The sequence below is a fragment of the Eulemur rufifrons genome, chromosome 25, assembly GCF_041146395.1.
Source record: "Eulemur rufifrons isolate Redbay chromosome 25, OSU_ERuf_1, whole genome shotgun sequence".
NCBI lineage: Eukaryota > Metazoa > Chordata > Mammalia > Primates > Lemuridae > Eulemur > Eulemur rufifrons.
The window spans coordinates 4,603,502-5,137,474 of NC_091007.1; the positions used below are offsets into that span (position 1 = coordinate 4,603,502).

At 43.7% G+C, this 533,973-nt stretch overlaps 1 protein-coding gene across 2 annotated transcripts; it reads left to right on the forward strand.

Annotated features, from left to right (window-relative positions):
* The first annotated feature begins 168,931 nt into the window (after positions 1–168,931).
* Positions 168,932–462,891, forward strand: CELF2 (CUGBP Elav-like family member 2). 2 transcript variants are annotated; one of them, XM_069458926.1, is made up of 15 exons: positions 168,932–169,005; positions 303,467–303,663; positions 352,505–352,587; positions 382,002–382,050; positions 390,770–390,904; positions 399,201–399,280; positions 403,255–403,413; positions 407,084–407,147; positions 418,840–418,974; positions 446,291–446,422; positions 452,876–452,914; positions 453,239–453,418; positions 458,104–458,247; positions 460,353–460,524; positions 461,886–462,099. In XM_069458926.1, exons 1-14 carry the CDS (start codon positions 168,932–168,934, stop codon positions 460,478–460,480), a joined length of 1,599 nt encoding a protein of 532 aa, XP_069315027.1. In that variant the 3' UTR covers positions 460,481–460,524; positions 461,886–462,099. The 2 variants fall into 2 exon arrangements, with proteins under 2 accessions (XP_069315027.1, XP_069315028.1); XM_069458927.1 differs by lacking the exons at positions 168,932–169,005; positions 452,876–452,914 and adding an exon at positions 302,873–303,296 and having other exon boundaries at positions 461,886–462,891.
* Positions 462,892–533,973: the final 71,082 nt, after the last annotated feature.

The window sequence follows — 533,973 nt, forward strand, 5'->3', positions numbered from 1 at the left end:
TATCAATCCATGTAAGAACTCAGCCCTTTGTGCAAGAGGGACAGATCATGAAATGGGGCCAAGAGAGGGAAGAAAAGAAAAGATTCTTGAAAAACCTGCCCTAAAAGGATTTCAGGACGCTGGGAAGAAAAGCAGCTAGGATCCCTTATTGCCCCCAAAGAGCCAGAAAATGACATCTGAGGAAATGTGACTTGACTTTTGGTGCCTGAGGTCTGTATCCAAAATTGCTGTCGTCATCACTACCAAATTCCCTCCTCCTCTTGGGCGGGGCCACACATTTTATTCTTAAACAAAAATAAGGTTCATTCGTGGATGGCTTCCCAGATCATGGCAAGCGGGAAGCCTTCGCATCTCCGAGAAACCCACGTTTCCTGCTTCCAAAGGTGCCTCTGTGGCCCCTCCACGTTGGGACAGTCATTACAGTCCAAAAACTGTTTTTGAAGATATTTAAGATTCAGAGCTGGTCCCGCACCCAATGAGGTAATGGGGCCTGCCCAGTCCCCTCCTGCGGTGTGAGACTCTCCAGAAGGATGGGTGGGTTACAGCGTACCCTGGATTTAAATCCAGGCAATATGATGTCAGGGAATTTACACTTTACAACTCATTTCCAATTATGCAACAAGGGATGGGAGTGGGGCCAGAGTACAGGCACTAGAGGTTTGGGGAGGCTTTCTGTATCCCTGAAAGCAAACCTCCTGGGCTCTGTCTAGAATACCCGAGGGCGAGTCGAGTTCCTTCCTGGTTGTGATAGCTTTTTCCACTCTTGAATCATCCTTAATAAATCACCACTTCACAAGAAATGGCCCTTAAATGACTAGATTGAAATTGTCCACCTGCCTTATCAAAGAACTAGAATTATACAAAATAGGGCTTCGAGGAGATCACTGGGGAGGGAAGCGGTTGGAGGCAGAGTTTCTGTTAAAGACTTTAATTTCATTTTTAACTTCTTCCCAGTGGGTGAAAAACCCTCTGGAGCCCCTGCCCCGGCCCACATTCTAATCGGGCTTCCCCCCGGCTTGTCGCCTGTGTGTTCGCTTTGCCCTCTCCCCTCGCCAAGCAGGAGGCAGATTTTTACCTTTGGGCCACTGGCCTCGTGCTGGGGGGGGCAGGACAGAACAGCGCCGGGTAAGGCTTAATTTGCTCAATTGATATTTCTGGAGGAAAGGAGGAAAAGGGTCATTATTTTCACCTTTGAAAGAGGGGAGAGTGTGTTTGAGAAAAACAGCTCCTGAGAACTCAGGTTTGGTTTCATTAAAAACTAGTGACCAAGTTGGAGAATAAAACCCGCTTGCCTGGTTCTGGGACCAACATTTGCTCTTCTGTCCCCACTCGTTACAGAAGACAGGTGGCAAATGTGCTTTTCCATTTACTGAACGTGTCTTGGGCAAAACCCTTCTAATGGAACTAGTTTGTTGTGCTTTCAAACCGTGGTTTTAAGCTCTGTCTGCAGTCAAGCAGAACACTCCAGAGCATAAAGCTATACTAAGCTTTAATTCCCCAGTTAATTTTTTTTTCTTTTGGTAGCCATAGAATTAGCTTCTTTGTCTTTTGCTCGCTCTCTGTGGATTGCCATTAATAAATCGGCAGACCCAGGGCACTCGAAACCCGCCAGTTAGTTGGTTAGATGGGGAACAAAGCTATACATTTTGCATATAAACTTCAAACACCACGAAGTAGAGAAAGCATAAGAGGATTTGGAGTCCTTGACTCTATATTTCATAGGTGAAGTTTTTTGCTCTGTAAATTGGCCCAAACCCCTCTTGATCATCATGTCTTATTTTTTGGCCATGTTTTATTCCTTGTAAAAATAAGTGTTTTTTTAACGTGTGGAAACACCATTCTCCCACACAGATCTTTTACTTTTACTGACCCCTGCCATTGTATTTGCTCTCAACTTTGATCTCCAAACCATAAAATAAATTTAAATCACATCTTTAGGCCGTAAGTTTCTGTGTGTGTTATTGCACAGAAGCTTTTGTTAATGAGAGTTCAGACGAGAAACCAATGAACCCATTCTGGAAGGTGACAGAAGATGCCCTAATGTCTTGTAAATCCATTGGTTTATATTTTGATTTTTCTTTATATCTGATTTTAAAAAAACAGTTAAATTCAGTTAATTGCATGTTACAAGGTGATTCTAAGAGCTGCCTCTCTGCTTCTGACTTTAGATAAACCTCTATTTAAAAAAGTATTTGCTGGAAACCTAATCTACCTGATTATAGCAATCAAGATGTTTCGGGTATATGGAGTGTATTTTGCTAATGCATGGTTTAATTATGACATTCTCTGTGTCCCTTTTCCTATAATTATTTTTCTCTGCATTATGCACAGACTGAATAGCCAAACAGCTGTCTGTAAGAGGAAAGATGAATAAGTGGAAAATTAAATGTCCAGTTAACTAGAGACATGCTTCTGTACAGATACGGAAAACAAGTCATATCTTAAAAATACAGTCCGTTCTTCTGAGGGGCCTGGGATAAACAAACTTAGTATTACTCCAGCTAATCACAGGGTACTAATTTGCTGCCTTGCTTTTCCATTAAACTCGCCGCAGGTGACTCCATAAACAGTTGGGTTTAGCATATTCCAGATCCAGGTAACGGATTAAAGTTAAGCAGATATTCTTTTTTTAAAAAAAACAGCATGTAACCATAGGCTATCCTGAAGTTTTCCATATGAAAACCTCTAGTATATGAAAGATAAGATATGCTAATATTGCCAGAACTCTGCCCCTTTCTTAAGGAAGAAAATTGGGAGCCCACAGGCCAGAGTTACATGGTGTCAGCGATTCAGACAGGTGACTTGGAAGCTGGAGCCCCAAGTTTCTGGATGGTGCACAGCACACACAGCAGGCAGTGGAGCGTGGGAGAGGGTGAGAAGGGAATTGAGTCTTCATCTAGAAACAGGGAGAAGAGAAGGAACGGACACATCTTTCTGCATTAGGTTTTCTTTGTCCTGAATTTGGGCATTCACATTGTCACGTAGTAAGATAATAAGGCTAGTGAACTTGCCCCCTTATTCGGCATTGCTTGTTATAATTAGTTTCTGAGGCCTAACGTGTGGTAGGACTGTGGGCTTCAGGGCAACCTAGACCCGAATTCAAATCCAGTCTACCGGTTCCTAGCTGTAGGACCTTAGAGAAGTATTGAATCCAGCAGACAGCCTGCCTTGCAGGGGTGCTGCTAAATGTACAGGTAATCTTTATAAAACCCCCGGCACATGGTACTCAACAACTCACTAAATAAGCTGGTGTCACCGTGAATATCAATTGTCCATAAGCCCAAACCTTTCTGATCATACAGGGTGTTTCACTGGGGTAAATAAAATTTTTTAGGCAGCATCTATTCAGAAACTGTATTTTGAGGCTATAATTTTGAAGAGGTAATGATACACCATTAGCTTGGTGTTAATAAGCATTCAGGAGACCTAAAGGAGCACCTTTAGTGGTCTTCACATCTGTTCTGCCAGAAGGAGACAGCTACGTGCCGGGCATGGGCGTATCAATTACACGTACCAGATGCCGACAGCTGAGGACTCGAGCAGATCCAGCTACCAACCACTGAAGTGGTAAACCCAGAAGAGATGTTTTCTCATTAAAGATGAGGCTCATCGTCCATTAGAGACGTGCTCGTAGTTACAGATGCTAGTAAGGTGACCTCACTTAAAGACGCTGGTAAGGAAAACGCAGGCAGCCTCATTCCTGGGAACTGAAGAAGGCCGCAGCCTGAGGTGTCTCCAACAAGCATCACGGCTTCTTCCATGTGGCCATTTGAGCTTCTGAACCACAGACACCTTTTCTTGCCCTGTGTGTGTGCTTCCTGCGGTAGAGGTGGGGTCGGCTGATGTTGTGAACAGCATGTCGTCAGGAAATAAACTAACCAGGGAGCTCCCAGCACAGCAGCACAGGAGGACCCCAGATTCGGGCTGATTGGGATTGGGGCGTTTGCCTGGTTGTTAATCCTGGGTAAATCCTTGACTTCCCTGAGCTTCTATGTTATCATCTATAAAATGGGGATAATACTGTTCAAGGTGGTTAGGCATTTGATGATAATATGAAGCATGTAAAAATTACCCTTGCTTTGATGTAGTTTTAGGTGTATTTTAAACTTAAAAAAATAACGCTGCAAAAGAAGGTGAGATACCTGTGTGTATCAAAAGGGAACCTGAGTTAACCAAGGTCAGACACAGAGCTCTGGGGTAACCCTTTTTGAGGGCAAGTGCCGAAATCGACCTGGCTCAAGAGCTGGAAACCATGAGTTTTAGCACGAGTTGAGCATGAAACTGTTTTTGCTAAGGTTACTGATGCCAAATGTTAATAGCCGAATCCAATGGCCTAATTTTAATCCTCATTGCATTTGAACTCTCTGAAGCATTAACGTTGTTGACTCACCCCTCTCTCTTCCAGAAGTTTCCTCTTTTGGCTTCCAGGAGACCATACTCCACCGGTTCTCCCCTAATTGGGGGATCATGATTTCTTCATCTCCGTTGCTGGCTCCTCCTCTGCATATGTAGAGATTTATCTTTGACCTTCTTTTCCCCGATTCTCCAAGATGTCAAACAGCCCTCCAAGGGCACCCAGTGGAACTCACAGAGAAGCAGCGTTTTGCGATAGGGTGTTTTGTTTCTGTCTGATTTTTCCATGCCTTGGAGCACTGTGTGCACACTTGGGTTCACACCCACCGCCACCGTGTCTCACGTTAATACTTCACCATTTCACAGCCTGCCTTATTGTACCTTCTCTGGGTGGTCTCCATAGCATTTGAGCTTGCAGCCCTTCCCTGTACCCTTCTCTGTGGATATCCTACGGAGATCATTAACAAAAAAAAAATACATAACTTGTCCTGCACTGAATCACCTCTGCACGTTGCCCCACTCTATTCTCAACTTTGGTCAGTGACTTCCTCCATCTCCCTGTTCTCCTACATTGGAAACCAGGGATTTGTTCGTGTATTCGTTTAGTCTGTTGTATTGAAATATTTGTTGAGTTACCTGATAGGTGCCAGGCTTTGTGTTAGAGGAGGGGAATTCAGTGGTGAGTCCAAACAGCCATGGCCTCAGCCTCGTGGAGTTTACTGTCTAGTTAGAAAAATCTTAAAGACAGAGCCTAAAAATAAATGCAACATCACCCCTTTGCTCAGGAGTAGATAGAAAGGTACGTCGCGCTGTATAGCTGAGTCTCTGACCTACAATAGGGAAGTCTGGAAAGGGGCTCGCGAGGACCCCGTAGGAAACTGCACACAGAGCAGGAAAGAGTATTCAGACATAATCAAGGACACGTTGCCAGTAGGTCAGCTTGGGTCCCGCCCCACATGGGTTTAATTGTCATTGAATTCTTTCCTTCTCTCCTTAAGCTTCTGAGCTGAGGTCCTCCTTGTTCTCGTGCTCCTGCCTGGCTTGCGGCCTCCCTCCTCCCATGGAAACACTGTGACACACTCTGACAGGGTCCCTGACACTCCCTGCCCAGCTCCAGGGCTTCCTGCAGTTGGGGTGGGGCGGGGGGAGGGGGAGAACCTTCTTAAGAGACAAGCGCGATCTTGTTTTCCTGCCCTTAGAAGGCTGCCGGCGCTTCTTGTTGCCCACTGGAGAAAGTGGAAGCCTGCAGCTGGCACAGTGGAGCCGCTCTTTCCCTGTCCCCTCTCTCGTGACAACCTGTTATATATGTGGCCACCTGGCAGAGGCCACACTGTGCTATGGCTGCTGATTCTACACTCTGCATGTCTGTCCCAGCTGGACCGAGGGGACTGGAGTTCTCCACCTCTACACCTCCGCAGCCTGGAAGGGCAGGGGGCACGCAGGGCCGGGTCGTCCTGTGAGCTCGGTGGCTATTTGGCCTTGACGGAGTCCGGGTTCTTTCGTCTGCCTCCCTTTCCTTCTCTGCACAGCAGAGAACCATAGTCGGTGCCTCTTACGAGACTAATTCAGGGGGTACGTTTGGCTGAGAGGGAAGCAAATTCCCTGCCCCAGGGAGAGGCGTTCATGTAAACAATGCTTAGAAGAAATAATAGTGAAATACATGCAGTCGTGTGTGTGTAAGTCAATAGTGAAAGTGCTTCGCTAGTTTAGGCATGATAATATTTTTACTCGAAATAAAAGGCCCTCAAAACCCATTGGATTGCATTCCACAGATTGTGTGTTCGGTCAAAAAAAGTGCAAACTTCGATTTGAAGAATCTCAGGGGAAAAGATGTCTTTTTAAGCAATTAACTATCTGTACTTTTTGTAATTTACTATTTTTCTCCAATTTAAGTTCTTTGACTATTCTCTTTCCGTATCTTGGGGTGAGGGGAAGAGAAGGACAGAGAGAACGTGTCTTTGAGTAAGTTTTGAAACCTAGTCATTTGGAGTAAAGAAAATGAGATTATTTACTTATTATAGATTTTTATTTTTCATCTTCATTGGAAAACAGCTGGCCCTAGCACCTTGCCCAGGAAGGACGCATTCCAAAGAATCTACTTAAAAAGAAAATTTCCATACAGTTGTAGAATTTTCACTTGTGAGGCCATGTTGCATGCACATAAATTCAAAATGGGATTTTTAGAGATTATTTACTTACTACATTAAGTGCCTAGATCTATGTGGGCTTTTGGGAAGAGAATATTTTCTTGAGATAGAGCAAAAAGGCCCTTACAAATGGCACGTGTGGTTTTATTCTTCTGTAGTTTCCTTGGGGGAAAAAAAAACACACACACACACAATCAGAAAGCACTTTTTAAAATGTTCTTTTGGGGGGGGGGCATAGAAAGAAACATAGGAAAAAATATAGATATAGCCTGTACCCTCGAGCACTCTGGTTAAATATAAATGTATAGTGAGTCTGTAGTTCAGTATTACATATTATTAAGTAAAAATTCACTGTCTCAACACTGTCTCAAAGCATTTTAATTCAACTTTCTCTGCATTTACAGACCTTCCTAGCACAGGGATGAGCAGGGAAGTGAAAAGATTTGAGCACTTACAGGAATGGAAATGGGGATCCAGTTGTAGCAATGGTGATTCACCAGGTGCTGCGACCTTTCAAGTTTAAGGATTCCCTCTTATGTGCACATAAGGCTTTTTAAACTATAGGCAAGAGAAAAATAAAGTACCGGATTTTGTTATCTGAGAGAGGGTGTGTGTGTGTGTGTGTGTGTGTGTGTGTGTGTGTTTCCCAACATATTAGAAAATGGAATTATGCTAAATACATGTAAAAATCATCCAAACAATTTTATTCATTTAAAAATACTAAACTCAATGTGGCAGAGAAAATAACGTTAGTGATAAATCTTTTCTAACTGTGATCTCCCTTTGCCATTTACATGATTGTCACAAGCCAAGCCCTGTTCTGAACGTTTTGACATCTCTAATCTCATTTAATTATGGCAACAACATTGCAAAGCAGGTACTCTTACTATCCTCCTAAAATAGATGAGAAAAAACAAAACACAGAACTTGGTCAAAGACACCATTAGCGTGTCAGATTATTTCAGATAATTCAGATTTTTGACAAATGAACAGCAACTACACTAAGCAAAAAAAAAAAAAATATATATATATATATATATATATATATATGAAATACGTGTGTGTATGTGTGGAAGGATAGATAGTTTTATGGCCAATAGAATTGAAACTTACTGCAACTTAGAGATAACAGTTCATTTTCCCTTATAATAGTACCGTTTGAAATTTGTTCCTATCACACAAATAATTTTAGTTATTAAAGTTTAAATGTAGAAAAGTCTGGCATATTAAAATCTGTGAAGAACTTTCTGAAAACCTTTAGTTTTCGCATCTGAATGATGAGCTGTGTTATATGAGCCGACCACACTAAGGAATGCTATTCATAGCATGTGACTATATTAATTTATTTATGCAGCACAAAGTTTCCTAGAATTTTCCATTCATCTCATCTCATAGTATTTCTCACCTCTCCCTTTTATCCACAAACCTTCCTACCCTCAAACTCAAATGCATATTTGGAACCTGACGTCTTCAACCGCAACTCTGCAGGGAAAAGAATAAACAAAACTTGAAGAAATTTAAAATCCTCGTCACTCCAGCCCTCAGCATGTATCTCAGACATTCCATTTTTATTTGGGCCCACATGGCTCTCGGATAATAATTATGCAGAGTCTCTGACGGGAGCATTAGCACTATTAATGTTGAGCCATGCTTTTAGTAAGAATGCAAAGTATAAACCTACTTACAGCGACTACTTTCTTAAGCAGTGTCAGAAATATTTAGTCTCCGTTGCTGAACAGACTGTGGGCAACTGCAGCCAAAGGAGGTCAGCCCAGCTACGTGCTCGCACATTCGAGCTGCCAGAAAACATAAGAACATGTTTAGAACAATGAGTTGTAAGTTGAAGTTTCTAACTCGCATGAAAAGTTAAGTCTTCTGCACTCACTCACTCACACCTCTTTTAGCTTTGATTAAGGAAAAAAAAAAAAGGTGAAGAACAAGAAACTGGGCTACCCTGATGGAAATATTTCATCAGGCTGTGACCTTTGTGTTTGTCATTGTTTGTCCTTTCTACTCACGGGGCATGCTGTTTTAATAAGCATTTGTAATTTTGATCTGCACAAGCATCTTAATAGTTTCCAAAGATACTTGGATACTCATTTGAGCTGTTTCGCAATCAGAAATTGGCTTTTATCTGGAGACGACTGTAGTAGGATCATTAGCCCCAACCTCCCTGGTGTTTCCCCCTGTATGATCCGAGTGGGGTTTTGAAGGGAAAAGTGCCAATGTTTTAAGTGCCCGGTGATGACAGTAATATTTCTGTGTTCCCGTAAACTTTCATAATGGTAAAGTTAATATTTGCACATGTGGTTAACTATGCCTGGTATTTTTGCTTTGTAGGGGTAAATCTTTTTTTTTTTTTTTATTTTATATCATCTTATTGTTATGGGGGATACAGAATTGCAAGTTACATACGTTGCCCATGTACCGCCTTTCCCCCCAAGTCAGAGCTCCAGGCGTGTCCGTTCCCCAGATAGTGCGTGTTGCACCCATCATGTAGGTATATGTCCCTCCGCCCCCACCCCCCCTTCTCGAGTCAGCACCTTCAAGCGTTACCATTCCCCAAACGGTGCGCAATGCACTCATTGTGTAGGCATACCCCCATCCCCTCCCCCACCCCCCACCTCAATCTGATATCCGGTTGGTGTCGTTCCCAGATGTGTATTTAGGTGATGATCAGGGAAACCAATTTTCCGGTGAGTACATGTGATGCTTGTTTTTCCATTCTTGGGATACTTCACTTAATAGAATGGGTTCCAACTCTCTCCAGGAGAACCATAGAGATGTCGTATCTTCATCATTCCTTATAGCTGAGTAATATTCCATGGTATACATATACCACAGCTTACTAATCCAATCATGTATGGATGGGCATTTGGGTTGTTTCCACATCTTTGCTATTGTGAATTGTGCTGCTATAAACATTCGGGTACATGTGACTTTGTTGCAGAATGACCTTTTTTCCTTTGGGTATATGCCCAGTAATGGGATTGCTGGGTCAAATGGCAGGTCTACTTGAATCTGTTTGAGATACCTCCATAATGCTTTCCACGGGGGTTGCACTAGTTTGCAGTCCCACCAGCAGTGTATGAGTGTTCCTGTCTCTCCACACCCACGCCAACATGTGTTGTTTTGGGTTTTTTTGATAAAGGCCATTCTCAGTGGGGTTAAGTGATTTTTCATATGTTTGTTAGCCATTCTTATATCTTCTTTCGAGAAATTTCTATTCATGTCATTTGCCCACTTTTTATAGGGTTGCTTGATTTTTTCCTTGCTGATTTTCCTGAGTTCTAAATAGATTCTTGTTATCAGTCCTTTATCTGATGTGTAGTATGCAAATATTTTTTCCCATTCTGTAGATGGTCTGTTTATTCTTGTGACTGTTTCTTTGGCTGTGCAGAAGCTTTTTAATTTAATCATATCGTAGGGGTAAATCTTTCATGGGTTGTGTCACCTGTCTAGGTATCTGCAGTGTTGGTGTACTTCTCTGCAAAATATTACCCTAATAGCACAATAGCAGGGAGCACTGAGCATTCCAGGACTTGGAGTAAACTAACTACTACTTAATCTTCCTGGGCCTCAGTTTCCTTATCTGTAAAATCATAAAATTAGACCAGATCATATGTCTGATGTGAAGCTCTGATTACGTGATACTTGTAAAGCCTTCTCCAAATAATATCCTTAATAGGTTATTCATACATAGGTCTGTTAAGAATAACAACATTTTCTATAGCCATTGAGTACATACTCTGTGCCAGGAGCTGTACGGAGAATTTGAGGTACATATAACACAATCTCTTTTACTAATCCTTACAACAGTACTATGAGCACAGTCGGACCAAGGGGCTGTGTAGCCAAACAAATGCCAGGATAATCAAACCATAAGAGATTTGGTTTCTAGTACATGAAAATCTCTAATTTGATCATTAATTTTGTATTAAAACAGCTTCTTTCTACTTTCACTAAATAAATTGCACACACATATTTAGCTAATAATGATTAGGGATGGGAAAAATATTCCTTAGCCTTTCCAGGATGCCCGTGCATTTTAATCTTGCCCTCCTTCAAGAAAGATGATGATTATTCGCGTTCAAACTCAAAGGACACAGAGGTTGTGTAATCTTCCCCGTTATTCGTCCACCTGTAGCCGAGATGGGCTTCAAACCCACATTCCCCAGTGTCCAGGACTCATGCTCTGAGACACGGTGGTCTCTGGCCTTCCTAGTTTAAGGATCCCCTCTCATCTGAATATGATGCTTTTTAAACTGTAGGCAAGAGAAATGGAATGAGAGGATTTTGTTATCTGAGCCACATGTGTATGCGTGTTTACAAATAACATACATATTTATCAAACAAAAATACAAGACATCCAGTTAAATTTGAATTTCAGATATGCAATAAATATTTAGTGTAAGTATGTTTCGGGCTGTTCTTACACTGAAAAATTATTTGTCGTTCGTTTGCAACTCACATGAAACTAGGCATCCTGTGTTTGTGTCTGGCAGTCCTACCTATGACAGAAGACGGTGATGGAATCTCATCTCTGTGCTTTGGTAGATACGATGGAGTGAGCAGGAGGTGCTATCTCTGAGAAGTTTGAAATTCCGGTGATGAAACTGAAAGGATTAGAGAGAAGGAAACTAAGAGCCCCTGAGTCACCTTAGAACATAAATAATGCTTTGTTCTAGGGACCCTGTTTTGGATTTTCACCTCTGGGGTACAGAATTTACATTGTTATTTGTACAAAGTCAAGAAGAGAAGTAGTATTACAGAATTTCTCTGTTGGGCATTGGGTAGCCTGTAGGATCCACAGACTGAAATCCCTTATTTTATAGACAAGGACACGAAATATACCCAGAGTGATACTGATGAGACTACAGTGTAGTGACTAACTTCCTTCCCAGGGAGCTTCCAGGGAGGTTAGCACTAATCAGATAGGACTAAAGGTTTTTCTGTCTTCCTGGAAATATAATTGAGATCACACTGTTTTTGTATGTAGTTAGGTAGAGAATTCTACGATTTTGACCCAGATTCCTGGGCCACTGGTGGGACATGTTCTTATGCATTTTATAAGTATTTTTCTATTCCCATGAAACACATGAGACTGTCTCCCTGAGACTATACAGGAGCTAAACATCTAAACGATGGGTTACTCAGGAATTTTTGCCCTTCCTTCATATTACAATATTAACTCTGAAACAGTGATTACTAACACTAACTTCTCAATCATGTCTCCTTCTGAGGATAGGTAGGGTAAAAAGAAAAAAAAACATAAAATGTAAATCATTTATCTTTGTAACCTGAGAATAAACCACTTGGGAAAGCATCAGGGAAGCAGAAAATGTTTAAAGAAATAGCTAAACAGGGTTTATTCATAGAGTTTAGTGATTTAGTATATTTTTGACCCTAGCTACCAAGGACGATCTAGCTACCAAGGATGTATACAGTAGACTGTATACATTAGTCCTTCTTCTAGACATGGAAAGTATTCGTGTTCGCTAGGGTGTCGCAGAGGAGCCGGACCATGCTTGTGATTCATAGTTTAAAACACTTCTACAAAGTACTCATGTGTCACGTCTGGCATTGATTTCATTTTCCTGTATGCAGAAAATATTGTTAGACAAAAATGTATGTGTGAATGCATGCGTATGTTTCATTATAAAGATAAAATAATGACAGCAAAGGATATAAATCATGAGTGGAGAAGTGTAAGCTATAAATTTCATTTTTCACTGTTGTAAACGTCTGTCCAGAGTAGAATAAATACCTTCTTTAAAAATAAAACTAATCGGGATTAGGGAAATGCAAATCAAAACCGCAAGATTCCACCTCACACCCGTTAGGATTGGCTAGTATTTAAAAAACGACAAAAAAGGCCGGGCACGGTGGCTCACGCCTGTAATCCTAACACTCTGGGAGGCCGAGGCGGGTGGATCGCTTGAGGTCAGGAGTTCGAGACCAGCCTGAGCAAGAGTGAGACCCCCGTCTCTACTAAAAATAGAAAGAAATTATCTGGCCAACTAAAATATATATATAGAAAAAATTAGCTGGGCATGGTGGCGCATGCCTGTAGTCCCAGCTACTCGGGAGGCTGAGGCAGTAGGATCGCTTAAGCCCAGGAGTTTGAGGTTGCTGTGAGCTAGGCTGATGCCACGGTACTCACTCTAGCCCGGGCAACAAAGCGAGACTCTGTCTCAAAAAAAAAAAAAGAAAAAGAAAAAAAAAAACATAAAATAACAAGTATTGGTGAGGATGTGGAGAAATCGGAACCCTTGTGCATTGTTGGTGAGACTATAAAACAGTGCAGTCACTATATAAAACAGTATTATAGCTTCTCAAAAAGTTAAAAATAGAATCATCATGTGATCCAACCATTCCACATCTGGGTATATACTTAAAAGAATTGATAACAGACTCTCAAAAAGGTATTTGCACACTTGTGTTCATAGCAGCATTATGCACGATAGCCAAAAGTCAGAAGCAGCCCAAGTGTCCATCACCAGTGAATGGGCAAAGAAAATGTGGTCCATTCATACAGCGGAATATCATTCAGCCTGAAAAAGAAAGGAAATTCTGATGCATGCCACGCTGTGGGTGACCTTGTGTACTTTACGTTAGGTGAAATAAGCCAGTCACATGTGATTCCACTGGCAGGAGATATCTAGGATAGCCAGATTCATAGAGACAGAAAGTAGAAGGGTGGTGGCCAGAGGCTGGAGGGAGGAGAGAAGGGGGAGTTGGTTAATGGGGGTGCACAGGTTCAGCTTTGCAGGGTGAAAGGGCTCTGGAGGTGGATGGTTGCACAGCAGTGGGAATGCACTTAACGCTACTGAACTGCACACTTACAGTGGCCAAGATGGTCCCTTTTATGTTGTGTTCATTTTGCCATAATTACAAATGATACAGGTAAAAACTAATTTGGTCACTTACTCATTTATTAAACCAATATTTATGTTCCAAACAATATGTCCAGGGCTAGGACTGATACTCTAAGGTACTTTAGTAGGCATTCAGAACATTCATGGAAGGAAATGAATGAATGACATAAGGAAGGAAGAAAGGAATGTTCAGTCTCACTGAAAGTGGTGCTGAGCCTGCTGAGTAACATTTGCCACGGGCATGAGGACGAGTAGCAGCCCTAGCTACGTGTTTGTTTCCCATCGTTATCCACTGAGACACAAGATGAAAAGTAGCACGTGCCTCCAAGAAACTCAGAGTTTACAAGAGGGGATAAAAATGGAAAGAAGAAAATTGTAATGTAGGCTTATAAGTTATAACGCCCAGAATAAACCCATATGTGATCCCTTGTGTTGAGAGATGGGTAATTGTTACATCTCATCTTCTTACCATTATCTTGGATATTGACTCGCACGCCTGCTCTGTTCTCCACTTTTGGTCCATTTTTGATAAAAACTGAAACAAGCAGGCAAAGAATGATAGGATGCATAAAGCCAGTGATAATCATTCACTTATAAAGAACAGAATCATTTAAAAAGTATTTTTAATTTGAAATCAATTTCTAATCCAGGGATCAGGAAACGTGCATCTTTGTCCCAAGGTAATCGTTAACAAGCTGTAGACCTTGTTTGGATATATCACCTCCTCCCTGGGACTCATTTCAAGATCTATGATGTGTCTAGACTTCCGGAAGATTCTTTCCAGAGATGACTTACTACAAATTTATGAGTATGACATTTTGATCGACTCTAATCAATTTATGTAGGAGATATATATATATATATATATATATCTGTTTCATATATATCTGTTTTATATATATATACACACACAGACACACACACTTATATATACATATATATATATTTAAATCCTTAGTTATTTTATGGAATTTAGACTTAAATATCTTTATTCCTTGCCAGAAGTTATTTCAAGAGAATTGTTCCATTAGATTTGTAGGCACAACAGGCTTTGGTGTGTAAGGTGCAAGGATTTCTTCTGGGTGCTTTTAAAATGTTCCTGTGCCTCTAGGGCCCAAGGCTGCCACGATCCCCAGAGATGATTAGCAAAAAGGAGAGGCCAACAGAGTGACAGTGGTCCTGGCAGAGCTGAGGTGGTGGCTGTCAGTCCTTGCAGAGGTTGACCTCTGTGTTACGCGATGCCTAGGTTATAGCAGAGTTCCTTAGCATTGCATGCAGTTTGCTCTTCTTTGGAACTGATGTCCTAGCATTTTTCACATGCACCTGGATTTTCTAAAATCCAAACAGGAGCACCCTGTAACCCATTAGCCAAGATCTCTCTGTTTCCTCACCACCATTTCTTTGGTCCTCTGCTGTGTTTATCTCTTTGCCAACCTGGCATCAGTGTATCAGTGTAGAAAGGTCATTGTCGAGCACTGAGATAAAGCAATTTCTGTTGAGAAGTTTTACAAGACTCCTGTCTTTAAAATGCCTGGGTGGTGTGCAGTAATGGAAGTCTCCCCACTTGGGTATATAAAAGCAATTGTTTAGCCTAAGCTGTGAAAAGATTTCCAAAGGGCAATAAAATTGTGGGCTGTTAAATGCCATGGATTAAAAAAAGAAAAAAAAAAAAAAAAAAAAAAGACCAACAGGAAGACATTGTGGAATCACAGTAATAATACAAACAGTATTTACAGCAGATTATTGGAATCTGAGTTACAGTGTAATCATAGCTATTTTGTAGCAATAGTCTTTACCTTAATGCCAGTTTATTTCCTGAAAGCTTAAAATAAAAGTAACATAGTTTATATAATATGTCACCCCATAATGAAGCCAAGATTGATTCTTCATTTTATGTTATTCCTTAGATCCTTGAAGGATGTTTTAAAAAAAAAAATTAATAGCTTCTAATTCACTCCCTTCTTTTCTTTTTAAAGAACTTCCCACTCCTTATGCCCTGTGGGAAAGACTAAGGAAAGAAAATAAAACGACTGTGGGAGAGAAGTTGCTCAAAAACAAGCCCTCTAAACTCAGGGGGCTTTATTTCTTTTATTTTTTTTTTTTTTTCTTTTACACAGAGAGCATTCACATAAAGCAAATAAGAGATTTATAATTCCCATAATTTGGCTGGAAGAAGCGCACAACTACATACTTCCTGTGCGTTAGTCATTTTTGGTTGCTTAGCTGCAAAACACAAATATATTGCAAAACTGGGTTTTTATCACAGTTGTACACATCTGTCAATGAATCCACTCCTCTCACTTTTTATTTAACGAGCTAAAAACAACAAACGTCACCATATCACATTCCAAATTTCTGATTCTTCCAGCTTAGCTCAAGTCTACATTTGATCTTCGAACGAGCTTTAGTGTTGGGCTTGTCTGAGGCTGGCGGAGAGAGAATTGCCTAAAATACAACATAAAGTGCTGGAGAAATGGGAGAAATGGGTAGTGGTGGTATCCCAGCAGAACAACTTTTTTTTTTTTTTTTTTCCTGAAGCCTGTAGCATAAAGAAAGGAATGTTCTCATATTCTGAGATGAATTAAATTCACAATTGCAGATTTCAAGTATGAGCATTATTCTACAACAAATTGCCCCAGTGTTGACTTCTGATGGTGTAATCAGTCTTCTGAGACACTTGAACGGGATCCCAGATTCCCTGCTGTTAACCCCCACGGGGTCAGCCGAGGGTTATGGCGAACACACAGGGCAGCTAAGGCACTTCTGGAACATTGTTCCTGGAGCCACCTCAGTTCTCCCTACGCCACACCGGTGGCACAGATTGAAATGTGTCAGCTTCCTAGGAAGGCCCCCAGCCTGAAGAGGTCATTCGACAGATTCTAAAGGAAAGTGTTGAAAAGCAGGATGAGACTGTGATTACAAGCTCAGCGTTCCTGGACTCGCCCCGTCCACAGGGCAGGAATATGAGACGACTCTTAAGCCCACTGTGCACAAGCAAACCCCTGACGTTGCACTCGAAGCCTGACTTCTACCTGGGCGACCTGTCCCATGCCAGTGTTTCCCTGAGGGAAACTAGGGCAGTGCCTGGCTCCTGGTAGGCATTAAATAAATACTTGCTGAAGGGAGAACAATTTTGAGAACTTTGCAGAAATGGGCTTGGCACAGGTATTCTAGAGCTACTCACAGTTAGATCTGAATATCCACAGGGCCTTTTCTGAGATCCCAGACACAGAATCAAGTAGGATCACCCCATAGCACGAGAATCATTTCCAAAAGCCAGAAAATGCATTTTGCACTGGACCTGACCTTCCAGACAAATGCCATTCTTACAGTAGAACAAAGGAGAGGATAATCCTTTCTAGGAGTGATTACAGCTTTGTGAAGGGTATGTGGGTAAATCAGTTCAATAAAACAGTGGTGATCACTCTGTTGACAAACAGTCCATGATTCAGGGAGGAGCGAGGGACCTGTTCTGGAGCCCGGACCCTGCATCCGTTTCCGGACCTTCTCCCTGGGGTCCTGAATAATTGTCTCAAAGTTGCTTCTCCCTTTCCCAGTGTCTTGTTTTTAAAGTGGAAATACTTGAATAATCAACCCCTGAGAACATGAATTCATTGTGCTGGACTTGGAGGGGAGAGAAGATAAAATGCAAAATCAGCCTGTCACTACAAACAGTCAAAAATGCAATGCCTCAGTTGTAAACACTGGCGTTCTCGAATATCTGGGAATGCCCCAGAACAGCATTGTGGAGTTATCTGTGCCAGGGGTATTCACTGGCGATTTTTGAAGTTTTTAGGCCTCATACAGACACAGAAGGGTGTGCTTCTGTACTTACTGTGAGTTCTGTGAAGAAGAAAATTTTCGTACAGAGAAAAAGTAAAGCCATTTCTCACCCTTCCTACTCTTCAGTATCCCTTCTCATGCATAAAACTTTTGTGACAGTGCTTTATGTTTATGGTTTATCTCCTCTCTGAAGAGCTTCAAGGCTTTCAGAATTATGGCCTGTAGCCCATTCTAATCAACCTGGTTAATGTAAATGAAGCTATAGCAGGCAGAGTTCACAACCACAAATAATTTTCAAAGGCATTTATGGTTCATTTTGGAATGTGTGTCGTATTTTTCCTCACCACGTGTGTCCATCAGGCCGACGTTCCCTGCGAACTCCTTTTCCAGAGCACGTGCCAACTGGCGGTGCAGGGAAGCTGCCCAGATGTCTCCTGGGTGGGGTCTCTGCGGGACAGACCAAGAGGAAGAACTTGCTGTGGATAAGCTATAACGTGGATAATTAGGAGCAGACTGCATGATCTCATTTATTTCCACGCTGTCCCTTGAAACTAGGTAGGATTATAATCGAGGATTTTGAGTGGTGAAGATGGAGGTGCTGTGCCCAGATTGGGTCATGGGTATTCCCTGATTTTAGTTCTCACAACCACATGAAGCAGTTATCCCATTTTCCAGAAGATTTCAAGGATCCAGAGAGATGAATTAACATGCCAAGGACATACACCTTAGGGAGGGGCCAACCTGGAAGTCAGACCCAATTTTATACCTGACCCCAAAGCCTTTTCTTTTCCCATAACAACTACGAAGCTCACCAAGAACCTTAAATATCTTATTGCAGACAAAACTTTGGTTCGATATGACATGTGATAAAATCACAGAATTCATAAACAGGGCACAAGTATTCCATCATCTGAATGTACTACAATTTATCCATTCATCTTTTGAAGGACATCTTGGTTACTTCAGTTTTTAGCAATGTTGAGTAAATTTCCTGTAAACGTTCATGCGGAGTTTTTAGTGTGGGCATAAGTTGTCAGATGAGTTGGGTAGATACAAGAGCCTGATTCTGGATCATAAGTGAAGACTGTGTTTTGTTTTGTAAGAAGATGGCAAACTGTCTTCCAAAGTGGCTGCACCGTGCTGCATTCCCACCAGCAGTGTAGCTCCACATCCTCACCAGCATTTGACGTTGTTGGGTTTTGGGATTTTAGTCATTCTGATAAGTATTCAGTGATATTTTATTGTTTTAATTTGCATTTCCTGAATGACAAAAGATATTAGGCATCTTTTCATACACTTACTTGCCATGTATATCTCTTTTGATAAGGCATCTAATCAAATCTTATATCTATTTTTAAAACTGGATTATTTTATTGATACATTTTAACGGTTTTTGGTATATTTTGGACATGAGTCCTTAATCAGATAGGAGCTTTGCAAATTTTTTTCCTAGCCAGTGGCTTCTCTTTTCCTTCTCTTAACAATGACTTTTTCAAAGTAGAAGATTTTTAATTATAATAAAGCTCAAATTATCAATGTCTTTCATAGATAGTGGTTTTGATTTTTTATATAAAAAAATTCCTATCACCAAATCCAAAGTCACATAGATTTTCTTCTATATTTTCTTCTAGAAGTTTCATAACTTTGTATTTCTGCTCATTTTTATGGAAGGTATAGGTCTGTGTCTAGATTCATTTTTGTGTATATGGATACCCAATTATTACATTTGTTACCATTTGTTGAAAACGCTGTTCTTTCTCCATTGAGTTGCCTTTGCATCTTTTTAAAAATCATTAACTATATTTTTGTTGGTCTTTGTCTGGGCTTTCTCTTCTGGTCCTTTGATCTTTATGTGTGTTGTTTTACCAATACCATGCTGTCTTGATTACCATGAGTAGAGCTTAATAGTAAGTCTTAAAATTGGGTAGCATAAATCTTCCAACTTTGTTTTTCTTCTTTATTGTTTCTGTATTGTTTTGAGTGTTCTAGGTCTTTTGTCTCTACATTTAAACTTTAGAATTGCTTTGCTGATACCCATAAAATAACTTGCTGGGATTCCAATCGAGATTGTGTTTAATCTATAGATCAAGTCTACAGAACAATTGACATTCTAAATGTTGAGACTTCCAAACCGTGAACATAGACTATTTCCTCATTCATTTAAATCTTTGATTTTTTTCATCAGTATCGTATAGTTTTCTACATATGGGTCTTATATATATTTTGTTAGATTTATACCTATGTATTTCATTTTCTTTGGTGCTATTGTAAATGGTATTCTTCATTTCAAATTCCAATTGTTCATTGCTGTATATGGGGAAAAATTAACTTTTGTATATTGATTTTGTGTCCTGCAGTCTTGCTATACTTAATGAACTGTTCGAGATTTTTGTAGATTTGTTGTGATTTTCTACATAAACAATCTTGTCATCTGAGAATAAAAACAGTTTTTTATTTCTTTCCTTCCAAACTGGATAGCCTTTTATTTCTTTTTCTTGTCTTTTTCTATTAACCAGGACTTCCAGTATGATGTTGAATTAAAGTAGTAAGAGAAGACATCCTTGCCTTGTTCCTGATCTTAGGGGGAAAGTGTCCAGTGTCTCACTAATGAAAGTGATGTTAACTGTGGGTTTGTTTTTTTTGTTTGTTTTTTGTTTTGTTTTGTTTTGTTTTGTATTTTGCATATGTTCCTTATCAAGCTGACAAAGTTTCCCTGTGTTCCTATTTTGGGAGAGTTTTTTTCTTGTCATACATGGGTACTAGAATTTTTCAAATGCTTTTTCTGCATTAGTTGATATGATCATAAGATTTTTCTGCTTTGGCCTGTTGATACGGTGGATTACATTGACGGACATTTTAAATATTGAACCAGCCTTGCATATTTGGAATAAATCCCACTTGGTCATAGTGTGTAATTCTTTTTACAGATTATTGGGTTCTATTTGCAAATACTTTGTTGAGGATTTTTGTGTTTGTGTTCATGAGAGCTGTTGGACTGTAGCTTTCCTTTCTTATAAAGTGTTTATCTGGCTTTGATACTAAGATAGTACCGGCCTCATAGAATGACGTAGGAAGTGTTCCCTTTGTGGAGACTCGGTGTTATTTCTTTCATAAATGTTTGGTGGAATTCACCAGTGGAGCCATCTCAGCCTGGTGCTTTTTGGGGGAGTGGGAGATAAATTATTAAATTTCTTTAATAGATACAGAGTTATTCAGGTTGTATGTTTCTCCTATAAGTTTTGTTGGTTTGTATCTTTCAAGGAGTCAGTCCATTTCATCTCTGTAATCTAATTTGTAGTCAGGAGGTGTTCATAATATTCCTATTATCCTTTCTAATGTCCACAGGATCAGTACTGATGACCCATGTTTCATTTTTTATATTGGCAATTTGTGTCTCCTCTTCGTTATTCTTACCTGCCTAGACGTTTATCAACTTTATTGATCTTTTTAAAGAACCAGCTTTTGGTTTCACTGATTTTCCTTGTTTCAGTCATTTCCTGTTTTCAATCATTGGTTTCTCTTCTAATTTTTTATTTCTTTTGTTCTGTTTGCTTTAGACTTAAATGACTCTTTTTTGTTTAGTTTCATGAGATGGAAACAGGTTATTGCTCTTTCTTCTCTTCTAATATATAGCATTTCAGGCTACATGTTTGCCTCTAAGCACCGCTTTTGCTGCATAGCACAAACTTTTCCAGCTGTCTTTCTGTTACTGATTCATCATTTAATTCTATTGTGGTCTGAGAACATACTTTGTATGACTTGCATTTGTCTAAATTTTTAAGATGTGTATTATGGTCTGTCTTGATGGATGCTCCATATGAGCTTGAGAAGAATGTATGTATCCTATTCTTGTTGGATGGAGTATTCTGTGAACGTCAGTTAGGTAAGGTTGATTGGTAATGCTGTTCAAATCATCTGTCTTCTTAGCGATTTTCTGCCTATGTGATCTATCAACTGCTGCCAGAGGGGCATTAAAGCAGTGACCATGTTTTGAACTTTGAAACAAAATCATCCCCAGTACTGCAGATCCAAGTTCCCTCTGCATCTGTCTCAGCTGTCTTTTTTATGAGTTATGAAATGGGTATCCTTGAAAAATTATGGTAGTAGTTATTAAGGAATTTTTTTCATTAGAGGTATGAAAAAAATGGACTGAGCAACCACTTGCATAAGATATTGTGGAAGGGAATCGTAAACCAGGAAATAATGAATTAGATGATTTCTAATATCCTTTCCACTCTGGGATTCGGTCATACCTTGGGTGCTTCTGGATTCTCTTGGAGATATTTTTTACTTGGCTTTTCTACTTTCTTACTCCCATGCCCATTCCTGCCATGCGGTCCTGCTATTTTGTCCTCAGTCATTGAAACCATCTATTAAAGAAAACCTAACTAGTAACTTCTGACCAATATACAAGACTATATTTACTTGGGGAGGTAGTGGGTCAAATATCTTTCTAGGTTTTCCAGAGATCATCCTCTAATAGGAGGTGCCTGTTTCAAAACATTCAGACTGAGGGGAAAGCAACCCAGACCCCCGTGAGCCAGATAAAGTGATGATTCTGAAGAAAATGGAGAAAAACAAATAGTAATTCTTTGTCTTCTCCTGGAATAAAATTTTAAAGAAAAAGAAAACTCTCTAAGACAACTGAATTTGGATAGTACAAAAGATTCTGGTTAGCAGACAGAGTCCAGGGAGGACCTGCTCTACTGGTATCTGCACTTTGATCCTAGAAAAAGGAAGAACCTGGGGAAAATGACAAATGGCTCTTTTGTGACATCTGTAAGTCCTGTAAATTAGCATATGCTTCATAGTAAAGAAATTTCCTAAGCTTTTCCTCTCAGTTAATCTTTGTTGAGTTTTCTTGGGATTTTCTGACTTTAGGAAATTTTACTGTGTTTTAGAACAATGGAGAAGGGGATTTTGATTAGGATTAGCAGAAATAGCTGGCACAAAGATTGACATATGTCTTGACCAAGGGACTGAAAATTTGATATCAGAGTTATCATGGAAAATCAGAAAAGTGCAGCAGCTATTTTTTTTTTTTTTTTTTTTTTTTGGTTCACCTCTTCCATAAGGACTTCCTTTTGAGAAAGAGCCTTATAACTCTTCATTAGCTCTCAGAGCTTTGTGTTAGATGGATGAATGGCCAAAATTTTCATTTCATTTTTGTAGACAAGTGTGAGAAACAGCAAGGTTTCAATTATTTGCTCAAGGACAAGACTAGTCTTCTAATTCCAGTTCCTATTCACTGCCTAAGCGGTTTCATAGCCTGTAATATTTAAATTACTGCTTAAATGTTTTATTTAATGATCAATGGCTTTTGCCATCAGAGATGGGAAATAGCTTTGGCCATTTGCTTGCTTGAGTTCAAAACCAGTGTCTCTGAGAGGGTAGGCTTATTCTTCAAGGGCCTCGAATGAGAGAGCTGTTTTAAACATGTTTCCAAATGCAAATTAGCCTTCTTAAAGGGAGAAAGGAAAAAAAAAAAAAACACAATCTCAGTTTTCTGTTCATTAGCCTTCAGCTCATTGCTCCAAAGAAACTGAAGCCTGCCAGGCATTTCTGAGCTAACTCTTCCAAGAGAAAGACAGCACCTTGGGGAAAGTGTGGTAAAGAGAGATTCTACCAGCAGAAGACAAAACTCAGTATTATCCTGGTATGTTTAATTAGCTAGGTTTAATCATTCCACAATATATACATGTATCAAAACATCACATTGTCATCGTACATGTATATGTAGTTTTTATCTGGCAATTATACCTTATTAAAGCTGAAAAACAAAAACAACTCAGTGTTATCTAAGCATTTGATTCCAGGATGAGCAAAGTATTAATTCAGCACAGTCAAGATGTAAGTGCATCTTTATGTCTCAGTTTTCCCATCTGTGAAATGACTCCTTGACCCAGAAGACCCCTTTTATTGTGGGCTATTGTGATTTGAACAGATCCTCTGTCCTCCAGTTCAAGCAGGAGCATTTCCTTTGACAATGTGTGGGAACCTCACTATTCACGGTCAGAAAAATCTGTTCCTTCCTCCTCTTCTGCTAAGACTTGGCATCTTCATGATTAATTATATGTGGTACGGCTTCCCTCTGCAAGGTTTTCAGCGTTGTTTCCTGGCTTCCTTAGCTTCCCAGGACCTGCTTGTTCATAAAGCTTTTTTGCTGACAATGAAATCTTTCCACTCACTGCCCAGAATCTTCCACAGATGTTCCCTGTATCAACAGAGCAGCAGCTGCTGCCTGGTCAGGGAGAGCTGGAGGAATCTGCTGGTGTCTTTTCATCTTGGCAAATATCATTCAGATGAGCAAATAAATTTCCAAAAATCCCAAAAGAACCTATGTATGGGATCTTTTCCCTGTCACTTTCTTTTCAGGAACGTGTCTTCATTTGGATGGTTTTATCACCAGGGATAAAGATTTAGCAGAGCTCTGTAAATTGCAATGGAAAGCAGTAATTGTCTTCTGAGTTGAATGCCACGTGCAAAGCCAGTGTGAAACACAGAATGGGCCAGCTCTGTAATGGCCACTTTCTACCTTGAGTTCACATTTAACACTGAGCAGAAAGACGCCCTCATAGGGAAGCCCGCAAGCACAGTGCAGTATACATGAACCTTGAGCTCGAGCTCTATTTTGCTGAAATGAGGTTAGAAAACAGTCTAAGGAAAAGTTATGTTTTCCTAAAAGAAAAATTGAGTTTTGGCACCAAACTATCGTCCATGCTGTTTAAATAAGATTTCAGCACTTTGATGTGATTGCAGGTTTGGGTTTTCTGTTTGTAATTCCCTCTTGCAATTTCCCCAAACCTGCTGGCTTAAGGTTAAGAAAGATAGATAGATCTGATGTGATTTCTTTTATTACCTACATACTTGATATACAATTTTGATGGCTGAGTCGATTATTAATCTTGAAGAGGGTGCTCTAAAAAAAGTTAAACAGTAGCTTAATATTTTTATTTGCAGGAGATACATACACACAAAGTAAGGGGATATAGTAATATATATTTATATTATACATTAATATGTAATGTATATAATATATATGTAAGGTATACACACACACCCACATACATATATATAAACAAAAGTAGAGGATGAAATTCCCTGGATTAGGTACAAAGAAACCTGCATTTTAGTCCTGTCACAAAGATGATTTTAAAATGTCATTTTATTTCTGTTTCCTCATCAGTCTGTAAAACAGTGATGATATCATCTGACCTACTTACCTTTACAGACTCAATGAGAAAATGTTCTAGGAAGAAAAATCGACATGTGCAATCCGGAGGGCCTTCCTGTGATGCACGTGTGTGCAGAAACACACATCCATTCTGCCGTAGACACCTCTCTCTAAACATTCCCATGAATTGAAGCAAATACAATGTCTAAAAATTCAGATTCATATTTCTAAAAGGAAGGATGGCTTTTTCACCTAAAAAGCTTCATTAGGGAATGACTGGCAATAGCGAGTTCTAGAGGATTTTAAAAGGTTTCCATTTTCCGGCACGTGTTCATTGTGCAAAGCAGAGTGTGTGTTTTGCAGCCCTGGTTCTCAGCACTGACTGACTGGCGGAATCACCTGGGCCCTGCCCTGGAGCATCAGATTCATTTGGTCTGAGATGAAGCTTAGCCGTGGTTTAGTTTTGAGCTCCTGGGGATTTTAGTGGGCAGCCAGATTTTATAGCATCATCTATGAATTTGAAGATACAATATTTAACACACACAGTAAAGTGACTATATTAAAATGACTACAGTCAAGTACATACTGTAAGCATTTAATTTTAACCATAAAGGAAATTATCAAAGCACATATACAAGATGGTGTCTCTTTTTTTTCCCTCCCTTCCTCCCTCTTTCCCTCTCTTCTTTCTCTTCCCCTCAAGGTATACAAGCCCATCAGATGACTGGAGATGACAATTTCCTGCTATAATGTGCATATAAGTTTGGATTAAATCCTCTGGAGGAAATTTAATTTCCTTTTCCTATATGAAATTGCCCTTTTAAACAAGTACATTTTAGGTAAAAGCTTTTCTATTTGATGTGTTCAGTACCTCCTTATTGCAATAAAAAAAATCATGCAGTCTTGAGTAAGTTTGAATGCTCTTGACTTAGGGAGTAGAACTATTTTGTGCATATAATGTTCATGCTGCCTCCTCTGCCTGGTCTGTACATCAGCCTTGAAAATCAGCCACGTTTCCTTGAATGTGGAGGTGGAATCATTTCATGGGTTGCACTCTCTGAAAGCATGACACGTGGAACTTAAAAACTGCTAAAGATGAGGAATGATGTTGCTTTTGACCTGGAGGCATTTCATGGGAAATTAAAGTTGGCCTCAAGTTTATGAATGGGATTAAGACAGAAGTCTTGTCATTAACGTAGTTCTGAGCCACCCATAGCAGAAGACTAGTTGCGGCAAGAGTTCTGTTTTCTCCTCCCGGAAGGCTCTCATGGGTTTGTGGGGTTTTGCTGGTCTCTTCACTTTCAGTGTCAGAGGGGAAGCATTTGTTTTTGGCCTTAGTGTGGCCTGGGTTACGTTCTCAGGCCAGTGGAGGAGAAGGAAACGGGACATTCACAGAGCAGGTTCCCATTCTTGTCATCTGTCCATCAAATAAGGGTGAGAAAGGCATTTCATTGATCTCTACTGAGCATAAAGATGGATCAGCCATCTGGCAAGTGGAGATCACAGCGCAAGGTTGTGAGGGGGAGTCGACTAGGGATGCCATCTGGTAGGATCTGAGTCCTGGGTATAAGGACCTCCTCCTTCCTTCAGTCTGTGACTGGAGGCGGCTGCCTTCACGTGGTCCAGGTGTGGGAGTGAAAGGGAAGAATCACGAGAACAGCCAGCGTCTCCCTCCCTCCCTCTCTCTCTCTCTCTCTCTCTCTCCTGGACTCTGCTTCATTCTTCTTCTGAATCAGTAGCCTTCTTACTTGCAACCAACCACATCTACTTTAGCTGATCTTTTTTTCAAATCTTTTATTTTTTGTAATAACTTCAAACTTGAAGAAAAATTGCAAGAACAGCACCGAGAATACCATATACCCTTTCCCAGATTTCCCATTTCGCACCATTGGGCCACATTTGCTTGATCATTGTTTCCATACGTATTTATTTGTGATTCATTTGAGAGTAAGTTACAGACCAGATGCCCCTTTATGCCTGAGTTCTTCAGTGTATATTTCCTAAAGTCAAGGATATTCTCTTACAGAGCCACAGTACAATTATCAAAATCAGGAGATTAACATGGTACAATATTATGACACAATATGGCACTTTCAAATTTCCCCAATTGTCCCAATAATATCATATATACATATATGGCTAAAAGTATATTCTGTATGTGTGCATGTTGTATATGTATATAGATAAAAAATTAACCTGTTTAAGACATATACAATTTCTTTACAAATTGGCTAATTTAAGTGGCAAGGGAAGTTATTAAGTAATCTCCAGAAAGGCCAGATAGCTACACAACTAGGAAAAGAAGCCCAAACATGTGGCAAGATTCTGTCCAGGAAAAAGACAATTTCTATCACTGCTCAGTGCCTGTGTCACTTGGAACTGAATCCTAAAACCCTGCTACTGCTGACCCTAAAGGCTCTTTGGAAGAATGAGTTGCTGGTACATGGTCATCTCCTGCTATTGCTCATTTCTGAATCCAGGGCTTTTGGAGCTATGCTGATGGCTAGGATGCTAGGTCACATGCCTCCGCTCTAGCTGCAAGGGAATCCAGGAATGCAAGTTTTCCAGCTTCTTCCTTGGATCTTATAATGTGGGAAATTGTCAGAATGTAGGAAGGGTGTTTGAAGATGTTGCAGAGCTACAAAAGACACTAATAGCAACACCAGTTGCAAAGAATAACAGCTAACATACATTGATTCTGACTTACACGTCAGACATGATTTTAAATACTTTGCTTTTAGTAAAACATTTGATCCTCACAGCAACCAGTGAGGGGTGGGCAATATTATTATCCCTAGTTTATAAATAAGGAAACTGAGGCATAGATATTTGGTAAGTTGCCCAAGATTACTAACAGGGAAGAAGCAGAGGCAGAATCCATACAAGTTCTTAACTTTTACACCTTTCTTTTCAAAACACATACTGGAAAATAGTTTGGCCATTTCTTATAAAATTAAGCAATCGATTTCTTGGGAACTTATCCCAGAAGAATGGAAACTTAAGTTCTCACAACAAATATTCATAGCAGCTTTTTGGTACCAGACTTGCCCTCCCACCATAAACAACAAATGATGATGGAACAATTAGACATCCATGTGTGAAAATATTAACTTTGATCATCACACCATCTTTTAAAAAGTAACATCACGGACCTAAATATACAATTTAAAACTGTACAACTTCTGAAAGGAAGCGTCAGAGAAAACTTTTGTGACCTTGAGTCGGCAAAGATTTCTTATATATGCAGTACTGTGATCTAAAAGTTTGTAAACTGGACCTCATTCAAACAAAATATAATAAAAGAAAACAAAAAAATATATTTTCTCTTTGGAAGACACCAATAAGAGAATGAAAAGGCAAGCCACAGACTGGTAGAAAAATATTTATGAATCATATCTCTGATAAATGAATTACATCCACAATATATAAAGAACTCTCAAAATTCAACAACAAGAAAGCATACAACCCAGTTTAAAAAAAAATGGGCAAAAGATTTGAACAGGCACGTCACCAAAGAAGATATGTAGATGACCAATAAACACATAAAAAGATTCCCACCAGCATAAATCATTACAGAAATGCAATTTGCAACTGCAGTGAGCTATTCTTGCACACCTGTTATTAGAATGGCTACAATTAAAAGACTGACTGTATCAAGTGTTGGCAAGGATGTGGAGGAAGTGGAATGCTCATATGTTGCTGGTGTGAATGTAAAATGGTACAGTCGCTTTAGAAAACAGTTTAGTAGTCTACCATATGATAGAACCATTTTACTCTTTGGTGCTTACTCGAGACAGAGGAATTTATATTTCCATACAAAGGTGTGTATACGAATGTCCACAGAGGTTTATCTGTAGCAGCCAAAAGTGGAAAAAGAAACAGATGTCCTTCAACAGGTGAATGGTAAAACCGATTCAGCTGTGGTACAAGTATACCATGAAATGCTTCTAATACGACTCGCAACAAAAAGAAATAAACTGACTTATGCAACAACTTAGATGGATCTCAAGTGAATTATAATGAGTGAGAAAAGCCAATTCTAAAAGGTTTTACGCTCTATGATTCCATTTGTATAAGATCATTGGAGTCACAAAATTATTTGAAAAAGTGGAGAGTAGATTAGTGGTTGCTGGACTTAGGGCAGGAAAGGGGGCAGGAGAGGGAGGTGTGTGGCTGGAAAGGGAAGGATGAGGAATCCTTGTGCTGATAGAATTGTTGGATATCTTGACTGGGTGGTGGACACGCAGCCCTACACACAGGATGAAATTGCATGAAACTGAACCCACACACACACCGCACTGAGTGCGTTACAAAACTGGGTAAATCTGAATAAGGTCTATGGACTGAGTCAACATCAGTACCGTGGTTGTGACATCGCACTGAAACACTTCTGCAAGATGCTACCATTCAGGAAAACGGGCAAAGGGTATGAAGGATCTCTCTGTTATTCCTTATAACTGGATGTGAACCTATAATTTTCACAAAAGAAAAGGTGAATTTAAACATACACACACTTAAACACACACACACACACACACACACACACAGCAAGACAATGGCATGAAAGGAGAGGAGATGCATTTATCCAGACCTTCGGTTTTCAGAAGCTGACTTTGGAGGCAGGTTAGGAGAATCATAATTTACTTCTATGTATCCTTTTTAGAACATAGGATTAACATTTCGATTTTACTTGAGCAGAGAAGGATTTGTATATATATTATACAACTATATTAATTGTTATTTTAATTGCATCTTTTCCAAGTTTATCTGTCCAGGGTTGCAATCATAACTGGCTTAAATATCAGGCTGCTGTAAGCAAAAAAAAAAAAAAAAAGAATATTTAGTGAAAAGATCTGGGGAGTTCAGAGAATGCCCTGGAAGGTTGCAGAGGCAGTTTCAGAAGTGAGCAGAAACAAGAGCAGCTCTGAAGGCCTAGGAGGCAGAACACGTAAGCAGAATGGTCTCCTGGTAGGACCAGGTGGCTGAGAATGATGGGCTCCAACCACTTTGCGGCCGTATTGTGACTTGCTCGTGGGTTGAAATCCGGAAGCAAAAGGCCTCTCTTGGGAAGACGCAGGTCACGCGCCTTCCTCTTGGCCACGTAGACAGATGGAGAACAAGGATCTGGCCTTTTTGGTAACGTCAGGGAAAGGCAGGCGCCAGAACGTAACATTGCACTAAATCACCCACAGCGTGGGAGGAATGGCTCCCCCTACCCAGAGAATCAGGAAGCCTCTAGAAAGGGGAAATGGATAGTGGCTGGCCAGACGAGGACAAATGTCCACCTCAGCAGGGATGTTTAAAGGGAGAGCAAGACCTGAGCATCTACCAAGGTCAAGGCCGTGCGTTTAAAGAATGCTCTGGAGGAATCTCTGCTACTCCCCAAACACCTTCTTTGTGAAGTTTCTGAAATCCCATCATTGGAAATGTTTTTTTAAAATACACATTCTCCTGGTGAATGACAAAGTATGAGTCTATATAGGAGTATCGGCTCTGTGTAGGGAGCACATGTGAGGACCGTGTGTCAACGTGAGAGTTGAACCTGGAATATGGAAGTTTAAAGAGGCCGTGTCTGTTGTAGTTTTGTCCAGAGCTGGCTAAGGAGTGGGTGCACCAACCCTGCAGATGGTTCCTTCTGGATGGCTGTTACTCTAAATACAAGTTTCTAGGCATCCTTCAGCTAAAAGGCCACAGGGCAAAGACATTGTTTCTATTCAAACACAACCCTAAGGGCACGGCCCAGGATCCAAAATTAATTGCTGGCAAAAATGATTCCAGCTTTATTGGCATTTCCTAAAAAAAAAAAAAAAAAATTAAATGAGCTGTGTTCCATTCATAACCCCCAATGTCCTCCCAAATCCCTCTTTCCCTCTCCCTCTACCCTCTGCGTCTCCACTGCACAGCAAAACCAACACTCCTCTCCCTGCCTCCAACGCCCAACTCTCCATAAACCTTTTCTCACTCCTTTCTGTCAAGTGATTTTTTTTCACCTTCACATATAAAATATTAAAAGATCTGAATGCAGGTCTCTCTGTCCAAGTCACCACTGCTGTCTCATCCCCTCCCCTAATCCCCTGGCTGGGTTAATCATACCAGGATTGAATCCTGCCTGAGCAGGTAGAAAGTGGGTTCCAGGTGGGCACAATGAGAGACAGGGTCCTGCTGTCAGGCCGGAATGAGCAAGTTCACGGTCGCAACGCGGCGAGGGTGTAACTCTGCCCAAAGACAAGCGGGCAGAGTCAGCCTTCACCTGCTGGGGGACGACTACTTTGGGTCACCACCAAGCACAGGTCCATCTGCCTCTCTGGTTCCTGGATTGTTACCGCTTTGTGCCACCGGGTTCCAGTCACAGTGAGCGTCCACGCAGGATGCACAGGCTTTATCAAGTTCACGGTGTTCACGTCGAGGGCTCCTCAGGCCCGCTCTGCACGTCAAGATGTCCATTTGGCACCTGTCCCCCGAGTCACTCCCTCTAGCCTTGTAACTCTGAGCTGCTTTTGGCATTCCCATCCGCAAGTGTGATCAGGTGTAAAAGAAGATGTGCTACCAAAGTGACACTGCTGTCACCTAGGATGGGCTTCCTGCGGCCGACTTGTGTACTCACAACAGTGCAGCCCAGCCTGCTCGGCGGAATCCGTTGGCACTGGCGTGAAAGCCAAGGACGGGGCTCTGATAACAGGAAAGACAGTGCCCTGTCACCGAAGGCCGGAGGAGCCGGGGACAGATTTAATCCTTTCAATGTCACTGGCACGTAACGCCTGCACAGATTGTGACTTTACAAGGCTTAGCCACCAGCCTTAACATACAGCCTGTTTCCGCTATACAAAGAAAGAGGTTCCCATTCATTGTGCTGCAGAAGTTCTGAACAGAGAGGAAAAGGATCGTCGGGTGGTTAACTTATTTTCCTTGACAGTGGTCCCCAAAATTCGTTCCATGGAGTTCTAGGATCGTTGGAGGTATTTACGGGCACTAATATTCACTTAAACAGTATTTATTGGATGCTTACTATGTGCGAGGCCCGAATCTAGGCCCAAGAGATCCAGCAATGAGGGAAAGAGATGCAAAGCAGGACTGGTGGTAAGGAGATCTCAGTTTCGGGGAACTGGTTCTGAGAGTAATTCTAGGAAGGGTATTTTGGGGAAAAAAAGAACTAGATTCATTATACTACTTCTGTGGATGATATCTCCTACTGTCTCCCTAGTTAATCTTTTTAGAGAAATTAAAATTTCTAAATGCGGGACAGACCTGCATGACCCAGGGCTTCTAGGACCTGGGATGGAGAAGATGAGGAAGTTGGTATTTCGGTGACAACTGTGGTTGGCATATTAACTATATGTAATTTTAATCCTTATACTAACCCTGTTATGTAGATATTTTATACAAGTATATTCTTTCCCTGAGTACAAAACGATAGAATGCAAATGGGTTTGTTTGTCTTTTCTTACTAGAGGCAAGGTCTGGCTCTGTTGCCCAGGTGGGATGGAGTGTGATGGTGCAGTCATTGTTCACTGCAGCCTCGAATTCCTGGGCTGAAGTGGTCCTCCTGCCTTGGCCTCCCAGGTAGCTAGGACTACAGGCCCACACCACTGTGCCCAGCTAATATTTCTTTTTAGAGAGACAGGGTCTCACCATGTTGCCCAGGCTGGTCTCAAATTCCTGGCCTCAAACAATCCTCCTGCCTCAGCCTCCTAAAGTGCTGGAATTATAAGTATGAGCCACCATGCCTGGCCAAAATGCTTTATTTTTAAAAATAAAACGTTGACCAGCACCAAAACTCAGAATTTATCCCCAACAAATCACTCACATTTAGTATTTTTTTAAATCTTTTATTTGATCTCTCTGGAGATAGAGATCCTCAACATATCTTCAAAGTAAAACAAAGAGATTAAATATTTAAAGGCTTATAATTTTGGAGGAAAAAATGACTCCATTTTGACCAAAGATAAGGAACAAATGCTTTATTATATTCTGCTAAAATCATTTGATCGATAATAAATAATAGAAACAGTCTTTCCATTTCATACTATTTTTGACCTTATTATTCTTACTTTATTAGCATCTCTCTTAAATGCTGAGTCATAGACACAATGCCCACTTTCCTTATCAAGGCCAGCTCCTCTGCTCATGTGCTGACTTACATCCGTTCTCATTTTCTCAAAGGATTTGTTTCTGAAATAGCACTTCTCATGAGCACCACCAGATTTCTTAACTGGATGATTCTCATTGGATTATAACATTGCTGTAATTTCTTCCATCTTCACACGAAGAAATAAATAACAATCTTCTGAACTTTCTCTTCCACACTTGATGGGGTACTTAGTACTGGACTTTGATATCCACGATAAATAACTGGAATATCAGACAAAATATACAAAACAAGTTTGGACATTTGGCAATAAGCAGCATAGGATCCTAACCTCTTAGAGGAGGGAAACAAGTGAAGGAAGCCCCATAATCAGCCCAGCTCTCTGCCTAGTAGCACTTTCTGGACTGCAGCACAGGAAGGTGGAACCCAAGCAGAGCATAGCAGTCACAACGAGTTGAGTAAACCAGTATTTCAGTTTGAAGACGTTGTAACCGCTTTGCAGAGAAAGAGTTCAAGAAATTCATGAGATTGCCATGATCATTGGCTAAACTTTAAACTTCTTATGCATTGGATGAATCTCCAAAAGTCTGGGAAAAGAATAACCAGAGGTTCTATAAGCTAAAAAGCTTTTAGAGCTGTCAGAGAGCTGGTAGATGTTTGAAATGCAACCAGCTGGAGTGGAGGGACCTTGTTGAATAGCCAGACCAGTCAGGAGAGACCCCAAAAGGGTTACTTCTTAGTAACAGGACTAAACTAGCTCTGGAGTAAAGACTACTATGAAATCACCCTAACAAAACTTAAAAAAAAAAAAAAATCTCAGAAGGATCAAGCTTCCCCTGCCAAAGCATTCTTTAAAGGAATATAACAATGAAATATTTAAAATGTCAAATATACAGTCAAAAATTGCTAGATGTACAAAGAAGCAGAAAAATGTCATTCATAGCCAAAATAAAAGTTAATAAAAAAAGACCCAAAAAATGACAGCGATGATGAAATTAGTAGAAAAGGACTTCAAAACAGCTGTTATAAATATACTCAAGCATAAAGGAAAGCAAGAACATAATAAAGGGAATGTAATAGAATACGTAAAACACAACCGAAGGAAATTTATAAAATTAAAAAACACACTAACATTTTTTAATCACTAAGTTGTGTTTAATAGCAGGTTAGAAACTACAGAGAAAAGATCAAGTAATAGAAACTATCCAAAGTCAGAAACTCAGAGATGATCAACACTGAAAAAGAAATAAACAGAGCCCCAATGAGATGTGGACTAATTTTAAGTGGCTGTAGATGTAATTTGGAGTCCCAGAAGGACATGAGGGCAGAGTAAATAGTTGGTAGAATAACGACTAAATTTTCTCAGAATATGATGAAAACTATAAACCTACAGATGCAAGAATTACACAAATCCCAAGCATGGATGGGATGGATGTCTGAGGCCTCTCTCCATCCGACGTCTCATCATCCAGATGGCTAGACCCAGCTTATTTACATGGTGGAAGGAGTAGCAAGAGCAAGAGAGAGAATACTCCAGTGTCTAACTACTTTTCATGACTTTGATTACATCCCACTTTCTAATGTCCTATTGGCATGGCAAGTCACATGACCTAGGCCAGATTCAAAGGCTAAAGAAATGAATTCTACTTTTTGATAGGAGAAACAACATAATCACATTTCCAAGAGACAGACATAATGACATATAAACAATGTTGTGGCCATTGCCAGTCTACCCAGTCAGAGAAGCCTTGTTGATCATCCTTTCTTAATATCCCTTTCCAGATCTCACCACTCTATACATTCTTGTTCTATTTTTCTGCCTTCCATCTATGAGTACTTGAATTATATTAAGTGTTAATTTGTCTCCTCCATTAGATTATAAACTCTATGAAATTATCTATTTTCAAGTTCATTATCCAGTGCAGGTACATAGTACTTGGTCAATAAATAGTTGTTGAAGGAATGAAAATATGCAGGAATAGATATATTTTCTAAAAAGTACGTAGGGTATGTAGTCTCTGTTTTTCGGTAGGACATTTAAATAACATTATCTTTTTAATTTATTTAGAATATCCAGACAGCCAGAAGAGTTTATAAAGGAAAGAGGAATGTAATTTTGTCTTGCAATTCTTGACAAAGCATTATGTACATAGGTATAATTTAATATTAGGACAATGTAGTCTCTTTATCTTTTGTACAATTTTTATGAACTCAAAAGTGGTTCAATAGCTAACTGATGATAATAAGTAAATATTTATTTTTCTTTAAAGGACTGAATTTCAGAGAAGAAAATCATAAGTAGGTACTGTAAGAACTGAACATTTTTCAGGAAGTCTTACTATTAACGTTTTTTGTGTGTGTGTTTTTCCCCCCTCCTCCCCCCCTCCTTTTTCTTGCCATACTTATTCTCTTATTTTTGGCTAAAAATGTGATTGTAAGGACCTGAAAGCAAATCATTTAACAATAAACACAAATTGCACATTCACTTAAAACATAATAATCAGGCCAGGGCTTGGTTGAAGGCTCAGGTTGGTCAGGATAGTTAATTTTTATTATCCTAATTAGAATCTAATTTCAGGACTTGTTAATCAAAAGTGATTCATTATCCCCATTTTGTTGGTTAAGAAGCAAGAGGCTAAATGAAGTGAGTCTTAATCCTTTGGAACAGAGGGGTCTGACCATTTCTCATAGTACCCACTTTCCTAAGCAAACAAGAAAATTGTGACTAGCCACCAAAGTGTGACTCTTTAATCTGGTCCAAAAGAGAAGAGAAGAGAGATTAAAATAGAAATAACCGAATTCTTCAGTGAATAGTATTTTATATAGGACATTTTTCCCATCAACCTGCCATTCTTTTAAATAATTATACACACACATACACACAAAACATTTTACAGTAGCCATAGTCTTTGATTCAAACAGCTCTGAATAACCATCTGGTCCACCAGGATCTATCAGTCAAGCCAAACATTATATCACTATGTTTTATGTTTTCTGACTCTTAATAGAATTTTTGAGATTTGGAAGAAAACATACTTAGAAGCTTAAGTTTTTAATTTACCTATAAGCATTAGCTTATGTCAGTATAAATGATAGGGTTATCATTGATAAAATAATTGTTATTTTCTCAAATAAATTCCTAACCCAGCAGTTCTTAAACATTTTGGTCTCAGTCTTTCTTTACATTTTTTAAAAAGTTTGAGATCTCAAAATGTGTTTGTTTATATGCATTATATCTATCCACTGTTACCTTAGAAATTAAAACTGAGAAAAATTTTAAATATGTATTATTTCACTAGATATAATAAATCCACTACATGTCAACAGTTTTTTATGAAAATGTATCTATTTGTTAATAGTTATATAAGATAGCTATATTTTATAAAAACAGTGAAAGAAGTAGCTTAAGGAATGACAAGTTATCAAAAGTATAAGAGAATAAACTAAATTTTATTCCTTTGTTTTCCATGGCAAAACTTAATTTTAGTTCAGTTGATAAGTTTTTTATGATAAGATCTGGTACTGTTAAAAGAAAAACTTTAGAGAAATTAAATATATGGAAGTTTATTTGATCAAAGAATGATTCATGGATTGGGCAGCGCTCAGAACCAGGAAAGGTTTAGAAAGCTCCCCCCAGCAATGTGGGCAGGCATGTAAGTATTTAGACAGAAAAAAGGAAGGAATATACAGAACCAATTTGATTACAGCTCAGTGTTTGCCTTATTTGGGTAGGTGTGGTGAGGCATTTGCCTTATATGGACACGGTCTTGTCAGTTGGCGGACTGCGATTGGCTGAGACTCAGCTACTTGATACAAAAATATGAGGGGCGTCCAGTAAGAATCCAGCCACTTTTAATATATTTTTTATATTACATGGCTGGATACTTTCTAGATAGCCCTCGAGTACTTCTTTTTAGAGATGAGAGTCTCACTGTGTTCCAGAGGCTGGAGGGCAGGGGTTCTTCACAGGCATGATCATTGTACACCGCAGCCTCAAAACCCTGAGCTCAAGCAATTCTCCTACCTCAGCCTCCTGAGTAGCTGGGTCTATAGGCATGTGACACGGTGCCTGGCTAAGAATATACTAGTAGGTTGCAGTTGGTTTACATACCAAATTAGGTTTCATTTTGCTACATAGGAATCAAAGTATGAAGGCAGCCTCGAGCCAAATTAGTTTAATTTAACAGTGCAGTTTTATAAAGAAAAAAATACATTTGAATGGTTTTATAGAAATTAATGATCTCTAGAATATCTCTCAGCTGTGAAAGGTGCTTTAGGTAAGTCCGCCAGAAGAGTTAACCTCTGGCCACTTTAACCACCACTCAACAACTCTAGCCTTTTCGGCCCCCCTCCTAAGCTGTGAATTTCTGATACCTGACAAGAATTGGATCTTCCTGTTTTAGAAATTATATGAAAATGTTTTCTTTCTAAGTGAAAGTGTTGAAGGTTTCTCTTTAAAATTCTCATTCTCCTAGAAGACATGAGACATAATCAAGGCAGATAAAAATTATTCACATCCTTGTGTTTGTGAAGCTAAGATGAAAGATAATTAATATGCTCAAAGTTAGACAAAGGCCCTTGACTTTCTAACCATTATATAATTAGAAATAATCTTTTAAAGACAATAAGTCTAATGAAAGAAATTAGCAGAGTCAACCTATTTTCTTTTGTATTCCCATTGTGTCCAGCTCTCCAAAGTGCTTACAGACAAGATTCTTGGGGCATTTAAATGGAAATGAAGCTTAGCTCTTCATATTAACATAGGACTATTATCTGTGAAAGTAGACTTCTTTGAAAATATTAATAGGTATTTGCAAGTCTGTAAATTATATCAAATGCAATGAATACAGGACATTAAAGTGTGGTAAAGACTCTAATATCCGTGTGTTCTGGTTACTAGCTATGTAGCACATTGCCACCAAGAGTGGTGGCTTAAAACACCCCTTTTATTTTGCTCACAGTTTTGTAGATGGAGGTATTCAAGAAAGACTTGGCTAAGCACCAGTCACTAAGGATCTCTCGTGCAGCTGCAGTCAGATGTTGGCTAGGCCAAGTGATCTGAAGGCTCTACTGGGGTGTATATCCAGTTTCGCTCACTCACCTGGGTGGCAGGTGGTGCTGGTTGTCAGCTGGACTTCAGCTGAGCTGTCAATCAAAATGCCCATATGTAGACTTTGCATTGTGACAGTTCCAAGCTTCTTAGGTGGTGTCTGGTTGGTTTACCCCAGAATAAGCATTGTAACAGAATTTGGCAGAAGATTCTTGGCCTTTTCTGAGCCAGCCTCAGAAGTCATTCAGTATCATTTCTCTTGTATTCTATTGATTGCAAGCATGTCATCATGGCCAGCCTGGATTCAAGACAAGAGCCAATGGAAGGCATGTTTGACAATTTTCAGACATGTTTTAAAGTCAACATATCATGTAAGGTTGAGAGTATCTGCTTCAACGTTTTCAAATTAAGAAAAATATTTGTCGTCAAGACTATGTGATATCAGTAAAATTGATTGTATCTTTGTTCAAATTAAAAATACGCATGATCATATGAAAACCAGAGTTAGTATTTTACTTCTGTTGAAAGTGTTCTAGTCCGGGTGGGGTGGGGGTGCAAGCAGCGTATTGACTGAGGCAAGATCTGCAGAGCCAGGGGGTGAGATGTGTCGTCTACGCAGACTTTACAGTTCCTTAAAACAGTGGCAGCAGTTGGGTACCTAGGAATGATAGTACCGGTGGTGCTGACAGGCTGGTGTAGCCAGATGCTGTGAGCCTGAAAGGAGCAGAGGTTTTGCAGGGGTCTACAGAAAGCATGGGTGAGCAAGGAGGACTCCACCCCTCCTCCCAGCTAGGCTGCCCTGGGTAAGAGAGATACGCATCCTTATTACAGTCTCCAGGAGCTTTTACTTCCATCAACACATTAACCCTCATATTATGGGTTACCTGTGAGGAAGGTATTATTAAAATTGTACAACTTATGTATTTTCCTTATATGTACGTAGCATGTGAAAAAGTACTGGCATGCTACTCAATAGCACTTATTTACAATTTAACTTCTTCCAAGTGCTTTTACATTTCTTGCCTTCCAGAAACATTGGCATTTCAACTGTCTGGCTTTGAAACCCAGCTCTAATGTTTACTAGCTATGTGACCCTGAGCACCTTAGCAGATCTCACAAAACCGCAGTTTTCTCATCTGTTGAATAGGGCTAGGATGTTGTGAGGATAAAATAATTCCTGAAAATCCTTTTAAAGTAAATTAAAATAGAGTCTAGGCCTGAAGACTCCCTGAGCAGGCAAAGCCCGTGAGGCCTCAGAAGTGACCTAAACCTTGCTTGATTTGCAAACAGAGGTGAAACTCGCATCAAGCTCTTTCTTATAAATGCCTGTATTAAAGAAAAACAGAACTTCAGCTCATGCAATACAGGCACAGCCAACTAACTTACGTAACTAGGGACTTCCCAGCAAAATAGGCCAAATAAGGCAACTTTATAACTGTAACCGGTCAGATATTTTCTTTGTATGACTTCCGAGTTTGCTCTATAAAAGCTGTCTCTTAATGCTTCTTTAACAGCCCAGACCGTTACAGAAGAACCGGGCAGCTACCCCGTTCATGAATTGCTGGTTGTTCAAATAAACTCCTTGAAATTTATTGTGCCTCAGTTGGTGGTTTTAACCTGCTTATGATGGAAGTTAGCATATAGTAAGATCTCAGTGAAAATTCCCTGAGTAAATGGGGAAGAAATGTATTATACACACACAAAATCTCAGTTAATATCCTGGCTCGGCCACCAACCCATTTTTGACCCTGGACAAATCGCCTTAATATCTGGGCACAGTTTCTTCACATCTTCACCTGTTAAATCTCAGAGGAAAACTGGATCTTTTCTCTAGTGCACTGCATTACCACCCCATGCATATCTCAGCGATAATACTTATAGAAGTCACTTGTGAATTTCTTTGTCCCTCTAGACTGAGTTGTTGGAGGGCAGGGACTACGTGTTTATCAGGCTGGGGGCTGCCATAACAAACATCGTAGGCTGAATGGCTTAAACAACAGACATTTATTTCTCATAGTTCTGGAGGATGGAAGTCCAAGAACAAGGTGGTGGCCATCTCAGTTCCTGGTGAGGACTCTCGTCCTGGCTTGCAGATGGCCACCCGCTGGCTGTGTCCTCACGTGGGGTGGGTGGGGTGCTCTGGCTCAGGACTCTGTTCTTGTAATGGCACTAATCCCATCATAAGAACCAGGCTCTCATGACCTCATCCAAACCTAATCACCGCCCAAAGGCCTCACCTCTAGATACCATTGTGTTAGGGATCAGATCATTAACAAATGAATGTTGAGGAGACCCAAACATTCCGTTCATAATAGACCTGCTTTAATTTCCATGTTCACAGTACTTCGTGTGTCATTTTTCCTTCAGGGAAAACCTGAAATTTTAAAACCCCTTCTTGTCCCCAGATTCTGTCACCCAGAAGTAATGAAAACTATATATATCCACAATATAATAGTTTCCCCTTATATAAAATAAAAGAACCCTGTGTATTTTCAAAATCTTAGCGTGTGTGGCTGCTAGGGTATAACAAGCTTACTTTGCTATATCATTGCATATTCATTTTAAAAATCCATTTTAATTAGTGCCCTTGGAAGGAAATATGAGGAAAATTATTTTTTCCTGTTAGATAATTTTCATTCACGAAACAGAATCACCATTAAACAGAATTCACCGTGTTCCTCACTTTTCATCTGTTCTCAGGAGGAAATACGGTCTGTTTCCTACCATATTCAAGGGAAAAGGTGGAAAGAAACCATCTAGTGACTAACATAACACCTGCAAATGCCTAATGGGATTATCACCAAAGCTACCAGGATAAAGAATGTCACAGAACAGAGTTCAAGTGGTGTGGAGGTTTTGTTAGTGCATTTTCTTCTCTCAGAAAAATATCACCCTGCATTTCAACGCTAGTTATTGCATATTCATCTTTTCTAATTCTCCCCCAAATAAAATACATTAATGTGCTCCTGTTTAATAGAAACAGAACAAGCTAATATGCTTCTAATTTTAATGAAACCTCTCAAGTCTATATTGCAATTCTGAGAGTGACTCAGAAAGAGCTTTATTGCCCTTATAGTCACATCTAAGTCATTCTCAATCAGTTTTTATTGCATGAATGGGAAAAATATTAATATAGTTTAGCATACTTAGTAACAGCTCAGAATTCTCAGGTTTGCCCTGCGTAGCAGATAACATTTTTGGTGCCTTAGTTCAAACCCATGAGGTTGAAATACTCTAAGGATTATGTTTTCATTCATATTCCCAATAACCTTTTCTTTTAATTCATTCATTTTTGTTACTATACTAAAGCAAAATGAGAAAGAAGAATGCAGACACTATTTGAAAAATAAGCTGCAAAAAAAGATTTGTGGCATTTCTTTTTTTTTTTTTTTTGGAGCAGGAGGATAAGCCTGTTTTGAGCCTAGATTTTATTGTACCAGCTATACTATTGGGCAAATTGGGGAGGTTAAATAAATTTTTTTTAAGTGGTCAATTTTTTTAGCATTCTTTTCAGTGCCAATGTTACAGTGTTTAGAAACCAAAGGCAGAAAGAAGGTGAATATTAGGAAAAGCCTGTGCCTGGCTTCCATTCCTCTTTTTAGCACAAGCTCACTGAGGAGCCAGATCAAAGTGCACCAGTCTTTCCCTCTTAAAATACTCATTTCAGAGCTAATTCTTTCTTAGGTTCCATACAGGCAAATGGGGCCCACATCGTCACATGACTGAGCTTTACTTACTTCATCTTGTGTAGTCTCCTTTTTCCTTGAGTCTCAGAATGTTCTAGCACAGGGAAGAGGGAGCTGTGAGTCTTTACAAGTAATAAATCACTGTGAATCCAACCACTGGGCTTCATGGAGCTAGTAAAAGTGTGGTGAAATACTCTTCCACTCATGTCCTTGAGGTACGATTATGCAGAGTAAGGCATAAGTTAATAGATGTACACTGATAAGAAATGGACAAAATTAAATTCTCTTTCTTGTGCTGACTAGAGTGTGAGGAGGAGGGTGTGGGTAGTGTTGTGCTGGTAAAGGTTTAACAACCTACTCTCTGGGAAACGGAAGCCCTGATTTGCAGTATCTGCGAATTTCTATGGTGTCAATATTTCCCCCATGGCCAATGTCAGGCTACCGACGTGACCCCACTGAACACAGATGTGGAAAGAGATGCACACAGCTGGCGCTCACAGGTAGATATGAACCAGCTCCAGGACACCTCTGGGTGTGGGCAGAGAAATCCTCAGTCTGACCCTCCCTTGTGAAGCATCTTCCAAATCAGAGGTCTTACAAATTATTGATAACATTAACGGAAGTATTAACTGGTATTGTAAATTGGTCTTTACATATTTATGGATCAAACTCTTAATTGCTACTGATCTTATAAAAAGATACCAACACATCACGGGATTCAATGATACTCTGTTGTTAGGTCTTAACCTCTCTCTCTGTCTCATTCTCTTTCCTCATATAACTAATCTTATTGACCTCAAATTTCTGCAGTTTCCTTTCTTTCATTTCTACTATCAGGGCTCTCCCAGTTTCATTGTCTTTTCCTGCACAGGCTAGACTCCATGGGCCTTTGCTTCAGCTCCTACCTACCAGAACCCAGCTGTCTTACTCTCTCTTCCTTCCTTACCTGTGCTCTTTAAACCTATTAATACAATCCAAGATCAATCCAGTCATCTGCCTTCTCTTCTCCTGACCTGAATAGCTGAGCACAGATGGAGAAAATCCCTGCTCCAGGCAGATGGTATTCTTCAAATTTATAGCCTACAGCATGAGCCTGGCCTTCAAGTATGTCAGTGACCCTGTTGCTGGCTTCTGTCTCCATTTCTGCATATCTGATATTCCAAATATTTATCCCTTTTTTAAACCCACCATCCCATTTTTTTCCTTTCTTACCAAATGATACTGCTTCCAAATTCTCACCTCTACTTTCCCACCCATTCAATCTGAAAACATTTGTATAATCTCACTTATGCTTGTGTATTTTCTGCCTTCCTCCTGTCAAAGTTAAATTCCTATGTCTGTGTGTGTTCTGGTACCTGTGCCGGTTATCTGTTCCAGGTTAGCATATCACCCAAAAAATTCATGGCTTTAAAACAATTTATTATTATTGCTTATGGTTAGCTGGGTTCAGCTGGATGTTTCTCTCTGGGATCTCGCAAGCAAGGGAAGGGAGATGTCAGGTGGAGCTGCAGTTACCTGAGGTCTTGACAGGGTTAGATATCCAAGATGGTGCACTTGCATGGTGGGAAGTGGGTGCTGGCTGGGAACTCAGCTGGGGTGTGACTAGAACACCTACACGTAGCCCCTCTGTGTGGTTTGGGCTTCTTGCAGTCTGGTGGCAGCTTCTGAGAGAGCATACGAAGAGCAAATGTTCTAGAAGGCAGGAAGGAACTACCAAGCCAGTCGAAGTTTTGTGCCCCAAAGTGGCAAAGTCTGCTATACTCTCTTGATGGAAGCAGTCACAGAGTACACCCAGATGCCAGTGGGTGAAGAAATAAGCTCTAGCCCTTGATGGGCGAGTAGAAAGGTCACACTGCAGAGGAGCAGATGGGTTGGGAGATACTGCAGCCATCTTGGGGACCTGCGATCTGCCACGGGGCTAACACTCGCCTAGTTTTCATCTGCTTCCTTCCTACTGACTCGTCTCCTGCCTTAACCTATGATCAAGCTCGTGTCCCTGTGATGTGAAGAGAAAAGCCTACAGAGATCAATGCATTTATCACTTATGTATACGTTTTTCTATGCATATTGTACTTCAATAAAAAATATAAACATGGTAGAAAAAGGAGAGAATTTGTGGCTCACTGCTGACAAATGTGTAGGTCTTCATAGAACGTATTTTTGATACTAACTTAAATGCCAGGTATCACCCCAAACTTAGCACTTGTCTTTCTAGACTAGAGAACTAGTTAATTAATGCATACCACACATATAAAAGAGAATGTTACAGTAACAATGCTAATATTAGAACAAACAAAACTACTTCTTATATCTATATTTATTTATCTATCTAGAAAGCAAAAACTTTCAACTTTTTCACAACTTAACTTTCTGTAATAGTAAAATGTTGTAACAAACTGGCTTGTCACTTTGGATATTGGAAGGATTACATAAGATCTAGAAAAGGTTTTGTGGTCTGGAAGACAGAAAGTTCATGTAAGTGTATTTGATTTCTGTTATTGTTGCAATGAAGTTAAGTAATATCCCTTAGAAATTGAAACAAAGATGATCCTGTATGTGCATTTTAGATTGGAATTTCTGCTCTGTTCAGGCAACTAGGATAAACCATTTTCTAAGCCCTGGTTTTAGGAAAAATTACAAAGTAGTCTTCTGTAACCTCCATCTTTCATTCTGTGTAGTGTTCATGTTCTTAGGCCGCCTCCGCCATATTGCGTTATTTTCCCAGGCCTTATTAACATAATAGATCTTTTAGAAAATTGGCTATTAGTCATTGAGATAATTTTACCCTGACGTGTACATGTGTTGCCTTTATCATAATATGTGTGTTTAAATCTCTATAATGACACAGTAGTTTTATTTTTTCCATGTTAGAGCAACCTGGGCATCAGAAACCAATGGATAGGTCTCCATGGGAAAGACTCGCCCTAATAGAAACATCACCAAGGCTCTCCAGGTGACTCTGTGCATTAGCAATTTCTAAAATACCAGTAAATAACTGAGAAACTTCAAGGAATTCATCCCTGACCAGCCCTATGAGAACCAAAGTCACGTCTTCCAGTTCTCAACACAAAGCTGCCATGACACTGAGTCTAGAAACTAAAACCAAAAACGAGAAGCAGATGTTTCCAATCCGTAAAATCCCTACCTAACAAATTCTTGAGTTTCTTCTCATTTCCATTTTTAAAACTTCAACTTTAAATCCATGTGGTCCATTCCCCACAGCCCGCCCCGCCATTGCCAGTCAGGTGTCGGCATACGTCAGTCACATCCCGGGCGGCACCGGAGCACAGTGGCGGTCGCGCTGGTCTGAGTGCAATCTCCAAACAGTGAAAAGTGATGTACTGCTGCTTTTTTGTTCATATATCTTGGTTGCCTCCAGCCTTGTTATTTTCTCTAGACATTACAGGACTCACTAACACAGTGGCCCGGAGTCAACAAGAGGCAGAATCTACTCCCACCCTCACCCCCAGCTTGCGGAGAAGAGCAACTTCCCTGCTATTGCACCATAAATAATTGAACAATCTCTTCCAGGCAACTCAGTCAAGATGCAGATTTAATTTCTTCCCTGGGAGGACTAAAGGTGGCTGTGCAGACCCAGTTCACAGTCAAGCTGGGCTGGAGACACCAGTACTTTCGAAATGTGTCAAACTTATGGAGTGTGTGCCCCTGGGTCTAGTGTCAACCGCCATTGCAAAGAAAAGTTGTTTTCTTTTTCGCTTTGTTTTGTTTTCCTGAGTAGTCATTATCAGGAAAAAGAAACTTTATTCCACAACAGAAAGGGAAGTGATACTGATACAACTAGTTGGCCTTTTGCCTGTGTCTAAAAATGTGTGCACCAATTCTGATATCATGGATTGGTGATGGTTTTCCCTTGCATACTTTCTTTAGATTTCTTTTTTGAAACCCACCTGTGACTTGATGTCTGGCGTTGTTGTTTTACGTAACACAGCCTGAGAGTGACACCACACCAAGGAAAAACTACAACTTCTTTGCATGTTTTAGAATCCTAGCAGGGAGAAGAAAGGACTAAGGGGAGGAAGGAAGGGATGTCAGAAGGAAGGAAGGAAAAGAATTCCCAACTTAAGTGCTTCTAGAAACTTCTAATGAAGGACTGTTGAGTTGAGAACTAGCGGATATGAAGGAACCCCAGTCCAGCAGCAGGAGGCCCCCAGAAAAAGGAGAGGATAGTGTTTCCAGAGGCCAGTGGTAGCTGAAGCTGCGGAAGAAAGAAAGTAGCAGAGGGAGAAACAGTTTGCCATAAAGTTGAGAATTCAGCCCAAACCCAAACATATGCCCACGTCCCTAAGTACACTATTACAGTAACTACAATATTGAATAAGTTGGTATTCACATATTAGTTTTCATGGCCTGTTGTTTAAAAACTGTTATTTTGCATTTCAGGGAAGCCTATATTTTAAAGATATTTTAGTCTGCCTTTTAATTACTCCATTCTAGAAAATGCTTAATGTTTTTTGCGTGAAGTCTTTCCTTTGGAAAGTGTCCCTCTTCCCCTCTTCTCTCCCTCACCTCTCAGTACCGTGGGCCTTTGCAAACTATGTCAAGTATGACTGGAATCTTTTTGACAAGTGTTTAGTAAGACCCAAGCTTTGTTTTCAAGTCGGCAGTTGCTATGATCCTATCCCTAAGGAAGCTTGTTAAGTTTGGGGAAGACTGTGTCTCTCACAGCCCTGAGCCTCTGACCTGGAGGTGATTGAGGAAATGACTTAAACAGATTAACTTCTTGATGGTTTCTAAATGACTTTGAGATACAGAGGAAGAGAAAACAAAAAGTCACTGCAGTAGTTCAAACTCGTGATTCCTGCTGAGTGCTTCACAGATTTTTAAGTGCAGGTTTCCAAATAATAGAAGAACATTCCAGATAATGGTGTTGTCTGATTCCCTGCACACGGCTGTCAGCTGAACCCAAACATTTACGCTTCCCGCTAAGAGCGTGGAGAAACCAGATGAGGGTCACTTCTAGTCCAGCTAGACTGATAACAGTCCGAGGCTGTGCAGCCTCTAATATAAACATGTAAGATTAAACCCCCCAAAAAGCAAAACAGCAACAACAAAACCTACCAAAATGTTAAAGGCTCCCCAGTTGGCTGGTGGTCTTCATTGGTTTTTCTGGGGTGCATGGGATGAGGAAAGAGGAGAAATTTGTCCTTCTGGTGAAACCTTTTGCCACAGAGGACTTGTAGTATGTAAACTGACATTATTTGTGGAGCAATGCTTTATTCTTTGCTTTCCACATTCAAAGTTTGGGGATTGGGCACAGTTTGAGGTCCCTTCTCACATCTCACAGCGTACTTGTCCCAAGAGTTTTCTGAGTGACCCTTCTTGGTGGTTAAAACACAGACTTAAACCAATTCACATTTCTCCCTTTCTCCATTTGTGACAGCTCTCCTAACCCAGGACACATTTGGGTAAATGTACACGCATCTACTCATTGGCTTATGTACACACATATATTGTACCAAGCTGGCCAATGCAATATTTATGTTTGTACTTCGGGCTGCCTAAGATTTTGTCATAAAATCTAAGGCTGCTCTAGGGGAGAGAGTGCATAAAACTTTCATGACCAGTATAAAAAATACAAAATGTTGTCATTAATATTTAATAAAATTTGCAGCAGTCAATGAGCAAAATCAATGTTTTTTAATTAAGTTATTCATTTGTAATACAAGCTGTACCTTGTGCGTTAGGGTAGAATTTAGTATGTTGAACTTGAAATAAATAAATAAACCTAATTTTAGGCCTCGGGGTAATGGTATCAGTAATAAAACTATTAATTGGTTGCCTTTTCTTGGATAAGCAAACAGGGTTTCTTCAGTGACAACATCTTTTATCCCAAGGTCCTTTATGATTTTCAAGCTGGCTCCTGTCCAAGGTGTTTAGCAAGATGAATTGCAGTTCATACTGTTGATAACAGGCCCATCAGTGCTGCTAGCCTGCTGTCTGTTTTTACAGGTCTCTCATATTAGGAATGGAGGCCGCTGGGGGGTGGACGTTTATACAACCTGAGTGGGTTTTTGACCAAGACTTTAGAGTCACCATACATTACAGAAATTAGCGGTGAACCAAAGGCTCGTTCCTCTGTGCACCTCCTCTCTGCTCTGAAATTCATTTTTCCGACCTGTATTCCCCATCCAGTTCTGCTTCCTTGAGTCCATCTTGTTGGTTTTCGGGCCCTCGCTCCCTGCCCAGCTTGCTTTCTGAGGGCGTGGAGAAGCTAGTTTCCTACAAGCCAAGCTGGCCTGTGCAGGGGGCACAATGTCTTTCCTTATGGGGCTTAAAAATACAAGTTTCATTGGTATGATACTGACCTGGTCCCTGCACTTTCGGTAAACCTAGTTGACATAAATAACACGTTGAAACTCTGTATTGAAACCTGTTCCACAGTGGATGCTTCGCTTAGATTGCAGGGAAAAGAAAACAGCTTCAACTACACTACAGAGTGGTGGCCCGTACTGTTCATAGTTGTTAACCATGAGTTGAAAAACAAAAGGAGACCTCTAAGGACCTCTGACAGAAAAATTTTTAAAGTTTCCAAGAGAAAAGAAGGCACATTTCCCATTGACTATAATTATAAAAGAAATACAAATTATTGGTGTGATTTCTAATTGCAAAAAAGGTAAGCGCATTTTATTGCACGTATTGCTGTTGGTTAAATTTACCTAATGGGAGAGTCATGAAATCCCTGGAAGCTCAACTCAAAAAAAATAACTAAAAATGAATAAAAAATAATGTATGTTGGTAAAATGTGGTATATAGAATCCAGGAGTAACTTAGTAATTTCTAAGGAATAAGCAAAATGAGACATGCATCTCAATACATTTTCTAGATTCATTAATAATAAGAAGTTGAAGGTCTGAGAGATACAGTAGATTTAGCAGGGTGGTCACAAAAAAAGGATTTAATTTCTATCTGTTTTAAGAATCTCTAAAAATATCAAATGTAAACTGGATTTAATTAAAATAGATCAAAGATCATTTCCTTTATTAGAATTATCAAAAATAGTTAATATAGACACTTTGGGGGTTTAGGAGTGTGTGCAAAGAAATTGTCCTAGCTCATATTATGCTCAGATTTTTAGTTGTTTATTGAAATGTGTCAACTTTATTGGTAATATTTCACTGATGGTTTGTTCTTCATTTCTTCAATAGAGAATTCAATTTAAAGTAAAATCTGATATTCTCCCTGAAAATTTCAATTCCCACCAGAAGTATAATTCAATTAAGTTCCAAATATTTCTCTTAAAAACATAAAATAAAATCATTCTCTCTACATATGCTATTTCTGCTCAGTTCCAAAAGGATAAAAAACTGCATTTGTTTAGTTTTGGTTCATCTATCACTTTGTACATTTTTATGGATTTTTATGTGTAATCACATTTTCAGAGGGGATTTTTATATAGTCTGCTCCATTTCTGCAGAGTTATTATCTTTCAGCCTTAAAATTATAAAAATTGATACACAATCTTTGGTTTCTCTCTCCCTGGGAAAGTGATAGGTAACCATTCATCATTCACTGTGACAGCTAAACTCGCTTTGTTTACTGTAGTGAAAGATGACTTTGATTCTTGTATCTTTTCTTTTCCTTTCCTTACTAACAATGGGGTGGTGATCATAGTGGCTTTCATGTGTGTGTTGGGGTGGGAGGTTGGGGGAGAGGCACCTTACTTCCAAGCCTAGGAAGGAATATGCATTTTTCTTGTAAAAGCTCAATTAAGTGTGGGATGTTATTTAAAAGGAACTTATAAAAGAATTCAGACTTCCATCCGGCTTTCTTGTTGAGGCTTCTCTCCATACATCGCTTCCCCCTGCCTCTTTGCACCAATTTGTTGTCTGTGAGATGACTGCTCTATCAGACATAAAATGCTGCCTTTTCACTTAACTATGCAACAGCCACTCTCCGTACTTCTAGGGCAGCCTTAATGGTGCATTTATATTCCATTCAAACTTGGAGCACAGCAAGAGAAAACCTACCTACGGGGATAGTAAGTACTGATGGCATTTGCCAGGATCTGAAAGCCTTGCATATGGCATTATATTTACCTGAGTCCTTTCAAAGTGTCAGCATTAAAACACAATTGTGCTTTACAGGTGTCAGCTGGGCATAGGTGAGGTTTAGAATCATTTTTATGCTCCTTCCCTGTAGTTTATGTTGAGGCTCATTTTAACTCTGGATTTGCAAGAGGGACCGTATAAAAAAGCTACACGCACATCAATCTCTTTGAAGCAAACCCAGTGTCAGCTTTTGTTTGAGTACCAACTAGAGAAACATCTTCTCCTATAAACATAGTAGGAGGGACAGGAGGTGGGAAGGGACAGGTTGATGCTGTCTTTGGAGGAGGGTCGTCCCACTGTGCCAGGCTCTGAACCCTCCCAGCTAATTGCTCAGAGACAAAGAGTCCCCAGATTGCCCAAAACTGTCCTGCCACTGATCCGAATGCACGATTCCCTGTCTTCTCACATAGCAGAGACTCTCTCGCACACTTGGACGAGGATGTCTATTCCAGATGAGAGGGAGCAGAAGCTGATCAGCTCTAATGCAAGTTTGGGGGCTCAGATTTTCTGATGGTTTCAAGACAAACTGGTACAATGTGGCTTTTCACAGATCCCCACCCTCCCTGGATAGGTGGGTGTTCCTACTCTCCGGAATGCTCCTCATTTTTAGGATTTCTTCTCTTACGTTTTCCTCTTCTTCCTTTCTGCTTTGAAACCTGCTACTTGGAAAAAATCATCATGTACTCCTTCATATAAGAGGGACATTTCAGATATAAATTAAGAGAGGCTTTTTAAAACATAGTAAGTAATGTCAGTTGGGGTATGTGTGTTTGTGTTTATATGTGCACGTGTGGTTGTTTGTATGTAGGATAGGAATTGAGGTCCATATTTGAAAGTCCCAAACCCAAATTTCCTTAGACAAATGGCATCCGGAAGGTTTATTTACACTACTCTTACCTATTAGCAGTGTTAAATTCCCTTTAGGAGAGTCCTAACCTAGCATACATTTAAAAATACAGCTTCATGAAGGTGAGCGGCTCATGTAGGTTCTGGATAGGCAAAGTGAAGGCCACTTTGGCGATGTAGGCAAGTGGTAATTCAACCATCCTTCAACTTAAACTTCAAGGCAGTTTGACTAAAAATTTTTTGCTTGGATAGAAGATTCTCTCAGCTACTTGGAATTTGGAGAAGAGTTGCTAAGTCTGGGAGCTGATGAGTGAGATGGAAGGGTTGGGTGAGAGGGAATCGTTTTACTGGCATCCTTAGTGGAGATGGAATAGGGTATTCCTGTCATTCCTTCCCTCCCTCATTCACTCATTCTACTTCATGCCTGTTATACTCAACAGGCGTGGCACAGCCTCTGTCCTCTAGCAGTGGACAGCATGCCTGTCTTTTACTCATTCAACCAGAAAGGATCTAATTTTCTAGCAGCCTAAACCAGAACAAGTCAAAGAAGATGGATGCACTCTTCCAAGATGGAAAATTCTCAGACCAAGGAAGATGGCTGACACAGAGGGGACCAGCCATGGGGACGAACTGGACCTCACTGCCTGCACGGGAAGCTGAGGCATCCCAGGAGGAATTTCCCAGCTAGACACAGAAATGACTACCACCCCCTCACCTTCCAGTGTGGGGAGCCCCAAGACCCTCAGTGTGACCACAGTGGCATCCTTTACCCTCACCTGGAAGGAAGGATATTGATTCCAGGGGTGACCCGACTGGGTCCAAGGACTGCTGTTTCCTTGGCTGCATTGAGCGGTCATCCTCCTGGGCTCACCTGGTGACCGACACAGGTGAGGTATAAGCCACAGACGTTTCTGGGAGTGTGTGAGCATTGTGGGTTCCCTTCCTGGGAGCAAAAGGGAGAAGAAAACGCCGGGCAAACACTTGCTTTGAGTGTGAACCAGTCCCTTTAAGGAAACCTCGAGTGTCACCTGCCCTACTGTGCTGTCCCACCATTGTCTGCTCACCTGTAGCCCGAGATTTGGGGCTTGTGTCCCCGCTTTGACTAAGATGGTAGAAAAAGATCTTACACACACACACACACACACACACACACACACGTCCAAGTGGGCGGGCTCGACAAGCGTCGCACAAACGCGCTCAACCCGGCCGAGTGCTCTCAAGATGGCGGCCTGGGCTGACGAGACGCCACTCGGCTTGTGTGAGGGACAACACACCTCTGTTCGTGGAGGAGGCAGTGTGTGTTTCCACTCCGAATCGAGATCCCATCGTTGTTATGACAGAAAACATGGCTTTCTTTTGCGCAAACACACGGATGAAAGCGGCCGTAGGTACGACAGCGTCCGCCCAGCGTCCCCTTGCCCCGCCATGCTCTCCCGGAAGCGCAGGGCGGCGAAGGCTTGGCGGCGACTCCCTGCCGCTCCCGCAAGTGCAGCGTCTGCAAAAATAAACCAAGCTTTTATCCTTTACGTCTCACACTCCTGACTCCCAGGGCTGTTGCAGTTCCTGTTCGTTTTTGCCCGGACCGCGAGGGGGCGGGGGGGGGGGGGGGGGCCCACTAAGGACTTGTCTCTGTGTGTCCGGGACAATGACTGGGATGATGGCGCTCACGTCCCAGGGAGGTAGCCTTTAGGTAACCAACTGAAAGCAGTTAATTCCGAGCCTGCGCAGCAATGCACTTCCTCATAATGGAAAGTAAACACGATGTCACTTCCATAACACGTTAAAAGAGGCCTGGTGGATGCAACCAACTCCTGGCATCTGACAAGGACAGAAAACGACACTGGCTGTTGCTGTTTCTCCCCAAGCATCCGCCGCCGGAAACCTCTCCAGTGTCTACAAGAAGCGGTGCCACACACCGGCTCGTGTTTTTAAATGCAACCCCGTGAAGCCCAGGCCAGAAACCTGACTTAGAACTTGGATTTGGCCTGTGGATTTAAAAAGAAAATTAAATTGTTTAGAGTCAAGTTGTTGCAAAGCTCCTTTTCGATGTCGTTCATCCCACAGATTCTCAGAATCATATGTGAAATACGGTGTTGAGTTGACAAACACCCTCCCAGGAAGCCCTGTGTTTAAAACCATTCAGGATGAATAGAGATGGCAGTTCTATCTTCAAAGCTCTCCTGGAAAAGAATCTATATAGGGCACCTGTCTAAATCATTTAACACTTCCTTCAGCCCAATCTGAATTCTTCCCCATCAAATGTAATCCCATTTTCTCGTGTCTGTCCTGCCTTCTACGTAGGGAATAAATGCTACCTCTCTCCAACTCACCTTCATGACCTGCAATCCTGTTCTTAAGCCAACCTGTTCACCAGGATGAATAATTGCAGTGTTTTCCGATAGTTTTGCCATCCCCACCCCCACCCTGTACCCACCACTCACCACACACACTTTCTGCACCCTGTCATCGGGTCTGACAGTAATGGCACCACAGAGGTGACCGTCTTCCTAATTATAAAACCTGACATCTAACCCATTGAGTAATCTGACACAGGGTGAGCTCAAGCAGTTCAATTTTCATCTTTAAAGCCATTTAGCAAATATTTATTCAGCCTGCTAAGTAGAAAAAAGTGTGTTCCATCTAATGGGAGTCAGGAGGGGTAAGATAAGGTTCCTATCTTCAAGGACCATAAATCTTAAGTCTGTGAATAGCTAAATAGAAGAAGATGGTAATGATTCCAGGGCCAGCACAAGGGCAGACTGTTCCTTATTCGTCGACAAAGGATTGGTTCCTGCAAGTTCAACAGAGACCGTGAGGGGTTGCGAACACCAGGGAGGATAAACACAGGATTTGGGCTGGGGAAAAGTTAGATTTCAGTCCTCGCCTGCTGTTCATGGGACACACGTTATAGTTTCTGCTTTCTTTGAACTCACAAGTGGCTGAGAAGATAAGTGTACAAGCATTTTAGCCCTGAATATTCTAAGCAGAGAGATCTTAGGGGTAATAAACAAACTCTTGAAATTCCCCGGCCTCATTTCTTAGGGTGGGAAAATAAACAAGGATGCTAAACAGCATATGTCCTCAACCAAATCCTTTTAGGACTGTGACTGTAACCCGAGGGCTCTTCCAGTGGGATTTGGGGTTAAAAGGATACTGGCTGCAGCCTCTATAACTAAAGTAGGTGGGGCTTGCGGATTTTACAGGACAGCATAATTTCTGAAGCCTAAGGAGCAGATTGGGCAAGGAAAAAAAGGAAGACCAAGCAATTGGGCCAAAGCCAACAGAGGCGGAATAAGCCCCTCTGTGTAGACGCAGTGGTGTGGCAGCCACTGCCTTGGAAAAGGAAGAAATAATATTTGCTCCCAACACCCAAATGGAAGTTTTAATAATCCTCCTGTCCAGACAGTAACTGCCAGGCAAGAAATGTGGCCAAAGAGGCCTGCTGTGATGGCCTGAAAGGCTGTGTGGTTCAGGACTAAGGAGGAACTTACACACCGTGCTGATTTTAACTGCAGTGCTTCTGAGTCTATGCCTACGATGGATAACAATCACTGATTTATGTATAAGATACATAGATGTTTTTCATCATCTTAAGAAAGATTACTTTGGATCCCATTTTATCTAAGCTTTTTTTAAAACTGTTTATGTAACCTGTAGATTGCCTAATTGCAGACATCATTAGCTCTTGGTGGCAAAACCTATGAATTCTTAACTTGTGATTCTTTTAATATGTATTAAATGGGGTTTGCTAAGATTTTACTTAGAATACTTTCATATCTATGTTGATATGGAAATTTTTGTTTTAATTTTTTTCCTTTCTTAGATTTTCATGGTAGAGTTTCTGTCAAGCTACTTTTACCAGATATACAGCTTAGCTGTTGTTTTCCTGTGGTCTGGAACAAATCACATAGTAGAGACTGATCAGTTTCTAAAAGTTGTTTTTAAACAGTGTAGGGTTTGAGGAAAAATAATGCTCACCAGTAAAATAGATAGGGAGCCTTTTAGAAAGGTCGTCTTCCTTGCTTCATTTTGGTTTTTGTTTGCTTCATTTAATTGACTTTTTTCCCCTAAAATAATCAGTTCATGGATTTATTTTTGTTTCTCTTTCTATAATTTCTGCTATCATCTTTTATATCCTTCTGTTATTTTCTCATCTTTTTCTTACTGTCATGAACATGATGCTTAATTTCTTTTTATTTATTATTTAATAAATCCACCCCATCTGTAAATTTTGATATGCTGTATATTAATACTTCTATTCTCTAATTGTTTATAAAGTTTTTAAAATTTTCTCTTTAAGAGTTATTTCCCAGAGATTTAGTTTTTGTGGGTTTTTTTTTTTTAAGATTTTCAAGTAATTGGGTATGTTTGCTTAAATTTTCATTATTAACCTCTGGTTTTATCGCATCACAGTAAGAACCTGTGGCCTTTGCAATTCCTTTTTAAGGAATTTGTTAAATTTTAATAGCCTATGATTGCATCAAGGTTTTTGTAACCATTCCATGATAGCTGCTTTGTACAATATAGAGTCGGATCCGTGTATATTTTTTTCAATGGTATTCATGTTATGATATTCTTATCTTTTATTCTCTTACTTTTTAAATCTGTCAAAGACTGAAAGCAATGTAATTCTCACATTTTTTGTCTATTTCTCTTATTTCTAAGTTTTTGACTTATCTATTGAATTGCTCCCTGATTTGTCACCCTAAATGTTTGATAATTTATCAAGGATTTTAACTTTTACTAATGAAAAGAATACTCCTTTTCATTTAATGTTTTTTGTCCTGAGTTCAAATTTACCTTAAATTATAATTGTCATCTCTGCTTTCTTTTTATCTGCGTGTGCCTGTTAAATACAGCTCATCTTTTTTTTTTTTTTTCCAGTTTTGGACATTTATCTTCCTTTTGTTTCCCTTAAAAACAGCTTATAGTTGGATTGTGGCTGTAACAAATTCTTAGAGTCTTCAATTTTGAACACTGTATTAAAATAGTTAATATTTGAATGTTAATTTTCTATCTTAACCAAAATGGTTAGACTAACTTCTGTCCTGTTTTATACTTTCCACATTTATGTGCTTTCCTGTTTCCATAGTTCTCTGTCTTTTCTACTTTTATTTTTTCCAGTGTTGAGGAAGGTACATTTCTGGAAGGTAGAAAAGCCTTATCTGCTGTTAATGACCTGATTCAAGAATCATTGTTCTTTATTCTTTCTTATGTATGATGAAAAATTGAGTGTGCTTTACATCTCCCTACCCACGGTGCGGCTAATCTTTGTGTAATGTAGAATTCCAGACCCTGATTATTGCTACTTTGTAATTTTATTACTAAATTTTCAATTGTTACAGTAAATAGATTGCCTTTCAAAAATTACTTTTTAATATGCACGTTTAATTTTGCAATGTTATTTACAACAATTGCTTGGATGTAATTCTCTGGGCTCCGTTTGTGCAATTGCTCACCCCTGTCCTCTGACACCGTGACCTCTCTGCTTAAGTTCTTGCCTTTGATTTATCTCATTTATCCCTGGAATAAATTTACATGAATTTTCCAAACTGGTACATGGATGGTATATTTTCAGAGACCTCACATGTCCAAGCAAGACTAACTGTTGCCTTAAAATCTGAAAGCCATCTGGCTATATACAGAATTCATGAGTAACCACCTATTTTCTTCAGAAAAGAAAGTAAGACTTTATCTTTTTTGGAGTTTACAGTTGAGAAACAGAAGTCTGGCAAGGGAGGCCAGCTCTTATTAAAATATGAGATACTTCAAAGTTTATGCCACTGTTGAAATTTCAGTAAAATTAGGCAATGGTAAACCCACCATCTAGATTTAACATAATAAAACTTTTTTTTTTTTTTATAAATACCTCAGGTCTCTTCTCTTTTTAAGGAAATGGTAAGAATTAGCTAAGTTCCAAATATGATTTTCAATAAGAATATTTTACTTTAGGCTTGACATTTTAAAAGTCTCAGTATGTATATAAGCATGCATCGTGTTCCTTCTGGAACACAGATGAACCTTTTCCTATTGATCCATTTTTCTTAGATCAGGAAAGTACTGAATTTTCTTTTTTCTATTTTAAGATGCCATTAATTGTAATATTCACCATTGATTTAATCATGTATGCATGTATGTGTATTCGTATATACATACGTATACATATACATGTTTGTCTCCAAATACGTGTTGTGTATATATCGTATCTGTGTGTAGCTGCTAGATATATTTTATGTGTACAAAGGCTGTCCGGAAAGTATCCAGCCACATAATATGTTCTCATTATATTAACAGTGGCTGTATACTTTCCAGACAGCCTCATATATGTATTATATATATAAATGTATATAAATAAAACATAAATATTTTATGTTTATATGTGTACTATATATACATACATATATATAGTGCACACATACATATAATACAAATCAGTGAGAAGAAAACCTCTTGCTCTAATAACTATTAAGTCCACGCGAGGGAGGAGAAACTCTCTTGGCACCATGGAGGTCGGTATTATGGATCTGTTTTGGTTTTTCCTTCCTTTCTGGTTTCTTTGTTAAGAACATGAGTTTGCCATAGATGAGATTACCATATTTTTTTATTTGATCATTTTTTACTTAATTGCTGTTTTCTTCTGTTTTTCTGTAAATGATCTGTGATTTTTTTCAAATCCCTGTGCTTTGCTATGCATTGCCAAGTCTGGGTTTTTACTGCCTTGAACACATGTTTTCATTTACTCTGGTGTTTGTTTTCTCATGTGAATTTCTTCTCGGTCCACTCCCACATCACACCTTGGCCACACCCTCTCCTATCTCAACTTTTTGTCTCATTTCATAAAATCCATGCTTCCTTGACGTTTTAAGAGAGCACAGAGTTTCATAGTCTGTGGTTTCACAATGCACAACCTAGATCCCTCGCATGCACGGTTTACAGTAGGGTTTTCGCTCCTGAGAGAATCTAATGCCGCTGCTGAGCTGACAGGAGGCAGAACTTAGGCCATGATGTGAGTCATGGGGAGCAGCTGTCAATACAGATGAAGCTCTGCTCACCCACCACTCACCTCCTGCTGTGTGGCCCACTTCCTAACAGGCCAGGGACCAGTACCAGTCCACAGCCCCGGGGTTGGGGACCTCAGATTTACAGTATACAGAGGATGGGCATAGATTATATGCAAATACTACACCATTTTATATAAGAGACTTGAGTGTTCATGGATTTCGGTTTCCACAGAGGTGCTGGAACCTATCCTGTGCAGAAACCGAGGAACTACTGAACTTTTTTCTCATCTGTGGGACAATAGATCCTCTCTTTCATGCTAGTTTTATTAAATTTTGTTGTGGTAAGAACGCTTTACATGAGATCTACCCTCTTAATGGATTTTTAAGTGTACAATGCAGTATTGCTGCTATAGTCGTAGTGCTGTAGAGCAGATCTCTAGGACTTACTCATCGTGCATAGCTCAAGTTGCATACCCATCGATTTAGGAGGAAATCCCGCAACATGCAGTCACACGGCTAAACCTGGAGGACTTTATGCTGAATGAAATAAGTCAGTCACAGAAGGACAAATGCTGTGTGATTCCACATATATGCAGTGCTAGTGCTTTTTTTATTCATAGACCCCACAGTAGATTAGTTTTGTTTTTTATCTCATTCTCGAACAAAGACTTCTCTACATCCAGCGTTTGTCTACTGACAGATTCATCTCCTCTCAGAGTCCACCTGGCACTAGTAGAATCCCTTTCTCAAATCCAAGTCTTGAGAGCTTTATTGAGTTTCAGAAACCTGGGAATGACTGGGTGTGATTTCTTCTTCCATATGATCCACCTGTTTTTGCAGTTGGGGGTAAATTTCTCCAGAAGATCCATAATGTTTTCAACTGATAGACTTCTTACTGTACTTCTGCATCTTTTAGTGTGTTTTTTAAGGACATTGCAGGAGAACTAGGCAGAGACTGGATCTGGCATAACTAGCAGATCACCATCCTAATTCCAAAGACTGCAATTGTTAACCGTATGCATTGATATGCCTGGTTTTCTCATTCGCCCCAGAATGGTCATCGCCATTATTTAGATTGCTATTGGCTTGCATCTCGTTACTCAAAGTTTTAGTCTTGTCTTAGAAAATGAAGCAATTAGCAAGAAAAGTGAAGTTCAAAAACCTCAGTGAGGAAGGAGGGTGGGTGAGTGAGGAAGAAAGCAAGTGCAGAATCTGGCAAAGTGACCTCTGGTCCAGCTTAAATTGCCGTCGAACAGCAGAACTGAAATGTGGTTTCCCTCATAGTTTGTTTTCTTAAATTCATCTCTACTCTGTCATTACTTGACCACAAAGGGAAAGTGTTCGGTTGTCACTAAATTACTTGCCTGAGCAGGGAAGGAAGTTTATATTGGTTTAATCCTCATTCATAGCTATGAAAATGCACCCTCTCTTTCTCCTGAAACTCAATTCATTATTGGAAAATCCCACTGCTAACATGAACAAATTGAATTATTCCATTGGGTTTTGCTGCTCTAAAAAGCAATTCCTTCATTGTTGAAAGAAACTCTGTAATCTATTTAGAGAGGAAAAATATCATAACGTAATTATAAGGATGCCCCATGTAAATTTTATCCCTAAAGATTTTCTTGTGATGTGAGCCTTTGATAAATAAAGTGCATTTTTTTGGTCTGTTATACCAAATTTTATAACTTTGAAGGAAAACCATGTTCTGGGTAGAACACTAAGTTTTGGACTCTATGCCTGCCCCTGTAATGTGACCTCAGGCTAAATATCTTCTGTTACATGTTCTTGTCATGACTAGGTAGTAAAGTTCATTTTTTCTCCTAGTTCGTAAGCTCTGGGCATTAGAGGACAGCAAAAGTGCTTACTGTCATTCTTCCTGTCTCTTGACGTGTTAGTTCCATATTTTTTTAATTAAGATAAGATAGCACTGGGAGTAAAAATAAGAGTTTACTTAATTTTGATTATATTTTCACAGGTCAGCAATACTTTGTCGCTTTGCTAACCTAGTAAGAGACCCAGTCCCTCTTTCACATGTAGCATGCATATCTATCTCACTTTTCAAGAAAAATATCTTCATAAAGCTTGGCAAATTAAAATGCTGAGTAGAGGGCAAACATATGCATATTTAAAAACCTGCAGAACAATAATGAGACCGAGTGTGAACTGGGCTTCCTTGTATTTATCTCTAGCTTTAAAATTCCTCACAGAAATCGAGCATTTAAGAAATAAGATTTGAGAAGCGCAGCATTTTTCGTGTTCCAAAATTCCATATCCTGCATTATAAGGGGAAAAAATGTTTTATTCAAGCCATTATGTTGCGGTTCCATGGCGTCTCCAACAGATTCCTCATTTCAGTGTGTGTTCCCTACATACACTCGCCCTCTCTGTGCTTTCTCTGTGTGTCCCCGGTCGCCATCATAGATGCTGCCACCAGAATAGCGTTTTTTAGGCTCTATGGAGAGTAGCTGTGTGCTCCTCGTGTTGTGTCATTCAGAGTCCCTTGTAGGCCACTGTGACACTGAGAGAGGCAGAGGTCATTGCTGTCACTGGATGCATCTGCTGTGCTGAGATGATGCACAGGCCTGAGGTGTTGAGGACAAACTCCTGTAAAGGGGGGAAGTGGAGGAAGGGGAGAGTCTCGACCCTGTCCACCTGCTGCTGTTTGAACATTTCTTACCTGTAAGTGTGGCCGTTTCATGGGGTTTAGCCTAATACACTCCTTTTCTGCTACTAGTATTGAAGAGAGGTTGCAGGGTAGGGACTCTAAATAGGGTTTTCCTCTTCCTCCTCCTCCTCTTTTTTCTCCTCCTCCTCTTTCTTCGCCTCCTCCTCTTTCTTCTCCTCCTACCTTCCTCTTCCTCCTTCCATTCCTCTTCCTCCTCCTTGTTAGGAGCTGTTTGGGAATATGATTTAGAAATTCACAAGGAACCTCACCATTGACTTTCTCACTCTCATGTTTTTTCCATTATAAGTGGAAAAAAAAAAAAAAAAAAAAAAACCAGCAGCAGCAACACTGACAAAACAGGCAAGGCTGAGTCAGCAGTCATCCCAGAGGTCCTTTTCCAGTTTCAAAGCTCTGTAACAGGGACTCCACGAAGAATCCTTCTAACTGAATCAGATTTCACTGAGTGCTGGAGCCGTGTGAATTTCCCAGTGGCTGGAGTTGGGAAAGTGGAACCCGTGTGTGCCAGCCACTACCAGAAGTGGTTTGGGCTGGGCAATCTGGAAGGTGACGTGTGATGTTTCTCACCCCACTCACCACGATTCCGAACTTACCCCTTGCCCGCTGCTAACACTGCAGTGCTTCTGAATGTCAAAGGTCAGGGTCTCAGCTCACACAAACCTAAATGACATTGTGCTCTCAGACGTCCCCAATTTTTTGTTTCATTATGTACAAAATAAATTCCACATTCTTTAGTATGACTTTTAAGGCTGTGAACAGAGCTGATCCTACCCTTTCTGTCTTTGGTCTATTCTGCCTGCCTGTACTTGCAAGGCACAAACGCACTCACACGCTATGTTTGAACCTCCTTGACTTCTTGCCATTTCTAGAACATGTCTGGTCCTTATATGACCACAACCCCTTGCTCATGTTATTTTCTTGAACTTGAGGAAATCTATACAAACTAGGGCCCAGATGAAGTTCTATCTTCTTTGTGAAATCTCTCCCAATAACAATGAACTCTCCAAGCCTTTGCACTTTTATACAGTGCCACTTTGTCTGACTTTGGGCCCCTTGGCCTTTTTGTGCCAAGTGACAGTCTGTGCTTTAAGCAGGTATCTCTAGCTCATACGTTGTTGCATTCTTTGCCCATGGGAGATATCTAGTACGTGATAAGTGCTAAGTAAATGATTTTTAGCATTTAATGACAGGCCTTTACAGATGATATGTAGGTATCTGCTTCATGCTTAAGTGTATGCTGAAGGAAAAATGCTTTCTAGAGGTGCTAAAAAATAAAGCAAAAAACAAAGTCATCAATGGTAGACAGTTTTTAAATATTATATGAGAAATAAGTGCAATTCTAGTGTGAATCTAGAATCTCGGCTTTGGATTGGCAGGAAACAAGCAGAAAGCAAGAATTTTATTGTGATGAACTATATATAGAATCTCACCTGACTTCCTGAAATCTACAAAAATAATTTACATAAAAGAAAGCAAACTCAGAGAACTTTTTTTTTCTTTAATCACAAAACTGTTTCCATGAGCTTTTGGTAAGAAATATGGAAATCTTGTGTATTACTTCCCTATTACTGCTGTAACAAACTGCCACAAACTTAAGGGCTTAAAAAAAACATAAATTTATTATCTTACAGCCCTGGAGATCAGAATTCCTTCCAGAGTTTCTATGGGAGGATGCACTGTCTTGCCTCTTCCAGCTTCTAGAGAACCTGCATGCCTGGGCTCTGGCCCTTGTCCTTCAAAGCCAGCAGAGTAGCATCTTCAGGTCTGTCTCTCTCTGACCTCTCTTTCCTGTATCACATCTCCTCTGACCTACCTTCCTCTTTCTCTTGTAAAGTCCCTGTGCTGACATTGGGCTCACCTGGCTAATCAAGGCTACTGTCCCCACACCAAGCTCCTTAACTTCATCACTTCCGCAAAGTCTCTTTTGCACTTTCTGTAAAGTGACATCTTCACAAGTTCTGTGGATTAGGATGTGGATATTTTGGGAGAAGCATTATTCTGCCTAGCACATCTCATGAGACCAGAAACAATTCAGCCTTCCCCAGGTATGCTAATGACCTGGACAGGTGGTCTTCTATATTTTAAAATTAATGACGTATCCAGGGTCATCTTCCTTCCTTTCCCTAATTTTTTTTTTTTTTTTAGGTAATTACCAAGTTTCTGCAGAGTTTCGGGCACTATTTTTAGCCTAAGTTAGTTGTACCAACAGAAGTCACTTGGCCCAACCGTCACCTCTTTAACTATAGCTTCAAGGCAAAGCTATCGGGATAAGACTGTCACCCAAAATCCTTTCATAATATGTATAGTGGCCTTTCGTAACCAAGTTTGAGCATCATTTCAGAACATTTATTGAACATGTCAACATCCACAAGGTAGGCAAAGTGCCAACAGAGAGTCTGCCCTCTCGATACTTACACTTCTTGACAGACAGGGCTATTGCAAAGAGATGTACAAGGAAGAATCTAACAGCTGAACAGGGATATGCATTAAAAAGGCAAATGTACTGGGCTGACATTATTTATAAGCTGTTTGTGGTATACCAAGCAAGGGACTGTCACAGGAATTGCATTTCGAGACAGGGTGGGATTTGGGGAGTGGGGCGGGAGCGGGGGAGACAGATTTTTGTCTGGGTGTCACAGCTTCCTGAATTTGCAGTTTCGAATGGATGCCTTGGCAGCCTCTCTGACGCATTCAAGTCCCCGTCGCCAGGTCTAAAATAACCGGGGACTGGCAGAAGCCTAGAGCTATTGCTTTCCAGATCTGTAGCATTGTTATTTTTTCTAAACTCCACTTGTGGAATGTTTCATGCCACTCCAACTCGCAGAGCCATCTGATACAAGCACGTCATCCCGTAAGCATTTGTGACAGTCAGTGTCACCATGCATCTTCTTTATCACCCTCCTTTTTACAAGGTATCACAGATAGCACGCAGAGTTCAACTGTGATTAATAGGACTCTTTCACCGTCGACTTCGCTCGGCCCCAGCCTACTAAGAAAAATGTGGCGGCTGATAAATCTCTTGCGATAAGAGCTGTGTTATGCAAGCGGCTTGGGCAGGCGTTCCGGTGCATATTATTATGACAGGGTGGTACTTTGCAAAGTTCAATCGAATCGACTAGGCCTTTTGTCCAATTGATTTTGCTTCCATAGAGCAAGGAAAACAAATACCGGTAGTACGGAAACCCGTGTTCACCTGGTAGAGATGATCTGGCTGCTGAGATATTTTTTTATAACCGCTTTCCAAATGTTATACACCCTTTGAAAAGATACTTCTGGTTGTCCTTGTATTTTTTTATTTCCTTAAAAATGAACACATCAAAGCTTCTGGTGGAACAGGAAAACAAAAAATTAAAAACTGTCTAGAAAAGTCCGTGGAGGAAAGAAAGGCGGAAGCGCAGTTGTCCAGTGTCAGCTTTGGGTGCTCGCGCTGCATGGGGGGAATGGTTTAGCCTGTCAGGTTGTGGATGTGCATGAGATTGATGGAGAAAATGGGAAATGATTTACGTTACTAAATTTCTAAATGACAGGAGATGTCAATGGTGAAAAATGACCTGGGGTTAGTTGGAAACGCAAAGAACGCAGGCTTTCCTTCAAGGCATAACTTGCTTACTGCAAACGTTCCGAAGGAAACTTAATTGTGCTCGCAGGGTATTAGGGGGCATCGAGCAGACTTCCCTGTGAATGGAATCCTCTTGGGGGAGGAGCTAGGGGAGCAGTTGCATCTCACACCGTGACTTTCAGCACAGCTAAAAATTGCCATTTGCTTATAGAGCGGCGCGCGATTGTAAGAATTCCGATCTTTGTGAGCATAACAAGGAGAGAGCAGAGACTTTTATTACATTTTATGTGAAGAGGTTTTTCTATGGATAAATTAAAAACCAAAGCCCATCTTGTGCAGCCTCCTTCGGCACCACTTTTGTGTGTTCCCTGAACCTAGAGCTGAAGCATCCCTGGAGAGTCTGTATCTCCCAAACCTAGGCAGTGTTTTCGTGACTTCGTGCCTTTGCCTGAGCCGTTTCCTCTGCCTGAAGCACTCTGTCTTTCTGGTGACCTTCTGCTTATCCTGCAAGACCCAGAACAAATAGTCATTACCATCTCTCACTGAAAGCAGTGAGTAACCCTTTCCTGAAACACCTTTGCACTTTGGATTCTTTCTTTCATAACCGATTCATTATTTAGCTGCAACATGGTCTGTCTCCCCCTCTAGACTGTGGACGTCTTGGGGCAAGCCCCATGTCACTTTCATCTCTGTATTCCTGTCCCGCCCACGCAAATCCGAGACCCTCAGTAAGTGCTTATTAAATAAAGGAATGAATTTGTGCCCGTAGAGGGAACACCAGCCAAAGGGACAGCCCATCACCCTCGTTTGTATTCCTTGCCTAGTCAAAAAATGTAAAACTCTTAATGCAAAACCTTCTCTGATGAAGAAAGCAGAAAAAGGTTGTGAAACTTAAAATCCTCTAATATAAAATGTTCATGTGGGTAGATCCAACAGAGAAGAAACTAAGCCTGAGGGATTTTCAGTCTGAAATCCACGGATTTGCTTTCTTGTTGTTCTCGCCTTTTCCCTATAATGCCGTGTGATGGAGGTATTTCACGCGGGTTAATCTACACGTAATGAGGTTTCAAAGAAATCATATACTGTACTCTACTTACGGGGCTCTGGGGTTTTTCTTTTCTAGGCAGCGTGATATAGAATAGTGATAAATAAGCCGATGTTTATCACGGCAGGTAATGCTGTCTTTTTTTTTCTTTTTCTTTTTCTTTTTTTTTTTTTTTGCCATCCCTAAGCAAGTATGTATTGTTGTGAGTGGTTTCTTCATTAAAATCAGAGGTTTCGCACATGCTCTGTCAGAACTGCGGAATGTCTGCTAATCAGAAACATGCAAGATTCAAGTGATGTTTGATTTTTTAAAAACCTCCAGTGATCTCTGGCCCTTGTCAGTCTGACCTTTGCTTTCTGATCAATGTCAGGGGCAAATGGAGCCTGAACTCGGGCGCTGATCTGAGGAACTCAATTCTGTCACCTCCAGCCATGCCTCTGCTGACCAAGAAAATGTAAAGCATCTCCCTTCCTCCCAGGGGGTGGCCACAGAAGAGTGTCATATAGGAGAGTCACCCAAAGTAACACGGCTTAAACTCTGGCTCTGATTCTAAAAATAGTAAATAGCTCATCTGAAATCTTCAGGAACCACTTCTCTTCCTGGAGTAATACAGTCTTTGCTGTACATGAGAAACATGGAAGAGTTACTCAAGGAAAGTCCTAGACAAATGTGGATCAACTTTAAACTTAATCTTGTAGCCTAAAATCAAAGGTGTGCAGATTCTGAGATGTAAACAATGGGGTCCAAGTCATCATGAGGAGGGTTTTGTTTTTTGTTTTTTGTTTTTTTTTACCCCAAACCCAAACTTGGTAAATTTTAATGATGTATAGATGTGGTTAGTTCTCATGACTGTTTTACTTTCCTATTCAAACTGAGAGTAAAATGCATGGCCAAAGAGAATGAGAATGATGACTTACCATGTTTGAAGATCAACATGACAATTGTCCACATTTCTGGAGATCTGTGTTATTTCCATATGGCGTCAGATCTAGGCATGGATTGCTCAGGGGCGGATTGTCCATACCATGGGCAGTGAGGTGTGGAGGAAAGACCATAGGCTCAGAGTTCATGGACATAGGGGTGCATGTACTCTCTGCCCCTCACCAGCTCCATTATCTGGGCCAACATATGAGACTGGCTGAGCTTCAACTAAAAAGCTTAATATTAATATAAACTTCAGTTGTTCATTGTAATAATTATTCTTGAAACTGTGGCTTTATAGTCTTACTGATTTTTTTTCCACCTAATCTGATTAATGTGGATGGCAATTTTGTGTTTGTGTGTTTATGATTGGTCCATTTGTAGAAAGCAAACACTTTTTGAAGCACCTAAGCGCCCCTCCACCTTGGAAGGTGGGATGTTTGCTGAGAGAGGTGAACTCTGGTCGGGGTTACTGTCCACGTCAGAGTGCAAGGTGGTGTCTTCCCTTTTCCGTAACAGAGACGAGAGAGGAAAGTGATTCAACAGAAGAAGGTAGTGGGGAAGCTTAGCATTCATTGTGGGTTTTTTTCTCATGTGTTTAAAGTTATTTCCAGAAGATTAGAGATACGTACTTTAAGTAAGAACAAATGTAAGTAATTTTTGGACTATCTGTTTAGGATTATTCACACTGCTTTTCTCATACATTTTTTTTTTTTTTTTGAGACAGAGTCTCACTCTGTTGCCCAGGCTAGAGTGAGTGCCATGGCATCAGCCTAGCTCACAGCAACCTCAAACTCCTGAGCTCAAGGGATCCTGCTGTCTCAGCCTCCCGAGTAGTTGGGACTACAGGCATGCACCACCATGCCTGGCTAATTTTTTCTATATATATTTTTAGCAGTCCATATAATTTCTTTCTATTTTTAGTAGAGATGGGGGTCTCGCTCTTGCTCAGGCTGGTCTCGAACTCCTGAGCTCAAACGATCCGCCCACCTCGGCCTCCCAGAGTGCTAGGATTACAGGCGTGAGCCACCGCGCCCGGCCTTGCCTTTCTCATACATTAGTGTGAGCAACTGGGAATAGACTGTGCTGTTAATCCTCTCTGAAATAAAACCTTATCCAAAGGAGGTCACGTGGGGGGCACGCAGTATTTAAACAACCCTGATGGTCACACTCCATGGAGGCATTGCTATGCCAGGTTTTCAAACAGCTATCAAAGGATAGCTGTTAGTGTAGGACATGACAAAATCCTAAAGATTTCTCTTTCGTTATCAATAATGGTGAAAATAATAATAATAGGCACATTTAACTACATGTATTTTATGTGCCAGATACAGTACTTGCTACTTACATATATCAGCTCATGGAATCGCATCGTTAGAACAGCCTTGAGAGGTATGTGTCCTAGTTCCTGTTTTTCAAATAAACAAACAGCAGCTCAGACGGTTGGCATAGCTTGGACAGCTTGTAAGAGGCAGAGCTGGACTTCCACCCAGATCCGACTGCAGCCTCAGTGCATTCCGCTCCTCGGCTGCCGCTTCGGTGTTTGTTAGCAACACGAGCAGACTGGATGGATTTACAGAACAACAGGCCTGGAGGTCACATCACCTCTGGCTTCAAGTCTCAGTTCTGTCACTTCTTACCTCTGCGATCTGTGGAAGAGTCTGTTAATCACTCCCAGCCTGTTGTTTCATCTGTAAAGTGTTGTTAATAACAGGCTGTCAATCCTCAGGGGATTGTTGTGGGGACCAAAAGGCACCGTGTATACTGAGTACTGGAACATACAAGGCCTTAACGACCGCCGAGTGGTATTGTTTGCGAGGCTTATTCTTTATGCTTGTCTGAAAGTTTTGCGTTATTTTAAGACACGGGCATTCATCAAGTAGCACAAGCACTGATACGCAGTGAAACTTTTATTTAATTAGTGCCCAAATAAATAAAAACTCTTAATTATCTACATGTTTTTATCGCTTTCTTGAACTCCACTTTCGAGAGCAAGACACAATTAGTATGAAATCTACATGATGAGTGCGATGTGCAGTGTGTAGGGAATGGACCCGCTTGAAGCTCAGACTCAGGGGGACGGGGGGGCATGGGCAATATATATAACCTGAACTTTTGTACCCCCATAATAAGCCGAAATAATAAATAAATAAATAAATAAACAATTAGTATGAAAAGAAGAAAATAGCGTGGATTTGCTAAAAATCCAAACGGCTTCTAGTATATTTTTAGGGTCCCAGAGACTGTTTGAGCAGGAAGCTTCCCTAGGGACCACAGACGTCCAGTCACTTGTTCGAGGTCACTTACCCAGCTAGAAGCCTGGACCCAACACTGTGGTCTTTCTACCTCACTCCCGTACCTCTGAATATCCATCCCCATCTCCGGGGCTCGCTGTTGAGCACACACTGACGTGCAGAATGACTGTTGCTCAGGTCCCTTCCTTCCATGGGTGAAAGTAAACTTTATGGTTCCTGTAGACGGTGACTATTCACGGTGAATTTCTTCACTTTTAAGAGCATTTCAAACCATAAAGAAATAGAAATCTCAATTCATTTCAAATTTAAATGTTCCATTCCCCCAAGCAATCTCATTAATGGGTTTTTTTATCATTGTTATTGGCCTTATATGGCAATGACAGAGTAAGTCCCCATTGTGATTTGAACTATCTGGGACACAGAGTAAATTTGGACAACTGGTCGCTCCCGTGGTCTGTCATCAGGCTCCACATATGGCTCCAATTCGCTGGAAAACTACCAGTCTCACTGCTAAGTTTTGTAGATCCATCCTGGAGGAAGGCATTGGGTATGAATTTAGAAAATAAAAAACATACAAAGAGGACTTCTGTTGTTACTGTGTGAGGCTAACGCAGAACAACGCTGTGTTTGTCAGGGAGGGTTAGGTCTGGCTATTTATTCCTTACTTGTGCGTGGAGGTAGCAGGAATTGAAAGTAGAGCAAAGAAAGTGCCCAAAAGGAAAATGTTCCCCTGGTTTTTTTCTTTCCCCTCTTTATTTGTGACTGTTTCCACTTCACTGTGTCATTTCTAACACTGTCTCCTGTAGGATACCCTGGATGGCATTAGAACAGAACACTCTAACATTTTGCTTTGAAGCAAGATTTAGAATTAACTGCCCTTTAAATACAGCCGCAAATTAAGCCAGCCCAACTCCCAACGAGGGAGGTCAGTAAAATTCTTATTTCACAGATGCAGGGCATTTCACGCAGAGACACGGGAGAGGGTAAATTACTCGCTCAAGGCCACACAGCACGTTACCGAGCTGCTCGGAAGCAATTACACATATAGAAAGATATTAATTACTCGAGCCCTGAGATTACAGGAGTGTCATGATATCGGAGGCCTCCCACAGTCACTTGGCGGGTCCGTGCTGGTTTCTTTATCAAGTGTCATGAGGTTGGGAACAAAAGCTTAAACCCAGGAGTCAGGCGGGAATAGAATGCAGGATTAATAGGGGACAGAGCTGCCACTGTGTTCTTGTACAGGGATGTGGCACCTAAAGCCGTGGCCTTGGTCTCCTGCTCAGGTGTCCCAGGGCAAGCCCCAGTTTAGGACGGTGAGCACAAGGGCTCTTCCGCAGTTTCTGGACGAGAATGACTGGGTGAACCATCACAGCAGTGAGTGTGAGTTAGAACCTTAAAGATAGTTTTAGCAAAAAATGTTTTAAAACTGATTCTTACAGAGCCAAGAAAGTCCAAGAGATAGATTTTTTTCATTATGGGCAAAAAAAAAAAAAAAATTGGAAGTAATCTCAGAAGTTTACCACTTTGGGCCAGAGGCCAACACTTGAAGCACAAAGAAGAAGAAGAATGTGAGCTTTAAAATGGATTAGGAAGAGCCAAATAGAATAAAATTGGGGTCTGAGTATAAGAGTTGGTAACGTGCCACTGGATTTCCTGTGATGAATCATCTAACCCGTTCAAGAGCACCAACATGATGATTTTTAATGTAATGGCTAAAATTGCCAAGCTTTGATATTGTAAGTCGCCTGACCACATAGCGAGATTCTGAGTAACTCAATTTTTCTGCTATTGTTCTGAAGTGGGTCTTCTTTATCAAAGCCACAAATACACGGGCAGTTTAAGAGATAATGTGACAGTTCCTTTAGCATAGAGACCTCACAGGTACTGGTTTTTATCACTTTCAATCCTACCAACAGGTCTGAATTTTAGGCAGTTGGTAATAAAGGCATTTGTGAACTTAGGACATACATAGTTAATTAGAAAGAGTAAGTTACTGTGATCAACTATAAAATGTACTGCCTGCAAAGAAGAACTTGTATTGAACACAGGCAGCTTGTCCGGCATAGTGTAAACGGCACTAAGCCAGTTCGCATACTTACTCTGTACAGCAATAAGTTCCTACTTTGTGGTGAATTCACTCTGATGATGGACCCACTGGAAATCTAATATTATTTCATACTCTGTTTATACACTGGCAAATGTCCATTTAGAAACCCAGAGCTGTATTTTTAAAGAATTGCTTCCACTTTGCTCCACCTGTAATCTCTAGGCAACATTGTGAAGTAGAAGTCATACCAAGTGTCAATATTGATTGAGAATTGAATGTGTGAATTGCTTCCTACTTGGCACTGTGCTGTGATACCACGTTAAACCCTCACAAGAGTCCATATTTAACTACATTTTACAGATGAGACACTGTACAGGTATAAAGGTGACACAACGTGCCTGAAGTCACACAGTTGATAGGTTGTAGAATAAGGACTTGAACCCAGGAGGTCAGATTTCTGAGCCCACAGTTCTATGCCGTCTCCTTGTGGTCTCCATGGACTTACCCTGTAATGATACTTTCCCAAGAAAGAAATATTAGCCTTGTGGATGTGAATTTGACAGTGTTACCCACTCTGTACATTTCGAATCTTACCTTGAATTGTAATTGAAATTGAAAATGTATTTTCCAGCTCAAGAAAATTTAGCTGGGGGATTTCTACTTGGGACCAAGATGAAGTAGCAGGGACTTACCTGTTACCTTACAAAATATATTAAATATATATAAATATATATGTTGAAGTATATATTTAATATACTTTTTGAAATATATAAAATTACATTTTCAGAAAAAAATAGTTAGCAAGGCACTAGGCACAAGACAGTGAAGGACAGTGATCCTTCCAAACCAAATGAGGTGAGCTCTAAGTTGCCCCGGTTACTGTCTTGATAGAGTTTCCACGTCATGGCTCAAGGCATGGGGAGCTGGGAAGGAAGAGCCTGGGGGACTCCCTGAGTTGAGGAAAGCTTGAGAGTCTCAGAAGACCAAGGTGGCTGGAATTCACAAGACAGTACTGAAGAGCTGAGAGCTGTGTAGAGTAAACATGCCCGAGGTCTTCAGAAAGTCCCTCTTGAGTACTCAGCTCAGTACTGGTTAATGTATGCATGTAAAGAAACTACTGGAGAACCCTCTGAAAGGATTAAAGGACACAGTGACTGCCACTCACACAGGGCTGAAAATAGCGCCCATTCCCATTAGCCAGACAGGAACACCTCCGGATTTACAGGACGATGGGTACAGTACATAAAGGTTTTGCCTCAATAGTGGGGAATAATAAGCTATAAATTGAGCAGACCCAACTATATGCAGCTTACAAGAAATGTGTTGCCAATATAAAAATATAATAAATACGTTAAAAGTGAAATGATGAGAAAAGATAGAACATGTGTGTTGGGTTGAATAGCATCTGCCCAAAAGTCATGTCTATCCAGAGTCTCAGAATATGACCTTATTTGGAAATGGGTCCCTGAAGATGTAATTAGGTAAGCTGAGGGCATACTGGATTAGGGTGGGCCCCATATCCAGTATGACTGGTGTTCTTACAAGAAGAGGAGATACAGAGACAGGGACACACACAAAGAAGGACCTGTGACAACAGAGGCAGAGAGTAGAGTGATGCAGCTGCAAGCCAAGTATTGTCAGCAAACACCAGAAGTTAGGAAGAGGTGAGAGGTTCTTCCCCAGAGTTTTCAGACAGAGAATGACCCTGACAACACCTTGATCTCAGACTTGTATCTTCCAGAACTGTGAGAGAATAAATTTTTATTGTTTTAAGCTCCTTAGTTTCTGGTACAGATGTTCCTTGACTTATGGTGGGGTCGCATCCTGATAAACCCATCGTAAAGTTGGACAATCGTAAGTCAGAGACCATCTGTAATTGTGGCAGCCCTAAGGAGCTAGTATAGATTCTGGTACTGGGAAATGACACACTGTTGTAAAAATACCTAATAATATGGAAGTGGTTGTGGAATGGGGTAATGGGTAGAGGCTGGGAGAATTTTGAGGCACATGATAGAAAAGGCCTAGATTGCCTTTGAAGAGATTATTGGTAGAAATAATGAGCAATAAAGCTGTTTCTGGTGGGGGTTCAGAAGAAACGGAACGCCATGGTAGAGAAAGCTGCTCTCATCATAGAGAATGTGTATGTCATCATGAACAACATGTTGGCAAAAATACAAACATTTCTGGTGCTTCTGGTGAGGTGTGAGAAGAAATATGTGGAGGAAAGGACATTCTTGTTAGAAAGTGGCACAAAACCTGACTGAATTGCATGCTGATGTTTGGTGGAAAGTAGAACTTATATGAAATGAACTTGGATATTAGCTGAAGAGATTTCCAAACAGAATATGGAAAGTATTGCCTGGTTTCTCCTTGTTGCTTATAGTAAAACGAGAGAAACAAGAGACGAATTGAGGAAGGAACTATTGAGCAAAAGAGAATCCACACTTGATAGTTTGGAAAGTCCTCAGTCTGTCCAAATAGTATGCTCTGGAGACAGGGCCCTGGGTGTGGCTGGACAGACCTTTGGGGAAGCGATGAGGCATGTGACTGGTGGGTCCCAGCAGCCGTCTCCGCGGAAGCCAAGAATAGAGGTGAGTCATCGAGGAAGGATCCGTGGAGAATCCTCTTGTGTCATGGCCTGGGTCCCGTGGCATACACAATCAACAAGGTTTTTGGAAACGTTTTATCGGCAAAGACAGTGACGGCTTGTACTGGAGGGAACAGAGGCAAGATGAAATCAAAGAAGGCTGTCGAACTTCTAGGGTCCCACAGGCAGGAAACAAGCCAGTGGAACTACTCAATGACAAACATGATCTACTTTCAAGAAAAAGAAAGAATGGCTTCTACAGGCAGAGCAGCAGAGGCAGAAACCCGAGAGGCAGACCCAGGGGGAGGGGCCCATGTGGGCCCCACAGGCCCAGAGGCAGGAGCTAGCTCAATCTCTATGAGCTCAGAGGGTGGATCGAGCCACAAAGAATTATTCTGAGGCCCTGAAAGCTAATGGAACTTTTCCTGCTGGGTTGCGAACTTAATTTAGACCAGTAACCCCTTTATTTCTTAAATTTTCTTCCTTTTGGAACAGGAATACCTATCGTATGCTTGACCCGCTGCTGTACTTTGGAAGCAGGATAACTTGTTTACCTAGTATCACCGGTCCCCAGATGAACAGAAATTGTCCCAGATTGATTGGCTCATGCCCAGAATCTCACCCATACCTAATGTAGATAGATGATTTACATGCTATTTGGAACTTTTTGAATTAATGCTCTTCAGAGGGCATGACCATGCTGATACCTTGATTTTGGACTTCTAGCGTCCAGAACTGTGAAGAATAAATTTCTGTTGTTTTTTTTTTTTTTTTTTTTTTTTTTTTTGAGACAGAGTCTCACTCTGTTGCCCAGGCTAGAGTGAGTGCCGTGGCGTCAGCCTAGCTCACAGCAACCTCAAACTCCTGAGCTCAAGTGATCCTCCTGTCTCAGCCTCCCGAGTAGCTGGGACTACAGGCATGCACCACCATGCCCGGCTAATTAATTTCTGTTGTTTTAAGCTACCTATTTTCTGTCAGGGTTTCCTATTTTCTTACAGCAGCACTAAGAAACTAGTACATTCATCAAAAGAAAGCTGGAGTGGCTCTATTTAGAGTAGACAAAGTAAATGTCAGACCAAAGACTACTACCAGGAATAACTAGAGTCCTTTATCAAGAGGACATAGCAATCCTAAACTTTTATGCATGTAATAACAGATTCAAAATATATAAAGCAAAAACTAATAGGAGAAATAGACAAACCTACAAGAGTCAGAGATTACAACGTTCTTCCCTCAATAACTGATACGGCAAGTAGACAGGAAATCAGTAAGAATATAAAAGGATTGAACAACACTTGAAACAATTTGACCTACTTGACATTTGTAGAACATTACACCTAACAACAGAATGCACATTCTTTTCAAGTGCATATGGACCAATTAATACAAGAGACCTTAGTCCGGGCCATGAAACAAGTCTCAGTGAATTTTAAAGTATACAAGTGATACAAAGTAGATAAATGACAAAAATAAATAAATGAATTAATTAATTAGAAATCTCCAGGTGTTTAAAACTAAGACACTATACTTCTAAATAATCAATGGGCCAAATAAATGGGAATTAGAAAATATTTTGATCTGGATAAAAATCAGAAATACAGTATATCAAATATTTGTAGGATAGCACTAAAGCAATATTATGCAGGACATTTTAGCACTAAACCTCTCTGTTAGAAACAGAAAAGTTCCAAATCAATGACTTCAGCTTCCTCACTAAGAAACTACATAAAGAAGAGCTGATGAAACACAAAATAAGGAGAAAAAAGGAAATCATAAAGATCACAGAGGAATAGAAAACAGAAAATTGCAGAGAAAACTATTGAAACTAAATGCTGCTTCTATGAGAAGATCAAAAAAATTGCTGAATCTTTAGCTACACTGATGGAGAGGAAAGAGAAAGCACAATTTATAAATACCAAAAATGAAAGATGCGACATCATTACAGATTCTACAGATATATAAGAGGATAATCTTTCAAAGCTCACTCAACAGGAAATAGATAACCTCTGAAGAGCCCCATACCTAATAAGAAATTGAATTTTAAATTTTCTCACAAACTAAACTCCAGATGAGAGCACTCCACTGGTAAATTCTACTAAATATTTAAGGACGAAATAATAGTAATTCTACATAAATTCTTCCAGAAAATTAAATGAGAGGGATACTTCCCAACTCACTGTACGAGACCAGCACCATTAGCACAAAGATGCAATAAGAATAAAAAAGCTACAGTTCAGTATCCCTTGTGAACATACATGTAAAAATTCCAAACAACATTTTAACAAACTGAATCTAACAATTTATAAAAGGAACATGCATCATGACCATATCGGGTTAATGCCAGGAATGCAAACTTTGTGGAACATTCAAAAATCAATTTATATAATTCATCGTACAAACTAAAGAGAAAACCATGTAATCATCTCAATAGAGGGAGAAAAGGATTTGACAAAATTTTTCATCTATTCCTAATAAAAAGTCTCAGCGAACTAGGAATAGAAGGGAATTTCCTCTATCTGAAACTTCCTCACTTAACAGTAGAAAAATACACTGTTGATATCACATTTAATGGTGAAAGACTGAATGTTTTTTCTCTAAGATCAGGAACAAGACACTGATGTCTGGCTTCTACTTATTCAGCATTGTACTGGAGGTTTTAGCCAGTGCAGGCAGGAAGAATGCATTATAAAATTGCAACATAAAAGGCACTTATATTGAAAAGAGACAAATGAAACTTTATGCAGACAACATGATTGTGTAGAAAACTGGATGGAATCTTAATAAAAAAAGCTCCTAGAACTAATAAGTGTCACTAGTTGGCAAGATACAAAATGTATACATGAAAGTAAACTGTATTTCTATTAATGCATAGTACACCAGTTTTGATCCCATCAAAAGTATGGAAGTACTTGGGAATAAATCTGATAAAAGAGGTGAAAATTTATACCCCGGAAACATAAAACATTGTGGAGAAAATTAAAGACCTAAATAAATGGACATACTGGATTTATGGGTTAGAAGGCTCAATATTGTTAACATGTCAATTCTCCCTAAAGGGATCTATAGATTTAATGCAATACCCATCAAAATCCCAGCAGGTTTTTGGGTAGAAATCAACTAAAATTGATACAGAAATGCAAAGGACCTAAAAGAACCAAATAACTTTGACAAAGAATGCAGTTGGAAAGCTAGTACTGTGATTGCAAAATATTATCAAGCTGTGGTAATCAAAACAGTGTGGTCTTGACACAAAGATAGATTGATCGAGGCCACGGAATAGGGAACCTATGCATATGAAGAAAAAAGACCCATACGTATATGGACGACTGATTTCCAACAAACGTGCAAAAGCAATTCAGTGAAAAAATGGCAATTTCAGGATATGGTGCTAGACCAATTAGACATCTATATGCAAATAAATAAACAAACTTTGATCCTTGTACCATATCGAGACTAACTCAGACCTAAACATAAAACTTGAAACTATAAAACTTCTAGAAGAAAACATTAGAGAAAAATTTTTGTGACTTTGGGCAGAGAATGACTTCTTAGATTCAGCTCTAAAAGCATGATCCAAAAGCTGGTAAATTATACTTCATCCAAATAAAAAAAAAAAGACACTTTTCTTTGAGAGACATCAATAAGAGAGTGAAAAGACAAGTCACAGACTAGGATGAAACTAGTAAATTATATACCTGGTGAAGGAATTGTATCCAGAATATATAAAGAACACCGAAAACTCAACAATAAAAACCAAGCAACCAAAGAACATATGAAATAAGCACAGTAAAAGATTCCCAATATCATCAGTTATCAGGGAACACAGATTAAATGTACAATGAGCTACCACTACTCATCTATTAGAATGGCTAGAAAGAAAAAGACTGACCTTACCAAATCATGGTGAAATAGGGAGTCCTGGAAGTCTCATTCACTCTCAGAAACTGCTGGGTAGGAAAATAAAACGGTACAATTGCTTTACAAAACAGTTTGTCATTTGCTTAAAAAGTTAAATATACATCTAACTTTTGCTGCAGCTATTCCACTCCTAGATATTTACCCAGGAGCAAGGAAATCATACGGTGTTGATACAAAGATGTGTGCATGAATGTTCATAGCAGCTTTGTTTGTAATAGTGAAAAATGAAAACAACCCATGTGCCCATCAAGAAGAGAATGGATAAACAAACCGTGGTATCTTCATACAGTGGAGAGCTACTCAGCCATAAAAGGGAATGAACTATTGATACGGGCTACGACACTTATGAATCTCAAAATAATTGTGCTGAGTAAAAGAAGCCAGGCCAAACAAAGTACAAACTGTATGATTCTATTTATATAAAATTCTGGGAGTGACAGAAAGCAGATCAGTAGCTACTTGGGGACAGGAGAGAGTTGGGAAGAAGGGATTACAAAGGGGCAGAAAGAAACTTTGGGGATTGATGGTACATTCATTATTTGGATTGTAGCAATAGTTTCACAGGGGTAGATTTACCAAATCCTACGCTTTAAGTGTATTGTTTCTTTATGTCAGTAATTTCTTTAGTAAGGCTGAGAAAAAGACAGAGACAGAGATACAGAAAGAAAGGAGGGAAGGAGGGGGGAAAGGAAGGAGAGGGAGGAAAGGAGGCAGAGAGGGAAGCTATCAGAGAAGTGGTCTGGGAGGTTAAATTAGTAAAAATAAGAATTTCTTCAAAGCTCCTTAAAATAATTTCCTAATCGCAATGAGACTGGCCCTGACCAGGCATATGAGCTAAGTGACAGGTTCCACTGTAACATTTGCTCAAATTGTTCCATTTGCACTTATTTTTTATAACTTCTCTGTGATACCTGTGGGACATGAAGTGTCTGCCAGTCCACTGTCTCAGAGAAAACTAACCTTTCTACGCCTAGGATGTCAGATGAAACAATGACCAGCCACAAACACAATCCAGGTGGCATTTGTCATCTAGGACTTAGTTTTAATTCGTAAAAATGCCTCCCTCCCTTCTACTCACCCCTTACTGTGGAGAATCCCATAGATGATGGAATGTTCCAATAACCCTATTTATGAAAATATAAATTTGTTAAACAAAGGAGAGATTGATCACATTCCTTAACAAAAAGAGTCCCCGCAGGGCTACTTTAAGTAGGAAAGCTTCTTGAGGGAGTCTAAGTATGAGTCAGTGGGTCAAACCTGGTGGTGCGCACATTTCAGGGATCCAGCTAGAGGCTATTCAGCCCATATGAGCGAGAGCGATGAGTTTTGCATAAATTGCCCTTATTTGTGGAAGGGCCTTCAAGGTGTTAGGTGTCCACGCTACCCTCTGGCCCCCCAGCCTCCTCCAGGTGGCCCTTGTGAAGGGCATCTGGGGCAGTGGAGTAGAGCTGTGCCATGGGGGGATAGAGAGCCGCCTGCATACGGGCTCTTGTGTAGCTCCCCTAGAGGACGGGAGGCCCAAGTTGGAGAGGCCACCTGGCTTGCTGGCCCCTCACAGGGACCAGCTCACCCCCAGGTTGTGCACGCCCACACAGCCATCATGAGTGACCCGCTGGTGGTGTGGCTGGACCTGGCCCAGCTGTGGGTGTGGTGAGTCACAGGCATCCATGGTGCCGGGTACCCGGGTGGGAGGCAAGAAGCAGCCACAGAGTGCCAGGCACTCGCTGTCCCCTCTCTGCGGAGCCCACCACTGAGCAGGCAGCTGGGTTTCCTCCCGGGACGATTGCTGTCCACCTGCGGGCTCCAGTGTCCCCACGGAATATCTGGTTCTTCTGTGGGTTCTTTTATTTCTAAATAGAAACATCCTTAGACTGAACTGTATTACTCTGTAACTTACTCTTTTTATCACTCAACATGCCTTGTAATCTTGTCTATTTTGGACCATAGACATCTATCTGATTCTTTCTAACCACTCCACAGAGCGTCCGCAAGATTCACAGCACAGTGGATTTCGTCGTGACCTTGTCTGTGGGCGTTGAGGTTGTTTCTGTTGCAGGCGGTGCTGTGACAAAGGTCTGTGTCTCTCACACTCCTGGTAAACACCATTTCATCTCCATAGCTGCTCTCAAAACTTCCGATACATACTGACCTTTCTCAGAGAGAGTATCTATGTCTGAGCATCCGAGAGGTAAATGCTTAAAGATCTATAAGTAAAGTTGAGGAGGAGAACTTTTGCTTCAACTCCTGTTCAATTTCAGCTTTTAGGTGGCTATAGATAGAGGTCCACCCATCACCCTGGTGTCTCCTAACTATAATTGGCCACGTTTTGTTCCGTTTTCTTGTTTTAACCATGGATCTTAGACTTGGACAGGCCTGGATTCAAACTTACTTCTCTGAGCTTCAGTTTGCTTATTTGAAAAATGGACACAATGGTTAATAACTGTCTGTGTCACAGTGAATAAAAGGGATCATGTATGTAAAATGCTAAGAAGCAAAGTGATTAAAACATAGTAAATGTGGTAATTGGTGGCTGTTATAGAATAAATGATAAACTTTACAATGTAGATTGCATCCAAGACTATGTTAGTGTTTTGAATATTGAGGGTATTTTTAGTAACAGCAATTTTTCGATGTATCAGTATCTTTGTCACTCATGGTCTGTCGTGGGAATGGGACCGCTCCTTACCCACCCACACACAACTGCACATGCCTTTTTTAACCTTGTGCTAATTGCCATTCAGGTTTGGTCTAAGTTCGGTCAGCTATTGATAATCTCAAAGTTGTAACGGATCTGAGAAAATTACCTGTTCCAACTTCCTACTCGCCCAGGTACACAGCCTTTGTCTGACAATTTGTTTCCCACGACTGCTAATTTAGCTGGATAAGTGGTGAAAATATCCTTAATTTCCAGAGTTGTGTTACCTAATTGTCTTCTATCTTCAAAGTCATTCAGGTGATTAAATTTCAATTATTCTCCACGTAAATGGAAAAGACGTAAAAAAAAAAAAAAAAGACCTCTTCATTGATGCAACATATTCAGTGTATCGGGCACTTCGGGCCAGCCACTCTGTGTTCTGAGTGTTGGTGACACAGATGTTACATAAAGCAATCAAGTCCCTACCGTCATGGAATGTACAGGCTAGCGTGGGGACCAACAGGGATGAAGCCAGCTGAGTTGGAGTCTGGGTTTATGAGAACATAGCATTTCCCTGGTCCTAATTAAGCTGATATTGACCATGTTACCAAACTGAAAGGCAGATTTGTCACAATCAGAGACTGCTTAATTTTGGCACTGCATAAATATGCAGTGAATAAACAAAGAGGATCTTGTTCTGTGCCATACAAAGTAGAAAACATAGCTTTCTAAAATAAGCAATTTTTTTCCAAAAATCTTGATCAAGAAAACATACTCTACAAATATACCATTTCTTTTTTGCTCAAAGACACATACACACGCACACAAAAACGCGCACACACACACATAACTAAAAGGGAAAATATTCTTACAGCTTTCAGCAGCTCCTAGAGATTTAAATACCGAAAACTTTAATTTGCACCAATAATTCATATACAGCTATATGGGGTGAAAAAGGTTAATGATGGAATTTTTTTTAAGTATGTTCCATTGACTATAAATGGCAGATCTGACAGTTAAAATGAAAATTGTTCCAGAAGAAACTTTAGTCAAACTAATTATTCGAGACGTTATAAGGGTGTATAATTATATTCTTCACCTTTTAAAAAAAGTTTTATTACAAATGTGCTTTTAAAGAACAAGTAGAGAAATAAAAGCTGTAATTGTTCTTAATTATAGCTAACTGTAATTGCACTCGATTGCAATATGCTGAATATCACCAGTGGCTAAAGAAATTCTGGCATACAGACAGTGCACCCACATTCATGAGATGAGGTATAGTTTTATGAATATATTCTGTTATCTATAATTTAGCTCTTTTACTGTTGATTCTGTTTCTGTTGTTTTTTTTTGTTGTTTTTTTTTTTTGTAAGTGATTGTAGAGATATAATTGTCATCTGTAAATGTGTGAAGGTTGTAGATTTCCTCTGGGGTTGGTTCAAAATTCCCATTGCCACAAAAAAGATGTGTTGGAGATTGTTAAATGAGAGATTTGGACATGACCCATCGTGGTTGAATACAGTGCATAAGCAGATCTGAATTTTCAGAGGTAATGATGAATACCACATTTGATTTACCCAGCACGGTCCAAGAAGCAACCTGGAAATTTTGAAGGCTCTAAAATAGCATTAGCTACCCCTCTGCAGATCGCTCTGAGAGCAGTGTGATTTCAAATGGGTAAAAGTGTCCCACGAATGGGAAATTTTTCATCTCTCGCCCCTCTTAATTCTCAGGACTCAAGTCAAGTTCTGTTTCTGCACATCCTGCTGAGGCCAGGCCTGCCTGTGTAGTCAAAAGGGCTGAATCTGAGTCCTCCAAGCTGATTCTCTTGACGCTCTTGGGGCCTCATTCTACTGTTCTGTGAAATGGGAGCTCATAGCGCCAGCCTGTTCCTCCTCGAAGACTGTATGAGGGTAGATTTTAAAAAATAAAAGGTGGGCATGGTGGCTCACACCCGTAATGCCAGCACTCTGGGAGACCAAGGTGGGAGGATTGCTTGGCCTGGGCAACATAGCGAGACCCCATGTCTACCAAAAAAAAAAAAAAATGTTTTTAAATTAGCCAGGTGTGGTGGTAAGCACACCTGAAGTCTCAGGTGCTTGGGAGGCTGAGGCACAAGAATTGCTTGAATGCAGGAGTTCGAGGCTGCAGTGAGCTATGATCGTGCCACTGCACTCCAGCCTGGGTGACAGACAGAGACAACTTCCCCATGCCAGACCCCACCCCAGAACTGCAGGTGCTCGAGGCCTCAGATCTCCCTCAGAGTCCTCTCCAAAGACAGTGGCATTTTGGATTTTTGATTCTTGGCAAAGGGAGTGTCTCTAAAACATGTTCTTCCTCTTGCTAATATACCTGCTCTATCGGTCACAAATACTGGCATCAATTGTTCTGCTAATGAAGTCTCTTGGTATTTGTTTCTGTAAAAAGTCCTTCCTTCCCTCCCCAGAAAGGGACCTATGGGATGGGGTAGACAAAATCTCACGCTGCCGTTTGTCACTGTGCATTCAGTTGTGCAAGAATCTGTGACCACGTCTTCCCCACTAGATGGTCGACGCATGCCAAAGGAGGTCTATGTTTGTTGAGTTCCGTGCTTAATCGTGAGCACACGCAGACTGACACATAGTAGGAGTTATAGAAATATGTGTTGAACAAATGGATAAATGTTAATGAATGCAGCCCCGATACTTGTTGGTTGATGGATTAGGCCATTAGTCAGGCATTACAATGCAGGCTGGTGTTTGCAAGTTTCTCTTTGATCCAGAAATTACCGGGAATAGGGGTGATTTTCTCTAATTAAGAGGGCTGATTGGTGGTAGCATATCCCTGGGAACTAATAGAGAAAAATTAGGCATTATTGCAAAATGGGCATCTTTTTAAACTTATTTATCAAAGGAAAATTTTATTTTTGATTAAAAAGTATTTAGATATATTTTCTCTTAAGAAGCCCACGTCTGACTTGCAGTACAGCTTGGAGCATAGTAATTCAGCAGTATTCAGTGCAGAGTTCTTTTAATAAACTGGTCCTGTCTCCATTGCAGAAGGATAGCATTTGAAGAAAATATACCTGTTTGTTTGTTCTTTCGTTTGGAAGAGATGTCATTTTATAAAAGAAAAAAAAAAAAGCCTTAAAGTAACACACATACAATACAGCCTTACCTGTGCATTGTCTATTTGTGTGTGTGTGTGTATTTGTTTTAACTTTTGCTTTTCGTTTCTGCAAGTAGAAGTTGGTAAATGAAACTTAGTGTGTCATTTCTAGGTTCTGTGACTGTCTTCCGGGGCTGGTTACCTTTGCCACTGCTAAGGTCTAGTGAGTGAGTTTTAATGAACAAGAATTGTTACTAGTGGCCGATTCAGGTACTCAGTGGCTTACACCTATCCATTGTGGTCGAATCACAAAGAATAAGGTGTGTGATGATTCCTACACAAACCCACGTGTGCACGGAGACTCACTTCTCAGGGTGCTACTAGCAGTGTCCAAGACAGGTCTCCTCCTCTTTCGTGGATTTGTCAGCTGAGTGTCAAGATGACATCTGTGAAAGAAAAGAAAACAAAAGACCCTCTACGCTATCTCAAAATGACGGAAGGGACACCAGTGCCATTTGAACAATGGCCTCCCTTACGGAGGACAGCCAGGGCCAGATGGGCTCCTTTGTAAAGTTGATTAAGAGAAACCTTTGGCAATTTGATTTTGAAGACACTTGGGCCCAAGGACACGCACGAAGGCACACGCTCATGGCTGTTTTATATGAAGAATACTAAAATAATATGAATAAATCTTGACCCGAGTAAAATCTTAGGACAATGAACAGGACTTGCAGAATGAAAATGAAAGACCACGAGGAAGAGGCCAGATGGGTCAGTGATCAGAGTCAGTTAATGTCCTGACAGCTTAGACTGCACACCTGCCTACTGTGACATGCGAGTTGCTAGTTCTGACGCTTCCCGGCACGTTCCTGAGCGTTGAGAAGGGATGTGTGGACGGAAGGCCAGTCTTCCGCGGTGTCGCCTCTCAGCAGGCTGGGGCCTGGGGCCTGTCTGGGCCTTCATCAGACAGTTAAATACCAAAAGCGTATTCGGTGATGTAGAGAGAAACTGCATGTCGGTAGGCTTTGTGCTTTAAGCTGAGAGGTGCAGCCGAGGCCGAAGGAACTAGAGTGGTCGCTCCTGTGCAGGTGTCTGAAGGCAGGACCACTTCCGTGAATGTGGCCGGCCAGCACTGCCTCCGTGCCGCCCACGAGTGGCTTTGAGAGGCTGGCTTCTGTCGCGATGTCAAGTGTCTCTTGTCAAAACCTACAGTTTCCCAAGTGCCTTGGTGAGTTTATTTAAGGGTCAGCATTCTGAAGGCCCAGGAGCAGACCGTCTATCTTTTTTCTTAAACCACAGCAACCCCTGGACACCTGGTACCGTCTGCTGCATGCAGCAGGTGCTCAATGACTCACCCCAGAAAAGAAGAGGGAAATACAGTGGTGCCAAGCAAAGAGACAGGCACAAGGAATGAAGATGGGGGTGGCAGTGGCTGCCTTCAGCGCGGTCACATAATCACGTGGTTCCCTTACCAGAAGCTTCCAGGACAGCGCTGTATGAAATTAGATTCCCCCTCAGCCTGTACCTTTCCTTCCCACCCCTCCCTTGCTGCACCCTTCTTCATGACATAGACTAGGTAAGGTAGGAACAAATACTCATTTGGTTGTTTGGTGTTTGGTCTGTCTCTTCCTTCTAGAATGTAAGGTTGCCAACAGTGGGGCCAGGGTTGCGGTTGGTCACTGCTGCAGCACAGGACACAGAACGAATGAAGGAACGTATGAGAGAGATGACATGCCTGACGCTGTGCGCACTGACTGCAGTGTGACCTCCGTAACACCACCACGAACAGCGTGGGCTGCGAATCCTGCCTCTCTCTGTTCCTAGCTGTGTGGCCTGGGGAAGTGACTTAACATCTTTCTGTCTCGTTTTCCTTGCTGCTGTCATGGTTTAATGACAGTAACTACTTCATGAGGCTTTTACAGGGCTTGAGTGAGTGAATACCTGTAAGGGGCCTAGAATAGAGGTTGGTGTTAAATAAGACCCCAATTAACGTAAGCAAATTGCATGTATGTGGGCATGTATGATTGTAGATTTCCCCATGTGAGAATAGTTGCTTGTGTTTGTATTAACATACAGACACACATCCATTTTGACGTTTTAATCCTATGAGCAGAAATTGAGGAAGGATAAAAGTGGGGGAGAAAAAAATCAAGAAGGAACAAAATAAAGAAAATATAGAAATGAATGACCAGAGGGAAATTGAGAGCAAAGAAAGGAACAGTGTCTTTAGGCTTCCTTTGACAGAGAAGAAACTGTCATCTCTAAGGTGTTTGGGGCCAGGTATAGTGGCTCATGCCTGTAATCCTAGCACTCTGGGAGGCAAAGCAGGGTCGCTTGAGGTTGGGAGTTTGAGACCAGCCTGAGCAAGAGCGAGACCCATCTCTACTAAAAATAGAAAAAAACTAGCCAGGCATGGTGGCGTGCACCTGTAGTCCCAGATACTCGGGAGGCTGAGGCAGGAGGATTGCTTGAGCCCAGGGGTTTGAGGTTGCTGTGAGCTATGATGATGGCATTGCACTCTAGCCGGGGTGACAGAGCAAGACTCTGTCTCAAAAATTAATAAATAAATAAATAAAAGCAGGTGGAAAGGGGGAGGGAAGGGATGGGTGAATTCATACCTAATGGGTACAGTACACTAGCTGGGTGATGGGCACGCTTACAACTTTGACTCAAGCAGTACAAAAGCAATCCATCTAACCAAAAATTTGTACCCCTATAATATTCTCAAATAAAAAGGTAAAATAAAAAATGAAATAATAAGGTGTTTGGGATTTTCCAGTGCTAAAGTTCACCCTACAAGAAAAAAATTAACCTCCTGAATTAATATATGGATTTACAATGATGCCTTTAAGCTGATGTCTTGTGTATGTATTATTTGGAAATGGATCCAATTTTAAAGGCCCACAGTTTGCCTCAAGTTGGGTGACCAAAAAACAAGCAAAGAAAAACAAAAAGAAGGGGAAAAAAATCTGCTTGATTACAATACTTTCACTCTTACTTAAAATAAAGAAACGTCACTCCTTCTACAACCAGGGTATTCAATCATTTGCATTACAGGCAATAAAAATTAAATGTATTTTACCATTTTTTAAAAAGTCTTGTATTTTTGGGAAAACCAAAGGTACCATTGGAGAGAGATATTCCAGGTCTTAAAAATACTTATCATGCTGACACTCAATTAGCATGGGGGCTCATGTCCTCTGTTTTAGAGTTGTCGGCTAATTTTGGAAACTGGCAAACTGCACAGAAATAGACAGTGTACTCCTGCTTCAACACTTCCTAAAAAAAGAACTGTTTGCATAGTTCAGGACTGGGGAAGGACAGGAGATGGCTGGGAGAGCGTTATTTCAGACAGCTGATAAAAGCTGGCCTCGGTCTGTGCACTGAAGAATGTTCTACACATTTAAAATTAAAGATTTTTTTTTTTTTTTAAGGAATGGTCAATAATCCACCAAAACTATGTGATATACAGGGACACTTGTCTGGTATCTCTTCTGGAGTTTTTCCTTTGACACAATTGAATTTATAGCACACGTTCAAATGTGTAGAAAGCTTTCCTGGTTTTCGCATTTGATGATTGAATCAACAACCTTAGATCACAGGGCAACATTATTCTTATATTCTACGACACAGAGATTCTCAAGAGGTCAAAGAAATCAGCCATCAGACACAAACACCTTCCATCATCTCAGCCTACTTCTTAGTCCCTGGCACGGTTCTCTTGTTAGGAACATAAAACTTCACTTTGTCATTTTTTCATCCTTGTTTTCATTCATTTTTTTTTTTAAGCATGTTCTGCTGTCTTCTTGAAATCAGATTATCTTGGTAATGATAATCTTGGGAATTAGTGCAGTTAAACTCAGAATAGTGCTATAGCTACATCAGGCACTTTTAAAAATCAATTTAAGAGAGTAGAATTACCTGCAAGTAGAAAACGTTTCATGGTTCTATGACACTCATATTTATTGAGTGTCTGCTGTGTGCCAGCCACGGAGTATTCAAAATTTTGAATAAGATGTGATCTTTGGTGCAGAGGAGCTTTCCAGAGTGGAAAAATAAAAAGTATGCATCCCTTTGTACCTTCTATAATATCTTTTACTGGAGTGTAAACACTTGGCAAGGAAGATCGGGATCTAAATTCACGTTGGTGCCTCTCAGAGCACCCCGCATGGCCTGTGCTTTGAGCATTAAGTGCACAGTGGCTGTGTTGGATGAATAAATATTAGTCGGTGAATGAAGATGATTCACGCTCAGGAAGCAATGCTAATAATGGACATTGCGACCTATAAAAATTCAATGAAAAATGCATGGTCTCTATGCCACCTGCTTGAAGTCCCTTCAGTTGGGTTACAGAGGAACGTTATCTAAAAGAAGCATAGGATATTCTGCCAACTTTATTTTCCTCAAGGGTTTCTTTATAAAAGGTATAAATTTGTGAGAATGTGAAAAATTCAGATGATTTTTTTTTAGCCATAGAAAACAGGTAAAAATGAACAAATCATGGTTTTAAAAGCTGTAGTGTTTGCTGATCTCAAAACCAGCAATTGGTTGGTGAGTCCTAGTTACAAACCCATATTTGCTGCTGTCAAATACAGTGGTTCGTTCTTTGTTTTGTTCTGATTTTTTAAATCTTGGAGCTACGTGTTCCAACGTCATCATCAGGTTTTTAGTAATTACTGACATCACGTAATATCTGTAATTCTCACATAAACTTCTAAGTATATAGCCATCCAATGCATAATGATAAACGTTTAAAGGTACTTCTGTTGTGATAAATGTTACAAAGGAAGAGTAAAATGGGGGGTGCTTCTGAGCTCAGTACCCACAATTCCAGATTCTATTGGGAAAGAGAAACTTCTTAGGTAGCCACTGGGTTCTTCAAAAAGATGCATGTGTGTGATCTATTCAACAGTGTAGCAGACGATGCCTTCAACTGTGGTTTTGCCAAAGAGATGGAAACTTTCTTCCCAAAGCCAATTGTTATTGTAATAAAAGCTGAAGGTTTAATAATATATAGTTACTTAGGAAAGAGCATTTCTTTGGGTGCTAAACTTACGATCCTTATTTTTTAAAGGAAGTACAGCTCTGTGGGAACCACCACCTCCCCAAGGTACCCAAGTACCATCACGGACAATAAGTAGGAGCAGGGAGTTCTAGAAGCTGGGAGGGTTGGGGAACATTGACAGAGGTGGTAGTCCTTTATGTGAATTGACAAAATGAGGACAGCAAATGTTGAAGCTGAGACTCTTAAGCAGGGTTGACACGTTGGCTTTAGGACATCCCTGAACCATCTATGTTTGTCCACCACGTTGTATATGCACGTGTATGTTGTTAGTTTTTCTACATAAGGTGTTTGTATCTTTCATGAGATTCTTAACAGGGTTATTTGACCCAAAGAAGATTATGTGCCACTGCTTCTAAGAATTATACCTTAATCTCTCAGTCCAACGTTGAGCCCTCCTCTGCTTTTAAAATATCTCGGTGTAAAGCCCCCATCTCCTCCTCGTACTTGTTGCTCCCCTTTCTTTCCGAGAATACATCTCTGATAGATGAAATATGGCAATGCAGAAAAAGTTTTCAAATTTTCCTCTGATCAATTGCTATTAATATGCCATAGAGCCATTCATTAATGGTTTTTCTTTAGTGCCATTTGAATTATCATAGCATCTGCCTGCAACAGTCCCAAATGGTGGGACATTATAAGAAAAAAGTGAAAAATAGCAACTTACTAGTGAAAGAATTGCATTTTTTTGCTGTTTATGGGTCCTTCATAAACCTCAGGTTACAGAGATTAACATGAGGAAACATCCCCAAAGGAATTTCTTCCTAAATGATTCTTGGGAAGAGATTGTAGATACTTTGTTTAACTGGAAAATGTATAAATGGTGGTTTGGGATTGTTTTTCTTCCTTTTTTTTTCCCCTGGATCTTGTATATTTTTAAATTGTAATGTTTTGAACTCAGTTATGTTCTACCACTAGAAAGCAGAGCCAGATATTTTGCATGTGTGTAAAATTTGCTTTGAAAGTAACCACTGAAAGGTTTAATGGGAATTAATCAGAAATGTGATTAGTCGTTCTAAATTTCTAAACACCTGCATGTACAGTGTCTTCTTCACACATGATACCATAATACCTATTATGCGATTAAACAAATTTTTATAATTTACCTAAATAAGCTTAATCATACTTACCTTCTTTTTCTCCTACAGAGAGACTGCCTCCGAGTTAGCTGGAAGTCTACCAAGGTGAGCAAGCCGGCGTTGCTTACTCTGTAGCTGGTTTCTGCCACACACAGAAAGTACGGCACTGTGTCCTCTGTCAGGGCTCTTATTGTTTTCTCTTCCTCGTGTCAGATTTTAAGACATTGTATATCAGTATGCAAATGACAAAAATTATGCATGAGTCACATACATGTGATGTAACCAAGAAGTAATGAGGCTCATGTTCATAAGTGACTCAGAGAAATTATTCTCATTCCTTTGGAGTTATACAGTATATTTGGAGATGTTTATATGACCAATATTTGTTACCAAGATCATAAAGATGTTGTTTCCTTTATTATATTCATAGGAATTGGCAATCAAAAAACCACACTGAATTCGTTTTTTTTTTTCTTTAGTGTATTCATTATGTTTTCTTTTTCTTTTTTTTTTTTTTTTTACAGTATATTCATTATTATGTTCAGGGATTTTTTAGGTTTATAAAAGAATCCTGAGCTTCCCCCTGAAGAACTTATATCTTAGTTTTGGTGATATAAATGCATTTTAATTCTTACTGTCATTTAAATAAATATGTAGTAACATTATACCAGGAAAAGAAATCAATATGTAATTGATCCATGTATTTTATATGTTTTTTATATTTTATGGTAATATGTAAAGTAAGGTATGATTAACAGCATGTAAGTTCTAGATAAGCAGCCATCAAGAAACAGCCCAGGCCGGGCGCGGTGGCTCACGCCTGTAATCCTAGCACTCTGGGAGGCCGAGGTGGGCGGATCGTTTGAGCTCAGGAGTTCGAGACCAGCCTGAGCAAGAGCGAGACCCCACCTCTACTAAAAATAGAAAGAAATTATATGGACAGCTAAAAATATATATAGAAAAAATTAGCCGGGCATGGTGGCGCATGCCTGTAGTCCCAGCTACTCGGGAGGCTGAGACAGGAGGATCGCTTGAGCTCAGGAGTTTGAGGTTGCTGTGAGCTAGGCTGACGCCACGGCACTCACTCTAGCCTGGGCAACAGAGTGAGACTCTGTCTCAAAAAAAAAAAAAAAAAGAAACAGCCCGACACGGTAGCTCGCGTCTGTAATCCTAGCACTCTGGGAGGCCGAGGTCGGAGGATTGCTTGAGGTCGGGAGTTCAAGACCAGCCTGAGCGAGAGCAAGACCTGGACTCTACTGAAAATATAGAAAAAATTAGTTGGGCTTGGTGGCGTGCACCTGTAGTCTCAGCTACATGGGAGGCTGAGGCAGGAGGATCACTTGAGCCTAGGAGTTTGAGGTTGCTGTGAGCGAAGGTGATGCCATGGCACTCTACTCAGGGCAATGGAGTGAGAGACTCTGTCTCAAAAAAAAAAAAAAAAAGAATGATTATCACTATTTAATGGAAGGAAAGGAGGGAGGGAGGAGTGACATCATTTTAAGAGGTACCATACTGGGCATTGCATGTCTAGAATCTACCCTTAGCACCTATGATCATGCCTCAGTCTCTGAGGGTGCTCAGTAACCATTTGTGAATCAATTACTATGTCATAGGGTGTTGCCTGGAAACTGTTGGACATCGAGAGAATAGGGAGAACAGGAGAAAGGAGAGTGAGAGAATGTGGTCGTGTATGGCACCAGGGAACAGGGGAAAGTGCAAACCGTCGCCATCTGTTCCGGGAGATAAGCACATTTGGTTGCTTTTTTTATAAAAAGAAAATCTTTGCTTATAGGATCATGATTCATATTGCCAAAAAACTGTTTACTGTGATCCAAATATTTAAATTACTGTAAGTCTTCAGTTTTTTGGCTAACGTCCTAAAGAAACAGTTCAGCCGTGCACCCGTGTACAGGGTTAAAACCATACGTGTGTGTTCTGGTGTCCGTGTGTCCCCAGCTGAGTTTGTTTGTCCTTGTCCTTTCACTGGGGAAAAAGTCCTCTCGGGAAGACCTGAGGATGCCATCATTTGCAGGGGAAGAGAGGGTTGCGTGTCCCGCCCATGTTTGTGGTGAAGAAGTTAATCCTGAAATAATGGAATGAGAAATGACTTTCAAACTTTTATAGAACAACTCAGGAGCAGACCCACCTCTGTGTGGTCGGAAGAGGCTCACACCACGCTGCAATCATGTAGATGAAAATTGCTTAGATGTCTGGGAAATCTGAAGCAGCGCCCTGAATTCTATTAAGTGGTGCTCTATTGTGAATACCAAGCAGTAATTCACAACGTCCCCGGGTTTAGTTCTTGAGGCAAAGCCTGCTCCCTTCTCAAGTTTGGTGGGTGGTATTTTGGAAATGAGCCTTCTTATTTTTTTTTTCCCATGAATTTTAGTTACTCTAATGTTGAATCATGTTGCAAACAAACAACACACGACAGTCCCATTCTAACTGCAGTTTGCCGTCATTGTAATGTGTAACAAAAAGGATGTGAGACATAATATGTCAGTTGTTTCTCAATTATGCTTCTAATGTAGTAGCCTCAGGTATTTGTTTGACTTTCTCAGGGGCCATTTGGGACGTATCCGCTGACAGGTATTTCGCTTCCTCACATTAACATAAAATAATGTGATTATCCGATGACGAATTCTTCCCTGGGTGTCCGGAGTATTTCTTTAGCGTGCATGTGTTTGTACAACCTTGCAGAATGCCATCAGTTTAGCTTTCAGCCTTTTTTCGGATTTCTTCAGCCTGTCATCGGGGGAAAAGTGCAAATGAGCCCTGAAATACCTCAGTGCTATGGAGAACAAGGCACCTGTGGTTATTTTGTTTGTTTGTCGGCTAATGATTAGTGGAACATGACACTTTGAGTTCTTCATCCTTTTAGTCATAAAAGCACGCTCATGCTGTGACGTCTCAGAAAAATGGAAAATTGCGATTCAGGCAACTGCGAACTGGTGATATGTGGCTGAGAAGGAAGACGGTGGCATTTTAGAAGAGTTTTATGGTTTGGTTTTCATTGGCTTTGACTGCCTTGAAATTTTCCCAAAGGCCATTTACAACAGGCGCGTGACGGTGGAGTAGTTCCACTTTCATTGCCTTACTGGCATTAATGTAAAGCAGCTGGCCGCTGGTTGGTTGCATTCTGTGCAAATGGGCAAATCATGTAGCAGCGGGTTGGGTCTGAGTAGTTCAAACTGTTTGGAAGGTGAAATGAGGTAGGTACACAAGGTGCGTGAACAGGCACCAGGTTTGCTTTTCATTACTAATGGTAACCTAAATGTGTTTTTGAATTCTTGCCATTGCTGAAATTAAAGCTTGGTAGTAATATGTCACCAGAAAAAAATTGGAGTATACGAGCAACATGCACTAAGCATTATAATTATATTATAAATATTAAAACCAGTGATCTTGTCGGGATTAAAACAAATATTTAAACTGGCTACATGTACTAGTCATGCTGATGTCTTTATCTTGAAGTGTCTCGGAGATGGTGTGCGCGGTTCCATTTCTTGAACTATGAAAACGATCATTTTCAATCTTAGATATGACTTCTTGCTTTTATTTTTGTTGGTAGCCAAGGGCATTTAGCAATGTGAACATTTTTCCCCCATTACAATCACGTTTTTCAAGATCTGATTTTTATGGTGAAGGGTGTTGTGTTTAGGTAAGAAGTGTTTTAATTAAGTCATGATGAAACCCCAATTATTCAGATGGAATGGAGGCACTAAATGAATTGTAATGAGGTGGAGTGTTAATATAAATGGTGCCTACAAAGAGATAAAATTTTATTTTTGATAGCAAAGATATAAACAAGGTTTATAGGAACAGAGGTTTTATTGGAATCATGCACTATTAGCTGCTGTTCTTGAAAAAGAGAGAGCATTTTAATTCCTTGTTAACATAGTCCACTGTTACTCAACATAAACTAAACAGCTTGGAAAATACAGGGATATAATAGACCTTAATAGAAGTATCTTAAGTGTTACCGCAGAGATGCACACGCTGGTTCTTATATACAACATCCAGGAGTCGGTATGTTCCTTGAGAACCATGAAGTATTAGTAAATGGAGCTTAAAGTAATTAAACATATAAATCAGATGTCATCTTCTACTAGATTTTAGCATAAGCCAGTGGAAGCAGGGGCCGAAGGTTAAAGTTATGAAAGAAAAACTTCTCCCTTGTATTTTAATGCAATTACTTGATCATTTTTTTCAAGTAGACAATGGAACCCCCAAATCATAAACCCACAGTGTATACACCATAGGGTTATTGAGAGCCTCTGTCAAGAAGACTGAACTGCTTGGTTTGTGTGATTATCAGAGATAAGTCATTCGATTGCAGTTTTACATACGGAATTTTGGTATTAACCTGGGGATCTGTGCTATCTGAAATTGGAACTGAGCAGATTTCACTTAGTGGAAGGCTCTAATTGTCCGTGTTTCTGAGTCGTGGATGTGACGGGTCTGGCAGCAACAAGCGGAAAAGGTGAGACAAAGAGAATTAAGATGAGCTCTGGCAGCCCAGCTTCCTACCTGTGGCTCTAGAAGGGTTTAAAGTGAGATCTTCAGGTCCCTGTGGAGGGCTTGGGTAGATGACAGAACCTCCTATTTCTCCTTGTCCACAGTACAAAATGCCATGTTTTGAAAGGCTTTTAGAAAGTAGAAGATAGGCCAGGGGAGGTGGCTCTCACGCCTAAAATCCCGGCACTGTGGGAGGCTGTGAGGCAGGAGGATCGCTTGAGCTCAGGAGTTGGAGACCAACCTGAGCAAGAGCAAGACCCTGTCTCTACTGAAAATAGAAAAAATTAGCCGGGCAACCAAAAATAAAAACAAAAAATTTGCCAGGCATGGTGCTTGAGTGCCTGTAGTCCCAGCTACTTGGGAGGCTGAGGCAGGAGGATTGCTTGAGCCCAGGGGTTTGAAGTTGCTGTGAGCTAGGCTGATGCCACGGCACTCTAGCCCGGGCAACAGAGGGGGACTCTGTCTCCAAAAAAAGAAAAAGAAATTAGAAGATAAACATGCAGGTACTTCCAGTCCAACCTCTTACACAGTGAATCAGAGCTGATGGCCATTTCCTGATTCTTTGTAATCTCTAAGAAACAATAACTCCCCTCATCCTCCTGGGACCCGCACCTGGAGCTGTTCGGTATTGACAGAATTCACCATCTATTCACTAATCCAGCAAAGGTACATCGAGTGCTAGGGATATGCCAGGTGCAGGTGTAGACTCTCTGGGAACAGACACAGTACCATCTCTTCCCTGAAGTAGTTTATCAGAGAAGGTATGGATAATCCCAGTGCTAGAGGGAAGTGTTTAATATCAAAGAAGAAGTAGAAAAACATCTCGGCTGATGAAAGGCAGTACAGGATTTCAGCCCCAAGATGAGCAACTCATGGTTGGAGGCAGCAAGGATGGCATTCTGAGCTGACCCTCTGAGTGGGACTGGAGCGGGTTGGTCGGGTGTGAGCACGTGGCAATGGACACCCCATGGCATCCAGAGACCTTGCAGTCCCCGGAACCCTCCTCTTTCAGATTCACTGCTTAGCTTGCAGTAAAAAGCCCCCTGGCCTGAGTGACTGGTTTGCATGTCTTACACAGCCCAATTGTCCGCTTCCAGCACCCAGCTGTCCTGCTGCACTCTGACCGTGGGGTCACAGCTGCACTTGCTGAAATGCATTCACTCTTTCCCCGGCCCCAGCCGCACCTCCTAACCTTCTACAACACATCACCCGCTGTGACTGCACCAACCTTTCTCTTACAATATTCCCCTCTATTATTTTTCTCAGGTTGGATCCATTTTAAAGGCACTGTGGTTACATATCTGGCTAGAAAATGCAAATCGAGTTTGTAGTTCTGGTTCAAGAGGTCCAAGAAGGCCCAGGGTTAATTCAACACCACTGTGGTCTGAATGCGTCCCCAAACATTCATGTGTTGGAAACTTAATTCTCGATGTAACTGTTGGGAGGGGGGGCCCAGTGGGAGGTGTTCAGGTGATGAGGGCTCTGCCCTCATGGATGGTTGGATGCCGCCATACAAAGGGCTTGCAGGAGTGGATTCACTCTTCTGCCATGTGAGGATGCAACATTTGTCCTCTCTTGCTCTTCCACCTTCCACCATGTAAGGACACAGCAAGAAGACCCCCGCCACATGTCGGCACCTCGATCTTGGACTTCCCAGCCTCCAAAACTGTGAGAAATAAATTTCTGCCCTTTGTACATTACCTAGTCTGTGGTATGCTGCTAAAGCGCAGCACACAGTGGACTAAGAAGAGCTCCCTGGTCCATCCTCTTCCACCTTAACCATGTTGCCATGCTGTGCCTCATACTCACAATATGGCTGTGGCAGCCCCAGCCATCACATGGAGACCACATCAAACGTCTTCCCATGTGACTTTTTTTTTTTTTTTTTTTTTTTTTAAGGAGGGAATCTCTTGTACATGCCTAAGCCCTTAGCAAGGGAAAACTGGGTTTCTGGTATTTTCAGCCTTTATAATGGGAGGCATATTCTTTCAATAAGGAAAAAGGTAGGAGTCAGGGCAGGAGGAAAATGGCTTGTAAGTACATAAGGAAAGGTATCTACCATAGGCAGTTGCTCTTTTACTTGCATTTTCTGCTCAGCCTGTTTCATGCCACTCAACTGGCCTGGCCAAAGCTGACAGCAGCCTCCATGTACCTAAATCCAATGGTCATTTTTGTGTTGTATTATTTGGCCTCTCAGCTGCCTTCAGCATAGGGACTACTTCCTCCTCCGTGATGTGCTGAGTTTCTGACACCAAGAGCTGCAGGTTTCCGTCCTCTCTTGCTGACCGTTCTCTGTCTTCCTGTCCTCCCTCCCTGCTGGACTGACCTCCGCCAGTCGAGGTGCCCCAGGGTGACTTGAACATTGCTGTCTTCCCCTGTGGGAGGCTGTACAGAGCGATTCCATCCAGCTCCGTGGTTCTCAAGGTCATCTTCACGCAGCTGGTTCCCCCTTTTATGTCTCCAGCCCTGACTTCTCCCTTGACCTTCCAGTCTGCCAGTCTGACAGCTGTCCTTGGAAGTATTAATATAACCTGAAAATTGACGTGGCCAGGAAAGGACTCTCAAACCCTCCCTCCACCCACCTTCCGAACATGTGCCAACTGCTCAGTGGAAAAATCTAGTGTTGTTTCTGTGGCCTTGGCTTTTTCTCACGCTTAGCAGACAATCCATCCACAAACCTATTGGCTCAACCTCCAAAATTTATCTTTACTCTCCTTTCCCCGTCTCTTTCCCAGCCACCATAAATTCCCGCCTATACTATCAAATGGCCTTCCCATTGGTCTTCCTACTTCTTCTTTTGGAAACCATTCTGCATATAGCAGCCCTTTTCAAAGTGATCTTTGAAAAGTCATCAGTTGAACCGTGTTGGTTTTTTTGCTTAAAACCATGTGTCAGTTTCCTGTTGCTTAGGATAAAATCAGAGCAGCGTACTTTAGCTTCCAGTGCAGCGTCAGTCTTTCTCTGCAACTCATCTCCTCTTGCTTTCCCTCTCATTGACTTTGTTTGTAACATACTGTCCTCTCTTCCCTCTCTCTCCCCTCTTCTTTCCTCCCTCAGAGAGCCCTCCTTTGATCACCCGATTCTAAGTAGCCGCCAACACACACTTCCTGCCACATCCTAATGTTGTATTATCTGCACAGCACTTGTCATTATCTGTTCCTTTATTTGTCCATTTATTGGTGATCTGTTCTCTTCCCTTCAGCCCCAGAACAGTGTCTCCCTTGCCTGTCTGGTTTATTCTTCCATGTATAGGACCAAGAACAGAGCTGAAAGTCAGTGAATGTTTGTTGAATGACTATGTGAGCCCCCATTTTAGAGATGAGCAAACTGAGATCTGTGTCTCAGTCTTTGTACTTGTTCCTCCTCCTACTTGGAAGCCCCCTGTTGCTCTTCTCTCCCCTCCCAAACTGTCTCTCACCTGTTCTTCTAGACCAGGGTTGGCAAACTATAGCCCGCAGACCAAATCCAGTCCACAGCCTATGATTATAAATAACTTTTGGGGAGGGAAACACAGCCATACGCATCCATTTTCCTATCGCCGATGCCTGTTCCTGTGCTACAGCGTCAGAATTGAGTAGTTGGGGCAGAGGTGGTGTGGCCTGGCCACCTGAAGATATTTGCTAGACTTTTATCCAAACGTTTTCTGTCCCCTGTCCTTAGACGTATCTTAGGGGTCATTTCCTGAATACTTTCTCTTCCCTGAAGGGTTTTCCCCTCCCCCTGTGAGTTCCCAAAGCCGTCAGTGTTAACCCCTACCCTGCATCTGTGTCACTTGATCATGTAATTTCTTGGAGGACTTTCTACCTTCTCCACTAAGTAGGAAACCTGCTGAAATCTCATTGTCATTCAGTGCTTGTCCTGAGTGCCTAGCTATTTGCATAAGAGTCATAAGTGTTTGACCATCTGAATGGATGTTCAGACGAATTAATACATGTTTGAATGAATTAATAAATGTTTGAATGAATGAATACATGTTTGAGTTGGGAAGGGAGGGAGGAAGGATTGAGGAAACCTTTTTGCAAAGAACCAGTGGTAGACCACGTCTCTGATTGCTTTCTTCGGTCACCCTTCCCACTCTGCTCACTGCTTTGTAGTCTTTGGCACCTAGAAACATTCATCTAACTGGCTGGAACGTTATTAACCTAAATTTGACAGTCGCCGAGCTGTACGGTGCTGCTGGTGTTGAAGGTGTGTTGGCATTGTTTGCACTCAGACACTCTTAAAGCCTGTGTCTGCTGTTTCTTAATCCTGTGACCTTGAGCAAGTTAGTTAATATCTCTGCCTCCGTTTTGCATTTATAAATCTGGAATAATTATAATACCCATCTCGTAGTGTTGCTATGGGGAGGTAATCTGTGTAAAAAGTATTTAGCCTGGTGCCTGCATGCAGCAGGCGGTCAATGCACAGTAGCGCTGATTGTGGTTCACGCAAAGACAGTTTTAGGCTAATCACTTTTACCAGGACTGGGGTCACGTTCGTACCTAACAGAAGGTACCGTATTGCATTATAAGCTGCAGCTCAGTGGAGGGGTTCGGTGCCTCTGCTCTAGAACCAAACTCCAGCCTGTATTCAAATGCCAATTTGGTCACTTACCTCATTCTGTGACCTTGTGTCAGTTCCGTCACCTCCCAGTGCCTCATTTCCTTCACTTGTAAAAAAAGATGAGGATAGGATTGATCATTTTGAGAATCAAGTGAAATGGTATGCGTAAAGTATTTAAACAGTGCTTACTCTGTTGTTATAAGAAAATGCAAGTTGCGTGTTCATTGAAATTTGAGATAGAGGATGCAGAAAAACCAAACCATCAGCCACATAAACCTCTAAGTTAGATTTTAATTATTCACTGTGTTACTGCCTTGCTAGGAATGATGGTTGATGATTGATGATTAAAGCAGAATAACCAAAGCATTAAATGTAAAATTCCCTTGACCTTGCTACGACACATGAAAACAAGGGTAACCCAAAGAAAGTCTATATGCAGATACCACCCATCGGGACTGTGGCTTTCACTCATTCTCCGAATCACCTAAATCAAAACAATTTCGTTCTTTATATATGTGCGTAAGAGTCTGTAGTGACTGAATTAAATTACCCTTGTTTTATAATATAGTACTCTGATGTGTAACAGACTATCAAAGGAATGATCTTTACAAGGAAAACTTTAGAATATTAAGTTACTCGCTGCATGACCTATTTAGACGGCTCAGATTCTTCTTGTTGTAGACTGCATAATTAAATTTTAAATGGAACATGATAAAGAAATTATACTGGTGATCTCCAGAGATTTCGATACCCTATTTGGCTCTTTATAAAAGTATAGCAAAGACATACTTTAAAATTTAATAAAGGCCTGCCCTAATTTTTTTCTCCTTTTAGATTTTCCTTATCTACTCCACAATTCAAAGCTACGTGATATCATCCACAAATGTTACCTGAAATAAATGATCAAAATAAAAATTCTTAGAAGCACAGTTTATCCCAATTTGAGAATTCTATTACTTGTGCATGAGGGCCTTTGTGTAGCAGTTGGAACTCCTTTAAGATAGAAACCTGCCATTTCCTGAATTTGTCACCGTAGAGAGTTAGAGCTTTATTCATTCTGTTTGTGGAAGCATTCATAGCTTCAGAGTTTATAGAGCAAAGGGGCAGAAAATGGTTTCCATGTAAGGTATCATTTTGCAATTAGAATTCCTTATTTGCTATGTAAAAGTTGCACTTCTTGAGAGGATTAAAGGGAAAGCACACACACACACACACACACACACAACACACACACACAAATGCAACCAGAGCCAATGAGAAACAAAGGAGAATGCCTGGCTTGAACATCCTAAGAGCCATTACAGCCCCTTGGGTACATAATTTGGTTTCATAACCTTTTGTCATTGATTGTCTTTTGTATTTAAAGGGACGCTGCCAAGATAAAATTATATGTTAAATACGGTTTTCTCATATTTACTTAATAATCTTTTGCAGTATGAAAAAGCACACCCATGTTAGGTAAAAAGCCTTCTTGTCCCCTGGAGGGTTTCAAATTTTGCTGTCTGCAGAGCTTTGACCAAAAAAAATAAAATAAAATAAAATAAAATCAAGTGGCAGAGTCTCTCTCCCCACCCAGGGTCGGTTTGTATTTTATACCTTCTTAAACACTGAGCTCTATTGATGTTTGAAATTGTCGAGCTATCAGGAGCACATAAATTAATAAAACGTATTCTCCTGTAGACATGGATAGTTTTAAACCTTGTAAACCCTTCTTTTCAGATTAGGGTTTGTAAACGTTTCTATTATGTATTTTCCTTTCCCTTCTTTCTGGCAAATACACAGTTTTCCTTTTGGGCCCAAACCACTCAAGCAGCCTGTGTTGTTTTCATTTTTCAAATAAGCAACATTAAACTCACAAAACGCTACATAAAACCAAGCTGAGGCAGCGACACAAGCCAACAGAGAAAATAAATTCACTGTTCAGCCTGACTATTCATCCTTAAACCTCTGCTCGCCATGCTCTGAGGGGGTGTGACTTTAAGGAGTGATGCTGAGCTACATAAAGGATTCTAAAGAGAAACTCAAGTTGGGAACATGATTACCCAGTGAATAAGTGGAAATTCCACTTTCCCAGCACAATACAGCCTGTGCGACCCTCCCTCACTCAGGCCCCAGGGCGGACCAGTGGATCTCCGGCTGGCATCTCCTATAGCGACACCTGGTGGCTCCTAATGCCCTGTAGGGCCCCAAGACCCCCTTCCAAAGCAAAGGAAATTCACTTTTGAATTACACTTACCAATGAAATCTATAGAAGTAGATGGTTTATAATTTTTAAAGTATTTAATTAATAATGAAGATGCTTATGAACACAATAATGAAACATGAAAGTGAGTCTACTGACATTAGCAATATTATTACAAGTGACAGCATGGTGCACCCAAATGAGAAAGGAAAGATATGAGGTCCCATGGAGGGTACAAGGTACAATGACCCCTGCCTTTAAGAACCAAAGGTTCTACTAAAAAAAAAAAAAAAAAAGAACTCATAGAGACAAAGAATAGAGTGGTCATTACCAGGGGCTGGAGGCGGTAGTATGGTAGGGATTGGGGTGATGTTAGTCAAAGGATACGGAGTTTCATTTCGACAGGAGCGACTCGGAGAGAGCTATCATATACCATGGGGACTAGCATTAATATGAATGTATTGTATACTGGAAAATTGCTAAGAGTAGATTTTAAATGTTCTCATCCCCAAAAAAGATCAGTATGTGAGGTGATGGAGATGTTAATTAACTTGATTTAATCATTCCACAGCTATACATATATCAAAACATCACACTGTACCCCATAAATAGATACAATTTTTTCTTTATCAATTAAAAATGAAATAAAAGAACTATTAAAAGATCCTAAAAGTAGAAATCTGAATTATAGTAGGAGGAAGTATGTTCTTTCTTAGCACAAATTCTGTCACGTGATACGTTAAGTACCATATAAATGGACCAAACAGTTAAGTGCGGAGAAGAGAGAGAAGATGTTTTGTGTGGCAATTAGAAAAACATCACACAGGACGGCATCTGTCTTCTGGGAACAGAAAGGACAGTAACAAAAAGCAAGGATGGCGGACTGTCCTGAGATGGAAATTTCAGCCAGCTGGTTTCACTCAGATGGTTGGTTGAAAGAATAATGAAATACGGAATTAGAAAAGGAGGTGGAGGCCATAGTGTAAAGCTTCAGAGTGATAGAAGCATTTTACTTTTTTTAATTGGCACATAATATTTGTATATTTTTAGGGTACAGTGTGATGTCTGGACACACATACATATATTGTGTAAAATCAAATCAGGGTATATGTCAATAACATGTCCATCACCGCATACATTCGTTATTTCTTTGTGGGGAGAACATTTAAAGTCTTCTCTCCTAGCTATTTTGAAATACACAGTATCATATTGTAACCATAGTCAACCTAGTGTACAATGGAACACCAGAATTTATTCCTCATAACCAACTGTACCTTTGTACCCATTGACCAATCTGTCCCTATGTCTCCCTCTCCCCCTTTTCTTCCCAGTCCCTGGCAACCACCATTCTCCTCTGTACTTCTATGAGATCAGCTACTTTAGATGCGACATGTGAGTGAGATTGTGCAGTATTTGTCTTTCTCTGCCTGGTTTATTTCACTTACCCCTTTCTCCACATCAGCACCAGCATTTGTTATTTTTTTGTCTTTTTTGATGATAGCCAGTTTAATTGGGGTGTAGCCTTATTTGCGTTTCCTTGATGATTAGCATTTTGCTTTTGGTTTTCTTTGTGTTGAGAAAGACATTGGGGGCATTTGAGCAAGGTACAAATGAGATTCAAGGAGCACGTTGACAAGGTCCATCTCATGGTATCCTGCAGAATCTGTCATGGTGGGAAAAGCCACGAGCCTGTAAATTCCTTGGTGACTGGACCCAAATCCGCTCTGCTCACCTTTCTGTGCTCAGCACCTAGCACAGTGCCTTCAGCACACATTAGGTGCTCAGATACGCATCAGATGAACTAATGATTACATGGGAGATGAGGATTTTTTTGTAAATGGTTCAAGTGAGGATAATAAATGCCAGAACTAGACTGGTCATTGTAGAAGTGAAAAAGAAACACTTGATTATAGAAAAACATTGGGAAAAATAATAATTTTTTTTTTATAAAAATAATAGTGTGTATGTAAATAATAGTGTATGTAAATAATATGTAAATATGTAATATTTACACTATGTAAATAATAGTGATTACTTGCTTAAGTCTGAGCGATGAAGGAGACAGCAGTTGGGAAGTGTCCACGACATCACTAACAAAAACAATGCAAATCTCAGGGAAGAACCACTGGAAATGCAGGGCTGGAAAGAGAGTCATTTTGTACTGAGTTTGAAACAAAGGTTAGAGGATGGGGGCAGAGGAGCTGTTCTCAACGTGGGACGGGAGGCGTGGACATTCAGTGATAAAGCATATTAGGCACTGTTTGCCCAGAGATTTAGTTGAGGCCATTTTGTACACACACATGGGTTTTGCAGTTGTCTTTTCCTGGTGACATTCCTTGCCAAGTTAGACAAGATGCAAATTTGATAGAGATTCCTCGGGGACACATAATGTTCCTGCAGAGATAAATGCAACACTCAGACGGATTCTACTTCATTCTGGCAATTTCTGAGCAGGAACAAAAAAGGCTTCTCTGGGGTGACTTCCTCATAGACTATGCTTCTCCTTTGCCCACTTCAACATGTCTTTCCTGACATCCACCGTGGAAATTCGGTACATGACACCGTTAGGGGAGATCTGTTGGCAAAAGAAGTGTGTGCTCTGCTTGTTCTCATTTGGCCTTTCTCGTCTTGGCCGGGTGTTTCTTGGCTGATTTCATCACCTCTGAGGTTTCATCTTTTCTGCGTTCTTGCCTGAAGCCCTGGCAGTTGACGGCGTCGAGTTGAGAAAGTCCTGTCCAAGTTCAACTTCCATGATGCAAGAGTCTCTTTAACCAGGGTGACTTGAAACCCAAGGTTAGTGTGACATTTTAGTGATTCGTTTTGTCACCTTGCTCCAGTATTGCCTCAATGTTATAAATTAAAATTTCCTATAAAAGAGCAGAGGTTATTTTTGGGGTGCTCTGGGACAACATTAGGTATAATAGGTACGGGAAAATAGATCATACGGTGGCTGCCTGCCAGCTCACGTGGCGTATCATCCCAGGGGCTGTTGAGCCATGGGGATTTGAGATACAAGGATGCTTCTGTCCACTCACACATCATACAGGGATGCTTGTGAGGTTGAAAAGGACATGCTCCTCTTCCTAGCAGTAGTGAAGGATGACTATACTTTATAATTGGGATACAACGTCCTGCAGAAGGAACAAAGCCCTGGAAAGCAAAGTTGGAGTCACAGTGGTTGCCAGGAATTCTCATAACCCTGTGGTTCCGCACAGTTTTCTTACACTCTTCACTCTTTTCCTCTTCCTCGCTCTCATTGGACCTTCTGCCTCCTCTGATACACTATGTGCCTTGTAGTTGGCTTTTGTCAAGTAGAAAGAAGCAATGAGATCTGCAGAGGAAAAAAAGGTAAAGAAATGTTTATTGTCAGTGGAGCATTAATCACATTTTAAGTAAAATATTGTCGATGGGAAGATCACAAAGTAACCGGCATGCGATTTGTGCAAATAGTCTCATGTTACCTGACTGTTCTCCCTGCAATATACACTCAGCCTGTTATTTTTTGCATCTAGAAGTATAGAATCTTAGAGCTACTTGGAACTTGTTTTGTGTCATCTCCTTGTTCTACAGATGAGTAGACTGAAAGACCGTCTAAAGCAAGACATCATATTGATAACCACATTCCTTGGGCTCACTGGACAAGCCAATATTTGCCTGGTGTGGATGGAACCCCAATTATTTCAGTGCCTGTTCTTGGGATGATAGAGCCAGGTGCCTTTTTAACTGCTTTTTATTTCTACGTTTCTTCCTCCCATTCTTTGATAACTCATTTCTTCCGCCCCTGGGGATAAAAACCTTGTTTCTGCTATTTTCCACCATACCCTTGCTGTATCAGAATAAAAGCAAAGTGTTGAAACAAGTGTTGATGGTAACATGTATCTGGTGTAGGACAGTGGTTCTCGAATTTTCATGTCCATGTAAGTCACCTGAGGACTTTGCTTAAATCCATATTCTGATCAGTTCTGGGGTGAAATCTGAAATTCTGCATTTCTAACAAGTTTTCATGGGGTTCCAATAATTATGGCCTTTAAACCATCCTATGAGTAGCCAAGAAATACAGAACCACCAGTTACATTTTGTTTGAAAGGAGTAACAGTCCCTTTCCAAGGCACGCATCGAGACCTTTAAGAATATGATGCTTTTATTTATGATTCTACCTTCTATCTGATTGACTTGTTTTTATTTACTTTTCAAGGAGATGCTACAAAGCATTTTGGAACCTGCCACTGTGGAAGTAATTTCTTTTCAAACTCTGAGTTACTATTAATATAAAACGACTATAGAATCCTGTAGATTGAAAAGAGCTGTATAAAGGCAATATCATGTTACTGAGCCCATATGGGTTTAGAATACAATATCAATCAAGATTTGACTTTGAATTCGGAGTTTATGAGGAGGAGCTGGAATTAAAGGAGCGACCAGAAGTTTTTATATTAGAAAGTTTTTATGTCACAAATGTGAAGTATTATTTGTGTCAAGTAATTGCGTCCCCGGATAGTCTCATTCTGTAGCAGTGACTGTCGACAGTACAAGTCTATGACATACATATAAGTGGTAATGACAAGTATGAACCTGTGTACATGGAGAGAGAGAGAGAGAGAAAGTCTGTGAATTGATTATGGTTTTGAGGCTGATTCCTGGCAACTGACATTTATCGACTGCACTGATGTTAAAATTGTCTTTGTTTTATTTATTCCATATGAAACTGAAAAGTATTACAGAAGCAATATTATTTCTCTACTTTTACCTGCATTCCCATTCATTCTATCATCTCTACTAATGTAAACTGAGGTGTCTTGGATGCAGCAATCTAATTTGGAATGACTCGAGAGAGATAGGGAGAGATAGGTAATGCTGAATATTCAGAATTCAATAATAAAAAATAATCACTTTAGTGAAAAGCCAGCTGTTCTTTGTTTTCTAATAGGCATGCGATGTTGATGAAAAATAGCATTCAAGCAAAGTTTACCAAATAGAATTGGTTTGATTCAAGGAATTATACTATTTTGCAGAATAGGAAATGTTATTTACGTTGAACAAAAAGCCGAACAGTACAGCCAGTCCAAAGACCCAAATACCAAAGGATTATCTTTAAATTTAGAGAATGAAAAAGGCTAGTGCATTATATTTAAGGCACCGCATAATAATTCTTTCAGAGAATATGCCTGTGTTTTCTGTGTCCTTCAGATTTCATTTCAATGAGAACTTTATGGATTTTTGTGATGCTTAGGGATATGTTAAAATACCATTGCAAACAGACCAGGCAACTTAGCTTTGGATGATTCTCCACTGGAATTATTTGAGCATTCTGCTGTTTGGATTACTTGGAAAAAATAGGAGTTTCATGATAATTCAGAGATCCTTTCCTGGTGTTTCCTCAGTGAGTTTGTAGGGTGAGTGAATGTCCCCAAATAAGACCCTAAGATGAGGATTTCAGTCTAAGGACATGAGGGGAGGGAGATGTGAAACCGGAAGTGGGGAAGCCAGCAAGGCGTGTGTATTGGTGGGTTTCTGCCTGGGCCCCTGGGACTAGCCCACTGGGGACTGTGAGGCAATGACGCGCCCAGGGGCCAGGAAGCTGCCATATTTATCCATCTGCCCTGGCTAGTTGAAGTCACTCCAAGGTTATCTGCCCTTGGTTACACGTGTCCTTCCCTGTGCCTAGGCCAAGCACTCTCAGGGCAGGAAGAGGCAGGAATCCGTAGGCTTGTTAGGGGAGGATCTGCAGGTGACGATCAGGGCAGGCTGAGGGCATACAGGCAGGGCCCTGGCAGTGCTACCTTGTCCATGTGGCTCCAGTTGTATTCCCAACCCCTGTTGTAGTGCCTGGCGCCTAGCAGATGCTTCCTAAGTATTTATCCAATGAAGAAAGGGAGGGAGGAAGGAAGGGAGAAAAATGAACGACTCAAAGAGAATTGGAAAAACCAGCATTGGCAACGTGTCAGGCAGCAACAAAGATAGATCAATGATTAAAGATAGTTTTTGAAAATAGTATTCTACTTCTGATTTAGGTCCCCAAGCTAATATCTAAATTTTACACTTGCCAGATTTAGTATGTGTGAGATGATGGGAAAAGAAAAGGAAGTGTAGGCATGAGAGAAAGAGATGTTCCTCATAGCTCTATATGCCGACAATCTTAACTCTAAAGGATGGCGCTCAGGGAACTCAGGCTTTTAACTTCAGTAGTTATATTACACCCACTTAAGTATTTTTACAAGATTAATGGTATGTTTATCTATGATTTTTCAGGATATATGAGTTCCCAACATTCCAGGCAGTTCACGGTTGTCAGTGAATCATTGAAGGAGCTGTGTGGATTATCCGTGCTGAGTCCCAGACCAGTGAACACGAAAGCTAACTTGCTCCTTGGTCACGGGGCTGGGACAGGAGTGGGGGGACTGGAGAATGCAGGTTTGAAGTAAGGATGGGCAATGTCCAGCATCCAGACAAAAATGAAAAAATTGCTTTCATCACTTGAACGTTTGCAGATATTAAGACATTCAGTAAAACACAAATGGCTTTGTTTACGTTCTACTAACATATTTGAATGAAGAGTACAAAATGCAGTAGCTCATGCAGACATTTTAAATACATGGCACTAAACATAGAAACATCTAGAAATAGCACATAATCACTTGCATTAATTATTCTGATAGTTCTTATTATGTAGATAGCTAGTTATAACCTGAGAGTGTGCCTCTTTGTCCAGGCATGGATCTGAATGTGTTCATGGGTGTCGTATATGTGTGTGTGGCGGAGGTGAGGGGGAAGGAAGGGCTTCGGAGAGGGATTTCTTCCAAAAATATGTATTTTTTGGCTTATTTGCTGGTTTTTGTCATCTGTAACTTTTGTAGCAGTCAAGATTGCTGCATGACTCCATGAATTATCCTGTAGTGCTAATGTAAAACCTCAAAAGACCCCCGATCTACTGAACATCCCTGTTTAATGATGGCAGCTGTGTCAACCTTATAACACATAGTCAGGGTGCTCTTTTGCCCTTTTTGCTGGGTGCTGAGTTATTCTAGAGAAATGACATCAGGGCAAAAGGGACACACAGAAAAGCAGCATTGAGCATGCAGAGTTTGAAAGTACCAGGAAAGGGTTAATGAGTTAGAAATACTTGCTCATTGCCAGATACAAGAGCAGAAGGAGCTTGGCAATGATACTTTTTCTTTTTCCTGGAGGAGTGGAGAAATGTGCTACAGAGACACCAGGGCCAACTTGGACCCAGAGTACTAAAGTGTTTTCCCACCCCGGAGGGCCCGACGCCATCTCTGTAGCTGGGCCTCCCATCACCCTGGAACTGGGTGGCAGGCCAGCCACAGAGGGTGTGGGAATTCAGTCTATAAACACTTGGTTTCTTCTAGCAGGACCCCTAGCTCCTCCTGACAGTTCCCTCATACTGATTTATTGATTTAATTTGTGGTTGGCAGTGGTGGTGGTTATAAAATAAATTTACCCCAGGAAAACGGGCTATCTGGGGAATTCATTAATGCTAACACTGCACTTGGATCCTGGACCCACTTTCCATCTGCCCAAATCAGCCACAGAAAACAACCACCCAGTGACACGGAGCAAGGAACAATGACTTGTCTCTTCCATTTATTCCATTAGGAAGGAATAGAAGGACATCAGTGTTACTGTCCTCTTAATCGTTAACTGTAGGCATCAAAAGTCAGTAACCTTCGCTAACACCGTGTTTCTCATCATGCTTGAGTTTTGGCAATGCAGTTTTCTTTCTTCAATTTAGGCCTGGGGGAAGGCGGGAATTATCTTTGATAGGACTCTCTTCTACTCTTAAATTAAGCAAAAGTGTTGGCTTAGATGCCATATTGGTTATCTGTTTCTCTACAACAAATTATCCCAAAATTGAGCTGCTGAAAGCAGTAAGCATTTGTTGTCTCAGTTTCCCTGGGTCAGGAGAGTGGGCATGGCTTAGCTGGGGACTTGTGCTTCAAGGTCTCTCACAAGATGGCAGTCACAGTTTGGCTGGGGCTGCAGTGTCATGTGAAAACTTGAGTGTGGAAGGATCTGCTTTCGAGATCACATGTACGGCTGTTGGAAGGATTCCATTCTGTGCGGGTTGTTGAACTGAGTGCCTTAGCTCCTGGCTTTCTGTTGTTGGGGGTCTCCCTCATGTTCTTATAACCTAACCTCATGACGTCCCATCACTGTTACTGTGTTCTCTTCATTGTACATGAGTCATGAAGTCCAGCCCAGACTCAGAGGAGGGATGATCCAAGGACATGAATACCAGGAGGTAGAGATCATTGGGGATCCCTTGAGGTGCTCCTTACACAGATGTGATTTCAAATTGCAATATGTTGGAGAGCTGTGTTGCCTGTAACAACTGCTCTACTCTAGGACACATTCTCAATTATTTGTGGTGATGTGGATTAGTACCTTGAGAGTCACAGGGCCAAGAAAACATGATGGTTAGATTAACTATTCCTTTGATGATTGGAAATTGTCCCATTTATGGCCAAGAAGGAACCAGAGTTCAAGCCAAGGGCAGGCCCAGGGCGGAACTCACAAGTATCACCATCAAATGACTTCCTAGGGTGGCAGGACTCCCACGTGGGCTGAAGGAAGAGTTAGTTAGGCTCTGAAAGGAGAAGGGCATGTGGACCTGAGACCTAGAAAAGATGGGAAGTGCGGAATCTCACGTGTATGCTTCTTATAAGAATGAGCAGATTATGATAGAGAACAAGAGTCCTGTGATCTAGGACTTAATTTGGAAAGATTGGGATGCTCTAGAAGAAGTCTAGAGCCCTGTAAAAAAACACTGTTCTTAACAATGTAGTTATATCACTCACCCAAGATCGCTCCTTTATGGGTTGACTCTGTAACTTGCCTGTCAGAAGATGAGCCTGCCATGCCTTAAAGAGTAGCTCTCTGCCTTCACAAGAGCAGGCAGGCTCGGGCCATACTTACTATAAACAACATAGTCAGTGTGTCTTGGGCACCTGTCGAACTGGAAGTCCAGAGTCTCTGTTCTAGTACTGGATCTACCTAGACATGTGACTTCAAGTCTCATAAGTCACTTTGCCTCATTGGGTTTAAGTAACTGATCTACAAAATGAAAGATCGTGTCCCTACCCCGCCATGAAAACTTAGACACGTCAGTGCATATGTTACTTAGTCTCTTGGCAGTGTTTGCTACCTTTAGCTAATTCCTTCTTCTTGAAGCACTTCTTCCCTTGGCTATGGATATAATTTTGGGAGTTACTGGCAAACGGATTTGACGTGGGGAAAGGCGTTTTGCACGAGAGGAGCAGAGGACCTGGACCAGCTCTGCAGTAATCACATGGGCTGAGGATTGGGGAAAAGGTACACCCAGAAGAAGCTTTGGCCTAAGAGATAAGAAGGAAGCCAGATTGGAGCAGATTTAGAAGTGAGTTGGAAATGAGCAAGTGTAGGGCATTTATTGAAGAAGCTCAGCTTGGGAGGGGACAGGAGAGAGGTGGTGGTAGCTGAGGGGGAATGATGGGCTTGCGGGTAGGGTGTTTCTCAAAGAGAAGACGACTTGTGTTTAAATGCAGAGGAGGAATGGGGGCAGGGCAGAGGGGCGTGTCCCTGAGAAGGCAGGGGGGCACGGGCTCCACAGCGCAGGAGGATTAGGCTGAGAGGAGCACCAGGGCTTCTGTTTAAGCAAGGACGGAAGGGGGAAGGTGTGTGCGGGTTCAAAGCAGTGTGCGGGACTGGGGGCATCGGTGAGTCTCCTAGACATTCAGCCTAAGGCAGAGGGGAGCAGTAGGAGCCTGCGGGTGGGGTGCCACCGAGGAGCCCAGCATGGAGGCGGGAAGAACAAGGGTGGGGAGTGGACTGGCTAACAGCATTTCCCTCCCCGGCTTCATGGAGGAGTCTTGGGCCTTGGAGGACGCACAGGCCTTAGGTGTTCAGCAGACGGAGGGAAGTGGGTAATGCACATGGAGGATCTGCTCTCGGCCAGACCCCGGCATGTGTCACCTGTTGGCAGCAAAGCCTTTTGTCGGCGAAGTGACAAGCCTCACTTGCCATCTTTGGGCTGGCAAGGGGAAGAGCCAGGCCTTGCCCCGAGGCCCGCGTGGTTTCCAGCGTACACCTTGCTGCATCTTCAGGACCCTGGGCGGGCTGGGGGCTCCCTGGGCCTGACTGAGGTGGTCTTGCCAGCACGGCTTTGATGCTGGTGAAATCCACCCTCAGCTGTCTAGGCAGCGTCTGGGAGCCTGGGGATGTCGCTGGGGCTAACTGGAAGTGGCCAGAGCTCTGGGAGCCCCTCTCTGTACGTATCCAAGCAGCACGCAGTGCTGGTGGCAGTCCCCGGCAAGTAGACCCCATGGCACTGTTGATCCCACACACCTGAGGTCCTGGAGGAGTTGACAGCAAGGGCCCGTCGGCAGCTGCTCCAGGACAGAAGCCCAGAGACGGTGCAAGTGAACGATGCTGACACACTTCCGACTGGGCTATTCCAGTACATTCATGTTCATTCTCAAACAGTGTGTTTCCGTCTTCCACTTTCTCCCCCTGCCCATACTGATCTTGCAGCGGGGGATTGGGATAGAGGCAGGGGAGACCCCCTTGGGGAGGAATTTACCTTTTAAAACTGGAGGGGACCAGGTGCTCTGGAACTGGCCTGTGACTGTGAGAGGGTGGGGACAGCATTCCTGAAGGGAAAGGTTACTCAGATTAACCATACTCTGCTGAAAATGATGACATCCTGGCTCTGTCATTAAAACAGGTGGCTGTCATTATGGCCGTGCGCTCGTAATGGGAAGATAATACAGGCTGAGGGAGATTTATACGGGCCCCAGGAAGATGAAATTGCATATAAAGGGGGAAAGGAGGCATTAAGAGGGCCAATTTGGGGAATTCGCTCCCCACAGGAGTGCACGTGATGCTCAGTAATGGTGTAGAATTTGTGTCGCTGTATCCAGAGGGTTAAATCACCTACAGAACTTTCATTTATTCACGTTTATTCAAGTGTCCTTTGGGAAAGATTCTTTTTTCCCCTCTTTAGATGTGTTCCTTCCGTTTAAAGGAGTCGTGAGTATAAAAATTTACCATACGTGGCAAAACGTACCCCCTTTTCTACCCTACAAATGGTGTTTGCTGCCCAGTAGACTGTTGGAAATCAAATAATCACGAGGTCGAGGTTACTGACGGGTCTGTGTGCCCAATGTTTCTTTTCCTAAAGAGGTGAAGTTTTCAATGTTTTTTTTTTTTTTTTAAGTTAATAAATACTTACATGGTGCTAATTATGTCCAGGCACTATTCTAAGTATAATACCTTGCAAATATTAATTTATTTAATACAATAACACTTCCAGGGTGAGTACCTTTACTGTCTGCATTTACAAGTGACGTGTAGAGGGATCAGTAACCCTCTGCACTCGTCCAAGTTTATCCAACTAGTACCTGGTGCAGTCGGGTTCCACCCCAAGCAGTCTCACCGCAGAGACTGTGCTCTTAACTGCTGCAACACTCCAACTACGCTACGCACGTTTTGTCCATTTTCACTTTGGGGGGCATTTGCATTGCTTTTTGTTCCATCTTGGAGCTTCTCTTCTGGTGAGAACACGTTTTAAAGTCTCAGCCTGTTAGGAGCTGTTGCATTAAAGGTCGATCAGCTGCAAGGATGGCACCCATGCTGAAGTAGACGGTGGCAGTTTGCATTGCACAGGGAGTCTTTAGAACGTGCAGCGCGTGTCGCGGGCAGACCCGGACAGCATTGCTCTCCTTGCTGTGTGTAGGATCACAGAAGGCAAAGGAAGGTTTTCAATGCAGGAGAAGTGCACGTGCTCGCTCTCAAATGTCAAAACTCAAAGCATCGTCTCAGACGGGCTTACGCACCTTTTCTAGCCAGTCCCTTACCTGCTGTTCAGAATCCCACCGTTAGATGCACAGCTGGAAGGAAATGCCTTTGGCCATCCTGAGCACGTTTCTTCCTGGAGACTTGGAGCTGATTGGGCACAGCGGGAGGCAGGGTAATACACCCTTTCTGCCCCCTCCCTGTTCACCAGTTGACACAAGACATGAACAGTTCTTTTGCCTTACAAGGCGTAGCCAGATTGCCAAGTAATTACCTTGATTTATGAGGGCAGGAGTAGACAGTAGCACGAAACATCATTTTTAACTGAGGACAGCGAGAGTACCACTCCCAGAATTTGTAAATTATTTCACGTCGTGTTGAATGCCTTACAAGCGTACTGCAGAGGGAAACGGTATCTTAATACCTTTGTGTCCTCGGTGTCTAGAGCAATGCTTGGTTTTCAGTGTCTGTAGAGGAAGGAAACTAATGAATAAGTGAGCACCTACTGTATACTCCCTGCTAGACACTTGAAAGCCTTCAACTTTCTGCTCTCAAGGTGGTAAGTCATGAGGGGCGATCTGGACACTGGAGCAGCCAATCAGGAGGCCACCGCAGTCGTCCAGAGCAACGGAAAATCGGAACAAGCAGCCCAGGGAGAAGTCTGGCTCTTCTGTTTCCCAGATGCTCATCCTTGGGCTGCCTACTTTAACCTCAGAGCCTCAGTTTCTTCATCCATAAAATGGGGATGTGGTAATGGGGTTGTAGCCAGGACAGAATAAGCTCGTGTATGTCAAGTGCTCAGAACACTCCCTGACACACGGGTTCTCTGTAAAAGTTAGCGGTTATGCCATAGCTTTCACCACCACTGGAAATACCATGTCTTTACTAGTTTATTTGTTTGTCTGTCTCTTCCAACTAGGATGTTAGTTCCACTAAGGCAGGGATTTTTGTCACTTTTGTTCACTACCATGTCCCCAGAACGTTGAATGGGACTTGGCGTATAGTAGGTGCTCGATAAATATCTGTCTACTAAATGTCATTGTTTTTCTCTCTCCTTCTCACTTTTGTGTCTGGTTTTCTTTACCTTGGAAATTCAAGGCAAATGATGTTGGACATGCAAAGTCTCACTTTTCAGAGCTTGGGGAGGCCCCGTTCGTGTGTCTCCTCCTTCTCCGAGGCCATTTCCCCTCAGCTTTCTCAACACCTCCCCCTCCCACATTCTTTCTCTCATCTTTAGTCCCTGTCTGACACCCAGAGCCCCTGCATTTTCTGGAAAAACAGATCAGTCCCCAAACCCCATCTGTGTCATGTTGACGACGTGGCTTCCTGAGAGGCCGTGTGTCTAAGGGGTGTCTCCTGAGCCTGGCTTCACCCTGTGGACAGGAGAGAGGACGCCAAGTGCCACAGTGGAGCACAGGACACTTACTGCCAAAGAGGAGGCAGAAGGTTCTCGCTCAGGGTTGCAGTCAGTTTAGTTTTGTCTTTTTAACATCCCACCTAGAAATTGAGGCTCTCTTCACACAGCCAGGATCAGTTGCTGGCTGAAAACTCTCATCTTGTCTGCATGAGAGAGTCACATTCTTCAGGTTGATGTCACTTTGCCTTTTTTAATGCTAAAAGGGCACATGTCCCCTTCTTGACCCTGTGTTGCTTGCCAGTCCTCTCTGATTACCTTGATAATGCAGGGGACCCTATGTCTTCACTTCTCCCTCCCCTTCCTGAGTTTGTGCCCTGGCTCCAGGAGGAGCGTTGAGTGGGGAGGGAGGACGGGCACTCTATGAGCTTCTGCCTTCAGTCTGTGTTCCTTAACAGAGGCGGGAGGTTTGTTCTGGGAAAGGACCAGGGTCTGAATGGTAGTTCTGAGCATCTTCTGTGGTTTGGGATTTCTGGAGCCCCAGAGAACTTCACTACGAGGGAACAGGTGCAATGTGTGTGTGTCTGAGGACAGAGGTGGCAGGTGAGAGAATGGCCACTCCGTGCCACCCTGCGGGGTCATCTGCTTCTGTCTGTGGTCCCAGCAAGAGCTGGATCCGAGCGAATGGGGCAAGAGGCGTAAACCAGTCAGGATTTCACATGGGGCCCTGGGAAGGGACAAAGAAACTGTGCACTCATCTCATAAATAGTGGCAACTGCAGGAGGAGATGATGCGGGTCTTAATATTCTGTTCATTTTTGTGCATGAGGGGCACGTATGTTCTTGAACAGCCGGTTAGCAAGGGACTGCCCCAGTCAAGGCAATAGACAACCGCAGAACTGCCAGGACTTCAGGGAGGCAACATGAAGTGTAGTAATTCCATAGTATTTCCAAGACTCCCATTGCTGCTGCCTCTTTTGGAAATTGGAACCCATTTACTTTATTTATCATTTGTGCACCTCACATCACAACTTTCATGATTAAGTAACCCCAGGGCACAAGTACAAACTATGAAAGTTCGGTTCAAGTGCGGGAGACAGAACAGCAGCAGCTCTCAGCACGTATTAAACACGTCTCTGCTGCTCAATGCCTCTTGCGAAAGCGTGTCCTGCCTGGTGTCCTGGAATCCAGGCCTGTGCTGAGCAAAAGTAGAATTTCCACGGAAAACACCCTGGAAGCCCGCAGCGAGAACAGTCCGATTTGAGCTCCGCGGCGTGTGCGCTGCGGCGCGGATGGTCTTATGATGCTATTGTGGTCACTCGTGAAAATAGTTCTTGCCCCACTTGTGACTCCGCTATTTCGTGGTCTATCATTTAGCTAGTTATTTGGTGTCTACAAAAGCCAGTTGTAATCCCAAAGCCATCAGAACAAATTCTTCAAACCTCTTGGGAGCTCACCCGCACCATCCTCCTTTTTCATAGTATCAAGTATTCAAGCCCTTCATGGTGGTGAGACTCTGTTTGGTGAATAGCCACCAGCAGAGAAGGGGGACTGGGTGGCTGAGGACGGCTCCATGCTGTTTTACTCCTCTGCGGACACTAATTTGGAAAGTTGAAATCCGGAATTCAGTGTCTCGTGTTCCTGCTTTCCAATTCACCTGGTTGGCTCCCCCGTGGAGCCGGCCCGTTTACCCTTGAGCAAAGAAGAAAGAAGAAAGCTCATGCTTTTCCGTTTGATTTTAAACTCTAGTTACCTAGAAAGAGAGGAGAAAAAATAAATCCTCTGTTCTATCCTTGCAATCCCTTTCCTCCCAGGGGCCCAGCGGCCCGAATGCAATGAAGCCAGTGCCATAACAGCCGACTAGCACAAGAGAGGAAGAGGCGTCCTGTGATCTCGAAAACACTAAATGCTTCGTGTGCTGACAGACGCCGCCTCAGTCTGATGCAAGCTTTGGGGTTGGCCGACAGGCTACAGGCACCTTGGGCTCCACAGTCTGGTCCAAGAGGGGCAGGGGGTGCAGAGCAATGGGGGTGCAGATGGCACCAAGGGTGAGCACAGTGTTCAGGGCCCCGCAGGACATGTGGCTACCCCGGGTCACGCTGCTCTGCAGGCATCCCAGGAGCGTATCTTTGGACATTTTCAAATGTTAGACAATAGCAACAGGGAATTACTGTGCCAGAACGATTGTCTTGGTTGTACGTTCCGAGTAAAGAGCTGTGTCATAACAAACTCTTAATCCTTCCCTGGTGAAGTTCTGCACCTGTTAGGTACTTTCCTCATCACAGCTGTGAGATCCAGACCAACTCCGAAGAGCCAAACTCGCATCCCTTTGATAAATGGGGTATTGGACCAAATCCCAAAAACAGGAGCCGCAATTGCACATGGCTTCAGAGTTGGAGGAAGACAGGGATGAAGGCTTCCAGCCACTGGACTGAGGGGAGAAAGTTAGCAGGGCATAAACACCTGAGGAGTGGCTTTTCCTGGACTGTCCTAGAGTTTCCACATAGTGTTTCCTTCTGTGCATATATCTGTCTCTGTCAATGTCTCTGACTATCTACATCTATTTATTTACAAAGAGCCAATGAGTATGAAATGGTGCAGAAAAAAAAAAAGACAAGAGGCAGAGGATTATAGTTACTTAAATGGTTAAAGTTATTTTTAATCAGGCATTTGTATAAGGTAATTATGGCCTCTATCTTTATGGGAGAAAAGCACAGTTGAAAAAAATTAAGCAAAGATAGAGTCAGTAAATGATGCCCTGATTGTGGTTCACCATTTGGTCCATATGTAATTAATTTTCTTCATTCCTCCGATCCCATCAAGCATCCAGAATTATCTCCTCATTTTTAAAGGGCTCAGGTTTGGTAGTAGCAAAAGACGATGCCAGAGGACAACAGATTGGTGAGTTGGTTCAGATGTCTACATAATAGAAACACAGTCATAAAAATGCCATCACCTTCCCATTGTAAGAAGATAAAATGCAATGCTCATCACGGATGAACGGTTCGTCTCATTGTGTCCTCGAGCCACAATCAATTGTACATCATTAACAAGACACAAAATCTTTACTAATTAGCTTTTATGATTATATTGTTATTGCATTGAGGCTTTTAAAGCATTGGAAGCCAAGGAGATGGGACGCTCACAGAAGAGAATAATGTGGAAAGCATGAAAAATAAAACCCATCACTCATGTCTTCAGAAATTTTCACCCGGTGTTACCATCTATAATTTTTAATTCAATTCACGGAGAAGATTAATATTTTTAGTAAATGAGTGACAACTGTTGAAAAGAGGGAGAAGAATGTTGAGTGTGCTTTCGTACCAGGAAAACTGAAAGAAATTCACCTGTTAAGAGTTATCTACCAAGAATAATTGTTCATTTTCTCTTTGCTTGAAGTCTTCAAGGCTGATGGGGGTTTTTTGGTTTTGGTTTTTGTTTTTTACCCGACACATACTTCTTAATATATTGTTCTTCTCTAAATGTAAAAGAATTCATCCAATTAAAAAGAATTGAAATCTGTACCTTACACCAGGATACATTTCAAATCGATCAAAGGTCTAAATGCAAAATAGAAAATAATAAACTTATCAGAAGACACCAAGGGAGAATTCTTTTATAATAGCAGAGTGGGGAAGCCTTTTTGAAACCATCATATAAGAAAACCCAAAAGCCATAAAAGAAAAATTAAATAAATTCAGCTACATTAAAAAAACTGCACGACAAGCTAATATTACACAGAACAAAAGTGCCATAAGCAAAGTCAAAAAAAAAGTTACAGACTAGAAAAAAATATTTGCAATTCATATCACAGACCAAGGCCTGCTACAGAAAATACGTTAGGAGTTTCTATAAATCAAAATGACAGAGTCCAGCAAACCGATAGAGAAACAGGCAAAGGATGTGAATAATCATTTTCAGGAAAAGGGTGTTCACATTTTTCTAAAACGTGAAAAGGTGCACAACACACTTATAATAAGGGAAATGCCAATTAAACTATATTGAGATATCACTTTTTGATTATCACATTGGCAAAAGTCAGAAAATTTGATGACAGATTGCATTAATGATGAGGTCAGAAGCAGGCTGTCCTCTCCCGTTGCTGCTAGAAGTATAAATTGGTACAAAATCTACAGAGGACAATACAGCAATTTTGAACAAAATAACACATGTACATACAACCCCTCTGATCCAGCAGTTCCACTTCTAAGAATTTATCCTACAGATTTGTTTGAGTAGACTTATGTAAAAGTCATCCAATGGCCAGGCACGGTGGCTCACACCTGTAATCCTACCACTCTGGGAGGCTGAGGCAGGAGGATCGCTTGAGACCAGCCTAAGCAAGAGCGAGACCACGTCTCTACTAAAAATAGAAAAAATTAGCTGAGTGTGTTGGTGGTACCTGTAGTCCTAGCTACCTGGGAGGCTGACGCAGGAGGATCACTTGAGCCCAGGAGTTTGAGGTTGCAGTGAGCTATGATGACGCCACTGCCTTCTACCCAGGGTGACTGAGCAAGACTCTGTCTCAAAAGAAAAAAGATTCTTTGCCCAGGTCATACAGTTAGGAAGAGGAGGAGGGGCTGAGATGTAAGCCCAGGTATTTCGGCTCCAGAGCTTGCTGTACTCTTAGCCACATCCTCTGCTCGTACACAGTAATTGCAGTAATAAGAAGTGGACACTGGGCTACTGTGGTAGGGACTTCTGTGTTCATGCAGGCTGAAGTCAAAAGGATTGCAGGGGTCCCTTCCTGTGACTCACGAGGAAACCGGAGCTCAGAGAGGCAAGATAACTTGCTGGTGTCCCTTGCGCGACCATGACAGTTTAAACACTCCACTGAACCCCCCTCCTTCCCGCTAGGTCCATCACTGCAAATCAAGTCATCATTTGGAATTGCTCAGACCTGAGTTAGGAAAGATTACACTTGTTAGAAAGAAATGGGGAAGAAAGGGCAACTGAGAATCCATTTGTTCTGGCTTTTAAAGTTGTCTTATGTGGACAGATCTGTTTACGGATATTTTTATAGCAACATTCTTCTTCCTTTTTCCCTCTCTGTTTGATGAGGAGCTTCCCCAAATATCGATACCGAGTTATTTTCCTTTATTGCTACCACACAACTGCCCTTAATAAGAAGTGAAAGAAAGAAGAATGGAAGTTTATGGTGTCTCCACTCTGTTTCTTCAAGAGAACCCCATCATCAAAGTCTCGGGGCTTTAAAATTCTTTCTAGAGAAATGCTTTCCTGTCACAGGTGGCAGACGTACCTGTCCACAGGTGCTGTACTGACCTGCATATTTCTCTCCCTTTTGAGCAGCTATTTTGCCCTGGGTCGTGGTCACCAAGTGAGCACCATCTTGGGAGCAGCTCAGATTTGGGTCTAATCCTATTTCTGCTGCTTCTAAGCGGTGTTACCAGAAGCACTAACTTTTTTAACTTCTCTGAACGTCATTGCTAAGGTCTCTACCATGGTGTTCAGTGGTATCTAGTCGACAGGCCTTGGAGACAATGCAGTGAACTGCCATATGTAAAGGTACCAGCAGAAGTGGTTGGCGCACAGAACCTCAGATCTTCTTCTAATGAGCTCTGCCTCCCTGTAATCTCAGTGTGCCCCAGGTCTGTCCTCTGAGCACTTCAGGATCGAGTGTAGACTCTTCCACTGGGGGCCTTGAGAGTATTTAAAGGCTGTCACTTTCTCCCCCATCCTCTTTTTCCTACTGCACTCTGGAGTTCTCGACTCTTCCACACGAGAGTTCGTGGTCTCTCTACCATTTAACTGTTTGCCACGCATTCGTTCCAACTGATTTATGTATCCAGATATAACCTAAGGTACTGGTAAATATATCGAAAGAAGTATATTACAGGCGACGCTACATTAGTACTGTGACAGAATTAACATTCTTTTTGTGTGTATGTATCCTCTGGGATTCATTCACTCTCTCAAGGATGATCCCAGATGCCTTTTGTTTGAATGTAAGAGGATGAATTGATTCGCCTGTGAGGCGATGTGAGCTAAGGCTGTAAGAAACCCTGCTCAGTTAACCAGGGTCGTCTTTAAACAATCAGGCATCAGCTTAATGGACTGTCCTATAGAGTCAGTCTCTCTCTCTCTCTCTCTCTCTCTCTCTTTCTCTTTCTCTCTGCAACTCTCTCCTCCTCTTTTCCTCTTTCTCTCTCTCCCCCCCTTACCCCTCTCTCTCTGTCTGAGAGGTCGAAGTCAATGGGCAATCTCCTACCTAGAGAACACTTCTGTTCTCCTACCTCGTAGCAAAATGTCTTACAATCAGACAAGTTCTTCAGCTTCTCCTCGTTCACAGGACTTCAAAAGAGTTGGCAGCTGGTGGATAGAAAGTCTTTGGAGGGCAGGACAAACACAAGCCCTTTAACTCACAGACTCCGTTTTCCCTTCGTTTCCCCACCTTCCCGAGTGGGCTCATGCTCTCTGCCAAGTCTTCTCGCCATGCCACAGTGAGATGATACGAGACTAAACGCTTGGATCCCTGCAAATTGTGCAGGAGAAAATCCTCTTGTGTTGCTGTTTTCCTTATCTGTTTCAGAGAAGTGTTATGACTTACGGAATATTTACGAAGTGTCCAGCAGGCTGGGGTGACGTGGCCAGATTAAATGCGGATGGTGCTTTAGGAGCGAGTCATTAAGCTTAGCTGAAAGCTGCACTTCATCAAGAAATGTTCAGGCTGAAATAGGCAAATGTCCATCTCTTTGTATCTCTGTCCATCCATCAGTCTATAGAGGAGGGTGGATGGAGGGAATTGGACAAGTTTCAACAAGAAAGAAAAACTTGCTCGAGCATGAGCGAGATATTTCGCTGAAATCCGTGCCTGATTTCTTCCCAGAAACACCGCTTCTCCTGGCGTGTGCCGCTGAGTTCTCAGGGTTCTGTCTTCAGAAGTTCTATGTGGACCGATTCTTCTGCTTTTAGAATGAACCACATTTTAAAAGGGGAAAATAGACCACACTGTAGAGTCAGGGAAATGGAAGTGAGAAAGGCAACCGTCTGCCCGGGATATTTGGCGCCGCAGCCTGAGGTGCTCCAAAGCGAGCACACGGCATGTGGCTCATCCTCTGATGGGGAAAAGCCACTGCCCTGCCCCCATATTGAGGTATCATCTCATGATCTGCCTCTCAAATATGTTAGAAAACGAAGAATAGGGCCAAAGCACTACCACAGTGTATGTGTTTGCAGTGCTTTGGTTAGAGTGTTACAAGACTAGGCTAACACACATTTCCAGTCCCAAGAAGTCTCAGATCCATTTTAACACCTTGTGTGGCACTTCACATTAGGAATCTCTGCAAAGCAGGTACTATTTTATTACAGTCCACAGTTTCTATATGGCATTTTACCTCTAGTGGGAAACTATCAGTTTCTTCCATAAGTATTTACTCAGCATTTAAAATACTTTTAGTTCAGCTGAGAAGAAAACAATTTTTTTTTTTTAAATTGTGACATGCATTTTACAAAAGAGAATGATAAGATTCCCGACTGGGTGACCCATTCAACATGGAGAACCAAACTGGGGTTACAGGAATGTTTTTCAGTCTCCAGCCTGTTACTCAACGCAGTTCTACCTTCTTCCAAAGATTAGATGTTACATTTTTCCCTCCTTGGATCTTCCTGGTCCATCAGCAGAAGGTGCTGTCGTCACTTAAGTATTGCCTGGCCTCTTCAGAGACACAGAATGATTCTATTCCCCGAGGGAAGTTACCGTAGATGGTTTCCCTTTGTGAAAAATGTTTTTTCAGTCTTCTGGATGAAAAAGCATAAGATAGGTGCAAACTCTTACAACATTGAATTATCGTTTTCCTTTTCAATTAACACCCGTCGCTGTCACCTTGTGTGACCGAAACTGGAAAAGGATTAGCATCAACATGTTTTTATTCCAACACGGCAGTGATTGCCATAAGCGTGAGTTGTCAGGGTGCCTGCTACAGACGCCCAAACTCTGCAGCCACTCGGAGTGATGCTGTACCGCAGTCGGGATGTCATAGCCAGGCAGTTAACTTCTTAGCCGGCCGTTCAGCAGTGGTAGACTCCTCCCTGGGGGAAACCGGAGCTCTGCAGGCACAAGCTGGTTACGCTGGGAAGCTTTGTGTTATGTGCGCTACAAGAGCGATGGTGGAGCCATTGAAGTGACTTGGGCTTCTCTCTTCCTTCCCACCCATCCTAGTGGCAAGTCTTCTTTATTATTCAAACCACTGAAAGACGCACCCTTTTAAGGCACTGCACTAAAACTACAGCCACCCAATGCAAAAAAAAAAAATCCAACTGATCGGTATTCATGTTTTTTGTCCAGTACCCACCCAGTGGAAACATACTGTTAAAGCTAGTTGTTAAAACATTCCGTCAAATGGAAACCTCTATTAATTGATATAACCATGCTTCGCTGGGCCTAGTGAAAATTGAGGTTCATAAGGGTGACCTGGAGGCAATGAAAAATTCTGAAATGCCTTGAAATCACCAGAGAAAGATTAAAATCTGTTCAGTGTTGTTTTAGTGTTAAGTATATTTTATTGTATTTCATATCTTGCAAATGGGTCATGCATACCGGGTATTTTTTTTTTTATAATACTCTGTTAAACGGAGTGTTTGATGTGCCACGTCATCCCATTTCCTAGCAGAGCAGGGTAGCGGAGCCATCTTGTTATAGGTGGCTGGTGGTTCTGCTCAAGGCAGAGTTTAGGTCATTCTTATTTTTTTATAGTGAACCTAATAGGTATGAGTTAGAATCTGCCTCCTTTTTGTTTTTAATTGGGCATTAGCTTTATAGATTTAAATATGCTATGTGCATTTTAGAGGGAGGTATTGTCGTGCTCCTAGCCAGAGGGACTCTCCGCTCCTAAATTTCTCAAAGTACAGCATTCTCTTTGGCTAATGGGATTAAAGAGGACATAAGGATGGGATGTCCTCAGTGCTCTAATATCTCTGCCTATTTCTTTAGTACAGCCCCCAGCTACTCAATATACTTTGAATTCTGATCTAATCTTACAAGTACATTTTTTTTTTAGGCCCAGTGAAGACCAAAGAGTTAATTTGGAATTGAAGGACTTTTGTATTTCTTTTCCCTAAAAAAAGGAAGAAGTAAATTCTTTAAGTAGGTGAGGGGATTTGGAGAAGGAAGATACAGTAATGATTTCAAGTTTTAAAGGATACCCAAAGGAAGGCTGACCTCATTTTATTGGCAGAAGATTACACTGTGTATTTATAGTTTGCGATATTGACTTCCTGAAGAGAAAAACTAAAAATATATTGTGAAATGTTACCGTCTTAAAGGAGGGGGGTGACATTCCTGTCCGAGTGAATTTCTTGGTTTGACTTAATTAAACAGTGGGGCCAGTGACACTGAAGATCTTGGTTATTATTTTTTTTTAAAAAAATGTTTGAAATCTTTTCCGCATTATTTAATTTGCCTTCTGATGTTAATCTTTCATTGCCTTCCTGGGTATACTTCTTCTCTTTTTCTTCCCTCGGATCTTTGGTTCTCAATCTAAGTATAGATGAAAAACAAAAGGCTAAAACTAAAATTGGAAAAGGCCCTCCTCTCCTCTTGCTAACTCACAAGCACCTGGTACCATATGGTAGAGCTTTCCACGGTCATCCATAAAGCCTCAAAGATCTCTTGGAACCACCACTCGTCATAGGATAAGACCGTAATTCTGCCAAAAGAGGCTTTTGTGCTTAAAGTAACAGGGACAGTTACCAAACAAGAAATTTCTTTTTCAACAACTAAAGTGAGCAAATGAAATGAGGAGGGGAGATGATAGGGAAAATCAGGAGGAAAAAAAATTTAATATTTCTCCCAAGTCCCCCAAGAGTCTCCCAAACCCCCTTGGCTAATGCTGAAGTAGATTTCATTGTGTTGCATGGTCATCTGGTGCCTGTGTTCCAAGTGTCATGTTTTAATCAAATGTGAAATGCCATCTTGGTAAGTCGAGTGAGTTAACCTTCTCTGTAAGTAAATTCTGTTTTAGTCCACACTGAAAATAATATCCCCTTACATTTCACACTTAAGGCTGTCGTCTTTAACCTCCTCTGCTGAATGAGGTCTTTAGCACCTCTCCCCATCGTAGGATAGAGCTTTTCCTTGAAATTTGTCACAAGTGCATGTCCAAGCAAACCAGGAAGCTAAAAACTGGAGAAAAGTGTGGGAAGAATTGGAGAGTGCGCACCAGCTAGTTTTTGCCTGACAGTGTGAAATCGCTACATAGTTGCTCAAGGTGTGGACCTCTGTTTATAGGTCCATCATATCCTATATATTCTTTTAACAATGAATTATTGCTCTTTGGAAAGCTTTTAGTCATTGGTTTATTGGAAAATGATAAAGTCGCTTGTTAACTGGGTTTAATTTACGGCTTTTGAGTAAGAGCACCAAATTGAGATTAAAGTCATCATGAATAGGTAAAGGTGCCCATCTAAGGTGAAGAAGGGGGTTTATCCTCCTGAACTTGTTACTGTGGCCACGTTGATCCAAGTCTAAATGCAGCAGTGAATTCTCAGCCTTTCTCATCCTAGTACACACATCTATCTACTTTCTGGAGACATCTATGAACACACTGAATGTCCTCCGTATTAAGTGCTGTCTGAAAAGATTCAGAAAGATTCTTGCCTAGACCAAAATCTAAATTCTAACACCATGTGCTCCCACTCAGACTGAAAGCATAAGTCAGAATCAGAGATATTAAAGTAGACGTCTTTATTAGCATTATAAAGCATGACCAATAAAAAAAGGAAAAGCAGCATTCAGATGTATTCTTTTGCAATTACTGGACAAATTTGTAATTAAAATCTTCTTTGACACCCATGGTACTCCTTTATCTTACAGGGGAGGTTCTAAAATCGTTTTCTCAGACTCCTCTCCCCAACCCTGACTATGATGCTAAGGGTGAATTTGATAATATCTATAAAAGTGTTTTATGTTTACCAGAATCTAGCACTAGAGAAATTGAATATATTTGGGCTTAGGTTATCAGTGATTACGGAGTCAACTGACCATTTTTTAGAGGTCACTTAACACTTTAAGACCTTTAAGGTGTCATTCATGCCTTCGAAAAGGTAATTTACTAAATGATATTTTTGTAACTTAGAATTAATGATCCCCGGACGTGAGTACATTATTCCCTTTTTAGTTTTAGGGTCAAGCCTGTAGAATTATAAGTGAGGCCATCCACCTTTCAAAGGGATTTGATTTTCTGTCATTTCAGCAACTTAAAAAATATCATCTTGAGAGCAAAAGAAACTCGCCTGGGGCTTTTGATATGTCTGTTGTACATTTTCAGCCACATCCACAGAAGGAATAAGAAAACAGATCTTCTAAAAGTTTTGAACTGAATGTGAAACTTCTCATATTGCCACTTTAGAAGCAACAAAACCATTAAACCTCTCCTGCAGGAGCAGCGCCATTGCTTTAAATCAAGTAAGAATAATAATGGCAAATATCTAACGTTCATATGACATTTTAAACTTCGCCAGATGCTTTTACATCCCACTGTCTCTCGGTGCCAGTTATGAATTAGCCCTGAGGTGCTTCCTTCCTGGTCAATGAGCAGAGATTTCAGCCGGGCATGAAAAAACTCTTAGCCCTCAAGGTGGTGATAGTGGCAGGGCTTAACGAGAAAAACTGTGACATCATTGTCTCTGATGATTAAAATATCATTTTTAGAGATATGATTCAGTTTACCCCAACCCAATTCTTAGAGTCTAGGGGGGGAAAAGGCTTTACCCTCTTCTGTCTCATTTACTAGAAGAACATCTTGCCTTTCCAGCCATATTAATTATATATTTGTAAGGCAAATGTTTAATCATATCCCAATTGATAGAATATAGTCCTCTCTCTCCAATATCCTGTGGTATACAGTTTGATTTGCACACGTCATTTATTGTCCTATCAATTTTCTGTTAACTCCATGTGTGTAAGTTTTCCCAACTTGATTGAAAACTCTTAAAACTCACTCTAGCAGCTATTTCTGTATTCTCCACAGGGATGATGATGTATAGGACACATAGCTTTAATTGATCCATGATTGATAATAATTCCTGGCCTAAAGGTAGGAGATAACTTAGATTCCAAACTTCAGCATGGATCAGAATAACGTGGAGGGCTCCTTAGACTAAAATGCGGTTCTGGGCCCCACCCCCAGAGTTTCTGATGTCGTAGTTATGGGGTGGGGCTGCTAACCTGCTTTTCTAATGAGTTCCCAGGTGATGCTGATGCACCTGCTCCTAAGACCCCCTCCACACACACACCCACTTGGAGAATCGTTGCATTGAAGCAATGTTTAAAGTCTCCTCCAAATTTTATTTGATGATATTTAAGATTTATGCCCTTTTTAAATTGGGATTTAAAGGCACAAAACAACACTATACATAGAAACAAATATAATCAAGGACCTTCATGCTAAACCCACAAGTTAAAAGACCTGAAAGAAATCAAGCTGAGCTCCAAATATATCAGGCTACGAATGAATAACTCTAACTGATTAATGATAATACTAATAATTTTCTAAATGAGGCTGGTTCCCACATCATTAGCACAGTTATTACCCAACTCACGAATGGATCATATTCCCATAGTTTATTGGGAGTCTGTTGTTCGGAACTCAAAATGTGTTTTGACATAGAAGGATTGTGATAAGCAATGATAACAAAAGTCTTACTGATACAAGATATTTCTCATAGAGCCACGGGTCCTAACACTGAGTTTCTAAAGGGGAAAACTTTAGGATTTATAGCTGTCACCCCCAGCTCAACTAGGGTACCCGGATAGATGAGCAGGGAGGAAGGAGATGGTAAGTTTCGCTTTGGACATCTTATGTTTGCGTTTTCTTTGCCACGTCCAGCCAACATCAGTCTGCAGAATTATGGGGATACCCTGTGTAGACCCCCCCCCAGAGCTGACGCACAGCTCCCCTGTGCCCTCTGCTTTGTTAGCCAGTTGTCAAGGAGGCTCTGATGGGTCAGTGAATGTGTTATGTAGTACTGGGGAGCCAAAGAGTTCAGAGAGACCTGCACATCTTGTGGTGTAAATTACTGAGGATATTTTTTTAATTAAATAGAAAAATCCAGAAATAAACTGAGGATATTTTTGATCTCCTTTTTCATAACCCCTTTCATTACTCTGAAGGTTTAGCCACGGACTGCTTAGGTACCTTAGCCCCCATCCGCTCTAGCTTCGCTTCCTCTCCCAACTTCTCCTCTGGGCTTCCTGCTATACCCAGACCCTTCCGTGTTCCTTTTCTTAGTTCAGATTTGCAAAGGACTTAGAGCTGATAAAGATGGTGTTTGGGACACCCAGTCACCTACATTTCAAGGGAAAACCAAAACGCCTGGAGCTGAGCAGGTGCGCCATGCTGAGAAAGAGAAGAACAGGGATAGGGAATGGGGGACAAGGGCAGAGGTCAGGACCAGGAAACCAGAGGTTGGGCCAGACAGAGCAGCTGTGATGGCTCAATGAGTGACCAGCAGTCCTGCAGCCCTGTGACTGCAGGAACCACCCCTGGGCCAGCACTGGAGCCCCGGTGACAGGTGGTGTCTCTGTCATTTTGGGGTGAGGGAAAGAAGTGGAAGAAAGCAATAATGTTGGCAAATCAGAAAGAAAAAGTCATTCCTGTAGCTACCTGGCTGGTGCTCTTTGGGGTGAACCAGAATAGCTATTCCAAGTTGGCCCTTTGCAAAGTGGGGAATTCCTAAGTAAACACAAACATGCACACACACACACACACACACACACACACAGAGTGAAATGCCTGCATGGCTGTCTTCGATTATCAATTCATACCTTCCCATGCCTGATGTTCAGGTAGAATTATGGACTGTGTTAGTGCCGGTGCCTCGAGCAGCAGGGAAACCAGCATGGAGAGGATTTATTAGGGGAAATGCCCATAAGAGACAATGGGGCAGGAGCGCAGAGAGGTCAGGTGGTGGTGCACGTCTGACCCCGAGTGAAGGAAGGTGGGTGGAAGCCTCCCAGTCCCCAGTGCAGTCTGAGAAAGATCGAGCAAGGCTGCAGGAGAGGCAGGAGGACTCTGGAGTCCCCCTGTGTCTCCCAGGACAGGCCTGCCTCAGTACTCCCGCTGTGCTCAGCCCGTGGTTGGAAGCAGCCAGTGGGAAGCACAGCCTTGAGCAATCTCAGCCCAGCAGCTGGGGCGCGGGGTCACTTCTGCCTCCTGTAGCTGGAGTTCTTCACAGAGGCCCCTAGCCAAAGGGTCTTGGGATACATGTAAACCTAATAGCTGTGCTTTGCAGTGGGGATGCTGTGATGTTGGTTATTAAACACACACACAAAACCCTATTTTATTATCTTTAGTACTTGGATAGTAGAGAGTATAGGTCATTAAAACCTACCACGATCTGAAATTTTTACTTTAAGCTTACATTGTCACGACATAGCCCTCTGGGAAGAGAGGGACTCGATGAACAGCCTCACCCTCAGCTTTCTCCCAGACCTCATTGAAGGGGCCGCAACACGGCACAGGGTTGGCAGCCCAAGGACTGGGGATGCTGGCACGGAGCTCCAGTTTAATCACTGCTGCTAGATAATCAAGAATTGACAGCACATCTTTTTTTTTTTTTTTTATTTTACGATTGCCAACATTTTCATTCTTTTGACCCAGAAAAAAAAAAATTCTTGGCTTTGCAATTTGGAGCACCTAGTTTTTCATTTTATAGAAACAAGCTGTGTTCCATTCCGCTGGGTAGAATGCATGATGGTGTTTAGAATACCAGCTGCCACCTCGCGATGTTCCCAAAGGTAAATATGCATACATCATGCTGTATTTTAAATTATGTAAATAATTCACTTTCTGTTTCTTCTCATGTCAAAATGGAGAAGTGAGGAGTTATTTCCAAGAACCCAATGGGTATCGTGTATGTTACTGCTGTGTGGAAGAGGTGGGAGTACGCAGGGAACAGGATTGCTTTTAGATGACTTTGAAAAGTGTAACTAACGCAAAGGTACCACTGATGATGATGACATGTGCACCGTCTTCCAGTCGTAGTGCACTTCACTCTGTTCTTTTAGGTTGAAAGAATGTGTAACAAGGACGACAACGTATTAATATATTTTACTTAAAAAGTGGTTTAAAAAATTCACTTTTTAGGAGTGGGACCATTGCTTAATGTTCAGTATGTTAATACTTTTCTTGGTACAGAATACATAGACTAAAGGTGAAACCATTATGGTTAGTGACAAAAGTTGTTATTCATGATGTTTAAGGAGGTAAACTTCTGAGAGTTGGAGTTAAAATTAATAATAAGATATAATGACTCTGAGAATAAAAGGCCTTTTTTTCTTGTCGGAAATGAAAATGCATTAACTGGTTCTAATAATATGCAAATGAGATTTGCAAAGACCTTGGTTTTTCTGATGGAACAGCTAACATCACGATAGTGATGATGACTGTGACAAGAATATCCAGGGACAGCTTCAAAATACAGAACTTGGGCAAACCCCAGAAGGGATGGAGTGAGTTCAGTGAGTCGCAGGCTAGGGTGGGTGTTAAGGAAAAGCGTCAGGGGTTGAGGGGTCCCTAAGAACTGAGACCAAGAGGGGTATCCAGTATTTGGAGAAGGCAGATTTTCTCATATGAAATGGAGACTTCACCCTTAAACAGAATGTTGAATTGCCTGTAGATCAGTCTATCTCTTTAGTTTACATACTACTAATGAACCAAGTACAAACTACTTTGCTACATATACAAAGATACATGCAAAATTGCTCTTTCTTTGTCTCTCTCTGTGTCTGTCTCTGTCTCTCTTTCTCTGTGTCTCTCTCTATCTCTGACTGTCTCTTTCTCTCTTTCCTCCTCTCTCTCTCTCTCTCTCTCTCTCTCACACACACACACACACACACACACGCACCATAGTCTCCCTCATGTGCACACTTACTCATTCACTCACCCACTATACATAAAGGAAGAAATGGTCTCTGTAGTTCTTTGCTTCAGCATATATACCAAATACAGATACATTCCCTAAAATAATACCTGTCAACTCAAGTGTTGTTACTTGATATCTATTTCCACATAAGCTTTTCTCACATAAATGGAGATACTTATCCCTTGTGTCTATGGCATTTAAAGATATGTATATTTAATGGTCCTGCTCCATCAGTCGGATGTTGGCTGACGCTGGTGTCATAGGTTACCAATTTACTGCCTAATAATTGTTGCTTAAACCTTTGCTTGAGATGGGAAACAACTTTCTGTAGGTTAAACAATGACCCTTTATCAAGTTATTGAGTGGGGCAGGCTTCTAATTAAAACAACTACAATAGCATCTTTAGAACTGGGTAATTTCCATTTCCATTATTTTTTAATATGACTGGCTGAGGGATTAAAATGCAAACGTTATAGAGGAAAACAGCTGAAACGCTTGTGTTTATGCTGTCTGCTTAGAACAAAAACGTGTTGTAGAAATGTCTTCCAAATGCATCCAAACCCCAGTATTCACACTTCCTCCAAGAGATGGCCAGTGAGCTCTTGCTTTGAATTTTACAGACCTGCAAAAACTTATAAAATAATTCTTTTTTAAATATTACAAAAAATACTGATTATTTCTTTATGTGTAAATGGTAAACAGTAATCACCAATAACAATGCCCATTTTCATGTCTAGGAAAGGATATCATCATTCCAACAGTGTGAAAAATATAATCTTGTTCAGGTGTGCTATACACTTGTCTTTCCAGATTCTGGCCTTTCATAAATCCTTGATTCATCTCTTCTTCCCAAACTAGCAAAATGAACAATGTGTCATTTTTTGCTCATGAGATTTGAGTTTGCTCTGACTTGCCTACTTACATTCTTCAATTCACCAAAAGTGAACTGTGTGTTTTCTTACTCTCCTTTTCTTTTTCATAGAAAATTTTGTTTGTGTAACTTCAGATACTGGGATTCAAATAATTAAAAAATAATTTTTAAATTTGGGAAAAAAAAGGATTCCATAGTCAATTAGACATTCTATCCCATGGATCCAATGATGTTCCATGAGAAGTGTTGGAATTCTGATCCTAAATGTCATTCATAGGGTACACTCTGTTCTTTAGCGTCTCAACACCTTTTCTCCTGACTCCTGTCCCTTTGGAGTGGCTTCCATGTCCTGCATACCTCTGTGCTTCTCTGCCTGCTCCTTCCTGGTCCAGGACAGAGGATGCCTCTTGGAAGGAGCCTTGCTTAGTCTTCCAACTAGTGTCAAGCTCTTGCCCCTTTATATCCTCCAAGATGGCGACTTCGTTTCTATGGGAGCACTCACCATGTTCCATCTTCGCAATGGTACCTCTCCATGTCTTCAGTACTTCTGTCCAGCACCTACCCTTCTGCCCCACCCCCTCACCCCACATATTTTTGGCATCTTTGACATCTCCCTCTCTCTCTTTGTCTTTCTGGCTTTTTCCATCCAGCCTGTAAATTTGCACAGAGCTCTCCTGTCCTGAAATGTCCACTTGATGCTAAATCCTTCCTTATGTGTCTGTCCTTCCGCTCAAACCCAAGTTTCTTGAAAGAGCAATCAACATACACTGTTTTTACATCCTCACTTCTTTCTTTTCATCTTTATTGAGGTGTAAGTGACAATTAAAAATTGCGTTTATGTACAAGGTGTACAACTTGACATCCTCCTACACGGATGCCATTCTCACTTCTTAGGGAGTCCTTTGCTGCCTTTTCTCTGCCCTTTCTACTCCACTAGAACTGCTTTGATACAGGTAATCAGTGACTTGACAATTGTCAAAATTTAGCTTTTATGGAGTCTTCATTATACTGGGTTTCTTGGTGGCACTGATATCACAGACACTTTCTTGTTCAGGGAATCTCACTACCTGGGTTTTCCCAAGGCATGCTCCAAGGAACACCAGTTCTGAGAGAGATGAATAGGTTTTATGCAAAATGAAGAGTTAGGTGGTTAAATGATTTTCCAAAGCTCTACGTATTCTAATCCCCCTTAAAGATTCACAATACAAAATAGCAAGCCTGTTTTGCTTTAACCTGTAAAACTCTGATGAAACTAGGAGTACCCTGTAGGAAATGCTGCTCTTCAAACTTGGTTTCCCCATCACTGCTCTTCCCTGGTTCTCTGCTCTCTATGATTTTCCTTCTAATTCCCCTCTTTCTCGGTATTTCCAAGCATGATGCTTGGACCCACTGCTCTTCTTTCTATATATTCCTTCCTTGGGTGAGCTCATCTTTTCTCATGGTTTCAAATATCCCGTGAATATTGATAATTCCCATTTCAGGGCTCCGGTCCTGAATTTCCATGTCCTGCAGACTCACATATCCAATTTTCTGCTCTCCACCCTCACCTGGATGCTCCTTGGGCACTTTACACTGAACATGTCTCAACTAGGTAAGATCATGTCCCCTCCCACCCTTCATTTGTGATCTGTTTCTATTCCTGAATACATGGCATCAGTGAATGGCACCCAGAGAGCCACCCTCTCCAAGAAACGTGGGGGTGTATTGACTTCACCTGTGGCTTCCTCCCACCATAGTCAGCACCACCAGAGTGTCGCAATGGGCTGGTCACATGATGGACAGAAAGATGCAAATGGAGGATGGGGAGTTTCTTTCATGGCAAAGGATACAGAAACCTGGGGAGATGGTTACAGAAAGCAGAAGGCAACAGAACATACTCTCAGGTGGGGATGTGACTTCTGGGTCCCTAGCTTGCCATGTGTGACAGGCCATGTCAGCACAGTGAAGATTCCACTAAATGTAAGAACTTTGCCTGTGACATTTGTAAAGAGTATTATACCCTCATACCCACCCATGCCAGGCTCTTCTGCAGACTGTGCCCAAAAGCCTAGTCACCATGTAGATGCTGCAGATCATGTGGGACCAGCCTCCAGCTCCTCGGAGGCAGCCTTGACAGAACATTGTGACAGTGTGACCCGGGTTCTCTCCTTGTGCCCCACAGTCCTGCTGCTTTTCTTATTTGGGCTTTTACATTACAGCTCCATTTTTGGTGCCTTTCCCATACTTGATTCTTATTTTTCTAATTAGTCATACAATAATGTTAAGGAAGCATAGAGAATTAGAATGTCATGGGCTCTGGGGGCAGACACACCTGTGTTTAAATCCCAGCTCTCCCACTTTGGCTGGTGTGATTTTGGACAGGGCATTTAGAATTCTCTGTGAACAGGGTACAGAGAGATTTAATAGCTACCCTACAAGTGAGCTATGAGGGTTGAACAGGATAATTCACGATGAGTGCCAAGCACACGGTGGTCATTCCGTAAATGGTGCTTAGTGTCATTTATTATGTTGGATTTGTCTTTGTTTCTTGGGCCCATTTCTTTACCAGTACGGGCGGATCACATGTGAAAATGATACAGTGTATGATTCCACCAAAATAGTCTCATCTTAATTAAAAGTTTTCGCACAATTTCCTCTCTAACTGCAGCGAAAGTGTTAGAGACAGTAAGCCTGAAATTCAATACTTAGATAAATAAAAAGTACAAGGTATTTGGAGTCTCTGTAAGATAGACTGGATTTGGGTTATAAAGCCTTATTTGAGTCTCTTACATAATAAAAAAAAAATCTATGAAATGTAATTGATCAAACTCAAGGAGATGAAGAGTCATACACAGGCTCTGCTGGAATTAGAACTTGAGGTTTTAAACAGCCTAGGCTAGCAAACCTGGAGCTTACTGCACTAAGCTATCCCCTCTGGCTATGTGATTATGTACAGCAATTTACTATCAGTGAAAGGAGAAGAAAAGCTCGCTGGCTATATTGCTATTTTCCCCAGCCCCACCTCTCAACTACAGTAACTAAATTGCATATACCATCTTAAAGACACATTGAGCCCTGCCTGGTCAAATTCTCATGAACCAAGACTAAAATTACTTTTCAGTTCATGATGGAGAGGTGAACTTCTGTTGTTACTATAAAGGCAAAGCATATAGTGATTTTACAGTGCTGTGACTCAAAAATTTATCTTCCCCTATTGACAGAACACCATTTTGGTATTTATCTGCAAATGAACGATAGTCACTTGAAATCAGCAGTAGCAAGAGGGTGAAGAAGAATGCTAGCAATTTTTAGTTTTCGGAGGTGTGGCATAAAGAACACATTTTTTAGAATTGGATAGTCCCGGTGTCAAATGCTGTCTCTCACCCTCTTTTTAACTGTGTGGCTTGGGGGATGTTATTTAAATGATTTATTTTCCCCAATGAAAGATCCAGGGATCCAGAAGTTCAAAGACCTAATTTCTGATGTCAGGTCCACAAACTGACCATTCAGTTTCAATTTTCCTGACGTATGGAGTGAGAACAACATCTAGTTCACGGAGATCTTAGGACTTGAATTTGCAATATTCACAGGTATTTGTAGGTGATTGATTAAGAAGAATCTGTCATTTTAAGCTGACATTTTTGCCTGGCTCCTGAGTGCCAAGCAATACCATAAATGCATTCACATACATCAAAGAAGGCAGAGCCTACTACTCCTACTTTGCAGATGAGGAAACTCGGGGCGGGCATACCTTAAATGACATTGCCAGCGTCACACAGTTGGTAGCTCATTGAGCCAAGTCTGGAATGTGGGGCTTCTGACTGCAACCGAACGCTTCCTCCCAGAACCGCAGGGCTCTGCTCTAGACAGAGCTGGTGCCTGAATATATTTTCATGAAATTAACAGCTCTCATCTCACGTCAGGCTTTACGTTAAGCCATTTAATCCTACTACTTTTCCGTACTTCTAGTTTCAGGGAGGAGACCTGAAGTTCACCTCTCATTGTGCTCCATTTTTCTTCTCTTCCTTTTTCTGGGGGGTTCAAGACGTCAGTCCCTTCCAAGTCTCATGTTCCTGATCAGTTAAATGACACAATGCACCTAAACAGGCTTTGGAAATTGCAAAATGCTTGCACACATAAGATATTGACTATCATCATTGTTATGACAAAGCTTGCAATTCAAACCACAGTTCCGTATTCATTCACATTTAATGTCACTTCGCTCACCTTTTAGGATCTGGCTTCTTGAATACAGAAGTGATTCCAAATGCCACTCATTTGCAACACTGGGTCTCTCTCTTGGTCCCTGTCCTGTGTCCGTTCTCATCCATCACGGTGCATTTTCCAGGTAATCGTTCTGCTACCTGATTGGCCCCGCCACAGACTTTTCTGCTGTCCCCATCACTGATTTATTTTTGAGTGCAGATTCCACCTATATGCCTGTGTCCCAGAAAGGAATCCTGACGCCTCAAACAGTTCCTGGCAGTTAATATCCTTCTGTCAGGAGCTTCGCCCTGATTTAGACCCGTTCTTGACAGCTTCCCACAGGCAAACACCTGCAGAAACCTGCGGTAGCCACAGGTGGATTCCAGGACCTGAAGTTGATGTGAGGATGAGAACTCATGGATTCTTCCCGAAATTGTTGTGGAAAGGTAAGGGGAACATCGGCTCCCCACAAGTCATTTTGTTATTCAAAGAGAACAACACGTAACCCAGAACATCTGCTGTTTAAGAGGCGTTTTCACAGACACTGAGCGATGCAGCAGGTCCAATGGTGTTTGCGGGTTATTTCCAAATACTGTATCAGCACGAAGTATTTTTAGTCTTTGGGGGATATTGTACATGGCAGACACATTGTTGACATCTGGCAGGTTCATATGCAACCACCGAGATCTTTCAAAACAAAACTGTTGCAAAGGATATTTAAACCCAGAATGTCAGCTGGGAATAAAATGTTCCCTTCTTTGACTGTCTTTCCTGGTGTGAAATGTACAAATTGTAAAGATTAGGAATGAGTCAATTTAGATATTCTGAAACACGGAAATGGAACGAAAGCCTTGTTCTGAATGTCATCCCCTTCTTAAATTATGGGGAAAAGCTTTGCAATTTTTTAAGGAAAATGGGCAAACTTTTGTATTTTATTCACTGGACTCATTCAGGCACATAATGGCCCGCCTGGCAGTTCACTGTTACGTACCCTGGACGTGGATCAGGCTCAGATTCTGATTCCAGGGTATCATAGCTGTGTGGCCTCAAGCCCCATGCTTAATAATTCAGGGCTCAGATTCTTCCTCTGTAAAATGGGGATATTAATAGTCCCCATCTCCTAAGATTTTTGTTGAGGAAAATATATTATACCTACAAAGGGTTAAAACCAGAGCCTGGTGCGGTGAATGCTCGGTAAGCGTTAGCTGCTATCTTGCTATTACGTGGAAGTTAACATACTAAGGAAAGGGTAAGGATTTATAGCTTTTGGGTTTGTTTTGTTTTTCACAGAGAAAGGTGGTTAACATTAGATTCCTTTTAGAAGTTGCTAATAGATGTACAAAAATGTGCCTAGGAAATTACCATGCTTGACTCATGTTGAAATGATGTGATTCAAAAATCAAAGCAGAGCCAACTGCTCTCGAAACATTTCGAGACTTCCCAAGACACTGGTTTTATACCATTGTTCAGTTATTCAGAAAATGAATATCCAGTGTTAGCCTCATGCTTTGTATTATAAAATCCACCTCCGTAATTTAACCATTTCACTGCTTTTTTTGCAGTTCTGATAATGTCGGTCTTGGTGGGGGAGGGAAAACGATTCAGATGTGCATCAAATATGATTTGCTTTTTAAAAACTAGACTAACAAGATTTTTTGTTTATACTTAAGTTTTTATTGATGACTTTGGTAGCAAGTTACGATGGCAAGAACCGAAGCATCCCTGATCGCACTTAGGTCTCTGAGGTGGTTTGTGTATTTTAAAGACATAAAGGGGATACGAGATTGGCAATCACATGTTAATTAGTGTCTGGAATAATTGGCTGAATTAGAACTCAAAAGTTGTACCGTACATGCCAAAAAATGCAATACAAACGGTTTGAAATATTATAGTAGCTCGTGAATGGAATACCGGACCCTTATCTAGCAATTACTAAGGAAGGGGGGGTTGGGGGAGAAGAGGAAAAAATTGGCAAGACTGAGAAGCTACCAATTAAGTTGTAGGCTCACACCCTAAGCCTGGAAAATGAATATGAAGAGAGAAGAGCAAGAGTTATAAAAAACAGAAGGGGAGAGTTTTAAAAGCCCAATATCCAAACAGTATCAGCATTACTGATGAATAGCTGGAAAATTAACAAAAATATTCATGAGCAAGGGAGAGCTTTATGGAAGCATATTTCATGCCTTCTTCGAAAGTCAATAACCAGACAGTTTGGGCTCCTTGGCAGGACTCAGTTCTGTGTTTACCTTGTAGTCCATTTTCCGGATTCCAGGTTTCTTATTTTCAAAACCCCGGAAAGCCTTCTCCAGCCTTTTGGTTCCAGCGCCAGTTCTCTGCCTTTGAAGTCTCTCCCCTCACTCTCAGGCCCCAGGTTTGGCCACCATTTTCCAGGAGAGAAAATGATAGAAACTTTCTGCAGCCTGAGACCAGAGAAAGAGAGACAGGAGTGTATTTGGGGTCCCCCCTGCGCTTTCCCATTTTGATATCATGAGTGGTGTCATTTCTGTTCTCTCCTCGCCAGGCACGTGACTTCCAATCATGCATCTAGGAGGCACCTGAGAAAGTCACTGATCAGCTAGACTCAGATTATAAATCCACGAAGGGATGAGAAGGGAGAATGGTGGAAATTCCTTAAATAATGATTACTGATAACAATTCTAATAAAAGTCACATTGGATTAAAACTTTATGATTTACAAAGTACTCCAGCTAAAGAGCAAATCAAAGTGGGCAATGTGTATAATAGCAGGATTAAATCAGAAACTATTTGGTAAATAACACCTGAAATTTTGGGGTCATGGAACATTGATAATGGTGAAGTGAAAGATGAAAGTCCGTAATTGCAAAGATTGTAATTACTATTTTTCCTGTCTCTTTGTGATAAAAAGATCCTTTTTATTTTTTCTACTTTTTCCTTGGTTAGCATGTTTGTTTTAAGAAAATCAAAGGCATTGTTTTTAGGGAGAACATTGACCACGTGTGTAAAGGAGGCCGTGGGAGGTCAGTACATAAAATTCAACTAAAAGACGTCTGACTGTTTTCCACCCCCCTAAAACATTGCTAAAAACAGAGGAAAGAGAGAAGAATTCAAGGAGCAAGAAAGAGAAATTGCAATGACTTTAAACGTCAAAGAACAATGAACACGTAAGAGCAGTCCCACGTGGACAGCCAGCCTGGGCTCAGTTTTATTTTCTCCCTGCTCTAGCATCTCTGCTATCGCGCGCTCTTGTCATGGAGAGTTTCTCTTCCCAAGTCATAGAGTTACGCCTTTATAGATGTGCCTGTTTACTTAAAAGAAGTTACGTCTTTTAGACATAAAAGAAAAAAGAAAAATTTTTCCCCCCAAGATGGTACCCGTCTTATGTTAGAAGGACTGTTTTCTACAAAGGCTTCTTGGCTCAGCTCTGCTGTGCTTCTGTTAACGTCTTGACTGTGTCCTGCAGAAGTCCACGTTCTCTGTGGCCTCCTCACCCTCCTTCCCAGGCTGCTTAGTTCTCTGTGCTTCAGCTGGGCTGGCCTTCTTGCTGTTGGTCAAAAACCTCCGACTCGATCCTGCCTCAGGAGTCTTTACATTCGCTCTTGCCACCGACCGGCATGTTTTTCTAATGGTGCGCATGCCCTCCTCGCTCTCCCCTGCCTCTCTGTCTCTCTCCCTGACACACAGGTGCACACACAGAGGTTGTCCAAGTGTCTGCTCTGATGCCACCTCCTCGGAAAGGCCTTCCTTTACCAGCGTATATAAAACTGTGGCTCACGCCTGTAATCCCAGCACTTTGGGAAGCTGAGGTGGGAGGATTGCTTGGGACCAGGAGTTCAAGACCAGCCTGGGCAATATAATGAGACCATGTCTCTACAAAAAATAAATAAATAAATAAAAAATCATCCAGGCATAGTGACACATGCCTGTAGCCCCAGCCACTCAGGAGGCTGAGGCCGGAGGATCTCTGGAGCCCAGGAGATAGCAATCAAAATTCTCTGGTATCTAGAGTCATGTAGAAATTGATAGGTAGAGGTGAAGGAGGTCTCACATTGACCCAGAACCCCCCAAATGCATGCCCCTAATGCTGTATTGCTAAACGGACAAGAGCAAACCAGCTTTCAGAGTCACATGAGAAATGAATTGTTAGCTGCTACAGTAACTTGGGCATCTGTCAGCCCCAGGGACACAGGTGAGCCTCGGCTCCAGGCTCCAGAGGAAGAAGGGGAGACCAAAGCAAGTAAGAACCAGGTCCAGGACAGAGTCCTCCCCAAATCCCGGGATGCTCACGAGACTGTATCTAATGTTTTCTTATTACCTTGGGCTTTCAGCTGTGATCTGAAGGGAAGAAGTTGGTTCCCTTCTAGACTAGATAGATTTGTTTTATGACCTAAGGCATATTTATTCAGGCAACTTTAGCATTATATTTTTCTCACACCTGCTTTAAAGCTCTAATTAATTTATCAAACACTTGTCAGTTTTCCCATTCTTGTCCAGAACTACCCCCAAATCTTCAATTTCTAAAGTGATCTTTCATTTCATATGGTTGACTGAAGCTTTCCTGGTTTTTTTCGCATTTGAAATTTTATGGGAATATTGAGCTTATAGAGTCGTTCATTGAACTTGTCCAAAAGTTGAGTGTTGAAGATTCTGAGCTGAAGAAGCCCCTCACCCCAGCAGTTTTGCTGACTTGAAGGCTGCAACTTCTCAACTCAGTAGGTTAGCTGAGAGTACTAATCTTTAAAAAATAATTTCAGCTCCTTTTTCATTATATCTCTTTTTCAGTTTTTCAGAAGGTAAATTCAGACACGTGGGTTTGTAGAAGATGAAAATATTAAAATTAGTGATACATCTAAATTATGTATTTTAAACATTGTCACTTAAATACCACACATTTCCACATAGCAATATTGACGTACATTATAGTAAAAGAAACTCCAGGTATTGGGGGAAAGTATTCAGTGAGTAACCTGTACCTAAGTTGAAACATCTTCCCTAACCTGTTGACTTGGTTGACTTGGTGAGGAACTGTTAAAAAATGAAATTAACGTTGAGAAGCAAACAGCACCCACATAGGTAGCAGGGTTCTTTTACTGGACTCAATTCAATCTAAAATTTTATTGAGTGCCTACAAAGGCCCTATGCTGTGGTGAATGCTACTGAAGATATATCTGTTTTTAATGTAGGTTTTGATTCTTGCCCTCAAGGATTTAAAAGCCAGCATTTCAATTTGCATGTAACCTCTGAGTTCAATTACTGAACTATTAAGTTGAGAGTGGAAGACTCATATGTGAATTTGCTGACTTTTTTTTAAGACCTCTGGGTTGAAAATATCATAAAGCATAGTAACTAACGCTTATTAAGTATCTATTATGTGTCAGGTTCTTGACATCTGTTCATTTGTTTTATTTTTGCAACATTCATGTAAGAGATGCCTTATCCCCACTTCACAGATGAGGAAATCGCTTCCGGTAAGAAACTTACTGAAGGACAGAGAGGGTCATTGTGCCAGTGTTGGGCTCCAAGCCATATCTTCCTCTAAAATTCATCTTCTTTCCACTTGACATCCTGTCGTAATGTATAATGTTAAATGAAGTTTTGACAGTTGTTTGATGTGATCAATGCAGGTGGCCAAGTAGAATAATTAAGAATCTAAAATAGCTATTTGACTGGGACTGTTTGGCTTATTTAATGATCTGCAGTTACCAGCTAGATGAATAATTGTAAAGGCTCTCAATTACTTTAGGTTATGTGGACATAAGCCTGATGCTGTTTGATTCTGACTCTAATGATACGTAATTCACATTCCTAATAGCTCCTTGTCTGGTGGGCATCCTAGAGGACAGGGAAAGGTACACTTTGAGGATGGCTTCAGTCGTGTGTATTCCAGTAGTTTTCAGTAGCACATGTGTGACCCACTTAGAGATACTCAATGCAGAAAAGTCAGGCTAACACTTACACTAGGAAATAATGGTTTGATTACAGAACAACTCTTCTCTTTTAAAGGGATTCGCAACAGATTTTATTTCATTCGTAAGAACCACTAGTATAAGGCCGGGCGCGGTGGCTCACGCCTGTAATCCTAGCACTCTGGGAGGCCGAGGTGGGCGGATCGTTTGAGCTCAGGAGTTCGAGACCAGCCTGAGCAAGAGCGAGACCCCATCTCTACTAAAAATAGAAAGAAATTATATGGACAGCTAAAAATATATATATAGAAAAAATTAGCCGGGCATGGTGGCACATGCCTGTAGTCCCAGCTACTCGGGAGGCTGAGGCAGGAGGATCGCTTGAGTTCAGGAGTTTGAGGTTGCTGTGAGCTAGGCTGACGCCACGGCACTCACTCTAGCCTGGGCAACAGAGTGAGACTCTGTCTCAAAAAAAAAAAAAAAAAAAAAAAAAGAACCACTAGTATATTTCAAATGTTGTTTTAATACATAAACGTGAATTACACCTCTTTTTAGAGATACATATGTTAAACGAAGCACATTAGTACCTTGATACTTTGATTAAATGCTTGTTTGTATAAAGAGCACAAAATACTTCTCTCTCATTCATTCTTTTAACAATTTAAAGCAAACAGGGAACAAGGCAGAAATGAGAGAAATAGGTGTGTGATTGTGGTCGCCCGAGTCTACTGTACTGACTGGTGTTTGAAATTTTCTAAAACTTTTCAAGGAAGTGTAATAATATGTTGCCCTCACTTGCTTTCCAACTTCTGAAGGAGCATTTTGCCTGGAAATTGGGAAGAACTGATTCTGTATATAATATATAAGATGTTTAAACCGTAATTGCATGTAATTGGAAGGAAATGTTCTTTCAGTGGAATGGAGATTGACCTACTCAGGAATATCAAAATGTAGAGGGGTTCACATTTTTGTGATAATATTTTAACATTTTGAAAACTTATTCTTAATAGACCCCCACGTTACATTTCAGTAAAGTGGTTCCATTTTCTTTAACAACCATTAATAGCTATTAGAGGTAAAAAAAAAAAAAAAAAAGGGCTTTATATAGATCATTAAAGTACATTTAAGTAATTTGTAATTGACAATTAAATCAGCTTGACAATGCATTATCATAAGTTTGATAGATTTGCCTTTCTTAAAGTACTGAGAAGAAAGGACCCTTTTGTAAGACACCCCTCTGCAGACTTTGCTTGCATTTTAATTGATCACAAAGCGTGCATTGTCTCCATGTAAGTGCTTGGTAATCATCTTCTACAAGTTTCCTTTTGTTGAGGATTTTGAGGCTGTGGGGGAGTCTGGTGCTTGCTGGAAACAGTGTCCGTAGTGAGCTGTGGAATGAGCCAGAGTTAAACCTTTGCCCTTGGCCTAATCTATGAAATGGAGTTAAAGCTTTGCTCTTGGAGAGCCCACATTCCTTGTTCTTTCTTTCCCTCTCCTCTTGCTTCTCTCTAAAGGTCAGTGGATGTGTGCTCACAGAGCTGGGTCTAAATGTTTCATGACGACAGCCACGTTGACGATGGCCCCCATTCCTGCGCAGCCAGTGGACGGTGGCCTTACCTGTCCGACCACATAAGAGGCATGTGGGCTGTGTTGATTTGTAAAATGTGGACTTTTCTTTCCCTAGGAAATTTGTGGACCTACCATATAGAAATTGTGTTTAAAATAGTTATATGTTGAGATCAAACTACAAGAAACATCATTGAAATTGAGAGGGAATTCTAATCGTATATATATATATTTGTCTCTTGAGGAACTTCTAAAAATTCATAGATAATTGATTTCCACTTTTGTTCACTTCCCTACACCACACAGGAACAGTGGAACTTACCTGTTCAGTGTAAACCTTGGGGAAAAAAAAAAAAAAGGTATGTTCTCTGTATGTCAAACTATTAAAAAAGCAAAAAAATTCAAAAGATTAATTTCCATAGAATTTGCTAGAATCTGAGATGGGTCAAAGTACCAATAGAGTTTTTTTCTGCCTCTAATAGCTAATAAGCTATTTTAGTACATGGACCTCATTAAATTTTCTGTGACTATTATTCATCTCATAAAGATTTATCTGCTTTGCTAAGTCTTCCTACTATTATTTCATACAATTTTTGGGGGTTTTTATGTGACATAAACATGGTCCATTAAAAGTGACAAAATATGGTGATTTTTAAGTAGTTCTTAAAATATTGAAAATTGGTTAGGTATTGATACCCAATTAGTAGAAATTAAATTTTCAATCCATCTAGGAAGGAGAAAGTAATATCGTACAATCTGTCTTTACGTTGTGGTGTAGTTCCATGCACATGACAGCTAGCGATTTTTTTAAAAATTAAATTGAATTAATGAATTCAAAAGGTTCAAACTACACTTAAAGTGACGACGACGGTACAACTGTAATAGTTGGGTGATCTCTCCACGTCTCCCTCTCTGTGGTGTGGCCAGGCCACTGGGCGGGGGGTGTGGGGTTAAACCTCAGCAGTCAGATCCCAAGGTCAAGCGTTCGCGTCACCATACATGACGGGTTTATGTGAGTGTATGAAAGGAGAGAAGGCCCCCAGCCCCAAGGACCCTCAGTGGGAGCAGGAAGGCACAACCCAAGGAGTAACTGATGAAAATGTTAAGAGAATGCTGTAGAAGTGTATAAATTTTTATTTTATGGGAAGAAGCTAAAAGTCGCTGAGAGATTTTTCTAAAGGTCAGCCGTGGACAGAGGACTTGGCAGTGGTGATCTTTTAATTTTAGTCTCGCCCTCTCAATTGGATTCTGTCGCTGGAAACACGTCTCAAGGTATTAATGAAAGAAATTAAGATTGGCGAGGCGGCAGGCACCCTTGATTCCAAAACTCAAGCAGCAAAATGGTTGATAATTTTAAGTGTCCAGTGAATCAGTGGCGAAAACATTATAGCAGCTCTTCAGAGATATTTCTTTTTCCGTTTCTGGAAGTGCTGGTTTGGAACAGTCTTCTAAAATTGGAGAATTTCCCAAATGTAAACGATTTTTGTAAATATTATAATGAAGTGAGGTGCACATGTACCACTTAGTTGAATGGAGTGTGTTACATGAAAACAAGTATGTCACAACAGGGCTGTATTAAATGTGTTTTATAAGCTGCCACATATCTAGTTACATCATTTACTTTTAAATTTTTTACTCCAAAAAAAAGTTTACATAGTTGTTGGGATTTCTAGGTAAGATCATGTTTTGATTTAGGGTCCTTGACATAATTCAGAGATAGAGTACGTTAAAAGAGTCATACTCTATGACCAATTATGGTTTATTCAAGAATAAAAAGATGTTATATAATATACAATCTATCATCTTAGTAGGGCAATAAGAAAAAGAATAATTACAATGAGTACCCAATAAAATTACGTCTTTATTCCTAAGGGGTTAAAAAAAAGAAAACTCTTAGAAAACCAGGAAGACAAAGGATCTTTTAAAATTTATTAAAATAGAGCCATCTTAAATGAACCATCAAGTAACAGATGAGCAACAGTGGAGATTATCATCATTCATTAAATAATGTTCTAGAAGGCTTGATTATAACAATAAGACAAAATAACAGACATGCTAACTAGAAGCACAAAGATAAAAATTTTATGCCAGGCATGGTTGCTCACACCTGTGGTCCCAGCTATTCAGCAGACTGAGGCAGGAGAATTGCTTGAGCCCAGGAGTTCCAGACCAGCCTGGACAACATAGCAAGATCCTATCTTTAAAAAAAAAAAAAAAAAAAAAAAAAAAAAAAAGGTCATTTGCCAAAAAAAATGAATAGAAACATAAAAATTCAAAAAACTAAAAATCTATAAGAATTTAAGGAGAGTATAATAAAAAAGTACTTTTTAAATCAACAACTTGACCTTAAGTTGGTAGTAACAGATGTGGAAGCTATTTGAAGAAAGCATTAAGTCCTCTCTGAGAGAGAAAACATTAAGATTTTAGTAAATTTAGAGTTAATCCATGCTTCTGGTTGGAAAAAGTATTAGAAAGATGTTAAATTTTCCCAAATAAATCCAAGGGTTCAAAGCAAACACCAATCAAAATCCCCATAGAATTTTTTTTGAATGGACAAGATTATTCTACACCTTAACTTGAAGTTCCCTTTGAAAGAAAAGAGTCATGATTAGGGTAACTCACCATATCAGATGTTACAAAACATAGCTACCAATTTTTTGTAATCAAACCAATGTGGTACCAATATGCATTGAATCTGGTACACAAATATACATATCTTCCCTTCCAAACGCCTGGGTGTCATCCATGGTTTGGAGAAAGGCTCCTGTGATAAATGATGCTGGTAAAACTTCCTGTGTGGGAAAGACAGAAACTCAGGTTGGACCCTCACCTTTCTCCATGCACCAAAATGAATTCTAGATGAATCAAACAGAAAAATAAAAAATCAACAAAATATAAATCAACTTTCATGGTGGGCTAGATTTTTATGTAATGAGGGAAATTATCAGAATCTTTGGCTATGTAAAAATTTTAAAATTTAACACCAAAAGCATTTTTAGTCATTAAAAGTAAATGGGCTGGGTGTGGTGGCTCATGCCTTCATTCCAGCACTCTGGGAAGCCAAGGTAGGAGGATTGCTTGAGGCCAAGAGTTCAAGACTAGCCTGGGCAACATAGCAGGACCCTGTTTCTACAAAAAATGCAAAAATTAGCCATGCATGGTGGCAGGCACCTGTAGTTCCAGCTACTCGGGAGGCTGAGGCAGAAGGATCACTGGAGCCTAGGAATTTAAAGTTGCAGTGAGCTATGATCACACTACTGCATTCTAGCCTGGGTGACACAGTGAGACCTTGTCTCAAAAAAAAAAAAAAAAAAAAAAAGAGTGATGACTTGAACAAAAAAAATTTAAATCCTTATGTAAGACTTAAAATACAGAAATAAATATAAAACTACTTCAACTCAATTAAAAAACCAGTTTATGACTAAGGCACATAAACTGACCATAAAAGTAAATGAATGACAATAAACACTGGGGGGAATATTTATCTTCATTGATACTTAAAGACAAATAAAACAGTGAAGTTATTACCCATCACATTTACAAATTTAAAAGTAAATAATAGTATACATGAGACTGACAAGTTCTGCCCCCTTCTCTCCAGTGGAGGAATGTCAACAACTGCCAATCTTCTGAAAAGCGATTTGGTAATACACGTTAAGACATCAAATACTTCTCTTCTCTCAGAAGAAAATCAGAAATGCCCACAAACATTCATGTTTAAAAATTTGTATCTCAGTGCTATATATAAAAGTAAAAATTTATAAGCACCTTTAATATGTAACCTTAGGGAAATGGTTAAATAAATTATGAAACATCAGTAAAATGAAACAATATGAATTCCTGGGAAATATTTTCAGAAATCATTACTTATGTGAGAAAAATGCCTGGTGTTTGTATAGAAAAGGATTAGACCCTGATCAATACGACAGCAATTTTATATGAAAAGATAAAGTATATACACTGAAAATGACTAAAAGGAAATATACTAAAAGTTAATCATTTTTTTCTAGTTAGATTTAGGTGATGATGATTTTTCTTCTTTTATCTGTATTTCTGAGCATGAGTTGTTTTATAATCATTAAAAAACGTTACTTTTAAGAGAATCACATTCTACATCCAAATTATCTCTAAATCTGAGTTAATGGCATCTAAATTAAGAACATTTTAATGGTAAAGTTTTAGTAGTATAATATGATATGCTCAGTGGGAATCTAGTATACTATATTGATAAGTTTCCTTTGTAGCAAGATGCTAAATATAGGCTATAAAAGGAAATGATCTTCCAGGGATTTCTGAATATTAATTGTTACAAGGCAAGTTTTGTTTCAGCCTGAGATAGCCTAGAAGTAAAATTCCGTAAGTTGCTCAGAAATGCAACAGCTGTCATTTTTCCGCTTATGTCAACGTGGTTTGGGTATTATTTGGAGCAGTTTGTGTTCTCAGTGGCTTTGCACAACCCTAATCATGATTTTGCAGGTGTTTCTGGCATGGGGGCTTCATTTATAAAGATGAGAATGAAATGCATTCCGGGTCTTTTCAGCATTTTTTTTTTCAGGGGTGTGTGTGTGTGTGTGTGTGTGTGTGTGCCTGTGCACACTCCAGTGTATATGTTGTTTTGTGTGCGGTTTTTGTTTTGTTTTTTTTTTTTCCCTATAAAGTATTCCTTTTGAAGTTCAGAGCTTAGGCAGAGAAAGCCTGAGTTTGGCGGGTGTAACTTTTGAATGCATAAAACGGCAGCTTTAATCTCAGGTTGTGATTGACACCAAACAAGATGCAGACTCTCTTTGTTCCGCAAAACACAGTGGAATACACGTGGGTATCTGTGGGGTTGGGTGTGCATGTGTGCACACACGTGTATGTGTGTGCTGTTTGTCCCAGGACAGAAAAAGGTTTGCAACGTCAACGGCAGACGACTCATGAATTTGGCATCCTTCAAGCCATCTCTAAAGGAGCAATTCTGATGACAGGCCCACGACACACATGCTAAGGGTATGTGACAAGAGTCTCAGCTGGCATGGCTGCCACTAAGAAGACTGAGGAGAGTGGGCAGCAGAGACCTCTGGTGACCAGGCTAAGAGCCCAGAGAGTTTCAGACGTGGTATCACACCTGCCTGGCACAAACAAAAACCATCAGTGGGTCCAGGGAGTGATAAGCTGCCTGTATCAAATTAGATGATTACACTGAGACAAGATTACCTGAGGAGCACAGGAAAGTTCTTCTCAGTAATTTTGTTTTCTCAGTGTTTTAGAGAAGGTTTGAGGCTTTTCATCTGTTGTCAATTTCCCTAATATTACACATGGCAAAAGACAAACACTACAGCTGCCCCCAAAGATCCCAGAGAGTGGAAGAAACGCTCTTCAAAGATTACTGGAGTCACATGGAACCCCCCTGTAGCCTCCCGAATCTTTGATCATCTGAAAACAAAAGGCAGATCACTTTTAATCCCATAATTGTGTGTGGATCACCTTACATTTCCTATCTCATTCCAGACTCCTTTCCCTATTTCCATCCTACAACCCTGTATCAGTTTCTCCCTCCTAAAACATTCCTTTGTTATGCCTTTCTTCCCTGTGGTTCTTTGATCATTTGGTCATTTGTTTGTTTATTCTGCAACAAACATTTATGGAGCGCCTACTGTGTACCAGGCACTTTACGAGGCATTGGAGATATGGAAATTCTCACCGAGGTCCCTAGTCCCAAGCAGCCAACACTCTAATGGGGGCACAGAGAAGAAAATGAATTTATGAGTCAATTGCTACAATAAGGCTACATACCAATTAGTCCACCGTGCAATGGCATGCGACAATAGACGTGTATTATTATGCTTGGGAGTCTGTAGATCAACAGTGGTTTAGCAGATCGAGGCTGGGTGGCTCTCTTTCAAGCTGTGAGTCACATGGGCTTGGCTCTAGCCTGTGGGTTGGACTCAGATCATTGCCACGTGTGTTTGTTCTGGGACCCAGGTGGAAAGTGCAGCAGATTCCCCAGGGCATACTTGTCTCATGACAGGTCACAATGCAGAAAAACCCAAACCAAACCACACAAGCACATTTAACACAATGCCTGCTAACGTTTTAATTGCTGAAGCAAGTCTCACTATCAAGCCCAACATCAGTGGAGGAGGGATGGATATTCCTCTTATTCTAGTGTATTATAAGGTCACATGATATAGGAAGGGCATGAAGAATTGGAAAAATAATTCAATCTACCACAGAAATAATGACAATAAAGTATGATAAATGATACAAGAGAAGTATATTCAAGGTTTAGAGGAATTACAGAGAAATATTTCAGAGGCGGGCTGTATCAGTCAGGGTTCAACCAGAGAAACAGAACTAGTAGAATCGATAGATAGATGATAGATAGCTAGAATACAGATAGTATTGATAGACAGATTAGGTAGATGATAAATATCTGTTACAGAGATTATTTGACTTTATACAATTGTGGCAGCAAGTTAAGCAGTCTCTTGAAGGTTTTTTTCTCTGCATCTGATGGTGGCCCTTGAAGTCCATAGGCCAAAACGATGGTTGCTTCCCTTCTGTCCTTCAAATCTCCCAAAAATCTTCCTTATGGCTCCCTCTACCTAGAAATATTTTTTAAAGTGAATTTTGGGAAATGTAGTTCAGCCTAGCCAAGTGAACACATCACAAAGCCATCAAAAGAGGCATCGAATGCAACCCCTAAGAAAGAGTAAATTAGGAAATGCTTTCAGGGCAGGTGACAGTTGAACTGAACCGTTAAGGAGGGGCCGGAGTTAACCAGGAAGGGGAAATGCCAAGTGAGGCAGACACAAAGCCTGAGAAGCTAAGCTTCAGGAATATGGGAGATCTTGGTATAGAAGCCGAACAGCCAAAGCCACCAGGAACACGCTTGTAGCCAAAGTGAAGTTTATTTAACTTGCTGTAGCAACTGAGAGAGACACTGAGGGTCTAATGGGGCGTCTTCGGAAAAGGGAGTTGGCAGAGGCTCATTGTAGAAACAGGGGTTAGGGCTCATGCGTGATTCTAAGGAGGTTTTAAGAAAGTGGAGGGCAGCCCTGGATTGGGTGTTTTCAGAAAGTGTTGGGTATTGTCATAGACTGAACTGTGTCCTCCCGCAAATTTATATTGATATAAATCGATTGATATTCTAAGCCCCAGTACCTGAGAATGCAACTATATTTGGAGATAGGGCCTTTAAGGAGGTGTAATTAAGGTTAATGAGGTCATAAGCATGGGGCCCCAATCCAATAAGACTGGTGTCCCTAAAATAAAAGGAAAAGACACTAGGGATGTGCAGGCCTAGAGAAAAGGCCACGAGCGGGCCAAGAAGAGAGGTCTCAAGAGAAACCAACCTGCTGGCACTTCGATCTTGACTTCCAGCCTCCAGAACTGTGAGAAATGCATTTCCATTGTTTAAGCTCCATAGTCCATGGTATATTCGTGTGGCAGCCCCAGCTGACTCTCAGCTGTCTTGGTAGCTATTTTCTAGATGACAGGAAGATTACAGATGGGCTAGAGTTGTCATTGGTAAAGAAGCAGTCGGGAGAAGGGGATATTTCATTATATCTGTGGTCGCACAGTGTGCTTTTCCTTCTCTCGTTCCTCCAGGATTTCAAATTCTGATGATTTTTATATTCCGTGAGAGTTGTTCACGTTTGGTTGGGAGCATCATGGTCTACCTTTCAGCTGCCAGCTGTCGAAACTGTCCCTTTTTCATTGGCATATTCAGAGAGGAATCTCATTTGCTGAGCCAGAAATGACACGGAATGTTCATGGTTTACTATGTTGAATGCAGATTTTTTTTTTTTTTTTTTTTGTGGCCAGGTTTGCGGGATCTTCAGTCCAGCTTACTTTTCCCTAATGTGTGTTTCTCCAGCTTTGTCAGTCCTTGCTCTCCTGTCCACAATTGCACCGTCTCCCACGTAAACTTACCCTCACTCTGGTCTCCTCTACATGGGACATCTCACACTTTCCGTCGACGTACTACCCACACGAAGGCAGCGCTCTTTAAAATTCTCCTAACCCGTCTCTCCATGACCGTCTGTCTGGTTACTGCAGCCAGCTCTTACCTGTCCTTGCTTGGAGCTCTTACAGCTCCTACTATCCCACACCAGCAGACATTGTATCGTTCTTTCTTTCACATATGTAAGTTGTGTTTTTTCTAACTTGAGTATAAGTTCCTTGAGGACAAGCACCACGTCTGGCGCCTCTTTGGAATTCTCCATAGTGGAATTCAGTTTCACATAACTATAACATTACAGTCCCTCAAAAAATAAAGTTGTGGCTTGTTTAGTTCTTGTTTCGTGCATCACAATTTTTTTTCCAACTGGGACCGTATTATGACATCTTTTTATTATTATTTTTTTTGCTACTGAGATGATGTCCTTGACTTATTCATAGATTGAGCCAGCCAGTATTTCTGAGCATCTATTTTTGTGCTCAGCACTTTGATATTTCAGCTGAGCCCCGAAGGATACACAGAAATAAACCGAGTGAGGGGGTGGGGACAGTTGGAGAGTTTTGCATGGGTAGGAAACAGCATGAGCAAAAGCACAGAGGCAAGAGAAATCGTGTGTTGGAAGAATTGGAAGCAGTTCAAGGTGCAAAGTGCATAGGGCGCCAGGTGAGAAAACCTGAGAGATGAGCTGGGGACGTAGGGGTCGCTCATGAGCCATAGTATGCAGCTTGGACTTCATCTCCAGGGCAGGGGGAAACCTTCAGTGAGTTCTAAGCAGAAGACAACTATGACCATATTTCAATATTAAATAACTCTGGCTGAAATGTGTAACATGGATCAGAGTCACAGAGTCTAGAGACAAGGAGATTCTTAATAAGGAGTTCTGGTGGCCTGAACTAGGATAGTGGAGGAAATGTGTGGATTCTACAGAAAGTATTGACCGACAGAGTCTCCTTGTCTTTCTGGCAGTTTTTTCACATGGGCCTTCTAGTTCTTATATACATAATCATTAAATTATACTTTGCTTATGAAATTAAAAAGGGATACAAGGTTGTATTGATCTGGGTGCTGATTGCATGGGAATGTTCAGTCTGTGAATATTCCATGAGCTAAACACTTATGTGTACTTTTCTGTATAAGTACATAATACTTAACTAAGAAAGTTTAAAACAACTGATGCAGGAAATTTTATCCAAGTCCAGAGCTTATAATTGTGTATAACTTTTGCAATCCTTCCCTGGCAAAAATTCACAGACACCTTCAAAATCTACTCTTGGTGGTTGCTTTTTGTTTTTGAAATATCAGATCCAGCCAGCCTCTTGGAAGCGTGTGAGTTGGTTCCGCACTGTTGCTTTCCCATCCTGAAAGCTAGATACAGTCCCCCAGTCCTAGTATTTTTTTAGTTCTACATTAGAGGAGATGGTGATAGCAGGAGATGGAGATCACAGAAGTCAGGGCGAGCAGCTGTGTGCTTGGCTACGGTCAGCTCAAGCGAGGATTTTATGTCACCTCTAGGATCTACCATTGCCTACTGCCTCCACCTTCTTTCTGAGCAAGAGTACAGGGACAGAAGTAGCCTGCTTGCTTTTAAAACTAGGCTGCCTTCTAGGGTTACTGCCCCAGTTCCCCAACTGGTTTATGAAACTTTCTTGAATGTTCTCCCATCTTATTTGTACTGCCCTGCTTTTCCATTTAGCATCCAAATAAATAATTCATGATGTCATATGTGGCAAGGTAACTCACAGCTTTGTATGTCTGGATTTCCTCACTCCCACCGGGGTTAAACCCTTTTTTGTAACGTATTCCGCCCTCTCTTCCTCCGGAGCATCTTCCTTTGCCTGGTCCTCAATTTTTGATGTGCCCTGGGGTTCTGGTCTTGGCCCAATTCTCATTTTTTTTGCGATCAACCACCTGCTCCACTACCAGATTTCTCACTGCCTCCTCTGCTGTGAGGATCTGCCTGCAGGCATCTCTAGCCCTCCTTACTCCAAGCAGAATAAGTTCTCTTCCCCAACTACCCTGTTTTACCTTTTGGTTGCCTTCTCAGTCAACAGGATCATTCGCCAAATTGTCCGCGTGGGAAACATCAGAATTATCTTCACCTCCTCGGTTTTCTTCATTCCACCCATTCACTTGTCCACATGATGATTCTCCCACTAAAATATCTTCTCTCCCCTCTCCTCTGCGTCTCCAGCTGCTGCCTCGGCAACGTGGAATGGCGAGATGAGCTCGGCCCACCGCCCGTCCGTGCCCCTGACCTTGGGCCTTGCTTAATCTCCCAGGCCCTCAGTGTTCTCATGTGTATAATGTCAGGGGTAATGCGTGTTTACTGGACGGCTCTGATGATTGAGTGATTCATTCTTGGGTGGAGCGTCTCACACAAGCCCGGCTGGTAGGCAGTGCTCAGTGGGTAGAAGCAGCTTCGTCAGGGTTCCCAGCACCTCTTACCTGTGCGGGGGCTTCACCACGGCTCACCCTCCCTGCCTGCAGACTCCTCCCCCTTCTCGGTCCATGCGCCATACCAAAACCAGAGTTACTAACATCTTTCTAGAGCCCCAGACCTTTCATGGCTTCCCGTTGCCAAGGTCTTTGGTGTGCAATGCGGTGTCCTTACTCACACGGCCCCAGGTGACTCTGTGTCTTGTCTCTGTTACTCCCTTGAGCTTCTAGACACCCGCCAGGAACTTTCTTTTGAAGACCATGACTTAGTGCTTTGAGCATCTGGCATATATACAATATGACCGTACATGACACTACTGACAGATGTAATAAGAATGAGGAAGTCCTGTCTATCACCGCCGTGCAAAACAAAATCAAATTTAATGCACTTTAAAAGGTGAGGCTACGACTCGTTAGGACCCGATTTAAGGAAATGTGTGTGGCATTTGACAGCTTTTACACTGTTTTGTTTTCAGTAGCAGGCAGAGGATAGAACTAATAAGAGTGTAACTTGCTGGGGATGTCAGTGAGGTGGAGGGAAGTGGAGTGCAGGCTGACTTGGGTGGAAAAGAGGTGACACCAGCTCTTGGGGCTGTGACTCGGTCAACTAAAGCGTTAAATACACGAAGTAGACCTACTACTGAAAATGAGTGAAGTGAACATTATACCGACTTCTGATTCTTGTTCCTTGCCCACAAGGACACTTGCTTTTTCTACAATACCATAAAAATCACCTTCTTGCTGCCATGGCCCCTAATTCTGAAAGTCCTGTCTACCCAGCTCATCTTTCAAGGCCCAGCCCTACCTGCCTGCAATGTATCAACTTGCAAACCTCAGCATGTATGGAAAGTAATGAAGGAAATACATAGTTTTATCATTTTATTTTCTGTGCACCCACATAAATGGTGCTTTAAAATTCAAAAAAACATTATGAAAACAAGCTTATCGTTCTATCTCAAGGAAGGTAGAAAGTCCTTGAAGTTAAGAGTAGGACCTTCCTAATCTTTCTGTCCCTCCAAGTTCTAGCCTAATGACTTAATGACTGATCCTCGTTCAGCTTGATAAGTATTTCACAAATTGTCTGATTCAGCTGTTAGCCACTGAGACCAGGTGACTTAACAAGAAGAATGCTTCACAAAGAAAGGGTCTATCATATCCCATATTGTTCTAAAGTGGGAATAAAATGGAGACAGTCCGTGCTTTCATGCAACTTAGGCTCCAATGGCAGAGCCAGATAGAAAACAAGTAAGTAAGTAAATAACTTGATTTCAGAGAGTCATGTAAAAAAAAAAAAAAATTGAGCACTGAAAGGGCCTGAGGATTCTATAAGAGAGATAGCTGTGCTATAATAGTTTCAAAATCATCTTTCCTAGACCATCTGGGTTTCTCTCTCCTTGTGATGTCACCTTCCAGAAAGGAATCCTAGTCTCCTGCATCGTGGTCTTTATTAAGATGGTGACGTTGACTTCTTAGGATTCCTTGGGATCAAAACCGCTAGGAAGGAGACATCCCCAAGTGCACCAAGCTTCAGGTTGGCATTCCAGGTGCACAGACAGTGGTCAAGGTACATACATGGTTGCTCTGACGTGGCACTCTGAGCAGGCAGAAAAGAGGATGCTTATGCATATGACTCCTTTAAAAACAACAAGAATAAACTTAGTGTATTTTCCATGCAAGTGTTAATGCCTAACATATGCACATTCACCTGTGGTCTTTGCAACTTTCCCATCTGCCTGAAAGTGGCATTTGGCAAGACATTAACCCAAAAGGCCAAAAATGACACTGGTCAGTTGTGAATGTGTTGTTTGCTAAGTCGTAAAGAGTTGACAAACCTGTGTTATCCACTAGGTTATTTGTGGTAGTCTATTTTAATAGGCAATCCTTTAATTTCTTCTTTTTTTGTCTTCCACAGACCCTTCTCTACCCACACAGACATAGTTCTCTAAAGCCAGTCCTTGCTGTCTGCTTCCAGTGAGAGCAAGCAGTCATTATTACTCGTTAGAATAATACCTCTTAAATTTATCTAGGACCTCTTTTCAAGTGGCTTCTTGGAGTTCTAAGTACTTTATGGTTTATTATTTGCACCTACTTCTTGATAAATATGACACTTTATCATTTTAAGGGGCTTTGCAGTTATTCTTGCTAATTATTCGTGTCTGTGCCCTACTCATCGGTAGTAAACATCTGCACTTTGAAAACGAGCAAACAGTCCCCCAGCTTGTGGAAGGAATGTCCTTTTGGAATTTCGGGCCTTGGCTTTTCACTGGGACGGCTGCCTCCTGCTTCGAAAGTGTGGCTTGCAGGTAATTTTGGGGTGCTCCAGGGAAAGGAACTCATGATCAGGTCTTGAAATTTAAAACACAGTAGCATGAAAGGAATTTCTCGGTGTTGGCATCTCTGCCACCCAATGCCTTGGTATCGTTTTTTTGTTTTTTGGTTTTTTTTTTACATACATGTTAAGGAAATGACATTAAAATTTTTTTGAAAATAAAATGGTCCTTTCTTCACCATTCCAGTGGTTAAAAATAAATTCATTCCTTTATTTAACAAATATTAATGACTAGCTGAGGGAAAGATATTCTACTGGACACGTAAGTGCAAAGATTAATTCACTGTGGATTTCGGGGGGAGGCAAAGACTTACTATATAATATGTAAATATTGTAAACAACATGCCTTCTTCCCACTTAGGATTATAACCCCACATTCGGCACATGTAACTGGATGTAGAGCCCTCAATCTGTCATCTTAGTGGAGTTTGGACAAGTACTAAACTCTTATCTCAATAGCTCTCTCATATTTAGGTCCCTAGACTAAAAAGGAAGTGGAGAGAATATAAAATATTTAATGCTTTGGTTCAGTTCCAGTCATTACTCCTATAGATCCATAATTTATTTCAATGTAGGAATAGCCCCATATACTGCAGCACAAGCTTCCAATGCTAAGAATCTATTTATGGATAAGCAAATGTCTTATCGTTGTATGTTAGTACTTGGCTCATGGTTTAGCCCCCATTAGAAGTCATTAATATGTGGAAGTATACAGAAAAGGGCTTTATGTCTGAGCAGCATATTTTGACCTTTCTTTAATAGACAAAACCGTATGGCAGTGTCAGTCTAGTCATTCTACTTTTTTTTTAATATTTGCATTGACAGAGCACACCCGGTTTGATTATGAGCTCTGCATGTGCTTTAAAACAAAGTAGTATTCATTGCCCCCAAAGAGAGAAACAGAGAGGTTAAGTGACTTCAGCCCCAGCACTCAGCACAAGCACAAGGGAATGGGCTGAAACTCTCTCTCCCTAAAATCTCTCTGGTTCCAAGCTCATTTACATGATGCTTTTCTTACTTCAAAAGAACATCTTAGATTTATATGATATCATTCCTTGGCAAGGTCGCTCATTTCTATATATTCACCCCATCACTTTCAAATGCTATAATGAAGCAAGGATATGTAAAAATGGGGTTGTTTTAGGGACAGGGCTCTCATTTCGTGATTTGATCTTTGTCAAGTGATTCATCAGCCTTCTCATTGCCATCTAGAAACAGGCATGGTGACTGCTCTCCTTTGCTTACTTGCCTTAGTCCAATTGACACACTATGCAAAATTGCTACACAGCAGAGATTTAAAAACCTTCATCTCCACCACCCCCAAGAACATTTCCATTTCCCTAGCTGTGGACTAAGTTCAGAGGTCAGAGATCTTAGCAAGAAATCGGAGGGTGTTCCAGATCTTCAATAGGTGGGAAACAGAGTCCACCATTATTTCCTCTATTCTACTATTATCCCCACTGATGCTCTGAGTCCAGGTAATTACTGAGGTGCACGGTTGTACTGAGAGAGAATGGGAGTGAGACCCATATTCTGTGACCCAGGTCTGTTTGGGGCTGTTCTGTGTCCTTCCTTCCAAGCCGAGAGCATTCTTGGCTTCAGGTCAGCATATGCCTCCTGGAATGGTACCTTAGCTTGCACTTTTGACGACTGTTCAGTCTCTAGCAATCATCTCATCTTTTCTGTCTGTGTGTGTTTACCTTGCTGTTTTACTTGGCTAATCTGCACAGAATTCTTCTAATTCCAATAAACAGAAGTACAATGCATATTTCCCCGGTAACTGTATATGCGAAGCCCAGTGAGGATAATAAAGTCAGATTTTTCTTATTTTGGAAAAGAGAAACTCATTGGTCTTTGGATGATGATGCTCCTTTGTCGATTAGGACTTCAGTGTGACCAAACCATCTGCATCGCCTGCCTCCTTTACATACCCTGCTTCAGGTGAATTATGCTCTGATTTACAAGAACTCTGGTGCCCACAGAGTTAAAATAGTTCCAAGTCCCCCGATCTCTGTCCTCTGCGTCTGTGACCCAGGGTGGGACTAAGGGTCTTGACCTTGTCACTCTTCCCGAGGACAAGAAGAGAGGAACAGATGACTCCAACTGTGAATGCAGTGTCCCAGAAAAGAGAAGCAAAAAATCCTTTTTAGCACACGCTGACCTCTCCAAATCTTTCGTTCCTCCTCTACGTTGCCTGCTGGTAGTTGACGGCCGAAGAAACCATGAAATTGGTTTTGCTATTAAATGTGTAAGAAAAAGGTAAATGAGTTGCTTCTGTTGCTTTCCCATTTTTGTAAAGATGATAATTAGGAGAACTAACACCAGCCAGGCTTGAGTGAATGCAAACAAGACCCCTATAGGCAGCACAGTGTATTAGTGTAAAAATATGCATAGACAACATAACTTGTCAGAGAGGATTATTTCTACTTAGTGAATCTGCAGGAGTCCCTTTGCTCTGCTATTCACCATTTGACTAGAGAAGAGAGGGGAGAGAGAGAGAGAGAGAGAGATAGGAGGAGAGAGGGCGCATTAGTGAACAGCGACTGTGGCATTGATGTTTGAGCGTACTTCTGAACTGGCTTTTGTTGAGACTATCAGTGTAGAAAGCATGCGCTGTCCCAAATCCGCTGTTACTATGAGAAATGAGGAGCTGCTTTTAAGGTATGTTGTAGGGTCCTTTGTTTTTAATGTATGCTTTGCTAGTCTCTGGAGCTGGCGGAGACGATAATCATGCTCCCCATCAAGTAGCTTCCTTAGCTTAGAAGAGAAAAGGAAGAAAAGGAAGCTAAAGAGGGAGAGAGAGGGGGATGAAACCGAGAGCAAGAGATTGGGAGAAAGAGAGCGAGGCAGCGAGAGAAAGGCTGAGCACCGCCGTGAGTTCTGTGTGTTACCAGTTGCCTTTTGAAAGCATAGCATGTATTTGCTCGCTGCTATTTGTGAGTGGCCAGTGGATAATTTTAAGGGCTCCGAATCTGGCTCTTGGTTCGTCTTTCCCTTTGCAATGTCTAAGCCTCTTTCATTATTATGCACTCTGCATGGAATATTCACCGAAAAAGGAGCTGAGGAGACTCCATATTAGACTTGCGTTCCAAATACCGCTCTAATCTGGACTTAGCCTACCTAAATAGTCCTCCCGTGTTACCAGGTTTGGATCACTTTATCCTGTTTGCCAAAATGGGTACCTGTTTGGAGACCTCTGTTCATGCATGGCGTCCTGGGGCCCCACGTATTGCAAGCAAATATTTGTTTCCTGCATCTGCGTTGGGGTTCCATCACATACCACGGAGGAGGCACCACTGACTTTTGGGAAGCAGAGGGAGAATTATGATAGAATTGGCATCCTGCTTTGAAAAATGTAGTCTTTTGTTTATTTGCTAGCAGACATTGTAGCACTGAATACATCTTTGGGTCTGACAATGGGACCGGTTGAACAATGGAGCTGTCAAACTAGCTTAATGCATGTTTGGGGCTTTATTATTATTTTTTTTTTCTTTCTCAACACCCTTTTTATCTCTTATAATCTTGTTTGTAGAGGCTATACAGAATGAAGAGCTTTTAGAACTGCTTGTTTGTGGTTTTGTGCTTTTAAAAAATTTAGTATCTACCGTTCATAGAGCTTTTTGCATTTTGCCGCTGTGTTGGTTGGATTAAGTTAGAGATTTATTGCTTCCCTCTCCGTTAACTACTGCAAGAAAACTTATTGATTGAGAATGCTTGTAATACCATTATCATTCTGGCAAATGCCTTGTGATCAGACCTGTCTCTGTGGTATTTAATGCTTGGGGATTTTAAATTGGTCGATTTGGTGGACTTATGGAACGTAGTGTGCAAGAGAAGTTAAGAGGAATATTTTTAATGTTTAGGTAAATCATAATTTCTAGTCTCTACTTCCACTTCTGGCATCCATGTAGATAAACACTTTAGAAATTCAAGGACAAGTGAGAACTTCAGTCTTTACAATTTTGGTCACAAACTATTATTATTATACAGCCTATTAAGTTGTTAAGTTCAAGGTCTCTATGGAATATATTGATTGTTGATTTATGCTTATGTCCTCATAAAATGCATTTCTATGCAGGGCAAAGATTTCTCACATTTTTAAATATCTTTCAGTTTATAAGACAAGCATTGGCTTCTAAGGTGAGAATAGTGAGAATTTAGAAATAGTAAATGGGAAAATCTGTTTCAAACTTCTCAAATATCGAAACCATTTTTATTCCTACATTAGATATAAAGGAACGTGCCAGAATAGTAAATGACAATTGATTTACGTTAAAATCATTTACTAAGGCTGATTTCCATGAAGAATGTATCTTATCTAACATTCTCGTGTTTTGCTTAATTAGCTGTTTGTGCCGGAGCAATATCTCAAAATGTATTAGTAAATTTATAGACAAAGATTAAGAGCCTAATTTTTAAAGATAGAAGGGAAATTGTTTTAAAGGGCAAATGTTTTTTTAAAAAATTTAGTTACAAATATTTTCTGTTGGATTATATTTGGGTTCAAATTAGTGATGTTCTCAGTAAAGAAGGAACAAAATGTATTACTTATGAAAACACACTTAGGAAACAACTGTTTTTTAGAGTTTGGACATGAATTTCCATTTTTTAACTTAAGTGGAAATGTTATAGACTATTTAATGCAGAATTATTAAAATAAATGTTACCAGCTAAGTAGAATTGCCTTCTCCAGTAGAGATTTTTCTCTCAACAGTGTTTTGAGAGCATAGGTGCACCCAACACGTATATACGCAGCATAATAATATTTTTAAAGTTATCTGTTGCAAATAGAGTGGATTTTAAAGGCACACTTACTATGTTCTCTTACGTCCAATGGGATCTGAACTGCTCATTCCGTCGGGTATACCAATAATTGCTTTTAGGATGAGCTCATAAAATGTAATTGGTGAGGCTTTATCTCTGAGGCTGGCATGCTGTTACCAGCACACCCAGATTCTGCTTTCATGGGAAATTATTTTTTTTCTTTCAAAACAAAGGTTGCAAGTCAATTTTTTGTGGTTGGGGAAGAAAGTAGTCTTCTCTGCTCCCCAGCTGCTTCTCATGCAGCTCACTTACATAAAGAAACCACTTGAAAACCTCCATGTTGAATTTTTGACTAAATTACCCATTATTTAACTGTGGTCTATTCACTTGCATTCCTGGGTGGTCACAGTGAGGTCCAGAAACAAGGGAAATCCCTTCTCAACTTGTTTGCTCTTCCAATGGTTGGATCCATTACCAGTTTCCAGAATTTGGAGACTGCCCCATTCTAGCATCCGACCCACACATGTCTTTTCCTTTAACCTGATAGGGATGGTGTGAGGTCGCCTGAAGCTGCAAACTTCCCTCCATCTATTTCCACAGCAGTAACAGGATATATCCTCTGTATCCTTCCGTAGGCTTCTGTGTGCCGTGATTCCTCGGGATAGTGACCTAAAGAAATGTTGAAATCAAATTTAACTCGAAGCCCAGACCGGCAGAAAAGGAATAGGAAAAGATTTAAACTGGGAAAATGGTTTCTTTCAACAGAGAGTAATGATTGCATCCTAAGCCCCTTCACCGGGAGCCTTGGGAATGTTCACATTGATGTGTTCAGCAGACCACAGACGGAGATCTGTAACCTCGGTGTACTAATACTCCTCTATTTGTTAAAACTGAAACCTGACAGTTTCCTTTTTTAAAACAAGAGTGTCTACAATTGCACCATATCCTTTGGGGGGGGGCTGAAAAACAAAAGAGAGCATCGATTAATATTCATATTTAGAAGTTTATAGCAAGTGCAGATGGTGCTGGAAATACCTAGGAAGTCGTTCAAAGAGTGAATCAATACTAATTATTGTAATCAGGGGGGTTAATTAGGTGAAAATGTGGCTGATGGAAAGTTCATTGCTCACAGCCCTGGAAGCACTCAGGTTGATGAAAAGAAAGTAAAATGCAAGAAGAAGGGCGTTATGTAGGAATGATCTCTCTGTATTTAAGGTGTCAGAATTTGTAGAGGAAAAACATAAGGTTGATTTTGTGTAATTTGGGTAGTGAGGAAATTAGAAATACCCAGCTTAGTTTCTCGTATAGAGATTTCTGTAAAAGTCATTAACAGAAGGCAGTTTGTTTAGCGGCATCTTCCCCTCCATGGCGTTTAGCTGGCCGCACTTCTCTGAACAGTAACGAGTACGAGTCCATTCAGTGGCAACAAAGCCTTCTTAGGTCACCTTTATTAGGCTGCTCTGAACTGCTGTCTACATTTTGGTAATTCCTGGGACACTCGTGTGTGTGTTGGGGTGGGGGGAAGGGTGTTCTCGTTTCATAAAACGATTGATTGCTTCTCTAATGGTTACTGGATTTGGGAGTTTTTCTGAACTAATAGTGACTTTTATTCTGCAGGAAAGAGGAGGCAGGGTTTTTGGAGGGGTTGCAATTCCTGGCATTTGACTCAGCTGACGCCGGAAAGAGAGTGTCGGAGGGGAGGGAAGGCACGTGTGAGGTGTGAATGTTGTAGCTCACTCAGCGTCCCAGAGCTGAAGCATCTTTTGGATTACGGGGCACTAATTACAGAGATTGGACTAAGATGGAAGCAAGATGTGTATGTGAGTTCTGTGTGCGTCTGAACCTCCACTCAACTCAGAGATGCCGCTGGTTAACCCCAATGTGCAATGAGGTTCACTTTGTTCCCAAACACTCCTTTCTGCTTCATGGCATGTCATCAGCGATTATCATGTACAGGTGTGTTTATCTTTGCCACACTTTCTTCTGGCTGTGTGACCAATCCCAGGACATTTTCTTATATGTCAAGACCATCGGAGTTAACAGGAAATGGCATCTGTGGAGAGAGGGTGACACCAGCCCAGAGTGACATGTATTATGAGGGCAGACTGAGCTCTGGCTACCCCGGCCCATTCCCGGTTGACCCGCCCATGATTGGCTGCTCACGATCGTGATGAATCACTCGAATTTATGAAGCAGGATTGTCAGCGTGCCCTCAGAGAAAAATAAAAACTCGAATTTTCCTGTAAGCTTATTCGGTGCAACAAACTTTGTTGTCATGGGAAGGGAGAGCTTGAGGTTTCAAGTTACCCTGCTGGCTCACCTCCAATATCCGTGGCTTTTTCATCCCCTGCTTGAGAAAGCTTGCAGCTGCAATCAGTAAAAACTCCGTTGAAATTTATGGGCAGCATGGCTGGCTTCTAGCAGGTGTGTGAACTGGCCAGCTTGGGTACAGCTGTGGCTTTATGAGGAAGCCGATGAGATGCTTTTCACCCTCCTGTAAGGCTGTTGGTCTCTGTGCTACAAGGGTGACAGGCCCTGCAATGTTGATTGTGCCTGAGTTTTTGAATATCTTGGTGTAGGACTCCAGCCCTCTCGTGGGCTCTGAGAGAGAGCTTACCTGCTCATTGGGACATGCTTTAGGTATCATGTCTGTAAATGAAAACTCAGAGTTGGTGTTGGGTGGCATGATCTCCTGGTGGGGGTGGGGGTGGTGAGGATCCATTTTGACCTTCTCTTTGAAAACTGACTTGATAAAAAAGAACAGAGACCTCATTCCAGGCTTCAGAATGCTCAGCGCCTGTTGCCCATCAACCACAACCTTCCTCTTCCCTCTTGGTTTGGCTTCAGGGCTTAGAAGTATCAGTGAAAACCTTAATGCTAAGAGAACAATAGCATTAAGACCGGCTTTCTCTCTTCCTGGCCCAATAGCTGCCAGTTCTAGGTTTCAGTGAAGACTAGGGGATGGGGGTGTTACAATGGAAGTGAGAATAAAACTAAAATTTATTAACAATCTACTCTGTGCTTGGCACTGCACTGAGCGCTTACTTTCACCTTGTATAATTTAATCGTCACAGATATCCAAGAGTTGTTATTCCCATTTTAAAGATGGAAAAAACTGAGCCCGAGAAAAGTAAAGTAATAGGTCCATGGACACAGAGCTCATAGAGGAAGGGATTGTCACTCAGAACTGAGCCAAACTCCTTCCCTGGCCAACTTGAAAGTGTAACTATGTGATATTTGACATTTTAAAGACATTTCTTCCTCTGATGCTCCTTTCCACTGTAGACTGTGATTTGTGCACGCCTCCTCGTCTTACCAGTGAGGAAGCTGTCCAATTCAGCAAGGAACCCATCACGTAGGATCCGAGGTGAAATCACTGGTCACTGTTTATGGTTTCAGCTGCTCAGCCTTCCCTAAATTGCAGTTATTTTAAACTTGGCTCATCTTCCAATGCCAATTTTGGGAAGAGTGTAGGACTGAAGAAATGGAGCATGGTGAATAAAGGAGAAAGCATCACAGGAATAGGAAAGGCAACTTTTTTGGAAGCTGAAACTTTTGCTTTTGAGTTGCCACAACTCCCATCTCTCTGTCCTCACTTGTTCACCTGATCGTTTGGGAGGTTTTTGAATGAAAGCATCCTAGGCCTCAGTTCACTTGGGCTTTAATCTGTAGAATGGGAACACATGTTGGAAGGAATGATAATGTGAAAGCATTATGAAATTAAAATATGAATTTGTATGTGTCTAAGGTGCCAAAATAGGTCATACTGTGACCAGAACCAGTCAAGCAACAGATTACATGTATATATATGGCGCTCAATAAAAAACATCATCTTGGCCTTCAAGCAGCTCACAGCATTCATGGAACAAAGAGAAAACAGTGGATGAGGAGGGGTCAGGTAGCGCAACGCAGAGAGAGGGAAGTTGAGCTGGGCTTTAAAAGATGAGCAGGTGGACGTGAGGAGGATGGGAGGTGTCATTAGGACACCCTGCATTTATCTTTGTGATTAAAGCAAAACACAATCCTTAGCTTAAACAGCTTCTTCAGACCCCCAAAGTCATCCACATCTGTCTTTCTAACCTGGCCATATTCCTATGAAATAGGCCGATAAAGCTAGCAGCATGGAGAGAAAACCGAGAGATGAAGTAGTTAGGCCACACAAAGCTTTGCACTTAGCAAGCACAATAGGACAAGACAGAACACATTCCACTCAGCTTGGGTAGATAGCTAGACCACTTTTCCATGAAGATTTTGGGTAGTTCTTTTAAGAGAAAGGAAAAACCTTTTTTTCCTCCCTCAATGGACTTCATGAGAATTAGCATCAAAAGCAAATTTAAATAAAAAGTCACTGGGGATTTTCAAAAACCTCTATCCTTGGCTAAAAATGGCTTGAGATGTGAACCATATTATAGGGAAAAAATAAATTTCCTGTGCTCAAAACCTTAATGTATTTTCAACCTACATGTCACTTTAATAGCTTGGTTATATAATTGCCATGGTAATAATTAGGTTAACACATTGTACTTCTTCTCTGAGGATCATGGTAGGCTTGGATTTGTTTCAGCCATTCATCCCTTCTAGGAAGTATGGAATGGCCACGTGTAATACAAAGGTGATGAATCCGAAAACTAAATGACTTGTCCCCGGTGTCAATCGACTCTTTGACAGAATGAAATTCTGAATCCAACAGGTTTGGGATCCTAAGTCTTATAATCTTTGCACTCAGTTTGAAAGTAGCATTTGCCCTAAGGAGTGTAATCTGCATGTGCTGGATCAGATACCGTCTGATCCTAGTGACCAAAAGCTCTTGGGTAGGGATCAGTTATCACAGGGAGCAAAGTCATGTGCTTTATGTCACAGAAATCCAAGCTTTTGGTCTCTTAACCCTCACTCTTCTTCAAGACGCATTTGTTCAGAAAAAGGAGAGACATTCAGGCAAATAGGGCCGTCATGCCCCCAGAGATTCCCTGTTAAATTGAGATTTTGATTCCTGCCAAGATCCGTCCCAGACAACCCCACCCTAAAGCTCACGATGCCCGCGCCTTTTTCTTTCTCCCCCACCTGTTGCTGCTTTCGCTGGGACCCAATGTTACGCCCGGCAACTGTGTCCTCCCAGCTGTTGCAGCTCAGCTGTTGTATTTTGTCAAGCAGTAATTTCTCCTTTTTTTAATATAACAACACGTGACAGTAAGATAAGAACTTCTGGCACAATTGGGGAACACATTTTGTGGGGCTGGGGGTCTGGAAGGGCGGATTGAGAAGGAATTAAAAACTTCATTCTGATAAGTGTAAATTCTGTTCCTGCCGCCAGGCTGGCACCAGATAAGGGCACCTGGTCGGCATCTTCAAGAGGGCACTGGAACATTCCTTCAGAGGATTTCTTTTCTGAGTGCCTGCCATGTGCAAATCACGGTGCTAGACAGGGAAGCCTTTTCCTTCTCCCCAGACTTTTCCGTCCCAACCAATTTTCACATCTTATTTACCCACTTCATGGTACAGCTCACAGTCTTAGATCCTCTCCCAGCCTCTCCCTGGTAATGTCTGGAAAGGAATCCCAGCGCTCAGAGCAGAGACAGCTGTTCCTAGTTCAGAAGTCGGCCCCAGTCAAGGCAAGTCAAACTTGATTGCTCTCGCAGATAAGCAACTCACGACTGCTGTCTCCACTCCGGTAGTCACTCACCTCCTCAGACACGCGGCTGAAGAGGAAATCTGCTTGCCATTATCTGTCTCCCATTTGAGAAAGAGAAGGGGCGGGGAGGAGAAAGAGAAAGCTGAGAAAGGGGGGAAAAACAGGCTGCAGCCTTGGTACAATGGAGAAGGGGGAAAGAGGAAAGGGGAAGTTAGAGAGGGAAGTAATGAGATGGCTGGGCTCCGGGTCTGAGAGAGCCACAGTGGTGACATTTCATCCCCTTGGAATGGAAGCTTCTGAAAACTTCAGAGGGGCGGCTCACCTGGGGGTGCACAGGTACGTATCCCAAGAACCATCCTTAGTGGGAGGGCCTCTTCTCGAGGGAGACAAATTCACCACAGTGTATTTTGGTTCTGTTAAAAACAGATGCAGAAAAACACAAGCTTGCAAAAAGCCAGTCGAAGCTGTTCTCAAGGGAGAGTGACTACTTAATATTCTTTTTTTAAAAAAAGCAAAATTTATTGACATTTAATTGTATTTCATTTGTTTTAGGAAGATGATAATGTTGCTGTTCCAGAAGCTTTCAAAATAGGAAAAAAAGTGATCGTTTTAAACTTATGATTGTGATACAGATATTTATTTTTAGAGCTATATACCTTTATGGAACCTACAACAGATATATTTACAGTGTATGACTTCAGGATTTGTTTGGGTGGTGTTTTTTTTAAGCACATTAAAAAAATTGTTTGTTTTTGCAAGTTGCTAATGAAACTGGAGTAAGCCAAGAACAAACACATGGTCACAAAGTCAGATACTCGCTCAGGTAGTTAAAATGCATGTGGATTTCAAATTTATTGCCTGGAAAGGATGGGAAATCCCCTTGTATGGCCTGTATGTCTTGCTCCAAATGGCTCTGAGCACACTGGGCTTGTTTTTTGTTTCTTTGTTGGTGTTTTTTGTTTGTTTGTTTTTTCTTTTTTTGAACTGAAACAGCTATGCTAATAAAATTTGAATTTGCAAATGTGATAGGGTAAAGATGTTTTGGATTCTGGTTTGTAAGGACTAGCCAAAAGCAGGGGGGGTGGGGGGGGGAAGAAATCCTTTCAGTAAAGATGGCTGTTTGAGTCAACTGAACAGTGCTGGTATATCTTTGTTCTGTCCTTGCAGTGCTGAGAGCTTCTGCTTCTACAGAGATTGCTATGTGGGAAGTTATGTCTAGGAATAATAAAAAATGGAAATTTGTCCTAAAAGATACAGGGTTGTCTGTAAGAGAAGAAAATTAACTGATTATACACATTAATCTCCATATCTAGGGCACCAATTTCAAAATTATAAGTATGAACTTTGTGCAAAAAATGTTGAAAGATCTATAGTCAGTGGGCTATATTCTGGTTCATTGATTGAGTGGGCTGGCAGGAAAAGGATTCTTCCAATTCAAGCAGTGTGTACTCTATGTACAAATGCATTTTGTTAGCACTATTTCTATTGAGAGGTTTTTTGTTTTTTTTTTTTTCCTAATGCTAGTGATAATTCAGTGCTCAAACAATGACCATTGGACAAAACTCAGTATGAGATGAGGGACGAAGAGGGAAGTGGGAACTGAAACTGCACAATGCGCTCCCTTGCCTTGGAAGGCCTCATATGAAATGAGGTCATTCAGAAACTTTCCCTTGAAGTGCTTCCAATTCTTGAATTGCCTTTTGTTTGGGAAATGAATAGCAAGTTGATTAAAAAAAGGAGACAATTAGGGAAGGTAGGGGGATGGGGCTAGGGAAGAGCTTATAGTTTTTCTACAATGGAGCTAAAACTACCAGGAAACTTCATTGTTCTGGACAGCCTGGTCCCCAGTGATGTCAGCACGGACTGGTGTCACCAACCAGTTCATGTCCACGAAGGGAGGGACGGCGCCGCCAATGGCCTCGTCCCCCTCACTGCTGTCGAGAAGATCCTTGGCTATAAAATAGTTTCATTGAACCCGAGCGTTCAACAGCGGCCCCGTGGAGCTGTCTGCCAAAAAACTCCAACTGCCAAAACATGATACCTGATGGCTCATTACTGCATGAAAATTTTAAAAAGGGGCCCCATTGAGTTGTTTTTAGATTGTTTCTTCTTCTACCAAAGCAGTGAAAGGAGAAATTTAAGCTTTTCATTAGGTGGTATTTGGTAGGGTGTTTTTGTTTTGTTTTCTCAAGAGCTTTTGAAATCCGTATTTTTCTTTTAAAAAAAAGAGCGGCTCTTGTGTATGTGCTGTGATCATGGAAACAGCAGATATTAGAAATGAAAGCTACAATTGGAAGACTGTTGTGAATAACCTATAGGGGGGTGGGTGTGTGTGTGTGTGTGTGTATGAGTATTTTATTTCCCTCTGGCACCTATATCAAGTGCCTATGCGATCACTACATCATTTATGTTATTTGGCAGCCAAAGTATTTAAATTCAGCTACGCTTCATAAGCTTTTTTTGGTTCACATCATTGTATCTCATGTAGAGTGAGTTTTCTTTTATATTTGACCCTGGTTTTGCTTCTAACTTTAAATGGCAAAAGCAAATGTGCTTTGAAAACTATGCTACACAGTAGTTGTTAAATAAGGCAATAACCTATGCACTTGTAATTCTCTCTCCATGACCTACTTACATACTACTTCACCCTCCTTATAGTATGATTAAAAGCTGCTTTGAATCCACTATTGCCTCAAGGGATTTGAGGCTAGAATTTAACAAACTGCTGAGAAGGCTTAAGTCAGTAAGAGTGCTTCCCTGTTCTAACTAATTCACATGCAATTAAGGAGAAAATAAATATTTCAGAAGTGTACGTGTTAATGAAGCATTTTCTACCTTATAGAATGTAGGTATATATGGAGCTTTAGTCCATAGATTATTTGAAAATACTTTTTTTTCTGATTAATGAAGTTGTGTTTTGCTTCTGCTTTGAAGGCTGGTTCTGTGTGTGCGTTCTAAAATTTGTTATATAGTCAGCTGACTATAGACGTTAGGGATTTATGTAAATAATATATGGAAAACCAAGAACTATCAGACTTGTCTTCATTTATCCAGCTAATTACTTTATTAAGATAATTGAAAGACCAACCAAGATCTTCTAATTTGAAAGGCAGCCAGCAGTAGCTGGGGTTGGGAGTAAACGTAGCTGAGTAGTACTAGGCCAAGATTGGGCTTTTTGGGGCATAAGAATTCATTTTATTGCAGCTGTTTCTCAATTCCTTATGAGCCTAAACCTAGCTTCTCAAGAAAGGCAGTATTTTAAAAATGAAAGTTAGTTTAGCCCTACATCTAACTGTCTTGGAAAATTAGAAGGTCAAAAGCCAGATACATTGTTCAGCTGAGAAAGGAAACCAAGTCAATTAAGTATGTGTGGGCTTAATTGTGAATATTCCAGGCCTGTTGTTCCATACTGCTCAATGTATCAAGGCTGGATTTAAAATTGACATGTGGATTTCAACTTAATATGTAAAGATCTGTTTCCCTTTGTCACCTCTAAAGATAGCTCTCATTATCACACAAGACATTGGAGAGAAAAATATTAAAACAATCTTTTCTCCATATTGTGTCTGATACATTTACCACAATCTTTTCTCCATATTGTGTCTGATAGATTTACCTACTCGTGACTTAGCTGTTTAACCCTCTGGCTAGTGTGGCTGTATCCGCAGGCATGCCTTAATTTGAGAGGAGTAAGACCAGCTCCCAGCACGGTGACCTGATTTTCTTTAACAACATAGAGTGAAAATCAGATTTTTCAGACAAAACCATAATATGTGTGTGTGTGCATATAGGTATATATATGTGTATACACACACACTTAAATGCATACAAACATTACCCTCAAGCTTAAGATATGTCATTACAAAATACAATAAGGTGATTACCATAAGAGGGAAACTATACACTTCTGCGATGTAATTTATGATGCTCTTGATTTAGAACGTAAAATATGCCATGAAGTCTTACATACTTGTGACTACATTGTGAAAAGTTCACTTTAACGCAAATAACCAAACAGCCAAACAACGAGAACAATAAATCAGACTGTCACCTTATACACTACTTATTTTCCAGGAATTTATACAAATCACCTGGAAAAATTAAACTCACCTGCCTTTCTGTTGAGGTGTAAGCATTCTGCCCTTTTTCTCAATTCCTATTAGTAAATCAGTCACAAGTCTTAAATGGGTATTTAAGCTTCGTGGCCTAACACTCCTGAAGTCACTCTGTTGGTTTTTAATCATTGTGTTAAATACTAGGAAATGGCAGGTTCGTGATTTATCATTTTAAAAGAGAAAGCGATTTATTGCTGTTTATTTTCAGTCTCTTATACTTAGTGTTTTCAAGATGACACCAAAGACAGTACAGTTGGGCAGACAGGGATTCATCGACTTAAAGCACTAAGTCCCTAAATGGCATTTGGGCCACGTATCTGATAGTTATTTTGCCTAAACCACGAATACCATTTCGGTGATCCTTAGACCGTACCCTGGCTGGCGTATCCCACCCAGGAACATTGAAACAAAACCTCGTGGCGACTCGGTTTCCTGCGGCTTGGGTTTGGGAGCGAGGTTCTGGTGTGGAAGCGGTTCAGGCTTTGGCACTCCAGTGGCACTGAACCTACGACAAGTGGCCACTGCGGCCTCGCGCCAGGTGCTGTGGGCACGGGGGACTGAGTGGAGCGGGGCAGAGCCAGTGCAGCGAGCCTGTGTGCATGTCGGGAGGTTTGGGGACCCGGGGACGTCCGGCTGGGTGTGGAGACGGTGCGCTCAGCCTGCCCGGGTCCCTCCGCGCAGCGGGCCGGGGCGGGGACCCGGGCGGGCCCGCAGGGGTTAAGCGGCGGCGGCTGGCGCCCGGGGAGCTCCGCCCCCGCCCGCCGCACCTGGCGCTGGGCAGCCGGCCGCCTCGGCGCTGGATTTCGGAGGGGATTGGCGGAGAGCGCGAGGGAGAGAATGTGACAAGTGCCGGCTCGGCGGCCGCCGGGGGAGGCCGCGCGCACCTGTCCCTGCCCGTCTCGCGCCGCCCGCGGCCGCTCGGACGCGCGCAGAGCCGCCCCCCGCCCGAGCGCCGCCGCCGCCGCCGCCGCGTGCGCCCGCGAACATGACTTCTGCCTTCAAGCTGGATTTCCTCCCGGACATGATGGTCGAGGGCCGCCTGCTCGTTCCCGACAGAATGTGAGTGGAGCCGGCCGCCCGCTGCGCCGCGTCCGAGGGCCGAGTGGCCGCGCGGCCGAGCTCCCCTCGGAGCCGGCAGGCGCCGCGCGGCGCCCGGGCGCGAGTTGGCCGCTCCGGCATCAGCCGCCTCCCGGGGCTTTCGGAGGCCGGGGCCGGACGCGGGGAGGAGGGAGAGTGTCCGGAGGCGCAGCGCTGAGCGGTGCGGGGACCGGCGAGCCGGGAGAGCGGGGACCGGGCGGGGTCCGAGGTCAGGGTGCGGACCGGCGAGCGGGGCGCGGCATCCGTGGGTCCCGGCGGCGCGAGCGGGGCGCGGCGTCCCCGGCTCCGGGCGGGGTCCGAGGTCAGGGTGAGGACCGGCGAGCGGGGCGCGACGTCCCGGGCGCCGGGGTGGGGACCGGCGAGCGGGGCGCGGGGTCCAGGGCGGGGTGCGCGCGTGCAAGTGTGCACGCTCGTGGCGTTTGCAACGCCGAGCTGATGGAGCTCTCGTGGCCCGTTTGCAGATCTTTTCTTAGCAGATTTACCCGCTCATCAGACTTTGCCTTTGCAAGGATTCCTTTCAAGTGGGAGAGGGGAAGGAGAGAAGAGGCAAGAGAAAAAAAAAAAAGAAAAAGAATAATTAGAAAGCGTTAAACTAGCCAGGTGTGCTCTATTGCAGAAATTAGAGGTAATTTTTACGTAATCATGATGGTTTGTCTGATGTGCAGTCTGTAATTTAATAATTAATGTGGTTCTGCTTGTTTCACATGTCGTCAAACTAGGGTGGAGCGTTTATTGGAAGAAGTAGAGAGCTGGGATTCCTGAGGAATGGAAAGTATGTCTAATTTTTATCTGGCTTGTTAGTCTTGATAGGAAAGTTTCTCTTACTAGTCAGGGGCTGTCAGTAGGATCTGCTTGTATTTCAGGCATGTTATGAAAAGAAAACCTAAAGAGAGAAAAAGGATTGTGAGAGTGGAACCGAACGGTCTGTGTCCTTTTTAGACAGGGCGTATATAAGATTCACTCTGATTAGGCGAGAAATTTCACAGTGCATCTAGGCTGCAGTTAATCCAGGGAAAAAACGGACTGGTAGCATAAGAGTAAATACAGGATGTTTCCTGTTCTTTCCCAGCTACGACTTCACATGCGTATTCTTTCTGGCATCGTGTGGTACCCTGCAATGTTCAGGCCATTGCAAGCTTTGTTATCCGTTTCCCTGGCACCTAACTTTCCCTCTGCCACGCTGGATTCTTTTTCTAGTATGTTAAAGTGTTAAGAGTTGAGAGATTTTTGAGAAACTCCGCAGTGGCCAATTATTTGAGATGCTAAGGACCAGAAAAAAGAAAAAAGTGGGGGGAGGGGAATGATAGAATCTGTTACATGTGAATTGTCTTTTCAGTCGATATTACGAATGTTAACTTGCTAATACACATTGAGGTTCCATTGTTTCAGCTGAGATAATCAGATAACATAAATTAATATTGAATTCCTTTTGGCAGTTTTCTCGGAGGAGTTAATCTTCATTAGTAGCAATTCCATATTTGTTTTAAGAGATCTGTGCCCTGGCCCCCCTTAAAATAGATCTCTATATAGAAACGTAATGTTTGCACATGAGCTGATTTGGAAGTTTTATGTGTTTTCTCCTCTAGAGTGTCTGGGCTGAACCAAAGAATTAGCTTGATCGTGATTTTGAATTTATGGTCACCTGCTACTTAAGTGACCATAATATATCTAGCTAATGAATGCTCTATGAATTTAAAGTGGTAATGGTCTCTGAAAGATGCAGTCTTTTATCAATTAAATTATGAATTATGAAAATTTAATTTGTCCATTTCATTTGGTGGATGAATGTGGCTTATTCATACTATTTGCTCTGAACAGAACCTTAGTATCCTACCCATGGAGTCTCCTGTACAAATCCTGCTGTGATTTCTACCTCATTTCTCTTGCAAATTTTAGTTATTTCCCTTTGGTATCAAACCCAAATTGTTTTCAGCATTTGTCAACTATTGCTTAATTGAACTAAAGAAAAAAAGAGGATTTGTAGATGATAATTTTATTTGTTTCTAAGATAACTGTTGTGTGTCTCCACAGCCCTGTAAACACTAGCATGTTTTCTAAAATAGGTTGTAATTAACTCCTATTAGACACTGTATTCGGGTGATAGAGGTGTGTGGGAGGGAATATGCCAAGTTGAAAATATCTGAAGCCCGCCTGGGCAGCATATTTTATTGCCATATTCATAGACTTGAGAAGATGGCTGTGTGGATTTATTGTTTCCGGGACTGGTTGTCATGTGTGGTATATTGCCATTTGGACTAAATTGCAGTGTGCTAGATACTGGCGTATTCCTAAAAGGAACTTAAATAAAGCATGGGGGCTTTGCTGGTGTTGATTTTTCTAAAGCAGTAGAACATTTTCAATGGCGTTTTCCCACAAGAATATATTAGATAAGTTTGCAAGATGTAATATGTTTGAGTCCTCAAGGCAGATGAACAAATAGCTTTTGAGATGAATTATTACACTCGGTGGCTCCACGAGCCATCCTGTGTTTAAAGAGCCCAGATCATTTAAGGCTCTGTAGTGGTATAGAATTGCTCTAACATATGCTTCAAGGTTTTGGGGTTTTAAATATTCAGTATCGAAACTTCGTGGAAATGGACATTTTAAATAATCTTGACTATTAAAGTGTTTCGTTGCCTTTGTGTTACTCTAGAATACCATTTGCAACAAAGCATAATGAAAATAGGAACTGATTTTTTAATTCTGTTAAACTGGGGCAGCTGATTTTCGATGGGGTGGGGATGAGCGTTTCTGTCTTTGTTTCACCTTTTAATGATGTACAAATATTTAGGGTTTCTAAATGTTTTTGAATTTTTAAACAAAACTAAGAAATAATGCCTTGGAAGTAAAAGGTTATGAGTACAAAAATGTATAAATGCAGTTTAAAAAGTATTAGTTCAGGCTTTTAATATTAGAAAAAGATACTGAGAAGAGGCTACCAGTAAATTAAAATGAAATCTTAGTATTTTTTTCACATTTGGTAGTTAACCTTATTGAAAAGCAGGAAAATTATCCTGACTGTAAATTCATCAACTTGATGAGTTAGACTTTTTGTTGAGAGTAAGTCCTCCCAAGTTACAATAGCTGGGAAAATACCAGTGTATCATTAAACTGAAAGGAGATCCTAAGGTCATCACTGGAAAAGTTAAAAGGGGCTTTGAAGACCATTCCATCAGGCCTCATTTTATAGATGAAGAAAAAATTAGAAGGGGCAGTATGTTCAGGGAGGCACAGTAAGTACCACTTCGCCCAGATGACAAGATATGAGTTGTTAGTTGAATACCTACTATGTGCTGGGATATTTTATTTATATCACCTCTAATCCTCACGGTACTGTCCCCATTTTACGGATGATGATTAAAGAGGTTACCTGCTTGCCCACCCACATAGGCAGTAAATGGCAAAGCTGTGGTTTTCAGGCGTGTGCGCATGTGCAGTGGTATGTTACATTTATGTTCTTGTTGAGGGGGAGAGAAGAGAGAACTGTGAATTAAAGTATATGACAAAGATTTTCATCATAAAACCAAAATTGTGTCACATGAGAGTGAGCATTGTAAGAAATAAATGTCAGCTATTCAGGATTGATGCATGTGAGGCATCATTTTATACTGTGACTCGATTCAAATTCACAGTTACTCTGTATGTTCATTAATTATTGATAATATATTTTAATTAAAAAAATTTTTTTGGTTTATATGGTAGCAGCAGGATGAAAATCAAAAGCAGTGCGTCCTTTTTCTCCCCCTTGTAGGGATTTAAAGTATATTTGGAAAATGCAGTTGTTAATAATGAAATAGTGAGATAACTGACATTTATTACCTGATTCCATGATAGTCATGAAAGGAAATGAAAGAGAAAACTCTGAAGGATGGGCTTTACATATGGTTCTTTAAGGAAAAATTTAAAAATACGTTTTCAGGTGGGACTTCTCAGTTAATAGTATGTATTTTAGTATCAGCTACTTTCTGAAGCCAAGAATTCATCCCACAATGGCTTTTTAGAGCGCTAATGTTATCTTTGATCTGGGCAGAGGTAGTATTTTAATTGTTAAATCTTGCTATTTAATTGTAATTTGCTGGATTGAAATTATTGTTGATGAGATGTAGTGAACTGGGGAAACAAGACCCTTGAAAGACAAGATAAAAAGGAGATAGGATTTTCAGACATGAACCTAGTAATTAAGATTTCATGAGATCATTTAGGATGTTTTCCACCTCACAGTGTTGTTTTTTTTCTCTCCCCCTAACAGCTATAATAACACTATATTTGGCCTGTGATAAAAGACTGCAATCTCCTTCCTTTTTTTTTTTTTTTTAACATAAACCCCAAACTTTTCATTTCTCTTTACCCCTTGTTTTTGTTTCTTACAAGTTAAACACTCATTGGGTTCTCATAAAAAAACAGGTAATGTTTTGGCATGCAAAATGATCTAATGCAGTTGAGTCGAATACAACCAGCACATGATATGATCCAGCTATTGTGCAGAAATTCAGGGCCGTGTTCACTGTGGAGACTTAATGTGGAGACTCAGGAGACCAGATACCATAATGGAAATCTGATGTCATTGTGGAATTTATTTTTAAAAACAACAAAAACTGAAACAAACTTTCACAAATGTTAAACCATCCTTTATCATATTTGCATCTAGATGGAAAATGTTATCTTTTCAGTATGTTTCAAGGAGCGAAATTAACAAGGCATGGATGTTGTTTATGTTCAATACTGAATTGTACTCAGATTTACAGGGGTCATTATTTCCACTTTAGAGTACTACTGTTGGAGGGTTTTGGTTTTCCAGGGGAGGGTCACATTTTTGCTTTTTGTTCTTGGATTAGGAAGTACCTAACCTACAAAGAGTTAAGTATTTCTCAGTGTAATATTTGTTTTACAAAACCGCAGAAGAGGGAGGATTTGGAAACTACTAACGATTTCCAGTTCATTGGCACCTACAGGTCCTCATGCTGTCCTGTTTGTTTCCTCTATCAAGGAGGGTACCGAGGAATATAATGAAGCCAGCATCAGTGGTGTGCTACTTGTGTAGCCGTGCAGAAAATGTATTTTTATTTTTCCTTAAGAAAAAGCTCTGGGTAAACGTAAGAGAAATGGAGCTGCACATTCCTGGGAAAACCTTTGTGGGAAACAAAAACTAATTAGAGCAGTAAATGTGATGTTCTCAGGTAATTGTAAAATAATTATTCCCCTTCAGCACCATCACTGTTTAATTGCGCCGTGCAGTATCCTCATGCTCTGACTCCAGATGTGAAGGGATGGAAACTTCCTTCTCCTCCTGGGAACGTCTTTTTCATTTAGTGAGAGCTGTATGCTCTTCCTAAAGGACTTTTCAAAGAAAGGGGGAAACACTTAGGGAGATTTCGAACAGCTTCGCTCTCCCCATTTGTTCTAACTCCATGACAGAAAGTGATTACTGGAGCTATTTTTATAGAAATACAATTCCAGTTATGTGGTTGAAATGCCTTGTGAGCATATTTGAGATTTACTCTTTCGAAGTGGCAACCCGGAGTTTTATGAACGGTCTCTTTTATGAACTGCGGATTGTGTATTGTGTTCAGATACTGAGAGGGATGTTTTAAAATCAGTTGATAATTTAAAAATGTAATGCTAATAGATACGTAATCATATGGCTTTCAGAATGACTTAGGAGCACAAATTCGGGTTTCGGTTAAATTTTAATTACTCCATTTGAATGAATGCCTCAGAGCCAACTTACCAGCAAATTATGAGACCCATTTTTTTTTTCCAACCAAAGATTTATGTAAATAAGTTTAGGCTATATTTAGACTAAAATACTTCAGTTTCTTCTTCTATACTTTCCTACCAGGCTTATGTGGCCTTTTACTTGAGATCATATTTTAAATAAAGAAATCTATTCTGAATAGGTGTAGGTTTAAATCATCTGTGCTTCGTTGAGGTCAGCAGCAGGGAAGAGTCACCCAGATCGATGACCAGTTGACCAGGCTTCCTTTCATGGTAATAGTGCTTTAAAAGTGGGATGCGTTTAGTGTTTGTATTTTAAGTCTTGATAATTGAAGAAGTCCAAGAGGTTTCTCTGCTCAGTGAGACTGGGTGTAGCTGGCTGTCATAACCATGGAAATCAAGCTCCTCCAGCCCAACAGCTGCTTTGTCTGACATTTACAAGCTCCAATAAGACTATTTCCTACTTTCACAGATGAAGGTGGTGACTCACTACCCAGAGAGAATGCAATTAACTTCAGCTGATTTATTTGACATTTTGACATAACTTTTGGACAGCTTAAAATTTTTAGTACCATAGCAGTGTACTTCTAAGTACTTCAACGTACATACTGAGTCTCAGATTCAATGATTTTATGCGAAAAGGCTTGATTTCCATGCTTTTTCTAAAGAAGGTTCATAGCTTGGATTAAACTCATTACATTTTCAGGTGGCATTCTATATCCTTTTCCATGAGTTACGTCTTCGTTTCTCCTAGTCTTCCCCTGTAGCAGGAAAGTTGAACCTCATTTCTCTGACGCAAAGAAAATCAGTTGGTCCTTCAGGCTATAAAAGAGCAAAATATTTTGTAATTTACCTGGCTGTGGTCAGTGGGCATAAAATGTATGTGTGAACGTATCTATGCATGTGTGAATATAAATATGTATTTATTGAAACATATATTGGGCGTAATTCTTCACTGTCTTAAAATATCTGCTGTTAAATGGTGTCTGGTTTGACAAGTTATGAAATTGTTGCACAACGTAACACGTCTTTACGTATTATTACCATCATAACTGAAAAATTTAAGGTTCAGAAAGGTTTTACATCTTGACCAAAGATGTACTACAAATTAAGGATACTGCTAGAGAAAGGTCGCAGGACTGTGTTTTGACTCTTTTGCTGACAACATCAGGTTCATTTCTATTAAAGGTTAAAAATAATTCAGTGTGGTCATCCTGCCATGTCTTGCTGGATGGAGAGCTGAGACCCCTCGCAGTTTAATGGTCTTGTCTCTCCCTGCAGCAGGGTCCTTGGATTTTGGGACCTCTCTGTTCCTCAGTTGCAGTTGAGATGTTGCTACTCTGGAGGGAGGTCTTTTAGAGTAGGAGTAGGGGGGAAAAAAAGATTGTTCACAGAAAAATCGGGACAGTAGGTCCTAAAACAGATGTTTTCTTGTTGTGTGGATCTGGTGCTGGCCAGACTGAATCCTTACCTTGTGCTGCTTTGCTGCCACCATTTTATGTGATCGTTGTCATTGTCCCGTGGCCTCCTGTTGCTGTTGAAAGGAGTCCTTGAAATTTTGATTGCCTAATGGGAGTCCACAAGTAAACTGACGATCTTAAAAAAGTGAATTGTTCACAGGACATTGATAAAGCTAAGGGGGTAAATTTGGTGTAAACCAACTTAAACACAACCCCCCCCCCACGCCACACACACACACACACCCCCCCCCCAGTTATTTTCTCTCTGGAACTTGGAGGAAGGCATTGAGTGCCCAGCAAGTGAAACAAGTACAAGTTGAAATCTCACACTTCATTTTGTCCCTGAAAAATCTTAGGGGAATAACAGAAGGGAAAGAGGGTGTGAAAAAGCAGAAAGGAAAGCATTTGGTGGAGGGATAATGTGGATGTAGTTAGTTATACTTACTTGTTTTACTCTTCATTCCTGGCTCTTTGTACCCCGTCTAGATTCAACGAGGTCACCGACAGTACAGCTTTTTTCTGAAGTTTTCTTTTACCTTTATGTTTTCCTGATTTATAGCTTTTTAAAACATCTTCTCTGAAGCCCGTTTTATTATCCTTTCCCGGAGCGGTTTCCTAAGTTTCAAGAGAAGGGGCCGTATCCGTTTGTGGCATAGCTCTCAGGATTACAGCGTTATCAAAATACCTCCATCATCACTTACTGCACATTCCAGTGGAGCAGCTGCGTGTGTCTGTGCATAAAACTGTATTTTGACTTCCTACATTACAGAAGGGGTGTTGAGTTTTTGGGTTGATCATAAGGGTAGCATATTTCAGAATGATTAACTTTATGGATGTCATTGTCTTGGCCAGCTATATTTGGCTGTGCTGCAGCTGTGTTTGCTTTCTCAAAATTGTCACCAGGAGGCCTCCCACTGCCGTTATTCACTTCGGTCCATGGTGGTAACATCTTTCCTCGTGACTCCCATTGTCCACTCAGCCGTCTTGTCTTGGTGTCAGGATTTAGAGAGAACGTGCACGAGTCCTTTGAGAAGCCCGAATGCTGTCTGATGCTGCCGGCAGCTCCATCTCAAGGCAGTTTCTATATATTCGCCCTGTCCTGATATTGCACCATAATGCTACCTGTCAGGATTCTTCTTTCTTTTCCATAACAAACCCATATTTTCCTGACTCCTTGTTCATCCTTTCTGTTTTACACTTAGATGTCAGAAAGTTGATCCCAACATGTGATGGATGGTGTTCTTCGTCTTCTGTATTCTTAGGGCACTTTGGGAGGTGTTCTTCCTTCTCATCTTAGAGGCCCCTTACACAAACAGCTGTGCTGGAGAAGAAGCTAAGAGGCAAGTCATTTCTTTTCCCTCATTGAGCACTCGCCATAGAATTTACCTTTTAGGAAGAGTTTAGGAAACAACTTTTCTTAATACAGAGACCATTTTAATTCCACTGGCTATGTGTAGGTTTTAATTTTTAATAGATCTAACTTCCTCTTGGATTGTTTTTGCTTGTCAGGGATGCTTGTCCTATGTGTCATGGAATGGAATCACTGTGGACATTGCTTTAGGATCTCTCCGAGTGACAAGGTGGAAGGGTCCCCTGCAAGGCTAGGCGTCCTTGACTAAGCAGGCTTCTCATGAGAATTCCGGGCCTGTCGTCTGATTTGTTCCATGCCTCCTGCGGGTCTCAGTTGATTTGTCCAGATTCCTCATCTAGAAAATAAGGATGATAAAATATGCTTCTTACCTGTCTCACAGTATATTATTGTCAGACTAATGTTGGGAAAGAAATGACAACCTAAATATTTTATAGCTTCCTGGTACTTAAAACTGACCACAAATTCACCTACGTGTCCTGGGAGAATTGAATAGAGTGGAACTTCATTACAACTGAACAGTTAATGTTTTCTTCCTCGGAACATTCGTGCTTTCTACTCAGGCAAAGACCCATAAAGCAGTGTTGCCCCCACATGAACTTTCAGAAAATACTCAGTCCTCAGGACACTGTCATAAAGACTGATTTTTTTTTTTTTCCTCCTTTGTGCATGAGGAAATTTCTCCTTGTGATTGAGAAATAAAATATGGTTCACGTTCCAACTGTGAACCTTGTGGTCAGGCCTTCCATCCTAGGATGGAGTGAAGCAAAGGCAGTATCTCCACGTACGCATTCTGAAAGGCCCTTCTCTGTGCCCCCTGAAGTAGATCCTGATTTTCTGACGGGAAGAGAATCGGCTGCACAGTACGAAGGCTGGTTCTGACAGAATGAGACTCCTAACCCTATGGGAAACCCCGCCATTAAGGAAGCACTTTTGATCATACGAGTACTGGGAGGTGTATTGTGTAGACCCTGTAGCCTGACTAATGGCCTCTCCAGTGCTCAGCACACCTGGAGAGCATGGGTGTGCCTCCAGAGGTAGAAACTACCTAGAGAAGGATCAGATTTTTGTCTTATAAGGTATAAGGGGTATAGTGTGCGTATTACCTCCTACATGTAGGCAGTCCCCCGCTGCAGGGTATATCCTAGTTATTCTGTTTTTGTGGTTAATAAGCAACCACTTCTTTTTCCTAACATAGCTGATAGGGTCCTTGGAGTCCTAAGAGATCAGAGCCACCATATAGTTTGAGAACTTGCTCCTAAGGCTGTAAGTCACTGGATTCTTCAAGATCGGACATGATCAGATGCAGTTCAGAAGCCTAAAGCCTCGGCGTGTGAATCCATTGATTGAGGAGTATCCTCCATGACCGGCCAGGGGAATACTTGGCGGCTACTATGGCTAAGAGTGTGATATTGACTGTGGAGGCATTCTTCAGGCCATGAACGTGACCTCCAAAATGCAGACTCTGTTGCCTCACGTAACAGAGCACTTGGCATTGGGGTGAACCAGGGACATGGCTGGGGAGCAGGGTGTGACTTTGGCAATATTAAAGATTACTGCTGTTTCTGAGATTGTTGTGAAAGGAAAAGTAGGTCTGTGTCCGAAAGCTGGCAAGATCTTTGGAGTAGGGGGCCAGACATACTCAAAATGCTTCCGTACAAACTAACTGGTGCTTTGTAATCAGCACATTTTATCTTATTGGTGTCAAAGAGGTCTCATTAACTTTATAGGCAGACTTTCAGTTGGGCCAACAATTTGTGGCCAGGTATTGTAAAAAGTGATCAAAATTGGACTTTTGTCAGCCTCCAAAGCCATGTGATGGCCATGCCTTCATCTTGCCTCTGTCTTGTTTTCAAGGTCTACTAAGGATACGCTACTGTTGATCCAAAATTATTTCTAGTTCTCTGTTCGATATAATAATAGTGCAGACTCACAAGCCAAGAAATGTTTTCTAGTGTCAACCAAACTAATCCTTTGACAACCATATGCTGCTTTTTGGTGTGTGTTTCTTTTAATTCTGATTATTTTAAGGGATGCTGCCTTCCTGTGGTTACATTTTCTGCCATATTGTATGATATTAGTTCTTGATTCAGGGTATACCATGGGCCAGCCATCAGGCTAGGGAATTTATATGTCATCAGTCATCTTCAGAAAAATTTTGTTGGGGTAATTTGTGTCATTGCCATCTTGCAAATGAAGATACAGAGGTTCTGTAATGTGGTAGTACTGAAAACTCAAGCATGTGCATGTCTCTGTCATTTCCAATGCTTGAGGTCTTTCCGTTGCGTTGCCTAGAAGTTTGGCCCTAGAGGTTGCTTGTAAGTCTTTTGAGGGATTCTTAGATATAAACAGGTTGAAAATCTAGATAGGTTGGCGGATTGACAGCTGAGTATGTAGGCTTTGAGTGTGAAATACAGGCTTTTAGCTGTGACCCAACAGTCTTCTGCTTTTAATGGGCTCTTTCATGTCAGTTGCTCTTTCTTGGTTTTATTTCACAGCCAGAATAATTTCTGAGTCTAGAAGGCTAGAGTGTTTTGGGAGATGACTCAGTGGAAGGGGACCCCAAAGCCGTGTCAAGATCTCTTAATGCCTGAGGCAGAGTCTTACTTGCCACTGAGACGAGGAAGCAATTAACACTGAACGTTGAGGTGAATACTTACTCTTCATTGACGATAACGGTATATTTTATGAAGAGGTTTCTTCAGAGGATTTCATTAGATACCTGGCATTTTCCCCCATTTACTTCCAACTTTTTAATTTTTGCCTCTGATTTAGATGAACACTTGGCTTTTCTCAGGGTCTTTTCTAGCCCTTACCATGCCTTCTTGTGAGTTAGAAAACGGCTCTCAGGTGGCGTTTGGTCCCCCTGTCCCTCTCGTTTGGTGCCTTTATGCTGTATCCTTTCTACACTTGGATCCATTTTTTACCCCCTTCTTCATAAGTGGGCCACATAAGTAGGCAGTAGAATAAGCAAGTCTCCAAGCAAGATGATGATGGATTTTAGATAATTGACAGTTGTGACCAACTCACATATGGTACCTCGTCCGTTTCAAGTGTCCTACACTGTCATCCTCTCCACAGCTTTGTGCTCAAGTACATAAACATTTGATGGGATTCTGAGCTCTGAGCAAATGATAAATTTCTGTCTCCTGTGTAGATACCCAACGTAAAGAAAGGGAAAATAGTAAAGTTAGAGTGGAATTCATGCATGGGTTGGTCTAACCCACAAGCCATTTCATACCGTATATTAGCTTGTCGAAATGCCTTTACTCTTGGCAGGCATAACCTAAGAGGATGTGATTTGAGTGGAGTTTTCATGCCCTGTGTGCTTATTGTATTCTTGCTACTGATGCAAACATTATCTATAATTACATTTTCAAGTGACTGAAAATTGCAGGCTTTGTTGAACAAAAATACAGCCAAAGAATGGAATGTATATCCACTCCACCCTCATTATAAGGCTTTCAGAAGTCAGACTATAAGGCCCAATACCATGGCTCTCGACTACATGATACCAACTCCATTTGCCGATGTTTGAACACTTTGTCAAAATGCTGGGTTCCCAGTGATCACATAATGGGAGGAAAATGCTATTACTGTTAGCGCTTCGTTGGCTCCATTGTCGACTCAATCACAGTGGCACCTCCTCTCACAAGTCCTCTGTTTCCAGGATGTAAGGCGAGAAACCACAATTTGATTTAGAGCCAATTGTGATGGGCAAAATCGAGAAAGTTGGCTGAGGAACGCCTGCTGCTTCCTGGGGCAGGTGCGAATGCATCCCTGTGACCTGGTGTCATCTTCACATCCCCCAACCCCTACCTTGGGCTCAGTAAAAAAACATGTGCTCCCCGGTGGAGGGGGGACCCACTGCATTAGACTTTCGGTGTCCTTAGAACCTGGCATGGTACCGGAAAACCATCCTGGCCAATTTATTCTTCTAGACACATGATAAAAGTCCATTTGTAATGTTGGAACCATTTGGCGTTTTTAAAAAGTAGTAGTATGTGCTAGTTTAGTATTTTGCTCCTTGTTGAATAACATTATAAAATCCAGGGAGCTATTTCATAAAATAGATGTTCCTTGGTTTTGGATGGAAAAACTAAGGGGAGGAAGAAGTGATGATAACATCATGTTTTTTTTTGCTTTTAAGTTATTAAATTTATAATCTCTGTGGTGTTACACGATGTGGTAAGTCACCTTCCAGGCCCTAGCAGAGTCCAACCTCTTTGAAAAAACTAAAGAAAAGTTACTGTGATGGCTTTATCCAAAATAGAAGCAGAACCAATGCCTAAGTTTGCTCAGGAAACCCATAGGCTATTCCTGATTCTCTTGTGTCTGACAGGTAGGACAAACATGTTATCAAAGAAATATTTATTGGGTCCTAACTGTGAACAGTTAATGTCTACCTAGTGAGTTGGATGTTCTCTAATGTGTGTTGGTACCTTTTCTAAAGTGAATAATAAACTCAAATGTATGTTGGGTTTTGGACAGATCTCTTAATACTGTAATTTATGAAGGTGACCAATTCAGTATTTTAAACATTCATGGAGCTGAAATAAGATAACTTTGGGGTCCTAGTAAAAACCTTCCAGTGAAATACAAGACACCAAGAAGAGGTTTTTTTTTTTTTTTTTTTTTTTTCCTAGTTAAATGAATTGTTGCAGCTTTTGAGGCAAGGTCCCTACAGTGAAAATTTGGAGACATAGGCAGTCTCCATCATATAAAATAATTGTAAGGTATAAATGAGGGCAATTCAATTTGTGTATTTCATGAGTTTTTGCTATGAATTACAAATACTCTCTCTTATGTTCAGGGCATTTTTTTTTTTTTTTTTTTTTTTTTTTGACAGGTTATGTGTTTAATGCCTCTAAGTGCCTGGGCTTTTGATAGCTTGGATTCTTATCCAATCAGCAAAACTAACTTTAAGAAATGTAATTAGCCTAGAACCAAAGTAAATTAGCTTTTAAAGTTATCTAATTCTCAGGGTTTCTTGTGGGCCTCTACAGCAGCAAAATCGATTCCTCTGTGGTGGTGTAAACAGTGTAAGTCAGAGAATGTGGCGGCTGTACAGTTTGTACTGCAGATTGAACAGTTAAAATTAAGTTGGACAACTGAGGAATTTAGGATTTGAGTCACCACTAACCTGTTATTTGGCCGAACTGATCAGTTGTGGTGTCATCATGTGGAAACAACCTAAGTATTTTCTGTGCTGAAGTTTGTTCTTTTTTTTTTCCCCTCCCCATTAATCTAAAATGTCTGCCAGTGAACAAGAGTCAGTTTATCTTCATCATTCTTAACACAAATATTCAGTTTCAGGGTCTCATATAATAATGTGTTGGATGGTTGCTGGCTGATGTAGGTGTTACAGAATTTTATAAAGTGAAGTTACAAGCGTTAAATATTTGGTTACTCTGAGCTTTTGTCCTGTTGACTTTGCCTATTTCTTCAGTGAAACAGTCACTCGTTTGAAATGAAGGATCTGTATTTTTGTGTTGGAGGGTATGTTGGATTAATAAAGGACTTTCTTGTTGGGACACAAGAATTTCACTGTTAAAATTTTCTAAAGACCTTCATTCTTCACCCTGTAGATGAGATGAGGTAAAGAGTATAATATTGCCTCATCTTTTTTCTTTTTTTGCTGTATCTATATCCCTCCTAGATTCCTTAAAAATGTTTCCTGAGTTCTTTGTTATTGAGGAAACATAGTCTCTTGGTGTAAACGTGCATATATACATTAGTACTTTCGTACTGTTGGCCATTTGGATTGAATGCAGTTAACTTGTGGTGGGGGAAAATGTAACGTGTATCAAAACTGGTGATGTGACAGTTCTTTCCCCACCTGAAAAAGCTACAGTGGTAGTAGGTATTAGTGGCCCACTCCATTAGGTCAGATTGGATCTGGTGTGATCCACAGAATGAATTGTGCAAGCAGTGGAAATCTAGATTTTTATCTAGTCCATCCTGAACTTCCTGTAGAAGAGCTCTTTAGTTTTCACTAGATGGAGAATCTTGAGAACAAGTGGGCACAGATCAGTTTGAAAACAAGAGGATGGGGCTAGGAACCACGTACTTGGCATTAGAGGTATGACCTCAAGCTCTTCGTACTCCTGGTACTCGAGATCCAGTGAGTATGTGACCTGGTGTGCTGAGATAGCCCCAGCTTATGCCTGTCTCTCTAGCATCATCATTAATAGTGTCCCCTTTTTACTCTGAAGAGTGTCCCAGTTCGGATAAATTAGGTGATCTCCTTCTCATGTCTGATTCTGTACCACTAGCTTTCTTAAATACAAATACATATGCCAATTTTTAAAAGCCTACATAGGATTAATCCAAACACTTTGCACAAAAATGATTATTAATGCTTTTAAACCTTCAAGAGAAGAAATTTCTAGCCTCTCTTTCTCCAACCTGTTTTCTTACCTAAATCCTTATGAAAAGAAAAGCTATTTAAAATGTAACAGAACTTTATTTGGTATTTCTAATGTATTAGCACCTTGCTGGGCACTTAGGCATTTGCTATCTCGTTAACTTATGTTTTTTCTGACTCACATTGCTTGTGCTAGAAATGGCTCTCTGCAGCCCTCTGTGAACACACCTAGGTTCAGTGTTGGTGGCTGCTGAGAACGAGACTATCAGGGAAACCTTTCTGTTCCAGTCAGTTAAATTAATAACTTTTCCCCAGGCTGGAAAGCTCAAATAGGAAGCTCAGATACTTCTGATGACTTTCAACCAAAGCGTGACCAGAGCCAGAAAATGATTTGAGGAGACCACCGTTGTTTGTTCTCAGGCTGCCTTTTGTGAAACACAGGAGAGTTCAGCCAAGGTATAATGACCCCAGTGTGCCCAGGTATATTTTTGAATTGTCATCACGGAGATACTTTTTTTTGCTCTATAATGCTAATTGTTCTTTTTCCTGCAGTGCTAGAATTTCAGGAGATTTGTGAAATATGTGTGTTTAAAATTGATTTCCTGATTTTTACATTTATACCCAGCTGTTTGTTATTCAGTTGAGCCATCAGCATCCGAGTCTCAACGGACCATGTAATGTGCAGCTGTAGCCAGATGTAACACTTTCTCTCCCTAAATGTTTCCGTTAGAAGCTTAGAGAGGCAGGCTAAAGACTGCTGATAACCGTGTTGCCTGCATTAATTTACCCTGTGGAGCTACACAGATTCTGCTTGGCAATTTTATTTCATGACCAACAAGCAGAGCAATGTTTGTGATCTCCATCCCTGGTAGTAATGTTGACACTGTGTATATCGAGTATATCTGCATTGATATGAAAGGTACTTGTACAGCTAATTCAAACCGCAGGAAGCTGTCTGATCTGCATGCATAAATACTCGGGAAGCCAGGTTGTGCCTAAGAAACAGCAGCCAGGATTCAGATCAAACCTTTGCCTGGAAGAAAATAGGTCTATAAACCAGTCTCTTGAACAGAGAATTTCTTAGGAAAAATAAATTTAGGATCATTTCTCTTCAGCCTATAGACAAGCCTTGTTTCTAATTTGCATTTATTATTCAAATCTGTGTTTCCTTTTGTATTTGTATGATGTATCTTTGTTTAGAGGCTACAGCTTCTACTAAATTTAATTACTTCCCTTGGAGGCTTTAAATTGAGGGCAGCTTCTATTAATTGTTAATTACTTTCCTCTGCCATTTACACAGTAAAGGTACAGTTACTAATTGAAGGTGTGTTCTGCACAATGACAAGAAGCTTCTTCAGTCTCAGTATTTACCTTTCTTTGGGGACTGATTCTTATTTCTCTAATCTTATCTTTTACTAAACATAAAAGTAGACATTTAGCTGATATATTGGCCATTTCTATGATCCAGTGTTGTAGATTCCTAGATAAATAAATGGAATCATCTTTGGCTCTGTGTTGCCATCTGGTGGTTTCTTGATCTCTTCAGCCTGCTTAGACCAATCTCTGATGGGAAGATGATACCCCTGGGTCTGTTCCCATTTTGAGTTTTATCCCCAGATCCCTCTGGGGATTTACAGATAGCCTTGTTCCTCCTGGTGGATGAGGGAGGAAGCATCATTATGGCCTGTGTGGTTTTTTTATTATGTCATTAAAGTGTTTATTGCATGCTTCTATATATTGGGCAATTTTGACTGTCTCCTTAAGATTCCTCTGTTGGCCTCTCTGGCAGGTGATTGTTTTTCCTTTTCTGCTTATCTTTCATTACTCCTCCCTACCTCATGACTGTGGGCCTCTTGCCTTCCTCTTTTTGGCTCTCAGCTTGTCTTTCTCCATCTTCCCTTTTTAGAGAGCTTGTATCTTCAACTACCATATCTAGGCTGATAGGGGGGAAAGCTGTTTCTCAACATTTAATCTTTTATTTTTATCTGGATGCTCTTACATTCTATGGTCATAAAATTTTAAATTTAATTGAAAATTATAAAGGTAGAGAGCAAGAAAGAATTGGGTAAAGGTTGAATTATTGAGCAGGAGCAAATTGAAAAGCTTGAAATTTTCTTGTTTCTGGGGAGCTTAGGTTTATGGCAAAAACAAAATGATTTTAGTTTGTAGTTTTTATTAAATTTTGTGGGGGGAAAAAAAAGTATTCTCCAGTCCCTAGAAGTCCAGGTAGGTAGCCATGTTAAACTATAAACCTGCCATCTCTGCTAGTAATAGTAGGCAGAGGGCCAGAGCTTGCATGGAAAGTGCTGTGAGCACAGGTCAGTGTTCCAGAGATGTGGACCTTTCAGCCTCATTGGAGAAATGACTTCCCTTTTTTCCATCTGTAGCTTGGCTTCTCTTTGTGGAGTCATCTTGCGTAGCCTCTGGCCTATATTCTTAAGAGAAAAATGCTTCTATTCTTAGAATGTGTCCAAGGTAGTTTGCGCTGTATTGCATTGCCAGGTTGTGCTGGTAGAGGTATGTGGTGTGTGAAATTGAATGGTATTTCAAACGGTAGTGCTTATTAAGTTATTGATACGGGATGGCTGTCAACTTAGGCAAGGTGTGAAGTTAATCCTATTAGAAAGTGATTACTCGTCTACCCAAATACATCAAAAGAGTTGTAGTTACGGCACTGGGACAGTGGGAATTTTGACAGGATTTCTATTATCAATCAAATAGTATGCAGCACACAGCCATAAAATGATTCTGGAGTGAAACTTAGAATGTGCGTTTCGGCACTGATTTTATATACATTACACATATAAATTTATAAATCATAGATAAACTACAGAAGGTGGGATAAGAACACTCTTAAGGATTATTTTAAAATGTGCCATAACCTTAGTATGAATATACCATGTGAAACCATTTTAATATTTGGAACTCACATATATAGTCTGGAAATCATGCTAATTATTTTTAAAGTATACTGGTTGGGTTCATTTTTATTAAAACATTGCTGGCAGCAATGAAACTCACTTATTAAACATGCTTTGGGAATTAAAAATGATAAGTTTTACAAGTTCTTTGCGATAGAGGAGGGATAGGGCCTTTCTATAGGAAAGTCTTGTCTTTTTATTCCATCTCCCAGCCACCACCCTAAGCTGAGTGCCCCTGTGCTTCCGTGGTGTCCTACACGTGTGCACATGCACGCACATGGGCACACGCACGCACATGCAGCCACACGGTGCTCCCACGGTGTTGACCACGGAATGGCAACATCATCTGAGTCCTGTGCAGTCTCTCCCATTAGCCTCCAGGACACTGAGAGCAGAAACCAAGGCAAACTGAGCCTTAGAACACAGCCCCTGATACTCTACATGGCACATAGTAGGTGCAACACATCGAACGAGAAAGGGGGAAAATGGAAAATTCGTGTTGCTGGTATTGAAATGAACTGAGCAGATTCTCATGGAGCACTTGCCATATGCAGGGTTTGGATTGTAAACCCAAAAACCTCACGGAAGCTAACATAGCACTCCTTGAGCTATTCTCACCTACCTCTTCTGCTAATGGTGTGAATTCAGACCATGAGGGCGAGGAACTCTGTCATCACCGTGTGGACTAACTTGTTCTTTATTTGCCCACGTGCGTGTTTTATTCCTTTCGGAAGCTTTATAAGCTTCTAATGCTTTTCTGTTGAAGAAAGTGTTTGAGGTGCAGTTTACTTTTAAAGTTATATTTTAAGCCACTGAATGGAAGATAGATTAAGTGCACTTCATAACTTTGGTCATTGAAGTAGGAACTTACGTACCAGTTTTTAAAGCTAATTGCATTCACAAATAAGAGATAATTATATCTGTTACATTTTTGTTGGAAAAAACCGTGGGCCCGAGCAATCTAGAGGTGCAGGTAGATGTATTATTAACTCCAGGCGACTTGGGAATGTGGTATATGTTGAGAGTGGAGTGGGTGGAGTGGCGTGGGGTGTTCGAAGTTGCCTTTCATCAAGCTAATTATTGTCTACAAAAAACAACCAAGGGACTGAGAAGAACAGAATGTGTTGATAATCTTTATATGGGCTATGACAGATTGAATTTTTTTAATCAAAGACCCCCTATTTTTAGGGAGTTCAGTGTGCCTTAGGAATATGGTAAATTTTGAGAAATCTTTAAATTTTCAGGTCCTTGATGATGGGACCACATGATTCCAAGGAAAGGTAGAAAGAGAAAGTTAAAACTCACGGCCGTGCGCAGCAGAAGGGAAGGGTGGCATTTACGTATCTGACTGTGTCTTCACTGTGTTCTCTGTGAGAATTGCCTCCAACAATATGGAGATAATTAAAAATGAGCATTAAACAAGATGTAGACACAGTGTTTTGAAGAAGAAACAAAATAGGTTCTCTGTTATGTAAACAGACCGTCTTATGTTTAGTGCTTGATAAGATCTTAATCTGCTGTAACAACATTTTTTTACATCTGTTAAAGTGCATCATATAATAAAAGTAACAATAGTTTATAGGAACTTTAAAGGTATAATTGGTATGGAATTTTAATTATGGAGCAACAGAACTCTGAGCCACCAGAAAAACCTATTTTATGCTGTATTTTTTGTGTAGCAACTTACTTTGTTGCAGTTATTTGTTCTGGTCGGATTGGTTGCTTGGTTTTCCCTATATAATGATTTTAGTTGTTATTACTTGGTTCAACAAATACTTTTAAATGCCTCTCTGTGTGCCAGTTACCATTTTAGGTTCTGGGGAAACCCTGCATCTTCAAAGTTACATCACCATTCATGATGAACATTTTTTATTTCCCTTTTATTTTGTGGGGTCTCATCTTCTCCAACCATTTCAGCCTTCTGCTTATTAGGATTTTCCATCATTCAGGGCTGCATGAAGTCCCTGTTTAGTTCCATCTCTGTCATCGGCTGTTAAAGCTGCTGCTCTCTGGCCTCCTGCCCCTAATAATGTCTTAGTCTGGTGGGGCTGCTATAACAAAATACTGCAGACTGGGTGGCTTAAATAACAGACATTTATTTCTCACAGTTCTGGGGACTGGGAAGTCCAAGATCAAGCTACTGGCAATCCTTCCTGTTCTTAATAGGGCACTAATCTTGTCATGGGGGCTCCACCCTTCTGACCTCAGCTAAACCTAATCACCTCCCAAAGGCCCCACTTCCCTACACCATCATGTTGGGGGTTGGGGCTTCAACATATATGCATGTTAGGGGGACACAGGCATCCAGTCCATTAACAAGCATTGTTACTATCAAGACACAAAAGCAGATCCCAAGAGAGATGGAGGAACTGCGGTCTCTACTCCTCAGGGGGATGGAGTCAGGAAAGTGGTAGCCCAGTATCAAGAGCCAAGACCCACTAGTTTTGAATAATAGTGTCTAAAAACACACATGCCTTGGGGTTTCTCTTTTAAACTCTAAGCAGGAACACTCAGAAAGTCGTATCAGAGAAGTGTAATGAGGCTGAAAAAAGAACATTAAAGTGCAGATACAGATGGTATCAGACTTTATATATATATATATAAACAATTTGACTTGTATTTCTCTCAATACATTTTTAATTTCTGATCAAATTAGATGAACTTTTCTCATCTGGGTTTTCACACCCTTTTCCTCTGGAAACTACCTTATATAAAGGTATGTGTGTGTGTGTGCATATATATATATATATATATGTCTTTATATAAGGTATGGGCTGTTTTCCACACTGTGAACCCAGTGGAATCTCTGTCACCCTTCCATCAGGACATAACATTAATCCCATTGGAACTGAATGTATCCTGGAGAGTTTACAGTATGTAAGCTGTTATATGTGGGGTTCACAGTACTGTTACTATATATAAAAAAGAATTGTCATAATTACTTGGATGTTTATATATTTGGTATGTGCATATCTCTAGATTACTGTGATTAGTCCCATTGTCATGTATCAGGATTTTACTAAAATGGCAATCTACTCATTGGGGGCATAATTATGGGTAGGTACATGGTTAGCCATGTGTAGACTCGGGATAGACTAGAACATTTGTGTTGAACTATTTTTGCATGGTCAGAATTTCAGTAATAACATGAAAAAGGAAAGGTAGGGGTTTAGCACTGTGTTGGTATATCAGGAGATTAGTTTTCTGTTGTTATAAAAGGAAATTTATATTTACCCCACTTCGTTTTAGATTTCTGTTATTTTGCACGCTGGACACTGTATTTAATCCAAAGCTTTTTAAAGCCTGGCAGCATTGCTTTATGTTGACTAACTTTAAACTGGGCAGCCAGAGATTAGAGTTCTTTGGAAGCATAAGTCAGAGTGAAGGTGGAAATCAGATTACCATTGGTGGACATCTCAGTTGTCCCTGAATACAAATGATTTGACAGACTCTCTTGACTTCAGACACTCACATCGATGTGTCTTCTGACTGTATGAGATTTCAACTTTGTGCACCTTTTCATCTGAGAAGCTGTGTCTGACAGTGGTTGTCTCTCACATACCATAACAGTCACCCTTCTAAATGTATAATTCAGTGGTTTTTAGCGTATCACAAAGTTGTGCAAGCATCACCACTATTTTTCAGAACATTTGCACCACCCTAGAAAGAAACTCCATACCTCTCAGTTGTCACTTCCCAGCACTGCCCACCCAAAGTCCCCTGGCTCCAGGCAACTATGAGTATACTTCGTGTTTCTATGGATTTGCCTGTTCTGTACATTTCACATTAATGTCATCATACAATATGTAGCCTTTTGTGTCTGGCCTTTTTTGCTTAGCATAATGTTTTCAGAGGTTCATCTGCATTATAGATACATTAGTACTTCTTTCTTATGGTTGAATATTATTCCACAGTATGTATATACCACAGTGTGTTTATTCATGTTTTGATGGACATTGAGGGTGCTTTGGATGGTAGGAATAATGCTACTATGAACATTCATGTGCAGGTTTTTGTGTGGACATTTAATTCTCTTGGATATATGCTATGGAATTTCTGGGTCACGTGGTCATTTTTGAGGAACTTTCCAACTGTTAAAAGTGACTGCCCTTTTGTCTTCCCACCAGCGGCGTATGAGGGTCTAGTTGCTCCCCATCCTTGCCAACACTTGTTGTCTGTCCCAGTGGCATTGTTAGTCACACCTGTTGTGTAGATGAGATGGACAGGATATACAGAAGGTAAGAACCAAACCCGAGGATCTTAGGCGGGACCAGGGATAGAATCCTCATCTCCTGGCTCACGTTCACCATTCTTTCTGCCACACTGCATTTCGGCAAAGCTGGGTGAGGAAAAACATGAGAAAACAATTGTTCTGGAATTACCTATTTTTATTTTCTCGTAAGTATGGGGCGTTTGGTTTTTCATGATCTCTGATGATACCCAGTTGTATGACTCTAACTTCAGCCTTCTCCCTGAACGCCGGCCTTGACTATTTGATGGCTTACTCGACTACCTTTAGCCTATTAGACATGTCGAACTTTGTGCCCCAAACCAAGCCCTGATCCCCATTCCCTGTCTCTCTAAATGGTAGCCAGCTGCTCGGGGCAGACACCTCAGAGTCTTAACTTCCCTTTCTCCCATTCTCCACGTCCAGTTTATCAGCAGCCTTTTGGGTTCTGTGTCCAACACACAGTCTCTCCTGCACTGATCACTTCGTTTTCACTGTCCTGCCCAAGCCACACACATCTCACCTGGACTTCAGACAGTGCTCAGATGCCCCCAGTGGCTTCCTTTCAAGCCTAGAAAGACATCCAGCGTCCTTAAAATATCCTGAAGCCCCCAGCTGCCCTCTACTCTCGGTTCCTGCTATTTCCTGCTTGCTTTGCTCTAGCCAACATGGACGATTTCACTGTTCTGTGGCGAGGCCAGCATGTCCTGTCGTCAGGTTCTCGGCACTTGCTCTACCCTGAACCCTCTTCCTCCAGCTTTCACCCTCGCTTCTTTTTAAGATGCCACTTACATGTCACCTCATCAGAAGGCTATCCCTGACCACTGTATCAAAAATAGTGGTCCCCTCGCTTTCTATCCTTTTACCTTATTTTGCTCCTTCATGGCATTTTTTACTGTTTAACAAGGTATTAAATATGTATTTGCTCATTTGTTTACATTCTGTCTTGTCTACTGGGATGTAAGCTCCGAGGCAGCAGAGCTTGGTCCCCTTGGTTTACCACCATATCTGCGTAGCCTGGGATGGTACTTAGCACACAAAGGGTAGTCAGTAAATTATTATTAAAGGAACAGCTTATTTCATTCTTCTTCCTGGCATACTCAGAATCCTTTTGCTATCAGCCTATTTTGGGCGAGCTTTGAATTTTTTGTACATTGTGCAAAAGACTTCTATTTCGTATAAATTTAAGTCTTTCTGCAGTACATTTTCTTCATACATAAATTTGCAATAATGCTAGGCAGGTGCTTTGAGACCTCATTTGAAAAATGTCCCCCCCCACCACCCAAGTGCCAGAGATTATGATAGTAATACTGCCATTTTTATTACTCAATCTGGTTTTAATACATTATAATAGTGTGGACCCTATTAGCCAAGTACATGATAATAGCCTTTTACTATAATACCCTAGGATATAATATTGTAATGTCATAATGTCTCATTATTGTGGTTCTAATAAGGATCTCACTTATGTACACATAGAGCTCTTATAGTTTTGTAATAAATAATCCGAGGGGAAGAATCTGCTGTTGAGAATCTTATCTAAAACATAAGATCCCACAGTACCAAAAGGGATTTGGACAAAGTATGTCCATGTACTTAAATTGTACATTCGTTGTTTAATTCATTCTTCTTAATGTGTTGCACATTGTTACCTAAAATTCCAGATTGTTCAAGTGCCTTCCAGCCCTCTTCTCGCCTGTTTATTCCATTTTATGCAATAGCCAAAAAATAAGTAGGCTAATATGAACTTTGGTGAAGATAATGTTCCAGTGCCTTCCAGTATACTAAATAATTCAGGAGGATTATGAAGTAGAGAACTTGGGCTCTGCAGCCAGGTTTACCTAAGGCTGAGTCTTAACTTTATACTTGAACTCAACGTGTAACTATGAATCTTGAGCTTTCTAATCTAAAATACCCTTCCTTGTAAAGTGGGATGAATGGCTGTAGCTACCTTGTAAGGCTGTGTGAGAACTGAGATGATTTATATAAAATACCTGGCACATAATAAAATGCTCAATAAATGTTAACTACAGTTATTACTATTATTATCTTAAAATGTTTGAATACCACGTGCGAAGAAATACTCTTTGACAAAGTGAGGGTAGAATGACTGTCAGTAGAGAGTAGTAAAATGACTTTGAGTAAGGCAATAAAATGCAAATGTATTACCTCTGCTTTTTGCCCCAGAACTGTATATATCAATCCGTTTGGTGAAAAAGAGAACTGGGCCTGCTGTTAATCACAATGTAACAAATGTAACACACATAGAGACCCCCCTTAAGGTACCGTATGTGTTTATAGCCTATTCAAAGAACAAAAATGTATCTCTCTGTAGCACTTAATCTGCGGGGACGCTCAGAATACCTGTTAGGCACGTGCTCATTTAGTTGTTAAAATGGGAGTACGTGTTCTTTCCTCTTTTTATCGAAGCCTCTGGGTGTAGAGGTGAGAGAAAGAAAACAGATTTTTAAAATGCTCCGTTTGTTCGAGGCAGCAACTGCATCATAAAGAGTTGGAACATTCAGCGAGACGAACTGACTTTGAGCTCTCTAAACTTTTCAGCTCCGTTTTATTTGCTGCCGTTCAATGTTTTCATGCCTCCCCGACTAGGCTGTGTGCCAGTGGTTCTCAGAATCACTGCAGGGCTTGTTGGAAAACACCAAATGCTGGGCCCATCCTGAGACTTTCTGATTCAGTGGGTCCGAGGTAGGGCTGAGAATTTGCATTTCTAACAAGTTCCCAGGTGGTATTGATGTGTTGGTCCGGAAAGCACACACTGCCAACCGCAGCTCCGGCTGTATGCAAGTTGGGTCTCCCCAGAGCACTTGGCCCCGAGTTGGGCACAGAGTATGCACTCAATAAATACTGGTTGGTTCACTGCTTCTGATGACACCGAAATGAAATATAAAGGGAAGATAAAGTATATTAAGGTTCTCATTAGGCGCACTGCCTGATTCTCATTAAGACTGTCCTGATTTCTTTTATGTCCTGGGCATGCGGGCCCAGTGCTAATTTTCATGGCTTCTGTGGTCCCTGAAGTACTATCTTTTTCATCTACTCCAAGGTTCTCCTCATTTACCCTTTCCTTTCTTGACTCATTCCAGACAGACACTAATAATAGCCATCAGAACCCTCAGGACTAATACGTGAATAAGAATTCTTATACCTCCCAAAGAGTTTTTATAAATCCGTTAACCTTAATCTCATTTCATTCTTTCTCTCCTCCCAGTTAACATAAAGCTAAAAGCCCTTCGCTTGTTGATTCATTTTCTAAAATTTTAAATTTGATTGAAACTACCTCCACTAAGCTAACATTTGATTGAGTCACCGGGGAGAAGAAGATTTATAGAGAAGTGATAGAAAACAAATTGGACTTGTAGAGAAAGCATTGTTTGGAATTACTATGTTGCCAAATGCATTGTTTATTTCCCTCACATTTTTCCGAGCGTGAGTGCTTGGGTATTTCTTCACCAGAAAAGAATTTTGGGGGGTTGTTTTGCTCATCCTTTAAACTTTACCCTATTTAGGCATTTCAGAGGAAAGTGATGTTTTCCTTCACTAAAACAGTAAAAGCAATCTATGTATGTTTCTATTTCCACTGACCCATTACTGCTTACAAGGGAGTAAAATTCTATAGAGATATTAAAGACCTGTAAATATCTTTTTCACTGCATTTCTGAGTATAATTTTCACTCTTCGGAGTCAACACAATTTAGTTTTTAAATTAGTGTTTTCCAAAGTAGATTCCATGGAACACTTACATGGATTGAAAGGACTCTGGCAAAAATAGAGCTTAATAAACAAAGTTTTAAACAAAGTTACACAGGTATCTTTAATTCTTTAATTCAGGACCGTCAGAATCTTTAATACGGCTTTTATGTGTCATGGGTATGGAAGAGAGAGATGTCGAGACTATGTGACCATGGAACCTTCTCGTGTGTATTCTGCAGAGCAGACTTTGAGAAGAACTTCATGAACCTTGTTATGTTGGATCATCATCTTTGATTCCTAAAGAAGCCTCAGGGGTTGAAAGCTCTTTCTGTGCAGGTGCAATAGATACAATTTTGGTTTCTTTTTGAGGCAAAAAAAAAAAAAGAAAAAATCCTTTTAGAAGATTTAAAGTAGTGGAGAGATCCTGTTTGTTGAGTAATTGTGTCACCACTTAAAACTTCAGTGTCTTTCCTGAATGTGGATTACAGACTAAATTTTTCTGTGATATAGATATTTTCATTCTGTATTGTCTGTAATTTAGAAAAAATTTCATTGTCCAGTTCACCCAGCATGTTGTTATTGCCCCTTCAAGGGTGACATTCTGTGGGGTCATGAGAGTTTTTTTTTCCCCCTCCCAGATGTCAGCTTTGAAATTATGGAAAGTTCGACTACACAGCAACGTGAGACTCAAAGCATTCATAATTACACAAGCCCACGAAGCCATGTAACCAAATGTAAGAATTGTTCCTTGCCAGTTTGTTCCGTTTTCAGGCTCATTGTTCTTCTCACACCTCCTCCCCTCAACCCTCCCCAAGGATATATTCCAGTTAGCAACACTCTGCCTGTAATGTCACTAGAAAATGTCAAGGAAGTATAGTTTGAACTGTGGAGGCTATTAATCTCTACGACACTGCCAAAGGAAAGAGTAGAGTTTTATAGCTGCAGGTTGTTAAAACTACTGACAATAGAAAAGTTGACCTTTTTTTCTCTTTGCGTTTAGGCCCTTGCCTTTAAAAAAAAAAAAAAAAAAAAAAAATTGGCAATGTACAGAATATGCATTTTGGGCTGTTTCAATATTGCATCTATAAAAGTGGTGAAAGTTGAAACCACAGATACAGTTTATAATCAGATTGTGGGATTCTTGAACATAAGGTTTTCTCAGTTACTTTGTATAGTTTTTTTTTTAATTCCAGGGTGGTTATTTGTGATAGTCAATGTTTCAGCGCCACCTGTCCTTGTTTTCTATTTTATCGCACCTCCCCCCTACCCGGCTAAGGAGTGCTGACATTTGGAAAGGGTTAGATTACCCTCATTTGAGAGCGTTATTACGCTTGTTAAGATCCACTGAGTTGTGAAAATACGTCCATAAAACACCTAAGGTAGAATTTAATAACACAGTCTCCCTCTTCTCTCTTCTTGAGGGGAAATCCAAACTTTTTAACTTGATATGTTACAGAGCACTGTCATTTTCTGTTTCAGCCAATCACGTTCTTATTCACCGACTGTAATTATGAGTGTAGGTGTATGAATTAGTCGGTTAAAAACTCCAAAGTGTGCGCACACATAAATGTGCTGCATGTAAATGTTCTGAGCGCAGAATACCTAATTTAAATGAATGACAGGGAGCACAACATCATTGAAATTGTCAGGAAAACAGATACTAGGTATTTTACAGCCCTGTTTTTGTCTCTACAAGCTGCCTTCATGTATCAGAAGCCAAAGGAGCTATAAAATATGTACAGAATTGAGTGGGATCTTGGGTGTAACCTATTACCATGAAAAATTGGCAAGAAGGAAATCACTTGTTTTCTGTGTGTTATGTAACCTTGTACAAACTGTTCTGTTAAAAAAGAACTCTTTGCTTTTCCCTTGCTTAAAAAAATCAAACTTGAACCTTCCAAATATTTTTGATAACGACACTTGTTTGTATGTCTTTTTGTATTTTGAAACTGCATCTCTGTATGCCTTTTTTTTCCCCCACTCACAACTTCCCAAGTGTTGGATTGCTGATGAATGCCTTAACTGAGAGTCTCAGCAACCTGACTTTTAGCAATATTTTAATTACTGGGAAGAGTATGGTGTATTCAAGTGTGCTGGATTCTGTCATCGCTTTACTGCTGCATTCTAGTGTCAGCAGGATTATGCTAGTCTGCATGCCCCGTTTGTGTCTAATCATTTTACAGTGGAAATAGATGGGGGAGAAGGTAGGTAGGGACCCAGACTGTGAGAACTCTGAATCAGGACCTCCACCTTTCTCTTGGTGGAATCGGTCAATAAATTGCCTTTATTTGCTACTTTTCATTCCCTTTCCCTCTTTCTTCCTACTTATTTGTTCTGTTCCCTCCTGTCTTTTGCTTTCCTGATCTCCTAATTACTTTTCCTCAAAACTTACTTAATCGTTTTGTTTCTGCACGTCTCCTTTGCTGCACGACCCCGTGCTTCCGGTGCATCCTTAGACTCAAAGGATTTGCAATAGAAAGGTCCGTAGAGATACTGTGATTTGTAATGTCCTGCCTGCCTCCCCAGGGTGGTTATTTTTTCCTTTGAAGGGGTCGTGTATGCACTGTGAATATGTGGGGAGGGAAATGCTAGATGGGACAGTGCTTACACAATAGATCTGCACAGTTGGGAGGAGAGGAATAGAATATCCTCCATGCATCCTCAGGAGACCCTTACCAATGTGGAGGACTGGTAATGTCCTCTTGGATCTCTGTTGCCTGTGTGATTTCTCTGGGATGTAATAAGCATTTGCTGGTCACACGTGCCACCTGTGGCCGGTCAGGTGCTCGGGGGCCTGCCGAGGCAGGCGATGCTTGAAGCGCTTCATCAGGATGCAGGGGCTCAGCTGGGCTGCTGCAGCTCTCTTGCTCCCTCCGGGTTTCTTGACAAACTGGCCTCCTGCTAAGGGCAGGGAACCGAATGGCAATGGGAGGAGTTAATGAGCCACAGAAAATGTGGCTGTCTAAGAACAGAACGTTGTTTGTGTCCCGAACTCTTTGTCCCTGAAGTTTTCAGAGAGAAATCCAGTGTAACGGGGCTCAAAAACATCCTGCTTGTGTTGATCTCTTTTAAATGGTAAAAGAAAATGCACCATTTAAAAATCATTAAACGGCATTGTTGGGGCATTATGTTGCGCTTGGGTTTCAGATACTTCTGGGATGTGCCTGAGATTCTTGATGCTACTAAGAGGCAGAAATTGTGGCGAGTGGAAGACATTTGTGGTGTTAGGACCTGGCCTTTCTTGAGCCTGGCTTGTTGATTCTAATGTGGGTCTGCTGGACTGTGTCAGCTACTGCTGCCTGGGGAACCAGCTCTCCTGGAGCGACAGCTGCCTGCAAGCACTTTATGCACATCCTTATTCTGCCATTTTTTTCTTGCATATTGGGTTGACCACTGTGTTGTGTAGAGACTGTCTCCACTGTCTCTCATAAGTCCTCGCCTGTCCTTTGCATGACTCTGTCCTCTGGGTCATTGTGCTGACCTTCTGTCTTGTGTTCTCCGCCAATCCCGCCCAGCCAGTAAGGCCAGATCAGCCTTCCGAAGGCCTGTCTGATGGGGTCATGCTGCCTCTCCCAGTACCCAGTGGTTGCCTTTATCTGCCTGGCATTCAGAGCTCTGCACACTCCTGTCCCTCTGACACATCAGCCCTCTGCTCTCGCACCTGTCACTCACCCAGCCCGTGAGCCCGTGTCTGGCTTGCCTGCCTTCCTGCCTTTGTCCTCACTCCTCGTCCATAAAGTTTCCATTTTTGAGGGAGGCAGAAATGAATAAAACCCCAAACCCTGAGAGAATCTTGCCTGTTGTCCAAGACTAGTTCTATTTTTAGCAGCCAGATGAGATCCGCGAAAACTGAATGAGTGTATCTTAGGGTCCCGTGATGCCTTCTTTAAAACATGGGGACGGTTCTTCAGTGTGCGTAGTATGGGGTCTGGGAGAGGTAAGGAATCTGAGCTATCATCTTTGGTTCTTAGGCTTTCTTCAAAAGATAACCTTTCTTGAAAAGGTGAGTCTTTTAGATCCTTCTTAAATCAAAACTCATACTGGAGTAACAGAATGATAGGAATGCTATCTTGAAAACATCTTTTCTACTGCATTTCACATGAAATCCTTTCTACCATGCTGGATATTGAAAACAGCTGAAACATACTATTCTCTTTCAATTGTCCACTTAGGTGTTATTTATGGAAAATAACTGAATCTAGCAGAACTTTCAGCATTGCTATCTTCTGGGTTTGCCCCTCGTGCTCAGCTGGATTACATAAAACACAATAACCTAACCAAACAGTGCATGTTTATGAAATTCAGCCTGATGCTTCCCCAATCAGGTACTGTATTTGATGTATTTATTCAGTGTATGTGGAGCACCTAAGTGACAGATGCCACACCGTGTGCTAGGGTTTCATGACAGATACGGTGACTACTTCCACGGAACTCACACTTGAGAAGGAGACAGATGCTAATCAAATAATCACATAGATACATAATCACAAGCTAGTTTAAAATGTATAAACAAGGGATTTGATATAATTGGTGGTGGTGCTGGTCAAGGAAGGCTTCACTGAGGATGAAATATTGGAGCTTCATATAACAGATGTTCGTATTGCCCCCATATGGGATTAACAATACAATTAAATGATCTTAACTCTGTCCTAGACTTCTATCACTTTTGTTTCCGTGTGTGTATTTGTTGTTGTTAATACTTTCTTTTGCTAAATTGCATCTGTAGACCGTTAAGGGGAATTCTGAGAAGACTTAACCAGTAGAGATCATTACCTTATTTCAAAGACATTGCAAAATTTAGTTCAGATGATCTATTTTTTAGTTACTATGATAAAACCTTGCTTGATTGAGACACCTAAGATTGAAGCTTCTTTATCCTGTTACTAAACCCTAGGTTGTTTGGTCTCGGATGCTGACTCATGTTTCCTTAGATGATCATTGTTGCACAGGCCTCGGATACTGTCCTGTAGCTTATCAGACGGACTTCTATCCTGTTCATGACCAAGCAGTGCCATATTTAAAAATGAAAAGCTAGCTGCAGATACATAAAATGTAATTCCCTTTACATCCTTTAATGGTTTTGTGTGTAGTTGGCACTTCTTTGGATCTTTACAGATGTCTCTGACAATCACCATATATAATGTTATCCTTTGCAATGAAAGCTCTTTTTCAACCAGAATTTTGTTTGGTCTATGCAGCAACTCTGAAGTAAATGGCCTTGTTATTGCAGTGGAATTTACAGGAGGAAACTATAGCCTGGGAAAAGGACATAAGTGGAATCAGGTGCTAGGGCTAGTAAATCATGTAGTAGGGGACTTCTAATTGCAAAATATGGTATTGTTCCCTACGGTATCACACACCTGCTCTGTAGTAACTTTTCTGAGCTTACTGTTCTTAGAATTAAATTCCATGTTGTTCTCTTTAACTTTCCTCTTGATTAGTGCCTGAGTTTTTTTTTTTTTAATATTGTCATCTTTAATATAATCTTGTAGTATTGGGTTCTTCAGAGATATTTTATGGAAAACCAAGGTCATAGCAAAGTAAATTGTATTCTCACAGGGTGAAGGAGACCTTCAGGAGAATCTGATTCATCTGTGCCTTTAAATTACCAAGCATAAGCACTGTAATTATGTGACACGTTCTCTGGACATTTGTTTTATTGTTACTGCAGTCACTGTCCCAACAAAATGTCACACAGCAGCATTCTTTTGTTCCTTGGATCAACTGTTAATTAGTTTTCTCTCAGTAGACCATGTCTTCAGCTAAGTGGATGGAATACAGGGATCTCTTTGGTGTCTTCTAGTGCATGAATCTTCTCCTTGCTATTAACTGTTGGTCCTTTTACCTGAGAGCATATCTAAGGAAATAAAACGTATTCAAACACATCCATAATCAATTTTGACTACATGTTGTGGTTGGATTAAGACGAAATACCTTTTTCTTTTTGCTCACCCATTTTTAGGCTAAAAGAATTTTTTTTCCAACAAATTTCTGCCGTTTTTCTTCCAAGAAACACATTTCTTTAAAAGACTGTGTATCAATTTATTGGAACATTCATAGGCTTACCCTTTGATTTCTCTATTAGCTCATCTTGAATAGACTTTTGGCAGTTCTGTTTATAGTTTTTATTAATGGTATTACTACAAACAATGTAATAGTTGGTTATTTTGGAAAATCAATACAAGTAAATATCCCATTTTGATCATAGCCACTATTAATTTTGGTGTGTAACTGCCAATATCTTTAGGAAGCAACGAATTCCTCTACTTACCTCCTCAAGTTGTGAGGAGAGAGATGAGACACACAAAAAAATTAGTAGAAAGCCTGGTCACAGTAAGTGCCATCTGTTATTACAAAGCTGATACATATTTGTATGGTGGCAGTCATAGGATATGCAGCCATATTTTTTAATCCATTGTGTCTTTCTTTCACCAAAGCTTTTATCTTTCATCTTTCCCTTTCTTTATCACCGCATAGTTGCTGTGGTGTCATCAGGGAAAGGCAGTTGATCCTTTAGAGCAGTGGTTCCTACGCTTGGAGGGACATGTATAAGACACTAAGATTTTATTTTGACAAATATATTAAAAATCTATCATTGGGTTTCATAATTTTTAAAGGAAGTAGTAGAGGTCAGATTCAGTGTGTATGAATAGAACTGTCGCTTACATTGTTTCAATTTATGAAGAATCGACATTATCCTTATCTCATTTCACAGTGGTCTGAAAAACCTTTATTGTGGACCTACATTCTGTGGAAGCGAGTGGCAATGACCCTTGTGGGACATGAGGATCAGGAGAGGAGAGTTAAGACTGTTAAGGGAAGACAGAAACTCCCTTTTCTAGTGTGTTCTGTGAGACACAACTTTATGAGCTGTTATAGATTCTGAAAATTGATGGAACTGTAGGCATTACCATAATGGCCATAACCTATAGCCCATGTATTTACATATTACTTATTCAAATTTCTACTTGCCCAGAATAACTGGAAAAAAAATGTTGATGGGAAAGCTGTTTACTCATATTTCATCTGTACTTTCTCCCTGTGTAGTTTACTGCCAGTCAGTGAATACAGGTGAAAGGCAAATACACACATGTTGACACAAAACAAATGTTTACACACAAAAATTATACATTAATAGAATGCCTTTAAAAGTTCAAGTTGATATCCATCGTTATTCTGTGTCTAGTACTAGAGTTTCATCATAGAGCACTTGATGAACAAGATCAAATTCTTATTTGTCCTAAGTTTCTGAATCAGAACAACTAAGAGAAAGGATAAGAAAGGGAATTACTGTCTGACAAAATATAATCTCTTTATATAGAATAGTTTGAATAGAGACACAGATATCTCAGGGGGTCACATAAGTGCATTTTCTCATTTCAAAATTTTTTTTCTCAACCATGTGGTCTCATACTTCATGCCTGCGTGAGTGGGTGCATGGGATAGATGTGCTTGGCTTAGATTGTTTTTAAGATTCCTTCTAAACCTGATATTCTCTGGAATGGGTTCAAAAGAGGAGAAACAAAATTTTTTGCTAAACGTGACCTAAATTTGATGATGTCAGTTGCTCACTTGAACTCTCGATAGCATCTAGAAAGGGCGGCAGATTCTGTAGATTAAGTGCAGATGCTCATGACTGCCATCTTGAAAGCTCTTACAAGTGAATTTTTGCTGCATTTCCCTCTCCCCATCTGGAGTATCCCCTATCTAGCCATTTCTAAAGGTTCCTTTTCAGTCCCCACTGCTGTATTATTTAAATCCCATCTACAGCACTCACTACAAGCAATGCTTAAATCTGCTTTTGTATTTGAAAACAAAGCTTTAAAAGCAGCTAGGGGAGCCACACAGAAGAATAGTGATTTTGTGACAATGGCCTAAATCCAAGAAATGCATTTAGAAAGAGGTTTTTGTTTTTGTTTTTTTAGCAGAATTGGTTTCAGCATGTTTGTCCATTGAAAATGGGGAATACTGAGCCCATGTATACATAAAACCTCTGACGGAAACTGGAGATTTTTGTTAGAGGAAGGAAGTGTATGTGCACCATGTTACCTTGTATTTCACAATCCTATAGAACTCTTTAAAAATGCATTTTGGAATCATACAAATCATTCTGTATATGGAGTATGCCCTTTTGCACTCTATGGTGTTTGTAGGGTTATTCCGTAAATAGGGATTTGTGGCTCTTTGAGGAAATGAATGGTTAGATGTTTTTATAATTAACTTCTGCCTTTTCTGAAATGCAAAGCTGGGAATAGGTGGCTAATAGCATGCTCTGTAGTTTGTAATCAATCAGGTAATGATTTGCTACACTTGTACGAGCTTCTCAATACTGCGAGAATCTCAGGACAAGAGAAAGAGAAATGTAAGTTGCAATTATAAGCATAAATTCCATAAAATGCACTGATGCAGAAAGAGAGGGATGAATAGATGTAGTTGGACTTTGGAGGAACCCTCCTGCAGGAAGGGAAAGTGTTTGAATTGTATAGGAAGAGGGACAAGGATTATAAATTTTAAAAATAAGAATGAAATGTTTGCGAACAGTGCTGATTTATTTCTTGATGGAAACATAATGAAACATCTAAAAGGAAGCAGAGGACTGGAGGATACATTTTCATTAAAATAGCAGACTAGTAATGTTAGAAAAGGTGAAGAAGAGACACTAAGAGCCGGTGTTGGAAGCAGATTTGATGGATCTGGGCATTCTAATCAAAGTCTCAAAGGGCACAGGCGTTAGAAATAACTCTGTAAACGTTAAAAAAAGGAGTCGTAGCACTAGGGGAATTTTATGCACTGAAAGGCGAGGCCCAGAAGGGGAAAACCAGGTGCCAAGCCCAGGCTCTTAAGGACAGGCTTCTGGAGGAGGAGGGGTAGCAGGCGGCGGAGGGAAGTGTCCACTGGCCAGCTCTCAAATGGATTCCACTTCCGTGGGCTGGGGTGGGGGTGGGGGCCCTCGCCGGGACGATTAGCGGACACCCGTGCCTGGAGGCTCTGGTACCATCTGTGTAACAGGGAAACAGTCTGCCCTGATGAAAAAATCAATCTCCAGCAGAAGCAGCCCCTGAAAGAACAAGAGGTCCCGGACCTGACTTTGGTGAGACGCCACGGGAGCTAATGAGCCAGTGTGGGTCCAAAGAGGTGCACACAGAGGGAGTTGGGGGGCCTGCCGGGGGCAGCTCCACCCCACCAATGCCCTGTTGCTCTGTGAGCCTGACCCTTGCCAGAGGACACAGTGGTTGTTTTGAATGCCTTGAAATATATCACCCAGAGGACATCTTCATTTTTTTGCTTAATGTTAATCTGTAGAGGGAACTGCAGAAAAACGAAAGCAAGTAAATGGCATGATAAACAACTTCTCACCATGGAACTCTCACAGAGAAGCCCCACACAGGGCCTTGTGGGGGAGGATGCCATTTGAATAAGTGTTAATCCAAGGAGAATGCTTGGCCTTTATGCATACAAACACCGATTATATGCTCAGAGCCTCTGAGCATGTACTGAGTCTTTCTTTCTTTCTTTTTTCCCCTGGTGAAGTATTTGAAGCTGGCTTTTTAAGTGGGAGGACGTAAAAATGTAGGCATGGTGATTGCCATATTAGGATTTGGGGAATACAGGAGCCCCAAAACGTTTTTATTTAACAGCCTGATCCCCTGAACCCCAGCATCATACCTTTAACCCACATTATCAGAAAGGTGCATTTTAAGATACTGCATCCAGCAAGGTTCTGACATTGGCTAGCAGTCCACCACAAAGAACCATTACAGTTAGCAAGAGAAATTCTACTTTTTACTGTTAGCAAGCCATGTTAAATTAAATTAAATGGTATTTTTCTTTTCTTCCACATTTTTATTTTTTTGATCTAGATTTTAGATTGCCTGGAAAAAAATAGGAGGCCAAGCAAAATTAAAATACTTTATTCCCAACCGCATGGAAATATATTATCTAAAGAGAAAAAAAAAATCTAAATCTAATGTTAAAACCCCCTCTTCTGGAGCCAATAGAGAACTTGGCATGTTCCAGTTGAGTTTTAGTATTTAAGTGTAATGCAAAAGAATATAAATAAAATACTAAGCCAGTTTAGCTCGAGCTCAGCCAGGTAATAACGTTTTAAGTACTGCCTGCAAATTGTCTTCCTGGAGGTGGACTGTATGCAGCTGTAACTGCTCCTGTGTATGTGTCTTTGATAAAAAAGACTCATTTATACTGCATTTGCTTCCCGTGTCGCTTCTACTGGCTTTAAGAGCTTTATTTTAATGTGTTGTATTGAAGTATAAAGCATTATTTTTCAACAACCCACGTGAGCAAATTGGGTGAGGTATGGCTTAGTGTCTTTATATGTGAGACAGCTAAACTGCAGACAAGGTTAAAAGGTTACTCCAGTGCCCTGCACTGGTTAACAGAATCACCACTGGAGTACAGGGGTTCTATTCCCATTTCACCGTGCCTTCATTGTATTAATATGACATGGCGTCACCGCGTGATGCTGCTGTTTCAATGAATCAGCAAAAATATGTCTTCCATTCCTTAATCCCTGACTTTTTGACTTGGAATTGAATGTCTATTTTAAGGTGGAGATCCTGTGCTTGAGTTTGTCTTCACGGTGTGCCTAATGATTTGGGCATGTTTGAGCTAATTTAATATTTTTGAGCTATTTTAAAGGCGGAAAGCAAATTAAGAACACTTATTAAACAGGTGCCCAGGAAAAATGGCCCTTTTCTCATAATGGGGGTGTTTTGTTTACATAGTGAGGTCCTTTTTTAAGGCTAAGCCTGTTGAAAGAACTCCAGTGACATAATGAAAACATATCCCACGTGACTGCTCTTGTTTCTCTGCATCGAAGATTTTAAACCTTGAAGAGAAGGCTCAGAGTCCAAAGAAAAGGGTTGTGCAACTGTAGTAAGCCTGTAGCTGAGTACTTGAATGCTCAGAGATAACAGCTGTCAGGGCAGAGTAAGAGAAATGCAGTGAATTATATCAGCCAGGGGGAAGCTGGACCTCAGGCACTGCAGGAGTGTGAGAGTTAGTGCTTTCACGTAAGGAAACGTAACTCTTGAAGGACTCCCGAACTCGTTCCGTGTGATATATGCCATCCCTGAAATGTGCACGTTTCCATCTTCTGACCACGTGTCTGAATGAGGGCATCGAGCCTTTGCATTTAAATGACAGGCGTTTTTCTGATTCAGTGGCAGGTGTCAACCTCTAGATGCTGAAGCTTGGCACAGAGGAGGTACTCGAAAGCAGTTGAGTTGACCATCGTTCTTTCTCTTGGATTCTTTTCACTCAAACACTAATCTTTGAAATTAGAAGCTCATGCTCAAAGTGGAAGAGGAAAAAAAGAAAGATCGAGTAAAGTTCGTGAGTTGATGCTGTTGGTGCTTTGTGAATGGCAATCACAGTGTTTGAACGGTCTAAGTCTAGTTTGTCTCGAGTCGCTGACCTGCCCTGCGATCTCAGAGGTTCTTTGGTGATTTTATTGTATTCTGACACCTGAGATAACACGAATACACTTTGCAGTTTAATTCAGGCCCGTAAAAACTGAGTGACCCTCACTCAGAAATCTTCCTGGATAGGACATCTCTGGGTGCCAGGACAATCCCTGGTGCCTTCATGATCCAAAGACATCTTGTACCTCCTGAGGAGCCAGGTACCAGTATACCAGATTTGGTCATAACAGTAAAATAGTTAATTACAGGAAAAGTATAATTTGGGCATGGGAAGTGTTTTATATATGGTGGGGTCTCGTAATGTTCTAGATGTTCCTGCATTTCACAGCATCCACACTACTGCCCCTAACTGTCATTGGCCACTCTTACAAGTCCAGTGTCGTCATCCTTTGATGTACATTGAAATAGAATACAGGCATACCTAGTTTGATCGCACTTAGCTTTTTTGTGCTTCACAGATACTATATTTTTTCACCAGTTGAAGACGTGTGGCAACCCTGCATCAGACAAGTCTTTGAGCATCATTTTCCCAGCAGCATGTGCTCACTTTGTGTCGCTGTGTTATATTTTGGTAACTTTCATAGCCTTTGAAAGTTTTCCATTATTATCATATATGTTACAGTGCCCTGTGATCAGTGATCTTTGATGTTATTGTAATTGTTTTGGGGCTCCACGAGCTGTACCCATATGAGACAGTGGACTTCACTGATAAATGTTGTTATGTTGTGACTGCTCCACCAACTGGCCCTAACCTGTCTCTTTCTCCCTCTCCTCTGGCCTCCTTATTCCTTGAGACACAACAATATTGAAATTAGGCCAGTGAATAACCCTACAGTGGCTTCTAAGCGTTCAAGCGAAAGGAAGAGTCTCATGCCTCTCAATTTAAATCAAAAACTGGAAACGTTATGCTTAGTGAGAAAGGCGTGTGCAAGATAGGCCTCTTGCTCCAGGTAGGCAAGCTGTAAATGCAAAGGAATAGTTCTTCAAGGAAATTGAAAGTGCTACTCCAGTGAACAGGTGAATGATAAGAAAGTGGGACAGCCTTATTGCTGATAGGAGAAAGTTTGGTCTGGATAAATCAAACCAGCCACAACATTCCCTTAAGTCGAAGCTTCATTGATAGCAAGGCCCTCACTGTCTTCGGTTGCATGAAGGCTGAGAGGTGTGGAAGCTGCAGAAGAGAAGTGTGAAGCCAGGAGAGGTTGGTTCATGGGGTTGAAAGAAAGAAGCCACCTCTGTAACGTGAAAGTGCAAGGTGAGGCAGCAAGTGCTGATCTAGAAGCTGCAGTAAGTTATCCAGAAGATCTAGCTAAGATCATTGATGAAGATGGCTACACTAACCAATAGATTTTCAATATAGGATGACAGTCTTCTATTGGAAGATGTTATCCAGGAGTTTCATAGATAGCAGTCAGTCCCTGGCTTCAAAGGACAGGCTGACTGTCTTGTGAGGAGCTAATGCAGCTGGTGACTTTAAGTTGAAGCCAAGGCTCCTTTACCATTCTGAAAATCTTAGGGCCCTTAGGAATTATGCTAAATCTTTTCTGCCAGTGTTCTGTAAATGGAACGACAAAGTGTGGGTGACAGCACATCTGTTTACAGCATGGGTACTGAATATTTGAAGCCCACTATTGAGACCTCCTGCTCAGAAAAAAAGATTCCTTTTAAAATATTACTGCTCATTGACAGTGTACCTGGTCACCCAGAAACTCTGATGCAGATATACAAGGAGATTAATGTTTCCATGCCTACTAAGTCAATATCCATTCTGCAGTCTATGGCTCAAGGAGTAATTTCAACATTTAAGTCCTATTATTTAAGAAATACATTTCATAAGGCTACAGCTGCCATAGATGGTGATTCCTGTGATGGATCTGGGCAAAGTCAGTTGAAAACCTTCTGGAAAGGATTCACCATTCTCGATGCCATTAAAAACATTGATGATTCACGGGAGGAGGTCAAAGTATCGACATGATCAGGACTTTGAAAGAAGTGGATTCAGACCCTCAGAGATGACTTTGAGGGGTTCAGACTTCAGAGAAAGGAATTGCTGTTGTAGTGGAAATAGCAAGAGAACTAGAAGTGGAAGTGGAGCTTGAGGATGTGACTGAATTGCTATAGTCTCATGATAAAACTTGAGCAGATAAGGAGTTGCTTCTTACAGATGAGCGAATAAAGTGGTTTCTTGAGATGGAATCTCCTCCTGGTGAAGATACTCTGAACACTGTTGACCACAAAGGACTTAGAATATTCTGTAAACTCAGTTGATAAAGCAGTGGCAGGGTTTGAGAAGATTGACTCCAATTTCGAAAAAAGTTTTACTGTGGGTAAAATGCTATCAAACAGCATCTTGCACTGCAGAGAAATCTTTCACGAGAGGAAAAGTCAGTTGATGAGGCAAACTTCATTGTTCTCTTATTTTAAGAAATCGCCGCAGCCACCGCAACCTTCAGCAATGACCACCCAGCAGCCACCAACATCGAGGCAAGACCCTCTGCCAGCAGGAAGATTACCCCTCGCTGAAGGCTCAGATGATGGTTAGCATTTTTTAGCAATAAAATATTTTTACAGTAAGACTATATACATTTTTTTTTAAGATACAATGCTCTGGTACACTTAATTGAGTACAGTATAAAGTGTGACCATAACTTTTATATGCACTGGGAAACCACAAAAATTCATGTGCCTTGCTTTATTGTAATATTTGCTTTTTATTGGTGGTGGTATGGAACCTAACTCACACTTCTGAGGTTATGCCTGTATTTAGGAACACACCCTATATAAATGGTAAGGCTGCCTGTTAAATATTTACTCCCCATTTGATATGTGAAGTGATTTGAGATGATTAATTGAGAGAGATGCTGATTTCAGATGTCAAAGAACTCCCACGACACTTAGGGTTTATCTATAAAATCTCAGCGCAGAAATATGCAAACATCAATATTGAAATGATAGAATTTTTATTTGAAAACACCACTGTGTGCTAGGCACTGTGTATAATCTCTTTTCCTCCAAAGTAATTGGGATCATATTTTAAGTTAAAGCATCATAAACAAAAGGTTCATTTCTTCACTTGTTAGTACAGTATTCTTAGAATATACTTACAGATTTTAAATTTGAATATCAAATTCTTTTGAAGTGTTACGCAAGTATGACAGGTGTCTTAATTAAAAGGATTTACTTTTTTTGCTTGTCAATATAGATAAGAACTGGTATAAAAATGTTTAGATTTAAGATCTCTGTGTTGTTGATAAATCAGAGGTTGTAATTTTTGTCCACACATTAGAATCACCTGAGTAATTTTTTTTTTGAAAAACACTGATGCCTGGGTCCCTCTCTGATCACTTAAGTCAGACTCTCTGAAGGTGGAGACTAAACATCTTGGGGTTTTTGCTTGCAGGGTGGAGGGTGAGAATTTGTGCCTTTTTAAAAATCTTCCATGTTTTGTAGCTCCTGAAGAACAGTGTTCATCCAGTGTAGTTACAGTCACTCAGGTGAACTACAGGAAACTACAATCATGAGTTCGTTCAATGCATATTTTAAGGTCTGCTGTATATCAGGCATCGTTGCCCAACACCTGCTGGGAGAGACGCGATCCTTCCTTCTGGAGTTTATATTTTTTGTTTATTGAGAAAGGTTATTTGAGTCTTTTCAAAGTCTGAGTGCACCACTGACAGGGTCATCTCATTTTGTCGACAAATTTAACCTAAGTCTTGGGTCTGGTCTAGGTTTTCCAAATCAGTTCATAGTGCTTGACACTTTCTCTTAATTTCAGATTTTGTTAAAAAAAAAAAAAAAATGGTTTCTCCTCAACCACATTCCATATTTGGATTAATTCACTATTTTCAGCACTGGTGCTCCTCTCAAAGTGCTCTGTGGTCATTTTACCAAGGAATTAATTTTGTATACCTGTTATAAAGAAACAAACAGTACCTTGCTTTTCTTTTTCTAGAACCCTGAGCTCTAAAGTTAAAATCAAACAGCATTTCTTGTTTGGAAAAAAAATGTTTAACACGCTGGAAGTAGTAGCTAAGCAGGGAATATCAGTTAAACCATGGTGATACTGTTTAAAAGTAAACCCGTCATTCAAGAATGAAAGATTTGAAATTATTCAGGTATTTTGACCTGTTCTTCTTCGAACTGAGTATAAATGTCACAATCTCTTTTGGATCTTCATAACAGTCTGTTCCCTACCCACCGGTAATTATCTAAAATCTTGATATATAGAGCATGAACACCAGGGATAAAATGCACATTCAATTAGGCAGAGGCTCTGAGCTGACCTAAATAACAGTTCATTCATGAGATAATGCGGCCCGCGGTCAGAGAGACAGAGAAATCTGTGGCTTGAGTTGGAATAAACCTGGCACAGGACAAACTCTCCAGTGATCAGAGAATCGTCTAAAATTAGTCCAGGCAGAAAAATACTGCAGAAACTTTGCAGGCCTTTTCTCGATTTCAGGAGTATTTCTTTCTCAAGATACGTCTGTAATTTGTCATCTAGACTCTTCCCGGTAATCCTTTAATGCTCATTTTTTACTACTGTGCAGTGCCTTGCTGTCAAAGGAATTGAGCAATTAAGAAATTTATGTATTTTAAGGCTGATTTTCCATGCATAACTTAGGGAGCTCACCTTCTGTCTCCTCTTGGAGGGGGCGGTCAGTGTATCTTGGGAATTTTGGGAAGCCGCAAATTTGGCAACCGTTGTCAAAAACATCAGTTACCTGTTCCAGAAGTTAGTACGCTATTTTACGTATGCAAGTGTTTGTCTTGTTCATGATACTGCATTGTTCGAAAGTGTGAGATTATCATCTTGTTTTCTTAGGTTTCTTTCAGTAGATCTGACAGTAAATTCCTGTCCTGCTGAAGGGAAATTCCAGACCACTGAGATGACTTCACATTCTTTTTGGAAAGATACGGGTAGAAGTAAATTCAATACGCAAGTTAGTGTACTGCACCGTGCATAATCTAATGGATGGTTAGAGGCTTCCTGGATCATTTGAATCATAAAGGGCTTCATTCATTGTTTTGATTTATCTGTGTCAAAATGGGCAAGGGTGGGGTTTTCGTCTTCTGACCAGTAAGGAAAAACTTAAAGGAAATTTAAAATACTAAGTTCAGGCCTTAGGTTAGGTATAATGGCATACCTATAGTCCCAGCTCCTCGGCGGAGGCTGAGGGGAAAGGATGGCTTGAGCCCAGGAGTTTGAGGCTGCAGTGAGCTGTGATCAGGCCACCGCACTCCTGCCTGGGTGACAGAGATGCTATCTTTAAAAGTTCAGGCTTTATTTATTCAACACATGTTTATGGAGGGTCAGTAAAATATGACAAACCCCCCTACCCTTGCAGAGTGTGCAATCTAGTGGGGGAAATAGAAAATAGATGCTAAATATAACAAATAACCTGTGTAAGAAGATGCCATGGATGGGGGATGGTTAGCAGGGTAAGGGGAATTTGGACCGCCAAATTTGGGGTGGAGTGGGGAGAATCACATTTTAAATGGACTATCGGGGTGAGCTTTATGCAGGAGGAGCAGTTGGAAGGAAACCAGGAAGCAGATGAGGAATTTAGGCCCATGGCTGTGTGGGGATAGAGCAGTCCAGACGGAAGGGGATCTGTGGAAATGCTCTGGAAAGCACAAGTGCCGTGTTGGAGGAGGAGCTGATGGCTTGCATAGCTGGTGCAGGGCGAGTCGGGGAGGAGTAGCAGGAGATAAGACCACAGAGATGAACGGCATCCAGACCATGCAGGGCCTGTGGGGCCTTGTAGGATTTAGCTTTGCTCCCAGTGACGTGGAAAGCCTTTGGAAGTATAATAATTGAGCAGAGGAGTGATTGATCTGGCTTCACTTTGGGCCCATCAGATGTTTGATAACTACCCTCCTCACCCCCAGCCTTAAACTGCATACCTATTCTGGAAACACATACTCCTTCCTTCATTTTTCTCTCTCTGAAAATTATAGCAGTAGCTAACACTTGCTGTGTTGGGTATTCTGCCAGTTGCTGTACGTTGATTAACCCCATGACTCTTACAGCAGCTTGAAACAGTAGATGATGTTATCTCCATTTTTGTAGGTGAGGAAACTGAGAGATCATAAGTGACTTATGCAAGGATCTTGGGCCACACAGGTGGCAGAGTCAGTCTTCAGGCCCAGGCAGTGGGCTCCTAATTCTTAACCACAGTGGTAAAACGCTCATGTCCTCCCTGCCCTGAGTCATCCCCAGACTCTGAGGAGCACACCTGTTATTCGCCAGCCTCAGGCCCCAACCCTTCCACTTCCCATACCTGGTTGACAGAGGAGAGATGACAGGTCAGCCTGGGTGTGCGTGTGGGTTGTACCACATGCATCAAGGTGTGTCTGTCGGGGTTTGGGGGGAGCAGTTGCTGCTTGTGTGAGAGTCATATGTGGACCTTTATCAGATTATAACTTCCCAATAATGTAGCTTCCTACGTGCCAGGAAGGCAGGCATGACTAAGAGACTCGAGTGGTGCATTGAACAAACAGCTGCAGCTGATGCTGGACGTCCTCCCTCACCACTGGGCGGAAGATGGTGCTGGGTTGTGAACACAGTGCTCAGAGCGATGCTTTTCTTCGGTCTGTAGTAACAAGCCCGTGGCATGATGGATACTCTTGCCTACAGGTAGAAATTACGATGAGGGAGTTGAATTTGCAACTTCTCCTTCACTCTCGGTTCCCTCCAACATCCAGTTATTAGTTGTTTAATGTCACTCTAACCTTTTTATGGCTGTTAATGATGTCATCTCATGAATTTGCTGTTGCATTTGGAGAGGAGGAACCTGGGTCTCTAATAGAAATGTATGAGGCGAAATGAGTGCTAAGAAAGAAGCTGTTAGAACCTCTTACGAGATCACATAAATGTGTATGTATGTGACAGATTTAAAAACACTGGGCTTATTTTAAGTCATTATGTTTTATGGAAACAAACATTCTGATAGCCAGTGGAAATATATTTTTGAAACGCTGATAAAAGGCAAATCCCCTGTTGGGGAACTTTCTTTCTGAGTTTGCTGAGTAAAACTTGCTTACACGTGTGTAACATGTGCAGTGCATTGCTCTTATGAATATATTGGAGCTGACTTTCTGTTTTCTGAGGAAAATGAAAATGTGTCTCGGTGCCCGTGTGGTATATATTCTCCTTTTAAATAAGATTCTACACAGAAGGCAGGGAGAGTGCGAGCTATTCAGGAAAAACAACAACAAAAAACCCCTGTAGACAAACCAAATCTAAATACTGATTTAATTGAATCATAGCTCTTTAGACAATACTGCTTAATACCCAGTGTTTCCCAAGCAAGAATCTCCATGTTCTGGATAGTTGTAAAAGAACTAGAACATGCTTCCCTTGTGTGTTTCAGTGGATGGAACAGAAGGGGCACAGGTTAGAGTCAGATAAGGCATGAATTTAAATCTCTCTCTTCCTAGTTATTGGTTCCGTGACCTTGAGCAAGTTATTTAACCTTCTAAATCCCAGTTTCCCATCTGTAAAGTGAAAATAGTAATACTCCGTTTGCAGGATTTTGAGAACTAAAAAAGAACAATAAATGTGAACCACCTGACCCCCGTAGGTACTTAATAAACATTTATTTCACTACTGTGAAGGATCACGCAGTAAGGGGGATGGATGAAAATATATAATGATCCCGTAGGAAAAAATTATGAAGCAATAATGGACAGTCTCTGCCCATTAGTACAGTTATTTCACATAATGGGGAGATCAAAACAGAACTGAGTTTGTGTCTGTTTCCCTAAGGTTTCTTCTGAGAACCTACTGTGTGCCATGCTTAATTCCACATGCTGAGCATACACTGTAGACCAAAATCAAACTCCTTGTCCTCTTAATCCTTACAGTTTTGTGACAGAGCAGACACTGATTAAATACACTGATCAGACCAATAAATGTCAAATCAGAACTGTGCTTAATGTTATGAAAGAGAAGAAAATGTTATGAAAACGTGTCATAGGCAAGTTTGACCTAATTAGGGAGGTCCAGAAACCCTTCCCAGGAAAAGATGACAATAGTTGTTATGTCTTAAAGGTGAGTAGGTGTCTGTAACCCTCAGTATACCATTAGGGTCCATCGGATCCCATTTTAGTATTGGAATTTCTTGTTTGAGACATCTTAACTGTTTTTAAGGGTTACTATTTCATAAATTTTATCTTTCCTGGAGGTCTCCTAAGGAACAAAGAGAGAATTTACTAATTTCTTTTATGGCACAAAACAACTCATTCTGTCCTACCATTGCTATATGGTTCCATTGGACCCTTTTATATATCCAAAATACATTGTCTATAAAGATACAGATCTTTTCTGTATCGTAAAATGTTTTCCTATTTAATCATCTGAAGACTTAGTTCCTTCTTGCTCATCAATATTCCCAACTGTACTAAAAAAAAAAAAAAGACTAAAAATTAAGAAAAGCAAAGAATGATGGAATCATCTATAAGGATGATGTAACAATGAAATAAATGTGCATTACTATACAATCCTTACGTTTTCTTACTGCATTAGCCACAGGTTTGTATCACCTTTCAAGAATGCATGAAAGATGCCTGGAGAATACCATCTTTTATCTAAATTTTAAGAAATCTTTAATTGAACACAGTTGAGAATTCAGAGTTGCATATTTTCTCCCATGGTAACAAAGAGAAGAAAACTGATAGAGGACAACATCTCACAATTACTGCATGATTCTGAAGATAAATGTGAAAAGATAGAAGCACTCTAGACTCCAACGACAGTGGTGAAGTTGGTCGTATAAGTGAAATCTCAAACTGATTCTTCAGATGAAGATATCCTGGATGCATTCTCCTCAACTCGGAAATCAATGAGTCAATAACAGACTTCAAAAGATAAAAAGGAAATACAGTGTTGTTATCCGGTTAGTCATTCAGTAGGAAATACTTCATTGTGCAACATTTTGCAATGAAAACCTGGATCATCCTATTTTTGCTCAAAGGATATATGGCAGTATTCTTTCATCTTTTAAGATGTTTGTATACCAGAAATGTACTTTGTATGGTTCATACGTGGAAAATGCAAGTGTGTATACAAAAGTGGTTGGAAGGAATATATGACATGGAAATGAAATAATCATTGGATTGTCATTCTCATTGATGCTGCTAAATCCAGAAATGAAAGTGTTCTTTGATTATTGAAGCCAGGAAGATGACTATCCTCTTGTAAGCAAAATTATGAGCCATCAGAATGTTCAAAGGTACTTGGTTTTGATGATGGGAGTGCAAGAAGAACCAAAAGTAATGATGAGCTAGAACCTGTTAGAGATGTGTTTGAATCCTGGAATGGACATTTGCAAAATGGGTATGTTCCAGCTCATTCAAGACAGTTGAGCAGTTAGTAGCCCATGGTGGGTATCTGTAGCTTGAAAGCCAGGAAAATAGGGAATAAGAATTGGGTTTGCTATGTAAGTTTTGTTAACATTTCTAATAATGTTTTTACTCTCCCTTTACTCTATATAAATTATTCATTAAATTCACTCCAAAGGCAAGAAAAAAATAGCCATTGGAGATGACTGTTTTTTTCTTGGTGTAGTCACGTGTTCAGCAGGCAAAATGTGAGGGAAGAGAATTTCAGGTAGAGAGAACAACACATGCAAAGGACCCTGAGGTAGGCAAGAGAATGCTTCGCTTGAGGGACTAAGTGAAGGCCTACATGGCTGGAATGCAGAGAGAGCGAGCTGCAGGATGAGTCTGTACTAGGAAGCAGCCACACGTGACCTAGCACTTTGTTTGCACGTTGAGAATTTATGCCCAGATCCTAAGAACAAGAGAAGCCATCAGAGGATTTTAAGCAGAGGGCAGGCTTGGATTTCAAAAAATGATGACTGCATTTGGTATGACTTTGGAAATATCTGAGATGAGATCTAAGGTAGGCACTTTGTATGTGGGTCTGGCCCTACGAGAGATTTCGGGGCTGGAAATGTAAAGCTGAGATTCATCTGTGTTTAGTTCACTTGAAAATCTTGAGTTAGGAAAATTTAGAATAAAGATGACATCATCAGCTAGAGGAGAGTATCAAGTGAGAGAAGATCCAGCCCCCCGTCTCTGGAACACCCGATTATTTTTGGCCCTGAAGAAGAAAAATGCACTTGTAAAGAAGACAGAGAAAGAAGGACCGGCGGCATAGAAGAAAACTTAGGGCATGCTGCGTGAAGGAAGACAGAGGAGTTGAAAATTATGGGAAGGGTTCGTAGCATTGATTGTTGTTGATGAATCAAATAAGAGGAAACTTAAAAAAAAAAATTATGTTTTTAGCAACGTGGAGATATTCGTGTAACCTTAGTGAGAGATACTTCAGTGAAGTAATGAGGTTGCAGGCTGGATTGGAACTAGCTAGCCATGAAATGGGAGGTGAGGCGATAAGAGACAAGTAGCATCGTTAATTATTTTGAGCAATTTGGCTGTTTAAAGGGATAGAGAGAAAAGGCACAATAACGTCAAATGGCCAGATAAATACAACATGCATTTTAACCTTGTTTACATTTTTATTTATCAGGCTAATTCTGCTTTAATTTAAATCGGTGTTCTACCTTTGCTAAAGACAGGAGCGCTGGTGATGTTTTTGAATTGTTACGAGTTTCCTTGAATTCCATCTGGCTTGTATTTTGTAGCAAGCCTCCAGCTGGGACGTGCACTGGTTTTTGTAATCAAGCCGGAGGACATGAAGTTTTTTGGGCTGGGCATCCGATGTGTGTTATCTCAGTTGATTCTTAACAACAGCATGAGGAGGCTGGTTCGTTACCTGACTCAGGTTGCACAGTTCCTGGTTCTTCTACACCAGGATGTGTAGAAGGATGGCTCACAGTGGAAATAACAAACTGCCTTACGCAAGAGATTTTTGAAATCAAAACCCAGATTGTTGGGATTATTTTTATTGTCGTTCTTATGTTTTTATTCTGACAACCCATCAGTACAGAACCAATTCAAGATCTAGTTCCCTACTTCCCCACTGTTGGCTCATATAACCTTTCTCTTAACTGCCTTGGTGCTGGAATAGGTCCTTCTGAAAGATGAAAATAATGAGATGAGTTTATCTCCCGGAGGCTTTGAAAACACGTGAAAGGTATAAGATTTTGTTTTCTTTCCCTCACCACCCTAGTTACTGTGATCTCAGTTCTTTATCCAAGACCCTGTGCAGGAAGAAAACAGATCTGAAATCCTTTCATATCTCACTCCTCTTAAGCCCTGAGTAAATGGGGTCATGTTGGTAAAATGTTTTGACATACACAGAAAGAAAACCATGAATGGACAGGAGTCACAACCAGCATTGTTACAATGATAAGTTGATCCCAGCCTTGAAATAGAAATGGTGAGTTTGTGATGGCAACGTGGGCTTAGAGATTTCTTTGCGTGTTACATTGTTAGGATTTCACAAGAGGGGCAAGCTGACCAAGAGTGTGTATAGCTGAGTTACACATTTCCACATAAAACAGAAGAAAGACATGGCGGAGGTAAGGGCGAACAATGTTCCTTTGTCGGGTTTTTCTTTGGCATTGGAGTCCCTTTTTAATATGTTTTCAGCCTGTGGAAGGCAATAATTCAAAAGAATTGTTCATTTCTTTCTCTTAGGGTTTTATTCTTTCTATGCATCTCTCTAATAGTAACTTACAGAACCTCTTTTAAGTGCATGTGACAGGTTGTGTCTTTGCCTTGAGGGGAAGATTTTTGATGTCACTATCAGACTGAAGTCTTTGATGTTTAATTTTATTTTAACCAGATGACAGCGGTTTGAAGGACTTAGGCATTTATTTTCTGCATGTTGCTCAGACCATGACCACATGGTCATGTAGACTGTAATGTCTGTGCTCGCTTTGTGAGGCTGAAGTGTGACCGCTGGCTTCTGCGGGCCCATGGCAGCCACATCCTGTTATTTGACAGCTTCTCCTCTGAGCATAAGTGACCCTGGGTGACATTTCATACTCTGGGCTCTGGGGCAAACTGACATTACCGCCTGAGCTGACCTTCACCCCTCTGAATTTAGAACAAAGGTGTTTGCAGATGGTGACTATTAAGTTTACAAACACCTTGGATTACCAGGTATCACTGTAATTTTGGAGTGTATCCATTTGGGTGATACTCTTTTAGGTGAATCATCTGTTCCCATTTTTTCCCCACATGATAAATCCGAGGTACATTGAGGGTGGGAAGCATATGTCCCTGAAATAATAATAAAATTCATTAAAACACAGGAAAAAAATAAAATATTTTAGATAACCATGAAAATATTAATACTACACTAATTATTTGTGTATGGTTTGTATACTATACTAATCATATTATAATTTATGTAGTAATTTATAGAATATTTAATATAATTCTGTTACATTATATACTATATAAATTACACAAATTGTAATACCTTATATGTATTATACGACGTATCCTACTTATATAAATAACGTACATATTATGCAAATTATATAAATATAACATCAGATGATAAATATAAATATAATCACACCAAAATATTAAAATGCCAGATCTTACCAATAATACTTCAATTATAAAACGTTCACAGATCTCACCAGGACAGAGTGCAGTGCTGGCCGTCCATGTGACTCAGTTTGCCTCACGTGCTTCTCTATAGAAGGAACTGTCGTCCCTTAAGCTTCGGCAATTTGGTCTGAAATCACTTTCCTCCAGGAAGCCTTTTTATTTTATGTTGGTGGAGCTTCACCCCTCCAGCTTCATTCCCCTGCCATGATTCTGTCTTTCCAGTCAGCTTTTTCTAGGAGTGTTGATGTATTAATTGAAAGTAGGGCACGGCAGTGGCGGAGAGGCATGGAGATTCGCCAGGGATCTTTAGGAACAGTTACCGCGACATACAGCCGTACAAGTGGCTTCCAGCATTTCGTATATATCTGGGTTTAATGAGTTGCTAGCTTGTGACAATTATAAAAATAGCCAAATTTGCTGACACCTACTATCTCAGGCCCTATGCCTGAACACTCTATATGTGGACGATTTGGTTTCAAGTGGAATGGTTTTTATATTTGACTCCCTTGTGGTTCTCTGGTTAGGGATTATCATCACAGCAGAAAGGCTTTGAGCCTCCCAGAGTGCTGACCTTGACCCCACCCATGGAGAAGAGGCCAGGTCGTCCCTGGGTGGCAGGAGGGTAAGAAGGTGACGGGGTTCAGGGTGTGACCTGGGAACCCACACGTGTACTTCGTGTTTTACCTGTGCTATGAAGCAAACCAAGGTTTAAATCAGATTTTTTTATGTTTATTATTTTGGGTGTTAATTCCAAAAAAAAGAAAATATTTTTTCGTACTGTACTCAGATGTAAAATATGTGAGAATAGTTTTGTCACATTCATGGAATGTGAAAGAATGGGATTGGAAAAATTGTTTTAGAGACATAATTTGTAGCCTAGGTGCTGTAGGCCCTTGGAGGGACTGTAGTTGCTGTCAGAAGTTCTAAATCCTTGGATGTATCAAGTTCTGTGTATATGTGACGTGTGTATGAATATACGTGTATAACATCTGTTCAATCCGTTTTATTTTGATCAGTAAAATACCAGTTTCAAAACATATTAGTGCATTCAAAGTAGCTTTGAGTTTATATTGTTCTGTATTTTTCGCAGTCATCTGGTACCAAAAGTTCAACTATTATCTCATGAGGGGGCTAAAAATTTTTTAAAATATATTTGAAAAAGGTGGGAATTAGTGTTGAAGGGAGTTTTTAAAAACAGCCAAAGACTGGAAATTGCTTAGCGAATTTGGCTTCTAGCCTAGTTCTCCATTCTTGGAAAGTGTGTCAGCTTATTCCAAAGTAAAACCTCATCATTGAAATGAATACCTCCGTTCTGCAAGTACCCAGGTACTGCTTTACAAGCAATGTAGAGTTAAAGGGAAAGATTATTAGCCCATGCCTGCTCGTTCTTTGATTTCCCTAATTAATATTCACTGTGAAATAAATTACCTGCTATTCTTTGAAACATTCTGAAAGACGCCCTTCAGTCCTGGTAGCCACTGTGGACTGGTGTTATTGGCAACACTTCTGTGAGCAGAACCAGAGGGCATGGTGCAAAAATATCCCATGCAGCTGAGAGGCTAAATGCCACAAAAGGTATAAATCGAGTATTGCAGCCTTGAACGATCAAATGGATGCAGTTCTCTTTGAGTCTCTGTGTAGGAAAATATCAGTTTCTTTAGTAAGGACTCAATAGTCTTGCCCAGCCGTTGGATCTGTGGTTTATTCTTATGTTGAAGTATCTAAAGCAAATGAATTTGGTCTGTAAATGACAGATTAGTCAAAAGTTAATTGTAAGTCAACATATTTGAATTTGGGGACATATTTTCTCAGAGAACTGGTTTGCGTGTAGGTTCCCAGTTGGGCTACAAAAAAAAAAAACCCCTCTTTGTTTGACTCAGAATGGAACCAAAAGATGTTCTTGATAATATTCTTATTTCCTCTTGTCACTGTGGGAAAGTGTTCCTCTGTCCTAATCCCCTTGGCCCAAAAACTGAGTGATTTTGTCCCTCATCAAGTGTAACTTGGTTGTCCTCTTCCTTTGCTATCTGTGAGTGGTAAAGGCGTGGAGTCTCTCCCACTGCGTGGATCCTTCCTTTGGAAGGGGTGTTGAAGTCCTTGGAAGGCATGTTTATGTTTCTTTTACTAAATAGTGAAAAAAGGCTTAATGCCCACTCTACCTCTATTTCAGCTTTCTCCCTGGCTCATCTTTTCCTCTCTCTTTCTCTCATTTTTTAAACAGAAAGAAGAAAAGGAAGGTCAGTGTCAGAATTGCCCAATAAAAAGAGTACATTCGCTTGTATAACACCTATTTGTTAAAGATTAAAGATTCAGTAAGAGTACAGAGAGTAGTCCTGGGGTATAGATACATGGAGGATGTGATAAAGTTGGTGAGAGATAGTAATTTGATGCCCACAACCAGCATGTTGGAGATGTTTTCTTCTTTCTGTAAAGACCTGTAAGAAACTCCAAAGAAGGCTGTAAGTAAAGTGGATTAATTTCGTGAACATAAGTATCAACTTAAATGTCCAGGGTCTAAAAAAGCAAATGTTGGTTTAGCATTGACTAAGACTTGTCTAGGGGGGGATAAAGTGTTTGCAGCTAAGCAAGTGACATCAGGGAGGATGACATGGGGGTGAGCAGCTGTGAGGATTCCAGCAATGAAGAATGACATTCACAATGGACCCAGGCAGGCAGATACTATGAACTGATGGTTGGAAACTTTCCAGGCAAGACAAAATTACTAGTATTGGGGCAAAATCTCAAACGAACCAGAATCTTAAAATTACTGCTAGCAAAACAAACAAAAAAACTTTCCTGTTTCTTCCTGTTTTTGTTAAAAGTTTTCAAAATATGAAATACCTTTTCAGTGTTAGAAAAACTGATTATTTGAAAACATTAGTTTGTTTTTAATAATCTTTTTTGAATTATTCGGTAGGAAAAGTCAAGATTCCTTGTTTAAAAAAAAGTTCAGGCAGAGTGCGTATTAGACATGAAAAAACAGATAGAATTAAAAGTAGGTGGAAAAATAAAAAATAAATAAAAGGTAGGTGGGGTATTTATTACCATAGATGAAGGAAGCTTGTTAACAACACTGGCCTGGTGGACGTGTGCCAAGCTTTAACTCAAGCAGACTTTACTCCTGATTGAAGAATATCGAAGGATGAGGAGAATGCTATGTGGGGCCTTTATTTTAGAATCCTAAATGGCAGTCAAAAAGCCCAAATTTAGCAACAAGCAAAAAGGGACCGAGTTTTTCATTTGAATAGCAAAAAGGCTGATGCTACGGGGCACATTAGCATTGCGAGGATGTAGGCTTGATATATTATACAGCAAGAGCTGGATAAATGTGGCCTGAGGGCTTTAGATGTGCAGTGCTTGCTTTAATATCTGTGGACAGATCCAGATCCCAGGGCTACTTGGCAATGCTTGGATGTTTTTCAGGTGAAAGCTATGAGAGTGCTTTTCAACCCAGAATTAAGTTAAGTACTGATTGCTAACTCAGACTTCCCTTGTTATCAGTGTAACACAGAGCGCCTAGCATCCCTTTTAAGGCAAGGCTGGCTCTAGCTGAAGTTGTGTGTTTAGCCTCTCTTTTGTTGCACGCTCAAATGATGTGGATTCAGTATGTAAAAGTTTATAGTGGGGGGAAAAAAAAAAGCATGGCTTGAATCCATGGATTTGGATCTGATTTGAGCCTCCTAGGCCCAAGGAAAATTTAAATAACTAGAGTTAGCTCTACAAATCAAGGCATTGGTAGTCAATGGTAGAATTTTAGGCTTACAGGGGATTGACTGTAGGGGAACTTGCCTTGCAAATCTAAGTTGGTTATTGATAGCATGTAGCTTTACAGAAAAGCAGGTTATAGTGAACTATAGAGGCTGTGAAAGAAATATTGCACTTGTAGATAAGATCTGGCTTTGAATTCTTGTTCTGTCATTTACTGCTTAGTAACCTTAGGCAAGTTATTTTATGTTTCTAGGCCTCAATTTCCTCACCTATAAAATGGTGATTTCCCAAGTCCTTTCTAGTTTTAAAAACCATTAACTCCGAGAGAAGTTAATGTCTCCTTGGTGATTGTAGTTCATCCAGTGCCTAGGGTCACTGGTAGAAGTATCCGATTTTCGACATAGAGAGTGGTTGTAGGAACAAGGTATGTAAGTTGTGAGGAATATGTGCCAACACCAGAACATATCCCAGCAAAAGGCTTCTCATCTGAGTGCTTTGCTTTGATTAAATTTTTTATAATAACTATTGTTGCTGATTCTTTCTTTGGTAAAGCCAAGTTCAGGTGAAGTAAGGAAATGCTACACTGGAAACCTGAAATAACCCCAAGGGGGTCAGTTCTGATTAGTCGTTTAATGAGTACAGATTTGACAACATAAGTGTGAGCAAAATATTGAAAGTAATTAGGTCAATTTGTTGGCATTAGAAACTTATCTCTTCCAAATGTGCAATCCTGAGCAGGTATTCTTCTGTCTTCTAGAAAATGATGCAAGTCCTCTGAGCCATATAAGAATACCTATTATTAGTTTTATCAGTAAAATTTAAAGTTGAAACAGGAAAGTAATTAGGTTTAAACTTAGCTTTTTATCGTTGAGTGTGTTAAACATTCTGATGCCCTGTAAGTACGATATGTGAAAGTACAGGGGTGAGCCTCTTGGCAGATGAGTTATGAACAATTCGCCCATAATCACAACCATACAGTGCACATAAATGTAAAATTAATTTCACTTTTATGGACTCTAATCCCACAGCTCTACAAATTGTTATGCGAGTAGAAGAAAAATATGTAGGACGAAGACAGGAGTCTGATTTTCAAACTGCTACATCAGGATTTAGACATACAGTAATACCTATAAAAGCGTATTAGGAGTTTTGCAACTAAAGCCCAAAGTAATCCTTGAGAAAAGCATACCAAAGGGAATGCAAGATATAAATGAGAGTTGGGAAGTGACCTGCTTAGGTAGACTGGAGCACACTGTTTCCTGCCGATTCGAGATAATTCCCTCTTCCTGTACTTCCTGTTTCATCCATTAGAGTTTTGAACGCTTTCCCCTTGGAGGACGATTCCATAGTCTATTAGATACACGTATTTGAGAGCTTCTTTAAGACATTCAGCCTAATTTTTTTTTTTAATTTCCTCTTCCAGTTTCTATATAATTGCTCTTCCTTGTATCATCCTGAAGGGAGTTTGTGGGGGGAATGTATGTAGTGGGAAATAGAATTCAACAACATTTTTCTCTTGGGTGCTACACATTTCACCTTTCATAAACTTATGCTTTGCTCAGAGAAGATGATTACAAAGAGAATGAATTCACGGCTTTTCCAGAACTGAATGAGTTCTACCCCTAGTAAAAGTACCCGTAGAGAATAGCACAGTCCCAAGTCGTGGAAGACAGAGTCCATAAATATATTTTTCCATGGCCTCATTTTGCCGCCTTAGAGTTGCCAGTTTCATTTATCCAGAATATCTTTCATCTCCAAATCTCCCATCATCCAAAATCTACCTGTATCCCCTACAAAGCTACCTATTCAGAAAAGCTAGGTAGAGATAAAACACTACAGTGTTATAAATCCAGTAAAAGTTTGTTGGTTGAATGAATAATTAGATCACAGAAGTGTGGATGGTTCTTTCTCTTCACATGTGGCTTACAGAAAATATAAAGGTGATCCAAGGCTGCCATTCTTTATTCTTCTACCCGTTAGGTGTTCTTACCTGCACAAGGAAAGACTCTAAACCTTTGGATGCCAGATAGCTACTATCTGGGACTGATGATACTCTTGGGCGTGTCTCTTTCTTTCATTTGGGGAATCATGCTGCTCCCATCTTTAGTATAAATGTAATATGATTAAAGAAGCAAGTAAGCAAATAGAGAAATTTGTTTTACAGTTGATTAAATCACTTGAGCAGCTGGAATTCTTTCAGCAGTTATTTGGACTCCATTTGTACAGCTGAGGTGTGATAGCTGTCTGTTTCCTTCATGGACTGAACGTATAAATCTCCTCTTCCTCTTCTATTTGGCCTGTTTGCGCTCTCTGGAGTTTTAAGGATATTCTTCACATTTATTGACCTACAAGTAAGAACAAAAATATTCTTAAACTTGTTCAGAATGACTGAAGAGGCACATCTTGAAAACACGTAGATTTCATAAGCTTTTAGGACCTGTGTGAAATATCTAAATGATCTCTTATTCCAGCATTGCTTTATATTCAATCTGTAGACCTTGGTTGTAACGTGTTACCTAGCTTTTTGGTTGAAATATGCTGTTATCTCAAGAAAAATGGGGGGAAAATGCAGATAGATCATTTTAAAATCAATAAAATTTAACAGTTCAAGATCTTATAGAAAGAGAAGCTGTCACTCAGCTTTCCCTCTTGGGTCAACTTCTGCTGTCACCTGGCAGTATCCATTGTATGTGATCAGAATTACCATAATACAAGGCAGACAGCAACAGCAAATTTAGTATTAAAAACCAGATTACTTTGGGATCTGTTAATTTCTAACCATTTGATAATACCTCACAGTGCTGAGAAAAGAATGAAACTGAACCATCACGATTGTAATCTCCCTTGAATTGCTGTGCGGTTTGTCGATGTGTTAGCCGTATTTATGAAAGCCAATAAAGTGGAGTAGAAAGAGCTTTGCACTTGACAGACAGTAGTTCAAATGTTGATTTTGCTACTGAGGGTCACCTTGAGCAGATCATTTAATTTTTACAGCCTCAATTTCTTTATCTAAAAATTGGAAATAATGTAGGCTCGTTGTGATCATTAAGTGGGGTCACATATGAAAGGTGCATGGAGGGACTCCATTAATGTGAGTTCCCTTTGCTTTTCCTTCTTTCTTTAAATAAATCTGTGTGTTTACAAGTCTTTTACTGTCATGAAGGGTTAATTTCTTAGTGCCCAGTTCCTGGCCCATCCTCGGTTCTCAGTAAATGTCGATGGAATGGGAGAGCGCATGAGTACACATGTTCCGTGGGATGCGGCTGTTATTTCCTCTGTTGCGGAACATGGAGTTTATAGTTTACCCAAGATCACTCAGAAAATGAATTCACTGTCTATATGGACATTTATAAATGTATAGATTTGATAAATTTCGGGCAAAGCCAGTATTAGACATGAAAGTTTCTGTCTGTATTCACCACTGTCTTCATCTCTGTCAAATGCTGTTCCTGTGAGAATATATTAACATTTGGTGCATGGTTCTGGCTCAGATATTGAAGGGCCTTTTCATTGTGTATTGTGGAGAGAACCTCATTTGGGTGCTTAATTTAAAACGTATGTGATGAGCTATTCTGGAGGTGGAAGAGGATGGTGAATAGCCTTTGCTGGGACAGTCTTTAATTTCAATCAAAGTCCGAATATTCACTTAATGAAAAGAAAATCGTATGAACCGCAAGTTGATCCATGTCTGTCGTCATTAGAATTAAGTTTAGCCAGATGCCGGTTTGCAGAGGCGGTCTAGAGCTGTCTGTCTCAGCATGCTTCGATTTTCAGTTTCCAAGATGAATTAGTCTAGTATTTCTTTGAGAAAAATAAAGGTTTGTTGAATTTCTCAATTGTTTTGGCATCCATTTCCTAGAAATCAAACTTTAAAGATTAAAATTACTCTTTAAAAGGTGCTTATTTTGGGGAGGGGGGCAACTCCAACCTTACAATATATTCTTCAGTAAAGTGAAGAATTATTAATTTACTTTTTTAACAGATAAGACTTTTAATAAATTTTTATAAAGCAGGGCATTTTCTCATGTTAATAGCATCTGGTACAAAGTAAGATGCTTTGAAGCTGACTTCTGCAAAGTGATTTCCCATTTACTAGGTTGGCAAAAAGAGCAGCATGAAGAAGGGAAGAAGAAATCTTGAGAGGGGGAGTTGTCTAAATCTGAATATCGTGCTTAGAAGAGAACCACTTTGAAAGTTGAAGTTTAGCATCCAAGTTCACTATCTGGGTTTTCATCCATCTCAGTCATACCTGGGACAACTCAAGTTTGAAAAACTGGCTAAAGAATGTTAGGACAAGAGCATATATGTTCCTGATGGAATTTATTCCCAGGAAAGATGGAAATTCTACTTCCGGAGCCTGCTTCATTATCTTGGCACTGTGGGTTCAAATACCAGCCAGATCCTGAAGAGGTGAGATAGGGAAAAAAATAGAATTCATTAAACTGACATGTTGGAACCTCTAGGAAAGTTCTCATTGGGGGTGTGGTGAGGGGTTCATGTAGAAATAGATGAAAATTTGGACAAGGAAATTTTGATTGATTTCTTTCTGTCTGATGTGCTTGACACATTCTCTTGCCCACTCTGGGAAATAAGTATTGCTAAAGGGTTTCTAGTGTGTATCAATGGGGCATCCTTGATCCTCTCTTACTTAAGAAAGAAAGGCTTTCAGGACACATTAGTCATTTACTGATGCATTTTCTATGGTCTCTGATTTCCTCATGGTATTGGTGCTTTCTTCCATACATTGTTAGCACACGGAGAATAAAATAAAACAGGCTTTGTTCTGCGGCTGATATCCTATCACCCTGGCCTAATTTTCTTTTGAGTTTGCTGTAACCTTGGCTGGTTTATCGCAGAATGGTCAGTATTGCTATGGGGTGGGGCTCTGGACTCCATGATTATCTGCTTGGACCCAGAGTTCTGTCGAGAGGAGGAGGAAGGAAGGTAACACAGTCTGTCCCCCGCTCACATACTCTGATCTCTGCTCTCCCTCCAAGTGCTCCCTCAGAGTTCAGAACTGTTACTACCCCAAGAAAACAGCAGAAAATGACGTCCTGCCTCTGGCTCCTTCCAACAGAGGACCCTAAAGAAAACTGGCCCAGGTGCAGCCACTGGGTGAACTCCTTTTTTTGCTACAATAGTACATTGCAGGGGTAGGGGAAGGGGTGAGCTTCATAACCTGGCCCAGGTGGTGACATCCCTTTCCAAACTCTGTTCCCTCCAGTTTTTCTGTATTTCTAGATTACTTAGCTGGCTGTTCAACAAAAGGTATTGATGGCTGGCATGAGCGGGGCAGTGTGCTTGCTAGGTGTACCTGCAGAGTGGACACGGGATACCTTAGGTGACATAAAACTTGGGCTCCAGATTTTATTTTGCTGTGAGTAGCCGAGTAACTATGCAAATCCCCCCTGTTCTGCGACTCTCGATCCTCTCGTCTGTAAAATGGAAGGATTTCTTGGATGGGCTCTGAGATCCCTTCCAGTTATAAAAAGGTTGTGATTTTTGGATTATAAATCTCTAGAGCCAGTGTTTCACGTTTCTGAAGTTAAGATGGAAACCAGATTCTTTCAATTCTTGGCACGAAGCGTGTGCTGTCTGTGAGTAAGACCAGGGTTTGCGACTCAGCTGCCTCATCCACGGTAGAATAAACTGACTGATTTTAAAATACTTACTGTAGATTGAGAATGAAGTCACACCTCTGAGCAGAGAGGTCAGGGCCTGGCTGTCCTTCACGTAGCGTGTGTTGAACAGCCGCTTTGCATGTAATAACTGGCTGTTATGAAATCACTAGTGTTTTAATATTGTTTATAATGGAATGAGGTTTCTTTTTGCTAATATCTTTAAGTTGAATAAACAGATGCCAGACAAAAAATTCCATTTATGCAAGAATAATGTTCCTACTCTCCCTTCGTGGAAGAGTCAGCCGTGAGGATGGATCTTAGCCCCAGGTCCCATCCCAATACTCGGCCGTTGCCTTTGGCTGTGGTTTGTATTGTGTCCTGACTGGCAGTGAGGTCAGGGGTCACGATGACCCTTCTGTTCGTACCACGGACTCTGCTGACAGCTGACGCCTCTGTTGGGAAAATAAAACCGAACTGGCGAAAGGACCATTATCGTTTTGACAGTTGCCCATTATCGGGAGCTGTGTCAGCTACTAATAGGAAAGAAATGTGCATTTCACCTTCTTGACTGTGTGCTCTGGGAATGGTTTATAGGAGGGAAACCTTAAATGTAAATGTAATTGAGTTTAAACGACAGAGAGGTGGAGAAGCCAGTGCAGACTGGCCAAGGGATCGTTTGGTGACTGTGCTTTGTGTCCATTTCTGTCATGAAGGTGAGTGACAAGGTCCCAAATAACCAACCTGTAAATGATGGGAAATAACTTGGGTCTCACGTGAAAGATTTTACTAGATAGTGCCATGCTCCCTCTCACTGAGACCTCAGTTTAACCCTTTGCTTTTACCTGTTTTCTCCTTTCCATATTTCAGATTCCCTTTTTCTGCGATGGGTGAGAAATGCCGTTATCCACTGACCCACCCAGCAGGGTTTAGTGGTTAAAAACAAGGACTCAGGAGTCCTGTAGCTTGAGATTCCAGTCTTGGTTCCACCACTTCCTTGGGCAAGCCTGTTAACCTCTCTGTGCCTCAGTTTCCTCATGTTTAGAAGGGGAATAATAATGCCTTTCTCACTTAGTGATAAGGGAGGATTGAACCAGAGACTGCGTGGAGAGGGCTTTGAAACAGCATCTTCATGCCATGCTTGCCGTTGCCAACCTCAGTCACCAAACATGGCCTGTGGTAGATACTACCTACCATGCCCTCAGTTCGGGGGCTGGACCTCGTGGTTGGGGGTTCAGAGCAGTTACCTCGCCACTGCAAAGATCCAGTCCATGCTGATTGTCAGTGGTCTGAGCAAATGCTTTTTTGTCAAAGAAAAGAAACTGCCACTTAGGTAATTCATTTCCCCCTGGAAGAGAAAGAATCCAGAAGAATTTACTTTCTTGTTCTCTAGTTGGATGTAACTCCAAAAAGTAAAAGTATTTAAATTTCACAACTTAACATCGAGCAACAACTCTGTTGGTATGTGCTGGATATGGCGGTGGAAAGAAACACTAATTAAGATACAGTGCTTGTTCTCAGGATGTTGTTGGGTGGCCAGAAGAATGCATGGACACAGTTGTGACTATATTTTTGAGCAAATGTGGATTAGAGATCGACCCTATGCTTAAGTCTTTACTGGGTTGAAGAAAGGCATGTACTAGCACACGGTTAAGTGTCGTGTGCATAATGCTGCATTGGAAGCATCAAAGCTTTGGGACACTGAGGAGGGAACAATGAATGTCATTTGGAAAGGTTGATACATGATGGGTTAGAATTTGACTTGAGCCTAAAAAAGATAGATTGCATTAAATATGTTAACAGGCGGAGTCAGGGGTGGCGTTGAGTGAGGGAAACGGTAACATCATACACTTGAATTCACTAATGGTATATTTCACATACAGTCATTTCTGCTTCAAAATTGCAAATAAAGATATTGCTTTAAAAACTAGCCAGTTTTCTATTGGCGTCGACATTTAAGATTCCACCTGGTAGTTGGTAACAAGTCCCTGAGAAAGGAAATAAAGGGAAAACACCCATGCTATTATTTTCTAAGCTCTGGCAAGAGAAAGTGAGAATTACAGTCTAGAGAATACAAACCCCTTCGACAAAGAGGTCATTACCGTCTAACTGCTCAGGTCATCAGTATATATGCTTTTAAATAAACCCAATGATCCTCTTAGTATCGTTATGGAAATGCAGGCTCTGGCACATTAAAAGTATCCTATTGGGATGTTTTCCTCTTACTGTATTTTGCGAAGGCTTTAGTTTCTGAAAATTTCTACAAATAAATGCCCTGTGGCCTTATTAGTTGATAACACAATATTCTAAATATTCACATTTACCTTTGATAGGTTTTTCTTCCATTCATATAAAATTTCTAGTATACGGCAGTGATTTTACATTTACTCATTGTGCTGTTCCTCCCTCTAAGTTAACAAAAAGAAAAATATAATCTAAAGGCTTATGCTGTACATCACCAAAGGACACTATAAATCATTTTCTTATTCTTTGTAGGCAGAAAAAATAGACCCAAAGAAATAAAGTGGCTTGACCAACAGCATACCATTGCTTAGTGACTGACCTGTGTCTGGGCACCAGACCTTTTAATTCCTAAGTTGATGTTCATCCTTTCCAGTGGTCCCCAATGTTTTTGGCACCAGGGACTGTTTTCATGGAAGACAATTTTTCCATGGACTATGGGGGAGTTGGGGCGGGGAGGGTTTCTGGATGATTGAAGTGCATTACATTTATTGTACGCTTTATTTCTATTACTTTGTAATATATAATGAAATAATCACACACCTCACCATAGGTTGGGCACCCCTGCTGTACACCATAATCCTATTCATTGAAAAACCCTGGGAACTTAAAGATTTGAACCAGTATGTTAGAACACCATGAATTAAGAGTCCAAGAAATTGTCAAGTATGGCTTGAATGACAAACTTATTTAAAAATGATAATAGTTAACATTTATGAAGGTCTTCTCTGCACTTATACCTGCATTAATTCATTTAATCCATCACAACAACCTTGTGTTACTGGTACCATTGTTTTTCCAGGTTTGCAGATGGGCCATCCAGGCACACACAGTTTACATAAATTGTCTAAAGTTACATACAGGGCACGCTGCAGAACTCAGACTCAGAAGTAGATTTTGGGTCAGAGTCTTTGCATCTGCTTCCCCCCAAAATGGGATCTGGTCACTGGGAGTTTTTTGTCCCCACCTCCCCATCTTCTTTGTGTCAGAAGCAGTTTTTGTAATTCATTATACAGTTGATAAAATAAGAGACCATACTAGTGAAATTTGATTTAAATCCTGGATCACTGCTCCATTTCCAGAAATGCATAGGGTGTAGAACTGTCCTGAATTGATTCAGACATTCAGGAGAGAGGTATGTTTGCACTCCATCTGTGACTGCCCTATAGCTATAGGGCAGTTCCACCGAGGAAAAAGCAGCACCTCGCTGGTTGGGCAAGTGATTTAAACTCCCCTGGCATTTGCTGTAATAACCACCATATTTTTTCCTCCTTCTAGGTTATATCTTTACTTTGGGACGGGATTCTTACATGAGCAGCGTTTGTCTCTACTCCCTGCGCCATGGAGGGTGTGAGCTGAACACTCCCTACCCGGGTCTGTAATAGGGGTTGGGAATTAGACTCCAGCGTCATTATATAAAATAAAATAGTATCCTTGAAAGAGGTGGGACTGAGCAGTCCAGAATATTTGATAACATTGAAAGAGCTTTTTTCCCTCTTCCACAATTAATCCATGTCTCCATTTGCTTTGTTAAAAACTCCTGACAGCACCAACAACACAACAAGAAAGATGCACAGCCTGAGCAATAAATCTCTCGAGGCATTCAGCAAGTGCCACAGGGCTCATTAATCTTGATTATTTCCCGTAATAGATAACTTCACAAATCAGCTATTATTCCTAATCACGCACATAAAGATAATGGACGGGTAATAGCTTCCTGCATCGCTAGACCAAAATAAAATTTCATGTAAAAATATATTTCTGCAAATTCCAGAGACAGGTGTTTTCTACTTTCTTAAAGGGGCAGGAGGAACTGGGGGAGCAACGACTGAAGGGAGAAGTTGATCCTCGAGGGTTGGGTTTTCAGAAAGGATTAGGTATGTTTGATTTTCTTGGAGACATTCACTGGTTTGTGTGTCACCCTGTCATTGTGAGGTGGATGTGAGGAGACTTTGGGCCACAGGAGACCACAGAATTATGCAGTTGCAGTCTCTACATGGTGTTTAAGCAGAATACCCAGGAAAAAACAGAAAGCACTGTGATGTCAGGGCTATTTCATGTCTGTGAAGATGCCATTTGGCATTTGAAATTTTTGCTGAGTTAGAATTATCTTCCCACGGTGTATGGATTTCCCCAGGAATGTTCTTCAGATACCAGCTGTCAAACATAACAAACAATGAAAAGATTTATAGGTGATGAGAGAGATCTGTTTCCTACATATTTGGATTGTATGTGGATGATAAAGTGTGGTTTTTTTTTTAATAGGTGACACTAGACACTAAACTAGACTATAGTAAACCTAAAAAACTTCCAGGTCCATAGGAGTTTTTCCAGGGGGCATCTATTTATTGAGTGCTTGAAAGAGTGCTAACTAAAGTTGTCCAGGGGAAGGAAATTAGCACTCGGCTGCCCCTTCTAAGTTATGCCTTTCTGAAGGCGTCTCAGTTGATGTGAGAAATGGCTTTGTTATCATACAACAGCACGCTGCACCTGTCTATCATTTTATTCTCAGAATGCCAGTGCATTAAAGCAGGGCCTGGAATGAGATGCAATGCATTTATGATGGGATTTGACTCCATATTATTCAGTGAGTAGGAATAATTGGCCTATCACGACAACACATACCCACAGACACGTGGTCTCATAACTCACGCCTTTTACACCCGCTTTGCAGCCGGATAGTTACTAGCAAGAGTCTGTTTCTCTGCAGACTACTTCTGCAGGCACCTGAAGTTAAAATTTGACTCTAAACTTCTCTTTTTACCTAAAGAGAAGTTCTGCTTTTCCAGAACTTCCAAAGAAGGAAGTGGAGGTGGTCCACATCCCAGGGCCTTGCACGTTATTCGTACTTATTAACTATTAAAGTAGAAGAACTTCCACACCAGATGACTAAATTTTTCTCTGCCAAAGAAGTTTGTCCTTGTGATGTATTCTCCACCAGTTAAGGGCAGACAGATTAACCCAATGTCCTTTGAGTGCAAGGCAGCTTGTTAGGCATTGGGGATAGAGAGATGTTTAGATGTGATTTGAGCCTTTAATGAAAGTTGTAGTCCAGTAGAGGCAAGATGCAAAGCAAATATCCATGCAAGAGAGAAGACTGTAATTAAGTGCTGAGGACCTTCAGGTGAAGCAGGGCTGTGCCTTAAAGGAGGCATAAGTTTATATTCATGGCTATGAGAAGAAGACATTTGAGGCAGAGTGAACAACATGAGTGTGGCGTAAGCACGGAAATGTTTTGGAAGTTGCTAGAGAGTAGTGACTTAATCCAGTGGGATTGGAGCATTGGCAGTGTAAGATGAGAGAGAAAGAGAAGGAAAGGCAGGCCAGATTTTAAAGAACTTTGCATGCTGGGCTAAGGGTTTGGACTTTTCTCCATAGACATTAAGTTCTGTTAAAGGGCTTGTAGCAGGGGGATGACATGGTTCGACTTGTGGCTTAAAAAGATGCATTCAACAATATATAGAATGGATTAAAGATGGAAGAGCCTAGAAGCACAGCCAGTATGCATACTCCTGCTCACCTTGTCTTTTAAAATGATCGTCTTTCTCAGCTGTTCGAGTGGGTATGGGAAGACCTAGGGCAAGGGGAGCCTGAAGAATTGGTGGTTTTGTTGGGTGTGGTGGTTATCTCTTGCTGCATAACATCTTGCCAAGCTGAGTGGCATGAAACAACACTTGGTTATGGACTCTGTGGGTCAGGAATTTGGACGGGGCACTGAAGCCATGGCCTTTCTCTGTCCCACAAGCCTCAGTTGGAAAGATTTTGGTCAAATGATGGGTGAGTCAGCCACCTGAGGGCTGGAATCATCTGGAAGCTTCTTCACACGTCTGCCACACAGGATGGAGACACTGGAAAGCTGGGCTCTGCTGGAGCTGGCGACTGAAGCACGCGTGTTAAGGCACGGCTGCTGGGTTTTTAGGGCGCTCGAGCTTCTGCAGAATGATTGTTCAGGAGAACCAGTTGAAAGCTGTGTGGTCTTTTCTAACCCAGCCTGGAACGTCGAACAGGTTCACTTCCCCCACATCCTGTGGGTTCCAAGAGAGTTAGGAAGGCCAGCCCAGAGTCAAGGGGAGAGAACTGGATTCCCCCTCTTCAGTGGGCGAGTGGCAAGGTCACATTGCAGAAGAGCACGTGGGATGGGAGTAATTATTGAGGCCATCTTTGGAAAACAGAGTCTGCCGTGGTGCAGGTTGGCAGCTGGAGGCAGCAAAACTGATAAAACTAATTCAGCTTTGCACTTGCTGAGTTTGAGGTGGCCGTAGAACTTGAGAGGTGAAAAGGGTATGGTAATTGAAGACATAGGAGTTGCACTCCAGTGTAGAGATAGTGATAATTTTTGAGGAAAGGGGTGTGTGCAGAGAAGGCAGGTAGGATAGCACAGCTCCTGCCAACAGCTCTACACTTGGAAAAGCAGGATGAGGGGCCCAGGAAGGAGAGTGACAAATTGGGGGAGAATATTGGCTGTGGATGCTAACGGGAGGAAGAGTTTGACGACAGGCGCAGTGTGCGAGCTTTGAAAGAGGTCTCAGTGGCTGGTGGAGGCAGAAGCCCCGTGACAAAGGCAGAACCAGTGTGTGGATAGGCAGGAGGTGGAAGCCAGCAGACGTGGGCCAAGGGAGCATGTCAACTTCCTGGACAAAAAAGGCAGAAAAGGGGCAACGGAAGTAACTTGCAGACTGAGCAAGCTAAAGACGAGGTTTTTGTATGTGTTTATATGTAAAAGAACACATAGCATGGGTTTCATGTTTTTCTCCCAGGCTGGGAGACTTCTTATTTTTGACCTTTGGAGAATACAGAGTAAATCCTGTTTTCATTCTGGATATGCCTCTTTTTACGTATTTCTCTTCTTCCTCCCAGTTAAAAAAGTCAAATGGATTTCCCCTTTTCTTCAAATATTTAATATTAATAGTTTGGGAAGTATTTTGTAGGTTAGAACACTCAGGCATTCTAACAGACTCACCTGAGAGAACACTGAAAGATTGATGTGTCATTTTGAAATGTAGTATTGAAATTATAGCACTGTGTTAATATATGATAGTGAAAAATTAGAAGCAACCTAAATAATCTTATAATAAGAGAATAGCTAAAGAAATTATGGCATATATACTTAATGGATATTCCAGTCGTTTAAAATTAGAGTAATAAGTAGGAAAAAGGGCGAATATCTGTTGCCTGTTTTCTGTTTGCCAGCACCAGGCTGGGACGTAAGTGATCTAATGGAATTTCACAACAGTTCTGTGAGTGTCTGACCAATTTGTAGATGAGAAATTTAAATAATCTAAGTCAAAAATCATGTGTATGTAAAAAAGCTTTTAAAAATACAGCCTGGAAATGGAAACACTAATGGTGGTTATGTCAGAAGAATGAGGCGCTGTATGTTTTCTTCTATTTCCTAAATTTTCTGTGAGTCGTATTTTTAAAAGAAGATGTAATTGTTACGTTCAGCATCATTTTTATAACCCTTAGTTAATAGATACAAGGTCATGTGTAGGCTTTTCAATATCAGTGATCTGAGTTACTTTCTGAAATTTTAATTCCTTTTGAATAGGACCATTTACAGGAAAAAGATACCAAGCAGTAAGCTTACAGCATGAATTTTGATTCTGCTTTCTTTGTCTAACTAGCTTCCTAAAATAACGTTATTCTAGGGCACAACTGCTCCCCTCAGTCCCCCCATAAACACCAAATTCAAGCTTCGTCATTTTAACAAGGCATTAACTGAAGTCGCAGGTGTCTCAGGACCTGAGAGGTAAGGCCATTCTCCCTGGGGAACCGTTCTGCAAGGAACGAAGACTTCTGTGAGAAACGTGGCCTCTTCTATAGAAGCTCATCAGCCTTTTTTGGGCTTGAGAAAATACCGACCCACATGCCCAGGATCTAAAAGAAATGAAGCCGTGGGCACGTGACACAGCCCCTCTGAGAAAATTAATGTGCTCTGCCTGTTCTTTCAATGCCTATCCTGTTTTGTTTTGTTTTGTTTTTAAACTGGGTAAACTGTACTTGTGAGAAAATATTAAAAAGCAGTCTTCTGCCATCAGATGAGCATGTTCTCTGCTGACTGGAAACAGTACAAAGAAAGGATAAATCCAAGATGGGGGAAAACCCAGATTCCCCCCCCCCACCCTAGCCTAGTAGTTTCCGAACTCATTTTATAAAATGTAATTTGTAGAAAAATTTAACCCATAGAAAAATGGAGAAAGACAAGCAAAAAAAAAAAAAAAAAAGCGTACAGAATGACTTAAAAATGAGCTTACCACTGTGAAAAAATGTTCTCAAAGTCAAAAATGTTACTCTTAATCAAATGTAGAATGAACAATTGTCAGAGATTTCTTAACTTATTAATGAGGACACCAGTAAGATGGTAATGTTGGTTTAAAGAGCATCTGAGGAACTGGGTATTTATAGGCATTTAGAAAAGAGTAGCAGAATAAAATTTCTCAATTATGTATAATACTGATTAATGTCCTAGAGAGTAATAAAACCATAACCTTTGGGGTAATCATTTCAACTAGACATAAATCTAGACGGTCATGTGTAACTTTGAATCAGAAACCAAATGGCAAAATCAGACCTAGGTGCTTCCTCGTAGAGAATGCGATAATCCTTGGCCAGGCTTCTTAGACACGCCCCAGTGTGACAGCGGAAGGACATGCGGTACTACAGCCACCTTTCCTTATCTGTGTTAGATTGTTCCTAGCACCACACAATGTTTATGGGTTTGTTTTTTTTTTCCTTTGACTTCTGTTTTAAGAAATTTAATACAGCTTTCAGCTCCCTTCATTAGAGTAGCAGTGGTAATCAAAAGTCAGGATATTGCGAGAGGTTGCTTGTGGATACCACCTTATCTGTTATTTCAGGCGTTGCACCCCTGTTTCTGGCCCTTATAGGGGAGAAAAGATGTCTCACCCTTTGCAGGGTTGTGACTGAGACCCCTGTAACAAAAGGCATATTAACAAGAGAAATGCATACAAGGGTAATGTTTTATATTACACAGAAGCCTTCATTAATGAAATAAAGACCCAAAGAAACAGGGAAAATTATTTTTATTGATGGTTGTGCAGAAGTATGATTGGAGGACAAAAGGGTATGATCTAAGGGTAATTAGCCTGGGGGAACTTAGCCAGGCCTGTTTTGATTCTTCTCTGTGTCCCTGTGTCTTCAGAGTTGAGGATGTTCCTTTCCTCTGAGTATAGAGAAGGCCAGAAAATTCTTTCTCGATTCTATGACCTTCTTCAGGGTAGAAGGGCAAGAGGAAGGTGAAAGTGGCATTGTGTTGTTTTCTCAAACGCCAAGGTACCACAGTTTGGGTAGCATGTCCTGAACCCCATCAACATCTTGGACTGATAAATGAGTACTTACCTGTGCACCCACGTGTGGGACCCAGATAGCTTATTTTGTAGCCATCTCTGAATCTGCAGCTTGTCTTTCCTTTGCCCTTCTCTAACAGGACATGCTTTTCCCAACCTTCTGGGTGCTGTCCTGTGTGACTCCGTCCATTCCAGTGTGTGTAACAGGAGGCTGTGCTTCGTGATTGGCATCAGTCTTAATTTCCTATTCTGTCACGGAATTAGCATGCCAATAGATGCAAAGTGATGCGGTCACTTGTAATTGTCTCCCCTAGCTTTTTTTTGCATCCATTGGTATGTTGATTTTCTTGACAGAAGAAGGAGTTAATGCCGCTGTCAGTCATTCTGTGGGACATTTGGCCCATTCCCTCTTCTGAGGGTGCTTATCATATGGCAACAGTTTGGCGTTGGGGAATTAGTTAATGTGAAAACTCCAACTGACTATTCCCAGGGTTGGAGCATAGACTTGAAAGGCCCAGCCTCCCCTCCGACATTGTTTTAGCTACACCTCAAAATACTTCTGTCCTCACAAAGGGTATTGTGAAATTCAGACTCATATCCAATTTTATTTTATTTCAGTATTTAAAGCAAATATTTGCCATACACTCTAGGGATGTGGAGGAGGGAGGAGGGAGAAGGTGGAGGAAGAGTAAGAAAGACGTTGCCAAATCAAACCAATAGCCATGTGCATATCCTAGCTCTGTAATTTTAGCACACCACTTCCTCAAAGTCATCAAATTGGGCATCTCAGTGAAACTATTCCTATACGCCAAGCAAACTTTTAAACAAACTCGATACTGCTAATAATCTGCATATATAAAGCAATTCAGTAATGTTGACTTTATCAGGAAGCAACTTTTTTACTTGCATTGTCTAGGTTCTTTTCTCAACCGAATCAGCCAGTCAATTGAGTTAACACGGCCCAAACTGGCAGTGTGACCTCAGCTTACCACTTGGTTCTTGATCCATTTCTCAGCGAGAACCCCAGAATGGCTGGTGAATAAGGTCAACCTGTGATATAATTATGACAGCTTCAGACTGTCTCTCTACCACTCCAGCTAAATTAACTCTTCTGAGGTTGAGTCAGTATTTTTCATCATTGTCATGGGCAATTAGTAGCCACTTACAATTGGTTACAGCTCATTTCTGCCAGTGGTATTACAGATGAGATCAGATCAGCCACATGGCAGTCCACAGGAGTTGTGGGAGATGGGATGTCCAAATGCCTCTGGAAGGCAGTCCAGTTTTCAGGCCAGTTTGAAAAACCACTTCTCATGGATTTGCAGTGCCTTATTTGTACTGGTGTTTATGAAACGTGTCTTTATGGCAAATTAACTTGCCGGAGACTTAGCTGCCTGCCTGAATTGAATTGCAGAGCATTAACTTTACACTAAGTACATAACAATGACAAGAGCCGCGTGTTATTTAAAAAAAAAATATATGAGATTCTGTGTTATTTTTCTAGGATGCCATCCTTTGTGAGAGGAGCTTTGGAAGGAAAGTCAGCCAGAAGTAACTGTGGTTACAGAGATGCTGGTTCTTAAGACGTGCATTCCATTTATGGGCAAAGAGCTGCTTTGGTTTTTTGACATTACCTTGTCTGTCTCTTCTTCCTCTTTCTTATTATAATGAACCTGGGAGTGTTTAGTAGATCAGGTGACATGAAATGGTTGAATGTTTTCCAACCTTCTCCTACTGAAGTGGTCCACAATAAAGCTTCCATAGCAACCAGCTTTATCCTGAAAACATTTTCTTTGGAGGGGAAAAGATGCAAAAGGAAAGCAGGAGCTGTGTCTGTGTGTTAAATACATCTGCTAATTTATTTTTGAAGGTAAAAAGAGCGTTTCAAGCACTGTAGGAAAAGGCTGTTTATAATGTGTCTGTGTCAGAGTGTCTGTCATTTGGTTTCTGAATCTTCACGAGGAAGAATCTGTCCCTGGCAGATGAACCTTGACCCTCAGATGAGTGTGTGAGGCTTCTTGCTGTAAACTCCTCGAGGAGGAGAAGACGTTGGCAAGAATTCTAGTGCAAAACGTTGAAGGATAGATACACTGCACTCGTTTTAATTGAATACCACTTTGTACATTAATTAATGTGTCCATTCTAATTTCCCAAAATGGCAAATAATGATGTGTGAAAACAGTATAATTACGTTTTGATATTTTTGGTAGAGTAATAACTGGATTCGATTTGCTTTTGATCTTGAAAGTTATTTATTATTCCTATCAATCATTCATCTTTTTAAATTATATTTATGTCCATTTGGTGTTTTTATTTTTAATTAGGGCACCAAGATCAGCACTGGCCCTGATACATGGCCCAGTGATAACTTGTGCAGGGGATGTATTGACACAAAACGAGATTTCTTCCTATGCTTTTTAACGAAACACTTTGAGATTTCTCACTCGTAAGAGAAGCATCCACACGCGTACACATGTATGCAGATTTACAAAGCAGCGTTTGTGACTTCATTAAGGTGAGCATCCTTGCTTTGTGTGGAAGTAGCACGTTGTCTGGTCTTGTGCTGCGCCATTCCAGAATACGTCATTTGGATTGGAATCAGCGAGCGCTGTGACCAAGTCCCCGTCTGTGATTGCGTGTCACCCGTGTTTCAGCTCTCTCGCATTGGGCTTATTTTCTCTGGTAGCTTCTGATGGTTTACCTGTAGCCAAGATGCAGCCGAGGGACATTTTAATTCCTGCCCCTGCCTACGGTAGGGGCAGCTGAGGTTTAACACCGGCATGTAAGCTCCCGTGTCTTTTGCTCGCATTTTAACTGTGACAAGGAATTGTCACTTGGAAACAGCCTCTCAGCTTGGGAAAAGGCCTTATTGCCTTTCAACTTGAAAGAGGTTGTGGTAGAATTTCTGTTTGGAGATGAGAAGAAGAGAGTGACACAGGCGGGCATGTGTGCTGCTCCCCGTAGGAGAAAGCAGGGCGTTGGCATTCATCATAGTGACAGGAGACACTTGGAAATGAAATCCTTACAAAATATGAGACCAGCACTTAGCCTCAGGAAGAAAGTGATGAAACCACTTGTGAAACTCCCTTGTGAAAAGAGATGCATTTCTTTTAGCTGATTTTTAGAGTAAAACCATTTTTTTTTAAAAAAAACATTTCCTTGGAATTTACACTTTAACATTTTGCCGTCTTTATTATACATTATCCTTAAAGTATGTTTGGACTTCTCCCTCACATCCTTAGTAGGTATTAATGGCTCCTTTTACATCCTCCTGCCTTTGTTACGATATCAGACCTGATTTTGCAAAGACAAAGAAGTAGCCTCACGTTGACCTGTATTTATTTGAAACGCATTATGCACTAAATGCAGAGGAGATGCATTTACTTCTGGCTCTAAACAACTAAAGCTTAAGTAATACATTTCGGCACGGTAATCTATTAGAACAGCTCTCTTGAGAAGCGTTGCGTTATGAATGGATTCTGCATTTAAAATATCCATTTTGTTGCCTCCCTCCTACTAATTACTTCATTCTTTGTCTTACCTCTAATTTGCATTACTTAAGCAGAAGAGAGGGAATCTAGTCGCTGGTTTTCCCCTTCACAAATCCTTACACTTAGTGGCAACTGTAGTGTTGACTTAAGCTCATTTCTCTTGAAGGAAAACTGCATTGCCAAGGAAAAGATACTAATCACTACATCTAATTACAAAGAAGAGTAAATCACTAAAAACAAATTAAGTATCTTAAATAAAATGGAAAATAAAAGCAGTTAACAATCAAAGAAGGAAAACACTGTCATCTCTCAAGTCTCTTTCAGTGAGCTAATTGAAAGCAGCCTGTGTTTGGATGTCTGGCCAACCTGGAGGTTGGCAAAACTTTTTTTGGTGGAACCCCTCTTCGAAGAGTTGGACCAGAGCAAACAAAAACTGTACGTCCTAAGCAGTCCTAAGTATCTTTTGGCTGGAAGTTAGGAAGCAACAGGTAACCCTCGGTGTGGCTCTCCAGACCTTCTCGCTCATTCTTTTCCTCCCTAGCTCAGGCTGATGGAGGTCACTTTCAAATCACTGTTGCCCTAATTTAAATAAGCAGGAAACTAATGAGAATTTTACACTTGGCCTTAATCTGAAAAGGTCTGAAATAAGCCTATTACTAAACTAAACTCTTCCTCTTTCTCTTCCATTTCTGTAGTTCTAGTTCCTTATGTCTTCAAATGCATGTCAGTCTACTAGATGTTCAGAACAACTTAAGTAGCTGCTATCTCTGGTTAAATAAATGTGGTCTGAGAACTACTCCTGTTCCTCATAAAACTCTCCTGATCACGTTTTCACTTGACAATTTCCAATTTTTTTTTTAATCTCTAGTGCAATTTAGTAATTTATGATGTTTCCCACAAGTATCCCAACAAAAGTAGAAGTGCCCTTTCCATGAATTTTCATGGTATGTTTGTAATAACAATTAAGAGCACCAAGATAGGAGAGGTATTTCACTGAATTGTTAATATTAAGAAACTTGTCCTTTAAAAATGTTTATGTATCTTCCGTTTGACTAGGTATCCATAAAGGAGTTCCATTTGCTTCTCAAGGGCTTTGTCTGATCTTGGTACATATGAAGAAAGATCAGAAGGTTTAAAATTAAATTTCTGAGGTGGGAGGATTTAGGAGCAGAGCTGTGGACAGAAGATGGAAATATGGTCTGGGAAAATGAAATACCCAATAAAATGGCCTCCTGGTTCTATTCCTTTACCTACAGCCACTTTACTCCCACTATGATAACATTCTAGTCTACCCTATTTGAAGGAGTCCATTGTTACACTTCAGTAGTAGGTATTGGGGCACTTTTACTTCCCTACTCTCTTGGACCTTATACTTCAATTCTGAAAACGAAGTTTTTATCTCTTTTTTGTGACCAAATGCCCACATATGGCATATCTTGTCCTTCTCTTCCTGGTTTTAGGATCCTGCTGGGTACCTGAGTTTCTATGGGGTCCCCTAATACTATGCTCAGCCTGTAGGGACACCCCCAAATGATGGATTCCCCTGATCAACTAACAGACTCGCCACTATCATCACCTCTACTAATTGGGGACTTCCTAGATTGGCTGTAGGTGGGTCTCCAGGCTCTGGCCTTCTAGGGCCACCCATCCTGCCGCCAACCACACGAAATGCTAACACATTCAGTCATGTAACACTGGATGTTGCACTTCAGTGATTGTGTCTGAGTCATTAAAGTCTGACAAACAATGAACACACCCCAGAGACCATCAGGCCTCATCGCTGAACCATAGGTGTCCCCAGGTACTAAGCAGAAAAGCAAATTCTGGATGGTTATGGGAAGAAAGACAGTGAAAATTCAGAATTTTGTGTCTTCGAAGGATGAAGTGTGTTTTATATGCCAGCATTTTGGATTAATGGACCAAGTAAAGGGCAGTCTCAGGACTGGGGTAAAGAAGCGGAGGAGTGTTCTTTGTGGTGCACGGTGGCAGGCCCTCAGCAGCCATCGCCTCGTCTTGCTTTGCAGGCTCAGAAACCAGGTTCTCTTCTCTCTGGTTCTGCCCGGAGCAGTCAGCTTGGTCTCCGAGCCACAGGTTGGTCTTCCTCCTGCTCTGCCCATTTGCCCTTAGATCAGCAAGAGCGTGACACCAGCTCAGACCCCAGAATGCTGGAGAGGAATAAAGATTCTTTAGCCTTGAGAAAAGGGCACTTTAGCAAAGAAGAGAAGAGAAAATGGATATGGAAGGGCACCACAAACTGAAATCCCATATCCTGTTAGGAAGGAGATCAGCAGTGGAATTTCTCTCTCTCTCTCTTTTTTTTTTTTTTTTTTTTCTGTTTAAGACAATAAATCCATGATAGGTACAGATATGTATAATGAGTATACTGTTTTCTGTGTAAAAAATAAGGCCCTATGGAAAGTAGTATATCTGATCTTTTCTGTAAACTGATGCCACCTTGTCCCTTTATCTGTGTGGTTAATTTCTGTGAACTGTTGGACAGCTGATTGGACAGCGGCTTGGCTCTGCACAGGGTGTTAGTACCACCTGGAGAGTGGGCCACGGAGTGAGAGTGGGTGGCTTCCCCACACCTCTTTAACCCCCTGAGTTTGGGTACAGTCCGACAAGAGAATATTTAAAACTGTCTTTGGTTCAAAATGCAGATAATGGACAGAAATGCAAATGAGGCTGTACTATAAGAGACACATGGATGACTTCAGATGGAAGTTTGGCCAGAGAATTAATTAGGCTTGTCCTCCTGGGGGGGATGAGATGATCTTTTACCCCACAAGTATTCCAGTCTTTCAGTGTTAGTCTGTTGGAAGGAACTATTTGAAAAACCAAGGGATACATGAAATGTGACTTTATGAGAAAATGAATGTACTTTTAGAATACCTTCACCTTTTTTTAATACCAGTATGTTTCATGGGCTGTTCAGCTCTTCAGTAAAAATGATTAATAGCCCCCATCCATCATATTGTACAGTATGGTACATGTGAGTAGCAGAGAGCTTATAAAATATACTTGGCAATAAGTCACAAAAACATTCGTATTTTTTAATAACATTTTTGAAGGAGAAAAATCTGTTTTTCAATAAATTCTGGCATGGCTTCCCTCTAGATTTTATTTCTCATTTAAAATTACCTTGGGGTTGATTTTTTTTTTTTCTTCTGTTCATTGGCTCTTTACTAGGTTTCTATCTAAGATAGATACATTTTAGAGACGAATTAAAAAGAGGACTAGCACATGGGCATAGAATTACAGATTTCCTTCTCTTTCCACTTTTGGTTAATTGTGAGAGCATTAACACCAATGTAATTTATTCAGTTTTACTAAAATTTTGTAGTCACTGTTACTCATGGATCAGGTAAAATTATTTCCTAAGTCAACACATTTCTTTGTTACTACTCTTATGCATTTGACTTTGCTTCATGGAATATCTTACCTCTACTACTCACTTACTGTGTAAATGGTAGAATCTTTCTTGTGAAGTGGAAGACTGCTGCCATTTTTAGTGGTAGAACTCTGAATTCATTATATAATATGTTGTTATTCCTACTGGAAACTCCTTGTTCCTACTATTTTCTAAAATACAATTTATAATGCATAGTCACCTAGGGTTAACAAGTTGATGCTATGGAATGTCAGCTAAGGGTGATACTAATAACAGAAAATCCTCTCTGCCCTTCTTTCTTCTTGGGAAGTCAACGCATGTTATTCATAAGGGACATGGGGCCTTCATGCAGGGCCAGATATGAGTTCCTAATAAATGTAAGTGGATTATACTCTCCAGGAAATGAAAATGGAACTTTCAGAAGACTGTGAAATTCATTTTTACAGTTCGAAGAAAAGATGATATTCAACCTGTCCGATATTCTTCACTACCACTCCCCCCATTAGACATTAAGTCCATGAATGTAATAGTATGCAGGGTTTTTCCTGTCTAGAAAGAGTTCCCACAGAATATTATTATGTGAGACATTTTTAAAGCACAGAAAAAATGTTTAACATTCAAACCCAGTGAACAGGTACCTTGGGAAGGTAGGAAAAGCAAACTAACTCTCCTTCTGTGTTCATTGCAATGGGAAGTCTCATATACCAGCTGTCTGGTTTTCTTCTCTTTTGTAAAGTAGATGGTTTCATTCAATGAAACAAAATCCACATTAGGATGCAGATGGCAAAATGTTGAAACACCAGGCAAAGAGGCACTTACTCCACTAAATACCTTTGGGGCTATCTAGTTAGATCTTAAGAGTCGATTGTTTGTAAAATATTTTGTTTCTGTATCCTCTGTTTGTTTTAATTGGGCATTTGAGAGAGATTTAGAAGGGGGAATAAATAGGACTTTGTGATGGATTGGATGTGGAGGGTGAGAGATGAAGGTGTAAATGATGGCTCTAGGGTTTCTTACTTGGGTACTTGAATGAATGGTGGTACTAGTCAGTCAGAGAGCTGGTCACCGGGAGGAGCCCGGGTTTGGAGGGAATGATCAGCAGTATTAGGTTTTAGATATGTGGAGTGAGTTGTAGTACTTTTGAGACATCCAAGTGGAAATGTCAAATAGCAGATAGGATGTTGAGATCTAAACACCATAGGAGAAAGGTCTGGGTTGAAGACCTAAATTGTGCTAGTGTGTATACAAGAATAATTGCAATCATAGGTATGAATGAGAGTATATAAAAATTCATCAGCTGGTATGAAGACTAGCTCAAGACACGGGGAGAGTGCCAGGATAGTGTTAAGGTCAAAGAACCCAAGATGGGAGAGTGTGTCAAGGTCAGAGAAATTGACAACCTGGATAATGTGTGACTTTCTCCACTAATTCAGGCATAGTCAGATGTTGGCAACGTTATCATCTAAAACGTTTTTGTAGAAAATCAGCTGTGCTTTGTACACAGCAAGGATTCACCCTTACTTCCTGGCTGATGGGTACATTTTTATCGCTCTGACACAACAGAAAAACTTCTAACCTCTATGTACCAAGCATCATTTTTCCCTCGCCTGGAATAATTTTGCTTTAATATCATCCTGTGGGAAATGTATCTAGTTTACTGCTCCATTCTATCTTATATGGAATTATAATGACCTTCACTTTTGTTGACAATTTGGATAATGATCAGAAATTATCATTATTGCTGAGGTATCCTGGTTTAAAGCAATTTCCTGGGGGAGAGCATCAAACTCCCATAATAAAGTTATAGTCGAAATTTTAAAAAATGTATCTTGGAAAGTGTTTTTTTCTTTCACATAGAAGCATTAGTTCACTCTTTATTGAACTAATTATAGTGGTAGAGTTCTTGACAGAGCCACTGTGGTTGACTAGTATAATAATAAAACAGAATGTCCCCTCTCAATTTTACTTACATGTTGAAGTTTTAGAGTTTACCACTCACTATTAGATCAGACTGTAATTCAGTGAACCCATTATGTGAGCAGAAATACATTCATAAAGGTAGCAACAGCTGTTTACTCATATTTTCCAGTCTGACAAAAATAGGACTTCAGTGGATTTCAAAATACATTCCCGAGTATGCCAGTGTTAAAGTAATGGATTAAAAGAAAAAGGCATTTCTGACTCTTTTTTTGGTCTAAGGTAAGAAACAAATTAAACATCTAAGCAGTTCTCCCATAGAGTAACTTTCTCTATATAAACAATTTCTGCTGTAGCTAAAGATAGAACAAATGCATATGCTATTGATTCTTTCAGTAAGTTAAACTATCTTACTCTGAGTCTTGCTTTATACTAAAGAGTCTTCAGATATTAAATTATATGGCTCTGAAAATGGACTTCTGACATTGGGAGCAGGCGGTTGTCTATTTGTGGGGATGTGTGTTGTTTGTCCCTAGCACACTTGGCCCTATTCTCTTCCGACTACGAAGTAGCCACGCTTGTGGCTTTAGACATCGGCCACACAGCACTGACTTTGAAATGTTTATCTCGGGCCCCATTTTTGGTTGAGTTCTGTCTTAGTCCATTTCTGTTGCTATAAAGGAATACCTGAGGCTGTGCTCGTGGTTCTGCAGGCTGTACCAGAAGCATGGTGCCAGCGTTTGCATCCGGTGAGCGCCTCAGGCTGCTTCCACTCATGGCAGAAGGGGCAGGGGAGCCTGCCTGTGCGGAGATCGCATGGCAAGAGAGGAAGCGAGAGAGCGCGTGCCAGTGGAAGGCACCAGGCTGTTAACAACCAGCTCTCCTGAGAGCTAAGACAGAACTCACTTACTAGGAGAGCATTCATCTATTCATGAGGGATCTGCCCCCACGACCCAAACACTTCTCCTTAAGCTCTACCTCCAATGAGATTTGAGATAAGTCACACGAACCTAATGACAGCAAATTCTAATAATTTTTGATTGGAAATATCCATGTAGGCAACCAAGTTCAATGTAAAATGGAACTCATAACTCCCCCATCTAAATTTTATTTCTCCACAGAAATCTTATAAAAATTAATACCTGAGCACACATCAGAATCATGCTTAACTCCTTTCTCTCCCTCATTCCTGTGAGGGTTTTTTTTCCTAAATTAAACTGAAAACTTTAGTCCCCTTCGTCATTTATGGACAGACCATCTCTCCTTTTCACAATTACAATGACTTCTTTAGTCACTTTCAGCCTCTACACTAAAGTTACTGATTTTTCTAAAACTCAAGTCTCATGACGCTATTCCCTGTTGAGGACTCTCGCGTGACCTGCCTGTTGCCTAATGGATGAAGTGTCGATTTCTCAGTTCCTCTTCAGGGTGCCTCTCACTGTGGCTGCAACCTGCCTCTTGCCAACATCTTGTATGGTGGCTTCTATACACTTTTCACCCCAGCTCTACGTAACCATTCATCAGAATTTGAAAAAAGCCCACGTTTTGTCACAGCCAACCCCACATCTTGCTTCCATCTTTGAGTTTCTGTTCATTTAAGATTCGACTCAGAATGGGCTGAGTGATTCTGCCCTGATGCTTTCCTGTACATCATGACTGGGTTTTTTAATTTTTATGTTATGTATTTATTTCTGCATTTTTCTACTCCCATGACATTGTGTAAGCTTGTATTTTCATATACATTTTTACTAACATTTTGCAAGAGACTTTATGGACTAGTGCTTTTTAAAAAGCTCAGGCTTTTGCATCAGATAAACGTGGGTTTGAAGCCTGATTTTACCACAAACTAACTGTGAAACCAAGTTATTTGACTTCTCTGTACCTTACTGGTCTCATCTGTAAAATGGGGATTGTAATAGTACCTTTCTCAGAGGGTTGTCATAATTTCCCAAGATAAGCTATGTGAAGCATCAGCACATTACATTAAACGCTCTGCCTCTTGCGTGTTATATTTGTGGTGGTAGTGGTATTGGCGTTGGATATATTTTTTTTCCCCCTCAAGATTGAGTTTCAGTAGCTGGTCCTTAGCAGAAGCCCAGTAAATACTCAATGAATAGCTAACAAGTAGGTGAAATCATACATAAATGTAGTTTGGTAGTCCCAAAGATTAGCAACTTTCTTGAGACATATTGGGATTGGAAGACTAAAATTACTTGGTATTTTAAAATTTGGAAGAGTAGAATTTAGTAACTCCTAAATTGATCCTGTCCTGAAATGTGAGAAATTTAGGTTATACTATTTATGGTCAGATGTTCTGTTTTTATTCAGCAATGTATGAGGAGTATTTAGTCAAAGAGAAAGGGACATCACTGTTGGGCTCTTCACATTTGGTGTCCAGTATCAATCTGATTATCCACTGATACTTCCATTCATATCATACCATGTTTAATATGCCATAAATTATGCCAAATTATGTAACTCCATACAATTGGAGGAAGGTCTTCTAGTATTTCTGATTTATTTGCTTGCGTTTTGCCATGTGCTGTAAACTCTTACAACACTTTGTCAGAGGATCAACTATAATCCTCCGACTGAAAAAATCTGAGTTTCACCTTCCAAAAAACAACATACAAAATACTCTGATGAAGTTTACCTTGTGAACTTAAGTTTTTGCCGAGAATAGTGGGCCATAAGTAATACTTTTGAACTAAAACAAGTGTCTACTAAATGCACGAGGAAGAAAATTATTAAAACAATATACAGTTCATTTTTTAATAATACTCTTTGGGGTTGATAAGTATGGGAATAATCTGGGGAGGCAATGGAATGTTCAGAGCCTTAGCATCATTGTGTGTGATTTGTGTGTGGTTTGACTCCTTAGACCATGTGGCAGACACAGGTGCCCTGAAGAGGAGTGTGGCAAATGAGATACTGATGTAGCTGCCCATTACAGTGGTGTAATCTCTGAAGATCCACAATCAAAGAATGAAAACCCTGGTTCAACCACGGTGTAGTTGGGCCAAGTATCTTTTTTTCCCAGCCCTATGATTTAGTGATTAGCAAAGTTAAAAGTGATCCAAATTTGTATCTGGTGGGGTTGTCTGAGGGCAAATAAAACTTTAAGTCCAGATTAATCAAAACATCTCCTGACTTTCATTGGATGAAAAAAATAAGGGTAGTGGTCATTTTTATCATCTACAGTAGTGATTAAGAGCAAAGATTCTGGAGCCAGCCCATCTGGATTTGAATCTGGGTTTGCCAGCTCTCACTTACGGGGCCTTGAATTCGTTAGCTTGCATCCTGGGACTCGGTTTCCTCATCAGTAGAATGGAATAATTAAGTTACGTATCACAAAGTGATGATGTGGCGATGAAGTGAGGTTATATGTTCATAAAACTGTGCAGCAGTTCCATGAGCAGAGTAAGAAATGTTAGCTGCTGTACCTTTCTGGATGAGTGAGCCATGACTTCATTTACCTCCAAAACAACAGTGGCTCCTGAATGTGTCTTCAGCCTTTGCCTGTTGTGATGTCCAGTTACATTTTTCAACTGCTAAGGATTGCCACTCGGTTTTCTTTTTGGGTCCTGCACACATGTATGTGTCTATAAGCTAATTCCTTCTCTTGTTCTCTCAGCCAGCTCTAAATGTTCACCCCCTTCCCATGTTCTCTTAGGTCTCTTTCCAGCTCTTTCTGCTCTAGTACGCTGGCCTTCTTGCTGGTCTTCAGACACCCGGAGCACATCTCTGTTCTGGGGGTCACTTCTTCCCCCCACCCCCGCATATCCATAGAGCTGGGAGGCCCCTCCCTTGATAGAGATTTCTACTCCTCTGTTATCTCTGCACATCAGGGCTTCACCTGGCAAAGAATTTATGAAAGGTCCTTATCAGATATGCCCGGATCATTTTGAGAAGGTACTACCCACTTTCCAGACAGGCTTAAGCCAGAAAACATTTGAACCCAGAACTTGGTCGTCTTCGACGCTTTTAATATTAATCTTAAAACGTAAGCGGTGTGTTCATTTCTGTAGCACTGTGGAGTGGGGACAAGGATTCAGCACCCTCTGGGTGGAATCCTCAAAGCATCTGAAGTCAGTGTGTTAAGCAAGGATGAAAAAATGAATATAAATGAACAGTGAATATTGGATGGAGCAAACAGTCGTTACTTATACTTTTGTACTCTTTTTGGAAGGAGAAAACACCCGAGAGGGGAGCAGGAGTTGCAGTTGCAGTTACAGTTACACCCACAGCGAGACGTTTTGGGGATGCTGGTCCTCGGGGATGGTGACCGGTGTGTAGCCTTCTTCTCAGTCCAGGCTTACTCTCTAAATCGCCCTCCTGTGCTTGAATAGCTTCCTAGCCCAGGAGCTTCTGTCCTTCCTGTTTCCTGCTTTATCATGCCCTGCTCCTGCTGGATTGCAGAGGGAGTAAAGCTCTTCCAGACACCCCACTTGAATCGGGCTTATGCCTGGCTTAAGCTAAGACTTAACCTCTTTGTGTTTGGAGATACGCGTCAATACAACTACTGGTTGCTCTGCAGCTCAGGAGGCTGCATTGCAAACTGTCCCTGCCTAGCAGTGAGTTATTGGCAGCAGTAGTGACGTTGCCATCTCAGGTGTCCACCAGGGCCTGGCAGGCAGCGCAGGTGAGGGGAGGGCCGGGTGGGAGCTGTGGCAAACCCAGAGGCACACGCCTCCTATGGGCGGGCAGCTCTGGCAGCTCCACGCATAACTGGCTTATGGGCGCAGATTTTGCCAGTTTTCCAAGAGAACCAGAAATCCAGATTTACTGTGAAACCTAAATATTGGCAGCTAATTCAGTTTTTATGAATGGTCCACCAGCTTGGGACCTTTGTTCTTGAAAACAGACTTTTTTTTTTTTTTTTTACTTTATCCCTGTTGCACTCAACTGGAAAGTGTTCCAGGTCATCATGCTACTCATAGGCTAAGGGAAGTTGATTAGGGCTAAGCAAATACATACATGTGCACATGTGTGTGTATGTGTACACGTACCCACTTGTGAGGTTCTGTGACTCTTCTCCCACCCGCCAGTAGCCACCTGCATGTTTTGGAGCATAGTCCTGTGAATTGGGCAGCTTAGGCACTAACCCGTCAGAAGACTGTAGGAATCGCAACGTTTTCCATATTAGGATTGGTTTTGGTTTGGATTCGCGCTTACTGCAGTGCCAAGTATTTGGTAAATGCTTACGGATTGAATGTCATGTTTTATTTTAAATAAACATACATTTCTAGAAGGCATCTCATGTCATTTTTAGAAGTCTATTAACCGTGTATTCCAGCTTCTTAACCGTGATCAGGTCTGTGAGTCAGTTTTCCAAAAAAACCATCAAGTCAATGGTGACTCTATCCTCCTCCTCCCCTCCTTCCCCCACTTGCCCTCCTTCCCTCCCCCCACTATCCCTCCTTCCATCCCTTCCCCTCCTTCCCCCCTTCCCCCAGGTGCACCTTGGTGGGTGACAGAGTTCCACTCCTCAGTGCATGGCACCCTGTCAGGCCATGCAGGATGATCTGTTTGTTTTCCTCTTGGCCGGACCCCCATGCCCTTCACAGGTGGCCCCCGCAGTGCATCTGCCCTTCCTTTAGATGTGTCGGTATCCTTGGAAATCACGTATTTGCACGAACGAATTTTAGAACCTGCATAAGTGGGATTACAGCTTCTGGTTCTGTGTTTCGTTTTGTGATTTTGTGTTTATTCAGTCCTTGCTGATTTAGAGCCATGCATATTGCTGGGTGTACAGCTTATGTCTCGATTCTGACTGCTCCGTGGGATCCCATCACCTAAATCCTCCATGTTTTATTTATTCCTTCCCCTGGTAAGTCAATCTGAGCTGCCTGCTGGTCCCAGATATTTCAAATAGCCCATGAGGAACATGCATATCCTCTTACGGCTTTGAAGGGAGAGTTTGATTATGTTCTCAGGGCCTTGGGGTATGAGAACACTTAGTTTTACCAATCGCGTGAGATCGCTCTCCAGAATGACTGGACCCATTCATACTCCCAAGAGCTGTGAATGAAGTTTCCTATTTCCCCACCTCTCTACTTGGCATTATTTGACTTTCCAGTTTTAATCTGATAGCTGTGTCATTGTCATTTTAATTTACATTTCTCTGATTACTGGCGAGATTGAACTTTTCTCTATAAACTTCTTAGCCATTTGGATTTTTTTCTCCTCTCTAAATTACCTGTTCATATCTTATGCACATTTTTCTGTTGGATTTCTTGTCTTTTTCTTGTTGATCTTTTGTATAGTCTGGATATTAAAACTTTGTTCCTTTTTAGACGTTGCAAATATCTCCTGTCGCTTTTGTCTACCGTGTCCTTTGTTGTAGGCAGATCTGTCACTGTATTCCTGTATGACTTAAAAAAAAAATGTTTACGAAATCCTTCCTCATCCCAAGCTGTCAAGAATAATTTCCAACACATACTAATGTTAGTTTCATAGTTATACGTCATATCTAGACATGTGCAGCTTTTGGAGGGGAGTGTTTTTTGTGAATTTGTTGGGTGTGGCCATGAGGTATGGATCCAAGTATGGCTCATTTTTACAGTACTGTCTCCTAAATAATCCGTCTATTACTTAGAGGTGTGTTGCGACCTCTGTTTATAACAAGATGCCACATACACGAGTCTGTCTGAGTACATGATTTTGTTTCTAGAATAGCAGCCAAACATGGACATCCTAGGTAAATGCCTCCAAGAAAGCAGTAATACCAGGAATCTATAGAATCTTGTGTACCTGATGAATAGACGTGAAGAGGATCAATCTAGAAATTTAAGGCTGAAAGAAAGAGCCTTTATTTATAGTCTGTTTCATGTTCCCATTTTCACATGAAGACTCAGAAATTCAGAGAGAGATCAAAGTACTTCCAGTCACATGGTGGTGGCACATCTAGGATTGGGTCCGAGGTTTCCTCCAGGGCAGTGAAGTAACCTCTGGATTCATCAGCCCAGGCTGCCTGTTGCCTTTCCCGGGTGAGGGCAGGTGGTGATTCAGCCTCACATTCTATCCCTGCCTGTCACAGTTCTGTGGGTTTCTGGTTACCACTTTATAACCTTGTTCAGTGAGCAACTTGTGAGCTCTTCAGGCTGGTTATTTTCCTTAACTACTGGATGCAGATGTTTGATATTTTTCTCCCGTCCCTTTTTTTCCTCCTTTGTAGCAAAAGAGAACTTACTGGTACCAGTCAAGGAAGCAGGTGGGAATCACAGCAGGCGAGAGAAAAACAGTGACAAGAATGGCCTTTTGATGCTTTGTGTTTTTTTTTTTTAATGCATGTCTCAAAAACTTAATCTGGCCTTTATGCCTTCCTACATGCATTATGTTTTTAGTTACCTTGCTAGGATATGGTTTTCTAGGTGAGAATCAATCCCCCGCTGTTGGGTGAAACAGGATTATTAGTACTTCTTTCTTCATCTTCTACCTAAATCTGCACCAAATCCTGGTTTAAGATCTGACGTATTATTTTGTTTGGTCTAAACACTGGTAGGTTCATAAATGTATTAATGCATGGAATAGAAACAGAAGCACTTTAATGGAGGTAACATACCCATGCAGGGTGTCAGAGATTAGAGGAAAGGAGGAGGGCTTGGTGATGGTTTGTTTGCTGTTGGTGCGCGAGGAGAAGGCATTGAGGCGGCAGCCAGTGTGATCTCGATGGTGTTCTCCGAGGTCATTGGCATTCTCAGCAGTGCACCAACAAAGGACCCTTTCTTCCAGAATGCCAGAGTACAGTGTGCCAATGGGAGGCCTCCTCCAGGGGCAGTTTCTGCTTGTCAAGGAATTGCGAGCCTGACCTTAACCACCACCTCATTTCATGCCTGAGAGCTTGGAAGCCGAAACCACCACTAACAAGGAGTGAGGCCCTTGGAAATGCCGCACAGCAATGCACGTTTTATCGAATCGTTACTCTGAAAACTGCGTAACTACGGGCATGGACAGCAAGGCGATTTGGGAGAGTGGCTGTAAGATTGGAAGGTAATCAGCTCAGCCTCTACCTGCCCTCCCTGCTCTGAGTAACATTTGGTTAGGATGTGCTCTTCAGTCTCTCTTCCATTCTGCCTCTGAAGTGGGAGCTGTCATTTGGAAGCGATTTTGAAATCCTTTGATGAAATAATGATATGTAGCATTTATTAATAGAATGATTTTTTTACTCAGGAGCTCAGAGACCTTCTGGGATTTTTAATGGGTTAATCTTCATCTTCTCACTGGGTGTTATTTTTTAAATTTCCATGTTTAAAATGGGCAAATTGACCAAACAAAACTCTTGAATAACCTACCTACCTGTTCACTAAGTAGGTCATCTAGTGATATCTACAAGTAAAGTAGCTTCATAGAGCAGACACAGTATTTTGATGCTTTTGTTACTAGTGAACATTTGTCAGATACAGTTAAAAATGATTCATCTAAATAAGCTTAGTTTTTCATTGGTCCTCATTCAATAAAATCTGTCTCATAGACTAAGAAATTTTTTCTTCTCAGCAAAGCCTAACAGATTTCAAGAGGAAAGCTATTTTCGATTATAAAGAAGATTTCTTTTTCTTTCTTTCTTTTTTTTTTTAAATGGGAAACTGTTCTTGGTTATGAATTGAAGAGGGTTCTGACTGCCTGTCTGTCTGATGTGGAGACATTCTCTCTTTCACTAAGCAGTGTGCCCTTGTGTCATAAAGGTTATGGATGAAAAATGATTGAAATCCTGTGAATGAATCTCACTGTGCTATGTCTGTAGTATAGGCAAAATGCCTCGAGTTTATGTTGGATACACTGAAACGCAGTGTGTTTCCACAGGCAATTGAAGAACAAATCAATGCTTCAGATGGTAATACATTTTAGAAAGAGATTTTGCATATAAAGCAGTGGAAGTTACATCTTTCGGATTTGGTTGACTATCATAATCAAATATTTGGAGGAAAAGAGATCTATTGTCTGACAAAAGTCAGTGCAACTTGTGTGTTCAGCCTGATTTTTGTAAAGAAAACAGGCTATTTGAGAGGGACCCAGAATAGCTTGCAAAATCTACTTATTTCTCGTTTCCATTTTTAGCTGTCAAGGGGACCTCTTTGATATTTGCACCTTTAACTACATGTGGAATACTAAAGCAGAATCTTACGAATGTCCTGTGCCAGTGCTGACTTGGGGCTGATACTCTTCTCTCTACCACATTTTTATTGGATGTGAATGTCTTTTCAAGAAAATCTTGCTTCATAAGCTTGTCCATATTCTTTATTTCAGCTGTGGGAATAGTGGGCTTTTCCATTTCTTTAAGATGCATCTCAGGATGTAGAAAGCATCATCAAGAGATCATTAACTGGGGACACATAAGGAATTTGAGATTATAGGTTACTTGATGTGAGAAAGAGAATCAGAAACTGCAGGAATTGGAGAAAGACATGGCCCAATTGATCTTCCTAGTAAAGTATGTATACACGATATGTGTACATGTGTGTGTATCCTTAACTCTAATTACGCATGTTCAAACGAGAGAGGATCTAGAAGTGTTGGTTGAACTCATACTGGTGCATCAGTTTTCCAACTGGTAATGGAAGAGAAGGATTGAAAATGAGCCGTATTGACTTGCATGATTTAAAGCAAAGGAAGAAGTAGATGTGGCAGACAGCCAGAGACATGTCTTTATGTTGGTTTAGGAGGAGAAATCTAAGTGACAATAAAGTATGGACAACAATATTTGTGGGAATGGCAATAGTAATAATTTTAATACAAGCATTCATGAGACAAGAGTAGACAAAGGTATGGCAAGTGCAAACTACTTTATGATGGAAGATACTTTTGAAACTGAGTCATAATAAGTAAACTCCTTGCGTTTCCACATGTATAGCCCATGTCTGAAGCTTGTATCCCCACTTCAAAAACACTTTGTCTTGCTACCAGTATTTGGAAAGCCAATGAACAGAGAAATGCAACTTTCAATTCCTCAGTAAATCAATATCTTCTTCTGTTAAAATATAGATGGCTTTGGCACTTGCATTCTAATCTAGAGGCCATAGTGATGCTTGCCAAGGCACTTTTTATGTTTCTTGGAAAATGTTTCCAACAGGAAAATCAAGATTCCGTTTTATTCACTGCTAAAATGGCTTTTTGAGGTATTTTAAATTCATTAAGGATACCGCCATCAGCATCATTACTATTAATGTAATTATCATCACCACTAGATGGTGCATGGGGAATTGGGGGCACTGAGTGTTATAGGATTCATTCTCCTGCATGCTATCGCTAATTGGCTGTTAAGGGAATATGGAAATGTATCAGAGGGTGGAGGAAAGGAGACGATAAAATGCGATGGACTCTGCTCACTAATTAAAATGCTGGAGAGAGGGTGGTGGAGATGGGCGTGGCAGGAGAGGTCTTCCGTGTTTGTACCTTTGCACACACATGGAAGACTGCAGTAGAATTTTACCAGTGTCCTGTATCAGAAGCAAATAGTCCTTAAATTGGAGTCGAAAAAGGCCTCCAGTGTTCTGGTGGGGCTGGATTCTTGGGAATCCCTCGTTAAGCACAATTGTCTTGACCTGGGTCCCCAGCAGGTCTGCACGCGCGCAGTTGCCCGAGTTCACATCCAGGCTTGTCCCTTCTGTGCAGCCGGCCCAGGAACCTACGAAACGAAATCAACGTTCTTGGTGTGACAGGTGTCATTTCCCAGGACCATCACTTCTTGATTTTTTCTTTCTTCTGTTGACCTTTGATAGACTATAGGGAGTCTCTCCTATCAGAAAATGTGCTGGCTTCTGGCTTTCTGTATGATATTTTGTGTCTGGCTTCCTCTACACTAAAAATATCAGTGGAAGGAATTATAGATGGTTCAATTAAAGTAGTAATTGGGCAAAAACAGCTCATAACGAATCCAGTTCTGGGAAATGCTTTTGTGCTTTGATTGTTACGTTCCTCCCTATTTCTCCTCCTTAATTTTTAAAAATACGGTATGATAGCTCATTTAAGGATTTCGTAGTTCTCAATTGTCTTTCTGATCCTAATACCTAGCCTGGCACTCAGAACATACCGAGAATAAAAATAATCAATGAAATGAAAGTGAATAATGATACAAAAGACCTTTACAATACTTTCAACACTGACATGACAATTTCTTAGTATTCACAAGCATAATAGGCCAACAGTATTTGTGTAAAATGCCAGTAATAAACAGATGTGAAGGAGTGTCAGTGAGTAAAACTGATAGTATCAGTAAATCTATAGCATGTTGAAAAATGTTTGATATTTTTGGATGCTGTATCATGTCTTTTGATAACACCAAATTTGTATTTGTCACAAGTGACTTGGTAGCTATTTAAAACCTGCTAACACTCTTACTCAGCTATACTCTCATGGAGTCATAAATCTCAACAGGATTTGAAGTTAAGATCCATGGTTGGAATTTTTCAACACAGTCGTATGAACAGCTGTTCTTTGAGGTCGAATCAGTGGATGACGGTGGCTTCTAGAAAGAAAAGATTCTTACTAGGGGATTGTCTGGTAGTGTGTTGGCCATGACCCTTTAATTCTTTTGACTTGAGAAATTTAAATGTATCCTAAGGTCTTAAACCTCACAAAGATGTTTATACTCGGGAAAGATTGATGCCTTTTTCTCAGTAGTCACTACAGAAAATGCAAGAATCTTGTTAGCATATGATTTTGAGCTCTGATCATCAAAAACATACAACCAAAACATCAAAATTGTGTTTTCTTATTAAAGGTTATCAGTTCAGTAGGTAACTGACTTTCTGTGTATAATTTTGTCCATTTTGTGTCACCCCTGGGTTGGTTCCCAACACATAGAATGTAGCTTTTGGCACATAGTAGGGGCTTAATACACATTTTTGCATGAATGAATGCAGGTGACACAACGGGAGAATAAAATCAGTGCTGCATAAATGTTTGGAGATCTGCTTGTTGAACATTGTCCAGTATGCAGATTCACCATTTAAATATCTGGAGGTCAGTGGGGCATAGATGTTCTGAGTGTGTACTGAGATGTACACACACACACACACACACAAATTCTTGTTTCTCAGCTTCAGTTTGATTTGGTGACATTAATTCAAACATAATTGTAAGCCTCATGCTAATGGCTTTTTAATGGCTTAAAAGGATGTGTGTCTTATTCAGCATTTTATATCCAGCCCAGCAACTGCATGTAACCCGACACTACATAGGCATTTAACAAACTTTGATTGGATTGTTGAAAAGGGAAAGGAAGAACGCGGGTCATTAAGAATTCCTGCCCTTTCTCATGCGGAAAAGAAAGGGCTTGCTTGTAGTAGGAGGGAGTTGCGTTTGTGAGTCACAGGGATCCATTATCCCTATCGGCTGAAGGGCTGTCAGATAGGAAGTAAATTTAGAGACCTACTTGTCCCTTTAGCTATTCATCCTGTTGATTGGCTCCGGTGGCAGGCAGCAGTATTTTTAGAGAAGGGAATGATACGGAATTTCTTCATGTACAGAACATTAGCTGATCCCATTACTCAAAGCTGCTCAAAAAGTCACCGCTGACACTTGACAGAGCTGCCGAGGAAAAACAATAGACCTAAGAAGCAAAATACGGAAATGTATGATGAAAATACATGTAGATTCAAGTTACTCTTCACCACTGTTAATCCAGTTTGGTGCTGAGTTGTCAGTGGTATTAAAAATATAATTTTCATAGAAATCGATTTTGCGTGTCTCTTTGCCCTATCATAGAGTGAAAGATAGGCTGATTTTTCACATCTGGTACCACCTCCCTGTGAAATGTATCTGACATTTATGCTTTGACAGTTGGTGTGGGAAGACGAAACACGAAGCACCTTTTTGCCTATAGCAGCCAGCATGGTGGTATGTCTTGGTTTCCAAGTCATAAATGCAGGGAAATAGCAAACAATTTAAGAAATGGCCTTAATCCTGTGGGGGATGGTGTTGGTAATTTCTAAGATAAAATCCTTTTAATTTAATACTATAAATTAATGCATTCGAATTGCTTCTCTGCAAGAACTCCAGACTGTGGAAACATGCAAACCTTCCTTCAGAACGGCGGAAGACAGAGCCATCTGCAGTTTAACTGTCAGCAAATGGCTGGCACTTACCCAAAGTAGAGCCTTTTCAGCACTCTGTTCTTTGACTTCGTTTTTGAAACCTAATGACCTTTCAGATCTAGAGATTCCTCGGAGTCTGTTGGGCTTATTCCAGGAGAAGTCTCTATGTGTTCGGGAACTTCCCCGTGAGACTCAGAGGTTTGGAGGCTTGACCACACGCTGCAGGGCTTGCAGGTCTCACGTCAAAAGCCCTAGTGCTGCAGCTGGGTGTGGTGACCATTTTGGTCAACGAAGCTGCTTTCTTTGCTCCACCTTTGTAATTATTTGGCAAAATCAGTTGGCGGTTTTCCCAGCTGTGGAGGGAAGAGTGCCTGGGGAGTCAGGGGAAGTAGATTGGATGTCCGGTAGTGGTCCCTTTACTTTTTAAAACCAATGAGGAAAGAGACCCTGTGCTCCCGTTGGTCATGTTGCAAAGAAAAGCATCAGGATTAGTCCAAAGAAACTTTTAACAAGGTGTCAATGAGGTGACATCTATCTAGTAAAAATCCATCAGTGTGTTTGTCAGTTGTGATAGATACTCTGAACATCATAGTAGAATACTTCATTCATTTAACGAACACTTAGCACTTAAAATACGGCAGATATTACTCTGAAGGCTTTATAGATGCTAACTTACCTAACCCACATGACAGTCACATGATTTAAGTTCTTTTATCACCCTCATTTTAAAGATGGGGAAACTCAGGCACAGATAGTTAACGTGCCCAGGATCACAGAGCTGGTAATGTCAGCACTTGGGTTTGAAGCTGAGCGGTCTGGCTGCCGAATCCACGCTCAAACCACTCTGCTGTGCCACTTGTGAGTAATACAAGGCAATGGTTTGTAAATCACTTTGACAACCAGTGATAAAAAGTCCCTCTAACATACACTATTTCATTCCTTCATATCCTATGTCTCTGTTCGCATCTTTTATTAAGACCATTAAGAGATTTTGTTGAATGCCAAGTGTGTTGACTTAGAAGAACTGCCTTTGAATGCTGACATTTACTAGCTGTGTGGCTTTGGAGGCGTCACCCTTCTGAGTTGCTTTCTTCATTTAATGGGTGTCACGTATAAATCCTATTGTTATCGCACAAGTCAAAATGTTCTGTGAAATGTAAAGCCCAGGAGAAATTGGTGAGGTGTCATTCAGAAAGACCAGTGGTTCTCCAATGACGAGAATGTCCAAGGGGCCTTGCTGTTGTCCTGCGGTTTTAGCTTTCCTGCCGTTCTCTGCAGCAGGTCCGGAGTCACTCATGTAGACCGTCGTCTAACTTGGGGTGCTGTTACTCAACCTCTTAGCGGGGTTCTTTTTAAGTACTTAATATTCGTGACAAAAACCACATGTGTGATGGCATCATGACATGAACATGATCCTTGTTCACGTTAAAATGGAACAACAGAGTTTCCATTCTAGGTGATAAATAAAATGATCATCCAAATATTTTTAAAATGTGTGGCTGTCCAGAGAAGGATACCTTTGCGTGGCTCTGCCACTGACCCCGAGCAATGTGGTACTGAACTTCCAGAGTGTCAGGCTTAGGTTGAATAGTATTCATCTTAGCTTCTGGTTCTGATCTTGTAAAAGCTAACTCATGCATGCACAACATGATAGGCCATGTCACGCCTCACAGCCTTTTTCTGTGCTATCCTTTTATACATTTTTTATAAGGCAGAATGTATTCAAAGCATTCTGCCTCAAAAGGCATTTTCCTCTAATGGCTGTGTAGAAATGTTTATTCTCTGCTTCTATGTTTTTAAAAAAACAAAAGGGTAATCAGAAGCATTTAATTGTCTTAGACGCTCTATAAATAGTAATTAAAAGCGTTTTTTTTTTTTTCAGTTTTGCAGAAGTATAAGCATGTCTGTGAATTAAATAAGGACCTGTGTCAAGGCTGATTTGCACAGCGAAGATGATATATCTTAGTAGTGCCAAACTGAGGGCTCATTGCCCAATTGCATGATAAGTGAACCCCATTTAAATGCATGTTTATTCTTTGTCCTTATTCTCTGTGGTCCTAATCTAAGGTTCAGTGTACTGTTTTCAGGATGTCACCTCCACTCGATTCTTGTTTTATTTCATCTTAAGTGGCATGCTCAAAAACTGCATTCATATCATCCATTCCCAAAGCTTTGAGTAACAATATTCAAAGATAAGTCACTTCTATTAAATGTTAATATACTCAGTAAGTAGTTCCTGATGTCCCCATTTCATAGAGAGGAAAACTGAGGCACAGTGGCCTCAAATGCTAGTCAGTAGATAAGCTGAAGTTACTAACTTTTGGATTCTTGGCCTCCGGCTTTCCCCACCAATTCACCAGCCTCTCATTTGTATGTCCGAGAGAAATGTTAAACCAGGTAAATGTCTTAGCTCATCTCTACAAGGATGAGAAAATCAAAAGCCTGCAGTGTTATTTTACCACTCAGGAGTCACTTCTCTTGTCCTTGAATCATTGGAGCAGGAGACAAGGAGGTCAGCAAACCCCAGTTCTATTTCGGTCCTGACCGATGACTGGTATGACCTTTCGCAAGTCACTTAACTCCTCTGTCACTCTGTGTGAAATGAGGGTGGAGGAGCCCTGCTCCCCTGCCTGTCTCCGATGGTGACTTCATCAGGAAAGGGGAATGGAGATGCCCAGACAGCATGGGCTGCTTAAGGCACTTTCCCCAGCCACCATCCGGTTGACTGGATACGTGAACGAGGTGGAAACTAGATGGGAACTAATGAGTTTTCATCAAGATGATGCACTGGAAAAACAGTGCAGCCACGTCACCTTCTGTCTGCTGTATTAATAGAGGTGTCATGGTCCAGAGGTAGGATTTTTTTTTTCCCCTCCTCACACTTCATATTTCTTGAGTGAGCTTAAACAGACAAATTTCAGAGGTTGATAAATAAAATAGAGTAATAAACTGAGTTGATGAAATCCAATAGATGTGCTTCCTAACAGATTTTACTTGACTGCAGTCCTCTTTCTTAACAGTGGATGCCAACCAACTACCTCCGAAGCAGCCAGGGGGTTTCCTGTGATTCAGGATGGCAGGCCTGATTTCTTGTGAAAGCATGTGGTTAGCACTCTCTCCATAGAGCCTTTCATAGCATTTTAAACAAAATTTTAAAGAGAGAAGATTGTTGTAACACCAATCACATTCATGGTTCCCTCTAGCGTAGTCTAACCATTAATAACGTATTCCATCAATTGGAGAAGTAATGTCTTGCTCAGAAATGTCATGTTTGTACTATAAATCTTCAGTTTCTTTTTACTGACAGTCACTATTTTTTATATTTAGAAAACTTGTATAAATTATGTTTTAATACCCAAAACCCCAGTAAAAATAAAATGGGTAGGGGATACAAATAGGCTTTTCACAGAAGGAATATAAATTGCAAATGTGCACAGGAAAACAACCTGATCCTCCATCTGTAATGGTCAGAGGGACTAGAATACTACAGAGGTCAAGAGTATGGGTGTATCTGCGTTCACATCCTAGCTGCACTACTTACTTGGCTGTTTGATTGTCCCCTTTCTTCTTTGTTTGCTAAGGTAATATTTGCATACAGTAGACTTCACCATTTTATATGTACAGTTTGATGAAAACTGTGCAACCTCCTCCACAATTCATTTAGTTCCTTGTTTATGCATCCATTTCCCAGCAGTTAATTTTCCTGACATACGCAGAATTGGATTGGAGGCAGGGATAGTGCTAATTCTATAGGTAAAAGGAGAGGTTTCTGTGAGTTAGCAAGCATTCTTTGAGCACATTTTGTGAGTCAAGCACCTTTGCCAGGTGCAGGGGATACTGTCTTCAAGGAGCTATGTGCCAGGAAACACAGGCAGTTGCAGGCAGAAGTATGCATATTTATCTCTTAATTGACACATTGGTGCAGAATAGGATACCCTCCTTACTGGTGCCCAGGAGCCCATGGTCCCTGTGTAGTTGATCTATCAAGTAGCAAGACAGTCCCCATTCCTTGTGCTCCTTCTCTCAAGAAGCAAAAAGAAAAACTTGGCTGGGTTTTGCTCTTAAGTTCTTAATGTTCTAACAGGGTCTCATTTCAGCTGTGTCAATCGTTGTTGAACGACAGAAAATTAACTAAGAGAGCATCGGACTTCAAGCTTACTTCATGTTATTTGGAGACATGCGAACAACCCATACCATCCTTGAAATTTCTGTAAACATCAGGCATCTCCAAAGACAACTTCCCCCAACCCCGGCCCCTGCCACCAACCCCCAGAAGTGTACCAGCTTCCCCTTCGGCAAAAACCCAAGAGACAGTAGGGAAGCTCCATTCGGCTGTGAAACCCTGGGAGAGCCTTTGCCCTCACCTTGCCTGCATCTGGGGAGCTCTCGGTTTCTCCTCCAGCTTCCCCACCCCTCTCCAACCCTTGCAGCCCCTCCACGCTGTGGCTGGTTTGGGCCCTTGATTTCCTAGATTACTACCTGAAAAGGGAAAGGGACATAGGGAGACTCACAGCAGCACTAGAGATAGCCCCGAGGCTCTTAGAAATACTTGGAGGGTGCTCCTGACTGAAGCCTGGAGTCCTTGACGTGCAGAATTACTGCAGGTGCGGCCCAAGCCGCGCACGGATCGGCGCCCAGTGCCTCTCAAATCAACAGCTCTGAAGCGCGTCCATCTGCAGACGCGCCAAGAGCTCGCGGGTAGGTGTGCAGCCTGTCAATGAGCTCAGCGTCTACAGTTTCCAGTATTTAGACCCGAAGGCGTGTTCCTGTCAGGGGCAGAAATCGCCACCTTAGACCCGTATCTCACCCACGAAGTTGATAAGTCCACACAATTGGACTTTTCAACTACGTGCTATGTTGCAAATTCAGAAATAATAAAATTCCCACCAATTTCCAGGCATAGAAAACCAATTTCTCCCTTGATGGGTCCAATTACATGGTTGATATAAAATTTTAAGACCTATCTTAGCGTTTTCTGAGGGCAGCCAGTCTCTGTGGGCCTGTGAATAAATAGCACATATAAGCTGTTGGAATATTTGTAGGTCTGGACTATTTGCATTGCATGAAAGAAATTAGGCAAATTTTTCTGATGCCAAACCGTTAAGCAGCATTTTCTATTTTGCGGTGCTCTTTCTTCCTTCCTTCCTTCTTCTCGCCTCCCTCTCAGCTGTTCCTCCCTTCCCCCGCTTTCTTTTTTTGTTTTTTTCCCCACCCTCCCTTAACAAATACTTGAGGCCCAACTATGGCCCGGCACCATATTGCTGGGGATATAGTTGTGAACAGAGACAGATGATTTGTGCTCTCTAGGAGCTCACGGTCAAATACAGGCGCAGGCATTAGTCAAATAATCACAAAATTAAGCATAAATTACAAATTCTGATGAGTGTATTGAAGAGGACTTGCCCAGTGCTGTCAGGCTAGTGTCTTTTCTTGTTGTCTTTGACTTTCCATTTGTGGAAAGATATGGCTTTGCTGTGTGTCTGTTTCTTGGTGAAGGATGCCCCCACAGCACTTCTTGCAGAAAGTGTCTTCAGGGATGTTTTTTCTGAATGCATAGAGCCCAGCATGCTAAAAGAAATGCTCTGATGACAGAGAGTGGAGATGATTATGCCTTTAATTGAGGAAATTTACTCCTCAGGGGAAGGGTCTCAGTTCAGACTGAGGAGGGGGCTTTATTTTGCCTGTCTTTGCCAACGAGCCACATAGCCTAGAATTAAGGCAGAATGTGAGTCCATCTTAAAGCATCTGAAACACTCCGGATCCAGGTCAGGTACTCCAGATAATTAACTCATCTCTAGCAAATGCCTCGGTTTCTATCCTCCCTTCCATTTTATTTTCAAGAAACTGTTGAATGGAGCATATTTTTTTAATGCATAGTAGTATTCAACATTTGGAGCAGTGTTTTTTGAAACTGGATCTCTGTAGCAAGGCCTTGGCTATATCCCTGGATCCTTTCTTAATATGACAGCCTGTCACTCCCAAAACTGTACAGAACAGCCTTGCTTTGCAGCCTCGCTCACTTTTTTTTTTTTAACTTTGCAATAACGATGGCAACCATTAGAATGATATAAACCACTTACTAATCAGTTTAGTAACCAAGGACATCTGCTTTACATAATACGGAGCCAAATTAAGGAGGCTTTTATGATGTTGAGAAATTGTCAGACAAAGTCAAAAAACCTAATGGTAAAATCAATTGACTCTTTGTGCTGGTTTCCAACAGCTGTACCCTTCAATCAGTGACTGCAGAAAGCCACCTATTTGTGTTAATTCAGAACGTCGTCAGAAAGGCCCTTCCTAGACAGTGTGCCAAAAACCTTCCTAACTTGATAAATTGTAGTTAAGATGTGAGCCCCCGCCCCCCTTTCCCCTCTTAGATTTACTCCTTTAAAACTAAGAGAAACGGGCCTTTTAACCAGCAGTCGTGAAAAAAATTTTCATGCATATCAAAAGCATTTATTTTTGCCGAGCTCAACATCGAACAAAATAATTTTTGTTCTCAGGAAACTTAAAATCTTAGACAAAAACCTGGGAGATTATTTTAGAGTTGGGAATTGCTGTCGTGGAAGTCAAGAGCTGATCTCTGGGAATGTGTGTCGGGGCCCCTGGTCCAGTGTACGGTGGGGACAGGGATCAAGGGACACCCCCTGGACGAGGAGGGAGAGCATCTACCCAAAGATCTAATAATGTAGTTGCAATATCAGGGACTGGAATTTACAATTTTGATGATCAGTCCCTGTAAAGTGGCAGAAAAAAAGAAAAATAAGAGCTGATAAATTGGATGTCCAGAGTTTCCCAATTCTTGCTGGTCCTTCAGTCTCCTAGCTCTCCTAGATGTGAAGGAAGGAGGCATTTTCCACAGTTGGAAAGATTCATGGTCTCTAACGACTGTGTTTACAGTGACATTATTTGGAGATCCCAGTTCTGAGGCAGCATTTTGATTGGTGAAGGGTGAGAGTTTGGTGATGACACTCGGTAAGAGGTGAGTAAGGTCCCTGAGGCTGAACACCGCGTTGGAGCAGTTCCCACGTAGTTTGAGATACTTGATCTTCGCGGAAAAGACCTCCTGCTCCTGTCTTGCTGCACAGTGGCTGGCCTTCTCCAGTAATGAGTACATTGATAGAGCACAAGCCAGTGAAGTATTGCTGACCAAACTTAAAAGACAAGGAGGAAATTGCACAGCTGATATGTACAGAAACATGTGGACCTGTGTCTTTCTTTCCTCCTCTCTGCCGTGTCTCTGTCTCTCACGATATTGAAAGATCATATTTGCACATGTACATACACCCTCTCACTTAATGTAGCCATGCTTGTTATTCTTGATGATCTTCCTGTGAAATGAGATTGGTTCCAACTGTTTCTGTGCCTTTCTGAGAAAAGGACAACATCACTTAGCTTCTTCATTCCTACTAAAGATGGAAATGGGGTGGGAGAAAGGTTGCTCAGTTGAAAATGAATTGCGGTACAAATAGGCATGTAATTCACTTCATGTTTTTCGTGTCTAAAACAGAAACTGATGAAGCATTTTAAAATGCAGCATAAAATGGTGATGTGTAAAATTTTCCAAAAATTAGTGATCATTTGTGTCAAGTGAATAGGAAGTTCAGAAAAGCATTATCATTCGTCTACTCTTTCATCTGTCCCGTACAAATCTGTTGAGTACCTGCTGTGTGCTGGGCATTGTGGTAAGTTCTGGATATTCAGTGGTACGTACAACATTCATGGTCCCCAATCTTAGGGAGCTTACAGTTTATTTATCTTACGTGAAATTTCAAAAGATGCTCAAAAGATTGAAAATCCCTGTGATGTGTGTTCATAAATTCTTCTAATAATTATTTTCTATAGCTTATGGACAACGTAATATTTCACTCTAATTTACACATATGCTTACATATGAAAAATAAAGTATGGGGTGATTTCTTGTAGACCAGGGTGAAGAGGAAAATGCTAACTGAAATTCTCTTTGCTGGAACAGCAGGTAGATCACAAATTGGCGTAAGGCAGAATTTAGCCCCTTATTGTGTGAAATTGTTTTACTGGTTACTTCAATAATCTACATGACTTCCTTTCTAATGGGAGCCACTTAGCTGGGCGATTAAGTATGATGGTTTCAGGTTCAACAGGCGCTCTTTTGAAATTGACCTGATCGGTGGTGGAAATGGCCAAGAGCCTGCACAAATGTAGTGTGGGGACTTCTGGGCCCAGCTGAGTGCAGATCATTAGGCAGCAGGTGCCGTACACACAAACTCCTGAGCAGTTGTACATCCGGGGCTCGGGGAGTGAAAAATAGTCATTTCTCTTGTTGGCTGTAAAATGAATTTGCCTGGACGTAAATCCAAACTTTTGGGAGCCAGGAATCGGAATTATTCATTGACCTTTGTTATTTGTAATGGGGCCTTAGGGTGAGAGCCCCTGAGTATGATACATAGGCGAAGAGAGGCAGGTTTAGGATGGGTAATTTGCTAAAAAATGAGTTTTGGCCGGGCGCGGTGGCTCACGCCTGTAATCCTAGCACTCTGGGAGGCCGAGGCGGGTGGATTGCTCAAGGTCAGGAGTTCGAGACCAGCCTGAGCGAGACCCCGTCTCTACTAAAAATAGAAAGACATTATATGGACAACTAAAAATCTATATAGAAAAAATTAGCCGGGCATAGTGGCGCATGCCTGTAGTCCCAGCTACTCGGGAGGCTGAGGCAGTAGGATCGCTTAAGCCGAGGAGTCTGAGGTTGCTGTGAGCTAAGCTGACGCCACGGCACTCACTCTAGCCTGGGCAACAAAGTGAGACTCTGTCTCAACACCAAAAAAAAAATAAATAAAAAATAAAAAATGAGTTTTGCACAAGCAACCGAACGGCTCAGAGAGAATAACTCAACCTTCACAACTAAATTTTGAAAATCATCCTCCTCCCTTGAGGGATTAAGTCCCTCTGTTCACTCTCTTTTTTAATAAACCGATGATCTATTATCTAATAATGCGCTTTCTTCATTTTTAAGTTACTCCAAAACAGCACAGCGGTCCGGAGTAGATGCTATTAAAGCAGTGATGGTAACATTTTGTCACACAGCTGTCACCTCTCGGTTTTGCTACCCCACCCGCTTACTTTGTCACCGCGGCCTTAAATCCCTGCTGCCCCCATTAAAGTGTCTACTTGTCTCCTAAAACTCATTTATACCGTTTGTTTTTGATGTCTTCCTTGGCAACTTAATTTATATGTCTGCTATTTTTCAAACAGAGTAATACTCTGCACTTCCTTTAAATTTCCTGGTTTCAAAGTCGCAGCCTTTGGGTTTGTGTGATTTCTCCCAGTGTAAACCGTTCAGCTCATTCCTCTGTCAACACTCGCTTACAACTTTCAGTGTATTTCCTCAGATCTTCTTTCTATCACTCAGAGTAAGATCTTTGCATCCACTTGAAATAAAATACTACAACTATGGTGGTGTTGGCTACCTCACACCTCTTTTGAGTAACCACAGTGTCCTCACAGTGACTGAGTAAAGGCAGTGCATTCGTGATGACTAGTGTCTTAGAAGGGAGCAATATGTACACCTTTTCTGAGTTTTCACTTCTGTTTTTTTTTTTTTTAATTTCCATCTTTTGTAGGATTTTTTATGATGACCAAGGAGTCCTGAATCCTTTGAGAACCATGTTTCACCTCTGTACCTGCTAAGCATTTCTTTCTCTCTCACACATACCTACTCTCACATTTCAAGATGTCAAAAATGGGCCAGTGTGCCTATGGAAATACAAGCACAACCCCTGCAAAGTGGATTATAGTGTTAAGCAAACTAGGAGTGAGAGAGGGGTTTGACATATCTGCAGAGACTTCCAGGACAGCATGATACATGCACGTTTACATGCATACGTGTGCATTTACGGGGATTATCTCTTCAACGGTTTTCTGAAAAGGCAAATCCTGTTGATGTGTATTAAAAAATCGCCTTTCCCTTGGTTGACTCTGATTGCAGCTAATTAATACCATTCACAGAGTTGTGTCCAAATCGATGCTGTTGATACACAACATACTGGAGAATAGAATAAAACAGTCATATCTGTGGATGCAGAGCGAGTCTTTGAGGTTTGGTAAATTTCATAATACACACATTATTAGTAGTTACAATTTTATATCTCCTATTGCTTTGTCATCAGCAGAATGTTTGCCTTCACAGTTTATTACATACCCCAGGGGACATGCTTGCTCTTCAGTCGTGTGTGGTCATTCATACTTTCAACTGTTTCTTTCAGCAGACACTTACTTGGTGCCGGCATGGTTGCAGCTCAGCATTTTCCTAGTGCTAAATCCTTGGAGGTGCACGGTTGTTTCATGAGATCACAGGAGGTGGGGGCTAGCGTCCACCACATCTTAGACACATTTCGCCGCCTCATGCCCCAAGGTAGAAGTTGTGTTTTCTTACTGTGATGCCCCATAGCACTTGATTCTTCTTCTAAGGCATTTATCACGCTCTACTTTGTACAAAAAGTGCTGTCTTGAAATATGAAGAATGTGTGTGTACGTAATATATATTTGTATTACTGACCCTGAGTTCTGAAGCGTAAATGTTTTTCGTATTTCTAACCAGATTACATATTTTGGAGAGCACAATCTGTCTGATTCACTGTTTCATTCCCCACAGCAGCACTAGCATAATCTCTTGGAAAATGGTACATGTTAACCAGTAGTTGTTGGATGGATGCGTGTTACTGAAAGGTAGTCTGTTAGTGGCCCACTAAATGTCACAGTTGCTTTCTTTTCCTGTCCCACCTTTTCACTACCGGTTTATACACACCAGATGTTGGAACTTTTTGCTACTAGTTTATATGCAACTAGATGGAAAGAAAGGCAGTCCATCCAGTGTTAGAGATTGAGAACCTGGAAGCAGGTTTTTGTGTATTTGCTTATTAACAAAGTCATACTCATTGAAAAATCCAAGTTAAACTCAGCTGTTGTTTCCTTATAAGGAGTGGTTTTTAACCACACAATAATGTGCAATAAAATGTGTTAAGTTGAAGTCCTACTCAAAACACTTCATAATAATATAATTTGGAAGTTTGAATATATTTGACTTCTTCAAAACACTTGGCAGGACAGTAATTGAGTTGGGGATGGTGTTGGTGGGGTGCCTTAGAAGCCTAACAACAAGACAGTTTCCGAGATCACAGTGTCCTTAAGTATGTTGCAAAGGAAGCAGCTGCCATATGCTTAATTTCATGGAGAATGTGGACCAAGAAGCACGAGGACTCCTGGGACTCATTATGGACATTGCGTACTTAGTCACAGGAGAAAAGGTGCCATGACACTTTTGTGAGACTGTTGCCCAGTTGTAAGCTCTGGGATTTAGCATCCTAGTTGAGAAAAGTTTCAAGCTAGCTGCTGGGGTTATGTTGGCCTTAATAAACCTGTTCTGAAAGCTGACTTTGACCCTAGTCTTCATAACCCATCGGTAAGGTCCAAAGATATTAAATAACCATCACAAATTCTGTGAACTAAGAGCCTTTCAAAACATTTCTCAATCACAGGCCTCCTCCCTAGCATAGTTTATGTGCTATGTTAGTTTGGGTTCATGAAACAGGATGAGATAGTCTCAGTTATGTTGTGGTGACAGCCATTGGCTGCTGCTGTTATGACTGGGAAGAAGAAACTGTTACACAGGATATACTTTGCAGCTAGTTGCAGCTCAGTAATGAGTTGGCCTTGCTGATTTTTTCAGGCATAGAGAGGGTTCTTTGGTGAAAGATCCTTAAGAGGTTGGCTCAGAGATCTCGTTTTGCAGCTGGTTAGACATTCAAGCCAGAAGTCCTGAATTATAGCTCTCAATGGAAGAATTTGGTTTCTGCTAATTCATACAGAAAACTCATAGCAGATTTTGAGTAATATTTTGAGTGGATATTGAGTTTTAAGTCTTGCATTTGTGGATAAAACTCTAATATAAAAAGTGGAAGATGTGATTATTCAAACATTCTTGAACAGACAGTACAGTTTATATCTGTGAGCACATGATTGTCCGATTTGGCCGTCCTCAGGTTAGCAGGTGTATCATCCACATCCCTTGTTTCACTCCCTCCTGCTTTATTTTTGAGAGTCTCACAGCTAATGAAACACGTCCACCAGTGTGTAGTCAAGACAAGGAAGAGATAACAAAGATGATCAGTGTTATTTCTGGCGAAAGATTTACTTTTTGCTGAAGATCTAATATTTAAAATGAGTTTCTCGGTTGGTTTTAGTTATTGGCTTACTCCTCTGTTTGTACCACTTTTTACAAGTAGGTTATCTTTTTAGGAATGCAAAAGTCTAGCATACAAGACAATGAACATCAAGGGAAGGAAATACGGACGTACTTCATTTTACCACACCAAATCAGCTCAAGAGCGCAACCCAAGGAATGAAAATAAAACACCTTCATAATACAGCAAATGTGGGCAATAAAGGTAGAATCTTAGAAATCAACATAGTCCTGAATACTCAAGGCATTGTACATTAAACAATGACAGGGCCCAATGAAATTGTCATTGTGTTATAAATTCTCAATTGCAGAAAGTTACAGCTCATTCAGCACCTAATATCCATAATGCAGTCTGACAGCAGCAAAATCACTCCACCGGCAAAAGACTTAAATGAAAAGCAACGCTAAATGCCTGTGCAGGAGCAAAAGTGACACAGTGTTATGTAATCACATGTCCAAAGATGTCACAGAACACAGAAGAACAGGGCCACCACAGGGACCCTAGACCTTTTGTTAAGGCACCAGTAGAGTTTCTTGGCCTCAAAAAAGGATAAATAAGGATTCAGAATAATTTAAGAGACAATAATAGTCATTATCTGTGTCAGAAGCTACAGCAACATGAAAGGGGCTGGCAGACATGGAGGGTCAAACGTGAGTTATGAAAATGCCATTAATTAAATCATGGTGTTATATTTGAAAAGATAAAACTATAAAGAGCTTAAAGGAGACAGCTGGGCTACATGTGTATTCTACTCTAGAATTCCAGTGATCTCTCCACCGTAATGTGGAAAGCAGGAAATGTCAAACTCTAGGGAAGAAGACAAACACATCTAATTTCTCCTGAACAGATCGTTGAGTCCGTAAGGAACTGTTAAAGAGGAGGGCTGGGGAAACAGCATTTTTAGAGCCTGAATGGACTGATGTCAAGAAACTAGGTTTCTTACTTTAGATTAAGATCTTACCTTAGAATTCTTTAAACAATTAGTCTCCAAAGCTGGAGCCATTCAGTGCCCCCCACCCTTGAAATATTGATCTGTGTCCCATCGAAGTATTGATCTTTTTGATCCAACAGCTTATGCTTTGGGACTGAGCAGAACAATAAAAATACCAGTTTCTTTACACTTCCCAGTTTAGAGGCCTGTGCAGTGCTGCTGTCACTAATGGTAACAATGACAGTAATGAGCACTGGGAAAGGAAGGTGTTGTACACATATGTACACGATACGGAGTGTGCGATTAATGTCTGAGCGGAAATGCATACACTAATACTTAAGAGCAGGCCGGGCGCGGTGGCTCACGCCTGTAATCCTAGCACTCTGGGAAGCCGAGGTGGGCGGATCGTTTGAGCTCAGGAGTTCGAGACCAGCCGGAGCAAGAGCGAGACCCCATCTCTACTAAAAATAGAAAGAAATTATATGGACAGCTAAAAATATATAGAAAAAATTAGCCGGGCATGGTGGTGCATGCCTGTAGTCCCAGCTACTCGGGAGGCTGAGACAGGAGGATCGCTTGAGCTCAGGAGTCTGAGGTTGCTGTGAGCTAGGCTGACGCCACGGCACTCACTCTAGCCTGGGCAACAGAGCGAGACTCTGTCTCAAAAAAAAAATAAAAATAAATAAATAAATAATACTTAAGAGCAGGAGGCAAACAATGTAAAGCCTAATCTGACACATTTATTTCACCTAACTTAACCCTCACTACAATCCAGTATCATGTACCCTGCTCTGTAGGGGAAATCTGGACATGAAGAGGGCTGAGTGACTTCCTGCTAGAGACTGTTCCTTACCCTGCACACCGGTAGCCTTTGCCTGACTCTGTGATCTTGGCTCACCCAGTCCCTTTCCCTGGAGATCCAGTCAAGAGTACGGCTTCCTTACAGAAGAAGAGGGTAACTCCTTGGGACTGTGAACCTGCAGAGGACTTTGAAATCCTTAAAGAATGTCCCCTCCCCAACTTAGCAAGTGTTACGCAGAGGCTGAAACACTCAATACTTACGCAACAGATTTGGTTATATTTTCAGAGTTGCCTTTCCTCTGTCATAAACAGGTTCTCTCTGTATTTTGGGCTAGAATCTGTATCATTACATCTTTTTCATAGACCGTAGATGGCTAGTGTGGTGATATTTGTACGTGTTTCGCTCAGCATATCGTTACACTCTTTTAAGGAGAGAGGAGTACGACTGTCACCCCCTTTGCAGGGCCCAGATTAATCTCACACCACAGGTGTGTTGCAGCAAAGCTCAGGGAGGGGAGGGGGAATAACAGCACAGGAGCAGGGTTCCAGCTCCTGGTGAAAGGTGCTCTGCTGCAAGGAGAGTGCTGGACTCTCCCACTTTCCTGTGAGTGTGAAGTTACTGCTTGGAGAGATGTATTCGGATCTCATAGTTACCCTTCTTAGTAAAAAAGGGATGGTAGATTTGCTGCTGGGTGCTCCGAAGGCACAAGTGAGGAATGGGCAAACAGATCTTCTAGTGTGGCCTTGGAAGATGCATCCCCTTGGGAATTTTAGATATCCACAAGGAAAACTTTAAATAGAACTAGATCTTGCCTGATCAAAGCCTTGGAGCTGCTGGTTGTCTACACGTCGCCTTTCTGTCCTCCCGAAGCACCCTGTTGCTTCTCCTTGCAGCGCTCATTGTTCTCATAGTTCTTCGTGGCTGAATCTGTCTTCCAGGCTAAGACTGTTCTGTGAAGCCAGGGCCATGGGCCTCTTGGTCACTGCCATCTCCAGCACTTCGAAGGGTGTACCTGCCACCTTACAGACCTTCCATAATTGTCTGCTGAGTGACTGAATGAGCACACACTTGTTTGTGAAGTTCAGTGCTTCTGTTGGCAGTGGGGTCTTAAACAGCAGGGCACGAGAGGAGAATCAGGAACACACAGGACATCTGCCCTTCCTCAGCCTCCATTCTTGCAGGGTCCCTCCTGGCTGGAAGAGGCAAGAATACTGGTCAACCTAAGAGGGGCGTGTGTCTGAAGTTTGAATTGAAACGCTTTCCTTTTAAATAATTGAAAGAGCTGTGGCCACTGACTTAAGGGAATGTCACTCAAATCACAGCATCTAGCATCAGTGCTGTTAGGAATCTTAGGTCCTCACGTGGTCCTCAAATTCTGGTGTCTGCAACTTAACAGAATCCCTAAGTGTTAGTCTTACACATAGGTGTTTATATTAATACTGTCTGATGCTTTGAGAGGGTGAGTGACACTAGGAGGGTGAATAATCTTTGCTTCACACTCCCTGCACTTTTCCTCCTGAGAAGTCTCCAGCACTGACCAGTTCTGGCATAATGTGCTGCCACTATTTTATGCCCTCTCCTAATTTAAAATCCTGCCTTAGCTTTCTCCCACAGTGCTGTTCATGTCTCAGTACTTGTTTTAAAATAATTTATATGCAGCCTCTATATTAACCTGCACACCTCTTTGTAGCAATTTCTCCCTTCCCTGACATGTCTTTTTTCATGGATGACATGAAATAGTGAAGGCCAGAGGACCAGACCAAGTGCATGGCCCATGTATTATGTTTCTTCTAGTTTGTTAAAAAAAAAAAAAAAAAAAAAAAACTGAACGTCTATGAAATGTGTATTTCTTCTGACTTGACTCCACTGTAGTTAAGACTTAGCCAACAAATTTTCTAAAAATTAAAATAATTTTATGAATGTCCATGAAATATGCTATGAGGAAGGCCTTTCTAAGAAACACTGTATTCTGAATAGCCACATTCATTTGTGCCTCTTGCTGAAGAAAAGCTGTCAATTTTAAGTCATAGAGTAAGAGGTTGTCTCAGCTGCTGTGCGCTTAGTACTTTTCTCACTCATCTTCCCTTTATAACATTCATCATTGCGGTTCCACTGCCTTTTGGTCATGCCTGCCCTGACCAAAAACTTTTCCAGAAATCCTCACTCAAGGCAGATGGCTGTGGTTAACACTTGTCAAAATGTGGTCTGAGGTCTCCAAGCATCTGCACCACTTGCGGCAGTGTGTGTGAATTCCAGGATCTCTCTACACCTACTGGATCAGACTTGCCAGGGGTGGAGCCTGGGATTTGTGCTCCCACGAAGCTCCGGGTGCCTCTTGAGAATAGTTACGTCCATTCAGCAAATATTTACTGATGGTCTGTAATGTGCCGGACACTTCGCTAGATGTTGTGAGTAGAGAGATGCACAGAAAAACAGATGTGGAATCTGAATATGCTACTTTACATTCATTTAGAAATGTAACTCAGCCTTGAATTGTAAGCTCTGAAAACCTAGAGCTGGCATTTTCAATTAATTAGCCAATTAACACGTATTTATTCAATTCCTAGGAGAAAGGCACTGTGCTAAGCACTTGAGATGATAGAGACTGTAATAGGGTTCCTGGGCTCTGGGATCTGATGTTCTGTTTGAGGAAACAGCATGTGAAAAGTTAAACACAATAGTAGAGGAGTGAGGTAACTCAGTACAATAACAGAAGAAACTGCAGTCTAATGCACGACTAATTGCTAAATGAATGATACTGACAACTGTCACTATTTTGGATGGTGGTCTTTTATTTCCTGTACATCTCTCCTTCTATCTGGATTTTTCCCTATCCTGATCCCATCCTACTGCTAGCATTTTGTTATTTTAAAATTTGTAATATTAAATATCACTCTAAAAATGTTCCAATTTGCTACTATAAAATATTTGGAATTTTTTAAACAGAGGCTACCTCTGCTTCAGATAGCATATTATTCTGCTGACTTAATGTTACCTAACCGTAAAGCAAAGGTTAATTACCTAATTATGTAGAGGTATATTTAGATAACATAATTTTTTTTCTAAAACATGCTACCTGATTTGAATACATATGTATATGTGTATATATGACATACATGTACAGGTACATAGGTACATAGATGTGTATACCTATGTACGTATACATGTGCACACATAAAAAATGTAGGGAGAAATAAGACATGTTTGGAAAATACAATGTGACTTCATAATAGAGTAATTCAATTAAAATTAATCATAGGGTTTTTTTGAGATATTAGAGATTTCTATAGGTTGGCTTTCCAAAGGAGACTGGAATATCTCCCCTTGGGACTTTAAAGAGTCAATAGATTAGAGTGAGTTAGAAATGTTCTGTTTAATACTCTTCAATAGCTCTTCTGGGATTGCCCCTCTGTGATTTAAGTACTCTGAATTTATGGCACATTCTTTGGGAATTGGATGCTTTAAATCCCCGAGAGTGGAGGCCATATTAATATAATGTGATGGGTAAGAGCTTTGGTTTTAGAGTTACAAGGTTTTGTGTTCATGTCTGGGCTCTCATCGCATTATGTGGTGACAGGACCTGTATTTGTTAGACTCAGTTTTCTCATCTATTAAATGGCCTGAATAATAGTACTTATCTGATAGGGGTATAGAAAATATTAAATAAGTTAATAGAGGATAAGCACTTACCCAGGGCCAGGCATACAATAAGCACCTAAATATTGGCTTTCATTACATCGTTATTTACTAAGTTATGACAACCCACTGTATGTATATTTGCCTTTCCCTAAAAGGTCACACAAATTACATTCTACAATATAACTTACTGGCCTTTTTCAATAACCATTTGTGTGTGTATCTCAGCAAGTATGTAAATTTTCTAAAACAGAATTATCTGTATTCTTGCAATTATACAAAAATTTGGAATTTGGAGTCAAGCTTCAAATGTGTTTCCTTGTACTATATACCCCAAGAAGAGTATGAATTTATAAATGCATTATTTAGTAATTCACAGTGCATATGCCAACTAATATATGCTCAATTTAGGATGTTAAAATAATCTGAACAGTTTGTCAGTTATACCCCAATAAAATTTGGGGGGGTGGCACGGAAAGCAGGCTCAGAAGATAGATGAATCTTGGCTTGGAAGTACTTTAGACCTAATTAATTATATTTCTTAGATGCAAGTAAAAAATACTCTAGTACATTAAAATAATAATTTAAACAAAATTAGCACAATGTGAAACTATATAGAAACAATATTGCAATTTCCATAAAAGATACCTTAAAATGTTGACAGTAATTATTATGGAATTTTCATTTCCCAGCAGCTGCTATTTCTTGGAGATGTTTACGTATTAAATATTAGACCTTTTCTAAAAAATAAACAAATGGAATTTCTTTTGTCCTGAAGCTAGACTAATTTCCCAGAGGTGGCCTCCTGTGTTGGATGACATTTCTTGAGCATTTCATCTGTAGCTCTCAACTATTTAGGCCTAACCTTCAGCTGAACCACTGGAAACTTCTGTGCAAGACAGGACAGCTCTTCCTTGCTTATCCTGGGTCTCTTCCTTTAGAGACTTATTTTGCTCATTATTTACATACTGAGAGCTTATAATGTGTAGGATACTGTGCTGCTTGGTGTTACAGTGGTTACCGCAATGAACCTAATCCTCAAAAGAATTTACAGTTGAACAGAAAACATCAGCCTGAAGATACGTTGCCAAAATTCTATTTTAAAACAATTTGGGCCAGTGCCGTGAACCGACTTTGTTTAATGTACTTCAAACCTTGTTTTCTTTAAGGAAGCCAAGATAAGCAAATGAATGGCATGTGTTCCGTAGGAAATCATCTCTGGGGCGTGTTAAAAACAGTGGTGTTCTCCCTCCTCAACAATTTATCATGATTCAAGATGTAACTTTGGGTGCTATGATTGAAAAAGGCCATAAATTATCAAGTCAAAGAGGGAAAGTTGGTATTTAGCATTTAACTTGAGCATGGACCATATTGAAGGCATTAAGTGCAATGGTATGTGACTGAACTGATGGGAGTTAATATGTAATTACTGTTTTTTACAGTATGCTTGTAATGATTATATTCTATTTATTCTGTTTTCCTTTGGAAAGTACAGTATAATGTAATTATAATTAATAACTGCAAGGATAGGCTCAATTACTTAAGTCATGAAAATGAATTACCATCATACTGAGAATTTTTCAACCATCGTGTATAGAGGATATCTATAGAAACAGTAATGATTCTGAGAATATTTCTTGTAAAGAAATTAAAATGTGGAGTTTATGCTGAAATGAGTAGTTTTAAGCAATGAAAAAATACTACCAGAGTTTTATAGGTTGCTGCTGTCTTTAAATCCTTCCATATTTTATGAATCATCACACTGTAGTTCTAAATTTACATTCCTAAATTAAAAAATTACAGTGCAGGGAAGTTTATCTTTGCAGAATATAGTTTTAAATAGTTTATAAAGAGTGACAAAGGAAATCTTGTTAAAATCCAGGATTATTTGTGATCCCTTCATCTACTTTTTGAGGAATATTTTTAAATGACAAAAATATCTTGCATTAGTATTAATGACATTATATGCTAAAAGGGGCCCTGTTAATGTTTTCTTATAAATATTTCAGTTGCTTTTTGGGATGAAACTTTCATGTAGATGGTGGGTTTTTTTAAATGTAAAAATGAAACAGGGAAGTAGTTATTGTCATCCAAGCTTGTGAGTTACTTCACTGCAATTAACATACATTAATATGTCTTCCCACCCTTAGCTCCTTTAGGGTAAAACCTATACAATCTCTCTTTCTTCTCCCTCGCTTTCCCCCCAGTCTGATGACTTGCCTTATTTGTGTTCCAAATTCTAGTTCTGCAAATACCTGTTCTTTACTCCACTTTCCATTCCCAGTGCCCTAAAGCAGGCCTCATCATTCAGTTTTGTTTGGCGAACACCCCTCAAGTCCTATCAACAAACCCCCCAGTGCTGCCTCTCTGCTTGGTTCCCTTCTCATCCGCACTGTGAACAGTGTAGACTAAGCCATCTTCGATGTCTCATCTGTGTTATTTTCCAGGAGGTTAAAGTCAGAACCAGTTTCTTGGGATTTCAGTTAAAGTAAAACTAAAATAGACATATCTGGTACTAAACTTGCCTTCAAAGAAATCTAGCTGGTATGTTTTTACTCTTCCCTTGTTACAGGTACCCAAAAGGACAGAAATTCTATTAGACTTCATCTTTTGATGTTGAAGTGGCCTGTTTCAACTATCCAGTATGCTTCTTTATGAAACACTATGGGTGTGGAATAATCTCCCATTCATCCACCTCATGTAGTTTTTTTTTCTTTCTCCGTGGTTGTATTTGCTTTGACAAGACTCATTGCACTTTATGACCACATAAATTTTTCATCATAAACAAAAATTTGGTATGTTGAAAAAAATGTACAAAATACCAAATTCTATTTGCCTTGGCCCTTATAAATTCAGCTGTTTGAGATTTAATGCCCTCACATTTGCTAAATGATAATAACTTTCTGAAATAATGCTTGTCACTTACTTGTTTTACAAACGGAGTTGCTGACTTTTTTCCATTTATTCGTAGAGTCATTCAGTATGCATTTTTTAGCACTTACCATGTCCCAGGCACCGTGCTCTGGGAAGGAAAATCTGAATGCTTGACCCTTTGTCTAAGTCATCCATGTAGAGCCAGTCTTAGCATGGTGCTTCCTAACCTGTGCTAGAGTTATGGGATGGGGGAGGAGAGTTCCCAGAGAAGTGTTTTGAAGTCAGATAGGATTGGGCTAAATGGGTGGAGGTGACCGACGGTCCCACACCAGACGTCAGTGGAAGGGTGAGTTAGGTGCATTTGCGGACCATTGGGTGAACAGGTATGTATGGAGCAGACACTTTGAGGGGGACAGTATGGTAAGACCAAGGCTACAGAATTAGCCGCAGGACAGCTCCCAAAAAGCCTCGATCATTCTGGAGAGTTGGAAGACTATCTAAAGGAGCTTTAAAAGATTTGAAGGAGCTGGAGCAACAGAGGCATATTTACATTCTTAGATGATACCTCTGGGAGCCACGTGGAAAAATGCATTAATGTGGTCTAGACAACCCTGGAGTGGGGAGGAATACAAAAAACAACAGCCTTGACTCCTCAAGCCCTTTGCCATTAACTTTGAAGTGCAGAATAATCAGTCGTTGCATATTTATTTAGTTCCTATTCCATGTGATGTGCCTTAAGAATTGAAATTACTGTTAGACCTGTGTCCTGCCCTCAAGACACGTACAGTCTAGTTAGGAAGAAAGATAGAAACATAATGTATAGTATACAGTGTTCTAATAGCATGCAGAGTACTGTCACATATAGTATTGCTTTTAATCCTTACAACAGCTGTGATCTATCCATTACAGCTGACATTTTATTAATGAATAATTGTAGCCCAGATGAACCCATGTTCTGTAGCCTTCTTTCTAAGTAGTGGAGATACAACTCCAAGGCCTTTGGACTCCTAGGCATGAGATCTTGCTACTGCACCGCACTGCCCCACCCTACCTGTTACATAACAATACCGTAATTAGGTACCTGCATAAAATGAAAATACGTGCGATTGTATAAAATGTGATTACTCATCAGATGGCTTACATAGACAACCATGTGGTGAGTTTGGAGAAGAATTGATCACTGTATCTCGAATGATGCTTTGTTTCTTGATGGCAGCCCATTCTAATTGGGAAGCTAATTCTAGAGTGCAGAAGTAAAATGTCCAGAGGCAGACAATGGCGTATGAGAGTTTGTGCCTGGGGGTTCCTGTAGGGGACACAGGGAAAAAACCGGGATTAGCAGTTGCAGTCAGTGGTGAAGGAACAACTTAAGAGAGAAGATTAAAATTAGATGAGCGATCCTAAAGAGAGTAGTGACCACAGGAGCTGAGAAATGGTCTTACCTGTAGTTAGAAAAAAGAACTGAGCAGTGGTGTGTGGAATGAATGAGCAGGTGAGACATAAGGTCAGCTCAGCTGGGAAGAGATCCTAGTAGAGCCACGGTGTGCCCACCCTCCCCTGGGAGAACTCACTTTCTCGGGGCTTCTTCCTTTCTTGCTGTTTTGTCCTTGGTGCCCTCTAGCTGGTACTCTTCCGTCCCACGTCCTTTCAGTATTTGAGATGGTAAAGATGTGTCTCCTTAGCCCATCAGTTCTCCCCCATCTTCTCTGTGTCACCTCTTCATAATCCTAACATCTGGTTCAAAGAAATATTTTGTTGTTTAATCATCCTGATTCGGACGTGCTGAAAATCTGCGAAGTCTTGAAATGCACTAGAGACCTACAGAAGAACCCATTCGCTTGGTTTCAGGTGCCGAGGACTTTACCATTGTGGCTTAAGGTTTCCATATTTGCGCTTCTTTTCACTTCAAGTTCCATTTTGGTCTGGTTTACCCACGGGCCTTCATCAGTGTTAGGGTATCTGCATTTTGACTGATTTTCACCCCAGAAGAATTAGTTGGATGTTTTCTTACGTGCATGCCATTTTTTCTCCCCTTCGTTTATTTGTAATCTCTTGCACACCTCACCTTGATAACTTTAGGGTCCCACAAGGTTTAACATGCCCTGCAATACTTTATGTTGTTCATTCCCTCATTTCAAAATCCCTACCAAAGGCACCAGTCTCAGTCTAGACCTTGCATTAACCTTTTATGTGCTTGACCAAACATTTACATTAGGAAGTCTCCAGGCATATTTTTGCATTTATTGTCATCTTTTTAAAAATATATGTGTCTTCAAAGACTGCACCTGACTTTTTGAAAAAATTTTTCAGAGTGGTAAAATGTCTTTGCCTTATTCCTCAAAAAAGAGGAACTATGAAATAACATGCAATAGACTTCAGGAGACAGCTCTTTAAATCATATAATACATTCCCAGCACGGCCATATATCAGTGGCGTCACTCCATAGGCCAAGAAAGCGACTTGCGGCATTTCTGCGGTTCGTACCTTGCCGCGTGTTACATTTTCTTTTCATTTTCAGGTTCGCTCTCTATTCCTCTGGTGGGTGTGCTTAATACCGACATTATCTAGTGAAAATGCCACATTTCATAATGTTGGAACAAAGTTTCACAGTAACGGCCTGTGAAAGACATTTGCAGCTCCGCATTTACAACTCAGGATCTCGCTAATTTATGGCAAGGTCAGAAAAGCAGAAGGCTTGTAAGTGAGGAGGAAAAAAAAACCTGTCCCTCATGCTCACAGTGGTTTGTGTAGTTGGACAATTAGGCAAAATATACAAATGGTAGTTTGATGTTGTATTAATAGATTTAGTCATGGGATATAAAGTCCTAAGGAATGTCTTCTGCTTAGGACAAAACACAGTGAGTGCTACAGGCAGAATGTTTACTGTATGGTTCCATAAAACGGACTGTATGTAGTTTCCGGTAGAATTATAGTGCTTATTTTAACTTTGCTCTCCCACATTCCTGTGTTGACTTGATGTGGAGAAAACAGATTATAACATGTTAAATGAAGGAAGGAAACTCCAGGAACAAACTTACAGAAAAATAGACTGTATTTTTTTTTTTTTTTAAAGTACCCCCAGTGAAGCCCTGGTTGGGCAGTGGGGAGTTGAAAATACACTGAAGCACTAGGACTGTCTTGTTTATTTGTACGTTGAAGGCAAGGCAGCTTAATAGAATTTGAATACGACTAAATCCAGCCACTTGTTGTAACTGTCTGCTTCCCTATAATGCAATAGCCAAAGGTAATCTGCTTGTTATGCACTTTCCTTCATGATCCCAGCAAGTCCCACATTCTGGAAGCAAATGTTGTATTTACCATAATCCATGAAAGGAAAAAGCCCGGGCTAAAAATACAAAACAGAACAAATGTCAAACACTGCTGCCGCTCAAGTTTTGTAATTGCTCTGTAAATGAGTCTCAGGCATCTGTGTGGCAGAGATACTTTTATGTGTCGTTGAAAGAGCCGGCTGAGCTTCCGACGGGGTCTGCGGGAGCGTGAGGATTCATGAGCGTCCCTGAGATGTGTTTTGTGCTGACCACGCAAATCATAGCAGGTTGCGTGCAGGACTCCCACGTTTGAAAACATGATTGCCTGGTGAGTGATTGCATTTAATATGAGAATCAGGTAAAACTGTTTGCGCAGAGCCAATCGGTGGGGTGGAGATATTAAAGGGTAGAATTGCTCTGGGAAATCTGTGTTCTCAAGACAGCTGCTGAAAGCCAGGTGGAGGTGCTGAAAGCAGGAAGTGGAGAGGGTTAGGATTAGGGTTAGGGAGCTGCAGGAAGACGGCAGAGCGATCAGAAAGGGGGAATCCCTTCACCCCACATGTGGAACCACCACGGATAAACCAAATGGCGTGGAGAAGATCCAGCCAGGCCTCTGTAATAAACGAGAAGTTGCTTAATTTATTTTTCTTCCTTTAGCATCATTATCAATATTAAGGGTTTAATTTTTTTTTTTTCCTTAGCATTCTCCTTGCTTGGGATCATGGTAGGCCGTGTCATTTCCGTTTAAAATGTGGATTTTATATGCTGCCATTTACTTTGTATGAGAATTATTCCTAATTGATGTATACATTTTTTCCATTTTCTAGGTAGTACTTTTTGTAAAATTGGATGAGAATACCTGTACTCGTTCTGTGTGCTATTAGGTGAAATGTATTACTAAATCCTTAAAGCAGCGCAGAGAGGCAGGCCTCATTGTGCTCGTTTTGTATCTAGAGGGCATGGGACTCTTGACCTCACCCAGGATTGCACAGCAAGAAAGCTGCAGAGCTGGAATTTGGGGACTTGGGTCTGTCTCGTGTCAAAAGCCTCCCTCTCTTCCAGTTATTGCACTTCCTAGGAATAGTTCATAGTGTTTTATGAATGAATGAATGATTTAAACAATGGTACCTTATTAACAGTGCCTTACACACATTCATAAGAGGTTTTTCCAAAAGGTCCCAAAGTGTAATTAAGCTTTTTAGCAGGGAACCTTTTTGAAAACACAGGGAATGTATCTGTATCTCTATATTGTAGTCTATGAAATAAAATGAACAAAGCAATGAATACACGTAGCTTTCATAATAAAACCAAACTTTGATAATAAAAGAGGGAAGAAATATTTTTGTTACACTCTAAACGAGAAACTTTGTTTTTCCCTTCCCACTTTATTATTATTCCTTGTGTGGGCTGTGTTATCTACTGATCCATCCTTAGCTGGTTGGAGGAAATTACACACGAAGGGAACTGGCGGAGAACACGGTTGGATCCCTAAACCACATTCCGTCACTCCCTGATGGCCAAATGCTCACGTGCTCTGTTTGTGAATTGTTAGTATCTACATTCTTAAATGATGGAATCTTTCTTGCAATCTAAGAGGTCTCTTCAGGATTCTTCCCATCTGGGGATAGAGGCACCTTGACTCCTCATGTCACTAGATAAGTCATCTTTCATTTGCAACCCTCAGCCACATCCCCAAGTGTGTTTGTCCACGGATGTTACCTTTTCCTGAGTGCCCTGATATCACTTAGGTGAAAAATAAGGCAGTTTGGCAGCCGGCCCAAGGCCATGGCATGTGATGACAGAATGAGATCAGAGTGGATGTGTTTATTTGAAAGAAGAGGATGGAGCTGATTTGGTAAATGTAGTTATCCAAATTGATATTCAGATTGCTTGAAGCCCTAATAAAAATTACTAGAAGTCATTAGAATTAGATCAGTGCCTGAACCAAGAGACAGATTACTGTATCCTGTTTATTTATCTGATCAATCGCTCCATCCCCCTATGCACCCACCCACCTCTTATATGTACTGGTCTCTCTGCTTAGGCACAAAGATACACCAGGGGGGTGACCATGAGAATGAAAAGGAGGTGAATGGATTCCAGAGAAACTACCACTTGAGATTGTCCAGTTTTTGTTTTTGTGAAGGACGATACTTTGGGGAGAGGAATCACAACCTTTTATTTGCTCTGGCCTTGCATGAGTTCTCAGTTACAAATCATGATGCTAGCAATGGTGGTACCGCCAAAAAACTAGTGGCTGGACAAGTCAAATAGTTTGCATTTTCATTTGTTTCTAAATATTTCAAGAACTCTCATTTTAAGATGGTTAGATCCAGAGGTAGAAGTAATTAAAAACCAGTGCTACTTCCCTGCTTTTTTGTTTCTTTTCATATGATGAGCCCCAAGAGCTTCTGTAGTCATTAAAAAATAAGATGGCTGTTCAGAGCTTGTCCCCATAAGCTTTTCGAGTGTGGCTTCTCTGCATATAAACCAGGATGCTTTTGTTAAGTAGGGTAAGCCTATTAAAGTGATTGGGTTCGGTGTTTCATAATCACATGGCAGTATTTGCAAGGCAAGTGAATTTCTCTTGTGTTGGATGTAGAATATGAGTTATAGAAACATACATAATCGTGGTTTGCTGGTTTTGTTAGGAGGAAATTGTTCTCAGTATAATTATCTCCATGACATGGAGTTGAGATTTCATATTACTCTGTCACTTGAAAATCTGTGTTTGTGAACACCTGACCGCAGGTCTGTACAACTGCCAAACAGAGCCCTGCCTGGACTCTCACACAAGGCACTGTTTCCTTCCTCCCAGCAGGAGGGGTGGTACAGTGGCAGCAGAGAGGCTTCTCTGTCCCCTAGAGAGCCACACATCAGAATGAGGATTGGCCTGAAGACGTAAGTGAAATAATATACGTAAGTTGAAACAGATTTTATGTTAAAAGAGTACTAGAGCTTAGCAGCAGCTAAGAGCTGCCCCTCCCCCCAAAAAAAGTGTGCTCGTTTATTTGTGCAAGTTGAACAGCAGCGAAAGGGGCCCTTGTACAGTGAGGACTTAAGGTTTAATAAGGAAGGGGGGCTCCTTATGTTTCATAACTCTGTACGTTAAGCTCCCTTGTATTAAAATTGGTAGAGTAAAAGGTATCCAACTGTACTAAAATCAGTATTTTCAGCAACAGTGGGAGCTCTGAGCCGTCCTGTGTTGCTCATTATTCACATTTTGCCAAAGGTGGTCCTTGCCCTCACGTACGCGGTGCGGAGTGGAAGGAGTTGCTTCCGCTGACTGGTCTGGAAGAGGCCAAGTGTAAATATTAGAAATGAATTTTGTCCAGTATGTTTCTTTCTCCTATCTTTAACCTACAGAAATGCAGGGCTGTAAATAATTGAAGCTGAGACTCATGCAGTGTTAGAGACATACATGAGTTTCTAATACAAGTCAAGGGCAGTTGGATGCTCCCCGGCGGGCTGCCGGCACTGTAATCCACCTTTCAGATGTTGGGTCAGAATAACACCGTGTCCTTTCTCATTCTTGAGATGCTTGGCTCCTAAAATGACCATCTTTATTTAGATAAGGACCCATTTAGAGTAGTTTTAATAATGTATGGTTTCATCCATAAGTGGCTGTATAATTTATTTCACCATTTTTCTTCTCTGTCAGGGTTTTGGATGTTTTTGTTAATTAAGGGGGGAGAAAAGAGCAGTATCTCACTCCAGCCAGCCAAGCTAGTTGCCCTTGTTATCGATTGTGGTCTTAAAAACTAACAACAACCACACGCACAGGAAAAAAAAAAGGAAAAGAAAAGAAACAACCCCCAAACAAGTGTAGTAACCTGTCAATAATGGCCAGTTAGTGAATTAAAAATTGCCCAGTAAATCTCATCGCTCTGGGTTCACAGCCTCCTAGCCTCCTAGCCAGAACCTATTTATCATGAGTTTTAACCCATTTAGGAGAGTAACCTCCTAGTGACTGAAGCCAGTCCCTGCCACCCACACCTAAATTACCGATACGTGTGTTGCAGAGATCTCCTACCTGTATCAGCTGATACAGTGTTATGTTCCCACACAGCTGAATGCACAGATCTTTATATTTTATGTCATCGAGGTGAAAATTCCTGAAGAGCAAGTCCTTTGTGTAAACACACTGCACGTAAATATGAGCCCAGTGGCCAGAGGAGGTGGGATTTTCAGAAGCAATGTCCAAAATAAACCTGAGGCTTTGCACTTTCTGAGTGTGGCTTCAAAACACTTCCGGTGTTTGTAGTATTTCTACATCTTGCCGTGCCTGGCTCTCCCCTCCTTTCTCTGGCCCCACACGCGCCCGGCGTGCTGAGGTGGGACGTTGCTACGCTGTCCATCATTGTGGGGGTTTTAGTGAAAACTCTGTACAGAGGCCTCAAAAGCAAGCTGATTTCAAAGGGTGTGTGTGGTCATAGGTACATAATTAGGAAGTTACCTTGTGTTCTCCCTCAGTGCAAATATACCCTGTTTTCAGGTGTTCGCTTGTTCAGGTATAGTCTCTTGTCAACTGATCTCCAAAAACCTCAAAGCCTTTCTGCTGTTAAATATATGCACAATACTACGGACACACAAAAGCTCACACAATTAAATTTCCCAGAGGAAAGGCGGTTTCCAAAATTGATACAGTCTGACCCTGTGAGGGGAATTAAAATTGTTTTTGTTGCAATTGGAGTTGTTTTTAATATTTTTGTGTTATCCCGTCCTTGATGAGTTTTCAGTTTTCAACATCAGTAATGTTTCTGTTTCATTGTTTTTAGTACGATAAGACGTAAATCTTTCCAAGTAGCTTTGTTTTCCCTCAGTCAGTCCTATGGGGGGGGGGGAATTGTGATTTTTTTCAAAGAAAACTTGGAGCTGAAGGGAAGAGCACAAGTTATCACACTTTTGTGGTTTCTAATCTTTATTGTTTTGGCATAGTGATTAATACTTTGTGACACCCATTCCAGCATAAACATGAACCCTGCATCCCAAATCCCGGAGGAACTTTGTATCTGTTCCACATTGTGTTGGAAAGACTTCTTTCATATTGTAGTAGCATTTGAATGACTTTGTTGGTATGGGAATTCTACTTCAGTTTACTTGATTTGATTGTTCACAATAAAATTGTCTGTAAAAACAATCGTACAAACCTAAAATCTGAAGGGTGGTTCTGATGCCTTTCCAAGTGGAGGTTATTGCTGGGCTGGTGGCTGTCCACACTTGCTCCTGCATTCAGGTCAGCTGTGTGAGCTGTCTCTGGGAAGTCCCATCAGACCTCTGCACATGCAACAACAAGAAAACAAAAAGCCTAGGTAGCCATTTGTCGTCAGCTTTCACTTCGGAACTCCCTCTTCAAGCTTCAGTGATAAAATATGTATCTCCCACTCGTAGAGCTCCCTTCTCTTCATGGAGTGTATTTAGCAAATATTGTCCATTCAGGAAAATTATGCTTACAATTTCGGTTGCCCCAGTTTAGAGCTGTCATTTTAACATTGAAGAACTATAGTAATATGCTTTGTGTTGCTATTAAAAATAACCACAATTATTTCAGTAGTTTAAAAATACCGACAATAGTAATTGCAGGTGAATTTTCAGTTTCAGGGTTCGATTTCCCAATACCTTTCAAGAATGTTGTGAGATCATGAAAAATTTTAATGGGCGCAAAAGTAAAGAGTATTAGTAAAAATAAAAATAAAAATTCCTAAAAGCATGAGGCTCTCTAATTGATCGGAGTTGTTTGTGGAAAAAGCCAAGCCCTACATAACATTTTTGTTTCCATGACCACAGCTGTTTCCTCACCCAGTTTTTAGTAACATAGTATTAATTTACAGCTGAAAGTTCTCCACCTCAAGTCCCATAGTCCAAGTTGAGTTACTAAATTTAAATCTCATAACTCTTCCCTAGATGCGATTACTTTGGCCCTGTTAAAGAATCTTATTGGCGGCATGTTGGGTTTTGCATGCGCTTGAATAGTTTTTTCTTCCGCACCTTTTCCACGTGTGGGAGAACAGGAGAAGAGACTAGGGACCATGAGAGTAGGTGTTGGTATGACAGACTATTGTTGATAGTTACGGGTTTGTTTTGTGTTGTGTTTTGCCTAATGGCAAGGCTGTCTTAATCCCTGTAGCTGAGTGAGGTGAATAGGATTGTGAACTCTCGAGGCCCCTCTCAGCTTACCACTCCCGCAGACATAGCAGGGATTCTGCACAGGGAACCCCACATGTGGCTGTGAACCACAGTGTGCAGCCTATGGCTCTGGACAGCCAGCCTGGCCTCGAGAGACCGAGAAGATCATTTTAGACTGAAACTAAAGGGAGACCTGAGGCTGTGTCTTTTGGACCAAACCCTAACTTGAGTCCCTGGGTCTGTACGTCTCATGGGGAATTGAGTCAGAGAGAAAAGAATGTAAGTAAGAACTCCTAGGAAAAAGGTAGTATATTCTTTCTTCTAAAAATGCGAGCATCTTATTTAAACCATTCATTCTTTTCCCACTTGCCCCTGAATCTCAAATCTTGTTAGCATGGGGGGAAGTACTCAGCTCTCTACGTAGGAGGCAGCCCCGGAACAATCTGCACAAGCCATATGGAATTACGAGAGAGCATCCTAAAGAGAAAACAAAAATACTTTATGGAGAACAAGAACTTGTACTTCCTTCAAAAGCTCCACTGAAATTTCTCCCCCTAGCATTGTGGCCCAGTTATATCTTAGACCTTAGGTTTGACTCCCATTAATTTTCCTCTTGAAAATTGGAGTTGGGAGAAAGGAGTCAAGAGTAGTAATGTGAGCTGGGCATGGTGCGTGCCTGTAATCCCGATTGCTTGAGTCCAGGAGTTTGAAGCCAGCCTGGGCAACATAGTGAGACCCTGTCTTAAAAAAAAAAAAAAAAAAAAAAAAGGGGGAGGTATAGTAATAAGTGAGTAGGAGAGGACTTCAGGTGTTCACACTGTAGAATTGTGGCCAAAAGAGTTTCCTTGCCCCAGAAAGACACACTCACGTAAGTTACTTCACAGTGAACCAAACTTTGGAGAGAAAGAAAAGAACACTGTGACACCTTGTTTAAGACCTCAAACATTAGGTTGTGCAAACTACTAAACAATAAGAACTTTAAGGACAGTGTGTTTGTTCATCAGCATGTTCTGAACACAGTGCCTGGTGCAGAGTAGATTCTCTGTAACAGTTCTTACGTGAAGGAAAAAAATAGGGAGGAATGAATTAAATAATGAGACTGTGGCAAGGTCAAGTAGCATTAACTGTGCAGAAGCAGCTCATAGGTACAGGTCTGTCTTTTGTCATTTTGGAGAGACTTTGACTTGCAGAATTATCACCCTTTTAATTTATTTTTAACTTACCATGCTTTAACCTTTTAACTGAGGATCCTAAAGGATATTCTTGAACAAAACTTAAAATTCTGTTCCATTCCTTAGTCATCTTTCCTCCCAAAAAAGGAAATTCATGTTTTCCTTCAGTTTCTTTTTGTAGAATCTTCCCTTGAGCTGTGCTGTAGTTCACAATTGCACAGCCTCAACCCGTGTCTTCCAAATGCATCGAACTTACATAACGGTCACGGTTGCCAGTTTCTCTGTCCTGCTAAATTTTCAGTGGCACATGTTTGGCCATAGAATAGTCAAGGGTGGTTCTCGATTCTGGCAATCGAATTCGAGTTATCCAGCAACCTAGAGCAGAGGGGAAGCTGTGGGTACATCAGTCCAGGTACCATGAGGTTGGCTGTGGCATTGATGTCTCTGAAGCTCATCATATTCCCTGCTCAGACTTAGTGAGTTGAACTCTTAGCTTCCAGGAACAAAAACAGATTACCTGGACCACATTATAAGAAAAAATTCTATGGCTGGATGAAGTAAGGCATTTCTGAATGTCAGCTAAAGCGTCATCTAGAGCCATGACTGGTGCCTCATTTTCCCAAGAAACTAGCAATTTTTTTTTTCTTGTTCAGGTTGACCTACCAAAATTTAGGCCATTCTAGAGGGGTCTTTCCCCTCTATCTCTCTTAAATATAGATAGATATTTAATTTTTAATATTCTCTTCCAGGTTTTTTTTGACAGGTTATACATATGCTAATGGAAAATAGGCTTATTATTTGAAGCACAGAGCTGCTTGTCACCGAAGCTTCATTAACACCGTTATCACCGCCTGACATTTATCTTATAATTTTCTAGAGCTGACTGTTGTGTCTCCATGGAAACCCAAATTGCAATTGAAACAAGTACGATAATAAAGGCATCCCCCAAGATTGACAGCATGCAAAACCTGGCTACGTTTGTTTATACTTACTTAAGTAGCTACAGCTAGAGACAGAGAATATGCACTTTGTGTGTTTAGAATTAACTCTCTTGTGTCACAGGTCAAACCTGACTCTGCTTATGTGTCAAATTTACCGTCACATCCTTGGTTCTGGCGTTACTAATGAGGACACTAATTTTCACTGGAATCATCTCATCTCAAGGCATTGTGAATATCGGATGTAAAATTAACCATGATCTTATTTGGATCCAAAAGAAAATTCTTCCTGGGTGATTTTGACACTGTGAAATGTTGATCAGTCCTTGAAGTGGCAGCTTGTAATACCCGAGTGGATTTCTTTTTGGGCAGGGGGAGTTGCCACAGAGTTGTACTGTTTTTTCTTCGCCTTGATTTCGAGGAACCTGTGCTCTTTCAAGTTGATGACTTCACATCAATTTGGTTGGTGCCTCAAAGCAAAGAGTCATGAAACTGGAGTGGGTCCAGAGTGAATTAATCTGAAATTAATTTGATTCTGAAAGACTCCATCTGGCTGTGTTTGGGAAAGGCAGTTAGACAGATACATAAACACATGATCATCTGTATTCATTGTGCCAGATGTAGTGTCAAAAAAATGAAGAAATGGCTTTAAAAAAAAATCAGCTATGGGGAATTTTGATATAATGATATTCAGCTTCTTAGAATAACAGCCATTATAATTTAGCACATAATCCTATTTTTATTCTTATTTGTTTAGGGGGTTATATGTGATGGTGTGTGTTTTAAAAAATAAGCAAATTAAATGTCAAAGCCTATTGTAATGGGTGATTTAAGATGCTGAATGGAATTTATGACATGTTGAGAGAGAGAGGACCTAGAGATTTCCAAATCAGAATGCAGTATTTGGTGTTGATTTCGTCTTAAGTGGAATTTAGGGATTTGAAAACTAGCAAAGTAAAATGTCATTTAGACCTTCCCTTTTTGTGTATGGTTTTGTTGCATGACAGACTAACATATTTGTATCATAGGAAAACATGCACAATAGGCTGACATGCAGAGAACTCTGGAAGTCATATCCAGTAACTGTACAAGCTTGGCAATGTTCCTTTCTGTTACTTTTGCAAATTTCTTTAAGCAGACTATCAGAGAGGCACATGTTTTGGACTGCTGTCTAGGAATTTAGTGCCATCACTATAGAGTATCTCATTGCCTTTTCTTATGCCTGGACAGAAAGATTCTAGAACATTCATGCTTTAGTCCCTTTAGTGGTGTCATAGTCATCTATTTTGGACCTTTTCTTTCCACTTTTTAAAGCTCAGTGATCATCTTTTTGTGATGTCGTGGAGAGAAAGAATTAAAGTTTACTTCTGGATCACTGATATGTTATTGACTTTGGAAAAACAGCCCTCCGACGTTCTCCACCCATCGCCCTCATTTCTCTCTGCCAGGACCACAAAAACAGGTAGGGAGAAACAGAGCAGAATATTTAGTAAAACTTAACCCAAACAAAGCTGAAAAGTTTAGGCAAAATCATTTGCTGCATTTTATGGCAACAGATTAGATGGTACACGGCTCCTGACGTTTGACACACTGTCATGTTAGAATGAGAAAGTGACATCTCAGCTCATCTCTGTGGAATGAGTTGCTCTGATTAGCTAAGTTTGCAGTACAGTTGAAAGCTTCTCCTTTAAGATACCTTTTTCTTTACTGTCTCATTTTTAAGGAGTTCTCCTTACAGTAAGCTGTATATTTCCCACCCTTAAGCAGCATTTGTTGCTCATAATGTGACCCTTTAGATGAGACAAGATTGTCGTCACACAGATTAATTACTGTGTTGTGCTGCTGTCTTGGGGAACTAGACACCACACGTAAGCCCTGCTACGACTGGGCTTTCCTCTGTGGGCTCCTTCGGACCCTCGTATCTGTCCCTGTGTCTGCATGGGCCCACCTACTGCCAGTCCCTCTTGCTTGTACCTTCTCATCTCTTTTGGGTTTGAAATACAGACGATCAAGGCTGTGAAGAACCAACATAAAATAAATCTTTGAGGAATGGATGGAGGAGCGCTCCAAGGGGCTTGAAAGGGCATAAACATCAGGACAGAACTTGGTGACCTATGTTTTTGGCTGCCGTGAGATCGTTTTTTTCCTTAACTCTCTTTTTGGCCTTTCATGAGCATAGGCGTTGGAAGGTATTATCAGAAAAAAGAAATACACTTAAACCTAATAAATCGTTAGTCTGCAGAAATACCTATCTTTCTTCATAAGTGGATTTTTGTTTTCTAAGCTAAACGACTGTCATTAGTATGATGTAATTAGTTCCCATTTTCTGTCAACTTTTGATTTTCCAGATCAGTGGGAGCGAGCAGGGGCGTGAGTAATCTCCCGTGCATTTATACCAAAGCTCACGCTGCTGGCTGCATTCCATAGGCTGGCATTTCATGGCCGTTGTATTCCTTGATTACACATCAGTTGTGACCGAGAAAGGGAGGCCACAAGCAGGTTGAGAAGAGACCGGCCTGAGATTAAATTTTGCCATTGATAGATGATAAAATGAATAATGAATGGACAGATAATCCATATTTAACAGAAAGGCAGATAGACTTCTGAAGGCCAGGCAAGCGCAAAGGTCAGCGAAGTCTTTGTCCTTTAGTCCAAAGCAGGAAAGCCCACTGGACAGATTTGCAATAATTTAGGCACAACAAGATGACAGCCAGAATTAGGACAGTGGCCATACAGGGACAAGTGGACCCAGCGGGCATGTAGAGAAAATTTAGGCATGACTCGGTAACTTATTGGTAATAGGGGTATTGACTCTCAGATTTAATAGAGCCATAATAGATAAAAAAAAAAATGGTTCTTTTATAATAGTGTTGGCAGGTCACATGACATGTGATTTAATCTTTACAGCTTTGGAGGCTTCTTGCTCTATTAAATCTCTCCATTCAGAAGCTGTGTGTTGCTCACCTTCCAGATGAGGCCTTTCCCTGAGCACCTTATTGAACATCACAACCCTGCACCCAACACTCTGTATCGCTCCTGCCTTCATTTTTCTCCACTGAAATGATTTCTTGCTCCAAGATTCGCTTACTTTGCTTATTTTATGCCCCCCCCTCTAGAATATAAGCTCCATAAAGGCTATTTGACCCCCATTTTACTAATTGCTGTACCCCTAGCTCCTTGAATAATACCTGGATCATCAGAGTCACTTCATACATATTTATGGAATTGGTGGTTGACTAAGACATCCCTGTTGTCAAGAATTTCACAGTTTCACCGGGGACCTGATGTGGGGGTTGGGTTCGTTATTGTTTCTGCAGGTTCAGCGGTCAGGGAGGTGGTCAGAACGAGCAGTCCATCTCCCTTGTGTCTGTGCTCTGCGTAGGACACTGTTCCTTTTTTTCAGATTGTTGGGCGGGGAGAGGGTTTGAGCCAGTATAAACAACAAGGAAATTGAGCACGAGACCTAATTGGAAGTAAAAAAAAAAAAAAAAAAAAAAACTGGAAACAATTATTTTTAGGTGTGCCGAATTTGAGGCGGTGCTAGAGTGTTCTGTCGAATCATGGTTGAACGGTCAAGAACAGGGAAGCTGTTTTTGTAGGAGTTGTGGCAAATGGCAGGAATCTCAGAGAACGGGTGACCCTCCACAGGAGTTAGCACCGGCGCGCAAGAGTGGAAAGTGGAGATGGAAGCGACTTTGTACGACAGGCTCCCGGGGTGGTGTGGCATTCTGAGCAGAGGTGGAAGGACTAGGTTGTGTCCCCCGTGCTGTGCAAGGCCGGGAGCACACGTGACCGCCGTCCCTGCCGGGGCTTCCATGCACACGTGCAGGCTTGGGGGAAGGGCAGCTGTGCTCCTGGGCTGCGTTCCCCAACATCCCAGCCCGGGTTAGGTCCACCTTTTTCTCCATTTGTTTTGTTTGTTTCAACCACATTGTCCACTAAGTGAAATGGTACAGCTTATCATCCTTTGGCTTTGATTTCTTTTTTTTTTTTTTTTTTTTCCAAATTCCGTTTCAACACTGATCGCAGGGATGCAGTGTGGTTTGGAATGCTGAACGCGCTACCCCCTGGCTGAGCGAGTCCGTTGCTTCTGGCCTGTGACGGCCCTTATGTATTGCTCTGTGATAAGCATGTTATCACATTAGATTGTGGTTTTATACTCTATATGTGTCTGTCTCTTCTGATTGGCTATGAGGGCATAAATTACAGATTTTTTTTAGTTCTGTCTCCTTTAAACCTGGCACTGTGCCTGACATAAATCAAGTCTTCAGTAACTATGTAAGAATGAGAAGGGAAGAAAAGGACTTTGTATGAGAATAAACCTCAGTTGTGTTTCAAATTCTGCAAAAGGGGATCATCTGCTTTCACCACCCGAGTGTCTGCAGTGAACGCAGAGGGTCGTGACTTGGCCCTGACCGCTTTCTCCGGCATGAATAAGTCCAGGCAAAGCATCTTCCCCAGTGGTGAACACAGGAGCTGTTTGCCTTGAGAACCACAGCCGCTAAAACCTGGTCCGTGGGGACACCAGCGTTGTGTCCCTGTTGTTTGCCCATCTGGTGTGTGTCCCTTGCTGCTAGACTATGAATAGGGGGGACGTTTTTGTTAAATGTCACTGTTCAATTCAGAAAGTGCAGGCCCCTGTGGGGTTTTGCCCCACATTTGTCTTTATTTTATAACGATTTGCTTTTCAGTTAATTGATGGCCAAACCTGTCTCCTCTCAATCATCCAAAGAGCCATTTCTCATTACTTGCCCACAGCAAACAGGCCGATTCGGCAGCGTTGATGCACTGGCAGGTAAATCAGACGGGGGGATACCGTAGATCTGGTGCTGAAGTTGGGGGGCGTGCCCTGAGGAGTTTCCTGTCTGCAAAGTGGGGGGCAGTAATGCTGACCTCGGCCACAGAGGAGAGGGTTCATCAGTGTGTGCCCCTAAAGCACTTTGGAAATGTGAAGCCCTCAGTAAATCTTCTTTGCGATGATGATTTCGCTGTTGTCGTCTCCAAAAGTTCATTTAAAACACCTGCCTCTCCCTGTGCAGACGCCTCCTGCTCTGCCCCGAAGTCCCCTGAACTATTTCTGATAAATCACTGCGGGGAATGAGTTCCCTGGGTGAGGGCTATCTATAGCCATGCCTCGCTGCCTTCCCAGCGAGGGCGACGGTGTGTTCAGCCATCAGGCACCCCCTAGACGTCTCCACATTTACTTCTTTGTGGGGGTTTTCCAGCTTTCTGCTTTTTACTAGCAGTCACATTGAGATAAGGTAATAAGGTTTCCCTTTCACTCGGTGAGTCCGAACGCCTGTGTTCTGTAACCTTTTCTGCGGGAACATTTCCCTACAAGTCATGGTTGCATTTTACCCTGGCAAACAAATGTATAGCTTTTAGACCTCCAACTAAATACAGTTCAGCTTTCACTGCAGAAATCCAGCAAAATCCTATCATAAATGCGTTCTTTCCTGGAAGGCTGTGAATGAAAATGATGTCGTATACATTTTTAAGAAATTATTTTTTTTAATTTTGTCAGAGCTCAGGGATGAGCCTGTTAACATGTATGTGTGCACATGGGAAACTCAAACCTTTTCTGCGGAGGAGCTCCAACTAATGTATGTACGGTTTGACCATTCGGAGAAAGGCTTTGCCTCTCTCAGATACTTACAGTATTATTGACTCCAGTTACTCCTCCGTGAGGATTCACTAGCTGATGCAGGGCGGTCTGACCTCAGATTTGGGGCCTGGTTCCATAATTGCTGTGGCTGTGACTCAAAAGGTTTTGCTACTCATAATAAATAAATGGTAACAATACCTTCCAGGTAAACACGGAAGCCTCTTATAGTCAAATCTTATTGGTGGTGTCATTGATACCCAGAGCATTTTGCTCAATTTACCAGAAGTATTCAGCAACCCAGGACCCCAGCACCATTAGGATTTCGCTGTGTTGGAGTAGTGGCCAACTGCCCCCTGTCGAGAGGCAGTCGCGAAAGACAGAGGCTCTCGTCACGATGACTGTGAAGCGTGCATCTTAGAAGAGAGTGGCAACTCCAAGAGCTCTGGGTTGGATGGCAACAGATCCTCTTCCAAAATTGAGTGGCTGCGGGAAGTTGAGTGTGGACTGCGAGCCTCCCGAGGCCGGGGCTGGGTCCGAGCCTGTGATGTGTGCTGCAGAGCGCGGTGTGGGAGGGAGATGCCACTCGGACCCCAGGTGTCACATGGCCAGTCTGTTGAGGAGAGCATTCTCTTTCTAAATAATAGGCAACACCGAAGTGGACAACGCAGAAGACTGTTAATATTAATGAATTTCATGCCCATTCTGTCGCCTCCCCTGGGCGACAGTCCAGGCCTGTTGCCAGGTTCTTTCTGTTTCTGCCTTACTCGGCCTGGTCTTGGACAGTCTCCTGTGATAACTGAACAAAGCCTATTTCTTCGTGTGCTATTATTTAAGTACGAGTGATATTAAAAAATGATTCACGAGCCCTTTGAAAGAGTGGCTTGTGAGCCACGGTTGGGACATTAGGGGGAAGTTGGCAGAGATCGAGAGAGATGGTGCTCTGACCACACCCCGAGTCCCGGGCCCCTCACTGGCAGTGGGAGCCCCCAGCCTGCTCTCCACAGTGTCAGTGACACCTTGTCAGCTCTCCGGCCTGCAGCCTGAGTCACCTGTGAGCCTAGAGGAGTAAATTGACCACCGAAGAGGAATCCCACCAAGGTTTCAGGCAGCTGGCCGTGTTATCTAAATTATCTTTTTCATAAATCAGTGTCTGAGTCCAAACCATAGCCAAAGAATAACAGAAGTTAAGAGCCAGATGGAAGTTATTCTTCTTTGTTTTACAAGTGAGGAAACTGAGGCACAGAGTAGTTACACGATTTGCCTCAGATGCACAGTTAAATGGATGCTGAGCTGGGACAGGAGCTCGGGCCTGCTGTTGGGCACCTCAAGCACTGTTGCTGTTTTCCTTGGCCCCATGTTCCTGCTTTTCCAAAACAAACTTCCCAGGAAATAATAAATTTAATTAAATCTCACCTCTAATCAGTGAAAAAAATAGAAAAAGGGCAAGTATATTTGCATCCATAGCTATTTAAATAAAGTTGAATAAAATTAAAAACTCAGTTCCTCCATTGCATTAGCCACAGTTCAGTTACTCAGTAGCCACATTCGGCTCGTGGCTACCATATTGGATTGAGCAGATACAGAGCATTGAACATGGCATGGAGTTGGATAGCACTGATGTAGGTTATTCCAAGGAACAGAACTAAGAGCAGTAACATGTATCAGAGTATTAAGATTATTAATAACTTCCAGAGAGATTAGCTATCTTTAGGCAGGGTTTTTCCCAGACAGGCCATCTTTTTGTGCAGTTTTGGTTTACTATGTATTCTGAAGGTGGTATTTATGTCTTTCTTTCAGAATTAATGTAATTGTTCATAGCCACTTGGCCTTTCTCATAGCCATTTTGTAAGTTTGTTGTTCTCCCTTTTATATAGACAAAAGAAGTATAACATGGAAAGTTATCCACAGAACAAGGTGAAGGAGTAGAAATCTCCATTCTTTTGTTTCCGTTCTCCAAATGGAAACCTGCAAATCACTGTGCCTTGTAAAAGCTGGTTGTCCTAGAATTAATAACAGCAATGACAGTCATAATTGTTGAGTCAATTATTATTCTGTATAGTTTTTTTTTTTGGTAATAATTTACCGCTTAAAGGAACCCCCGAAGATTTTACATAGACTCTGTTGATCTAGTTCTTTTTACTCTAAAGTAGGGAAGTAGGTCAGTGCCTGTGCTAAAAGCAAAAAGTAAGCAGTCTCATTGTTTTTCCTAACGTCATTACATTTTCTTCTTGGCTCTGAGACCAACACCCCCAGAGCCTGCTGGCATAGTGCTCTCTGACTTGTGGTCTTACTCCATGTGGCATCTGTCCTAGAGGAGCCTTCTAGGTGGCTCCTTGCCAAGGGCACAGGCAGAATTGGCACTGAGGATCTTGTTGCAGTTTGTAGGCGAGCTGCCAGCAGAAATGTATATGCCTATGTCCAGCACCTGGAAGTGGTCACTGTGCCCACGAGAGATGCCACCCTAGAGGATCCCAGCTCGTGGAATATGAAGCAGTGACAGTTGGGCTTTAAGTCTCACTGTATCCACGTTCTGTAGGCACCTTTTCTTAGGGGTGAGACATTGGAAAAGTCACTTTACTGCTATAACTCTCCATTGTTTCATCCCCAGGACAGAGATAATGATTCCAACTGGACCTGTTGTCATGTTGTATGTCAAGTCCTTGGCAGAAGTTTCTGGCCAACAGTAGGCCCTCAATAAATACTACATGAATTGAATCTAAATTCCAGCACTGTACTGGGTGCTGACGATGGCTGGGGAGCAAAGAGAAGCACTTGCTAGTCTGGTTTTTGAAGCCCACGATCAGATTTTCACAAATGGGAGGCCTTCCTGGGGGTTTTGCTGAGACCTGGGGTATCTCTTCCCAGGATTACTTCTCCACGAAGAGCGCGTTGGGTCTCCATGGCCCCCAAAGGTTTAAGTGCCAAACACATAATTTCTGGCTTGGTTAGATGTGTCAGCGCCTGCCTGCCCCACGAGGACAGAAGAAGACAGTGAGTCTCCACTAGAAATGAGCATCAGCCAGGCAGAAGGTTGGGAGTCCAAAGGAGGAGGAGCTTGGGTGGATTAGAGTGGAGTTAACCAAGATGTGGCAATACCAACAGGGTTCAGTGGGCTTCAGCAACATTGGGGTAGTTGGTGGACGAGGACCACCTATTCTGCAAAGAAGTTTTTGATTGGGAGGGTGTGGTGGGTGTGCTGTTTTTAGTTTATTTGACAAGTGGATGTCACTGGATTTAATTAAGGAGGAGATTATTGTCTCTTAAGCACTTGAAGCAAATCTTTGGAACAGTTACTTGCAAAATGGCAGGTAGTCACTGAGGACATAGGTGTGGATGAGAAGCACTCATTGCTCACTGTGGGAGTCGAGAAGAAGGAAATCTGTGGTGGTACAGATGCTCTTCTGTGATTATTGAGTAACTGTGGGTTTTCAAGGAGCCTAAATGAGCTTTGAATTCTACCACTACAATTTACAAGCTGGTAGTCTTAGGAAAGGAACTTACTTCTTAGAAGTTGGCATCTAAAAAATATTATTTTTGCATAAGATTATTATAAGGACTAAAAATGTAAAGCACCTAGCACAGTATCTAGTATAGAAGTGTTCACTAAAAGATATGGATTTATTATTATTTAGCATATGAATTGTGTTTGAGTCAATACTATCAAAACTTTGAATTGAAAAGTGGATTTGTGATGGCCACTCATTTCCAGTGCGTCACGCATGCGAAGAAGGAATCAGCAGTGGAAATAGCTGACGGGGAGTATTTATTCTGTGCTGTGTGCTGCACTAAGCACGTGACTCTGTGAGGGTGGGGCCTGTTGTTCCCATTTTGCAGACGGTCTGAGGCCCAGAGCAGCAGGGTCAGCACGTGGGGGTGCCAGGAATCAGAGCCTGCCGCACCACGCTGCCTCGGGATGGCAAAAGGGCCCCAGGCATCTGTAAGATGGCTGGTGGCAAAGGATCCTAAGTTTGTTCCCACTGACACAAAGACCAAAGGTATAAGGCGTAAATCCTCTTCTCAGCTTCCCTTCCTTTATGTATCTTGGTGAGTGTGTATTTTTTGAGAAAGTGTAAGGGCTTCTTGTCTGAAGAAACACTGAAGAACGCTTGCTCTAGAATTGTAAGTGAAAGCATTAGGACTAGTATTCTGCAACCCAGCTCCTCCATTTTGTATTAAATGGTGCTCTGTAAAGACAAGAGGCAACAGCCCCTGTTTTTGAACTTCCGTTTTCTGTTAGCTGAGACCTGTGGCAGCACCTTCCTCTTTTCGTTCTAGCTGATTGTCAACAGCAGTAACCACAGTGCCTTCCTGCCCCAGAAATAAGTCTTGCCACACTCTCGGCTCTCGACTTGCTGTGAGTGCTACCTTCCGCACTGCACAGGGCTCTGCCACCTCCACCCTACCATGGTCACGGCTTCTCAGGGTTAAAAGTGTTTATTGAATTCTCGAAGAGTGATTTAAAAAGGAGGATAGGTGCATAAGAACAAGATAAACAATCTAGCTCTAATGTACACAAGCATTACATTATATCTAAATTGTTGAAAGAAGATTTTGTACTCAATATTTTATTCAGCAGAACATTTTTTATAACAATAAGGTTGATTAGAGCAAGCTCCAGAAGTGCTTCAAGTTAGACAGTCTGATTGTTTATCTCAAGGGTAAAAAAATAAAGTGGTAAAAGAAGAGGTTGAAGCCAGGACCTAGTGAGGCGAGCATTGACATCATTTTTCTTTCTGGATTAATTCTAATTCAGGATTGCTCCTTTCCATAGGCTTTTGGCTTTTTAACCATCAGCATCTTCTTTTTTTATTTTGAAGGGCTCAAGACTAGCCTAGAGACACAGCAGATGGAAAGGGCCCTGGTATTTTTTGATTATTTGTTTTAACCAAATAAGGAACTCTACTTAGGATCTCTCTACTGTCTTCTTACTCTTCTGCTGCTAAGGCTACAGTGCAATCACACCTGCCCTTTGCAGTTTACTTTAGTTAGTGTTTCGCTTTTATGACTTTTCTGCTTCGTTGGGTGGGGCTGCTCATGGACAGGGCTCTGCACTTGTCTGGGTGCATTCTGTTTCACAGGCTGAGCAGCTCAGGGCTGCAATTGAATGCTGCTCAGAGGCATTCAGCCTTGTCACTTGGCAGAGTAGCTGGGTGTAGGGTGCATTTGAAGGGGGGCAGGCAAACAGAGTATGTGGTTTTGCTTTACCATTTACTCTAGCTGAAGTGTTGGGGGGGTGACCCAAGTGAAGAAGGAATGTCTTCATCATCATACTACATGATGGTGACTAGAATTGCAGGCTCTGAAAACCTGCTCTTCCATCTCTTCCAAATGGGGGTTTTGGAAACAATGTTAAGGAAGGCTGATATGTAAAAGCTTATGGATGTACTGTTTGTATCAGCCCCAAATACTTACTGAAGCTAAGAGAAGAAAAGACAGACTTTCTTTTTTTTTCTCTCCCAAACGTGTGATTGTTTAGAACTCAAGTGCAACATCTGGAAGTCAGATACACAGAGAGCAATTTATGGAGTGTGAAAGATTTGAAATATTCAGTGTCCTTTAGTGGGAACTCAACTTTCTGGGGCTGCATTTCCCTCCCCACCCATCTCCCGGCACAAAGCAGGCAATTCTGAGATCTCCTCTGCTTCTCTGAATTCAACCCTTTGTGCCTGGGTCCCATAAACAATGTCCTTTTTAAAGGGGAGCCCCCTCTCCGCTCTGGCCCTTTTCTCCAGTGTGGGCAGCCAATCAGCGGCGCAGAGCTGCAGAGCTGGACCGCTTTCCATTGCGAGCAGCAACAACGTACTAATTCGATGCACACATGGATGCCTCGCGCACTCTGCAAATTCATCACCAGCATCTTGCATTAGTCATCTGACGGACTGCCAAGTGTTTCATTTTCTTTCCATGTGACTTTATTATTACCACCTCTCTCCTCTCTTTCCAAAAAACCTCCCAGAAAGGGCGGGGGCAGGGGGGGTGGAGAGGGAGAGGAATCCGGCAGAAACCCAGCTCTGCCTCTCTTCCCCAGCGCGAGCCAGCGCAGGGCTGATAAGCGGGAGGCGGTGATGGCAGCCTTGCAGAGCTACACCCGCACTTAACTTGCAGCCGCCGGGAGATGTGCACGCCCCGGGTGACAGCCGGCGGGGCGCTGCCCCGGGCTCGGGCGGCGACGCTGGACGGCAGCGCGCACTGAGACCTCGCCGCTGCCTCGGGGAGCAGCCTGATGGTGCCTCCGCTTTGTTTTAGTTCATCACATTTCTACGTCTCATTAGGCACTTTCCCCGTGCTCCTCTTCCTCCTGCTTCCGCCTGCCCACCCACCCCCGCCCCCACTATTTTTTTTCTTCCTGTCCCTCGCCTTGCAGCCCTAACTCTGGCTCCCGGTTCCGTTTTTGACAGTAACGGCACAGCCAACAAGATGAACGGGGCTTTGGATCACTCAGACCAACCAGACCCAGATGCCATTAAGATGTTCGTCGGACAGATACCCCGGTCGTGGTCGGAAAAGGAGCTGAAAGAACTTTTTGAGCCTTACGGAGCCGTCTACCAGATCAACGTCCTCCGGGACCGGAGTCAGAACCCTCCCCAGAGTAAAGGTACGGACGACGCGCCGCGCACGGGGGTCGCCCAGGTGGCCGGCGGCGGGGGCTGCCCGAGCCTGCGGGAGGGAGGGCAGCGGGCCGGGCGGTGCTGGGGGCTCCTCCCGCCTCCTCCCACGCCCCCGCCCGCCCGCTGGGACAGGTTGGACTCGGGAGGGAGGAGGGACGAGGGCGGGCGCGGCCGAGCCTCTGTCCAGGCGCGTGATCACTCCCGCGAGGTCACTTTCTAGGCAGCGCAGGCTCGTCTTGGGCGGGTGGCTGCTTCGAGGAAGCGTGTTTCTCAGCTCTGCATCTTGGCATCGGACTCTTCCTACCCCTGCCCGCCCAGGATCGCCCATGTCATTACAATTGCATTTCACTTTTCCGTAGCCCGCGGGGACCTTGCCATGCCCGATAAACAGCTAGTGTGATGCCGCTGGTGCAAGAAAGGAAGGGCTTGCCTTGAGGAGGAACACCCGTTCCTGGGGGCTAGGTGGGGACCATTAAGTGAAGTGTGCTTTTCGGAGCCGGGAGTGGCGCCCTAGTGGCCTGAGATAGTTAGCACACCTTCAAAAATGCTCGAGGTTGACGCCCTTATCTGGGGTGAGACCAAAGTGCACAATCTGGTGGTGGTTACTGCCTCCATTTTAGGACGATGGTGATGGGGGAGGTGGGCGCAAGGTTATTACAGGAGAGGCCAGAAACCTTTGTCCCCGTGGGCGCTTCTGTCTCGGAGTCCTACTTCGTAAGCTCTGTGCAGACTGAATTTAAAATAATCCCCTCTGCTGCTACCACTTGGTCTCTGTCACTGTTTTAACCTTCTCGCTTTAGTAATTTTGCTCCTTCTCTGTTCTTGATCTCTCCATCTGTCTGCTCAGGGCTCTGTCTTTCTGTGAGTCTCACGGTTTCTTTTTCTCTGTGCCTTGGTATTTCCGTCTGGCGTGTTATTTCATTTCTGTGTTGCTTCTCATAGGAGCTCCTGAAAGCGTTGTTTGCCTTGTTTATACGCTGTAGTTGGGCACACGAACACTGACACTCTTCTCTGAGCCTTTTTCTGACTGGCAAGGTGAAATTGTAGGACTGAGACGTCTTTAAGACGCTGATGTTCTGTGACTCTGAGAAATGTTGGACCATCTCTCGTTCCTTATGGTTGCTGAGGGTTCATAGTTCTTTTGGGAGCCTTGTAGGGAATTTGAAAGCCCCTGGCCAGTGCTTGTTTTATAAAGGTTGAACAGGCTTAGCTTCAGATTGTGTTCATCAGACTCTGGTTTCCAAACATATCCTATAACACTAAGGTTGTTGAAAAAAAAAGAACATAGAATTTTGTCACCGCAAACTTGAGTGTCCCATAATTTGAGCAGTATTAAAGAAAATTTGGTATCTGAAAATCAGTAGAATTGAAAACTTCACAAACTAGAACAGTATTGAGAACCTTCATTGAACATGTTCTGCAACTGTTTACCTACATGCTTCCCCAATGGAGAAGACTAGAGTTGGTTTTAATAATTAACTTTCACAGTATCCTATTGAGGAAAGGTGGTATAATGTCCAGAACTAGAGCTGAGAAATCAGCAAATAAGGCCTCTTCCACTGCTTAGAGTGGCACCTGCAGAAAACTAGGCCAGAGGCAGTAAACTATGCTGTAGGGCAATAGCCACAATTTGTCCTTGAGTAGCAAAATAGGGACTCCAAATTTTGATCTATATCAGCATTTTTCAAAATGACTTCTGACAAAATGATTAGTGCTCATCCATTGTTAAGATGCCTGGTTACTTGCACTTTAGCTTAGGACACACGTCTTACCTTGGCCAAGAAGACTTTCTTCCTAGTCAAGAAAATACTTGTGCATGGCCTACTTATTCTGCCATTTTCTCTCTCTTGCACAGATACTCCTCTGAGCAGCATCTTGACTAGGCTATATTTGAGACTATACATTTTAACTTCCATCCTCCAGGTCTTACAACTAATTTGATGAAAATAGTTTGCAGAAGCCCAGGGTGTTGAAGGAGAAGGGAAGCCCAAGGAGGGAACTGACTCTTTTTGAGCTCATGCTATGTATGAGGCCGCACGTTAGGAACTTTACATATGTTCTCCTTTACTCCTTACCGAAATCTAGAAGGTAGGTGGTATTGGTCACATTGTACAGATGAGGAAACTGAGGCTCAGAGAAAGTTAAGAAATGTCGCCCAGTGTACCCAGCTAGTAAGTGACAGAGTGGAAATTTGCACACAGTCCATCTGTTTTCGTGGGCGGGACCACTTTTCCTCTCCGTGAGATGAGAACACAGAGCTGCCTTGGTCTTGGTATTTCAGGGCTTGGGTCAGAGGCCATCTCCTTGACCTCCGTGTTCCCCAAGTGAAAGGAAGGACTTTAGCCCTTTAAGAGTTGGTTGATTGCGTGTCTTTGTGTTTAGTTTTTATACTCATGGATTTAGATTGTACATCACTCCAACTCGTGGTGTCATGGGATAGGAGTTACAGATGAAATCATTCAAATCTTACCTTTGGAAATACAGGTCAATTCCCATTACTGTGAACTCCAAGTCTCACATCAAATATTGCTTGAAGTACGTGGGCTGTCAGCCAAAGCTTGAAAGGGTTTTTGTTATACAGACATCTCTGTTGTAAAGGTATTTGTTGTGATGGGATTTGAGCTGTGTAATGACATTCCTCTCGGAGGATTACAGCCCTTAGCCTCTTACCTAGAGAGACAACAGCCCCCACTTTCTTGACGTTGATACCTGTATGCACCATATATTATATGCCTGTTCATATGTAAAATAGGAACCCAAATTTACATTGATTCGGACTGTGTCAGCAGGGGACAATCATCATGTTTTCACAGGGCTGATGTCAGAGCCTCAGAAACTAGAGTTATTGGAGGTTCTGTCTAAATGTGGTTTAAATTATCTAAATAGGGTTTTTGGAGGGGCCTTGATTCAGAGCCTTCTCAACATTGATGGTTCCAAGGAAAGAGACAAAGTCAGGCTATTATCTAATCCAGGTGAATTAGATTTTTCCCTCATTTTGCATTTTTTGTTCTGTTTAGTCTTGAGGCACGTAAACTTCGTTCTGTTTTTGAAATCCTCCCTTAAGAGTTAGAGCCTAAGCCATCTGTTTCTTCTCCCTGTACGTGTACGTAGTAACCAGGCAGGCTCCGCACCTCTGGAGAACAGGGCTCAGTAAACTGTCGTGCCTACTAGGACTTGGAGAGGAGCGTGTTTTAGTCAGTGGTCATCTGTTGGGTCTATGGATGGTGAGAAATACCACATGGTAGTGACGAACATGACAGACAAGCCTAAATTCAGTTTCTGGCTCTCCACTTCCTACATATTGGCCTTGGCACATTACTTAATCACATCTGAAAGCGGAGACGGTCTTTGTACTGTTGCTAAGGTCGTGAGATTATGTGCTTTCCACAGAGCTGGAATATGGTAGGAGCTTACTGTGCTGGCGACGATTATTAATTACAGTTATCATCATCATCATCACCGTCTCCAAGAACTTAAAATCTAATAGGGACAATAAGGCAAGCTCACAAGTAACTATAATGTAAAAGAACATTTGGTAAGGGTGAAAAAGAAGAGATGAAGTTCAGAAAAGGAACAAATAACTTGCAGCTTACAGGAGATAGGAAAAGATGGCATCTTTATCAATTTTTGAAAGCAGTAGGATTTCAGTAAGTGAAGATGATATTGAACATTACAACAGGATGGACCAGCTCAGTGTAGGCATTTGGGCAAGAGAGTGCAGGATGTGTTCTGGAAACTGCGTTTTCTCAGAGTTCAGAGGCAACGTGGAATACATGAAGTAAAATGGAAGAAGGGGAGATGGTGAAGCCAAGAGCCGTAGGCTAGAGCCCGTTCTGAGAGGGCCTTCATTCTCAGGCTAAAGTATTTAAAATCCCTTTGATTGACAGGCGAGGCTGCAGGAAGGGTGTTAGCACAACGAGGCCTGGAGGCTGCTGCATTGTGCTGATTTGGGTTGAGGTCAGGACGTCGTCATAGCAATGGCAAGGGAGGAACTGAGTGACACAGATGTGACCATGGTGGAAGGAAGGGGACTTGACAACTAAACGGGGGCAGTGATGACCAGGAGGTCTTGGCTAGACTGGGGGAGATGGGAGAGCAGTCCACAACGGTGGGACGGGAAGAGGAGAGGAGGGCGAAGCTCGGTTTTGGTGGAGTTGAGTATGAGGTGCCACAACAGAGGCAAGAAGAAAAGCCATTGGTTCGGTGGTTGGGAGGACTCAAGCATTTCAGAAGAAGGAAAGATGGTTGGGGTGGGGAGAGGAGCTGCATAGGTGTTTGTGTGGGGCCGACATAGAGTTTGTTTATTGCTGTTTTTACAAACGTATGCAAAGGACAAGTTGTATAGCAGAAGGAAATAGTCAACATGGGAGGTCAACATGAGTCGGGGTCCTTGCCGAGACAGGGAAAGCTGCAGAGCAGATACCGGAGGTGGAGAGAGACTTCATTTGAGACGCAGGGCAGGCAGGAGGAAGTCGCACCACCCGGAACTCCAGTGCAGCAGAGGGAAGTGCGAGACGCTCAGTACAGATGCCCTGGGTGTCCTCTGTAAATGGTCAATTTCTGAGAAACTCAGTGGCATTGAAGACTTCAGAAGAATGGAAGAAGTTTAAAATGGCTGCTTTGGAAAATTGGATAGCATGAGGAATAGAAGAATTGTGGCAGAGCAGGGAGAGGCCAGTCATGCCCAGATGGTGGTGACTGGCGTGGCTCTGACAGGTGTGGCTCTGGGGCCGTCCGACCATGAGTGCACAGAGGGAGCCCGGAGGTGGAGGTGCCCAAGGCATGTGTGGTAGAAGGTCGGGAAGGGCGGCAAATGTGTGACAGTGATCTCTCCGAGGTCTTAAAGTAGGGGAGCCAGCAAAGCTGACGGGGGGCAGCTCCTGGAGTGGGAGTCAGAGGAGTTAAGGGGTTGGAGATTGGGGTACCATGATGGAAGTGGCAGCTATGGAGATTGTGCTCGAGTGACACCAAACATGGAACCTAGAGACAGTAAATACGTGCCTTGGATCATCGCCGTCTTAATGCTTTAGTAAATCCAAGTTATAATCCAAGGTCACAGCACACTGACAAAGCATATTCTGCAATAAATACTGTTTATATTTTTCTAAACTTAAATGATTAGGTATTGTTGTTCTGATTTTGCAGGATTGAAAACCAAGTGACTGGATTAAATTCATTTAGTGTTTGAGATTAGAAGATCGGAACAGATCCTCAGTCCTAACCTAATGCCTTGGTGATCACTTTTTACTATCTGTCTTTTAGCAACTTCTCAGTCAAAGGAGAAATAGAAATGGGAAGTGGCTTGTGTTGCCTATCGCTGTGTACTGAGGGACAGCACTTCCTTTTCTCTAGAAATGTGTTGGGAGGTTGCATCGTAACTGCTGTGCAGCTGCGGCCCTGCGATGCCTCGAGCCCAGAGCTTTCTGGGAGGAACAAAAATGACATCCCCGGGTCCTTTGGGAAGGGTCATTACCTTTAGGTTTCGAAAAAGCACCTTGTGTGGTGGTTGTGATGCTGTTGCTGATCCGTCCTGTTGGTCAGGCTGTGGTCGGGGTGACACTGGGGCCTGGCCCCACTGATCTGACGATAAACAGCGAGTTGTTTCTTTCTATTTTCAAGAAATCATTAATAAAATCTATCTTTGTCCTAATCTTGCCCCACTTCAGCGCAACGGAGAAGTTTCTTGAGAATGAGCGAGGGTGGCCAGAGAGTGTGCAGGGAAAGGGGAAAAGAAGAGGGCAGAGACCCCAAAGCCTCACTTTCCTTATTTCAGGATTGGTTAGAGGGACAATCCAGAAGATTGTCCTTGAATCCCCCAGAAGTCCCTGAATCCAGAAGATTCTCCCATAAGACAGTATATTGAGAGTAGGCCCTGGAGTCCGGGGACTTGGCGCCAGTACTGTGACAAGCTAGCGCAGAGAAGGAGCCTCGATTTCTTTATCCATGCAGTGGAAATAATACCTGCCTCAAGGAGTCGTTGTGTATCCTCACTGAGTTAACCGGTGTGAGTGCTGCAAGTCCAGTCTACAGAGAGTTGATAATCATACTGACTTTGCTGTTTTCCTCTTTCAAATGTTAAGAGTTTGTAGGGAGTCGAGGAGGTTCATTGGAAGCTTTCATGCCTTTCCTTGCTTCCTAAACACCTGTCAGAAGCTTTAGTAATAGAAGTGGACTTGGAGCCCGTTTATTTAAACAATGTCATCTTGCAATTAGTAATTGAGAAAGAATTCAAAACGCAGGAAGATGGACCCGTGCTACATTTTCATGCACACGAATGGGAGGTAGGATTTCTGTCCTACATTTTTTTGAAGCTCAGGGTTGCTGGCCTAGATTTTCTGGGACAGCTCCAGTTTGGGTGGCACCGCCTCAGTGGCTCACAGGAAGGACATCCCATCCTGAATTAATGTTATATTAACAGAAATCTCTGTTAGTTTTTGTGACATTCTTCCATTGTTGCCTGGCCGAGGACCTACAGGCCAGACAGAAAACGCAGTCTGAATTTGCATAATCATGCAGGGAAGGGGTCTTACCACACCCTTGTGAAGGTGGATTCACTAGTTAAGTCATGCGGTTCTATTAAAAGATTTAACAGTTCATTTTTTTGAAATTATTTTTAAATATTTTAACTTACACGGACTCCACCCATTGAGTGGATTGAGATAAAGGAAGGAGAAATGTTAAATAAGCCTCCTTTGAGTTACAAGAAAAAGGAATCCCTTTAAATACCCCATGCTCTGGTGATAAGTGACCAGACTGTCCCTGTCCGGCACAGCGATGGATTTCTGTTACTTATTTCAAAGGGCAGCGTCTACCCTGGAAGATAATACCCATCATGGGTACATTTTGATCCTCACATCTCTGGAGGGAAGAGGAGGAGGAAAGGGAAGGAAGGAGACACAGAAGACAGAGCGAGCCCGTATCAAAGAAGAGAAGAAATTACTCAAGGCTGCTTTGAACCATTTTGTTTTCTTCTCCTCTGTCTGAGACATTAAAACTTCAGCTAGTCCCCAGCCATCTCATCCCCGGTAGCTTTACATTTCTGGAATTAAAGTAGCAAAAGAATAAAGAAAACAGGCTCCAGACGAAAGGAGAACAGACTTCTTTGTTAGAAATTTGACATGAAAAGAAAACCCAGGGCTTCGTGGCTCTGTCTCTTTGAATCCCTCCAACACATACAGCGGGTTGATTGAAAACGTCAAGTCCAGGTGATCTCACAATCGGCGTTTGCCGTTGAGAGCATTTATAGTTTGCCTGCCTGGAGGCCTCATTTGCCTTTTTATTCACACCCAAGGAGAATGAGATTTCGCCACATGAGAGGGGCCTTACCATGAGTTACACAGCTGTGCCACTCTGGCTGCTGTACTGTGGGGCGTTGTGAAACCAGCGCTTTGGAAATGAGAAGTCCGGTTTCCTAGCAGAAGGGAGGTGCTCCCCATGGGGCAAGGCTGTCAGTTACTCTGAAAGACGTATGCATTGCCCAAGAGCTGCTGTAGCGTGACCCAGCCTCCCGCACTTACCTTCTCTCCAAAGACCCCCGGTCATCGGGCATTCAGGTAGACAGGTTTACTTTCTTCCTCCTCCAGTCTTTGCTTCTAATGAAAGTGTAAAATTAACGGTAGTTAAGTTATATTTTAGAAGTGTTCGGAATGGTAGCATTAAAGAAATAACATCACATACCTTTTATTACCTTTTCATTATTATCTTTAATAATTTCAGCCATGGTAAAATGTAAAATAATGTTAGTACAATTAGTGTTGCTTTACATATCTTATGTTAGTAGATTCTTAAAGGACTGAATTTTTTCATCCTTGGACATTAGGACCTGGATGCTAAACTCATTATGATTTTGCTGATCCTGAGACCGTTCATCTCATCCTTTATGTTCTAATATTAGCTGGGCCAAAACTTTTGCAGCAACAGCTCTCCCTCTGTTAGCCGTAGGCACGCCAGGAGGCACCACTGTGCATAAATACGGAGTAATCATTATGATCTTCAAAACTAGTGGAACCTAAGTAGGGATGAAAAGATAATTGGCCAAATGGGGAAAAGTGGAAACTACGCTAAAATAATATGATTTAGCAAGAGATTAATATAGGTTTTTATGTTCTGGTAAGAGAAATGATAATGATTGTATATTGGTTTTCAAGACAGTTGGTCCACAGAATTGAAAACGTTCTGACCCACACTGAAATTCAGTGGGAAATCAGTTAGTTGTTAGGTTATCTCAGTGATACATGTTAGGTATTAACACTGGAGACACTTGCAGTGAGCTAGACCAATGAGATGTTTTATTAAAGAATCAGGGTCTTCCATTGCATGAAGATGTTTTCACATTTGCCTTGGCGAGTCTGTGTTATGGAGAAAGCAACAAGGAAGAAAGGGATATGTGAGTTGATGGATTATGATGTATGTGGACTTCTCAAGGCCTGAGGCACGTAGACACACACAGGTGGCGAGCAGAGAAGCAAGTTTTGCTGTAAATGGAAAAGGAGCCAGTTAGCTGGACAGGGGAATGTTGTAATGTGAAACCGTCTGATCAGAGCGTGGGGGTGGCAGTTGAAACACTGCAGGAATTGGTATTTGGGATCAATAGTTTTTCACTGTCTGCGTAAATGACAGAGGTGTCCCTAATCCAGTATCCACATTCTGCTGTTAATTCAAATTGGAGAAACCCAGGAAATATACTTCAGATAATGATTGGGTTGAAGAATAAAGGAATATAATTTCTTCACTTCCATTAAAACATCATACATTGGAATTAGAGAAAAGAATTAAAGGATTAAAAGAGAATATTCCCTCACACATTCTTTAACTGACCCAGAATCTGACCTTCGTAAAATTATTTTAGGATATGTTAGGCCTTAAATTTATGGAGGGCAAGTTCTGCAGCCTAACCTGCCTGTGAGTCAAGACCTATTTCTTTATCATAGTCTTCAGGGTCGTCTGTACCAGCTAAGCCTGTGAATTGCTGCTGTTTTTTGCCCTCTGCTTAGTTTGAGGTGAAAATATAAAATGCATCTCAAACTACTACAGTTAAATGGAAACCATGTCCTGGACATGTAAAGAGACAGGAAAACACCAGGGAGGGTGAAGAGCGCAGGAAACAAGGCCTTTGACAAGGGAATGGTCAAAACTGCCTCACAGATGCTAAACATCGCAAATGATGATACCAGACACGAAGTGTTAAGGAACAGGTAATTCACTGCTTTTCACAAAGAGCTTTTCAGCTCCTATCTAGGCCACTGTGCTCAATATTAGGAAACATTATTGAAGTATATCAAGGAGATGGAGGAGTTCCAAAGGAGCACAGCATGAATTACGAAGGTCTAGGAAGGTGAACCCATATGGAAAGGTCTAGGAGGTTAACTTAAAAGGCCTGAGAGCATTGAGTCACGAGAATGAAAAGGGAGAAAGGCTGTAGCAAGACATTAAAAGGAGGGATTGTGTTCTCAAAAAAAAAAAAAAAGTGATTGAAGTTTTGAAGATGCTAAAGTGCAGAGTGAAGCTATATATAGATAAGCTCTTTCAATTAATGCTAAACCCTGGGATTCGGCTGCTTATATTTAAAATGTTGGAACAGCAGGCAAAGTGTGGAGTTTGAGCCAAACTTTCACACAGAAGAGGTGGTGAACTTAGAGCACACGATGAAAGTTAAGGAGATGGTGGAGGCAGCTCACCTAGCGGTCCCCAGAAGTGGGCCTCTGGCCAGCTCTCACATGAGGCTTAACGCAGAGCTCTTTTGTAAGAGTGATGGGGAGCTTGGCGTGGCCTTGGAAGCCCTGGGTCCCACTTAATGTTAAATTTAATATGAATAGAAATAGATGAAAGATGTGGCCCAGAGAGCTAACAGTGTCTATCAAAGTACCAGTCACGCGGTAGTGGGCATTTATCAGCGCCTACTGTATGCCAGGCATCGTACTTAGTGCTGAGAGTATAAAGACGAACACGCCCTATTCTTTGCCCCAAAAGGGGAGAAAGATTCGTAGGTACTAAAGACAGAACTGCTGTCTCTACATTTTCAAATGTGGGGACAACTTTGGGTCAGCACTGTCCATTACGTGTGTGTTAACGTGTACGTGGGTGTTTTCCTTTTTGGAGAATGTACTGAGAGTGTGAGAGTCCTGTGCTGTTCATATAATGAAGACAGAATTAGAGACAGTGTTAGGGGAACCAAGTTCATGTGACAGTAGGAGCCTGATGTTTTGACTTTCAGCTGCGTGCCCATTATCTCCTCTTTCTCCTTCATTTTCTTTCTTTCTTCTTTCTCTTCCCTGTAGGAAGTTGAGGACGAGAAGAGGCTACTGTTTCACTAATAAATCCAGGGTTAAGAGTTTTCAGCCCTCCTGTTGGCATAACTTAGACATCCCTGATGCATCAGGCTAGTTCTGGTAGCCTTTCAGTGTAACGCTGTTCGGCATCGGGTCCTGAGGAGGACGTAGCATGATCTACATCTGCCCGACACCAAAGAATAACCAATAGCCTTAACCCCCATAGGAGGCGTGTATATGTGTGTGTATGTAGAACTTACGTGTGTATCTTAAACTCCCTGATAACCTGAAGTTAGTTTATTTCTTTGAGTACTGTTTTTTTCAAATGGATGTGATACAGTGCACATGGTAGACTTCTGAGGAATAAGTTACTTACCAAATGTTCAATGTGCAGTGCCTACTTCAGTGCCTGGCATATGGTGGGAACAGAATAAAGGATAATGAGTCGTACGTAGCAGATGTAGGAGAAGAAAGTAAAGATGCAGAAGTTTTCAGGTTTTGATGCGTCTCTGGCACGCAGACCTTTCTCTGTGTGGCATTCAAAATTGATGGAGCAACTGAACTACCATCGACAAGGTGATACTTTTGAGTTACTTTTCAGCGTTCATCCCAGTTCCTTTTTACACAACCTCTTTTATTGCCGGCCGCACTGTTTTGAAGATGGTGAGTTGGCGTTGGAGCAGCATTCCGTGACCGCCAGGGGAGGAAGCTTCTTGACTTTGATGGCGGGATCTCTCAGTGTCCTGGGCCAGCCATCTTCTTGGGGGTCACTGCACCAAGGGGCCAGTTCTTTCCCACCTCTGGGCCCTACCCAGAGTCACCACTGTTTTCCAAAGCCTATTTAGGGTAACTCGTTTTGGACAAAGTATTGTTAAGATAATTATTAGAAGAATCACAACTTTGGAAAGGCAATACGCCTGTTAACCTGAGCTTTCACACCCTGCCCTCTCTATAAAACATCCCTCTGTAAAAATTTATATTACTAAGGCACCCCTTACGTGAGAACTTACGGTCTGTTTAGTAGAGAAGTGTTATAATAATTGATGCCAATTCTGAGTAGGTTTTCTTGCCATATTATATAGGTAATGCAGCATGATGGAATAAACAAACGTCCTTACTTTTTAATTTCTCTGTTGCTCCTTAAATATTCTCCTTCAAGTCAGGTTAGCTTAAGTGGGGGTGTTTGTTTCTTGTTGATTGTGTGAATTTTTTCAAAGGAATATTAGGTTATTAAAAAGAGGATGTGAACCAAAATGTTTGCATGAATTAAGAAAAATCAGTGAAGAAACTCTGCTTAATTTGTGCGTTCCCCTGCTGGGCTAGAAACCTACTTTCCTTTGCGGTTCCATTAGGCAGGCAGAAAACAGACCAGCTTGAATCTGTACTAGATAGAATCAAGCACCTCAACAGTAAAACAGGAAATGGGGCCTTGGTTTTTGAACCTTCTGTAAGATAGTCATGAGTTGCCCAGATAGAGAGTTGTGTTTTGTGATAAAGGATCGTTCTGCCCTTTGTCTTCAGGATTCAACAGTAACTCGTTCATTTGGGCTGAGGGTGCCGCTTACCCAGGGGAGGCTGACAAGGGCCTTTTTCTCTGCCTGCGGTCTTCTCCCCGGTACTGTGACGGAGGGTATCGCAGGCAGTTGCGGTCCCCGTCACGCCCTGAGTGAAGCCGGTGTGTCCTGGTGGTGGTCTTGGAAGACAGCCACTGTGTGGCTCAATAAGGCACGTCCTAGATATGGAAAACCTGGCTTCTTAGTAGGATAAATGGGACAGCATCTGAAAAGCGCTTTGAGGTGTTTAAGGCGTGAGCTGTATCCATACACCTAAAGTACCGCTGTCAGGGCTGCTGCCAAGCTACCTGTCACACTGCCCCGACTGGCCCCGGTGCAGTTGAGAGAGCCCCCTGCTTGGGCAAAACCAGGAAATGCACTTCCCGTGCCCAGCCCGCACTCCCCTTTGCCAACCGGGCTGCTGAGTGTGATGCTCTCTTTGTGAAGTGGACATCTGTCTAATGGGAACTGGATTGTGACCACCAGTTCGTTTTACACAGGCCACCATACAGCTGCCAGATGGTGCCCGGTCTTAGCTGTTTTGCAAGTCCAGCATGGGTTGCACTCAGCTCTAGAGGTGGAAAACGTGGGGTCCTTCCACCAAGCCCACGTCCCTGCAAAGGAAACGCTTCCAAGAGCCAAGGCTTTGCTCTAATCTCTGTGAAGAAAGAAAGAGTCTTTAAGGAAAGGTAATGAATAAATTAGAGACACACTTTTTTAATCGTATCTTTTAGGCTTTCCTCCCTACCTAATTGCACTCTAATCTGCACTTAGGAGTATGGTTTTTAAGTGGGACATGTCAGGCTTTCACGCCACAGATTAAACTCCAAGGCAAATAAATTTGTGACAGCTTAAGAGGCAGAAAGAAGAGTCTCGTCGAATGGCAGCGTTTGACTGTTTAACCCAGGCTAATCAGTCGTTGGAGGGCCTGCCACGTGTCTTCGAGAAGACTAGAATGCTCAGGAGATAAGGGCGGGCCTGTGGCTGTGTGGCTTTCTGTTCCCCTGCGTTAGCTGAAGAGCTGCGTGAGTCTACATGAGACTATTGGTCGGGCTGCCCTAGCAACACAGAATGCTGTGTTGACACATATTCTGTCACATGCTTGCAGTGAAAATGCGGTATTTTTAGAACACTTCAAAGTCAGGAAACCGTTAAACCATATCGCATCCTCCCTTGCCCCTCCGGCCACTTCCTCCACACCCCCAGGAAAATTGCCCCCATTTTATAGAGAAGGAACCTGAGACAAAGATTAAATGATATTTTGAGCAAAGCTGATAATCCCAGGGAAAATTGCTGATCGAGTCCTAAAATCTAACACATCCTTCGGAGTAATTTTTAATGCTTCCACCACTTCTGCCTAAGCCATGTGTGTTCCATATGACCTTAAATCTGAGCCGTAATATCGTATATGGAGTTCAAGAGACAACTTAGTCTCCCATTTTCTTTCCTGGCATTCATTCAAATAAAAATAGGCACATAATACTGTACTTTAAAAAAAAAAAAAAAATCAAAGCCTCAGGCATACTTTGAAAATCTTTTAGAATTTATGACGCTTATTAAGTATCTTGCATGCAGCTAGCTTATATTGCTTGTTAGAAGACTGTCTTTTCTGTCTCTGAAATTTCTGTGCCTAGCTCAGTGGCTGGCATGGAATAGCCATTCAAAATTAGCTGAAGATTGCATGAATGAAGTATATCCTTCCTCTCTTTGATCCAATATCAACTTACCCATTTTTACAGAGTTACTACTCTACGGAGCAGAGAGATGCTTTCATTCATTCCTAGAACATGGTTTGAGAGCCTTACCTGCTAGGTAGTGTGCACTGCCCTGGGGATAGAAAGACAAACGTTGTGAGGCTGGGCGTGGTGGCTCACGCCTGTAATCCCAGCACTTTGGGAGGCCAAGCCAGGAGGATCGCTTGAGAGCAGGAGTTCCAGACTAGCCTGGACAACATAGCGAGACCCTGTCTCTACCAGAAAAAATTAGCTGGGTATGGTGGTGCACACCTATAGTTCTAGCTGCTTGGGAGGCTGAAGCAGGATGATTATTGGAGCCCAGGAGTTTGGGATTATGGTGAGCTTTGATCATGCCACTGCACTCCAGCCTGGGTGACAGAGCGAGACTCTGTCTCTTAAAAAAAATAAATAAAAAGCACAAAAGGTGTGGCCCAGGTTCACAGGGACCTGGAGCATATTGGGGGTAAAGTGGGGTGGAGCACAGGAGGGTATGTGTGTGTGTGTCCGTGTCTGTGTTGTGTGGAAAGGGGGAAGAGAGTCTGTAATGTCCTTCCTTTTATATTTTTTTTTTTTCCTGAAAGCTCCGTGACCCAATAAAGGTTAAGAACAACTGCAAAGTAAAAATAGGAAGGAGGAACATCAGAATGGTCCAACTTGTGTAGGGTCTTGACAGGTGCATACTACAATTCAAATCTTCTAATAGTAAAGCTTATTAGGTATTGGGTAAGGGTTGCACCCACCCTTGGCGCTCAGAATAGTGCCAGAACAAAAAACCTTCTGTCTGCCCTCTAGCCCAAAGTCGTCTCTGTCAGCACCCCCACAGTATACAGGGCTGGGATGTTTGTTACATGAGGCTCTATTTTTTAGCTTATTTATAGTCCTCAGTCACTTGTGGCCAAAAGGAAAAAAAAAAAAAATAGATCCGGGAAGTGAAAGAGTTTTATAAATTGTAAAACTCTATACAGAGGTGAGGCATGATGTTTGGTCATTTGATTTTCCTGGTTTTGGTGAATCTCCATGGCATGGTTACCTTTTGTTTACCTTTTAGCTACCAAATAAAGCTCCAGCATCCCAGAACGCGGTGGTAGCAGTGGGTGGGGGTAGGCCTGAAAGGCGATGCACAGTGTGTGGTTGAGAACAGGGCCTGGAGACAAAGCGCCTCTTCTCATCCCTTCTAGACCACCTCCTGTTTGTGACCTAAAGTCAGGTACTTCTCCAAGCCGCTGTTTCCCCATCTGCAAAATGAATAGGGTTGTTACGCAGATTGAGAGAGGTCTTACAGGTAGAGCGCTGAGAACAGTGTACCATACCCAGGAAGCTGCTGTTCCTACACCCAGTCTACTCCTGATGAGGAAACTAAAGTATGTAGAAGTTAAGTGAACCATTACGGCCTGACATTATCTCCCATGACACCTCTGGGTAGAGTCTGCATTCAGGAATATAATAATTGTCCTTCTAGTAAAAGCAATCAACCAACTGAGAAATCAGTTCTCGGTAGTATTGACAATAATAACAACAACTGATAGCTAGATGGAGTACTTGCTGTGTGCCAGGTCCTATACTAAGGGTTTAATATACCTTGTCTTGTTATAATGCATAGCCCCACAGCAATGCTGTGAAATAAATACTATTTATTGTGCCTGTTTTACAAAGGAGAAAGCTGAAATTTATACAACTTTTAACACATCTAAGCAAGTGGAAGACGTGGAATTGAGACCCAAGTAGTTTGCCTGTAGAGTCCCTGCTCCTAAGTCTGACGTTGTTCTGGTTCCAGAGTTCCTGTAGCATGGACCCGGGCATGTGTCTATGCCTGACGCCTTGTGATTGTCACGCCAAAGTTACCTATTTCATTTCGGAGTGTGTACTCCTGTTGAATACGGGTGGTCTTTGATACGTCTGTATTTCTACCACTTAGCACAGTGTGTGGAAACCAGTGGGTGCCTAATGTTTGTTGAACTGTATTGAATTATTCCATGAACACGCCTTGCATTTCTTGTTCACATTTCTGAGTCCTGCCATTTCTGCTACCTTGAAGGTATTGGTGCTGCTTCCCAGTTCTGACTGTTCCTGTCCTGGCCTTTCAAGGCCTAGTGCAAATGCCATTTCATCCCTAACAGCTCTTCCTCCTGGACACCCCAGCAGAGAGTAACATCCTACCGTGCTGAAGTCCTTGTGACATTTCATACCCCTTTCACTGTGCACAGTGCTTTCTGTGTCGTGCTGCGGTTGCGTATGCACTTGTCTTACTGAAGTTTAAGCTTCTTGTAATCAGGGGCTATTTTTGTCCATTGGTGTACATTATAGAACTTCAGAGAATTTAACACAGCGCCTTAAGTCATAAACATATGCTCATTGAGAGAATGCAAGGCATTCAAGGGAAAGGGATACTTTTTCCCCACCAACCTATGTTCCACCTTTTTTCCTCCTCTTTCTTTTTGTGGCACGTTGAAATAGAGCACCCCGTGGCATACCCGGTTTCGAATCAGCTGGTGGGCACTCTACGGAGCATGAAAAAATATTGTTTCAGCTGAAGCCGCGGAAGTAAGAGAATCATTTTAGGGTGTCACCGTAGTGTGAAAAGCTTTGACATTTAAGATAAAATAAGGAAGGAGAAAAACAGTTGACTCTAGTTGGCGTCTCTTGCCAAGCAGAGACTCTGAGCCCTCTCAGCAGTGCGCTCACCTGAAACCCCGCCAGACTTGCAGATGTTTCCTTTGGCTCTGGTGTGAAGAGCCACACTGCAGTTCTCGGGAACAGCTCTGTCCTGGCAGGGACCATGTAACAGGGAGTGGGGCAGCTAGCAGAGAAATGACTTCAGAGGTCTTATCCCTTTCTGGTTGCTTAGATCCTGCGGTGCACATTGCTTTTTTCCTCTAAGTTTTCATACATCACTGTATTCCCATAGCGCCAACACATACAATCTTTTTATGAGGCCGGGAAAACTCCACTTAGCTGAGCACATACTTGGAACTCTCTAAGACAATGATACATACTTGGCCTCTGGTTGCCATCCTAGAGGTTCCCCCAAGGTCATGTGTGGGTGGATGGAGCTCCTCCAGGCTTGGGTCTTCCTTTGAGGACTCAGATTGTAACATGGAGAAAAGGACCAGGGAGGAAATAGATTCAAGGGGAGTGAGGAAGAAGGATGAGGAGGAAATCAGCGTGGGCTGGCCCCTGGAAGTAGGTGTTCTGCCAGCGTGCAGCATGTCTGCAGCTGAACTCGGTGTCAGTTCTTCCTTTGGTTGTCCCTGTTGGTGCTAACGGTGCCACCTTTCTTCCTGTCACCTAATCTCACAGTCTTGGCACTGTCCTTGCCCTCCCACCTTTCCTTGCCTTCACGTCCAAATCTTGGGAATTTGAGTCTTTTATATTCTTACAGCTGTTCTGTGCATTCCTCCTAGCACTACCATTTGTACCTGCATTCTTATAATATTGCAGTAGCCTTTCATCCGGTCTTTTTAACAGCTTTATTGAGGCGTAATTGATGCGCAGTAAACTTCACATGCTTAAAGTGTGAAATTTGATACATTTTAACATATATGTACACACAGCACACATACATACACACACATATACACCTATGAAACCATTTGTCTTTCTGCAATCAAAATAGCAAACTTACTTAGCACCCCCAAAACTTCCTCAGGCACCTTTGAAACCCCTTCCTGCCCCCATCACCAATGACAGATCTGCTTTCTGTTCCCTGTGTGTTAGTTTCCATTTCCTAGAATTTTATATAACTACAGTCATGCAGCATGTACTTTTTATAGTCTGCCTTTTTTCATGATTCAGTATCAATAGTTCACTTGTGTCAGTAGTTCATTCTCTTTGGTTGCTGAATAGCCTTCTATAGCATGGGCGTACCACAGTTTATCCGTTCCTTTCTTGATGAATATTTGGGCCGTTGCCAGTTAGTGATTATAAAAAAAAAAAAAAAAAAAAAAGAGCTGCTGTGAACATCCATGTACAGATATTTGTAGAGATGTGTGTTTTGTTTTTTGTAGCTTAATACCTAGGAGTGGAATGCCTGCATCATACAGTAGGGTTAACTTTTTAAGAAACTGCCAAACTGTTTTCTTAAAGCGATTGTGCCATTTAACGTTCCTACCAGCAGTGTCTGAGTGTTTCACTTCCTTCACATCCTAGCCAATACTTGGTCTGATCAGTATTTCCAATTTTAACCATTCTGATAGGTGAATAGTGGTGTGTGTTGTTGTAGTTTTAATTTTTGTTTGCCTAGTGATGCTAAGCATCTTTTCATGTATTTATCTGATACCTGTGTATCTTCCCGGGGGGAACATCAGTTGAGATCTTTTGCTCATTTTTAATTGGGTTGTTGCCTTACTGTTGAGTTTTGAGAGTTCTAGATATGCTCTGTATTCAGGTGCTTTATCAGATACATGTTTTGCATATATTTGCTGCCAGTCTGTCTGTTGTCTTTTCATTCTCTACATGTCTTTTAAAAAGCAGTTTTTAATTTTGCTGAAGCCTCATTTATCAATTTATTCTTTCACTGCTTTTGCTTTGGGGTTTTATATCAAAGAAAACCTAACTGAAGGTCACACAGGTTTTCTGTTAAATTTTTTCTAGAATTTTTATAGTTTTAGGCTTTACGTTTTGGTCTGTGATGTATTTTTGAGTTGATTTTTGTATTCTGCATGAATCCTTGATTGAAATTCACTTTTTTTGCATGTGAATATCCAGTTGTTCCAGCACCTCTTTTCCTTTCCCCAGTGAATTCGTTCTCCAGTGATTGCCTTTGTACCTTTGTTAAAAACCAGTTGTCCATCTGTGTCAGTTTATTTCTAGACCATGTGATCTGTTCCATTGATCTTACTTGCCTATCTTTGAGTCAATACCACAAGTACTGCATTGCATTGGTCACTGCAGCTTTATAACCAGTCTGCAAGTGAGATACTGTCAGTCCTCTTTTTCCCAAGTTGTTTTGGCTATTCTAGGTCCTTTGAGTTTCTGTATGAATTTTAGAATCATTTGGACAGATTTCACCATAAAAACTTACTGTGATTTTGATTGGGAATGTGTCAAATCTATCTGGCAGTTTGAAGAGAATTGACACGTTAGTGATGTTGAGTCTTCCAACCCATGAAATAGTGTCTTTCTCCATTTACTTAGGTTGTCTTTAATTTCTCTCACAAATGTTTTGTAGTTTTCGGCATACAGGTCTTTGTACATCCCGTGTCAGATTTATCTCTCAGTGTTTTACATTTCCAATGTTCTTCTGAATAATAATCTCTTATTTGCTATTTCCAGTTTGTTGCATATAGAAATACAGGTGATTTATATATATTAATTGTGTATCCTGAAACTCTGCTAAACTCATTAGTTGTAGTAGCTTTTTGTAGGATTATATTACATTTTCTACATGGATGGTTATGTCATTTCCAAATAAAGACAGTTTTACTTCCTTTCAACTTAGGTGTCTTTTTTTTGCCTTTTTTTTTTTTTTTTTTTTTTTTTTTGCCTGTTTGCACTAGCTAAAACTTCCAGTATGGAGTTGAATATAGAAGTAGTGAGAGAAGACATCATTGTCATGTTCTTGATCTTAGGGAAAAATTGCTCTTTCCCTGTAAAGTATGATGTAAGCCATAAGTTTTTCATAGATACCCTCTATGAAGGACACTCCCTTCTATTCCTGTTTTGCTGAGAATTATTAGGAATGGATGTTCGATTTTTTTTTTTCTAATGCTTTTTTGGCATCTATTCAGATGATCATACAGTTTTCTTTTTTAGATGGTAAATAGGGTATATCACATTGGTGTTTGTTTTTTGTTTGGTTTGGTTTTGTGTGTGTGTGTGTGTGTGTGTGTTAAGCCAGCCTTGTGTTGCAGGGATAACCCCACTTGGTCATGATAGTTTTATTGGGTTCTATTTGCTCAAATTCTGTTTAGGATTTTTGCATCTGTGTTCAGGAAGAATACTATTCTGTAGTTTGCTTATAATTTCTTTGTCTGGTTTTAGTATAATGTAATCCCGGCATCATGGAGTAAGTTGTGAATTGTTCCCTCCTCTTCAATTTCCTGGAAAAGTGTGTATAAAGTTACATTATTGCTTCCTTCATTGTTTGGTAGCATTCATCACATAAGTCATTTGGGCCTCAAGTTTTCTCTGTGAGAAGGTTTTTAACTAAAAACTATGTTTCTCTCTTTCAAGGAATATGTCCACTTAACCTATGTTGTCAAATTTATTGGAATAAAACTCTATGTAATATTCTCTTACCCTTTTAATATCTATAGAATCGGTTAGTGATTTCATCTCTCTTATTCCTGATATTGATAATTTGTGCTTTTTCTTTTTTTCCTTTGAACTGAAGTTCTCAGTTTTGTCTACTCAACTAGCCTTTGGTTTTATTGATTTTTTTAATTGTTTTTTGTCTTCTATTTTATTGGTTTTCACTTTAATTTTTATGCCGTTCTTTGGCTTACTTTGGATTAATTTCCTCTTTCTGGTTTTTTAAGGTGAAAGCTGAGGTTATTGATTTGAAATCTTTCTTCTTTTCTAATGAAAGCATTTGATGGTATATACTTCCTCCTAAGTACTGCTTTACGTACATCCCACAAATTCTGATATGTTGTGGTTTCATTTTCATTTGGTTCAAAATATTTTCTAATTTCTCTTTTGATTTTTTTCTTTGACCCATGGATTACTCAAAGTATGTCATTTAGTTTCCAAATACAGGTTGAGCATCCCTAATCTCAAATTTGAAATACTCCAAAATCTGAAACTTTCTGAGCACCAACTTGATGCTCAAAGGAAATGCTCATTGGAGCATTTCAGATTTTAGATTTTCAAGTTAGGGGATGCTCAACTGGTCAGTATAATGAAAATATTCCAAAATGCAAAAATATTCCAAAACACTTCTGGTGCCAAGCATTTTGGTTAAGGAGTACTCAACCTGTATTTGAGAATTTTTTAGAAATTATTCTATTACTGATTTGTAATTTCATTATTATCAGGGAATATCCTTTGTTTGAGAACTCTTAAGTGTCTTGTGAATTACTTGATGCCTAATAACATGACCTATCTTGATAAATTGTCTATGTATATCTGAAAAAAAAGTATGTATGTATATACTGCTGTTCTTGGACTGAGTGTTCTACAGAAGTCAATTTAGTTGATACTGTTGTACAAGTCGTCTATATCTGTACTGATTTTCTATATACTTGTTCTATCAATAATTAACAAAAGCTCTTGAAATCTCCAGTTATTGTGGATTTGTGTATTTCTCCTTGCAGTTCTGTCAGTTTTTGCTTTATGTATTTTGAAGTTCTGATACTGCATTTATTGTCGATGGCACATACTTGGATCTTTTTAAAATCTGCTCTGACAAGCTCTACCTTTTAATTGGAGTGTTTAGATTTAAGGTAATTGTTGATAAACTTGGGCTTAGGTTTATCCTCTCACTGTTTATTTCTCCCGTCTATTCATCCGTTTTTCCTCTTTTTCTGACTCCTTTTGGATTATTTTTTATTCCATTTTTTCTCATTTGTTGTCTTAGTTATAACTGTTGTTTTGGGGCTACTTTAGGGTTTATATTACGTATCTTTATCGAGTTCTGCTTTGAAGCCATAGGATACCACTTCACATAAAACGTGAGAAGCTTAAGTCTGCTTTCATTTCTCCCTCCCAGCCGTTGTTATTGTCGACATACATTTTACTTTTCCATGTTATAAAGCCCACAATAATGGTTATAATTCTAATCGATCACATTTCTTTTGAATCCTAAGAAAAATATCTTACGCATCTACCCATGTAGTTCCCGTTTCTGGTGCCGTCTGTGCCTGTGTTTACACCTGTATTTCCTTCTGGTATCATTTTCCTTCTGCTTGGAGGATTTCCTTTAACATGCCTTGTACAGTTGGTCCTCTAGCAGCCAATTGTTTTACCTTTTGTGTGTTTGAAAACATTTATTTTGCCTTTGGTTTTGAAATACTGTTGTTACTGCTTTGGAATCCTAGGTTGACAGGGGTTTGTTTTGTTTTTTCCTGTCAGTGTTTTGAAGATGTTCCTCCATTGTCTTGTCACTGTGGTGTTCCTGATGTCATCTTTATCTTTGATGCTACGTATGTGAGTCTTTTTTTCCTCAGTCTGCTTTTTAGATTTTCTCTTTATGCCTGGGATTGAGCAGTTTGATGATAATGTGTCTTAGTTTGGTTTTCCTCATATTTCTTATACGTGGGGTTCATTGAGCCCTTCGAATTTGTGAGTTTACAGTTTTCATCAAATTTGGAAAATTTGCAGCCATTACTTGTGATCAGATATTTTTCCTGTCCCCTTTTTCTCTTTATCCTCTCCTTGGAGACTCCAATTACTCATAGATTTGGCCACTTGAAGTTGTCCTACAGCTGACTAATGTGCTGCTGCTGCTCCTCCTCCTCCTCCTCCTCCTCCTCCTCCTCCTCTTCCTCCTCTTCTTCTTCTTCTTTTTTTTTTTGTTGTAAGTTTCTGTTTCTGTATGTTCCATTTTGAAACCCAGTTCACTAACCTTTTCTTAGGCAGTGTGTAATATGCCATCAGTCCCATGCAGTTCCTTTTTCATCTCAGACAATTTTTAATCTCTAGAAATCCATTTTGGATCTTTCTTTATGTCTTCCAAGTCTCTGCTTATCTTTTGGAATATACCAAATACAATGATAATGATTATCTTAGACTTCTAGCATCTGTATTGTTACTTTTTTACTTATTAAGGAAGGCCTTCGTGAGTCCTCTAACCCTCTGTGCCATGAATTGCGAGTTTTGTTAGTCTGGCTGGTAGTGACAGGCACTATTTTGAGCCTTTAGTCATTTTGGAGAATGCTTTTCCTGGGCCTTTGATAGTTTTTTCACTCACGTGCATTGACCAGTGCTCTACTGAATACCCGAGAGAGACCCCTACAGATCTCTGGGGTTCTCTCTGGACAGCTTCCTCCTTTTCAGTACTTTTTCCTGTGAATTGTAGCTGTTTCCAGACTGTCAACTCAGGGAGTGTACTGGGTTCCACCTGGGCTCTGTCTCCCCGTGCTGTGGCCTGGAAACTTCCAGGGCAATAAGCTATTTTCAGGCTGGAGAGGTCTCCATCTAGGCCAGAAGCCAAAGTCTGCTCTTCTTACTATATTTCTTATCCCTGGTTCTTTCCTCACGATGCCTCCAGAGGAATTTGTCCAGAGGAATCACAACATTGGTTATGCCACGTAAACCTTTAGTGGCGTCACGTTGACTAGGTACAGCTCACGTTCCTCAGCCATGTTTTCCAGATCTTCGGTGAGTCATTCTGTATTTTTCTCTAGTTCCTCTCATAATCTTCTTCCATCCCTAAAGATCAGTTAGCAGGAATTCCTATGCCCCATCTCTTTCTTGTCGACAGCCTGCCTGTCTTCACCTTCACCATTACCTGCAAAGTTTCATCACATTAACAAGTTGAAAATTATCTCTTCTTTCTCCAAACTCCTGTAAACATTTATGTGCACCTTTTATCCCCTGTATCACTTTTGACCATGTGTTAAGTTACTTATGCACATGTTTTACCTCCTCCAACTCTCTACAGATCCCTTGAGGGCAAGATTCATGTCTCATATACATGCTTTTAAACATATACACTATTATACATAGTAAGCAATTCATACATGTCCATTCACATACATTTATTGGCAGTCTTGGGAATGAATGCTGAATTAGGTATTGGTGAAAGTTTGACCCAGTGATAAAGAATATCCTACTAAAAGTACTGTTGTCTACAGGGTGTTTCACTCCTACTCCCTGCTAAGCTGACTGTATCTCCTTTCTTCTCTGTGTCTCAGTTTGCAAACAAGAATTGCTCTTTTGCCTTTGTAAGAATGAACTCTAAAGGCGGAGATTTTCATTTTGTTATCTCTGTGTTCCCACAACCCAGCACTGTACCTGGTTCAAGAAATGGCTGTTTAATCACAGTAGTTACTCTCAATGGGAAGTATTCTCAAAAGAATCAGTCTTAAAAAAAAAAAAAAAAAAAAATCCACAAAATAGGCTATAGCATGGAAGTGCTAAGGACAGGACAGCTTTTATCGTCTAAAATCTTTCTGAAACACTGAAACCATACAAAGAAGGAGAAAGCACAAAACTAAATTCTGACTCCCAATCACTGGGTTTTCTTTCTCTTTTTAAAAAATGTACTGAAATGATTCCACTTACATGAGGTACCTAGAGCAGTCACATTCAGAAAGACAGAAAATATTGATAGGATCATGGTTTCCCAGAGCTGGGAGGAGGAGGGAATGGGGAATTATGGTTTATTGGGCGTGGAGGTTCAGTTTGGGAAGATGTTTGGAGAAGGATGGTGGTGATGGTTACACTACAGTGTCAATGTGCTTAGTGCTGCTGGGCTTCGCTGAAGTCCTGGCCATGTTTATAGAAACCTTATAGGTAAATCTGGGTTTAAATTCTAGTTCCCTGAGGTTGGGCAAGCTGCTTTTTCTCTCTGACTCTGTTTTCCCATCTGTAAATGGGGCCCAATGTGTTAAAAAGTGCCTGGTCCAGTGCCTGCAATATAGTGGACACTCGTAAATGTCCTCCCTTTCAGCTTTCTAGAGAAAGTCGTCTTCCCCGGACAGTTCTGTCTGGGTACGGGGGCAGCGTGGTTGCAGGGGAGGGGCAGTGTGCAGTTTATCTCGGCCAGTGGAAGCTGATACCACTGTCCCCCTGTTTACAGGGGCTCCGTCACACAAGAACCCTTAGTCTGTAGGCTCTGGAGGCGCCCTGGGCAAGGAGGCTCTCCAGGTGTCCCCTGGCGTGACTTTGGGGAGGAGACCTTGGGACTAAGACGTGCCCTTGCACATGGGCTGCCAACCTGGTGGTCTCAGGAAAGTGACCCATCGGAGGGCGCTTAGTGGGACCACCCCCTTGAAATGTGAAGGTGCTAGGGGGAAGTGGGAGCGTGGGGTGACCTCTGCCTGCCCTCGTGTTTCAGTGTGGACCCCCCAGGATACAGTTCTCCCCGGCTTCCATATTACTGAAGGTTACACTTGTTCCTAATCGTCAGACTTCTTTTGTAAGTCAAAAGTAGTTACTCAGTAGTTTCATGGGTGTTTACATATCTGAACAAAGTGGGTATCCAGAGTCTGAACGCAGAGCATCCAGCCTGCAGCAGAGAGGAGGGAGGGCGTGTGCACGCTGCCAGGCTGTCTCCCTGGCTCCTGTTCTTCTCCATTCCTGCCCACACGTGCGCCCACCCTGTGTTGATACGACTTCTTAGAAACCTGAATTTTCTTGACAACTCAGTGTCGTTGTAGGGGTTATTGCTATTTGCCCACAAAAGCCAATGAACAGTGAGGGATTGTCACCTGCTCATCTCTGGCCTTTCCGAGTGAGCGTGCCCATCAATTTTAAACAGCCAGCAGTCCCACCTGTATGGCCGTGTGGCCCCTCAGGCTGGGCTCTTGTCGAACCCGCACCCACTAAGTTGGGCACTCTGGTTTAGTCGCGGTTGAGCACGGGCTCTTCCAGCATGGTCCCAAGATAGCCCAGTGGGAGGCACTGAGGAAGTGCCACCTCCTGAATTAGCATCCCTTGTGTCCCTGCCAGGCTGGAGGCACCAGCCACACTGCTCCCTCTATTCTGGTAGCGTTGGAGGGCGCCAGCTGTTCCGATTCCCAGGAAGCGGTGTCTTCCATGAGTAGCCTTGTGGCACGACACGCCGCCGCTGCAGTCCTGCCTGGCCCTGCCACCCCGTGCCTGACCACTGGAGGGGAGACTGCATTGTCAGCCGCGGATGCAGAAGAGCTAGATTGTGCGAGAGCTGGGTTTCCCTGGGGGTCAGCTGTTCTGCTCTCTCCCCCGTGACAACTGCGCCCCCATCGCAGCCTGTCATAGCGATAAAGAGTGAGCGTTGTTACTTCGGAAAGGAGTCAGGGACTTTGAGATCCGCCCCAGACAGTGCACAGCTCCTGTGTGACCTGAGGTGAGCTGCCCACCCTCTCGGAGCCCTTTCCACAGGTTCGATACGAGATTGAAATGAGACGCAGTGGTTTCAACCCTGTCTGGACAGTGGAACCTCCTAGAGAAACTGAGCAACAGAAATACCAGTGCCCCGATTCCGCCCTCAGGAGTTCAGATTTCACTCCTGTGCAGACCCAGGCGGCAGCTGAAGATTGTCAGGTGATTGTCCTGCGAGACTCCTTCCTTTGGACAACGTGGTTTTCTTATGGACTGTGAGAATCTGGGTTTAGCCCCTCAGAGCCTGTGATCGCTTCCTGAGTGGTTGGAAAAGGCTGAGGGGCTGTTTCGGTGAGAGGTGGGTGCCGCCTGGGAGTTGGCAGGGGACGGTTTGGATGGATAAGGTGGTTAATTTCAGTGTCAAAACCATAGGTTCGTGTGAATGTGAGGAGAACAACTCAAAAGTTTCACAGTGACAAGATAAGTGCAGTAATTATATTTAAATGCCTACAGAAGACAATTGCACCACAAACTGGGTTAACTGAAGAAGGGCCTCTAGGATGGGATGTAATTGATTAAGGGTAAGATCAGTGTCCTGCTGATGCCCTCCCGGTGCTGCCTGGGCAGGCGCCTTGTGCAGCCAAGCACCCCTGCCAGCCTGGGCAAGGAGGGAATCAGACCTACCTAATGGTAGGTTTTTAGAAGAAGGGTAACACCTTTTGAGGGTCCAATACAGTTTTTTAGGTGAGAATGTGATAATGCAGGTTTAACCAGAAGAATGTGGTCTTTTGAGACACTGTTTTGAATGGCTGTGGTTCTTTGTTAATGGAACAGCTTTTCTAAGAAATTCTAAACTGTGCTTATCTGGTGTTTCCCATTTACAGGTTGACAAAGTATTAATTCTCAGCGTAGTCCTGGGAAAGAAGTTGAGGAGGTCCAGTCTTCCTCACGTTGTGATGAGACAGTTGAGATCTCCAGTTGGAATAGTGGTCACATGGCCAGCAACTTGGTAGCTCAGGGACTAGACTTACGAACTTCAAAGTTTCATTTTGGTGCTTTTCCCATTTGGTAATTTTTTTATAGTTGTTTTTACTTCAAGCTTGTAAAAAACAAAGATTTTAAAATTGCATTCATTTTGAAATGAAAATATTGGCCTTTGCCCAGTAACTCAGATATGTCTACACCTTTGCATTCACCTAACCTCTTAGAATCAGCACGTCCTTTGTCTGCTGAGGGTGTCTTGGAACATTCAGGGTCCACATGCCAATCACTGAAGGGTGGGAGGGAAAGACAAGCAAACCACATGCAGAGAAAACTGCCTATATCCTTTACATAAACTCTTCCTAATGCTCTCCCCTCTTTTGTTGTCCTTAGCGAAGATCAGTGACACGTTAACATCTTACACCGTTTTCGTATGAATACAGTGGTAAATTTTAACAGAAATTCACTGAGTTGAGATAGCGGTTTCTGATTCTGGAAGAAAGTGACATTGGTTGTGGATACCCACAGCATCGTTTACCCTGGAGAAGTTTAACTCGATTTTTATTTGCTGTCTGTTTCACAGGAAACAGCAATCCCTCATGTGTTGTAGTGCCGTCTGGGTTACAAAAACACCGATCGCCCTTTGTTGGGCAGGTCATAATCTCAGGAAGGAATGGAGGTGAGCTTTGATCTCAGTGGCTCCTGCTCTGAATTATAATTTTCAACAGGCCACTTTTAAGTATCCTGTGGCACTCGTCCCATCTCAGCATAACAGGGACAATAATGTCTTTCCCTGAGTAGTTCAGAAGAAGCTTTTGAAGTGCCCTTTTGGAAGCTGTAGAAATCTATGATATTTATTGTCAGTGTTCAACTATGAACTTAAACTCACCTCCTATCACACCTCTAGGTGTGATGATAATTCTCATTCTGTCACAACAGAGCAATGTCACACTTGGCACTTTTACTGTCCTCTTCCAAGAATATCCCCAAAGTGCTTTCTGAGAGTGTTAACTGCTATTGGGCTCATTTTTCTGTGCCAGAGAGAATAGAAAACACAGCGGGCAGCAAGAGGAGGTTTAGTGAGCACTAGGTCTTCCGAAAGGCAGGGAGTAAAATTCGGTATTCCCTGACTCCTGCTTTTGCTGTGTCAGGTAGCGAGGTCCTGGAAGTCATGCTTTAGGTTCCATTGCTTTTTATTCCCTAATCAGGGGACATGAACCTGTCACATCCATCCAGGCCAATAGCAATGCTTGTAGAAAGTAGTGCCACTAACGAAAACAGGACAGGATGTAAATTTTGTGTATTTAAGATTTTGACTGGAGTCTGATTGGAATTATGACAAAAATTAATTTACCATGACCTAGGTACCGTAGACCACGCTCTATCGGCAGACCTCGATGCCATCACCATTTGCCTGTTGGAGAAGGGGAAAAAAAGGAGTGACAGTCACTAAGACAGCAAAGCAACCATCCCCACCTGGTAATGTTTTGCAGGAGCTGACAGTGGGTTGTTGTATGTCATTTATCTTCCGAGTCCTCGTTCCACATTGCCTCCCACTTGAGGCCAAGCACGTTACAGCTGTGCCAAAGAGTGGGTGGGAAAATAGCCTTATTATTAACCTAAGTCGAAAACATAATGACTTTTTGAATGTCTTCATTCACAGATGCAGTCACACAAAATATTAATACTCTTTCTGGAACACGGCAAAACAGAGTCTTCATTTCAACCTCCTTTGTCTGCGTCTATGGTGAAAGAGCACCTCATGGGAAAAAAATTAGCCCCTTGAGAATTACTTTATCCTTTCCATTTGCATATAGTTCGAATTCATAATTGGGCTATTTTTATTGGCTAGCAGCTGTATTATCATATAAATGCATGAATATGTAATTTAGAGTCATTTAGACCAATCATCCCATAGTAACCCCGGGAAGCACGTGAGCAGCGTCAGCTTCTTTTTAGGGGAAGAAAATGAAGACGTGGGGAGTAACTTGCTGAAAACCCGCTCAGTGCCTGCTACAGCAGGTCGTGGGCTTTTAAACCAGAGAGTGTGGATGACCCTGTTGGATAATAACTTAGATTTGTGTACAGTTCCTCCATTGATAGGGCATTTTCTCATCTTCCTCTCATTCTCTTCCCCGTTTTGGCCCAGTGAGGAGGAGGGATGGGGATGGCATCATTTTATGCAGAGAAGCAATGTGTGGTTGAAGGAGGCCAGTGACTTGCTGGGGCAGGAGGAGTTGGGCCTGAAGCCACCTCTCTGACTGTGTGTTCTCTGTGACACCAGGGCCCCGTGGAACCCAGGCCCCCTCCCCTGTGCCGCACACCTCCTCTTCTCCCATCCATTCACGTGGGTAAAGAAGGTTTTGTATTAATAGCTTAAGTAGCGTTCACCCTCATCTCAAGTTTCAGTTCCCATAAAATACACAGATCCCAGGGTAACAAATGGCCCCTTATTAAATGTCACAGGGGAAAAGGAAAACAAAACTCATTTTCTGTACTCTGCAGAATACAATGTAGCATCCAGGTTGCCGAATACCTCCAGTGAAAGCAGCAGCATTTATGGGCCATCTCAGTGAGCCACTCTCCTGTTAGACGATGCACAGTGGCTTTGGGCCACTTGGCTGCTGCAGTGAATAGACTCGCACTTCTGTTTGACTTGGACAGTCAGTGGCAGGGAGAGGAGGGGAGCAACTCTCAGATCTTTGCTTCCAGACAGGGATCTGATACGTAGGTGCCTGTAGCCAACATCCGTTCCGTTTCCTCATGCTTTGTGTGGTGGTAAATATTGACTGCTGATTTTAATTCATTTCTTTATGAGGAGACTCTATGTCTTTTCGATGCTGACAATTTTATTAAGGATATTTCTTTATTTTTTTATTGCTCTTTCAAAACTGTATTTTTGTGACAACTTCAAGGCAGTTGCAAAATACTATATTTTTCTTTTTTTTTTTTGCCTTTTTTTTTTATTTTTTGTTTGTTTTTCAGCTCATTAAGGGGGTACAAAAGATCAGGCTATATACATTGCCCATGCCTCCCCATCCCCCCGAGTCTGAGCTTTAGTTGTGTCCATTCCCTAGACAGTGCACATCACTCTCATCATTTTTCAATATGGAAGTTGGATTAAAACTTACAGTAACTGTCACCTGGTAACCGGGCCCCATATAACTATGTCAACGTTCACCAGTGATTTATTGCTTTAAATTGGAATCAGCTGATACGTGGTTCCACAGTTTTTTTTTTTTTTAAACTCTGCGGGGTTAATCTGGAACCTGCTGGTACACACGAAATAGTTGTTTTATCTGCTGTTCTAAGACTGATGAAATGTTTAAAAGATGGCTGTGTAATCAGTCCATTATCTCCTGGTGTTCCAGCTCATTCTGTTCCGTGTGGCGGTGTACAATCCCCAAAATAATTATTCTGCTGGGATTAACATGGGAGCCGAACACAGCAACTGATAAAAACTGCATTCAGCAGGCCCTTTCTGGAATTAGATAGTTCTCTTTTGTTAACTTCCTTGGGGGAAAGCCTGGCTTGTGATGGTCAGACCTCCTCGCAGCCTGGAGGCTTAGGGCAAGGCCTGGGAAGCAGAACGTCACGCTATTGCCGGAGTTCTTTTTCTACCCTTCATCTTTGTGTTTAGGTAAACTTGATGAAACTAGATTTCATGCACTCATCTAAACAGCAGGCCCCTTGGAAGTAAGGATGCTCATGCTTAGAGTTTTGTTTTGTTCTGAAAGCAATCAGAAGATAGACCAGTTGCAGAATGTAGATTTAAAAAAAAAATGTAGGCTGGGCACAATGGCTCATGCCTGTAATCCCAGCACTTTAGGAGGCTGAGGCGGGAGGATCACTTGATCCCAAGAGTTTAAGACCAGCCTGGACAACTTAGCAAGACCCTGTCTCTACAAAAAAATTAAAAAATAGCCAGGCCTGGTGGCGTGTGCCTGTAGTCCCAGCTACTCAGAAGGATGAAGCAGAAGAATCACTTGAGCCCCAGGAGTTTGAGGTTAAAGTGAGCTTGGTCAGACCATTGCACTCCAGCCTGCATGACAAAGCAAGATGCTGTGTCTTAAAAAAAAAAATCCTGAATCAGTATTCACATTTCTAACATTCTACTTTCACAGCCAGCTGTTTTAGGAGACTGGAAAGGGAGTGTTCACATGGTCTCCTTCCGACCTGTGTTCTCCACAAAGCTTATCCAAAGGAAAATATCATAGGTTTTTTTTTTCATAAACTGTGTGGTCTCTAGGGATAATTATTCCTGTTTACAAAGACGTTAGTGGCAGTCCGTAGACTGCTACTGATGTTTTGAGGCAGACCCAAGACTCAAAATATTTTATGTAAGAGTCTGCCCATTAGATTACACAGCCTATCTTTGAACCGAAAGTAGTGTGTGATTTTTTCAGTTAACAGAGACAAAAATAAGATCCGTTGTATTATTGGGCAGGTCTCACCTTGGAGACCGAAAGTAGTTTACCTCCCAGGTGACAGGATACGTTGAGAGCAGGGGTTTGTAGAAGCTGAGAGCGGCATGACTATTTTTTTACAAGCGAGAGATTATCAAGGAAGAAACAGTTTTATTAGAACTCAAGAATATGACTTCTGACACCATCATCTTCAGTTGGAGACTTGTTAGAAGCCATTTGGTTAAGAAGACAGTACAAGATGTTTCCACTTGTCTCTGAGATGTTTTCTTCCTCGCTCTGATCCAGTCGCTAGTCACCTCTTGCTCCCTTCTTTATTCCCCTCGAACATTCGGCTGATAACTTCCCAGCAAAATCTCAGCCCTCCAGCCAAACACTTCTGTTGCTACTCGAGTATGGGCCGAGTTGCTGTTGCTGCCTGACCGGAAGCAGATGTCTGGCCTGCGAGGGGAGAAGGCCCACCTACCCTGCAGTGTCTGTCTGAGGCTTGGATTGGAAGGGTCTGGCCTAGAAAGGGAGACGGGTAGATGCTGCCCCTCCACCACCCCCCTTGGAGGAATGTGCCATCTCTTAAAAAAATCTGGCTAATTACACGGAGTTTATTTCTAGTCACTGTTAAGAGCAGGCCCTCCAGACTCCATTCGGCTTGTCTGTTAGGAAGCAAAAGCCATCAATATTTTAAAAGCTGCTGACAGGCAAGAAGTTAGCCTTGATGGCTGGAAATTTAGAAATTTTTTTTTTTTTTTCCCCTCTGCAAAATCTGTTCATTGCTTCTCCAAAGCAGCAGTGCTGAGGGAAGGCTTAGCGTAGAACGGAGGGATGCGATGAAGACTAATGAGATAAAACCAATCAGAGTCTTTAAGCTTCAGATAACCTAGAAGTGTCCTAATTGGATGGCCTGAATTTCTCACCTGGGAGTTTTCCGGGGCAGCCAGCACCCAGATATGCCCCAGCATGGATGTCGCAAAACTGGGTCGTGGGAGGATGCTCTCCAGAGGATGTATCTTAGGGCAGATCTTTCAGGGACAGATATTGGCAGGCATCTGGGCTTCTAGCTGTGGTTGAGATTGAATGGTGTTAAAATTCACCCAAACTGTCCAGAGATCCCCTTAGTGGTAAGAGAAGAGATTTGAGGGAGTGTATTAACTCTTTGGGGCCACTAGGGAAGTTTCACTGATAGTTTTCAAGAACCAGGTAGCCAGTATGATTTTCCTTCTGCCTGCACACTTTTCAGGGGTGATATTCTCATTTATATGTAGGTGTGTCTCTTATATTCAACCGCACCTTTGCGTCCATTCCAAATATTCATTTTTCCTGGTTCCTGCATCAAAATGCCAAAAGGCTGCCGGCATCTTCTTATAGCAAAGATACTTTGTATCGTTTACGCTGTTGAGACTTGCGTGAAATCCCAACCAAGGGGGATAAAGAAAAGAAGTGATTTTTATTAAATTTATTTAGTACCACTTCTCTTGATTTTTGTGACATAGCCTTTGATATTTCTTGTACTCTATTGTATGTGGGCGTGTACTTATTTTCATGAGTACTTTGGAGGGATTTGAAACTGCAGTGTTACCTAGGAACCAGGAGCACTTGAAAACAGTGCTTGCTCACTCATGGCATACCTAAGGAAAATAGTGCAGGGTCTGCTGCTTTTTTGTACAGAGTGGGCCCAGATGCCCTGAGACATCTCTAGGTCAGACTTCTGTACCCCTCTGCACAGGCCTGCCTGCTGTATACCCCCAAGTCCTTTGAGATTACTAGTAGGCTGGAGAAGCAGCCAAGGAAAAAGGTGGCGGTGAGCCTGAACTCTACTGGGTCAATACTTTGAAATGTGCTAACAAAAGCAAGGGAGAAAGGTTGAAAAAGAAGACAGAAATTAACTTTTGTGTTCATTTGTGAGCTAAATATCACCATACAAGTTCTTTTCCCTTTGAGCAAATGAAATTTAAGAATTGTTTATCAAAGAGAATGAGCTGTTAGATATTCCTATCAAGAAGTATATTCTCCTCTCAGTCTGGTCAATTTTACCAAGTGTGTTTGTTCAGGAAGAAGGGTGATCTCAGCAAGAAACTGTAAATACAGGTTTAAATCTATCACTCGCTTTATCTGCGTGACTTCTCTATGGCTTTTCACCAACTTGTAATTTTCGGAAAGCAAATTCTAGCGCATACTCACTTTGATCCTTCTGTTATGTTTTTAATATGGTCCTTTTGGGAAGTCCCCTGGGAACATGGTGAGCGTGTGGGCAGAGACAGCACCAACAGGCTCAGAGTTGTGTTTGTCTCAAAGATGTTGTCGTTGTGTTTGTTTTTTAACCACTGGGTATTAATTAAAACAGGTTAAACTGTATAACTGGACAGAAAAGTAAATTAGGACTTTTAAAACACAAAAGTTTCTTGCTCACGTCAAGAATCCTCAGTGGGTGTTCTTAGCTGGTGGCCTGGTAGCTCTCCTCCATGTGATGATACTGGGATCCAGGCTGCTGCTGCTTGTAGCTCTGACACCTCTTGGGGCTTTTTAAATTTTTCTCTTACTTTTTTTTCTTCCTGTTTGCATCTATTCAGAAGAAAAGAAAAGTATGGAGGACTAATGTCTGCTCTTTTAAAAGCCCTGGCCCCAGGCCAGGCGCAGTGGCTCACGCCTGTAATCTTCTAGCACTTTGGGAGGCCGAGGCAGGAGGATTGCTTGAGCTCAGGAGTTCCAGACCAGCCTGAGCAAGAGTGAGACCCCGTCTCTACTAAAAATAGAAAAATTAGCTGGGAGTCACAGCAGGTGTCTGCAGTCTCAGCTACTTGGGAGGATCGCTTGAGGCCAGGAGTTTGGGGTTGCAGTGAGCTATGATGATGCCACTGCACTCTACCCTGGGTGACGGAGCAAGACTCTGTCTCAAAAAACGTAAATAAATAAATCCCTGACCCTGAAGCAGCAAATGTCACTTGCACCTGCATTCCCTTAGCATGTACATAGTCACATGGCACAGGGTTAGCAAATGCGGTTTCACTGCGTGCTCTGCTGCCAACTTGGCACTGTGGAAGGAGAAGGTGGGTTTTGGTGGACAGCTGGTAGTCTCTGTCACAGGTGTCCTTTGTTAGAGTGTGTCCTAGACTTCCTAGAGACTAAGAATCCTGGGGACACTGTCATGCAGACTACTAGGACTTTGCCCTGAAAAGCCTGAGCCCACAGGTCTGGCTTGGTCCCAAGAATCTATGAGTTTACAAACACCCCAGGTGATGATTATCTTCAGGAACATTTGGGAAACATTGTTGTAAGAGGTAATTAGAGTGTAGGAAGGTCTGTCTTCTGCCAAGAGTCCTGTGTTGTAAGGAATGGTGGCAGACGCAGTGGGTGAAACCGAACTCCTGGCACCCTTGCGTAACTACCCGGTCTTAGTATTTGGCCTCATCGTATAGACAAGATTATGACTCTACCGTGTAACACTAGTACATCTGTTCCACGCTGAAGTTTTCTTGGATTATATGGTTGTTTCGTTCAGTTGACCAAGTTTACCCGTCATTGTGACATACGGTGATTTTATGGTTTATATCAGTACTTGGAATAGATCCTCTTTTGACAGCTCTTTAACACATAGGTCAGTGTACAAGATTGACTAGTAATGAAATTGTAGGGTTTCTGTTCCCCTTCCTGTCATAATGTTGAATCCTTTGGAGACCTCCCCTCATGGAAATTTAAAGCATAAATATATTGAATGAACATTGGTTGAATTATTAGAGACCAAAAATTATTTATCATCCCGCCAAGGAAGGATGGAAAGCTGGGAGAATGACTGTGAGGGGTATGTGTTTGGTGAACTTTTCAGAGCAAATTTGGATCCTGGACCGCCTCCTCCAAGCTACGTGGCGGTCACATGGGCCAAGTCCCTTTCGACAAACTGAAATGTTCTCAGGGAGTTCAAACCAACTTTAATATTGGCCTAAGACAATAATACTCAGCAAGCTAAGTCTTCCTCTCGCTGACATCAGAGCATTCCAGGACCTGTTGAAAAGGTATTTGGGATGTCCACTGTGTTGGATGGCCTGAGCTATTGATCTTCTTGTTACAGAATGTAATTTAGAACTAACGGTGAGAGCCTTCATGGTAGGAGAGTATAATCATCATTTGTTATCCGCACAATTAGAAGCTGGAGAGTACAGCAGAGGCTTTACTGTAAACGATCTCTGTTGCCTGGAGCATCTTAGCTCCTCGCAGAGTATTTTACAACATGCTTTTCTTCCCACCCCATCTTCATGATTGTGTGTGTGTGTGTGTGTGTGTGTGTGTGTGTTGTGTGTGTGTGTGTTTGAAGCCAAGCAAGCAGCAGCCCTGAAGTCCACAGGGCTAAAGGACTCAGAAATCCATCTTTATCCAGTCATCTAAGGAAGATACAGGAGCCTGCAGGATGTTTCTTTTCTTTCTCCTAAAGGTTTGATGGAAGAGTAAGTGTCATTGGCAACGATTGAGAAAAATGAGCGTTTTTAGATCAGATACCACTCCGGCGTGCATGCAGCGTGGGGAAGGTTGGTAGACGGCATGCTCCTGCTAGGACAGAACCCAGTGGCTGCTGCTCTGTGTGTGCCATGCAGCTTTCTGTAATCCTGGAATCAAGGAACTATTTTACTCTTCCCTCTGAGATTTTCTAGGGAGAGCGTCTATGGCAAAAAAGATGAATCTGCTTTCTACCTGGTAACAAATGAGCCCCGAACTCTGCAGCTTAGTTTCAAGCACGTCAAGTGCATGGACCATGTGTGATGTTTCTCTTGTATCCATGATCAGTTGTATTTATTGAATGTCCTGGAAAATGGAAATGCGTGCTCAGGATCGGTCTGGTTAGAGACTGTGGACAGTGGGGAGGTGGGCCGTCTCTGGCAAGGGTCAGCTTTCAGGCCCTGGCTCTGTCACGATGCCACCTCCTCGGGCCTCCCTTTCTTTAACTGGAAATAACTTGAACTAGACTGTTGCTATGATCCCTTTTCTTTCCTCGATCCAGCATTTAAAATTGATCAGCGTCACGTCTGGACCGGCCCTTGTCAGAATTACAGTGTGACTAAAATTTGTCACTTCACCCCAGCCAGTTCATTTTTGGGGTCACTCTTCCTCTTTCAGGACACTCCCTCCCACCCCAGCACCCACCTTCTCACTAATACAAACTCTTGTGCAAGCCAGTAGTCACAGATTGATTGTAAATCGTTGAGATACAGGTTACAGTGTTGCTTCTTCTAAGGAATTTTTATTTTAATACGAATTTGAGCTTCACGGTAAAAAGAATGAAGCTCAGGAGAGGAGAGGAAAGACGAGGGCAGGAGGCAGGAGAGGGGAGCGTAGTGCAGGGTTTGCTGCTGCCGGGTCTGTCTCTCTCGTCCCACGGTCGTCATTGTCTCCACTTTGGAAAGTGCCCTCACTTGGGTGAGGAATCGTTTGATCACCCTAGATACGGGGAAAGCCTTCGTGGTTCCCCAAAAATTATATAGTGGGGCCGGGCACGGTGGCTCACGCCTGTAATCCTAGCACTCTGGGAGGCCGAGATGGGCGGATCGTTTGAGCTCAGAAGTTCGAGACCAGCCTGAGCAAGAGCGAGACCCCATCTCTACTAAAAATAGAAAGAAATTATATGGACAGCTAAAAATATATATAGAAAAAAAAAATTAGCCTGGCATGGTGGTGCATGCCTGTAGTCCCAGCTACTCGGGAGGCTGAGGCAGTAGGATTGCTTGAGCTCAGGAGTTTGAGGTTGCTGTGAGCGAGGCTAACGCCACGGCACTCACTCTAGCCTGGGCAACAGAGTGAGACTCTGTCTCAAAAAAAAAAAAAAATTATATAGTGGAAGGAAAGAAGAGAACCTCTATTGGGTGTTTGCTGTGTGCCGACTTCCGGGCTTGGCACTGTGCAGACATTGTCTTACTAAAGAGATTGAACAAAATCTGTTTTAAGCACCCATTAACCCACACCTATCTTAGGGTGGAAATTGGTGAACGATGCTAGAGTGGGGTCTCAGGAAATGGACTGGAGAGCGGCCCATGGACCGTTGTTGCTGTGGGAGCCCGCAGCAGGAAGGCTCCTGCAACACGAAGTCTAACAGAAAACCGTGCCGCTGTAGGGTTAGCAAATGGGAAAATGCCCTGCGGAGAGTCAGCCCCTCGGTATTCACTGGGAACCTCCGTGCCTGGCGCCTCACCGCACCCCGTGGGGGGACGTGACGGCTCCTCCTTTTCCTCTCCTGAGTCCGTGCGTTTAGGGTAGCACGTCTTCATGCGAAGAAGCCCAGGCTCATTGCTTTTCCTCCTTCCTCTGTTGTTGCTGAAATACAAGGAAGTGACAAATCTGTGGTTAAACTCCTTTTATCATCGTAAAACCTGGGTGTGCTCATTAGGCAGCAGTCGGTTTTATTTCAGATGACAAACTGTTTTAGGGAATTTTTGCCCCATGGGGGCGAACCACAGAGTGTACAATTAGGCAAAAATCTGTTGTATCCTGAATAGGAAGGTCATCACAATGATTCCATTAAAATGGATTGACCATTTAGGGCCATGTAAATGGATGTTCAGAGTATTCAAAGGCCATGCAAATGGGTGAACTTGGCTAGTTCCAAGTAATTACTTCAGCCAGCAAGACAACAAAATCAATTCTGAACCCCATTAAAGGGCTCGTGGTCATCACTTAGAAAAGAGGCCTCATTACCCTGCCTTCCACCCCGAGACCCCCGGGAGCAGCTCAGCGTGGGGCAGGCGTGTCACTGCCGCCTTCCTGGATCCTGGATCCGTTTCAGTTGTTACAGAGGTGGAGTCATGTTGCCTGTCCCTTACCTGCCTCGGAGGAACCTGCATAGGATCTGTTTGAGCTCAGGGATTTATGGAGAAACACAATGAATTTAAGGCAGACAGTAACCTCTAGCTTTTATTAAGTACTTGTATTTATATGCCAGGAACTGTGTCATATATTTTCATCAGTTACCTTGGTAGGTTAAACCAGTGATACAGCTGCTGTTACTAACCCCATGCTACAAGTAAGAACCAGAGGCTTAGGGAAGTTAAGTCTCCAGCCTGAGATGCTAATCAGGGGGACTGTGGTGGACCCACTGCAAAGATGATAAATGAAGCAGGAGAGAAATATGCGGTATGACTTCAGAAACTGTCATGGTCTCTGCCGTGAGAACTCAGGGACGAACTTACGCTTGGCTCTAAAGGTGAATTTCTTACACGATTTCCGCGGTTCCTGGCCTGTGGTCCCCATGGATGTGAAATGTGGCTTCATTGTTGTTGGAGTTGGGTGGAGACAGTTATGTACCACAAGAAAAAGTCTAAAATAAGTACAGATCTTTACTGGAGCCTGACGTTTGGTTTCTACAAAGGGTTTGCCCTTTCCGTTGCATGTTGACTGTGAAGACCAGCGTGAGGAGGCAGGTCATTCCAGTTTCAGGAAAAACACCTCTGTTCTTCTCTGGATTACAAATGCCCCTGTTGAGAATTCTGAGAGGCACCTAGAACAGATCAATACAAAGTTACAATACCAGGGATAGGTGCTCGGGTGCAGAGCTGAGTTGGGTTTTATTCAGGCCAACCAAAGGGGGCCTGTGTTCTTAGTCCCGCGAACACAAACTGGCACACCGTCAAAGCAGGACAGTGAAGTTGAGACTTAAGACACTGGCCTGGCCTGGAAGCATCTAATAGCCCAGAGTGTTGAATGGAGAATCATAGGGAAATAGATGGGATTTTAACCTACTCTCATTGCCGCTAGACTCCTAATTATAATGCCATCCTATCCTCAGGAGAGTCTGTGCTATGAAATAACCTTATATTAGAAACTTCCTTTTAATGAGGTCCCTCAGTACGTTAGAAACTAAATCCTTTTTAATTGGATTCAAGACAGAGCTACCTTATAGCAGCCACATTAACCCTGTGATGCCTTCCTGGACGTAGGAGAAGTAATGTTGGTTCCCTCGGCGGAGGCCGGTCCCCACCGGGCAGCCTGGTCTCTGCCTCTTGGGGAGGACTCCTGGGAGGGGAGGACTCCTGGGAGGGGAGGACTACTCCTGGGAGGGGGGAGCACTCCTGGGAGGGGAGCACTCGGGAGGGGGGAGCACTCCTGGAGGCTGGCTGCCCAGTGAGCTGCCCAGTAGCCCTTCCAGGGCGTAGTATGTTCAGACTAAAGTTATTACTTTTTTTTCTTACCTCCAGAGAAAAACATAGCCCTCCTTACTCTACAATGAGTATTTGAAACATGTAAAATGTAATGTTACCTTTGCTTCCAAGGGTCCAGTGACCTTTCCTGTCATAGAGGACCCTACCTGCTCTCTTGACACCATCCCCAGGGGGCCTTGACCAGTGTGTGCACCCCCCGTAAACTTACCGTCCTGATGCTTAGAGCAGAGGGGAGAGTTCAGGAAACAGCTAAATACAGTGATTGTCCCATCAGGGGGAAAAAGAATGACACTGGAATTCTTCAAATACTTGCCTAGCTCTGAGACAGTTGAAACGGTTTAATGTAAGTGGCTTATTTCAGAGAAGCAGGGAAGGGGAAAAGCAGATTCTGGCAATTTTGCCCTTGATGTCTTTTTTTTCTGTGTCCTGCTTTAGTTGGAATTTACATAACACTGGGTGAGGCAGTGTTACAGTGCACACAGAGCCGTGCACGTGCATCCTCGGTTGCTTTCCCAAAAGGCTGGAACACGGAGTAGATTTAATCTAGGTTAAAGGAACTCCATTTTCCTAGCAGGAAATTCAGAGAGCTTGCCTGTCTTCCCAGGGCATGGAAATAACAGAAGATGGTTCCTTCGGGGGAAGTCCCCGGGGCAGCAGGAGGCTGGCACTCGGCTGAAGCTTGCGGCCAGGGAATAGAAATATGGTCACGGTGTGTCAGGTGGAGAGTCGGAAGAGAGGTGCGGGGTTGCCACTGAGCGGGGTGAGATCATTGTTCCCTGCCTGGCTGAAAAGTTGGCTCGGATTTGCTGTGTGTGGGTGATCCTGCTGGGGGATGAGTCAGGGTGGTTGGAAGGGCATCGGGTGACGGCCCCGGGCAGCCAGAGCAAGAGGCGCAGATCCTGCTTTGTCAGGGAAAGTCTCCCAGGGGAATTCCTTGGGTTGGCGTTCGGTAATCCAACCGGTGGTGTCCCCGTAACTCAAGTACCGAAAGCAGAATGGCAACATCGTTTCTCCGCTTCCTAGGTAGTGGCCAGATGGTAATACTTTCTACATCAGGGGGCCAATTATATCGAACCCTATAAAACTAAGCTAATTGGATACGGTTTCATTAAACGTTGAGTTCTACAAGATGAGGCATTTGGATGGGGTGGCCGCCATTCTGAGCTATGGAAGTCCCACTTTTAGACAGGAAAAAGCAAAGATTTGTCTTCGGTGGCTTTTGGGGAAACATTTCAAGCAAGAGAGGTTTAGGTGATAAAAAGACATTTTAGGTGGCATGAAAGGAGTGTGAAGCAGTTCTGAGGCTCTTTCAGAGGAAGATGGAACAAATTGGAGGTGGTTAAGGGAGGTTCTCCTCGCAACTGGCATTGACCTTGAAGGGTGCTCATGAACCAGTAATTATCAGGATGGTTTTGCCTTTGCTGTTTGCTACTTGCGTGACTGGGGGACAGTCTGCTAATCTCCCGGGGACAGCTATTTTCTCATCTGTGAAATGGGAGGAAGTAGTGAGTTAGGCTGGTAGAGTTAGTTAAACTGTAAAATTCTGTGATTCTACAGAAAGCACATAGAAACCACCAGAAAGCAGTGCCACCTTGACTTCCTCTAATTTTTTTTCTCTTAGTTTTGAGTTTAAAACAATAAAAGATGGAGTGGGAGGGTATCAAACAAAACCCTCTCATCTCCCTGCAGGTTCTTCCTTTAGTTAACTGATTTTTGCTTTGGTTGCCACTTTTTCGTGCCTGTCACCGCGGTCTCCCAGCGTATGTCATTCCAGCCATCTGGTTCGGCGTCCGGGAGCAGAGGAGCCACAATAGCGACATCAGAAGCGGAAGGCACGGAAGGGTTCAGTGGCAGGGGACTGCGTTTTGGATACAGCTTGTGGCGTCAGTAGCATCATTTGTTCGCTTGTGTCTTGCCCCTCTCGAAGGCAAGCAGTGTGTTGAGGACGAAGCAGGAATAAACTCCGAGGGCACAGCGCCAGGGAAGCCACGGGACAGTGAAGTAATAGTGCGTTGCTGTGTCTTCACCCGGCAGCGCCGTTTCTTCTGGGCGGGTGGACTTTGGGCTAAGGAAGGGGATACACCCGTGACTCTCCAGGGTATCAAATCTCATCCTAAAGCCTCTTTGTACTTTCTAAGAACGGCATTTTACCGTTGTCTTTTGCCTCAATACACTGAAGTTGTAGTTACCTTCTATACCACTGAAGAACGACTCTCTTTCTTTAAGGTCAGAGCTAAGTTTTCTGTAAAAATGTAATTCGGGGGATTTTTTGATGGGGGTTTTTGAGCCTTTAACTGGTTTGTAGAAACTGAAAGCGGGCGGTCTCGGCAGCCGGCGATTGATAGCCGAAACCGTGGTATGTGGGAGACACACGTGAGCACCACATGTACCACTTAGATCAGCAACCTTTGGATTCTGGAAAAAAGTGTTAAATTCTCTACATAGTGGCTAAGATGGAGGGAGAAAACAGATGACAAGGGGAATCGAGTATAAGGAGCATGTCCTCCTTTGACTTCAGCTGGCTCGCATGCCACTGACTTGACAAGAAGCCAAGATGCCGAGGCAGCTCCACTTGTGTAAAGCAGGCACCTGCTTTGCTTGCAAATGCGCACACAAAAGAGAGCTTCATTCACAGAAAGGAAACAGCCATGGCGGGTTCACTAATTTAGCCTTCCAGGGCCTCCGTCCCTTGATCTATCAGCCCCTTAGAATTCAAAGGCAGCCTGTAACGGAATTTTCGATTCACCATGTGATGGCTTTGTTGATGTCTTGAATTCGAATATATATTGCATTGAATTTGTCTACCAGGACTATTACTTTGTTAAAAAAAAAAAAAAAAAAGTACAGGGTTCAGTCATCAGATGATCAGTCTGCAGCTATTTTCAAGTGTTTATTTGCTTAGATCTAGAAAACAAAATAGGTTTCACATGTTTAAGATGTTGACTGATGGACATGCCTCTTGAGGCATGAAAACATGGACAAGCCTCTGTCTTTACCCTGGGACCGAGTCCAACTAGAACAGATAGGTGTTTTTGTGCGCAACACTGTAAGCTCCAAAACTAAAATACTGTTTATTTTACTGCCATAAGCTCCAAAACTGAAATACTGTGTCTTTTACCAGCTTAGCCACAGAATTGTAGGAAATCATTTTTCACCTTCTCGTTCCTCGAGTTTTACAGTATTGTATTTCGGAAAATGCTCCACGTTTTTCCGTAATAAAATATTACCGAAGAGTAGCATCAGGAAAAAGAGCTAGCAATTAGAGCTAGAACATTCTGAAAAGGCCCTTTCTGACATGTACAAGAGCACCTAATGCAGGAGGCTCTCTCCTCAGTCCAGGCTGGTGGTGACGGGGGACAGTCGTGAGGAATGGGTCTCCGATAAGCCAGCCACAGTGGGGTTGGCTTCTGCCATGGACAGTGTAAATTGTTGGCATGGGATCCAGAATTCCCTGCAACTGACATGTTACTGTTTCAATAATGGAAAACCAGTCAAGTTTCTTGCCTTGGATTTGGTTACATATTGTATGCATGTATCAAAATACCACATGTACCCCTTAAATATGTGCAAATGTTAATATGTATCAATCACAAAATGCCAGAAAAAATTTTAAAAGATACACAAACATTAAAAAAAAAAAACAAAAAAAAACCTGGCTTGTCTCTATTTTAGAACCAAAGTCTTTAAAGAAAAGGAAACTGCATTTTTAAAATGGTGTCTCCAGAGCATCAAACCTTAGTTCCATTCCTACCCAATTTGGGAAGGTTTAGAGACCTTGGAGGAAGTGTCTTTAATGAGTATGATGTCAGTTGCCTTAAGGGCAGAATTAATTTTAAAATCTGATCTTATATCATTCTCTAGGGCTGTGTCTATACTACCCTCCACACCGAAGAATGTAAATAAATTGCTGTTTGACTCAGGACGAGCCATGATACAAACTGGTTATCTTTACATAAGCAGTACATTTTTTTTTTTTCTGTGAGTATTATTACCAAGAGTTTCCAAGTAAAGATTTTCAAGAGAAACAGCTGTGGTTTGAAAAGATTTGTGATAATCCAGATGGTTTCTTTGAGGCTAAATCTACTTGATCATTTAAAATTAAAGTCTTTCAGTGAAGTTGAATGTTTTCTTTATGATTTTAAATACACTACACTGTGTATGTGTGTGCGTGTGTGTGGATAGCTACCATTGGCCTGTCTTATTGGGAGCTTTGTCTTTGAGAACAGCAAAAACTTCATAAGAGTGTCTCAGATTATCTAGCAGTTAAGCTGGCAAAATACCTGCGGGAACTCTTCATGACAGCAGAAACTATTGGTGAGAAGATACAGTCAGACACCAGCTACCCTGTTGGAGTATGTGGCACTCGGCCTCTCTAGAAGCTGCCACTCCCAGCTTCTGATGCATGATGCTGTAATCATAGCTCACAATTGCACTACTGATTACAGATTGCTTTACAAGCTAAACACATGCAACTATATTGCTAAACTTACCAATTCCTGGCAACGTGGGCGTCAGAAGTCTCCAAATCCTTTAGGACGGGCCTCTGAGGAGGTAGACAGAAGGGGTGACAGATGGGAAATTGGGAATAGGTGAGCTTTTCTGTACCTCTCCCCTTCCCTCGGTGCGCAGCATGGTCTTGCTGCTTCTGACTACCTGGAACTGCTCAGCGTGAGGCCTCCGCAGAGGCTCTCAGTAGCTCAGGGCCCGTCTCCTGTACTTTGTCTGTCTTATATTCCCTTCCCAGGGGCTCTGCTGGATGTTCAAAGTTAAACAGCAGAATTAATTCACAGTGAGATGTTAATGGCCAGCTAGATTTAATGTGTTTCCCCTCTAAGGTGTATATAGAACCGTCATGATCTTTGGTGATCAACCAAAGATACTATCAGTAGTGGAAATCTCAGGCCCCACGTGCCTTAAGACTTGTGATATTTGGTTCTGAAATCACACTGTACCTACTTCACCTGTGAATTTTAAAAATCCTGGAGAGGAGTAATGGGAGGAGGTTGATAAACTAACACATGCAGGACTTTTTTTTTTTTTTTTTTCTTTTTCTCCAAGGTCTAAAGCTTTTATTATTACAATGAATTGTTGAATTCGTTGAAACGGAAGATCCCATAAAGTGACCTGGGCGCGGAGCATCATGTTTACTTTCCTGACTTGGCTGCTGCCCTTGGCAAAAACCCCTCAGTGAGCGGATAGACGGTGGCACGACTTGTAAAGAGCACGTGCTTATTAGACCGTGTCGAGCAGAAAAATGTCAAGTAGCAAAAATTGCCAGCATTGAGCAGACATAGGAGGGTTGAGACTTGCTGAAGCATCTCACTCATCAAACTGCATCCACCTCTGTTGATCCCAGTGTCCCTTGGCCGGTCACTTCCACTCTTGGACACGGCAGGGCCTTTCTCTCTACTCCATGCACAGCCTGGAAAGGGGGTTCCGGGCATGCCCACACCGAAGCCTGTGGCGCTGCCCGCCTGGATGTGTGCTGCAGCCACTGACCACGGAGAAGCATCTGTGGGTGTTGTAGACGCTTAGCCACCCACCTCACGCTGATGTTGGAAACAGAGGCTGCAGGGGAGGGAGGCCTGTCCCTGAGTCAGGCTGCTGAGCCATCTGCTGTTGCAGCTGACCTGGAAATGAATCCAGTGCGTCTCAGACCTGACTTACAGCTGGCGTGGGGGAATCTCCGAGACAGGTGGTTCCCTTAACAGCTGTACATCCAGGTAGGGCTGGCAAGAGAGAGAATTGCATCCTTGTTGAGCCTTCATGGGTTTTCTGGGATCTGTAGTAGCTCCCTGACCTTTTGCCATAAGAATTACCATTTCAGGGCAAATGATATTTTTGTGTCTTCCTTTGTTGAAATATTCTCTGCAGGTCAGAGAATCTAAGACTTTAAGTGAACATATTAAGTGATAGATGGATTTTTTTAAAAAAGACTATGGCTGTTAGCTGGGAGAGCACTCACAGCAACAGCGATCTTTCAGACACATTCCAGTTTCTGGAAATGTACAAACTCAAGTCCCATTAGGGCTTTACACTAATTACTATATCTAAAGTGACTGTTTAAATTTGGAGGTCTGTATTTACCCTGCACATTTGAAGATAACTTAACCAAACGCTGTGTTTGTGAAGCGAATCACTGTGCATGCTGAATGAAGCATAAGACTTTTTCAGCCCAATAAAAGTAAAGACTAATTTGGGCTCTTTTTTATTTGTTCTGAATGAAACACTTTTGCCTATATATCCATGTAGTTTTGGGGAGGATTTTAGGCAGACTTGGTTTTTACTAAGGTAAGGTACAGGAAAGTAAGGTGTTTTCCGCTAAGTTATTCAACAACTGAAAGTATGAAACCAAAAAAAGACTCTTAGGATAATATTCCTGGTCATCTTGTCTGTCCCAGGGCCCCCCCTCCACACGCGTGCGAGTTGATCACATCGTGGGGGTGCCCAGCTGAGGCCTGAGTAGGGGTAGAAATCCAGGCTAGGTTCTGCTCGCCAAGCGGTGGGCTGTGGCATGGACTGGTGCCCACCCGGAGATGGGACAGGCACTGTGTTGGAATTGCACAAAGGCTCCAAGCTCCCCTGCCAAGCACAGTGGGCAGGAGCTGAGCTGTGTTGGGTCGGGCATACGAGCAGTGAGGGGTGTATCACCAGTGTTACCTACAAGGCATGCCTACCTGTCACTCTGAAGCTAGAACTGCTGTTGCTGTGATCTGAAGGAATCTTTGTTTAAATGGATATGGTGGAACAGTTAAGAGCTACGCAGAGCTTGCAGAGGACCTGTAGTGATAAATCCCTGCTGTCACCATACTGACTACACAGGCAGTGTGGACCCTGGATGAAATGAGTTTGAGCTTTGGGGTATCTCCTTTTCTGAAAAACAAAAGACAAAAACCACCCACCTTCTCTTCACTAAGAACTTAGTTCGAGAGGAAAGCTCTTTAAGCAGCCAGATTCGCACTAAGACGTAACAACTAGGAACAATTACACGTCTCTTCCTTCAAGGGTAGCGTTTTAATATTTAAACAGCAAATGGACTGCACCTTCCTGGTGGACTCTCAGGTAGTGGGAAATGGCAGGGATTTTGTTTGGGCATCTGGAACAGGGGAGTGTCCTTTATTCCTGAGACCACTCTGTGTGTCGGTCAAAGCTCTTAAAGTTAGCCCAACATACGTGGCCACACAAGTCTCTCAGTTTACATCCTCTTTGTTCCTTGTTGCTTTTATCTGACCATTGTGTTTAGTTCTCCTTTTTCAATTTCCCTATCATTTACTGTTCTTTCAGGCCAGCCCATACTTCTCATTCTTGACTCTGGCATGGCCAAACTGGCCTTTGTTTTTCATCTCCCAAGCTTACTCTTCCTTAATTTCCTTCCTTTCGGTCAGGCGAACTGCTCCATCGCTAAATCTTTTTTTAAGCGTCTCACCCCCAAAAGTTGTCAGCTTGAAATTATCAGATTCTGCCTCTTTTTTAAAACTTTGATTATTAGACGAGGTTGAAGTTCAGAACGTCCCCATTGTTCCTTAATCAGAAGCTAACCCCGTAAGCCCAGGAGAGGGAGAGGACAGTGTATTGAGACTCTGTTAGAAGCATTCAGGGCCGGGCGCGGTGGCTCATGCCTGTAATCCTAGCACTCTGGGAGGCCGAGGCGGGTGGATCGCTCAAGGTCAGGAGTTCGAGACCAGCCTGAGCAATGAGCGAGACCCCGTCTCTACTAAAAATAGAGAAAAATTATATGGACAACTAAAAATATATATATAGAAAAATTAGCCGGGCATAGTAGCACATGCCTGTAGTCCCAGCTACTCGGGAGACTGAGGCAGGAGGATCGCTTGAGCCCAGGAGTTTGAGGTTGCTGTGAGCTAGGCTGACGCCACGGCACTCACTCTAGCCTGGGCAACAGAGTGAGACTCTGTCTCAAAAAAAAAAAAAAAAAAAAAAAGAAGCATTCAGAAGGCTTGTCTTGTTTTTATATCTATGCCAAGCCTAGTGAAGCATGGTTGGTGTTTTTCTTCTTCTAAAAATGATTACTGGAAGCTGGGGCTTGACTTTCCTGTTTAAAATTATTCCTTGATATGGAGCCATTCCTATAGCTTTCTGGGGCCAGTGAAGCTGAAATCACTAGTTAAGTTGATGTCTTCAGTAAAAAAATTTGGCAGCACGGCCAAATGAACTCTAGTCAAAGAAGCCAAGATGGTTGACATGAAAAGTGCACATAAAAATGGCCAGTCTCCATCTATGATTGTTCGGGAAACTTCATAATTTTCAGTTCCCTTGATCATTCAAATGATAAGGTTTCTGGTGCTTAAATGCATGGAGTTTCTTAAATGCCAAGAAGCTATGTTCATACTCTACTCTGTCCAAAGAGTAAAGGTTTTGTACCTATTTAATCTTGTTAGACTCCGAATCGTTAGACTCCAAATAATCAAGTGTAAGAGGGCAAGGTTCCACATTTCTTTTCCAAATGGGGAGGAAGCATCTTAGATGTCTTTGGGAATGCCGTATGCATGGAATTGTGCTTTATTTTCTCCCCTGCTCTTTTGAATGAGTTTTTATTTGGAGAAATCCGAATGCCGATGCGTGACTGTAAACCTTTCAAGGCTTTCGGTGCCAGCTCCCTGCTCTGCAGCCGTGTCATCTTGTCGTGCTCTTTGTCTTACTTTGCATCATCCCTCTAAATAGAAACAATGTGGGTGCCTAAGTGCTGGGCATTTTTCTCGTGCTGCTTGATGTGCTTGTTGTATGAGCACCTCTCAGAGCTCTTGCAGCCCTGTCTGACTCTGTTTTAGTACAGCTCGGGTGCAATATATACTATACGGTCTTGCCGAGGGCAGCGCTGTATGTTTCCTCAACCCAGCTTACCAAAGGCTGCCCAGATCAGAGGTAGTATCTATCTTCTTTTAATCTCTAAAGCGTTGGTCTGTGCCCTTTTCCCAAGCCTAGTTGTGCTGAGAAACTATTATACGTATACGCTGATTAACAAATTGTTAACCGATACTTTCATCATGAAGTTGAAGTAGGTGTGAGCCATCATTCGGGACGCATGCAGACTGAATGGTCTAAGGTTTCAACACCCGTTTCTTTGGAGGAGGAGGTTGGTTCGAAAGAGGGTATATGCTGTCCTGCCCTGGAGGGGCCCGGACGCCCTGTGCTCTTGGAAATGAGGACTGAAGTGGTTGCCAGTTGGTGGTGTGTGCCACGGCCATATTTAATGCATGGGCAGAGTCTATTTGGGCGTGTACCAACCTGTATTGTAATTTATTTTCTAAACTGGTAAAAACATAGTCTTTCATTTTGGCAAACAAGTATTGAGTGTCATCGGTACAGAACTTTGCATTATGTACTGTGGTGGAGATAAAAAATAAAACACCGTCCCAGGAAGTTTATAATCCAGCTGTCTAACCTTTGAGTTTAGAAAGTGTTTCAAAAATCTGATGTTCTAGAGAAGCTACCCTTTAAGAAAATGATAATTGCTATAAGCTCATGCTGTTGTTACTGTGATTAAATACTTTATGTAGCTGCTACCCACAAATCCCATTAACACCTCCCCTACCCCACTGCTGCCTCCCACCCTCATTCCTGAATAGCTGTATTCCACAGGGTTGACGCACAGAGTTACGAATTGACTCCAACGTGGGTAAAGCTAATAAATACGATTTAGGGTGAAAAGGCACCGGGTAAATGCTTGAGATGTTATTGCTGTTCTCATACGCTTTATTATTTTTAAATTGTGCACCCTTTTAAGTAGATGGTTTGTTCGCCACAGTCTCCATTATATCTAAGCAAAGCATTCACAGAAATTTCTAAAACCTTTTCATTTCTCTCTGTAGGTTGTTGTTTCGTAACATTTTATACAAGAAAAGCTGCACTTGAGGCCCAGAATGCACTGCACAATATTAAAACTTTACCTGGGGTGAGTCGGTTTACTTTTGTACCAGAATCACTTTATTGCTTGAAAATGGTCCTTTTAACTGAAGGTTCTAGTTATGGGCTCTTAGTGCCAAAAATGACTTTGGTCTTTTGAGGAGTGTGTGTTGACCCTCTGTTCCCTGCAGCAGCCAAGCCAGCTGGCCGTCCCAGAGAGGAGCCCTGGCATTCACGCTGACGGGAAGAGCTCTCAAATAGCATGTCCCCTGGTCAGAAAATCAGAGTGACCCCACTGGGCAGCAGCGGCTGCCAAAAGAGTATTGGGTGGGCTAAGATTCTAAAAAGGGGGAAGGAAAAAAACCCAACACACAAGAGAAGCAAATGGAAAAGGAAAAGCTTTTTACTCCCCAGGAGACCCTTTTCAAATTTCGTCTTTAGATTTTCTTTTGAAAGGACAAAATGTACCCTGTATAGCCATAATATTAAGCCTCCAAATGGTTTCTAAACAGTCAGTGGTGGTTAACAAAGTCAATGTTTTAATGCCCAATTTGTGGCTTCATGTTGATACAGAACAGAAAATACAATGCTTACAGTTTTGTTTTTTTTTTCCATTTCCTTCCTGGTAATGTTTGATGGTTAGGACAATTCGCTAGAAATGAACTGACGTTCCATGTAACAGCTTCATCAGAATACATTGTGTCTGAAGGGTTTTGTGGCACTTTCATATATTTCATGCTAGGATCCATTTCCCTATGTTGTTTGAGTATTTTCCCTACTGACCCAAATATCAGCGATGAGTTCATTCAATATCGTAATGAACACACATCGGTTATAATGAAGAACCTGTGGTAACCACTGCAGTGATAATGATTTTGTTGAAACCTGGTTTGATAAGGATAAAAGAAAGATAATGTAATGTCGCTGATGTTTTCAGGGTGTAATTCTAACATGGTGCCCCGACACCTGTGTGTGTACACACTAACACATTCACATAGAAGCATTGCGGCCCCCGGTAGCCACGGAAGAGATAGCATTTATGTGATTCACCTTAGATCCACTGAAGAAAATTTTGTAAATTTGTAGTGGCAAGATGCTCAACAAAAGGCTTTCAAAATGTTAGCTTCTTAATTGCCCAAAAGTAATAGGTTATGAACCTTGGTCTTGAATCATACCACTTTGGTTTTCCCTTTTTCATGCAAGGAAATCAAAGGATATAAGGTTCAAAAAAGCAAGTGTATGGTATCAGAATGCTCCTTCCCAATTTAACTGCTTCTCCCTGAAACTACTAAGGTGGTTCTTAATAAGCCTGCCTTTGATAAGGCTCAGTGACTTTAAAAGAAAATGAAACTAGTATTATTTCAGCTTCATTCTCCATGTAAGTGGAATTTTTCCAGTGAAAATTCTAGGAGATGGCAGTGTTAGGTCCCATTATGGAATGAAAGAACCAAGGCAAGTACTCACTGGTTCAGCTAACAATAGAAGAAAATACTTATTTCCCAGCCTCCCAAACACACCCAAAGACCACTTTGTATTCCCTCTTAAAAAGAAACGCTTTACTGTAATTAGCACACAAAATCCCTTCTACGTGTGTTTTAAAAAATTACTTGAGATGATGAATTGTTATTTAGCATTTGAGATATAGTAGAGTTTGATGGCAGTGACATCATAATTTAAGTGAATGTAAAACCTGGTTGGTTTGGATTTATCCCCTCTGCTAGCACAGCTCTAGTGTGATCTTGGCATGGGAAGGTGCCCTTAAGAAACCCAGAGTCAATACGACGAAAGGGACGCGTTGAAATGCGTAGAAGTGGCTCATGAGTGTGCTTGGGTTGGGGGTATCTGACTCTGACTCTTTTCTTGGCTAACAAATTGCATGTTTTGTAGTTTTTCTTTTAAAAAGTTGCACGTTTTCTTTCTCGGCTTCCAAAAAATTCTGCGTGTAGAATCCAGGGGTGCTGATTTTAGAGACCCATTGTTAAGGACAGTCATCTGGAAGTTGGAAAAGGTGGTGGGTGGATTATTTTTGGTTTTCTTTTTATCTAGTTCACGTTCGTATGCCCAGTTACTTGAGACAAGTTAAACAAAAATCTGAGAAGTCAGATCTCACTTGTAAGGGTAGTAGCCTTTACGCTGTACACACTTGCCACCTTTGCCGTTTCAAATATGGTAAATGAGGACAGAGTTCCATATCTTGCATCTGTGTGCAGCTTTATCTGGTAAATATCACCCTTAACAGCTACAGGAAAAATATGAAAGTGGTTGCCTTGCAGCTGTGTGCCTTTTGTGGACAGGAAGAAATGGGACCAGACATAAAAAGATTAATGCATATTCTTGGGAAAAAAATATTACAGGGTACCTTGCTGTTTGATTACAAGCCTTGGAATTAGTCAACATTTCCATAATTCTAAACCAATATACACCTGTTTTCCCACTGTGATGTGAAGGCACAACTTAATTTAACAGAAACCCTGCTGTGCTAAATCTCTCATTAAATACCAAGTGAGTTCGGTAATTTAAAGTTGTACACTACCATTTTAACTGGTTGCCTTCATATTATGAAATTAATAAGAAATTAATGATGCACTTTGCCATATGCCTTCAATTTCTTTATGAATAAAAATAAAAGGGATAAAGAAAAATGCATCACCAGCTGACACTTTAAAGCTTTTCTGGTTGTAATCATTTTCCTGTGGATAAAATCCATTAAAAAGTCACTTGCTGCCTTTTTTCTAAAGTGTCCAAAACTTCCAATTTAAAGCAAGATCAAATAATGCTGGTTTTTTTTTTTTTTTCTGTGCAGTTTTCTTCTGCAGTTGATGTTTTGTTTCATAGGGAATTTTTATCCTGCAGCCCAACTCGAGTAGCGTGTAGGGGTTTGCTTTCCCCTCTCTGCACCAGCTTCCTCTCTTGAGGGAAACAAAGAACTTGGTTTGTTAAGAGGCAGAAACTAGCTGATAGTCAATGTGTCTTCTCTTAGATGCTGATTTAAGGCACCCTCCTTGTCATGCACCTGTGGTGTCTTAGAGACGCTTTACATGGTGGGTAGGGCGCTGGGATGGAGGTGAAGGGTCAGGGCCTTCCTGAGCCCTGATCAGATGTGTCCTCAGAGTAAGTGAGGACACATTTCTCAAGCCTGCCTCTTCCTGTGTGACCAAGAAAGACATTGTGTCTTAAATCCTCTGAGATGAGCAACATCAGTCCTAGAAATAAAACAGTGGAAATAAAGGGAGCAGATTTGACATCGCAACACCCAAAGCAAGGAAGGGAGGGGCTGGGTGTCCTTCCCTCGGTTGGATGACGCTCTGCTCTAGAAATGGTTGCTTAACGCTTAAGCAACAGATCATATGTGAGGGATAGCCCCTGACTAATGACTGACATTTCCTGAGATCTGTGAATCGCAAATGATAATTTGTTGAGTGCCTACTGTGTGCCTGGCACTAAGCTAGGTCTTGGCAGGAAATAGCAGAGATCAAGCCCGACGAGCCTCTAAGCTGATCCTAGTGGGAAGGATGGACAGTAGACAGGTAATTAATACTTTTTTTTTTTTTTTTTTTGTGCTTTAGTGCTTTTCTGCTTCTGAGGGAATACCAGTTACACACACACACACACACACACACACGCACACACACCTTGAGATCCCTAATGAGTAGTGCCTTCATAGCCTGAAGGTTATACCCTGGCTGTGTCTGCATAGCCACGGCTACTGGGTGAGTCACTGGGTTTGGTGCAGCATGATTACACCAACTCTTCTGCTGCTGGGCCACTTGTGTTCTTGGACAAATTTTGGTTGCCTCCACTTTGATGATGTGTGAGCTTGGGCTTAGAGATAGCCTCCTTTGTTCAGGGTTTCAGGGAGGCCCAACCCAACTGGTAGTAAGTTTCGGTAGAAATGTCCTTGTCTGCCATTGTGTTTCCCGGAGAGGAGTCCTTGTAAAGGCAACTTGCAAGATTCGTTTTGTTTTCTTTGACCTAATTTAGCTCAATTAAAAAATAAAGTAAAATAAAGACCTTTATTGAGGCACAGAAAAACGACCGAGATCTTTTCAGTAGTCAAATGTCAGGGCCAAATATCCTTGTGCCAGTGTCAGCACGGTGCCATATGTCATTCTTTTTTCAAGGTCTTAACACATATTGTCTCTAGCAATGAGGCTTTTTGATTGAAAATCTACAGCAGTCTCATTAGAGCGTTCACTGTATAAATTAATTTAATTAAGGATGTAATAACAGAGGAATACAGTTTTGAAAAAGCTCTTAAATTTTAGCAGCAAGGAGGAGGAATCTATGGAATCTAAATGTCTCGTAAAATATTAATTGCAAATTTCTTCCAGACATTCTCTCTGAATATGCCTTTACCCTTTTCTTTCTAGAATCGCAACCAGTTTTATTAAATGCAGTTTATATTAAGGAGTTACTGCCCTCAGAGCACATTTGTTTAGAGCGCTCATTTTAGCAGTGGCATAGTGAAAGGTGTTTTATAATCACACACGCAATGTGAGCAAGGCCTGCACATAGCGTTCAGATATAAAAACAAATGAGCCTGATCCGGTAGGAAGAGGCTGTAAGTAAATGGCCTCGTGGGACAGGCGTGTTCACCCACACGGAGTGAGTGGGCCCCTTCCTGGCTTGCCCTGGCAGAAGCAATTTACCTGTGTGGGTGGCACTTTGCTCCCAGGCAGGCTTTGACTCGGCTCTCCCTAGGAGTGTTCTTGAGCAGCGGGACGCTGGGATGTGTCCTTCTCTGCAGAGCCACTTGACTCTGGCCGAGGCCAAAGTCAGTTTGCCTATTTTATTGTATTTTGGGGTACTCATTTTCTTTGAGCCCCCTCTCCTACTTACTCTGTACTTAAGGCCTTTGTTCTCAGGGCCATGATTATTATTATTTTAATCATTGTCATTGTCATTATTTTTTTGTCACAAAATCTCTCAGACCTCCCATCTACTCATCTCACGGAAATGTCTCCCCCAAACCATCCCATTTGAATGGAAGCCGAACTGGACTAAGTTCGGTGAAGTTTTTTTCCTCAGATGCCTTTTATTTAAAATTATTACAGAAAAACAGCCCAAGACGTCTATATGAACAGGTGTGAGTGCTCACAGTCTTGTATCACGTGGCACACACACAGCATGCATTCATTCATCCAACAAGTACTGAGTTTTGACTGTTTGCTGGGCATTGTTCTAGGTACTAGGGAACACGGTAGCAGCAGCCGTGCCCTTTGTGAGTGAGTCACGAACAAACAAGGCCTGCCACCAGGCCTATACACCGTCACTGTTGAGTAAACAGCTATCAGGTATTTAGTGGCCAGATAGGTTAGTTTTATGACATATTTCCAAGGGAGTCAGGTTTTTTTTTTTAAAGATAATTCTGCCCACAAGTACTCCACATGTTCCAAAATATAGGATGAATGTATAATGTATTTGTTACATGTATGTGTGTTCAGTGATACAATGTGTTTCATAGACACAGATCTATTCATGTATATGTCTATATATATTCTCGCTCATGCACGTGTCAGTCCAAAGAAATGCATGAATATATAACAAAGTCCCATTCTCTATTTGGCCTGACAACATACTCTTAATTACTTTGTAGTCCACTTTCTTATTTTAGGCTTCATCAACTGTCTCAGTTCCTGAGTATAATTATAATCCTTTGTTTGTGCTCTGAATCCGGCTCGTGGCTGATTCATGGTGCGTGAGAGGGTGCTTGAGAACTGTGTTCATGACGATCCCTGCCTTCGCCTGCATGTCCCGTAGGAGCGGGCTGAGCGGGAGACCGCCTGGGAAGCTTCTTCAGCCCTGACCAAACATGCCTGATGGGCATTGTCCCAGCCAGATCGGTTCTGCGGGTGTGGACTGCTCTTGGGTAGCAACGCAACATGGAAAGCGTGTTCGCTGTGGAATGTGTAGATCGGGACATGCATTTGGTGTGCGTTCTTCAGATGTTTATATTTGCAGAATTTGGCCTGGGCTGAGATATTTGGCCTCAGGGGACCGCCTAAGAGAAACCCTTCCCCTGCTGTCTGTGTTGTGTTCATATGACGATTAAATCCCATAGAAATGAAAGCTAAACCGAAAGTAAGGATTTTGTTTGTCTTCAAGATGACTTTTTTAAGGAGTGTGATGGAGAGTGCCACGGTGTGGTTCCAGAGGAGTGCCCTGGGGGCAGGGGTGTGTGTAGAAGCCCCTTCCCGCTAGGAGCCGGGGCAGGGTTAAGGTGCGGACCCTGCCTGGGGGGCTCAGCCAGGTGTGGCGGGATTGCTCCCAGCTCACAGCTTTAACCCAAAACGGAAAGTTGGAGGATAAAAGAAACTATTTGGCCCAGTGGGCCCCAGTGTGCAGGCCCAGGCCCAGGGATCTGGGAAAATATATTTTAATACATCATAAAAGGCCACTGGAAATTGTCTCTTCCACCACGAAATTGTGCATGCCACCTGAAGAGCGGGCAGTTTTGCTTTGGACTGGCAATCCATCAGTTTGATAACTTCGATCGGCAGTTATTGATGTATGGCTTTGATTAACTACAAGGAAAAACTAGTTACTTTTGAAACATGGCTCAGTACAAGGAAGTCTGGGAGAAAATTAATCAAGACTCTTTGGTGGGGGCAAAGTTGGAAATGCCAGCACAGGGTACAGCAGGAAGCAGCTGCACCACTTTTTGACCCTAGAACTCAACAGAAGGCGTTACTGCTTTGTTTTGCAAACAGCATAGTCCCAGGTGCATACCTAGTTAATAGGACTTTTGGGAGGGCTGATAAGGGAACGTGTGTAAAAGCCCCAGCCCTGGTGCCCGATCAGATCTGCAGAAGTGCCCCGTGTCGTTGTTTGAGGGCTACTGGTGTCTCATTGTCACCACGTGCGGGTGTGGTAGGATGCTACGTGGCAGAGGGAGGTAGTCGAGTCCGGAGAAAATCATTCCTCTGCGATAGTACAAGATTAAATTGGGAATATTAAGTTCACTTATATGGACGTCAGTTCCCAAAAGGTTGGTAAGATTTCTAAAGAAGATTTAGGGGGAGAACCCATGAATTTTGGTTAAAAGGTCCACATGGAATTGCAGAGCAAGGAGTTACTGTAGTTGAAAGGGGGAAAGGTTTGGAAAAAAAGCTAGATAATTGTCCAAATTCTGTTGCTAGAGTATGGCAACAGTTTGTTTCTGTGCAAATTCATCACCTGGACATACTATATCGTGGTGGACAGAGCTTGACTCTTTCCCGTGTGAGCTGGACACGTCTCAGGAGATGAGGCCCAGGTGATCCAAGCTGGCCAGTCCGTAGCCTCGAGCTTTAGGCCATGAGCAAAGCATATGACATCGGAGTGTGTGGAGAGGGTTCTCCTGGGAGCGCCAGGGTTCTTCCCCACCAAGACATAGAGAATCACTGAACTTTTGGGGGAGCCGAGGCCAGGATCAAAGGGAGACTTAACGCTGCTCAGCTCAGCCCGGTCTGGTCTGATGAGTGCAGGGGAGGGAGGGGCGCAAGAAGGCTCTGCTGTCCCTCTGCCAGTTTGAGCCATAGACTGTCGTTGGACACAGGTGCTCGGGAAGTCTCATGGCACAAGCCATTACAGTTGTTATGATAACAAAGCAATATTTCAGGACCATATCATCACAGCTCTGACAGCCCACAAGCCACCAAGATGAAAGAATAAACAGTAAACAGTACGTGTGGGAGATTGCAGAAAGGGACACTGTGACAAATGTTCTCTTTTATGCTCCTTATTGTCCCTGACTGTCATTATGTCCCATCAGCACTCAAAACACACATTTGCACTGCCGTCCCCTCCTCCAGCGCTTAGAAACCCTTGAAATTCCTTTCTTTATCTGCAGAACGAAGAGATTGGACTAAATTATTCTTTCCAATCTTGCAAAAATATTCTTTGCTGTCCAGGTATTGTCTGTAGTCATATCCTAGTTAATGAAAAAAAAAAAATCTACGTACGTGTGGCCTGATTTGCTTCAGTTATTGGTTAGTAATTTCAGAGCACTTTGTGTAGACAAGCTGGATCGTTCAAGTTTGACTGTCCACTCTGAGATTCTCTGGGCGTCTGCTTTGCTCTCCCCTCTGGTCGAGCACCAAAGGGAGCTTTGCATGGATGAAGTTTCCAGCAGGGAACAGAGGAAGGAAAGGGAAGGGAATGGACTCTTAACACGTCAGTTTCATTCCTCGTTTGCAGCCTGGGTTTGACAAGAAAGGGTGTTTAGCCTGATGAGGTTTCAGGATTATTGGTGGATTTCTTTTATCTGTTTAATTCCTGTCCCCAGGTAACATGGATAAGTGAGTTGTCTGTGTTTGTAAATGGCTTTACTGGGTTGTTTATTTGTTATCCCTTCGAAAAATATTTCAGGTGATGTATTGGTAGCATTCACCTTGTTACACCAAGGACGCAGAGGTTTGAGAGATTAAATTAACTTCTCTGACCTCCCTGAGCAGAGCAGTGACTGAACTAGACGTCTCGGTTACTGAGACTGACTCCCTGGGAGGTTGGCCTCGTCGGGTGGATGTAGGTGGAGCACTTCCCGGTTTCAGGGAGTAAGGAGCATGGCTCGGGAGGCCAGCACAGCTCAACTGTAAAAATTGTCATTGCAGAGGTATGGACTGTCCCTTTATTGACTGCCCGTGTGGAGCTCTGTAACTGTATCTTAATTTTCACAGCTCCGAGAGGCACATGTTGTATAGCCCCGTTTTACTGACAAGGGAGCTGAAACTCAAAGAGAATGAATAACTTGTCCAGTATTACACAGCTGGTAACTGTGAGTTTACAGGCAGTTGGGTTCAAACCAATGTGTCTGGATTCACAAGCCGAGGTGCTCTTGTCCCCTCTGCCTTGCCCTGGGCGCAGGCTTGCCAGTCCCGGCTCCAGCCGGCAGGTACAGGGTCTCAGAGGACTGTGTTTGCTGTCCTTGGAGCTGTCATGAAATAAATCGGAATCCCCAGCCCCTCGCGCAGCTCGCCAGTGGGTGCAGAAGAGCAGGGCCGTGCCAGTTCTGGCCACACGGGATGGCACCCAGGGGCAGCGCTGCAGACAGCACACACGCATGAGCACATGCACACACACACACATGCATGCACACATGCGTGCACCATGAGCCAGTGCTGCCGCAACAGGAGCACTGGGGACACATGGCTGCAACTCTGCCCGAGATGTGAAACTGTGCTCTGTTGTGCAGGCGTAAGTCATAAAGAACATTCAGTGAAGGAGACAAGGTGTTGGCTGGAAACTTGCGTGTGAGATTCCTAACACAGAGCTCTCTAAGAGGAAGCTGTAGATCAAAGACAGTCATTACTGTAAGAGGAACTGCTTTGTAAAAATGGTTATAAATGCACCATCCCTCTTTGGAGGAGTGTAGCTTTCCCAACATCATCTCATTGGCATTCATGTTATTAGGGTGCTTTCCTGTATCGGCAGCCACAGGCTTTTGGTCCCAGTCCAGCATCTGCATTCTAATGCCCTGTCTCCATCCAGCTGCCCCCATCGCTCTGCTTCCCTGCTCCAGGGAGGAAGGGCGGGGCGGGCATGAGCTCCCCCCAGGAGGGAAGCAGAAGTGCTGTTACCCACGACAGGGCGCAGAGCTGAAGTTGGGACACAACCAGAAGTCTCGAGGCACCTGTCGTCCCCACACCCTGCTGCCCTGAAAACACCTGGAGGCCTTTAGAAAGCAGCTGTTTCACTGATGAGGAAGCCAAAGTCTGAGCAGGAACCAGACTACCACAGACGAGGGTGCTGAGGAAGAGAACGAGGCAGCAGACACCGCAGCCAGTGTGACTGGGTGAACAGCGTCCCCTCACTAGCTGCAGAAGACAGCACGCTGCCGCTGTATTGGTCACAGGGTCAGCAGGGTGCTGTTCCCTGAGTGCTGTCCCTCTGCCTGTCTGGCCTCCTACTCTCCTCCGTCCCACCAGCCCGTCAAGAGGCCAGTTAGGAGTGAAGGCCGAAGCACCGGCCAGGACGTTAGGGCAGGCTCTGTGGCTCCTGCTCTCTGGTCATTGCATTGTGGTTTCTGCTCTTGTGTGAATTTAAATAACAGGTGTATTTCGGAAGCTCAGGTTATCTCTGCCTCTTAGTTGGGAGAGTTACAGCTGGTGCTGCTGGTGGTGGCTGCGGGCCTGGGGTTGGACCAGGAAGTTCTCAGCGATCTCTAGGCCCACGCTTTCTACAGCACTGTCACACATCAGGGACAGGAACAACCATGTGCAGGACAGGTTCCCTGGAAACTCATCTCCATTCTTGGAAATGTAACTGAGTGACTGTGGGTCACAGGGTATATTTTAATCTGTGGAATTCAGCACTTTATATACTTGCCAGCAGGTATACAGTATCCTGGTTTCCTCAGAGGATAGTATGTCTGAATATATACCAGGAAACTGCTAGATATTTTGAACCAATGTACAGTGAGAGTTTTATCCACAAGTCATAGGAAGTAGGAAATAGAAAATTAATTGCTGTCATCGCATATAATATGTGAGGTGTAAAGTCAGAACAGTAGTTACAGAACTTCAGAGTAGGTATTTTTCTAGCACGTGTTCTGTAAACATTTGGTCTACATGATTGCTATATTTCAGTGGCTTTCAGAATTTAAATAATTTTGAACAAATAATTGTTCAAGTAATAAAAGTAATAGTAATAGTTAACATTTATTGAGTGTTCACTATGTCCAGGGAATTGTGCCATGAACTTTATATATACTTGATCTCATATAAATAATAAAATACTAAATAATAAAATAGTCATGTGTTTTCCTATTCTGGTTGCCTTTTCAACTGGAAATCTGTTGTTCTAAGTTCAAGAGACTTAAAGTGGCTACACCTATTAGAGAAAATTTCTCTAATGATAAATCGATAAATATCTTTTATTGCTAGTAATTTACCTACTCCAGCTAGATACGAGTATGATATAAAAGGCCACTGTCAGTTAATTCAGGCTAACCTCATCCTGTCTTCCTAATTCATTGCTGATATCTGATTAATGATTTATGGATGTTTGTAAAGCTGTCGTTTAAGCAGGTGCAGGAGGTTTAGCCTAGATCGTAATCAGTTCTATCTTCGATTCCTTCTGCAGCTCATAGAGGCACTAACTATAATCACAACTGGGAAAAAAAAAAACTCACAAATACATTTTATCATTTGTTAGAGAATATCAATCACTGAGTTACCTAAATCGCTCCTCAAAGTTGCCAGACATAGAACCCTCTGTAGGTCCTTAACAGAAACAAAATGTCATCAGGAAGGAAAAGTAAAAGAGTCAAAAGCCCAGGAAATCCTGTAGCTAATTTCAATAGGCTTCTGTTTGAATGTTAGGTGGATCCGCAGAGGAAGACAGGACGTGTAGGGAAACGTGGGCCAGACCGAGTCAGATCAGGCTGTGGGGGGCCCTGGTGTCCAGTCTCCTCACTGGATCAATGAGGAAACGAAAGCCCAGAAAGGCCAGGTGACAGGTGACATGCCAAAGGTCACGTGCCAGTGAGTGGTGGAGGAGGGACAAACAGATCATTCCTCCTAACCCTGAGCCAGTTGATCTTTTAGGAAACCACGCTTTCCAGCTTCTCTACAAGATTATGCCAAACCCATCATTTTAAAGACTCTGAATCTGAATAAAGAGCTCCGATCACCTGTCTGTAGCATTATGCTCTGTGCCATGAGGCTGTTGAACTTGGTGTTTCCTTGTCGCGTTTTCATTCTCTGAGAAAGACCCAGAGAGGTGACAATAATCTTCCTGGCCATTCACCTAAAATGACATCAGAGGTAGATGAATTTATAAAGAATTGATGAAGTGGTCGTTAATACTTAAGACCATTTGTGTCTAAAACTAGGGCAGGGATTTGCAACTTGGGCTGCAAAGCAGAGTCACTTGGGGAACTTTGAAAACTACCTATGCCCGCCCGCTACACAGGCAAAGAAGAATCTCCTGGGATGAGAGAGAACCCGGCATCGGTATTTTCAAAGCTCCCCAAATGATTCCAAATGGTTCAGGCAAGTTTGAGACGACTTGTAAGAGAACTAGTCATCTGAATGTATTAGGGACAGACTCCTGCCTGCTGCTTCTCTTCCCACAGGCACAGCGTGGTCTTGCTGCTCACAGTGTGGTCAGTGGACAGCAGCCGTGACGTCATCTGAAAATGTGTCAGAAATGCAGACTCTCGGGGGCCCCCCCTAGACCTGTTCTCACTCACGCACACACCCACAGAAATAACTGTGTGAGGTGATGGGGGTGTTAAGGAGCTTGGTTGTGATAATCATTTCACAATGTATCTGTATCAAAACATCCCATTGTATGCTGTAAAAAGGAAAATTTAAAAAATTTTAAACATTGAGAAAAGCCACATCCTGGATGATAGGTGCGCATGGTTGAGTTAGAGCAGCGCTGTACTGAGCCAGGCCTCGCCGATGCCTCCCGCTGTGAGGCAGCCTGGGTGTGGGTGCAGGCACCCGTGGGTGTGCCCCTCACCTGAGTACCAAGGAGAGATCCGCTGTGGCTAAGAGGCCGCCACCTTCCCTGATTCCTCTGAGACGTTCTGAAGGTGGGGTCGCCTGACCATGCAGGATGGGAGGGCAGGAAGTAAATGCAGACGTGAGGATGTCTGTGTCTTCCAGCATCCTTGAATGGGCACCTGGATTTTCGCCTCCCAACCATACTCAGAAACGTGCTGGGAAATCTCTGAGTGGGCCTTACATAGAATTCATGTCTCCGACTGTCAGGGGATGAATAGAAATGGTGCTGTTTTCAGCGCAGTTTTACTGGCCAGGATAAGCTAATTCTAAAGCACAAGGAGCAGTTTTCTGCCATAAAGAGTTAATCTGTGGGCCGGGCGCGGTGGCTCACGCCTGTAATCCTAGCATTCTGGGAGGCCGAGGTGGGCGGATCGTTTGAACTCAGGAGTTCGAGATCAGCCTGAGCAAGAGCGAGACCCCATCTCTACTAAAAATAGAAAGAAATTCTATGGACAGCTAAAAATATATATAGAAAAAATTAGCCGGGCATGGTGGCACATGCCTGTAGTCCCAGCTACTCGGGAGGCTGAGACAGGAGGATCGCTTGAGCTCAGGAGTTTGAGGTTGCTGTGAGCTAGGCTGACGCCACGGCACTCACTCTAGCCTGGGCAACAGAGTGAGACTCTGTCTCAAAAAAAAAAAAAAAAAGAGTTAATCTGTGGAACTGGGCAGCTCATTTCCGCCTTGCGGAAACCACAGGAGTGTGGAGTCCCTGCTGTTTCATCCTTCAGGGACTTGGGATTCCTTCCCAGGAAAGCAGAGTGTTTATTGCCCTGTTTCTCTTGATACCCACAGCTTGAGAGACTGTTGACAAAGAAAATTTAGCGACCACATGAGTGCCGAGGTAGAATATAATACCGCATACTAAGGGACGCTGTACATGACATGTATGGTTTTGCAGTTTGGGAGGCTGAAAAAGAATGTCATCTGCCCTGAGCAGTGTGAGATTTCCCCTTGAGTGAATTCCTGTTTTCCATTCTTACTTCGTGTGGGTCTGGAGAAGTTTTTCACGTTCAGGGTTATTCCTAAGCACTTGAAGTACAGCAGACATCCTGGGTGGTAAGTCTGTAGGCACAGAATCGTCTGTTGCCACGTGAAACTGAGACTTACTATGGCCAGTGTTTGCCTAAATCAATAGCTGTTGCCCTTCAGACCAGCACCAGAGAGTGAGCTGTGGTTAGCTGACCAAATAAGAAACAGAAATGGAAGAGCGAGTCCGTGTGGAAAAGAAAGCAAAGTAGTGCAGGACAGGCGAGGGCCCCTGCCCAGAGAAGCAAGCAACCTTGGGGACACCTGCTCAAGGTCGGTCAGACCTGAACGGAAAAGGGCATCCAGAAGGGGTACAAGAGTGGAAGATGACAATGACCAGGCTTCCTGTGGCTCCTACAGAAATAGGCGCGCTGTGTGTGTCAGCTTATCGCAACCCGGGGACTGACCCTTGAGGAAAGTTTGTATCTTTCAACCTCACATTCCTCTGCTCATTTCCATACTTCAGTATCTGATTAGAGCTGAATTGATAGATTTGAGGCCAAAATATAGCTTCTGCTTCTTCATGATACGTTTGTAGACACTCATAAGCCTCATAGTTTTTTCGTCGGTGGCAACTGTGTCTGTAAGTCTCCCTCGCCCTTGATCTTGGGGACAAACAGATCAGGAGTAACTCACGCAGCCACAGGATCAAGTGGTCACAATCAGTACATCGGCCTGTTAGTGAAAACGAGCTCTGGATGCTTGGCCCCCCTGACTCACCATGAAATCTCCTTGTTGCTTGGAAAGGAGGGCAGGAGCGGTGCTGGAGGTATTCCAGTCCTCGTGCCCACCTCTGGGCTCCTCCTGAGATGTGCCTGTGAGGGTGGCTCGGTAGACGTGTGCTTTACCGATTTTAAGGACATACCCATGTTTTATTTTTATGCCGTTTGCTTCATGGGAGACAGCTGCTCCCATCCGTGGATGGGAAAAGGAAGATGGCGGAACAGATTGCACATGGCAGGGGCTCATGAGAGGTGGGTCTGTCAGTCACCCGTGCCAAGGCACAGTTCCCACATAGCACCCCAGAGTCTCGTATGCCCACGACCTTCTGTCTCTCATGGCAACCTTTGGTTGGATAGATACTATAGGATTCTTTGGATGTGTTCATAGACATCTTTTCTTTTCTTTTCTTTCTTTTCTTTTCTTTTCTTTTCTTTTCTTTTTTGAGACCAACTCGCTCTATTGCCCAGGCTAGAGTGCCGTGGCATCAGCCTAGCTCACAGCAACCTCAAACTCCCAGGCTCAAGCCATCCTCCTGCCTCAGCCTCCCAAGTAGCTGGGACTACAGGCGCACACCACCACGCCCGGCTAATTTTTTTGTTTCTGTTTTTAGTTGACTGGCTACTTTTTTCTATTTTTAGTAGAGACAGGGTGTCACTCTTGATCTTGCTTAGGCCATTCTCAAACTCCTGACCTCAAGTGATCCTCCCGCCTTGGCCTCGCAGAGTGCTAGGATTACAGGCGTGAGCCACTGCGCCCGGCCAGGCGTTTTATCTTGACTCTCTTTCCTAAGCATGATACATTCTTTAAGTCTTATGGTGATATGGATATTAAATATTTCCAGTGGTAACTTTAAAAAGCTTTACTGGGAAAGAAAATTAACTTAGTGAAACTCTAAATAATGAGAATATAATTACACCAGCTGGCCAGGCTCAGTGCTGGTTTTTGAAAGGGGAGGTTGGACCCAGCCTGCAGCTCAGAACGTTGAGGAAGCTGGGCCGGAGCAGAGCTGGGAGTGAGAGAGAACATGGAAGGACACCTTAGGCCATGTGCCTTCTCGGTGCCTTTCTCACACAAGAGAAATCAGCAGCACGTTGTCCCAGCGTGAAGGAATTTCGCTATTTTTGTAGGGATTGCAAGCACAGGGTGTGAGCACATACTGCCCCTGAAAAGTCGATGTGCCCCGGTTCTGTCTTCACCCTTTCTTCCCTCACCGTGGGGTTTCCTCAGCTCCCTGTCATTTGTTCTCGGGGCTTCCACTACCTCCATCGGCTGCTAACGGCCACGTATTTACCTTGAAATCGGACTTGCCTGTGAAGCCCCAAACCCGGATACCCAGTATCTGTTACTGGGCAGATCCGTGCAGGCGGTCCGCAGGAGATTGCAGTGCTAAAGTCACTCCTTTCCCACCACGAACCCGTCCTGTTCCTCTGTCACCTGTCCGCGTGAACGGGTCTGCCGACCGCGGCAGAAAGCCAGTAACCGGCTGGACCTCACCTTGCCGCCCCCGTTCCCGGTCGGTGGGGAAATCCTGCTTTCCGTGTGAGCAGCGTCCCCAGAATTCCTCCCTCTTTATCACTTGGGGCTTATCAGTTGTCATCACGGCTAATAAAAGCACAGAAGGGATTAGGGGATTTTCGAGGTCATCCCTGTAATAACTGTGCTTGTTAGTCTTCCAGATGCTTTCTCGAAGGGGAGAGGGTGGGGTGGGGTGGGGCCGTACGTTACCCTCGGCACACTCCCGTTGTGTCTGGTGGCAGAGAACACAGACCTGACTGCTGAGTGTCAAGGGTGAGACCCAAGCTCCAACCGTGCCCCTTCCTTTTCCTTGTGCTTCTAGAACATTCTGGCTCACACTGTACCCAGCCCTGTGACACACATACACACACTTTGTCTCCCGGTCCTGGGCGGGCAGAAGTGAGCAGTCCCTTCACTGTAATCCACGGGCTTGAATTCATCCTGCCACCTCCTACACTCCGTTCCTCTCCGTTGCTGACACCTCAGTCTCTCCCACTCTGTCCCAGGTTCCTTGGGAAGGGATGTTCTCACAGGCCAGCTAAAAGCCTCGTGCCGGAGGTGGCGCTCAGTAAATGTTTGTTGAATGAACGAACTCTAGAGGAGAGCTGTTATTCCTAGACACTGTCTCAACGTAACAATCCAAGAGCTGTTTACAAACCGGCGGGGCAGGGTGAGGGGCAGGAAGGGGCCTCGGTCCCTTCCCTCCCTGGGTGGTGGTCTTTGCACCACAAGACAAATGTGGAGAGCCCGAGCTTCTCAAATCCTCGTTAAATACTGTACGTCCAGAGCTATAAGGAAGCATGAAAGCAGATTGGCTGTTGTAGAGCAGGCGCTGTCAGTAACAGGGTTCTTGTTTTATTCCTTAACATAAAATCTCTCCCAGATTATTGTCTCACGTACTCTTCGTCTATGTTTACCTTTGCCATTTACGTTTTGGTTACATGCCAAATATTTGAAAGCGCGTAGCCTTGAACTTGATCTTTAGAAGACTGAGCTTCAGGATAAGGGTATTTATAGAACAACTGAACTGTCATCATAATTCCGCTAAGCTCTACCAACAAGTAATTTCCGAAGTTGGTAAACAATCTCGCACATTAGGGTAGAAGGTAGAAATCAAAGTGAGACAGTGAAATTAAACGCAAACTCATAAAGAATTAGCAGCACTAGGGGAGAGATCTTCATTTGGTGAAATACCAACCAAAGTTACAACCGCTGTAGAAGATGAGATGAATAAATATAGCTGCTGAGAACAATATCTGATGTCTTGCTCAGCTGTTTAATGGATTTGCATTTTAAACATGGGTTATATGAAATAGCCCTTAAGGCATTTTTCAAAACTTGCCATTTCTAGTAGGGAATTTTTTTTTTTTTTTTTTTTTTTTGGCCAGCCTCATTTGTTTAAAAAAAAAAAAGAAAGAAAGAAATAGAGATGTAATCATTTTTGCTTAAGCATGATTAAGAAAGGAAAATTACCCTAGCTATCTACATTCATTCACTTAGTTAATACAAATCCCAAAGGCCATGGAGGTAGTTAAATAAATGAATGGAAAAGGAACGCTGAGTGAGGTGTGGTATTTGTGTGCTGTAAATGAAGCTGTCATTCCTAAACCAATCAAATCATGCATTTTTTATGAGAGGTTGCAACTTGCAGAGAGGTGGAAATGTTAGACACTAATTAATAAACGTGGCTGGCAAAGCAGCTCGAACAACCTAGGACTCACAGTCTAAGCTATGGAAGGATCATATTCGAATATAAAATTCATTGACGCTTTTTTGTTGATCTGATGAAACACCTGTATCCAGTCAAAGGGTTCAAGATAAAATAAAATTGACTTAAATTTTCCAAGTTAGTTTTGAACTAGAGATTTGAAAGATACGCTTGTTAGAGGGATATTTTTTGTGGTGGCCTTAGTTCGCCTTAGTTCGACTAGAGATCACAGGAGAGAACATCAGTAATATTAACAGAGCATTGGAGCTGTGTGGCGTGGACGAAGGCTGCCTTGTGTTGTCCAGGAAACACTCATCAATCCCGTAGTTGGCTCAGAGTGTAGTATTGTTTTAAGTCATCAAGTCAGTGTTTAATGTAATTTGAATTAAAACTAGTAAATGTTGCAGATGAATTACTGGAAAGCTCTCCAACCCTTAGAAAGGAAAGAGCCTGCAGAAATTGGACTTCCTGCACTTTTTATGAGCCATCTGAAGAGAGATCGTGCAGTTCCATTGCTCTGCGGCATGAGGTTCAACCATATGAAAGTGTCACTCTTAAACCATTCTTAGATCTGCAGAAGTGGTAATTTCACTTGATTCAACCTAACTTGAAGTATCGATGTTTCTGAATAACAAACACGGCAGTCGTGCTGGCAAAGGAAATACCGTGTGTACGTGAAGGGGCGGTTTCGCCTTTTTGTGGATGAGCCTATGGCAGAAGGTCCGGGAACAGGGAGTTGTCCGATTTGATGAGGTTAGAAGAGAATGTGGTGCAAGGACTAGAATTAAGCCTGGAAACTCTCCTGGCGAAGAGAGGAGTTCCCTGTAATACAGGCGGAGGAGCTGGGATTTAATTTGGCAGCTAATTGAAAGTTTTTGAGCAGAGACGTTTCCAGACGTGAGTTTTAGACAGAGAAGCAGCGGTGTAGACGATGATTTGGAAGGCAGTGACAGAACTGGTGAGGAGGCCATTCAGGAATCCGGGTAAGCAGGAGGGCAGACCCAGCTGTGGCAGTGGAATTAGAAAGGAGTATGGGAAGGAAAAGAAGTTAGTAGAGATCTAAAGTGAGAATTCCAAAGGGAAAAAGTTAAGCATGTTTTAGGGCCAAGCCAGGGTTCTGTGTGAGAGGTCTGGGGGACGGAGGAGCTGCGTCGCCCCCGAGCTCATGCTCCGTAGCAGCGGTCTCCGTCCAGCGTCACGGGTTTCCGGTGGGTGGCCCAAGTTCAAGTCCAGTCTGAGCAGGTTTCATCGTCCAAAGGGCATTTCCTGTGGGGGTGAGGCAGGGGTGTGGCTGAAGGGTTTAAGTAAAGATAATCTGGGAAGGGGTGTAAGATCATCATGAACAGCATCGAGCCCTGGAAGGAAGCTGGGAAAAACCAGGTGAGGAGACAGTTTGCAGTTTGGGGCTGGCACAACTGGGTACTCTGCACTGGGACCCAGTTAAACAAAACAGCCATCGCCACTGGAATGAAGGGTAGTGAGGGGGCTGCAGGGTCAGCCTGTCTAGGCAGGCGGGGCTTTGTTCATCCCGGTGTGCTGGATGCTGAGAAGTGAATAACCATGAACTACCTGAAGGCAGACAGCTGGCCTTGGGGAAGGAGCCAGAGGCTGTGTGAGAACAGAGGCCAGAGGTGTCATTGTGGGCAGAGACTGATGTCAAAAGGGTAATTTACTTTTAAACCAGACTCATTTCTCTTAAAATACGATACTAAGTTTGTTGGCATGTGGAATCTAGTATTGGAAATGTAAATGAACTCCCAGGTCATTAAACTACTCCTTAATGGCCAGGTCAGGCATTACCATTTCAGTGTGTGTTTTGCATTGCTAAATGAGGCAGCCTGTCTAATTTAGCATCTGGATAACATCTGGAAGAATGAGTGTTGGAGCATCCGTCGTTGACTTTGGAAGACAATTCCGCAAATCAAAAAGAAATCATGGTTAGAAAGGATTCCGTGTATTTCGCACTCAGTGATAAGGGCAAATTATTACATTTCTGTTCATTTTAGCCCATTAATCAGTATGATTGTGATCTTCCAACCATCACACACAATCCTCGTGGCCTTTGGCTGTAGCATAGCTGCCCTAGCCTAGCTCCAGCAGCACTGTGACCTCAAAGGCTTTTCTGAACATTGAATCTTTCCATTTACCCCATTTTCAAATTTGTTTTATACCCTCAACTTTTTTTTTGTTACTAAAGCATATAGATCTAAACAGAAGGTTCTAGACAGAGATAGGTACAGTCTTCTAATTAACTAGTTTCGCTTTGCTTTTATTAGGGAGCACAGCTGATTGTATCCAGTTGTTTCATATATCACAAAGTTACAGTAACGTGGACGGAAGAACTGAAATATTGCCCAAGAAATTATTTTCTGTTCACAGTAATATTGCCAAACACAATAATACCTTCTGCTGAAATAATAACTGATTAGGTACTGCATCTGACCAGAGGGTTAAAAAGTGGCATAGATTTATTTACCTTTACAACTAATATAAAATTTGTAAGGAAATTGAACTAAGAAAAAGATCGCTGTTCTTTTTGAATAGCAGTGCTTCCGAAAGCATTATACGCGCACTTTGATCAGAACGGTTATTTTTCATCCGTGGTCTGTGCCTCCTATTTGAAGCCTATTCATTTTTCTTCTAATTTTAAGATTAAATAAGGCAAAATGGAAGCTTGTGTTGTTATTTAGTAGGAAAACGCAGAACCTAATCATAGCTAATGAGTATAATAAATGCCGGGCTGCACCTCCTTGTTCGGTGTGTGTTTTATACACAGAAGGTAACATAGGCTGAGTAACTGGGATGCCAAGTTACAGATGGGGTTGTGGAATGCTGTTTGACAGCCGATTAGAGTAATCTGTCAGAAATGATGACTTAATCACCATAACAGACGCCAAATTCCCTCGTAGAATTCCACCCAGAGTAATCTAGTTTTCCTGCAGTATTTTGTTTTATTTTTTGCCAGGACTAAACGGTTACGTTGCTTGTTTTTTCCCCTCTCGTATACCACATGCCTTTAACACAGATGTAAATAGGTAATGTCATTATAGCTATAATAAAAAGGCTGACTTGGAGCCTGATAAGCTGAAAACGGATTTATAATTCTGGATCCTACAGGTTTTTCTCCATCACTGGGTTATTAGTGTGTATGAAAAAAGCTGGGAGTTGAGCAATAATCGCTGCCTGTACCTGTCCCAGGTAACCAAGAAGGGCCATTCTTTCCAGTATGTTCTCTTTTGAACGGGACCCTTCTCGCTCCCCTTGGAGAAACTCCTATACTGTGTACGATGATGATGATGATGATGATGATGATGATGATAGCTTTATTGAACACTTACTATGCAGTCAGTGTTTTAGGCGCTTTACATGTATCAGTAGCTGTTAGGAAGAAATCCTAACTTATGTCCACGGTGGCTTTTGTCCCTGACTGCAAGGATACAAGAGAAAGGTAACTTATGTTTCTTTGTTGTTATTACACTCAGGCCCCCCTTTTTTTTCCCTTGGCTTAGATCACTTTTATAAAAATGTCAGCAAATATTGATTGAAAGTTTGCTGTGTACCTCCTGTGTTAGCCTCACTTACTGGAGCTGCATAGAAAAGCAATCTGGAATGGCACCATCCCTCCAGGTATAGATGAGTCCATGGGCTCTGCCTCCACCATGGAGTTCGCGTCTTCAGAAGTTAACAGTTTTCCCCAGAATTTCCTAAGCAGTGTCCACGTTAACGGACCTCATGTAACGCAAGCAGTTCACACAGAGCTGCGTACCAGGGCCTTCTGGTGTGACCCGTGGCTTACCTAACAATAAGTTGTCCACACTTTGATTCAATTTATAAATTCCAATGTACATTTTTGCCCTATTCGTTTGTGAATAAACCACAAAATGTAGGATCCATTAATGTCGCTGCATCAGAACCATTGTTTTCCTCTCACAGAAGGATTGATAGCTGGTCTTGCTTGCCATCTGTTTGCTTCTCATCCACACAGGTATAGAACAGTCCGGGTAGTCGCCCCGTGAGGGAGCTTGTGTATAGTTCCTTTAGGGCCAAATGGCACACGGGTTGGGCTGTGCTTCCCTGGCATGACTGTAAAGCTGTGATTATTTTTTCTTTCATTCGTTACAGGCTTTGAAACTTCCCTGCTTTTTCATGAAGAAAACCCAAACAATAATTTTGTTCTTGGATTACTTTTTAAAAAATTGTATGTGTGTATGAAATATACGAGAACTGTCCAGCCAGTATCCAGCCATGTAACCATTGTCTTTACATTAACAGTGGCCAGATACCTTCCGGACAGCCCTCGGGTATACACGTATGTACCTATACATGTGTGTACCCCACACATCAGTATATGAGTTCCTAATTGGGAGGAAAGCTGGGAATGGATCCAGTCTTTAGGTGTAGTATAGAAGAGGAAAATTATGGTAACTTTATAGGTTCTAGAAACCCCAGACTCATTAGCAGTGTGGCTGTGTGGTTACGCACTAGAGGCGGGAAGTGAGCCCAGGCCTTAGGCTTTGGTCTGTCCCCCAGTCTGGGAGAGACCTGCCTTTGAGCCCCAGCATCAGCACATGTTTGCTGTGTGATGTGGCTAACGCTATTGTCGGAACGAAATTAGTCAACACCTAGAAAACTGCAGGCGAAGGGAACATTTCCTCAGTTTGCACAGAAATTGCCTGAGTTCTCCGTTTCACTCACCAGGTGTAGGCATGATCCCGAAATGTGGCTTTGTCCTCGTGATAAAAGCTGGTTTTGACTGATCTGATGAATTATTTTTGTCATCTGTATTCCTGCAGAGCTATCATTCTATTAAAGCCATCTTAGCGAGTTTACCATACTGTTACCATGAAAAATTAAGAAAATGTAAAGGTTCTTGTTCAGTACTGATTGGCATTCCGGAATCGACATTCCTGGAGCTACCTTTGTTTTCTTCCCAGGACCCAGAGCATCACATAGCAGGGACTGAAATGACAAAGTCACTCACCTGGAGAGACAGGCAGATCTACCTGGCTCTGAGGACACCTGGCTGTATGCCAGGCGGTCCCCTGACAGCACGCACAGGGCCTCATCTTGGGGCGAGACGGGCCTCCAGGTGGTGGCAACTCTTTTGGAACATTGTTACCATTCGTAAAAATTTTTTGAGGAAAAATTGAGAAAGTATAAGTGCTGTTGGCATTTCATAGTTACCATATAAGGAAGACATGAACTATTTTCCATGAATCATTTTTGCATCGTCATAGAACAAAATGAGAATACCAGTCGGTCTTCACTGGGTGGAATCCTTTCATTTTCTCATTTGGCACATAGCTCTTTTGTGAATTCACTTCTTTCCCTGCCCTCTTTTTCTGCTTTTAAATACTTTATGGACAGTAAGCTTATAATACGTGTTAGCACGGCTGCTCTCTCAAGGGGTCAGGGTAGGTTTAATAATGAGATGCGTAAGAGTGACTCTGTAAAAACCCGTTTCAGGTTAGAAATGGCATGTTTTATTGAATCTCATGTTAAAGGTGGTCAACTCATCCATTGGTGATGGTTGGGGTTAAGCAAGTTTCAACGTGAGCTCTCCCATGTGGGGGACACCAGCCGTGCCACCTGCCCTCAGCCGCTCCCGTCCCCCAGGGACTAGGCCTGTGTTATGCATCTCATCCGAGGACTAAGGCAGCGAGCTTTGGAGAAACCACGCCAGACTTCGCCTACCGCGGGGAGCCTAGAGAGCGCAGTTACCGAGTGCTGGTGCTCTGGGACCGGCCTCAATTTTGTCACCACGGCATGAGGCTGTCAGAGCTGTGCGCAGCGCTTTCTGCCTGCAGTTGTCCCGCAGACTTGGGGTGATGGCTTTGCTCTGGAGTTGTACTCTCGCACAGCCGGGCTCACGTGTGAGACAGCGAAGGTCAGCAGAGTCAGAAGCGGGGACTGTCTGGTCCAGGCAGAGGTCGGCCACTCCGAAGACCAGGGTGGACAGCTCAGTCCCGGGGCCCTGCGTGCATAGGGGAGGAGGAGAGGGAGGACCACGTGCCGCTCGCTCACTAGGGGTGGAATGAAGGGGGCCTGTGCTCCAGCGACAGCAGACACCTTCCCACCAGGGCAGCGAGGGTGGAGGCCCGACTGCGTGAGAGCCTGCTGTGGGTGCGCGAGCTCAGCCTTGGGGAGGAAGGACAACGAGGCAGGGGCCTGTCCTCACAAAGCGCCAGCTTGCTGAAAGCCCGAGCAGACCCCGAAGGGACCACACCTCGGTGTGCGCGATGCTCTTCTCTGAGTGGTCCAGCTTGACTGTGCGCCTGACGCCAGCGGCCGACATGCAGTTGCGACAGAGACTGAACACGTGACTTCTAAGGACCATGCTTAGCTCCGACCCCCGCCCCGCCAGGGAGGGAGGGAGTACTTAAAATTTTCCCTTTCATTTGTTTTTAAACAAATAGGACTAGAGACCAAGAAGTTAACTAGTATCTTACTGTGTTCACTTTAGACAAAATGTTCCTCAATAAAATTTTAAAAATTCATGTGCCATCAAAGAAATCTTCAAAGAAATGAATTTAGAAGCCTTTCTTCATAGAAATGTAAACTCGAAGAAATACGTTAAGTCATACTTATTCCCATCACTCAACAGGATTTATTTCCGAAACTGTGGCTCCTGCCGTTTCTCTGGTGCGAGCGCTGCCGCCGGGGAGCCTGGCGTGGGGGAACCGTAGATCTCCTGGTGACTTTCCGGTTTCATGCAAGTGCCGCTGAATTGAACGCAAGCGATCGGCTCGCTGCTGTGTTTCATCATGAAACGCTGTAAATGTCAGAGGCTGGTGTTTATGAGCTGCTTAGACTCATCAAACAGTATAGACAGATCTCGACAGTACAGACTACTGAGCATTTTTTTTAATTGTGTAAATTTATGGAGTACAAGTGTAATTTTGTTACACGGATCTATCGCATAGTGGTGAAGTCAGGGCTTCTAGTGTGTGACTGTGTTTTTCAGACACAGCCAATTCTGGGTGGTTATGGAGATGCAGCTCAGTTTAATTAGCACGCGTCTCTTAGGAGACTCCTTGCAGAAATTCTTGAAGCTCGTGAGCTCACTTGCCATAGGCAGGAGGAGGAAGTAGCCCTTGGGAACGGGCCTCAACCCTGACCCTGAGATGTCCTTGCAACTGGCCACATGTCGCGCACGTTGGAACTGTGACTTCCACGTTCTCTGGGCCTTCCCTGGTCTGCTGCTGTCACCTGGGCCTTCCAGGTGTGCACAGAGCACAGCATGGAGGTGCAGCCCCAGCCACATCCGACTCTGGCAGAGCTAGACCAGGTTCCCTGTTCGTGCTGGAAGCAGTGGGGAGAAGCACCAGACCTGCTGATGTTGTCTTTAGTTCTTGAGAAAGGTGCAGAGGGTGTGACCTCCGCTCCCAATCCTGGTGCCTGGGGCAGTTTTCATTCTGGGCTGAGTAGACTAGCATTGTGTCCTCCTTACTTGAAATTCTCACATCCCTGAATATATTCCTCACTGTTAGTCTTGTTATGCATTTTAGGTGTTTTGTTTTTGGCGAATGATCTTTGACAACAACTGTTGCTTCCTTCATTGGTTAGAATGCCGTGTCGTCCTTCTTCAGTAACACTGTGGCCTATGTTCTCTGACCGTGTGCCTTCAAATACGCTGTTCCCTTCCCTGAATGCCCTTCGTGCATCTTTGGGTCAACGTCAGGATTCCGTCAAGAAAGAGCTCAAAACTGCATCATCTGAGACACCTTCTCTGGTGCATCCTTCCTCAGTCTGGGTCGGGCGTCTCTCCTCTGCGTTCCCACACTGCAGGTCTCAGCACACCTGGTGCCACGCCCTGGGAAGTGGGTGCTGTGTCTGTCCCTACTGCCACACTACAAGCTCTGTCACCATGCGAACTCTTCCTCCTCGTGCTGCTCCCAGCATCAAACAGTGTCTGGTAAAAGCAGAAACAAGTGAAGGAGTGAGTAGTCCTAAAGTCATTCTAGATCAAGTCTTTGAAACCACTTCTGTCATGGGAAAGACTCCGCTTTTTATAACTTGAAACTTTAAACTGGAAAGCCCACCCTTTTTGTAAGATCTTCCCTGCTGCACTCAAGAAATCTCCCAAAGTTCTCAGAATGATGAGATGTTTGAGGAAGTGAAGCAACATTACGAGAACAACCCCTCCAACCCGTTTTTTGTCTTCCTTGACATTTACATCTTGTATGTGATCAGAAATTTGTAACTCAAATGAACTGTTCGTGATAATGAGCCGTTCTTAATACAGTACTGATTGAACACCTTTCTCTAAGAAGGTCACAGTACTTTGCATACATTATCTGAATTGTCTTCGGAACGTACCTGGAGTAGGGTGACCACCCATTCAGAATTCACCGTGGTCTGACAAATTCAGATCTCTCTGAAGTTGATTTTTTCCCCCTCTCTGGGCCTGGGAAAGACCAAGACGAAGTCCAAGTGTTTGGTGGCCTTAGCTGCATTCTGACTGCCCCTGGTACTTTCCGGAGCTTTCCGGACAGTCCTAGGGCAGAAACTGAGCTCATTCTCTCAGCAGCTGCGAGAAAACCAAGAGTCAAGTCTTCCTGTAACACTAGCCATAAAGCCACGGAGATAAAGTGTCACGGGGGTTTGGAGGGAGGGAAGAGTCCTTTGGCCTGGGGGGATGTCGCAGGTGTCTTCGGTGAGCGAAGCCTGCGGTTCTTAACCGAAGGCTCAGACGTCCTGGTCCCACGGTGGACGTTCTGTGACGAAGCAGTGTGGTCTGGAGGAGTCATCCCTGAATTAAAGGTGGGGAGATTAGATTTCTGGTCCCGACTGTCATTAGCCAGCTGTGTCCTTTGCCAGGTCGCTTGTTCGCTTCAGACCTGGAGACTGAGGACGTCGCGCTCTGTGGCTGCCAGGCCCCTTGAGAGCCTTACAGTGATTCTGTCCTTGTGGCTCCCACCTGTCCCCCTGCGGTCCCCCAGGGACCCCCTGAAGGCGCACTCTGCGTTTCTCTTTGTGCCTCACTTCCTGTGTCTGTCACCGTTTTTATGTCCGTCTGTGTCACCACCCCGATGAGCCGCGAGCTCCCTGAGGGCAGGGGCCAAGTTCATTTCATTTCTGTGTCCTCCGCGTAACACAGCCGCACCTGCCTCCTCCCTTCTGCAGCCTCGGACTCTTCCTCTGCTTGTCGCCAGCAGATTGACGTGTCTGAGTCTCTCCGTCTTGAAAGGGAAGTTGCTGTCTCCGTCCTGCCACCTCCCCCATCGCGGTAAACAGGCGTCTTCGCTCAGCACATCCACCGTGCTCCCCGTTTCTCCTCCACCCCCTGCGATCGGGCGTTCCTGCCCCACCACTCCAGAGACTGCTTTTCATGAATGCCCTGTGGAGTTTTCTACTGCCAAAGCCACACAGCTACCGTGGCGCGCTTATCGTGGCCTCTGGTGACACTTGCTCGGAAACTCTGCTCTCGTGGCTCCCCCGCACCCTGGCTGTGCGCGGTCCTCCCTGGACTCCTCTGTCCTGATGTTCCCTCGGTTGTGTCCTCGGCCCTTCTCACGCTGCCCTCCCTCCCTGACAGCTGACCCTTCCTGCAGCCCTGCCACCTGCTCCGGAGCAGACTCCGCAGCCCTGGTCCCTCTCGACCCCGAGCCCCACATTTCCTGCTTCTCCCTGCACCCCACGGTCACGTCACAGGGAGCGTCCAGACCTGCACTCGCTGGCCTCCCCCGAGACTGCTGCCCCGCGTCTTCCCTCTTGGCCAGCCGCCCCATCCCAGCTGCCACGTTGTCCAGGGCTGCGGTTCTCCTCCCTCAGCCCCAAGACCAGCCGGTCACCACTGAGGTCAGACCTTCATCAGTGTCAGGTGGACCATTTGCAGTAGCCCCTTAACTGTCCCCTCCTCCTGTGTCTGTTCTGTAAGCCACCTTCCACGTTGTAGCCAGAAATGACTTCTGTAGAGTACAAATGTCCATCTCGTTGCCTTTGCTACTCAAATCTTCTATACCTGACCGTGGACTTCAAGACAGATCTTCATTTCATTAGCGTGTGAGGCCCTCTGAGACCTGGAGGCTGCCCCCATGCTCACATTTGGGACTCCTTGCAAAAAGGAGCCATGCTCTTTCCCCCCACTGTGTCCTTGCATGGGATGTCCCATGGGTTTCACGTGCCAGTCCCCCTTCCTCTGTTGGCAGGTGCAGGGACTGAAACCAGAGGTCGCCCTTGCTGGAAGCCTCAGCTTTCCTGGCCAGGCAGAGTTCAGGGCCCCTGGCCTCCCATGCACCTCGCCTTGCCTCTTGCCTTGCCTTGTCCAAGCACTTGCTGTTGCTCGGCTGGCTCTGGCAGCAGCGTGTCCCCCGCCACACAGTGAGACCTCAAGGGACGGAACTTCTTCACTTGGCCCTTGTTCGCCGTCATGGCCTGGACCCTGACACGCCGTGGCTGTGTCTTCCGCAGTTGATGAGCAGGGAGAGGCGTGCTGGAACCGAGCTTGCTCAGCCCCTCTGTCCATCTTCCCCGAACAGGGTTTTTGTCCTCCTCTCCTTCCGGTAGGAAGGAGGTCACATTCCCCAGCCAGATCAGGGGGTTCTGCAGTTTCCTTCTGCCTGCTTTTTAGGGTCTGTATTCCACTCTTTTCTGAAAAGACGGTCCCCTCACCCCTAAGCATGTTAGCCTCCCACCCCTACAGACCGAGCATGCTCACGAGTGACGTGGGAGCCCTGAGACCTCAGTCTCAAGGCCTGTGTTGTGTGCATAAAGCATCTTGCCTTTCACGAGAAACGCGGCAGCTCCGTTATCCAGCCTCCTGTCCCTCCATGGTCCTCCCTCTCAGCTCTTCCTCTTCTGTCTCGAAGACGCTGACAGGCGTTGGGTGCACGTGGTCCTGACTGCGTGGCAATAATTTCTCATCATATCAGCGCCGGAGCCGAGCACCATTCCCCTTTCATTTAAATTAGATAAAACCCAGAGCTGTGGCTTGCAAGTGCTGGAAGTCCACTGGGGAAATTAAAGGTTCAGAGAGAACGGGACCCATTATAATAAAAGCATTTGCACAGCCAGCGATTCCATCCGCCCTGTGGCTTCTGTGCTCCTTGGGGTACGATGAAATAGGAAGCAAGAGGACCTTTGAAAGTAGCTTGAGGGATTTATTTTAATTGGAAATGGTAGCGTTCTGTGCTTGGGGCAGGCTCCGAGGATCGTGCCCGTGGAGTGGCGGGCGCCATGTGAGTGTGTCTGGGTCTGCTGCAGTTCGGGACCGTGGCCCCGCCATTTGAAGTTCTTTCTACTCCTGTGTATGCACGGAACATGGTCTCGAGGTGTGTGTCTTCCTCCCTCTTTCCTGCCTTCTTTGTGTCCTTCCAGTCTTCAGTGGCTCCGCACTCCTAGACTTTCATTAGCACATAATGAAAACTGTATACCGGCACCCGAGTCAGTCAACTGCTAGACCTTCAGAACACTCATGAGACCTGAAAAACCCACGTAACAAACATAGAATAGCCAGAAGAGGAACAAAGACAATCTGCATTTAAATTTGTAATAATACAGTAACCATACATGAATTTTTTTTCCAGCACATTTTAGGCTCTGCTTATGAAACACACGCATTTCCTCATTTCATTCTCACACCCCTACTACGCAGGTGTTATCCCCATCTCACAGATGAGGAGGCTGAAGCCCAGAGAAGTTAAGACGCTTGCCCAGGATCACACAGCTGTAATGAATGGCAGAACCAGAATTAACCTATAAGAGAGAGACGCAGAGTCTATATTGAGTGGCAGAACCAGGTTTCAAACTCGTCTAACTCCAAAGCCCAAGCTTTTAAATACACACTGGGTTCCAGGGCCCTGTGGCTTAAAAGGGTTAGATTCCCGAACATAAAACACAGGCTTGCTTTTTAATGTGGTTAATTTTACCTGAGAGAAGTTTTATTATTATTTATGTGCCCCTGATACAATATCAGTACGCAAGTTGCTTCAGATTTCTGAGACTGTGTTTCCAGTTGTTCAATCTGCCTTTACTGTCTCACTTTTGTGTTTTTAGATGCATCATCCCATTCAGATGAAACCTGCAGATAGTGAAAAGTCAAACGGTAGGTGGTCACCGACTGTCTCCTTTAATAATGTTTGCTGCTTTAAATTAAAGAGTCAGCTGGGGGAGGGAAGAGCCAGCCCAGCTGCTTTGCTCTTGGGAGGGCAGAGAGCACTGCTCCGGGAGCCTTCCGCTGTGCCCGCAGGCCTGGAGAAGCGCAAACCCCTCTCTCCTGCCTTGTTGATCTCTGGTGTAAAGACCTGTGGGACTGTGACAAGGAATGCATGCCATGTCCCTCTGTGTATGGTTTGCCCTGTGTGGTGGCCCTATGGCTCTTGGCTCCTCCAACAGAGCAACGTAGGGACACCTGATGGGGGGTGGGAGGAGGACACAGGCAGGAAAGGAGTCGCCTGCAAAGGGTTAGGCTACCACCTTCTTCTTCTTTTTTTTTTTTTTTTTTTTTTGCCTTTGCATTTGTTCCTCTTTGACTTGGAGACTACCTCATTGCACTCTCCTCTAAACAGTGCTGATGCATTTGCATCAGAATTCATTCAGAGTTCAGTCTGCTGATTAAATAAACGTACGCTTGGTGCAAAAATATGCATTTGATGAGGTCCGTGAAATAATTGGGATTTGCCTCTTCCAGACACGAGAGAGTTGATAGCTACGTTTCTCTCTCTCAAGTTTTTGCTTCCGTTTCTACAAGCCTTCTGTCCCTGTTATGTTCTTTTAATTTACCGAAATGTATGTTAAAAGAATCGTCTACCTTCTTAGACCGGAGAGCTCCTCTGTCCCACAAGACTGACATAATCAGCACTGTTTCCTTCCAGCAGGCAGTTACGCACCTCATTAATTAGTAATCAGGGCAGAAGCCATACACTTAGAGATCTACATATCTGCAAATGTAAATTATGATTGGGCGCTAAGTCTCTCCGCGAGGTATTTTTTGCTAATTGTAGTGCATTCCATTTTCTGGCTTCTCCACAGACTACAAAGTTTTGAAGAAAGTTCTAAGTCATAGCATGGTGCTGTGAGCACTGGGTTTGCCAGAGCTTCTCAGCAGGGCACAGTAGCTGCGCCTGTGGTCCCAGCCACTCAGAGGCCGAGGTGGGAGGATCACTTGAGCCCAGGAGTTCAAGGCCAGCCTGGGCAACATAGTGAGACCCTAGCCCTGTATAAATAAGTAAAGTTTTTTAAAAAAAGCTTTACTCTGTCTGGTAGTAGACTCTGATGCTTTAACACGCTGTCTTCTCCTCAGCCTTATACTTTTCTTGGGGTTAATTCCCTTTTTTCTGTACTGCTTGATCACAGACATGGCATTTAGTGTCAGAAGTTCTAAAATGTGCTGCTACTTTGTTGTGGGTCTGTGACCAAGTCACTTCATGCCTGCATTCAGCGATTTGTTGACGACTTGCTGTGTGCCAGGCACGTTGCTAAAGGCTGGGCTGCAGCAATGAGTAAGAGAAGGAAGGAGAGGAAAAGATCACAAGAGACCATGTGTTTGACCTCATGGAACTTACATTCAGTCTCCTGACTTAAGTATCTAGAAGTCCCTTAAACACTGGACTTCAGCCTCGTTCCTCTTTATTTTTCTTTTTTTTCTTTTTAGTCAAATAAGTTATAGAATAATCTCCTTTTTCTTAAAATGGGATTCATGGTAACTGCCTCACATAGGTTGACTTTGTTCCCCCAAGGCTCGAATGAGGTGTGTGTTAACAGTGTGTGTAACCCTAGAGCATGTCTGTGAAGCATTGATTCCTGTCATCAGCCAGACGTGGTGCCCTGGCTCTTTGAGGTTCTTCGTCGAGCCGTGCAAGGCCGTTCTACCTGTGCTGACTTCTGCAGGCCTTTTGCTCCAGAGGTGCTTACAGTCTGTTCAGTTCCTCACTGGGAGGGAGGAGAGATGATTTTCTATTTGTGGGATGAATCCTGTCAGTACAGGTCATCTCGGAGCTTCTGGCCACCAAGAGATGCTCCCTGTCCTTTGGCCCCATGATTCTCTAAACCATGTCAGGGCAAGGACCCTGGAATGCAAGTGTCTGGAAAAGGCTCTGTCTCATGTCTGAATCTAAGGTTGTAGTTATGAAAACGTGACAAGTTAGAGAACTGAGTTGAAAACATGTGACCCGAGATATACCCCCCACTTCTTTCCTTTCGAGTGTTCCACGGTGCAGGCGTGGACCCTGACTCAGAGAATCCTCCCCGTGAGTGGGCTGCTGGGAGTGCTCAGAGCGCTTTGTTGCCCTTTCTGTCCAGCATCTGCTCTGGACGCTGAGAATAATGTTCGCTTTGGGTCTAGAACCACAGCAACAGAGGAGAATGGTCTTGGACGCACCCAGTTTTGCGTGGTCTCAGAAGGAAGCCAGGCAGGAGTGGGCACCATTATTACTAGGATGAGAGAGTATCTAAAACTACCGTTTTTCGAGAAACAGCCTGGGGTAGTGATTAAGAACTATGTTGAGAAGACTGGATGGTGACTCCTGACCCTACACTTGTGTCCTTGGGCAAGTCACTGACCCTCACGCAGCCTCAGCGTCTTCAGCTGTAAGAGGGGTCCCGCGGTGTGGTCTGAACTCTTTCTGTAATGCCCGCCTCACAAGGTTATTAGAGGATTACATAAGTTCACATCTGTAAAGTGTTTAGCATGATACCTGGCGCAGAGTAAATACACAGTATGCTAAATTATGCTAAGTCAGCAGCATAATTCCACCAACTGAGACACCTGTTCCGGAGTGTTCTGAGCAGCAGAGGCTGCCGTGGCCAGGCTTGGGCTTTTCATACCAAAGCATAGATCTGTACACACGAATGGAAACCACCAAACCTTCTAGTTGGGCCAGTTCTCCCTTTGCTTTGTAGATTGTCCAGTGTCTAAATTTCCAGTAAGAAAAGTCAAAAAGTTTAAATGGACTGAAAGCTGCTTTTTAACGGGCTCTTCTTTATGGAGGCTCAACCTCAGCTTGCAAAGACATGAACAGGTTTCAAGGTTCTCTTTGGACCTGATTGAGGACTCAGGAGAGATGCATAATTTTCCAAAGCAAGTGATAAAAGCTGCAAGCCTGTTCTGATTTCACATGGCATTTTTGACAGGTAAGCAGAGTTTCAAAAGCTCAGAGAGCGCAAGGATTTCTGTGACCCGGGTGCTCTAAATAGCTCCTGTAGTTGTGAAAGAAGTATAACGAGCTCTAATTGCACTCTTACTGAGTTTACTGACATTTATGGGTAGCACAGAGGACACCTCACAGTTAGACAGTTACTTTCTTCCTTATCAGTGTGTTCCGATTTCTGAAACTTTGTATTTGCTGAGCAAGAAAGGGCCGCTAATCACAGATTAATTAGTGACGGACAAATGAATTCCAGAACAGCGATCACCCTTGGAAGGCTTCATCCATGTAGCGATTCTGACAGATCGAGCCCCTGTGGTGATCCCAGAAGTGTTAGGGTGCTCTCAGATCAGCCCTGCACCGTGGGATTTTCCCGAACAGACTCCCTAAACCTCCAGGGTCAGTCGGCTCTGATTAAGCTGCAGCCTCTAGCACATCTCTGCAACGTGCTGCGCAATGTTACTTCTTGTCCGTGTGCTCACGCTGTGCCAGGCGTCCAAAAGAAAAAAAAAAAAAATCCCACTCTGGATAAGCAATGAAATGCTGAGACTATTAAGGAAGAGCCCATAGAATAAATGTCCAGCTTTCAGCAGAATCCAGCGTTTTTGTTATTTCTCCACTGCAGAAAGTTGAATGGTGGTACGGGAGGGGCATTTGAGGAGGTGTGGATTTGGGTATCAGTGTAAACCAGCCCAAACACAATTTTTCTTTTTCATTGTATATTTGCCATTCGGCTTTTGCTTCTCTCTTGCCATGCAGAGAAAGGTACCAGCTGTGCAAGACTGAAAATTACAAGCAGTCGGTGAAGTTAGCCTAGTAGCAGTGAGTGATCAGAGCAGCCCAGAGGTGGCGGTGGCTCTGTGCTGGGGTCTTGGTGGCGGAGCCAGCGTTCTCCCTCGGGCTTCTTGTTGCGAGGAGGATTGTTTTTACTCTGCAGTCAGAGCGTCAACCCATCGTGCCTTAACCCTCCAGCCTCACAGTTTGCTGAGGGTCCTTAAAGCCTGGAATCCAGAAATGCCGCTTAAGCCACCGTCTCTCTTTCTCAAGGCTCCCAGAACTGCCAGTGTGCGTGTGTCAAGTTCAGAGCTAGCAGGCGTCAAGATAACTAAGTATCGTCAGGGGAGGGCGAAGGCCTGCAAAGCCGCCATAGAAATGGGAATCGCCGGGTGTTCCCAGCCCGGCCCTTTCTGATTTACGGGAAGATGAAGAAATAATTTTGAAATTCAAAGTGGAGAGACTCACAGATTTGGAGGCAGTAATTAAATGCCATATGTTAGCACTAACACATTGAAAAGTTGTTAATTAATTCAGGCAGCCCCGAATCCAGGTGTGACTTTGACAGATCGTACACCCGGGTGTTAGCACAGACTCACAATTAGGGATTTTTTAAAAATGAAGTTTCCATTCCCCTAACTTAAAAAAGTCACCCCTTGTACTTAAAGGATTAACCCTTTCTCCTTATGCCGTGGAAGGAGAACTTTAAATGGCCACTGGCGTGGAACCCCTTTCTGTTCTGTTGCTGTCATTATCGACAGAGGGGACCCCATCTACGCAGTGCTTGGTTCATAAAACCATTTCCCCTCATTCATTCACTGGCTCTCCTAGAGGAAAATGACTTTACCCAGAGGACAGGGACCTTACCTTTTAATTATTTTTTTTTAATTCCCCTAAAGTGGCAATAGAGTACAATAAACATGGATTCATTTAAGTAATTGACAGTCTTGTAGATTAAAAAAATAAGTGAGGGCCAGGCGTGGTGACTCATGCCCATAATCCCAGCACTTTGGGAGACTGAGGTGAGAGGATTGCTTGAGACCTGCCTGGGCAATATAGCAAAACCCCATCTCTACAAAAAAATTTTTAAAAATTAGTGGGTTATGGTGGCACCTATAGTCCTAGCTACTTTGGGAGGCTGAGGCAGGAGGATGATTTGAGCCAGGAGTTCAAAGCTGTAGTGAGCTGTGATTGCACCACTGCAGTTCAGCCTGGATGACAGAGCGAGACTCTGTCTGTATTTTTAAAAAAAGAAAGAAGGAAAGAAAGAGAGAGAGAGAGAAAGGAAAGAAAGAGAGAAAGGAAGAAAGAGAGAGAGAAAGGAAGGAAGGAAGAAAGAAGGAAAGGAAAAGGAAAAAGAAAAAGTAAGATACCAAGTGCCTATAAATACTTAGGAAAAACTCACCATAGAAAGTTATCAAAAATTGATGAAAAAGTTAAGTGAATTCAAGATAACTATATTTATTTAGAACGTTTACAAAGCTGTTAGGGATCTTTAGAACGGGAATCCTGGGAATAAATTTTATGAATAAATTTTCACTGGAAAATCAAGAGAACTCGAGAGGAAAGCTGGATACGTTTAATCATCTGCATTTGCCGCTGAAGCAAACACAGCCCCACTGTGGGAAGCGCAGAGCGACTCCGGCTGGTGGGATGCTGGTGTCCAGCGCTCCTTCCATCGCCCGCACGTGCACGCAGAGACACACGTTAGCGTTCCGAACAGCAGGCGGATGATGTAGGTTCCCATTGTTTATTAGCCTAATACTTATTATTTTAAAAAGTGCGAGTTACTCTTGCCTGGCTGAGTTTACCTTGGCGATGGCTAAGAAGTCAGGATTTCTTAATGAGTGGTTTCCATTTTCTTAATACTCATCTTAGGAAAAAAACGTTTTTAAGCTTACTCAGGAGCTGCATGTGTAACTTACCATGGCATCTCCCTGAAGCTCAGAACCTGCAAATTGTTTTAGCTAAACACCATAATTACAGGTTTACCCGTGAAACCAAGGACCAGGCGGGAATTTCTCATGTGCTTTTGTTTAAAAGCACTAAAATCAGATCTTCAGGGTAAGAAGAAATACAACAGAGTTTTTACTCTCCTAGAGATGTCTGCCATAGTTTGCTGGGGGTAGGAGTTGCAGAGAGAGAGGGAAGGAGGAGTCTAGAAGTTTCCCCTCCCTCCTCTGCCCCATCTCAGTCAGTTCCATCCCCTTTCTCTTCCGGGGAATAATGCCACATCCTTCTGGTGCGTGTCCTACCAGAACCTTCCCGTGCTTAGGAGCTTGGGCCCCAGAGAGCCTGCGGGCGTCCTGCTGTTGGAGCCGTAGAGGCTCTGGCCTGCGGAGAGCTCGCGCCCAGGGGACCCCGTGTTTCTGCAGCTCGGTTGTGCTGGCGCTGCCCGTGACTTGCCCAGCTTCACCAGGTCCCAGTGGACCAGAGGTGCTTGACATTGACATACTCTGAAGGGAGGAAGAAGTTGTTCTTTATCACGTACAGGAGGCCAGGTCCTGGCACCCTTCCTCCCTGGACTCAGAGCCCGCGACGCCCGTGGCCACATCTACTTTGCGTCTCAGCACAAGCCCTGGCCGCTGGCTGCTGCTGTCCTTGTGTGTGAGCCCCTTCCAGGCAGAGGCAGCAGAAAACAGGGTGTGGTGCCCTGAAGTCAGGCTGCTCTCCCATCCCCCACAGTCCCCACATGTCCCTGACTCTGAACCCACCTGCAGAGGATCTTCTCCCCCTCTGCTCCGTCCACACCCGGCCTGTGTGGCTTAGTCCGGCTTGAGTTCCACGGCCTCCATCCAGCCTTTCTCAAGCGCTTTGGTGCACGATTCGTGATTCGTAGTTTACGAGTGTTGTAGCATTGGGGTCTCCAGCCTCCAGTTTCTCCACCTGGTCTCAGGAGCCGTCCCGAGTGTGGAGAGAGGCTGGGCGCAGGGGCTTCCGCACCCCACTCCCGCCCCCCGCCGTCCCCCGGTCCCAGGTGCACCAGGCAGCCCCTCCGTTGCCAGGAAGAAGAACAGTGTTTAAACCTTCATTTCACAGAAGACAAAACTGAGGTCCTCAGAGGTCAGCTAGCTGGGTCTTTCTGCAAGGTAACACATGAGATGAATGGCAGCCCCTCACGGCCACCGCCCTCCCCGCGAGCCTCGACGACTCCTCCGAACTCGGAGCAGCACGTGGGGAGGTGCAGGCCGAAGGCACCCAGGCAGGTCCCTCCCCTGCGGGCTTGGCGACCTGTTTTAGAGACAGAGCATCCCTCACGTCTCTTCCAGTTCGAGAGTCTATGAGAAGGAGCTTTCAGCTTCGCTTTTAGGCCCTTCAAAGCTGTGCTGTCCCATGTCACAGCCATGTGTGGCTTTTTTAATTAAATGAAATTTAAAAATCACTTCCTTGATCAGACCAGCCCCTTTTGAGTGCTCAGTAGCCACACGTGGCTTTAGCTGCTGTGGGGGACAGCAGATATGGGTGGCGCTGCTGCAGAGGAAGCCGCCGTGTGACGTCTGTGACGTCGCCACTTCCTGAGCACGCCTGCCCGGCTCCGGAGGGCACAGACCACGTACCCTAACTTTGCTTCCGGAAGCAACTGGCCCCAGTAAGTCCGGAATCAGGAAGGGTTAAATGAAAATGAGACACTTACTGTCCAGGGAAGGGGTATAAAGGAAACAGAAATTAAAAGCCAATTAAATAGCAATGACAAGATTGTAATACGGATGTAACACAAAGGTTTACACACAAGTGACTCGAGGCCGAGCCCTTCCCCTGAGGCAGGACGCTCTGTCATCCCTGGTGCACCGGGCTGTTTTTCTTCTTTTTTTTAATTCTCAGAAATGGGTTGAAATGAAACGGTGGACAACAAGCAGGACTTATCCCCATGGGTGTCTATGATGTCCTGAAAAAAAGGCATCTCTCCTTAAAAAAAGACTTTAAACATTGTCCTGACGTCAGTTCTAACCTTGCCTTCCAGGCCAAATGTAGGTCAGGTATCTTGAGCGGAAGTGTGGAGATTTCGAGGAAAATCTCCCAGGTCATCTGAGGACCTGCCTTGTCTTTCCCCTGCTGTCAGGGTCCACGGTGTGAGTTTGCATGTCACTGTCACGATACCCCCAAATGCCTCCGTGTTCAGCAAGAATCCTGCCTCCCAGGGTGAGAAAGAGTATCGTTCCCTCCCGGTTCTTCTACACAGGGGCGAGCGTGGGGTGGTCGGAGGCGCCTCTCGAATGGCAGCAGCCCGGCTCTCCTACATGGGACTGGCTCCTCCTCAGCTGTGACAGACCTGGCTTGTCACAGCCAGGCACGGGGACTGGTCAGCGCTGCAGAGCCCAGGCCATGGGGGGGAAGTGCTTTCCTTGCTCTCCAGACAAACGAGGCTCTCCCTGGTCTCTTGTTCTTGTCTAGATCAGTAGAGATACAGCCACTTGGAATAGGGGAGAAGAGTGTCGTCGTCTCGTGAAGTTTATTCCTGCTGCACCCCCTCCACTCCTGTTGTGCTTCCTCCCCTGGCCTTTCCCTTTGCCTCTCCCTTGAGTTAAAAGAACATCTACAAAACACCAACATGAAAATGTGTATCCAGAAATATCTCCATGCAGCAGTCGTGGGTTAGCAATTACACAAGTGCTTTAAAATTTTAGTAAACACATCGCTGTTAGTTTCTGAATGGGAAGCTGCTGTTAGTCCCTGTGCCCTATTAAGATGTTTTATTAGTAATAACGAAGCGCACAGAGAGATGATACGTTCAGAGGGGGCCAGGTGGGAGGGAGAGGCGATGCCGGGCGTGAGGCAGGGGGAGGGCGAGCTGGGAGTGAGTCTCGGTCTCACATGGCTGGGACCTGTTTTGATGGGGTAATGAAGCATTGATTACAAGAAAAAAGATAACATGGCCTCTGCTCATTCATTATTTTTATCTCCTAGCCGTGGAAGACAGAAAATTGTTCATAGGAATGGTTTCGAAGAAGTGTAATGAGAATGATATCAGGGTGATGTTCTCTCCGTTCGGCCAGATAGAAGAATGCCGGATCCTCCGGGGGCCCGACGGGCTGAGTCGAGGTGAGTGTGCCGTCCAGAAAGTCTCTCTCCTTGAGTGCTGATTGGAGCTCTGTGTCGCAGTCCAGGTAGATGTAGGCACTGCGTGCAGCAAGAGGTCACCCTGTAATACGTCCCCTGGGATAAACTTGAACTTTTCACCGTAGCTGAAATGATCACCTTTTATTTCTCAAGTTGAGAAGGTCTTAGTGCCAACATATTAGCTCAGATTGTCACTGTCACACGGAAAGCAGACAGGCTGCCTTACCGGGCACATCCCTTTTCATCTCAGATGGAAGCCGATTTGGGGGGGCAAGGAGGAGAAGTGGAGGATGAGAAGGGATATCTGTTGTTCCCATCTCAGTGTTCTGGCTTTCTGACCAGGCCTGAAGGAAGCGTTAAGAGTGTGTCCTCTTCTCGGTGACAGAGGCCGAGAAGAGAGTGTCAATGTCCACAGGCAGCACAGAGCACACACAGACTCACAGTAGCTGGGCCTGCCTCGGGGTACTCGAGTTTTATTTCAAAGAGCGAAACTCCTGGCATCCCGAGCCCAGGGAGTTCTTTAAGTGACAGAAAATGACCTCGTCCTGAAGAAGATTGTAGGTTCTTATTTGCCACCATGATAGATGCAAAAGGTGCAGCTCAGAACCTTGATGAAAACCAGTATTTCTGCAAGCAGCGACACAAGAGTTGGAAATAACTGTTCTCTGTCCACGTTTGCCTCCCCTGTGACAATGCCACACGCCTCCTTCCTTAAACCACTCAGAAAGGTTGATGCTGAGTGTTAACAGTGTCTGGCTGCAGCTCCCCGAAGCCATCCAAGGTGCAAGTGTACGTGTAAAACACATTTTCCAGTTCTTATAAGAAATACATATTTTTGCAACATGAAGAGGTTTTCCTTCTGTTATTACTGTAGTTAGCAGTGCAGTTTATAGGGGGCTAGTTAGAAACTTAGTTTCATTCTCAATCTCTGGTTCTGGGCCAACACTGACTCCCTAAACCACATGTTGAAAGATTGGGTCCTAAGTATCAAAGCAGTAATTCTCACCCCTCTCACTCGTTTGACCTAATTTCAGCACCATGGGAGGAAGAAGATTTGTTTTTTTGATTTTTAGACATGGAGCTTCACAATGTCAGCTGTTAGAATTGAAGGCCCAGAGAACAAAAGTTCCACCTACAGCCGCCCCCAGAACCCCAAAATGGAGGTAGTCTAGGAAAACCAGCAGGAGGTGGAACAATGCCAAGCTTTGATTCCTGTATTTTCTTCTGAAGGTGGTTTAAAAAAAAAAAAGAAGAAGAAGAAAAGAACAGGGAGGGTGGCATGGAAATCACACTTCATGCATTCTCTAACAGTTCCACAATTCTCGTTATGTAACACTCACTGAGAAGGTGTGATTCTCTAAACACTGACGGAGACGTGATACTGAGTGTGACCCCTGAATAGCAGACTGGGGGCTGGGGCGCATCGGGGTCGAGCCCGACGGTCCAGCGTTAGACTGCACGACCTCTGGTTCCTCACAGCTTCACCTGCAGGAGGATCCTAGGAGGGCCGTCCTGGCAGTTCAAGCCAGGAGAGCGTGCGGCCACTCCCAGTCATCTGGTTTTCCTGCAGCCGTGATGCCCGGATGGCCATGCAGGCAAGGCGAGCCGGGAGAGAGAAGAGCGTGGGAAAAGGCAGTGTGGCTAAATGAAGAGCCCAACATGTCCAAAGACATGATGATGTTTTTGTAATCCCTTTTCTGCTGCCAGCTGAGTAATTAGAATCCCTATTATCTCCCGTTGTTATTCTCAGTCACACTGCAGTGTTGTCACTGCATTTTGCATTCCCTAAGGTACAGCCCCGAGAAAAGACTAAAGAAAAGCGCTTAAATTAATCACAGGGAAATTTACAGTGGCTTAGAGGTCAGTGAACCCGGAACTCGGAGATGAAATGAAACCTAATCTTAGTAACCGTAGTCACTTCATTTTCCTACCTCCACACCTCAGTTTCCCCATTCGTAAATGACAGCAGGTAAGATACCCGCCCTGCTTATCTCGCAGGGAGTCACCAGTTAGCCATGTGGTAGCGTTTTGTGTGAGCATACCAGCTGCACGGGGCCGCGCAGAGACCTGGAGTGCGAGGTATGAATGCTGGCATGGTCTCTGGCCTGGCCGGCTTGCGAAGTGGCTGTCCGTCTCACTTCCCCCTTCTGTCCGGTGGGGACAGGAATGCACCTCAGTGCAGACTGCGGCGTCCAGGGCTGCCTGAGCACACACTGGTTATTTCTGCAGATCACATCCTACAGCAGCTAGAACTTCCATGGGAAAGAGCGGGACACACAGCACTTAAACAAGAGAACTTGGCTAATTTGATCTGCCATTTAGTTGATTAACCACACTTGACACCACACGCAGCCTGTTCCTGAAACAAGTTATGGGAGCCCCCTCCTCAATATTTTATGCCAGTGCTGGCTCAGTGTGAAAAGGAGAATGCTCCTCCCTCCCCACCTTTTTTTCCCCCCAACAGAAAAGTAATTTCTGGAGAACTGATGAGAATTCCCTATTGCAAGAAAAGAAAACACTCATTTATAACCATTTGTTCTGAAATATGAAGACAGACAGTGGTACGTTTTTCAATTAGCAGGACCCAGGGACTCCTGGCTGCAGGGGCCTCCGCCCGAATCAGTGCGTTTGTTAAAAGAACAATTCTTTCATGCTACTATTTTGCTTTTATTAAAGTATTACATTTTTCAATCAAATATAAATAAACGTCTCCCATTAGTGGCACTGCAGATAGAGCATTTCCCTTCTCAGTGGCTATTGCTGGCTCAGCTATTTGAAAAATAAATAAAAATTAAGTGAAACGAAGGCTCGGCTGCTCTGAACAGTGCCTTCTAATACAAAAATCAGGGTATGAACTGTTCAGTAAGAAAGTTTTTTAATCAAACTATTGGATTATGAGGGAGAGGTGCATTTGAGTGGTTCAGTTTTTCTCTTCCTGCCCTTGCCCGGTTCACCTACAAGAATGAAGACAAAGGAGGCGGCCAGTCGAGCTGGCTCCCCCACGGGTTTCTAGTGCCACTTCCTGTCTGCCAGATCAGTAGTTTTAGTTCCTCTCCAGAAGGCTCCTTGACTCAGTCCCCCGCCTGCATTAGCGGTGCCCTGCCAGGGCTGGCGGGCCCCACGGCGGTGCCGATCAGACCTCGCTGCGCTTTCGGTTAGAATCATGGTCTTTCTCTCAAAAGTCAAGATCTACCTGTTGGCAAGAAAACATATTTTTCAAGTCGCATCATTACTCACAACACCAGCCTGTGTTCCTGGACAGACTCCCTCGGGAAGGTGTCATGACTCTCTACATGGAGAGCACCAGGCACCTACCAAGCACCTGAAGCTGCTCAACGCACACTCCTGTTTGTCCTCACTGGAGGCAGGATGCTCACGTCTAACTACGCGTTTCCCTCCTTGGGGCCGGTTACTCACTCTGCCATCTTCTCTAATGTGGAAAACGTGGTCTGAGATGCTTTTGAGCAACGTGATGATACAAGGAGTGTTGTGCAGCAGCCGCTCAGCCCCTGGTGCCTGCTGTATTCGATGCACCGCGAGCCCACACCTGGCCATTCAAATGAGGTGTTTGCTCTGAGAAGCAGAGCTTGCGGCTTCTAAGCCCAGTGTACTTACTTGACTGCGTCACCTTAGCATGTAGATTTCCTCACATACACACATTCTCTCCTGTCGTCCCACAGTCAGAATGGGCTCTCTAGGGACAGCTGACGGGGTTTTCGGCCCCAGGGCGGTGGAGTGTCTGTGATCTGGACACAGTGAGGAAGTTTATTTCATTTTTCTTCCCCACACACTGGAGTCAGATCTTCACTGCCATTTAAGGTAACTTTCTGCTTGCTTAAGAATATTCCAGCTGTGTTTATGGTGTTCCAACATTCCCGTGCCAAAACCCTTGACAAATGAATTGGCAATATTTTCAGGGATTTTGGAGAGCACGGACTGGATTTAGCCATTAAATCCTCATTTGTTTTTGTCATATCTGATCAGGATATGGGGATGAGGCTTTTGACTGTTAACACATGTACGCAGGGAGGGCTCAGTTTTGATCACATTTTAGCTCTGCCTACACAGTCCCTAAACAAGCAGATAATGTGGAAACTGTTATCACACAGCCCCTGGATTACTGACTGTATTTTGCCCTCCTGTTCTCAGTACTGTCTTCCAGTCTCATCTCAGCGATGAGATTTTGCCACCTATTAAGTAGGTCCTAATCTGAACCAAGCCTCAAATGTCAAAAGTGAATGATGTTTCCCTGCCAATTTTAAATAAATTAGCCCAACATCAGGGATGGTGCCTGAGAGTATTATAATAATTTTTATGCCCCAATCGTAGACTGGTAGCATATATTTAATAAATCAAATCCCGCCACTGCTAAAAAGATACAGCAAAGAAAACTGGCTGCACTAAGATCTTTCTTTGGCTAACTAGGAATTTATAAACAAGTTTTCCGTAGGTCAGACGCTCCTTCATGCTGCACAAGTTATTTTAAGTTATGCTGCTTTCAGTTGAAATATAGCAGGCTCCTGTACCTCTTTCAGAAAAAAAAGTAACAGAAAAGCAAAAGGGCCTGGCATTGTTCGTGCTTTTAAAAGCGCCTGCACTTTTTCTTGGGGGGGGGGGGAGTAGGGGGGTGTGCAGAGCAAGAATTCATCTCGTTATCTCAAAATTTCCTTGCAGCTGAGAAATAAGGTTTAACACCTGAGTTAAGATATCCTTTAAGTTGAAATGACAAGCATAATAGATGTGTTCCAAAAATCTCTGTGGCAGGGCCACGTGCTTTCCTTAGATCGTGTCTGTAGGAGGAAATTACTTTGAGAAACTTTTCCCCAGTCAATCATTTATCTGTTTTAGCAGCAAGAAGGCAACCTCACTGAAATAAGAGGAATCCAGCTCCTTTCATTTCTATTAGCAATCTGACATCCTGAAAGTGGAGATAATAAATAATTGCAAAGGTAAATTACAGATTGGCCACATTTACAGATGGATTTTTTTTTTTCCTATTTTATATGTTTGGAGGTTTTAAGAGAGTAATATACATGCTGTCTTAACTAAAACCCCTCCCCGGCAAAAGAGAAATAGGCACCTTTATTTTTTGGACACCTGTATCCTTTTTTTTCCCCCAGCCTAGTTTCTCCAGCTTTTTGGTCAGTAGCCAGAAAACTGATGGCTGAGACAGTCTAGAATAGCTAAGGCCTGACCCTGGAAGATCGGAGCCATTGTCCTTTCCAGACCCAATGAACTCTACTGCACCCAAAAGCTCACTTTTAGTAGGAGAGACGGACAGCCGCAACCTAAATTTTTTTTGTCCAGTGGACAGCCTTCTAGTTGGCTTGAGAGAAAAAGCTAGCGGCCAGTCTTAACGTCAGGGGCATTTACGATCCTGTGTTAGTAAAAAGCCACAGATTTCAGGGCCTAATCCTAAAGCCACCAGTATGTTTTCTGTGGTGATAAGAAGAAAATGAAAATCTCTCCATAGGACTTATAATGAGCTCCTGTTTTAGAGAAATCGCAAAGGTTAACAAGGTACCATTCCAAGAAACATTTGGTTCTGAAGTTGCTTAACTTCCCCCAGAGTGGCACAGAGAGTGACATTTTTCAGCATACACTCCCACTTGATAAATGACACAGTAATTTTTTTCTCTTAAGTAACTGAACCACAGTACACAGTACAGAACTTGACAGAATCCCCTAAGGAGACCGCTTCCCCCTTACTGCACCACTGCCAATAGGATTAAAAGGTTAAAGAAGTCATCAGATTTGTCAGATCAGTTTTTTGGATGGGGTAAGAATTGCATAATTAGAAGCATCAGTCGAGTTTTTAATTGCAGGTTTCGTAGAGGAAAGGGCACTGGTTCGAGTTTATAGAAATGTAATTGTATTGTTCTATTGCTAATACTTCTGAGACCTGTTAATTGCTGCATCTTTCTCATCACTAAGTTACTGACCCAAGTTCTGCTTGTATGAAATTGTGGTAAATGCATAAACTGTGCCTTACGGATTCGTGGTGACATTTTACATGTTTTTTATGCATTCTTCACCTCCATTTGGAAACTGTCAATTTGGCACATGTTCCTGAATAGTAAGAGCAAATGGAATGAATGCAACAATCTTCTCGACGATTTACAAGCAGAATTAGTCCAGGCTTCGCATGGTTTCAAATATATCTCCAGATTTGCTTTTCTTCTCCACTGGAGTTCCAAGAAGTAGAAAAATTAAAACCTCATAGCATTATTTCCTCTGTTAATAATGTCGGTGATGATCATGATGCTTCTGAAGAGATGTTACCTTGAAGCAGATGGTAAATTTGGACTCTTATCATCTTAGAGCTCAGCATCAATATGGAAGCCAGTAGAGGTACTGTCATCTGTCTCACACTCTGTTACACACATCGTCTGGATGCCTTATAGAAGGCCACAGAATTGCTTTTATTGATGACAGAAGCTGCAGTCAGTCTAGGTGCAGGTAGCGTGTTTAAATAGCAAGCTGCATCAGCTGCCATGCTATCAGAGAACCGTATGAACCTGCTCTGCATTCCTAGCGAGCCGGACTTCATGCAGGCTTCTTAAGACCATCTTAACCAAGAGGTGAATGTAAGATGAATTTCCCATGTACTGAGAGTTTCTGTGTATTAAAAATTACAGCATGATGCAAAAAAAAAAAAAATGCATTGACTTATTTTCATGACTGGATGTCGTTGTGCTTTGGGGGTGATGGGCAGGCCTTGCTTTCTCTTATTGCTGTTTGATTAAAAGGTGCCACTGCAGGATTGACTTGATAATCTCACCAGGTGCCCATGCAGAGCAAAAGAAGGAAATAGATTTCATGGCTCACAAATTGATTTGCGTAAACCAAACAATCTGCTGGTTGTTTGAATGTAGAATGTTCTATTTTGCTTATTGGCCACAGGGGCAACAATCTTACATTGTTGATGCCAGAATTCTGCTTTCATGCCTTCACTCCGAAATGACAATAGGCCTCAGCCTCTCAGTGTTTAGATCTGCTTCATTTGGAAATCTTTTAAGTAGTAATAATAATAATGTTTTGAGGAAATTGAGTGGAACACTGAATTATTCTCTGATACCTAAGTTCATACTGTGCACGGCTAAAGAAGCCGAAAATCAATGCACTTTTGAAGTCATTAGAGATCATAAGTGAAATAAGTCTGTGTTGCTTTAGCTAAGCTTTTACTGTGCTGTGGTATTATTATAAAATCAGCCTGAATCTGCATTAATTTCACAGTCTTTTTCTCTGAGAAGCCCAAGGGTGCATGATGAATAAAATGTAAATCTGAGAAGGCAGTGTTTTTATTAGTGGAAAGCTCAATGAGCCATGTAGTTGGAGCGATGACCTGCATGGTGGCCAGCGCTGGTACAAGAACCAGGAACAAGCAGTGCAGAGTCTGGTTAGTTTGCAGCACAAGGAAAAATAGGCATGGAACGTTTTACAGATCTCACAGTGGACATTCAGAGAAATGTACATTGTCTTGTGTATGTCAGACTTCAGGTGAAATCTCTGATACATTTCAGAAATGCACAGCTTTCGAAAGTCATGAAGGTTTTGATGCAATTAAAAATTCCAATACAAAATTTTAAAGTTTACTGTATATGCACTGTTGAATATTCTTAGAGTCATAGAGCATTTGTTTTGTTAATAATTACTAAACAGCTTGTAACAGATTTTGTATATTTGTTTGAATTTGAATAGCATCAGTTTATATTTCTACACCTATATATTTTTTGAACTACCCAGAAGGGAGCAGATATATTTATTTGCTGACATTTTGAGCTCTTGAAATTTATTTGCTAATTTGCCCTTGGTATGAGAATTTTCTTATTTGCTTCTTAAAAAAAAAAAAAAAGTCAAAGGTAAAATTTGAAATACAAAGCCCTGATGTGTGGATGCCCTCAGTAAAGATCACAGGCCAAGGAAAAAATGGAAAAATAGCAACTTTTTATTTTAGAAAATGCAAACTAGATCTTGCTAATTTCAAACCCTGTGGCTAAAAACAGTACCCAACTTCCTCCCCTAGTTTCCATTAAAAAATAAATAAAACTAATAAATAAATAAATCTTTCTGCTTTGGTCAGATTAGCAAGTCAGCACTGTGAATAAAAAGCAAAATAAGATAAAACCAAAGAGAGAAGTTGTTTATTTTTATGTACTACTGAGAACAGTGTCGTCTTGTGGCAGTTCTCGTAGACTGTGTTGGTTTAACAAGCGTCCAACCCTTTTGTCTTGTTGTTTTTTGTCTTTCCTGCTCCCTGTCCCCTTGTTTCCCACAGGCTGTGCGTTTGTCACATTTTCTACAAGGGCAATGGCACAGAATGCAATCAAAGCCATGCATCAGTCTCAGACCATGGAGGTACTGTATCATCTGCCCTTTCTTTGTTTTCTTTGTGCAAATGATGGGGAATGGTAAAGCAATTCTCTCCTGTGTGGATTGTTCACATGACAATCACAGATTTAAACTTTCACCATCTCGATTTTCATTCATTCATATTCATTCTCATTCTCTTTCTCTCTCTTTCTCTCTGCATTTTTCCCCTAATGACTTGAAATGCATTTAGTAAAAGCTTCCACTTGCTCTACAGTTATTTTTGGAGCCTTTTATTGCAGCAGCACAGGTCCAGAGATGTAAAGTCATGATGCACTTTAAGCAAAGTGTCATTCTGGACCTAAAGGATCGAATACATCCCCCCGCCCAGCGTTGGTACGGATGAAACAGTAACAGCCCCCGCCCCAAACTGCAGCTTGTCCTGCACTGAGTCACAAGGTTCTTCTTGTTATGTGGGGCCAAGTTACTTATAATGAAACAGAATTGCGTTTCTGCGTCATGAATGCTGGAGAAAGTTCCTACTTCTCCCACTTCATTTAACAGTGAAAATGCTAATTTATGAGAGTCCCCTGAAAAATGAGATTTGTCTCCTTGCTAAAATAAATGAGCAATGACAAAGAAACATAAAGGCTCAAATTCGGTCTCCTAATGAGAGATAGTAGCTTTAGGGGAAGATAAACACACTGGTGTGGGTGTCCACCCACAAACGTAGATAAATGGCTCTGTACTTACAGTCTGTGATTTGGGTCATGGCCTTTCAGAATTTTGCACAAAAGCTTTCCAAGAGTGATATGCCGTTACTTCTTCTGTATTGTCTGATAGAACCATCTGGGAGTGCATGTTCTGCTGTATTGTGTACACTGTATCTTTGTGTATGGGTGAACTTTTCTGGAGGTGGCCTTGTGGTGTTACTGAAGCTATGTTTTCATATTTTTTTAAAAATTTTTTCAATTTTATTTAATGTACAAAAAAACTTTTTATGGATTGAGCTTCTCTTTTGGCCCCATTTCGTTGGGGTTTTATTTTTTTTTTTTTTGTTCGTTTGTTTTTGTTTGTTTTTTGCAATGCTGCCTCTCCCAAAGCATGCTGGGAGCTAAGTGATCATTCTGCGTCATGTTTTGTGGGCAACTTTTTTTATAGTGAATCCAAAAGGTGGGTGCAAAGGGGGGGAAGGAGTGTGCATGGCATTGTCATTCAGTGTTTACTGTACTTTTCTGAGTTGTGATATCAGCATTGCAAAGCCTATTGTCTTTTTTGAACATTCATTTTGACTTTGATATTCCTAACATATCTTATATAATCAATGTGTTTTCCTTTCAGTGCAATGCATTTTTAAGACACTCACACCCCCCTACCTGAAGGCAAGCTCAGGTGAAAGTCGGCCACAATAGGAAATAACTAGCAGGATTTACAATACCTAGGAAATCTAGTCTCGTAAAACACACCGTGACGTATGTGATAATGTTTTGGGTCCCCCTTTCTCTTCACTTAGGCTGCCCCGTTATTATGGATTTCCAGCCACATCTCAGCCTGGAGATGACAATGGAAGTGCTATTAGGGAAAACAAAAAAGTCTTTACCTGTATTTATCCTCCATGTATGTGTTTCATTCTTAATTATTTTTATTTCCGTACTTCAGTGATTTGTCCCCATATTGGTCTCCCTTTAGATAATTTTTTAACCTAAATTCTCTCAACTCTGTCAGAAACATTGCCATCCCCATCGGAGCCCCCCGAGTAGTGATCACAGGGCCCCAGAGAAAGCTTACGGAGCCCCTGTTGTCCTGTGTCACTGTAGAAGTAGCGTTCAAGACCCTAAAGCAGAGCTGGGCGTGACCCAAAACCAGGGAAGAAATAGGATCTCACAATGGGAAGAATTTGTTTAGAGCAATGGGGTGTATTTTAGACACCCTTGACCCTTTATACATATCTCTCTTATGAGAAAATAGAATTTGGTGTGCTTGTTTTTAAAACCGGACATCCATGCTTAAACAAACAAGGGGCCCTCAGAAGAAGAAATTTCTTCAAGAAAACGGACATTTAAATAGGTCATATATTATGCAGTTACATAGTTGTATAACTGAAGTTGTTTGTTTTTTTGTTTTTTTTTTTAACTAATTACATTATTTTCAGGACTCTGGCATACATCTTTAACCAAGATGTATCATCTTACTCAAAAGGATGTGAATATTAAAAGAACAAGGTCTTGAAAACAGCTTTAGATTGTGCTTCTATTTCTTCAGTCCCCCTCACACTCTCCCCAGCCTGTTGGCTCTTTCATGGTTTACACGAGTCTTTTTAAAGCCATCATCAGTGGCCTAACTTTCTGCTTTTGTATCATTTTTTAGTGTTTAAGGAAGAAAAAAAAACAATAAACGTACTGTGAGGAGGAGATGCTATAATTTGTTACGGAACAAATTTGACGCAACTATAATGCCTTTTCACACAGAACCCCTTCTCTAAATCATTTTTGTCCTCAGAGTGTTTTGCTTTCCTCAAAGTGTTGAAGTGCCGAAATGTGGAGCAGATAAAGAAAAATGAATTATAGATTTTTTTAAATGATGGAAATATTACTTTTATGCAGTTGACTGGCATGTAAGACCTCATGACTCTGCCTGCTGTGGCCGAAGACCCATAGGCTGGAAATCGAGCCCTGAAACAGTCCTCTCATTTTTCTCACTTTTTTTTTTTTAATTAACAGACCTGATAACCTCATGGATTCATAGCTGTATCCGCAATAACTACCCACAGTGATAAGGGGGAAAAAAATGCAAGTTTGTTTTTTAGAAGAAAGAAAAATGACCCAAAGGCAGCAGAAGGGAAAGGCTCATTTAAATAGGAATGTAACATTTCTGAGAGGGGGGAGAGAGGTCTGTTACCATGCTGAGCTCCAGTAAAAGTTTTTATTTAATCACTTGGGTAGCATCATTTCTTTTTACCTCAGCAAAACTGAGTAGCTTTAACTGCGATGCAGTGTGGGAGGGGCGCAGTCTTCCGAGACTGGCCAAGGGACACCTGCCTGGAAGGTTCTTTGGAAGGAGGTCTTCATGCTTGAGGTGTAGGCCGTTACTCTCTCCCCCTGACGATTTTATCTTCCGCAGAAGTGAAGTCTCCCTGTTACATGGCCTTTGGCCATTTCCTTCTCACTACCCCTATTCCCTGCCTTCTAAAGGAAATTAAAACTGAAAGAAGCTGCTGGAATGGTGAGGTTCATTAGGGGGAGAAGCCAAGTAGATCCTCCTCCTGCCATTTAAGATCGATCCCCTGTGACTAGAACGTGTTTCTGGTTTCTTGGGGTTTGCAGTAGCTCCGGGAACTGCAGGCAGAGTAGACGTGACGTGGAAGGAAGGAGAGAGACCTTTCCGGAAACACGTGAACAGTGACTTGGGTCAACGCTGGTGTTCTCTGACGATCTCCTTCCTTCCGCCACGTTAGTACAATGAAGCCAGCTCGTCCCTTTTGTTGCTGGATGCATAAGATTCCCACAGTTCCACAGTCCAAAAATACCTAACTGAAAATTGGAACGAGTAAAAAAATAAATAAATGAAATAATGGGAGACGTTTTCATTCCCGTTACAGTCTCGCCCTTTTGTCGTCCGCTCACCTGTGCAAACACGCAGAGACGAGTCTGTCTTTACGACCAGCGAGCCCCAAGCTTAATGAAAGGCTGTGCTTGTGGTCTGTTGTCTCAGAGGGGGCCCTGGGAGGTCGGAGGGAGGCTCGTGGAGAGAGGAGGACAAGGCAGTTTATTAACCAGAGCCAGAAAGCAAATGGCCCCACCGACCACCCGATTCCCCCAAAGAAACCAGTGACAGTCTCTGGAAGTTGCTGTCGGTGGGACTGTTGAGAGAAGAAGGAATATCAAACCGTTTTTACACCGTTTCCGCCCATGCCGTGTGTGCCGAGGCAGTTGCGGGAGGCAGGCCCCGTGCAGACTGAGCGCCCCGCGGGGATCCGAGCAGCCTGTAACCCCCTCTCCGCTTTCCGCTGTGTCTGACCACAGGGCTGCTCTTCACCGATCGTGGTGAAGTTTGCGGACACTCAGAAGGACAAAGAGCAAAGGCGCCTCCAGCAGCAGCTGGCACAGCAGATGCAGCAGCTCAACACTGCCACCTGGGGGAACCTGACGGGTCTGGGCGGACTGACCCCGCAGTACCTGGCGGTAAGTGCGGGAGGCAGGCCGCGGCGGTGCGTGGCCCTCGTGCCCCTGAGCGCGCCAGAAATCTCCTCTTCCCTGCATTTTGAGTCTCAGGAAGTTTTTGAAATTAGCCTTTATGCAGAATACTTTTGCAGCTTAAACTGATTAGCATAAGAATGGGACCAATTTAATTCTTGCCCGATGGAGGCAGGGCAGAGTCCCGCGGGCCACACTTACGCCCAGGATTGGAGTCCGGGGATGCTGGGCCCCCGGGGCTCTAGAGCTCGCTGCCCGGCGGGTTAGCACCTGGCCCACCAGGACCGAGGCCAAAATCTCCTGCAACTTTCATTCTGTGATCCTGGGTCTTCGCATTGGCACTGTGTTGACGAGATCAAGTGTTCCTTACTTCATCTGTTTGAAACCAATGAAACTAGATCCTATTTCAGCCCAAACAGACCCAGTTCTTTCAACCATCCTTTACATTTCGTGGTTTCTCAACTTTCACTTTCTTGTTCCTTTGTGCTACCCCTTGGCCAGTGTCGTTACTGAGGTACAGTGTGCAGAATGCAAAACAAGTCCCCCAGTAAGGTCTAAACAGGACAGAGTAGTGAGCCCTAGCATGGCCTCGACGACAACAGCCCGTGGTGGCTTCAGAGTGGCACTACAGTCACCCCTGTGAGGCGGGGGCTGGAAGGCAGAGCACGCTCCTGAGTTGTGACTTAAACCACTGCAAAGCCCGCTCCTGTGCCTCGTCTTTCTGCTTTGGAGCGTAAATGCTGGATTTGACATACGTAATTCCATACTGTGAATTCGGGCCTTTATTCCAGCCTCTGAGAGAGGGTGTGTGTACGTGTGGTGTCCTGATTCTGTCGCGTTACATTTTAGCTGTCCCTCTCAAAACTACATTCTCCATCAGCTTGGCTTTGTAGCAGAAGCTGTACTGTTTGGTGAAGTGTCTTCCCTGGTACTTTTTTTTTTTTTTTTTTTTTTTGTTTTTTGAGACAGAGTCTCACTCTGTTGCCCGGGCTAGAGTGAGTGCCGTGGCGTCAGCCTAGCTCACAGCAACCTCAAACTCCTGAGCTCAAGCGATCCTCCTGTCTCAGCCTCCCGAGTAGCTGGGACTACAGGCATGCACCACCATGCCCGGCTAATTTTTTCTGTATATATTTTTAGCTGTCCATATAATTTCTTTCTATTTTTAGTAGAGACGGGGTCTCGCTCTTGCTCAGGCTGGTCTCGAACTCCTGAGCTCAAACGATCCGCCCACCTCGGCCTCCCAGAGAGCTAGGATTACAGGCGTGAGCCACCGCGCCCGGCCTTCCCTGGTACTTTGAAAGGTCCGATTCTGCTGCTTGTGGTCCAGATGAAGAAAGGGAGGCCCAGAAAGGTTAAGTAACTTTACTCAGGGTCACACAGCTGCTGGTGGCCCACAGATTTCACCTGTGCGTGTGCCAGCCAGCTGCCCTGTCGCCTCTGAGAGGACTGGGTGTAGGTGGGGAGCCCAGGATCACGTCTGTCCTTCCCCCACCCTGACCCTGCCGTGCCCTCTGGGGTCTGTTCAGTGCAGCTTTGCTTCTCCTGTCTTCGTCAGTGTCGTTCACAAAAGCATTGACGCATTTACTGTGACTCATACTTTGTGGCCATGTCTCCGCCTTATCCACAAAAATACCATGAGAGATTTTGTCAGGTGTCTTACTAAAATCTGTGTAAGCTCTGCTGTCTTTTTCTATCCATCTAAAAATTGTGTTAAAAAAGGAAAGTCTAGCTTAACGATAATCTGTTTGCACACACTGGTGCTGTCGGAGGGCCCATGCACCATTGGTGGAGTTGTGCGTACCAGAACGATGTCCACCCGCAGTCTTCGGGGACATCTCCTGTGCCCCACGGCTCGTAGACCTCTCTGGCACATGTTTCTGTGACATTAGGGGAACTGGTCTCAGCCTCACATACGAAAACATGCTTTCATAAGCTCTGGCTATGCTTTCTCCTGTCAAAGCTTCGAGTCTTTCTCGGTTGCTTTGTTCTACGCATTTCACTGGAAAATGCTTTTCTCTGAAGGAGCCCGCGGTTGTGCTGAGCTGCAGATCCTGCCCTGGCTCAGAGATCGGTTATCTGTGGGACAGTCCTTAGTGGCGGTTTAATGGCGTCCAGGGGTCTCCACTTACCCCAATAGGTGTTAATCCCTCAGACTATTTCCAAAGCTAATTTAATTTTACTTTAATTTTTTTTTTTAAACTCAAGTGTGGAAGGGCTTGGGGCTTGTAAACACAAAAGAATGGGAAGCCCAACACATCAAACCTGGCTAAGATGTTTCTATCACAGCGTCGCCCCAGCTTCCCCCACGCCCTCTTCATGCCTCCCTCTCCCTGTGTGGGTGTGAGAGCGTGCGTGGCACACGCCTGTGCACACGGAATACCCAGTTAACACGTTCCCAGGAGTCAAGCGTGAGTGAACACTGTGCACTCTATCTCGGCATTAGTGCCTGTTAATGCCGTGTCCCGTGATACCGTTGCACGTTAGACTTGGGTGTGATCGGCGTGGATACTCCACACTGCCTGACACTTCTGCTTCAGCTGACAGATGCCCTTTTTTGAGTCGTATCCAAGTGTAGAGTTTTTCATATTCCGCTGAAGAGACCTGTCCTTTCCCAGAGGATCAGTGTTATGTTTTGCAGAGCTCCAAAAACATTCTAAAAGCTCTTTTTCAGGAGTGAATTCATCTTGTTCTTCCTAAGCACATAGTGTTGTAACAGTGTTTCAGTACTAAGTTGAGTAAATCTATGCCCTTCCGCATCCATGCACATTTGAACACAGGAGAAACTGTATGCTTGCCCCCACCACAAACTATAGCCGTAAATCCAGCCCAGCACTCCGTAGAGCACCTCAGTAAACCTCCAGTGCAGCTGAGCGGGACTAGTCTAGGAGCACTTGGGGACAGAAGCCACGTGCCTTTATCTTGCGGCACCTACTGATGCTGCGTGGCAGGAGAAACGTGGTTCTGAATGCTCTAGGGGAAAATGCAGACTTTTGCACAGGTATATGAATATCTTTTTAAAAAGACTGATATGCTTAAAATGAATAGCTTTGAAGTACATAGCACCAGATAATGCCAAGTTTTGACAAGCAGTGTTCCGCTCTGCCAGGGAAGGCCATCTTAAAAATGGCTGGCCATTGACTGGGTCGTACAGTTCCGGCTGTACCTGTGTGTTTGCGAATAGGTGCATTTATGTCTGTGGCTGTCGTGATGTTCTTGATGTTGGTCCCAGAGTCAGTGAACTCACGTGCTCCTATTGAAGGATGAAGGAAGCCAAACTGCAGGAGAGTAGAGGAGATGGGGGAATGGGCCTTGATTGACAGGGATGAGTTATGGTAACTGCGAGACGGCAGAGAGAGACCATTAGTCACACTATGTTGGTTTCAGTAGATTTAACACCTGATTGTTAAAAAGAGTAAATTGATTAATTGTTGGAAGGCGGCAGTGTTAGTGAGATTCCCAGTGCCGCTGTTTCTTAATAGAGATCAGACACTAATGGGGATTTACAGCCCCAGCTCTGGGGACCTTCCGTCCATCCCTCGGCAGTGGCAGCCACCTCTGTAAATGTAGAGTAAACTGAATTTGCCCCCGATTCCAACAGGAAGCTACTTTGTCCTCATCTCCACCTGGTTCTGACTTTGCACTTTGCTTTCTTTGGCAGCTTCTGCAGCAGGCCACCTCCTCCAGCAACCTGGGTGCGTTCAGTGGCATTCAGCAAATGGCTGGTAAGTCACGAAGCTGCCTTTCCTTTCCACTGCGCCATTGTCTGAGTTTTGGGTCAGTTCGGAGGGTAAAGAAAAGGAGAAAGGAAAAAGGAGGAGGAAGGGTCATGACCAGACCTGTTAGCTTTCCGTGGAGGTGATAAAATTGGAATCAGCTGCCCTGAAGGGGCTCTCCTGCCTCTTGCATTTCCTACCCACTCTTCGCTGGGCCTAACAGCTATCAAACGAAGACTGAGAATTCCTGCATCGTGTGTGTGTATCTGTAGTCTCTAGTCATCTGTTGTTTTTTTAAACAGGATTGATTACTGGGAGATTTCCAGCAAGATTCCTATATCCAGGGCAGCCAAGATGATTGACGTCCCTCTAAAATTTTAATAATAGGCAGTCAATAAAAATGTTCTGACCTCCATAATGAAAGCCAGGATCGCAGGCCTATCTTTGATGCGGTTTGCAGCCCCTTGATAACGACAGACAATTAACAGGGTGCCTTTTTTTACGTTAGTGCCCCAGTTGATAGAATTGCGCGTCAGAAGCCTTTATGTGAAAGTGTAATCTTTGTTCTTGAGAAAAATCAAAGTGTGACTGTATTTGAAAGCCGGCTCATGGAAGGATTCCTTTTTATAATGAGCGGTGCCAGGAGTCACCGAGGTGCGGTGATTAGTGAAAGGTCACTCCGACTGCGCCACCTCCATGCTGATTTCCTTACCTAACACGGGGCCAGGGAAGGCAGCGCGTGCGATAAATCAGAACACAGGTGCCCATTAACCTGCCGTGAGGAACGGTGAGAAAGCTTTCTCCTCGTTTGATTCCAAAAAGGTGGGGGGGAGAGGGCAAGGAGAAGAACAGATTTTTGGCATATTAGGATCGAGCACAGTTTGTTTTAATCAAGGACACCCTGAATCAGTGAAACGAAACCTGAATGTGCAGCATAAAAGCCGGATTTATCTGTCCCTGTAAAAATTCCTTTTTTCCACATTGCTTTTCTTTCTTTCTTTTTTTTTTCCTTTCAAATATGTAGCCTTGTTTTTTTTCTTATTTCACTGTGAATGAATCTGGGAAGATTTTCCATGATGTTTCTGCCCATGTGTGTTGCGTGACGCTCAGCCCAGCCCTCCACGGTGGCCCAAGGCTAATGGCAGCTCATTGTGCAAAGGTACAGAGTGGCCTGCAGTAAAAATACTGCTGAACTTGTCGTTGGGCTTTAAATCTGTTGCGCTGACAGCTTGTTCTGTTGTAACACAGCTTTTGGATTATTAGAAAAAAATATCTTGAAGTGACAAATAGTTAAGTCATGCAGCAATATCGTTACGAATACAGTTTGGGAAACTGGCCTTGGAGCTAAGAATCAGACTGAATGTTTATTTTTAATTCTACAAAGAGAACTGGAGAGACGTGTGTAAAATATGCAGGGGGGTTTCTGTTTTAAAAGAGCGTTAGAATAAATGCTAAGGTTCGTCACACCCCTCAACCACAGGAGAACTGTTTTGCTTCCAGTAGTGTGGACCTGCCCAGATCTGAACTGAGGGGCTTTCCTTAGAGGAAGCCTCAGGCTCTCCCACTCCCACAGCTGAGTTGTGCAGAGAGGGTCACTGGGTCCAGAGGCTACTGCCGATCGTGTCATCCAGGGCGGACAGAGTGTCCTGTCACTTTTCATTAGGAGGCGTATGCCCCCGCCACGCCAGCCGTAGGTCTGGATACCAGCATGCACGTGCTCTGAGCCTCGTTTGAAAACTGAGGGTATCTGGGAGTCCTCTGAGGAGGAGCTGTGGACACGTGGCTCATTTAAAGGCATTCTGTAAATGCTCTGTGCTGTCCAGTACACCCATTTCTTGGGCCTTCAGCATACTCAGTTCAGCACCTTAAGCCTGCACAGGCTGCTGTATCGGATGCTGACCATTCCATTATCTGTCATCATCTCGAGCATCTTAGAGTGTTGGAGATGTAGTTGTCCAGGCTGTGCACGCTTGGCGATTTCTGTAACGGGTACTCTTCATTCATGTGGAGAATCAGGTCTCATCGTCCTGAGTATTTGAAGCATTATAGTTCAGAGTATTTTTCCCCAAATAAAGTTACGTGGCCTGTTCTACTCTTTTGTCCCAATAGTAGGGCTCAACGTTTGTCCTTGTGATTAATCTGCACCCGTCGTATGAAGTGATCCTGGTGGGTTGGTGGCAGAGGTGACCTCTGGAAGCAGCTGTCCCAGCTCCTGCAAGTGTGAGGGGGGGTCTCTCCTCTGTGTGCCCTCAAAGCTCCTTCCTTCGTCCCCCCCTCGCTTCTCTGATACTCCCGCGTCTGCGGTGCTCCAGGAGGGCACGGCCTGGCGGCCCACCGACTCAGCCCTCACTCTGAGAGCTGCTCGCGACTGCTCTCGAGTGGATGCGTGAACAGGGTTGTAAATGGACGTGCGTAAATTTATATTTTGGATACATTCCCAACGGGCCTTGGGTTAAGTGCCTGGTTTTTGAATTAAAAGATTTGGTTTTAACCTTATGTATAAACCAAAGGAACAGTACATAAACTAATGACAGAATCTTTGCAAATGAGTTGCTGGGATTTGGAGATAGTTTGTATGATATGAAACGTAACGAATGCAGGAGGAGCCATGCGACGGTGGCACAATGGGGGAGGACCCGAGAGGTTATTCATCCCGGAACCCACCGGATGCTGAAAGGCTTGCTGAGTGAGTGGCGGTGTGGCGTGGTAGGAGTAGGCTCACAAAAATCCAGTTATAATTTTTGTGTATTACAGTGACATGTATTACAGCCTCCACATCCAAAACTGCAGTAGTCCAGCCTCCAACACTATCACCAAAGAGAGTGAAATATCTTTTCATAAGCCAATAATACTTTGTTGCAAACAACTCTCAAAACATAATGGTCTATCCTTCAGGAGACTGAGGTTTATAGCTAGAGCCTAAAATGCCGCATTTATATGAGTGAAACATTTTCCGTTTGAGGAGAAAATAAAATAAAACCAAGAAAAGAAATAGAAAAAGAAATTTTAGATGACAACTTACTAAGTAGTTGCGTCAGTAAGATGAGACATAGGCTGTATGTTTTTTCCTAAAAAATCTCACCATTTTCCCTTCAAACTAAAAGTAACTTCAAATGTGTTTTATGATTTTTATAGAAGAGAATCTTTGCTAAATATGGTCTTTGAAAGCAGAAAATGGATTAGGATCACATCTTTATAAGCAGAATGCTTTTATGTATACTTCTGGTGCCTCCTAGAAGGTGACTGATTTTATTTTCCCTTGTAAAACTTGTCCATTTCTCACTGAACTGTGGTATTCAGTGAATTTCTGAAATCTCAGAAACTTGTTGAGTTTGGGCTAAAAGTCTGGATTTTTCTTAAAGGAGAAAGGAAGAAAGTTGTTTCTTTAAAACAACTGTCTCAAAAGAACATTACGATAGAAAAACAAGGGAAGTACATCACAATTTTGTTTGTCATCGAGCTCCTTGTAGTGACCATGTAGGTGGTCCTCAGAGCATGCCAAGGCAAGACCACCCATCTCCTGTGTGTCCTCCAAGCTCGTGAAACGTGCTCTGTGGCTCGGCCGCTTCACGTGTGTTTGCGTGAGCGCGATCCAAAGCCACCAGCCTACGCAGACGGTGTTAACAGGCCCTGACGTGTTACAAAGGAAGCAGTTCAGAGACAGTAACAGGAAAACTGCCTCCATTCACTCTGGAAAACGTTTCAAACTTATTACGAGTGGGTTCTGTGTCAGGGGAATTTTTTTTTTCCAGGATAAGGAATTGTTGCTGAACAAATTATAGATTATGAAGCTATGGCGGAAGAGAAGTATCTGTTGACGAACAGGAGGAAACTGCTTCATTTTAATTCCAATTTTCAGCAAAGCTGATAGTAATTCCCTTCCAGAATTATCTGGTCTAAGCGTTGAAAGTCATAATAAAATTGTGCAGTGCAAATATTTGCTTAAAACAGCACAATAGCTCTCCTTTTATCACTCCGAGACCTGTTCTCTGAGAGGACTGACGTAGAGTGTGTCACAAGTGGAGAAGTGGGAAGACATTTGCACAAACGCTGTATTGGAGATCTGAGCGCTCGAATTGGAGATGCTCCCAGACTTGTGGAGTGTTCGTCTGAGATCCGCAAAGACCCGAGTTCTTCCCCAAGCTGAGTCTCCAGCAGTCCGCCCTCCAGAAGCTTCCTGCGAGTGTGCTAATAGGCCTTAGGAGAACGTTCTATAACCACCCATCTGTCACTTTTTAACAGACCTGATTGGCAAGCACTTGTAACAACTGACATCTGTTCTTGCTTATTGATATGCAGATTTATGGTAATTGCTATGAACAATAAGACACAAAATTACCTAAGGTGAACATTAAATTAAATTTTCATGCCCTTCTTCTTATAAATAATTTTTTTTAAATATTAAATTTCAAGTAGGCATATTGCACATCTGTTTTGTACATAATTTCTTCGTTTTGAGAAGGATCCCCCCGCCCCCCCGTAATGAATGAAAGGGCAGATCCCTGTATTCCTAACTTTTTTTTTTTTTTTTGCCATCTTGATAGGGACACACCTTAGGTTTCCTAAAACTTAGATGTTTCGCTTGTGTAGTCCCCGGGTTATTGCCCTTGGTTTGGGGGTGCCCATGTGAGCAGAGCGCCTCGTGAAGTTAGATGATGTTGTTTTTTCTTCTCTACAGAAGTGTCTGCCAAGCCAGACCGGCTTCCCAGGGCTGTGCCCTTTCAGGATGCTTGTGTGGGGGACAGTGTGACCTGGGAGAGGGGGTGAAGCAGGGAAGGACGGGGCCCTCACATGCCCCAGGGAAGAAACGTGAATGGCAAACAGGCAGAGGCAGAAACCCACCGTGACTGGGCTGGGGGAGGCAGCTGCAGCGTTGAAGGGGCCTCTGCCCCCCCCCCCCCCCCCCCCCCCCCCCGTGCAGGAGCAGGCGTGGGTCCGGGGGACGCGTGTGCCTGAGGGTCCGCTCTGCTGGAGGAGGAGGCTGTGGGCGTCAGCCTGTCCTGGCATAGCCGCCCAGGCTGGGTTCCCCACAGAGGGCCACCACCTTCTCCCGAAACACCTCGTCCCCCAGGTAGGAAGGGATGGCCAGGTGAGGGCTCATGGCAGTGGGCATGTTTGTGGCAGGAAGAGCCAACATGTCAGTCACCAGGGATGTTTGCCGTTGCCAATGAAAACTCCAGTGACGTTGTGCCCAGTAAGAATTCCCCATGCTCTTTGCCCACGCCCGAGGATCGTGACTGTGATGGGATAGGCTCCGGACGTAAGTGGCGTCTACAAGACCAGGTTGGTGCAGGACTGTCCCCGGGGAGGGACAGCCAGAGAATAGGCCGCTGGCCTCCGCAGGGCTGGCTGGGAGGACCCTGGGCAGGAGGACAAGGCGCCTTCACTGTGACCCTCCTGTCCTCCCCCAGCGTCAGCTGGGCCGGGAGAGCAGCCGGGACCCGAGGGACTCGGCCCGTCTGGCTGCCTCTGGTGCTTGTCCGTGTGTTCGGGTGTCTGCTCTGAACAAGAGCCGATCCCTCATGTCCCTTTTCTATCTCTGCTCTGTGTCGTCATTCGCTGTCCCACCCCAGGCCTCTCGTTTGGTCATTTTCCCCTAGGAGTTGTGTCTCTTTCAGGTTGTCTAGACAACTCAGAAGTTCTTGAACTTGTTAGGATCTATCACCAAAAAAGCTGTGCGCACACGTCACACGCGCACTTTTTCCTAAAGTTTCCGGCAGTTCCCCGACACCCTGAGCCCCGTCCCTGGGCCGCCAGCTCAGCAGCCCTGAGTTCAGGCGGCTGATGGAGGGGATGCAGCCTGTGACACGCTCAGCACTGAGGGGACGGCGCCTGTGGGTCCCTTTCTTCACAGAAGCAACCGGAACCAGTGGGCTGTGAAGCCTGGGACTTTGGTGATGATGCACAAGGAATCACATTAAGAAATTAAAGAATTGCTGAGGTGATTTGGAGAACAAAATGTGATACCCAGCTGCGTCAGTCACTGGTTAACTGGTTCTAGCTACTGGCGAAGACAAGATCACAAGTTCCGCCCCTGCCCTGCGGGGTTTGGGCACCATAACCCGAGCAGAGAGCAGTGTCGTGAAGCTGTGTGTCTGCTGATCAGGACTTTGGTCCTGCTGGACTGAAATGCCGCTGCCGGCAGCTTTCATCTGCTCACGTGGTGGTGACGGTGACCAATGCTGCTCTAGGCACGTGGGAAGGGGAAAGTGCACTCCTGGTGCCCCGGCCATGTGGCCTTTTGAAGCCCTGTGCTGAGCCACCCCTCCCCTCCTCTCCCTGCTTTGCGTGTTCCTCCTAAATGTCCCTGAGACTCAAAGTTTAATGAAGTGAATGGGCACCAAGACACGGTGAGGAGGAGGAGGAGGGCAGAAGAACTCCAGGTGGGGACAAGAGGACAGAAGGCATGATCATGGACTGGCCAGGCTGGCAGGGAGAGGACAGGCCCACAGGGGAGAGAGCAGAACTGTCCTCACCTTTCCCCAGGACTATTCCTTCAGGGAGTGGCCCTTGGAAATAGGTGGAGGTATTTGACCTCTGCCTGTCTCGGTTTCCTCTGTCTGTGACACATGACAATAATGGCGCCTGCACGGTGTTGATTCCTCGTGAACACCAAGTAAGAGGCCACACGTTAGGCCCCGAGGAGCGTGCCTGGCACGCGCTTTGCTCTTGCTGCCATCGGTGTCATTGTCAGAGGCAGTGCTGTCGCAGGTATTAGTCTCGCCAGTGACGCTCTGGGCTGTTCTTGGAGCTTTAGGAGTATTGACGCATTTAGTCTCTTAACCCTCAAGAGGTGGGTTCCACTTTGATCCCACCTTACAGGTGGGAACCCCAAGGTGCAGACAGGTGAGCAGTGTGCCAGAGGTGACGAGGTTGGCAGTAGGTGTGGCAGAGCCAGCTTTCAACCCAGATGGTGTGAGCACAGAGCCAGCCCCGGCTGCCTCCATGAGGTGTTGCTGCTCTCGTCACTGTTGTCACCAGCAGAGAATGCTGTGCCTTCCAAGCCCCAGGAACCACAGGACAGGATGGAGGAGGAGACGCTGCTGCCAGCTCCACGCTGAGAGAAGCAGGATGTGGAGGTCAGGGCTGGGGATGGGGCCGGCTGCCCTGCCTCACCTCTGGCTTGTGAGCACCTAGTTCTTTATTTTTGTTTTGTTTTAGAGATGGGGACCTGCTCTGTCTCCCAGGCTGGAGTGCAGTGACTTTTCACAGGGACAGTCATAGCTCACTGCAGCCTTCAGCGCCCAGGCTCAAGCGACCCTCCTGAGTAGCTGGGACTACAGGCGCTGCCACCGCACCCAGCTCATGAGCGCTGATGTCTGAGAACAGGAGTGGGGGGACCCTGAAAGCCTCATGGGTCAGCACCCAGGACCATGAAAGGGACAGGACAGAAGGGGCAGGCAGTGATCCTCCGCTGTGACACCTTCAGCTCCTCGGCTGGCTGCTGCTCCCTTGTGCTTTTCTCTCATCTCCATCAAAGCAAAGACCTGAGGGAGAATTTGGTTCAGAGTCTGGGCCCACTGCCAGAAGCTGATGAACTGGCAGGAGTTCTCCCCGATCACTGGCTTCTTCCTGCCCCAGGATCAGGCAGCCTTCCTGGGCACGGGGGCTGCCTTGCTTTCTGCTTTATCCTCAGTGTCTTGAGCAGGGTCTGGCTCATCATGGCTGCTCGGTAACTACTGGTTGGATGGATGGCTGGATGGCTGGATGGGTGGATGGATGGATGGATGGATAGATAGGTAGATGATGGGTGGATAGATGGGTGGATGGATGAGCAAATACAGGTTCTCCTGCCTGACTGGTTCTAACTCTTCCCCTTTTCCTTTCTCCCCAAATCCATTAGATACTGGGGAGCACAGTGGTATCTCTTTTACTCTCTCCATTTCTGCCTCCTTGGCCCATATCTTTTCCTTTCCTTGCAGTGTGGTTGTTGAGCAGTGTTGGCCATGCCCCAGTGTGCTACCCAGAAACTCACTCAGTCCGCCTGGCCTTTGCAGGTGGCAGCAGGGAAGGGCTGGACAGGATGTCAGAGGCCCTCATGGGTGGTGAGGTGTGAGTGTGAGGGGGAGTGTGAAGGGGGACGGCCAGGCCCAGCCCGGCTGCCTGAAGGAGAGGACCGTGCAGAGAAGACTGGAGTGCTGTCGCCTGGCTCTAGGGCCTTCAGTGAGTGTCGGGGGATGTGATAAGGAACAGATGGTTCTAGGAGGTATTTGTACTGTAGTTAATGATTGAGGGAAAATGGTCAATATGTGATGCTGTTGTAAATATCACAGAAGTAAGAAGGAATGGGTAAAACTCAAACCTTGGCTGGCTGTGTAGACAAATGTAGCAATTGATGCAGACGCCATGCTGTTCATTAACCCACTCATTCATCTTACATAGCTGTATTCATCACCTACTATAAATTTAGCAGTATGTGTGTGTGCGCACGCATTTAGGTGGACTCGAATGAGGCAAAAATCTTTGTCCACAAGGAACTTAGTGTCTAGTTATGAAGGTAAGAAATGTATGCCAATAATGGCAAAGGAGGATATGCTGAGGGCCACAGAAGAGTTATAAACAGACAGATGAGGGAGTTTGCAGATGCCACACAGAGAGTGTGTGTGTGTGCGTGTGTGTGTGTGTAAATGCACACCGCGAGTCGACTGTGGAGGGCGGCGTGCAGTGTTGCAGAAAACCCCGGCCCTGGGCGGAGGGGCGTTTGCCGCCTGCAGCCATGCGGCCTTGGCCAGGGACCTAGTGTCTCTGACCCAATGAGCAGGCTGAGCCGGCCGTCGGCACGGCCCCCTTACTGCAGTTCCCACCCAGAGGGTCAGAGACGTCCTGGAGGAGGACCCAAGGCCTGAGCCCAGAATAATGGCTCTGCCTGCCCTTCATCGGTGCCAGATGAACGTTGAACATTTCATTTCGGTGCTGAACCCTCTTGCATGCTCAGCCGTGTGTTGCCGATGTCGTCTGGTCGCCTGGTTCACATGGCTGAAACATCAGAGGCAGCGTTAGCCTCGAAAGGGCACAGATGGGTCAGCACAAAGAGCCTCGCTCCTTGCGTGGTCACCCACAGCCCGGGGTGCACGTCATGCTAAGGCGTGAGGTGTGCGCCTCTCGGGAGGTGGAGCCCCTTGTGGGGCCCACGCGGGGCTGCGCTGAGCCAGGCAGTGCCCGTGTCTCCTCCGTTTCCATTTTCCTAAAGTAAAACTGAAAAATAAGACGAGTGCTTCTCAGCACCCACATTCTCATAAATACGACCCTGTTCGACCCTTGGTCGGAGAGAACAAGAGAGAGCTCTGTTCCCAGTGGTGGTTACGTGGCAAAGCAGGGTTGTAGGACGTCTGCCCTTTCCTCGCAGAAATCACAGGATTCCACAAATGCTTGCGTCCTGCTTCCAAGCGCCCCGCAAAATAAGCGGGTTTTGAAAAACAGGTGTTTGGCTTTCGCCCTAAGCCAACAGGTCTGGGTATCTCCTGGGAGAAAAGTATCGTTTTGAACAAAATGAGAACCCATTTTGCAACTGAGACATGAGAAACTTTTATCTGAGTAGAGACCTGCCCCGACTGAGGAGTCCAGGGCAGAGGAGCAGGACACCTGCCCTGCAGAGCTCACATGGGGGGCTCCTCACCAATGGCTGGGGGGCTTGCACATGTATGTTTCTAGAACATTCTCTCATCCCTCCATCCACCATCACCCCAACACATATGGAAGCCACTCTCCTTAAAGCAGATTAAATTTGCTTGATAGAGATTTATTAAGGATCTGGATGTAAGGCATGAGAAGAAGGTAGAATCAAGCTGATTAACTGCAGTAGTTTTCTATATGAAATTCCTCCGTATAAGGGGAGAATCATTATTTCCTGCTTCTTGCGTGTGCATTCTCTTACCATGAAGTGAGTCATGGAGAAGTACTGTCAATGGAAAAGCCCAACTCTGTAAGGTAATTTAAAGAGGTTTATTGTGAGCCAAATTTGAGGACCGTGGCCCGGAGCTATGCCCAAGAAGCCTTGAGCAAGTGGTGCTGCTGTGGTTGGGTTAGAGTTTGGTTTTATGCATTTCAGGAAGACAGGAATTAGGCATAAATCATAAATCAATACGTGGAAGGCGTAAGTTGGTTTGGCCCAAAAAGGTGAGACATCTCAAAGTTGGGGCTTACAGGTTATAGGTGGGTTTGAAGAGTCTTTGATTTATAAATGGTTAAAGAAATGAAGCTTTGTCTGAAGGCCTAGAATGTTTTAAATTAAGGAAGTCTGTTGATCAGAGATAAGCCACTGGACATATACCCAGACTCAAGTGATCTGTTAAATAAGCTTGACCTGCAGGGGTGATTTGAGCTTTGTCTGACGCAGCCTTAGGCCTGTTCGTGAGTTACACAGGGTGTCTCCACCGTGGGAGGGCGCGTGATGAGGTGTGTCTGACGTTCCTTCTCAGGGCCAGCAACTCAGCTTTAAAGGGTATTTCTGGGGTCCCCTTGGCCAAGAGGGGGTCCATTCAGTCAGCTGGGGGGGTGGCCTTAAGATTTTATTGTGGTTCACAATACTGTGACCCTATTCGGAGAACCTTTGAATGGAGAAACGGATGCAGAAGGAGAAAAGGCACTAAAAGTGCATAAAGCAGAGACGGCAGCCCCAAGCCCAACCGCACGTATCGCCCCAGATCTCAGCTGATCCCAACCTCGTGTTCTTGAAATGTTTCTCTCTGTTCTTTTTCATAATTTTCACTCGTCAGAAATCCATTCTAGTTTAAAGTAGTCTCCTGTGAAAAATGTGTATCTTTCAAAGGCAAATGCAAATAATTTATAAATAAAACTGTTAAGGCACTATCATCTTTATTCATTCTTTAATTAATCAAATATTATTTGAGTTCTTACCATATGTACATTTTAGAGTTCACATTTGTAATAAATTCAGAGAGAGAAGTTCAGAGGCAATCACAGTAACAACAATAGCTAACGTTTACTGGGTGCTTATGTTTTGCCAGAGGACTTGGCTTTTGTCATCTTATTTAATCTCTACAACAGCCCTTTGACGTGAGACACGGCTGATACTGCCCCTCACTAGTCAGGAAATAGACTAAGTAATTTGCCCAGAGTCAGCTGGAAAAGTGGCAGAGCCAGGATTGGAACCCATCAGTTCAACTTGGGAGCAAGAGATTTTAACCAGTAAACCAACATGTCCTGGATAATACCTCAAGTTGAGGGATTCGGAGTTGACCCTGGAGCTGTTCCTCCAGCTGCCCAAGCCCACGTCCCACCGTTTCTTGCCAGCTGTGTCCTAGTGGTGGCCAGTCTCCAAGGCCCCACCGTAGCCAGTCAACACACAGAAATCCCGTCTTCTTGGATTGTCTCTACAGCATGGAGAGGCGGCGGGTGGGAGAGGGTCCGGGTAGCATAGGCCCCCCACAGTGAGAGGACTGTGCTAGGAGACCTATGGGGCGGGGTTCCGGTGCCCGCCCTGGGTCTCTGGGAATGGAAGATTGTATCAGGCGAACTGAAGGAGGTGTCTTCCCTGAAGGGGGTTGGAGGGCCCAGCTCCCACCTGGGCGGGGCGACTGTACAAGTCACCAGGGCGCCTCCTGTATATGCCACATCACAGGCGTGAGTGCAGGGAGTCTTCTGCTCTCGTCTCCTGCCCTGGTGACGTTAGGGGCCTTTTCTTGTTGGGAACCGGAACGTGGGGCCTGTCGCTAAAGGTGCGTTTCTCTTCCCTCCGCAGGCATGAATGCTTTACAGCTACAGAATCTGGCGACGCTCGCTGCTGCTGCAGCCGCGGCCCAGACCTCCGCCACCAGCACCAACGCAAACCCTCTCTCTACCACGAGCAGCGCCCTGGGAGCCCTCACGAGTCCCGGTGAGTGGGAGCGTCGCTCTTCCCTTGCAGGTGCGGCAGCGAGCGGTGCGCGGGTTCGCACGCGCCCGGGGGGAAGGGCAAGGTGCGCGTGTGCAGCGTGGAGCCAGGAAGGGGCACTGGCCTGTTTTCCTTATTTTTTTGGTTCATTTTATTTACTTTTTTTTTAAAGGAACAAAGTTGTGTGTTTTGTTTTCCAAGGATAAAATGAAAAAAAGTTTTCTTGAGAAAATCCATTGTGCTACTATGTCTTATATGCATTCATGTTGTTTTAAGAAAGGTCTACGTTGTCCATCAAACCCTCATTAAACCTCCAGTCTATGAAGGGCCGTGGTCTCTTAGTTCTGCTTTTTTGTCCTGTCCTTTTTTTTTTTTTTTTTTTTTTTTTTTTCTTTTAAAGCCATTTAAAAATTCTCTGTTAAATCTCAGAATTCCTAAACATTCCAATGTTAATGTTTCATACCAGTTCCATCTTTCACATTTGTCTTCAAAATCCATGCTCTAGCAAGGGACATCTTTTGTTTGTTTCTGGTCAGATTCTGGGCTATTTAATTTAAAGTCTTTTTTCCTCACAAATTTTGTTGCCTTATTCAAAAGCAGATGCCATTTTTGTTTTCATCCAAGCTGGACGTAACGTGGTTGCTTAGATACCATGATTTGTTGTTGTATTTTTTTTTTTTTTTTTTTTTAATTTAAAAAGGCAGGGTGTTTCAAGGCTTTCCTCTTCCTCTGAATTTTCTGGGTCTGGATCGATGATCTCACCTCCATCATTCCATGAAGGAGTCAGCCTGGACCGTCTCCAAACTTCCTTCTAACTTTGAAAATCCCATGACCCTCTCTCAGCTGTGCCCAGAGGATTAGCTAAGTGTTGGAAAACACTTTGATGAAAATACTGCGTGTGTTTTCTTTCAGGAAAACACACAGGGAGAGCTAGAGCATGATACTGCAGAACGGCTTTCTCGAGGCTTTGGGCTCCGGGCAGCAACGAGGATGTTCCTAGACCCAGTGGCACGAAGGACAATGGCCCTCGCAGGCGTGGGGAACCTGCGGCCTTGAGGCCACATGTGGCCTTCTGGATCCCTAAGTGTGGCCTTTTGACTGAATCCAAATTGAGGCCACATGTGGCCTTCTGGGTCCCTAAGTATGTCCTTTTGACTGAATCCAAATTTTACACAACAAATCCTTTTAGTAAAAGGGGTGCATCCGAGAAAGATGAAGCTTTTCTTGCCTCCTTTGGTGCTTAAAAAAGAACAATCTTGAAATCAGAAGGCCTCGGGTTCTCCAAGCCTGGAAGACATTTTCCCCTCGGGATGGTTTTGAGGGAGAAACCTGAGAGAGGTTTAGAAGCAGCTGGTGGATCGATCCTGACTGTGTTGAGATGTCATGGCGGCGGCACGTTAGGTCTATTGACTTCATTGCGTAGAATGTCTTCAAAAACGTACCGTTACTCTACATGGGCTTTATTTTATGCAATAAATACTCCTCCTGAAAAATCAACTGTCAGTCAGTTTCCTCAAGAAATTAAGTTACAACTTTAATACATAAGCTTGTTATTTAAATAAATCCTATAATGACCCCTTTTGAGAAATAAACATTTTTGACATAAGTTTCCCCCTTAGAAAAAAATAATAGTAATTTTCCTAAAGAAAAATTTGATCTATTTTATAAGTCAGATTGAAAAGTATTGGGCCGGGCGCGGTGGCTCACGCCTGTAATCCTGGCGCTCTGGGAGGCCGAGGTGGGCGGATTGTTTGACCTCAGGAGTTCGAGACCAGCCTGAGCAAGAGCGAGACCCCTGTCTCTACTAAAAAAAAAAAAAGAAAGAAAGAAAGAAATTATATGGACAGCTAAAAATATATATAGAAAAAATTAGCCGGGCGCATGCCTGTAGTCCCAGCTACTCGGGAGGCTGAGACAGGAGGATCGCTTGAGCCCAGGAGTTTGAGGTTGCTGTGAGCTAGGCTGATGCCACGGCACTCACTCTAGCCTGGGCAACAGAGAGAGACTCTGTCTCAGAAAAAAAGAAAAGTATCAGGAAGTTTTCCTCCCGTGAGGACTGATACGTTAACACAGCGTCGCCTCGTACTGTGTTTTGAGTGGGAAGCAGGCGCGTCGGCGTGGGGAGGGTGGACGCCGATCGGTGCGGATGGTGGCACCTGCGGGGAGCCCGGGTCTCGGCAGCTGCTGTCCTGGAGCTGGGGCGCAGCGGTGAGCGGGACACGCGTGTACCTGCTCCCTGGCGTCACTCAGCCCGTGGGGGACTCGGCCAGTGAGCACACAGGTGCTCGGCACACCTGTGGGGAACAGAGCAGGATAAGGAGGAGAGGGTGAAGGGGGCTGAAGGAGGCGACGCCTCTCTCAGAAGGTGACGTTTGAGCAGAACGCTGGAGGGCCCGTGGCGTGTTCAGGCGGAGGATGGCGCCGGTGTGAGGGCTGAGAGGCGGGAGACAGCCGGGCGTGCGGGTACTGGCGAGTGTGAGCGGGGCGGAGGGGACAGGCCCCTGTCACTCCACCATGTATGGGGAGGAGCGGTCGGTTGTTGTCAACAGCCTTCTCAAAATGCGGGCCACTCGGCCTAGGAGGACGGCGCAGGTGTTTGCCCAAAGGAGTTGGCAGTGGACGTGACCATTTTCAGTCCCCCCGCCCCAGACCGCGGTGAGGGATGGGTTCTCCTCCCTCCCGCTCTGCCAGCAGAGTGTCCCCTCGCCGCGCCCGGAAGGCGTCCTGGAGCACAGCGAGCGATTTTCCTCCTCTCTGTTGAGGAGCGCTTTGCATAATAGCTAAAAGTATTTCATTAGAATCCTGAAGTGCGGCGGCAGAAACGACTGAAATCTCCATTTCAAATATTTTTCTTAAGTGTATCTGAAAAACCTGGTGTTCACGTGAAAGTAAATTATTTGTCTAATTTCCAGCAGGGACTTTTTCAAAGTCACAGAAAATGTGGTGAGTGGAATTCATGACTCTCCACTTCATCAGGGCAATTTCCTGTGAAATGAAAGGGCGGGAAGCCATTCCCAAAGCCAGTGCCATTATTTACTTTTTAAATAATAATAAACTGGGCTTACTGTCCGTGCCGGGAGCCAGCCCGGCCCCGGGACACGCGTGAAGGCCCATCCCACGCTCCCGCGCAGGCCTCGGGGCTGCCCTGGTTTTTAAATACATCTCTTCGGCTTCAGACAAATTCATCTGGAAAGGAAAGGGACAGTTGAATCCCCCAAACTATTAATATTTTTTATAATTGTAAATTTATCATTTCAATTTTGCATACCCAGGAAAAGTCTCCCTACAGCATTATTATAAATGATTTTAAACAGTTTTGGCTTTAAAACATGAAGGATTAAGCTTTAATTTTTGTAAAAAAAAATCCCCTTAGGCAATAAATAGGTTCCTTTGTCTAATGGCCTTGATATAAAAATTAAAATAGTTTAAATTGCCCATGGTTGGAATAAGTATTTCATGCAATTATCAGATGGTACTGAATAGAATTAGAAATTAAATCATGAAAGAATAAAAACCAGGTAAGTGCATATTACTCCTTTTATGAGTTTCCCATGGGTCTTTTGAAGCCTAATTTAATCATGTTTCTTGTCTTTTATTTTGATATCATTTTTCCTTTGTTTACCTCAAACTCCTATTTAGTTAATTAATTCTTGGGTCATTTCTTCCTACCCAGTTTTGAGCCTGTATTTGAGGACTGTGTCTCTGTTTATATAAAGAGGCAAATTGTCTCTAAGGGGTATAGCTAGCTACTAAAGATGATAATATTTGTCTTCCACGCAGCTTATAGATTGGTTTTTTTCTGGTAATTCTGAGAGTTTGGGAGAGAGCATTAGTGTGACCACATGTAAACATGTCTTTGGCATTTTCTGTCTCAAACATAATATTACATTCATGTACTATAGTATTCCACTGACCTTCTTCTGTTTTCTTTTTTTAAAGACAAGGCTGTTTCAAAATTCTCCAAATGCTTCTCTAAGTACAGACTCAGTCAAGTGCACACTTCAGGATAATAGATAATTTCTTTCCGTAGTGTAAGGCATTTTAAAATCCTAGGAGGCATTTTTCCATCCCCACCACCGGCTTTACAAAGCGTTTGCACTTTAAATTCTAGGCAGTGTTTCTGCCCATCTTCAAGGTGTTCCCTGCCTCCTTGAAGGCTGTGACAGAGTCCCAGGGAAGTGGTGACGCTTCCGTTTGGACGATTGGAGGTTACCCGAGGTTGAAGGTGGTCTACCATGATCCAGACCCTTCTCTCGTCCTCACGTAGTAAGGACCAGTAAGTGGCAGCTGTTGGTGTTGTACACGGGGCTCACCGGAGCTGCTGGATGAGCCTGGGAAGCAGGAGTTTACCATCAAGGTTACCCTGTAGCCTTGCGGTTGGCAGGGGCTTTGTCACCACCTGAAACGTACCTGCGTTCACAGCAGGGGAGAGCTTGTGTGCAGAGAAGTGTTGCACAGGCTGACTCAGCGCACATCCAGAGCCTTCTCACCGGTGCAGGGCAGGCAGGGTGGGCCCTGCGCCACCCCCGCCACATGGTAGCGGCACCAGGTGGGGCTTGGACAGGCTGGAGAGGGACAGGCAGGCACAGGGTGCTGGGAGAGGCCATCTCCCCACGGCTACTGCAGTGATGCCACCACCTCAGGACGTCTAAAACCAGACTCCACCCACGGACTCTTCTTCCCACCGCCTTCCTCACCCGGCTAGGTGGATCCTCGGGGTCTCGGGCAAGACCCCAGTCCCTGACCTGTAGCACCGGCCTCACGCCTCATCAGCCTCCGCTTCCTGGCAGCCCTCCCTGTGGGGCATCTTTCAGTGGACACTGGCCTGGATGAGCCCTGTCTGTGCTCCCCTTGTACTCCTGGAATGGCTCCAGCGTGGCCCCTGCCCTCTGTCCGTGCCACGCTGCCGCCGCTGGGCTGGGCTGGAGGGAGGCACAGCCCTGAGCACCCACCCTCACTCCCCGCGTCGGGGCAGCCTCCACCCCCCGACACACGGCGGCCTTTGCGCCCTTATCCTTGTGGGTTTCGCTACCTAGAATGTCTTCTCCCCATTTCCGCCCATGAAAGTCTTTTTAAATTTTAATTTCTAAAAAATCCAGATCCCAATAGAGCCAGGAAAATCTTCTACATCACTAATTTATTGCAGTGCCCGTCCCTGGGAAGACAAACGTGTAGGTATAAAATTGGCATTTTTAATGCACATTATAAAAAGTATAGTGTATACTACTGTAAATTCAACTGCAGTAAAAAAAAAAAAAAAAAAAGTTGGTAATAATTAATGAAAACTTTCACTCCTCCTGCTTTTAAGAACCAGTGCAAATGCCACCTCTACCACGAAGCCTTCTAGTAAGAATTAAGCGCTTCCGCATTATATTTCCAGCATAAATACCTGACTAATGCTAGACCTGGGTCAGTGCAGACTCCTTCCTAAGGAGCAGTCGGGAGCCTGCCCGAGGCAGAGGAGGAGGGAGGCTGGAGTGTCGGCCGGGCTGGGTGTTTGGTAGATGCCACCTCCCTCCCACGCTGCCACGTCACCTTCTTCATACCTCCGCTAACACTGGTTCTGTTTCCTTTACAGGACAGTTACTTGGGCACATGCTTTGTCTCTCACCCTCTAGATAGTAAGTTCTTGGAAAGTGGGAACAATTTATTTGTAATCCCCTTGCATTTGGAACAATACATCACTCACGGGCTCTCAACTGTTTTTTATGAATTCAGTGGAATAGCAAAGTGAAAATAGTCTAAGATAGATGTTCAAAGGCCATTCGGGTTAGTCCAGTACGCACCTCTTTCAGGGGGCACCAAAGTCCGTCACGATGACATTGACAGGGTCGGTGCAGCCACCTACGAGGAGTCCAAACATAGCCACCCCTGAATGTTCAGGTCCAACAGGTTTCTGAAGAATGAATCAGTACTAACTTCCATTAGAACAAAATCATATGAGGCAATTTTTTTATTGCAAGTGTCCTACGAAGAGTGGCTTTCAGAACATTCTGGTGTCGTGACATAGAATAAGTAAGAGTCTCGTATCAAATAAAGGCATTTTTCTTTCGGAAGAACCGCCTACTCAAATGTGGGCTTTTGAAAGATGACGCAACAATGGATCATCCTCAAAAAGTGCCCGTTAATTACGTGTGCATTGCTAATTCCACACGGCCCTCCGGCGTGCGTGCACTAGTGATACAGCAAGATCCCATTTAGCTGTTCAGAGTATTTTACACGCACTGTACTTACACCGGACATTGTGCTAATTTGGGGACCAGTTACTCCAGTGAAGGTTGCCTGGATCTCCTACCCTCCTGTTTCTCTTCTTACACCCGTTGTCTGTCTTTGCCCATTAGCAGGGAAAAGATGTGAGTCTCAAAGCTGCTTTAATCAGGCTGGGTCAAGCCTGCCAGTAAAATGAGCTATTTGTTTGTGGGGTTGGATCAGCCAAACCTCTTTACACCCTTACTGCTACAAAAAGATAATTGACATCCCATTCTTTGCTCATTTCCTGCAAGTTCAACATTCTGTGCCTCTCACCCCAAAATTTCTACGTTGGCTCTTACACTTGATGTTATGGGAATCACTTTATTGTCATCAGTGTTAATGGAATCAAATAGGACATAGAATGTCCCACAAATAAAACAAATCTGTAGTGGCTGTAATCTCGATAGGTTGTTTCACTCACTCAGCAGTTACTCACCGGGCACCTGTGTACCTGGGACTGTGGTCGGCACGTGAGATGCGTCAGTGGACAAAGCTGACAAAAAGCCCTGCCCTCGTGCGCTTTGTGTCCTAGCAGGAGCTTTTCAAAAAGCATTTTACTGAATCCCCACCAGAGTAAAATAATGTAAATCACCTTTAAGTATGAACTGTAACTCCTATACCCTTTACAAAAAGCTTTTCCTAAGCAGTATTTTTATATATCTTAAATTTTGTGAGTTAGACCAAGGTGGGGCGGGGAGCCAGCCTCCTTTCTCTCCTGTCTTCCTTGAACACAACAGAGAGCTCCGGGGAGCATCTCCCCTTGGGGTAGATTTGGCAAGTGGCAAGACCAGGAAATGAGAAGGTTTAGCCGCAGAGAAAAGTGTACTCAGCACTTCTGCTCTGTGGCTTCTCAACAGAATCATTACACGAAAACCAAGTTTTTGAAAGTTCTTAGGTATTTAAAAACTCGTATCTGGGGGGAAGCAGTGGTTGGGAGTGGTGTGTCTTTCTGCTAAATGTTCCTCATTTGGCGTCGCTCATCCTGCCTCTAGTGGGGGAGGAGCTCGCAGAGACCTCCCAGCCAGAGCGGCTTCGAGGGCCCCGCGTGTGCTGGCGGTTGCGGGGGAATCACCCTGTGCACAGCGGCGGCACAGTCCGTGTGGTTTATGGGATGCCCTGACCGGGAGCAGGCTGCAGTCTCTTCATAGTCCTGAACCACTTTAATAAAGCTGCACTGCGGAGGGGGCAGAGATATTTATGGTTCGCCGCAGAGCCTGCACTGGGATTTATGCACATAGATTCCACCTGTGCCCTGGGCTCTGCTTGTGGGATCCTGTCGTCTGTCCCCTGGGTGGACACAGCCTGTCATGTGTCTCAAGGCTGCCGCAAACTAGTGCATCGTTCTTTGCTTTGGGTGGGCTTTTTAATGCGTACGTTGACTCTGGTTCTTCATGTGTTTTCTTTTTGCATTTCGTGGCGCTGGAGTCTGTGCTGTGCTGTGTTAGTGATTGGTTTTTAGATGCTGCTGTGCACAGTCGCCCACAGTGTGTGGCAGGTCCACGTCAGATGCCCTTGCTGGACGTTTGTATGTGCTCAGGGGTGTGTTTTCTGTCCAACACAACTAAGTGAGATTTTTGTTCCCACTAAATTATCTGCGTTGGTGTGTGATACAACCGTGTTAGCACTGGTGAAAAGCGCGTGTTCGTTCTTGTATGTTATCTTAGGTGGGAGAATCAACACAACTTTATTCGAGTCGCAACTTCCCAGAAGGGTATAATCTAAGGTCCATTTTTTAACACTTGAAAGTAATAAATTTTTAGTTAATATATAGTTTAATCCCATGAACCACTATAAACTAGATGTAGTGGCCACAGAAACGTAAGCCAAACGCACCACCCCGACGGTCTAGCTGGAGAGTAGTGAAACAGGCGAGGAACAAGGTGTCAGTGGTAGGAGAGATGGTGTCCTGAGGAAGTGGGGACAGTTTTTATAGAAGAGTTGACGTGTGACCCAAAACGTTAAGACTAGGACTTTAAAGGTGGAAATGGGATAGAGGATACCTCAGACGTGTCAGGTGTGAGCAGACGCAGGAGGGTGTGATCAGCCGATGGAAAAGCCGTCTCCTTTCTCAGAGCGTGAGTTACATGGGAAGTGGTGACCGTGAGGCCACTGAGGAGCTGGGACTTTCCCGTAGGCCATGAAGAGCCACTGAAGGACTCTGAGGCCACGGATGTCGGTGATTGGATTCAGGAACCGATGTAACATGAGGGGGAACGAAAGGGAAGGAGGTAAAGGTGACCTCGGTGTGTTCAGGTGAGCAGTAAGCAGCTCGATCGTAGCAGAGGAACGTGTGTGATCTACGGTGACCTGATTGGGCACATGGTGAGCTGGGGGTCGTGTGCGTGGGCCATGCCCTGAGATCGGCCCGGCAGCAGCTGGACTTCTGATCCTCCAGTCCCCAGAGCGAGGTGCTGGCAGAGCCCTGGGACTCAGCTGCAGAGGTGCGGCCACCGTGCTGGGGTCAGCAACAAAGCAGAGGAGGGGACTGGTGTGGAGAGTCGCGAGCGGTATCTGTGGGGGGGACAGGGGGACCGGGAGGTGGAAAGTGAGCTCTCCCGGCTGCGCGGTGCCAGCAGGACAAGTGGGAGGCTGGGGAGAGGCTCTCTGGCGTCAGCACCCGGGGAGTCGGTTCCCCCCGGAGTGGCCGCTTCACTGCCAGGGTGGACAGTCCTGTGGGCAGCCAGGGAAGAGGATGTGAGCGTGGAGGCAGGAATTCAACACGACACTTCTGTGAAATGTGTTGAATTTTTTAAAAAGTCTATAAAAGTACCAGGGTCGCTAGGAGGAGAAAGTGTTCTGGTTTTGTTTTCAGATGGAGAAAACCTAAACATATTTCTAGGCTAAATAGAAGGAGCCAGAACAAAGGAAGAGGCCATGGAGAGCTGGAAGTTGAAGGACAGAGTCGGGGGGCAGGCAGGAGGAGGGAAGGGGACGGTGCCCGGTGAGGGTCCGGCCACACTTTGCCATTTCCACCTGGCACCGGCACAGCGACCGGTGAGCACAAGCCCAGAGCAGCGCCGAGTCTGCGTGTGGTGCGGCCGTGAGGAGGGGACACCCCAGCCCCTGGGACACGGAGAGAGGTCGGGACTGGGGAGATGTCAGGATGTATGACAGGAAGATGTTTACATCACATACAGGTCGAGAGCTTAGCTGTCTAGAGCTGGAAACAGAAGAGGTCGCGTGCAGGACAGAGGGTTAAGGAAAAGTTACTCTGCAGAACGCAGAGGAATTAGAATTCTAGAGAGTGAGTGGCCATCGCGACCGCCGGTCACTGGAGTGAGTCGTTCATCCTCCTTCAGTTTTCTCAATTGTAAACGGAACTGTTCACTTTCACTTTTCTTACTGAAATATTGAGGCTTTTATATGTATATTATATATATTTATATAAATTTATATTTTATATTTATGAGTGTATACTGTTGCTTTTTTAAAAAAACAGCGTAAGTATCATATAAGAAAGATGATTTCCTTATTTTGGAGTGATACTAAATAACTGCTCCTCTGGAGAATAGGAAAGTAGGTTAAAACTGGAATAAAAAACAGTGATATTTTTCTGTGAATCTTTTGCCTTTGGAGAGCAAATCCCTCCGCTCTTCCTAAAACGGTCAGAATGTCAATGCAGGGAGAAGACGCCCTCCTCGCTCCTTTCTGCTTTTGTGCTTCTCGACACAAGCCGGCAGCGAAGTTGCCCCCACACCTTAGATGTGACTGGAGGTTGGAGAAGCAACATCTCCTCCCCACCAAAGACAAAGTGGTGCTGTTGGAGTAAGCGGAGCAGGACAGCCGTGTCCGGGCAGGATTCCAGCACGGGGGCCGGGCGGAAGCCTGTGGAGTTGCTTTCATTTTAGGGATGAATCGTGCGTGCTCTGTGCCGGCCACTGGCAGGGACAGCCGCCCTGCTGAGCGCCCACGGAGGTGGACCTGCCCGCCTTCCCGCCACTCACCTCCAGGACCGAGCCCATGGCCTCTTGCCCTTTGCCAACCTTGGGGTGGGTCACATTGTCCAGAGGAAAATCCACCTCCCAGAAAAGGTGTTCTCTCCACCTGGGCAAACTGCCCCTCTCCAGGACACCCCGAGGAAGGCCAGACTTCAGAGAGGTCGTCACTGACGCTGGTGACAGGGGCCTGGTCTCCTCAGAAGCTCCTTCCCTCACCCCTTCTCCCCAGCGGCCAGAGCAGGGTCCTGTTGTCCAGTTTTGCAGCTGTGGGAAATCCTCACGGTCGACCTGTCCAGGTGCCTCGTTTGAGATCCAGATGAGGAAACGGAGGCTGCGAGGGCAAATGCACAGGTTGTCAGCAGCAGGTGAAGTGACAGCTCCGCCACACATGAGGGCTCCAGCAGGACCTCCTGGGGAGCCAGAATTGTGTTTCTGGGGTTTTCACTCACTTGCTCTCATCCTTGTGAGATGAACATTTTTCCCGACCCATGTCCACGACTACCTGCCAAACATCTGTTTTAGTAAATCATAAGCAAAACACCACTGGTGGGGAGAAGAGGTTCAGTGTTCTCTTTCCTTTGCTCTGTTCGTGTTAGTTCCGCACACACCGAGTTTACGTGAACTGGCTCCTTCACCGCTGTGGCCGTCACTCTCCAGTGTCTGGCTTCGTGGAGCTGGGGCAGATACTAAAAATAAGGCCAGGGAGGGAGGCACCCTGTGTATGGACAGCCGATGAACTGGATTTCCTTCTTAGAAATACCAACTAGTGAGAGCCCCAACGAGCGTTTGGAAATGAAAATTAAAGTGAAAACAGTATGGCGACTTTAGACGTTAAGAGTATGATACCATCCACGTCAATGTCTCACCGCCCAAATGTTTGCTGCCGTGGAATGAAGCCTCCAAAGCAATTCCAGATCCAAAGTTAGTCCTCTGGACTGTGAGTTTTCCTCTGATCCATCTTCCAGAGACCCGTAAGGACTCGTCCGCCCGGCAACGCAGATATTGGTGGACAAAGCCGCCCTATTCCGGGCTGGGGCCGGGGAGGCCCCGCTGCCTCAGGGCCCTTGCACCGCCTCTAGCACTGGTTCCTCCCACCCTGTCGCCCCCCCCTTCCCTTGCCAGCCCCCCAAAAAAATCTTTTAGACAATGAATTAAAGTGAGAGCTGTGGTTACTGTGGGATAATTAGGCGCCGTGGGAGAAGAGGCACTCTGTATTGTGCTAATGCCCTGGGGTTGTGATTAGCTAGTAATGATAGTGCCTGTGTCGCTGCTTAATTATTCTGCCGCCTCATAGTTCCTTCCTGCACGGCTGGAATGCACGTCCACGCTCGCTGGAGGCGACACGGCAACCGCAGGCTCCGGTGTCCTGAGTACGTTTGGTCGACGCAGGCGATTTTCTCTGTGTTTACAATTATTTTATTTCCTAACCACACAGCCACTGTGCTTTTGCTTTCTCATCGTCCTATGGAAAGTGTTTAACAAACGCACTGAAGGCGAGCTCTTGCTCTCTTTTCTTAATGTTATTTTGTTGTAGCTCAAAAAACCCTCTTGCTGTCCAGGAAAAGCGGGGAGGACGTGGCCGTGTTTGTTCCTAGAACGCGAGCTAGTTTCTGGGGCGGACTGGTGCCAGACTCGACCTGCAGATGCGCTGGGAGAAGACGGGCCGGGGGGGAAGGGGCAGCTTCCACGTAGGAAGAATTTTTTAAATAAAGAAACGGTAAATGTGAGCGACTGATAGGCCCGTAATGGCCATTTTTCTCCCTTTCTTGGTGGATCTGGAATGTTCAGAAGGACGGGGGTGGCCGGGCTCCCTAGCATCTGGCGGTCAGCCTCGCCCCAGTGGGAGAATCTCACCGTCTAGGAAGAATAAGCAAGGAACCTATAAGTCACTGTGTGTCCCCACTGCGGGTTCAGGAAGGGGCAGCTGGGCTGATGGAGGGTGTGTGCAGGCGTGGTGTCCGGGGAACTGAGCGGCCATCGGTCACTCCGCTTAAATGTCACGTCAGAGAAGCAAACGATGTCTCTGGTCCTGTCCTGGTGACACCAAGGCAGCAGTTGGCCTCATCCGTTCTATTTCTTAAAATACACGCTTTTTCTCTGGCATGTGAGCAGAAAGGGAAGGTTTGGTGGGGAGTTTCGCTTACCGCAGGCTCGGCTGTGTCACCGGGAGCCCCCTGTGAGGCTGTGGCACGAGGCGGGCTGGGAAGCCCCCGTCTGGTTCCTTAAGGCCCGCACGCCTGCCACAGCCTGCAGTGGCACCGGCCACTGATCCGCTCCGCAAATGCTTATTGGGTGTCGTGTGTCACACTTGTGGGTTCGAGGAAATAAAACAGACCGAATTCCAGCTCTTTGATAAGCTCATCTCCTGGTGGGATGTTTTTCCCAGGAGAACAGAACCGTAACTTAGCACCCTTGTGTAGTTTTTACTGCGGGTTCCTTGCCTCCCAGCAACGGTCCCTGTTCCTGTCACAAACCAAACCGTCCCTCTCTGCAACCTCTCACCTTCCCGTGCCTCAGACTAAATGTCACACCCAGCCCTGACGGAACTGGGTAGTGCTGCACGGGGCATTTCTCAGACCAGCGGTTCGCAAGCGTCCGTGGGCAAAAGCAACGCCAGGCAGGCTTGTTAAAGTGCGATCCCTGAGCCCACAGCCGGGGACTCCGGCTCAGGTCTGAGGTCAGCCCCAGGTCACTCTGATGCACGAGGTCCCAGACCTAACATTAAAAAAATAACCTTTCTCCGATACATGAGAAGCCGGTGGCAGCGCCCCCAAAGCGCAGTGTGGTGCCCGCGTCCGGCAGACAGGATGATTCCGGCCACGCAGCCCTGAGCCCCGGGGCAGGGGGAGTTTACACCCCAGAGGTCTGGCCTTGTTCTCGGCGGTCGTCTTCCCAGTGATTCAGCCAGTCAGGGCCTGCGTCGGGTGTGTGCTCGGTAGCGTGGCAGCTGCTGTGTGGGTTTTCCTGGGACAGGAGACAGTCAAAGCTGTTGATGGTGTAAGCTCGATGGGGCTTGTATTTAGGTAGCTCCTTTGTTCTTTGGCCTCTGCATTGCCCTGACGTTTTCACATTCTTCAGTTATGCTGTGGGCAATGAAAATTGGCACCTTCACCAAAGTTCTGCCTTGAACCGTTAGAGTTCTGCCTCCTTAGAGTCCTCTTTTTCCCTGCCAGGACACGCAGCCAACATATGTTTGGCACTAGTAGAAATAGGAGCTTGTTGAAAGTTGGCTTATTGGCCCTGCCTAGCCTCGGGGTCTGCAGAACTCCCTGGACGGGTGACCAGCCGGCAGCCTGTGCTCCGCTGGCTTTAGAACAGCCGTCCGCAGCCTTCTTGGCACCAGGGACTGGTTTCACGGAAGACAGCGTTTCCACAGACAGGGGTAAGGGAGGGAGGCGAGCGATGGGGAGCGGCTGTAAGTACAGATGAAGCTTCACTGACCTCCCGCTGTGTGGCCTGGTTCCTCACAGGCCACCGACTGGTACTGGTCCGTGGCCCCGGGGGTTGGGGACCGCAGCTTTAGAAGACTTCTGATCCTTAGACAGTTCTCCTTTATAATGAACTGAAACCTGCCTGTGTATGATTTTCACCCACTGATCCGAAGTTTGGTCTCTTGAGCTACAGAGACTGTCTTTCTGAGGTCAAGACCTAAGTAAGACCTTTCTTCCCTTAGTCTTCTCCTCTCTAGGCTCGATTTTGCCTTTTGTCAGCTCTTTCTCTGTCAACCTGACTTTCATGCCTGCAGACTCTCAAATAATGGACACTGATGGCCAGACTGGCGACGGGGGCTGCAGAATGAGCAATGGGAGGTGCGGGGGGGGGGAGGGGTCCCGTTGAATCTTTGTTTCAAGTGTTGAAGTATTGGCAAAAAAAAAAAGTAGTAAAACTATAATTCTTCCTTTTGAGGGCAGAGTAGCCAGCTTCTCCTTCAGATATAGATCGAGTAAATGTTTATCGATCACCTACTGTGTATCGGACGTCAGTGTCACCTCATTTGATTGTCACGTCCACTACAGAGGCAGGGCACCTTAGTCCCCTTTTGTGGATGGAACCTGAGCAGGCTGCCCGAAGGGAAGGGACGGGGCCCACAGTGAAAGGCAGATCGAGTGACTGCAGGTTCCTCGCTTCCCTGAGTGAATCTCTACAACAGCCGCGAGGGAGACACAAGAGGCAGAGTAGGATTTTCAGTCCAGTGTCGGCAGGATGCTGACTGCCCGGGGCCACACAGCTGGGTTTCCAGCCTTTGAGAGCTGTGTGGCCTTCCACAAGTCACTTACCTCACGGGGTAACTGCAGGTGACTCAGTGAGCTCGTGCCCGTGGAGGGCTTAGGGCAGTGACCAGCACGTGGTGAGCGCTCACAGAATATTAGCTGTCATCTTTATTTGCTTTTTTCCTGGTAAAACTGAATTGGGGAATAGATTGGTTTCCTGTTGCTGCTGTGACAAAGTACCCCAAACCTAGTGACTTAAAATAACACAGATTATTATCTCCTAGTCCCATACGTCAGAAACCTGACATAGTCCCTGGGCTATGGTCAGGGGTCAGCAGGCTGTGCTCCTCCTGGGGCTCCCGGGGAACCCACGTCCCTGCCTTTTCCTGCTTGTGGAGGCCGCTGGTGTGACGTGGCCTGTGGCCCTTCCTCTGCCTTCAGAACTGGCAAGTCTTCTTCACTTTGCTATCTCTCCGGTGTTTTCCCTTTCGGTTCCTTCTTCCACTTACGAGAACCTGCCCAGGTCATCCAGGACGGTCTCCCATCTCAGGGTCAACTGATGAGCAACTGTAGCTCTCAATCCATTTCCTGTTGCTTATAACAGAATACCCAACACTGGGTCATTTATGAAGAGAAGGAATGTATTTCTTACAGGTGTGGAGGCTGAAAAGGTCCAAGGTCAAGGGCATCTGGTGAGGGCCTTCTTGTTGGTCCTGAGGCGGCGGCACAGGGCATCACGTGGCGAGGGGCTGTCGTCCTCTTCTTACAGAGCCACACTTCCACTCCCACGATAACCCCTTAACCTGTTAATCTCTCAATCCATGAATGGATTAATCTATTCATGAGGGCAGAGTCCTCCTGATCCAATCACCTCTTAAAGCCCCCACCTCTCAGTACTGCCGCATTGGGGATTAGGTTTCCAACACACGAGATTTGGGGGACACCTTTAAACCATCGCAGATTCCAACTGCAGTTTTAATTTCTCTTTGCCATGTAACCGAGCAGGTTCACAGGTTCCAGGAATTAGAGCATGGACATCCGGAGGGGATGGTGGGTTACGCTGTCTACAGCAGAGAACACAGTAGCAATTCTTACCACCCTCTCCAGACACACCCCTCAGGCCCCCGATCAGCTTACTTTACCCAGGAATGGAAAGGTTAGAGAACAAAACAGGAAGGCCTTCACCAAGCACCCGTTGGCACCTTATACTTCAGCTCGGTGCCCTCGCCAAGCCCAGGGGACGTGGGGCCTTCCCAGTTCTGGCAGTCGGATCAGTCACCCTCCTCCCATGAGGAAGATCGTGGCTGGGGGGAGGTTGTCCAGGTTGTCCACACGGCAAAGAGGGACTCCTTCCTGGGAAGTGGAGCCAAGGTCCCTGACTCTCTGGAAAGCTCAGAAAGTAAGGAAACCATTCCTCTCTGGCACAAATAAGCTTAACAAGGCAACAAATGAAACTTTTTTAAAGATAAGGTTAGTCTTGTTTGTTGTTTAGATTGGGTTAAGAAAGTTTTCTGAGTAGCCCCCCCCCCCCCAGCTGTTACATCCCTAAATGGCCAAGGCTGTCTGGCCTCTGCGCCTCGTCTTTCGAGTGGGGAAAGACACCTGTCCCGTTCACAGGCTGCCTGGGAGGATCCCACCTGCAGCGACAGGATCACTCTGGAAGATGCACTGTTTGCTACTGTCGCTGGGGGTCAGGGAAGAGAAGCAAGGCCTTGCGCTGGCCGGGGGGGCGTCCAGCTCTCAGCTCCGTCTGAGACACTGGGTGGCAGTTACTCCGGGTGGTCTTCTAGCGTGAGTTGCTTTCTTTTTTTAGGCCCTCGCATAGCAAGGGTCCTAATGACCTTAGGCACTCAGTCTGTGACCTACAGACTTGACCTGAGCCAAGAAACTCTTCCCGATGTGTTCATCCGGGACATAGCATAGCTCTGAGGAGAAGGAACCCCCCCTCCGGTGCCCTCAGTGGGGATGGACGTTTGGGATTACTCAGCTCGGAGTCTGGGAATGAGCTAACCTGCTCAGATGAGCAGAGACCGTCTGTGTCCAGGTGGGGGTGGGCGTGTCCTCACCACCCATCTCCGTGACCACCTGGCCTCCGTCTTTGACACACACATCCCCCGTTTTCACAAAAGGGCACCGGCTTTGCCTGCCACGTGAGCCGGTGAAAACATGGTTTTTGTTAACTGCGTGGCCATTTTCCTTCCTGGTTAGCCAGCTGGTCAGAACATCTTTGGGCTGGTTAGTAGGTTTTGACCAGTGGTAAAACAGGCTTAAAATGCGACGTAGGACAAGTTGTTGCTGCCACTACGTGAGTAAGGTGAGGCCAGCCCTGCTAGCATTCCTCTTCCAACATTCGGATCCCACCCTTCTCCTGAAATGTCCCCCTGGCATTTTGTAACCAGCTGCAGTGAGAGAGCGAAGGAGACAGCGCTCGGTGGAGACGAGGGAATTGGGGTGGGCACAGTGCAGTTACCCCAGGCAGCATCTTGCCAGCCTGCCAGCACAGAAATGGGAAAATATGTGTGTTGGTGGCATTTAATTTGTCTCTGTCTATTGTGTCTGGGGTCTCTTTGTCTATTGTGTATCTGCTGAACATTTAGTTTTTAAGTATTTGATTGAGGTTGGCTGTGTGACAAATTTGAGCTTTTCTTTTCCTTTAAATAGATTATTTGTTAAAATTCAAAAGGTTCTTAAAGGCAGCTAGGTGAGCAATAGAGAGATCTTTTTCCAGCTGAGACTGGCGTCGGGACGAACTGTCCCAGCACTGCGGCCAAGGTGGAGCACGTGGGGTGTCTTCCCTTGGGGGCAGGTCATCTGTTCGTTCTTCCTGGTGTCCTGCTCGGGTCCTTTCCTCCTCTCCCTCCCACTGTCCGTCCTGCTGGCCCTGCCCGAGCACGGCGCGCTGCGAGGTGGAGAACCACGCTCGGTCCCGTTCCCTGTCGCCAGTCTCCCTGAGTTTTTACATAAGTAGGAAACCAAAGTGGGAAGAGGCTTCTGAGTTGCATATTGCTTCCGTATTATCAGCGACACGGGGGCGCTCTGAGTTTCCGGGCCCCGTGCCCGTGTGCGGCGTGTGTCTGGCCGGGACAAGTCCGCTCTCCAGCTCGCCGCTCGCCGTCACACAGTGCTGTCCCCCGAGAGCAGAGTGAGGCTCCTGCTCACCTCCTGCCCAGACCTGCCTGCAGACCTGCCCCGCAGACCTGCCCCGCAGACCTGCCCCGCAGACCTGCCCCGCAGACCTGCAGGATTTGGGGAACCGCCCCGTGGGCGTGCGACCAGCCCGCCGTGACGCCGCCGCCTGAGCGCGGGCAGCTCAGACAGGGTCACGGCCCGGCCCGGGGGTCCCTGCTCTGCCGTCCTGTGAGGAGGAGGAGGAGGAGGGTTGTCCCGCCGAGGCGAGACCGAGGGCTTTGCGGTCATCAGTAGTTGAAGGCATTGAGAGTGGAGAGGAGCGTGTCTCCTCTGCTGTTTGATGAAGTGTCCTCCATGAGTCTCCTAACGTCAGCCTCCGCCTGGTGACTGATGGCGGTCCGGATCCGCAGCTCTGCGGATGGCGCCAGACGCTGCCACGCCTGTCGCACAGGTCACCGTGCTTCCCCCTCTGTCCTTCATCCGCCGTCAAAACAGTGAGGCACGAGCTCGGGCGAGGAGGCACCGGTGTGAGTCTGCGGCGCTCGGTCCTACCGACGACCCCACTTTGCCTCCGGTTTTGTGTTCATGAGATGCCGCCACAGCCAGCTGAGGAACCCGTGGTGCCGTGCTGCTTACTGACAGCCACAGCCTCGTGTTTCAGTAGCTCGGCCCTCCCTCCTGTCCCTCGGTGCTGCCCGGGCCCGCCAGCCCCCGCCCCTCCGCTCACCGTGGGTTGGAAGCAGGCGACCGTCCCAGGTTGGAGCGCAGAGGGGTCGAGGCCAGAGACGTCCGTGCTGCAAAACGAGGTTCTGCACCCGCGGCAGCGGCACGGACCGGGAGACAAGGGCCTGGCGTGCCTTCTGTCCCCAGCGGTTACAGTGACCTCGGCAGGTAGTCAGCACGGTGGCGGGTCCGTGGTTCGCGTTGCCAGGAGGGAGGTGGCGCTGCGTGCTGGTAACAAGCCTTTGTCCCGGTTGCCGATCCAGTGCCCGGGCGCCCTGCTTCTCCCTCGGCGCCTGAGTGGCAGCCGGCTGGGGCCCTGCCCGCCCTGACCGGCGTGTCCTGCTGCTCAGATGAGCGCCGGAGTGTCCCGTCCGCTTACTGGGTTCGCTCCGCTCCCTGCCTCCTTCCAGCCTGCGCCCTGCTCGTCTCCTGTGCCGTGTGGGGAGTACGCCACCCCCTCAGCCTGTCCCTTTCCGTCACCTTCCTGGAGATCTGGATGCAGGGTCTGAGGGAGGAAAAGAATAGAGCCCTGAGTAAGATGAGGGTTTGCTGCCGGTCACCACGCACTGGCACTGGAGTTATTTTATTAGCTCCGTTTCATCAGGACAGAGACATAGACATTTCATGACAGTATATCAAGCAGTTGACCCAAGTTTCTTTCTCTCTAGAATTGTTAAAGTCTGTATTAGTCTCATCTTAGTGTAGTCAGTCCAGCACCTGATGGTGGCTGTTGGCGTGGCGTATATTTTTTTTACATCTTTTTATTTTCAATCTCTTTAAATCTTTGTATCTTGTAATCAGCATATAGGTAGATCTCATTTTTGGTTATTTCCTGTTTTAAATTCAATCTGACAATCCCTACCTTTTGGTTGGATTAAGTCATTGACATTTAATGGTCTTGTAAATATGGTTGAATTTACATCTGCCCTTTGCTTTTTGTTTTCTTCCTCTCATGTCTTCTTGTTCCTCTCGTTAACTGCCTTATTTTGCATTAAGTGAACATTTTCTAGTATAGCATTTTAATTTCTTTAATGATTGCCTTCACTGCTTTTAAAATGTATTGTCTTAAATAAAGTGATAGTTTTAGACTTATAAATCATTTCTTATCAGAATCTACTTCAGATTTATACTCTTAATTGCAGTAATATGTAGAAAGGTTCCTCCTATGTAATTCTTTCTCCTGTCCTTTTTTGTGCTATAATTTAGAAACATGTCTATATATGTTAAAAACCGACAATATATTGTTGTAATTATTTTATATTAATGCATTCTTCATCTTTTTAGAGAAACTGAAAGAATAAAGGAGAGTAGGAATGTATTTATGGAGTTCACTTGTGACCGTCTTATTCACAATTTCTGGTTCTCTTCATTTCTCCCTGTAGATTCTAGTTGCTGTCTGGTAGAGTTTCCTTGCTCAAATACAACTCTACCCCACCACATCCTTTTGTGATTATTGTCAAATATAATACATGTCTATGTTACAGACCCAACAATACAGTTATATGCACATTGTTTTAGTCAGTTGATTTTTAATCACTTCAGAAAGAAGGGGGGAAATGCCATTATACTGTCTTTTATAATTACCTGCATAATTACTTGTAGCAGTGTTCTGTGGTTTTTTGTATGTGGATTCAAATTACTGTCTGGGGTCATTTGCTTTCAGCCTGAAGAACTTCAGTATTTCTTGTAAGTCAGGTATGCTAGTAATGAATTTTGTCCCTTTTTTTTTTTTTTTTTTTTTCTGGTTCATCTCAGAATGTCTTTATTTCTTCATTTTTGGAAGGTAGTTTTGCTGAAAATCAGATTCTTATTGATAGGGTTTTTTTCTTTCCAGCACTTTGAATATGCCATGTTGCCTTCCGGCCCATTGTTTCTGCTGAGATCAGTGGTTAATCTTGTCAGGGTCCCCTTGTACGTGATGAGCTGTTTTTCTCTTGCTGCTTTCAAGATTGTCTCCTTTTCTTTGACTTCCAGCATTATTTCTATCATATGTCTGGGTGTAGATCTCTTTGTGTTTCTCCTACTTGGAATCTGTGATTTTCTATAATGTGTAGATTAATGTGTTTCGTCAAATTTGGGAAATGAGCTATCATCTCTTCAAATATTTTTCCTGGTCCTTTCTTTCTCTTTTTGTACATGCGTTTCACGTACATTAGCATGCCTGATGATGGGTTATAGTTCCCTGAGGCTCTGTTCATTTTTCTTCATTCTTTTTTCTCCCCTATTCTTCAGATTGTGAATCTCTATTGGTATATCTTCAAGTTCACTCATTCTTCTGCCAGTTTAAACCTCTTGTTGAGCCCTGTGGTGAATTTTCCGTTTCAGTTCTTTACTTTGCAATTCCAGAATGCCCATTTTGTTCATTTTTATAATTTCTGTCTTTCTGTTCATGTTTTTATTTGATAAAGCATTGTAATTAGGTTCTTAATTACTTATGTATGATTTTTTTTTTTTTTTTTTAGTTGTTTGAACATTTGTAGTAGCTGCTTTGATGTCTTTGACTGCTATGCCTGACGTCTGGGCCTCTCATACAGCTCTGTTGTCTGCTTTTTCATGTGTATGGATTACATGTTCTTGTTTCTTTGACTACATCGTAATTTTTTGTTAACAACTGGACATTGTAGCTAACATACCCCAGCAGTTCCGATGCTGATCCTCTTCGCCCACTCCACTGTCCCCTCCACCACTGGCTCCTTGTTTGCTCATTTGCTTAGTGATTTAGCAAGACTAATTCAGTGAAGTCTGTTCCCCTGCAGTGTGCCTCTGATGTCACTCAGAGGGCACGGGCTTGGGCTGTGAGTGACATCCTTGTCTTTCCCTTGTTAAATTACATAATTCTTCCAAATGGCGCGCTTTTACTGCATCCTTGCCTAATCTCTGTTAACTTTCTGGCAGGTGTGTCTCTGTTATCACACCCAACTGTAGCCTAATTTCCAGTTGTCTGCTGTGTTGGTTGTGGCCCTGGAATATAATTTACCCCCAAAGTCAGACCCTTTGGTAGGGGTAGTCTTTCAGCCAGTCCTTGAAGCTTGCCCTGACCCCAGGAGGACTCTCCTTGGCTGTCTCTTTCCCTGGTTCTCTCTGTTAAACTGTTAGCTGGTCTCCTGTGCTATCATGGAATTACTAGCCACCTCTTAATTGCTCACCACCACAATTTCTGTTGTTTTTGAGAGTGCCTTAGGCCTGACCTTTCCCACACTCTGTTCCAAAGAATTCATTCCCCTTAGGGTGAGTTAGGGAGCTCTGTGTTCTTACAGCCTCTCTCTTCCTATAGACAGAATCTCTGTGTCTCTGCTCCAGAGCTGGAACACGGACAGTGGCCTGCTTTTCTTTGTCGTGTCTGGTCTATAACAAGGGTGCGGTGTGAGAATGGTAGCAACAGGTCTTTTCTGCCTGCCTCTCCCACCATAGAACCTCCACCATATAAGATAGATAGATGGGGCGAGGGTGAGCGGGGCCCGCACTCTCGGTGTGCTGTGCCTGGGGTCAGGCTTCCACTCTGTGAGCAGAGGCTGGGTTGAGGAAAGAACTTCTGTACTGCTTGGCCTGGAATAGGGCTGGTGGGGGCAGGCATTGGAAATGCTGTGGGCAGAGGGAGTCCCATGTTCATGGCCATGTGGCCCAGGGTAGCGCTTCCATTATGCTGAGCTTCAGGGGGTGGAAGGGGTTGGTCCCAGGGAAGGAAGCAGCTGTGGATTGTGGCTCAAATGCTACAGATTCTTGCTGTTTTTGCTGAGATTTGGTAAGTTTTCTTAAGAAAAAATATTTCTTTGTGTATACACTTAGGACAATTTCTAGAGACTTTAAGTGGTTGATTTTTATAATCTTCCCCAGTCATAGTTATTTCACTGGGGAGAAGGGTACACAGATATCTTTAGACGGCCATTTGAGGCGTGCTTCCCTGTTGTCACCTAGAATTATGTAAAAATTTTTCAGGCCTTTATTGCTGGTTTAGAACCTGAGCATGGCCCGGGGATAGTTTTTATCCCTTACTTGCTGGGACAATGATCTGGTAAGGACTGTTACATGGAGAATGACATCAGATACAGTCCATGGGAAACATCCCAGATGGGAAGGAATTCCGTTTCTGACAGTTGGGTTACTAGAAAGACTATGACGCTGAAAAAAACTAAAGTGTATAATAAGATATTTTTGATAAATATTTTTAATCACATCAATAACTAGTAAATTGGTAAGGAATGCTCAGAAATCAATGATTAAGTGAAAGGGGGAACCCAAGGAAGTAAGTAGCACATTGAGGGTGGCTTTCACCTTAAGGACACTTGACGGACAAGATAAACTTGAGAATCAGTTCTCAAAGGTTTCCAGACCATAAGGAGTACGAGGAAATCCAGGGCCCACCTGAGGTAATCTGATAGGAGACCCTCCCCATATAAATCTGAAACCACAAAAGGCTAAACTTTCAGTGTAAAGATGAACAAGAAATAGTCCCCTTTAGAAAACTACAAGGAAAACTGGCTGTCTCAAAACTTAGTGCTGAGTAGGGCTACGGGTAATTTCTCTCTGAGAATTTATCACAATAAATGAACCCTCACATGAGTTTACAGCCCAATTTTATTTTATCTGAGTGGATAGAAATCCTTAAGCCATGAATGTAAGGTTGTGCCTAGCTTGTTCTTTCCTCTGGCACCTTACAGAATCAAATGTGGGTCATCCTTGAAAGGGCCCATCTTCATCCCAGACCTCAAAGAATTCTCAGAAATAAATTTCTAAGAGAGTTAGGCTCACAATCAGTAAATCCAAAATATACAAGGAAACCAAGCATCAAGAATAAGAAGCAGCAGAGATGGAATTAGACACCATATTTAGATCCGCAGGACCTCAGATATTGGAATTACTAGCATACAACAAGAAGGAAATACAATTACTATGTTTACAGAAACTTAAAAGGATTTGGAAAATGGGAAAAGCAAGTGATCATTAAAAATAACCAAGCATGTGGACAAAATAAACTTTTAGAAGTGAAAAATATAATAAAATTCATTGGATATGTAAGTTTAACAGCATATTAGATACAGTTGAAGAGAAAATGTGGTAAGCTGGAAAACAGATTTGTGAAGATTATGCATAACTGAGAAAGTGATTTAAAAAAAAAGAGAGAGAGAGGTTAAGTGACGTGGATTAGATCTAACTTACATCTAATTGAAGTTCCTGAGGGAAAAGACAGAATGGAGGAAAGGCAATATAAGAACAGTTAATGACCAAGAACTTTATAGAACTGATAAAAGACAAAAACCAAAAGCCACATATTCAGGGACCCAAATGAATTCCAAGCAGGGAAAAGAAAAATAAGTCCATAATTGAAAGCATTGTTCCAAAATTGCAGAACACCAAAGATACAGAGAAGATCTGTAAGGCAGAGAAAAAAACAACCTCAAAGGAACACAAGTAGACCTCTTAATACCTGCTATCTCGATAGTAATAATGGAAGTCAGATGGCAATAAGACATGCTGAAATAAATAAACTATCAGCATAAAATAGCAGAAACATATTTCACGAACTAGTACAAAATAAATATGTAATTTTCACCCAAACAAAAACCAAGAGACTTTTTCGCCAGTGGACCCTCACTAAATTAACTTCTATTGGATATACTTCAAACTAAAGGATAAATAATCCTGGATAAAAGATGAAGGAATAACAAGCAAAAGATGTAGGAAATATGTGGACAAACCCGAGTACATGTTATATGAAATAATAATGTACTGGATTTAAAAATCCTAGCTAGAACTAGCACACATGACAACATGAATACACCAGACGTGGATTAGGAGAGGGCTTCTAAGTTCCTTAAATTGTTCTGGTGAAGAGCAAAGAGAATGACTAACTTTGACTTTCATCAGTTAAGAGTGATGTAAAATTTTTATGGCAATATATAAAAGAATGGAAATATTAGGCACTAATTCCAAAGTAGTACAGGGGAAAATGAAATTGAAAAGCCAAAACTAAAGGAAGGGAAGAAAAGAGAAAAAATATTAGGAGGAGAAATAGCCTAAAATCTAAATACTGCTAATAAAAGATTATTAAAAATTACTAGGCTGTATTTTTTAAATCAAACCTACATATTGATTATAAGAAATAGAGCTAAAATATAAAGAGATAAAAAAGTTAAAAGATGGTAAAAGGTATGCAAATAAAATGCAAAAAAAAAAAAAACACCTGGTGCTTTTTTGTACCCAACATCATATGAAAGAGACTTTAAGATAAAACTAGAAATAAAGAAGTCTCCACAGAAGGTTTATTTCACCAGAAGATATGATCATTTCGAAAGATCTATACAAGTAATAACCTCACGCACAAAAATTTACCTTCAAGATATATTTCAAAAAATTTACATACTTACATGGAGATATTGGCATCATAGTGGAAGATTTTCACATTTCTTTCAGTAACAGATCAAGCAGACAAAAAATGAGACTTAAATGTAAATGTTGGTGATTCTAAAATTTATTGAGGATAGTATAGATAACTTTATACCAAAACACAGTTGAAAAAATAAAATATACAAATTTCTAGAAAGCAATAACTTAACAAATTTGATTCAAGAGGAAAAAGAAAAGTTGGATAATCCTATTTATTAGAGAAATGTAATCAGGATTTCAAAATATTTCCGTGAAGAAATAGCAAGTCCAGAACATTTTTACTAGCAAGTTCTATAAGCACTTAGGTTACAACTAATTTTAATCTTATCAGTCTATTCTAGAGAACAGAAAAACAGGACACTCTCCCATTTTATGAGGCTAACACAGGCATGGTAACAAAACTAAAGACAGTAGAAGAAGGAAAAATAAAGGCCAGTCTTACTCATGTACATAGATGAAGAAATCCTAAGCAAGATTTTAGCAAATAATGAAACCAAGGAATTACTGCTAAATTTTTTATGTATAATAATGGTTTGGGGGTTTGAAAACATCATGTCCATAATTTTCAGTGCTACATGCTGAAGTATGTAGGGGTGAGATGACATAAGGTCTAAATTTTGCTTTAAAATACACTTAGGGAGGAGGGCAGGTTGGTTCTTGAATGTTTTAGAATCTGGATGTGAGTTTGTAAGATCTTGTTACTGTCTCTGCTTTTGTGTACATTTGGTAAGTTTCATAATAGGACTAGAAACACTGACTCAATTATGCATACTTTGGTTTTAAAAAGAAAGGCCAGGTGCAGTGGTTCACACCTGTAATACCAGCACTTTGGGAGGCTGAAGTGGGAGGATCACTAGAGACCAGGAGTTCAAGACCAACCTGGGCAACATAGTGAGACCCCATGTCTACACACACCCACACAAAAAAATTTTTTGTTTCAGTTATCCCGGCCATGGTGGTGCACACGTGTAGTCCCAGCTACTCAAGAGACTGGGGCAGGAGGATCGCTTGAGCCCAGGAATTCAAGTTTACAGTGAACTATGATCATAGCACTGCACACAAGGGGTCCCAAGCAGAGGGCACTGCAAGCAGGGCTAGGCTGAGCTCTGGCTGGACGGGAGCATGCCAGGAGGATGGGTGAAGTTCCTGGCTGTCCTAGATGGAAAGCAAGTTCACACACTCAGGATTTCACAGCTAGAAATGGACCAAGTGCCGCTTTTAGCATGATCAGAATTAAGGTTAGCTTTACCTCCATCAGCAGGATACAGTGAAATGATGTATGTGAAGGTGGTCAGTGGATTGTGAAGCTACATAAATCTAAGATACTTGAAATATTCTTTCACAGAAGCAATTGCAGGTGCAAAAGGGATAGGGGATGCAGCCACGTTGGGAAACAGTTGGGCACTTCCTCAGGATGCTAAACGTTAATTTATGACATGACCCAGCAATTCCACTCCTAGCTGGGTATTCTCTGGAGAACTAAAAAACATATGGCAACAGCACAAAACTTGCACACAATGTTCATAGCATCATTATCTATAATTGCCCACAAGTGGGAACAACCCAAAGGTCCACAACTGATGAATGGATAAGCAAGGTATAATGTTATATATACAGTGGAATGTTGTGTTATTTAGCAGTAAAGAGGAGTGAAGTACCAGCCAGGTGCAGCAGGGCACGCCTGTGGTCCCAGCTACTCAGGAGGCTGAGATAGGAGGATCACTTGAGCCCAGGAGTTTGAGGCCAGCCTGGGCAACATAGTGAGAACCTTTGTCTAAAAGAACAAAAAATTTTTTAAAAGGAATGAAGTACTGACACATGGTATAATATGGATGAACCTAGGAAACATCGTGCCACGTGGAAGAAGCTAGTCACAGAAGATCACATTTTATGATTCCATTTATGTGAAATATCCAGACTAGGCAAATCCATAGAGACAGAAAGTAGATGAGTGGTTGCCATGGTGAAGGGGCTGGGAAAATGGAGAGTGAGTGCTAATGGGTATGAGGTTCTTTGGCGAGCATTAAAATGTTCCAACATTAGGTAGTGGTGATGGTTGTACAATTCTATGAATATGGTGAAATCCCCGGAATTGTATCTCTAAATGGGTAAATTTTGTGGAGTACGAATTATATCTCAATAAAGCTGTTATTTTTTTAAACAGAAGAATAGGGGAAGGTGGGGGGAGAGTTGTACCAAAATGGATTTATCTCCTGTCACTTTACCCCCTCTCTGGGTGCTCAAGTTTTCTGCCACACTCGGGAAGATGCATGATGCTGTTTTAAAAAACTTAATTGAGAAAATACCAAGTCTGAAGCAGAAAAAATACAGAAGCTGACTGCTACCCCTTTCTGTTAGCCTGGATGAGAAGGAGCCGTAGCAGACGGAGGCTCTGCTAACGTGGGCACCGAAGGGGTGGGCCTCCATCCGCACACGTCCCTGCTAACCAGCAGGGGGCGTGTTTGCTGGATTGGTCAAATAGCCCACGGTGGCTCCATAACCACCAGATCTGATTGTCCAAATTGCCACACGTGCCATCCCGTCTGTCTTTCCCACAGAAGCACAAGCGAGGCTCACAGACTTCAGAGGGTTCACCGGCTCCTCGGCTCCGGGTGTGGGGGTGACGACAGGGCACCGTCAGGCGCCTTCTCACCCTTTTCCTGTCTTCCTTTTGTTTTTCAGTGGCTGCTTCAACCCCTAACTCCACTGCTGGTGCAGCCATGAACTCCTTGACCTCCCTGGGGACTCTGCAAGGACTGGCTGGAGCCACTGTCGGACTGAATAATATTAATGCACTAGCAGGTACCATAAACAGTGAGTATTCGCTGCTCTGGTGGACAGCCTTCCCCCAAATTCTCCACAGAAAGTGGCCAGCCAGAAAGGACCCAAAAGGATCCGTGACGGGGAGAACTAAAACTTGGGATGGAGGAGCGCATGCTTGACAGGCAAAAGCCATCTACATTCATTCTGTCTCAACAAGTACCCCACCCCTCGCCACCCCCAGGTCCCTTTCAGTATGTAGCGTGTGCGCCCGCCCACAGGTGGCTGTGGTCGCCAGGTGTCTGGCAGGGGGCTCGGTTTGATTTTGTTGTGGTCCCCTGCGAGGCGGCGTGTCGTGATGGGAAAGGTAGTGGACTGGAGTCAGGAGGCGAGGTCGGCTCTGCCGCAGACCGGCTGTAGGAGCTCAGGCAGATCACTGCTCCCTCCCTGGGCTTCACAGTCTCCACTGAAAATGGAAAGTTCTGGATCAGATGATCTTAAAGGTGCCCTCTGGCTCTAAAATCCAAAGACTCATGACAGTTATATAGGGGACAGAATGAGGCCCTGGAAAGGAGGATGTGAGACCAAGTGGAGAGGAGCCACCGTGGGAGGAAACTTACCTGGAATCTTACGGAGCTTCCGTGGGCACAGGTCGCCCTGCGGCAGTGACTGTCCAAAGGGGCATCGATTTACCATGGCAGGTGGAAATGGGTTCTGAGGCGAATAGATTACAAAATTATACTTGGTTCTGAAATGTATGGATTCACCAAAGAACTCGAGGTTCTCTAAGCAGCCGACCGGTTCCTGTCGTTGTAGCTCTGTGGAGAAGAGCAGCCAGGCCAGAGCATAAGTCATGTCTTAGGTCGTGCCTGGTGCAGGCTCCTGCACTGGGGAAAGGGACCCTCAGCCCAGAGAGGGACATGGCCTGTGCCCGTCTCTCCATCTGGTACCCTCTGCGTGCCGGAGAGTGGCCACGCCCTGCTGATTTGGGGGCCCAGTTACTTCCACACAGCCCAGGCACCCCAACACCTGCCCATTTTAGTTTTTGATAAAGGGATCCTCGACAGGTGTCCTATTTAAAACCATGATTCAATAACTGGAATGTTTTTTAAAGGGTGATGAGACAGTATTTTTTTTTAAGAAGCAAAAAAATCCAAATAATTTCATACTTTAAAAGGTCAAAAAGGAACAATTTGTGTCATTAAAAAAAAAAAAAATGAACCTAAAACTCATCCAAGTAAAGATTAACTTATAATCCTGATAAGAAAATAAATTACATGTTCAGAAGTGGGAAATTCTCAGGTTCTATTAAATCCTTTTAGTCCGATGCTCTGGGAAGAACAAAATCTTGGACTGAGTTTGTGGCCACAGGGAAAAGAAAAGCATTTCCCGTGTGATGGCTCTTGATGAGCACAGAGAGCATGCAGTGGTGACCTTGTCACAGCCAGAATGTCCGGTTCCAGTTCAAGCTGCCTCCAGCTTTGCCCTGTTCCAGCAACCAGTGGGAGCCTCGCTGCCGGCCGCCCGACTCGGGCGCAGCTCCTCTTCCCGACCTTGCCCTTCACCTAGGTTGAGGCCGCGCGTGTTCGCACACGTCCCTCATGCTGCTTCTCTTGCCCCAGGACCTAGTTCCCCTAAAACAAGGACTTTGATTTGATCGCCTGCCTGTCCTTGGTCTGCAGAGTAACAGGCCAGTGGGAATGGTTGTCCTCCTCAGCACGTGCTCATGACTGCTGTGTGTGTGTGTGTGTCCTCTTGTCCGTGTCCTGCGCTGTCCACCCCCCCCCCACCCCCCGCTGTACGTTGCTGGGACCTGCCCGTCATTAGCGTGCGGGACTGGAGCGGGCTTCGTTGAATGGCAGAGCAACCATGGGTAGTTCTTGTGTGGGGCTCGTGTGACGCAGATGCTGCTTCTGGCAAGCACGACAGGTGTCAACTGTTTTGCTTTTCAAAATTCTTTGCCATTGAGGTACTATAAATACATACAGTTCATGGGAAATTAAAGGCTGTTTCTGGTTTCAAATAACTCCTGCTAGGCAGTATGAACCAAAAAAATGTTTGATTAAACCAAAAATTAGGTGCCAATGAAAACACAATCCTTCTGACTTGACAAGCGTTACTGTAGTGTAGCGCTGTTTGACACTGGCAAAGTTGACTTGCAGCTATTATTTGCTACTTATCTGAAGTTAAATATCAAGAGAAAACCTTTTAAGATAGAGTACCGTCTTTTAGACCATTCTTCCTGATGATGCCACCTGTTCTACTGGGCAGTTCTCAAAGAAGGTAACCGAGAAATGGTCACCTGGACAGAGCTGGCTTCTGGAAAAGGTGGCCACAGCTTCCATCTCATTGCTACTTACTACCCTGCTCTCTCCCGGGGACCACTGTTGGCTACCGTACGGAGGGTAGTCTGGTTTTCTGAGTAGAGCCAACTCTTTCCCTTGGGTACTGCAGCAGCAAGAAAGTCGGCAGATGACTCATTGGGAGAGCCTGGACTGTACCCTCCTCCCTGCCCAGAGGGTCCGACCCCGCCCTCCTGGAATGAGGGTTTTGGTTAGCAGACAGGTAGCTAAGTGAAACCGAGTTTGAGAGCCCTTTTCTTCCCTGATACGTGAATGGATGGAGGGGCTAAAACGCAGTCCAGCACCCTGAAGATAAAATTGGCAAGGTGAGGAGCAGGGCCCGTCCCCACCCGGGCTTTCGTCTCTGGTCTCTGGCCTGTCGGAGGGTTCCCTGGGCGTGTTTTGTATATTAATGTCTGCACCGTGCTGAAGAGCACTGCAGACAGGTCCATCCGCAGAGTCTGTATCTGATTTTGTGTTTAAATGTGTATCAAGTGGCATCCTTATTTTCCCTTGTTGAAACTGCATAATTCTTCCAAGTGGCTTCCCCTGTACTGTTTGAAATTTTGATTGTTTGAATAGAACCAGCCACAGATGCCTGGTGAAAGTGTTTATGGAAATATTTTATGTAAACTAGAGAAAAGAGAAGATGATGTGGGCATGTTATTGTGGCTTGTCACTATTTACATTGTGAAATTACTGTTTTAACCATATTCTGGGAATTTATAAAGATGTACGCAGTGAGATACATACAGAAGCACACACCACCCCACACATATTTGTGACCATATTAACACAAGCATAGTACATGTAAGTAGGGCTGTTTGTACAGGCCGATTTGCGCGTCTACCCTGGTTGCAGACATTGTATTCTTAGGTTCTCATTTATCGGCTTGCAGCTTGGCAGGAGAGTACTTCATCTGTGCACAGGAAAACTTATCCCAGTAAGTAGGTTAGAAATCTATGAGAACATGTTAATGGGTTCTTCACTTTTTCTTTTTCGTTTGTTATAAAACCTAGCAGTGTGGCCTGCACGTAAATGACTTCTGCTTATGGTACTTGGCCTCTACTACTTTTCAGTACCATCTCCATAGTTGCCACACAACATGTTCATGGCTTAGTCCTTTGTCATTTGAATCATTTACTCAGTAATCTCGCAGCTCCTTGGGTCTCAGTCCTTGAGAACCTTTGGAGAGTGAGGAAGGGTAGAGCACTTAGCAGTCACGCTGGCACCTACCTCCTGACAGACGAGGGCAGAGCCCGGCCTGTCACGGTCTTCCAGCCTTCCTCATCCAAGTAGCACGCATGGGAATCGAGATTGAATGGGAGGAAATGGTTGATCCATTTGGCCATTTCAAAGAAAAGCCCTGTTAAGTGGAATCATCTATTCAACTTAATTTTCTTCAAGACCTCTTCCTCTACTGTCCAAAGCTGTTAGAGGTAATCGGGTACCAGCGGCTGAGTTGACAAGTGTTATTGATAGTATGATTATTTAATCCAGAATCAGGCAATTCGTAGGAATTATGCTCAAAAGTTAAAATCTTCTTTGAGGGTTCTTAAGATTCTACCATGTAACCAACTTCCTGTTCTACTATGGATTTGGCAAACACACTCCCAGATTTTCCAGGATAGTTTCTGTTTTCAGTATTGTCAGGGCACTTGTACTTGTTAGAACTTTCACCCTTATTTTTGCTCAAATGGATGGTTAGGCCATGGAGGCGGCAAGGCCTTGGCTGGAGAGGCCCAGCCCTCCCTCGCTCACCTGCACAGGCCCGATTCGTGCCCCCTTCAGCAGCTCCACCCCTGCCACCTCCCTCCCCTCCTACCCACACAGCACCGGCAGAAGCAAACAGAACCCCTCCAGAAAGCAGATGAGTCCTGAGGTGCAGTCCGCACACAGCCAGCCCCGTGGGGTGGCCAGGAAGCGTGGAGGACGTGGCTGGGATGCCGCTTGCTGAGCTGCAAGCTTCACGAGGGCTCTCTTCAGTCCGGAGACATCCATCCAGTATTTCAGGAGTGTGAAGTTCATTCTGCTTCGGTGTTTTAAGAGAAAACAAGTTGGGGGACAAAAGGAGGACAAAAGTTCAAAGTAGAAGGATAATTCGGCAGACCGAGCCAGAAAAAGCAAGCCTGGTCCTGGAGCCGAAGGCAGTCACGGGCACAGCGCGCGCTGCCGTGCAACACCTCCCGTGCCCCTGGCCCTCTGCCGACGGCGTGAGAGGCACGGAGGCTACAACCATGGGCAGGCACGCGTGTGGGGCGTACATGGCAGGGTCTGAAAACTGCAAGACCCTGAGCTGAGCTGACAGGGAATCCTGGCGATGCAGCATCTCGGCCATTCCATGAGCGGCAGGGGGATTTGGAGATGGTCATCAGAATGGCGCTTCCATCTTCGCGCCACACTTGTTGGGCAGCTGGGTGCTGCGTAGCTCCGTAGCTCCACACCTGGAGCCACACACCTTGGGATGTGAGTGGTGTGAGGCCACCCCTCGCTCTCCTGCTGGGATTCCGACCATGCGGAAACCCGAGTTTCCAGAGGGTTGAGCCTTGACTTGAGTGTCTGTAATTGCTGGCACGGCAGCTGGTGACAGCCTGCCGGCAGTGAAACCAGCGGAATTTGCCTGGGTGCCTGCCCTTCTCCCAAGTTACTTTGTACCTGCCTCTCGCCTCCCTCAGAGAAGAAACAGCAACACCAACACTGGAGGTGGGGACTGAACGAGAGCACTGGGGAGAGTGAGTTACTCCCCAGCCCTCGCGGTAGCCATAGTAACAGGGATGGAGGGGCAAGCAGGCCGGAGGCAAATGTGATGAGTGGGCGTCTGCGGGGTCATCTGGAGTCACCGACGAGGACACCCTCCGAGCTCTTCAACAGCACTTAACTTGCAGGACGGGGGGAGACAAGAACAGACTCCTCGACAGTAAGGGGCGTGAAGCAGATAGAGCAGGGCCTCTGCCGGCCGGCACCTCCCAACCCAGCCTGTGCCTGCGGAGTCTGCTGCAGTCCCCTCCTCGGCCAGCGGCTGTCCTGTCCTCCGGACTCCGTCCCCACCCCCCGCCACCCCCGAGACCCCGCTCTGTGTCCCCTGCCCCACCGCGGGACACAGGCCTGAGGCAGGACAGGAGACCCCTGCTGTCGAGCCGAGGTCTAATGCACGTCTCGCGTGTTGTCCTTTTAATCGAAGAGATGAGGTTGGCAAAATAACAGACGCCCCAGTGGAGTCAATAGAACATTCCCCACCTCCTCTATTTCCTGCGGGTGAAGCAGTGACAGTGGAAGTCTGATTCCTCGGGAATGTCCCACGGCCTTGCCTTGGCTGTGCTCTTCTCACGAGATTCCTGCCCCATTTTTGTCATTTAGACATCCCCGCCATTTTCGCATGTCTAAGCAGAAGCCCTGATCCCAGCAAGAGGGTCATTAATGTTTTCAGTAAGGTCTTCTCAGAAACGTTGTTTTAAATTGTAATCGTAAAGGGAAGCAGAGGCGGTTGTGATGTCACCTCATCATTCCCTGGGCTCATTTAGAAGTTAATACTCTACAAAGCGTTGCTTGTTTTGAGTCAATATTCAGGGAAAGTGTGACACAGTCAGCAACCGCAATAGAGCAAAAGAGCAGCCAGGAGACAAGGAAAAAACCAAAAAAGTCCACTGGCCAACCTCCAGTTCACATCAGTTTACAGCCAGGATCCAGCCTGCAGACAGGCGTCACTTCAGGTGACTGCAAAACATGACATGAAGCTTTGTCAGTGGCTGGACCATGAGTGTGTGCACTCGCGGGAACTATTTGCTGCTGGAAACTGCACCATTCAGTTTGTAGCCTTTGATAATAAGTAGCTTCAGTTCTTTGCATTTATGGGACAGGTCCGCATTTCCTCCTGTGCCTCAGTTCTCAGTCAGCTAGACTGTTCATTGCTAAGATCCTGGTCTCTGGCGACGTCCTTAAACTGTGTCGGAAAGCCAGCTAATGGAGCTGCTGACTCACTGGTTTACAGGGTACAGAACTTGTCTTTGCTACCATTTCCTCATCAGCTTCAGGGAAAAAGTTTTATCCTTTTTTTCCCCAACCCCCTGAGCCATCCCCTGGCTCCTCAGGGAGGCCAGCGAGTGGAGCAAAGTGTACACATGTTGCAGGCCTGTGCCACTAAGGTTTTTTTGCACATGCTTCTCAGCTCTAAGCAGCAGCAGGCTTTTATTTCCAAAAGACAACGGTACTTGCCAGTAGCACATCGCATGGGATTACAACGTGTCGTCTCACTGTAGTGCCTCAGTGCATCGTGGTCACTGGCCTAGGGAGGGAGGGCTGTCATTGCTTAGGTCCTTCTTTTTTGTTTGTTTTTTTGCATTATTATGATTTATTGCTTCATGGTTTTGTTTTTAATTTCCTGTTGGTGTAATTGATGTGCTGGCTGCATGTACTTGCTGTTGTACTTGTGTAAATGATTCTCTAACTTCCTTTGGAAAGCACTAATGAATAAGTGCTATTTCTCTTCTCTATTGTTGGGTTTTTTGTAAAGTTGCTCAAATGCTCTCAGGTATGGCGGCTCTGAATGGAGGACTTGGCGCCACAGGCTTGACGAATGGTACGGCTGGCACCATGGACGCCCTCACCCAGGCCTACTCAGGAATCCAGCAGTACGCGGCTGCCGCGCTGCCCACGCTGTACAGCCAGAGCCTGCTGCAGCAGCAGAGCGCCGCGGGCAGCCAGAAGGAAGGTAGGTGCCACCTTGGCCTGGGCAGGGCCTGCAGTGGCCAGCCCAACACACAGCATTGGCCTTTAGAGCACATTTAGAAGGTACCAGATTGAACCTGTCATAAGAGAAATCAAATAGTTTATTTCTGGTTTTTTTTTTAAAGACGTATAAGCCAATGTGGTCCCAGCTACTTGGGAGACTGAGGCAGGACCGCCTGTGGCCTTGGGGCCACATCTCACCTGGCCCTCCAGATCCCCCAGTACAGCCCCTCAACTGCATGCAGACTTCACAACACAAATCCCTTTATGAAAAGGATTTGTTCTGTGAAATTTGGATTCGGTCAAAAAGGTGCACTCAAGAATCCACGAGGCCACACGTGGCCCCGAGGCCACAGGTTCTCCACCCCTCTGTCTCTTCAGATGACTTATCAGTTGCTGCCATCACCATATGCCCAGGAACCTCCCTCTCCCCAGTCAGCAAGGACCAGCCGTTCCTCTCCCTACACTCCTCCTCTGGAGGGGTGAATCGATACAGGCTTCTGCGGGTGAAGCTCGCCCTCCCTCCTGTTTCCCAGGTTTCTCGAAGTCCGCACGCCCTGGGACTGTGGGGCTGCCTCACAGTAGACGCCGGTTTTCAGGTTAATGATAAGATCCACGGTTAGGATTGACTTGGTCTTTGTATAATTGGGGGTCTTGTGGGAAAGCAAGGCAGGAATTGATCGCCTTGCTTCTCTGCCAGTGAAGCAAAATAAACCTCGGGAAGTTAATGCTAGGAATAAATTAAAGCTAATTATAAAACAGTTAACAAACTAGTCCAAATAAGAATAGTTTGTCATTGTTGCTTTTGATTTCTTCTTCCTTAGTTGAAGTTGCTTTCAAGCAAAATCTGTAACATGATAGTTATTTCTTTTCCTGACTTGTTTAGAATATGAGAAAAGAAGCTAGAATAGGGAAGTACTACAGTTTAAGATTTTTTTTCCTTCTCTTTTACCTTCCTCCCCCCATAGTTCTAAACTGCTTTTGTCTGAATACTTTGACTGTAAACATGGTGTTGTGTAAGAAACAGAATAATCTTACTTGCAAAGTTGTGAGTTTTAAGGGAACATAGCTTAAAAGATACTCGTATGTTTTTTTAAAAAGGAGAAGTTTTTTCCTTTATAAAAGATTATTAAAAATGGAAGATACATGAATGTCTAAGTTACTTTTCCCTATTTAAACTTTCTCTTTATTCTTAGTGGTGACTCTGGTAGGTTTTGTAACTGTGCACCACTGTTCAGACAATTGTGGTTCAGCAGGCGTGTGAGAGAGACCCCCGCCATGACCACCATGTCTTCCCAAAGCAAAGCCTGTGTGGGCCCCCTTTTTCCTGCGGCCTGAGTGCCAAGGTGACAAGTAAGGGCAGTAGGTGGAGTCCCGTAAAAGATATCCTCCCCTCCCCCACAGCTTTAGGGAATATTGGTCACTTCCTCATTGTGTAGCAAGGCCTTACAGCACCTGCAGAGCCTGTGGCAGTGACAGGCGTCAGCCCCAGACCCCTCACGATTCAACAGTTCAGGGATCAAGTCTAGGCATGAAATAGTATTTTGTTGAGTTGCTTCACCCCCAGCCCACTGCCCTAAATGTCTTTGCCTTGAGTTTTAGCAGTTGCTTAGTGCAGTAACCACCCTTCTGGGATTAATAAAAAACAGGTCAAAATAACTATTCTAACTCCTGATTTTGGTGTGTGGGCTACCGGTAGCAGGGTTTAGGGTTTTTATTTTTTCGGTGGTGGTGGTGGTGGTGGTGGTGATGGGTTTTGGGTTTCTAATTCCTCTCCCACCTTCTCCTCACCCAGTTCATTATGTGCTCAAGAAATTTAAACCATCTGAACATTAGTTTAAATGAAATGTAATTTAAAAAGTAAATTATACCAGGAGGGGGAAAAATGTAATGAATTCCAATACTAAATAGATTTTTAAATTTTCTGTTCCACAGTTCTGTCCCTTAGCCAAGAGAGCTGCAAGTAGACGTGATGTGTGTAGTCACGTGCCCTGGGGTATTTTTCTCCCCACAGGAAAGTGAGCCAGTCTGGCTTTGTAAAAAAAAAAAAAAAAAAAAAAACACACAATTAATAAATGGTTTTAATGTTTTCTGAGCTTAATCTTCCGAAGGGTCAAGGCATCTCTATCCAGGAAGGTTGATCACATTTCGTGCCCTCCCCAAATGTCTCCTGACCACACGCACCTTCCCCTCTGCCTTCGTCTTTGGGAGGAAGTGATGCAGAGGGAAGTAGAGGCTCCAGGCACCCAGCAAGAAGCCCCTGGGTGCTGGAGTCTGACACACTTTGATTCCCACCAGCACCCCCAGTGCTTTGTGCTGGAGCAAATGCCCTGTGAGAAATACAGGATGTGAAAACACCCCGGCCAGCCAGGAGCAACAGCACGACACAGGTCACGCTCACGAGTGGGACCGGCCCATACTGGGAGCATCTGACCCACCGAAGGGTGATTTGTGAATGGTGCTGTTCTACTTTATGGAGGTAGAGGAGATGAAAACACGGGTGGAAGCCTCAAAAAAAGACTTATTTTTTTACCCCAGGTATCAGCCACCTTAGTTGTATACAAGGGAAGTTTTCTATATGAAGTCACCTTTTCCTCATTGTAATGTTAAAACTTGGGGGGCTTACAGAATCAAACTGTTCCTTGGTGATGAAAAACCTGGGGGTCTATGCCAAATGCAGTTGACATTTGTTTCTTGGGAAAATAAGTAAAAGGGCAGAGCCTAGTTGGGTTTGTTTACCTGTCTCTGTATGTTCCTGGTCTCTCTCTGGCATAGATGTGTTCAGAAGGTGCAGCATTCTAGAATGCCAGGATTATTCAGGCCTACCCAGTAATCTGTTGTGTGCATTGAAATTGTATTTTCTCCCCAGGCTTCAGCAGGTGAGATGTACTTCACCATCAGATTAGATGCCCTTAATCCTCATTTGTGCCTCTGAATCTTTTCTTTCCCAGGAATGTTAAATCTGGTAGCACCAGGTTTGACTAGTCCACATCCTGCACAGGATGTGCGTGGCACGGTAGCACTCGAAACATCCAGGTCCAGTGTTTTGGCTTAAGTTTTTTTAAGCCAGACAATATTGGGGACCTGAGTCCCTGTGCTGCCCCTTTAATAATATAGACTGCCTGGCCAGGCACAGTGGTCCCCACCTGCAATTCCAACCCTTTGGGAGGCCAAGGCGAGAGAATTGCTTGAGGACGAGAGTTCAAGACTAGCCTGGGCAGCATACCGAGACCCCATTTCTACAAAAAGAAAACAGAAAAATTAGCCAGGTGTGTGTGGTGGCACATGCCTGTAGTCCCAGTTACATCCCAGTTACTTAGGAGGCTGAAGCAAGAGGATTGCTTGAACCCAGGAGTTCATGGTTGCAGTGAGCTATGATTGTATCACTGTACTCCAGCCCAAGTGACACAGCAAGAACCTGTGTCACCAAAAAAAAAAAAAAAAAAAAAAATGCAGAGATGTCCATGGAAATTGTAAACAACACAAAGTTAAGGTAGTCATGCAGATGCATTTTTAAATAAGAAATATTTCATCTTTTTCATTAAAACACTTTTTTACGATTTATTGAGGGGGCAGGGGAAAAAACTTGATTTGCTATTTCTTTGCAAAGATACGTATTTTTACAAAGCTCTTCTTCACCCCATACACACCCTTCCCCCACTATCTAGGAGACCCATCACAGCTGTCCCCTGGGCTTCCCAGTGGGGCAGGCCTGGTTCCTCTCCTGTGAATGCCAGCTCAGGATCCACGAACCTGCTGGCTGCAGAAGTCACCTCAGTAGTTCTGTGAGCTCCCCTTCTGCCCAAGCACCACACCCGGAACGGCCAAGAAACGTCTCTTTGCAACCCTCTCAGGTTTCCTCCTTCTAACTTGCAGTTAGCTGTAGTGGAGGCAGGTAGAGAGTCGGCAGAGTGAAGAACGTGAGGGAGCTTACCTCTCCACCCGGTAGAGCTAAGAGGACCGTCCCTGTTCAGCCTGTCTGTGCTGGGAAAGAACAGGTAGCCATGCAGGGTGGCTTCGCTGCGTTCATCTCCAGGCCTAAGGCCCCGGGGGCTGATGCCTGTCAACGCTCAGACTCAGGCTCCTTCTTCCCTGCCTTTGACTCATTGCCAGTCATTTCTCATCAAGATGATTATTAGTCTGTGTGTTAAGAGATTTGGCAAATCAAAACTGGCTGGATAACTAGGTCAATGATTGAGAAACCTGAGCAGCCTACTGCTGCATCCGTTATTCTAGATGGCTGCAATTGGTGAGAATGCACAGAACACGCTCCTCTCCGAGAGCCAGTCTATACAGGAGAGGGAACGTGGCCACTGAAGAAGATCCCATCCTGGGGTTCTCTGCCCTCATCCTGCCACCTTCAACCCCATGGAGAGGTGACTCAAATGTGTGCCAACGCACAGTAGTACGCGTGACCCACAGAAGACTGTCAGTGAGAAGGAAGCCATTTGTAGGCAGTTTGGCTTTAGAACTCAGGAGAATCTGAAGGCCGAGTGCTTTCCTGAAAGACATCCCAGTACCTGACATTCACCCATCTGTTCACTCTCTCTGTACGAGGAAGCCGAATGCGCAGCCTACCCGTTAAAGTATTCCTAGGCAGCAGCTTTGGGAACTGACACTCGAGGGATACCGTACTCTGATTTTTTGTTTGTTTGTTTCCTTCTTTAGGTCCAGAGGGGGCAAACCTCTTTATTTACCACCTTCCACAGGAGTTTGGAGACCAGGACATTCTGCAGATGTTCATGCCTTTTGGAAATGTTATCTCTGCTAAAGTCTTCATTGACAAACAGACCAATCTGAGCAAGTGCTTTGGTATGCAAAAGAAACCGCGCTGAGCTGAAGTACTGCAGTAGGTTCCCAAGTGAAGGGTCATGGACGGGAAAACGTGAATGACAGATGGTTTCAAAGACAGGACAGGGCCCTCCCTCTCTGGTGGTGGTTTCTGCTTTTCTGGATGGACAGAAGCAGATGTGGGCAAAATTGTGTAATCAAAAAAAGGGGAAGAGGCTATATAAAAACAATCTGGGAAATTAAACTAAATGTCTCAAACAGCCAAAAACTCAAAGTTACCATTTGGCTGACTGGTAACCGGTGTCAGTTCAAAGAGAACGTCTTGGCTTTTGAAACTTCATTATCGTAGCATCTTTCTAATTTCTGTGCTATCACCCACGAAGGTCTGAAGCCTCTGTTATTAGGGGAATTAACTGTCAGCCTGAACCCGTTACACAATTGCTCCTGCAGCGGCAACTCCATAAACCCCTTTGTGATGGTTCACGAGAGAGTGAAATGGAAATTAAATTGTTATATGGTGGGGGGTGGGGGTGAGCATGAGCTTACCTTTGGGAGGCTTCCCTGCACCAGGTTTTGAGGCAGAGTTTCTGTATTTTTCACAGCTAAACAATGTTCTAGGCTTATTCGGAGATTGGAAAGGGATTGTGCTTCGTGCTTTGATTTGAGAAACCATTTGGTGCCTTGAAAAGAGATTATATTAGCCCACAATAATGCAGGCTATTACCATCAGCAGACAATTATTTAGCATTAAAGACTGTTTTCAGTTTGTATTAAAAGCCTTAGCACCCCAGCTTTCTCAGTGAGCAAGCCTAAGTTCTTGGGGCCCGTGCTTTGCTAGCCTTGTTCTTTCATTCTCACCTCCTGGCCAGGTTTTGTAATCATCTCACCACTCTTCTGGATAAAGACCCAGAAGGGAAGGAGAAAAGTAAAGTCATAGCAAAAAATCTTGGATTCAAGATCACATTTCTTGGGAATTAGATTTAATAAAAATTTAAGCCACCATTTTGCAGTACAGCCTGCCCATGAAAAGCTCTGCCTGGTGCCTGTTTTTATCAGGTGAGAAGAGAACTCTGCTGAAAGTGTATTTATGTCCTTTATCGTCCTCCTCTAGTTTGTAAAGGAATTTTCTCTTTAGCTTTAAACTGTAATAGTAGATAGCTGGAGATGCTTAGTATAGAACCTTCTGAACAGCTGATGTTCGGAAATGGAAATTAAATGTGTCCCATAGCTTCCTGTCCCCACTGAACGAGAGTGGGTGCTGTGCGAGCCATTTCCATAGCGTGACTGAAAGCTTTAGTTTACACCCTGCGGCTGCCTCACCCCCAGTGACAGAACCAGCTCTAGGATCTGGGTCTGTGCAGAGCATCCTTAGGTCTTTTTCAAAAGCACACGCCCTCCCTACTGGTTTTGCTGGTGGTGGTTGCTACTGAGAAAGGTTCTGGGAATTCTCTTAAGATGGTTAAGCTCTGAGCTGTTTAGACTGTGTTTTCCCCCAAGGCTTTGGGAGATGCAAGGTAGAAATGTCTTTTGTGTTAAATTTACTGGAGCTTTGAAAGTGGACACTGAGGTCCCGCATTTCCCTGGGCTCCCATCAGTAATAACTCCACAATGGTAAAAATCAGTGTAGCTTATTTTACAGTGAATTCAGTAACTGACCCGTTCTCCAGTCAAACAGGTGTGGTCTCCGTGAGCAGACCTGGGCACTGCCATGAAAGGCAAGGTCTGCGGCAGTTTCCGCTGTCTTCGAGCCCCCCTCCCTGAAGGATCCTGCCTTAGAAGCCTCACCTGGTTGGGACACATGAGCCTCCAGGGACCCTTGGCCCGAGAGTGTTTATACTGGTTCTTATATGAGTAGCGCTTATGTATGTACCTGGGGTTTGTTCAGACAGATTCTGAGGGACTTTAAACACAAACACCCCCTACACCAGAGTTTGGGATGTTAGTGTTCTGGGAGGGTGTGCTCTGCCGCTCAGCGGGTGTTTCCACGTTGCCCCTGGCATGTGCCCTGTCAGCTCGGCAGAGCTGCCTGAGCCCCCGGGGTTGGCACGAGCTCTGCAGTTCCCTGAGCCCGGCCCCGCTTCCTCTCCAGCCTGACTCCGTGTCCCCTTTTCCTTGGTGTCTTCCAGGTTTTGTTAGCTACGACAATCCAGTCTCTGCACAGGCTGCTATCCAGGCTATGAATGGCTTTCAGATCGGCATGAAACGCTTGAAGGTGCAGCTGAAGCGCTCCAAAAACGACAGCAAACCTTACTGATCCTAACCCTAGAGGCTCCCTGCTCTCATGTTAGCTTTCTTAGGGTAAGTCCCAAGAGCCAGCCTGTTGTCAACAGGGGAGGCAGAGGAGGACCACATTGCCAACTTTTACCAAGAGAGACGGTTATTTTTACAATAAGGCCTCCATTTCCCCACCCATTCCCCTACCCAGTTTGCCATAATTACAACTTGGGCTACCTTGTTTCTATTGAGTAAATTCCTCCTCCAGTTGTGCCACTGTATTCTCCTTTGTTTTGCAATTTGAATCTCCTTTGACCTTTTTTTAAATTTTTTTTGTTTTCATTTTTGCTTTTTTAAAGAAAAACATACACACAAGTAAATGACATCTTGAGAATTTAAAAGGCAAACAAATGCTAATGTGCAATTCTAACTCTGAAACCACTGGTGCCCCGAGAGCACTGCCTGGAGCATTCGCCCCTCCTTGTCCGGCGCCCGCCCCTCCGGAGGGCCCTGGCGCTTAGAGGTTACCGTGGGGCCTAGCGCGAGGGAGAAGCCAGGAGAAGCACTTACTCAAAGCAACACAAAACGTCTTTCCACTACATTGGTTTGTTTTAATGAGTAGGATTTGATTTTAGGGTTCAAAGAAACATGACATTTATTGGTCAGATTATCACACTGGTTGTCTATTTTGTTATTGTTTTATTTTAGTTTTTAGAAAGGATTAATGTAAAAAAAGATTTAGAGATCTGTTTCTTAAAGCTACAGGGTTTAAAAATAAAATAAAAATGAGTGAAAATACTTGATGTTTCTTGAAAGATAAATTTAATAATAATAAATACATAAATAATACATAAATAAAAAAGAAAGCCACAGGCCTGTAAATTTTATTTGTAAAAAAAGCATTTCTATTTTTATACAAAATTTTTACTGCCTCAGAAATAATGGAAGTTATTTATTGCCTATTGTTAACTTATTGGGTACCTAAAGAGCAGTTCTCTGTCTAGCTAGAACCTTCTGAAGTAGTCTCTAGAGGAATTGTTCTAGGAATGGGCTTTTTTTCACCGTTGAACCCTAGACCTACAGTTCATGCTTATCCTCTCGTGTTTGTATCTGTCTAATTATTTTGTTCGTAACTTCCATTATCTAGTTTACAGTTCAGCCGTCTGACTTTCCCCGTATGTCACATTTGTTGAAACTAGACCCTCTCCCTCACCCCAAAACACCCAGAATCCATCCCCTCTCTCTCTCTCTCTCTAGATGGATTCTCTTGGGGTTTCATTGTGCTGTGGATTAAGAGTGTAAGAAATGCAAATTATGTGAATGGCTCGTAGACTCCCTAATGACCTAAGATTTGCATTAGTTTTTCTCCTGCACCCTTAAAAGTGATTTTGTTGCTGCTGCATAGATTCTGTGTAACTTTTTACTCTTCCTTGTTTTTTCCCTAGACATCTTCATGCCCGTTAGTTCATCGTTTGCCTAGCATGTCCCTGTGGCGTCTCAAAAAAAAGTTTCATCGTCCCGTCATTGTTTCTGATGTCTTTCTGACCTCACATCATATTTGGTTCTCCTACTGACTTTTGATCTAGTTTGACCTTTGAAATTTGCATGTGACCTCATCTAGCTATGAATTCTGGGAAGTCAATGTGAAAAACATTGCTGCATTCATGCAAGACTGAAATTTATTATTAGACAAATTATAGAAAAAACCTGTGGCAAAAATGTTTCTTTCTTATTTTTTTTTTCTTTTCATAAAACAGACTTGAAAGTATTATACAGGGATTGGCATTCTTCCCGGTCACTGGTAACAATAGCAATATGTGTCCAGGGACACAGAATGTTGGTTTCTAACAGACTACTTCCAAAAACAGTTTGAGAAAAAAACTGTCTGATTTTAAGTCTCTAGAGGTCTGTAATAGTTTTTACATTTTTCAGGCAGTGTAAAGTTTTTTGATAAGGCCATTTTAGGTGGCTCACTTTCTCATTAAGATATATATATAGAACCACTTTTTGTAGATTAGTATAAGAAAAATATTTACCCTGTTTTGGGGCAAATGCTACCTATTTGTGTCACCTTTTGCTGAACTGACTCACAGTTAGACAATCCATGGTTTAATGCACATGAAATTACCTATATTTTATACTGTTTCAATGTACAGGAGAAAGGTTACTGTAAACTGTGTTATGTTGGTGCTTCTGTGAATTAAGTTGTGGTTTCATCATGAGTCTTATGGTCTCAATGTTCTTTGTTGATAAGACAAGTTTAGAATTGGTTTACTTAAAACAAAAAAGAATTTCAAAAAAAAGTTGTTTGCTTAAAAAAAAAATTTCATGTGAGGGGGAAAAAAAAAAAACCTATTCCAGAATAAGTTTTGTGTTGGCTTGTGAAGCATTGATGTCATTTTTTTTTTTATTGTGGACTATTTAGATGTGTTTGTGTTCAGCAAAATGTGATGTTTTTTTTTCTTTTAAAGAAAAAAAAGTGAAAATATATAGTGCCAAATTCCAAAGGTACTTCCTTCCTAGAGCTTCAGTGTGTTTCTTGTGAGAAGTAATTTGATAACATGGGTATTTTATTATGTGTTTTGTATAAAGCCCTAATATTTAAAAAAAACAAAAACAAAAAAAGGTTAAAAAGTTTGTTAACTTGCTATCCTGTGGTCTTGTTGCCTGGAATTGTTATTGTTTGTTACTTCTCTATGATGTTTTTTGTAAGACATTGTATAAGTGCCCACCTCTCACTTTTCTAACCACTCTGCACACCCATGCTGTGAAGGCAGCTTCACCGTGTACTTTCTTCATAATACATGGAAACCTCTAAGGTGAGAAAGTTTTGAACTTTTAACCCTTTCTACCCAGAGCTATCTGGAATGTTGATAACTTTATATACTGTCATAATTTGAGTTTGTTTTAGGGTCTTCCTAATTTGGATTTCCTCCCACCCCCATATCCTCTCAGTTGTATTTTGTTTCTACTGCTAGAAAAAAACTGCACAAAGCAAAAAGGTATGTTTTTTCTCCTACACCTTGGGTTATTTCTGGTCTTTTTTTTTTTTTTTTAAACAATTCCTAATGTGCTACTAGCTTGTCTTTAGTTTTAATGAAAAGCTGTTTAAGAGGAAAAGGACAGAGATTCAGCATCTAAGTAATCCTTACAAATTCTCTCTGTTTTTGAGATCAGGTTCACTGGGATGTTCTTTTTCGTCCACCTTGCAGTGAAATGACTTTCTGGTGGGATAGTCTTTTGAGGGGTTTTGCTGTTGTTTCTCACATATGAATCAGCCCTTGTGCTGGGGATTCTCTGACCTCAGCAGATACCTCTGAGTAAGCAAGGTGTCTGGAGGTAGAAGCCCGCAGTCCTTATTTTTTTAAATAAAGGGGACTGATCGTGTAAGTTAAAGCTCAGTTCTTTATCACAGTGAATAACCAAATACCTAGCACCAGTTCCTGCTGCCACTTTTTAAAGTGCCATATAACTCTTTTGCTTTCTGTGAATTAGGTACCTTGCTGTCTTGACAAATCCTAATGTCATGCCTACAGCCTTCCTGAAAGCATGCCCTGGAAGCTTCTGGGTTTCACCTCCCCTTCCCCACTCACCACCTTGTTTGATCTCGTGTGGATGTGATAGCCCTGGGATGGAAAGGACTAGCCTCTACTGACGCAAAAAAAAAAAAAAAAAAAGTTTCCTTCTTATAGCACATGCACTTAAAATGACATGATTTGTATTATCCTCACACGTGTTTACTACTGCTGGGGCCTTCCTTCATCCTTTGAGGGCTATTTTGTACTTCCTGCAGCAATCAGCTTAATAACAAAAGTTACCGCACGTCTCTCTCATACATAGTACACGGTGGTGTGTGGATACAGACATAGCAACACAAGTGAACACCATCTGAAGTTCTTAGTTTCATTCCGAACCTATTTATCAATTACCTAAATCACAGACACAGTTCTGATTTCTTCACTGATACACACTGCCCTTCTCCTGCCTCTCCCTCAGAGGAGAAACAGTGCAGCTGGCAGGAGCTCAGGACGGGCATTTGTTAAGGGATTCTTATTTGCAAGCAGCCAAGACAGTACATTTGGGGGAAGTCTTTTTTTTTTTTTTTTTTGCATTTTTCATTGCTAAACAGATAATCCTTCTCAGAGACAAAACTGTCCTTTTATCCACTTTATCTTTTACTATCAAAAGGAAAAAGCTGCAAGGATGCAAAGGTCCTGTGACAGAAGGAAAAACACACAGGGAAACTGCTTTTTTAAAACTCAAGTGTAGAGAATAGTCATTTTTAAACTAAATCAGAGAATTGTGATAAAATGGCAGTCCTCAAAGGCGTAACAAGTTCATCTTTCTTTCACCATAGGGGTTATAGTTCTTTGGCTTGTGCTACTCTGGAATCATTCTACTGTTTGTTTTTATTATTATCTTAAGTGCTAATTAAAAAGAAATAAAATTTTAAAAAAACCTGTAGTTTCATTACCTTTTTGAATAATGTCATACAAAAAATGTATTTGTGTTTTTTTGTGCTGTGAGAATTGTTGTTTGTAGATTAATAATATCATTTTGTTTAGAACTGCAAAATAGTTTTTAAATATTGTCTGAGAGAAGCCAAAGTTAATGCAACCTAGTGGAAACTGTAAGACCATTTGAGTATTGTTTGTTTTATTGATACATTTGGATTTTGTTGTCTGATGGAATTTGAGCCAAAAAAAAAAAAATACGCAGGCTTTCCTATTTCTACAACTGATTGTACTTATGCATTTTGTACCAGTGAAACTTTTTATACTGGAGATTAAAAAAATGGAAATTTTTGTGGCTTACTCTACTCTAGTGGGCCCCTGACTGATTTCAAGTTTGCTTTCTGGTTGGTAGAAAGAAAGTTGCTTTTCTTTTGAGAATTAAAAACTTTGGCTTGATTTCTTTTTTCCCTTTGCTTATATCTAGCATTAGAATTTTGTCTTAAAATACAGCGGTAAGTTTCACTTTTTATTCTGTATTGTGCAGTTACACAATAAGGTAATTAGATTTAGAAGTACTCAGTCACTTTAAGTGGATAAATGTATTAGTTAAAACTTTAGGGGTTTGCTTTTTTGCTGTTTAGATCAAAGCTTTTTCTGATTCTTCTGTCCTCATTGTGAACATAACCGTGTAGTTGAAACAGTCAAACTTATTTTTGTAATGTATGTTACTGTGTGATGCGGTTTTTTGCTTCTGTCTCCAATATTAAACCATTTTCCTAATACTTGTTTCTCTCTCTGCGTGTTGTATTGTTGGTAGTCATTATATGTTGGTGACACATCTACACACCTCACTGTTTCACGTATCTGTTTTTTTCTCTATGTTGTGTAAAAAGATACAGTCGATTCCACTTAAGTGAATATCTGATTTGGGAAAGGGGAAATTGCACACCAGCCACCTTTGATTTACATACAACAGCCCACTTTAACCACTGCTTCCACCATTACGGTTCACCGAAATAACTGCCTACCGAGTTGGATTTGCCAAGACATTTTAGGGTCGTCTGACCACACAGGTTACTTTCACCTTCTCTTCCGACCTCTCTCCCCACCGCCAGAGTGTCTGCATACACACACACAGTGCTTAACGGTCATTAAAAACTGCTGCCGGGGTTTCTTCTATCTCCCCACAGCCCAGAGGCCTATCAGGACAGTCAAACTCTTCCTAGAAACGAGCCACCTTTTTAAAAGAGGTGAGTTCTCAAGAGAAGAAAAAACAATACACTTAGCCGGTGAAGAATACACGTAAGTCTTTGTGTTGCCACCCATCAAAAGACATGTACAGAAAAGTCACTTAAATTATTTCTACGCATTAATTGAATCCTGGAGCAGCTTTTACTATTACAACTCACAGCAGAGGAAAAAGATACTTCCAAGTGCTCACATGGAAGCTGTACTCAGTCTGGGGTGGGGGGGGCACAGTTCACAGTATACTGTGCATTTCCACATGGAAGCTACTGATGCCACACGCATCCACACACTCCCTCCTGGATGAACATGCAGTTAAGAATAAGCCTTGTCCACACTATGGCCCCAAGCCCGGTTATTACAAAGATAAAGACCCTTTTCCACCCATCTCCTATGCTCAGGAATCTGATTGCTCTTAAAGTGCTCTTAAAAGATTCCATGGATGTCTGCTCCCCACGTCTTAGCTCTCCTTCCAATTTCTCAGACACATGAGCTGTCTGACTCAGGCTATCCAGCACCAGGCAGCCTTCCTCTGGGTGCCAGTGAGACTCCTCCTCTAGGTGCTCAGGCTCTTCGCCCTCTCGTTCAGCAGCCCCTCTGGCCCAAGATTGTATTTCTAGTGGGCTCAACCATAGAGGGGCCTGGGGAGGGGAGGAAAGGAGGCTCTCCCCTAGGCTGGACACCTCAGTGATAGTGACTCCACCAGCTCCAACCTGCACGGACGGGAGCTGACTTCCTGCCGATACTTCTGCTTTCAGCCTCCTCATAGCCTTCATGAGTGAGCCTCTGCAAACCCACTGCTTAACATTGGTGGGAAAAGATGGCTAAGGATGTGATTTCTTTTTTCTTTTCTTTTTTTGGGGGTGGGTTGGGACATATGAGGGAGGGGAGGGGGGAAAGAGGGTAATTAAATTCTTTCCAAGGTGCAAGTGTTTACTTTTTAAATACATAAGTACATATAGCCACCATTTGGCACCAAGGCAAAATATTCATGCTAAGGAAGGGAAAGACAAAGCCAGTTTTTGTTGCTTTGGAAAAGCAACAAGAATAATAATTCTCCAAAGAAGGGGACGACGATGCTAGTTTCTTTAAGCATTTATGACTGTAAAGTTAGTCCCTGCTTAAATTCATACCTATAATTTCCATTTTGTACACCACCATTGCAGTGTGAGCAAGGTGTACGTGTTTGCCACGCATGGACCACCTTGAGAAATTACAGAGGCGTCAACACTGACCTTGCTGATGGAAGCCACACGTCTGCCCAGCCCACAGCAGCCGTGTGCAGTCTATGGGCTGGGACTCTTAGCTGGCAGGCTAGGAAACACAGTGAACGTCAATGTACTGTGAATCGTTCCTGATAAGTGAATAAAACATTGTGACCAAACAATCAGCTTATTCACTTATCAGGAATCGACTGTTCTGCTAATTCGCTGTTTTTGTTTTTCATCTCTGTTGTAGTTCACTATTTTTGCTGTGTTCTGTTTTCTCCTCTCATGCTTGGGCAAAATCACTGGAAATACTATCTTCATGTGACCATGAAACGTTTATATTGAGTGAAAATGATATCTTAACAAAATCTATGCACTTGCTATCAGGAACACAATACTGGATGTGTCTTATATATTGAATTCTATATAGTACTCGATTTCTTAAATAAAGCTTAAGAAAGGACTGTTGTGTGTAAAGTTAATGTGATTATTTTTCAAAGCAGTGTTTCTAAGGGGTATTTTTGTTCTTTTAAGTCTTGAGTGATGCAGGATGTTTTTCATTACAATTATATCACTGGCTTTATGACTTAATATTCAATAAACTAACTTTGGAAACAAAATGGAGTGGGGGGACGTTCTTCAGAGTATATCTTAGCAAGAGCTGTCTGGATACCCATCCCCTTTCTCGGTGACAATGACAAGTCTCTACCCAGGCACTGTGGGTGGCAGAACAGCAATCCACTAGGAAGCACCCAGTCCGCCCTAACCTAGAAAACCCACTGGCCTTTCTGAATGTGATCTCTTTAGGCTCAGAAGAAGGGGGACAAAAGAGAAAGGCAGATCCAAGAATAATGCCGGTTTGCGTCAATACTCTGCCAGGATAATGTGACACTAAAACTATACCCTGCTAGAGAACAATAGCCTTTCTGTTCAGGACCGCAGAATGAGAGTCAGCCAGAGAAGGTATTTGATCATTCAGGATGAGAGGGGTAACATTTCAAAGCGAGGTGTGAGACATCCTCTAACAGTTGCAGAGCCTAACCGGGAGGCCTCCTGCTTGGCCCTTTGAAGGAATATTTTTGAAATTTTTCCTACAGGCCATAAGGTTGAACAGAATTGCATTTTCTGTTGGATTTCTTTGCTTTGGGGCTTTATGTTGGATTTGTTTTTCTTAATGTTGGATTCTAAGAAAAACTCCTCAACTACTACTTGCACAATGGCCCAGCCATCTTAACGCTTTATAAAGCAACTCTCACTCATCCTTGGTAATGAGACAGAAAGAGCACAGTTAATGACAGTCTACAAATTATCCAAAATTATTCCATTCTCTGCCTCCTCCTACCCCAAAGCTCCTACTCACAACTTTGTCACAAAAAAAAGAAAAAGCTTCCAGTGAAAGTAAGGAAGCAGAGAAATAGCCAAGGGACAGGAAACAGTAGCCAAATCAGAGGGCGTGGCTACACTGCACCTGCTGGAGTCCCACAGCCCAGGTGGGGTGAGGGGAGTGGTTCACACCTGGAAGGACACTGGTCTCCATGACCTGGGCACTGCAGAGCTGGCTGCAGGTGGCGGCGCCCAGGGAAACCTCGTTGCACAGTCTTCCTTACCAGTTAGACACACAGCTGAAACCAGCGCCTTTTGTAAAGGGCACAGGGCTAAAGCCATAATGGCTAGGAGGCTCTGAGCCTCAGTCAAGGAAGGAAGAATAAAAACCCACATATTCCCCTCCCAGTCTGCAGCCCTGATGCCACAGTCCCCCAGCCTCCCACGCCCAGGAGCTGCCTGCTGGGAGAGGCAGCCTGGAGCAGAGGCCTGGCCGGGGAGCTGCTTCATGGTGAATGCTCCATTTCTTTGGCCCTCCCTCTCTCTACTGGGTAGCAAAGCGGCCTGGCACCAACTTCTACCTGCCTGCCTGCTGCACGAGGATGTTTTTACAGAGAAAAAACATGTACACAATATATAAACACACACATATATACCATGTTCTGCCACTAAAGCTGCCCAGAAGAATCCCCAGTTTTGAGTCACTGGATGGATGGTCCCATCACGGAGCCGGTGTGACAGGTACAAAAGTGAGTGCTAGGGAGCACGCCCCGTGGAGCCAGACTGCCTCAGTCTGAGCACTAGCGCCACCACTCACTACTCGTGTCACCTCCGCCTTAATTTCTTCATTAGCAAAAGGAGTAAACATAATACCTAGTGCATGCGATTGTTATGAGGATTAACCAAGCCACTACACAAAGATGATTCGATCAGGGTCCATCACACTGTAGCCACTCCGCAGGGCAGCCACAGTTGGGGGACCTGCTGACACCTCTGCTGGCCTTGCCAGGTGTCCTCTCAGCCTCCGCAGGGAGCCCCACAGCTCTCCTGGGGTTCCCTGGCGAACTGCACACAAGGTCTGACCAGAAAGCACAGCTCTTCCAGCAGACAGCTCTGCAACAGCAAGTCCCGGAACAGGCTTTCCCCCTCAGGAGAAACTGTCCCCCAGAGGTGCCTCCACCTTACAGACCGGCACACCACACAGTTCCGCTCCAAACCAGGATGACCAACTCATTCCATTCTCAGGGAAACTAATTCCTCACTCTAATCCACCCCTTCCTACCTGTAAGTATTATATTCAGGGATCTCTTCCCCAAAAGGAAAGCCTAGCTGTCCAGTTTGGGCCCGAAGCAGGAATGACAGTATCACCTATAGATTTGTCTGTAACAAGCCTGCAGGTTCTATGACCTTCCAAGACAAGGGTATGTCCTCTACAGCAACGCAAACGGGCTTATCTTTGACCACCTTGAGAAGAACAGACGTCCGGGCTCAGAAGTGCACACGCAGCCAAGCACAGAGCTCTCTAGACCCCCAGCCCCGTCCCCCAGTATGATCAAATCCCTCTGCTTTTGCTGGTTTTCCTTATTGATGACCCCTGCAGAATTTTATTTAGAAAAACTATTTTGCCACTAAAAGCACAAAGATGAAAAGCCAGTGCTTTAGCAGAGGGTAACTGAGAGCAGTTCACCATTACCTAAGCCTGTGGCAAACATTTACGGTCTTGGGAGTCACTCCCCTTCCCTCTTCTTCACTGTCTCTCTACCTCTATCTTCCCACAGTTCTCGTCAGCGATGCGATGTCGCCCTTGCTATTTACTGTGCGCTCTCTCCGTGTCACATGTCTGTCTCCCCAGCTAGACTGTGAGCTCTCGGAGGGCAGTGCCCGTCTCCTGCGTCACGGGATCCCCAGTACCCAGCACGGCGCCTGCTGTGGCCCGTGTTCAGCTGCCTGCGCAGACTGATGCACGTGGCAGGTGATGTCTCTGGGGCTGGAGAAGAGTGTTCCTTATTCAGGGAACACTAACTCAGGAAATGCAGTGGGGAGAGGTCTGGTTGTGGATGGGCTCAGGATGGTGGAAACATCAGGCCTCGTGGCAAAGGTCAGCAGCCACGAGGGGACACCTGCTGTGCGCTCCCTGCACAGCTCTGCCAGCTGCCGCACAGCTCCTCGGCTGCGGGGTCCTGAATGGAGGACATGCCTGCAAGGAGGTCGAGCCACCTAGGGGGTACTGTCATCTCTTTTAAGCTATATTTTGCACCCTCCCAAGAATATTTTGTATCTAGGGACTGCCCTTTGACAGAATTTAAACATCCAAGAGAACAGAAGAGCCACAGCACTGAATACAGATGAATAGAAAACTATGGATACAGGCGCCTGATTCTAAGGCCTTCCTAAGAAGCAGGTCAACTCCTTTTCCCATCTCCCAGCTGCAGCCACTGCTGGGCCCGGCCTGGTGGTCCTGCAGCAGGATGGGGCCCAGACCAGCCCACGGCAGCACAGCATGACCGAGCCACTGACACAGCTGAAATGCACAAGGCACACGATGCCTGGATGCCACTGAGCTCCAGGCATCCAGGACTTAGGTTTGAATCCTAGTCACATGTCCCAATTTGTCAATAGCTACCACAGGGCCAGTGCGTCATCCACCATTCATTCGCTCAAAAGACGTGCATTACACAGCTACCCCCTAGCAGGCGCTCTGGTAGGGCTGGGGTCATCCCTGCCTCCAGTTTTGTCACAATCAGCCTCTCCGCCAAGTGAAAGGAAAGCCTTCAGACAGGCAAGAGAGTGGACGGTGCCGGGAAAACTCTCTCCCCACAACAGACACTACGTGGTGCCCTGGCGCCCACCCGGGACTATGCGAACAGCCACAAAGAGATGGCAGCTCTTTCACACTTCCCCGCCCTTGACTGGGCTCCCGCTGTACACTGCGTGTCTCCTCACTAGAGCTTACACGGGTCTATTCTGGAGAGCATAAAATGCAATGGGGGGATGGGGACACAGGAGCTGTCCCTAAAGTCTTCTACACACCAATGTCTCTACTAAGGGCAGAGCTGACCAAAGTGGCACCACGTGCTCAAGAGCCATGTTTCCCAACTGGCCAACCATGGCACACTCTTACCAGCCCACAAAATGTGATCCACCCAATAACTTTACCTCATTAAAGACTATGAACTGCAGCCAGGCATGGTGGCTCAAGCCTGTAATCCTAGTACTCTGGGAGGCCAAAGTGGGAGGATTGCTTGGGGTCAGAAGTTCGAGACCAGCCTGAGCAAGAGCAAGACCCCATCTCTACTAAAAGTAGAAAAAATTAGCTGGGCACAATAGCAAGCACCTGTAGTTTCAGCTACTTGGGAGGCTGAGGCAGGAGGATCACTAGAGCCCAGGAGTTTGAGGTCACAGTGAGCTATGATGATGCCACTGCACTGTAGCCAGGATGACAGAGCGAGACAGTCTCAAAAAAAAAAAAAAAAAAAAAAAACAACTACAAACTGCAACAAATGCCAGGAGTCTTCCCTTGAAGGAATACTGTGAGGTTGGGTGAGGGCAGGGTGGGCAGGGGGGCATTTAAGGGGAGGCAGGGCCTCTGCAGGAATGAGGGACAGGGGCTCTGGCACAAGAGGAGTGCCCTGCTGGGCTGACGCTGCCGTCACCACGCCCCTGTAGCCCCAGTGTCCCAAGCCCACAAGCCTGCATCCCATCCAGTCCCCACTTCCCATCTTCCCAGCCCACTGTGACTGTGTCTGGCCCAAGATGCTCCATTCGGTCTCCTACAATGCAAGACACACCTCTAGTCCTCGTATCAACTTCTGCCCAGTAACGACAAAACACTGGTCATCACTGCCTGCTTTCCCTGGCATTTGACCCTCTGCAGAGCAGGCATCAGAGAAGGCGAGATTCCCAGCTCAACCTCCCTGTCCCTGGGATGAGAAGGTGGGAAAGGCGGCCCCCTCAGGTTGGCCAGAGCAAACCAAAAAGGAAATATTGGAAAGCCTGTCATTAAAGAATGTAAGAAATATAAATGTATGTCATACACCTCTATAATTACAACCATCTACTTTAAAATTTGAATAATTTATTAACTTACGGTGTGCTATCAATTTGGAAACACTGATCCAAAGTAATATTTTCCAAATTATATCCCACAGATATTACCCTGCAGGATAAGCTATGAGAATGGGTTTTAGTGGCTAAGGAGGTGTGAAAAATGCTATGAACTATATCCTCCTCTTGGAAACTCCCAACGTGCAGTAACATATGAAAAGCTCTGAGAAGTCTCTGAGCCCTGCAGCCAAGACCTACCTACTTAACTGTGCTTAACTCAGTGTTAAACTGGGCATTCGTTCTTGAAACATTTTGTCACATGGTATCTATTAACTTGATGGGTGACACAGTGTGGTGGTGAAGAGCATGGAATCTGTAACAATACTGCCTGCGTTGGAATCCTGGCTCTGCCGCTTAGCTAAATGACCTTGAGCAAATTACTCGGTTTCTTCATCTGTAAAATGGATAGGATAATAACAATACCTACCTATGCAAAATATTCATGACAGTATTTATAACACAATAAGCACCAAAGAAGTGTTTATGAACATCCAGCAAAACCAGTATTCTAGGACACACTTTGGGAAACCTAGTAGAGAATTAGAATCTCTGCAGCATTCTGGGGTCCTGCCTCTCCATAAGATTACAGAGGGGTATATACAGGTGGTGTGAGGGGTATACAATTAGGGCACATGTTTAGTTATGAACAAGAAGTGAGGACTTTGGAGCCCAGACAAGGGAAGGAACAATATTTCTAACGATGAAGGAGGTTTCAGGAAAGAATCCACAGCCAAACTCATAGAAATCCTGACATGCCAGTAGGATTTCACCAAGCAGAAAAGTGGAGAATGACAGCAGCAAAGACAGAGTCTGTGCGCAATGTGGCTGGGGAACAGGAGCGGCCCGAGGCGTGGAGCCCAGCAGCAAGGGTAGGTGGAGCAGTTAAATTTCCCCTCCCTTGCATCTCGGACTGCTGCTGGGCTCCTGAGCTGCTGGAGAGACCTGCTAACGCCAGCCCAGAGACAGCTGCTGCCAGTGAGCCCTGAGTCTCTTGCGGACAGGGCACCTGCTCCCAGCTCCCTTCGGTCACCTCCTGCCCCGCAGACCGGAGCCGATCGGCAGGTGCCTTACTGCTTCATTCTCCCCTTCCCCTTCCCTCCCCTCGGCTGCCAAGAGAGACAATTTACCCACCACCCGGAGGCATCCACAGGGAACGGGACCTTTCCTTTTGGGGCCCTACAGTGGACTGAGGGGTACTTGGACTGTGAGCTCCCCAACCACGGGCCCTCCCAAGGGAGCCTTCCTCCCTCTCTGCACTTGACAGAAGGCAGGGATTTCTACCCGATGAGATACTTTTAGTCCCTTCTCCCTCTTCCATGCTGGCTAGGGAATTGCCACGTTCCATGTGCACCCATGAAACTATGATATGATATGGCTACCTGACACAGTAATACACTGACATAACTAAATTTATAAAGCAGTATGTTTTCAACGTTCATTTTATTACCAGGAATTATGCTCAAAGATCCTCACCCTATATCCCTGACGCTCTTCATACCCTTATCCCATCCTTGGCCTAACTGCATCCAGGAATAAGGAGAAAGTTAAGGGATAGGTTAAGTGTCAGAAATGTCTGCTGTGCACATTACTTGATTAAAAAAGAAAAAAAAAACCCACAACTTTTTTGTCTTTTACCTATTTCAAAATGGCTCCAACAAAACCACCAAAACAAAATTTATCCTACCTGGAGCTATGATTCTATCTATTCCCACCTGGATCAGCTGAATCTCCAGGTAGTATTAGCTCATCTAATTAGCTGCCTTCCCTCTCTTGCAGCTGAAAACCATCCCAAATGCACATGAGTCATGCCGGCCCCTGCCCGAAGGCCCCGTTCTTTTCCTGCTGACATTCCACTTTGAGGCTAATTGTCCCAGCCAAGAATAGACATCTGCTGCTGCAGTGTGACCCTGAAATACATTGCTGGCTGGTGCTCTGACCACCAGCTCCCAGCACCCAGGCATCTCCTTGCCAACTGGTAGAGACACTAGGGCATCAGCCTGTGCCAGGAGCAGGGCCCAGACCAGTGCCTAGTGTCATGCCACCTTGCTCCTCTCGGGCTGCACCTGCCACCTGCTATGATTCTCACAACCGGGATGGGCTCTTTGCTCCAAGATTCCTAATGAACTCCACTTATAAACTGAAGCCTCTCATTCCACAATAAGATACAAGGCTAAAAGGCAACGATCTCAGTAAAAGTTATACTACCACGGTTCCACCTGGAAACTTGAAGGGTCCTTCTCTGGCAGGTGATTTTGATAGAACAGATTGGGTGGTATAAAGGGCAGGAAAGACAGAAGCAAAAAGATGTCGGAGTGCTGCATAAAAATAAATTGCTTCTACCCAATGGCGCCTTTGCTACGTGCCAGGCACTGAGCTATGCAGGCTCCCTATATTAACACATTGTCTCCTTTACTCCTCACAGTGACCCCATGAAGTGGGCTTTGTTTCCATTTTGCAGGCGAGAAAAATGGGTTTCGGATGTGAAGTGTCTGACTGAACCTAGACCGTAAATGACCCGAGCGTTACACTCCGCGATTGCTGCTAAGTAAGCCTAGATCACGAGGGCAGGTGCGGTTTGGTGACGACCCAGGACACAGTTCACCGTCAGGTCAATAGGAAAGCTGGCTTGACGCCTGGAGACTCCCGCATGGGCGCAGGGGAGCGGGGAGTGCCCGCCACGGCCATTTGCTGACCCCAGCCTCAAACGCCAGCTGCAACACCCCTGAGCCGGGGAAACCCTCCATGGGGCACGGGCACACATTCCACCAACACGGTAACCGCGACTGTCAAAGCAGGTAGGTTCCAACACCACGAACGACTTCGCCGCCCACCACCTCCCCTCCGAGCTCTCGTTTCTCCTCGCCTCCGGTCGGCTTCGGCCTACAACGCCTGTCCTGCTTTCCACAGGCCGGGCCCTACGCGCCGGGCGGGCTTACCTGGAGTCAGGCCGGAAGTGGGGTGCTCCGCCACAGGCGTCCTCTCCCCTTCGTCTGAAGTGACCTAGTGCTGCTTGTCGGTGAGCGGACCCTAAACCTCACATGAGGCGGGCTTCGCCCCACAGCACCTGCAGCACCCCTCAGGAAGGCCGCAGGCGTACTTCCGGTCCGGCACAGCTGCCAGGCCACGAGGAACCCTGGGACATCCGGTTGCTCACGCACAGCATTCTGGGACAGAGCGGGGCCACTGCCGGCTAGGCCTGCGGCCCAGCTGCACGGGGGGGGGGGACGTACCTCGTCCCTTCCTCCATCTGCTGCGCGAAAAGGGGCGGGGAGCGGCCACTTTCACCGTTGCGGCTTTCTTCCCTGGCTTCAGCCCTCTACCCTTTCCCCACTTGAGAGTTTTTCCCGTCTCCGGCAGAAAAATGAAACCGATGCAACAAGTACTCCTTCCAGTATTTCTGTTTTACATTGGACCACGGTCCTTAAACTCAGGAGCCAAGCATTTGGTTCTTTGGTTTCATTCTCCTTTGGGGTAGAAGTGTCAGAGAAAATACAGGATGCCCAGTCAATCAAAAACAATAAATCTTTTTTATTTTTAGTATAAGTATGTCCCAAGTACTAAAAGGGATATACTTAAACTAATTTGATGTTTATCTGTTATTTTCAGATTGAACTGGGCATCTTGTGTTTTTATTTGCTAACCTGGCAACTCTACTTTGGGGAAACAGGGGCCTCTTCTGGTACCCCCAGAGTAGTGCCAGGGATACAAGGTGTCCTTGGGAGGTGAGCGATTACATTAATATTTCACATATCATTTTACATTCATTTTCTCACTCAAAAATGCACACCTTCCGTGAACTTTTTTAAAGGAAGCACCATTTTATCCTCCAAATCCATAGAATTGGATACTTTCAGGTATTATTTTGGAACAAGTAAAGCTGTCACATATTACATAAGGTAGAATGCACATGTTTCTGCGAGCAGGTCTGGAACCTGCTGTCTTGTGACCCTGTTTCAATCACGGACATTCAGACCATGTGGACACAAGGGAAGTCAACTAAATAAAATTCGGCAGTGCCCCCAACGTTCCCTCATCACATACACATGGGTGCTGGTTTACACAAGCAGAATTGCAAACTGCTTTGCAGTCAGGCACTTATACTTTGGTGTGGACAAGTTACTTTATACCTCTACACCTCAGTAAAGGGCCTGGCACAAAGATAAACATGCTGTAATATAAATCTTATAGTCAGAATGGGTGACTGGACTGAAATAGTGAATGTGGCCACTTTATAAGCATCCATTTCACACCACTCCCTTGGGGCTGCAGTTGCCATAGTCACAAGCAGCTGTCTCCTTTGATAACACTGTGACCACTCACGTGCTAACCTGGACCTCTAAACCCATTTTAGAACTCTTTATCTTTTCTTTTAATGGGTGTGCATGTGTGTCCATGTGCAAGAGTTTGAGAAAGAAAATAACTTTGGCCTTGAAAGAGAGGCTGATTCTTTTTCTTTGTCCCCATGGGCACTTTTCACCTGGGATCACCCCAGCTTTGAGTCTCTCGTCCTCAAGAGAAGACTCACACAGAAAGGGCTTTCATCCCTCCCTGCACTTTAGACATGACTCAAGGTCCCCTGGGCAGGAAAGGACAACAGTAAGACACTGTGGAACCTGTCCTCACCTTAGGCCTTGGTGACACTGATCATTTTGCATACAGTGTCACCGGTGTGAAGGTCCCATACCTGCCCCTCTGCTGTGTTCTTCCCTGATGAATAAAAAGAAAATAGACACACAGCACTCTTCTAAGGAGAGTTCGTAATATTCCCTTTCATTCTGTTTTCTCTGGAGCCACAGACTTTCAGAAATTGGCATAACTCATCCAGAGTTGTATAGTTTTAAGCCTATCTTCCCTCACGACAAGGAGATTCTTTAGATATGCTACCACAATGGCCAGAACAACCAGTGAATGAAGTACTTCATCAGGTTCTCGCGTTCCCCGCATGATGCTAGAAATTGTAGGCTAACAAATGGAGCAGGAAGAACACCTGCTTTCAAAGACCTTACAACCCCAGAGAGTCCTAGGCGGGCACCCACGTGAGTAAGTTTATCGACTCACTTTCTACCCCACCAATGCAGCCACCTTGTGGCTCAGCCTGTAACGGCTGGGGCAAGAAAGGCCTCGGTCACAGATGACTCTGAGCAGTTCAGTGCTTCACATTGGGAATAGAGCCAGAGGAGGGAGATAGTCGGGGACCAGCACCCTGTTTCTCCTTTGGCCATATTGATTTCCACTGCATTTCTTCTGAGGCTCCAATTTCTCTCACTCTCCTGTCTTTCTCCTACCCCTCAACTCCTCTCCGTCTCTCCCAGAGGATGCTAGGCCACCTAGTCAGGTTTAGAGGTCAAGAATGGGACAAAGAAAGAAGGAAAACTTACTCCAGCTCCTGTTTTGTTTCTAACCAAGACTCTCGACTTTAAAGAGCTTGAAGGCTTTGGTGAAAAGGAGAGAGACAAATATAAAGAGCCATGAAGTCAAAAAGCATCTTACCAAACCTCCTCCCTCCTTTCTGCTAGGAACAATGAGAAAAGTCAAGGTCAAAAGCAAAGCCACGTTGGATGGATGAGCAGAAAAACCACAAGGCAAAAAGCAGGAGCAGTTAACTCTCCTTAAGCAAATGTTAAATACACTTATTAATAGCAGTGAATAATAATGCAGGATGGAGTGTACATGGTGTAAACACCTTTAATACAATTCTCATTTTCTCTTTGCTTCAAGAGCCACAGATTGTTATGGCAACAAAACAGGAAAACAGATCACAGTATTAATTTGATATCTTGGCTTCATTTGTTCCACATACGCAGTACAACACTAGCATAATAAACAACCCGGGCTGAGCCAACGCAGAGAAAACACTAACATCGCGGAAGAGCACAATGGAGCACCCTCTCAGCCTTGAGTTTTGTTAAATAAAAAATAAATAATAATTTTCTACAAAGAATAGCAGTTCAGTTTCCCACACAATTTGCTATTTGATTGATAACACTTGAGAAGCAGATAATTCTATTCTTGTTAGCCCAATGCCGATACAAAGGAAAACATGAAAAAGCAACATTTTGTGGAGTAGGGAACGTTCTCCACTGCAAGATTTGACCTGAGCAAACTTGCCTGGCCTGGTTCTTAACTCGCCATCTGCCTGACGCCTTCTTGTACCCCGTTTCCCCCATGCTCTCCACAACTCACTTTTTACTTTGCGAACAATCTTTTCAAAACCAAAATCTGGTCATTTAATGTGGAGAAAACAAAACTCTCTTAAACTTCTGGTGGAAGAAAGGTAAAAATCTTGCTGGGATAGAAACATGGCAATATTTAGTAAAGTTGAATATTCTCTTACCTTTGTAATTCAGAAATCCCTTTCTTGGGTATATAATTTAAAGATGCTTTTACCCATGTCTCCAAGGAAACATGTCTAAGACTGTTCATTGCAGCGTTGTGTATGACAGAAAAAAACTGGAAACAATCTGTCCATCGACAAGACAATAGATGCCTTATGGATAGTCATAAAATGGAATACTTGTCAGAGGTTAAAATAAACTAGAGCCACTTCTGCAACATATACTCATTTAAAGAACAATGTGGAACCCAAAACCAAGTGCTACAATGATGCATATATTAATAGTATGATGCCCTTTACATAAAATTTAAAAACCTGTTTTTTTAAAAAACCCACATAATATATATGGATCCACAAATGTGTAGCAGGTGTATACAAATACAGAGGAAAGAAAAGGACATACGGCAGCATGAGCCATTGTGCTTCTTTAGGGCAAAGAAGGCTTTCTAGGGAGATGCTTGAGTGACAGGACAGAGCTGGGGATGCAGAGATGGGCAGAGCAGTGGGCCCTGCACAGTCCGGGGCTCCAGAGCTGCACTGCTTGGAATCCAACCCTGCTCTGCCGTGTAATCAGTCGGTGACGCTGGGCAAGTAACATAACCCCTCCACACCTCGGTTTTCTCCTGCAGGCAGGAGTAAAATGATCTGCCTCATAGGGTTAAATAAATTGGTCGGAATAAATTAGAACAATGCCTGGCACATGGTAAGGGCTACATAAATGTTTGCTCTTATTTATGTTCCAAGCAGAAGAAACAGTAAACTCAAAGGCTGGGGTGAAGGGGAGAAAGGATGGGCAGAAAAACTTTAAGAATTCATGTGCCCGCCAGAGACCCGTGTGTGTACAGCAAAAGCCAGCGAGACAGCGAGTGGATGAACTTGAGGTTGGAGAGCCAGGCAAGGGTCAAACCCCAAAACGCCTTAGAGGTCACGGCAAGGAGCTTGGATGTTATTCCATATGCTACTTGAGAGCAATGTAATCTGATGTTTACTTGAAACAGTCATTAACTCCAAGAAAAATAAAAGTTGAACAAGAAATAAAATATTGTCATGATACCTTATTTAGCTCAGCAATGGCTAATATATCAGAGGGTTGCAATAAAAAATATGGAATAAGGTTGTTTGTTTGTTTGTTTGTTTGCTTTCTTGCTGATTTGCTTCAGTTCTTTGTAAATTCTGGATATTAGCCCTGTATCGGATGTGTAGCTTGCAAATATTTTCTCCCATTCTGTAGGTTGTCTATTTGCTCTGTTGATTGTTTCCTTAGCTGTGCAGAAGCTTTATAGTTTAATCAAATCCCATTTATTTATTTCTGTTGTTGCTGTGATTTCCACTGGGGTCTTAGTCATAAATTCTTTGCCTGGGCCGATAACTAAAAGAGTTTTTCCTACATTTTCCTCTAGAATTCTTATAGTTTCATGCCTTAGATTTAAGTCTTTTGTCTGTCTTGAATTAATTTTTGTGAGTGCTGAGAGGCAGGGGTTCTGTTTCCTTCTTCTGCATGTGGCCACTCAATTTTCCCAGCGACATTTACTGAATAGGGCTTCTCTTCCCCAGTGTACACTGTTGTCTGCTTTGCTGAAGATCAGTTGGTTGTAGAAAGACAGTTTTATATCTGGGTTCTCTGTTCTGTTCCATTGGTTAGAAAAACATAAACAGCCCTATTAAAAAGTGGGCAAAAGACATGAACAGAAGCTTCTCAAAAGAAGACAGACAAATGGCCGGTAAACATGAAAAAATGCTCACACGATTAATCATCAGGGAAATGCAAATTAAAACCACAATGAGATATCACCCTACCTCACATAGAATGGCTTTTATTAAAAAGTCTAGAAACAATACGTGCTGGTGTGGATGCAGAGAGAAAGGAACGCTCATACACTATTGGTGGGACTGCAAATTAGTACAACCCTTATGGAAAACAGTACGGAGATTCCTCAAAGAACTAAAAGTAGACCTACCATTCCATCCAGAAATTCAACTACTGGGTATCTACCCAAAGGAAAAGAAGACGAAACACTCTCACCTACTTGTGGCGGGGGACTCTCCACACCCCTAGCAAACCTGGCCCACGCAGCCGGCTGCCGGTGAGGGTGGAGAAAACCCCCTCCCCTTGGACCCCAGCCCTGCCTTGCTCCTCCTGGACCTGCAGTGGGAATTGAGAGGATTCTGAACGTGACCTGTGGAACTCACAGCTGCTCGGAGGGGTGAATGCTCCGTGATCCAAACCACAGTGGGTAGAACGGAGAGAGTTTTCCAAAGTGGCTGCAACAAATAAATGTCTGGGGACGTTCACAAGACACAGTTCCCTGAGCACAGAGTGCTGGCTGGCACGGCGGTGCCACTCTAGGGTCCCCATACAGACACTCACAGCTGGAGCTGACCAAAGCCCTTCAGAAACATTACGTTACATACGTTTAAATTCATAATGGAGCCGCTAAGTAGAGGAGAGGGGTACAGGCAGACAATCTCATTTCGCAGATGGCATGAGGACCCACGAGATGACAGGACTAGTGTGAGCTGGCACGGCAATCGCAGAGGCACAGAGACGGCCTCTGGGTGACCAGTCTCCAGGTACTCCCTGGCGAAAGAGGGTGACACTGCCGTCCCCGCTCACTGGGCTTCCTGCCTCCTGGAGCCAAGTCCCACTTCAGTCCAGTCCTCCATGTGATCAGCCTTAATTGGCCACCAACTGTGTGCATAACCTTGAGCTGGGTAGATGCAGAGGGCAGCTAGGAGCCTGCACACACTGTGCCCAGCAGGGACCCTGGCGGGGCTGTCATTGGCAGAGCAGCCGCAAGGACCCTGGAGCTGTGAGGAGCCGTGAGGATAAGAGGAACGACAATGCCACAGACAATTAAGCACCACGGATGGGAGCGGGCGGAAGCTGGGTCAGGAAGGCTGCACACAGAACTGTCCCTCGACACCTTCACGTCCACAGGGCTGCAGACACACCCGGGGCGGTGGTCAGAGCAGGGACCCCACCTCCTCCCATTCTGTTCCTGAGGCTGGGTGGCAGCCCCAGGCCCCCTTGTGAAGTCAGCCTTTGGGGCCTTTGCGAGCCCAGAAGCTTAAGGATCTGGGGGAAGCCTGTGAGGGGGAGGGGCGCAGGGCTGGAGCGTGCGCTGGGCAGAGCGTGGGACCTGAGTCACAGTCGTGGGGCAGTGTTGTGTATGGCGTGGGCGTTGTGTCGTGGCACCGTGTCATACACAGTGTGGAAGCCCAGTTGTGGCGCAGTGTTGAGTGTGGTTTGGGGACCACTGCATCACACAACTTCCTGGTGACTCCAGAGCCACCCAGGAACGACACCCCAGCCCCTTCTCCTCCCCAGCTCCTGTCCCATCTCCCAACCCTCCCCCACCCGGGGGAGCGGTGCTGCAGCGACACTCTTTGCCCAGCAGGGTTGGAGGGACATGAGGACATTGGACTGACACACAGATTTCCCCTCATCAGCCCAGGTACACCCTGACGTGGAGCCCCAGGATGTGAATTCACCCATCAGTCTCTCGTCCTCTGGCCACCTGCTCTTCCTGCCCCCGCCACCAGACTGGCGCTTTTAAGGGGATCAGCTTGAAAAAAAAAAAAAAATATATCCCTCCAAGTAACAAAGAATCATATAATTACTTTGCAGCTCCTTGTCCTTGGTAATTTTAGGCTTGTGTTGCTATAATTGCACATTACGTGGAGTTAGGGAGTCACAGCTCTTGCGTGGCAGATCAGTGACATCTGCAAGGTTTTCAAATGGAAAAAATAAAAAAAAAAAATTCCGGATGTGAGCCTGGCTGCCGGGGTCTCTGTCACTGCAGCTCCTCCAGGCCCTGGGCTGAGTGTGCTAGACACTTGTTTGTCCCCAATATCCCCCTGACCGGGCGGAAGCGGAGCTGCCCGCACCGCCTCTTCCTCCTAGTGAGACCCATGGAGATGCACACATTTTATTGAGTCATATCACTGTTTTCTCGAAAACCTCTTGCAAATCGGATTGCTTCATCCCCATTTTACAGAGAGTAGACAGAGGTTTCAGAAGTCGAAATGCTGTCCCCAACGTCACATGGCTTGTGCAGGGAAGATGTGCCATTTCTGCCAACGTGTGAAGTATCTGACTCTACTAGGCTCCCTGTGCCCACGCTTCCTGGCTGGACATAAAGGGACAGAATATTCCAGGGGGACTGATTCCTTCATGGAGTGTCATGAATTAATTTTCAAAAGAAAAAACTCAGGCAGATTTTCAGTTCATTTCAGCTGCAGTAACGGTACCATGAGGTGCCAAAGAGCTGTGGGCAGGGATCCCGGAAGGGAGACGTCTCCAAGCCGGTTGGCTTGAGAAATCAGAGAAATTAGGTCCACCCAGGCTTCCCGTCGGCAAATCTCTGCCGAGGAGGCAACGTTGTATCTGACAGATGAGGAAATGGAGTGAGAAGGGGAAACTGGCGTCTCCGTTTGCACAGGGAGTGAGCTGCCACACGGCCAAGATTACAACAAAAAAACCCAGACCCCAAGCCCTGGCCTTGGTGACACGGGTGTTCCACCTGTGATTCTACTGTCAACGTGGGTTTCAATTCAGTGTAGGGTTAGATCGCACATTAAGTGCATTGAATCTGGAATGAGAGCAGACATTCGATACGTTCTAACGACACCGACGTTCATAGCTGGAGGAGGACCCTGGAGGTGCCCCCGGCTGGGTTCTCAGCTGGGGGTGCACAGCACACCCCTCACCCCGCCAGGCGCTGCAACAGGCGATGCCAGCCCCTCGGGCCGAGTGGATGATCTGGGGTCGGCCTGAGCATCGGTATCTTTTAAAAGTTGCCCCAAATGTTTCTCGGGTGCAGCCAGACTTGAGTACCCCTGATCTAATTCAACCTCCTGAGTTTACAGATGAGGACTCCCACCGGGAGCTTTTAAAGCATTTTCCTCCATTAACCTAGAGCTGTGCAGGGACCAACTTAGAGACCATGGGGGTCTCCCAGGCCACCGTCCTCCACTCTGTGGGGTGCTCCTTCCCTGCCATGCATTCCAGTGGTGGAGGAATAATCCTCAAGTCTGGTGAAACTGAGGATATTTGGAATTGTCCTCCAAAGACTCCTGGAGTCCCCTGAGGGCCCAGAGACCCCGTGGGAGGGAGGGTAGAAACCAGCACTATTGCCCTATGTGGAAAACGGGAGAGCTGCAAGTTTCAGTTCTAGGAGGCAGCTTAGCCCAGCGCTTAGAACGCTCCCTGTGGACTCAGACGGCCCTGGGTTTCAGTCCCAAATCTGCACGCACCGGCTGTGTGTTCTTGGGCAGATTCCTGAACCTCTCTGAGCTTCACATTCCTTGTTTATTAAGTGGGGATAATACAGGCGCAGACACTTAGCAGTACTGTGAGTATTAAAAGGCGTGGCCTGCTGTGAGCGTTTAGTAAATAGAATCTATTAATATGCGGGAACAAGTACTTCCAATCACTTTGGCCATTCTGGTACAGCCAGGACTAGAGTCACAGATTATTTACAAACGAGTGAGCTCAGACTCAAAGTCTAACCACTTGCCCAAGATCACACAGCAAGTTGGGGATGGGTCTGAGACTAGAACACAGACCCGGGGACCCACGCTTGGCCTGTGGGGCTGCCACACGAGCTCAGTTTCCCCCAGGAAGCCGGACCTGCAGATTCAAACCTCCCCCCACCACACACAGGCCTTTTTGGCTCTGATGCGCTGCTTTTAATGAGATTGGAAAATCAGCTCCTCGTTAGAGCTCCTCTGGGATGAACACATGAAAGGGAAGAAGGAACCCACTGTCCCTGCCGCCTCCACAGTCAACTCAGGCCCTGGGAGAAGAGTAATTAAAGTCATGAATCCTGGGCCGCTTCACGCGTTAGCGGTGGCACTGTCAGCTCGCCCTGCACAACCCTCTCCACGGGGCCACGGGACAGAGAAGAGCTGATCTGCAAACGCACGCAAACCGCTCAGCTTGGGATGTGCTGTCGGATGAGGGACCATCCGTCACGCTGATGGGGACATAAACACCCGTGCCTACCAGAGCTGGAGCCAGTGAGGGAAGGGGCTCCCCGGCCAGCAGGGCCTTTGCACAGGCCATGGTAGGACAGCCTCTGCCACCAGCCAGAAGCCACGCAAAGGCCACTTGGGAAGATGGGAAGACACTCTCTCCCCGTTCTCTAAGGACCTTTCTTCCAACAAGAGCTGCTCCTGCTGGAGCCATTTCTCCTCACAAGGGACAGCCGAGGACATCAGGACCCAACAGCGCTCTCGACAGCAGCCACCCTGTGCCCAGCCACCCTGCGCCCAGCACGGCAAGAGGCCCTCAGAGGCACCAGAGGGGCGGCGTGGCCCTGCTCTCCCGACTCAGGAAGTCCACGCTCAGTGGCAACTACGTGTCCTGGATCACGCCAGGGCCCCAGCTACCTCCTTTATAAAGTGACCAGGTCACACTATGCTCTGCCATTCTGTCACTCTGAGGCCCACGGAGCAAGGGCCAAGCCGGGCGGGGGAGCCAGAGGTTCCGAGCAGGACCCTGGACTCCAGCACAGCGACGGCACAGGAGAGGGCCCCATGGCCTCCACCCAGCGCCCAGCGGTTCCAGGATGAGCAAACCACATCCGCTTGGGAGATGTCCCTTTAGAAACAGGGCTTATGTTGACCTGGAAGAGTGGGAAACCGCAGAGGACTGTGGCCCGCGAGGGCGCTTGGGATTCCACCCTACTGGGATCTGGGGACTCAGGGCTCTTTCGGAGCAGGGAGATGGCTCGCCCTGTGTTGAGGATGACTGCAGGCAGGAAATCCAGGGAGACGGACTGGACTTGGTGCTCCCCAAAGGCAAGGACCAAGCCTGTGGCCTCTTGGACCGATGCATTCCCACTAAATCAGAAAATTGGAGCTTATCTAAAGGCTTTTTTCTCCCCAGTATTTTCTTAAAGACTTAAAGGCGGCGAGAGAACACGAAAATGTGCATCTGGCCAGAGGGAGCTCTGTCTGCCAACCTGAAATCTCTGCTTCTTGTTAATTAGAGGAGCTGAGAAATCACTCTTCCAAATGGGCTTTTCAGCCAGAAATGCCAACTGCTCAACCTTTTGTAAGAACCGCCTTGCTGGCCACCCCTGGCGCCTGAGCCCGGATGCCAGCACGCCCCGGCCACACGGCTGAGAGCCGACCGGTGCCGTTTTTGCCCGTTAATTGCATGTGGAGAGTGATCCGCTCACAACCTCTCGATCTGTCTGCCTCGAGCGCCGTCCCCTGCCCAGCGCTCCTCCCGGGAGCCCGGCTGGCTGAGCCGCCGTTCCGATGCCAAGCGCCAGCCGCAGCCTCCCTCCTGCCTCCAGCAGCGGCATCTGGATCTTTCATTTGGCTCCAGCCTGGCTGCGCCCCTGGCCTCAGGAGCAGCTGGAGGCTGCGGTGGCAGGCGGTGACAGCTCCCCTTGCTGGGCTCAGCCACACTCAGGTGGTCTGAAAACAGAGGGCAGTGCAGGGTGCCCACCAAAGGGACGCACGTGAGCTGTGTGCTCCGAGCCCACCAGACCATGCCTGGGTCCAAGCCCCACAAATGGACAAAGGAGATACATGTTTGGTCTCTGCCCCCGGTTCTTGGCACAGACTCCTAAAGCCCTTACAATTTCCTGAGCGGTAGGAGTGCTAGGTGCGGAACAAACAAACAACAGAAAGGCAAATTTCATTTCCATAAAGGAAAGACACGTTCAGCAAAGGTGCAGATTTTAAAGAAATAAAACATCTAAAACGGGTCCTTAAGTCACTTGCTGTGACGTGATCTCCTATATCTGTTTCCCCGTGGGATCTTCTGTAAATTCTCACTCATTGCTCACTCATGCTATTGTGTCGGGGATTTTTTTTTTTTTTTTGAGACAGAGTCTCACTCTGTTGCCCGGGCTAGAGTGAGTGCCGTGGCGTCAGTCTAGCTCACAGCAACCTCAAACTCCTGGGCTTAAGCGATCCTACTGCCTCAGCCTCCCGAGTAGCTGGGACTACAGGCATGCGCCACCATGCCCGGCTAGTTTTTTTGTATATATATATTTTAGTTGTCCATATAATTTCTTTCTATTTTTAGTAGAGACGGGGTCTCACTCTTGCTCAGGCTGGTCTCGAACTCCTGACCTCGAGCGATCCGCCCGCCTCGGCCTCCCAGAGTGCTAGGATTACAGGCGTGAGCCACCGCACCCGGCCGTGTCGGGGATGTTTTTGCAGAGTTATGCACCCAAGGTGGCACGGAGTAAACACAGAGGATGTTCCCACAGTGCTGGGGTCAGAGAACAAGGGACAGAGTGACACCTGGCACCAGCGGATGGATCACAGATCAATGCTGACCATAGCCCGGGGGGTCCTGGGACACTCCTTAGGAGGGGACAGAGCTGGGCAGAGGCAGGGTGGGCGATTTGGCCGGTAGAGTCCACCAGCACGTGCTGGCTGTGGCCTCCCGAGGCCGCGCCTTCTCCGTTGTCTCCATGTATGATGAGCTTCAATTCTCATAACTCGTCTGGGGCACGGGGCATGCAGGAAACCAACACAACAAAAACCCAGCGGAAGTCTGTCATGGAAAAAAATAAATACTAATAGGCTTTCACGCCAAGCCCTTCTCTGGCAATCTAACTGTTCCCCCTCTATTCCAAGTGGAGGCTCAAAAAGCAAAAAGAAAAAAATATATATATATAAAAGCAATCCTCCCAGAAATCCTCCCAGAAAGGCTTCCTGCCTGCCGTCAGCCCCTCACCCTGTGACTCTCCCGAGCTTGGTACCACCAGCAATGGAGATGGAAGCCTGAAATTACAGGGAGACCGGCTGAAGCTGCTGTTCAAATTAAACTCCTTTAAAAAAAAAAAAAAAATTGCAATCAAGAGGGGCTAAACTCAGCATGCTTTAGGCATTACTGTAGCACTTTTCTTCCAGGAGGATTAACAAATATGAAGTGTAGGACCTAGAAATTTTGATCAAGCAAAGTATTTTAAAGGGTTTTATTCCCTCCTGCTTTCATTAAAATTGCACTGCTGTGATTCAATTCCACGTATAACACAGACGTACCCACGCATGCTCGGTCACTTCCCCCCAATGAGCACAATAGGACCCTCTATAGGAATGAATATGTGGTAGGATCTGTTGGGGAAATGCCATACGTATAAACATACATATGGAAATAGCCTCATATATAAATATATAAGAACAAGGGCTTGTTTTCATCATAGGGGTTACATAAGAAAAGTGGGAGAAGGTGCCATCTTGGATCTCCGAGCTTGGATGCAAAGTCCAGCTGTGCCTGAATCAGATCTAGGGTCCCACAGAGTCAGAGGTGAGGCCCATCACACTGCAGAGCTGTTATGACATCCAGGGTCCTGGTTACGGAGACTAGAGTCACCTCTCAGAGCCAGAGGGACTTGGGGTGGGCAGCAGGTTCTGGAATCTTCTTGGGAGGTGGGTGTGAGCACCTCCCAAGTGGGTGGGTGGTTTTGAACTTGGGAAATAAGATAAAAAGATATTTATTCGCTCAAAGAAGTGGATCGAGGTTTGGGAATGTGATTTATGGGAAGCCAAAGAAAGAACCCGGCAGGCCGGGCTAAGCCTGTGGGACAAGCCGCTCTCCAAATGGCTGAACACGACAGTGATCGAACCCCAGCACCCGAGAGGACACCCGGGAGAGGACACCTGGTTTGTAACCTGGGGCTTTCTGTTCCTGACCCTGTTAGGCTCATAAGAGAAACCAACTCAAGCCCACTTAGGAACAAAGGTATTTGGACTACAAACACAAAATATCCCAGCAAGAAGTCTGGTCTAGACAGACATACACTGCGGCATAAGTCGTGGAAGCCTCTGGAATCCTCCCTCCATGTCTTTGCCTCACTCCTCAGCTACCTGACAGAAGCAGCCAGTTGGACCCTCATTATTCCAGGGAGACCCTGGGGGTAAATGAGCGACAGTCTCCCGGCCACACCCTTCCTTCCTGGCCGCCTCCCCAAATTCCACCTGCCCGCCAACACCTTCCTCAGATCTGTTCTTTCCCAGATAGGGGCCTCACTAAAGAGACCGAATAGGGTCTGATCACTGAATCCACATTGCCAGTCCCTCCGATCCCATTTCTAAATTTTACTTTCATTTCACTGTACTCCTAAACAGCAAGTAGTATACAGGACACGGACAAGATCAAGAAATCCAGGTGTCCCTTGCCTTCCTCGCTCCTAACAGCCAGTTGCGCTCCAATTCTGTGGTCTACGCAGCTCGAGTGCAGTGGGCAGTCTCCTAGCTGTGAGTACTTTCGACCACATTCACTTGTGTCCTCGGTCACTCACACAGGTGCCTTCCAGACAGCAGGTGACGCGCTAGGCACTGAGACAGAACCATCAGCAGGACACAAACAAGTGTCCACTTTCATACAACCTCAAAGACTCGCAAGGAACACAACTGCTGACAAAATACTTCCACCCACAAGAAGTGTCACAAAACAGAAGTCAAGAGTACGGGACACATGTATAAGGGCGGGTCACGGAAGGCCTCCTTGACCAGGTGAAACGTAGCCAGACCTGAAAGCCCAGGTAGCCGTCTGCTCCAGCGGCAATAACACAATACCACAGACGAACATCAGAAGTTCACTTTCTTACAGTTCTCAAGGCTAGAAGTCCAAGGTCAAGCTGTCCACCAGGGTTGGCGGCTTCTGAGGGCTCTCTCCTTGGTTTACAGATGGGCCATCCTCTCTCTGTGTCCTCAAGTTCTTCTCTCTAGGTGTGTCTGTGTCCTATTCTCCTCTTCTTATAGGGACAATAGAGCCACCCTAACGACCTCATTTTAACTTCATCGCCTCTTTAAAGACCCTGTCTCTGAACACAGTCCCATCCTGAGACGCGGGGTTAGAACTGTAACGTGTGTTCTGGAAGGGACACAGTTCAGCCCCTAACAGCCCACTAGGCTATCGGCTGCTAGCCATGTAACCAATCCTACAAAGAATGTTCTAGAAAGAAAAAAATAGCTAGAGAAGAGCAGGGTATGATGGTGAAGGATCTCATAAGTTAGGTTAAATATTTTAGACTTTATTTTCAAGGTAAAGTCGAAAGATCTTTGAAGGGGTTCGAGCAGAAGAGTGACATGACCAACTCAGTGTTGTAGAACGATCCTTGTGGGTACATTGTGGAAAATTAGTTGGAGGAAACACGGAAGGGGCAGGGAGACCAGGTGCTGCTGGCAGTGCAGGTGGCAGGTGACAGTGACACAGACTAAAGAGAACAAGAGTGAACGCCAAGTTTGCACAGGAAGACAAGGGGAGGGGACGGCCAGGGCATGTTCCGGCTGGGAATGGGAGGAGAAGGGGTCGTCACTGGAGAGGTCGGGCATTCTGAAGGAACTTTCTACAAGGGAAAAGATAGGAACACGCTTGAATGACGTCGGGAAAGAGCCAGTCGACAAGGAGCGATGGATCCCAAGGAGGCAGGAAGGACACCGGCTTTAGGAAAGAGAATGGTTGACTCTTGCGTTGAACAAGTGACCGGACCCTGCAAGCGAAACAATGGAACCCCAGCTAAGGGGTGGGTGGAGGAGAGGTATGTGGATACAGGGATATTTATGTTGATCATGAGTGTGGGTCGAGTGGACGGATTAGTAAAGGCATGAACAAATCAATGAATATTCAGGAGTTTTGGCAATAGATCGACCAGTCGGGCTTGTGATTTTTTATAAGCTGTGTCCTAAGACCTGTGCCCCTCGGCTACTTGGTATCTAGAGCAGCAGACAGGAACTATCTATCGCCGCATGGAAGTAGGCCATCACGCTACCCACAGGCAAGCCACGTTTTTTTCTCCAGAACGTTTTGAATTAACTGGACGAGCTGGAGGAGTGTGATTATAGGCTCTAAAGCTGCAAACCACAGAGAGCACAAAAACCATCCTCAGGGCCGGGCCGGGGAATCTGCAGGGGTGTTGTTAGCAGCAGAAACAACAGGAAGGATGCCTGGGAGCGGAGCTTCTCCACCCTCTCTCGTCCTCTCCCTCCCCCCTGCCCCCGCTGCCTCCAGCCCTGCCTGACGCCTGACTGCTGCAAGACACCCTCTCTGTGGGCTCCGGGGTCCAGACTACAGCCCGCTAGGAGAACTGCCCCATTGAATCCCAAATTAAATCACCCCCACAGGTCCTTCTCTCTCCGGTCCCTGGGCTCATTAGGGCCCAGATAACGGAACATCTCCTCCCGCTAACAGCTCGTGAGCAAGAGAAGGAGGGAAACTGGCCTCTCTACTACTTCACTAAAGAGAAATGGGCAGGAAAAGGTCACTGCCTAAAGCCCCAAAGTTCTGAGTGTTTTGGAAGAACTTTCTCCTGACCGTGGAGGATTTGTAGCGTGAAGACAGGATTCACCAAGACGTGTTTCTAAGCAGAACAGACATTCATTCGTGCATCCCAGTGACCCAAGTCCAGAGTTCTGGAATGTGTCGTTGCAAGAGGCTCCGTTGCTCACCCCATGCATAGGCAGGAGGCGTGCGAGACCTCTGGAGCCAGAAGAGGCTTGTCGAGGCTGGGGCGTTGTTTGCCCATGAAAAGTAAGGTCTGCTAGGAGCAGCCTGGCTGGGGTTGACTCGCATGCTTGAACCACAGGTTCTAGACAAGTGTCCCCAGGCCAGGGATGGTGAAAAACTCTGACAGTAACTGGACAACTGGAAATATGGGAGTTAGTGAAGATGCTGCCAGCACTCAGACATGGGGCCTGGCCGCCATGTCTGCAGCCGCTGGAAAACAGGAAACGTCCTAGGCCGAGGCACTTCCTGAGCTAGGACTCTACTGGGACTTCCCCCAGGGGCCACAGGGGAAAGGGCAGCCCCGGTCCCCCACCTGCCTGACTGCGATCTTGCACCCCAGCCACCCTCCCGTCTTGTGCACTTGCTTAGAAATCAGATTGCCTCAAGAAAGTGCTATCTAATAAAGAGAAGGAATTCGATCTGGGGGCTCCAGGCGGAGACAGAAAGCTAACAGCAGCCCCCTAACTGTGCGCAGCCCGGCAGGTCTTTCCTTAAAGGCCGACAGCAGAAGGGTTATTCCCTCAAAGGAGAAGCGCTGCCGCGAGCCCCGCACATAGAAGGTGAAGCGTTTCTAGCCGCTCCCGCTAAAATCGCTGGCAGGAATGCAAATGGCAACGAGAGGGATCTGGGCTTCCTGCAGCCCAGCAGCGTCAGGGAATGAGAATCGGTGCCCGGGTTACTGCTGTTGTCGCTGTCCTTGTTCTCAGGTGGGAGGCGCCTCTCTGGGACCAGCTGAGGACAGGGAGCCTGGCAGCCACCCGTCTAAGTCCCCTCCCTCCCAGCTTCCCGTCCGTCACAAAACCTGCAAACGGACGGCCGAGAATCCTGAGCGCCTGCCACTTGAGTGTGCGGGGCTGTGCGGTGGAGAGCAGGACTCAGAAGTTTCACGACCCGTGGCCTTAACTGGCTCAGTGATGTCACATGATGGGGCCCATCACCATGGCAACCAAATGGACCACAAGGGTTGGGGAGGCCCCTGTGACTCAGAAATCTGTCGCCGGTGCCACCCCCAGCAAGCCCCCTTACCAGTGCCAGGCAGGGAAAAGGAGCAGGTGGTCACCATGGGCAATCTCGGCCAAGCCTGTCGTCCCCCTGTCCCCGGCAGGATCCCTCATCCTGTCTGTGCCCCATCCGTCCCGCATCCTCCCCCACCCTCCCTGCCTCTCCTAAGCACTGAAGATGGGGTGGGGCGTGTGCACCACTCGTCTCGGAGGAAAATTCCTGATGAATAAGTCACCTTTGAGGCAAATAAGAAAGCCAACACTTGTAGAGCATGTCCCTGTGTGGGGCTCTGTGCCATCCTGCACAGATTGCTGCATTTCATACTCAGGGAAGCCCAGGGATTTAGGTGCTGCTATTATTCCCATGTTACAGATGAGCAAACTGAGGTTCAGAGAAGTTCGGGGGCTTGTTCAAGGTCACTGGCAGCACAGGGCAGACCCAGCATCTAAGCCCAGCCCTTCGGCCTCGGAGCTTCCATCCTCCTCTTTCCCTTTATTACAGCTTGATCGCTCCACCTACACACTGAGGAGGTGGGCAGTGCTCAGCCCCAGGCCGCAATCCCAATCGCTAAGGATGCGTTTGCAGAGGGCATCTGGGGAGAGGACCCCTCGGGGCCCACTCAGAGCACTCGCCAGGTCATCACCCCCAGGCGCTGGGAGCAGCTACTAAGACCATCTGGGCTGGTAGCTTCCCAGTCTTTCTTGGTGTATAAGGACACATTTATGGTGACATTCAGGAGGACTGTTACCACCCTCTAGGAGGACAACGGTCAGGCCTCCAGCTCACTTCCCCAACCAGGCCAGCAGGCACCAGCTGTCGTCAGTGCCAGATGCCACCCCGGCCGCCTGCAGGGATCCGGGGACATTCAGGAGAACTTTCTGGCTGAGCGGTTCCGCAGTCTATTCACCGCAGTGCCTGGATTCGGATGCCGCCTTTCTCTCGGTGAGCACAGCGCGCCTCCCCGAGGTTACACGTGGGGATACGCTCTCCTGGCCTGGGGCCTCGGGCAGTCCACTCCCCGGCGTGCCCACGATCCACAGCCACTCGGTCTGCTCCGTGTCACTCAGCAAATCCGCTCGGCCCCTGAGACAGCAGGCACTGAGGAAGCTGGTGACACGTCCCCAGCCTCCCCCAGCAGAGCTCAGCGTCGCTGGAGGAGAGGGGCAGTGCGTTGGCCGTGCCGCGGGGAGAGCTTGGGACAGGTGGTTAGGAGCCGAGCTCTGGTCCCCGTCTGCCCTGTGACAACCTGTGTGGCCTCCAGCCTCAGTATCCCACTTGCAGAACGAGGGGGGTTGGACTGAGCCCGTGGATTTAAGCTGTGCTATGAGGGTTCCAAGACGGGCCTATGTATCAGGGGGTGCAGAGTTGACCTGGCTTCACCAATGCCCAGAGCCCGTGTGAACCGCCCCTGCAGGCGACACCCAAGGCTTGCGATTCAGTGACCGTGAGGGATGGGGGAAAGGCCACCTCCCACCAAGCAACTCTAGGTTTCTCTGTGTTACGGACACAGTTCCAGGAAGGGTCTGCACTTCTGAGAGGTCCAAAACCTATTGGGCCGGGTACTCCCCGGTCCCTCTGGCTGGGGGATGCTCTGCTGACAGGGGGGCCCTGTCTACGCATCATGCCCTGACTTGGCTGCCATGGAGCTGGGGACCCCCTGTGGGCACCTCCCACCAGTTGGCCTGGGGGAGCTGCCTGCGAGTTGGCCCATGGGTCCTGGTCCCCAGCAGTGGGGACGTGGCCAGGAGCTCCTGAAACCCGTGTCAGCAAGACCTGGGGCTCTGCTCCAAGTCCCCATCCTGTGAGAGGGCTCCGAGTACTGTCTGCAGATGCCCCTCCAAAAGCTCATTTGAACAAGCAAATGCAATGACTACAGTATCCAATGGAGGCTGCAGAGGGACTTTAAGTGGCGGAATGTAATCACGCAGCCTGGAACGTGGCCAAGACTCCAGTGTTCCCAGGGAGTCCACTTGGGCTTAGTAGCAGTGGCTCAAAATGGCACCGGAGATGACCCAGCTTCCCAAAATCTGAGCAGAGAGGCGATTTAGAAAGTGTGACCATGTCTAGGGCCCCCCAGGCCTTCTTGCCCGCTGCTTCTCCCCGGGCGAGCTGGGTTTGCCCAAGCTCTTGCCACCCGCTGCACCTTCTCCTCGGTTCCCAGGACAAGGTGGTTTTGACCAGCACCCACCAGCCCGAACCAGGAGCCCATCACAGAGGTGTCAACCTTCACGTCCCAAAGCCCCAGAGCAGGGTGTAAAGGACCCAGAAAAACACCCTGATGGGAAGGGCCTTCGGGACCACTTTGGTCCTAGGTCCTCAGTGCAGGTGACTTTGAGAAAGGGATTCAGAAGCCCGTAGCTCTGGGGACCAAAGAAACAGCCGAAGGTCTTGATTTTGGCTGCGCCTCTCCCTGGCTATAGGGTAGGAAGTCAAGCGTCAGACCCCAGGCCGGGCTTTCCACTTGTGTCCCTCCCTGACTGTCCCCACCTGCCAGGGGGACAACTTTCATCATCAACAGGCCTCCTGCGTGGAGGGCTCTGGCCTCCTGCATGGCCCCCGTGCCAGGCACACACAGGCAGTGGGGACAAAGGACTGAACACAGCCGACCCAGATGCAAGCCAGACTGCCAGGGGGGCCGGAGGTCTGAGCACGGGACTAGGGGGGCCCAGAGGAGGAATCACTGCCGCTGCCCGGGGCTGGGGGGATCCGGGAGGATTCACAGAGCAGGTGACATTGGAGCTGGGAGTACTGAACAGATCATTAAGATTTGGCAGATGATTGTCCCAGCTGGGCTGAGAACATTTCTCGGCTTCCCTGGGGCAGAGGAGCTTGTCTGCAGCCAGGGGCGGCTCCAGGGGACCCTGGGTCGTGCCGGGTCACATTCTCGGCAGCACACTGATGGGGGTTGTCAAGGGCTCAGACTCCACGTGCCCATCCCCCTCCACATCACACCCGCCCAGCTGTGCTTCATTAACCTTTCCCTGCGAAACACCTCCTTACACACCCCTTCCCCACCCTGCCTGCGCAACGTCATTGCTCCACCCAACGCACGTTTTTAAATATATATAAAAGCAGAAGACGTAATTTATCACCAAAATTCAACAGTTTTCAACTCGTGGCCAGCCTTGTTTCATTTCCCCTACCTCTACCCCAGACATCACATCATTTCGTCCATGAATATTCTCAAATGCACCCTGAAAAGATCACAGTTTTCTTAATACAAATCCACAATGCCGTTAATCATTCCTTTAAAAACTGATGCTGACCTCTGAATATTACCAAATACCCAGCCAGTGACCCTGTGCAGTCTGGATTTTGCTGATGGCATCCACAAGATATCATTTAATGTGTTCCTCTGTCCCTTGAAGTTCTTGTAAACTGACATGTAGATTTAGAGACTTAATCTGATTCAGGCACGATTATTTGGGGCGAGAAACTCCAAAGATGGTGATGTTCCTCCCACGGGGAGGTTCATAGTATCTGGCTTCTTTTGTGATGTCAGTAGGTGCCAATGATCACTGCTCAGAGCCATTCATTGATTCGAGGTTGCCAAATGTGGTCTTAACCCTATAATTTTTCCCTCACTGATTAGCTAGAATGCTTCTAAAAATACCAGAAACTTCATCATGGGAAAAGCAGACTGAATTCTCAATTCTTTCTCTTCTTATACCAGTTCCCCAAAGAACGGTTTCCCAACATCCTCCAAAAGTGGCCAAAGTGGAGATTACTTTTAGCATCATATGGATTTAGCAACATATGGATGGGATTTCGACGTATCTGGTACATTTAATGCATTGCAGTCAATCTCCTGCAGTTACAGTCCTGGCTGATGCTTAAAGTGCCTCATTGTTGGCCAGTGGGCACTACTTTGGCTCCTGTGTCCACTTTGATGGTCTCCTGGCTTTCCGGTGTGACACGATGTTCCGGGCTCCTCCTGTACATGCATCTCTCTCTCCCTTATTTCCATAGCAAGTCCCTTGACCCCCAGCCTCCAATCTGTCTGCGTCCTCGATGCAGCTGGATTAATCTTCATTTAAATTAATTTGAGCTCTGTTTCTCTTCTTGGGAGGCAGCATGATGCAGGGAACACCCATGAGCTTTGGAACCCGGAGAGCTGAGTCGGAAAACTGGCTCGATCGATGACGACTTATGTAACCCTGGGCCGGTTGCATCACCTCTCTGAGACTCAGTTACCTCATTTGTAAAAATAGGAATAATGACATCTCACCTCACGGGATTGTTGTTAAGACGGAACAAGCGTAAGCACCTAGCTCAGAAATTGGCAAGCAGGAAGAGCGTGACAACATGCCTTCCTTTCCTTCTTTTTCTTTCCGAGAAACATCAGTGGCTCCTTTGTGGAGCAACGAAACTTGCATTTTCCCCTGGAGGATCGGATTGTGGGAGAAGGGGGCTGGAATGAAGGAGAGGAGTTGGGGGCAGCTCCCCAAGATGATGGCCAGTGAGGAAGTCACCAGAAGGGCTGGCAGGGGCGCCCCAGGACAAGGATGGCCGCATTCTAAGTCGTCACCCATCTGCACTGCAGTGAATCCCCTCCTCTGCCCAAACCAGCAGGAAGAGGTCTGGGGCGCATGCTTCAGGGGGTGGACGAAGTGGGCCAAGTCCCAGGGCTCCAGCAGGAGGAGCCCGAGACAAACAGCCTGCAGGGCAGACAGTAGCAGAGCAGCAGCGACACAACCCCCAGATCTTCTAAAGGAACCTCGGAGTAGGCGGCGAGGGGTGCGCCCACTCTACGACTGCGTGTACCTGGGGTCTCAGGCTGCTCTATGGGATCTTAAAGGAACGATGTCACCCTCCCTCCAAAATCGGTAGAGCTCTTAGGGGCATCCCGGTGACAAAAACTCTTTGCTTGGCTATAGTCAGGCTCTAAACCTTCTCCCAGGCCCATGTGGGCATTTCTTGTAAAATCTAGTTTCAGCAAGAACCCTGCTAAGTTGGTTCAGCACGATCCCCCCACCCTGGATATCGGGTCACCCAGATATCTGATCAGGTTCCCCTCCTCCGCCATCCCCAGGGGACGTCTGATCACCCAGGCCTGCCTTCAGCAAGGATCCTGTTAGAATCCTCCTTCCCTTGACGTTTCCTTTTAGTAATTTCCCACCCAGCGACCCCCAGCCTACTCCTTCGCTGTGAAATCCCACTTGCCCTCGCTGTGCTTGGAGTGGAGCCCGATCTCTGTTCCCCACTGCAAGACCCCGTTGCAGGGGTCCCTACACCTACCACCGCGGTCCTGGATGAAGCCTTCCTTGCTGTGCTTGCACAAGTGTCACTGGATCATTTTTTCCTTTAACCTGGGGGGCAGGCCATTGGGTCGCAGTGTTTACTGATTAAAGGGGCAGAGGCTCTTTGGAACCTGCAGATGTGTGGCCCCGCACCGATCCCACGTATGGGGTCAGCCACTTCCAGGGCTTTGTGGGTTGAGAGCAGGAAGAGGTTCCCAGCAACGGTGCACCACGTGTCACCACATAACAACATTTAGTAACAGCTCATAAAGCCCCAGGTTGCATTTTAGCAGGAGCTTAAAAATGCCAGCCCCCGCCTCCTCCACGGGCTTGTCATAGGAACAAAGCGTCGGGGGCAGGAAAGAGCTCAGAGAGACCCTGCACCCGGTCCCTCATGGCCCGGAGGCTTGGTCTCTCCACCCTCCCGGGAGCAGGCCTGGCTGTCACAGGTGCTGGTGCATGTGCCTTGGAAAAAAATGTGTGCGCCATTCTTTATCCCTCGAGTAGAAACAGCGCGTGGTCTGTGCTTCCCCCCTCCCGTGGCACACCCTGCACAGGCCTCTCAGCCCGGGCACCCGAGCCACCAGGAAGGGGCAGATGCCACCTGGCCAGGCCTCCAGGGAGGCTGTGACCGCAGGACTCTCACAGCTCTGCTCCCCGCCGAGCCCTGGAAATCCAAGCTCAGAGCGGGCGGCGGAGGTCACTCCCTCTGGGCTGCCAGAAACCTCCTACAGGGAGCTTGGTTTTCACTGCAATTGCTGTTAAAGTAGCCAAAGGCCAGGGCCCTGTCCTGCATCCTCAGGAAGGCTGCCCTCCTCCCCGGGAGTGATCTGACCACGTCACCACATCCGCTCCCTGCGGCCACACGAGGCACCCCCGGAGGACCCGGGAACTGTCACTGGACCAGGCAGGCCACCCGCCCCGCGCAAACAGGGACCCTCTACTTCCCAATCAGCCCTTCCCGGAAGGCCACGTGCCGCGCGGAGCACACTTCATAAACCACACCGAAGCGTGCGGTGCGGCGGGTGTCATCCATGTCACTCAACCGTCCCCTTCCACGCCTGCGGAGAGCTCGGGCTTTTACAGAGTTCGCTCTTCGTGGCAGCGAGCAAGAAGCCATTTCCAATCCCTCTTGGAACAAACTCTGGGAAACGCAGATGCTCTGTCCTGAAGCTGGACAGCGGGCGGCCTGTCTTGTCACGTCTTCATCGCACGGAGCTGGGCCCCTAGATGGTGCCAGGATGTGAAGCCGCTGCTCCAACACAGAGGGCGCCGCGGGCTGCTGAGGTCCCACTTAGGGGGCCGGCTGCCAGCCAGCACAGGAAGAGGATGCTGTGTCTTTCCACGAACACTCCAGAACCTTTAACCCTCCTCTGGAGCCCCACGGAGGAGAGTTTGATGGGGGCCGCCCTGTCTCCTGCTGTCAGCTTTGGACAGCTCAGCGTGGCAGCCTTTTGACATGAAGTAATAATTGTCAGAAGAGGGTCAGGGCTTCACCGGCTGAGAAACCACGAGAGTGCCCCTCAAGAGGAGAGGAAGTCCTGCCCGTTAGCAGGTCGGGGAACCTTCCCCCGCTGACATTTGCGTCGTTGCTGCCTCATCAAGATATCTGACGTCGGTGACATCCCCTGTGCGGTCACCTCGGTGGCGTGGAGAAGGCGATGTGCCCAGCCCTCCTGCAGAGTGGCACTTGGAAGACGGTTTTAAATGCCACCATCATCATAATAATAGAAAGAGTAATAATAAAAAGCACTTCACAGTTATTTTTATCTTACTACCAAAGAAACAAATCATCACAGAAATTTTGGAGATGAAGGCGAAGCCCACAGATGGGATACATCGTCCGTAATTTCAGAGCGCTGCCAGCACGGCAGTGTAGACTCCTCCGATCTCTGTCAATGCCTGTATGTGCGTGTATGAGTATGTGCATAGAAGTATACATGTACGCGCTGATGTTTTTAGGAGAAAACCCTTTGTTTATAACAGAAGTCAATCAGCAGTGTAAGGTGTTATGAGATCACAGGCATTTTAATATTTAAAATTTTTTTAAATGTTTATTTACAAACATCTTTCATATCTTTCTCTAGTAGCATTTTCTAAACTGTGTTCCACAAAACATACAAACTAACGAAAATAAAAGCTGGGAAATGCTGCAGTAGTGTCTGACATACAGTAGGCGCAGAATCACAATTTACAGAGGCAGAAAATTCCCCACGAACCGGCGCTGGGCGGGAACCTGAACTGCCTGACAAATTGCTGGGTGCACAGTGCGGACCACTCCGAGATAAAAACTCCAGGAACTCCGTCACAGGGAGCCCAGACTTTTGGAGGTTTTACCTCCAGGAGCCATACCAGGTTCTCACAGTATACCAGAGAAAAATTCCTTCCTGCTTCTGGCAGGAGAAGGGAGAAAGGAACCATTTTAAACACAACACCAGAGCATTCCGTTCCTCTTAACAAGGTCCACCCTCAGGAGAAACTACAGATGGCCCCTGACTGAACGATAGCTCAACTCTACAACGGCGCATCTAGTAGAAACTGTACTTTGAGTACCGGTATACAACTATTCTGCTGTTCACTTTCAGTACAGTATTCAATAAATCCTAAAATAGGCTTTGAGTTGGTAATTTTGCCCAAGTGCAAGCGAATGTAAGTGTTCTGAGCCTGTTTAAGGTATGATGTTTGGTCAGTTAGGGGGATTAAATGCATTTTTGACTTAGCAATATTTTCAACTTCTGATGGGTTTATCAGGACATAAGCCCCTTGTGAGCCAAGGAGCATCTGCAGCTAACCAGAGCCTAACCTGCTGGGGTTTATCAGAGCCCAGCTGTCCTGGGGGAAGGGAAACACCCAGTTCCCACCCACTCGAGCCATCCTGCCCCACGTAAGGGGCTTAGGAGCACTGGTGAAGTTCCCAGCCCAGGGGCACAGGCTCATTAACAGACGGAGATCTAATCATGGGGCTACAGACCACTCCCCCTCCCCCCACACCCTACCACCCACCACACTGCTAAAGGCCTATTCACTTACATTTGGTACATCATGTCTGGCTATCAAGAAAAAAATTACCAGACATATCAAAAGGCAACAAACACAGTTTGAAGAGACAGAGTAAGCAACAGAGCCAGACTCAGATATGGCAAGAATGTTGGAATTATCAGACCAGGAATTTAAAATACTTTTGATTAGGCTGTGAAGGGCTCTCTAATGGACGAAGCAGACAGCGTACAGGAACAGACGGGCAGCGTTAAGAAGAGAGACGGAAAACCTCAGAAGAGAACCAAAAGAAATGCTGTACTCTGCAAAATTATCCTTCAAAAGTGAGGGAGAAATACAGACTTTCTCAGCCAAACAAAAATTGAGGGAATTTGTTGCCAGTAGACCTGTCTTATAAGAAATGTTAAAAAGAAGCTCTTTGGAGAAGAAAAACAATATAGGTCAGAAAATAGGATCCATATAAAGAATGAACACTGGAGAGGAGTAAGTTAACGTAAAGTACAAATTTTCATTTTTCTTACTTTGACTGATCTAATAAATAGTTTGTTCAAAATAATCATAGCAACAACATACCCAATTATGTATGCTTATGTAGGTTTATACACTAGCAAAATGAATGACAGCAATGATACAATGGACAGGAGGGAGGAATTAGGATTATTTTGTTATCATAAGGTACTCACACTACGTGTGAAACAGTACAGTGTTATTTGAAAGGTGGATTTGGATTAGTTGTAAATGTATATTGCGAATTCTAGGGCAACCACCAAGAAAAAAAAAAAAGTATAACTAATGTGCTAAGAAAAGAGAAAAATGGAATTATATAAAATGCTCAGTGAAAACCACAAAAGACAGAAGACAAAATATTAACAAAGACAAAAGCAAGAAATAGAAAACAGATTTGGTTGATATTAATCCAGTTGTATATGCAATCACTTTGAACATCAATGGTCTAAATGCACCAATTAAAAGGCAAATATTGTTAGTGTAGATAAAAAAAATCTCAACTATACATTGTCTACATGAAGCCCACTTTAAATATAAAAATACATATGATTAAAAGTAAATACAGAAATAGCTACTAATCAAAAGGAAGCACGATTACCTATATTGATTTCAAACAGTGAACTTCACAGCCAGAAAAATTATCAGGGACCAAAAAGGGCATTACATAATAATAAAGGATCAATTCTCCAAGAAGATATAATAATCCTTAACACGTATGCACCTAACAAAACAGTGTCAAAATATGTGAGGCAAAAACTGACAGAACTGCAAGGAAAAATAGAGGAATCCACTGTCATGGTTGGAGACTTCAACACCCTTTTTTCAGATATGGACAGATCCAGCAGGCAGAAAATCAATAAGAACATAGTTGAACTCAACACTACCATTAATCAACTGGATATAATAGACATCTATGGACTACTTCACCCAAGAACAGCACATTATACGTTCTCTCAAGCTTACATGGAATACTCACCCAGGCAGACCATATTCTGGGCCATACAACACACCTTAACATACTTAAAAGAACAGAAATCATACAATGTCTATTCTTGGGCCACAGAATTAAACTAGAAATAATAATAGAAATATACCTGGAAAATCCCCAAATACTTGGAGATTAAATAACACACTTCCAAATAAGACATGGATCAAAGAAGAAATCTCAAGAGAAATTGAAAAATAGTTTTGAATCAAATGAAAATGAAGATATAACTTATGAAAATTTGCGGGATGCAGTGAAAGCAGCACTAAGAGGGAAATGTATAGCATTGAAAATATATATATATATATACACACACACATACGTAACAAAAGAAGATCTAAAATCAATCATCTAAGCTTCCACCTTAGAAAAAGAAGAGCAAATTAAATCCAAAGTAAGCAGAGGAAACTAAATAATAAAAATTAGAGCAGTAATCACTGAAATCAGAAAATCAACAGAGAAAAATCAACAAAACCAAAATCTAGTTCTTTAAAAAGATACATAAAATCAATAGCCTCTAACCAGCCTAGCTAAGAAAGAGAGAGGACACAAATTTCTATTTTCAGAAATTGAAGAGGTGTCATCACTATAGATCCCATGGACATGAAAAGGATAACTAAAGAATGCTATGAACACCTCTCGGCCCACAAATTTGATAACCTAGACGAAATGGATAAATTCTTTGAAAGATACGATCTGCCAAAACTCAAACAGGATAGAATAGACAATCTGAATAGGCCCATGACTATTAAAGAAATTCAATCAATAATTATAACCAAAATAAAAAGCACAGGCCCAGATGAGCTCACTGATGAATTCTACCAAACATTTAAGGAAGAAATTACATAAATTCTTTACAAACTCATTCAGGAGACAGAAGCTGAGGTAATACTTCCTATCTCATTCTATGAGGCCAGTGTTGCTCTAATTAAAAGAAAAAACCCAACAAAGATATTACAAGAAAAGGAAACTACAGACCAATATCTGTCTTGAACATAGATGCAAAAATCCTCAAGAAAATATTAGCAAATTAAATTCAACAATGTATAAAAAGAACTATATACAACCAAGTGTACTTTACCCCAGCGATGTAAGGCTGGTTCGATATCTGAAAATCAAGTAATGTAATCCATCACATCAATAGGCTAAAGAAGAAAAATCACATAATATCAATAGATGCAGAAAAAGCTTTTGACAAAGGTCAGCACTCCAGTCATAATGAAAACTCTCAGTGAACTAGAAATACAGAATTGCCTCAACTTGCTAAACAATATCTACAAGCCTACAGCTAATATCACACTTAACAGTGAGAAACTTGAAGCTTTCCCACTACGATTAGGAACAAGGCAAGAATGTCACTTCTCATCACTCACTTCAACACTGTACTGAAAATCCTACCTAATGCAATAAGATAAGAAAGGGAAATAAAAGGTGTACAGATTGAAAAGGAAGAAATAAAATTGTCTATTTTTGCAGATGACATGATTATCTATGTAGAAATCTGAAAGAATAGACCAAAAAACTTCTGGAACTAATAACAGGTTATAGCAAAGTTGCATAATAGGAGTACTGTTCTTTTTGTCCTCAAAATACAGCCCAACTCAGAATACAGTATCAAGTGACTGTGTTTTATAGTCCCTTAAAATAGTTCATTTCTGGGTGGTTATGCCACCAACTCAATAATTAGCTCACCTGCTTTGATTGTGACATTTAGGAATTGATTTTTAAAACTTTATCCTTCTGTATAATTATGTAAAACATTTATACGATTGTGACGTCGAATATGCAAAAAGAAGGGGAATTGAGCAGAGTGGCCTTGACATCTGCAGGTCGAGGGACAAGGTTTCAGACAGAGGCCCGTCTCCACGCGTGCATGTATTTAAAAGTTACAGATAGAGGCGACAAATTCTTGTGTAGATACGTCCCATCCTCCTAGACAAGGCTCCTTCCTGTCGACACTGAAGGCCAATTTCCAATTTAGAATTCTTGGTGTGGGCGGGCAAGGGGAGCAGCTGCCCCTTTCTTGTCCCCTTCTCTTCCCAGTCCTCACGTGTCCCCACATCCCAAGGGGCCTCACACACACACACATGGACATGTCAGCCCTCAGATCTGAGGCTGTCACACCTGCAGTGCCTTTTGCCCTCATGAGGAAGAGCCCAGCCATGAGACCTGCCCAGGCCCTAGATAAAACTGGGCTCAGGGCCATTTGAACAGGGACTTCCAGAGTCCTGGATGTCCCTTGTCCCTGTGGAGTCCTCATCACAGAGGACAGGGCAGTGCTGGAGGCAGCAGGCCAGAGCAGGGACTGCCCTTACCCGGTCCCTGATGGAGACATCTCGCTTCTCCTCTGCAGCTTTGGGGCTGTGATTCCGTCTTAGGAAAGCAAACGCGCTCACACGCAGACTTCATATGCTGTGGCTGGGAACGGGAGGGAAAGAATAGGAAACGCCATCGCATAATCAGCTTCACGAGGACCGAGAGGGCGTCGACTGGAGCCAGCAGCAGCCACAGTGTCCCCGACCAGGTGAGGGAGAGCATGGAAAACAGTTCCTACCACGCTGACGTTGCTTCTGGCAAAGGAAGCAAATGCAGCTTCATTCACACTGGCCAGTAGGAGTCATGGTCTTCTCGATGTGCCCAAATAAAGCAAATTGCATGTAAGACACACAGACCCAATTCAGGTTCCTGAAATAACAGTCTAGAACCTGGAGCTGACCCGGTGGCAAGACCAGCATCTCTTTCCTTTGCAAAGAGCGTCTCTTTCCTTCGGAAGGGCCAGGGATGAGCTGGTGTCCCTGTCCCTTCCAGAAAGGGGGACAAGATCCTCCCCAGAGATCCTCAGAGAGCATCATCCGGTCACCCCACAGCCGACTCCAGCCCCTCGACCTTCCACATTATCTTGTCCATGGTCCCCACTTTGGGGATCGGCTGCATCTCTGTCCGTGGCAAGAGCGGTGCTTCATGGCACTGGCGATCGCCAGCTCTCCGCCAAGCAACGTGTCCCCAGCTGTCAGGGGCGAGGCTCAGACTCTTCCCGCTGAGTGATTGTAAAGGAGCAAGTCAGAGGCTCGGTCAAGCGAGTGGGACGAACAAAGTCAGAAAAACAAAAGCCAGAATCGTGGGCCAGCCAGGCTGAGCCGCACAAATCAGCTCATGCGTCTTTTTCCCTTGTGAGAAACATGCTGTACTTGTCCAGGACGCCCTAGAGGAAAACCTGGTTCCCTGCGGACGTGACGACATATATCATGGCCACTGCATGGCGTCTGGTGTCTCAGGGACCCCACCTGCCCAGTTTGAAAAGCTGAGAGAATTGGAAAACTTACGAGGTCAATAGTTGTTTTTTTTTTTTAAAAAATAAATAAACACACAGATATTATTTTACACTTACCAAAGCTTTTATTTATAAGAGCAATGTGATGTTACCCCATCCAAAACTCCACCTCTTATAAACTGCTATCTAACTTTATCTTCAGTTGAAGAATCTTTCTGCATTTTTTTTTTTCAGTGTTAGAAATCTCAGGAGCAATGGCCAGTCTGAATTAGGTCTCCTTGGCATCAGGCTGTGTGAAAGAGAAAAGAAAAAAAAAACAAGAAAACCCTCTGCAATGGGCTCTGATCCACCACTCTTTGTTTTCTCTTCATTTGTATAATTAAAGGGAAAAAAATCTACCTAGACACACAGCAGCCAGGCCTCCCCTGCCCTCTGCACGAATCCGTCCAATCAGGAAGAAAGTTCACTTTGGTTACCACGGGCAACCACCACTTGTCCCCGCGCTCTCTAAGGCCTCCTTACACTCACACACTTCACCAGCATTGAGAGGTTCTCTTTGTGGAGGACTCCCCGCCTCACACCTTCAGCTTCATCGGGAAATCTCAGCCCCACCTGCTCTATTTTCGTGCCAAATGCTCGAACGTCGTGAGCACAACAGCTGGTAAACACACGGTGTTCAGCAGTTTCCTCCAAACTGGCGGGCCAAGGTCAAGCCGCAGGGTTACTCAGCCGGGATGTTAATAATGTCACTTGTAGAAGTAATTCTGTTTACATAAGACAGCCAGAAAGAGACCCTGTTTGCTCTCCAGATGATATCTTAAACTAATCTCTATCTAAAATGCAGGCAGACCCCAGAGAGATCATGGGTTTGGTTCCAGACCACTGCAGTAAGGCAGATATTGCAATAAAGGGAGTCACACCAATTGGTTTGCCAGTGCCTATAAAAGTTGTATTTATACTATACTGTAGTCTATTAAGTGTACAATAGCATTATGTATAAAAATGTACATACCTTAACTTAAAAATACTTTCTTGCTAGAAAGAATGCTGACACCAACATAAAGTGAGCACAGGCTCAATGCAAGGTGGCCACAAACCTTCGATTTGTAAAAAACGCAATCTCGGCCGGGCGCGGTGGCTCACGCCTGTAATCCTAGCTCTCTGGGAGGCCGAGGTGGGCGGATCGTTTGAGCTCAGAAGTTCGAGACCAGCCTGAGCAAGAGCGAGACCCCATCTCTACTAAAAATAGAAAGAAATTATATGGACAGCTAAAAATATATATAGAAAAAAAAAATTAGCCGGGCATGGTGGTGCATGCCTGTAGTCCCAGCTACTCGGGAGGCTGAGGCAGGAGGATCGCTTGAGCTCAGGAGTTTGAGGTTGCTGTGAGCTAGGCTAACGCCACGGCACTCACTCTAGCCTGGGCAACAGAGTGAGACTCTGTCTCAAAAAAAAAAAAAAAAAAAACACAATCTCTACAAAGTGCTACAGTGTGAGACGCAGTAAGATGAGTCATGCCTGCATTATACGAGAAGGTGTGATTCTCAGAAATGAGTCCAGGAAAGCCACTTGTTAAGTTGCCTACACGACATCCACTCTCCCAGCACCAGATAACGAATCATGACAATTCTCTTCCTCATTTTCCCAACTTCTCTTACAACTAGGGGTGGCCGTATGACCTACTTCTGGCCAATGACACCTAAATGGAAGTTGGTCGAGAACACTTCTGGGAGAATTTGCTTTTCTTGTTAAAGGGATAGACGTAACTGGTTGTGCTCCGCACCTCTCTTCTTTCTACCTTCAACCCAGATGTGATGTCCGGAGCTGTAGCATGTGTTTTGCAACCATGAAGCAAAGAGCGAGCTTAAGTGTCTTTCTTAGTCTGTTCAGGCTGCTAAATAACATACCATAAACTGGGTGGCTTATAAGCAACAGAAATTTCTCACAGTTCTAGAGGCCAGGAAATGCAGGATCAAGGCATCAGCAGATTTGGTATCTGGTGAGAGCCTTGTTCCTGATTCCTAGATGCTCTCTTCTGTGTCTTCACGTGGCAGAAGGGCAGAGGGAGCTCTCTGGGGTCTTTTCTATAAGGGCACTAATCTCATTCATGGGGGTTCTGCTTTCGTGACCTAATCACCTCCCAAAGGCCCCACCTCCTATGCTCATCACATGAGAGATTAGGTTTCACCATGTGAACACGGGGTGACACAGACATTCAGTCTACAGCAGTAAGCACCATGCACTAGAAACCAGTGCTAGGGACCAATGCCTGCCATGAACACCTGCTTATGTGAGAAAAATAAACCTACAGGGCCAAGGAGAAAGATGAGGAAACTTGCTGGAGGGCACAGCCAGACTAGGCTCTATCCTGAAAAAGAGAGAACGGAGCACCAGACCGCAGAAGGGACATGAGTTCTGCAGCTGTCACCTTGTGGGGTCCCCTCGTTGCCCTCTGCAGACAGGGCCCAACATCCTAGCAAAGCAGAAACGTTCACAGGGCCCCGCTCCCATCTCACAGGCAGAGCGATGAAGCATGGATTTGGAGCTGAGAGATGAAATCAATAAGGGATTTCATTTTTGGAGTCTTTAATTTCTCTGGTGAAAAAAAAATGGGAAGGGATTGTGTTGGTTTTGGCATTATGTTCGGTCTACACTGTCACGTGGTCACTGTGTCACTCTCTCTCGTAAGCTGGGCAGGCAAGGGGGCCAGGCATACGGACTTTCACCCAATGGAAAATGTGTTCTTGGCTTTAATGAATGTCCCACTCTGATCTGTCACCAGAGCTGAACTTGCATCTCCATGATCTTGCAAGGATATAAGGGATTGCCAGAGGAACAAACAGGGGTAGAGCTGTCATTCACTCTCTGCCTTCCCCCCAGGAGAATGAGGAATTGTCACCAGGCCTCAGGCATCATCCCACTGGGCTGCATGTGCAGGTGGGTTAAGTCCCTGTTCATTTGAAGGACACCCAGTTGCAATTCCTTTCAGTCTCTGAGCAAAGTCACTGTGCTATTTCCTCCTTCCTGCCAAGGTACCCAAGTGTGGTTGGCTTTGGTCTCCTGCCCTGGGCACAGTGGTGTCACGTGCTAGCCCAACTAACGCTAAGGCGGTACCCGGTCTCCCATTCACTCCTGTCCCTCACGTCTACGGGTCCCTTGAAATGCAGTAGGCAGGACTGTGCTAAGGCAGGGCTGCACATTCCTGAGCAATTTTTACCTAATAACATTGACAACAGTCACTTATGCTATGGACCGAATGTTTGAGTCCACAGATTTATATTTTGAAACCTAACCCTCAAGATGATGGTACGAGGAGGTGATTCTGTCGTGCAGGTGGAGTCCTCCCGAGTGGCATCGGTGCCTCATAAGGGGCTGAACAGATGGGAGTTCTCCCCTCCACCACGTGAGATCGGAGCAAGGAGGTGGCCACCTGTGAGCAAGCGGCCCTCACTAGAACTCAGCCACGCTGGCACCTTGATCTCGGACCTTCAGCCTCCAGAACCGTAAGAAATAAATTTCTATTATTCATAAGCCACTCACTGCACGGTACTCCACTGTAGCAGCCCGAACAGACTAAGACACCCTGACTCCTGACTGCGGACATTCGGCAGGGCTGTGTCAACGTCCCCAACCTGGAGTCTGACACTCTGACAAGGCCAGGTCAGAGTGGACTTGTGCTCCGACCTGGCGGACGCACGTATCTGCATCTGGTAGTTCTCAGAGGAACCTCTGAGCCACTGGATTCACCATAAGTCACAGGGGCGTAGCACAAGCCCAGCACCGAGGACAGCGCAGAGCGGGCCCCGTGGAGAGCATGCACGAGCACACGATGTCATGAACGTCTGGGAGAACGGGTGGCACAGGAAGGCACACGCCCGGGCTGCGCCAGAGCTCCGCACAGAAGAGGGAAATCTCACCCTCATCCATCACCCAGGCAGACGGCGAGCCGACCGTGTCCCCAAACAGCACTTCTGTCGCACGAGCAGTGGCCGTAAAAACAGAGGCTCGGAAACCTTAAGAGGCCGTAAACCCTTTGGCAACGACGCACGGCTCCAAGCACACGCACATAAATGAATAAAAACCAAAGGCTGCCTCTGAGACGTCGCTGCGTCCGGAAGGACACGGAGCGGCGAACTTAGAGGACAGCAGCACAGACCACCGTGGCCTGGTGGCTCGTCCCACAGCCCAGGGGCGGCTGCCCGCCAAGCCCCCGTCTCCCGGGGCCCCGAGCGAAGTCAGCAGCTCCCAGGCAGCTGAGCAGGGAGGACGTGCGGCGACACAAAACCGGTGCCATTTCTTGGTAAACCAAACAGCAGCCTGGCTGAAGGACGCGTGGGCCTGTGACACCGCTCTGAGGAGGGAGAGGACAGCCACCGAGTCTGGGGAGGCAGACACACCAGGCCCGCAGCACCGAGCTCACATTCAGCCACAGAACAAAGCGCTTCGGGGCCAAAAGCACAGCTCGTCCAGGCTCTGCATTCAGTGACACTCGCGGGGAAGTTTTCCCCCGGGAAAGTCTGGCCTTGGAAGCCCATTTCTCTATTGAGAGCTGCGACAAAGACCTCACAGTCCCCGCAGCCTGCTTGGACCAAGGCTTTGTCCTCCATTTAAAGACATTCTTTTCCCCGAAGACCTCTAGGCGGGAGCTGCAAAGAATTGCAACAAGGCTCTTGATGCAGGACAGAATTAATCGGACTCACTTTTCCTACTGAACCCGACAGGACACTTGAAACACAGACTGTCCCCACCAAGCTGCTTTCCCAGGGCCGCGTGTCAAGGCTGCAAGCTCAGTGATGCTTCGGGGTAATTTGCAATAGAATTAGAGTTTGTATTTGGGGGGTGGGAGGGAGTTGTTTCTTTTTTCTTTTTCCTCACCTGCTTTTCATTTGCAAGAACACCTTTCCAATCAAGTGCCCAAGCACACATGGCAGCGGGGCTGGAGAAAGTGTGTGCACGCCAGGGCGGGGAAGCGGCTGGCAGAGGGAGGGGCCGTGGAAGCTGCTAGAAGGAGGCAGAGCTTGGCAAATGGGGATCTCTGCTTCAAGTTCAGCAGCAGCTGGGTGGGGAAGGGATGTTATAAAGATAAAGGCAGAGGAGACATGAACCTATCAGGGAGTCATTCCAGGTTTCCTGAGCACTTACTACCTCCGTGGCCGCCAGGAGCCTCCATCCTGCGACGAAGTTTAAGAGCCAGGATCGCTATGTAAGAGGAGAAGGCCACGGTGTGAAGTATACCCAATAAGCTAATCACACCCACAGAGAGACAGAGACAGAACTAAAAGAGGAGGGCTGGGGGAGGGGTTTCCTGAGATGGGGCCTTGTCTCCTGGTGTGGACGTTCCCAGATAGGTCTGAGGGTGTCAAAGGCTGCTGTGCCCACTTCCGGCATGACCCTGGGAGACACAGAGCCTCAGGGGTCATGGGGCTCCCACAAGGCTTATGGAGCTCCCGGGGTTCCTGTCCCCATGCAGGCCCTGCCCGTACTGAGGAGGGCAGCTGGTGTGACCGACAGGACACTGCAGAAACCGCGGTGTGGCTTCTGAGACTGGGCCACAAAAGACACCGTGGGGTCTTCCCCTTATCCTCTCTTAGAACACTTGCTCTGGGGGCACCGCCTGCCATGCTGTGGGGACACCCAAGGTGAGACCCACAGGTGAGGAACTGAGGTGTCCTCCCAACAGCGCCCGTGTGCCCCCCAGCATGGGCACAAGCCAGGTTAGAGACGGACCCCCCAGCCCAGGGAGGCTCACAGGAGACCCCGAGCCTAAATCACCCAGCTAAGCAGCTCCAGGCTCCGAGCCAAATTGCACAAGATAACAAATGTTCACTGTTGCTTAAAGCAGCTGAGATTTGGGGTGATTTGTTGGGGTCTTTTAGTTGGGGTGCTGCTATAATGAAAGCCCAAAAACGTGGGCATGGCTTTGGAACCGGGAAGACAGAAGCAGCTGGAAGGACTTCGGGGAAATGTGTCAGTGCAAACTTGAAGACCCCTGAAAAACTTTCCTAGAAGCACGATTGTCTTTGAGGAGGACTCAGGGAAGGCCCTAAAAAAAAAAAAAAAAAGGAAAAAGTTTATCTGGAACAGTTTTGTGGGAGTGGCCAGAAGTTTCCCAGCACTGTTGCCTGAGGTGACGTGGAAATAGAAACGGTGCCCGTGTCCTGGTCCTCCAGCTAAGGAGACGTCCCGGTTGAGTGTTGAAGGTGCCGTCTGATTTCTTCTCCCTGCTTCTAGCAAAATGTGCGATGAGAGAGAGGAGCTAAAGGAAGAACTGTTAAAGCCAGAACTTCCTCGTTTTGAAAATGTTCGATCTGTCAGATGGCAAATGATGCTAGAACTAAGAAAAGGCTCCTGGGCAAAAAGCGAGGGCGCTGCCAGGAAGATCTGATGTAAAGATGAATTCAAGAGCGTGACCATGTGTTCGTCTTCTTGGGCTGCCATAATGAATACCGCAGCCTGGGTGCCCTGAACAGCAGACTCTTAATCTCTCACAGTTCCAGAGGCTGGAAGTCCAAGGTCAAGACTCCATCAGGGCTGGTTTCCAGTGAGGCATCTCCTCCTGACCCGTAGACAGACAGCAGCCTTCTCACTGTGTCCTCATACGGCCTCTTCTCTGAGCACACGGGGAAAGATCAAGATCTCTGGTTCTCTTATTCTTCTTATCAGGGCACTAATCCTGTTGGATAGGGCCCCACTATTATGACCTCATTTAACCTTCGGGTCCTGTCTCCAAATATAGTCACAGTGGGTTGAGGACTTCAACATATGGATTTGGGAGGAGACACAATTCAGTTCTCAACAGACTGTAAAACCCTTTGTTCCAATCTCAGAAAGATCCAAGAGAGTGTCTCAGAGAACTGCTCAAACAATAGGGCTTCTATGAAGGACAATGTCCCCCAGCCTTCTCAGCAGACAACCCAGGTAGAAAAGGGCTTGTATGAAAGATATCTGTGAGTGAGCCTTGATTATTAGAGGGAATCCCAATAAGATTAACAGGACACCCACAACGTTTTTTAAGAGAATTGTATTAGAACAAATATTGCCAGCTTAGATTGAACAGAACAGAAACCGCACAAATGGAAAAGATATTTTTGGATCCTGAAACTTCTGTGGGCAGGAAGAAGGCTTGGAAAACTACCCAAACACAGGAGAAAGGAAGACCCAGATGGTGGAGCCAGAAGCTCAGAAAGTGAAGCCATGAGACATGGGAAAGTATTCCCAGGAGCTGTCAATTTGTACCCTTCTGGATTTCGGAACTGCTACAGACCAGTGATGTCTGTGGACCTTCAATTCCTACCCTTTTTGAGTAGGACGGTCTATAGCCAGGATCCTACTCTCAGCCAACCACTGCATGTTGTTGGGGGAGGTGGACAGATAACTTGTCTTTCTAGTTCACAAATTTCAGATAAAAAAGAACTGGACGTGGAGCTTTGTACTCAAGGCACCACACCTAAAGAGCCTAATAAATATATGGATGTGGGTTAGATGAGATTCTGGACTTCACACTGATAAGATATCAGGTGAGATTTTGGGGGCACTTGGGACAGGCTGAGCACATTTTGGGTGTGGGAAGGCCATGATACCTGGGGGACAGAGGGAGGATAATGGCGCCTCTGGGATGGTCCCCACATGCAAGTACCCTCACCCCTGTGTAGTCCCTTCCCAGGCCGAACAGCACTGACCTCTGACATCAGTAGCACTGCAGAACTGAAGGACGTGACCTCTAGGGCTAGGTCTCCAAAGACATGTCTTCCCTTTATTGTTTCTTGGATCACTCTGAGAGAAGACAGCTTTCCTGGTATAAGGACACTCTGCCAGGTCTACAGGGAGATCTACATGGCACGGGATTGAGGCCTCCTGCCGACAGTGAGCGCTGACTTGCAGGCCACCTACATGAGACATTCTCTGGGGGGTGGGGGGAGGTGGGGGAGATCCTCCAGCCTGCTCCAGAGGGCTGCAGCCCTGGCTGACGTTTCAATTGCAACATCACGAGAGAGCCCAAGCTAAACCCTTCTACTAAAATACAGTCATGAGCCACATATCAATGTTTGGGCAATGACAGACCACATATATGATGGCAGTTCTGTAAGGTCAGAATACTGCATTGTTACTGTACCTTTTCTATGTTTAGATACAAAAATACTTATCATTGTGTTACAACTGCCTACAGTATTCAGTACAGTCACATGCTGTGCAGGTTTGCAGCCTCGGAGCAATATGCTACACCACATAGCCTGGGTGTGTAGTAGCTCTCTACCATCCAGGTGTGTAAGTGCACTCCATGATGTTCATACAATGATGAAATTGCCCAGTGATGCATTTCTCGGGATGGATCCCCATCATTAAGTGACACACGCCTGTACTCTTGAATTCCTGATGCACAGAAATGGTGTACTGCTTTAAGCCACTATATTTTGGGGGTCATTTGTTACACAGCAATAGATAGCTATTACAGCATTGAAATGAGCACTGTCAGATATTTTATCCAATCCATTAATTGTTGTGGAAACAGGAAGATGGTTCCAAGAACACTTGAGGAACTTGATATTTTTAGGCAATTTGATAAAGGGCTGTTAGAATCTGAGTGTTAGGTTAATACCAAATAATATAAAACTGGCTAAAATCCCACAGAGTAATAAACTACCACTGTTGGGGTTATCTTTTCTACTGGACAGGAATGAGATTTCATCTAGAGATGAAATCTAGAGTTCACACAAAACTTCTGGGACCTTGAATTGATAGCAGGGAGTGGGTAACGCCTGGTTGTGGGGGGCTGTCCTATGCACTGCCCAGCATCCTCTGGGGTGTTCAGCGGCACCCCTGGTTTCTACCCCGTGGTTGTCAGTAGCTCCTCAGCCCCAATCGTGACAATCAAAAATGTCCCCTGACATTGCAAATGTTCCCCGGGGAGCCCAGGTCTGCAAACCACTGCCTTAGGTAATGAAATAATTCCTGAGCAAACCCATTTTGACATGCCACACCCAAGTGACATGCCACAGAAAGAGTGAAGGATGCGCCACCCCCACATATGTTGATTATTTGGGTTGCAAACACTGGAGAAGTTGTAGTTTCACAAAGGGTGAGCTGACAGTCTTTTCCTGCATGCAGCAAAGCGACAAAGATTCCCCTGGGAGGGGCCCTGTCCACACAGAGCAAGGAACAGCCCTATCACCGGGGATGGGGACCTGGTGCCCCAACACATCTGAATAAACACGTTAACGAACGACCCTTCTCTCTCGCTCTTTCACACCCCCACCCGTCTCCTAGCGACTCCCCTGGAAATTTACCACCCCAGGCAGATTTTCTTCGTCCTGTCCTGTTGTCTCTTTCCAAGTTGATCATTTTCTGCTTTAGAAGGATAAAAGCATCTTGCTTTGGCCACTTTGGACTTGGCTCTCCCGTGGGGATCCCACATCCATGTAAAATGAATGAAATGCATCCACTTTTCTCTGCATCCATGTGGTTTCTAGGTCCTGGCGAAGAGCCCACCTTAGTGCTAAGGGGGTGGAGGACGCTGTCCCTTTCACCTCCGGCTCAAGGGGGACAGAAAAGAGGGAAAACAGGGTGGGGGCTGACGTGGGGCCAAACAGCCCCTGAGGGTCAACAGCGCCAGCAGGGCACCTTGCGAGGACTTTGCCAAAGTCACTGCGGCACGACGTCAGCCATGAGGGGGTGGGAGGCCGGGGTGGGCGGAGAGGTGAGCAGAGAAACAGGTGCCCAGAGAACCCCAGGCCCCAAGCTTTTTGCTTTTTGTTGATTCTGTTCCCTTTTAGAAATCATTTGAAACCTGCAAGCAGTATTTATCCAGCGAAAAGCAGAAATCTGAATTCACCTCTGGGGCAGATCGATCCTTTGTTTCGGGAAGAACACTGCAAGGAGCCTGTGATTACTAAACAGAAAGCAAATAGTCACCATCCTTCTAGAAACCTCCGGCCTGCATGCAGATGTTTTAGGCTGCGAAGCTACGCATTCTGAGCAGAGCAAATGGCAGACTCAGAACTGTTTCTGGAAACAAAAGTTAAATGGGAGGCGAGGGGCTAGGAAAGGTCTCTTTGCTTGGAACAGAATTGCGGTGGCCGCACCGGCCTCCACTGGTTCTGGGGCGCGGTGTGCGCTCCTATGAACAGGCATCTGCGGGAGACCAGGGCTGGAGTGGAGAATTCCCTGTGTCGTCCTCACCCCAAGAAGGCCCAGAGCAGGGGACTGGGTGGCCTTGCTGTGTCTCAGTGCTCAGGAAGGCTGTTGCCCTGAGCTTGCTGTTGCCCAAGCTGAAGGCCCACTGAGCACCAACGTTGGCCGATTATGTTCTCAGGGACCAGTATTGGCAGGGACTAGAAGGCAAATGAGTCCCACCCTGAGGCTAAGGTGGGCACCCCTCAAACTCAGCGGGATTTCTGTTGTCGGCCTAGGGACAGCCTGGCCTTGAGAGGGAAAGGAGGGTAAGGGAGGTCTCACAGCAGCCAGGGTGGACCCTGAGTCAGGGACAACACAACGTCCTCCCAGGGGAGGAGGTGGCCCCTCTTTCCCATGAGGGCCACCTACAGGCCAGGTGGGATCCCTTAGGGACTGCAAGGACCGACCCACCTTGGGGCTCTAATGGTAGCCACATCCCATAGACTTAAAAGTCACCTACGCTGTGCCTCCTCCTCCTTCTCTACCGCTGACCCCTCAGGGCACTCTGGCTCCAGGACAGTCAGGGTGGGGGAATTTCAGGGAAGCCCGTCCCATCTCTGAAATGCAGTGCCAGGTGCCAAAGCCGGCATGTCACCAGGGCAGCCACTTGAGGGGATGGCTGTGCAGGGCCCAGCTGCTCAACAGTGTGCCGGGGACACTCAAACCCAGACCCCGAGAGTGCACGGGAGGCCCGTGACCCTGGGCGGGGAGGGGACCCGGGATGAACCACTCACAAGATTAACAAGCAGCTGGGGACTGGTGGGAAGATGAATTATGGCTTGACTGACAGTCACAGACAGGTGAGGCCTGGACAGGCAGTCTCTGGATGAATGACAAAGATGGCGGATGGATGGATAGGGACAGAGGTATAGGATGGAAGGACGGGGGGAGGGGAGGCATAGGGTGAATGCATAGGTAGGCAGGTAGGTAGAAAATTGTGGAGGAAACATTTTTTTTATCTTCCTAAAATGTGGACAAGTGGCAAGGGAAGGACAGAAAAGCAAAAATGCATGAGACCCAGAGGGGGCAAACTAGTCGCCCTTGCACTTCACCCTCCAAAAGGAGAAGCTTTGGAAGCAAAGTTCAGTGGCCCCAGCCGCCCTCTTGTCTAGATACTCATGATGGACACACTTAAAGCAATATCACCCAACACCAACTGGGAGATCAAAACTTGCCATAAAATAGAACTCGAAGAACCAGAGAGCTCGCGTGCCCCTGTCCCCTACGGCGACACATGTGACGTGAGAAAGGTCCACGAGGCACCAACCACCCTATGCCACGTGCATTTCTTTCTATACATAAAGCTGATTGTCTACCACCACCCAGAAACAAGCAAAAATCACTTGTAATTATCCTGGTCTGAAAAATAGCAAGTTCTGGAAGTTTCTCTGCCCCCCTCCCACCTTGCCCATTAATAGCTCCAAACAGGAAATGAAAGCGCTCAACTGGGAGGAATGTGCCAGATCAGAACACGCCTCACCAGCGGGAGGAGGTGGGCGAGAAGGATCTACCTTTAAAGAACACCAATTAGAGTAATTGCCATTGTTGCAGAAATCACTGTTTTTGAAAGACTGAAGACTCCTATTGGAGAAGGAAAGGAGGAGGAAAAACCAGCCACGGGACCAGCGCCATCAAGGGGAACAAAAGCCACGTGGTGCTCAAACGATCTGCTTAAGTCCTCCCCGGCCTGTCTGCTTCTGTGGGCAGCTGCCATCCAGGAAGGCCTGTCACACTTTCTGACGTTTTCACAGAGCTGTCAGCCAGAGACCCGGGGTGGGAGGGGACCCACAGGACACGTGAGCAGGGCGGCACGCAGCGCCAGGTGATGGCTGTCACCTTTCCTCCTCTGAACCTCTCTGCAGAGGCGGGCTCCTGGTGCTCTGACCTGTCCTGTGGGTCAGGGAGCGGGTGGCCCCCACAGGACAGAGTTACAGGTGGACGAAGGAGCCACAGCGGTGGGGGCCGGATGCCACAGAGGGCAGGAGTTTGGGGAAAACTTCGTGCTCTGGGCCTGAAGCCAAAGATCTGGTCCAGGGTTTGGTGTTGGTCGGGACATTCTCAAATTATGTCCTAATAAACCCAGTGGAAGTCAAACATATTGTCAAGTTGAAAATGCATTTAACACACCCAACCTACAGGACGTCGCAGTTTAGCCCAGCGTGTCTTAAACGCACTCGGAACGCTTATATCGGCCCACACTTGGGCAAAATCATCTAGCACAAAGCCTATTTTATAATAAAGTGTTGAATATCTCATGTAATTTGTTGAATACTCTACTGACAGTGAAAAACAGAAGGGTCGCGTGGCGATTCTACGTACAGCTTCTACCGAATGCGATGGCTTTCCATGAGGCTGGGAAGTAGATGTTTGGTCTTCCCACTTCCCGGGCATAGCAACACCTAAAATCCTTAGAATCTCTAATGTGATACCTTTTGTATGCTAATGAGCTGACTGGTGGCCAGCAGCCCCCTAGGCAGCTCCAGCACTGGGCTGGTCACCTGGAAGTCCAGGCAGGATGAGAGGGTTGGGACTTCCAGCCCCACCCCAGCCTCTGGGGAGGGGAGGAGGCTGAAGGTCAAGTTGATCACCAATGGCCAATGGCCCAATCAATCTTGCCTATGCAATGAAGCCTCCATAACACCCAAGAGGACTGGGTTCAGAGAGCTTAGGGACAGCTGCACATTTTGGAGAGGTTCCAGGAGTGTGGCATCCCCTGGGGTGCCTTGTGTCTTTTGTGATATCCTTTATAACAAACTGGTAAAAACATAAGCAAGGGTTTTCCTAGGTTCTGTGATTTATAGGCAATTGCTCAGAAGCACAGGTAAACCAGCCTGGGGGCTTGCGATGACATTGGCAGTGGGGATGGGGACAGTCACGGGACCAAGCCCTCCACCTGTGGCTCTGAGTGCACCTCCAGGTGGACAGCGTCAGAGCTGAATCCGGCTGGAGGCCCCCACCTGCGTCTGCTGCAGAACCGATTGCTCGTTGGTGGGGAGAGACCCCCACGCGCTTGGTCACAGAGAGTTTCTGTGTTGATTGTGGTGTGAGAGCAAAGAAAAGCAGTTTGACTTTCTTATCAACTCACTTTTGCACCATCATAAAGTCAAAACATGGAAACATGGGGACCGTCTATGTTTTCAGTGTGCTGTGGATGGATTTTTTTTTTTTTTTTTTTTTTTTGGTAAAGTAGCCTAAAACTTAATTCTTAGGAAAATGAGATTAATAAAATAAATGCAAGCCCCACTAATTTATGGTCAGGTTCAAAAGCTATAAAAATTACTCTGCAAATGCTGTAAGCGTTTCTAGAAGCTTAACTCTCAATTCCTGTACTTACTCAATGCAGACCAGAAAGAAGCCGTCTCCCAACAGGCCACTGGCCACACTTGGAGTGGCTCTGGATACGCGTCCCGAAGTTGTCACCGTAACACTCTTCACCCAAGAGGATCTCAGGAAAATGGGTCCAATGGTCAAATAAGTCATGAAAAATGCTACTTATCCTTTCGGGCATGCACCGTGTCTGGTGGCATATTAAAGGCTCTGAGAAGTCCTGTTTAAAAAATAAAAAAACACAAAAAATCTGCTCACCTTTAGCTCTGTTCCCAAATTTATTTATTTGCCCCTTTCTCTGTCCCCTTTTATTTACCTATAAGTTTATTTTTACATAACACCTGCAACATTTGCCAAACTACACACACACGCACACACACACTCCCAGTCGCACGCTAAGAAATGCTTGCCTGGCGTCATGGGAATCAGCCCAGCCTGGCAGAAGGTCAGGAACCCACGAACCTGAAGCCCAGGGCCAGCCTCTCGGTGGTGACAGACCACACCGGGCAGCACTGGTCCTTGCTTCCCGTGGAACTCAGGCTCCTCCTTCATTGCTCAGCTGCAGCAAGAAAGAACTCCAACTGTCGGTGCTGCTACAAATTGGCAACTGCCTGGCACACTGGGCCACGTGGCTGTTAGCAGAGTTTGTGCGCAGAACAAACTCAATCAAGTGTGAGGAGACCACGAGTTCCATCGAGGAGCCCCAGGGCACCAGCAATAGCGACCCTACTTCTCCTTCTCTGGACTCACACGAGGCCCCAGAATCGGTTTTCCTAATTAGCTGGCGTCAGGCAAACATCCCACGGTGCAGTCAACGTCCTCCCAGGAGCCTTCCGAATGCTGCTCGAAGTATGTTTGAACTCACCAGGCCCCCCATCCCCCTCTAACAAAACAGCGACCTCTGGTCCGATCTCCGCACACCAAGGCTGGTGGAGCGCGGGGTCTGGAACACCAGTCTCTTTCCAGGACTTTGTATTTCCTGCTGTTGTCTTCCAAACCCAAGTCAGGGCCATTTCTTTACCTCCTGCTCAATCTCCTTATCGTTTCCTGCCCTCCTGACACGACTTGGTTTCCCCGTGGGACGGCTGCTTCACAGCCTTCTCTGATAGACGCCATCCCGAGTCACGGGAAAGATGGAGGTTTCCCTGGTGACCGAACAGACATCATGTTCACTCTCAGAAAATGTGGCCGCCGTCTGCACGCCGGCCCTCCCGCCACACATCCGACACGCGTGGCCAGCCTGCGCGGGCACAAAGACACTTTCCGCTGACACGGGGCTTCATTAGGAGGTCCCCAGACTATGTCACAGGGGTCTGCAGGGTATAACACATGTCAGTAAATTCTTTGATGTGCCTCCCAGAAAAGGGTGAGTCTGAGTCCCCTCTCCTGAGCTGAGCACCTGCCTCTAACAGGCAGCCTGCAGCGGAAGAGGTGCCAGCTCCTCCCCCCAGACTAGGGGAGAAAGGCAGGTACAGCTTCCTCCTGGTGTCTCTCTCTCTCTCTCTGGGGACACACGGCTTAAAACCCTGAGCCACCAGGTGAGCAGTGTCATTGTCCTGAAGACACCAGCTGGAAAGACCACAGCGGCAGAAGGGTGATTAGGTAACTCCACAGTAGATAACTAGCATAATCGGGCGGGACTGGAACTCCTCTTTTTCTCAGCACACACCATGGCCCCTTGAGACTCTCCCAGCCAGCAACGCGCCCGTGGGGAGGAACAAAGCACACCTGGTCTCCCAGGCCAGCCCTTCCCTGGCGCACACCTGGCTTCATGCTGCTCACCTGTGCGTTGTTGGCTCCTGTCTTTCTGTTTTAGAAGCTTCCGCTTAGGACGCCCAGGGAGTGAGTTGGTGGCTAAACTTGGACCCTTCCGTTCTCTGGTGTACCAAGCCCCGCTCTCTCCTCTGCCGTGCACCTGGCAGGCGGCTGTGCCCCATCCCGGCACCCCCGAAACCTTCTTCTTTGGCTTCCCCGGTCACGGGTGCTGATGCCCGCTCCACGTGCTCACTAACAAGCCCCGGGGCTCACGGGACACCCGTGGAGCTCTAGGAGCAGAACAGAGCCGCTAATCTCGCACTGTTCTTGGGGAGGAAGGAGAAAACGCATGTCTTCATTGACAATGAGTTAATGAAGCAGGACATCTCGTAGTTACAATAGCAAAAGCAAACGGGCAGGGTCTATTTTTTTGTGGCATGGGGTCTGGCGAGGCTGTGAACAGGCGTGACGACCAGTTTTCTCATCGCTGCAAACAAAGTCCTGAGCCCCCAGCTGACAAAACAGACTCCCTCTTGGCCAAGGGGACCCCAGAAAAATCTTTAAAAACCGAGTTCCTGGCCGTGATGGACGGAAAGGCCTCATTATACCCGCTCCCTCTTAGGGTTGAGACACAACTGACCACATTAATGCTAAGAAAGAGATCGTAAGACTGACAGAAACAGATTCTTTGTGGCTGTAAGATCCCAAATTATACACAGGACCCACGGCCGTGCCAGGCAAGGGATGACTCACGCAGCCCTACGCGGAAAGAATAAACGATGCTCTAACTGCCCCGAGGTTTTTCTTTTTCTCCAGCAGCTGAACAAGCACTGGCCTCAAGATAAGCGATATTAAAACAGTTTGCAGCTTCACCGCAGACGCTGACCCCCACCTCCCTGTTCCACCGGCCAGAACTACAGCTCTGGTAGGACCTTCTCCTAAAGACCACCGACCGTGGACAGGTCTGGCCGGTTTGCAGACTGTGCACCTGAGCCCCTCTGTGTCCTGAAAAGACCTTTCGACTCCAGAGCTTCATTGTAATTCATTTAAGTGTTAAGTTTCCACCCCAAGGTGAACATGCGTCCTATGTTACATGTGTGTTATTGATGCCTGTGGCAGGACCACCTTCATGAATATTCATAGCTCCTCCCACCACCTGTTGAATATGTATGCCTGGCCAACTGCTTTAGCATAAACTCCTGCCCCAACCCCTCCTTCTCCCAAGTGTCCGTCTCTGGTCTTTGGCCGGAGACTGCACTTCCCGGCCTGTCCTAGTGGCCACCCTGCTGGCTGCCACCTTTAGAAGAAATAAAACTCTCCTCTCCAAATGCATAACTTGTGTGATTTTTAAGTTAACATCTCTAAAACTGAGAAGATCGTAGTGCTGTTGTATGGATTAAATGAGACAACAGGTGCTTTGCACAGCGCCTGGCATACAGGAAGAGCCTAATAAAAGTGGGCTATTCTAACCCTCATTACACATCGAGTCTGACGAGTCCCCCCTCCCTGGCCAGTCAATGGCTCAGTCCCCTTCCAGTCCTTTAGCCCAGCAAGCCCCAAACCCTCCTCTCTCCCACGCCACATCCGCCCCAAGACAAAGCTTTTGGTTCTGTCTCCAAACTGTCCTTGATGCTGCCACTGCCCCTCACTGCCCTCACCTGCCGGGGCTGGGCAGTCGCGTTAGCACGGAGGCCACATCGGTGACTCGGTCACAGTCCTCGGTGACTCCCATGTTTCTCAGGTTAAAGCCAAGTCCTTCCAGCAACCTCACGCCCCAGCGATCTGCCCCTGCCTTGGAATCCCTGCGCTCGTCTATTTCCTATTTCCTGCCCTCGCTCCCCTCCCCCGCCTCCTGGTCCTTCCTGGGCGCCCCAGGCCCCGCCAGCCCCAGAAAAGCCGCACTTGCTGTTTTCTGCCTGTAGCATCTTCCTGTGAGATGCACAGGGGACAGGGGCCGTCGCTTTCCCTCACTGCTGTGTCCCCAGGGCCGAGACACGGGGCCCACACAAGGCCAGTGCTCCAAGTGTTCGTGGAAGGAAGGAAGAGTGAAGGGAACCCGGCCAATACTCTGCCTCAAATAACCTGGAAAAATCCAGGCTGGCTGTGCAGGGACCCTTGCTTGGTTTCTAAATTAAATGGAGAGACCTTTGGTGCCTCCTCGGCCGGGGAGGGAAGAATGGCGATTCCTTGGGTCCCCTTTCCCAAGCGGGGGCGCAGCGGAGTCACCATGAGCATGAACGAGGCTCGCGCTTCCCCTGACCTTAAGCGTCACCCTCACTGACAGACGGGATACAGACATTGGCCAAGGTGAGCGAGACTGGAGGCCAAGTCTCCTGTCTGCAACCCAGTTCTCTGGGAGGCTCTTGGGCACCGCCAGCGGCTGGTCTCCTACTTAATTCGCCACCACCGGTCACTCGCAGCCGGGTAAATGCGGGGGACACACGGTTCCCAGATATGCCAGTGGATGGGATCAGAAGCGTGTGATGCTGCAGGTCCCGGGATAAGGTTTCAGTCCAGACTCTGCCATCAACCAGAGCCACAGGCTCTGCGACCTGCAGGAGGCCACTCTGCAGCTGGGGGACCAGCGAGGACCCGTGGAAGGGGCTACTTGTCACCAGGAAGGTGACGTCAGGGATGTGTCAGCAGGCCGCCCGGTGTGCTTAAGGGAAGAGCCTGAAGCCACGGAGGCCTTTGGTGGTGACATCACACTTCACCTACAAGCTCTTCCCTTCCTGCTTTTCCTGTTTTCACCCACGTGGTCACTCAACACATGCTACCGAAGACCCCTCTAGGCTGCAAAGATGAATTTGCCACACGGCTTGCCCTCGGGGGCCTCCCTTCTTCCCTGCGCTGTTGACTCCCTATTTTGGGTTTTCTGCGCTCTGCACCTGCCCTGGGGGGAAGCTCAGGGCCCCAAAGGCGGGAAAGGTGTTGGCACCAATGTTCTCCTCGGGGAAATCGGAGCCCTCGAAAGGCCAGTTGACACCTGCCGGCTGACCCCAACACTCTGCGACCCCACAGGCTCGACAAGGAGTTGGGCAACCTGTCCCCACGTGGCCGGGACAAAATCCCTAGGAGAAGGCGGCAGGGGACACGCACGGGAAAGCCGCAAGTCGAGACTGGCCCGAGCTCTGGGCTCCGCACGGATGGGCCTGTCGAGCTGGCACCTCCACGTGGCACAAGGCCCAGGCATAGCAGGTGGCACAGACACAGCCTTAATTGATAGCTTAATTAAGGAATTAGGTAGGTTATAACTTCCAACCTATAGCTTGGTTAAGCTAAATTTCATTATCTCCCTTGCCCGGGAACACCACCTCCAGCGGTATGTGCGGAGTGGGTGTCACCCGCCCGAGGACTGTTGCTAACGTAGCCTGGCCTATCTGCAGGCGACGTGGGAGCGAAAGGACGTGTTCAGGAGAAAACGTCCACAGGCACCTCCTCAACTTGCTGGAAGCTGCTCCAGGAAACCCCCAAAGGCAGCCATGTCCCCTTGTCCCTCAAGAGCTTGCTAAATTGCCTTCTGAACGTGCAGGCAGCATCTCCAACAGCCAGACCAGAGCCTTCAAAGGCTCCAAGCCTGTGAGGAAAATGCAGTCTGCAGAGACATGGGGGACAAAGACAAACAGACCCCTGGGTTCCCTCCGTGAGCTCTGCAAAGGGACCTACTGTGTGCACCTGAGCGCACCGTGCCTGGGGCCCTCGGCCAGGGGCGCTGGGTGGGAACGTCTTCCTCACTGCTCTTCCGGGAAGCCTGGCCTTGAGCCTGTCACTCACGGTGTGGTCCCTGAACTAGCAGTGTCCACTGCACCCGGGAGCTTGTAAGAAACAGAATCTCCCAGCCCATCGCAGCCCTACAAGATCAGAACGTGCACGTGAGCAAGATCCCCAAGTGATCTGCGTGCACGTTGAAGGTTTAGAATCAGTGACCTGGGTGACAGGTAAGTAGTCAAACCTCCAGTGAAAACAAACCCTTTCCTAAAAGAATCTGAGTAACTTGAAACTTCGAGAGAAGAGTCTTCTGAAAAACTTGGGCCGCAGCATAGAGATAAGTGAGATTTGACGCCCTTATTTAAATATAAATATGGGGTTGGGGTTTGCAAAGGAGCTATACAAGCTGGTGAGAGTCTCAGATGTGGGGAGAGCTTTCGAGAATGTGACAGGAAGGGGGTCGGGGACACTCATGGCAAACCTCGCCCTGTCATTTTGCCACCAGGCCGGCCGGTGATGCACTTCACACGCACCTGGGAGGTCCTTGTCCCGTGCCGGGCAGGCACGGTAGGGGTGCAACGTTGACCAAGCTGTTTGAAAATACACCAGGGAAACCAGCTGAGCTCTCTGCCGGTCCCTTAAGCCAGCAAAGCCCCTCACTTCTTTGCACACAAATGTCCATCTTCACCACCCCACACCCACCGCCTTGGAGTCATTTCCAAGGAGGCCCTGGGGCCCCAGGCAGCAGACACAGAAAACCCTGCTGCAGAGGAGGGTCCCGCACACGTCACAGACAGCCGGAGAGCCAGGCTGAGCCAGTGGTGGGGAGTGGCCAGGGAGCCACCAAAGGTCTGTAAGCAGGAAAATGACATCATCCAAATCTGGCTTGAAGGGTGAGACTTGAGACAGACTGAGTAACAGGTTATTGTGATGCTCCAAGCCAGTGTGACGGGGGTTTCCACGAGGGATTTGTGTTGGTTTTTAACTAGGAATGTAGTGAACAAGACTTAACTTGACACCGAGGGACACTTACTAGCACAGAGTAGATGGCCGATGACATTGTGTTGGATGAACGACTGTGAGTGACTTGGGGACATCGTCGTACGTACCAATCTACATGGTAATGCAGCTAAGCCCTAAGTTTTATTAAGCTGTTTTCACCCGCTTTAACTGGGCCAAAATACCAATTTTTGAACATGCACGACTGGGTGTGTTGGTTTTAAATTAACTGGCCTTCTCTCCTCTCTGCTCCCGCTGCGGGCGGTCCCCCGGCGGGCAGGGTGCACGCACAGTGTCCACTTCCCTCCTTCTCACTGGTGCCTTCAATCCGCTTTGGAAGCAGCAGGAGTGGCAAGGTGAGCAGGTCCCTGCCTGCTCGAGAGACCTTAGACAGGATGCCTGCTGATTCTGGGTTTGTCCTTCACCTGTGACATGCCAGTCACAAACTGGGAGTTTTAGGGATCCCAGTGTTTGACCACCGAGAGACAGGAACAGGGCTCCTGGCACTGGGTGTGGCTGAAATGTCCTGAGGGGCCCACGGACAGCACAGCCTGTCAGCTCTGCCACCCTGCGGTGGGACACTGGTTGCTTAGGCAGGTTCTCAGTCCTCAGGTGACGCTGCCAGCTGCCTGGATTCTGGGCGCTTCCCACCAGCACACTTCGTCGTAAAGGAACTTCTGGGTTTCTTTGCACGGGTCATAATGTCTCATCTCAGTTTCAATTAAGATCTCGCTTCCTAAGCTTCTCTCAGATTCAACTCGTGGTGAATTTTTAAAAATGCATTGTACAGTTCTCTTTTCAGGACTCTGATTAAACTCACACACTCCATCTGGTGTTGCAAAAGCTGTTTCCAGCCTGGACTCCTTCTCTGAGGTCATTTCCAAAAACCTATTCATAAATTCAGAGTTATGGTATGTTTATTAGTTTCCAGTACTTCCAACAGTATATCGATTCTGAGCAGAAGCTTAGCATCTGGTTTGGCTGAAGAATTTAATTTTCTATAAACCACGTAATCTAATCATATCATCTGGTATCGAAACACACACCACAGTTCGGGGCACTCCGAGGCTGGTGTATGGACGAGGGGCTGAATGAGCTTTTCCCGGGTTGCAATGAAGAGGGAAAAATCAATGCAGAGGATTTTTTTTTAAATATGTTCAATGTAAAGAATTGTTTTTGAGTTTATGCTCTTTTATCTTCTTTTTTGTGTAGATTTTTAATTTTTTTAAATAAACATATTTGACAAAATAAAAGTGGACAATGCTGTTCCAGCACCCAAATCTTGGAGAACATTTGACTAATTGTGAAATCCAAAAGAGTAGGCTGTCCTGGACTCATCAGAGATCCAGGGATCTTAAAGGGATGGGACGAGCTGGGTTTGAAGCCGCCTTGACCTCCTTTCTGGGATCAGTACACGACCTCCCATCACTGCTGACCAGGGCTGGCCGGGGAGGGAAGACGCCTTCCCAGACGTGCTTTTGAAAAGAAACCTTGAAGCCCAACCTGGATTTATTCAGCAGGAAAGAGGATGGGAGGCATCTGAGCTGGGACGCCCTCCGTATTGCGAGGTCTTGGGATGTCAGAGGTGTCTGTCTGCCTTGAGGAATTGCTTTGCTGTTGAGCTTCTGCTCACTGGGCCACTGGGCGTCACTTTGACCTCCAGCCTCAGCGTGACAACAGCAGAGAGCCCGTCCTCCCGGCCCCACCAGCCCCGCCAGCCCCACCAGCCCCGCCAGCCCCAGACTCCCGGGCTCTGGCCGCCTGCTGGTTTTCAGGGTGCTCCCCCCCACCCCGCCCCGTAGCCCCTCGGATTCCCCTCCCCCCCCACAAGGGGCAGTGGGCAGCTCAGAGCCCTCACTGACGAACAGCCTTTGCTGAATTCCACCTGCCTGAACCCGGCGGGGCGTGAACGTGCTGCCTCGCTCCATCGCTGTCCCCCTACCTGGGACAGGCCCTCCTCCCCCGTGTCAGGGGCCTCTGCCCTGCGTCCCCGCCTCACTTCCGTGCGGCTGCTTCTCACAGCCCAGCTGCCTGCCCCGCTGTTCTAAAGTCGTCTTCTCTGTCTGTCCTAGAAGGCCTCAGTCCTCCTGCAAACAGAACTCGTGACCCTCCAGAGGGACCCTGAGAGCCCCGCCCACCCTGACCTTTGACACCAAGAGCCTCAAGGCCCATCTGAGGCAAACCCACCTCGGGGAAGCCGCTAAGGACTGTCTGGATCCTGTTTTGTGGCTTTTTTTTCACTTAGCAATAAACGAGAGAGATCTTTCCATGGCAGTACATATAAAGCCACCTACGTATTTTTAAAGGGTGAACAGTTTCCTCCTAAATGAGTCCGCCTCATTTAACCCCTCCTCTGCTGATGGACAGGCAGGTTATTTCCAATTTTTCTCTGTTATAAAGAATGACGCAACACCCTTTTACATGTATCTTTTTTCACTTGTATTTCATAGAAGTAGTATTGCTAGACCAAAGAATACAACATATAAATGCTGACACTGTAGGCGCGGTGTTTTTGGAATGCGATCTTCCTCTCCCTGGCAGGCCACAAACGGTATTCTTTTTGCCAACTGTCTTTGCCAATCACTGTTTCGATTTCAATTTCTCTAATTAACGGGGATGTGGAACTTGTTTAATAAACTTGGGACTTCTTAATCTGTGTTATTTTCTTTTACTGTTCTTGGCCCATATTTCATTTGGGGGCACTTTACAAGTTCAAAGGGAAGAAAAAGCTCCTTAAATATGCAATGACATTAGCCCTTTCCCTACACCGACATTTATATTCACAATTCAGCCCTTACTGAGCACCTGTCCGGGCCCTGTATTCCATGCACGCTGTCGCAACCAATCTCAGAACCGGCGCGCAGGGAAGGCCTCACTATCCCTCCTTTACTCGCAAGACTGAGATGCAGCAAAGTTAGCAGAAAAGCTGAGACCCGTCTCCTGGTTTGTTTTCGAGCCTGTGTTCTCTCCATGACACCATTCAAAACCTCTAAGTGGCAATCCCCTAGCATGACTTTAAGGTGGTTTTCTGATAGAAGACGTGGGAGCTAGAAAAATAAGGAAACGCATGTGGAGACGGTGGCGTCTCCTTTCTCCTCTCCGGGTCAAAACACTTTGCCTGTTAACACGGGCAGGTCATTCGCAGTTTCTCATCAAGGGTTTAAAGCCCCAGACTCCCATTTCTTGCAGTATATTCCTATCCAATTGTGTTACGTGGAACAATGTAGGTTCTAAGTATTAGCTATTGAATCACAAACTGTTGGGCTGTATCAGTATTTAACTTGCAAAACAAAACCCAACCTAATTCGTGAGCCCCGCCCCGACAGTCTGGTTCCATTGGTCTGGGTGGGCCTGGACGTGTCAGTGTTTCTGCAGGGTCCCCACTGACTCTTCTGTGCAGCCGTCGTTGTGACTGTCTTCGATCACCTCCACTCTCCCTTCCGACTCTCACGCCAATATTTTACAGCTGAGGAAAGGGAGGCCCAGAGAGGGATGCGACTGGCCCAAGGTCACAACGATAACGAGTGGCAAACTCAAGACCACAGCGCAGATCTGACAGCCTTCCGTGTGCTGGAACAAGCTGACAAATGTGCAGGGACATCGCTGTGGTTGTTTGTCAAAGGCAGCTCTGCTAAATGGCAGTATGCACGGGTGCAGACGTGGCTGATGACTAACACCGTGTTTACGTCTGCAACTTTAGCTGTCTGTGCCAACGGCTGCGACTCTGCGGTCTCTGCTCCCGGGCTGTGCTGAGGGAGCTGCCCCCTCCCTGCCTGCCAGCCGCTTTCCTCTGCCCACCACGGCGGCTACTTCCCCTGCCACGCCCAAGTCAAGCCACAATAACAACTTAATATTGTTAAGTTGGCAATACTTTCTGAATTGATCCATAGATTCAAAACAATCCCAATCAAAATCCTAGCAGGCTTTTTTTGCAGGAACTGACAAGCAGATCTTAAAATTTAAATAGAAATGCAAAGGACCCAGAATAGCCAAAATATTTGAAAAAGGATGAAGTTGGAGAACGTATACCTTCCCATTTCAGACGTAAACTCTTACGTATATGAGCAATTGATTTTTCACAGAGGTGCAGTGTGGGAAAGCATAACATGGTGCTGACACTGTTGTATATCCATAGGAATTTAGATCCTTACCTCACACCATCTATGAAAATTCAAAAGGCTCAAAGACCCATTTTTAAGAACTAAAACTATACAATTTCCAGAATATAACATAGAGGAAAATCTTTGTAACCGAGGTAGCAGAGATACAGTACTAAAAGCACAATCCATACAAGAAAAACTAATAAATTGGACTTCATTAAAATTAAAAACAAGTGTACATCAAAAGACACCGTTAAGAAATTGAAAAGACAAGTCACAGACTGGGAGAAAATACTTGCAAATCAGGTCTTACAAATGACTTGTATCCAGAATATATTACGAACTCTTATTATTCAATAATAGAAAACAATGCAATTAGAAAATGAGCAAAAAAATTTAAATAGAGATTTTACTAAAGAAGATAAACAGATGCACATGAAAAGATACTCAACATCATTAGCTGTCAGAGAAATGTAAATCAAAGCCACGAGGAGACACCACTTTACATCCACAAGGATGGCTATCATGACAAAAGACAGCCAATCACAAGTGTCGGCGAGGGTGTGGACGGAGGTGATGTAAAATGATACAGTTTCTTTCAAAAACAGTCTGGCAGTTTCTTAAAAAGTTACATGTATGTCCATAAAAAGACCTGAACACAAATGGTCACAGCAGCATGTGACAACAATCTGCATGTCTACCAACTGGTGAAAAAACAAGATGTGACATAGCTGTACAATGGAATACTATTCAGCAATGAAAAGGAAAGTAATTATCAAACGATGCTACAACACTATGAACCGCAGAAACATCGCTAAGTGAGAGCAGCCAGGTGCCAAAGATCACGTGTTGTCCGATTCCACTTACGTGAAATGTTCAGAAATGTCAAACCTGAAGGCCAAGGAGTGGATCAGTGGCTGCCCGAGGCTGGGAGTGGGGCTCAATTGCAAACAGGAAAAAGATATGTTTTTGAGTTGATAGAATGTTCTAAAATTGGTTGTGATAGTTGCACCATTCCTTAACCTTACGAAAAAATCATCTTAGTATGAACTTCAAATGCATACATTTTCTGTAGGTAAATTATACCTCCTTACAACTGTTCGTGGGAGAGAAGGAAGCACAGGCTTGGATTTGGGTTCTTGGATTCAAGTCCTGGCTGTGCTGCCCAGCTGTGTTGCTCAGGCCAAGTTAAACTTTGGGCCTCAGTTTTCTCATCTGTAAACTGGGAATTATAGAAGAACATACTTCACAAAGTTAATGCGAGAATTAAATGAGTTAATACAAGTAAAATGCCAGCACCTTTCTAGTCAGCACCCAGTGAGCGTTAGCTACTTTTCTCATTAGGATTATGAGGGTCACAGTCATCCAATTAAGTCTTGCCAATTTCACTTAGTAATTCATTCTCCGATTACATCACCTTTTAACTTCTTCCCTGGCCTTAAGCTCAGCATCTTTTAGATAAAACACTTGCCACAGCCTCCTGCCTTCCTAACTTGCTCCGGGGTTGTTCCGTCACGTCCAGCCTCCACAGCACCGAGGGCCCACACGGGAACTGTGACGACGTGTAACCACGGCAAACCTGCCTGCAGGATCAAGTTCAACTGCACGCCGTGCCCTCCTAGATCGGGTCTCCATGGAACCTCTCACCCCTCTCCACCCCCACCCTACACTCACTCACATCGCAGTTCCTCCCACACACCCTGGAGCTGTTCCTGCTTCTGTCCCCTCTGCAGAAGTGGCCCTCTTCTCCCCTGCCTTCGTCTACCTACCACGAGTCCTTTCCGGCTCAGCTGAGACAACACCCCCCTGCGGCTGCCCCAGCATCTTGAGCTGGGCTCACTGTTGGCCTTTCTATACTACAGGCGTAGCCCTATCGTGTGCCCACAACAGCAGTCTGTGTGTATCTCCACACTGAATGGAGACGCACAGATTACAAAACACGCTCCTAGCCTGAAGCGGGAACCCACCCCGGTCCTGCCTAGGACATCGTAGATGCTCAATAAAATGCAGACTGTCAAATGAAGCACAAGATCACTCGGGATTTTCTCAGCTCTTCATATACTGAAAATGCTCTTAGGCTTCCAACCAGCCGGGCCCTTTGAAGCATTGTCACTTAAGGAAACGAGGGGCAGAGGCTGACCAGGAAGACGGAATCCTACGGAGGTGCTCCCTGTTCGGAAGAACCACTGTGAGCAGCACATGAGAGAAAGTGCAGGGGTCGCGCCACCTCCCACGTGGAGCCACTTCCGTCCGTCACTGTCAGCCGTGCATCAGAATTCACAGAGACGGCTGGTAAGGTTAATTCTCCCAGTGGAACTTTTCCTGACTTTCCTGACATCAGAGTTGCTAAACTCTAAAACTCTTCATCTGTTCAGAATTTCTAAGATATCTCATAGTAGGAATATGAAGACAATCAACTTTAGGAGGAGTTAACAAAAGAGCTTAATGACTGAACTTAAAATTGTGAGGGGAAAATACAATTCTCTGACGCCTGGGTTCCATCCCGGATATTATGAGTTAAGCGGCCTGGTATGGGAGCCATGCAGAAAAAATTTTACAAGTCCACCAGATAATTCTAAAGAATTCTAAAGAATACCAGATAATGCTAAATACCCCAGAACAAAGGTCTAGATCCATTTTTACGAAATCTTAGATTAGTTCCTTTATTTACCAGTTTTCTCATCTATAAAATGGGGGAGTTAGATTTATGGATAACTTGAGCATCCTTCTGAAAGTAAAAGGCATAAATGTTAATCGGATTCCTTTTTCCTATTCTCAATACCTTGGGTCATCTTAAAACTAAACTCTGGCTCATTAAATCCACCGGGTCAATGAGCATTAATGTCCATATAAGGTATAAACATTTAAAATCCATTAAAGTTTAAAATAAAAGGCAAAAAAAAAAAAAAAAACAAATCCCAAAACCATAATCTTAATAACCCACAATCAGGTGTATATTAAAATCAGGGTGTGATTCCAAAAGAGAACTGAGCATAATCTTAAATCCAGAAGATAAAGCTATAGGTCCTCGGAATAAAATCCCAATTTGTAGACATGGCATGTTTTTCTCTAATCATGAAAGGGAAATAAAAGAGCTCTCAGGAAAGTACTGCCCAGGTACTGGTTTGTGCTTGCATTACGACGAGACCCGAGGGACCCATGTGAAGTGACTAGAACAATGAAAGCCTACTTTAAAGGTACACTGAACATGACAAAATTTAGTATTAGAATCTTCTCCAAATGGAAAAAGTTAAAACAATCGCACTCTGTAAATATCTAGTTTTCTTCTCCAGAAACATCCCATCGACCGAATTTCTTTTTATTCCTTCAAGAAACATTTTATCATAGATACTTTGATATCTGAATTAATACATATCTCCCAGCTTTAAAAAGCTTCTCATTTTAAAAAAAAAAAAATCCTATTAAAAAACATAAACACCTGATAGAGTCAAAGTTTTAAAACTCTTTGAAACCCTGGATCTATTTTAACTCCTCAAAGTAAATATTAAAAAATAAAACCTATACCGAAGCGCTTATTATGTTACACGAGACTGCTAGGAAGAAAAGACATAATTTTGGCAAAATACTTAAAACCACGCACATACAGTCATAGAGTAAAATCAGTCTCCACACCAAGAAAATCCTTACCCAATAGGTTTTTCATCAATATATTTTGACCCACTTTACCAGTGTTATTTTACCTGTTATCATTATTTCATTATCTTTTATTAAAAAATAAATTTGAAAGAGTAAAATTGTATGGTGGCAAAATAATTTTGAATTAAATTTCCCTACTTAAAAAACTACATAGAGAGCTTCATTTTATAATGGGGAAGACCATAATTAATGCCTTATTGCTATCAACAATGTCATATTAAATAAAACAAAGGGAAAGGTGATGTAGTTCTAAACACAATCTTACTGGAAATTAATAAAGCACATGACATAGAATTGTGATATATATAAAGTTACGTAAGAGAACACTAGGCAGCACATATTCAGTTAGCAGAGGATTAGCTTTAGATGCATCAGGAATGCACCATTTTTGCCATATGAAAAAAATGCACATAAAAGACACAAAACAAAATATACTTATTACTTTCAGCATGTTAAAAACAACCACATCAAAAAAAGTATACAGATAAAAAATGTCAGATGACATAAGAAAATAGTGCTTGTGTGTGTATATATATATATTTTTTGCATATATATATAAAAATCTACAGTATTTACCATGTTGATATATATATTTTGGAGCAGCTCAGATACTGCTATCATAAACTAAATTGTACAGCTTGGTTTATTATAAGTCACAGAATCATG

What these genes read in the sequence shown, in the direction of transcription:
- CELF2 (XM_069458926.1), top strand. Translation starts at nt 168,932, where the DNA reads ATGACTTCTGCCTTCAAGCTGGATTTCCTCCCGGACATGATGGTCGAG. An exon ending in TTTATTTCCAAAAGACAACG is followed by an intron (nt 452,915 to 453,238) that starts GTACTTGCCAGT and finishes AAATGCTCTCAG; the next exon opens with GTATGGCGGCTCTGAATGGA. An exon ending in CGCGGGCAGCCAGAAGGAAG is followed by an intron (nt 453,419 to 458,103) that starts GTAGGTGCCACC and finishes TTCCTTCTTTAG; the next exon opens with GTCCAGAGGGGGCAAACCTC.